The sequence below is a fragment of the Grus americana genome, chromosome 9 (genome assembly GCF_028858705.1).
Source record: "Grus americana isolate bGruAme1 chromosome 9, bGruAme1.mat, whole genome shotgun sequence".
Taxonomy (NCBI): domain Eukaryota; kingdom Metazoa; phylum Chordata; class Aves; order Gruiformes; family Gruidae; genus Grus; species Grus americana.
The window spans coordinates 4,779,681-5,197,005 of NC_072860.1; the positions used below are offsets into that span (position 1 = coordinate 4,779,681).

A 417,325-nucleotide genomic window follows, 5' to 3' on the forward strand; every position below is an offset into this window, starting at 1 on the left:
ATAGTCAACTGCCAGCAATATTTTAACAACAGCCCCTTCTTCCTCTTTCTATTAAGCAGGAAAAAGGAAGAAAATAAAACTGAACTACATTATATACGTACTTTTCCTGATGAGCATGACACAAATTCAAGTATACGAACAGTCTCAATCGATTTGCCATAGTTCACGTTTGTTGCTTGGTAAGACGTCAGAAAACTGTTGTAGCAGTGGTCCTGGAATCAGAAAAAAAAGAGGACTTTAAGGGCTAATCCTTGAACATTCAGTATACGCTTGCTAATCAGTGGCCTCAAATAATTTTGCAAATACACGTATGAGCAGGACATTAATTTATGCTGGTTAGCAGCTCACTGCACACACCCATGGGACTACCACAGACCAAAGCACTATTTGCCATTAGCCTCACCTGACAGAGGTATTACAGTCTGGCCAAAACTAAACTGAGGCATTAACTATGCTAATTTGGACAATTTTAGCTCCAATTTGAGAGCCTATGAAGTACAGTGAGTAGTAAGTATGGTATAAGATTTTTTTTAAGGCTATTTTTTGTGAGATCAGTGCAAGAACTCCCTTCGGTGGGCCTTGTGGGCACAACAGGTAAGGGCAGGCCGGGGCCGCCATCCCAGCCGTGAGGTGACACGGTGCATCTTGCATCTCGGTCAGCCCGTGCCTCATTTTCTTGGTTTGTTTAGTTTTTTGGGGTTTTTTTGCTAATCATCATCACTGAATATCTTCTGTATTAAAATGTCTTCCTCAAATTTTATTACTTCATAAAATAAGGTTGCTTCAGACAATAAATCAGAATTAGACCACTATGTCAATATACCTAAGCAGAGACATTACAGCGTCGCTAATCTCGGGGTTTTGTGGTGTTGAGGGCAAATCAGCGCCCACAAACCGTTCGTTACCGCGGGAGAGAGGCGCGGCCGGGTCTCCACAGCGGCAGCGGCCCCGGTTCGGCCGCCTTCCCCTGAGGGCCCTTCCCCGCTCCTTCCTCCGCTCGGGGCCCGGCGGGTGAGGGCCCGGCTTGCCCTCCGCCTCCCGCCGAGGCAGCACCTGCCCGCGGCAGCAGGTGCGGACCTCCCCCACCCCCCCCCCCCACCCCGGGGGGCGGTCGCCGGCGCCGTCCCACCCCTTCGCCGCTGTCCGCCTGCGCGGGCCCCGCCCCAGCCGCTGACGGGCATCCAGGCGCACGGCCCTGCGCTCATGGCGGCGGCGGCGCTGCTGGCGGCGGCGGCGGGACGGGGCGGCGGGGGCCGGCGCTGAGCGCCCCGGGGCGGCGGGCGGGGGCGGCCGGTGCAGGCGGCGGCGGGGCCAGGCGGCGCGCGGCAGAGCGCGGGTGAGCGGCGGGGCGGGCGGGGGAGGGGGAGGAGCGCGCGGCCGCGGCGGCGGCTTTGTGTGCGCGGGCGGGGGGAGGGGAGCGGCGCCGGCCGCGCACGTGGGCTCGGCCGCGCGGGCACTGCCCCGCCCCCGGCGGCCCCGGGGTGTCCCGGCACCGCCACTGCCCGGGCCCGGCCCGGCCCGGCCCTGCCGCCCCGCGGCTCCCCGGAGCGCTGCGCCTGGCGCGGCCTCGGCTTCACCTCACGCCTGCGGGTCCTGCTCCGCGGCGGCGGGAAGGCGGGGGGGGGGGGGAGCCGGGGCCGGGGCCGCCGTCCCTCCCGGGCGCGGACGGGCAATGCTGCGCCCGAGGCGCTGGGGACGCGCTGCCCCTTCCCGCGGGAAGGGTCCTGGCTCGGGTTAAGCAGCTTTCAGAGGCGGGGGGAGCCGCGCCTGGCGCGGTGTGTTACCCCGCTCGGGGAAGCCATGGCTCCAGCAGCCCAGCGAGGGCGTGGGTTAGCGCGGAGGCGCCTGTGCCCGGCCGCCGCTGCGGGCCAGGTCGCGGGGCCCTGGCGTCTCCCCGCGTATTTGGGGTGCGGATCGTTGGAGCTCCCGGCTGGGCCGCGCCGAGCGTTCCCCAGTCCGAGGTGGTGGTGCCTGTGCTGAGGGAACCTCGGCCCTCCGCGGGCACCACGGGGGCAGAGCTGGCCGGCCGTGGGGCGCGGGGGGCCGTGTCCTTTGCTCTTTCGGGAGGTCTCCCCCGTGACTCCCACGGCTGCAGGAGAAGGTCTGAAGCCTGCCCGGAAGGTCGCTGTGGGTGATGTTAATGCTCGTATTTTTCCTTTCGGTGGGGCAGTGGAGCAAACATGTCTGGGATCAAGAGAGTAATCGTGGAGAAGGACCCTGACTATGAGGAGATCACCGTCACGCTTCCCAACAAGCGTCACAAAGCAGCCGAACAGTCAGGTGGGAGCTGTCTGAAGTGAAGGGATCTTATCGCAAGTGGGATTAGAAATGCTATGGATGTGCATGCAAACAGATCAGAAAAGGACTGGAGTAGGAGCTAAGGGGTCAAAGGGCAGAAATAGAGCAAGGAGCTGATACCTCTGCGAAGGTGTAATTGTCCTACATGGAGCCATTTCCACCAGCTAGCTGAACTGAGCTTCAGTGAGGCAGGAGGATGCAGACTTTGGCGCGTGATAACAGCTAGGGCACAAGCTCTGCAAGGCCCCAGCCGTGCGCTTTGGTTCCTCTTGCTGAATTATTTGCCAGTGCATCTTCCCAGCAGTTACCCATACTGCGATGTGCTCCAACCTGCTGCGCATCTCTTTTGCAGTTGAAGTCTGCTTCCAGAAGGATTGGCAGTTTGTTTACATTTTGGGGGATACAGGTCCCAGTACTGCATGGGGGGCGGGGGGAGAAATCCATGACCCTGCAGTGGGAGTAAAAGAAATCTATGACCCTGAGGTAGGTAGACTGGCTCTTAGAAGATGACAGATGTTTGCAAGAGTAGGCAGATAAAGTGAAATGGAGCAGCATAGAAGGGGTAAGTCAGGGAGAAGGAGGGGGCTTTGAAAGATGCAAAGGTGGAGGAGGAGCAGCTTACCCAACTGAAGGAAAGGTGGATAAAGAAGTGTAGTGGAGAGGGTAGCTGGGTGAGTAGGTTTGCATTTGGCATGCTCAGATATGCTTGCTTTGGGAGCCAGCCTGTTGGCTGGATGCCTATGACAGGTTGCAGTCATCTCTGGGCAAATGAGAGTAGAGCTTCTTGCCCCTGGGACAGGGAGTAGGCTAGTGATTTTTGGCATCGTGCAGCTAGTGAGAGGATCGTGATGGGAGGAGCTGACAAACAGGGAGATGAGAAAACCAAAGCTGGCTGTGGGATCTGAAGAAGATCCAGGAGCAGAGCAGGATGCTGGAGCTGCCAGTTGGAGAGGGACAGATGATGGCTTCGTGGGTGATGTTTTGGAGGACAGCGTACAGCTGGACACGTCTGAGGAGGCTGAACTCTGGGCTCAGTGTGCTGCTGGGCAGGTCGTATCTGCCAGGTCCTTTCGGGGCCCTGACAGTGGAGCTGGCTGTGGCAGAAGAGCATCGCCACTCCCGGCTGCCTGCTCTGCTCTGCTCTGCTCTGCCCTGCCCTGCCCTGCCTGCCTGCCTGCCAGAAGTCACCACCCTCTGCGGTGGAGTGTCCTGGTGACTGCAGGCAGGTTTTTAATCCGCTTCTGAAACAACTTCTTAGAAGGTCTTAACAGTTAGCAGGCAAAGTCTCAGGGCCTTGGAACACTGTCCTTGCCAAAGTGAACTTTCTGTTCAGGTGACTCCTCCAAATTGGCTTCTTTCTTCTTCTCATGGAAGATCTCCAAGTTTTGATAAAAGAATTTCTTAAGTATACAAATTTCACTAACACGATCTTAATTAGGGACTGTGGTTGATGCTAAGCTGGGAAAAATATGAAAATAGAGTGTTCTTAAAAGCCTCTGTAATACAACCGCAAATCCTAAAGTGCTTTAATTGTCATAATGCTAGTGTTGCATGGCATCGGTCTTGGGAAGAAGCAGTTGTCCCTGTCTGAACTGTACATCTCATACCTTAATCTGTTTAGGTCTATTTTAAGTGTAGCCTTACATGTGAATTTCCTAGGCATGATGTTCATTGTTTGAGGAAAATCATATCCCTCTGTTTTTTAATTTTGCATTACTCGTACAGTTTCAACCATAATCCTGTTTTAATGTAGGCTTGAACTATTTCTGGTCCTAAAATATATATACACAGATATCTGGAAATAAGTAAAAATATTTAGGATACCCCTGTTGTAAATAGAGCATCAGTTGCTTTACTGCTGTTGTACCTAATCAGACAGTAAAATTATGTATGCTAGCTGGAACATCCCAGCAAAGTTTTGATTTGCTTTTGATTTCTTTATTCTTTCTATTGGGATATTAGAAACCTCTTCAAACAGATATGCACCCTTTAGTCAAACGAATGCTTCCTCTGAAGCTCAAAACAAAGTCTTGGTGCTGTGGTCTCCTATTCGATGTAGAAACAATGTGAGATTTTTTTCAGAGGAACCCAGGCTGTTTCTCTGATCTTCTTTGCAGTGAGGTCACTGTATTTCTGACACAGGCTGGAGGACCTTTTCCAGGCTTTCTTCTAGAAGTATAATTCCTGCTTTTCCAAGTTCTTGCTTAGAACTTACTAAAAACAGATGTTTGACCCTCCCCGATATAATGGAGGTGACTTAAGGGAAGGGCAGTATTAAAGTCTACGGTAGGTGTAAAACAAAAAGAATTAGTCTTCCTATGTTTATACATGTTCTAGGAAAACACAGTAAGATGCCAATTTAGTTCTAAGCCACTAATTTGCAGTAAGGTATTCACACAGTTTGAAATATTAAACTACATGCTTTCCACTAAGATTAATAAACTCCTGCTGAAAGGCTAAAATATTTTGACTGCCGTGCTGGAAGAGGATTTTGTAAGAGGTAGACCAGCTTTCAATAAGGTCGTTTCCTTTGTGGGTAATAAAAGGCTTGTAGGCACTCCAGAGCAGGCTGCACTTCATGCCAGTGCTGAACGTATAAAGTATTAGTTTGCCTTATTATTGCTGCATGATGTGGTGTAAATTTCCTGGATGTGAATTGGGCCAAAGAGAGCAGAAAAATGTACATAGTGTTCCAGCGTACTCCTGCGCAATCGCAGCGGTAACTGCACTTGGCCATAGCACATTTGAGTTTTCCTTTTTCTGTTTACAGCTTTGCTGAGACAGAAGTAAACAAACTGGTCCTGTTCTTCCCATCTTCTGTTATTTATCATCTCAGACCTAAAAAGGAGAAAATAGCCCTCCACGTGAACCAGCTTTTAAAGATACATGTGGTTTTTGTTAAGACAAATTGCTTTCTTTTGCAGAAAAATGATCCTTCCCTTTTTTTTGTGTGTGTGCTGAACGTATTATCCCTTTATTTCTCACTTCGTAATGATTTCTGATCTTTAATTTTTCAAACAGAGCCTCAGAAATAGAAATATAAATACTTCTTTTTTTTTCCATGTGTGGCCTTGTGCAGCTCGAGATGTTGCTGTTCAGAAGATTGAGACAATTATAAAAGAACAGTTTGCAGTCGAAATGAAGAGTAAAGAACATGAAATTGAAGTTATAGATCAGGTATAAAGGTTTTATTCTTAAAAATACGTAAGATCCTGGTGCATTGGGGTTCGGGGATATTGCTCCAGTGGTTATCCATTACTATATGTTACCTCTTCTTTCTGTAGCGCCTGATTGAAGCAAGAAGGATGATGGATAAGCTGCGTGCCTGTATTGTGGCTAACTATTACGCATCTGCTGGTCTCCTTAAAGCTGGAGAGGTAAAAATTACTTTGGAAATAATAAGACTTTAGGGAATATTTGCTAGGGAAGATGTGTAGTTCACTGACTATTCAACTGATGTTTGGTTTTGAGATGTGGTTTTCTGAAATGGTGGAATACGATCTGCAAATGGGATGGTAGTGGGAGAGGAGACCTGTGCATCACTCAGCAGCTGAGAAGTCATTCAGCAGCACTTAGTTCTGGTTTCTGAAATACTCTGCACTTTTTTCATCCGTTCTTGCATGAGAGCACCTTGCTTCTCACACGCTGCACAGTTTGTCCTTGCAGAGCCCTGGAAAGTGGGGAACATGTTTTCCCATTTCACAGGAGGAAAGTGAAAGCAGATGGATTTTGAAGCTTCTCAGGGGAAAAAAAAATTAAAAATCAAGATTTCTTGGGTCTCAGGCAGTGCCATGAAACCATCCTCCCTTTACCCTGACAGCCAGTCTGTTTATGGTTTGATGAACGTACTGATGGCAGCAGTAAAGCAGGAGATAAATTGAAGAGATATCACATAGAGGTTAAAAATTCACAAGGAGATTAAAAAACACCCAAACCCTACTAGTTAAACCCCAGTTCTGAGCACTCTGTAACAGACTGGTAATCACAGGTTGTTCATGACTCATGCAGTCTCCCAGCTGACATGCAGTTCACTACCAGTTTGGGTATTTTAGTTGCCATCAATTCAGGGAGTTGATCTGATTTCCAGTAGAGAGTTGATTTTTGAAAACTGTAGATGGATGCTGCAAACCTAGGCTTTGCTCTAGTACCAGGAGAATTTCTCTTTCAAGCAACGACTCTTCCTGCTACTGCTGTTTTCTTATGGTGATTTCCAGAAGACTTGGAGGGGAGTAAAAACAAAAAGGTCCAGCTTGTTTTTCCCTCACTGAACTTGAGTTGAGCAACCCGGAGTTGAGACAGATTATGGTAGTATTAGGAGGCTTGGAGATCCCTTCTCCCCTCTTGATTTTTATGTAGGCGGCTGAAGAATGTGAGCTGGGTTCTGGTCTTTGAAAATGTTTTTATCTGATGTCACCATGTGTCAGCAAGAGCTTGCACTGTCCCTTGTTCTTTACTTGGTCTGCCATGCAGGGTGTTTGCTTTTTCCTTGCTGATTTTCACACTTGCCAGAAATAATAACTTTTGTCATTGTTTCAAAGTGTTCACAAAACTTACTGGTGCATCCTTGCTTTGTTTAGTTTCCCTGTAGTTTTTATGAGTTTATGGCTAGTGTAGCTGCATCTTCGATTGCATTTTTAATTTTTTCTAAAAGTCGTGATTTGCATGCAGGCTAAATCAGTTGTCTTTTTATTTTAAAATTGTTACTGGTTTCAGTTTTCTTTGTTGTCAGTTTTTAATGTGCGGTTACTGTATGTTTGACTCAGTTGGCAGGGAATGATTGTCTTGTTTTTGCTTCTGGTAGAATGGGAGTCTTTGTAGTTTAATTCAGAACTTCTAGGAAGATGATTTGCAAATTCCTAACCTGTTCTCCTAAATATAAACAGTTCTTCAACCTACTGCTGCTGTGTTTTTGAGGCTTATAATTCTGTATGATTACAGTTTATTACATTTTCCCACAAATTAGTGGACAAGCTGTTGGTCAGTTTACTTGACTAGAGGTAGAAAAGAAAAAAAGGTTCTTGGTGCTGCTTTGTTTTCTTTTCTGGGTTTTTTGGTCATGATGTGTGTGTGTTCCCACTGTTGGATATGTGGTTATAACTCTTAAGTGTTGTCGAGCAGCTAATTGAGAATTGGTAATTGCTTTGCTCACGTACCTAATGGACATTGGAAAGAAAGTTCTCAAATGAACCTCCAAAGTCCAAGGTGGATCAGTGTTTAACTCTGCTCCTGCTACCACCTCTCGAGGGCAGTTCTGCTGCTCTGTAGTGGCGCTGGTATCTGTCCCTATGCCACCCCCTCCATCACACTGGCAGAATTTTGGATCAGGGAACTTAAAGTTGATTAAAAATAACCCTGCAAAGGAAAAGGAAGCTCCAACCACCCAAAGAAAAATCTCAAATCAGTCTCTTGATTTGTTTTTCTTTGTGACCTGCTCACTCCCCTTGAATAATTGTGCCAGCCTGGCTGATCCAGGTGCTTCAGGCAGAAAAGGAGAAAGCTTCTTTCAGCTGGTACTGCCTGCAAGAAAAGCTGTCAGTGCAACTCTAGTGTGAGTGTGTGGCTTCAGGAGCTGGAGTGAGCTTATCTGTTGGTGCTCTGCTGCTGGCATAAGGGTGTTTCTGTTGCCTTCAGTTGGTTCATCATCAAACCAAGGTGACAGGGAGGACTGATGGCTGGGAGAAGTGGCTGAGGGACACTTGCTTTGAGTGATGGGTGTTTTCCTTGCTATTTCTGAGGTTAAAAGCAAATGCAGGAAAAAAATACATTGGTCCTTTGTCACAGTAATGAAAAAAACCAAAAGAGATTTAAACACACACACACACACATGCCCCATCTTCCCCCTTGCAGGTTTAGGAGGACCTAAGATTAGTTCTAATATGTCCATTTTGAGGAAAGTTTGCAAGCATGCCTAAGCACATTATTCTTTATCCTCTGTTAAGCTTTGGGAGCAGACAGGGTGCTAATTATGTGTAGCTTGCCTCATGGGCATTGGCAGTACTGCCAGTCAGTATCAAAACTAAAGATCCTGATGCATTTACATACCCTGCTTGCCTGCAGAAATTGGGCAGCTGTGGTCTTTTGTACGGTATAAGACTGTAGGTGTCTGTGCAGGAAGGGAAACTGTTGTTTTCAAAGGGACAGCAGGCTGCAGTCCTCCTTTCCAAAACCAGGTGAGTTTCTGAGATCAGAAGGTCTAAAGGAACAGATTCAATTTGGGATCCTGTTTCTGTAGAACTGGGCATATGTTTTTCCTGCAAGGCAGCTGATTAAATATTTGCTCGCTCTTCATACATTGACTTTTTGCTCTGCTTCTGGCGCAGCTTTGTTTTTATCTGGGCCGCAGGGAAATAGTGACGGATCTGCCTGACCTCTTTGTTGCAGGGGACCAGGTCATGTGATGCGACAATTCTTAATCACCCTTCAATCAAGAAATTCTTGGAATCGCCCTCCAGATCGTCGTCTCCAGCTAACCAGGGCTCAGACACTCCATCTGCCAACCACTCCGAGAGTGACTCGCTCTCCCAGCACAATGACTTTCTCCTGGACAAGGACAATGGCAACTTGGATGCAGACGAGCGGCTGACAAACAGCCTGGACCAGAGACAGAGCAGAAATACTGGCCGGGTAAAGTAAAACTCAAGTGATGGTCAAGTTGTTGGAGGTGTGTGCTCTGTCTGGACTCAGTGCTGGCACCAGGAGCTCTTCATGTTTTCACCTACCTTGCTGAAGATCTGTTTCTTACCCTCTCCAACTGCTTGCTCCCACTCTCTCAGCCTGGCTTTGCTGTAAGGCTAACTGAAGTATATGTAACTTGGGTAACTCCTCTTAACTCAGTCTTGCCCAACAGAGAGGTCAGTCAGGCAGCAGTGATAGTGTTCGTGTTAGCCCAGTTATCTGCCACTGCCTTGGTTGATAGCCTCTGGGGAAGAAGGTGTTTCACAGCTTGAGCAAAGGCTTTTGCTCTGCAGATGGAAGTCAGGTCAGGAAGGGTAGAGCCTGGAGAGAAGAGCAAGATATGTCATTCCCAGCAGTGTTTATAAGAAGCAGTGCTGCTGCCTGGCCCTGGGTGCCCATGGGGACTGCATTGCTTAGAGTGGTTGAACCACTAGAGTTTGTGGTTTGGCCTCCTCAGCAGCCTGTGGAGAAAACGTGGTGACGTGGTGGATTGGCTGGTAGAGCCTGGGTGCGTAGTTTGAGTTGTTTTTGTCTTGGTTAACATCACTGTTTGCTTAAGTGAACCAGACTGACCCAGGTTAAAAATACCTTCTTTCATTGTTCCCCCATGCTTTTTTCTGGGTTATTTTTGACCTGAATCCATTCCCTTTATGGCTCGCTGTGCAGCTACAGAAATGCTTCACCTGTTGGCTGCAGTTAGTGCCACCAGGGAGGCTCTCTCACTGGCTGCAGGTGAAATGCAGCTTGCTAGGTGAGATGAAACTCTTTGGTTTCCTTTCAGTTCCTTTAAGCTGTTGGGCCTGCCAGAGGAGTACAGCCTCTAACCCAAACCAGAGATGGATATATCTCATCGCATGGTTGTTCTGCAGCTGAACAAGTTGCGATAATACGTGGCAGAAAGAGCAATGATTCTGCCTCCATTGAGCAGTGTGAGACCCTTGATAACAGGGCTGCAGTTTGCTGAAACTGTGTAGGATCCATAGCAGAAGGCAGGTAAACAATATATAATGTGGACTCACTTATATCGTAACCCACCAGACCGATATAACTTGTTTCTGCACTGGTGGCATTGATGGAGCAGTTGTATTGCTTGAGTGTAGCGTGTTGGTACGTCTTTGACCAACATGGCCCGTGGCCCAGAGGTGGCTGAGGGAGTGATGAGGAGCAGGAGCCATCCCAGCCTTCTGTGGCTCCTTGCTGCAGTTTGAGGCATCACTGACTTAACAGAGGAGGTGTAGCTGTTCCTAGTGAATCCACTGCTCCCCACGCTGGCCCTCGTCTGACGAATGCTCAGTGGAGCACCCTCCAGGGAGCTGTGGCACCAACACTGTTGTTCGTGAGAGGATGTCAGTCTCTTACTCTCTGAACAGCCTCCTTACCCAGCAGAGTCGTAGAAAAGCCTCTCAGTCCCATGCAAACGACAGCGCAGCCTAGGTTGGCACTGTGGGTCATCATGTCGTCGTAAGCCCAGCCTCAGCTCTTCACCATGAAGCAATGCAGGAGTCCCTCAAAGCAGCAAAAACTGGGAATGAGAAAGATTTAGATTTTCAGAAGCCACTCAGAGGAAATTTAGCTTTATTTGTGATTAGCAACCAGCATGATGCCACTCTAGCAGTGCTTGATGTTTTTTAGATAGTGCAGTGGCAGTGCTTTTGAAACCCAAGCTGAAGTCGTGGCTCAGATCCATGGTATGTTGCATAATGTACGCTCAGTGAAGCCATGCAGTGTACACTTGGCTAGGTAGTATATCATTGCTGCGTGCCCGAGTTGCTTAAACATGCCTAGATAGCAATTTGAGTATTTTTAGGGATGATTCATTGTTGGCGTCTCATTTAACTATGCAGGTTTACTTTTTTTAACAACAAAATGATGTTTAAGAGGAATGTTTGGTTTTTTCGTTTGCCTTTTTTTTTCTTCCCCTACCCTCAGGACAGTTCGGGTGTTTCAAACTCTCAAAAACCAGGACAACGAAATGCTGGACTGTCAAATGATGAAACTTCACGGCTTTATGTGAAGAAAACGATTGTGGTTGGCAACGTCTCCAAGTTAGTATCCACAGTCTGAGGGATGGGCCTTTTTTTCAGGATCAAATGGAATAGGAAGTTAAAAATAGGATGTTAAAATTAGGAGACAAATAAAATTGCTAGGCTGTCACAATGTGAGATGTTGCCCTTGAATAACCACTGTACCCAAGGCTGCCCTCCTCGAGTGTCTGCATGAGTTTTTCTGTGGGAGGAACAGGCATTTTAGTAGTTGGGGTTGTTTGGGGTTTTTTGTGTGTGTGTACATATATTTGGAGGTTTTAAGATCTATTTCTTTCAAGGGGAGTCTCAGCCTTTTCTGACCAATTAGAAATCCCAAGTTTTTCCATGAAAATTTGGAAAAGCCACTTGTCCTAATGGCTAATTCAGTGGGTTCACAGGGACGATGTGTTGGGTTTTTTTTAAAACAAAACAAAAAAAAACCCCAAAACCAAACAAAAAACCCCCCCACAAACCACCATAATGAGGAAAATTGTGAAAGTCCAGCATAGTCTGAAGAAAGTCATTTGTACAGTTTTTTAGTTTGTGGTTTTTTGTGGGGGTTTTTTTGGTTTTTTTGGTTTTTTTTTTTTTTTTTTTTCAAAAAAAAAAAATTAAGACAAGTAAATATACATAACTTTTGAACTTTGAGGAAATTAGTGAAGAAAGGCATTCATTTTATGGAGAAGCCCAGGTTTTAACTCTCTACCCTCACACTACTCAAGTTAGTCTTTTCCTCTGGCGCAGAAAGTAGCAAACATTTGCTGATGAGACTTACGGCGTTAGAAACACATCTTGAAAATCTACCTAAGCCTGGACCTGGAACCAAGTGTTGACTATGAAGCTTCTTAAAAATTTATAAGAATAGTTATTTTTTGTTGCTGATGATCTGGAGTGATTTGACTTCTTAATATCTCAGAAAAGAGGGGGAAGGGGATTTGACAACAGTAGAATGTTAAAATTAAGCCTAATTAAGAAGCAGATGTTTAAATGGACAGGTTTCATATAGCAGTTGTACACTAAAGTTGAGGAAATGTCTTAGGAGCATAGAGTAGATTACGGGACCTGTATCTGTTTCTGGAGTTCTTCTGAAGAGCTGGATGAACTGTCAGAGTAAGGAATAATGAGCAGAACCATACAGGGCACAAGATGACATGGGCATTTTACCATCTCTAATTTTTTTTACCTAATCTTTCCCGAGATACTTTTTGTGGTATTTATCTATTTGGGATTTTTATCTTGTGTTTGTTTTTTAATGTCTTTGCCAGATACATTCCCCCTGACAAGAGAGAAGAAAACGATCAGTCGACCCATAAATGGATGGTGTATGTCCGAGGCTCTCGGAGAGAACCCAGCATAAATCACTTTGTCAAGAAAGTTTGGTTCTTCCTCCATCCCAGTTACAAACCTAATGACCTGGTAGAAGTGAGGTAATAAGGAATTATTCCAGTCATTATTCCAGTCTTTATGTTTGCCAGGCTTACTATGCCAAGTTTCTTAGAAAGTTAACAACTTCTTTTCCTGGTTTTGTATTCCATGTCTGTCTGTAACCTCTGGCTTGGCCTGACTTACTCCAAAATAACAGTAAAAATAAATTAGTTCTTATGTGGCAAATGTGCCAAATGTTTTTGGTTTTTTTATTTTCCTACTGGAAAAAAGCATTTAATTTTTGCATTTCATGTTATTCATGTGAGTTTATACATCTCTTGTATGCCTTACGGTGTCTGCTGTGCAGGTTAGACTTCCATTGTTAAAAGAGGTGTTCTCCACCTCCCACCCTGTCCAGAGTGGAAAAGAAAGAGGAGTCTCAGAAAGCTTTTTTGCCCTTAGCTTTAGTGATACATGTGCATTTGGGCAAGAAGTTTTATCCCTTTCCCAAATACTGTAGTGAGATCAGTGGCATTGGCTGCATGCTTGAAGGAATTTCCCGTCAGTGTAATGGCGTTGGTGCTACAGAAGCAGGGCAGCTTCTCTGTCCTCTCCCAAACCTATGTTCAAAGCTGTGACTCTGAGATCAGCGGAGTCGGTTCTCTGTTGACTGCTGCAGGGAAATGCCCTGTCAATCTTCCATTCTTGCTCCTTTGGACGAGGCAGCGGGAGGATGCCTTCAAACTACTTTGCGTCTTCCCGAAGAAATTATTGTCCATGGGCCGTTCAGCTGCCTGCCTGGAGGAAGGTGGGGAGACGGCCTAGGTACAGAATGGCAACTTAATTCTCGCAAAGTTAAACTGAATGAAAGGCAACTCCAGAAAGGTATATTTGAGATAAAGGTGTTGGTAAGGCTCACTGATGTTTCTGAGAAGGCAACCCTGAGCAGGACGAAAGCAAACTCCTTTGTATTTCTTGTATAACATACTAAATTACAGTTGACTGCTCTATTTTTGTGCCTTTCTCAGTTTCTAGTATCTGATGTCAATGCTGTTTGTGTTCTGTTTTAATCCTGTCTAGTTAATTGATTTCTTCTTGTTGCACAGTCCTGGTCATTGTAGTGAACATTAATGTTCTGGACTGAAAATAGCCTTTAAGCCTCTTGTGTTTTGTTTCGTTGCAAAACTGCATTTGGGATTTACAATAACAACAAGCTGAGATACAAACAAAGTAATGGTAAATGTTACAGATAAATGTGGTGTTACATGAAGCGTGTGTGTTCTTGCTACTAGATAGGGAATAGCAGAAAGTGATTGCAAAATGCTGCATTGAAAACTCACCTTGCAGCTGTGTCCTAGGAGCTGACTTGGGGTTTTTTGAAACAAGTATTTTTCATTTGGCATTACACAGCCTTCCCCTGACCCCCAAAGATGCACATTTCCTGTGTTCTCTTATTCAGCAGTGTTTTACATTTTCTTCCCTGTCCCCTTGTGCAAAATAAAACTCTGGTTTCAGCTGTCCAAAGCCATAAAATTATCATTTCTGTGATTGCATTCTCTCTGTGGTGAAGAGGAGGCCTGAAGATAGCTTTAGTTGTCAGTTAGAAAAGCAGCCTTTGGCTTTCTGAAAAAGAGGTAGGTGAAAGCTATACCACTTCTGCATCCAAAATGTGAATCACTGTTTGTTTCCAGAGAACCTCCGTTTCACCTCACCAGGAGAGGCTGGGGAGAATTCCCTGTGAGAGTCCAGATACACTTCAAGGATAGCCAGAACAAGAGGATTGACATCATACACAATTTGAAGGTATTTGAACAAAATATTTGAGAGAAAGGCAATTAAATAAGCTCTCCTGCATAATCTAGAGAAGAGGGTCTGCTTGTGTATGCGCTTCTGTCCCTCTCTGTTGTGTGTATGTCCTGCTGGTTATTTGCACACGAATAGTTGAGCTGGAGAACCAGAACAGATCCAGGAACACCTCTTACCTTGGCTATATTGAAGGTGATGCTGTAGCCAAGGAACCCAGCCTTGCAGAAGCTGGAACTGATACTGCTCAGAGCAGCAAAGCATTTACCTGGTTTTTTTCCCCCGCAGTTTGAGATTTTTATCATGCTCTCACTGGCTTTAATTTGACAGGGTGCTGCAGGGCTATCTTTCTGTTGGTAAAGTCGTTGCTGTATCTGTTCTGTTCCTTCAGCACTTGCGCATATCAGCTAGGGATTATATCTGTTGGTAGAATGGACAGGGAGGAGCTGAGATTCCCCATTTGTTCCTTGTTCCTTTTGAAAAGAGCTTTCTTTTTCAACTCATCCACCTGTCCTGTCATGCTCAATAGGATTTATAGTATGCAGCAGTCCTGCAAAACTAGGCCATTGCTCTTGTTTTCCTTTTAATTAGTAGTCCCTAGTGTTAGTGGAATTAAGTCCTGAGCTGGTTTAGTTTCCTGTTTCTTTGAGCAACATGATTAGTTTTTATTTAAACCCTGCCTGCATTAATGAATTTCCTGCTAATGTAAATACCTCGTTGCAACCCCAAATACAGACAGTAGAGAAGGTTGGAAATGTTCCCCTGGAACTTAGGGACACTTAATGCAGGTGATGAGTAAAATATATTTGGAGAGATATAACTTGAGAAGAAATTGGTAACAGTTTGATGGATGTTGTGCAGAAAAGGAAGCCCAGCCTATAGAAGGAAACTGATCCAGTCTGTGGCACACAAGAACTCAAATCACCAAATCTTTGCTGTTTGTATAGTGAGCCTGTGGCAGCTGTGAGGTGATGTGAGTGAGCCGAGCTCTCATCCATGGCTGGCAGCCCATCTGCCACTGAGCTCCGGGGCACCAGGATCCTGTCAAACCCAGCTCTATATGTATGTTAATAGATGCCTCTGGGATTTTTTGCCTCTTCATCAGCTGATAATTCAGTGTAAACAGTTATTTAATCAAAAGTATAGTGCAAACATAGCCTTTGTGCTGGTTAGTTTAAATCTCTTTGATTCCCCCCCCCCCATTATTATTTCCTTATATTGACTTCAGGAACAAAAAAGAATGCTCCTCAAAAGCTCCTCTTAGGTTGAAATAATAATTGCCCCATCCCTGGAAACATTCAAGGTCAGGTTGCATGGGGCTTTGAGCGACCTGATGTAGTTGAAGATGTCCCTGCTCTAGGGACATGTATGTTGGCCTGATCTTTAAGGTCCCTTCCAACCCAAACCATTCTATGATTGTATCTCCCCAACAACCTCATTTCATTCAGCTTTTTTTCTCCTTTCTACTTTAGTGCAGGCTTTGGGTTGTGGTTGGCTTTTTTGCAGGTGAGAGGGTACTAAACAGAGCACATGGATTTCTGACCCTGTAGCCTCAAAATATTTGATATGCTGCTGCTCAACTTACATAACTTCAACCCCTTTCAAACAAATTGTTTTGTAAATTCTAGCTAATATATGGCTTTGCCCTGGTTAATACAAATGTATTGTTTTACCTAGTTGGACAGGACCTACACAGGCTTGCAGACGCTTGGCGCAGAAACGGTGAGTCAATGGGTCATGGGATGGATGTTGTACTTTGCTTCCATTGAGAATATTTAAAAACAAAAAGATACACGGGACTTGGTACAGACCCATTTGATTTCACAATTTCTGGAATGTAGATTTTGCTCTCTTGTTAAATGAAATGATTATGACACCTTGTCACTATTCATGACAAGAGTCATTTTTTCCGCTTTCCAGTTCAGGGGAGACTGTTTCCAGCTCTTCTTTCATAAAGAACTCAACTTGTGCTACAGTTTTAATTTTCATTTCTTTGTGGAGCTTCTGGTACCAATGTCTTGATTTGCATTCTGATGTGCTGGAGATCTCATTCATTAAGTTAAAGGGATCACCCAACTATCCTGCTGGAATTTTGCAGTATATTAAGTACTTCTAGGCTTCTGTGTCTGTCAAGATGCAGTATCTTCATGGAAGATGAACTCTTAAAACTTAAAATAAAATAAATGAATTAATAACTCATAATTTGCTCTATCCCTAAAGGGTTTTTTTGGTATTATTTTCCCCTTGCTGTACTGTAGTGAATGGAAATTTTTATGGTGAAATTGCATTACTTCAGCTTTTCAGTCTGTGGAGAAAACATTAGTGTGAGATGTCTACTACTGTGATTGAAGAACACTTTTGAAGAGCAGCTAATGTGTGTTTCTCAAGGCCTTATCAAAAAAGGCAAGCTGCAGTTTTTTGCCTGTCCCTAAGGGAGTATGCAGTCCTTTCCTTAGTGGGATGCTTGGAGCTGGGCTCTATATTCCATACAGTGTTCACTATTCGGACTTCCCCACGGACTGAGAGATGTGCTATTTTACCATGGTGGTTAAATGTTGCAAGATTTTTGTCTTAGCTCAGGTGCTGTTGGACCTGTGGGAAGTCTCCCCCGAAACAAACGGAAGTTTTTTGCAGAGGTGGGGGGAGGAGAGGGAGAGGTTTCTAGACATCAAAATAAAAAGAAAAGGCATAGTTGTTTTCACTTTTTATATCTTTACCTAGCTACCAAATACTAATGTCATCCTTTCTCCTATTTCTGGAAGGTAGTGGATGTGGAGCTACATAGGCATTCCCTTGGCGAGGAATATCTCTTCTCCCAGTCTTCGGAGTCTGACCTTTCTGACGTTCCTACATCTTTACCGCTGCCGTTGAGTATCCCAGCACCAGTCAAAGCTTCGTCGCCAATTAAACAGTTGCGGGACTCCAGCCCAGATGCTTCTGCGGACAAAGGTAAAGCGAATGGGTATCAGTGAAATTCAAGTTCTTGGAACTTCAGCTCTTCTGGACACCTCATCTTAATTGGTCTTTTGGCTTAAAGGTTGCCAGTGCTTCCTGTTCCTTCGTCACCCCAGATGATTATTTCCTCAATGTACTCTGAAATGCAATTCAGAAATTGTTTTGGTTTGCGGGGTTTTGTTGTTTGTTGGTTGGGATTTTTATTTTTTTTTTTTTTTTCAAATCTGGAGTTTGTGAGTGGGCTCTGTTTTGCTAAATGTAGTGAATATGGAGCTTTATTCAGCAGATGTAGTTGGAAAAGAGGTTGTTGAATAGCACTTGTAGTTTTGTTCCTGGCAGACAGTTTTCAGAGGGTTTTTTAGGTTTCTGAATGTTTTGGGAACTGTGTATAGATTTAAAGAATTGGTCTAGTGGTGTGTTCAGTTATAGACATGAGTTAGCTGTGGGAGAAAAAAAAAAAGACTACATAACTGTGGTGTTGAAAATAGAAAGTGACAAAGATGTAGTGCACGTTTGTCCAAGGGATGGCATCTGTGCATGTCGCGGTCTCGTTCTGACCTTCCCCTGCAAGATCAGGAAACACAGCAGCCATTGTAGTGGGCCAGCAGTTGATGCCTTAGGATCATTTGAGTTGCCTGAAGCAAGCTAGCACTGGCCAGTTGGGCACACTGTTCTGATTTTTAGTTTGTGTGAAGTAGGAAAAACGGTGCCTCTGTTAGCATTTAGCTTTATTTTCTGAAATACATGGTGTCAAGGCTTACATGATAGACCTTGGTTAACTGGGCTGAGAAACAAGGATGTCTTTTATGGTTTGCACATTTTAGCGTGAGAAACTTGCTGGAAACAGCAACTTTATATTTCAAAAGATGGTCACATGCAACATGGTCTGATGCCTTTCTTGATTTATCCTGACACTCCTGTGCTCAAGGAACGGCTTTAAGCTGGTGTCTTGCATGGTGTGCTTTCTGGTAGGTGCCGTAATGCCACTGGCGATGTTCTGGCTCAGCGAGAAGAATGTCCACTGTTTGTGCCATGTTTTCTTGTGGCCAAAAAAGGAGAAACACAACTGAATTTTAAATGCTTTTTGTTCAAACAGGAGGATATGCAGCACCTTTAGGTGAGCAGTGCTGCAGAAAACAGGGAGGGAGTAAATCTGCCTCTTTCTTACACAGTGGCTTCTCTCATCAGCTCCAGGTTAATTGATCTCCTTCTGCGTTAGGTAAGGTGAATTCCTTAGCCCAGGTCACAAGGCAGTAGGTGGTCTCCTTGTGCTCTTACTCCAAAAAATGCACTGCGAGATTCTCTGCAAAGGAGAGCCAGCCTTAGTCCTGTGGACCCCTAACTGAGGACACTTGAAACTACCAGCAGGTTTTGGTCAATAGAAGGGTTGTTCCAAGAAAATGTGTTAGGAGTGGCTGATCGCCTGCCACAGCTGAACAGGCTGTACACAGTAGCGTTTTATTCTTCTGTTCAGGGACAGATCCAACAGGCTTGCACAGGAGGAACCCCCTACCTCACTTTCTCCCCGTTCAGCGCTGCCCATCGCTTGCTTTTCCTTCCTTCCTTTGAGAGCGTGTTTGTCATACCTGAGTTTTGTTTGTGTAGAGAAGCACAGTAAGGAATTAGATGTCTCAGCCTAAGAACTATTTTTCTTCTTTTCCCTGTTTTAATCAGGATTCCCTGGGAATGCTGAAACCGAAAGACATGCCACGTTTTATTCCCTGCCATCTTCGATAGAACGGACTCCCACCAAGTTAGCCACACAGAAAGTTGCCTTTGGCTCTCATGGAAATTCAGCTTTTCAACCCATTGCAGCTAGCTGTAAAATAGTGCCTCAAGGTCAGAGTCCAAGCCCTGCAGAGTCGCCAGGAAAATCCTTCCAGCCTATCACCATGAGTTGCAAGATTGTATCAGGTGAATGTTAGTTTACCTATCCGAGTGCTTCACCCTGGAAAACAAGAGAGTGAACCAGTTGGACTTGTTTTGTGTCCTTCCCCTGATTTCCTACCAATGTTTGAACGGCAGTCAGTAGGAAGCTCTAGAATAAGGAGCTAAATGCACTTCTTAATGTTCAAGGGAAAAAAATACAAGTGTGAAATGCTTCACATGAGATCAAAAGCAGGATGAGAGCTGTTTTCTCCCTGTTCACCAGTGCTTTTAAGTATGAAAATGATAGTCTTTAACTGGACTGCTATCCCCAGAAAGGCCCAGGCAAGGACACATCTTCCATGTGGGATATTTGTATGTGGGAAGAAGCCATTCTTCTCCCTCCCACTTTCAGACAACTGGGATGGATTAAGAATAATTTTTTTTCCTGATTATTAGGCAAATAATTAGGTTCAACCCTGCAGACTCGAGTGATCCCTCTTGTACTTATGATATCTCCTCAAATGGAACAGCTTTGGTGGTCTTCTTCCACAAGTCCACCCTCTGTTGGATTTAAATTGTCAGCTGACTGCAGTGAGCAATGTGATACTCTTTTGATAGCTTCTGAACCAAACATGGTCACGGTGCTGTTTACTCATTTCACTTATAGTCCCTTCCCTGCCTGGGCATGATGCCATCCACTGGAAGATGTTTTACATCAGAAAGTTTTAATGTGCACCTCACCATGGCACATGTTGTGAAGCTGAAAGATGACCTGTTACATCCCTTCGTTTTCTGGTGTTCAGGGTAGACAGCATGAAGCACCAGCTATTTCTCTGTGATTTCTGATGATCTGCTCCCAAATAGTTTTACTCAAGTGTGTCTGGTTTGTTGTTGGGTTTTTTATGACATTTCGATATTTTTCCTTGACATCTTAAAACTGTACTCAGGCTGATTTACATTTGAACCTATGCCAAGTGCTTTCTTCTTTCTTAATAGGCTCTCCTCTTGATCTCCTTTTCCCAAGGCTTCCCAGAAAGCAAAAATTACAGGGGCCATCCTATCTTTCTTAAAATCCTTGGACTATTCTCTCTTGATCTTTGCTATTTAAGTGTTTCACTCTTAAATATTTTTCCAAGGCTCTGCTGTCTGCTGAGAAGTGTCACCCCTTTCAGATTTCAAAAGCAGTTTGTAAGACATGGGGATTTTTTCATCAGCATTTATGTTCCATTTTAATTATCCATCACTGCCAAGAAAGCAGATTAACAGGCAGTTGAAGCTTAGTGTGCTTGCTGCCATCTCTTTCTCTGATCGCTTCTTTGCCTGTCCTTTTCTCTGCATTTCTTGTTTACGCCCTCATGCAGCTTTTTTCTTCTCTAGTTTTTCTCTCCTGGTCTTCTTTCCCAGAAGTTGCGCATTTTAGAGTTTGCTTTCAAGGGCTTCTGCTGTAGCGAGAGCAGTGAAGAGACAAGAGCGTCCATGCCCGCCTGATATTTGCTGTATCACACAGCTTTTTTACAGGAACTGCTCGGTTCCTGGCTCTGGGTGCCTGTACTGTGGGCTCCACAAGGGAAAGAGAGCACCTGTCAAGGAGCTCGGCTCTCTTTCTTCATCTCCTTGGGTGGACTGGTCTTGGCAGTGAGAACGATTTAGGTAACGTCCCTCAGGATTCAGGGATGGACTAGATGGCTTCTCAAGGTCCGTTTGAACCCTGCTTGTCCTGATAGGCAGAGAATGCCCAGGGTAGGTATCAGCCATAGTACTTCACATGCCTTTTCCTTTCCTTCTGTCTCCTCTTTCCTTCTCCAAGTTCTGTGATGTCACTCAGGCTGGGAATTGCATCCGCAAAAAATGTTTCTTTGCTAAGCTATTTAAATAAGTACTGCTATTGCTGTATTTTATGTTCTCACAACACTTACAAGATAGAAGCATTGGACTTTTTTTCTTAAGGTTCTCCAATATCGACCCCTAGTCCATCTCCGCTACCTCGTACCCCAACCTCCACTCCGGTGCACATGAAGCAAGGCTCTGCTAGTTCAGTCATTAATAATCCGTATATTATTGTGGACAAGCCTGGACAGATGGTTGGAGCAGCAGCCACAAGCACAGGTGTGTAGTGTGATCACAGAAGGCAGTGGCTTAGTTTTACCCATTCAAGTTTTTTCTCCCTTTAAAATGATTAGTATAATAACAATATTTCAGCTTGCAAAGATGGAAAAGTACTCAGCAAAGAAAGAGGGAGGTATTTTTGGTTTGCACAACTGGCTGGTGTAACATGGTTAAGGGTATCTAAGACTTTAACGAAACCACCTTTAGAAAACAGCATGTAGCGTAAGGCCAAATTGAATTCACAGATACCTCTTCAAAGAGACCCTGTTCTTTGCAGGCAAAAAGGGAAGAGGAGAAAGCAATGTAGACTGTGGTGCACAGAGATTTAAACAGAAGCAGTGCACAGGTGGTCGGGTAAGGACTGTATTGCAGATAAAGGCAAAAGGCGTGGAGAGCTTGCAACGACTTGCAGATCAGTCTTTAGTTCCAGTGTATGGTGCTCTAGATGTGTTGAAGTGATTGAGTAGACCCGGGTTACCAGGATAACAGCCGTGTTAGGTCCTGTTATGGCTCTCAACTTCTAGCTGGTCTGATTTCAGCTGGTTTGGATTCTTCTAACTGGATTCCCTCCGTGGTTCAGTGGTGACAGAAGCCTAGGGTCAGGGGGAGGACTGAACTGCAGGAGGTGGGTGATGAGTACGGGAGTCAATTGGTAATCTTTGCGTCAGGGCTGGAGGGGAGGTCACTCAGAAGTAATTTATTTGTTGTGGTTTGTGGCCAGGAACTGCTGTCTATTTAAAAATACACTTGTTTGTGTATGTGTGTGTGCTTGCCAGCCTCTTAGAAGGATGCTTAGAGCCATGTGGTGAACTGCAGCATCCATGTAACACACAAACCATTCACTGGGCATGGTTGGAAAGTGCAATTTTATGTGATGGAACACAGCTGTCATGTTCATTTTAACTTCACCACAGAGGGAGTTGGTAGGGGGAGCATAGTCATAGCTGTGTGTTTTGGGGCTTTCTTGGTAACACTGAGGCTGTTTCACCAGTGCGGGGGGGTGTTTTTTGGTTGGGGGTTTTCTGCCTTTTTTCTCTTCTGTTTCTCCTTTACCTCCAGCCTGACTGTCTGCTCTGCATCTGTGGTTTGGTATGGTTTGGGTAACTTTTGTGTTCTCCTAGTAGAGATCTGTACATGGGAGGATAGGATCTGTAGATGCACCAGATGGTTTGGACATACAAGTCTTAATGCCACTAAAGGTGCAGTTTCCCACTACGTTAGTGGGATGTAAGTACAGAGTGGCCTGGAAGAAGCTGCCTTTCCCTCCCCTGCACTCCTGCTGCTTCCCCTGTGTCCTGCATGAGTCAGATCAGATCAGTGAGAGGGCAGAAGATTAATACCATCCCTTCCCCAAATTGAGTTTTGTCAGATAGCCTCATCACCAGACGCCCCCGTATGAGAGAGCAAGAGAGAACGTGGAACTGGCTTTTTGGCAACAGCAGCCTGGCTGGATTGAGCATAATGTGATATTACAGTCACAGATCATATTTGAAGAGGGGCGAGATCTGAAACTTTGTGCTCTGTGAAAACCAGCCTTCCCAAACCCCATTATTGTGAGAAATGGCTGCTCATTTACTTTTGTACTACAATCTGCACTTACATTTAACTGTATGAGAGACTATTACTGCGTTTTCATGTGTGTAATCCAGGGCTTTGGCATCTCTCAAACAGATGAAACTAACAAACCACACCAACAGCAGATACAAAACTGCTGCTGAGCAAGTGTGGTTTACGTGCTCTGATAGCGCAGGGTAAGTTTACCACTGAACCCCCATCCATCTCGGGGTCAGGAGAGTGCTGTGGCACGTGTGTGTACGATGATTTTGCAAGAGCAGACTTCCACAGACAGAGAAGCCTATGTCTTCATTCCCTATCTTTGTTTCTTCCTTTTCCCTACCTCACTGTGCCTTCCTCTTGTTACTCCTCACTTTTGCCTCCCTCCTTTTCCCTCCCACTCCAGGCTCCTCCAAGCCTTCCCCTGTGACAGTGTCCGAGGCTAGCGTAGGTTCAGAGGGTTTCTGGGCAGTGGAGAACGTTACATCTGCAGCAGCAAGTTCTGACTGGTGGCTCATTTACTGTCATAATTTCACATAGTCACATCTGTAGCTGATATCCTCAGTGTCCCAGGAAGGTGCCCGACCATTTGTTTGCAGCAAACAGAGCTCTGAGTGGAGAGTACCTTCTCTGTGGCGTGGATTCTGCAAGTGGAAGTTCACTAGTGGGTTTGTTTTGTGCTCACGCTTACTCCCACTGATGTACTCATGGAGAATATAGAGTTGAAATGAAATGCCGTGTTTCTTGTTAGAAGAGGTTTCATGCGTTCAGCAGCATTGCTCCCAGTCCCTCACTTGACATCTGCTTTATTTCCTGATACGCAGGGAGCCCAACCAGCAAACTGACCAGTGTTTGTCAGGCCTCTCACGGAACGGGATCTCCTGTATCAAAGACCCATGGGAGCAGTTTTGTCACCTCAGTTGTGAAGGTAATGTTCTCAGTAGATGTGTACTTTCCATTTAAAATTCAGCTTCCTATTAAATAGGGCTTTTTAGCATTACAAATTCTGCGTTTCAGGCAAGTTCTTTTGGTTGTCATTCATTTCATATGAAGGTTGACTGTGTCTAACAGATGGAGCCATATGAGAACACGGTGGTTATACAAGGTGATAGTGTCACTTTGTGCAGCTCTAATTAGACTTGCCTACGCCTCTGTTAAAGGCGCTGCTCTTTTGCTTTTCTACAAGGAAATACATGGAGGGCATAGCTCTTAAAGTGTCTTATCTTTCAGAAAAGCTCTTCTGTAGCTGACTTTGATCTTTCTCACTTTGTTAGTGACAGTATGTCATTGAACCAGAGGTGCCTACCTCAAAACCTTCACTCTGTTCATTATTTTTGTGCAGCAGCTGCTCCTAGCAGCCTGAAAATAGCTCATTTAGTGGTTTTACAACTGCCTGCACTTAGAAAAATATTTGTGTAAACAGTGGAGTAACCAAATGTGTAAACAAACAGTGATAAAAGAGGGTTCATGCTTCTGATCTGCAAAGCCCAAAAGGTACAGAGCTGAGCTGTCTCACATAAAATCTCTCCCACATCTTGTGCTAGGAAGGATATTTCTGGCAGGCAAGTGGTGTCAGTGAGGCTCTTGCTGAAAGCAGCTGGTGGGTGTGCTGCTGAAAACAGGAGTGTTTCCCTGTCTCCAAGTTACAAGAATATTAATTCTGGGTATGGTGCAGGGAGGAAATTTGCCAGTCAGCCTTCAGAAAGCAAATCACTTTACATTTGGAACTGAAATGCTTCCTATGTCTTTTAGGGAAAAAGTGTTGAAGATTGCTGTCTGAAGCAATTAGCGTGGAGCGGCATTTTAAGTGTCAGGTGTGCAGCTAGCTATTCAGCTTTTAAGAGCCTGTCTGCTCAGATGGATTTCGCTTAACTATGTTGAGAACCATTCATTACTCTTTATTTTTTACTGATTTGGGACAGTTCTTTCTGAAAGGTTTTCAGTGACTCAAAATAGGCACATGTCATTAGTAACAATTGAATTCTATATTTTCAGGGCAAAGTTAAAAACTGAAGTTTTTTTTAAAAAATATAAAAATCATAGCTCTGTAAACACAAATGTATTTTGGTTGGTGGGAAAGCTGTAATTTTATAGTTTCTTTAAAGATGAGGGAGTGTCTGGTGGTTCAGTATGATGTTACAGATTGTGTTTAACTCATCACTTTCCATCTCTTCACTATGTGCTAGTTTTCTCTGTATTTTTTTAATGACTTAAGGCTGTGTTTCCTCGGCCACTTTAAAATGACTGATATGCAGGCTGCTGTCGAGAGGACTGGTTATGCCTCTAGCCTTGTCTTCATACCTCCCGCTATTTGCTACCGGTCATACCGTGATGTGGTGAACCTGAGCAAACAAACAATCTGGTTGAAAACAAATCTATTTTCAGCCATACGCGTCAGTACAAGGAAGGCAGCAGGAGTATTAGGTTAGAGTCTGATGGCTTGTTTTCTGGTCACAATCTAACCCGAGGATGGGCCAAGTGATTGTGAAACCGTAGCTTTGGAGTTCACGTGGATTGTAAAAGAGTACAATTATTTTACTTAAACAAAACAGAACCATAGCAATCTTTTCAAATGTATTTGACTTCTCTACCAGCCTCAGATCCAGGAGTTCCAGGCACATGATTTTGCAGGTGTGGAAATGTTTTTTACTCCATTTAGTTAGGTTGCCTCGCTGTTTCTGCCAGATGGTGAGTTCTGCCTAGAAGGACTGCGTAATCAGGTCTTTCTAGTTACAAGAGAAAAAAAATTCATCTGAGAGAATTTTGCGTGCAGACTTGAATTGAACATTTTCTTTTTCCTTCCATAACTTGTTTCTTCTTAGGTTGTATTCTCTCTGAGATTGTGTATAGAGTCACAGAATGGTTGAGGTTGGCAGGGACCTCTGGAGATGGTCTAGTCTGACTCGCCTGCTTAAAGTAGGGTGAACTAGAGCAAGTTGCTCAGGACTGTGTCTGGTCGGATTTTGAAGGCCGGAGAGTCCACAGCCTCTCTGGGTAACCTGTTCCAGTGTTTGTTCACTATTAAGTTAAAAAAAATAAATCTTATAGTTAAACAGAATTTCATGTGTTTCAGTTTGTGCCCATTGACTCTTGTCCTTTCATTAGATACTATTGTGCATTGTCTGGCTCGATCTTCTTTAGACCTTCCCATCAGGTGTTTATACACAGATAAAATCCACCCTCAGGCTACTTGAATTTTATGGCTCTGAAATGCTTTGTGTAGAAAGCTGGGCGGGGGGGGAACATGAGTCGATTTCTTTCACCTGTGGTAAGAAAAGGTTCCTGTTGTAACTTTCCAAATAAAACTTGCTTTATAGGTTGTATTAAGTATGTTACACTCCTTTTACTCTGTGTTGACTGATTTTGGAAATGGCTTATTTGTACAGGTAATTCAGGACTGCCCAGATGGCCCACGCTACCCTTCATTAGCAGTCACTTGTTTTCTTTCTTGTATTGGACGTTTCACCAATTTTTTGCGCCATGTCTTTCTATTCGCAGCAGGAGGATGCTCTGTTTGCCACCATGCCACCCCTTTGTCCCATCGGGAGTCATTCCAAGGTGCAAAGCCCTAAATCAGTCACTGGAGGACTCGGAGCTTTTACAAAGGTATTCCTCTCGGCTTTTGTGCTGGGACAAGGAGCCCAGTAATGCCATTTCACGCTGTTGTATTGAGGCTGATCTTTTTAATGCTATTTTGTAGTGGAATACAGTAAAAGTAAACTGCAGTAGATGTATGAAGAGCTTCTTAAAAAATGCTGGTGATTTCTGAATGTCAGATGTTGCCACTTGTGAGTACATTTCCTTAAATGTTACCATATAGAATTTAAAGTTGTTTCTGGCAGTATTAGGCGATCCAAGTAAAACGTGGAAGAATGCTTCCTACCAGTTACAGTACGTACCTACAGCAATCTAATGCAAAAAAACCCCAGCCTTTCTTGAGTCACTGATCTTAGCGATTAGATTTAGGGCCTGTCACAGAGAAACATAAAACATACACGCAAGAGAATGATGTTAGCTATAATAATTTACAGTATCTATAGCTATAATATCAGATGTAATTTTGCAGGATAGAAAGAAACCCTGAGGTTTAGAATGTGTTCTGAGCAGGAAGATGCTTAGAAATTTGAAACCTTAAAGTGTTCTGGCTCCTTTCTGAGATGCAGGGCCTGAAGAAGTCAGGTCTGGCCAAGTCCATGTTAGTATGACGTGTAGTTGGATTATTACTAGTAATTTCTGAGCACCTCTCAAATCTGGAATACTTTGTAAATACCGACACCTCCCTCACATGCTTTGTGTTGGGAGTAGCCCTCGTCTTGGAGCCGAGTTAGAGAGCCCACCTGGTGCTGTGTAAGAACCACCTCTGAGTTTACTGACTGTTGCCTGACCTTTCTTGCAGACAGACTGTTCCAGAAATGATCCCCAGTGATTTAAGGTGTTTGCTGTTGTTATTTATTTTTTCTTCCTATTTAAAAGGTGATAATAAAGCAGGAGCCGGGAGAGCTGCCCCAGCAACCCCAGCTACCGGTGACAGGGACAGGCACGCAAACCTCTGTGCAGCAGTACGTCACTGTAAAAGGGAGCCACATGTTAGCCTTGTCACCACAGAAGCCGGTCGTGAGCACAGGCGAGGGGACGGTGCAGTCTAAGGTATGAGACACTTGGGCATCTTTGATGTGGTGTAAGGTGGCTTTCTTGTGGTTTCATTGCAACACCTCGTGCTTCTCTCAAGGGTGTAGGGTCGCTTCTGTCTCAGACACAGGCGGCAGCACCGTGGGTAGCTGGTTTCTCCATGTGCACAGAGAGGCTCATACCATGCGTACCCACAGTCCCTGAGAAGGGGACTACACGTTTGCATTTTGTTGTGTGCAGGGAACATCTCCCAGCTCTCTCTAAGCCATTGCAACAGTGGGGTGGGGGTGGTTTTGAACTGGAGCCTGCCAACCCAGAAGGTTGGCTGCCATCATCAGCTCTCGCTGAAACTTATCCAAGTCTTTCTGTAAGAGGAGGCATATTCTTTCTTTGGACTGCAGGCCTGCAATGGAAAAGAACAGGACAAATAGGAAGTGGGGTGGAGGCTGAGCCAGAACTAGCATGGAGTGGAAAGCAGTCCTACTTGAGTGGCAACTCAAGTGTTTTATTGTAGGAGTCTGTGCCAATGCAGTGCTGCTATGACAGGAGTGACGCAGCTTCTGAGGAGGCACGGTAACTGTGCAGTGACGAGATGACAGATGTGTCAGAAATAGTCTCCATTCTTGCCTGTTTCCATTGTGGGTAGAGTTAAATCGTGTGCCAAGCACAAGAGACTACATAGGGACCTTTCACTTTTGCATAAGTAAATATATATTTGCATTTGCAACAGTTCATTGTCCTTTTTACTGCCTTATTTGCCTGTTGGAGCAGGTATGCAAACTCCTGTTTGCCTGCAGTTATTGTCAACATGTAAAATTGAAGCACTTTGTGGATTCTGCTTTGAGGCCATAGTTTTCCCAGGGAGTCTGTTCCCACGAATGTGTTGAAACTAAATTTCTGGATCTCTGTGCTTTGCCAAGGCAAGCTTTATCTTCAGCTGTAATTAAGCCATTGCTTATATATCAGAAAAAAATGGAAGTGCCCTGTAATTTGAATGTACTTAATCTTTTGTGGGTGCTCTGAAATCCCGGTTGTGTTTACTAGTTTATCTTTTTCACTTGGGATTGGCCTCTTGCCAATTTAATTTTGTTTCCAAATGAATAGCTTTTATACGTGACTAGACATGTATAAAGTGTCCTGAAATGTCTAGAGGTGGAGGAAGTGTACCAGCTAGAATTCACACACTTGCTCTTGCCAGCAGCACATCATCCAATATTTATTTGTTGCAGGTTGTTGGCGTTCCAGTTGGTTCTGCTTTACAGTCGACAGTGAAACAAGCGGTGGCTATCAGTGGTGGCCAGATACTTGTGGCAAAATCTAGCTCTTCGGTAGCAAAGGCTGTTGGTCCGAAGCAGGTTGTGACTCAAGGTGTAGCCAAAGCCATCGTGAGTGGAGGTGGAGGGACAATTGTTGCTCAGCCTGTGCAGACTATAACAAAGGCGCAGGTCTCTTCCACAGGTGCTCAGAAAACTACATCTCAAGGCTCAGGTAGAGTCATTTTACACCTTGTTAACAGCTCATGATGGGTAGACTTTGGGACTCTCTAATGATTTCTTCAACTGCAAAATAACTATGTGTGATTGAAAAACTTCAAAATGAGCAGAGGGATCTGTAGGGAAATTCTGGCTGACTGAGATTAGTAATAAAGAAAATGTTAACTCGTTATCTGTAAGGGGGAAGAGGGAGCACAGGTACTTTAAAACATGCAGTCTTCTGTGAGCAGGTATCAGACAGGTAGGCTGGGCAGTGTGCTAGAGACCTGGTAGACTTTCATGGAGCCAGGCCTCACATTTTTGCCCAGCATTGTAGTTCTTAGATGCTCCAAGGGCTCCACATAAATCCAACCAACAGGAGCCAAACTGTCTTTATTGCATCTTCACATCTTCCCTCGTGCTTATGGTTATGGGAGTGTGGGCAGAAGCACCCTGCCTGCTTCTGCACACAGCTGGCTTAGCTGGGCACATTACCTCAGGCTCAGGGCTGTTTGAAAGGTGTTGCGTGGCCTCTGGGCTGGAGTAAGCCTGTAGACCCCATGGCTGTGCTGCTTTGGCCTGTAGCCATGAGTGGTGCTGCACGCAGAGAGATTTTTTTTTTTTTTCCCCCAGACCTATTCAAAAAAGTGTCTGTGCATCACTGGTAGAGTTAATCTGCGGTTAGGCCAGCTAAGCATGGATTGTCAAAGGCTAGCTGCATGTCACTCCTAGTACTTTCATCCTGTGCAGATTTCAATGCGTGCTACCTTATGCAAGCATTAGTTTTATTTCTTTATATTCTTTCTTTCTAGTGATGGCCACACTGCAGTTACCAGCCACCAACCTGGCAAACCTGGCAAACTTACCACCAGGCACCAAACTGTACCTCACCACCAACAGCAAGAATCCTTCTGGGAAAGGAAAACTGCTTCTGATACCCCAAGGAGCCATACTACGAGCAACAAATAATGCTAGTTAGTCTTGCAGGGAAATCTAATGAGTTAAATAATGTAATCACTGCATAATTAATACATTTAGCATTTTTGCTATAAAGCATCCTGGTACTGTGGAAGTCAGTAATGGGATGGGGTTTCTTTATTCACACCATCACAGTGTGTGGTGCTTTTTAAGACCGAGATCTCACGAGTGTCTTCTGATTTAGATGAAACTGCTTTTCATGCAGTGCTCTCTCCATCTGTCTTTGCAGAAAGCAGACAGTGTAATTTTCCTCAAAGATAGGTGAAGGGTTGTCTTTAACTTTTTGTTGTGATCTGTAGGAAGAGACAACTGCATTTTCGTGATGTAGAACTGAGATGGATTTCATTGCAGTTGTGAAAGCTATTAATAAGTAATGGAATGCTACTCTGGAGAAACTAGAAACATAAGAAACTAACTTTGAAAAGGACAAGATGCTCTATCTGGAATGAGAGACAAAAATAATTTTGAATTTTGACGCAAGGTTTGGCCCCAAGCTGTTGAGACCAGCAGAAACACTTTGTTGTTAATGAGCTTGTGAGTCAAACTTACTGTGAAATACCTGGAGAAAAACATTGCTAAAATAGTTCTGATGGGCACTACTGTGTTTATAGTGTGCTGTTGCTGTAGGGAAAGAATACTGCTGGTTTTGGACTGTGTAGATGAAGACTGTTGTCATGAGCCTTCTCCATAAAGTTCCTTTTGAGGCTGGGGGTTGGGATGGGAGATGGATTGGGTGTAAACCTTTTGCTCCCAGTTCTAATACTGGCAGTGTGGAAGAGGTATTATTCAGCTTACTATATAAGTCTGTAAATACCAGCAACATGGCAATAGAGTACGTGTCACTGAAAATGTAGATACTCTTGGTGAAGGCATTTTTGGGCTGGAGAACTTGTGATGGGAGCCCCATTGCTTGAGATTGAGAGGCAGCTGGGGCAGTCCATCCCTGACAAGGAAATAATCTCACAGGCTTTGAGGAAGAGCAAATAGTTGTGTTTTTTATGACAGAGCCATAAGTATTTTTACCCTTGTTTCTTAATGAAAGACTGCAAAAAAGTTGGTGTCCAGGCTGTTCTTTCTGGAGGCAGAGCAGTATCAAAGTGTCACTGCAAATTACCACTGCTTGGTATCCATGATCTAATACTCTGTTAACAAGGTTGCATTGGAACAGCCAACAAAAGTAAAATGAAGAAACCAGTGGGATTCAGAATGTTTCTAGGGCTTTTGCTGCAGATTTATAACCTGCAAGGGACTGATGAAAAGACTGTTCATCTGTGGGACAGCATCTTCTTTTGATAGAAAATTCAAAACAGCCTGAAATGAGCTTTGCTTGCCCACCAGCCCTCCTTATTTCCCCCATAGTCCGTTTCGTTCATGGCATTTGCTGAGCTATAAGAAAGCACAGCAGCACATCTGAACTGTGCTGTACTGGGTAATAATATTATTCAGCTGCAAAACATGTGGCAGCAAGCGTCTTGCAAAGTGTTTTCAATTATTTGTATATACAGGGATGCTTTTGCAGCTGACAGTGTCTGGTTTACCAAAGGGTCAAGCCTTTTCTTCTGGTTACAGGTCTCCAATCTGGTTCTTCTACGAATAGTGGAGGAGGAGGAGGAGGAGGAGGAACCCAAAGCACAAGCAGCAGTAACTTGTCACAGCACCTCACCTATACATCCTACATCCTGAAGCAGACACCCCAGGTTAGTGGTGTGAGCATCTTTAGTGCAGCAGATTGACATTTTGGGCAGCAGCGGCACAGTATGTGGATGTCCTGTGGTTCTGTAGTACATGGAACATTCTTGGACTGCGGGATCTAGAGCCTCTAACAATCCTTGCCTCTCTCCCCTCTGCCAGGCACCTGCTTTACCAGTTGCTTTACATCTCTGCCCCTCACCATCCCTTGCAGGGTGGTGCGTACCCTCATGGCTTCTTGTGGGCTGAGAAAGCAGCACTGAGTAAGACCAGGGCAAGCAGTGGGTGGAGAAGAGACAGAGTCTCCAAAGGGTCTCCAAAACAAGATAGGCGATATGACAGAGATGAAGAGTTATCTTAACACAATAGGATGTATAAGAGTTGGAGGAAGGCAGTAGAGATAGGAGAATAAAGGAAGACTGGGGTAGCAAGAACCTTATGATGTTCAACAAAGACAAATGTAAGGTCTTGCACCTGGGAAAACAATCCAGGAGTGCAGCACAGGCTGGGATCTACCCAGCTGGTGAGCAGCTCTGTGGAAAGGGGCCTGGGGGTCCTGGTGGACAAGCAGCTCAGTATGAGTAAACAGTGTGCTGCTGTGGCAAAACAAACCAATGGGATGCTGGGTATTCACCAGTATTGGACGTTTTTAAGATTCAACCGGACAGGGTGCTGGGCCATCTTGCCTAGATGATGCTTTCGCCAAGAAAGGTTGGACCAGATGATCCTTGAGGTAGCTTCCAACCTGGTATTCTATGATTATTGGAGAGAAACGGCAATGCTGAGTAAGGAAGAAAAATGAGAAAACAGAAGATTGTGTGAAGGGGTCCATGTGTGGTAGTGGGTGAGCGAAGCCTCTGAAGGGTAGCAGCTGAACACTGATGAGAAGCTGGAAGGGTGGCAAGGTCTGAGGTGGTAGGTTATTGGAGTGCACACCTCCAGTTGTTGCTTTGATTTCTGTATGCTGAGGTCTGAATATGTAGCCTTTGGGGGGGAGTACGTACATTTTGAAGTGAGAGGGTGACAGAATATCTTGATTTCTCTCTTTTTTTTTCTTTTTTTTTCCTTTTTTCCTTTTTTTCTTTTTTTTTTCCTGTAGCCCAGCAGTAGCCTCTCCAATCTTGCACGCTAAGCAGCATTTGTCACAAAGGATAAACTTAAAGAGCATAAAATGTGTTAAATTGTAGTGGATGCCTCTGACAAGGCAGGAAACCAGCTGTGGCTTTTTCACCCCTTCCCTTGCATCAGAAAGTGGTGTTCTGCACCAAGAAGAGAAGGCTGTGTCCAGCTCTTAGTGCAGAAGCACTGTAATTAGCAGTGCCATCTTTTAGAAGATGAAATGTTGTTCTTGCGTAACAGCTACAGCCTTATATCCTGTATCGACAATCCTAGATTTCTGATGACTTTGTGTTTCAAAGTGCTAACCTCCCTAACTTATTTCTGGAGCAGGGTACCTTTCTGGTTGGCCAGCCTTCTCCTCAGAGTTCTGGGAAGCAGCTGACTCCAACTTCAGTTGTTCAGGGCAATGTAGGAGTTGGAGCATCTTCCACACAAGGACAAGCACTAAAAGTGATAACTGGACAGAAAACAGCTCTATTTACACAGGTAATGTGCAAACAACGTGTTTCTCTCTTGCCGGTCAGCGTTTTGTCAGAGAAAGTATAGGAACCACAGTCACATATTATGAAAGCTTTTCCTTTTGGAGTTGTTTGGGGTTTTTTTTGTACAGTTATGATGCTGGCTGTACTATAAGGAAAGCACATGAAGGCTTACTTTCATATGCAGATACTGGACCATAGTTTTCCAGCTTTATTTCTGTTTTCGAAGTGTGTAAGCTTGGGTTGCTAGTTTGTAAATATGCTCTGGGATTTCTTAGTGAAATGGGATTAGAGAAGTGAATACAGTCAGGTGTGAAAACGTGCTTAAATATTTGAAACTTAGAAATGGGTTGCCTGCTAAAGGTCTTAAAAAAATTCCGATTTTGGTATTCCACAAAGGTCCTTCTTTTAAAAATGACCGGGTGGTCCCTATGGAATTCAAACTCCCCAAGAGTACTTGTAATTGATCATCAAAAATTCAAGATTGATAGGCATGTTTTTGCAAAGTCAACAGTTTGATAAAGTTAATTTCTGAGGTGATCATTTTGTTCTGGCTATTATTGCCACAATTTGCCTTTTTCAAAAGTTTTTCGAAAATATTTTTCAGTGGTATAAAAAGCATTTGTCTTGTTTGTTTTGTTGTTTTGGATTTTTTAAGCAATTTTTAAAAAAATCCAAACAAAAACACCTTCTTCCTTGTACTGAATTCTTTTGAAAGGCTGCACCCAGTGGACAGACATCGCTGATGAAAATATCAGATGGGTCTATAAAATCAGTGCCTGCCTCATCCCAGCTCTCCAAACCCGGCACCACTGTGCTGAGAGTATCAGGAGGCGTTATCACCACGGCTGCTGCTCCTGCCATGGCTCTTCCCGCAAACGGCGTGGCCCAGGTGAGAAACAACTTTGCCAATATTCTGTAATATAACTTTTGCACTCTAGTGGGTTTTTTTCCCCTATTGGTATTCTTCTTTTCAGTCAGCTTTGTTGGTGGGTCTGCTCTTATTTGTGTTCCAGTGCAGTGCATACTACTCTTTTTCTGTTGTCTTGTTTGCTGTTTGGCACAAAGCAATATCTGTGAAGAAACAAGGGGAGAGGAGAAACTAAAACTTGGATTTTCTTGCTTTGAATGTTGTTAAAATTCAGGTAGGCAGGAAAGGCTTTATCTGAAACAGTTTTCGCAGTCATACAGATCAGATTTTTGGGCTACACAGCCTTGAAGCACCAAGTCTGTCACTCCTCTCCACCCCAGGGAAGTCAGAACAGCGCAGCCGTGGAACGAGGTGCTTCGGCATAGAGTGAGGTTGGAAGTGAAACATTTGCGTTCCTAGAGTGAATACTCTTGTACATGGATGCAGCCATGTATGCAATTGATGTGGGTTTTGAACCTGGAGTGGACTTGGAGTTCACTGGGAGGGTTCCCCCAGCCTCGCTGCTTTTGCCTGTGGAGAGGTGAAGATTAAACAAGCGGAGAGTTGATGCCGCGCTGCCCTCAGAGGGCCGAACACTGGCATACGCAGCATATATAGGTGAAGATGCTAAAATTTGTGTTAAATGCTACTCACTGTTTTTATAGCTCTTGGTGAAACTGCAGAGATAGAAATTTTCAATCCAGCCTCTTTATCCCAAACTTTTTTCCCATTTCTCTGCCAATAACCTCTGGACTTCTGAGCAGCGGGGAAACATGAAACGTTCCTGGGTCAAATTTCTCATCTGGAGGCCTAGCTGCTTGCTGAAGTTAAGCGACTTGGCTCCAGATACTATCAAAGCAGTAGTGGTAGCAGTTCCTGTGTGCAGTTTCACTTTGCTTGAAACAGCCTCCATTCTATATGTACCATCGCTGTATATGGGTTTTTGGATATGTGCTTGAGAACCTCTTGTTTCTTAATGATGGTTAAATAGACATTTGGGTTTGCTACTTGTAGATGCTCCCTTGTGTTTATTATTGAATCATCTATGACGTGAAAAGGAGTTTGTTATCCCTTTCTGCCTCTTTTATGCAGCAAATAGATAACGCAGGTTCCAGCTCATCGTCTTCTGGAGCTCCTACAGCAAAGACATCTGGACAACAACACCAAATCTGTATAAGCCAGAGCCAGTCTACTTCATCAGTCGTGAATAAGACTGCTACTTCTACTGTTGTAAGTGTTGCTTCTCTGATGACTACACCAACGCCTGTGACTGGAAAAGCTGCAGTATCAGGTATTAAACTCCCTTTGTGCCTTTCCTATAGAAAGTTAGAATCCAGGTGTGCGTTCTTTGGATGACTTCACTGTAAATGGAAGAACGTAGTGTCACCTGTGTTTGTGAATGTGTAAAAGTAAAGTCATGCTTTCTAAAGCATACCTTATTAGCATAACTTTTGGCTTAGCCAAAGAGATGTGTAAATAATTTGGCATCCTATCATGAGTGCATTGACTGTATCTGTTACAAATAACAGTGTGCATTGCCCATTGGTGTTGGAGAGGGATTTTAGTTTTCATGCCAGGTTCTTATTAGAAGATGCATTCTGCCTTTTGAAGAGCACTGTGTGCCACTGAATGCTGAAACTATCAAGGTATCAGCGATACTACAGACTTCATTAGTTTGTGAAAGTGAAACTGCTGAAGTTGGAGAAGCTGCATGAGCAGAATTTGGCTTTGAGGCTTTGCATCTGCTCTGTTTGGCTTGGAAAGGAGAGAGATGTTGATTAGGGGGAACGGAAGGCTTTGAAGTCAAAATCCATTAAGTACAGTGAGGTAGGTTGGATCTGGAATGCTTGAAGTTAATGAAGAAATAAGAAAGATGGACTGCCCTTATGTAGAGGGGAGTTTTCCTAATTTAGTTTTATTGTCCTTCGGTATCTTTTGTATCACGGAGACCAAATATAGCAGGTTTAATTTGAATATTATGGGTTAAAATTAGAAATTTTCATTTTGACTCCTAATTTACCTGCTGTCATGTTCTGTTCATTTGAAGTGACTTCTTACTAAGTGGAAACAGAATGCAAATACAGAAAAGAGAAAGTAAGTGATACTAAGCCCATCTGACAGTGTCTTTTTAAAGCAGATCTTGTTTCCTACATACAGTCTTCCAAACTCCTTTTTTCATCACTTTGTGTCACAGAGCTTGAAAGTAAATAACAGAGTCTGTTAAGACTGCCACAATTCTGCAATAAGCACTTGACTATTTTCCTCTTTGCCTACAAAGCAGCAAGGTTTATTTGGTAGGAAATACAACATTGTAAATAATATTCAGATTAAGACTGCCATTTAGGTATGAGAATATATCTAGATTTTAATTTTTTTTTTTTAGCCTGATGCACTGACTTCATCATGAATCCCAAAAGAAGCAGTTACTTTGATGTTTAAAAACACCACAAAACAAACAAGCAAACCAAAACAGTTAAAATTCTGGAGATTCATACTTTTAAAGGCAACTTTTCAAAAAGAATCTCAAAATTTCCCATTGTTTTGCAATGAACAGTGTCTCTCCACCCATCAGGCTTAATAGGGTTAGTTGAAAATGTCCCTTTCTACTCTCCTTGTTGTTTGGGCTGTGCTCTACCTGACATGTCTGTGCATCACATACTTGGGGCACCCCCCAAGGCACACTTTTAAACGATGCAGTTTCTCAAAGCATGGTAAACTGTTCTGGGAAGAGACTTGCAAAGCCATGAGCATTGAGTTGCTTGCTGGAGCCTGGCTCTATGCCAAGAGAGACCTTTGGTTCACCATTTAACATCCCCAGAAGAAGTGCTGGGGGGGTCCGTGTGTCAAAGGGAGCCAGCCACCACCGCGGAAGTTGGCCATCCTGGGGCTGTGTGTTTGAGAAGGCTGGAGGTGGTAGAAAAGGTTTTGCCAAGGTGTTGTGCAGTCAGCTTTTTAATTCTAAAAAGATGGGCTTTTATTTAAATGAGTCTTAAACAGACTAAAGTGTTTAAAAAATGAATTGGTGATACTAGGTTAGCCTTCTTGCCTGGTGGTGAAAGCCTAACTGACCAGTGCTATGCATCTTCCAAACCAAAAGATATCTTCACCAGACCTTGCATGTCTAGTACTTGGGAAGGCAGTTAATGCTTTTCACGCAAGAATAATAGACCAAAATGGAAACTTTATCTTGATACAAATCGTGAGTATAAAATTACTGTCGTGAAACTAAGACGTGTACTGTTGGCAATGTTCTAAAATAGAAGCCTAACAGATTCCCACAATCTGAATAAAAGCTAGCTATAGATTGAAGACAATTATATTGGAAGTAGCCCGTTTAGCAGTAGAAAGGATGGACACAGGCCCAGCTCACAGTGTTAGAGTGCTGGCTGTGGTGGCTGGAGGTGTCATGGAGAGGTGATGAGTGCTCCTCACCCATGGCACTGTGGTGCAGCTTGTTTCCACCCAAGTCACTGGGTGCTGCCACGGATAGTGCTGTTAATACCTGAATGTCCTGCTTGTTCTCTTAGCCTTGACTAAAATCAGTGATTTCATTCAGTCCCCACTTTAATATGCTTCATAGCTTGATTAGCCATCCTTACGGCTATATCCAGTGCATATTACAGAAAGGCACAGGACACTCCGTTCAGGTTTGTCCTTCACCAGACTTGCTGCGCAGCCTTGGCCTTGTCAGGTAGTTAAAAGATGGTTGATTGCGCTCTGCCGACTGCAGCAGATGCTGCTAAGCTGAATTGCAGAGGTGTGTGCGGCACTTGGGTGCCTCAGTGAGAGTGGCTGTGTAAGTAGAACAGAGCTGTCGCTCGCTGGCTTACCAGACCCTTGAGCGCAAGGTCTTGTTCTGACCAGAGCGTTTTACTCTGTGCTGAGCCTGCTTCAGCTGAAAGGTTTGTGTTAGATCAACTTTTACTTAAGGTTACTTACATAATTAGGAAACCTGCCTCACAAATATCAGAGCGCTGCGCAGCATGTGATACTGCACACACTATGGTGCAGCGCCCCAATATTTTAGCAATCATTTGTGTCAGTAAAAACTTCTCTGACGGTTCACTGAACTGTGGCTTGTTAAGAGGGTGGCAGTGCTAGCTTACATGCCATCCCGGTTCAGGCAGAAAGGAAGAGAAGTAGCTGGAGATAAACAAAATGGTGTGTTTTATTTAACATTTTGTCTTCCGTTCTTCTTGCAGGGTTGCTAAAAATCCACTCAAATCAGTCTAGTCCACAGCAGGCTGTTCTGACAGTTCCCAGCCAGCTTAAACAGCTCGGTGTAAACACAGCTTCTGGAGGTGTTCAGACAATACTCATGCCTATGAACAAAGGTAAAGGGCAGAGGAGGATGACAGATGGTGTTTGAAATCCCCTTTGACACAGGGTCAAAGCTCTTGGTTGGCATACATGGTCCAAAGTTAGAGATAGAAGAAAATGTAGCAAGGAAATTCATCCCTAAACTTTGTGCTACAAACACTGTGTTGCTTCTGAACATGGTTATTTTTCAAAGTGTATGAAGTTTGATTATTTTTTCTTTTTCTTTTCTTTGTTGTTTTGTTTGTTTTGTTTTGTTTTTTGCTCTTCCTCTCCAGTGATACAGTCCCTTTCTACCAGCAAAGTTTCAGCTGTTACAGCTGTCACAGCAGCGAGTACGGTTGTCCCTAGTCCCTCTACAGCATCCATCACTAAAGGTAAGAAGGAATTTCTCAGTAAGATTATTAGTAGAAATAAGCTGGTGCTGCTTTGTGCAAGTGGCCAGACTATGACAGTAGAGCCTGTGACTATGGGTTCCTTTATTTCCATTGTTAGTAGGGTTTAAATCAAGTAAAAGTGGCATCTGGGGACTAGGAAATGAACAGTGACTTCCCTGTCAACAAATCCCAAAGCATAGGCAAGTACAGAGAGAAATGAGGATGTTCTAGAAAGCTACCCATGAGTACCCTAAATGTTTATTATTTCAATCCATCATTGCAGAAATGCATAGAGCAGCATGCATTTAATCACAGTAACTGCTGTACTCAAAAGAGTGACTATGGTGAAATGTACTGGAGAATGCTTTCCAGCAGCACTCGATGTAGACAGCACGTGTGTGTGTGTACACACACAGAGGGGAAAGATGTACGTACAGTACTTCCCAGAAGAATGCACAGGCCGGAGCTGAGATACTCAAGTCCAGCTCTTGCAGAACCGTCATACATCTCTCCCATCCCAGAGGAATGACCAGACTGCCTGGCTGTTCTGGGTTGGGAACGTCTCTCTCTCTCCCTGCTCCTGTCTCACCAGAGTTCTGACCTAGATGTGAGAAAGTTCACTGATGTCAAAATCAGTGTTGTCTTCAAAAAAAAGTTCTCACTTTGAAATGTCACTTCTTGCTAAAACTGTTAGTAGTTTTCTCTTTGTTTACAGAAAGGCCATTGTACATTTGCAGACAGGTCGATTTAGATCAGGCAGTAATATGCAAAACATCAGCAATTAATTATGCAAATTTTCTAAAAAGGATGAGATGCGAGCAGGTTGAGATTGAGGGACGGGGTGACATGTTCTGGTGGCTTGCTTTCAGCAGAATTGAAGGCCAGATTGGTTCATACTTAACAATCAGAATGCAGACAATAAATGCAGTGGTGTTATGTAAGACCCTTAGTCTTACTGGAGTCTCGCAAGACATTCTTTATCAAGCTGACTGGTACTTTTTGTCTCTTAAAATGTGTTCTGTTTCTTTGAAGTTAAGATGGAGCCTGATTCAACAGGACAAAACTGCAGTTCTGTGGGTACCCAAGAAGGCCAAGCAGCAGTAAAAACAGAAGAGAGCTCTGAACTTGGAAATTACGTTATCAAGTAATTGTTCATTTCTCTATAAGGATTTCTGATCTTTGGAATACCAGGGGAAAGGAGTTGATTCTAGGGAAGTGTGCAGTAGTGTTAAGTTTGACCTAGAAATACGTGATACAATCTTCTGTCCCATACGCTGCTGTATCAGTAGTAATCCTGTTGGCTGGCATTTGTTTCAGACAGTGTTGCAATATTTTCTTTGTAAATGGATTTATATGCAGGACTTATGAAAGGGGACAAAATTATTTGAAGATTTGCAGTTGTTTTGGGGTTTGCTGAAATCTCAAGCTGTTAAAACCTCCTTATCATCCATTGCTTGTATAATTCCCATTGCCATTGTCTGTCCTTACTAAGGTCAGACTGCCCAGTGAAATGCAGGCTAAAAAAGGGGCACCTGAAATAGGTAGAACTGTCTCTCTTCTTGCCTCTAGTCTTGTAAGGCTCATCTATTTCTGTTATTACTTAGTACGAGGGCTGTGTTGGTTCAGAATTGGAATTAAATAATAAAGATTCCTGGGCTATTTTTTCACTGGATGCTGTGAAACCCAATGCCTTGTTTGCGATGCTCTTGCAAGTACTTATTAGTGTTTTTTTCACCAGAACTCACTGTGCAGAATTTTCTCTGCATATTTCTTGTTATGTGTAGGATGTTTCTTCTGCTCTTGATTTCTCCAGTGGCTGACTTCCCTGTCTCCATGTTTTGAAAAGTTTTGTTATTCCGACATACTGCTGCAGACATTACCCTGATGGAGAGTATGTGTAGGAGACAGGAATAAGTCTTAAGTCACTGCACACTGGAAATTATCTTAGTTATAAAACAACTAATGGAAAATACAGTTCTTGCCAGTTAAATACAGTATGGGTGGTTAAGTAAAATTTACGTAAAGTCCTGTAAGTACAAATCTTCCCATGCAGTATCTCGTGTTCCTACTGGGACAGCCTGCACTAGTGGGTGCGTCTTATCCCTCAAAGTAGGGCTGCAGATTGTGAGATGATGCAGAGATTTCTTCCAAGCCCGCCCAAAAAAGCCTGTCTTCGGTTTCTTCATCATGACAAATGCAGCTTCAGATGTGGATGCTTCGGCAAGTGGAAGGGCTGTTTGAAATACCTTCTCCAGATCGGGGCATAAGAGATTATCCTCATACCAGTATTGCTATAATGCCTTGGGGCTAGGGACTTTAAACCATGCAGGGATTTTAAAACCTTTTACATCTGATTCATTGCTGCCAACAATATTCTTCATTGTGATTCTTTTTATCCCTTGCAGCATAGAATATTTGGAGAACATCCAGCAGCTTTTAACAGCAGTAGTGAAGAAGGTTCCATTAATTGCTGAAAAAAGTAAGCAGTAAATGAAAAGGCTTTGCTTTCTATTTTCAGTGTATCAACAGAATGCTTTGTATACTCTGTAGCCACAAAAATTATTAAAAGACAGAATGAAATGAAGCCATTCTCCTAGAGAGCTTACACCAGGGGTTATTCTAAAGATGCTTAGAATCAGGTTCTTCCAACAAAGCCAAATATGTTGTCAGCAGTTAGTAACTTTCACTTGTTTTGTTGGTTAGAAATAGATTGTATTTCCTCACATAATAGCTGCAAGTAGGTCTTCTTTTCCCTGGTTTGTCCTTCACAGGTGTGCTTTTTTGTTGGGTTTGTTGGGGGTTTTAATTTAATTCCAGGGTTTCAGAAGTGCTGGCAAATGTGCTAACATAGCTCAGCATGGGAATGTGTGTGTTGTTGGGGTTTTTGCATTTTTATTTAAACAAAAGGTGGTGGATTGCAGAGAAACGTTTTAATCTTTTGTGGTACTTTATAATTGCATACTTCTTAGTCACGTACATAGCTGAAAATGTATCAGCTTTGTCTGGTAACTAATGCACTTTGAACAAGTGGTCCTGGAGACTGGGTAGGGCAGACCCTCTCAAGATAAGCACAGTGAGCAAAGTAGGAGTGGGTGGCACGGCACAGTAAAGCTTTCATTGCATACAGCTCTCTGGCCTATGGTAGCATTCATGAATCCGTTGCTTAGGATTCATATCCCCTCCTCGTGGTTTTGCCAGGAAACCTTTACACTGCTTCATTTTTATATTGCAGTTTGTTGGCAAAAAAAAATGTCTTCCAAAGGAAGAGACTTTGACTAGTAAGACAGACTTACAGGTCTACATCATTACAGTTTTGGGGGGAAGCAGAGGTTTAAAACAGCCCCTAGCCACAGATGTCTGTATGTCCAGCCCAAGGGGGATGCTGATTTTGTGTTCAAAAACCAAAGTGTCTGCTGCACGTATCTGTACTGTGCTCTGAGAGAGCACAGCATTTGTAAGAGTTACGGTCCTTGATCCTGTGACCATGAAACACATTTCCCTCCTCTTCTCCACTAAATAATATCAAAACCAGAATTTATCTTGCTTCACTTATTAAAATTTAATACTGGTTTTGGCTTTGTGTTTTCTAGGTGAAGATGCAAGCCCGTTTTGTGCCAGTTCAGTGGAACAGTATTACAGCTGGAATATTGGGAAGAGGAGGGCAGCCGAGGTAATCCTCTCCTGTGTTTCGTAAGCAGTCATTAGGGACACAAGAAGGATTTCTGAATTATGGAACTTTCCTTGTTGTGGAGTGATTTGTTTTCTGAAGCAGTCTGTCGCATTTTTAAATGGAAGCATTCCTTACTGCAAGACGCACTGATTTGTGTCCAAGTAGTGATCCAGTTTATTGTTCAGAGACTTTCTCAAGCAGAAGGGACCCTGATGGTCATTTTTCAGTTGGTTCAAAGAAAGATGTTTTTGAAGCATTTTCAGAATCAGAATTTTTGCAAACTGTCCTGTTAGCACTTTATCCTCGTCACTCCTCTGCGGCATATTGCGGTCGTGGGAATTTTACCCAACATACTTTGTCCATTTTTTCATGGGATTGTGTCTGCTTTCTGTAGGATGAGAATTGAGGGCTCTGACACAAGCAATGCTAGTGCTGAAATAGATTGTCAGTTCACTAAAGATAAATATTCCAGTTAACAAGCACAATACAAAAAGGCCCAGATTATGTTTCCCCCTGTTTCTTTATAGTTCTGTCATCTTGCTATGGAGTTTTACCAATTAGACCCTCTGCTGTTCCCAAATTAAATGATTGAAGAGTTCAACCAAAATTTTGAGCAGCATATTTTGCTCAGTGGATTTCTTGTGTTATGCCGTCTTAGGTGTTACTCGGGAGATGAGACGGTTCAAGGCAAGCCAAATGTGTCTGGGCCCCTGCAAGTGTGTGTCCCTTTTTCTTGAGCTTTTGCCTGGATGAGAAAGCAGAGTTTAAATGACCTGCTTACAGCTGCCCGATACCAATATTATGACCATCTTCCACATTTGTTTTTCCTTGTCATTCTGACTTCTGAGAAAATTGCATTCCTTTTTGTTTTCCTTGCAACCTGGATTACCATCCTGGGCCATAGTCTAGCCTTAAACATTTTAGTCAGCGTGATGAGATGTCCCTTTGGTTTGTGACAGTGGCAACGAGCAATGACAGTGAGAAAGATCCTACAAGAAATCATAGAGAAGCACCCCAGGTTTCACAACATTACACCCCTGAAAACAAAGCACGTGGTGCACTGGTGTCGATGCCATGGCTACACTCCACCTGACCCAGAGACCTTGCGGAACGATGAGGACTCGATTGAAGACGTGCTGACACAGATAGACAGTGAGCCAGGTGAGTATGGAGGGACAGAAAGCTCCTTCTCACCAAAGACACTGTTTGTTAAATGGCTCGAGGCTCTGTGTGCACACACGTGTGCTGCTTCTTCACGAGAAGGGAATTCTTACGTTCTTTGTTTTTTAACTTGATTCACTCTGGAATAACAGAAGTTGGAGATCTTAAGGGCTAGCCTACAAGTGAGGCTGCCCCTTGTCCCTACCAATCCTGATGTTCTCTGGGACTTCTTTTGGGTTTTATTGTGCTTTGGGGCCTTTGGAAGCCCAGTGTAGATAAATCTTACGCGAGATGATTCTTGCCCCACAATCTAATGATTTATAAATGGGCACACAAACAAAGCATAGGGAGTAATGACAGTTCTGCCCTTGGGTAAGCTTAGCCTCTGCTAAAAGGCTTACCGTGCAAACAGTGCGAATGAGTTCAGGTACAAAAAAACCCCCCAAAACTGGCAGCGGCAGCATGGAGCTCAGTGGGGGTTAGTTTACCTCCAAAAGTGAAGTCAATTGGCCCGTGTGAAGCTTCACATTTTGTTATTACAGCTGCTACATTGTTGTACTAGGCATAGCTCTGGGATCTCCACAGTCCGGTTTAGTATGTATTAAACATACATCTTTCATTTCATCTGTTCTTCACAGTTAAGCTCCCTTGTTTCACCTTCAGAACCTTCAGATAATCCCTTTCCCAAAGCTGAATGTTTTTCTGTTCTGATCATACAGGGATTTAAGGTATTTCACGGAAGTGTATGGATTTGATTATTCTTTGCTAAGTCTGGCCATGCATTGCAGTTGTTGAAGGTGGAAAGGAAGCCTACATCCACCTATTCATATTTGTATCTAAATAACTAGATTTGTGTTTGTCTTTGAAGACAAGAATCTGTTTATTGCGTAGCTTTCCACTGAAGGTTTTACTGGCTCTGGTTGAGCATGCGGAGAAGAGGTTACTCTTTCATAATTCCACTGCGAATCTGTCTTCTGATTTTTCTTGAAAAGCTTGATAATACTTGTCACAGTTTAAAAGATGATTTAGTGGTACGTGGTGCCTACATGGTAGAAACTCCGTTTCTCCAAGCAAGTTGAAGAGCATCAGACTGCTTTGCCCTTTGTCAAAAAGAATGTTTAGGAGACTCACATTAGCCTGGTTTTGTTTGAAATGCAGCTTTCTTGATTGGTTTAGGGGCAGATGAGGGAGTGGACCACGAGTGTCATGAAGATTTAATTAGAAGACTCTCAATGACTGTTTGTGTTTCTGTTCATCCTTATGTTTGGTAGGAACTACAAAAATAACTTGCAATTACCTTAATTTCTTGCCATATTTTGAGTGTGCATCTGTTTATAAACAGCTTTCCATAATCTGTCATGTGTTTAATTGCTTCTTTTTCAGAATGCCCTTCATCTTACAGCAGCGGTGAGGAGCTGTGCCGAAAACTAGAGGAACTACAGCAATTTCTGAAACGAGAACCAGAACACGAAGAGGAAGTAGATATTCTCAACTTTAGCGAGCCATTAAAAATAAACATTAAGAAAGAACAGGAGGAGAAACAAGAGGAGATGAAGTTCTACTTGGCTTCCTTACCTGCATCAGAGTTTGTGAGGGACACTGCAGAGAAGGTAATAAGTGAATCATAAAGCTATTAAGAACTGTTGTTAAGCTAGTTGTGGTCTTACATTTATTTAGTTGCCTTTCATAAAGCATCCAGAGGTCCATGTAGATGAAAGAAATTTTTTATAAATGCCCTGGAAAAATTGGACCTTCTGAGTCCTCCTGACGCTCGGCTGGCCATGCTGGCAGGAGTAAGTGAAGCATGCCAGGTGGGAGGTCGTTTCAGAGTGGTTGTGTTGCAGGGCTTAGCACCAGAAAAATTATTCTGGAAGGCTAGAAGCAAGGGGAAATGAGGGAAGAGGAGCACTAGCACTGAATTCTTCCTGTCCCATCACGTGAAAGATTTGGGCTCGTTGCTTAGAGCAGTGCTGTTTAATAGCAGCTCCTGAAAAGGAGTTGTGGTAAAGCTAAGACCACAGCAAACTTCCCCCCCCTATTCAAATTAGGGTAAAAGAAAGGGAGAGGGGGATCTTCTCTCACAGTGGCAGGAAGGAAAGAGAGGACACTGACTCAGCTTGTAGGAAAGAGTGCTCGTCATTGCACCAGCCGAGACAGGAGCAGCAGAAGGGGTTTGCATGCAGCAGTTGTGGGAGAAGGAAAGGATCTCTGTCTCCACCTCAAATGCTGCCATCAGGGGACAAAACTTCGGTTCTGCAGTGTGTCTAGGCTCTTGCTACGTAGGTGGCAAGGGCACAGGCATGACGAGAGTGTGACTGGGGGATGAAACACTCTTTTGATGCGGAACCCTTGTGCCAGGAGTACTGTTTAAAGTGGTTTCCGTTGCCATAGTTAGGTGCAGGGAAGATTATAAATAGATGGATTGAATATATGTACAGTTTTAAAATGGAGCTTCCGTTCTCAATCCAAAGATATCCAATGCAGCCTGTTTTTTGTGTGGACTTTTTTACGGCTTACCAGTACCTGAAGGGGCCTACAGGAAAGCTGGTGAGGGACTGTTTATCAGGGAGTGTAGCGACAGGACAAGGGGTAATGGGTTTAAGCTGAAGGAGGGTCAATTTAGATTAGATGTTAGAAAGAAATTCTTCCCTGTTAGAGTGGTGAGGCACTGGAACAGGTTGCCCAGAGAGGTTGTGGATGCCCCATCCCTGGCAGTGTTTAAGACCAGGTTGGATGGGGCTTTGGGCAGCCTGGTCTAGTGGAGGGTGTCCCTGCCCGCAGCAGGGGGGTTGGAACTAGATGATCTTTGAGGTCCCTTCCAACCCTAACCATTCTATGATTCTATGATGATTCTATGACTTTCTGAAACAAAAATTAAAACCTGCTTTCATTTCTTCTGTGTTTTAGAGGCATTTCTGCAGGCTGTTCTAATGGTCAAGCTTCATTTGCTCCAGATTTTTTTTTTTTTTTTTAAATGAAGCCTGAGATTACGCTGCCTGAAAGTTCTGCTGTGTCTGCTTGCTTGTTTTTTGTTTTTTAACTACCCTTTGTAACAGCTTGTTTCTGTTATCTCATTCTCATATCACCTGTAGCAAAACCTACTTGGTGTTATTTGATGTATTAATCTTTTTTTCTCTTTCTTGTATTATATAGATAGGAATTTCTTTTCAGCCTGCTGAGGTACAAAAGAATGTTTATGCATCAGTAATAGAAGATATGATTTTAAAGGTAAGAAATTACTTCACATTAAGAACTTTTCTGTAACTGTATTAGGCCAGTAATGTAGGAAAAAAAGATTGAATATCCGTACTAGTATGCATTTATCAAATCAGGAGATGGAGAGTCTGATATCTATCTTTGTGCATGTAAAGAAAGATCGATAGCTGACCAAAGAGTGTCATATGCTTCTGTGTGTGTTTCCAGCTTTCTAACTGATTTGTTGGCTTGGACACAGAGTAGTGATTTGCAGATTCTCACCTCCAGCAAGATACTGACTCATTGTGTAACTTTGAAAGTACTCCTTGCTTTGTCCTGCCCTTCAGAACTGGAGGGGGAAATCTGCCAGAGTTCTCTAAGACTTGATTATTTTATGAGAGGTTAACTATTTTTTCCTAAATACTGTTCAGTTCCTTTTTGTCTGGGTTGTCTCTGCTGGGAGACTGCTGAGTTCCTGCAGACAGCAGCAATTCTGCCTTGTACAGGAAACCATTTATCTATCATACTCAATTTTGGAAAAACAGAGACCATTTCTTACCAAAGCTTTGAACAGCATGGAATTGAAGTTCTTGGGTTTGGACTGAAGGCTCACACAGATTATTTTTAGCAGTGCTGTGCTGTGTTTCAAGCCAAAGACAATTTTTGGGGTTGTTTATCCAGACTGCTACTTATCAGAAGATCAGTTTTACAAAAGCTAATTAATTCCATATGCACACGCATGCAGACTTCTGCTGTGCTCTCCGTTACTTATCATAGTTGAACTCAGATACAGATACATCCATTTGTAGACACAGATTGTAACTATCAGATTGCTCGTTATAATTGTAGACTTATGCCAGCTTTCCTGACTGAACATCCCAGAAACCTCTGCTCCAGTCTTGATACAGGCACAGAAAGCCAAGAGCCTTAATTAGCTTTTAATTAAACCTTGATTCAGCCAAGTGTGTAGGGCATACGGCTGCCCTCTGCTTGCTGTCCAGGCTGGGAGGTTTTTGTGAAAGTGTCCTGACGTAAGCCTGGTGACCGCAGGGAGCGGATAACAAGCATATACCAGCTCCCAGGAGAATATCTGGAATCTGCCGTGTGCAAAGCAAGCTCTGGGGTGTGAGGCAGGATGCTAAAATGCTCTTTGAAGCACAGGCTCTGGAACATCGGATCCACCCTGCTGTGCACATACAGCTCTGCAGGTCCAGAGGGAACCAGACCGGGCAGTTGCAGTGTGAGCTCTGTGCATCTGTAGGTCTCTTTCTTTCTGTTAAATATACTTGGTTCTTATTCCTGTGCCAGTAAAACTCACTTGGGCATCTTGAACTGTCCCCTGCTGATCAAACACTGGATTGAAGTGAGCCAGGCTTTCAGCTGCTCTTACACCCATACTTGAGCAAATAGCACGTTCCTCTCCTCTTTTCATAATGCCATCTCCTAATGTCTTTTGTCACAGGCCACTGAACAGCTTATGAGTGATATCCTACGGCAAGCGCTGGCTGTGGCATACCAGACAGCTCCTCACAACAGGTACAGCAGCTTGTTTCCTCTTAAACCACATATGCCAGCACTAAGGGCTGAACTGCTTGAGGAATTTAGTCGCATTAGCTCAGACCATGCGAGTGAGGGAATTTCTGAACTATATTCTGGGGAGATCCAAGCCTTAGGAGGGGGTTTGTCATCTCTTAGCTCCATCGTGGCAAAGGAGTGGTAACATAGACAACACTAAACACTGAGGAGGGGTTCTCTGGTGTTGCTACCCTCAAAGGCAGATGACCTGTTTCTACAGAGCCATGTTGGAAGAACCTTCTCACTCTTGTCCATCTCAGGTTACCATGTAGACAACTTACCCACGGCCAGACAGACCTTAAACAACCTAAATAATCTCTTCTTTAGTTTGCTCAGACATGGAGTGATTTTTATGGTAAAGATTAGGCCACATTTTGATTTCTGTTCAGCACCTTGATTTGGGATAGCTTGAAAAAAAAAAACCAAAAACCAAAACAAACCCACCACTACGAGAAAATGCTTAGTTTAAATATTTACTTGTATGCAATATATAAATATTTATATAATATATTAAACATATATACATATATATGTAAGTATATACGCATAGTCTGTGCTATAGAAATTCAGGAATTAATACTTCAGCACTTGATTTTCCTGTCCCAGTGCCCAAGATGTTTCTCCCAGCCATTTAAGAGTGGCTTTTTTATGGTGTGACATTTTAATGCTTTTCCTGTGTTGCTCTAACACCTGCTCTTTTATCCTTTTTTTTTTGATATTTTTTTTCTTTTCTTTTTTTCTTTTCCCTGTTAGTAAATTTATTGACTTGCTGCTTTATGGACACGTGTCTTTTTATGTATTATAATAGCATCTCTGATGCATTCCCTGCAGGACTCCAAGAGAGATCACAGTGATGAATATTCACAAAGCCATCTGTAATATTCCCTTTCTTGACTTCCTCACAAACAAACATATGAAGATACTAAACGAGGAACAATGAAATAGAGCAGAGAAGATGCTACAGGAAAGGTGGATTTATGACTGAAGTTGGGTTGACAAATCCAGTATTTCTGTAGGACACTATTATATACATTTATAACATTGGGCTACTAGATCGTTACCTCCGATTAAAGATGCACCTTAATGCAACAAAACGATGCTCTGTTCCAAATCAAGTTGTTAAATGTCAGTGTTTACTTGGTAAGTGTATGTTCAGTGGCTGGACAAACATTGTCAGTTTGCATCGAGTTGCTAGCTGTGAGAGACCCCACAGGCCTGGTCCCTCTGAGACAGCTGTATTGATGAGATTGAACATTTTTTTAAGAAAAGAAATTATGCTTTTTGATGCAGTCTACATACAAGTTGATTTCCCCATGCAGTGGGCAGAACAGTTGCTTTGGCACTCTGAATATGCGAAAAGTCAAAGGCAGCTTTTAAAGGTGGGTTGTTTGAGTAGATGGGTGGGTCGGTTGGTTAGCTTTGGGTGTGGGGGAGCAGAAGGCTGATGGCTGCAACAAATTCTGCCAGTCCTGATTGAGTATATGTGACTGAGAACACAGCTGGGTAGGCTTATCGTTAGCTTATTCAGCTAAGTGTCACCTAACCACATTCCTTGCCTCTCTAGGGGAGGTGTCCGATGTCACCTTTCTTAGTCACCTCAAAGGGTAGACTGGCACATGGTCAATCAAGATGAACAAACCATAGTCAGGCTTGGTGAGATTTGACTGACCACTTGTCCTGCATGGGAAAGGAGAGGAGCAAGGACAGTATTCGTGAGCGTGGGCTTGGACTGGCTGAAACCCTTTGCTTGCCCAGCGAGTGCCTCCCCAGGCTGCCAGAAGGTCTGGGGTGTGCTGGAGGGCAGGTGACCGGCTGTCTGGTACAAATCTTAATGCTTTGACAGCATTCGCTAATGATCATCAGCTTAGATTGTGAAGTGCTGTGGGAGCAGCACCATTGTGGCTTAAGCTCTGCTCAACACAGAGATCATAGGATCAAAAAATGAGAGATTTGCTGCTTTTGGGGAGCTCCTCTGATGTCTTGACTGCAGGAAGAAGTTTTGCTACTAACTCCAGCACTTACCTGTCTCAGGAACATCACTGGTGTAGGAGACAGGTCTGCAGCCTGGCTGTCAACACCTTGCTGAAGAAGGCTTCGCTGACAGCCTCTACCACCCCTTCGTCCTGCCCCATGGGTGCTTGCTAGTAGTGTGAATAAGCCATTGTAAAGTTGGTGGGACTCTTGTTGGACTGTCACGCTTTCAGGGTGCTTGTTTTGTGAGGCAGTGCTGTCCTGTGGGTGGTGCATGAGTCAAACAGCCAGAACCTCCAATGTGCTGATCTCTGCTGGGTCTCTGATCTGCTGCATGGCCTTTGATTTAATCACTCTGTGCCTCAGTTTCCCCATCTCTGAGCATGGGGAGCAGGATACCTACCTCACAGGGGTGTACTGAGGCCTTGCTCTTGTCGGTGCCGTGCTTTGACAATACAAAGCCTTTTATAAACATTACAACTACAATTATCTTTCCTGGCCTGGGGTAAGAACAGAAATCTTCAAAATGTTATCTTTTGGTGCTTTTTTTGGGCTAGAAGACAGGTGATGGTAACTCCAGTAGCGTGCAGGAACTGTGGAAGACGGTTCAGTTAGAGGGTGGTTTCAGGCTTGCAAGGAGGGTAGCCTGGGTTTGGTGCAGTTCTTAAACTGAAGAAGGTACTGTGTACCTCAGATGGGATGCTGCCTGTCTTCTCCACCTTCAAGAAAACTAGGCTCTGCAGATAAGCCCCCCCTCAGTTCATCAGAGCTAACAGGGAGTTACAGCTCGCTTGAATAGGAGTGGCAGAACCTGGCCCTTGAATCTAGGAAACGGGACCAATGGATGAAATCCAGACAGCGTTCAGAGGAGGACTTAAATGCCCCCGAGAAAGGGCGTTTCAGATGCTCTGGATTCAAAAGATAATCCTGGCTCGTTCGGGTGAGCTGAGCGCAGGATTGCCTGCACAAGTAAAGCGCGCAGCTTAGCTCTGACACCGGTCTTTCAGCCAAGGTCAGTGGTGATGACGTGTGAGCTCAGTGTTGAGAGCCGGGAGGAACCCAGGTCGCTGGGGAACGGCAGGCCCCACGCTTTGTCTGTAGGCTGTGGTGAGCTCAGAGTCCATCCTGCTTTCAGGCACGCCTGTACACTGCTTTTACGAAAGAGAAGGGCATTTTCGAGATACCCGTCGCTATCGCTGTGACAGCCTGCAGGTTGTGTGGGAACAGCCCTTTGGGGCAAACTCAGTCATGCCGTGATCTTCTGCAATGACACGTGCGTTTCCAGCCCCCGTCTCTTGTGGGCTTAGTTCCTGGGATTTTGGGACGCCCAGAGCAGCTCTTGAGGATGCAGGAGCTCGTCTTTTGGCATCTGTTTGCAAATTGTGGCTTCCTTGCCTGTGTCCTGCTTCTCTGTGAGGAATGGAGTTTGAGAACAAGTCCTGAACCTGGCCCTGAAGCAGGCAGGTAAACGCCCCTTCTTTGAAATGGGGTTCTTGCAGCAGAGATCTTATTGCTACATTTCTGAGCAACCACAGGTTATTCTCCTAGGAGAGGCTGTATTAATAATATATAAAGTTTGCTGAAGAAAAATAAAATCTGTTAAAAGCAGATAGAAAGTAACACATTTGTTTAGCCCTTCAGATATAGGAAACGTTCACAACGAGTTCTTTGAATTTTGAAAAGTGGTGGCAGAAAAATTTGTTGGTGAGAAATTCCTGTGGGAATTGCTTGGAGATGAGGGTAGAGGTTGTGGAATTTCACGCACCCGTTCAGGTGTGTGTGGAACGTACAGATGATACGGTGTGTTGAAATGTTACGGTATATTTCTCTGGCTTTCTAAAGAGTCTTGATGCAAGTTAAAGATCTCTTTACAAATATTGCCCCTCTTTGTAATGCTGAGTGTTTAAATCCTTCATGTTATCTGTATTATACTGTATAATTGTGTAAGATACGTATGTTTACAATAAATTCTTTTATTAGCTGTGATGGGATTGTCTTGACTGTCACCTGTCACTCAAAGTTTCTCCAAATCCACAGATTTTTGTGTGCTCCGTGTATGCGGAACATTTTAGTTAGTTCTGGATAAAAAATGGTTGTTCTTGAATTGATCTGAAGGAAAAGGGTTGGTGGGGTTTTTTCCCCCTTTTCTAGTTATTTAAAAAAAACCTCTTGGTTTTGGAGGTTGGGGAAAGGGAAGCCAGGAGCTCAGCACGCTTAGCTCCTCCAACTTTTCATCCTCCAGGGCAGCCTGTTTAAACAGCAAGTAGTCGGTTTGTGTGGAAGATTGAGAAGCACGGTGCGTTGACGTTGGCCAGCTGTCAGGCGCCCACCCAGCTGCTCTCTCACTCCCCTTGAATGGCACAGAGGGAGAAAATAAGATGAAAAAGCTTGTGGGTCAGGATAAAAACAGGGATGTCACGTAGCAATTGCTGTCATAGGCAAAACAGACTCAACTTGGGGAAAATTAGTTGAACTTATTGCCAATTAAAGTAGAGTTGGATAGTGAGAAACAAATCATAGAATCACAGAATGGTTTGGGTTGGAAGGGACCTTAAAGCCCATCTAGTTCCAACCCCCCTGGGCAGGGGGCGGGGACACCCTCCACTAGCCCAGGTTGCCCAAAGCCCCATCCAACCTGGCCTTGAACACTGCCAGGGACAAGACAAAAAAAATAAACCACCTTCCCCCCCCCGCCTTTTTTCCTGAGACTCTACTTCAGTCCTTCATTCCTGCCCCCACCTCCTCAGAGACCCTGCATTCCCACTTGCCACCCCCTGGGCACGGGCACCTGCTCCAAAAAGTAATGGAAACAAGGAAGAGAAGCAACTTCTCTGTTTTCCCCAGGCTGTGGGGAGGAATCGTAGGTGCCTGTGAGCAGACTTTAATGCTCAATTGTCTTTCAAAATACTGCAAAACTCGTTCTTGTTTGTACTAAATCCTGTAACAGTGCCTCCTAAATCAGCGCACGCTGCAACGGCTTTAGGCTGCCAGAGCCAGGTGACGACGACGCAGCCAAGGAAGGCTGACCGGGCCCATGACGCTAACCACGATGCCTCCCCTCCTGGCTGCCGCAGCCCTGCCCTCGTGTTCACCAACGCATCTCCGGGATGTGGAGGTCAGGTGCAGCGTGCCCAGAAGGTGCCGGTCCACCGGCTTTAGAAATGAGGCTGTTTGCACCCAGAGCTGGTGCAGGCGCAAGCGGTGTGTCTGGGTCACAGGGCGCAGTCTTGGTGACACCAAAGCCTGTGCCACCAGGACCAAGGGATTGTCCATCCCTTCTGCGCCGTCTCTGCCCTGAAAGCAGACGCAGCCTCTCTGGGCTACGTGGCACCAACATCCACGCGTGGTAAAACAGGTTGGTCCTCAGGATCGTACGTTACTGCGGTGGCCAAGATAGAGAAAACTGGTATGAATAAGGCAGAGGTGACGGGTTTGCGTCTGATTGTTCACCCTCCCAAGAAATTAGTGCAATGCAAAGAGAAATGTGCAGTTTTTGAAAGCAAGGCAAATCATTAATGTGCTGCTTGTGAAATTTTCAAGTTCAGGTAGTGGGAACTGCCCTGAGTAATGGAGTGTTTCCCATGCCAGAGCTTCACCTGAGCACGTGGAAGCGCAGGTGCTCACAGCTTCCCGGCGTAGTGGATGCAGCTGGCACAAAACACTCTCAGCATCCCAACGGGCCAGGTGTCAGCAAGATGGAATGAAACAAGCATTCAGTGCCACCCTACGGGTAATAAATTATAAAGCTTCAGGCGTAAAACCTTCCTTTTAAAGGACCTCTCTTTATGTGTCAAGTAACCCTTGTTTGCAGTGTGATTCACACTTGGAAAGCCTTCGTGGACTTGGACGTGAACCCAGAGCAACTGGGAAGACAAATACTAGTGTGAGAGCAGCGTTGGGAGCAGTCCTGGCATCGTGACTCCCTGGAGCCTGCCAAACCGGCGTAGATTTGCCCTCCTCAGAGGAACTTGGTGTGATACCTTTCAATTTGGCTGAGGCAGGCACTTTCCGTACAAAACCAGGTATGTTGCCGACAGCAGCAGCCGGTTGCATCGCCCTGGCCCTTGCGGTGGTAAGTACCTGCTTGGTTTTCCTTCCATTCATCCTCCCTGTAGCAGGAGCCAGGCAACAGCTCATGAGCCTTTGGCTTTCTCCTGGAAGTCTTCTGAGGCATAGCTAGAAGAGCTGGCGTTGCGCTGTCTGGGGAAGCTGGTTGTACCTCCGGCAGCTTTACTCGCTAAAACGTTCTTGGGAGCAACCGTAAAGCGACGGTCTCTTAAAATTCAAAGCTAGCGCCATTTTCCTGTGATGCGTGTGAGATGGCAGGGTGAAACTGCGGCGAAACGCAAGTTGTGCGTCCTGTTCTGTTACCAGGGCACGCTGGGCACCGCTGAGAGGGGGTGCTGAGAGCACGGCACCTGCGTCAGAGTAGAGGTAGCTTCTGCCTATCCGACAGTGAACGCAGCAAGCTGCTGTCGGTGGTTCATGCCCTTTTCCCCCTCTGGTTGATGGACTGCTGGCTGAATAGTTTGCTTGCCCTTTGAAAACGTCTGGGAAATAATCCCGTACGTGATGATGAATTGTGCAGAGCGGCAGCTTTCCTTCAGAAAGCAGGTGTGCTCTCAAACCAGGGGTTGGGCCACAGCTTGAAATGTGCCTTGGGGGGGAAGGGGGGGGCACATTCTTGCTGGGGGTCTGTGCCTGCAGATGAGCTTGAGGAGTGAGGAATTGGCTGCGTGTGCAGCTGTGCCGGAGAAATGCGGTGGCAAGTTGTCCCGTGAGGTTGAATACCCAAAGGTTATGCTTTACAACAGCAACAACAAAAATTGGGAAAGAACCAATAGCCAAAATACATTTTAATTTATTAAATTAAATCTAGTCCATTTGATAAAATACAAGCTTATTATATTACCAGTTTGTTTAGAACTGGGCTGATTTTTTTATTTTTTTTTAAGAAATACAGTGAATTAAGAAGAGAGACTGAATAGACAATTTATAATTTTTTTCTTTTCCCTTTTTTTTTTTCTCTTAATAAAGTCCAGGATTGAAATGAACTTAAATTGTTTGAACAAAACCGTTAAAAACATTACAAAGAGATTAAACAAGCAGATTGAACTCTTAAAAACATCTAACATGCAAAACCTTTAGTACAGTTTGAATGTTTCCAATGAATTTCCTGAAAAATGAATCTCCTGAAAAATTATTTTGGCAAGCACTGGTATTCCTGGACGTTCCTCCGGATGCGAGGATGAGTGTGGGACGTGCCGTCCCTTGTCCCAACCAGAGGCAGCTCACCGCAGATGTTACCTGTTCTCGTGGCTGTGTTCGGTCCCACTAGCGTAAGGAGCAGAGCTGGCGCCGTTCAATTCCCACGTGATGCAGCGGGGAGGTGCTGTCTGCACGTATTCCGAATACAATCCGCATGCCAACAGTTCAAAAATTGTTCTTACGGGAATTATCAGCAATGCATACGTGTTTGCGGAGTCCCCAAAGTTCACTAAATTTGCTTTTGACTTCAGCTAGTAGGAAGGTTAAGAAAGGAATCCTCCTGTGTTAAAGTCCATTTCATTACAGATGAACGACTGTGTCCCGTCGCTGTTCGAGTCCGAGGATAGTTCCCTTCCGTTCTAGCCAACGCATTTGTATGTTTCAAACACATAAAGTAAAAGTTTTTCAATTGTTTTTTTTCCCCAAAAGAAATAACTAGCAAAACCATGAAATAAGCAGTAGACTAATTATATTGCATAAGTCATTGAGATAGAAACTGTAAACCCACTACAGTCTCGATGGACAAAGGCTAAAAAAAGGGTTTCTTAAAACACGTGTACCTCAGCAAAAGTTAAATGCACAGCAATCTAAAAAAATCAGCTTTAGAATAATGACACTTAAAGTGGCCTATCTTAAAAATGAAGGATGTCTTACATTCTACGTTACGTTTTTCTTTAGGAAGAGTTTCTAAGTAACATTCGCTTCTGGTTGTTCCTAGCATTAGCGTTACTGATACCAATACACAGGCAATAATTTGGGAATTTCAAGGCAATATTTTCCACCTTGCATATGCAAAGAGTTAATATTTATTAAAAGTATAAGCATGTCCTTTTCATTAAAGGATCACAAATTGCTTTAGGTAAAATCAATATACAATATTTACACTCACCCTAACAGCTATACAAATTAGATAAATTTTTTTAGATCCTCTGGAGTCTGGTAGGTGCTTGCTGACTCCGTCCATGCAATCCTCTCCGAACCAGGCTGGGGTGTTGCTGTCAGGGCTGTCCCCCAAAGTTCAATCCCCTTGTGCCCCTGCTTCAGCCCACCGATTTTGGAAATACCCAGCTTTCCAGCCTTAAAGCCCCAAGGCACCGCGCGTGCCAGCTTTATTTTAGCATGCAGCGATTCTGCCCTCCTCCAGCTTCCAAAACAACCCTGGAAGTTCAGACCAGCCCCTTTGATGCCATGATTTCTGGTGATGACATTCGAGGTCCGATTTCCAAAACCCCCTCAAGCAGCTCAGAAGTCAGCCTTTCACTGGCCCATTTACAGCGTGCTGCTAAATCAAACTCTTTTGGGGTTTTGGGGGTTTTTTTTTTTCTTGGTTTTAATTATCCATCCCGCTTGTGGTTGTTTCCCCCCCCACCCACCCTGTGTAGTTCGGCGTAGGGATGTTGCCTGCAAACCCTGCCTTTGCTGCCCAAAGTCGATCTCCTAATGTGACGCCAGCTGGCGTAGCAACGAACCCGTGAAAAACTAGGTCAGTCCTCACAGCCCCGCGTTTTGCCAGCTCTGAACCGAGCGCTTTGCGGTTTGTTGTGTTACCAGAAAGTGTGTGTGCATATCATTAATCACTGGAGCCCCTTCTGATAATACCGGCTCTTTGATCTTAACGCTCCTCATGAAAGTTGCATAGTGATACATCTTAACAGAAACGCCGCGTTGAAGCTGCCTGGGTGCGAGGAGGGTCCGGGTTCACACGTTGAGGATCCGTGACGGCGCCTGGAAAACAGCAGAAGGGTTGGGGGAGAACCTGGTCTTCACCTCTGGGATCTGGCGGGGTGAGGGGGGAGAGAAACGTTAGTGCGACGCAGGGTGCGGCTGCCTGGAGAGTTTGAGGGGTCTGGGGCGTTGTGGCGACCACTCGGCTCTCCCCTGAAACGTGACGCTACCCGGCAAGCGTTAGCTCTTGGCCGGGCATGGATGAGACCGGCCTCGGCGTAACGGGATGCTTCGAGGGCAGCTGTGGTGCTGCAGCACCATGGGAGGCTTTGTCGTAACCCAGCCCTCAGACCCCGAGCGTGCGGTGGGATGGGGGATGACCGTGGCGGAGCAGGAGCCAGCCTCCGCGAGATAGAGCTGCCCTCTCCGCAAAGCCCTGCTGGCACGTCCTCTGCCAACTTCACAACTAGTTCACCGCTGGCCTGGCGCTGGATTTAAGTGAGAGGAATTACAGTGGGGCGTGTCTGGTCCTTAACCTTTTGGAGAATGCTCCGTCAAAACACTCCACTGGAATGCTTTATGGGGCCACAAGCTATGCGTGCTGCGAGCAGAGGCACGGACCCGGAGTGCCCAAAGCAGAAAAATTGGTTACTGGCCATGCCAGGCTGCGAAACTTCAAGGTCTTTGATATGGATGTAAACTCCTAAGGCCGGGAGGAAAGGTAGAGACCAGAGGTTGCTCCCTCTGATGGGGCTTTGGGCAACCTGGTCTAGTGGAGGGTGTCCCTGCCCACGGCAGGGGGTTGGAACTAGGTGGGCTTTGAGGTCCCTTCCAACCCAAACCATTCTGTGATTCTATGTCTGTGGAGTCAGAATTTCACCCAATACGTAGCTGTTGTGGTTGTACCGAAGCACGAAGGACACCTAGACGCTTGTGTTCTTCCCTAACGCTTAAAGCCCAAGGGATCTGAAACAGGGCTGGCCTTCCTTGTGCATCCAGCCCAGGACTCTGGGTGAATCTGGCCATAAAACGTGACAGGGTGGAAAGCTTTGCTGGGTGCTGAGTATTCTGATGGCACCATCCGAGCAGAGAAAGAAGAGCAAGACCACAGGCAAAGGGAGTACAGGGAAAGCTATCGATCTGTTTGTTGTTGTAGTGTTCTGATTTTTCCGTTCCTCTGGGGATGCATCTGACGCGCTAAGGAACCAGCGGAGCATCACAAACAGCCTGTGCTGACCCTCCAGGGTCAAAATACAGGGTTTAAGGGTTAAACACCCTCTCTCCTCATTGCTGCACCTCAGTAAGCAGCCCAGACTGTTCAGAGCAAGGAGGAAGTTTTGGTGAGGTTTGCAAATTCTGTTTTGCCTGAGGTCACCGTCCCACTTTCGGTGGAGCTGGATATACCCATCGCGTGCCTTGTCGCAGCAGCATGCCAGCAGCCCTCTGCAAAGGAGGCACTTGACTGTCTGCTGATTAAACACTTCTTCCTCATCTCCTCCAAGGCAAAGATTTACTTTTTACGTGTGGCCCCGGAGTAGCTGCCGTTACCTCTAATGGCACGGCACGCTGCGGCTGGGGAATTCAGCCCCGGCCCCGTCTCTCGGTGCAGCCTGTGAACGGCTTTAGCAGTTGGCTGTGAGGTGCCCTTCTCTGCGGTGGCCTCATGCGAAAAGCAGCTAAACCTCGTCAGCGTGCACTTCCCTTCCTCGTGGGGACGGGGAGCGTGAGGGGCTCTGCCAGGGAAAACGCTGACTACAGAGAGAGTCTTTCCTCGTGGGATTTTTGGTAACGTTTAGATGTATTTCACCAACACGAAAATCTTACGCTGGTATAGAGGGTTGTGGAAACTCGCAGGAAAATCCCAAGGCGGTCTCAGAGGCCCAAGAGCTGTGCGGCTGGGCTGCTCGCCACAGCTGTGTCCTCCTTGGTGTTGGTAGCCGGGGTGGCTGCTGCCCCTACCAGCCCGGGGGGGTCTGTCCTGTCTGGGTGGGTGCTGTTCCTCAGGCAGCGAGCTGCAGACGTTCCCGGGCAAACACCCATGTCCGTGGTTGGGGCTGGTGGTAGCACCAGAGGTTGAACCTCGTGCTACAGCCCTAACGCTGGTGCACGCTGACCGCTCTGAGCGTGTGCAGAGGGTGTTCAGCGCGTCTTTTGCAGAGACACACCCCCCCCCCTTGTGTGCGAGGTGTGCAACTGAGGGAATCGCGAATCTTGAACTTCCTGACTGTCACGCAGTCTAAAATCTTGGTCTCGGGTTGGATTAAGTTATGGTATGACATTCTCTGGCTGCCTCTCTGAAAGTGAGGGATGGCCACGTTACCTAACGGGCACTGACGAAAGAGTGGTCAATGAAGACATGGCTTCATTCTACATGCACCACACCGATAACGAATGAGGAGTTCCTGATGCATACTTTGGGCTTTACTCACATTGACTTTGGGATTTTAAAAAATGTTAATTACCTTAAAATCTGCCTTGTAGCTTGTTTCTTGAACAAAATGGTCTTCTGGGATAATGAAGCCTTGCTTTGTTTTTATAGGCTTGGATGGTTTTGCTCCAGTCCACGGGCGATACTCTTGCCTGAAATGAGATTGTCAAGACAGAACAGCCCATAAAACACAACATACAGGATACTTCTGCTCAGAGTGGTTGCAAAGCCAGAACGCAAGGCTGGTTACAGGCAGCTCATATTATTGAACTTGTCTAAGGCATACTGAGAAGAAAAGAACTGAGCCTAGAGGCCTGCCTCTCTCACAAAGCCCAGGCTGAAAGATGCAACAGGGCACAGACTGCGCTCCCTGGCAACTCACTCGGAAAGGCGTACGAAGGGAGACACCACCTCAGCTGGAAGATGCTTCCGCTGATGATTTTTCCCTCAGTTGGAGGCAAGCGCTTTGACTTTGCGTGATGATGTCTGAGAAGGCGGCGCTTGACTGACTTATTCTGGGAGCAGCGACATCTGAGCAAGGGGCGCCGAGACCGCACTGAGAAAGGGGCAGCACATGTTTCGAGAGCACTGAAGAGCAGCATGGCAGGGTCTGACTTGGCTGCTGGCCCCCTTCTGCAGCCTTCCCTCTGCTTCTCCTGGCACAAAGGGGCTGCAGCAATGCCCTCTCCCTTAGGACTTTCTGGACGCGGCAGTGGCAGCCAGCCGAGCTGGCGTGGTTGCTCTCACGGTAAGACAGAAGTCTGCTCTGTTTGTGTACGTATCTCTGGCAACCAATTCAAGCAGCTTCTATAGCAAAAGAAGATGTGACTAACCCAGCCGTGACAATTTTATGATCATGCTCTGGCATACTTAGATAATAACTGCCTTTTACTGGCTGCTTGTACACAGGATCAAGGGGTAAAACTGAGTCCTGAGCCACGTCCAGGCTAGGGAAATAGGCTGTGTTTTAATGTGCCAAGCTTAGCTTTGATCGCAGCCTTTCTGATTTTCATTCTTCCCAAGCATGCTATTTGCTACATTGATAGTAGCTACAAATTCCTCTTTTAAAAAATCTTATTTAAAGTAAGTGTGGAGTACTATTTTAGAATGTGTAGTTTGGTGTTGATCCTTTTAGTGTACTACCAAAATATCTGCTGCCTGGTTTATGCTTGATTTCTAAACATAGACTCAGCCTTAAAATGCTGCTGCTTTTCTCGGTTGATTTGCAGATCCAGGGTTGCGGCGGGTTGACCTTGGCTGGAGACCAGGTGTCCACCAAGCCGCTCTATCGTTTCCCTCCTCAGCAGGACAGGCGGCAGAAAATAAGATGGAAAAAACCACCTTGTGGGCCAAGATGAAGGCAGTTTAATCAAGCAAAAGTTGCATGTAGAAGCAAAGGAAAACGAAAAAGCTTATTTTCTACTTCCCATTAGCAGGCAATGTCCAGCCACTTCCCGGGAAGCAGGGCTGCAGTACCCATATGACAAATGTCATAAATAACAAATGTCCCCCCCTTCCTCCTCCTTTCTCTCAGCTTTTATTGCTGCGCAGACGTCATACGGTACGTAATATCCCTTTGGCCAGTTTGGGTCAGCTGTCCTGGCTCTGTCCCCTCCCAAGACCTTGCCCTCCCCCAGCCTACTGCTGAGGGGGGATGTTGGAGAGACAGCCCCGATGCTGTGCCAGCCCTGCTCAGCAGTAGCCACGACGCCGGGGTTACCAGCACCTTGCTGGCCACTGATACACAGCACAGCACGATGAGGCTGCTACGGGGAAATTAACTCCATCTCAGCCAGACCCTAAATACAAGGCTCCAACCCTGGACTGCATCTAAGCCAGCGAGAAACCAGCATGCTAACAAAATTAATTAAAAAAAAAAAAAAAAAGTAACTGTTTCTTGACCGAGTTAGCTGCCGGCACCGGCCGCCTGTCAGGACGGATGAGCGTGGTGCGGGCACAGGGAGCCGGGCAGGAGCCCGCAGCCCGGGGCTGACAGCAGTTTGTCAGCTTGAGGAGCGGTGGGGTGAGTTCATAGATCCACTCAGTAACAGATACTGCTCTACAGAAATGCTTCGGGCCCATCGGAAAGGAACACCAGGCCCCTGTCAGGACTGTCCACGTGCACTGCAAATCTTGTCTATAATCGGTTTGCTCTCCCTGTTCCGAGCCGCCACTTCTACCTTCCCCGCGTCTTGCTGCTCAGGCTTGCTCCGGCAGCGGGTAAGTGCCTGCGCGGCTCTCCCAGTGCTGGCTCCTGCTGCTTTGGCACCTCAGGGGAAGGAAGCACCTGCGCAGAAAGGTGATTTTGGCCAAGCAATGTCCCAGGTAGGCAACCTTTCAGCAGGGAATCCCAGACACGTGCGAACACTGAGTTAAATCTGAGCTCTGCTCTGCTGAGCAGCCAGAGGGAGGACACAGAGCTACTGGGTAAAACACCAGCAAAATGGTACAAAGCCATCAGTTACATCCCAGCAGTTTCCAGGAACTGAAACCTGCCGCCCCACGTAAAGCTGGATTGCCTCAAGGATGCTGGTGGCATTGATTCCTGACCACTCATCCTCGTGCTGGCTGCTCCCCCCGCTGCATTACGCTGCGATGGAGGGTGTCCCCAGCTTTCAACGCGTGGCTGCGCTGCCTGTCTCTGCAGCCAGCTCTGTCTCGCTGCTTTGTGCGGATCAGCTGCTGGTTTGGCGGGCCCCCAAACACAGCCCTTTTGGATCTCGGGACCCTCGCTCTGGCTGGAAGCCAAACCGTTCTCCTCTCAGCCTGGAGAGCCAAAACTATTTTCGATGCACCTCCATGCAATGAGGAAACGCTCTGCCTTCACCCACAGAAACAGAAATGTGACAGCAGATGCCGTCACGGCTCAGATCCACAGCAGCAGTTCTTATTTGGACCCAGCATTTCCGCCTGGAACCCAGGACTTTGGGCCACAGGGAAGGGCTGGGCAAAACAGAGATGACTTATCTCCTTTAGGAACTAGGACACTTGAAACAAAGCAATAAATGAAAATTATAACCTTTGGTCCAGCAAGGACAACTAACTAAAGTCACTCTTTCAGCTTGCAGGATGCACGCACCCATCTCCAGCCGTACAGCCAAGAGTCAGAAGGACCATGAGCCCAAGTATCAGTTTGCTGACTTGTCTAAAAATCAAGTCATGGAGTCATGAGTCCAGTCAAAACGCACGAGCTACTCGGAGCCTGGCGAAGAAGAACCACCTCTTTCTAATGGTACTCAGTTTAAGATTTCAAGTGTCGAGGCTTAGTGACTTTCTGCCCCCTCGTACTCCCTGGTGCAACTTTTGCTTCCTGTGCTGGAGGAAGCCAATGCATCAGGTCAAGCTCAGCCGGTGCATCGCTTCTCCCTCCCTTCCCCACATCCGACACCGCGGGTGGTGCCTGCCCGAGGTCCCACGAGTAGCAGTTACTAGTAAGAGAACAGCATGGTGGGAGAGGAATTTACAGAAATGGCATGGAGAAGGGGAGAGCCCAGCGTGGTGTGACGTCCAGCTGCTGCTGGAGACAGGACATCTTCGTCCTTCCTGCTGTTACCCCCCGCCTTGTCCCTAGACCGCAGCCGTTGTCAGGTTATTTGGGGCTGCAGGCACCTGAAGTGGAGGGGGAACAGCCTCCAGGCCCACAACTCAGTGTCCAGGCTCACAACTCGGTGTCCAGGCTCTCTCGAGGTTCTGTTTTGTTCTCCATTGTTACAACCTAGAGGTGAGATTTTTCATCTCCGTGAGTAGAAATGACCCAGTGGTACTAAGAAGTACTAAAGTGCTGGGACTGTGAAAGAAGTCGTCCTCCTGAGTTGTAGGCAGGCTTTAAAATATTAGAGATCAAAAGGGAAGGGCTGTTTTCTGTGTACCGCTGTTCCTTTACCTCCGACTCACTCTCGGAAGGAATAAGCAGCAGCTTTTTGCAGGTGGTTGCCCCGTTACTCTGTGGGACTGCTTTGATCACACAAATCACTGGTTCGTCCATCATTCCTTTGCTCTTTCTTGTAACTGGTTAATAGAGCCTGGGGAAAGGCGTTTCTTTTGTAATGTGTCAGGACGAGTTGTCTGGAGGGGAAGGTTTGGATCGATGCAGTGTGGGGAGCGGGAGGCTACGGCTGCCGGGACAGTTTAACCCCGCAGCAGCGACGGGCAAGGGAGCGAGTGGGAGTACAGCTAACGCCTATGCTGGAAACAGCAACAGCAAACGTGGGACTGCAATTACCAGAGGGTTACTGTGAAGGCCAGCTCTGAAGAGAGCTGTTTCCGTGAGCTGGTGGCTGTGTGCCATCTCCCTCCCCGCGTGAGCGGCACCAGGGCTTGGAATAGCCCAGGCAAGGGGTCAGGCGGCGGGAGGATGCTCCCACCAGCTCTCATCGCGCGGCTTCGCAGACTTCAGGGCATGATTCGGGAACGATGGATTCAGGACTGGTCCTTCTGTTCTCTCCGACCACAGCATGCCGCTGCTGCAGCTGAAGTTGCTGGGTGCTGCGAGCCGAACGGCTGCTGGCCCCTGTGCTGCTGCCAGCTCTTCCCCCGTTTCACGCTCTCCGCAAATGTTTTCTGGCTTTGCAGAGCAAGCTGCCTGCAAAATCTTTTTCATTTTACTGACCTAGTGAAAAATCTAAGCTAGAAAGCTTTTTGATTTCACTGAGATGGAGGGCATTTCTACCAGGGGTGGGGAGGCAGAGGGTGGAAATACCGACCGTGCTGTTTGCAACGCTGGGGCTGCCATTTCCAGCCAGATTTACTTTTGGTATTTACAGTATTCCTTTGCCCCGTAGCACCCCACCAGTGCCATCACAGTACCTCGTCTTTCTGTCATGGTTTGCTTCACATGATTAATTATCAGTGGCATTCTAAGCCACTGCATTATAATCCAATTTCTCATTTAAGGAAGAGAGGAGAAGGCTCATCCTGTCGAGCTGAAGGCAATGCTGAGCGACGCTGCGTGAGCTAGCCTGCGCTGGTTCTTCACTGCCCTTTGCTTTCTCTCTCCCAGCACGCCAGTGAGAATTAAGCAGCACAGCAAACATTGGCCACATTTCCCCTTCAGAGGGAAAGTTTCGTGTACGTTTTGGGGGTCTCTGTTATGAAGATTTTCTTTCCAAAGTACATACCACTCTAGACATCTGTTGGGGAAGCCCGGCTGGTGTGCATGGGGTTCGGGTGCAGAGGGTGGTGGGGTATGAAGCAGCGCCCCGCTTGCAATGCAGCCCCTCGCGGGCGCTCCGGTAGGTTCCTGGCACGGCCGCCCCTTCTGGTGGGACAGTTTTGGTTTGCCCAGGGCAGATCTGGGCAGCCAGGGGTGCTCTCCCAGAGGACAGGCTGTGTCTGCTTACGGCAAAGACCTGCACGGATCAGGGCGCTGTGACGTCTCCTGGTCAACAGAGGATTGCAAACATCACGAGTCACGGCTGCAGCAGTGAGAGCTCGGTGGGATGGACGAAGCCAGGAGCCCTCCTGGAGAGCGGGACCACTGAACTGCTTTTCCCTGAGCTATGTCAGACACCGGTGGGGTGCTGGACACCCTCCCAAGCCTTGCACACAGGAGCGGATTGTGCCCATTTTCCCATCCAGCCAAAGAGCGCACTGCAAGGACAGAAATGAGGGAAAGGAGAGGCTGAAGGAGCGAAAAAGGTAGAGAGGTAGAGGAAGGACACAGCAGAGGGGTAGAGAGACCAGCTCATGGGAATTAGGGAGGAGGAAAGCAGAAGACACCTGGCTGCTTCCTGTCTCAGCTCTCACCTGTAGCAATGGAGCTCCAGTACACGGAGCTGCTCGTAACTCACAGAAAAGAAGCAACAGCAAAAGACTGGACTGAAATGCCAGGAAAAAATCCTTAAGCCTAAACCTGTTGTCTTAGGGTGAGGTTTGGGGGCTTGCCCCGCTCACAGACAGATGCCCAGGGAAGGAGCACTTACAGTGGTGCGGTGGGACAGGCAGCGGCTTCCCTCTTGCCGGAGCTGCGTGAATGGGTGTCTGTGGGTAGGTCTTAGGGTCTCGTCTTCTGTCATTATCCCATTTCCCATTCTTTTCCCTTTTCCTCTAACGTAAGTTTGGGTGTACTTTGAGTGGAGGAAATTCCTCCTACCCTTATGCAACAGCTTTGAAGCTTCCTCATTTCAGTTCTGCAGCGTACTTCGCAGGACAGACGCTCTCTCCAGCCCCCCTTGCTCCCTCCTCCCACAGCTCTGTCCCCCCCCCGAGCCCTCCCTTCCCCCAGCCAGGCCATGCAGCACACAGCGAGTCTCTCTGGATCCATCCCAACGCCTGCACCAAGCAAGCTTACGTCTTCAATAGCGTAAAAATCAGAGGCTTCAGTATTAATTTCCCCAAGCAGCAAGATACTTAAGAATGTAAAGATAATTGTAAGCCTTGATTATAAAGGCTTTACTCCTATTATTAAGGATAAGTATGTTTAAATATCTCGCTGGATCAAGGATGGAGCTCCTCATACACAGTACTATTAACCCTGCCAGCTCAGGTATGTGCTGTGATCTCCCACTCTGCTGAACATGACTGTGGGTATTTGCTCTTCTTGGTCCCGCGCAGCCGAAATAAGATGCTTTTCGATGTGAAGCCGTCACTACGGCTCACCTTGCCCATCTGCACAGGTGCTATTTAAAGGTGGGTGGATAGTCCAGCCAGGTAATGTGCTCTGTGACTGCATCCAGATATACGGGGCAAAGCGTCATTCCCCTTCGTTCTGCGGCATCTCCCCTGGGGAGGACGGATGTCCCCGCTCCGTGGTCGCAGCGCAATGAACAGCACGTGCTGAATACTCGCACAAGAAGGTTGGGAGTGCAGTTTGCAGAGGGATCTTCAACCCTGCCATTCCCGAAATCAGTAGCAACGACACTTTACACGTCTTCTTTTCCTCCAAGCAACAAAACAAAATTGCTCGCTGGGGGTGAGCAGGAAACCCTGCTGATCTCCAGGCCCTCGGTTTGGTCTGCTCTACTGCTGTGCCTCCCACCCGCAAGCCAGTCGGGCGCTCTCGGCTCTCACGCCCACCCAAAATACCTATAGTGCAGAAACACCAGCTGCAGAGATCAGGCTGCGCTCGGGGCCGGCGTTGTGCGTGCACACATGCAGAAATTCAGAGCCATCTTCCCCCTTCCCCAAGTGCTAACACAAGCAAAGGCGATGGGTGGGGGAAGAAGACGTGAAACAATCACTCACAGCTCTGATGCAACGTTTCCACTTGCACGTTTCAAGTGCTTTCAGGAAACTGGCAGGTTACTGAAAGGGAAACCGAGGTCTGAAGTGACCTAAAGAAGTAAAGCTGAGCCTTGCGCAGGGCTCTCCTCCCAGCGATACTAGCCCTGGCAGAGAGGTTGTGCCCTCATCCCCCTTGCCTGTAAGAAGATGACATCCAGAGGCAGAGCCAGCTGGAGATACCTGCTGACAGCACCAGCTTCTCTGAAGGGAGCTAAGGAAAGCACTCTACTACTTCTAAAATGTCTGCTAAATGCAATCAAGACCTAGTCCTGCAATTAACTGTGTGCAAATCTCCGCTGTGTCAGAAGTACACGGCACCTGCAACTTTCTGCTGAAAGGGAGAAGCCACTTCCATGACCCACAGGACGAACCCTCAGGGAGGTGCGGAGAGGGCGGCTCAGCGCTTCCTTCCGCCTCCTCCAGCATCGGGAAGGTGTAATCTACCGCAACCCTCTGCGGCAGTCCCCGGGATCTTTTCACAGGTGGAGCACATCCCATTTCAGCCTTTTGAGTGCAGCTTGTATCGATCTGCCTCGACCCGTCTGCCTGAGCTCCCCCCACGTAGGAGTTGACTTCATTCAGGCCCTGCAGAACTCCAGCCGAAATCCAGGGACTGGAGACAGGAGCTGCCCAAAGATCCAGGAGCTGCCCAAAGATCCAGGGACATGGGGCAATAGTTTGGAGGGCAGGCAGCTGTGCTGTCCTTCCACCCTTTATACAGAATTATTCTTTCAAAATTAAAAATATCTTCGCTTCTGCACAGAAACAGGTATTCTTCCAGTACCCCCTCCACCTTGATCTTTCTTCTGGCCATAGAAAGGCTCCCTCAGAAGTCACTAGGGATGGGGCTGGTCTTGGTCACTGGTCCCAGGGGTTTATTTTGTTCTGGGAAATGCCAGGTCAGGCTGACTGGCTGCACCATGTACAGCCAGTTGTGTATGCAGCTGGGCTTCCATCTGAGCTTAAAACAGAGCGTAGAGAGAAAGACGTAGCAGGAACTTGCAGAACGAAGTCTCACGGGAGCAGCACACTGATGCACAACAGCATATCAAACGGTGCTGGACGTTGCGGGGGACTCACCGCTACACTGGGGTGGTCCACAGAAACAAACACGCAATAGGCTGTGGTAGAACCATGCACTCAAAAATCCCTGAATTAAAAAACAAACCACAAAACCTAAAAAACCCCCAGCGCCTTACAGAACTGAAGCCACTAGTTCTACAGAACTAGACAACCACTACTGCCATTAGAAGCTTGAAGCGCACCATGTATTGACCCCAACTTTTCTGCACCGCCCTGTTCAAGCCAGTCTTTCCCTCCCTTCGGGACATTTTCTCTTTAACGTGAAGCAAGCCCAGCCAGCTACTGAGACCTGACAAAGTCACAAAACGCAGCTGGGGGCTGCTGACTGGCAGCATCCGCACCGCGGGAGCTGGTCCTACCGGCAAGATGCTGGTGGTGCGTGCCCGAGCCAGCTGGGGCAGAGCCTGCTGAAGCGCCTGTAGCACGCAGGACTCAAAGGACCAGCTTCTTCTGAGAGTGGATGGAGCTCCCCACGCACACAGCCCGGTCCTCAGGGCCACCCTACCTGCTCGCAGGGCTGAGACACAGAGAAGGGATGATATTCGTGCAACAGCAGAAAAGGGGGAATCTCCCTAAGGTTCTCCTTAGAAAGGAAATGAGAGCGTCTAACCAAAAACATGTTCCACAACTTTGTTCCTCTAACCTTCTGCCTGCAGTGGTCCCTGCCTGCATGCCTCCCTGCAGGACACCCCCTCCCTTTCCTCAGACCCCTAAAGGCATTATGTAGGTCACACCCAACCTCCTCCTCAGGACCCAGCACCCTCCCGCTGCCCCGTAACAGAAATCTCTGCCTCTACCACAGCTGACCTGCTTTTCCTGCTTCCCCGGCGCTGCCTCCTCACCTGTGAGTGGGTGCAGCCTACAAGAAGCAGGGCAGATCCCTGCTGCCAGGGAGTGGTGGGGCTGTGTGTGGCCACCAACAGCTTAATGCCCAAGGAGGGTCCTTCTGGTCTTTGGTAGGAAGATGAAGAACACTAGCGCTTAATGGTGCTGTTTCTTGCTGCCTGAAGATGAGATATGTGTTTGCAGACTGCAGTCCTGCCTTTGGACAGTAATAAGGTAAGAGGAAAGGAGGACCTAACTGTGATGGCGTTAGTGGACATCTCCTTGTGGTTGTGGGTGTGCTGTGGATCGCCGTTCCCTGCCTCAGACCAGTGGAGTGCTCCTGGGCCTTTGGAGGGATTGATGCTGCTAAATACAAGCCTAGTGCCCCAAGCATAACTGAAAACGAGTGTGAGTAACTGCCGAGTACCAGCCACTCCACTCCTGCTTAACCTTTTTTTTTTAATGTTTTTATTTTTTTTTTAAAAAGGCAACAAATCCAACACAAAATAGACTCTGACAGCTTCCAAAGCTATTGTGGACGCTGCTGCTGCTGCCTGTTGCAACTCCTGTAACTTTTCCAGGGTGCGCTCAGTGGTATGGGGATTTCTTAAATTTGCAATGTTGTACTGGGTAATAATTCAAAGAACCTGTGGTAATTACTGGAATAAGACCAAGGTGGATCGACTTGTATAGCCCTGTCTGCATCAGTTGTACCGTATAGCCTTCAAACGGCTGAAAGGTGTTGTGTGAGAACTCTGTCCTGGTGTGGCTGCCCTGGCTTGTGCCTCTGTCCTCGGGCTGCGCCGCTCCTCCCATCAGCTGCGCGGAGCTCCCTGCCTACCTTTAAGTCTTCCTTTTCTGTAGAAATTGTTTTGATTTGCTTGTTGGTATCTCGTTTTGGTCAGTGTTTGTCCTGTGATCTGCACGTTTCTTGCCCTTTCCTGACAGTAGTTGAGAGCCCTGTGTAAGAGCAGACGTGTCAGAGTGGTGCGAGAAGCGACTCTTTGCTGGGCGTTAGAACAGCTGTAGGGATGCTGGGAGGCCAATGCGCCCTTCCTCTGGGGTCAGGCTGAAGCGGGGGTGGCTTCAACAACAACATGGAGATGGATGCGCTTGTGAAAGATGAACCTCGCTAGTCCCGTTCTAGGCAGGTTTCTCTGAAGTCATTCCTGTGCTGCTTGGAAACTTAGAAGTGCTTTTCTTCCAAAAATAATCATCGCTCTGTGATTATCCTGTGAGATGTGGCAAAGGATGAAATAGCGCATAAATTCAAAGACTGCAGTTATCCCTTCCAGACTCCGTATGTTAACTGCACTAGTACCAGGGCAGCTGCCTGTGCGGGGAGGAGCAGGATAAGCAATACGCTCTCCCGTGCAGGACTGGAATCCTTCCCAGGGCCCCCACCATGTTTGTCTTAAAAGCACTGCCATAAATAATCATCTAATGAACTGCAGCCATGAAGAGAAATGTCTCCTAGGTACATAACAGATAAGCATCTAAATACTTGGAATTCTATTGGAATAAAAATAATTACTCTAATATACCTATGAGGTATATTAAAATCTGCCAAACATCATCACTAGGGAGCGTGTGGAAACAACATGAAACTGGTACAATATTCAGCAGCAGGAGCTGAAATCCCCTCTCCTCCCATGGTGGATGTCAATGAGAACAGGGGCTGAATTTAGATGCATCCCTCCTGATTGCTTCTTCCAGAAAATAAGTGTCTGTGATCAGTATGACTGATCACAGAGAAAGGAAGGCATCAATAACAGAAAAGTCACTTAATCATTTCTAAAAGCGCTTTGGGAAGGGTGGTTTGTGACTTTTTTTTTCCTGTTACCTATTAGATAGCATTTTTTTTTTGGGGGGGGGGTGTATATCCCCTGCGTCTTTGCATCGGAGTGATCTTTGAGGCAGTAATTTGGCTCAGCTTGAACGTCGCATTCCAGGAGTTTTAAGATGAAGATGGCACTGACAGATTTGGGGAGCGCAGCTCAGTGTGACCGAGTGAGGACAGGTCCGGGGCAGCTCCAGCTGCCTCGCCCCCCAGCAGCGGGTGGGTGAAGCCCGGGGGTGGCATCCCGGGTCCCGCCCCGGCTCACTCCTTGCCTCTCTCTTAACCACGGCCGGAGCCCGCCAAGGCAGGGCGGCTGGGCTGGCGGCTTTGGCGGCCGCGGTGCGCACCCGAGGCGGGCTCCGGGGCACACGCAGCGCCCGCCGGGTCCGACCCCGCCAGCACCACCCGGGGAAAAAGCGACGGTTTTCGGGACCGCACTTCCAAAGGCAAACGCGGCTTAGGCGACAGGTTGAGCCCGCTGGCGAGGCGGCAGCCCCGGCTCCCCAGTCCTCCCCTTGGTTACAGCTTCCCCCCCTCCCCGCCGCGGTCGCTTGCCGGCATCCCCGCCCCGCGCTGCGGAGGAGCATCCCTCGCCGGCGGCAGGCAGCCCCCCCCCGGGGCGGGGAGCGGGGCGGTCACCCGGGCCTGGTTACCTGTAGGAGGTGGTGTGGCCGCTGTCCGCCTGCGAGCGCGGCCGGAGCTGCTCGGGGCCGCCGCAGCCGTCCGCCCCCGGCCTCCCGCCGCCACCGGGCAGGGCGCAGGCGGCGCGGCCCGGGGCGGGCTGGGGGGCGGCCCCGTCCCTCCCGCCGCCGCCGCCACTGCTGGCGCTGACCCAGGGGAAGGCGTCCCTCCTCGGGAGGGGCCACGCTCTGAAGTCCCGCCGGTACTGGGTCTCCGCCGCGAAGGGCTCCCCGGCGGCGACCGCCCGGCCCTTCCTGCGGCCGCCCGGCTTCCCTGCGGCGGGGTCCCGCGGGCGCGGAGCCGGGGCGGGCGGGCGGGCGCTGCCCCGCGGGGGATGCCCGCCGCGCTGGGGCGCCCCGTCCTCCTGCTCCTCGATGTCCGAGTAGTTGTGGATGGTGAGCGGCACGGACAGGTCGGACTTGTCCAGCTGGCTCCAGAAGCGGGCCAGGCAGCACACCCGGCTGATGCAGGGCCAGGCCATGGCCGCGGCCGCAGCCCCCGCCTCGCCCGCAGCGGCGCCCGCGGCTCCGCCGTCCGCAGCCGGCCGCGCACCCGGCTTCAGCCCTCATCGGCGGCAGCCCCTCCTCCCGCCGCCCCCTTCCCCCGGTAATGACACCCCCTCTCCGGGATTACGGCCCGCACACGTGACCCGGGCTGCCGGCAGGAGCTCCGTGCGGCTGCCGGTGCCGGCGGGGGCTGGCGGCCATGCGCGGGGGGGGGGGGCGGAAGCCGGCGAGACCGGACCCTGCGCCCGGGCCGCGCTTCCTCCGCCCCCCCGCCCCCGCCGGCGGGCTGCTCCCGGGGGATCCCTGCCTGCCGGCCCGGCTGTTGGCGGGGCTGGGGTGCCTGCTCGGGAGCACCGGCTCTCCCGTCTCCGTGCGCCTCCGGGTGTCCGTTTCGGTGCGTTGGGATCCTCTGCGTTCCCGGGAAGCTCCGCAGCATCTTCAGTCACCGGCATCGGCCGAGCGGGGAGCATTGCTCTGCTCTAGCTGGGTAGTACTGCTGGAATGGTCACGGCTAACTTGGAATTATGGTTAGAGGAGACGTTTGTATATGAAACCTGATATTTATAAAGTAAGTGGTCTTGATGAGAAATAGCAGCTTTGCAACGTTAGCCTCAGACAGCTGTGTACAAACACACCCCCCCCCATTTACATTAACAATTTAACCACTTCACTTTTAAAATACTGCCTACTGATGAAAATCCAAGCATCTATTTTATATTTAATGCACGATCCGCATCATATACTGCTTGCCAGAGACTGGAAATTACAGCTTTTCTTTTGTACATTCAGGTTCAAACCCCAATAGTCCTGGTGCGAACCACTGAGGTTGACAGAATTACATCGGGGATAAGTCTGGCTTTTGAAATTCGACATCTTATGTAATAAGTGGCTATGGGCCATAACGCTCCTCCACAATTCCCCATTCAGTGTGTTATTACAGAAGAAGCTGAATCTCCCAATGGGTCAGCAAGCTATGAAATAGAAGGCTGTAAAAGTAAAGAATGCGGATAAACTGAGACAGCACCTATTAGAAAAAAAAAATTGTCTATTTAAAGGCTAGCTGGACAGGTACCTCATTTTAGAATGTAATAATCTAGTTACAGGTGGCTATCTGATAAGGAATTAATTATGCAGTGGAACTTGAAAAGCTAAGATTTACTGCTTTAGTTCGGCTGAGCAGCCTGTATCTGTAGCGTACTAGCACCTCAGTCTGGACTTGTACCTGCTGTTGGTGGGGAGGAGAGCTGGAACTGTGGAGGCAGAACCTCTCCTTGGGTGTTTGGCCTTTCTTTGAAACACAGTTATCAAGAGATAAAAAGAAATTCCTTTGCAGCTGATCCCATTGTCCCAAATATCTGATTTGGCACTTGCTGGTGCTACTAGCAGTTTTTGTTTGACACTCCTCACATACACGTGTGTCAGTTAAGGCAAGGAGGCTCAGGATTTTCAGGTAACACCATTTTGGTCCCATACAGAAGTCCCGACACAATAACATATGGGATGTTGGATGCTGTGTTTCATTTGTTGCCTGAAAACCCCACAAACATAATTTTACTTTTAGGAATATGCAGGGAGACATTTCTTAATTTTCTGCTGCTCTCTCTTTCTAGAACTACTCTGCTTTATGTAGTAATTTTTAAATAAATCATATTTGGGTGAAACATACCTTGGTAAAGTGAAATGGATTTTGCATTCATGGGAGAAAGCAGAACACCCGCTCTATCATCTGTTATCGCTGGCACAGTACAAATGATGCTCTGATCCTTGTTCCTAGGCCTGACTTAGCAAAATACACTGGAGAATAAATTGGATGTCTCTGCTCTCCCTGTGCCTGCCACTTCCTAGTACTGAGTTCAGCTCTGGCACTGCGCGTCTCGGAGCCCACCTACGGCATCAGGGAGTGCTTTGAGCAGCTGCTCATCATAGCTTGTAGGATGAAATTGGCACAAAGGCTATCTCAGACAGGGAAACCAGAAGAAGCTGGATGAGATTAAAAAGTTGTCTGCATTTAGAAGAGATTTATCATGATTAAAGGGAGGGGGAGTACTGCAACAGTAAGACAAAGGCAAGCCATCAAATCGGAAAGCAAACCAGCTGTTGCTGCCAGGAATGGGGGCTGAAAGCTCGGTTTGTTCTAATACTAAAATGAAATTTCAATACAGCAGATCACTACACTGAAGTAAAATATTCCTTAAATGCAGCAAGGTCACAGCAGATGTTCTTAAAGCCATTGAAAAGGAATGAAGGATTTGGTCTCTACATGATTAACCATGACTTTATACTTATTGCTATTTTCCTACACAAACACTAGCTGCTGTCTCTGCCAAGCACCCGCATAATTACCACATTGTATTTTTATTCACAATAATAAGCTCTTTGAAAAGAGGAAAAAAAGTCTCTCCATGCGGTTAGTTTTGTTTTAGGTGTTTGGTTCTTTTTGTTGTTTTTTCTGGGTTTGGGTTTTCTGGTGTGTGTTTCATTTTTCTAATTTCTTTGCTGTTCAAAGGTGTGACTAAATACTGGTATGTACTGATGCCAGGTTTTGCAAGAAGGGCATTTGCTTGCCAGAAAGTTATCTTATTTATTCTAGTGAGTTGTTGTAACTCCAGGCCATTCCCTGTCTGAGTATTGACTTTCCTTTTGCAATCTGAATGTTGTTTTGGACCAGAGAAGACTGTCTGCCAAGTGTAAACTATGCTGCACGAAGGCTCAAGTGCAAAGTGACGTCAAACCCACTGCTTGGCCACATTAATGTTTTTTTTGATACAGCCTTACATATGTTAAATACCTCTATGGTCTCTACAAATGAGGAAGACTCAGGTATTGAACAGTTAAGTGATGCTTAGGTATGAAACCCTCAAACCACAGCCACTGACTGAAGAGATGGTGACTCCTGAACCTCTCTGGCAGTTCCAGGCTGGTTTTTAGGAGCTCTCAGCCCCTGCAACTCCAAAAATCCAGCAGAGGTGGAGTCATTGACCCTTCAGAGGCAGCCTGAAAACATTGTGGTGCTCATCAGCACCCTTCCTGCCAGCTGAAAGGGTGCAGCAATGCCACGCTGCCTTAGCAGGTTTAACAGACCATGGGAGCGGGACTCCAGTCTCTGCAAGCGATGCAGGGGTGTGACTTTTTGAAGTTTGAGGTAGGCACTGGCTATTATAGTGAAGAACTTAATTGTAACCTTGGCTTATTCTTCCAAACCTGTAAACTCTAATGTCATTCAGGGTTTATACAGTGTATGTCCTGCAATGTTACTCCCTGCTGCTTTCAGCCAGGATCTCTAAAAAACCCCTCAGCAAATACAGAAGTGTTGGAGAGACTAAATAAGCTCTTGAGTGGACAAGAGGTAATGCAAGGAAGAAGGGGGGGGGGAAAATGAAGTGGACAAAGACAACAGGTAAGTGTTAAACAGATGTAAAACCAACATGCAAAATATCGTGAGCTATGGCTTTTGAGCTGCTTTGGCATGAAATACTCCCTTCTGACAAGCCTGTTCAGTGGCCATCTTCCGATGCCTCCGTGGCAAGTGACTGCCGCTGGCAGCAGTGTGTCTGGCTGCTGGTACGGCTGCCTGCTGCTGCAGGCAGGGCTGCACGGGGGGCCGAAGTCCTAAAAACTGGCGTGCTTCTCCTGAGCATCAGAGAAGGAAGTAGGAAAGGAGAAGTGACAGATTAGAAACAGCCAGAAAGCTTCTGGAACAGAGCAAAGGAATATTAGATACTCCCAACTCTTTCATTTAAGTGTTTTAAGTTGACAGGCACTTAAAGGAACAAATCCTCAAGTGTCTTATTTTCCAAGGGAGAAAAAAAAAATTAGACTTGAGCACTGGCTTGTGGCAGTAAGGGAGCTTACAGCAATTTTGTACTCCATTTATTACAACTGGTGCCATTTAGCATTATGTACTGTTTATCCCTACAGGAAATGTATTTTCTGCAAGGCACTTTTGTAAAGTAAAAAGGCACCAGTTGCTGCTTACAGGTGCCACGTGCTCTTTGGGAAGTCAGTCCCTCTGGAATGACTAGTTCAGCCTACAGGGAAGAGTTAAGGGTTTGAACCCACCAGCTCGTATCTGGGCAGACTCATCGGCACTTTGCAGGAGTCTGGTAGTCATCCTTGCAAGATAGGCAGAGAGTAGCAACATACCCAAAATCCAACTTTTGTTTTTATTTGTAGCACAGGAATGTTGGTCATGGTACTACCCTCAGGTTTACTTTAGAAGTTACTTCCAGTTACAGTGTTGCTGGTCTCCAGCACCTCATATTTTTTTGCTGAAGCTGCTTATTTTTCTAGAACTGGCACATTTTGAACTAAATGTTATTGTTTTAAAATTCTTAGAAAAACCTTAAAGGAAACCAGCAATACAGCATGACTTAAAAAAACCTACCCCACAACCAAAAACCTAAAGCAGTATAATTCATGGTAAAACCACAGCTTAAGTCGCTCTTTCACTGCATGTAATTATGAAAAAGATATCATTGTAGTGAACTCTAACAAGATGTGACAATATCTTGGAAGCAGATAGAAATGAAAAACATGGGTTGAATAAGCCACAGCTGACAAAGCCAGACCATTAAACACTACATAAGCTTTGGTAAACAATCCAGTACTGCTTCAGGTATTTTGAGTTTAAGATCAAGAGAGACCATTGGCTTATCTCAACCAATCTTTTCAACAACCAAGACCACTGAATTTCACCACAGTAGCCTCAGGTTGTATAAAGCTGCCTTGAAGGAATGCACCTAGTGGTGTTTGGTGCACATTAGGGGGATGTGTGATCCATTACCTTTGTCAGTTTTAAAAAATGTTTATCTTCCTAAGTATTAACCACTTGTACCCTATTTTGAAGTTATTTGGACAGAGGTTTTGGTCACTTAAAAGCTTTTTTTATTCTTCCTTTTAAAAAATGTAATGCAGACTGTTACCTCAGAGAGCAATAGGATAAAAACCTTTATTGTTCCACCTTTGTCAGAGTTCATTTTCTATTGGTAGGCATTTTTGTAACTGTAGTTAACACTAGAAACTTCAGCTCCTTAGAGGCTTAATGTGGAGTAGCAAAAAAACCTTCAAAACTGATTCAATCCCATGTCTTCAAGTAATATACCACTTGGGCACAAGGAATCTCCAGGATTGGAATCAGTTAGATCTTCCACCTCCTCCCTTTCCTGTGTTCTTTGTCCTCATTTCATGCCAAGCTTTCACCAGCGGTTCTCTGTTCTTCCATATGAGCTCATGGCCGTAAGTCACGTACCACCTGAGAAAGAAAAGACTAGTTAAAACTAACTGCAACTTTTCTCTGTATCTGAGGAACAGACAGATGACTACAATCAAGTAACCGAAATCCTTTTTGAGACAAGATAAACTGAGGCAGAAAGAACAACATTCTTGGAAAGTGGCAGGTAAGCCACTTGTTCTCTTGACACCTAATAGTTAACTTCTTTGTGTTCTTGCTTGTCTCAGTCCTAAGAATGAATGTTTTTTGTGCCTTTAATTTCATGCTCTCATGATTTCGACTTAAAAGAAGATGCAAAAACCTATTTTCATTTAAGAGACTGTTACAATGGTACTGTTGCTTGTTCTAATCCTTACTGACAACACCAAGCAAAAGTATTTTTCTCACATGTAAATACAACTGCCTCATAATGAACAGTCACTCTCCCTTCAAAGTGAATTTTCTTCTATAAACATCTAAATGAAGATTTAATCTATTGAAGTGCTGTATGTATGTTGATATTCGCATAGCAGCATATAAGTAATTAAGCAAGGGAGGTTATGGTGGAGAGGTGGGAGGGGAAGCAACTGCGTGGAAGTAGGCTGAAGTTCTTGCACAAGCTTAACTTCACACCCGAGTCCTGAATAACAAAAACACTTTTATATGAGCCTTCAGCCAGTGCCAGGTAAACTGGCCATTATATTAAATCATACAGCTGCTCGCTGAAGCAGACAATTGTCTGAGGCAATATACAGAAAAATACTTTGTCCATTCAACATACGTCCCAAATAGAGGTCCTGTTTTAGGATGAAGTGGCCAAAATTGATCAGAGTAGAACATATGTAGGTGAGGAAGGAAAGATATTTGTCAACTCAAGACAATTTTTACTGCAACTATCCTATTTAATGATATGTGAACCTGTATTATAATGAACAAGCTGATATAGATGCGTTATGGCAGAAAGTAGTTAAGAATCAGCAAGACAACATCAACTGCATTTGTGATGCCAGAGGAAGGGAGAAAAGGAGACTGTGCAGCACAGAACTTACTGACACCAAAGCCAAGAAATAGCAAACGAAGCCAAACCAGTCTGTAGACCAAAGTAAAAGTATCCCCCACCTGCTCTTTGTCTGGCCTAGTTAAATGTCAGGTAGGCTTTTAAAACGCCTACATAAAAAGTTTAAAAATGCTCTTAGCAGTAAGTGTGCAAATTAAGAAAATACTGCAATCAGGTAGAAAGGGATAAACTCATTAGACAATGTAGTTAAAACACAGAACAATGCAGAACTGTTTCCTACAAACTGGTTTCTGGTAGTTCTTCCCAATTAAGAAGGCTCCACACAAAGACAATGCAGCCACACTGAGAAACAGCACTACAGGCTGCTCAAAGGAATCTGGCCTGAGCTTATACTAACTCTGTAGCTCTCTGAATCAGTAATTAGAGGAAAAACACTGAGACAAAGGATTTTTCTTAGCTGTTTAATTCTAAGGTTATTTTAATTTGTCCATGCTGTGGCTTGTGAGAATCTTTTCTGCCTTGTGACTCTTCAATGTGCTGGGGAGAGGAGGACAGAGACAGCCAGCCCAGGTTATGGTGACAGGACAATCTGACATCTAATCTATTGCTCTAAGGCAGTTCATCTCAATTTCTTTCAGTTCTAAGCATCTATTAACAGTATTTTCCACACAATTTTATAGCACTACGAGGATAACAGTGAGTTCTCTTTAATGCTACTTAAGACAACTTTCCACAAAAACCCCACACCTCAGAAATAAGAGGAAGCAAAGAGGGGAAAAAATGTAGGATGAATTTAAATACAAAACAAACAGAAGTTAGTAAATACAGACTTACATTCCAAAAAGAGCTCCCCCAAGATGTGCAGCATGGTCAAAAAGTCTCCAGCCTAGAGCAAGCCCTGCAGTGTCAAATGCAATTATGGCTTTTAAAGCCTGGAAAGGAACAGAACACAGAATGGACGGGATCAGTCACAGCATATAATGGCCACTGATCATAAAGGTTCATATTCTGGCACAGAGCAAATATTTGAGATCAAAAAACACCCCATAAATTTCAAATCAAAGCAATCACTGTAAAAAAAAAAGTTTTAAAACTACAGATTCAGTCCTTAGCTGTACCGTGCTGTAAAAATACAGACATGAGCAGCTACAGAATAACGCATGGTAAGAATGTGAACGTCTCAAATAGTCTTAATCTCTAAAGCTACACATACATTCTGAACTTGGGTCAGGAAAAAAAGTTAGTTACTTGAAAGAGTACATGCTACGAGAGACTACAAAATATGGAGCTGCAACATTCTCATTCACTAATTCTGACATAGCTTAGACTTATGTGCATCTGTTCTCCCCAACACAATTCTCTAGTGGATGGAACATGTGGGGCAGCATCCCTGTCATCGGATATAAATTGATCATCACACTCTCCCAAATGACACATCTGTTGGAAGGTAGAAAATTGAGATGATGAACAACTCCATGGCCAGAAACAGCATGAGCAATGGTGTACCATCCTCAGGAGATACAAACCACCATAACTGTAATTATGCAAAATTTTACTAAGTGCCTCATTCCAAAAAGATCAACAGATTTAATGTTAGGATGAAATGTTACTTTAAGTAGGATTTCTTTCCTTAACACACATGTGTTAGAATAGCAGCTATATTGCTACATTGGCTTTCTTATTTTAAAAGCAGATTACAGTATATGTAACGTAGGCCAAAGGAGTACATGCAGTTTAGAAATACAGTTACGTAGTAGAGGTTCTTACTTAGGGCTAAAATTATTCCAACATTTATACTGCAACAGCCAATGTTGCTCTTGTTTTCTGTTGCAATGAGTACTTCCTCATGGCAATGCTCTCTGTGGCTTCTACCTTGGCCATCCTTTTTAGGAAAGATGCAGTTAAAGGGTAGCGTACAAAAAGACAGGTCCACTCGAGCAGAAGTGCAAGAAAAATATGAAGGCTACATCTAAGAATGCTGGTTCAAAACTGTAAGCTTCACTTATAAAAAAACCAAAACTAAATCTCATGATCTTGAAATGACAAAGTTTAACTGCTTTAAGTAAAACAGTAAAATAACTTCAAGTAGTGGACCAAAGATGATTAACTTATTAAAGCAAGTCAAGATATACAAGAGAAGCTTTTCTTAAATGGGGTAGTGGATGTGCTTAAATGCACTTAATGAAACAAAAAAGGAGTCTTAGTGCTACACATGAAGAAGAGCCTCAGTAGTTTATTTCTAATCCCAACAGTGTTCTTAAAAGTATCAAGAGGTAGCAGCCAAATGAAGAGGCAGGTATTCCTCTAGGGTTGGAATGTTATTTCCCTTGAGAAGTGAAATCCTGTTTCTCCCATCTTGATGATATTTTTTTTTTTTCAAAAAAGCACATCTAATAGATTAGCCTGTAACAAGTGCTGCTATAAAATAATCATCCATCAGAAAGAACAGTATGTGTATGCACACTTCCTCCCGAGTCCCTCCCAACTTCTTTTGCCTTTTAGTATCAGATTTGAAACAGACCTGTGGAGGATGGAATTTAGAAAAATTCTAAATTCACTACACTTTTGTGCAATGACCGTGCTAGGCTGCAACAATTCACAATTGGTCTCCAGGACTTCCATGACCTGTATTCTCTCTCAAAATAAATTAAACAGCTTAGAAACACAAACAAAGAGGGGACATGCTCAGATACTGGAGACGTACAGGGAAAATATTTTAAGAGTAGGATTTATTTGAAGTTCAAAGGCACTTACATTTCCTGCTGTAAATGTGAACATTGGAAGAAATATGATGGCTAGTTTTGCTTCCGGCATCTTTGTACATACGGCTGCAAGGACAGTCATTATTGCTCCTGACTGCAAATACATTAAAACACATGAAAGTAAGCTGAGATGTTACATAAGGGAAAAATTATTTTTCTGCATGTGAACCTGTTTTCCTTTTGGCTTTCATTTTCAAATGTAGCCCTGTGGTAAACCTCAAAGCACCCCAGCAAAGTTCAGAATAAAAATAAAATGGGACACTTATTTAATTTCAGTATCCAAAATTATAAATACTGGGGTAAAAAAAAAATTACCCCTCTTAAGCTTTTTTTATATAATTAAGAACGTCCCTGATTTTTAAGATAATTTATGTTAATGTGCTTTTTTCCACCCAGTAAACCCTAGAAACTTAACATATCTGAGATGCCTGTGTTTGATTAATATGAAGGGAATCATTCTGAACCTTGTACCAAACCAGGGAAAATAACAGATGGACAGGGACAAGAAATCTTTTGTCAATGAAACAAGCAATTCCCTGGTCTATACTAAATTGACCATAGGCTTTTGTATCCATGAAATATCTCAACGGAAATGCTGTGAATATAGTAAACTAATGCAATGTGTGGCAACATCAGTAAGTTCAGAGCAATAATCTTAATGGAAAGTAACTTGCTCCAGATATAGTTTATTCACAAGATAAAGGGACAATACATAGACAGCACTACCAAGAATTCTAACTTTGGGACAGCTTGATATATTTTTTTTCATTCCAATTGAAAAATAAGACTGACTTTTGGCTTTTATCAAAAGTAAGTTAAGCCTTTAAAACTTGGCAAATGGCTAGGTTTACCTCAAACGTTTTAAAATGTTCTACTACTAAAAATACTTGTAAAGGACAGACAACTACAACACCTCCTCAGCCTGCCTCGTCTCTTTCATGCTGTGAGACTTTTGGCAGGAATGCTGCCCTTTCTGTACAACATTCCCTACAACTTCCACTAGTATCACGTGCTGACTTTGTCTGATTACATTATCTCTTTCTATTCTGTTTTCAATTAGAGAAGACCATGATACTTCATAAATGCTATTGCATAATTGTGTAAGTTACAGAACTGAACTATCTGCTCAGTGACACGAAGTCCTGCTATTAAGTACTCGCAAGCCATTAGCATTAAGTGGTATTATTACTGGGTTGCCGCTACAAGAGTTAACATATTGGAAGAATAGGCACACAAGAATCACTGCCTGGTTAATTTGGTAAACTTTTCTCATTTCCACTATCCCAAATACATTCTTGGCTTTTAAGCAGGTTAGAGAATACAGCAGGCTTTGAAAATGGCTTCAGAGATCATTATTAGGTGTCTCATATTCTGAGATACTTACAGCTCCAAGGGATGGTTCAAACCTTCCAGTGGCCATTTTAGCAACATAACTGACAAAAGTGGAGATAACCCCTAGAAAGGAAAAATGACTATTAGAAACAACGCCAGCAATACAGACAAGCATCAGAAAGTACAGTATTATCTGTACATGTTACTAAAAAAGCTAGTGTAGGTGGTGTGGTTTGTTGGATTTTTTTTGGGGGTGGTGGTGGTTGTTTTAACTTGAATTATCTGTTATCTTTTCCCATGAAACTCCCATGAGTCTGTATAAAGAGCTATTTTATTTTGGTAGCTAAGCATGACTTAAAACCAGATACTTGTATTGTCATGATAATTTGAAGCCAAATATCCTAAACCCATCAAAATTCTGTATGACAGCAAATAAGGACTGCAGTTAGTACAGAGCAACATGTGGGACTGAATGATGGCCATCTGTCGTCATAAAACTATTAACCATGCATGTGCTTTACTTGCATGAATATATATTTATATTTTTTAAATGTTGTAAATAAATATATTTAACATTACCAGCAGAAAGATAGACTGCAATGAACTGCTCACATCCCAGAAGAGAGACAATGCTACTGGAAAAACTCCATAAAACATACATATTTGCTGCCATGTGGAATAGAGAGAAGTGACTAAATGTAGACAGCAGCATGGGAGAACACAGGGCTTCTACAAAAGAGAAAAATAATAAAAAAAAAAAGTCAGTGTTTTAATTTGCTTGAACTTACAAACTAGAAAATTATCAAGACATACTATAGGCTAATTATGCTTAGAATTCTCAAATACAAGCTATGTAATAAACCCAGAAATGTAACAAATTTTAAATTCTATGCAATACCTTTTGAAAGGTAGAACACATACCCCAGAGACATGCAAGCTGCACAAACAGCTACTTTAGAAAGTCTTAATTGCCTACGGGGGAACATTTCATATAAGACATTTATCTTATGGCGCTTCTCCTATGCTTTGGAAAGGAAAAACGAGATTTTACTTATGTATGTGTATGGTGAAAGATTTTTAACATACTATATGAGCATCTATATAAAATTGTTTTGTTAAAGTCATAAAGAAAAACTAGGTTTTTCAAAAAGCTACTATCTTTCCTCACTGAAACAGCAGTCTTGAAAATGCAAAAAGCAGCCAATTAGCAGGTTTAAAGGTCAGCATTATTTCATTACTTAAAACAGGAGTGTTTGGGGTGACTGATGCTTAGATCTGGATAATAGCTATCTAATTGTTCTGCCATTAAATACCAGTAACTTGCTTTCCTAAGTTAACCTCTTTAAAACACTTCACACATGGTGAAAGCCAAGTGTTTTTTGTGTTTTGTTGGTTTTGATTTTTTTTTTTAATGTGACCCAAAGGACAGCTTTGAAACAAGGACTCCGTACAGAACATACGGACCAATGGTCATCTGTTGACGAAAGTGCACGTGCATGTGACTGATGACTGTTCTATCTGCATTCCACAGAACATTAAAGGAGGAATCATAGAATGGTTTGGGTTGGAAGGGACCTCAAAGATCATCTAGTTCCAACCCCCCTGCTGCGGGCAGGGACACCCTCCACTAGACCACATTGCCCAAAGCCTCAAGAAGAAAAAAAAAATCACATTTGAGACTAGTTTTTGAATGGCATTACATAGTAAGATTTACTGTCCTCCTTCCCAAGAACTGGCATGATTAACATTCTGCCCAGGAAAGCACAGATATCACTTAGAGAGAAGTGCCTCTTCACCTTTACAAAGGCAGGAGCTGCATCCCACTGAATGCAGTAAAAAGCCAGACAACAGGCAAGTTTTGACATCACAGTATTTAGAAAAGCACCAGTGAGGAGCTGCAAGCTATGCGCCATCCAAAGCTTTTGTGGTACAATCAGAGGTTCTATTACAACCCCATGTAGACAAGTTCCCCAAATTACTGCTCACTTACTGGAGGATGGATCTGAGGTGAAATATGTAAACATAACCCGTCGCATACCAGGCAGCCTCCATAAACAGAATACAAAGACATTTGCAGCTATAATACCTATTAAGAGGAAAAAAACAGTATAAAAGCAAGTTATAAATGTAACATGCCATAATACTTACTGTAAACAACATTCAAAAGTAAGCTTACAAGAATCATACTTTCTCTTTGCTACTTCTTTAAAAGCAGTATCCACTTATTTTATAAACAGTTTAGAAAAAGCAAAGAAAAATACTTGAAGCTGTATTTATATAGCGGAAGCCTTTCAGAAACATGACATTTAATTGCGACTGTTTTAATGCATGATGGAATGAATGAATGAATGCAACAACCCAGAAAATCTCTACTTAAGACATTCAAGTTACGGTTTCAAACTTCTGTTTCACTGTAGAACCAATGCAACAAGGGCCAACTTGAGAGGTCTCATTTCTTGCCTCTCTAGCTGCTTATTCCCAAGTGCCACCTAAATGCCGCACAGTTGCGTTTAACTGTGCACGCAGGCTGGAGGAAGTATACAGACATGCAGCACACATCCTTTCCATTTTCCGGGGAAGTTTGGTTTTGAGGTAATTGTAAAAATGCTGTTTAGAGGTTGAGTATAAACAGTTGAGTTGGCATTGCTAAGGCATAGTTACCTGTGGGATATCGCAAACACACAGCTTTTTTACTTCATAGCTGTTTACTGCAATCTTATTTCAGTTTAAATATGAAATAAACAGAAACATAATGATGTAAAGTTATCGTTTGTTTAAAGTGCCTTCTTTATTTCTATCCAAGCATTTAGGTATTGAAAATGTTTTTATAATAGCTAGAAACATTAAAGGGGAAAATAATTGTGCTTCATTTACAGAATGGTAAACGTCACATAATTATTCTCTATTTGAAGTTCACAACAAAATATAAGAACTGTGAAAAATGATGATACATAAATCCCAGAACCAAAATTTTAATGGATCTCTTCTTTTGGCACTCCATACTATTCCACCATACTGTTTTATCAGAGGAAATATTTTCCCTGCATGCTACACCAAGATGTTACAGAACTCTCAGCAATTTCAGTGCAGTAAGCCCGACCTTGTTACGCCAATCAGGGGTAAGCGTCCGAACAGCTCAGGGTCTCCAGTGAGAATTTATACTGCTTGTTAGATTAACTTGATGTTGAGGGATGCTCTAGGGACTACGGAATATGAATCTTCACATCCCTCTGCCCCAATACAATATTTGTATCTGTATCATGACTTGGTTTGCATGTTGAGGAGCAATTCAAAGCACTGTACAAAACTTGTTGACAGGACTTGTTAGCATGTAGAATATATAAGAGCAGATATGGCTTAGCTATTTTATTTGGATTTTAATCAAGTTCTCATCAATTTCTCTCCACACATTACATTTATCTTGGCGGTTTCAAGTGATGTTAGGCTAATTAATCAAAACTACAGCAGAACCAAAGGCAAGCAGGCAAAATAGTTGCTTCTTGTTTGCAACACAATGTATGTAAAATAGCAAAAAATTTATCATGGAGTTTTATTTCCATGTATCAGTAGAATATATACTCACATTCCTTCTAAAAGCATTTGCTGTTTTTCACAGTTCCTGAGTAAAAATCTTGCTGGGGGAAGATTCTAGCTAATCCTCCACACTCTCTCACGCAGATGCATCGGAATTTTTTTTTAACGCATACAAAAAAATAGTTTGTGAGAAGGAAGCATAGCAGAAATAGTGTATGTGCAGGTGTAAGTTTACACATGCTTTGTGCCTACCAACCTAAACGTGTACGAAAGCCATCTGTTTTAACATACTGTACCTGTTTGCCATATTTCGCTTCCTGTGAATGTCTAATACTTGTAAGCTAACACAAACCTGTCACAGTCCGCTGACCCTCAGTCAGGTTATTCCACCAGCTGTTAACCTGAAACGGAATTGTTGTACATCAGTGCCACTGTGGAGTATTTGCAATTTCAAAAACAGTCACGTGAGATTCTACCTTTTTCAGAACAGAAAGCATTTGTTTGAAATTTAAGTAAATCTGTTTCAAACTTTTATTTCTGAAAGGTTTAGCTTTTCGAGTTGGCATTTTCTTACTCAAGAGCAGTTATCTACCTTCCTTTCCGTAAAATATCCCAACATAGATGAAGAGTTTCTTCAAAAAGAATGGGGTCATAGCCTTTTACACAACTCCACGGCTTTACCTCTGCTTGTACTAAACAAGGATCTATCCCATAATGCTTACTTTAGCAGATTAGCCAAAGCTAGCATAAACCCTGCCTCGCCCTAACGCTGTCTAACATCACACCACCCACCTTTGAGAGATTCCACTTTTGTGCCAGGGTCACTTTTGCAGAGGTGGCTCACAAGATGTGGAATCCATTCCCCCTTGCGTCCAGCTCACCCAGCCCTCCTCCAAGCTTAAAACCCCTGAAAAAGTTTATTTTGAGCGCAGTCAGCCCACAGATAAATTCCACCCCCCCTTTCCCGTCCTCAGCTTTCAGAATCATTTTGGACAAATGTTTTCTTGATAGCTCAATGACCTTCCAACCATATTAATGGGGACAATGTCAAAAAAATTATCTGTAGGTTGGAGGCGGAGGGAAATAATGGTGTATGAAAGAAATCATTCACTAGTTGATATCAAAGTAACAACTTCACTGCATTTTTTTTTTTTCAGTTCTCTGGCATAGGATACAGATACTGTTCTTTCCTACAAAGTTCTCCAGTATAAGAACACTAAACAAACATGATTCTTCTAAAATACAAGTAGATGCCCTCAGAAGCTATTGGGGGATCCTGAACTTTTAAAAATAGAACTTACCAGTTGAAGATGGGGATTGGGAGCTTAAGCCTATTAACAACAGGGCAGTTTTCTTTTATATTTTGGATAGCCAATCACCAGATCTTCCCCTTCAGGTTTTGAAGGAAAACAACAGTATAAAACCAAAATTATTTAAAATATTAAGTGGCAATCATAATCTCACCTGCACTTCATACACACCGAGCAAGAAAGCATGCTGTGCTGGGCTTCGCTAAGATAGAGTTAATTTTCTTTATAGCAGCTCCTACATGCTGCTCTGTGTTAGATTTTTGACCAAAGCAGTACTGATAACACACTAACGTTCTGGCTTCTGCTGAACAGAGTTTGCACAGCATCAAGTGCTTTTCCATTTCTCACTCTGCCCCTGCAGTGAATAGATTGGGGGTGCGGAATAGGCTGGGAAGGGACACAATCAGGCAGATGACTCGAACTAACCAGAGAGACAGTCCCTACCATATAATGTCATGCTCAGCAAAAAAAGGGGAAAAGAGGGGATTTTAAGAGGTCTAACCATCTTGTGCTCATGAACTGGCTGAGCATTGGTCTACCCACAGGAGATACTGAGTGACTGCCTTTGCATCACTGGTTTTTTCTTCCCTCTTCTCCGACTTATCCATCGCTTTTTAAACAATTTTTGGTGGTTGTTTTATCTTTACCCCCAAGTTTTCTTGCTTTTATTCTTCCTTTTCTCTTCCCCCATCCCACTAGGGTTTGTGAGGGAAGTGAGTGAGCAGCTGTGTAGTGCTTAGCTGCTCACCAGGGTTAACCCACACCATGTGCCCATTTCCAAAGAATTACACAGTGCACACAATTCACGTTACAAAACCAGCTCCTCTGTCCTACCCAGGACCCTGTGATTTTCCAGCTCCACACTCAGCCCTACTTCCCTTGGGCAAGCAGACCCTAAAGAGTAATTAAGCCTGGTCTATCACAAGCCACAGCAGTAACCTTGAAACAAATGTAAAACATACATGCATGTTTAGTTTTAAATATACTTAGCCGAAAACTAAATGACTTACACTTTTGGGATGGCAGCTAAATTTATAATAAGTCTTGCCGTGCTTACATTGTTCTTACTGCCCAAACTCCAAAGTATTTGCACAGAAATGTCAGCTCTCAAAAGAAAAAAAACCAAACCTCTAAACCCTCATATTTGTCAAGTACAGGTTGAAACTAGAAATGCATTCCAGAAGCCAGAGCATTAAAAAAATGTTATACGTAAGGTTCAGCATTTAAACTAGCTCCGTCCTCTTTGGGAGTTCGTGTTCACTTTTGAGAACACAGAGACATAGCAACAATTGAATTTTTTATAGTAAAAAAGCAAAGGGTACCTAGTTTAGATCTACAAACTACTACCGACCTCCCTTCCCTGCATTTCAGGGTGAAGATGGTATTTTTCTCCAGTATAGCTTTTGCAGTGATATTGTAAGTTACAGTTTTACAGAACGAATTCTACCAGTTTTTCTGGTAAGGAAAGGTATCTACTGCAATTTGCTGAGGACCTATGATTTCTCCGAGTAAAAACTGAGGATAAACAGGACACATATCTGTTGTACGAACGGCGCACCAGATGAAAGATGCGGTCACGTTTTACGCTTCTGCAGTGACCCACCCGCCTGCGAACAGGCCGGGCCTGGCTCCGTGTACCTGCTTTCTGAAGTCCCCCCTCTTCTGCGGCCGTATTTTATCCAACCAGTCTGCTCGAGCTTCCTCAAAATAGGTCTGGACCCGCGACTTGAGCGACTCATACTGCCAGATGGCGGCGGATCCGAAAGCAGAGCCTGTGAACTGGGCGACATCGGGTAAAAACTCAGAACGAACGCACCGTCCTGAGGTCCGTCCCTGCGTGGCTTCGGCCGAGGGAGCCAGGCTCGCCCTGGGGTGACGCTACACGCCGTTCCCAGTCGCTCGGCCCTGAGCACTGCCAGCACGTTAATGGCGATTCAGGCACCGCTGACAGACGGGGGGTCCCGCCACGGAGCCGCCCGCCGGGGCTCCCTGCAGACAGCCCCCCCCCCCCGCCCGGACACGGGTAACCCCCGGCCCGCAGGAGCCGCTTACCCCCACCGCGAAGAGCAGCGGCTTGACCAGACGACGCGGCGAGGGGCGGCCGGCGCGGGTCGGCGGCGGCGCCGGGCAGAGGCTGCGGCGCGGGGGCGGCGGGCCGGGCCGCGCCTCGGCGGCGGTGGCGGCGGGGGGCTCCTCGGGCCGCGGCCTCGCCCGGCGGAAACCCTGTCGCTGCTCCAGCAGCACCGTCAGCCTGCGGGGGAGAGATGCGGACCGTCAGCACCGCCGCGCCCGCCCGCCCCCCCGACAGCCACCCCCGGCGCGGCCCGGCGGTACCTGTTCGGCCGCGGGCCCCAGGCGCGGGCCCACCACCCCCACGCCATGTTGGGCGCCTCCCGCGCGCCGAGCGCTTCCGGGGCAGCCGGCCGCCATCTTGCGGGCGCGGCGTTGGGCGCCCGGCGGTGTGGCCGGGGGAGCTGCTCGATACCCCCCAGGGCGCCGAGCGCGGGGGCGGCCCGGGGGCTCCCCAGCGCCGTCGGACCGCTCCGCACGGTGGGCACCCGCGGGGCTCCCGGCGGTCTGCCGAGGAGGGCATTTCCGACAGCGCCAGGACTGCTGCCGGCCGCCGGGTCGAATCCGTCCACGTCCCGCCCCGGCCGCCATGTTGAGAGGGCGTCCCAGTCTGCTCCGCCATAGGGGGAGTGGCGCTGCGGGGCACCCGTGGCCGCCATGATGAGTGTGGCAGCTCGTTTACCTCGCGGATCCCCTTGGCGGGTGGCGTTGGCGCCATGTAACGAAGGGTTTCTATGTTTTTAATGTTTTCTCTAGAAGCCTTCTGGAATAGATAGAGCCTGTCTCCCCCTAGGCTGGGGCTCAGCCTGCAGCAGCCAAGGAGGCAAGACTTGCCTTGCTCCGCTGTGTGGCTCCACCTCACCGCACCTCACCGCCTTTCCTCACCTCGCCTCAGCGTCAGGCTGCTGCAGCAAAGGGCTGCGCATGGCTGACCAGGCGCGAGGCAGCTGCTCCTGCCCCGCAGCCTCCTCTCAGGCCTCTTTGCCATGCTCTTCCTCACCCGGGTGGGTTGTCCCCAGGCACCGGACAATCCTTGCTGCTGTCCAGGGCTCCCGCTCTCTGGCACTGTGCTGCTCTTCCCGGCACGATCTTCCTGTCGGCAGTGCGGCCGGGCAGCTCTGGCAGGGCTGGTGAGGCGGCATGCTGGCAGGGAGCAGTCCTTGCCCAGGACTTGTTGTTGCTGCAAACACCGACCCCCTTCCTGAAATTAAATGGGAAAAGAACATAGGCGTGTTTGCTTTGAAAATAACTGGTTCATTGGGAAGGTTCAAGAAGTCACATGCACCTTTCTGGTTATCTTGCCATGGAGATACTAATGGGACAACCAAGCAACCTACGTGCCAGTCACGCCAGGGCCTCCTGAGGTCAGAGTGCAGAGCTGCCAAAATCAAGCCGCTCAATAAACTGGTTTATCTTGGAGGTGCACGGGAAGGACGAGAGGCAGCAGCCACACGTTGCAGCAGGAAAAGTTTGGCACGGGTGTGAGGAACACGCTTACGGGAGAGTGGTTGTGCCGTCTCCAGCCCTGGGGCTGCTCTGGCGTGACTGGAGGGGCCTGGGCGAGCTCACCGATGCTGAAGCTGTGCTTTAGAGGGAGGTTGGCAGCAGTGCGGTCCCTTCCAATCCAAATTACTGTGTAGCTCGTCATGTGAAGGGAAAGTTAATAGCAAGACGAGAATGATCTGTATATTATAATTGCAAGTGGCTATAAGCCTAATTAGACTATTCATAAGTTACACCAGCTTCAGGAGCACAGTTACAAAGTCAAATTGTTTGGAAGCAGAGAGGTATGAATTAACATTGTTCCTTTTTTTTAAACAAGTAGTGAAAGAGTTTGACTTCTCAACTCAAGGCCAGAGCCTGACCTGAAGAAACCTCTGTAGACTTGTGGTGGGAGACTGCTCTAAGTGGTTTAGTACTGTATTTAAATCTGCATTTTATCTCTTTCTGATTGCAGTAGTGGCCATGGGTCAGACTCAGAATTTGCTTGAACTAAGAAACGATTAGCAGGTTCAAAGCTATACATTGCTAGTGTTAAAATGTATATATATGTATATATGTAAATGAAACCAGTGTGGTAATCAATGCTCTGTCTCTGTTTTTCTATGTAACAAAATGAAAAAGAAGTAAAAGAGTTTTTTAACTTCCCAGTTTTGACACTTTTATCACCCGTTCTTGCTTCCAGAGACCTTATCAGGAGTGATTTGTTTGTTTAAGTGACTTAAATATTTTTCATTGTTAACCCTTCCTGTCCTGTGTTCAAACCAGACACATTTTGACTGTGCTCCCTTTAATGTTAAGGTGATCTTGTTGCTCCCTCAGGGCTTCTATTTATAACGTTACAGCTCTTAGTTGAATATAGCCTATGTGTGCAATTTGTGAGGGATGATGCTCTGGGTTTATGTATGTATTTGGTTTATGCTCATTCTCCTTTGGACGGTTGCAAAGCATATTTGCTATTAGTTGTGCTATCCTCTCAAATCTATAGACAGTGCCAGTGTATGGCAGCTAACACAATCAAGTCCTGAGGGGTAAGGTGTACATGGTACGGTTTGAAAGAAGAGGATGGATGTGGTGTCAGTTGAAGTAACAAGCTGATTGCTTTTGAAAGCTTCTCTTTTGCAGATGGTTTCTATTAGCGAACTCTTAACCCTGTTAAAGCAGTGCATTTCAATGGCATTACTTGTGTCATTAAAACTACAAGAGTGGTGAGAGATCAGCACCGCCATTGCATGGGGACTGCAGCCTTGTGCATGGCTGGTGGCCCAGAGGGAATAAGGTATCATCTGGTCTGTCCCATGGAGTTAGCAGGGTCAGGAAGGGATGAGTCAGAGTGGCTCCTTGGAGCAGAGGACAACAAAGATAGGAGGAACAGCAGCAGCAAAGTGGTTGTAGAGCCATCCATGTCCCCGGCTGCTGGACCTCCTTCAGCCAGGAGCCAGGGAGGTCTGTCCTGCCTCGGGGCATGTCAGAAGTCACAGTTTGTTAATGTGATCCACTGGATGGGTGTCTGTCTGCACTGATTACTGATTGCAGGGCCTAAATGCTGCCAGGGAAATATAAAGAATATAAAGAAAAGGGATTTTTTTTAAAAACAAGCAAACAGCCCCTCTGCCTTTGGTTTTCTTTTTTTCTTCTCTTTTTTTTCCCCCTTTTTTTCTTTTTTTCTTTTTTTCCCTATTGGCCCATGTTTTACCCACTGGAGGCATTGCATTTCAGGAGAGGCTCTAGGGCTCTGTTTCTGCCTTGTGTGGCCTATTGATATGTGACCCATCACGGGGCTCCCAGTCCTCACTGAGACACCAGCCCCACTCCCTGCCCCTAGGGATTCAAATACCAGCACTGCATGCTTTGCTTTCTAAGTAGTAAAGATTTTCTTTGCATGCTTGTCTTAAGAAGATCTGGAAAATAAAACACCTTTCAGTTGGTCCATTGTGCACCATGTTATCAAAGTTTAGTCTTCTTGCCACTTATTGTTAGGTTGTTATTCTGTATTTATCATTATTAGGTTGTTATTCTGTATTTGTGAAATCTAGTTTCCAAGCTTCCTCACTTTGAAACCTATGATATTTTAAATTATTGTATTTTAATGAGAAATTTGTGTTTACAACTTTGACATATGTCCTACCCGTAGTGATGGTGCAGAGCATGTCGTTTTATCTTCTTTTCCTTACTGCCAGGAATGAATTATGATTGCATGGGTCATACCTATATAATAGGCGGAAACATTCATTTGGATTATTGGCCTGCCCATGTGGTGTAAAGTCTGCTTGAATTTGTTGCTTAATTTAAATTTATCATCTATATCTGATATTCTCTGTTGACAGTTTTGTGTGTTTTGAAGAGGTTACACAATCACTTGAAAGACAAATACTCCCTTCTCATTAAACTTTTATAGTGGAATATACACATTTTTAAGAGTGGAATAAGTTTAATCCTTCTTTCCTTGTGCAAACAAATTCTGAGTGTTGGAGCCATTTAAAATGACTGATTATTGGAGGAGACTTGAATTCTTCTTTTCCTTTTTTTTCTTTTTTTTTTTTTTTAAATGCAGCAAATGTGCATATTCCCTCACAGTGTGGGCTGCATCCTAAAACAAATCCTATCTTCAATCGTTTGCTTGTCTTATATGGACACAGGCCTCCTTCCATGAAAGTAGTGTCCTGGTGACAAGTGCAACAACAGTTTCAAGTAAAATGATCATTGTGAAAATTGTGAAATGTAATCATATTTTTCTGTCTTGCTTTGGAGTCTGATGGTACATGGGCAGCTCAGTGGCACTGACAAAGCACATTATATGCCAATGGTTGCCAGCTTAATCTGAGCATCTTTGGTACTAACTTACATGATTTGGTTGTAATTTTCATATTTGAGTTGTTCATTTCACTGAAACTTCATTGTAGTGAAAAGCCATGCCTGAGCCTTTGTGCAACAGTCCTGCAGAGCTTTGGCCCTGGGTCCTTGATTTTTAGAATGGGGGGAAAGGTCCTACAGAGTACGAAACTTTCACTTGTTTGATCAAACTGGTCCTCGCAAAGTGCTGACACTAGTGTCCAGCAGGAAAGTAGATGAAACAGGTTACTAACATACCGTAAACGTGAGTATCAACATTTATTTTGGTTTAAATTTGTATCGATAGGCATTGTAATTGGGAGATGAATAATTTATTAAAGCATCGACAGTTTTAATTTTAAAATAATTTTGAGTTGACAAACAAGTAAGGAACCGATGAAACATTGCAAAGTCAAATTAGAGAAGCCCTCAATTGGGTCCTCTAGTTTTGCTCTGTAGGTATTTTTTGTAGTAAATAAGTACGCTAATAAAAGTGTTCCTAAGAAAATACTCAGATGTCATAGAATATTTAAGTATTCCAATTATTCACTGAGATTTAGATTCCAGTTCTACAATTCCCTTACTTGATAAATTATTTTGTTGGTAGGCATCTTTTTGATGTTTTCGTAAAGGTCAGGCTTCACTAAAGATAACTCCATATTCTGTATGTGTACAAACTGTTTCAACAGGTTTTTAATATCAGAAATTCTGGGAGGCTTCTCTGAAAACAACTTCTGTCTGAAGAATGGCGTCATCTTCTCTACAAATTTGTGCATTGCTACTGGCTTTAGCAGGATTCTCCATTTTACTTGTTACTACCATATCCAACAGATGGAAGATTTCAGACACCGCAACAGTGCTCGTTACTGCAGACTGGATTTCTGAAGGTCTTTGGATGGACTGTGCAGTGACTGCTTTAGGATCAATACAGTGCAAGAACTTTCTCTACATGTTGAGTTCCGACAGTAAGTGGCATATGTATATAGAATCCAGGGATGTTGTTTTATCCCTTCTTTCTGGACAGCGTGTTAGCACGGTTGGACCGCATATACTGCAGGTGTCACAGAGGGTCTGCTATGCACAGGATTTGTCCTGTAGTACTTGCAGACAGGTTAAAGGGCCCCGGTGAAACCCATGTGCTTCACCCCGCAATTCAGCTCACTGACTGGCTTTACTGACATCTCTGTTACATTGGCATAGGGGTGGTATACAATTAATCTAAGGGGTTTTTTTTATTGTTTTGGAAGAAGTAGTGTCCTTTTACTTGGTCTAATTCATAACTACAAGCAGATCATAGGTCAATGAGCGCTGTTGCTTTTTTGTGGCTTGGTGTGAGACAGGTCTTCGTAGATATTCCAGAACTTGTTTGATACTTTGTGCTAAATCTGTGTATTTGTTCTGGAATTTCTCAGAGGTGGCCAGATTACAATATGTCTGTGCCACTGATGCTTTTGTATTTTCTTGGTAGACTGTGCTAGCAGGGTAGTTTATCTGCAAATAGAAAGAGAAGGATTGTCTTTGTAGGGACTGAAAATTATTTGTTTGGATTATTCTGGATTTTTAAAATATCTTTCTGTAAACACCTTTTTTATGGTAAAGGACTGTGAAGGACCAACATTTTAAGTTCTTTCCTCAGAAAACTGAGTGTAGAAACAGTAACAGTGTAGTCTTTGAAAACTGATATTTTGTTAAGCTTTTTGTCATAAACAGAACTTTGCATTTATTCTTTTACAACTTTCAGTATTGTGCAGTCACTTTATGAGTTATATAATGGAATCATTTCTTCAAGCCTTCCCTGCTTTATAGATCCCTGATTACTGTCATTGCTGTTTGTCTGGACTCTTTCCAGCTGATTTATTCCTGATTCGCAGTGCTCAAAACTTACAAACACCACATCTCACAAACTACGAATGCTTGCTTTTTTTTGACACAGACCTGGACTCCACTGAAGTCAGAGCTGCCTAGCTGTAAGGCAGATCTCTAAAATGGGAGAGTTTAACTCTCAAGAGTTATCTCTTGAGAGTCAGCATATTTGTGGTTCTTCCTCAGGGCCCTGACTTCAGAGGCCTCATCTGCTTTCATAACGATGGTGCCAGTTTAGGAATAAGTATCGGCATCCTGTAATGAGGCCAGAATTTCTAGCCTCAAAAGGACGCTAATCATAGCCTTCCAAGGATTTTAAAAACTCTGCTCATTGTGTCAGAGACAATGTCAGCTTTTCATACCGTTCTGGTACCCAGTATCAGAATGCTCCTCTCTAAGACTTGCTCTGTGTAGATACCAGGGTGCCCAGGTTTCATCTAGAAACTTAGGTATGATTTCTGGAAATTAGAATGATGAGATGGGACCAACACTCCTTCAGTTCTTGTACGTGGTAGCAAGATGACACGGATGCTTGCGATCGTGTGGCAGCTCTGCCTTGCCTTGTGTAACAGGCAGAAACATGTTTCAGCCCTGTTATGGAGACAAGCAGAGTCAATGTGGGACAGCCTCCTTTTTCTAAACTGCAGTTTCATTACACCCAACATGGAAAGAAAATATTCCCCAGGAACAGAAGACTTCCTGGTGAACTGAAGCAGGGTTTCTCTTCCCTCCCTTCCCGTGACCCGCATAACTGGAAGAGAGGACCTCTGTTTGCCAGGGCTCAGTGGACCATCTTCAGCTGTTGAAAGAAGTGCGTGTACCCTAAAATCAGTGCGGGCTTCCTCGTGCCAAATGACGGGCATGTCATGTGGCTGCCTGGACAGTAATTGCTGTCTATCGCAGGGCTGTTTCTCTTCCTACAGTGCTCGGTCAGCATTCCTGGGTCTTGAAACAAATCTGCAGAAGTGATCAAGAAGGTACAGCTCATGTTGATCAAACATATAAGGTGTTAATGTTTTCAGTGTTTTTTCCCAACTGTATTGGCTGATCTGATTTTAAAAAATACTATCTCGGTCTGTAAACCCTCTCTCAACCATATTACATGCAAATATGCTCTGTTTTGAGAATATCAGGAATTAGGAGCAATTTCTTTCTATGGTCACATATGTTTACATCTTGGTGTATCAATGTTAGCATTTTACTACATCAGGAGTACACTTTTGTGGTGAATTTTCCAATTATTCCTGTTTATTGTACTTGGTTTGCATTGCAGAGTGGTCTTGGTGTGCACAAATTGTTTTCCTCATGGATGAAGCTAAGCAGGGAAATATGCTCCAGGAATACACCTCCTGACTTCCAACTGTTAACAGGTGTTCAGTTCGCCCCACTGGGTTACAGCAAGTCTGAAGGAAAACTCCCCAGTCGTGGATGGTGTTGATGTTAAGCTATCAACACCAACTCTTTTATGCTGCTGATGCAGAGCCTCCTGCAGAGCAGCATGTGCTGTTATGTCCATCAGTTACCAAGGTATAGTTTATGAAATTTAACAAAGAATAATCCTCTGTTCTTCAACACTGTTGAAGAGTGATTTCCTTATGAGAATGACTGAAATGTCTGGTGCCATATAGGAAAAACTCATGCATTTTAGATCTTCACTTTAATCTTTTCTGTTTATATGCGTGCCTTATGAGTGCCTATTGAAATAGCCACCTTAACTGCCATTAGGAAGAGATATTTTTTAAATGATTTTTTTTTTAAAATTCTTGGCAGCAGTATAAAATCTGGGGACACTTGATTCAAGTTTCCAACTAACCTCAACTTTGGAAGTGCTGTCAGCAGAAGTGGTTGCTGGGGTCACCAGAGTAATATCTGTGCATTCATAAATTAATTTGAAACTTTGAAGGGCTTTTAGTGGGATGCAGATATTCCAGTATACTGGTACAATGTGTTCATTTTACTGTGCCATCATTTTTCAAATTGCATTGACTTAGCAGAAGGAGGGAATTCTGTAAAAGTCAGCTGAGAAGATCAATTCTTGCCATGTGCCATCTAGTTTCTTTAAAAGACTGCAAGTACAGAGCTGCACAGGATCGCACTGGCTGTGCTGCCAAATCTGTTCTTATTTAAATCAATGGCAATGATCCTCTTGGCTGCCAAGGGAGCAAAAATGTCCTGGTGGCTCTGTAGTATCCTTTTACAGCTGAGCCTACCAACCTACAGCATCAGCTCAGAGTGACCAGTGAATTTTGAAAAAAAACCCCACAGATAGCTGTTATGGGCAAGTTGTGACTTTCTCAATGGCTAATCCTTCTGGTAGTCTTTTTGTATGGTAGTCTTTATGGTGTCTTGAATCTGTTACTGTGTTGCATCATAGCAGGATTATTTTATGAAGAAACTCTGACTCAATTTCCTGGAGATAAGAGCAGGTTATCACTGCAAGAGATGGTTAACCCCGCTTGGATATACAAGCAGTTTAAGGTATTAACATTAGTGTGTGATGTGAATTGAGTATATGATCTTGTTTTGTCAAGAGCAGGAGCAAATAAACCAAGTTTAACATACTTCTACTTTGCCTAGATTTAATACTAAGATATTCTGACAAACAGATGCAATCAGATGATATGTATTATTTTTCATATAGCTGTTTTCCTTCATAATTTTATTCCTTTTGAGATAGGTCTGCCACACTGGCTCATTCATTCCCTTATATTTAATTTCCGTGAAACATACATTATTACAATTGTATTCCAGTGTAAGTGAGACTATTATTAAGACTGAACGTGTTTAACTATAGATCAATAGACTTTAAAATATTAATGGAAACCACTCATCCACAGACTTAACCTTCCTGAAAGAAGCTGGCAGTACAGTTGCTATGGATTACTTATCACCATAACTCCAAAAAATGTGTTAAGTTCCTGTTCTCAAGCTTTTTTATGCTTGAGTCATCAGGAAAATAACACAGTAAAGCTTTTTGATTAGAGATCAATAATAAAATTACAAACAATTTTAATCTTATGTAAACTCTAGTTGACTTCAGAGGAGAGACAGAAATAAAATATTTGCCAAGATTATCACTCTTACAAGATATTTTGTAGAAATACTGACTGGACTTTCTAGGCTGAGACTAAAAATAGGCTCACTTTGTCACTTCTCATTAGAAAAAGAATCAATATTGTCTTTTTTTTTAAAAAAAATGTTAATATCTTTATCATGAACTGCTCCCACTTCTTATTGTCATGCACCGTAAGCCTTATCTCTGGGGTTGAGCAAAGAGCAAAGGTAGTCTCATTTTGGAGTGAAACCCAGAGATAAAACAGCAAGGAGGCTTCTGAAAGGCTTCAGTTGATTGTAATCTAATTATAGGGATATTTAACTGTTACTACTCACAAGCATGACTGCTGCATTGGAAATTGTTGGTTTTCTTTTGTGTTTGGGTGGGTTGGCAATTATTGGAGCTACTTTGCCACATAATTATTGGAAAGTCTCCAGTATACATGGTAGCGTGATCACAACGTCTACGTTGTTTGAAAACCTGTGGAAGAGCTGTGCAGAAGACAGCACTGGAGTATCCAACTGCAGAGAATTTGACTCTATGCTTGCACTGCCTGGTATGTGACTTTGCAGTCTTGTTTATAGTTCTTAAAAACTTGTTTGAAAAAAGTAGAAAGGCTTTTGTTTTGGTAATCTGGTAGTACTGGAAAATAACTGGCCAAGAAGGACTTTGTGGATTGAAGAATAAAAATCTCTTAAGCAGCAGAATTGTGTCAAGCACATTAGGAAAGGCTCTAAAATAAGGTAAATGAAGTCATTCGATCAAGCATTTATTTTAATAGGAATTTTAAATATGGTGTAATCTCTTTTCTAGCATCTTGTGGGAGGAATCAGTACGAGACTTTTTTTTAACACATCTTGTGACAGTTCCATGTTTATCTGGAATTATTGTATAGGCCTTCTGTTGCAATACTTGATAGCTAATGTACTGTACCTGGATTTTTTTTTCATATAATCGGTAAGAAATACTATTTATGGCTAAGAAGTGGTAGCGGTTTTTGTGTGCCGAGACTGAAAATCATAGATAATGCAAGAAATACAATGAGCGTATGTTAGACATGTTGTAAGTTATACAATGAGTATATGTTATAAATTAATATACTTGTCAGGACTTGTTAACTAATGTCTTGTTGGATGTGCTTCTAAATATCAGGAAATTTAGATCTGTTGGCTCCTGTACTTTATATCAGTCTTCAGCAGAATTGCAGATTGTGCTCAAATACTCAACCAAGGCAATATTCTGTGGCTAGTAAGCATGTTTATAGACAGTAAAGCTAGTTTTTATTAATCTTGAATAATTTGGTATGTAAATACTTATCCCAGAATAAAAATGCCTTCCTACTTAGTTGAATCTACACTGGGAGGTGGCTAAACTAAATAGGTAGGAAGATACTCCTAATCTGAAGAATGTGTAATATAGGATTAGTGGGAATGGGTATTACATTCACTTTCTCGCTGCCTGAAGTAAACCAACGTTGTTGACCAGCTCTGACGCTGGCATAGCAATTCTCTGAAACTGTCTGTCTGGTATTTAGGGAATAATCTGTTCTTTTCATCTTTTAGTGTTATCTAACAATTGGATTTTAAATGCACGTGTGTATTAAGAGGAACATAACCCTATTTAAGCTTCTTAGACTCAGCAATAGCAGGATCGTGTCCCTCAGGCATTAGTCTCTGCAGAGTGCTTATGTGAGTGTGCATTTGGTTCATGTATAAACCCCTTCTAGGGCTGGTTTGTAACTCACTGCCACCAACTCTAGGCAGCATCTTGTCACTGATGTATTTACATGGAGTGTTGCCTCTGAGAGTGTCATACAGCTCCCATGTGTGCAGATGTGGGCAACGGGGCCACATCAGGTCAGCATCTTGGAGCTGCTGAGAAAGAAAAAAAAGTGGGTTTTAAAGAAATTGGGGAGAAGGGGAAGGCAGAAAAGAGCATATGAGTAGATGTGCTAAAGCAAAAGAGAAAGGAAGGCAAGCAACAGCAAGGCTCCTGGAGTATTGCAGATAACAACATGGAGTCAGCAGGAAGGAAAAAAATGGGGCCAGACAGAAAGTAAATGAATAGACCAGGCTCTGAAAGTGAATTTGTGAAGATTGAATTTGATCTACTGAAGAGGACATCAGTTACACTGTTAGCAGTATATTTGGCAGTATATTTGAGGGATATAGGCGGGGGAAGGGGAAGAGAAAAGCAGCTTGCAGAATTTTAGAGAAAAAAGAGTTTTAGAAAGGAGACCTAAAAAAGACACCAGTTAGAAGACACTGAAGTGTAGAAAAAGTCAAGAGGACAGTTGGGCAAACCAGGAAAGAGGAAGAAAGTGGAGTTGGTAGCAACAAGGCCCGAGCAAACAGCAGACCTCCAAGAAATGTCTGCAGCCCTTGCAGATATGAGCCAAGGCAGACCAAAAATTAACATGGTCAGTTTAGGTGTGTTTCAAATTGCTGTGTCGAAACTTATCTGGAACTGCTACAGCAGAAGATGCCAGGGATTGGCAAGCGAGGGAAAAAACCAAAAAACCCAAACACAAAAGTGTATTTGTTACCTCTCATCAGAAGAACCATAAAGATTTTCCATGAAGGTTTCCTTATTGGCAACTGAGCTAGGTGGTATACTTCTGGTTTTTGTTTTGTGCATGGGAAATATCAGACTTGATTCTTCTAAACAGATTTAAAGCTTTTGAATTCAGCAAGCCATTAGCCCAAATCAGAAATGTTTGAAGTGAGGCCCTTTTTAAAAGCAATATTGCATAACGTTGAGACCATGACTGGCTACTATGTATAGCTAGCCCTGTCTACCAACTAGATCAAACATTTGATGTAAAGCAATTTGTTAGCTGCCAAATGCTTTTCAAACTCTTTTTTTTTTTTTTTTAATTCTTTTTAAGGTTCCATAGGTGTTTCCCAGGATTTTGGGATAATTTTTTACAATTAGTGTTAGTTGATAAAATGAACTGACTTTGTATCTTGTTCCATAGGCTCATTTTTAAAAATTGAGCATTCTGGACTGTGAAGTAAGCTCCTCAGTTAAGGCTGTTGAGGTTATCGTATTGTGGTACAAAAAGGATATGGTATGAAATCTCTTCTATTAAAATAGTACAGCCATTGGCTTGCAAGCAGTTAGCCTGAGGGTATGCTTCTGTGTCCTGGAAAGATACAGGGAGTCCCGTCTTACACTGCAGGAGGCCCAAGGACCTGAAATGTAAGTTGTTGGATCGCTGCTGTGGGTAATTCCTGCTGCCATGGGGTAAGATCCCAAACTAAAAAGCAGCATCAGAGTCGAGTGCTTGTCCTAACAGTATCTTCTGCAGGCAAAACCCTTGAACTGTTAATGGTGCTTTGAGGGGGTCTTTTCACTTTTATTGCTGTCTGTATTTTTTCCCCCAAAATTTTAAAATTAGTGCTTAACAAAACATTAATTCCTCGAACGATGTTATCCTTTAATTCTGTGTATTTATCTCATGACTGTTTACTACTGTCTTTGGTAACTCTCAAGCTTGCAGGACCAACACTCCTAAGCCACATAAAACTATACAGCCCACTGAGTCTGAGTGTGAATCTATCATTTTACCTCCTGTTTCTGTGCCTGATTTTTGTTGTCTGGAGAGTTACGAGCTCACTCTGCTATAAAGCTAGAGAGCAGGTTACTGTGGAGGACGTGGAGGTGATCAGGGAGCAAGAGCCTGAATGCTAGCATCAACAATGCGCCTGTCCAGATGCAGTCCCGTTCAGACCCTTTTAATGTGTGGTCATAGAATCATAGAATCATTTAGGTTGGAAAAGATCTTAAGATCGTCAAGGCCAACAAAGTTAGCAGCCAAGACCTGCCAGATTGGTGACACTTGGCATGTTTATCTCATAACAAAGGTGCCAAAGTGCCATTTGACCTGGAACCCGCCAAATCCAGGGAGCCATTTTAAAGGGGCGCAAAGTCCCTGTCTGACCTTACTTCTTAAGGGTGGTTAATAATCTGGTCCCAGTTTTCATGCAGTAGATACCTAAAGGTGAAGACTGGGAGCTTAAGCGATGCAGAATTGTCAGCATACCAAATTCCCTAATGTGCTCACACCAGCTGTAACCTCTCTTGGAGAGGAGTGCTGCAGCTCTCGGATCCACTCATCTCCCATTCCTTACCCCAACTCAGAGTTTAAAGTGCACTGCTAACTCGAGCATTTTCTTTCTCATCTCTTACTGGAAGTGGCACAGCCGGCACATTTTTTCAGTTCCTCTGTAGTGCCAGAGCCCCGCACACCTTGGTCAGGGCCTGGAGTTCAGAGGTGTGCTGTGCACTCAGCCGTGCAGGTGTAAGGAAGTCATCAGGACTTGTGAGTAGGAGACTTATTTCTGCTCCTGTAAATGACCATACATACTGCTATGTGTTTTCACAGGACTTAAAGATGTGAGCTATGAAGGGTTTCGTGTAATTTTTCGGGGTTTACTGACGCCCCAAGAGGATTTACTGAGCTTATAAAGTGTAAATGTAGTTCAACTTTGAAATCTGATTGACTTGAAGGCTAAACACTTGAGGGTGTTGGACAAGATTCATTTATTACTACTCCTGTTAATTTTGTCACTCCTTCTAATCAATTTTTTCAGCACAAGATTAATTTAATTTCTGTATAGAGCCTGATTTGTTTTCTCTTTTTCTGTCTTAGCTCATATTCAGGCATGCCGTGCCTTGATGATTTCTTCCATCCTTTTGGGATTCATAGCTGCAGTACTCTCGCTGCTTGGTTTGAAGTGCACAAACGTTGGGTTGAGCGATGAAGATGCAAAAATGAAGTTTGCTGTCACGGGAGGATTTCTCTTTATTTTAGGAGGTAATATGGAGGCTGAAATGAGAATGCTAGCAACACTTTGTATTGCTTTCACAGCTAGACTAAATGAAATGAACACTTGTTCTTGGTTTAAAGCTGTTACAGCTGTTAAAGGAATCATTTACCTGTGTGCTTTTTAAATTTTTTCTGGTAGGTCTCTGCTCCATGGTGGCTGTTTCTTGGTATGCTGCGATGGTTACTGCTCAGTTTTTTGACCCATTGTACGCTGGAACCAAGTAAGTTAATAGATCCATCAAACCAAACTCCATCATGTGTTACAGACAGCTGCACTAACCTCAGCTGCTCCAGAGTTTCAGATGGATCCCATTATCCAGTCATACAGACAGGAGGAAAAAAAAGCTGTCTTGAGGGAAACTTTTCACCTTGGAGATGTTTGCTGTTGGTGGGGAGGGAGGAGAGGTCTCTTCGGGAAGGTTTAGTGAATGTGTGCGCATATCAACCCCACACTGAGGGGGTTTCTGTACTGTGTTTACATTTTCTTGTGAGAATTAAGCGCACATCTCAGTGCTATGAAGAAGTGAAAGTCTTAATTTTGTCATTTAGCCCAAAAGAGGTACAAAATTCTAGCTATGGCTAGAATACAATGCCTCAGATGTACGAGCAAATGAAAAAATGTACAGAAACCAGCTTGAACTGCATACTAGTGACCTGCAGATAGCTGAGAAACATCACTGAAGTGTGCTGCTTGTCTTAAAGAAGTAAAAAAATATTTTTCACTATATATTAACAGCTCAACATTTATTTGCCTTATGAATGAAAATGAGGCAAAGCTTGTGGGACTATCAGCTCATACAGTTGTGCACAAACAAGTTTTGAGATATAAAAGCCCTCATTCTTGTCTGATATAAAAGCAACAGTCTTCAAAACCAAATGCCTGCTTATGGCACCTTATCTAGGTCATTAGAATTAGCAATGAGGAACAAGGGTGGAGGTGACTGAGCCTCTCCTTTAGAGAGGGGGAAAAAGGGAGAGTGAGACATAATGTATTGTCTGTGGAACATGAGAGCGCTGGTTTGGGGAAGAGGGGTACCTCTTATACACTTGGCAGCGGTACCTCTGCCAAGTATGTAATTTTTTAGATCTGTAAACTATAACCCTTTAGTTCCTAGGATCACATTTGAAGTATTTTATAAGTTTCCTCCTGAGGATCAGTTCAGGGAAATCAGAGGTGAAGTGCTTTGTTATGAATCAAAGTACTTCAAGCAATTGCTTTGGATGTTTGTCAGTTTTCCTTGTGTTTTCAAACAAGCTCTTACAAAGAAATTGCACTTGCAAATACTTTTTGTTGTTTTATATCCTCTGGAGAGAATTATATGAAGGGTAATAAATATGTTAGAGGACTGAAACAACTGTTGATAAGGAATTTCAGTTAGTGGGGTAGATAGCAAGTTTTATACTTATCTGGTATAACTTCGGGGCTTCAATATCAATGCACGTTAATCAGTTACCAGAGTGTTTGCATTCAGTAGCTAAAGAAATTTTTTTTTTTTAATATCTGAACTTCATGTTTAAGACTATCGATTCACTAAGCAGTTCTTAGTGACTTAGCTTTGATCATTGATAAAGGCAGACATGCTCTTGAGGAAGTTTGCGCTCCTTGGACTGTGAGACAGGTTTAAATTCAATTGCAGGCCGGTATTGATCTTCACTGTTAAGAAACTGGCAAATCTGGTTTTTCACATCGCATTTTTTTTGGCCTGACTTCAGCAAAATAGTGAAGTTAACCTCTATTAATTCTTAGAGGAATTTCTCATACAGCTGTGAAGGCAACCAAGTTCTCCCGCAGACTCCTCTTATATACTTTCCTTTGGTATGATGTCTACAGCATTCCTGTCTATAAGCAATTTGTGAGCAGAGATGACTGTGTGCACTGTGCAGCACCCTCTGATTGTTCCTTAGTATTCCTCCAGCAATTTCCACCCCGTTTTTTGTGAAAATGATCGTCTCTGTTCTGTGTTTGGAAAGCACCTAAAACAGTGGAGACCTTGCAGGGAACATGGGGAGCGGCGAACCTGTGTAAACCCCTGAAACCTTCCTGTTAACAATTAATTCTGGAATCAGAAACATTCACACTTTTAAATTATGATTTTTGTGTTTACAAATAGAAAGGAAACACACATATCTGGTTTCAGTATACCTTCTGCACAGTCCACAACACTTATGTTGCTCTTATATTAGGTACCTCATACCAGAGGTGCAGCCATATTGTGGATATAGTCTTTGTCCAAATATAAAAACTTGTTTTTCTCCTTTTGTGAAACTCCTGCCAGGCTTTACCAGGCTCGATCATGTCTAGTTGTTGGGTCAGATTCATTATCTGTGAATTTCTTGGACTGGACTAGGGGATTTCCTGAAGGGTGTAGTTTTGTACAGTAAAATGGAGAACTATTCTTTTTTAAACTGGGACTGTGCATAAATGTATTTCAGCTATATAACCACATAGAGTGCTGTATATTTTTAGGATGCTTAAGTTTGATAACTAGCCCTACACAAATGGTTACTTGTAGGCAATCTAGCATTGTGTCCATAGAAAAGTGATTCCTATGGTTTGCCACTTCTCGTGACACAGGCAGTAAGGTCTGAATCATTCAGTTTCAGAAAATTACTTCAGTGGCACAGCTAATATAAGGGTAAAATAAGTGCTGTGGACTGCACAGAAGGAATATTATTATCATTTATTATCAACATTTTATTAAATATATGCAAGTATTTATTGCTGCTTATCTTTATGTTGCTTAGTACTTGCTGCTCTGTCACTGATTTGCCAGAGTACTTAACCATGTAAGAATTTTACTGAACAGACGCAGACCCATGTCTGTTCTCCTCTGTTATCTGTTGAAGTACCTTTCAATTAGCTGATTTCTAAGCAGAATAGAATTTGTTTGTTTGCATGATTTGTGCATCTCATGGCTCAGTCTAAAATAATGGCTTTGTGATCCTCTTATATGCTGTTTCCATAAAATCTTTCGTGTTGCAGGTATGAACTAGGAGATGCTCTGTACTTAGGCTGGGCTGGATCTGTTCTTTATATGCTTGGTGGGATCTTACTGACCTGTTCATGCAAAGGGAAGAAAAGACAGGATTACAGGTAATCTTGGATTTGTCAGTTGAAATAGTAACTGTCAATTATATACCATTTTCTGTTGGTATACTATTCTCTCTCCCTCACCCCCTGGTATAAATCTGTAGCCATATAAAGTACAAACAGGAAATTGTACCTGTTAATTCAGTGCTATGGCATGGCACAGACTTGTGATGGTGGGGGGGGGGATGCTGTACCAAACACTTGTGCCTCTCAGATAGTGTACTTGTTAATACTTTGCCATCAGTGGTCACCTCTAATGAGTATTTAGTAATTCTGGGTACTGCTGATGGTACTAAGATTTACATGATGAAAATGTGCAATGAAAGAGCGAACTATCTGTTACAAAAAGAAAAGTATATCAAAGAATACAGTGTATTCTAATCAAGTTCTCCTGCAATACGCACTACTATTAAAATACTGAAACAGCATTTAATTTGCAGAAAGTGTAATGGCATTTTCCTCCCAAAACATATCCAGTCAATCAGTAGATGTATATGATTTTGTTGCGCATCAAATCAGAAAAGTTGAGATTTCTGGCCTAAATGTTTAACCTTGCCTGGATATTTTTTTTTTTTTAACTTAAATTATTCACACATACAGAAGGTCCCCTTCTGAAGGAGAGGGATGAAATTGTCAGAAATAGCAGAGGTCCATGTCTACTCAGGAGAGGCCAAATAGCTTGGAGGCTGTACTGGCTAAGCTTGAGGGGATGATAACATGGAAGGGAGAAGCATGCTCTCTGCTGCTGCTGTATTTCATCTTAGGAAAGTTTTTTCAAAATACATAACAAGTGAAAGTGTTCCGTTGATACTCCATTGTCTAATCTGCAGCCATTTAAGTTTTATAGTAATGTTTCATCAGCCACATTGGACTTTAGATCTTGCTCACCGTACTTTGATACAAAGTACAAAATATCCTGAAACATCTGAAAAAATTAGGTAAAACTGATGTATGAAATAAAAGAAGTTCAACATGACAAATGGCAGCTGAAGGGGTTGGCTGAAGATTTTGGCTGAGTTTTCCTTTCTTATCATCTTGATTCCTGTATTAAAAACTGCAGCTTGCACAAAGGCATTAAGATCTAGGTTCTCTTCTGCTTTTGGGACTTGACTAAAATGCCTCGAGGAAGAGCACACGTGAATTGGGAATCCAGAGTGTGTTTCTGGTTACAAGAGAGATGGCTGTGCTGCTTGCCAAGAGCCCATCTCTTCCCCCATAGCTACAAGACCGATGAGAACAGTAGGCCTCTCATTTCCACACCTTTGTGAAGTATGTGCTACTGGTGGGATGGATGCAGATCAAATGAGTAATGTCCTAAGTACCTGAAACTGTGGACGTGTGTAATACCTATTATTTCGTATCTTTTTTTTTTTTCTTAATTTTCAGTTGCAGCAAATACGCATATTCAGCAGGCCAGGCAGCTCATCAGCAGCGCATTTACACCAAAAACTCTGAGACAATCATAAGCAACAAGGAGTATGTCTAAACTTATCTTTTACATCGTTTGTAACGTTAGTAGGTTATGAACTCAAATAAAGAAGAGACTACTTCCAGGGTTCCGGTTCGAAGTTGCAATCTTTCGTCTTAGTTTGGAACAGTACAAAGAGGAGGTACCGTTTTCAATGTAAACAGGAATAGTTTTCCGGGAATGGTTTTCAAATGTAAATAGGTTTCTGCAGAAAATGCTGTGATGTGAAATCCTGCGGCTTGAAGGTTTTCTGCACACTGAGAAGGCGGGTAAAATTTAACCACAGAGTGCGGTGTATCTTGTGACAATCAAGAGCAACTGTTTCTATTTCAGCTGACTCAAAAATGCGGAACTGATATGCTGTAGCTGACTGCAAGTTATTACGCCTCACAGTTAGAAATGTGTTTTCATTAATGTTTAGCTTCCTGCTTTTATTTAGCAGCTTTAGCTTTTGACAGGAAATAAACTTTATTCCATAGACTGGCTGAAACAGATTTTTTTGATGAGTGGTATCCTGGCCATTAATAAGGATGTAGTCTACATACTGTGGGCTTGAAGTCTCATGTTATTCTGAAATTTATATTATGTATGATAGTCGAGATTTATAAAAGCTACCAAAAATTCCCTAACAACCACTCACCTCCAAATCTGCAGATGTACAACAAATTTCTTGTTGGTTGTAAAGCAGATACCAAAGATAAATGATACAGAATGAACCAAACACAGTTGGGAGTGGAGAAAGCATCTGGTGCGAAAATGCCTTGTGATAACTAAGAAGATGATAGACTTGTTTTTTTTTATTTTTATTGCTATGTTTTCAGCTTTTAAAATAATCCCATTTTAACTTTGAGCAATCTTTAACTTTTGGAACTTCTGCTGCATCTGAATTGTCTAATTCATGTATTTCCCCAGTAGCTTTATTCTCTGTCATTGTTCCATCATTACAATTTCTGCCTTAAACTACTCCACTGCTGGGAACATATGTTTGCCTTGTGTAAGCACTTAGATGACGATGAGCTAACTTTACTTTGTATTGATGCTTTGAGCAACGTGGAATGGAATTTCACACGGCAGGTTCACAGGTTTTATAACTCATCCCTTTTAAATTACAAATGTATTAATACAGTTTGACAAAATACCTTGGTGTTTCTCTCTGCTTTTAATGTCTAATGATAAACATAATTGTAGCCTGATTTAGATGGTTCCTGCAGCTTCCTTGATATCCCAATAGATAATTTCACAGGGCAAGCAGTCTTAGCAGAAATGATTTAGCCATGTTTCTTGCATGCAGATACAGCTGACTTGTAAACTGACACATCAAGGCATGAATTGGGCACTGATAGATCTTGTTAGGCTTAGTAAGTAAAGCTAAAAGGAGTTAGGATTACTTTTAGATTGCCAGTGTCATCTTCTTCCCTCCACTATCAACTATTGTTTTTAAAATCATTCCTTTGGTATTTTGGAGACTGATTTCAAAAGCTGAAAAGGCACTTAACTTGCATGGTGGAAGCTGAACTCCTTACCATCATCTGTATATTCTGTCCTCTGGATTTTTAGGTATTTTGTTATTGTTGAATGTAAGGAAAATGCAGAACTCAGGCAGAGACTAAGCAGTTCCAGAGTTAGTTTCCCACCAAAGGTTGTGTCAGCTCATGAACATGAATTATGACCCAGTAAGTGAGATAGACATTCAGAACTTCCTTGGTCTGGCATCAGGTCTTCTAGTGATGTCACTGGGAAGTTTAATTAAAAACCAAGAGTAAAATCCCTATGTAGTAACTTATTAATTCGTTCAATACGTTGTTATCATATTCAGGGCCATTCAGGGGAAAATAAATGCTGAAGATATCATGCCTTTGTTTGTTTACAGTCCTTCCAACCATTTTCTGTTTCTGCTGTTTCTCCCTGCTTATCTGCCCCTTTCCCATGCACCTTCAACGGTGACGCTCTGAATGGATTAGACGAACCATCAACTCAGCTTGGGGAGTAAGGCATTTTATGTATAGATGATATATGAAGTGATTATTTCATTTTTAAATCTGTAGCAAGCCACTTAAAAATAGCAATGCGTGAAGATGTTTTAAAGAGAGTTAAGTCCTTTGCTCAGCAGATCAGACTGCTTTGGTATCTGCAAATCTTCTTCATACTTCTGCAGCTGAGACCAAAATCCTGCATTGGGTTGTGCTACTGGTCTGGCAGTCCTCACAGTCTAGGAAAAAGGAGAGACATTGTAGAAGCAAGCGTGGCTATCATGCAAACGGATTTTTTTTTTTTTTTCTCTTAGACTTTTGAGATGATTTACTTTGGTTTTGATTTGGCTACAGAATAATAAACAGCTATTTGGTGAGCTGACCTTGCTCTGTGCTTGCTAAGACCTCTTAGCATGTGGTCCCTGTTACAAAATGGATTCATAGGCAAGAGATGAAAAGGAGCTCTTGAATTTGCTGGAAATGTGAATGTCTCTCACAAAGTGTGGTGACGCCGCTCCTGTTTGAGATAGCCTGGAACTGGCTCACGTGTCTGCACGCTTCTCTCTAGTACTGAGCAAAACTGTTACCTAGATTAGAGACTTTAGTGATATATACCTACCAAATGGGTGAAGACTAAAAGACTGGAGGGCATGAGTCGTGTATTGGATGGGCTTCCTAACAAAGCTGAGATGGTATTACTCGTAGCTAGCTAGTCCCTAGCTATTTAGCACACCTGGCAGATGCTGCTGCTTTGCTGCGTTGAGCTGTCAACATCGGTGATGAGAGCAAATCCTGCCAAATGACTTCTGCACACATGCGCATCCATTTCACTCGTTTGCTTCAATGCCTCTGTCTTTAACTTCACTTATCATGACTAAGCAAACAATAGGGAAAATGGTCACAAAACAACCAACTTTGCCTATTTGCTACCAGTGCTTAAATCCTATTTGCATTTGTAATTATATTTGTCCTAGAAACCTCATGCTGAAAGCTTATTTGTGAAAAAACTTACAGTGGCATTTTTTTTTTTTTATTCAAATGTTGACTATCTATGTAACTGCTAATAAACAGGTGAGAGCACCAAAATAGTTCTATGAGAAATCATCATTACTCATAACAAGCATTGCATTTCTTACCCAATCGATGTCTAAATATAAATCTGGGTGTACAATACCTCAAAGGCATCCTTGAGCGGGAGCTTTCTGTGTTTCATCAGATAAGCAGTGCAAATGGCAGCTGATCGGCTGCGGCCATTTTTACAGTAAACTAAGCACTTCCCACCGCTCTTCACAGCCTCTTCTATAGCATCACCGCACTGCTCAAAATACCGGTACAGGTCTTCAGCCGGATCATCGAACACAGGCACGCGTATGCCCCGCACCTGCTGGAGGCCAGGGAAGGGCTGCTGCCTGGTGACATTAACGCAGAAGGTGACTCCCTCTTGCGTGAGCAGGTCCTCGTTGCAGGCTGCCCTGGCGTTGCTGATGAGCAGCGAGGAGGTGACCTTGCAGAGCTGGAGCATCTGTGGCCAAGGCCACAGGGGCACCAGCACTGCCGCAGAGCTCCCTAATTGCCTCCTCCGTGCAGCATTTGAGCCACTGCACAGCCCCAGTGCAGCAGGACGCTGGGGAAGGGGTGGGGGGGTGTCAGGGTGCGGGTTGCTCCCCCCAGCAATGTGTACGGGCTGCGCTGGGCTGTGCTATATTTATCCCCTCTGTACATTCTTGGGTGTGAAGGCTTCAGGCGGGTCCTAGTGCCTGCTGGATCCTGAGAGCTGCATTTAAACAGCTAAAAGCCATTTCAGAGCTCACAGGACATTTGTAAAACAATCAGATTTGTATAGGCCCTGCTTCTATAGCTGCTTCTTACAAGAAGCTAAAACCTCTGTCTAACTTGCAGGAAGGCTGCTGCTGGGGTCACCACCGATGCAATATTGATCTGATCACCTCCAGCTCACTGCCAGATCATCTAGTTGCCCCCACCTACAGCAGCAGTGTCTTGTGCGTACCCAGAAAATGATTTACTAGGCTAATTAGATACGGTAGCGCTAATCTTTCTGGACTTCAGTAAAATTGCTGTGTGGTGTCAGGGCAGAGTATCTTGAGTGCAATTGTACAGACACGCGCTCCATCTGTGACGGGCGGGGATGGGGCCAAGGGCCTGACCAGAGGAACGTCACATCAGCCAGTGCCGGGCTGTGCTGCAGGGCTGGACGCGGGTACCAGCTGCTTCCTGGTGTTGAGCTCCTTCAACACTTTCCTTTCTGGCCATGAAGCAAACAGGAGCCTGTGACTGATACTGGCTGCTGGCACAAAGATGAACCTTGCCTATCACAGCAGGAGGGCATGGACTAACAGGACTGGTGGGAAACGCAATGCCAGCAGCATCCTCAGCCCCAGGGCATCCGAGAGGTTTCCAGCCACTGGGACACTCACCCCAGCACTGGTGCAGGAGGCCTCCATGTGCCACCAGCCCAGAGCAGTATTGCCATCATGTTAGCACCAGGAAATGTCACTGCTGCTGCACCGTGATGCTTCACCACCAGCCGCAGATGTTTACAAGCTACCTGCCTGCAGTTGACTTTTGAGGAAGTTCATGCTTGAAGTTGCCCCTTCCCACCAGCCTGCCCTGTCTCGTGTCCCTGTGCGGCGGAGGAAATAGGAACAGGGTAGTTATTGGTACAGAGCACATAAGCCAAATGCAAATGCCATCTCCTGGTGCTGAAGACTTTTGCTTCCTCTGCAAGAAGATGGATGAACTGCAGGGTAATAGTCTCATCCCCTGGCTAGAAAAGGTCTAATGCCTCAGTCCAGATTCTGCTGGGGTGGGGGTGGGTTCTAGTCTCGATGCCGTTGCCACTGGGGTATGGTGCAAACACCTTGTGCAAACAGCCCCAGTTGTGCTGGCTGTCTCTCATACTCTTGCTGTGCACTGCTGGAAAGAGCCTGGCCCCATCTTCTTGGTGACCTTTTTATAGGTAAAGGGCTGCTATTAGGGTCCCCAAAGCCCGCCCTTCTCCGGGAAGCAGGGCTGCGTGTGGCTACAAGGAAGCAGGAGCTGAGCTGAGCTTGTATCATGCCCACCCCTTCCACAATTTCTTAGCTGTGACTTTGCCAACGTGCAGCATTCAGTCGCTTTACAAACCAAAGCAAATGTTTGCAAACGGTTGCAATACACACGCAGTTGTAAGTGGCCATTATTTAAGATCATAATTAGACACAGAGGAAGCAAAGGAGGAGACTGATCTGCAAACAACTCTGCCTCGGAGAGGACCAATGTGTCTACACTTGTCTGTGTTTATATAAATTTGTGCGTGTGGTGCCTAAATAGCTGTAACTGCAGGACATGAAACTAAAGAAATACCTACTCACTCAAGGGTATCACTCAATTTATTAATTTAAGTGATATTTGCTTCCAAGCAGATAGATACACTTTTAGTAGTTTCCAGTTATCAAGTCTTAGACATTTCATGAGCGGCTTTCGACACATTACCTTGACTCCTGCATTCACCCCTTCTGGAACTGGACAGCGCAGAGACGAAGCACAAACCTTTCTGCTGCACCAGTTCGGTCTCAGGCATGTGCTCAAGATCCAACATCCACGGCACTGCGAGGGCCCTGCGGTCTGCTTCACCTGCTGCTAACCCTACCAACAGCTGCACTAGTACACAGCCATGGTAAATAATTAGCACAACACTCTGTAACAACAAATACCAAAGGTATTTCTGATTCCTTGCACTATTATGCCACGACTTTTTGTGCATCTATACGAGAATGTTTAGCATACTTGCTTCGATGACTGAAGTCAGGGTTGCCTTGTCTCCCCACACATCCCATCCATGCAGCCCTGGCAGTTGTTCTCCAGATTGCACAGGGGTGGCTGCAGGCAAACCCGCAGCGCACCATTGGCATCAGCCCGTTACAAACCTGGAGGCTGAAGCAAGCTTTCATTCTGACCTGGCCTTTATCTGGGCCTTGGCAAGGAAAAAGAAAGAAAACTGCAAACTCAGCTTAAATGGAGAAGAAATAAAACTGCCCTGTAAATACAGATTTAAGTCTCCAGCCTTTTTATTTATACAAGGATTCAAAGAACATATTTCAACTTTAGATAAACAGTGCAAGAGAGTTACAAGTACCTTGGTAACAGAAAGAAATAGATAACTGTCCAGCTATGCCAATAAGTGAAATAATTCTTATTCCTGCAGATAGAAATGCATCTGTTTAAAGCAAAGGTGGACTTTAGATATTTTTGCTATACCTTAGCCCCTACCAAGCCCACCAGAAAACAACAGGCAGTTTGTCATTTGTAAATGATAAGTAGCTGCGCTCTCAAAGCCTTTTGAGACCCTCGCCCTTAGTTAAAAGATACACGTTATGGCACGAAAGAGCAGGCTGAAAGACAGAGACACTTGGAAATCCACTATTTCTGGTTCTCCCCTTTCCAGGAACAGGGGTCCTTGTTAATTTTTTTTTCCTAGCACACTACACCCCGCTGCATTCCTGTGAAGTATGAGGCCTTGTCAAACCAAACCACCACAAATCCCCATCTCGGTAACATCGAAGCAAATGTTGCCCCCTGCCCCCCCCCCCTTCCCCCCCCGTTCCCCAGAGCCCCCCATTCATGTAACCACCCCACAGCCGCTGCTAGCCCCTGCTGTAGCCGCAGCCCTCAGCCTGTGCCCGCCACGGGGCTGGGGAGGTTTGTCACAATTTTTTGAGCAGGCAGTACCCCAGGAAATGTCATTTATGAGCAGTGAAAGGCCCCAGGCTCTGTGCCAGCCGGAGCGCGCGCTCAGGGCTTGTCAGGACCTGGGCTGACTTCAACTCGTTGGGCCATGCCAGCAATTGCCCAGCCGTCAGGTAACTATGGGTTGCTTTAGGTTGGCTTTAGTTTAGAGCGATACCAAGTCAATATCCTGGGGAGACTGGGCATTTCGGCTCTCCAGCAGAAGGTGGCATGGCCGAGCACAGCCCTCGGCCACGGAAATGCGGCAGGTCGGGGAAACCACTTCAGGGCAACAAAGAGAACAGAAAAAGTGAATAACCAGGAAGCGACAAAAAGCAGCAGCGTAGGCAGACCGTGTGGAAAGGTATACAAAATACAGCCAGCGGCCCCAGGGCCGAGGAGGGAGGGAGCGTCAACACCCACACCATGCGCCTCCCGGCAGCGGGGCGAAGCCCCCGGCACTGCCCTGGCCCCAGCTCGGCTCCAGGAGCGCCGCAGCCATCGCTTCGGGGCCTGGCAGGACACTGAAGTGGGGCTCAACCCCAGCCAAAGGGGAAAGCACCGGGAAGGGTTTCTGCTGCGTAACAGTTTTTACCGTATCCTTGAGGCTTTGCCTTATTAATTTGGACTATCAGGTTTTATTATTGTAACAGGACCAATAATTTGGGCTATTAAATTGTTAAAATATTAACTGGACAATCAGTAAATTCTTGGCGTCACATTTAAGGTGTGTTCCCTTTGGGGTCCGTAAGAGGCTTTTGAGGGAAACAGGCTGACGGCAAACACTAACTGCACAGAAATGGAAATGACAAGGACTTTCCTTTCAATCTCCCATTCTGCAAAGCAAAACATTGACCTCAGCATCCATGTGTTAAAACTCCAACCCAACCGTTTTTTTGAAGAGGGTACAATGTTTTAATGCCCCCTCCCCACCCTTTCTTTGCTTTGGATCTAAGGTTTCTGCAGGATCGGTTGTGAGGATTTCTGTAACGGAAGGCTAAATCTGTATTGGCAATTCTGGTTAAAAAAAAAAGACAAAAAAAAGACAAAAAAAAGACAGGAACTCTTTAGAGCAGTAAAAGTAATGTGGAACTTGCCAGGTTTCTATAAGTGAATAAATCTGTATAAATCCATGACTTGTATTTATCCACTCCTGGGTTCTGACAGGTCTAGTGGCGTTGGCTGTCCTTTAGCCAACATCCAGCATCCTGGCTTTCATTTCTGAAACCCTACCAGATCAGATCAGTTTCAACCTTACAAGAAGGCGAGTACAAGGCAGATAGGATACCACGTCAGTCACATCAGTCATGGTGACCTCGAGAAGCCAGTCAAAGCTGGCCTAAAATCTCTGCCTAGTTTGGGGCACCATCAGCATCGTTACCTGACCCCAGGTGGGACTCCTGCCCCGGGGAGGGCAGGCAACAAGCTCCCTCCGTGCCCGCCTGCACTGGCTTTTGGCTTTATCTTGCTCATGTTCTCATTTTCCCTTAAATTGCATATTCGAAAAACTGCTAATGTTAAAAATGTTTTTTTTTCCCCCCTTCTTAGAAACCAGCCAAACCCCAACCCCATAGCGTTTGCTCAGCCCAAAGACACGTCTCCTCTGGCAGGCCAGAGCAGAAATGCTCAAACACGTGCTGTGCAGAGCAGTGAAGCACGAGATCGATAAATCTCTGCCCTCCCTCTTGCCCACAGTACAAACACATCTGCAACTCAAACCCAGCCCTGTGGGAATGAAGCCCAGCCCCTGGGTGTGCTCTGGGCTCAGTCGGTGACAGCGACTGTGTGGTATCTATAACATCTGCTAAACCTACATCTCCAGCCGATGCTCGCTGTACCTGTCAGATACAGAAGCTTCTGGAAGCCCCGAAGCACGCAGCCCTCCAAGCACAGACACTCCTACAGCTACGTGAGGATATTTATATCTTCCACCGACCACCCCCAGTCTCAAAGCCCAGCACAGAGTTCACCCCACCAAGCATTCTGGGGTTTGGGCAACCGCCCCTGTGACCCAGAGGCTGGTGTGTGGTGGGACGGGGCGGCAGGGTGAGCCTGGCCCTTCCCTGAGCCAAAACGGAGCCGCCGGCAGGTGTCAGAGCCGCTGTCTCACCCCGTCCCTGCAGCAGTTAGGGACTGTGCATGGAAGGATGGCGAAGGGGCAGGGAAAACAGACATTCATGTAAAAACCTACAATGCAACAGGAAGAAATACCAGAAGAAAAAAAAAATCCCAAACAAAATGTGTCCCGTCCTCACCCCCCCCGCTCGGTGCTACCTTGAGTCAGTCTCCCAGGCAGGGGCTGATCGCTACCAGCCCCTCTCTGCCCTAAGGCAGCTGCCTGGGGGGGGGTCACTCCTGCACGTGCCCGTGTGAGCTCTCACAACCAGTCACAATGCTCCAGTTAGTAAAAAGTCCCTGGTCTGTCTTATTACCAAAAAAAAAAGGGATTCCCATCCACGGCTGGGGCCAGAGGAGGAGGCGGCAGCACAACTGTTTGTCAAGCGGAGAATCCCACTGCGCATATTTTCATCTCTCTGTTACCTACGACGGTACTGCACTGCAGGTAGAAATTGGACCATTATCACTTGGGTAAAAAATGGCTTTCCAACTAGCATGCAAAGAAAAAATACCCCAAACCCCAACCCCTAACACTCATTCCCGGTCGCTTAGATGTAGGAGACCTACATTTCAAATCGTCGTCAGCTACGAGCTCTAGTCAAGAAACCCACTTGTGACCTTTCCAAAGAAAAAGGGAGTTCTGCGTTTTTGGGTCCAACAGCCACTGCCAAACCGTTTCAGTTCAACCCGCCAAACCTGCTCACACTCCTACGTACGCCGCTGGAAGTGAAGGGCCATCTCTGCTTGCCTAGGAGGTACAGAGGAAAAACCCCAAAGAGCCCCTGAATGCAGCACTTGAGCAGCACCGACGAGCCCAGTCTCTCCGCGTTATGAAGTGGCGTTGCTGTGGGCACTGTCGTGCTTTCGGCAGCTGTACGGGAAGCGGCGCTCTGGCCAGCGGCTGGGGAACAGGATCAGGGCAATTGCATATTCCACTGGAGGCAGCAGAAGAGCTGCCCTCGGAGGGGCCGGCCGGGTCCCCCCCCGGAGGCCTCTCTGCAAAGGCTTGTTTCAGCCCCGAGAGCCAGTTTGTGGCAATAACAAAAGTAAAACAATGAGGTACGGAAAGAAGGGCCCAGCACTGGGGAAGAGACCAAGAAAGAAGAAAACAGCTCGAGCACTGCCAGAAATAGCAAACAACTGAAACCTTTTTCTCCTCCCCCCCCCCCCCTTTTTTTTTTTTTTGCCAAGGTGAATTAAATATGTCCTTTCGTTGGTTGGTTGGTTGGTTTTGGCAAAGTGAAGCCCTCGGCCGCAGTCTCTTTCCTGGCTGTGCTAATGAGTTACCGCCACAAGTGCTGTGCGGCAATGAAAGCCACCGAAAGGAAGAGGAGGAAGGTAGAAGGCAAAGATCTGCTGCTGGCCCCGTTGATGCCGTGTCCAGACTGCTTAGGAATAGCGTGCGTTTCTGGCTGCCTGGTGCTGGGGCTCTTAGAAAGTCTTTTGCCACAGACATCATCAGGACAGCTGTCACCACTCCCAGAGCCGCTCATGTCATCACCTGTGCAGAGACAAACACGGGGTGAGCCCCGACTGCCTTCCTTACAGCGGGCGATGTCCCTGCTGCAACCCCAGGAGCTCAGGGCACCAGCACTGCCCCGGCCACCTCCTGCTCTCTGCATCCCCCAGTACAGGATGCAAGCCCGTACCTGATCTCCAGCTGACTTTAACCACCAGCTGCAGCAGCTGGAAACCTCTGGAGCAGACGGACCAGTGGCCCCATCAGCAGGGCTGGGCTGGGACTGGAGAGAGCACCCGAGGTTTCAGTAAGGTGCTGGGAGCAGTGCAGCCCCCAGCCACCTCGCAGCAAGTCGGCTGCACTCGAACAGACCCTCTACAGCCCTGAGCCAAAGGCCAGGTGGCCACAACCCCCTCTGCCTTCAGGGCCCAGCTGCAGCGTCCGCACAGAGGCCCGTGCCGCCTGCCAGGACTGACTGCTCAGCCCCTCCCGCCTGCCGTAGACCTCTCCGGTTCTGCTAAACTCACTTGCGTCTTGGAAATCCACATCATTCCCGATGTTTGCGTTGCCCAGCCGGTTTGTCATGATCTTGAGCTGCATGATTTGCTGGCGAATGGTCATATCTGGCTTGGTGATGTCCACCTCCACCTCTGGGTTGTTAATCTGATTAGCTAAGCCGTCCCCCATCACTTCGGGCAGGTAACTGCGAAGGAAGGGGACAGGTTTAGAAGTCTCCCCCCAGCTAAGCTCACCTCTCCCCGTTACGGACACCAGTGATAATCCAGTCTCTGTGAACGCCAGAGAAGCTGCAGTCAGCGGCGTTGGCTCGTTGAACAGCCTCCGTACGCTGGTGTTTGCTGCGAGGCAGCCAGCTCTGCGGATGGCCGAGCCATGCTGCCATGGCCAGACCCCATCAGAGCCTGGGGCTTGCCCTGAGGCCACCTCAGCTGCAGGAGGTGGCTGCTGGCCTTGCAGCATCACTGTCCTGGCGTGGGGAGGGGTTTCCTGCAGGAAAGGCTGTGCACAGGGCTGAGGGGTTGCTCTCAGGCAACAGGTACCTGTGGAGCCACAGTGACACTCCCCTGTGGAAAACCTCTGTCCATATGGGAGGCTGAGGAGCACCTTCATCCCCGCCCCAGCTAATCCCTGTGGGGACTGACACCCTGGGACGACTCAATGCCCCCTGCCCCGGTACGACCAGACAGGCCCCCAGGGAAGCTTCAGTTAACGGGGAGCTGTCAACCAGCAAACAGAGCTGCGCTGCTGCTTCAGCAGTGCTCCTGCAGATCTGCGGCACTGCTGGCAACGACGAGAAATATGGAAACACTGAAGGCGCCGGCTCCGGGCTGGCAGAGACCAGCCCAGCAGGTCTGTGGAGAGGAGCGGAGAAAGGTGCATGTGCAGCAGCTGCCCATCTCCCCTCCCGGCCATCCTTTAACCACCAGCCATGGGTGGGAGGTGTTTCCGCAGCTGCTTGATGTCACCTGGGTGTCTCCTCTCATGAGGAAACAGCATTTCAGAGCAGGTATGGATAGAAAGATGTGCATGCAATTCTTGGCAATGGCTCTGGAGTTTGTGAGCCAAGTCCGGCCCTTCTGCCTTCTGAGTGGAAGTGGAATGCAAAACTGCTTCCTTACTACAAAACTACACAGTTATCTCATGGCAAATGCATTTCAATGCTTAACCCTCCAACACCCAGCAAAATGGCAACAGGCTTGACGTTCCCAGGTAGCAGTTTTTCAGGAAACGCAGCACTTCTGTGGACAGGGACAGACCTTTCGGCTCAGTCTGAACAAGTGGGCCTGGCTGAGATGATGTTTAAGTGCCTTTTATCAAACCCTCCCTCTCTCACCCCAGGATGGTGCTATCCTAGCACCTTGACCCTCTCCATACCTGGCCTTGGTCATCCCGTTCCAACACTTGTCGTCTGCCACTGAGCTGGTCATTACTTTTTTGCTGCACAGGCTGCCAGGCAGGGTGATCCAGTAAGTCTTGAGAGCTGTCAGATTCCCTTTGGCGTCTAAAACCTGTAACCAAAGAGGGTGCTCAGGGCCAGGAGAGCTCTGGGGCGCCCCAGGGCTGCGTCAGCTGGGCTTCCAGGGCTCCAGGAGGGAGCTTCAGACCTGGAGGGAGCGTCAGAGGCAAACTCACCAGCATCTCCAGGGCTTGTGCAGAGGATTTTGCTTCCAACGCCACCTTCCCCCGCCTCTTCTTGTCCTCGCTGCTGGAGCCTTTTGTGCTGATTTTAGGATTTCCACAGCCTTGGAAAACCTGAAAAGCAAACCAAACTCTCAATCTCATGTTTTGATACTATTTCTTTAATTAATTAGTACTTCACAGTTATGGTTTTTATTTTCTTCTCAAGTATTTTTATCTTTCCTACTTGCAAGATCTCTGAGATTCTGGCTCAGTTTCTGGCCAGGTTACTCATTTGCAGGATGTGTTTTCAGCACACTGTAATTGGTTTTGGTTACTACTATCAAGCAAACCGTTCAGCACTAACACAAAATTAGTAGGTTTTTGGATGAGTCACCAATGTGGATATTAAATTATTTCTAGCAATTTTATCTGTTACTATTATGATTGAAAAATAAAATTCTGGGAAGAACAAGATGGGAGTTGCTCACACTCACTACAGCAGTGGTGTGGGCTTCAAGACTGCAGAGCATGTGAGCTTCACTGATTTGGACGACAGACCGAGGCGGGACTACCCCAATGGCTCTTGCAGCTGGCACCCACACTTCAGCAAATGAACGTCCCCTCGGGCCCGGGGAGTGCTAAGATAGTAGATGTGTCACAGTCTGGCAGGTTGGATGTTTCAGGGGAAAATGAGGAAGTCGAACTGATTTACCCCCTAACTTTGGGCACCTCCCATCATCCTAACTACTGGCCCAGGTGTGCTTGTAGCCAAAGGAGAGCAGAAGCGCTTTGAAGGTACAAATCCTCAGACTTTGCCTCTAGGAGGAGATGAAGAGTGCCCTGGAAGTGCCAGTTTCTCCCAGTCTCTGCATTACCAGTCCAGGCAATGATACCTCCGCTGCAGATAGCCAATGCTCAGGCAACTGAGCCTCGCCGCAGCTCGTGGAAGGAGTGCTCGGACAGCCGGATTTAATGAAGCGCCAAAGGTCAGGAGGGCCTTTGCACTGTTGGTTTGATTCAGGAAACACCAGCCTTTACAAAGCAAGCCATCTGATTTGAAAAGATGGCTCCAAGCTTGTTGTGGTTACCAGGGAGCTGTCAGAAGCTATCGATAAATCCAACTTTGCACGGTGTCCCCTTAAAGCAGAGCACTCAAGACCTCAGACAGGAGCGCTGTTAACGCAGCTCGTGCCAGCTGCTGAACGCTTTTGCTAGTGGATTCTGACAGCCATCAGCAAAGTCCTAATCTAGACAAGAGTCCCTTTGGTGACAGTGGGTCTCATCGGTGCATCTGAGGGACATTCAGAAAGCCCTCTCCTGGAGTGCACTGTGCTGCTGACCAGATGGATCCAACGACAGTTCAGCACCAAGCCAAGTTGTTGATCTGGCTGCTTTGCTCTGTGCAAAAAGCCCCACCCTGAAAACTGCACGTAGAGCATTTTCAACTTGGTTCTACCAAAATAAAACCAATTTGGTTTCTCTGCTGTATCTTTCTTATTGGCCTATTACTGTTAGCAGGAGACAACTCTTTCAGGAGGTAAAACCCCTGGGAGATCTCCAGGACAGCGGCTCTTCTAGCAGCTCCAGCACAGCACGCAATCAAGGCAATCCCCTTGCCAGCCCAGGGGCTTTAGGTGAGCAACACGCGTTACCGATGGAGAGAACACAAGTCCTGCAGACTGAGGTGATCAATAGTCTCCTGCATAATGACAGCAAATAGGTGTTTGCAGCCTTCGACAGCTCCTGCTGCCGGAAATCCACCAGAGCGCCACGGGGAGCGAGGGGGGAGTGTGAGGAAGCAGGGAGAGTGCTGCGCGGTGCAGCGAACACAGGGCTCTGTACCAAAAGTGTTTCTTTCCAGTTTTTCCCCAGATCCCAGGAGAACCTGTGACTGAGGGTGTCACTGAGTCCAAGGGCCGCTTCTGGCTCTTCTTACAAATGGCAGACAGTGCCCTGGCTCCAGCCTGGTAACGGCTGAAGCCCTCAGCTGCAGCCTGAGCCCGCTGCCCTCGGCCCTGACAGACAAAGACTCCTAGGACTGGCCTGGGCCAGTCCCGAGCTCATCTGACAGTGATTCCACTTTGCCATGCTCAGAACCAGAGCTTAGAGCTGCAGCCCTCTGCAAGCTCTCGACCTCTGTTACCAGTGCCACCAGCAGACTGCCACATTCATCTGGCCACCAGATCACACTGAGCAGCTTATCGCACGTTTGGTTGCTCCAATCAAACACCAATTAGACTACTTACTCCCTTTTGTTTTACCAGATTTACTATATGCCCCTCAGAAACACCTTTCTTTGCAGACGATGCCACGTTTTCCCACATCATGGGCTTGCTTTTATGTGGACAACCTCAGTCTCACCTAACAAGGGAAAAAAGAATACAGCCTTTCATGTCGGAAAAGAAACCTAAACGAGCTCTTGGATGCATGCTGCTGTTAGTGCTTTGACGTGTGCCAGTGAATTCCTGCTTGGCTAAGCAATACTTCTGGCCCTTCCCTTCTCCAAGACCCAGTTAGGACCTGCCCCGCTCCTTTCATCTGCACCTCTGCGCTAACAGCGGGATAGCTGCAGGACTTGGGGAATGTCTGGGCAAAAAGCAGGAGCCCTGGAGGGCTGGTTTGGTTCCCAAAGCTTCTCTTACCTGCAGCTACAGAGGTGATTGTGGTTAAGTGGATAAAGATACTAAAAATAGAAGACCAATAGAAGAGAGCCTCATGATATACTTCTTGGAAGAAAGGTGAGCATCAGGAGAGCCTGTTTCATACTCTCCAGATGGACTGCCAGATTGCAACTCTGTCCCACAGACACATACCAATAGCCCAGTGTTTCCACTGCAGAACGTCACCCCACGGCGGGTTAAAGCAGCTGCCTTCTGTCACTAGGGACTGTGCACTTTCTGCACATGCCTCAGCTCAGCCAAAATACTTCAGGGCTCTTCAGACCCAGTGGCACCTGACAGCAAATGGCACCATGCCTCCCACAGTCACCACACATGCAGTCCACCTTGTGTGTCTGTACCTAAAGGAGGCTGGCTGGTTGGGTCAGGGAGGAATACTTGGAAACACTTGAGAAGGTTTTTGCCCATGTAAGATGGGTGGTGTTCTATCGTTAAAAGAGTGGGTGTTTGATCTCTTTCATCCTTCATCTCCTTTAGGTCAGCTGAATAGTGAGCACAAAACCCATTTGGTCCTGGCAATTACCCCTGGTGTGTGCTCAGCCAGGCCCAGGCACATGCTCTTACCTTGGCTGTGATCGAATCTTTGTTTTCTTGCAAGTTAGAAATAGCTTCAGCGATCCTCATGTGAATGGTCCCTATTACAGTGTCTACGTTGTACGGTCCATCGATCCGATCAGCCACTACTACCAGGGAGTCTAGTAAAACAAGACAGAGACAACTCTCATCAGAGTCTGTACAAACCAGGCTAGAGACCACGCTCATGCCGGGTGGGATTAGCTGTTGGCCCCTCAGCAGGCTTCTTGGGAGACGTCTCTCCGTTTTCACTGCTGCCCAAGTGCACGCTCATTTTCCTCTGGCATGGGACAGCTGTCCCTTCCCAGCCACCCTCAGTGGCAGAGGAACAGAGGTCACCTCCTGCAAATGGTAGATGGAACCTGTATTCACACAAAGTGAGCAACATTTCCTGGGGTGCTACAGAAAGGAAAAACAGAAAATTGGTGCAGAAATACTAAGTAATGCATAGCAAAACTTGGACCTAACCCTCTTCACTCACTGTGTACCTTCAGCAAAGCACTGCAGCCAGCAGACAGTGGGAGGACTGGGGTCAGCCAAGTGCCAAAGGTACTGGACGCGGGCAATAGCTTCTGTGGCAGTGAAGGTGTGAGAAAGGGAGTAATTCTTCTCACCCTCACCTCTGGAAAGACAACATGTGGCTAGCCAGGGAAATATCAGGTTCTAAAGGCAGAGGAGCAGACCACAATGCCCACAACTGAACTAGTGAACAGGACAGGGAGTCACTGAGGGGTGTCTCTTGCTCTCAACTCCTCTTGTCCTGGAAAGCTCTGCTATGCAAGCGCTCCTGCGTGGCCTGGAAGCTCCTGCCTGGATGGTTGCTTGGGGACCGTGCTTGGCTTACAAAAAAATTACCAACCTCTGCCTACCTCCGAAGATGCTTCTCACCACTCCAGCTGGGTCTGAAGCAAGGACAGCCTATATGCTCGCAGGGCTTGGGTCACTGGGGAACGCCACTGCAGAGGGAGGCTGACATCCTTGGTGTCCAGTGAAAATTAAATAGGATCCCACGGCAGGGCCAAGACTGGGTTTGGACGTCTAAAATGTGATCTTAACCAGGTCTGACTTTGCCAGTCAAAAATTGTAATTCTGAAAGTCACTGCTACACTGTTGCTGCCCTAGTTTCCTACCACTTGTGCTTTAGTGGGCCGGAGGCCAGGCCATGCATAGGCTTCATCAGCATTTAGGGACTTGTCACTCAGTTACGTGTGACCTCAGATGGCTGCAGTGCGGTCTGTGTTCCCCAGGGCACACCAAAAACCTTCTGGCAGGACAAGGGATCTGTAGGATCGATGTGGTGGCCTGCACCCATCTGGAACAGAAGGTGCTTCACGTTCCTGTGGGCTCGCCACATGGAAGAAAACAAGCGCGATGGCTTCATGTTGGTTCTTCTTCTCTAAACAATGAGGGTCAAACCCCAGGGTCTAGGTTGGAGATGTGTACCATTCATAAATGGAGTTATTCATTAGGAGTGATTAATTCTTCTGTCCTAAATCCTGATACCTCACCCATCAGCCTGGCAGGAGACTGTCACAGCAGATGGTGTGATGTTGCAGAAAAGCTTATTCAGCATGAGTTTGTACTCCCGACATTATTCAGGAGCAATGAAACCACCAGGTGAATGATACTCGGCAGTTCAACAGAACAAAATATGTCCTTCAACCTTCACCATACCACAGTGTGTATGTATCACCCATGATACCGCTTTAAAGGACTGACGCTTGTCTTTGAGCCGCACTGCAAATTTCTTTCAAGCAGGAGTCCAGCCAGCTGGAGCATAACCAGGGACCACCACCATTTCAAACCTGCTAGGGAAGTAAAGCGTTCAGTCCTGTGCCTGGGCAAGCCAGCAGGACTTGACAGAAAGACCCCAAATGACTTCCACGAGGTCTAGGCGAGGTTTGTGCAGAAACACTAGGTCCACAGAGGAGGTATTATGTTAATAAGGAAGGCCTGATCCTGAGCCCACTGTTGTCTATTTAGCAGCACGCTCAACCCTCACAAGTATGTTCTCTCTGCTGTTACATGACTGATGTTCAGACCCTGACAGCTCTCAGAGAATGACCAAGCTGGGCAAGGACTAGAATAGGGACAGCAGAAACCCACAGAAGATACCAGATCATGCCCACAGGGCTCACAGTCCAAAGGCAGGTCCAGCTGGTGGGGAGCAAGGGCACAAGTCAATTAGAAAAATAACTAGGAGGGCTCAAACCTCAGCCAGTCCGGAGCGTGGATTACAAAATACTCTTTGCTCAGGTCTATAATATTGGATTTAACAACATGTAAAGTCACAGCTTGGAAACATTAGGTATTTATTTTCAGCACTGGAAAAAAAAAAAAAAGAAAGAAAAAAGGTTTTACGGGTTAGCTGGAGCAAGAATGGAAACAAGGGCCACAGTTTCCAAGTTAATGTGCTCTCTTTTCCTGCAACACAGTCCTATGGCAGTGCAGATTTCTAAAGCTAAACATGCCATACAAGGGTGTAATTTTTTTTTGTATTCTGGGAAATAACATCTCCCACAATATTAAAGAGCTTGCAGTTTAACTTTGCTGCCACTTGGGGGTTGCAGAGTCATCTTTGAGACTATTTTCCAGACAATTTTAGCTTGCAGAGGCACTAATGTTGAGATACAGACATTTAAATCAAAGGCTGCACCCCCAAATTAGTGATAAATTATGTTTGAACCACTTACTATAAAAATCTCCCTTAATTTGACCTGCCCTAATTTGTCAAATTGAAAGAGTAAGTTTGTGTTTAGTGTAACAAAATGCTCTCCAGCTACACAGAAGGGCCTGGAGAAGGGTGAAGAATGGACAATGCCAGTGATCTGCTATCTTTGACTCTAGGTCTTGCTCCAGTCCTTGATCAAATTGTGACCTCTGACACTAAAATGTCCAACTGCAGTTTGAAAGAAGCTCCTAGCCATCACCTCTTGACAACAACAGTGTCTCTTGGGGAAGAGGAAGCCAGAATAAGTGCAAAATGCACTCAGAATTGCCTCCCTGTCAATCAAGGAGAGCTGCACGATGACCTTTCAGGTGATGGGCAGTCATCCTGCCAGGAGAGCAGTGACAGGTAACACTTGGCTTGCTCTGGTCAGAAAGGCCAAAGCGCCATCAAAATCCTGGTGTAAACCCTTGGGGAAGGCAATATTCCTCCCCCTCTTTAACAGCAGCCTCCCAAGTCACTCTCACGGGGAGCGCTTCCAATTAGCCGCAGTAAGTTGCCGCTTGGTTCATTAGCCCCCAGCGCGAGGCGGGCAGCTGGCCAACGCACCTCACCGAGCAAGCGCACCGGCCTCTGTGTGCAGCGGTTCGATATTTATTTTGCAGTGTCCCTTGAGAGGCAGATGACACTCCTTGAGCTTCAGTGGGATTTTTATTGTTAACACCACCACACGTCAACCCTGAGCCAGCCTGTCAGACTGCAGCTGGCCAGTGAGCTGGCAGTCTTGCTGGCCAGGCAGCGGGAGCCAAGACAAGGCAAAAGGCCAAGCCCGAAGCTCATCTCCCCTAGTGTCTGCCTTCCATGAGCCCAGACAAACACCAAGGCTCCCTCAGGTCTCAGATCCCTCCTGGTCTCAATGTACGACTCAGGAGAGAAAGAAGAGCTTGCTGGGTGATGGTCTGTGGGCATGAGGAAGAGTGAGAGCCTTACCTTTGCAAACAACCTCCCCTGATGGACTGCGGATGGGGAGAGGATGTGTGCTGTAACACACACCATTTTCTAAACACGGACCCTCACCGGTCTTGAACCATGGTCATCAGCTCCACAAGCCACTCTGAGCAGTAGTTCACATTTAAAATAGGAGCCACAGGCTCTGGAAAAACAGCTAAGAGAAACATGAGGTCTTCTTAAAAGACATCAGGCAAGGTAGAATTTCCTGCAGAAATGCCTGGTTGAAGTTCTCCAGCTTGTGTTGCACAGGAGATCAGACCACACCATCACAGTGATATTTCTGGCTTTAGTCTCAATGAAACGGACATCTCTATACACATGCAACCCACTTTAAGAGACCCATCATCTCAGCCGAGTGACAAAACAAAACCAAAACGAGCTCTTTTCTTATTTAAAAGACAATTTTCCCATTCCTGGTGATGCCTGTGACTTCTCTCTCCCCATGTATTTGTTTAAGATACCTCTTCCCATATGGAAGTGAGCAATTCTGATCCCTTTGCCCTCTACCCATGGAAACAGTTTATGGCTAGTTTCTAGACTGCTTCCCAAGGAGGGCTGCAAGTGCTGCTCCTGTGCTCTCACAAGTGCTCTGGTACAGATGAGGTGGCAGCTCTGACAGCATACAGGTGGCGGGAGCTGTCCCTAAGCTTCAGCACTTGAGAGGGAAGAACAAATTACTTGAGTGCAACATGTGAGCAATCCCAAATGAGCACAGGCAAGATGAAAACGCTTTAAGCCCTTGTTAGCCAGCCCAGCGGCGTCCTTTCTAATGGTACTAAAGCCCACCAAAATGTCCTGCAATAGCTTCTAGGCATCAGATCACAGACAGAGAAATCGTGGTGTAAAAGAGCCTCCAACAGTCCTTTCTTTACTCGCCAAACACTACCTCAGAGAGTTCAAAATGTGCCGTGAGAGGCAGCTGTGTTGCGGCAAAGGCCACCTTACCCATCAGGTACTTCCACTCGGTGTTCAGGTCCGCTTGGTTGGCCAGGCAGCCCTTCACGACGTTCAGGCAGTAGTTGTTGCACGGCTTCACGCTGGACATGCCCCGGCAGTGCGGGCAGTACATCAGCTTCATGATGGCACGAGTGCACTCGTGGCTGAGAGATACCTGGGGGAGACAGAGCAGTCAGACACACGGGCAGGCGAGGGGGCCCTGGCCCCGGGGGCAAACTTGCCCCATTCCCTGGGGTGAAGGAGCTTGGCGTGACCTGAAAGGCAGCACGGCTCCCTGGGTGCATGGCCCTGGGAAAGTCACTTCCCCTCTCACTGCCTCTCCTTCCCCCCACCCTCCCTTGGGTGCCACCCCTGCTGTGGGGATGGGACCTCCAAGGCAGCTGCTATTTCCTTGGGCTGTGTTTGAACCGAGGGGACTGGGAAAAACCCGCACGTGAGCACCATCCCCCTTCCAGCCAGGTCTGCCTGGGCAGGATCTACGGGGGGGTGGCCACAAGGACGGCTGGGGCAGTCCACAGGCTGTATCTGTGCAACCCTGACACATGCCATGTGTGGGCCCCTGGAGCCGCTGCCATCTGTGCCACCGCCGTGCCCTTTCTGCAGGAAGGGTTTGTTGTCACCGCCTGGCAGAGGCAGGTGTCCCACCACAAAATGCATCTCCAGCTTTCTGGGGGGATGCGCAGCGGGGGCCTGGACATGGACAGTTCTCAGCTGGCATCTTTGGAAAGGAGGACGGTGTTGGGGGAAGATTTGAACAATTTCAAAAATACAGGCAATTGAGAGCTCTCGACACAGGGAAGTGATTGCTCTCTGAAAGCACTTCAGGAGCCACAGGCAACCGGTGAAGTGGGCCAACACGCACCGTGCCAGCGGCTCGCAGGCACTACATGTGCAGCCGATGCTTTGCAGAGGTGACTCTGGAGGTGGCTTTGCCACCTTTAATTAAACCACCCTGCTCCCATAAGCAGAGAGCCAGCGCAGGCGCAGATCCCAGAGAGCACGGTGGCAGCCTACGCAGCACGTCAAAGTCCCCTCAGACCGTCAGCCATGGGACAATTTTGTCACTCTCCAACTGCCAGGGCCAAGGGGCTGTCAGTGTAAGCTGAGGGATGCAAAACAACCTGGCAGACCCTGCTGAGATGCTGGCAGAGCTCAGCGCTCCCCTGTCTTATTGCTAAAGTGTTTTCTCCTTTGTGGTCTTTTTCTATCTTTGCTCAGATCCATTTGCAATCCCCTTGTTGTTCTTTTAAAAACATTTACAAAAATAAACATAAGTGTCTACGTGCAAGTCTCCCTTGGTACCAGGTAGTCGGCACTCACAAGAAGCTCAAAGGGGGAAAAGTGATGGAAGGGGCAAATCTCGACATGGAAAAATCCCTGAGCCTCGAGCCGCAGCTGCAATGCTGAGAACTGCCCCTCACCTCTTTATTACTTATGAAAAATAGTTTGAACGTGGTCTTTTAAGTTTCTTCTGGGGGACTCCAGAAAGACTCAGTTCTGAGGTACCCTTAGGAGAGTGTGAACATGCTGAGCCCACTCTCAGAAGCTGAGAGAGAATATCCCTAAGCTTGACCCCTCCTTAAACTGCCTGCAGGGTAGCATCTCACTTCCAGTCGCCCCTGGAAAAGAGATGTTGCATGGTGCTGGGGCTTCATTGCAGAAATGCATTAAAATAACCTCATGAGAACCTTTTTCATGACCAGTACAAAAATTTCTAGGTCTCAGAGACAGAACTCAGAGACCCTTCCCTGCCTCGGCCACCAGAACAAGCCCTGAGATGCCTGTGGATAAATGCCACACTCCACCGCGGCCGGAGGGGTCGAGCCTTGTAGGGAACACCATGCACGCCAAGGCTTTGCTCCGCTTCCTCGGCGAGCTTTCTGCCTCCTTTCTGGAACAACTCCTGCAGACAGAACCCGGCGCCTGGCTGCTGTGCGGCTCTGCCACCAGGAGATGGAGGCTTTGTCCCACCGCATCGCACGGGTGCCACACGCTTCATCCCTGGGAGAAGCCAGCGAAGGCACTGCTGTCTCCTGCCTCACTGATCTGAGAGGGGATGCCACAAAGCAGAGGAACAGGCAAACAAAATAATAGTTTATTTTTCATTTTGAGGTTTAAATAACCATGACTGAATAGTAACTGAAAAGACAACGGGTAAGAGCATGTTGAACACTAACACAGGGTGTAGCTGAAGACTTTCCGAAACCAGAGCATTTACACAGAAACGAGGAGATGCAGCTAGGAAAGGAGGTGTGACCTCTCCTTCCCCAAACAGAGCATTTGCAAACATGAATTATATGGTGAAGCTCCAACCAGAGCATGTAACTTGTGCAGGCAATCAGGTCCTGAACACAGCTTTGTCTCCGTGTTTTACCAGCACGCCCCGTCACCGCTCGTCATGGCTTATCCAGCTGTGGCCGTGGAGCACCGTAACCTCGCAGAGCACAAACCAGCTGCACCAGCCCAGGAGCTGTGGCACAAATGAGTCCCATAGCTGGGCCCTGAAATGAGGGACTTCCCACAGCACTGATGGGAACCAGGGAGCAGCCGGATGGTTTGCCTGCACCCACATACATGTGTGGCTGTACCCCGCAGCCTTTCGGAGTGGAGGGAGCTGAAGTGCTTTGGCTGGAAAGCGGAGTGCAGCATCACCTGCGCAGGGAACACCCCTGGGGCGGTGTGGGCCAGCCATCCAGCCGCAGGGAGGACAGCCACCAGCAGCTAGAAAACAAAGCTATTTGGTACCCTGCCAGAGCCCGTGGGGGACACGGAGAGAGGCAAGTGACAGATCTTGGCTCAGAAAAGCATCTCCAACACACTTAGCTTTAAAGTACGGTGTAAACCCAGCAACTGTACTGGAGCTACCCAGGTGACCACAGCGAGCCTGTATTTAAAGGACGCTTGTGCCAGCCGCAGTGGAGATTTCACAAGTATTTCTGTTTGCAGAATTTATCCTGGTCTCTGCGTTTATTTTTGTGCATGTCTTTTTCCAACAAAACAGAGAGGACACCCTGAGCACAGCACTCCATTGCCCACCAGAGAGTAATCACGCAGGGCCGCCCGTGCCCTGCCACCGCGCAGAGCTGCAGAAAGGGAGCAGCAGCGGGAGCCGGCTCCTCGGTGCCCAGCTACTCCATCTGGCCTCTGGCAGGACCGGTGAGCGCGGGCAGCTGCCAAGACTCCTCGTGGTGCAGGCAGCTGCCTGCCGTCCTGCAACCCACCTCCCTCTGACCTCTCCACGGCTGTCAGCCAGCCAGAACCGCCCGTCCCCAGCTACACCGCCTGCGTCCGTGCCGGTGCTCACAGAGCGGTCACCTCCTGCCCATGCAGCTCTTGCAGGCTGTTGTCACCTGCCTTGGGGCAGCGGGCGTAGGCAGAGCACTGGGTGACAATGGCGCCCGAGGCTCAGGGTCAGCTCCTGAGGGTCTGGGGGGAAAACCAGCTGCTTTTGCACCTCAGCAAGGATCATTTCTGGGTGTCAGAGAGAAGCTGTGTGTGTACCGCTAGCCCGTCACTCTCGCAGGGTGGCTTTGTCTCCCAGAGGACAGTGGAGTGCCACACTGCCCCAGGAGCGGGGAGTCTGCAGCATCCAGGTGAGGTGGCACCCCTCACCCCTGCTCCTCTGCCCCAAAGCCTCTCCTCTGAAGACGAGCAGGTGACACATCCACCACCAGCTATTGCTTCACTGAATCTGGCAGGTGCCAAGTGTTCAACTTAGTCTCTTGGCAGAAAGGGTAGGTATTAATTTTTGCAGGTGGAAGAGGCTCCACTCCCTTTCCTCAAAGAATGACTCAAACCTCTCCTGTTGGCAGCAGCGCTCCTTTTTCACAGGCAGGCTGCAGAGGTGAACTGAGAACAGAGGGATGAGAGAATAGGAAGAGGAATTTCAGAGTTATTTTCTGCATGTTTTCCTTGGCCAGAGCTCAGTTCCTCATTGTTCCACCCAGCCTGCGGACTTCTGCTCCATACAGGGCAAAGGAGAGTGAGGGCTTGGGGCTCCCAGAGCCCCTCCCAGCCCTGATCCTGCACCATCCCTTTGGGGGACTTGCAGCACGTTAGGGAATGGAACCCTTTGAACGTCTCTCAGTCCTTGAGGATTACTTTGCTGAAGTAAACTTCCAGAGTTTTCTCAGGCATGCTGTATCCACACAGGGGAATCCCAGCCCCAGTTAGGAGGGGCTGAGATTCCCACCCCGTACGGATACAGCAACACAATCAGGAGAGCACTGCAGCTCTCCTGCCTGCTCACCTCCGGGGCACAGCCAGCTCCAGCAGCGGCACTGGGGAGAAGAGCTCCTCAGGCTGGAGCCGTGGGACCACGCACCCTCCGTGGCACCTCGTTCCAGATAAACACCCCCACAGTGAGAGTGAAGCAGCTTCTCCAGGCTGGCAAAGTCAAGACTGACCTCCACCTGCACACTGAGACATCTTCACTTCCCTGTGCTTCTGCTTTCACATTCAGCCTTTTTAAGAACCTGAAGCATTATGACCTACCCCCCTGCCAAACGCCTCATGGATGCCAGCTAAGACCTGATGGAGAGTCCCTCTGGCTGCCCAGCGCAGATTTGCAATAACTGATAGATCAATAAGCAACGTCCTCTATTCATCACAGGTGGCCTGAAAGCAGAAGCATGCAAACTCCTGCCGACGGAGTGAAAGCTAACATAATTCCTTCATCTTGAAGTGATCTGGCACAGCATGAAGACAGTACATGACAATAATTGATTTCTCTAAGTACCATCAACCTGGCCCAGCCTGTGGCTGATTCTCCTTTAAGGAGACATGGTTCTCCTTTAACTTTAGTGGCACCTATAGTCTTTTCTTAGCTCAGTGACCTAGAAACTGCATTAAGATGTCAAGAGAACAGGCACAATACATTGGAGAAGCCATTTCTCAAGGATCTGAAAAAAAATTATTACTCAGAGGCATGGCTTGAAGCCAGGGCACTCCTCATTCAGTTGTCAGAGGTATAAATAAATATACAGAACAAAGCTAAGCCCAGCTTAAAAATACATTGTTCCTATGTCATTGCTCAGTCAAAATCCACATGCTCTATTCTGATCCCAGTGACATCAGTGGGTACAGTCCCTTAAAGTGTAAGCCCAGTGATCGAGTGATAAAGTATTATCTTCTAAGATACACCCAAAATAGGGGACAAATCAGTATTGAACAATAAATCATTTTAATTAAAACTACTTTACAGCTGGGGATACAGTAGTTGATTCGAGTAGCAATGAGGTAATGCAACGGGAACAGGTGGCTGACTCATAAAAAGCACCGTTCCACCATAAGCGCTGACATTTCAAGGAGGTTGTCATCAGGTATTATCCCGCGACTGCGGCTGGTAGCAAAAGCCGAGCTCCGTACTTTTCCATGGCTACTTTCCAAAGCCTGATGTGTCCATGCTTTGTTGATGGAGCCACCTGACCAGATGTGAATTGCTGGAGGCAAGCGCTTTGCCAGAGCAAAAGATCTTTGCAGACACTCTTGTATCATGTGTCGGATGGAGCTGGAGCTTGCTCTCAGGTTTGCACAGCTCATGGCACAGCCGCCCAGCGCGACTGCCGAGCTGGGGCTCACCGTGTGACTATTCGGCACCAGCTTTTTGCACAGCAGTCAGCACAGAACAGGCACGCGTGGAGATAATATGACAGAAAACTGAGAACACACAATTCTCAGCATTCCGAGTTGCATTTGTTTCCCTGGTTTTTCCTCCACCTGAGCAATGTTTAAATCAATTACAGTAAAATTAATGACTTTCGCAAGCAGTTTGCTGAGAGGATGGGCTGGGGGATTAGTTGCTAGCTGGGTTCCTTGCCACCCCCAGCCAATTTAGAAAACATTCAGTATGAATGGCTTCTAACAAAAAAAAAGGGCTCCTGCCATGTATTTGATTAATATGCTTTCCAAGCAGAGAATCACAGAAGCACAGGAGGCTCAGGGATAACAAGCAGTCACCTACCCTGTCTCCCTGCACTGAGACACATTTGAGGAGAGCTGTTATCCTTCATATTGCCTAAAACATAACTTCAGAACTGGTACAAACTTTCTGAAGTGAAGACATACGGAGGCAAAACTATTTGTAGAAGGGGAAAGCACTCAGCTCCAACAGGCGAGACGAGACACCCCTGCACAGACGCTCGAGGGACTACAGACACCTGAGTGCAGACAGCTCTTGGGATGGCCAGGGCTTTAGTCTCTTCTCAGCGTAAGGTTTGGTGCAAGTCCCAAGGGGTGACTTTGCAAAAGAGGGGTGCAATTCCTTCTGGCCTGACCCTGGACCTCTCTGAATCTACAGCAGTGGGAGGTTTTTTACCCTTCTGAACTGAGACCTCATTTGGCAGGTCACACAGAAGAACAGAGAGGTGCAAAGAAGAGAGGTGTTTTCTGCCATGACTCTAATGCCTACTGCTTGGAAAATATTCAAGAGCCTCCGAAACACCCTGAATAATATCAGAGCACAGAAAGGACCACGGAAGTGATGATGAGTCTCATGTTACTGAGTTTTCACAAGCTCTTAGATAAAAGCTGCTACACCCTTCTCACTCCAAATAACATTTCTTTATCCAAGCCAATTATTTCCTGAAAAGGTGGCTGGAAAGACCAAAGAATGAAGCGTGGGATGCGGAGAGGAAGGCCCTGGGGAGCAGTGACCACAGAGGCACCAGTGCTGGGACAAGCTCCGTACGTCATGTACTGGAGTTAAAGGATCTGTTTGATGGAGCAACGATCCTCCCTCTCCCTCCCAGCTTCCTGAGCATTGTAGAAAGGTTGAGCTTTAGGAAGCCACAGGCATCTGGAAAATACTTTTAACAGTGGCAGTATCAAGCTGCTATCGCAGCAGCATGGCGTGCGGTCGGGCTGTGCCGCTGGCTCTCAGGCACGGCACGCCTGGCTCCGGCCAAGCGCGAGGGGTGAGCCCAGCTCTGCTCCTCCTGCAGCCGGTGGCAGGGCCCCTCCTGTGCCCATCGGGAGGTGGCCAGCTCCTTTGGCACCCAGAACCTGCAGTCAAGCTGCAGATGCTGCTTTTGAAGTGCTGGCTTCAAACAAGGAAAAGAAAAAAAAAAAAAAGAAAAAAAACCCCCAACCCTAAATCCTTTCTCCTTTTGAAGCCCGGCTTAAAAGCAAATGAGAACCTGCAGCCTAGCTGCAATATGATGGGACTCCTTGGCCTTCAGGGGCCTTTAAGTACATCTGAAAGGCATTTAACACCAATAAAATAAGCTGAGCTCTTACTGGTATTTTTCCTACCCCCCCCCTTCCCCTTGCACGTTCACCCCCAGGCTGCTGTGAGCCATCTGTGCCTTACTTCCCAGGGGAACCAGGCTTAGGTAGAGGGGAGAGATCTGGGGATGGAGAAAGAGGCCTGGGTGAAAAATACAGGCTGCTGGAAGTGCTGGCAGCCCCCCTGGCTTGTCACGGGGATGCAGGCAGGTGGGCTCATGGAGGGAGGGGACTGAGCTAGTCCCTAACACTACTGGTGGAGGTGTCATTCTGTGGGCTCTGTCCCCTCAAAAACTGTTGCCCAGGGGAGTACAAGTTTGTCCCGCAGGGAGCTCTCTGCGGTGTGGTGTTGGCGTTCACCGAGCTGGACCACGTCCCTGCAGCGCGGCTGCTCTCCTGGTCCCTTCCTGGCTCTGGCCTCCAAGGAGCAGTGCAGACCCAAGGTGGGCACGGGGACCTGTAGCACCTGGCTGTGGTTTTGGTGTGATGCGGGGATAGTTGGGGCGAACACAAAATACCCCCAGACACGTGCGATATATGTCAAAATGTGCCTGCGCTAATTCTCAGGTATATTTTGCCAGGTAGAAGGACTTACTGCCTGAATGCTCCAGAAGCACCAGTTAAACCCAATGACGTCAGGCAGGTGTTCAGAGCCACTCCAGTCACCCCAAATCCCTCAGCTGGAATTGTACAGTTGGGATAAAGTTGTCAGTACGAAGAACAGCGGCTACAAAAAAAGGCCGAGCAGAGAGCGGGTGCTGCCAGGCCAGGGTGAGGAGCGCTGCCGAGCTGCCCGTGGGACGAACGGCAGCCCAGGAACAGGCTCAGAAAGCCAACCTTGCCCTCTCTTTTATAACAAGATCAGCACTGGGAGGACAGGTTTGTGTCGCACTGGGGAGCTGGCCGGCTCCGTGATCGGGGCTATCTGCAACATGGCAATTTCACGTTGGGAAACATTTCATTTTTACAGTCTCCCCACGGAAAGGCCCTCAAATACTACAACCAAAAAAAGCGAGGCTATGCTGTTCTTTCCACCTCCACGTGCGCAAGCTGGAAATCACGGCCACGGCTGCTCTGTGCACTGGGCCACAAGCGCCCAACTTCCCCGGTGAAAGGAGTGTGAGCTGCAGGTGCTCCCAGCTCTCTGCCGGCACGGGGGAGTGGGTGCGGGGAGCAGACCTCGCTCTCTCCGCCACATGGTCAGCAGCTGCCTTGTGCATGTTTATGCCAGCCCTGATGTAATTAGCACCTTGACGTGTGTTAAATGAACCAAGCTTTCCAATCTTTCAGAATAAAACTCTAAAAGAAACAGCTGCAGGGCTGACAGAAATATGATTCTTTCAAAGTCTAATGAATTGTATAATCACTTCAGTCATTATTTTGCATCTTCCTTCCACAAATGCAGAGCCACAAGTCCTTGGAGCACAGTGAGTTTTAAGCCTCACCAAGCCCATCATTCAAGATACGTGAAGCATGTTTCCAAACCCTCCGTCAGGGATCAGAAGGCAGGCGGGGCGCAGGCACAGCGTGCTGGGGGCCGGTGGCAGGGGTAGAGGACAGACAACCCTGCAGTTTGGTGACCCTCCTGCTTTCACCTCTCTGCATTCCGCTCGGCACAGGGCAAGGGACACAGAGGATGGAGGCTGATGCCAAATCCATGCCCTTCGTGCTCCAGCAAACCAGAGCTGGTGGCAAGCCCGCGGCCAGACAGACTGCCCGGGTCCGTCCCCACCAGCCCAGCAGCCAAACGGCCATTTTGCACACTCAGAAAAAGAAATGTAAAAAAAAAAAAAAAGGCTAGGGTAATCCAACCAAACTGAGGCAGCGAAATATAGAGCGGAGTCGGTCGCGGCTCCCTCTGCAGCCAGCAATGACCATGACTCCAAAAGGCAGCACAGCCTGCAAGGGACACCAGACCCGAGGGCAGGACCCACAGCTAACCTGTAGGAGCTGCGCCTTCGGATTCTTGTCTAGTGCCTAACTGCCTTCAGATATTAAAATGAGAAAGATTCATGTGGATAGAGACTGCTGTCATACTCCTCTCCCTCTGGAGGAAAATACGGCAAGCCACCACCTGCCTATTCAACGCACTCCCTGCTCTGTTCATCTGATGCAGTTATTTCCAGCTGGTACACTTTTGAATCCTTTGAAAACTAGATTCAATTGACTTTTAACCACCAGGTAAATATGGGAGACATATATCTGCTTGACTGCATTATTTCTATTATATTCAGAACACCTATGGGTTTTTATCCCTGAAAGGTTGTGATTTAAACATAATACTGGATAGAAATACTGGAAAGTAATATCTGAAATACATAAGGATGTGTTCAACACTGCATACTCCCCATCCAGCTCAATTTGAATCTGTCCAAACAAATTTCAACTTTATTGCAAAACTCCCTCACTAGCTTTACACGCAGCGGTGCTGGAAACCCTCTGAACCTGCAGGCCCCATGGTGGGGCTGGTCTTGGCAGCTGTGCCAGAGGCTGTGCACAAGCAGGAGGGAGCAAGTGCAGGAGCTGCTGCAGAAACTAGTCCCTGACAGTGCCAGAGCTTATTTCAGCCTGTAGTTTAGGGTGGTGTTCACAGGCAGAGGTGTACGAAGTGCCACAGGCTTCTCAGCCCCTGGGACTTCAGACCTCCACCTCCCGAACACAGCCAGCCCTGCAAGGGGTGACTGTGGCATTTTCCACCCTGTGAATTGCTGCTGGGTCTGGAGCAGCTGGAACTTTGAGCACAGGCACTGACCAGCTCATCTTCAGAAAGGTCTATCAATGATTTGCAATGACAGAAGGGAAAAAAAAGAAAACCATTGAGCTCCTGCAGTTGTTTTTGTACCCGGCTGTGGTGAGCTGCATTCCACTCCCATCCCTGTGGTGACACCAGCACCCGTGGGACCTGCTGCTCCTCACTGCCTGCATCCCATCCTGCAGGGCTCTGTCTCGCACTACCTACCTTCATTTTTTTAAAGGAGAGGCCAGACCTGAGGCTGAACTCCTGGATGTCTTACACCAAGGACTGCAGAGCTGTCTATAGGTACAGACTGCAGTCTGAACACGGGAGGCTTATTAAATCCCACGTGAGCAAAGAGATGATCTCCCTGATGGAAAATGCTACCTCCCTTGGTGGGAGCAGGTCCCAGATGAGAGCTTCTCCCAGATGGAGGGAGAATTTACTGTGGCACCTTATGGCTCCTTGGGGCGAAGCTAGTCTCTGCACAATGGCATCCTGCTGTCGAGTCATTGTCATAACACAAGAACACACATCTCTGGTGCAAAAAACCTGAACAGCTCCAAAGCGAGAGGTGGGATAACAGCCAGTGATAAGGAAATAAATGTGGTGATGTGAGGATATTGCCGCTCGCCAATGCCATGGAATAACATTCTTATAACATCTATTTACAAATGCTAATATTGTCTTTTCACGATCATTTACATAAATATTTAATTTTATTACAAAAGTGAAATCTTTAAATGAAATAAAATGTTGTTTACGGTTGTATGTACTTGCTGATGCTTTGAATAAAGATAAGCCACTGAAAGGATGGAGATGTGTCACCGAGCACATGGGACAGGAATTCATTGCACTCGAGCTGTTTTAGCATAGTGGTTTCATAAGTGTGTGAAAAGAGATTATATTCTTCACTTCACTTTATTCAGTCAGATCAATTTTATGCCTAGTTCACCCAGAAAACAACTGAAAGCTGAAAGACAGGAGTCAACTACGTCCTTCCAAGCTATGGAAAACAGTGGGGTATGAGACATGGCTACTGTCTTAAAGGACATGTGGACCAGGAATGACCATACTGTCTTTTCTTCTCTATGAGGGTGGTGAGGCACTGGCACAGGTTGCCCAGAGAAGCTGTGGATGCCCCATCCCTGGCAGTGTTCAAGGCCAGGTTGGATGGGGCTTTGGGCAACCTGGGCTAGTGGAGGGTGTCCCTGCCCATGGCAGGGGGTTGGAAGTCTGGAACTTGGTTAGATGGTCTTTGAGGTCCCTTCCAACCCAAAGCATTCTGTGATTCTATGACTTTGTTATATTATTGACTTGTTTGAAATGTAAAGCATGTTTAGATAAACATTATTTTCCATATGTATCCAGCACATTCATTTAACTGTTAAAAAAACTTATAAAAATTCTATTTTTGGGCCTTTTTAATTGGAATTCGGTTACCATCCAAATGCAGCTTGACCCACCATATGTTTAAAAATTACTTATATGGTAAATAGGAAAACTGCCATTAACCTTATACTAACATAAAAGTTTAAAAAATAAGGCTGAAATGTATTGTGAGACACAGTATTGCTTAAATAAAAATGTACTTACATACAGACGAACTTCATTGGTAAAATGAAATACAGCATTTAGTGAAAAAGCTCATAATTAGTAAAGAAAATCATTGTATTTTGTTTCAAACTCAAGTGAGAATCAGCCTTAAGAACACCTACTGAGAAGAGGAAATGCAAACAACTATTAAAATTGATTAAGTAAGTGTTTCTTGCTTACGTAGCTGGTGTTGCTTCACATCAATCCCCATTACTATGGGGAAACTTAAAATTCAGGAGCAAGCAGCAACAAAGATCCAGCAAAGGGAAGATCATCCTAATAACTCACTTTCTGACCGATGAGCGAAATTCATTTTGAAACACCTCCTCTTCCCGCCTTTGGAAACGGAACATTATTTCTTTACTTCTTCTGTGCTCTCGCAGATTGTCCAGGTCTCCAAGGGGAATTTGAGGACTCTGGACATCTTTGGATGCGTGTGGGGCAGGTCTCCTCCCTGTCCATCAGTGCAGCACAGACACGGCACTGAGATGCAGGAGGCCAGCAAGGACCCGCGTGCAGCCTCACTGCCCTTTTTGGGTGCCTTGGTGCAGCAGGATCACCTCTGCTACCTGTCCCCACAGCACCCTCTGCAATAGTCCTAACTAAGGCTTAGATGCCTGAGCAGTACCGTAACGTGAGTAATAAAGAACAAAACCAGCCAGGATATTCCTGTTTATCGTGTTGTACCTCTCTGAGGATTTTTGCTTTTGTTTTATAAGGGGTTATCTCTCAGCCCTTGCCATTTTTACCTTCTCAGTTTTGCTTCCTCCACCCGAGTATTTCAATTCACCTATACCACGTATTTCACAAGAGCGTGTTCTCGCTCTCGTTGCTGAACATGGCAGTCCCTCAGACTAAGTGTGGAGCCCCTGAGCAGCAGCTGGCAGGCAGCAAGTGTCCCAGCACAAGACCTTCACCTGGTCACACGAAGCCTGGAGTTGGAGCAAATGCTATTTTTGGGCAGCTGTCCAATCTCACAACCAAAGAAAAGGACCCTAAACAAAACCGGGATATTTCTTCTCTCTTGCCCTGGCACAGAGCAGGAGGTGTGCATCACTGGGGGAGCCCCTTCTCCGTGTGCCTTTCACTAGGGATTTTGTGGCTGCTGCTGTTTCCTAGCCACTACTTCACATGGATGATGAAAAATGCATTTGGCATTGTGCAACTTAAGGGAAAACCTGCAATTTGTGCTGAAAGAATAGCTACAGAAACACCCAACCTGACTGTGAACACAGAGATGCTGCCCCAACACCTCCACCCACACGTGGGACATCAATAACCCCTAACCCTGTACCAGGGCAGGGAGCCAACCTGCACATCCATCCCTGGCTGTGAAGAGCCACAGCAGCCACACACGTGCCCCAGGCCCCCCCCCGGCCCCCTCCCACAGCCGCTGTGCAGATGGCAGCGCTTCCGCCGCTGTCAGCATGGGGCCAGGTTGATGGCAGGAACTGTGGCATTAAAAGCTTTAGATCTTGGTGTCAGAGCCTGCAGTCTGTCAGGGTGACTTTGCCTTAAAAGCTGGGACGGCAGTAAAGATGAAAAATGGTTTTGCCATTTTCTCCCCGGCTGCCTTCAAACTATTTATCCCCAGCAGGATGCAGAGCTGCTCCCAGGACACTGCTCCCATTCCTATCCCTGCGTACCCACCAGCCAAGGGCTGCCCAAAGAGGAGCCGGAGGCTGGGGAAGAAGTGTCCGTTGGGCACAGTGGAGAGGCAGCAGGGATTAAAGAAATCTCATGAAATCCCCACCTGTAGCTAGCTCAGTCAGAACAGGCTCTTCCCCATTTTAAGCAAGCCAGAAAATTTGGCAAACAGCACCAGCCTTTCTCTAGGATGCCCAGCAACGCAGACGCTGCACAAGGACCTGAAACAGCGATAGACTACAGGTGACAAACACTGAACTGGAAGTGTGCAAGCAGATGAAACCGGGAGGGTTGTGATAGAAATCAGTAGCTTTTTTTGGGATTTGCAAACAAACAAACTCAAAGTAATCTAGTATTTCAGAACGGCAAAGCTAAGTAATTTATTTCTATGTGTCCATTTCCATGGGCTTTCCCCAGACTTCCTGACCAAAACGCTCACTGCTGCTCCCCAAGAAATTTCAGCTCAGAGAGTTATTTTTAAAGACTGCTGCTACCAGCTGACAGGAAAGTCAAATCCCAGTCTCTGATCTTAAAAAAAGTCTTATATCCTTTCTCCTAACGTCGCAAGTATAAAGCAACATGAAAAACGACTAAAACCAAAGCGCCAGTTCTGGATCGCATTCAGCACTTCACATCCATTTGGCACTTGTGTAAACTCACGTCTGGTAAAGGAAAGTGGGTAAACCAGGCCATTTATTTTAGACCCAGCTGAGGACTACCAGGGCATCCATAAAATGGATTTCCCATCTCAGTGTTCTCTTGCCTAAAGTACTAAACCCATTCCTGAAGACAGGGAAAATGGGTCAGTTTTGGCCTTCGTTATAAAATCAGCTCTCAGGGAGGCTTTGCTGAGGTTTCCTGACTCAGTTCGTGCAGATTGTGCTCCAACAGCAAGATGCTGGGTTAACCGCAAACCCAGGCAGGGCTCTTGTGAGAGAGAGGAACGGTTGGGACCCTCCTGGAAGAACCTCCATCCTGGAGGAATGGGTTGTGGGGAGGAAGAGGAGGATCTGTGACTAGCTGCATACCCCACGCCCTGTTTGATAAGCGATGCCAAGAAAAGGAGGAGAATTCCGAAAGGGGGGACCAGAATCAAAATCCAATGGGTCAGAAGCCTACAGGAAGGTGGGGGAAAAATACGCTGCATGTTGGTATCTCAGGTCCTTTCCTTCTGCTGATACCACGACTGCAGTTGCTCTGCCAGCCTCCTTTACTCACCAAACCCACCCACCGGCAGAATCACACACATTGAGTTAGAAATCTCTGCCATTCGGAGGATTTATGAAAAATATTTTACTTTGGTCCCCCTGAAATTACACCATTCTCCTCTTACCTGTTAAGTGTCAGGACAGTGTGATGTTAATGAGATGTACAAAGGCTTTTGGGTAGCTGAACAGTTTTATAGTCCCACACTGATAAATTAAAGCATTTGTCACTGTTACCACATTAATGTTTCTTCCTGAGATCAAAATCTGGATTTGCTGCATCAAATAGTACTGCCCTCTGCTACGCATTACCATGCATTACCTTCCAAGGAAATGAATTGTGATTCCGTATTTTTACGCTCACAGTTTAATCATGCCCTGATTCTCATACCTGCTGATTGCCATCTCCACATGCAGTATGCAAGTCATTTTTTTTAGTACGAATTTTCTCCTCGCTACCTGTGTGAACAGCCTGAATATCTTGTTTCAGGACCATCACCTTCTTCTGGCTCTGAAAGGTTGCTTCTGCAGTAAAGAATACAGACAATTTCCTTCCTCCTGAAACCCTGGATTCAGTCATGTTAATTTACATTTATATAGCACCTTTCATCCCTGAAGATCCCAATGCACTTTACAAACTCTCCCTCTCTGCACGCAGACACTGTACAAATATACACGGCTACATAAACAGACATAGCAATCCCATCACCGACCGCTGAAATGCATCTCTCCGCGCGTTTTCCCAGCACACTCGTGGCAAGTCAGCTCTGCACACCCTACATCATATCGCCATCAAGGAGGAAAAATAGGCAGCATGATTTAGAGGCATGCCATTTCCCTGCCAGGGAAGCGCAAGGAATCTAGGCAGCAACAGAACAGCTTTACAGTCTGGGCGACTGACATCTCCTTGGCATTCTGCTGCATAGGTTAAGATGAGGTAAAGACTGATTTGTGGTGAGTTATACCTTGCTTCTGCGCTATCAGTGCCTGTAGAAGTCCAGGCTTGCTGCTCCCTTCCGCTGATGGGTGACCCTCAAGCAGTTTGTTTTATAAAACTGAAAAATACCTGCTTGCTTTGTAATGAAAACATCAGGGGAAATAACCCCCCCCCTCCCCAACAGCAGTAGTTGCCCAGCTCCTGTCAGTCTGAGGACAGAGAAGAAAGAACCCCAACATACCTGAGACACTTTTTTGACCACGTCGCTGCCCACAAGAAAGCCCTGCGCGTAGGAGCGTGCCGCAATGAAGGCTCGGGTTGCCTTCACCTTCAGGTCCCTGGGAACTTCCCCGAAGGGTTTGTGCTGCTCTGCGTGTTTCACCATGCAGTCCAGGTACTCATCTGTGATATGGTACTGGGGATTCATCAGCTTGAAGAGCCGCTCCAGCAAGCGTGTCCAGAACTCATTGAGGGCCTCTTCCAAGTTGATGTTGGAGCCCCGGTAATAGCGGCGTAGCTCGCTGTACAAGTCCTTGAAGACCTTCATGTTTTGAGTGTACAATTCTCCGTACATACTTGGAAAAGCATCATAAAGGGCCTTTTCTGACTTGTTCAATAAATCCTGGAAATAACCTGAAAAAGAAGAAAAAGAAGATGGTGATGCATCAGTCGGACAAGCAGGAATCCAACGGGCTGTGCTGTTTGGTAGCGTAACCAAATGTCCTGAGAAAAGAGAATGGCCCTAACAGAGCTTATCCTCCACCCAACCTTACCCACACTTTCAGTCTTGAGCCTTAGCTGAGAAGATCGAAGGAGGAACCCCCCAGTGCCAGTGCACCATGGTCTGGGCCTCTCCGTCTCTTCTGGCAGCCTCACCTGGAACGGAAATTGAGGCTCTTCTCTGAGTGTGTAAGGTGGCATAGTGCTACTCACAGGTTTTCTTTACAGAACACATCAACTGGCGTCGCTCACGCACAGCATAACTTGCCAAAATCGTCATCCAACAACTGATGAGACACTTAACCCCAAATCAAGAACCAGCCTCTTCTGGCACAGAAGTTGACACTTGTTAAACATCACTAGAAAATGCTGTAAACATACAAGGATGCCCAGATGCTGCTCAGGCCATGGAGGTCTATCCTGTAATGACTGCTGTTAGAGTCAGACTAGTCTATCAATATTAGCATCCACACCGGAATGAACTAAGATAAAGATTTCATCTAAAAGGTAACGTGAAGTCTTCCATTTCATCCTGTCAAATGCTGGAATTCCTCCAGCATCACCTGCTCTTACCATCACACAAAAGCGAGGGATCTTCTGAAGACGACTGCAACTTCTTCAATTTTAAAGCAGAACTTGTCCCCCCATTTCCTTTTTCCTCAGAAGGTTGCCATTCTTGGCTGAGGCACTGATAATTTGGGGAAGTCAGCAGGACTCCAGTACAATATACATGTCTGAAGCACAAAGCACAGCTGTCAAAGACAAAGTCCGTGCAGGCACGAGCCTTTCTTTGGGGCAGCACGTTTACTTGAAGAGAACGTGGCCCTACCCTGCCTAGCTGCCATCCCCACCAACCCAAAACCACCACAATCCACTGCACAACTTGAAGTTCCCTTCGAAGAAATCAGTGCAACTTGTTTGAGCCACCTTTCTTTCCTGCCTCAATGCTTACTTTCTCATGCATTATTTCCAAAGCCCTGGTGAGATCCACCTCAGGCAGGTGGCCACCAGCCACGGCGCCAACCCTTCGCAGAGATGCCCACATCAGCCCTAGTCATCGCAGCCACCCTGGCTCTGAGGCACAACCTCTCGACGTGTGCCAGAGTCCCAGGTGCTACGACAGGAACAGGCACGTCTTAGTATGTATTTAAAGACAGGGTTGTGCTCAAGTGTTTTTGAACTGAGGCCGAGATTATCGTGTTTGAGGTTCTCATCCCATTTGCTCAGTTGGATTTGCACCCTGCTTTTGTTTAGGTATAAACAGCTAAATGGTTTTACAGCCTAGGTTCAGTGGCTGTAGAAGTGACAGAAATGTGACTCTCTTGCCACATACGGCAGGGTAAAGATGCCAGATTCAACTCCTCCCTTACCAACATCCTCTCGGCTGCCAGCTACCTGCAGGCTCTCCGAGACTGCACAGTGGGGAACTCATAGCAGGACCAGCCTGATTCAATTTATTGATTTACATGAGCAACTTTAATCATCGTTTAAGTCAGTGAGAGGAAAAATGATTTAAATAATCATTTTCATTTCAATTACATTTGTACTTTTTAGGGACTTTTTGAAGCAAACCTGATTATACTATTCTTTAAATCTAAATTACTATTATTTTTTGGTGATGTACGATAAGCTCTAGTTGGAGGGAAACTGTTATTCAATTAAAATCAAACAGCATGTTTTTAGGTATATAAATTGACATCACTGCGCTAGGTATATAACAAAAGAAAGAAACGCTTCTGAAAAATGCATATTGCCTGTACAAAGCTTTATTAAACAAAGTATTTTTTGAGGAAACGGCACTGACTACAATTAAACTTCTCTAAAATTTTAGAACTAGTAAAGCTCATTTCTATGGGTCTTGTTTATATTCACAGAGTGGAAGGGCCATACAAGCTTTCCTACATTAATAATCTCTCATTGGCTTCTCAGATTTGAATGAAATTAAAACTTAACAAGTGGATTGAGCAAGTGGAAACACGCTCTGCATCTGCACCACAGGCTGCTAATACTGAAACTCCTTGTAGTATTTTAACAAACCGATACCGAGCATTAATAGCCTGGCCTCCTCCAGCCACAATCATGTACTGCTTAGTTTAAAATTTGATTTGAGTGCTTTTAAAAGGTTGTGAGCAAACTAGGTCTTAGCAGAAGTTTGGCTTAATCACTTATGCAGAGAATAAAAATGTGTTATCTAAAATGTTGAATGAAACCTGTGGTTTTCAAGCGTACCTTTGGAAGAGATTTATTCTTATTCAACCTGACCTGGTTGGCAGTTTGTATCCCCAAACGTTTGTACTGGGATTCCTCCATCTCTCAAATGACTGATCCGCATGTGCTTGTCCATCTTCCCTACTAAAAGCTGACTTCTTCCTGCAGACACCAGCATAAGTGTGTTGCCAGCGGGCTGTTAGAGGCACCTAAGCCACCTATAAAATTACCTTCTAATGGCAGGTTCCTAATATGAAAAAAAAAAAAAAAACCCAAACCAAAAGCTGATCCCATTAAAAAGCGCTTTGCTAAAGGGCTGCGGTTTAGTAAGAAGAAACACATGCAGTACATGCTAACAGAGCTTGTCAAAGCCTCTCCTCCTGAATCTCAAGACAAAGGGTGATTCGACCCCTGCTCTCTCCCCGTGGCCCCACCACCCACATCCCAACTCCCGTTCCCTGCCCAGCTTCCAGAGGGGAGCTCTCTGCCAGGGCAGGACAAGCTTTCTGCAAAGCCTGGGGCCTCTCATCCCTGCCCATGGGGCTCACCTGAGTCTGAATCTTCCCCCCACTCAAACAGATCAGCCATCACGAGTCCCAAAGGCAGCGGGCAGCACATGGACATTTTTTCTTGTGACAAAATTATCCCCATGTGCGCTAACACAGGTGAGAGCTTTCCTTTTGCCAGAAGGCCTCATCTACACTGAATAATCCTACAATATGTAATTAAAACTTGGCAAGTGTTACTGGCACATACATAGCACCCATCCTGGTAACCATGATTCCCAGCCCGCCCGGTCGGGCGCTGCAGTGAGCTGACTTGGGGCTGATCCTGCTGCAACGTCACCACTTCCTGTTGCGCAGTCACCTTCCCCTGCAGCATCTCCTGAAGGGGCTCACTCCTGGGCTCCCAAGCCAAGCAGACAACTGCCAGGCAGACAATTTGTCCTGGCAGGACCCTTTTTCGGGTCTGACTAATCTGAGGCGGCTTCACGTTTTCTGTTGCCACAGCCTTCCTACCTGTACAAGGAACAGAAATGGCATTCACCTACAACAGACACAAAATACGAATTTTCTCTGATGCTGATATCGAAAATCTGCTCCGTATCTTAATGCATCACTCCAAGCGCTGCTGGTTACCCATTCACAATTTAATTAAACTGAGCTCAAACTCTCTGTCTTGTATAATCAGTGCTCTTTTCTCTGTGACAAGAGATACTAACTGAATAAATTGCTCAGCAATCCAGGTACAACATGCAGCTTGACGCTCACCATCAGGAGGAAGAAAACACCAACAAACTCAGCCCGATTTGTCAATTCAAGGTAAAATGACTTTCTTTGTATCGCTACAGGAGAAACAAGATGTATATCTTTCTGTCAAAAAATTGGAAACTGCTCTCGAAAAAGTCCAAGCTAATTAAGAGTTGATGAACTGTTACGTCTCACCTAAGTGAGAGAACACCAATTACAGTCAACTCGTTTGTGGCTGGTTCTCAGAAAGTTCTTTTAGATTTCACACACTGAAAAAAAAAAAAACATCTACATTATCTAGGGAAAATTAATTAGCAATTAAGCTTCAATGTGTTTGTGATGAATAGCCGACCTGGCAGAGAATTTAAATGCCCATTTTGCAGCATTAGAAGGAACTAAGAAGTGGGGTTTGTCAAGAGGGATGCACAGAAGCTTGTGCTAACTGCCCTGGTCCTCGTGATCTCAGCCTGCACCGCTTGTACACTTAGCACGGGTATCTCCAGCTAAGACAGCAACTTCTCCTCAACACTCCCTGCCTCCTAATATCCAACCTTTTAATGTTTTTAGACCTGTCATAGATTAAAGGTGTGCAGGGCCTCGGGATAAAACAACTTGCTGAACCATAGTTCAGACATCTGTCCTTCTTGATTTTGGGGAGAAGCAATTATTTATTCCAGGGGAAGCACCCTGTTATTGGTAGCCACGGTGGGCGAGGGGCCCTTAGGTAACCCAGGTGGTTAGAAAGAAGCTTCTAATACACCTGTCGCACTATTTCTATAAGAAGTTAAAAATAAACCGCCAGTGGGTCCATTTTGGATTTATTAACTCTCACTTGGTCCACCACTGCAGGGTCTGCCCAGGCTCCCAAAGGACAATTAGGGTGATTAGCTCAGGCAGGGCTTGAGCAAATGGAGGCAGCTCCATCCAGGTCACATCCTGGACACTTTCCCAAGGTCCCTGAGCTCTGCTAACACCATGTTCTCCAGGATGGCAGCAGCAGGCTCAACCTACGTCTGCACGCATGCACCACAGCATGGGGCTTCGTTAGTCTTGGGAACACCAGGGATTGAGGGAAAAGGCTCATGAGGAAACACTGCTGGAGCTCTAAAGACCTCACTTGCTCCAGGAGTCACTGCAGCACTCCCATCCCCAGGAGCATGCAGACCAACACCTGAGGTGGCTCTGCACAGGGCCAGCTTCCCTTGGAAATGATGCTTTTGTTTCCACTCTGAGTCACAAGAAAGCAGTTATGTATTTTCTGGACCCATGCTGGAAAATCATGCATGTTCTCAGCTTCTGCCAGCCTCAGAAATTTCACAATGGAGGTGTACTAGCCAGAGTCACCTGCTAAATCCATGACTGGGCTTCCCCTCTTTCCCAAACTTTTCTCAAAGAGCCACTGAACAGGCGAGTCCTTGCTCGCTGCTGCAGGCTCCCTGCTGCAGGTGAATTTCTAACACCAGAAATTCAGTCAAATCAAACTCAATTTTCCCTGGGCCAATGAAAGGCACAGCTCCTCAGTCAAGGCTGCTCCTACATGACGTATCACCTTTCACAGCGGTGCTGCAACAGTACTCAAAAGAAAAAAAATAAAATGAGAGTCTGGGTTTTTTATTACTGCCTCTCACTTCCAGGCTCAGAAACAAGAGAACCGGATTTGCTCGAATGAAATTTGCCTTTTGACAGAGGCCAGGTCTGAAAAACTTCTGCCTCAAATACAAAAAAATTCCAGAAAGTTATGAGCAATAAAATGAAAGTTTTTTACAACTGAGACAATTCTACAACCTTGGCCGCTGTTTCTCTTGCTGTTGTAGTGACAAAAAGTTACTTATCAGAGAATTAAGTTTTCAACCAGAATCCATAACCTCTGCTTTCACGAGAGATTGTAAATCCCCACCCATTCCCCTGCTTCACAGCTTCCCAGTGTTCGCAGCTCATATTTTCACAGTTTCCACATTTTCACAACTCTGGATTCAAATTGGGAAGCTGTGAACAGCAAGGCAGGGACCAGCAGTTTCTCTCTGAAGATGGAAAGTTTTGAGTTTCCCTTTCCTCACCTCCCCTCCCCCCCCCCCCCCCAAACCAAGTACTTTATCCAAGCTCTTTGATACCATTTGATCACTCAACATCTGGAACACACTGAGGTTTCTTCAACTAATATAATGATGGAGTGGGAGTGGATGCAGGGGGGAATGAAGAGGTCACTGAAGGAAGAGCATCCAAACGCTCTTTGGGCGGGCATGTAGCAGATCTCTTTCTTCAAAAGCCATCAAATTTTAGAGGCATACTAGAAGAAATATGAGAATTGGAGAAAGGGGAGTGAATTACTTTCGATCTGAATATTATTAAAGCCTTAAGCAGAAAACTGCTGTATAAAAAGTCTTAAGCACAACTGGAAAAAAAGCAGTACCAGATCAGAGGACATGAGGGAGGAAAAGACACTGCTGAGATGATGCCATTAATTCCAAAATCAGATTTTAATAAGAAATCTGTTCCTAAAGGCAGGTTTAGCATTGGATGATTTGATTTGGTGAAGACTCTGGGCAATCACCTCTACCTGCATCTAGAAGTCAGACATAAGAGGAGGGGAAAGGCATCAGGGTACCGGGCTCCAGGAAGAAGGAAGCCCATGGTAGGTGATACCTCCAGCCCTTTGCTTTTCCCTTGGAGCAGCAGAAGCAGCACCCAGGGCTCTGCCGTGCCTCCATGTTCCAGCTCCAACCTCTCCCCTACCTCTTGTGTTCTTAATACATGAGCAAACTGCTCCACCCTGGGACAGCAAAATTCAGTTTTGCTTATGCTTCCAAAGAGCCTTGAGTAGTCCCAGCAGGAACTCCTAATGACTTATACTGCAACCGTGTAGTGCAGCAGTGCTCTACACCTACAGAAGTGTTCTTGTACAAATGCTACAAAAGTTTTTCAGCACTGGGGTGAGATGAAAACTCTCCTGCAGGCTGGACAGCTTTGCATGGCAAGCCAGGCTTGTGGTCCAAGAGCCTTGCTGAGCAGGCCATAAACTGCCAGGACAGCCAGAGATGCGGGCAAACATGCAAGGAGGAAGAAGTATCAAATACCATATCATAATTTGTCAAGTTTGAGCAAGCACATGAGCCTGTGGTGGAATTCACGCAGAGCCATGGAGCATCTCTGTGGCTCTGAAGGGAGGCCAAGTGAAACATGCTCACCAATAGCACTGCGATTGTGTTTCGACAAGACTGGACTAAGAACAGGAGAGAAAAATACGCTAACTCTGTGGTGTCCTGCACAGCAGTAAAAGCAGGGAAAGAAACAGCATGGGGACATCTACTAGAGCAGAGCTCCCTCTCGGGGCCAGCCCCGTCAGTCTGAGGCACAGCGTTTTCTTAGGCTGAGTTCCCATTTAATACGCTGCTGCACATCCCAATACCAATTTGCTTCTCCAGTTGGTTTTAATGCTGTCCTTGCAGTCAAACCACTAGAAGACAATAATTCTGCAACAGATTTAATCCATTAAAATCCAAATCTAATGCATTCACGTCTATTTTATTAACTTCAGCAAGTACAGTGATATTTTATTTATAAAATTGTTATGACTTATTATTAATTTAAGTACTACCCATGCCTGTGCTGAAGAGCCGATACCAATACACCAGCGGTGATATGCTCTGATTTGTACCTTAGCTGGGTGCTGCCAAAGGAAACGACCATGGTGAGACCAAGTGGCTTAGGCTCCACATGCAAATAGCCCTGCACGTAGCAATCCTGATGGCATTTTCCTTGGGAGATACCTCTCACCTCACAGTTTCACCCTCGTGTGAAACAGCTGCTCTTGTGTGGAGATGTCTGTCCCACGTTACACGTCGCCCCTGTTTGGTGGCTGCAACCTGAGAGGCATCATGAGAAACCAAGTCTCAGATTGCAAAAACCCCCAAACAAATAAGAGATAAAATTAGCTTCTACCTAGAAACCAAAGGATGAACTAACAGTGTGAACAGATGTGCCAGGATGCAAGAATTATGATGCTTTTAGGTAGTATGACTCCCAAACTTTTAGGATTCTTTCCAAAGAGCCACTTTGCATTTAATGGGGAGTCAAATACCTTTATCTGATTTCTCCTCTGCACACCGTGTCCTGGAGGGGGGCTGAGAACAGTGTAGGAGCACAGGACTGAAGAGATGCTGTGGGTCAAGGAGACAAGTGCCAGCCCTGCCACGTAATCATCCGATTTAGTACTCTCTTAAACCCACTCAGTGCCCAGCATGAGAGCAGTTACAAGTTTTCCCCTCCCTGCTCCCACTGGAAGGCTGGTCCAGAACATCTCCTCAGATGGGTGGGCTCCTTTTCTTAATTCTGGTCTAAGTTCATTCTTTATCCACTAGGTCTTTGCCAATATGATCCCCTAGTTTCAATAATTTTTTGTTTCCTGGTGTTCACTCTCTGAGACATTTATACGCAAAGTCCCATATTTTCTCAGCATCCACGCTGCCTTGCTACACAGCGAAGGTACTTCCCCCTCTTCACACCTGACAGATTCTCCAGTCCCCTGATCATTCCACTGACTCTTCTGTTCAGCTCCTCTGGTTGGCATTAACTTTTATTAACTGTGGGTGGTCAGAAAGACCTCAAGGAACATTTCATTTTCTTCACTGGAAATAACACTGTGAATACTGCAATGGCTGCACTAACCTTTTTTAGGAATGCATCACATTAGCATTCCACAGACTTTCTGCCACCAACCGGTATGTCCCAACTCTCCCCTTCGCTATTTCCAGCCAATTAGTCCCCAGCTGTATGCCTCACTCTGGAATACTAATGTCACCCTATTTCTATTATTTTGGTTGTCATGGTTATCCACTATCCTCTTCAACAGCGACAACTTTTCCCAGCACTGTGTCATCGATAATCTCATGAACACATTTCTTATCATTTGTGCTGGTCTTTAATGGGGCTGTTACCCAGGCTGGGCTCTAGGCATGTCTTTGAGAACCACAACCAGGACCTCCCTCCAGCCCAGGAGCTCTTCTTTCAACACAATGTATTGCTGCCTCCCCTTTAGCAAGTTCTTCACCTGATAATTCCTTTACTAATTTCTATCTTCTTCAGCTTAATTAACTACTCAAGGCACAGATGCAAATGCCTTTGAAGTCTCCTGAGATGAGATTAGTTGATAGAACAGACACACCACGAACAACAGTGAAAGCAGGTAGCTATATAGGATTTGACCTAACCTCTACCTTAGCTGGCTTTGGGTAAGAGCAAAAGGTGGCCTACCTTAAACTGGGTTTAGACTGGGATATACAGCAGACAGCTCGTTCCTTTTGTTAGGGGGAAAAAAAAGGACAACTTTTTGACAAAACACAAATTTTTTCCTGTAAAAGAAAGTTGCTGTTGTGTGAAAAACTGTTTTGGAATATGGCTCTGCTAGTGAGAGGCCCAGGGAGGAAGCACTTCCAGTCACTCCTAAGAAATAAAGCATGCTTTTTCTGCCAGGTCTTGGATAACACTTTCATACTTTAGAATACATGCTTTGTGCCCATTTGACAGTGTTTTGAATGGCAGTCAGAGACACGAAATTATTTGCACCTATTTTTTTATTCTGCGTATTCCCCTCCCCTGTTTCTATGATTTGCCCAGATAGTTTGCTTTTCTCTAAGGCAAGCAGGACTGGATCCAGCTATTGAAATAAGGGAGTGGAGAACATTCCCTGGCCAGAAAGTTCCCCAGAGGGAAAAGATGACCCTCACTCAAGGAGCAGCGAGAAGATGGATACTCTGCTTTGTCCTCCTTGTGAGCACCATACAACTACTGGGCACACAATGAAAGCCACCCAAGGTGACAGCAACACGCCTGTGTCACAAGGACAGCCACCGGGACCCTCCCCAGCCCCAGCAACAGCTCTCTCCAAAACATGGCTAGTGAAGAAACCACTTTAGACTTTGATGATCCTGATGAGCTCAGCATTACCTTCCTGCTGTCCCTCGGCAGCAGATCTGTGCAAACCTTAGGACATCCCTGAATTCACATTCATATAACTTTGCCAATACAAGAGTCACTTGGGGATGGGGGATAAAGGCAACTAAATTGTATGACTGGCAGGGCGTATAAACAAAGCCTGTGCATCTGCTGCAGCGTTAACTGGAGCCAGCATCCGCACGCTGGAGCACCCGAGCCTGCTGCGCTATTCCGTTCTGCCTGGTGGAAAAATAGCAAGGAGGGAGCAGGAGCAAGTGGCACGCACCTGCTCGGAAAGTGATTCCAGGCACCACACAACACCCTCGCAGACCCCGGGATATTAAATGCCACGAAATGTAATGCAGCTGACATCCAAGCCATTTGCCTGGGTAGCTCCTCTATTGTTTCGGCTTGAAATTTCCATGTTAGGAAGCTTGCTGCAGTGCAACACGTGGGGCAGGAGGAGGGGTGCTCCGGGCAAGGGCGGCCCGGCGGCTGCTCTGGGCTGCACATGTGGAAGTGCATGTGTGCTGCGCGTGCGGCTGTGCTCCAAAGGTTGAAATGATTGCGCAGAAGTCAGCTATTAAGGTGTGCCAAGGTTTGTGTGCACAACTACAAGGTCAAAGAGCCTCCAGTGGTGCATGCAGGCAAACGGCCCCTTGCACACGCATGGCTGGAAATATTCAAAAGTTGTATGTGACTGTGGCTCTGTGTATGAGACTGAAAGACGAGCTGCACGTACGCTAGATTTTTCACATCATTTCCTCAAACTTGGGCCTCCATCAAATTTCAACCCTGCTCCCTGTACATCTCTCAAAACCTTATTTTGATTGATGCCTATAATCCAATACGGTGTAACAAGCCAGAGAAACGTGTCTCTTCTGGATACTCTGAATACTTACATAGGAAGCTGTACTGGGTCACACCAAAGCTACACAGTCTGGAGTTAGAGGCACGCGTGCAGCCCCTGAGACGAGGCGATGCTGCGTACTTAGGAAAGGCACGAACAGCAGGACGAGGAGTGGTCTTACCCCTCAAAATCCACCCACTATAAGGTTTCCTGGCCAAGCCCTATGTTTAAGAGCCACTGCTGGGCACCAGCTTCCATGGACTGGTCAGACCCTTTTTGAGCTGAGCTACACTGCTGGGCTCTTGCCATGAGCCCCACATTTAGTTACATTTTCTAGGGAAAAGTATTTCCCTCCGCTGGTTTTAAATCTCTTCAGTACAACAGCCAAACCATGAGCCTTCTAGTGTAAGAAATACAGTGTATTCACTCCTTATTTGCCATCTCTAAGTGTTTCACAGACCTCTATCATGCCTCTATGTCTTCACTAAGCTGAAGAGTCTTATCTATAAAAAGTAACCGAATTCTTCCGTTTTCTCTGCCATCACCCTTTTCCTCCTCAGCACAGGCTCCTTTTGCCAGTGTATCAAGCTCAGAAAACTCTCGTGGTCCGAGGTCCTATGCTCCATGCCGAGAAGCCTTGTGCTCCAGCCTGCCTGATGGAGAGCAAAGCACCGTGCTGCGAGGAAACCTGCTGTAGGCTGAAAGCCCCTGCAGAAGGGATTTGGTCTGTTTGCAGCCAGGGTGGAATAAGCAAATACAAGAGATGTGAATCTTAAGATTATTTTCCCCACGTGTGTTCCTCGGATTGGAGCTGGCAAGAGATTTTAATCATGGCTCCTTCTAAATATATCTGTGCTACAACTACAGACTTGTAGCAAATGATGAACTGCAAGTATTGCCCCAGTAGGCTCTTATCAAACAGATTTCACAGCAACCTCTCTGTGAGATAAGAACTGGGAAGGCACGTGGGTGGGATTCATCAAACAGGAGTCAAGTCTGATCTGGCGGCTTAGTCCCCACTTAAGGAAGAAGCGGCACCTCCTGCTTACTGAGACGCTCACTTTAGCATGAGTCTTCAGAGCCACTCATCTGTCTCTCTGGACTGTAGTAGGAGCTGGGATAATTAAGCTAGAGTAGGCTGAACTTCTGGATAAATTAAATTTTGCAAGATGAATTCCACTCTTAATTTTTTCCTCTAAGAAAGCCTGCATTTAAAGGCAAACCAACAAGCGTCATAGCTATCACTGACAGGAACATGAAAGATGGTAAAAGTAATTGCTAATACTGCCTGTTCCTTTCCAGGTTTATTTAGTAAGACCCAAAGGGTTCTATTTCTTTAACGGTAAAATAAACTCAGAAGTATTTTACAATATTGAGGGTTGCTGGCAGTTTTAAAAGGTGTGGTATACACCCTGGATAAATGCACAGTACATACGTGCACAGCAGAGGTATTTTTTCACTCCAGAAAGAAAACTATTCCTTTCCTCCTGCTGAAATGAACAACTGGCTACGCAGAAACATGGTCTCCCAGCTGCAGATAAAAGGGCTGCCGCCAAGGTAACCTCCTGACGCCCCGGCTGCACGACCGTGTACCGGGCTGGTGACAAACCGCAGAGACACGGCACGAATGAGAGAAGCAACGGATCCGTTCAGGAGACACCAGTGCAGGTTGTCACGTTTCCATCAACACCTTCCCGATCAGCCTCACTGAGCTCAGGTTTGCCCCTTTCAGTGAGTGTCAGACAGCTGCCACTTCACACGTCAACCTCCCAGAGCACATCTCAGCCTCCTTCTATCACCTCCAATACACACTCCTGAAGGCTGAAAATAATTAAGCCTTTATAGCTTTCAACACACATCATCTAACTTCTTCCTTACTTATAAAATATACCATTATCATGAACCAATTAGTCACTAAGTCAGGCTCTTTGCAGTAATATTTTAATTGAGAAAAACATCAGTGATTGATTATCTCTTTAAAATTAAATGCATTTCATTGTCTCTGCAAAAAAGCAGAGAAAACCCCCATGGTTTGTGCCTATCTTTGACACTTCCCATGTTCAAAGAGTGACTTATGCACTCAAGCGTCCTCACTGCGTATTTTTCAAGATCAAAACTCCTTGTCCAAGTTTTCAAAAGCTGTAGGCTTCATACTGTGGCAGTGGGACAGAACTGACTGGGTTGTTATCTTTTTCATTAGTGTTGCCCTCTGCTCAAAACGGCCTCTAGACAAACTATTTATTGTCGGGTTAATTAGATCATTTGAATCCATGCTTGCCACTGCATTTCTGCAGTATAGAGTATCTAAGACACACGGTCCCTGGATATCCAAGTATCTTGGGTAACTGACACGTGTTCCCAAAGGAACAAGGAGAACAGAAATTACCAGCTGTGGGGATAATATTCTAGACAGGTGAAGTTCCCATGTTATCACTGCAGGAGTTTATCTAAGTCTGTGTAAAGCTCTTAATCTCTAGTTTTCTCTCTTTCAACGCCTTGTGTTCAAGACGTGCCATCAGAAAAGAACTTGTCTCTTGTAAATATAATTTGCTTATGACATTCCCACCCATGGAACCAGGAGAAAAGGAAAAAGGAGAAATAGGCAAAGATGAGAGAAGACAGCTATTGTTAGCAGGCAACCCAAAGCATGCAATATGTACGCGTATCTGACAGCTGGAAGTGGAAAGAACGTATACATACGATAATATGCATGTCTGTTATTTGACTAATAGGCAAATTAATATAAATTGCTATTTTAATACAGCTGAAATACAGATATATTATATACAGCTACCCTAAAATGATATTGGGACATTACAATACACTTTCAGAAACTGGGAAAAGCCAGAAGGCTGGTGGGTAACACAGCACTCCTTCGGCCCTTCAGCGCTTGGGGATTATACTAGGTATAACTACATGGTACTTCTTTCCCCAGAGGGCAGAGAAGTGTGCCCTCTTCCCAAATTTTAGGTGCCTGCTTCAAAAGAAGAAAATTTTAACAATTGTTAAGGAAAAAGAATTTATGTTCCCTGGCAGATATCACAATAATAAAACCAGTAGCAAATTTTAGTTCCCCTCCCATCTGATGTCACCCGTTTTGTTAAACACTAACTTTTCACCTTGTCCAATGATAAAAACTTAGATATAGCTTGATTTTCAAAAATCCTGAGCATCATTCAATTACTTCTATTTTAAAAACACAAAGACACTTATAAAGGAGTCCTGAAGAGAGATTTAAGCATAGCTTACCTACTACTTTTAAAAAAAAAAAATTAAAAAAAAATTTTTTTAAAGGTTGCTAAGCATATACTGGCCTATAGCCATGCTGTGATAAACCCACTGGATTCTCTGTCTGAGCTCAGGAGCCTTGCTTGGCCTGAGCCCACCTGCAACCCCCAGGTAGCGCTGGCTCTACCCAAGGAGATGTGGTGGATCACTCGGTGAATGTTAGATCGCAGAAAACCAAACAAGTAGAAAGACTTCGTTCAGCCCTGTCATCTCTTCTGAACGGATAGATGACAACGTGGTACCAGACCCGGAGGAGCAATAACTCAAGTGTCCAAAGCCTTGACTTGGTGTTGAAAGTCTTATTAAGAGGATCAGTTCGAATCTAGAATGACTCAAAATACTGAGACACCACAAGCTATGGACATCTAAGTCATAGGTGTACTACTACTGAATGACTTCTGGCTGATTTCACTGCATTTCATTGAGATTCACAAAAGTAGAAGACCTTGTCCAGTATTTAGACCTTCTTCAATTATGTCTGAATATATTTTCTAACAGGCATAAACATTTTTGTTTGTTTGTGGACCATACAAGTAACTTATTACTGGTTTGATTTACTACTTGTGTATAAGTCTTTAAAGTAAAATTACATCATGACTGTGACCAGTATGGAAAAATCTGCCACAAAATCTATTTGCTTTGGAAAATTGCACGATGGAGGAAGCTGCTGTTCAATCCTAACTATGGCTTGAAACTCCCTGGTCCCTCAGCTGTTCACCAACACTGTTTTCAGATGAGACACAGTAACCAAGGGAATGTTCCCAGTCCAACAATTCAGCTAAATCCTTCAGGCTACACCTGACAGCGGTGCATAATGTAGCAGCAACCTATAAATACATGGCTAGTGGTCACTTCTGCACCCTCTGCCTTCATCCTATATGAACAGGGCAGACAGAGGACATTAGTATTTTCACTTACCCATGTGGCATCTTCACTTTGTGCAAGCACCGCAAACCTGAACTACCACAAACACAATATAATCCTTATTTAGGGGCCAAAGTTAAGCAAAGCAGAAAGTAATTTCTGCTTGGGATCACAGAATGGTTTGGGTTGGAAGGCACCTTAAATCCCATCTAGTTCCAACCCCCCTGCCATGGGCAGGGCCACCCTCCACTAGCCCAGGTTGCCCAAAGCCCCATCCAACCTGGCCTTGAACACTTCCAGGGATGGGGCATCCACAGCTTCTCTGGGCAACCTGGTCCAGTGAGGGGATGTCCCACCCCTCCCAATCAAGTGTGCTTCCCTCAGCCAGGGCTGACTTACAGTCCACCAGTCACCTCCACAGTATTTGTAGACACTTAAACCTCATCAGAGCCTCATCTGGAGGAAATACAATTTTGAAGGCTTGGGGAAGAGTCTGCAAGAAGTTGAGAAATGTCTCTTGCCTCCCATGTTCACTAATTCCATTTTAAGACATACATATAATACATGTATTTATAATTTATATGAATCGAACATAAATCACCTTAGAATTTGCAAGCATTACAAAACCTTGGAAGAAAACCTGCTTGGGCGCCTTGTATCTGCTGGATACATCAATGACTGAAAACATCTGTATCTGCCATGGGCTGTCATCATGTTTATAGAATGCAGATCAAAAATGTGTGTTAAAGAAAATAGGAGCTGAGACCCAGAATACTAACCACGCTCTGACTGCTATGCTTAGAAAAAAAAAGAGAGGAAACTACACATGCTCCTACTTTTTAAAAAAAATCATTGAAAAAACTAAAAAAAGGTTTTGGTTACCCTGAGATGCTGGCACTCTCCTGCCTGAGTTGGGGTTTCTGCTGCTTTTGAAGCAGCTCTGGCTCAGTCCCAAGTTTGAAGGATGGGAGAAATGGATACTTCTTAAAAGCATGTGCTGGTTCCACTTTACCCAACTTAAAAATGTCCTTTTTTTCCCTGTCAGATTTTATCCCAAGAACTTTGCACCAGTGAACTGGACATAAGTAATAAATTCTGACCTCTTTTAAATGTCCTCCCATGAATTTAGATTGAGATCCTCATTAAATAGCTAGATAAATTAATGCATTTAGTATGGATTTATGAGGATGCACAGACATGTTGACAAGCAGCTGTCATTCATCTTTTATCACAAATGCTTGGGGACAATCAGAGAAATTTCAGATCTGGCAGGAGATTTAGAACAGACAGAGGGAAATACTATTTCAAACAGACAAGTTATGGAAACCCCCACCCCTGTTACAAAACGTCCTGGATGCTGAAGACTAAAATAGAATCAAAAGATGATCAAATCAGAAAAAGTAAAGTCCATTTGGTGAACATGAAACATAATGAACAAGACATCCAGGGTAGCAGAGGAACCGCAGAAGATTCATGGGGCAGAAAACATACAAGATAACTTTTGTGCTTCCTCCGTAAGCAAGGGTGCACCTTACTAATTGCCATTACCTTAATTACCTTGGGACCTTGTCAACATTGAGGTAAGAATCAAAATGGATTTTATTCTCTGGAAAAAGAAAGTTAAGAAACCAGATGCTAGACACAGAACACAGACCTACCGAACCGCAGGAAACCCGCACCTCCCTAGCCATGGACCGCTCCCCAGAGCCACCTCGGGGTCCTGCTCAGCTTGCCAGGATTGAGGCACACCACAGTCTGCTACAGCCGGGAGCTGGGGCTTGGACAGGCTCTTCTTTCTGGCACTGTCACCCTAAACCAGAACCGTCTTCCTGACACAAATCCCCTTCTGTGACCTTGTTGTGCCTAAATGTATTCCTAGGGATCTTCCATAATCTAGAAGTTCAGTGACTGACTTAATTAGGATAGCAATTTATGTATCTCCTGTTAACAAAAAGCCATTGTGATACACCAGTAGATGATGACGTGCAGACGTGCTTTCTGAACCCAGCTCCGGCTGGGTGAAGCAGACCATGCTATCACCTAACTCATTAAGGGACAGCTCATCCAAGTGACACAGACGCAGCCTTTTCTTTACAAACACGCTGGTGAGTGAGACCTGAAAAATCTCTGCATGTACATGAATCCAAGTAAACCTACAAAGACATCTTATGCTACCCCTGCAATGATAATAATAAATGCAGCTTACTGTCAGCACTGGGCAGAGGCAATAGAGACAACCTGAGCAGTACCCTCATTAGGGCTCTCTGGTACGGAGAGCCTATCCTACATATCGACTTTTCCACGCCTGTTGTGGTGGGGGGCAATTCAACAATTCGCCTTTGATTCCCTCAGGATGCTCCATCTGGGTTCAGATCGATGGCCCACCCAGCTGTTTCAGTTGAAGTCTGCTTTTAACTCACCAGCTATAAAACAATCATATACATTTCTGGTGCACTCAGGAGGAAATACTACTGGCCAAGTGATGTACATTCCCCAGAGAAGTTCATCCGAGTAAACCAATTTGTGCCTGGAGGAACCAATTTTAGGTTTTCAAAAGGACATTAAGTACTTTTCCATACAGTGTAGACAGAACAAAGCAAACCCAAAGACCTTTCCCAATGTTTGAGGGAGCTGAAGAGCCGCTCCTAGCCCTAAAACACCGTGGATGCAGAAGGTACCAGCCAGAGGGCCCTGGAAGGAAGACTGACCCCCCCGATGGGGCACGCTCTCACAGTACCTTTTCTGAAATCCCCAGTTACGCCGTTTAACTGCTGCACATAACCAACAACTTACATAACTGGTTTCCTACACTTTTAATTCCCATTTCACTACATGCTTCATTTTTGCTTCTCCACTCTCTTTAAAGAGGGGAACAGCAGCTCAACTCCTTGTTAAGGAGCTAAAGGGCAATCTGACTTCATTTAGAGCTCCCTGTGTCCCTCTGGTATGCTGTAGGGATCGCAGCACTGGATTCTTCATACAGAAGAGAAAAAGAACTATGAGGGGTAGCACGTACATACCAGTATCAGTAAGTCAAAGACAAGAGACACCCCCCACCCCCCCATTTCACACAATGGATAACCAAACCTTCAGCCTTCAAAGCATTTGACATTGCTGGCTTCATCTTTTGCTGTTACTGCTCTCTCACATAACAAATGGAAGAATTGCTCTGCATAATCGCTATCTACCCAAGTCCTCCTCCAGCACCTAATGGTAGTTCCACCAGTAATGCAAAGACATCTCTTTTCACTGACTCAGGCAATTGCTTAGATCAGACACCTGGAGACCTCAGCTGAGGTGAGATGATACTCACCCCCAGTCTTCAGTCTCCCATTCAATTAATTAAACCAACATGCTATGCTCCTGGGACCACCTCCCTGTCCTTCACTATAAATGCTTGGGAAAGAAAACCACTGGTATTTGCCCGCTTGCTCCTGCTTCAGTTCCTTTAATCTGTCCTACAGCAACACAAACCACTGCTGCTTTGTGGTGCTGACAACAGGGAAGAAGTCATTTAAAGTCCTTCCAGCTATTCGGTTTGTGACATAGGCTTTGGTGCTCCTTGGTAAGGTTTCTTGTGTGCAGTCTCAGATAGCTGACAGTGTGCAGTGTGTCTGCAGCATCTCTCAAATGAGATGAAGTGTCACAGACACCTGTATGTGCACATGGAAATCTGTGCGAGTGGATTGAACAAGTAAAGAAGAAGATGAAATAAAAAAAAAAAAGGCAGGGTTACCCATCTATGCTGGTCCATCCTCTAGGATGGAGCTGGAACGTGCTGGCTGATTCACACCACCACTAACAGAGAGAGGGAATGAGATGGGTAGTAACGCAGCTCCCACCAGTCTCATGAAATGAGGGAGAGCAGGCCAGGAAAAGCAGAGGGACCCTCCGCACGCTGTCTGCGCGGGAAAGGCTTAGTGAGCCTTCGGCTTACTGCGTCCTAGAGAACACATGCAGGAGACAGCCAAGATAAACGTACTGAGTTCAGGAAAAGCTTCAGTGGGATCCTACACCTTCTTTGACATGAAAGTCAATTGTGCATGAAATACAAAGCCCTAGAAAAACAGACTTCATTAGTTCTAGTGCTTGCAGAACCACTTGCACAATACGTTAAAAAATAATAATAGAAAACCCGGTCATAAAATATTGGCAGAATGGAGCTGCATGTCCAGAAGCTAAAATGAGTCAGAAGAAAGAGAAGCCAAATAGCTGCAACTTATTTATTAGAGATCTATTGAATAAATGGCCCTGGGAACTACTGTACCGATTCATCCTCAACAAATGAGGAAGCAAAAGCTGTTTCTTTAAAGAACTGCCTTAGAATGAAATAATCTGTAGCAATATTAAGCAGACCATATTTGTGATTATAAGTAGTTTTTTCAAAACTATGCAGTACTACTTTTTCCAGTCTAACAGCTAACCTTGGAGGCTGGGCAGGACCTGTTACATCCTGACATATCTCTAATTCAGCAAATTGCATGGGAAAACACCCTGAATGCAAGTGGCTGGGAACAAAAGTCACCTGCGTTGGCCTGTAAATACAACAGCAGAGGTGTGGAGTGAAGTTGCTCTGCACCTGAGTATGGAGCCATTGGTCTCTGACGGGTCCATGACCACTGACACCACCACCACCACAAATCCTGGTGATCAGGTGTGAACATCTCTCTGCTAGAGCAGCCGGAGCCCAGTACAAGCCTAAGAAGCGTTAGACTTCCCTGCTGACCGTGGAAGGGGAAGGAATATCTGCTGGATTTTCAACTTTGTTCAGCCACAGCAACAGTTTGTGCTTCAGCGTGGGGGTGGGAGAGAGAAACGTGGGTTCAGTTTTAACCAGAGAAAGCCATGCCCTTCCTCCGGGCTCCTCTGCCTCCAGACGTGAGGGCTGTACAGCAGACATCGAGATGAGAACCCATGCACTATCAAAAGCAGAGCGTGTGCTTTGCAACTAACTTTAGCTGCGTTACTGAAAGCTTTAACTAAGTCTAATTAATGTTTTTAGCCCATGGCATTTCTATCACTTGGTTTGATCTAATAGCACTCCTTTTTCTAATCCTCTTAAAATAGGCTGTTTTAAAGGTTTACTCAAGCTGACACTTAGAGTGTGATGCTAAAGTATTGTTATTATGAGCAAAGCTATTTGGCGTTCATTAGCAGGATGACAATTAGCTGAAAAACAAGTGTAGCTTGAATCACAGGACTCATGCCTCCATACTAATTTTATCTCAAGCTCCTACGGACACAGAGTGCTCATGGAGGAGGGAGAGCGGCTCCTTGGGCTCCCTGTGGCAGCCAGGCAGGGAGAATCCTGCACAGATCCCCGGGACCAGGCAAGCGCCCTGCCCACCCGGGAGTTTCACTTCCACAACCACAGCCATTCGCATTATTAGCTTTTGTGGAACTTTCTCCCTCCAAACGCTTCCCTTTCTTTTCTCCTCACCTTTTTGCTTTTCCTACTGTGGCTCTGAATGGATCTGAAGGGTTTCTGCTCTCTGGTATTAAACAGATACCACAGAACAGGACTACCAGATTTATTTTTGTCTGTCTGTGCCACAGGAGGTTTGAATGGTTTTCTGAAACATCACTGTGGCAGACTTTGGGGATAACAATACTGATTTTGGTCTTCAACCAGCTGTCTTCTCAAATATAATCAAGCTACTGTATTCTTTTCTCTCCCCACAGCAAGCATGGTTATTTTATATTTGAACTTTTCCGTCTTTGAGAACATGTTTAGCACTGCCTCCTTGAAGGACATTGGATCTCATTTACTTGGGTTTCCTCTGTTCTGCTCTCGCTGTGAAGAAAAGCCCTTTATGTTGACGTGACACTATAAAAAACCATAATCATAAGTTAAAAATAAAACCCCTGCTAGAATAAGATCAGCTGAATATACTGAATTGCTTTCTAAAGTAGTATTTGGTTCTGCCCTGTATTTTCATGTTTGACTTCAATTTTCTTCAGCAATTCAGAGGCCTTTAAGTAACCGTATGTCACTGAATATAAAAATCACGGTGTATTTATCACATAAATAAAAGTGCACACCATTACAGGTTGTCTCACTTCAAAGGCCTTATTCCAACACAAACCTGGTTTTTACCACTCAGAAATTGCCCCCAAAGACGCAATAAACCCCCGAGCCTGCCGCTCCTGCCTGCAAGAGCTCTCCGGGCGCGGGAGGGAGCACTAGGAAACCCGGTGGGCTCTCCAGCTTGCAGGGTTTTACGGGACGTGCTGTGCTAGCGAGGGCTGCGGTTGAGCGCAGCACTGCACTGTCTCACAGCCTCTTAGCTGCAACACCAGAAACGATTTTCCTGCTGAGACAGTGCTTTGGGCCAGGCTGACTTCTGAGTCCTCTTCACCTGGCACAATCCCCCAACCGACATCCGATACTTGCCGCCACGACAAAGAGCAGCCAGTGCCACCTGGCCATGTTAAGACCTGACCTTTACAACCAGAACGACAGCAAACCAAACCCTTCGACACCGGCAGAAGTGCAAGCCATTTGGCGTGACGTTTAGCCCTAACCATGACAATACGCACCATTACCAGTAGGGTTCATCAGTTCCAGCAACATCAACCAGCACCATCTTAATGTCCTCTGTTGCAGCAGTCACTGCAGGGTTGAGGCATCATTGCTGTCTGCACCGTTTTCTGCCTTTTTTTCTACTATACCCACTGATCCTAAGGAAGCGTTTGGCAGATAAGAGGAAGGGATGAAGAACACGTAGTGGAATTCTCTGTCCAGAGTATTTATTGCAATCTTGAGTCATCCTCTGCAGTGGAGGGTTTGATTCTCCAATAATTTCACACTACATAAAAATCGAATCTGTGATAATTTAGGTAGGCTATCAAGTACTGCTGATCTTGACCATAAACAAAGCAAAACCAGTAATTGCTTTTACTGAAAAATTATGTGTGTTTTAGGGTTTTAACACTGGACTATCCCAGGGGAAGGAGAAGAAGATTGGAAAGCATTGGTTTCAGAAAGCATGAAATTGCACAAAAAGTAGCAAAAATTAGATGACACTGAATTTCCACACATAAAAGCAAACAAAAATTCTGTAATATTGGCTTCTTCAATTTAATCCAATCAGCCTTTGAGATTTCCATTTGTTTTGATATAAAAAATATCAATTCATCACAATACTGATGTTTACAATTACTTCATTTTCCTTCTGTTAAAAAGAAAAAGCTATTGATTTAAACAGTGCATACACAACCATCACTTTTCAAACCAGAACTCATATTTTTCTTAAAGGTTTTTCTTTTGGAAAGCTATTAATTATTAGAATTCAAGAGCACAATAGTAAAAAAACATATGCAAAGGGTTAAATCTCACAGCCCTTGCTCTGTCCCAAGAGCCACAGAGGGCATTTGCAGCATCTGGCGGATAAGGATCACAACCTACCAAGCGAAGTGAACGCTTAAGTACTGCCCCTGACAAACACCACATTTATGGCCGAATTTTCTGTGAGGGAGGAAAAAAATAAAGATTTATGGCTACGACAAAAGCTTTCCAGTCCTGTGGTTCACAAGCTGCACAGCAGCTCCTGGCAGCCTGCAGTCAGAAGTGTTGCAAAATTTAATATTAAGGCTCATGGACCTCTGCAGCTTCAGGAGTCAACACAATCCCCAGCTGAGGTTCGGAAAGCATGCAGAGGGCTCTACTAAAACAATTGGATTCAAAGACCTTAAATCTTTTTAGAATTTAAAATATGAAACTTCTCTTCCTATACTGCCAGAGTTTTACTCCTTCCTCTTTGCTGTTCCATAGTCTTACAAGGCTAAATTGGGTGCCATTAATACCTAAAAGAATTTCAGGGTTATCACATAGGATTTCTACATTTTACATTTAAAATAGTCCTGTAAACTGCAAAGGGCAAGCCTGGGGCTTGGTGATGCAAAAAATCCTCCCACTAAAATTACAAGTGTGATAGACTTGACAAGAGATTGACAGGCCGAGCATCCTCAAAGTAAGAAGTAGGAAGGCCATAACTCATCCGTGCCTCTCCGGAGCCACCGCTCCACACACGAGGAGCTCACCTTGAATCCCACTCCAGCTTAGACTATAAAGTACCCATTATCCTCGCTTGGTGCATATATAGCTTTTCTTAAATTAACACAGATGCCATTTCCTATTATAAATAATTTGTTCCACAAATAGACATTTTCAGGAACAACATCTGTGCCTGTGCTTAATTTGCAGCATGCTGGTTGTCTTACAGGAGTCAATGGGAGAGGTCACACCAGTTAAACTAGTTGTGAGAACTGAACTTTGTGGGATCGGGGCCTTCATTTTCATTTTACTTTTGTTTTGTCTTTGCCTGCCATGGTTTTTGCCGTATTTCCAGCGGCACGGCTCTCGTGGGGTGTGGGGGATTTATTTGTGGGGAATATTGGAAACGCCAGCCTTTGTCTTTCAGCTATTGGTTTTAACATGAGCGGCAGTTGTAAATATTTTCTAAATCATTTCAGAAAGCCTCAGAGGCAGGTTTTTAAAAGATAATTTTTAGTAGCATTGACTTTAACTGTTCCATACTGCTGATGGGGCCCTTGCACGCGCAGCTCCAAGCTGCTGTAATAAGAAGTGGAAAAACAGGGGCCACGCCATGCCCTGCCACGTCCCCTAACCCAGGCAGGCGGCGAGCTCTGCAGTCACAGGCACTGCTGCGCTTGAGGGCTTTGCAGTTCTGCTCGCGCCTGCAACACAACTTACAGCTACCGCGGGCCAAACAAGCCCCGAGACGCAAAGGGCCCGTGTTGTGGCTGTATCCTTGCGTTAGCTGAGAGCACGCCAAGCTGCTGGCTGGGGACTGTGCCCAGGGAAGAAGGGCACGTCCATCGGGGATGCTCTCGAGTAGCAGTGTTGCTGGCAGATAGCACCAGCAGCCCCCAGGCTGCAGGGTACAAGCAGGGATTCCCTGGGATCCCCGCACTCCCCCCTCATATGCTGCCCCTCATCTTCTACTGCCCCAGACCAGTCTCCAAACCCTGGCACCAAACTCATCTCTGACCCAGCAGTTACCTGGCAGGGTGGAACTCCCCTGGGGTTGGGAACTCCCTGCCAACCAGGACACCTGGCATCGCCCCAGCTACGTTCATCAGGGTTCATCCCGCAGAGCCCCACGGCAGCGCTGCACCTCCGTGTGCCTCCGCCCAGAGGCAAACATCAACTAACCTGCTGTTCAGAGCGGTTTTGTGTGGTGTGGCTTTGTATGTCAAACCTGAGCAACACGGGGAAAAGCTCTTCAGTGGCAAGCATGAAAGATAAGAGGTCCCCAGTGGCTCAAAAGGTATACTGCTGCTTTCGTACAGCAAATAACAGATACCAAACTGCCCCCAAGAAAATTTGTTATAAGCGTAAGATCAGGAGATTTTACAAATCATTCCTTCCTCCTTTTCCAATTTTCTCCACACCCATAATCTATAATTTCACGTCTGGTACAGACCTGATGGATTGCAGCACTGTTGATATACTGCAATAACAAATAAACAGTTGTTATTATTAATGGGTCTATAAATCACATGATCAACCCCTGTGCCAGCTAATTGTAGTCATTTACATTCTACCTGCAACACTGCCGCTGCCATTGCAGCTGAACGTGGCATTCCCTGTTGTACCCAGCCATAAAACCATGGGTGCGTGGCATCCCATGGCTGCTCCGTCCACCCCAGCGGCAGCCGCCCCTCCAAGCAGGAACGAAATGAAACTTCCTGCAGCATGACGGCTGTGTGAGAGAGGATCCTGATATAAAAATGAACGTATTCAGGTTTTTATCTCTGGTTAATTTACTGCTATGAATATATGGAAAACTGAATGCTAATTGAGCTGGTATGTCTGGGCATTCATTTTTCCCATCGCCGCAAAGGAACGGGCAGTAGGTTTTCACACCACACCAAGGGATGACACTGCAGCACAGCTCCATCATTCAGCCAATACACAATTTGCAGCTCCTCAGATATAAAACTCAGCAGCTCAGCATGTAGCCGCAGGCTCCTGGATTCCAGTGATGATCGGCCGCGGTGGTTAATCATTTTGTCTCCATGTTGTGAAACCCTTCCATGCATTCCTTCAGCGTTATCTACTGTTGTGTTGGGTTTTAGCTCAGGCAGCTCCCTCGGGATCTCAAAAACCAGCAGGGTTGTCATTTTAATGTATGTTTGCAGAATGGGTGAGACAGACTCTAAAGGCCTGTGAACTACCTGTTTGGGTTTTTTTTAATAAAAAAAGCCAGAATCCCCTGCTGCCAACTCTGGTGACGTGGTTAAATAAAGTCCTTGTGCCACCCTGCTCGCAGGGATGGTGGGCAAATTGCATGGCTGGTACGAACCGAGGCTCCAGCTCGGGACGGTGCTCAGTTACACACTTCAGTGATGCGAGGGCAGCGGTGCTGTCCTGAGCAAGCGCTTTGTTTCAGGTCTGTCCTGTTCCCGCTAAGAGGAAAGCAGACCACATTTCCCCAGTGATATCTCCCCGGTTCTCCTGCCCTGTGTTAATCATAAGACTGGTAAAAGGAGCAGATGAAGGAGGCCAGGTAATCCCTGCTGATGCATTTGCTGGCAGGAATGCTTTATTCCTTTGAAACACACCGCTTGCCTTGGGTTTATGGCACGAGGCTGCATGATAGGCCCTATCCCTGGTTAAAATAATGCTGCGCAAAGGTCGGTGTCCTTTGCAACACGGCAGGGTGCAATAATTCCCTTTTTCTTTCTGAGCTGGTGCGAAAAGTCAGTGTGCTGGTGCCTAGCCTTCTGCAAGGCCACAGCTGCGTGGTGAGACACGTCACCACCTTACGGCAGCTTTTGCATGGGATGAAAATACCAAGTGGATTAATTGGTAGGAGGGTCTGGATGGTATACAGTTGGGAAAAGGCCTGCACTGATAATGAGAAACAAAAATGCTCACTTTCAAACTTTCTCTCACCAAAAATCAGGCCATAATAAGCACTTGTCAGCAGAAGAGGAAAAAGTGTTTCAACACCAGCTTTCAGGGGAGTGGGCAGGGAGCAGAGCAGCAGCAGGAGATGTGTCATCTCATTGTTTCTCCCAGGCTCTCTGCCCCAAGGTTAGAAATTCTTCCAAGTCTCCCTTCCAGGATAAAATCTCCCCCCCTATGCCACCCCCAAGGCAATTCCTCCTGATCTTTAATGTGTTTTCATTGCTGAAAGAAAAGAATGTATCTACCACCAAATTTGCTGTTGACTTCTGGTGGGGCTCAGCTACCCTCTCTTAGCTTAAAAACACGCTGAATTAATTTGGACATAGACAATAAAACAGACTTATAACATGAGACCTTATTCTGCATTATTTTATAGAAAAGAACACTCTCTGCCACTTGCAGACGCCTCCCTTCCCCAGGGGAGGTTTTTCAAACAGCCCAAAGCATGGGAAGCGTCCAGGTCAAACACCAGCTCTTTAATCCCCTCAGAAATACACACACAGACTTGCCCATCATCACGTAATCCAGCCTCCTCCACCCAGAGGCATAAGGTGAACAGCTTTTATCAGTGCCAGATTCATTATCTTTTCTCCAGTGGATACTGGAGAGGCACCAGTTCACCCACTGCCTCCCGCCGTGCTGAGCGGAGATGGCTACTGAAACTCCAGGTGACTCCTGCAGCTCTGCTCACCCCTCACAGCCCTTCTCCCCAAGGTTGCGGTGATCCCACCGACCGACCCGCCCGGCTTCTCTTCCACCTTCCCCCGCCTCCGGCACAGACACGAATCTTGCTCGTTCTTCTCGAGCAGGAGAATATGGGGCAGTGGATACAGATTTTCTCAGAGGTGGAAAAAGGAGGAGCAGGGGGTTGGCGTGAGACTGGACAGGCAGAAAGGAGAATGAGGAGAGGCACTGAAGGCAACAGAGATAGGCTGAAATGAAAAGACTGTGAAAATGCAGGATGTACCCACTTGGGCTGAGAGCGGCAGTAAGAGCAGAAAAATATGAGACAGAAAAATATAAACCAAAGGAAGAAGTTGCCAAAACCAGCATGGGTCATTTCTACTGCACCAGGCAGCTCCCATGTGTTCACCTATCTGGAACAACTGCACTGAGCACATGGTTATATGATCATATAGCAAAGTGCAATTAAAAATATTTAAAGAAAGGGTTAACCAGCATCACTCTGCCTGAGCGGCACATTCCTCCAGCAGTAATCTCTTCTATTTTTAAGAGATTAAAAACTAAGAAAGTACAGCAGCGTCTGGCCCCTAATTTGCAGAAATAACAAATCAAATGCCTTAAAATTGGTAATTTGGTAGATTAAATTATCAAAGCCTAGTCTGTTGGTGTCCACATCTGATAGTGCTTTGATCTTGTTTATATCTTAGAAATTGTTTCATGGACTAACTTTGTTGATTATCTTCAAACTGTGACAGGTTTTATTCCATCAGCAACTCAGCCGCCTTCCAAGCAACAGCCTGCTCTTTAAAGTGCAAATTAAGAACCAGGGAAGAGAGGAAAGGATGGAGTTGTTTGAAGGAGCTGCTGGATGTCAACAGAAGTCAGCGCTTTGTTTTTTATTTCTTAACTACATATGTACAAATGACCTAAAGCAATCCAAAATTAAAAGCTATGACCAAGAGAGGAGGAACAGCCAACTACAGTGTTTCAGCATCCTGAGCATCCATCGAGATGATGGATCTGGTCACACCAGCCCCAACCACTGGGACAGTTTTGTGGAAGAGCTGATAGAGACCACAGCAGATTCCCTCCTGGAAAGCCTACCCCAGCGGAATCTCCCAGTGAGCAGGAGGAGAGGCCAGCTTATTCTTTTGCTAAAATACATCATAGCGCGTGCAACTGGGGAAACACTAAGCTGCATGGAGCTTTTAAAAGTGGCAGTGCATTGCCCATTCAGCTATCAAATGAGCTGGCCATAACCCAGGAAACACAGGGAAGTGCAGTTTATTCCACTTCCAGTTCTTCTGGGAGTAGAAGATGTTAGGAGAGGCGGGTATCAGCTGGCGACTGCTGCGCCTGGCTCTATTTCCTCGGAGCCGCCACCGCACCAACTACCCTGCTAGTCCTGCAGGAGAGATGCTGACCGAGGGCTCTCTTCGAGGCTCTCTCCATCTGCTCGTGGCACCGCCAGCAAGGCTGGCACACCGGCCACGGCTGCCCGGTGCAGCTGGCCCGCCCAGCCTCCGCTGTCCCAAAGCAACTGTCGGGGCTGCCTTGGGCAGCTGCGTGCCGCAGGCTCTGCGCGGCAGCGCTGTGGGCTGCTGGCCCTCGCCCGCTCCCCGGAAAGCGAGCCTGTCTACATTAATGTGCTCTAACTGTGATGAGCAGCCAGTATTAGCCTGGCTTTTTGAACTAGTCCCAACACCTCAGAAAGATTAAATCTTCATTTTAACGAGATTATTATGGTTTCCTAGGCAATCCAATGCATACAAACAATGGAACTAACAAAACATTGGATAAAGACATATCACTTCAATTCCCACAGACTGCAAAGCATTACTTGCCCTGGGGGAACTCTGTGGGGAAGACGAGAACATTTCAAGAAACTTAACCCTGAAGAAATGAGCTGAAAACTTCAAGTCTGACCAGTGTGAACATGTTAGAAACTGTGCAGCTGCCATACAATCTCCAGCCTTACTAAGATACTTTATCTCTGAGCCAAGGTTTTGCCCAAACCACGCGAAAACTTGCTTAGAGACATAAAGAGAGACCATTTACATACGTACACCTCTATCTTAAGAAACGTGATTCTGCACCTAAGGGCCTGCTATATGATTTTTAAACAGTCTTGACATTAACTTTATTGTTGTTACTATTTGTGTTACTGTGTTCCAACTCAGCAATAGCTAAAGTCAACTTCAAATTATTAATCAAATAAACATAAGTAGAGGTCCCGAGGGCACGATGCCAAAAGCCAGCGGGCAGTTCAGGAAAGGAGCACGAATTTGTCTAGAGCTGAAATTCAAATGAGGTTTACTCTTTCGCAAAACCCAAACAGTTCCTCCATCCTAGACTTTGCACGAACTGATTGAGTTAAAAATATCTGACTTTTACGCCAAAACTGACAAGTGTCCTCTGTGCTTGACACTCCTTGTCCTCTACTCAATCTGCAGCCTGTGTTCCTGGCGGGGGGGAACGCACAAACCAGCGTCACAGTCCGATAAAGCAACCCTTTTGCTGCTCAGAGGGGTTTCCTCCTCTGCAACGCAACCAGCAAAGCATGGTTTGCAGCATTCAACAAGCTGCTTCTATACAAATACTGAAGAAAATTTCAGCGCAGTCCACTAAGACAGAAACCTGTCAGTTGTATGATTAACCACCCACCACCTATTGGGAACTTTGGTCCCACCTAACATTCAAGAAGCACAAAGAGATTCAGCTGTGTCACACCCTGAGACTCTCTCTCCCACCTGATAGAAATGGCAAAAACACACACTTGGAAGCAAACCCAGGGAGCTCCTTCTCCATGGACGTGGAATCTGCCACCCCCATAGAGAAAATGGTCTGACTCAGCCTGACTCGTGGGATTCGGCTCTGCTTTACCAGCTCCTTCCTGTGCAGCTTCCCGCTCCTCCTAAAAACCAGTGACACCCAGAGCGCAGTATCTGCTAACGCATGCTGCACACCGACGCTTCACGTTGCGGTACAACATATCTGGTTGCTAAGGCAGGAAAATGAGAATTGCCTTCTTGGGGTTTTGAAGGGGTCCACTCCACACACTCATTCTACTTAGCGCTGCCGTCCTGTACAGGAGCTAACCACAAGCTGCGGATAAAGAATTTACATAGCTTCGGCAGAGTAGATTGCTCATCACTTTAATAGCTCCACTCAATTTTCTTCATAAACCTCAGGAGACATCTTCTGCATTCCCTAACTGACCTAATCTATGGGGCCCCATAGAGAAATTTTTTTTTTTCCTTCGAAAGCTGATGGCAGTACTAAATTGCATTTCCACAGATGAAATCAATGCATCACAGAAACATTGCAATGCTGCTCAGAGAAGAAAAGCTTCAAAGAACGCCAGCTCGTATAAACCAAACCCCACAGGGCTCAGTAGCTGTTGGGAAGGAGAAGCACCTATTTCCCTGCTAAACAGGTTTGCCTCCATGTATCTCCTTCATGTAGAAGCTGACATGATAGAAGTTGGAGATCCTGTGGCATATCTCATAAAGAGCAAGGATCCCTTGGATCAGGCTTGCAACCAGTACTCCTCGCTGTATTGATAACACGGGTTTGAATGCTCACGGCTGTGCAGGAACTGAAACCATTGGAGCTGCCACACTCGCCTCCAAAGCCGTAATAGCAAGATCTTTCAGAGCATTACATTACCCTCATCCTGTGACACAAGCCCCTCAGATCCAGTCTCATGACTAAGCTGGATTCTAGAAAGTAAGGCATCTCTGAGAAGAAGCTATTAACAACAAAATACGTGTCCCCACTTGCATGATGCTTCCACAGCTGGAGAGACCCTAAGTCCAGAAGTGCCTGTGGGTCATCAAGGCTGACCAAGATTTTGTCATGTCAGAGACAGCTAAATTTCATCAGCTGCAGCACTAGAGGTGCCACAACTTGCATTTTGGTAATGCATATCTTCCAGAAGGGTATATAAAAAATAGACTCCATTGCTCCTCTCAGAAACATGTTCCAACAGCTAATCTTCCCGGGTGCTAGAATAGGCACCTTAGTTTACACTGAACTGATTTTAGCACTCAGCTTTGCCTGCTCACAAACTGCAAGTGTGACACAAGTAGCAGCCTTAGAGAGTCGAATCTCTCAACCAAGGTCATTAAAACAAATTGGGTGGGAGCAGCTCTAGTGGAGAAACGTTTGTCCAGGAGTTTAGTGGAAAGCACAGAGTTTTTCTCTCTTTAGAGTACAGTGGAGTATTTCAGATACCAGTGGCAAAGGTGAGGGTCACGACTGTACTCTGAAGCAATCCTATCTGAAGCACTTGGGCATCCAGGATGAACTGATGGAAGGCTTGTTTTGCACAGGCACCCATGTAATTCCTCTCGTGCATGGAATGAGCTCTTTGTAAATCATACAAATCCTACAAAAATATCAGTGATGCTGTGATTGCTCCCTGTCTTTCAGATGAGCATTTGCCACTGGGGCCTTTAGGGCTGAGGACTGTCTCTTTGTCCCATATTTATACAGCACCAACTAACTTTGAATTGAAGCTTCGACAGGTGCTCTATCTGTATCCCTCTACATAGGCACTTCTTCAGTCCTGTTGTTACAGAGTCTCTCAGCAACAGAATGAATGTTTTCTCAATTATATTTATATTCTCTGGAAGGATATTTCTTTTTCTTTTTTTTTTTTTAAACCATGTGCTTGTAGTTTCTTGGCAAATGGTGCCAAGGAATGGGAAAAAACCAAACAAACCGTCAGCAAATGGTGCCAAGGAATGGCAGAAATGCATTTCTTCACCCTACACCTCTTCAACAGTTCTTTGCTGTCCCAAACAAGCCCCCTTTCTCTCTAAGACCCGAGAGCACTGGTGCCCGTGGTCATTACAGAAATATTCACAGTCCCACAGCTTGCCACAGCTGATGACAGCTCTATAATCTAGGTGCAATCGGATATGTTGCCATGCTTATGTCAGCTGGTTTGTGTTGGAGGTTTCAGCGTGGCATGCCTTTGAACTGATGTAATCCTCCATGTTTTGTCTGGAAAGTGTGGCTTTTTGTCAAGTTCCTCTGGAGCCCAATGAAAGAAACCTGTATTTTTCAGGCCCTCCTTGGCCACAGTGATAGTCGGTGGGAGGCTGCCATAAGTAATTCAGAAAGTCGGGCTCATCCCCAGGCAGCATGCAGAGTGCTTGCCCACACAAAGCCAACTTTCGGCTCAAACCATCCAAAACTACTGCCTGACTTTTTTTTAAAAAAAAAAGAAAAAAATATTCAGCCATTCAGAAACAATAGAGATTTGCCAACCCGAACTAAGTCCTCCCAACAAATTAACTCCCATTTGTTTATTACCAAGTATGTACCATCTTGCAGTCTGGTGCAAAGCTGAAACATATTCCACCTGGGGAAACTGCCAGGGGCTGAGAAAGGCCGACACGCATATTCCAGTCTCGCAGATGCCACGGGGGCCACTCCTTCCAATCTGTGCCCTTTTCTATAAAACCAAAACCCTCAAACGCCATCAGTCTTTTCTATTTGCAGCCGCTGACTGCACGCTGTCCTCGCCCTGCCAGCCTTTGTGGTTCCCTCTGACATTACTGGATTTTCAATGCCATTTTGCCAGCAGGCATAGAGAGAAGCTAACGCTCTACGCCTTCTCCCCAGTGACCACGGAGGGTGTCAGAGCAGTACGTGACTACCAGGATATGGCAAACCGCTGATTTTTCAGTTTCTGTTTAGGTGGAAAATAGGCTTCTATGTAACATTTACACTCCAGGATTGGTGGCTTGGGGACCAGCCCATGGCTACCCTGAATAGAAAATGGAAAAAGAAGGGCCATTCGCTTTTATAAATGACAGCAAAGCAAAATAAGAACATCCTTGTCTCCTCTCGCTACAGGCAGGTCTGAACAAAATCGTAGGACTCTCTGTAATTAATTACTACTGTATCCAAAACAGCAAATCAACCATTTTCATCTGTTACCTATGCATGTTTCTGTCAAGGAAAAAGCAAATTTAGAGCTGGATGAGAATCACTTCCAAGGACTGGGCAACAGCACTGGAAATTATTTATTCCTTTACCCAACTTTTTAAAGGTACCTTTATTAAATTTTATTACTTTGCTACAATTTTTCCAAATAACATTGGATAAGTCCTGCAAATTACCCCCTTACTGATATGGCATCACTAGCAATCAGCTCATAAATCACAAAGGCTTGGCTTTTTCTTACCAGGTCACTACTACTACAGAATGGCTGTTTCAGAAGGAAAGTAGTGGACTAACCTGTACAAAAAGCTTTTTTTTGAGCTGACTTTAAGAACCAGCAAACAAAAGCAGAGATGTCAGTAGCTAAAGGCAGACAGCAAACTTCCCGAATATCTTTTTCGCTTCAGGCAGATTATTGAATATACAACGCATAATACCACCCTATAATGCAGCCACTCTTGGCTACTACTACTACAAATGCTTCCCGAGCGCTGCCCTTTCATACCTACTCACACTGCATCTCACATTCTAACATGGTATGCAAAGTTAAAAAAAAAGAGCAACTGAAAGTGACCTTTGAAAAATAGCAAAATGCTAATTTCAGCTATTGTTTTATGTATCCGCAGTAATTTATCCATGACCTGACATAGCTTCCTTGAGATCTTCAGCCTACCTGTTTGTGCCCATGAATGCGTAATGCGTGCTGGGCTACAGCGGTGCCCGCAGCACGTACTGCTGTCACCAGTGCTCCTCCTTGACCTGTTTCCCTACAACATAGCTTGATGCCTTTGACAGGTCTACCTTAACTATCTATGCAAAGCAAAAAGTGGCGAGCCAGGAATAAAAGCTGCTTGGTGAAGGGGAAAAAAGAGGATGCCTGAGAACCTACCCAGACATCCCCTACATATAAACCTGCGAGTGTAGGTTGGCCAAGGTGAGTCTTACGGCACAGGGACAGAGGTGAAATTACAGCCCGGGTGCTGCTGGCCTTGCTGGTAATGCTCAATGAGTTTTGTGCAAATATAGAAAAATTTGGCCTCATCAATATTTAATTTTGAGTCATAGTTTGCAATACGGAATATGCTTTTGGTGTTGTTTCCTCTCTTTTAAACTTTATATACATCATGCTGTTTGGTTTACTTGCCTATATACATGCACATAGATACAAAGAGATAAGTCATCAAAGTATTCGGGCTTTAAGAGCCAGGATTTGGGGCTGCTTACATACATAATGTATATGTTACACACAAAGCCATGACTAAAGCATTGTGGTAACCTTCAGAAGAGCCTCCAGGTGACGATGCATAATTAAGGGGCTTGCTAAGCCTAAAGCTACTGAGCAAAGCAAATTAGAGTAAAAGCAAAACAAAAACAACCCCCTGTTATACTTGGATCTAGTATTAGACACCTGTTGTGGGGGATTTATAAAATGCCCTTGAAGCAAGTGATTCATAAGCTATAGGCAAGTGACAGACAGATGAGAAATAGAACCAAATAAGCTGATGTGAAGCTTGGCGGTGTGCTGGTGAGCCTCGCACAAAGTACCAGTCCTGCTACCCTGACACACCCTCCATGTTCCTTAAAAATGGCATGACTCAAAAATCAAACCACAAAAACATGTTTCATAAGAAATAATGGGTGATGGCAAGTTGCCTACAGCAACATTTAGTATTTTTCCTTCTGTCAGCAGGAAATCTGGAATTTGCTCCCTAGCCAGATGAACACTGTCCACACTGAAAGCCAAGGGCACGCAGGGCTGCGTAGTAGGGAATAACGCTTCTTGGTTGCTTTCATTAAAATTACTTACTTTTCACAGTATCTAATATAATTCAGCCTATGCATCAGACTTCTCTTCAGAACTCATTCTCTCTACCCAGCTGAGAAAACCAATTATATCTAAACATTAAAAAAAATCTTCCTGGGAGTGTAACAGATGATCAGTGAGGTCTAAACCTCAGGAACACTTCTGTGCATGCGAGTCTTCCCATGTCAACTCAGATATTTTAATTTTTCAGAGATGTTCTGGGATTTGAGCCTTTACTTAAGCCAACATTTTCCATTCTCAACCGTTCAAAACAGTTTTTTATAATTAAACCCAAGTGATGCCACAGTGGGAACCACTTGGATGACGAGCTGCTATACAAGTCAGTCTGTCAAGACAAATCAGTTTGTTATATATCAACTTAGAAAAATAAACTCTGTATTCACGGCAGAACCCATTTAAGTTAACACACGATTACGGATACTTCCCTCAGCATGATGCACACCCTCAAGATAAAGTGTTGTTTTTTTTTTCTTTTTTAGCAAAATCTGATTTGTAATTGCTGCACAGAAAAAAAAAAAGCCAAAGAAAAATGTTCAACTCGCCCTTAGAAATGAACAAAACCCATATGTAAAGCCAAACGCTGCTGCGCACGTGTACCCTACTGAATATGCTCTAATTGTATTTGCACTGCACACACTGTCTTACATAAAGGCAGCAGAAGGAAATACTGACCAAATCACAATGAAGGTCCTCTATGCATGTCAAGAAAGCAAAGAAATGCAACAGATAGAGAAGAAAGTATAATACGGTGAATGCAACAAGCCACAGTTAGCTACTCGGCATTTTTTTGTGAAAAGGCAGACCATAGGGGTTTAATTGAAAGCCCCCTATAAGAAGTGTTCCTACTGACTTCAGCGGGATTTTGGATCACATCCAGCAGATCCTGAGTGCTGTCCATTATCATACGGTGCATGTGAATGTAGACAATCATTAACGCTCAAAATGACACCTTTTAAAACTTTATAAACAGATAAACATAGGAGGGAGAGTAAAAAAGGAGATATGCATGAAGCACTGCTAAAGGAAAAATTAAGGTTTACAAAAAGCAAACAAACAAATCATTAATGCTGTTAAGACTGATTATGTGATTTGGTGACAGGGAACACATCTCAGAGGCCGATGGAAGCCAGAGCTGTGGCTTCAGGTTCCCACACCCCCAGACACTAGAATTCAACCACTGGCTTCCTGCTTTGCACAGAAACCTATTCAAAAGTTTGGGTTCAGAGAAACAGTTAGAAAAATCGCGGCTTGTTGCCCATCTATCCAAACACATCCACATTGCTTTCCTTATGTTGTTTGCATTTGTTCTTCCTACTTGCTCCTTTGAGATCTCTGTGTTCCTGTGTCCAGACGAAGTGGGGTGAGGCAAGCTGACACTACAGCCATCCGAGCGTTATCCCATTTCTAACTCTCAAAACTTGCTTGTGTTTAGTTCGATTAGGAACTGGGGATGGCTTCTTATTTTGTTTAAATTGTTTTTCCTCCTCCTTACTTGAAGTTTTCTCTTGACGTTGTAAACAGTGTTTTAGGCAGGTAATTAAATGCTCATTAAAATAACTAATTAGCGCAGCACCAAAAATATGAGATTTTTATCCAGTGCCTTAAGGGCTAGGGTCTTCAGAGGGAAAAAAGTTGATTTGAACCAGAGAACTGACAGAAAACCAGGGCCTCTAATAGAGTCTCAAATGAAGTCGAAGCTGCAATTGATGTACCAGAATTATAACATCTTCTGTGGTCACCAGCAGATGTTATTGCACAACTTCAAAGCTAAACACGAAGTACAGAAGAAAATAAATATTCTTCTGTACTAAGAAAGGGATTAGCACATCACAGCAAAGTCCTTCTAATTGTAGCTCTCAGCATTCTAATTACTTATTTGCCCACCACATACACACTCCCCCCTTTGCCGAAAACTGCAGGATGGGTCCGCGCTCGCTGACTTGTTGCACATTAAGTCGTACAATCTTATTACATGTGCACTGATTACAGCTCCCAGCAAGGGAACCGTGCTGCGGAGATGGTGTTTACAGAGCCAGTTCGCTTCTCATCACAGGCAGGCAGAAAGGGCAGACTCACAAGCTTGTGTTACTTAAAAATTTTACAAGAATGCAGAGCTTTGCCCTTCATGTATAAGATGAGACTTATTCTGTCAGACAGTTTTCAACATCATTTGTGAATAAATGCTTTTATAAAACTGCAGAGACTGCATTTATGATCTGATATAAAAAATCAACAGATGACTGTTAAGTTACTATAATGAAGAACTTGTTGGACGGGATTACATTCATTACTGTAAATTATTTACATCCTATAAATCACTTCTTTGGGGATTTACTTTAATTTTCCTTTGGCTGGCAGTGCTACTCATTCTGTTCCTGCTATTTTGGAGATGAAAGTTTGGAACATCTCACATATGTAGAATGCATAAATACTATGAGACAGGCTGAGAAAAGCTGTCCTGTTTGTCGAGTGCCTTTGGCTAAAGGAAATCTTGAGCTTCTTGTACCAGCTGTGTCTGTATCCACATACACTCACTGCAGTCAACCTTGTTCATGCAGTTCCAGCCTCAGAGCCAGGTCCCCCAGCTGGGTGCAGCTCAGCAGATCTCAGTGGATCTTGGCTGATTCCTGTCAGGTGAGAATCTTGTGTCTTACCCCAGGAATGATTTCTGTAACTTTATTCAGATGGTGCGATGCTGGAAGAAGAATCACTACCGCATCAACGGAGGAGAAGAAACACACTAAAAATGTGACAGCCTGGGACAGAGCAAGGACAGGTTTCACGTGTCCTGAACCTCCTGCCTGCAGTGCCAGAGAGGGGAAATCCAGGCTAGGCTGGGCCTAAAGTCATAGGAAAGCATTACAAGCAGAAACCACGGTCTTGTTTGACTTGCAATCAAGCTAAATCAAAGCGGAAAGGTACCTGTAAAGTCTGGATAAGCAAAATTTGATGTGGTGCTGAACACGGAATCTAAACCAAAGGGAAAATAATGCCAGGGAAAGAGACCTGGAAATGGAGAGTAAGTCCATCACAGTCCTAAAGGCTTCAGGTACCTCTCTGTAATTAAAGCTTGTCTCCAGCTGAAGTCATCTTCAGTCTACAGAATGTAATGAGGAGATAGATACCAACGAATAAAAACTAATTAATGTGTGAAAGGCTGCAAGACTGAGCTCTTCCCCCAGTAACTCCCAGATAACCCTGCTGCTCTGCAGCTCCATGTGCTCCAGCCTCCTTATCAGGAATGCAAAAGGAAAGCCGGTTGACTTTGAAGTTTGGATGATCACTGCAAGCTTTGTCTTGCCCTCGTCCCTTTCACTGTCTCTTGGATTTCAGTACAAACTTCATGTACCCAGATGCAAAGGCAGAATTTTGAGTGGTATCTCTTCTGCCTCTGAAAGCCTCTCAGGGATGGAGGTCTTGTTCCCAGAAGGTGCAGAGAATGATACGAAACACAGAGTGTTAGCCAGCTTGGATACATAAAGTGTGATATAACCGTGTATCAATGTTATATGGTAGAAAGGACATTATCATACTTTGAAATGAAAGCCTTTAAAAGTGAAGACTGGAGGGGTAAAAACTGATGTCAAACTCTGAGGAAGTTTCACCTTGAAATTAGCCCTTTGGGAACCATAAGGATGAAACAGGATCAAGTTGAAGGGGAACTACACTATCTCGGCAAACCGACCATGACCAAATCGCTTTGGATGAGCAAGGGAGGCTTGCAAATGTCTGCTGGATCCCGCCTACCATGCTGGGTCTCTGATCGGAAGTTAAAACAACCGAAAATGTTCTAGATAAAATCCCTACCTACTCCTCAGAAAGGCTGAATCCTACTGACTTCTCCACACCAGAAATCATATTATGGAAAAGATGAGCAGCATCTACGAAAGTTCTCTAGAACTTCATAGTTTCCTTATTTGTTTTCTTTTTTTCCCTAAAAGCAGCCGGAATACAGAATAACCCAGGAGAGCCAGCAAAAATACTGTGCCTCCAAAAATACCCTCCATGCTGAGGCTGGGCAGACATGCATGCTTTCCGAGGGGCCACAAGCCGTGTGTCCAGCTGTTGAGAAACCAGCCTTAACATCCAGTGAGGCCTCTAAGCTTTCGGTGACAACGGTGGGAGCCGCAGCAGCTCCGGGAAGCCCAAGCATCTCACGTGTCTGCAGCTGAACAGCTGCGCTATGGCCGCTCCTGGGTAATCATTCCCATCTCTCTCCCAGTCCCAGAGGGGGTTGGCGACTGCTCCTCGCCTCCATCTGGAGGAGCAGCTGGATGTGACATGCCAAAGGAAAAATTCCAGCAGGGCAAAAATAAAAATCTCTCAACAAGACAATTTTTATACTAGGAAATGTTACCAACCCAAATCCCATAGGGTCTCACTAACTAGTAATTTAATTATTCAAATCCCTTTCCACAGGCGCAGTTTTTCCCCCTGAAGAACGGGCTGGTGACCGGCAGCCCTGTAGGGAAAGGAATGTCTGTGTGGTTTTTTACATTCCTCTCCCTTCCCTTCCCCTCCCAATTAAAACAACTTTCCTTCACTCCATGAGCACTTATTTTGCCCCTCAGACCTCCTTTCGTACAAGCTGTTCTCTCTATTTTAACCACAGGCACCCCGTGTGTGGCAGGGGGACCCGCAGGGCTGCGCCAGGCCCCTGGCATGGCTTTGCTCCTGCCACCCATTTGCTCCCCAACCTGCTTTTCCTGAGCTAGAGGGAAGGCCTGACCCATCCACGCCGTGTCACCTATGGCAGACTGCAGCAATTTGTCCTGTGCAGTAATATCCAAAAACACCCTCCACGATAGAAAGGAACGGTCAGTCACCAAAAATAATCAGGTCTTTAGCCAGAAGGCTGACAAACCTCATTCTTGTTTCAGGAGGCTGCACTGGCCTCTTCTCACCTGGAGTCAACTCACTGCAGCCGAGGCTCATTTTGGGGAGGTTAACAGGCTTTTAAATACACAGCTTACACTCTAAGAAAATGAACAAACACATTAGCCCTACATCTCTCCTGGAAATGTGCATTGTTATCTTTAGCGAAAAGATACTGTTTTTATTTTCAGGAAAAAGCTCCAGGGAGCAGTGCTTATAACCAAAAACTATGCTATTTCTCAAACAGCCAAGAATAGCTGCCTTCATCAGGGCTGGTCTTGAAACTAGGATTTTCCCCAAAGTGACCCAGTATCTTCACAGAGCAATGGGTAGAAGTGCCACAAAAAGCCCTCTAAGGAATGAAAGTGGAAAAGGAACACTTGGCTGAATTACACAGACCCCAGCAAGCGTGCAGCTTCTCCCAGGCAGTCCCACGGGTGCTGCCCCGAGCCCTGCGCCCTGCCGCTGGGTACCACACGGTGAGCCAGCTGCCCCTGCCAACAGCCCTGCCCTGGGGAGCCGCACGAGACCCCTGCAAAGACCCCCGTATTACTGAGGTAGCTCAGCGGTACATCTGGTTCCCAGTGCAGCATGGGCTTTCATCACTGCAGAAATCAGAAAGCGTGTTGCCAGGTCAAACCAACAAGACATACTGTGTGAGAAACAGCTTTCCTCTCCTTCTCTCTCTGACTTCACAGGATACTCGAGCTAGAAAACTGGTTTTAAGTTGGAAGTTACTGTAGAAACGTGATGTTTAAAAATATCTAACAATTTAAAAATACAGCTTTAAGCAGAGGCTTAACATGTTGAACCATTGTACCCCTCTGCACAGGGAGAACAGCAAAGTAAAATCTCTTGGCTGCTCTTCCATGATGGACTGGTCCTTCCAGATGCGGGCTGCATGGTGGGCAAGCATTTCCCTGGTGTCTCTAACACATCTATCCCCACAGAACCAGCTTTCAGTGAAAACAAGGTTAGCAAAGCACTCTGACTCTCTCAGAGTGTCAAAACTCTCTCAATATTTTACCTACGTAGATGCTACCCAATGAATAGATTCAATGCTATCTGTACTCAGCATTTGGGACTACACTTTTCATTTCTGATGCTCAACCTTCTGTCTTTATACACTGTACCTGTTTTTAGACAGACCTTTCTCTTCTGCAAGTCTAACACTTCCTGCCCCAACAATCAAGCACAGAGGAATCACATACAGTCATCTGGTGATGTCACCTCAACCATGCAAGCTCCAGCCAGGAGCACTGTGAATGGGGAACCCACCTGGTGACCATGCTTAGGCTACTGTAGGAATCCCCTTCTCCTTTCCAATGGAAAAGTTGCCTCTGCAGTATAACTCTCCTTCCGTCAAAATGAGACTCACCAGAACACAGTGCAAGCTCTTGCAAATTGTTGTTTTTTGGACATGTTGGTTTTATTTGTGCAAACATGCCTGCTCCATCTGCTCAGCTTCAGGCACATTATTAACGCAGTTGCAACCTGAAAAGCTTCCACTCCCTGCACAAAGAGCAATGTGACTTCAATGATGAGGTTTCTGAAAGGAACTGGTGCCAGTAGGAGAAATGAGGAGATCACCATTGCCTACAGTGTGAGCTAAAGAATAGCCTTGGTGATGAGAAGATGCCAAGGACTCACCAAAGAGTGAGTGGAAATGGAGGCTTCCCAGAGCATATGAGGCTTGGCAGAAACAGTTGTTAATACTGGTGGTGGTTTGCAAACTTAAGTCCTGAAAGTGTAACTGAAAGTAGGGCTACGAATACAAAAGGTTACAGGGACACATGCCTTGATAAACTTGGGATCCTGGAACTATAGTTACAGGTAGAGTATGTTTGCCAAAACAATTGTTCATAACACGCCCATAAAAATTTAGGCACAGAGAGAGAGCGCAAGCGCGCGAGGACCTACATGCTAGTGTACATAAGCACGCACAAGCCCATTTTGGGCTCGTCAAACTGCCTGGCAGCTACCGTGGTTGGCAAGGACTAGCTTGCTAAGACCGTGCCAACACCAGTGGCCACAATGGGAACAGTCCCAATTTGCCGCTGATCCTCTGAGAGGCCAGCCACTGAGGATGAGCCCATGGGAGTGCACACAGAGAGACACTGACCCTCTCTCCTTTCTGAGAAAATGGTATCTCTGTGAAAGGAGACCTCAGAGGACTTCTTCCATGGCAGCTTCCCACCCCTCTGTGCTTTCCCAGTGGCATGAGTAACGTTGCTGCCTGCTTTGAGCAGCATGACAAAGGCAGAAGGCACATGCACAGCTTTTTCGCCAAGGGCAGCACAGGTTAATTCCCCTCTCTGAACATCCATGCGACAGCAAAGGCTCTTCAGAGACTATGGGGGGGACAACACAGAGAATATGCCTGAGGTACTTCTGGCTGACCAAGCCTTTCTGCCTTGCTTTATTTTTGCTTCATCATTCAACCTTCTCTGTTTTTGGAAAGTTGGAGCAAAATCAATGCAGCTGGTATTCAGCTGGACAAGCCTAAAAATATGCCTTCTCCTCATATGCGTGGAGCAGAAATTTTTGCGGCTGTATGAAACTGCTTAGATCAGAGGGCCAAATCTTCAGCTTAGCTTTGCTGATGTCCAGTACCTTTGCCAACCTACGCCAGCTACAGAGTTGGTAGAAAACATGTCAGACCATTGAAACACATGGCGCAAATTACATCCTATGAAATCAAAAGCAAATACACCAAAACAAATAAACAAATGTAATAAAAATATTATATCTTGGTTCTTTTTTCCTTCCATGTGTATTAAAAGTAAACCAATAATTCCTCTAGATGACTCTTGCAGTGCATTTTTAAAGAGGTTGCAATCAAGGACAATTGATTAAAAACCCTGAATGCTGAATGTGCCCTAACACTTCCACTATCTGGCAAGACGTGGTTTGGAAGGAGAACTAATCTCCTTTATTACACCAGCATCATGATAAGATCACAACCTTCCTTTTTGTCGAAGTTCGTGCCTATACAGGGTCATGCTATTAAAAACCCAATCAAATTCCAGTATCAAAACAGGCACATCTGAAACAAATTGCAGCCTCTTATGACTGAAATAGATAAGCACAAAAATAAAGCATTTAGAAAACAGACTATATTAAAGTTTTATGTATTTTTTCCTACTCTCACATTTATTGTTATATATTCACATTTGATTTTCATTTATTTATCATTTTTTCTCCTGGATTCCAGATAGTGACACAGCAAGTAAGCCCATAATAACGGGAATATGCATTTTCAGAAGCAGTAGATAAGAAAAGAGCTCAAAGTCCAAGTGACTGGCCAAAATATAAGATTAGAAATACAAAACTTAAGCCTGGTTGTTGTATCCAACAGTTTGAACACTGCGATGGAAGTGGATTATTGACAACTGCCTCAGCCAGACATCACTAAAGAGAAATCACATAAAGCAGAATTATATCATGTTCCTGGGTTGAAAGGAGGGGGGGCGGAGGGAGGGAAAGAGTGACAAGCACTTAGAACGCTTAGGAGATGAGAAGAGATAAAGAAGACTAGGCCAGAAAGAAAACAAACCGGAGGGTAAGGAAAGCAGAAGTGCTGACAGCACCAATATAGAAGCAGATGACAGGGAAGACAAGGAAGCCAGTTCGTGGTGAAAGGTAGGGTTTACGTATCACATCTCTGGCACCATTCCCGAACATTTCTGAGGGCACAACCTTCCAAAAGAACTAAATTTAATGAAGAGTGTATTTAAAAATATTTGTGTGCCCATCTAGCTGCCCCAGCTGCTGACCTGAAGGCTTCCACTTCCTCACCTCAGCTCTCCCGTTTATCTGTTTGACCCTAGCTGGGCTTTCACCACAAATTAACAGGCTTGCTAATTACAGCACAAGATGATGAACAGGCTGAATGCCTGCAACCAGTGCAGAAGCTCTCATCTACTTGGAGAAACTGGTCCATTTCTTATGGGAGTCACTTAGCTCTAAATGCCAACCTTTCTGTTCCCACAGCTCCTCTGACACTGAAATGCATGGCAAATCTCTTCATGGTTTTCAGAATGGTTTGTGCAATAAATCTTAACAGCCTGCTAAAACATGACCAGTTGCTGAGGTCCCAGTGGATTCACGGGAAATTTGGTCCTCCCTTTCTGACTCCCACAAAAAAAACCCCCCAAAAACCACCCCAGACATGAAGACTACACAGAGAGAAGCCCCTTACAACAGGGGCCTCCAACATCAGAGAAGCATTATTATGGTCTTCTGGGCTATTACGACAGAACAGCGCTTCTTTGTTAAGGCAAATGTCAGAGGCAGGCACTGAACGCTTCCCTCAGACCTGAGCTATTCAACACACAGCAGTCCCCAGTGAACAGCCTTGCCCACTTCGTGTCACTGAACGTGAGCTCCAGGGCGCTTCAAATGCTGGAAGCAGCTGCCAGCCAAGCTTTAAGCACTAAACAAATGTTAGTTTAAAAAAAGAAATAAATAATCATTTTGTTATCTACAGATACCATTAAATCATCACTTCTGAATACCTTCCCAGAAGCTCTGAGGATGTAATGTGCACAACAGCCCACAGGGAAGGGAAGAGCTTTGCGAGCTGGAGCTGGGGCACTCTCAGTCATTCAGCAGCTTTGGCTTCCACCGTCCTGACTATTTTTCTGTAAATATTGAATCAGTTGCTAAGGGATTTCACTGGACAACATGATATCACTCTGTTATTGCACCAGTGACTATATATCATCCCTTGAAAACAGAGCAGCGTTGTTTAAACCCGAACTTAATTTCTTGTCAATACAGCTGTGGTGGGAAAGTCTCAAGAATCCACTTGGTGAGCCAGCTCCCCTCAGCTGCCGAGCCTGCCGATGGCACTTTCTCCAACATGAAATGCAATACCTCCCCATTATGATGGGAAATCCTGCAACAGTTAGGACAGAGCTTAGGATAAAGCATGTCTTCAACAGCAAATACAATCTCTCCACTCTAAGCAAATATACAAAAGTTGATAGCAAAAGGCGTGTTGTAATAATACATCACCTCCCAAGAACGGAAGTGTATTCATGAGAAAAGCTAAACAATGGATTTTATTCCCTTACAAAGCCTGGTTTAAGTTAATAATTTTTGATATGGGACAGATATGCATGTTACAGTCAAGAAAACACTAGAAAATTATTTAATTAATGATCCTTCTTAAGTGCTGTTCTTTTATTTGAAGGCACCTAATGATTTTCACAGGCTATTTTCATTTTATGAGCTTTATCACAAACTGTTTGCAAAGAATAACTGTTGCTTTATATTATAAGCTCCAAAACATGCCAGCCTCTCCAGCCCCAGGAGGGAGTTTCGGTTCCCCAGCTGGATGAGAGGGTCTGAGAAAGTTTTGGAGCTTTTCAACAGCTCGGCAAAAGGTGGCAGAACTCTCCTTCCCGGGCCCACCTACCTTGGCACAGGCACCTTTCTCCAAGGGAAAGGGGATGAGAGGTAAGAGCTAGCACCTGGATTTAGAGTCTGTATTTCAGGCTTCTGCACAATACCCACAGCCTGAGCTGCCAGAGGTTGGGGACCACAGGTCTCCTGTTGCTGGCAAGCAGCGTCTGGTCCCATGCAAACGTGCCACCGCTGCCCTGTTTCCTTCTTGTCACATCTGCCTGCGCACGGTCTTCTCTCACCCATTTAACTGCCTCATGCTGGGACTTCTCCACAGGTTTTATCAAGCAGGATAAAGAAATGTTAATGTCAATACAAATGCTCAAGTGGGCACATTTAAAATTCTTTTCCATATCGCCCTGTTGCAGATAAACCCCTCTTTCTCAGCTGTGCCAAGGACTCACAGAGAGAAAATGGCTGAAGTATAACGATTTCAAAACACAGCCACTCTGGGGTATCGCTTAGTGATGTTCACGGTGGGCTGAGGCACATCTGTGCACATTTCTCAGGGCTTTTACAGGGCCAAATTATGTGAAAGTTTGCAAAAGGGCTTCTTGTTAGAACTGGAGCTTCCCCCAGCTCTCCCAGCGGAGCCGGATTCCTCTGGCAAATGCTCCCACTCCCACCCAGGGGCTGGGCTGCCCCAGCCACAGCCGCTGTCCCCTTCCTCCTCCTCCTCCTCCTCGGCAGGGCCTGGCAGCCTTGCAGGAAAGGCAGCCCACGCACCGACAGGTAGGACTGGCTTGTTTAGAGGGTCAGCTTGGACGACAGTATATAGGGCAAGTTGCAGATGAAGGGTACATAATTAGTGATAAATAACTTCCTAACACGACCAGCACATTTGTTCTTAATTAGCCTCTATTCACATTAAGTGAATTTATGTTACTGCTGTTATTAAAAATCTTTGCAGAGGACAATCAATATAAAGTTACGACATCAGAATGCTAACAGGCGATGTGTTATACATGAATGCATTTTGAAAATCTCCATGCACTGTGAAAATGACCTTCAACTTGTAGGAAAACAATATCTGCATTTCCAATAGTCGTTCTTCCTAGCCAAATGGATTTTACTGTACTTTTGGGCAGATCTCTTCCCAGTGCCCCTCCCTCTAAATCATTTAATGTGATGGAGATGATTAGGATCACTAACCTGCTCAAGTAACTATGCATTTTTCTGACATCATCCTCCAGGGGGAAAAAAACAAACCATCACCACCAACAGAAAACCCAACCCAAAAGAAAAGCAGACCCAATGGTCAACAGGGCTGGACTCCCACCTTGTGAGACATGCAGCTAAGGGAGATGTGCAGCTGTTTTATTTTTGCAAAATGCAAGGTGTGACCCTATTATGATTAAAGCCTTTTCGTTTGTCTCTCTGCTGAAGCGAAGGAGGGAGTTTTGCTGGGTGGGGATGAAAAAAAGCAATCAGAAAATTCTTGCTACTGAGTTGTGACCTAATGGAAAAAAATAATTTAGCTATTTCACATGCTTGGGAAGAAAATAATTTCAGCCAGTGGAGACAAACAGGGATTATCTAAATCAAACACAGAGAAACATCTGACTCCTTCTGGTATTTCTTGTGTTTAAGTATGCAGTACTGTGATGGGTCACTCCTGCAAAATGTTCTACACTCAATCCAGCTTCCGTGGGTCTGGATTTCAGCACCTTGGCCACAAGGTATGTTTATAACAGTAACGGTTATTATTCCCCCTCCAGAACGCCTGACCAGCCCTTACTTTAATCATTATCTACCAAAACGGTAATTCACACATACCGAGAGCCACCCACAATCACACAGATGGCCCCATCTCCCCCCACAGTGTAGCACCACCACAGAGGCGTACGAACAAAAGCAGCACCTACTCTGTTCCGCTTTAGAAAGGGGACAGGGAAAGAACGGGCTACAATGTCTGTCTGCTGCAGATTAGTAGCGTTAGGTGATTCCTGCTGCATAAAACACCAACTATTTTAGATCCCAAATTAGCGTACCTTCAAGAGTATTAAACAAAGATTAATAACTTCTTGAGAGACCAAGTAAATTAAATACATATCATCCTTTTCGACACGTCAAGGGCAGTACAGGAGAATATAGGTGGGCAATGAGGAGTAACATACATAAACTGACTTTTTAAAAAAAATAAAAAAAAAATCAATAAAAACGTAATCATGGAAGAATAAAACCAACATATATCTAATCCACTGAGACGTTCACAGAGGAATTTCAGTTTCAGCAATAAACCAAATTCATTTCAAGTTAAACTAATATGGACATCTTGAATTTATTAGTGAAAATGAAAGCAATGTGAACTTTAAGTTTTTAAAAGCAAAAAGACATTTAATAAAATTCCTCTCTTTTTGCCATGGGACTAAGGGAAAAATCCAATAATGTATTATCCGTGCAAGTCTGATAAGTTACGGATTCTTATTTACAACATGTTTTAGCTTGATTTTATCTTAATATTCTGTAATGATTTGCTGTCATAATTGAAATTTGTCCTATTGTTAATCATTATCATAATGAAGAAAAATTGTTTACTTTATAACTAAGAAAACACAACTAACTATTGCTATAAGACAGTCTGCGGGTATGCTGCCTGGGGCTCATGCGACCATTACCCTCTATTAAATAACAAGTATGGATTATTTTACTTGGCAAATTGTTTTGAAATAAGAAAGGATGGTAAACATTTTCTACAGAAACTTTTATTGCTGGAAAAATGCTTTTGAGAAAAGCATTTTGCCCAAAGTATCATTTTCCAAGGAAGGACCCAAACCTGAGATAATTCAGTTTGGACAGCCTGTGAGAGGGAACCATAGTTCAATTCCCTCCTGTCCACCATCCTGCCCGTGGGTTTTTGGTCAAAGCATGTCCCTGGGGATGTTCCTTGCTCCCGCGGCGGAGCCTCGCAGCCCCAGCAGGCAGCCCAGCCAGCGAGAATGGAAACAACCCACAGCTCCTGGCACCTCTTCAACAACATTCTGGGTTTTGGCCCAAATGTTTAATTTGCAAGTAAATTTGTAATGTTCAATTTGCAGCTGAAAAGACAAATATGTTTACAGAAAACTCTGATGCAGTTTTTTCCCCTGTGTTCACTGAAATATTCCATAAATTCATGCCCGTCGTCAAATGACCACCAAAAAGCATTGCTTAATAGGCTTCAACCTCCTTACTTTCCAAGTGGGCAGCTCCTTCCTCGGCACACACTTCTGACAACCAAACCCTGTGCTGTATCTGCCAGGTGCCTGCTGAATGCCGAGGGGCTGCAGGCTGCTCGGACCAGGCCTGGCCCATCCAGCCCCGTGCCAGGAAAGGTTCCTCAGTTGTCTGATGTCTCACAGGAGGACTAGAAACTGAAATCGGCATCTCATTTCCAGCTATTAATTTTTCTCAACTCTGAGAATACGTGTAATATTGGGATTTCTTCAAAAGACAACGTGATGAATGGCATGAACAGGTAACATGACCAGAACAGCAAATAAAGACTAAAAATCCATCTGACAATGAAAGGCTGCTATGAAACACTAACACATAGTGACAGCAAACACTCCCCAGCCCATGGAGTGCAGTTCTGAAGCAAAGCTGACCCAGCCTAAGTGAGCACTGCCTACATTTAAACTTTTTCTCAATTCTTTTTGATAACTAGCTCTAAATTGTAGAGTCTATTTATAGCACACACCTCCAGGAGAAGTCCTACCCACTGACAGAGCACTCACATGGGACACCTGAGAAAATACAGGCTACGTGCCTGCCACGCAGCGAGCTTTTGCAAACACACTGTGATACGGGGATCAAGTCCATGCTTTGAAATACTGCAGTAAGAAATTATTTGGACTTCTAAACCCTACCAGCTGGATTGTAACACCACGCTTGTTTGCTTTAAGACACAGCACATCCCCAGGATGGGGCCAGGATGGTGAACACCGGCATTTAGCGATCCTGGAAACGTATCACTGCAGAGCCCAGTGCTGCACCCAGCACAGCGTCCCTGTGATGCCCCCATGATGGCTCACTGCACGGGCAGGGTGCTGCGCCCCGCTGTCCCGGACTCTCCACGTGGGCACAGGGCTGCCTGCAGCACCCACAGTGCCTGCCTGGTTCAGGGCTGGTCTGCATTTGTCTCAGGAGCCCCGTGGTGCCCTAAGAGACATCCGCCATGCCCGAGACCCTGCCTTCCCAGAGACCCTGCGTTTCCAGGCCCACGCTCCCAAGTTATTTGCTCAGCCCTACTTAGATTGCACACTTTCTGTGAAAACAGGAAGAAATCTTAAAAAGAAACCATGAAAAAAGCCTTTTCCTCAGCTGCAAGAAGAGCCCCGTGTGAATAGATCCACCAGACGTGTAAACAGCAGGTTGCACACCCAATGTTTGTTTTTCATCTCAAACAAGGAGAGCGTGCTTAATGATAAAGGAGGCTGAGCACAGACTTTTATCCAGCCACTTCTGATCTCCAGATTTCTCTTGCACATCCCAAACTGCCTGAAGGCAACTTAGAAACCCCCGCAAAAGGCACAAGGCACATCATCCTCAAAGCGACGTTTGTTCCTCTTGCAGTTGTCTCGCGCTTTCTTCCCCCACTGTTCCCTTCTTCCGCCCTCTTCTCCTCCCTCTCCCATTGCTCTGCAATTTATTTTGTTTCTTCAAAAACATACTCCCTACTGTGTACACGTCTACACAGAGCTCTAGCGAGCTACCAGGTTATCTGACACATACTCTCATTACATGTCTTGCATCTACCCTGTCTTCCCATAGTGTGACGGCACGTCCTTCCAGGGGAGGCAGTACGGCATTACCTCCGTGTTGTGAAATGCCTGGCACACACAGAACGTAAGAAATAAGGATTTTTAAACACTACATAGCCGCAGGACTAGCTGACACTCCACATCTTTTCAGACACAGTTACAAACACTTCTCATACTCTCAGTCAAAAGATCCCAGTGCTTCAAGATACACACTTGTGAGGGGGCCACAGGGCTACCTGCGCTCACCACCCAACTTCTCACATTAAGCAGGGCTGAGCTTCACCGCAGAATTTGCACTTATAGCCATACCTCTCTCCAGTTCTGTGGTCATTCAGCCCTGGAGGCTCCGGTCAAGGCTCGTCTTTACATCTGACTCAATGAGAACAGTAAAATCTTGTCTAATGTTTAATGCATGCCTTAAGAGCAAACGGGCACCTCCCTTCTTCCTGCTCAAGCACCGGGGGCTTTCCATGGGGTGCAGGCGGCCTTTCCCTCCCGTCACGCGTGAGGGCTGGCTTGGGGACTTTGCCTTTGGAGGAGCTTTCAAGGAGCATCATGCAGAGAGAGCAATGCAGTCTGTCAGCATCACATTTCTGCGCTCCGGAATTGAAAAGCTCTGACAGAACAGACTTCAAAGTTAGTGTTAAAATGCAACACTACCTCAGGGTAGGAGAGACCTTAGAAAGCCATCTTCTCCAGTCCTCCTCGACGTTGGTAGTGAGAGATTTCCTTACTTGTGTCTTCTGTGTGGCTGCTTATTAAAAATAATAATTACCATGGACTTCCTCTAGAAGGAGAGCATGACCTGAATAAAACAGGTGTCCCACAGTGGTCTTTCTACAGACCCTCTGAAGAACACTTTTTGGGCTCTTCATAGCCTAGAGAGGCCCACGTGCCAGCACAGAGGAAAGTGAGGAGAAGAATCTATAGCCAGAAGGAAAAAAGGACAAGGAGAAGGATTTTAAGAAAAAACTTAAGGATCCTGAAAATAACCTTCACAATTACATGGAGTTATTTCTATGCAGAATTAGCAGAATTGCCAAGGATAACGCAAAGGAGAGAGCAATTATATTTGCTCACTATTTAGAAAAAATTCAGATGAATGCAGTGCTATCACAGGATGATGACCAAATATTTCTCATTCCAGCAGTAACGGTAAAACAGTAACAGCTGAAATAGCACATTAAAAAAACCCAAACCTTCAGCTACACAGTATCTGTGAGTGCTAAAACTGCTGTAGCTTTTATAGTTACTTTTAGTAGCCTGTAAAACACTGGACAAATTTCAGAAGAAGAAAACGGTGAATGCTGTACAAATTCTTAAGAATGTAAACGAGCAGACACAGCTCTGCCAGCCGGATGCCAGTGCCCTGGCTGACAGGGGCTTTGACTTGCAAGGAATTAAAGAAAGATGCTAACTTCTGTGGAGCCTGTTAAACCAACTTAATACAGGGAATTGTCCACAAACACCTCTTCTGCCAGGAAATAAGGCATGACAATAGCCAATGACTAGAAGGTAAAGAGGACTAGCCCATACTTATTAATTGTGAGAGTAAAAACCACCTGAGTCCCTCTAAGAGCTACAACTGAAATCCCATCACAGGAAGGGTGAGCCCAGCCTGGACATGCCAGAGGGAGCAGGATTTTGCAGGTTCAAGCACAAAAAAACCCAGCTCTTCCTTGCCTCTTAGTCTGGTCATGGGTAATGCCTAAGTGATGGGGTCTGGACCACATCTTAAAAAACCCACATGCCCTGCTGCAGAAAAGAGCTAAGAACACAGAAACATTTGCGGGCTGGGAGGATGCTGGAGGGAAGATTCTTTGGCCTCTTTATACCTTCTTTAGTTTCCCAAGCTGCTTCTGAAATGCCATTTCTTTGTTGTGATAATCTTATCCAATTGCATTCTCATCCTTATTCTTCTAAGTTTAAATTTTCCTCCCTCTTTTGTTTTTCACGTGGATCTATTTAGAAATTGGTTGTGACATTCCCACTTACAATATTCCGTACTGGTGAGCTAAATCCCACGCTATACTCTGTATCCCTTCCTGCACCTAGATTTCATCCTACAAAATCACTTCTATCCTTCTGCAGACCACAGTCAGCCTGGTTCTCGCTATTCCCAGAGGTGGATGACATTGCTAATGCGTATGTATTACACACGAGCAGAAATCAATGCTGTCTGCTGTACATCTGGATCAATATCATGGAAATAAAAATGGGTTCTGGACATACGAATAAAAAAATATATATATGACAAAAAAGAAACCAGAAAATCTTTAAGGAAAGCCATAAAATGAAAGGCAGAAAAAAGCAGCAATTCCACCACATAAATACCTAAACTTATTTGCAGTGCAGTTATTTTTAGATACCCCATTTTAGTCACTAACCTGCATTTATTCTAACGTGGGTTTTGGTGGTTTTTCTTCTAACTGTCTGTGGAAGCTTTTTAGTCAGATATAGTAACAAGCACTCACCACAGTAATTTTAATTAACAAGCTCTAATAAATTTGCACATGTTGCAATATACAGCTCTAAAAATACATGCGCGTATCCCCGAAACTGCGGCCAGATTGCTCCGCAGCGAGGCTCCCCAGGACCTGCAGGCTGCCCTTTGAACATCAAATCCATCCCACCCAAAAGCTGCCCCTGGCTGCTGCCTGGCCCCAGCACTCACCCACCACATCCAGAGGCTCCCGCAGGCCCGATGCTGTACCCAGCTTTGCACAGATGACACAAATCGCTGCCTTTTTTGGGTTAATCTCAGTCATTTTGGCTGGAGCCGAGCTGCCAGTCAGAGGCCAGACTCGGCACTTGGCAGAACCACAGTTAGGCAGAAGTGCCAAAGAGGGGGAAAAATAAATCTTACTTTTGTCAAAACCTCCCAATTCCCCCTGAAATCGTTCAGTGCATTGATGTTTGTCTCCATTTCTTTTAACCTGTAAAAGGCTGCTCGCTCTCACTGTGGGACACTGAGCAAGAACATTACTTCCAAAGAGGAATACCTACATTTTTCCCAACTTTGATAGTCCTCTGCCACAGACTTGACTCCCTTTCCTATAAGAACATCGCACACATCAGTCAAGGGCATCAAAATCAATGCAGACGCAAACCCCACCCGCTCCTCCCATCCCATGCCCCATTCCCAGATCTGGTCCCGACCTCCTGGGGCTGAAGTGGTCCCACTGACATCACAGAGACCAGTGCCAGGAACAGGAGTTTAATAGGACTAGTTTTGTATTTTCAAGCAAACCACGGCACAAAGACGCGAAGCTACGTGGAGAGCAGCTTTCCTGGGGACAGTCTTTCCAGACCAGGTGTTTTGTGGTTGCCCGGTGGGTACCCCACCACACAGCTGCTTCGCTGCCCACTCCCGAATCTGCACAGCTAGTGCAGGCATCCGAACCATCCGTGCAGAGCTGCTGTGGATCAGGCAGCGCCCCAGAGAAATGCAGTGGTGGGGATGGGAGAGGGGAGGAAATCCCACAGCGGGGCAGCAGCCGACAGCCGGGTGTGCAGCCGCCCGCAGTGGCAGCGCGTGTGCAGCCTGGGGAACAGATGTCACTGAGATACAAGAAAATTCCTTAATAGCACCTATGCAAAATAAAATTGCCTGTGATATGCAGATGGTCAGATGAAACTGGATAATAATGTGGACAATCTCTGCTGCATGTGGTGTGCACACAGCTGGTCAGTGCGATACCCACTGGGACTTCTTTTTTCAAATGGATGTTATTTCTTATACATACATCTTTCCACCACAGGTATTTTAGAAGTGATATTCATCAATTTTCTTTTCTCCCACAGTAAATTGTTCCTCATTTCAAGGGAAACAAGCATAAAAGAGTATAATATGTTTATCACGTATCAGAAATATGCAGCCATATTATCACGTTTAAGTATTTAGATGAACTAAACTATAAATGAGAGAGCATCAACATGTGCTGAATAGGAACAGAATAGCTGCTGCTAGGTTTTGTGAACCTTTCCATCGTTCGGAGAACTTCAGAGAATTATAGCCCACAAAGACAGCAACAGGTTCGCAAAGGCTTTTTCTGTGCCATACGTCGTGCCGGCACATGGGAATGTTATACTGATGCTATTAGCCAAGTCTCTTTTGACATGATGTAAAGCATCTAATAATTATACAGCAAATATGACGAGATGGAATTGAACCTGATCTCAATTAGCAACCAGAAGTATCCTTCCAACTGAGATTAATATTGATTAAACCATAACAAGACTAGTACTTGCCAATAAGAGCTCTATAAAATCAAGGAAAGGTGAGGCCAACCTCTAAGTTGGGAGCACTTTGTCATGAGCTGTAACGACAAGTGATTCTCCTATGGCCTAATTTGTCCTTTTCAAAAATGGAAGTTTGGCTCTGTATAATTCAGGAAATTACAGTCATTTCAGCGGACAGTTAGACTGGCCAGGAGCCCAGAGCAGAGATCAACAGCCTTCGGGAGACAGCTCTGTTTTCCTTTTAACTTTCCCCGTCCCTGGTACGGTATTAATCACACCAAATCCCACTTCTCTCTGCCTTCCCCCTTCTCAGGGGTACAAGCTAAGATGTTTCCCACTATTGGTGTACTATACTTCAAAATATAGACTTGTGCTTTTTAATTTCCCCCTTTGCACCAAATTAAGGTGGATATTTTGGAGTTGAACAAATATATTGAATTTATTGGCTCTTCCCCTGAGTCAGGTATAATAGTTCCACCAGCCCAATCCTACATTTCCTTTACATGGAAATGATTGGATTTATTACTAGCCATTTTTAGATCATATTAAGTCAAACCATAACAACTAAGCACCCTTCAGGGCTTACTGCAGATTATAAAATGCTCCTTGAAAAACAGACATGCAAGGGTATGAGAGGCAACAATACAAAGCTTACAACAAATCTTATTTTCAAAATTCTTGATCCTATTTAAGTAATGTTTTAAAATGTTCAGGCCAACTTCAGAGAGCTCCTATACAGCTCATGAAACACTGAGTGCTAATATTCTTCAAAAAGTAAAAATACATATACACAGAATATTAATTGGCAAGTACCTGTTAAAGCAAACTTCTTTGAGTAAGTTTTTGTTAGTATTTTTTTCGATAAAGAGCTACTTGCAAAGAACAAAGACCAAATGTAACAATTATTAATTACCGTAAAACGAGGGTAGGGGGTAAACGAAGCCTGGGAACCTCTACACACTAACAAATCTTGGCTTGGGCAACAATTTATGCCTATGTTCTTAGGCTGCCCCAAACAGAAAGGCTTTCCTAAAAAGGAGCTCCTGTGCTCTCTGACGCAGTAGCCGCATGGCCCTGGCCAGGGAGCGCAGCACTTCATTAACAGGAGCTGCTCCGAGAGCTGCTCCATAGTATGCTCTGAAAGACAGACCGTGCCTCTCCTGGTGAGGGAACGTCTATAGTTCATTAGTTCAGTAGAAAAAGGCACTGAGAGTCCAGGACACAGAGGCAACAACTTTTCCAAGCTACTACTGGAGAGATTAACTCCAAACGCAAAGTAATAAATATTAATGCAAAGATATAGCAGGCCAGTGAGCTACAGGCACAGCCAATGAGTATTATCTTGTCAAGGAAATTTTCTAGCCATTTCACCTGTGCACAAAATTGCAATCCTTCACATTCAACAGCAGGCAGAAATCAGCCTAACACGGTGAGGATAATAAAATGTAATACAGAAGCTTATTAGGAAATAAACAAGTCAGTCTCCAGCAGGCTGTGATGGGAGAGCATCAGGAAGCCAGGAACCACCAAGATGCTTTTTCTTTGGGTGCAGCCACTGGGACTTCTGCAGGTTACTTGGGACAATGGCATAATACCAGCGCAGCGACACCCAAGTGCTATGGAGTTGTAAGAGAGCAGTAGCTGCCCAAGAACACACTCATGATTGCTAAGCCTCTAATCCTAGCTTTGCTTTCTTTTCCCCTCCATAATCAGTTCAAACGCAGCTAGAATTAATCGCTGTCTGCAAAATTAAGGGTTGCTTTTCTTCTCTCTGCTTAGGATCTGCCTTAGGTCATACGTAGCGCTAGCACAGGTGAAGACATGGGCCAGACCCACTTCAGGGTCTGGCATTCCCCTAACACACAGTCACGCCCACAGCAATAATAATAATAATACAACAACAACACGGCGATAAAACCTGCAGCACCTACTTACGCAGCGGTCGCTCTGACTCAGGGGCCTCTCTTGCCCATTTCCTGGACCCATCTCTGAACAGGCCCTTACACCCCCATCTACAACATCTCTGCCCATCCTGGCTCTGGTCTAGCCCAGCTCCGTTGTCTGTTCTCGCTCACCTCCTCCCTCTTCTGGTACACTGTTCCCCCAGCCACTCTATTCCACCTTCAACCTGAGATGCATTGGGAAGCCCTGGTCAGCCAGCCACGCACTGGACACGACAGTACCGTCTCTTGAATGCTGGCCAAGCTGATACTCATTCATATTAAGATTTTTGTACCTTGCTCTGGAGTTCAAATGGGCATTTTGGCCAGCACAACTGCAACTGATTTCCAATTCAGGTCACCTTCACATCACAACGACAATCAGGCTTCAGTCATTAAGTCCACTGGCATTAATGATCCCTTTGTAACTCTTCTAGATGGCATTACATTGCACATTCTGTTGTTTGGATTATCTCAAAGCATCCCATTTCTTGTTATTATAGAAAGTCAAGAAACATAACATGAGCAGGGCTCCTAAAAATGAGATTTATGCACAGCTGCACTGTGCAAGCAGAGTTACGGTGCAGAGAAAATTACAGGCAATAAATAAATGTGTATACAGATAGAGGATGTCTTTTAATACGTATCTGCAAAACATTCTTTGGAATGCTTAATGAGAAACCTATTTCTGGTCCTCTAAAACCATTTGCTTAAGACTTAGTGTGCTCTGTACTTAACTAGGGTTAGTGGGCCAGTAAATGCAGTATTTTTCATTTCCATTTCAAAGGATTCCAGCAGAGACAGATATTTTCAAACATTGCATCTGCAAAATACTGCTGCAATTAAACCTGTAAGACAAACTAATTGCATCACCCACCATAGAAAATCTCAGTGTCATTTGGTATGCCACTGGAAGTGCAGAGGGATGGAGGGCATCCCTCCAAAGTACGGTTACACCCTTAAATCCCCTTTCACTCACCCCATGAGCTTCTTTATCTGATTCTCTGGGATCACGTAACACTTCTGGAGCTCACTTTCAAAACATGGACATAGCCAGGAACCTACAGTAAAGTTTTTTCATTCTTGCCTTCCAAGGTCTTACAAAGCAGGGTCATGTGGATAGATCGGGCTAATTTGATACAACTGCCTACTAAAAAAAAGGCTGATACTCCAAGATGATCTGAAAAATATCATCCAGCAAGGTTCATTCCCCACTGCTGTCCCCTCTTGCCCAGAAACTGCCCAGGATTAAAGAGCATGTCTTCCTTTCACCGCTGTCTGCCCAGGCACATCCCCAGCTCTACTCGCACACCTCCTGGATCCAGAACAGGTTGCTATTACTTTGGCGGGACACCCTTGCACCCAAGATGGACAAAGATCGGAATAAATCATGTGCCTTCATTGTTTATGCACCTGCAAAGAGCAAGAAAAGCACTGCTACCTCTCTGTTGGTGTATCTGTCGCACAAGAACGTCACAGCATGTTTCATGGTTAGCAAAAGTCTGAATGTACTCACTTAAGTCAATAAACCGGTTGGAAGTAGACGCTGCAGTCAATAAAGAAGGTGAAGATGTGGAGAAAGCCCATAGATGACAGACAATAAGCATAAGAAAGAGTAAAGGGTGAGGCTGCAACATTACACTAATTTCACAACAAAGAAGAGGTGAGTTTTGCGAGCTAAAACAAGGCAACTAATAAAACCTGACATATTTAAGTTGAAGATATTATCATGAGAATCTTAAAGACTCCCCATGCATCAAGAAAATGAGCTTGAAAAAGCAATGACTGGTTGCGGCAGTAATTTATAATCTCTCAGCTGCTGAGATTGTGAACAGTGGCACTTTGTAATCTTATAGGGAAAGCAGCTCTAATGCCATCTGGTCATATATTTCCGGCCAAGATCATTTAGTGGAGCCTGTAATGAAAAAAAGTTGTGCATCCTCCTAAAAATCCGAATTATGCCAGCTGTGCCACAGTGTCACTTGTGTTTTCAAGGAGAAGGACAGCTGTCATTCCCTTTCTCTGAAGATAGGAAGCAGACCGCCTTGCTTAAGAGACCTAATTTTTCTTGGATCACCCTAAATTATCTTACCTGTCGCTAGGAAAAGTGAGGCTGAAGTCCTTGTTAATAGTTTTTGCTTGATTTTTGTTGACATATATACAGCACTCAGTTTCTATACCCACTTTGCTGAGCTACTGTGAAGAAGGTGATATTTGGACCTTGACTCTAATCTGAACTGAAGCTAGTACAAAGAGAATATGGGTTCTACAAAAATCAGCAGACCTGCCTTGGCATAAAAGCAGTTTGAGAGAGGGTGCAGCTAAGCTCGTCATCTTCACCTCTCCTAATGAATGAGACATTTCACATTTTAGATATTACCTCAGCAACTTACTGCCAGTTTTAAATTGCTCTGTCGTCTCAGATTAGCACTCACCATTCATGCTAATGTAAACTAAATGGTACCTCTCCTGAAATATGTGAAAAAATAAATGGCGTTACAATGAGGGATGCAGGGCATGATGCTTCTAATCCGTGAGCAGCTAATTGTTGTAGGTACTTCTTAGTACTTCTGTCCACTGAGCCATCAGTTTGAATCCGTATATTTGCTATTATGTTATTTTAAGGTCAGATCTTGTTTGCCTTAAGCACACAACTACTCCCACTGTCTCCAAGGGGCTATTTGCAAAAGCAAAGATATACAGAACCTCAAATGAGCAGCAAAAGAGATACCACCACCAAAATGTCTACAGCAAACCTATACGCTTCCAGAACACAAGAGCTAAGAGCGCACCTCCAAAACCATGGCCCGTCTAGACTCCCTCGCTCGCTCACAAAGAAAAGCAGCAGTGGGGAGAATTATAGCCCAATACTCAGTGTGACAGGAAGGAAATAGCATTGGGAAATGCTTATTTTAATGACAGAAAAATATTTGCTAGGCTTGGGCTTAGCAGCAGTAGAAATGTTATTACTTTCCAAGCTGGAAGAGGAAATATTTCAAGGGCTATTTTTTGACACGTTCACTGTGGCTTGATTTCTGCATCTATTAAAAACCAGTCTATATAGCCTGTGCTGTGGATGCTTTGCAAAGCTTTGCATATAACGCCATTTTATAAGGCTATAGTGTGATAGCATTGTATGTAATTTACAGCAGGCTGAACAGCTACTCAAAGTGAATGTAAATGAAAATATTAAAATCCCCTTGGTTTTGTTTCCAGAATTAATGCTAAATTCCTTGTTTTCTTTATTTTATTATTTCTCAGGGTACATGGAAGTGAGACAGCAAAGTGCCCCATGAAGCACTGCTGCGTAAAGAGGCCTGACTGTATACGGTTTCCTTCCTAAAGCGTAAGTTTGTCAGCCTTTTAACCAAAAATATCCTTAAAATATTAAGAATATAGAAAGCTTTATTTCCTAGTGATTTGGAGTTTCATCTTCCCAGCATGCTTTTGTTGAGTGAAATCCATTTACAAATACCATCATTGTAAGCACTTCAAAGCCTACAAAATGTCTTTTAATTGTTATTACTGTGCCTGTCTTGGGCCATCCTGAGCCTTCCTTCAAACACCCTTTGATTTTGGTGGGACTGCAGAGAACCGAGCAATGACACCGCCAAGTATGTTAGCTCTGTTATGCTGCTCTGAAATTAGTCAGAGAAGCACCAATATTTCTGTGCTGTAAAGTTCCAGTAACCCAGACAATCATGGCAAGCGCAGTAAGTGAACGGCTTTGAAGGATGAACATTTACAAACGCGGGATCATCTAGCTCTGGAAATTACCTCTCGGAGTTATGATGATGTACTTTAGCTTCTCCCTCATTATGTGCAGGCAAGTTTTTAGTCTAATTTCTGGGTTCAGGGCTTTCTGAAAAGAAATAGTCATTCATTTTCATTTTGGAATAAAGAGAAATGAGAAGAGAAAAATGAGGCAAAGCCATGTCTAGAAAAAAGCTTCTTAACATGGCTTTTTCCTGGCTATTGCTTATTTCTCAAGTGCTCCTCTTTAACAGAGCTAAACTCTGTTTTTAACACATAATGTTATTCTTCCTCTATCCTACTCCTTCCGTGCATAATAAAGTGCATTTAAGGTACTTACATGGCTGTTGTTACTAAAGGATGTGTGCGTCTTTTTAGTCTATGTATCTTCATAATACCTGTGGGAGCTGGGAAAGTCCTATTACAGTCTGAGGCTCAGAACATCAGAGATATTTAGGGGCCTGCCACCGAGATAAATGGGATTAGCTGCCCCATGGCTTTTCTGGCTCAGAGCCTTCACTATGTCCCTAAAATCACAAAGGACATCTTAAATGAAGCAGGGAACCACTCTTAAGAGTCTCACTTCCTAGTCCGGGGCGGGGGGGCTCATTTCTGGATCAGATTTTCCTTTTTGATTTAGTCTTATGTTGCTAAAGGATGAAAATATTAGATATGGTAAAAATCATGTCCTTATTCTCTTCTGTCTACCCATATCTTTGTTAAAAACTTTCAACTGTTGGCATACCCTGGCTGCAACCACTTTGGTATACTCTGCTTTCCTGCTGCTCTGTTTTCTCTCAAATTGCTTTGCATGAAAATCTGCAAATAACTACCAAATCTCTTATTTAGCTCAAGACTCCTGACTTCTTTCTCTACAGAGTAGCAAACAGACTTTTATTGCCCTTTGCACCTGGCTTTATTCTGCAGAAGCGCTGGCGAGCATTGCTTCTGCAAAGCAGAGCATGCTCAGGTGAGGGCTGGGTGGCTGTGCAGTGTCTGTACACATGCCCCTTGCCAGCATGGCCACCTTATAAAGGAAATTTCCATCTTTCTTGGGGCTCTCCACCAGCTCCCTGCCCAATTCCGAGCAGGAGACGTACAAAACACACAAGCCACCTACCCACACGGCACAACAGGAGCAGCGTAGCTCCTGTCCTGCACCCTCGAGAATTTGTCTAAACATACTCTGCTTACGAACACGGATACCTATTTTGGATGTCAAACTTCCCAAAAGCAAACAGCAAACCGGTCTGACACAAGGTAACAGTACACAATTTTCATAAAGAAACAAAACCTCACTGTCTCACGCCTGGCCTTCAATACAGGCACCTTCGGGTGGTCAAAACAAGCAGCTACGCTGAACCTCTTGCTTTGGGTGGGTTACCACAAGCACCCCGGCCTCCTGACACAACAGCACTATGATCTACAGTGGCCAAATATTCATTGGGACAGCACGGGCGGAATGTTTTTTTCTCACTGCAACCACAGGAAGACGTGATTTTTTCCTCCACGGTCACTAAGGAGCCCAGAGTAACCCCAAAATACTGTTCCATCCTAATTGTCATAGGCACATGTCTTTGAAAAAAGACGAGACGGTATTTTCCAATTCCTCAAAGCAATTACTTCTTAAGATATGCGTTAGTTCAGTCTTTCCAGGATTTAAATTAAGCCAAGTATTAAATCATCCAAAGCTAACTACCTGAACATTTTCAACATCTTTCAACATCTTAAAAACAGACAGTCTTTGAAGCTTGTTACTTTAAAGCCACAGAATTTTGTCTGGAAATTGACCACTTAAATTCCCTAAAGTGGAAGCTGAGAAAAAAAAAAATCTATTTCCAGACTCAAATTAATATTTTATTATTTAGCCCATATGTGAAAAGTGTCTTGAGCCTGTTAGGTGGATTTTTATATTAACTTGAGATACTCTAGGTTGTTAAAAACAGAGCATTTGTATTAGCCTTACAAATACAACCACCATGTTAGCACATGTATTGGGGGTAGGAGGGATGAAGATGAGAACTCCTTGAGGGATGAAGACGAGAACTCCCTCTATAAAGGATTATATCAGGTTTTTGGACTTGCAACTGTTCACTTTGCCTAAGACATTAATGTGCCAGCATGGTCACAATGGTAGTCCCTCAGAGCGTGAACACAGGTCTCATTCATCAGATCAGCAATTCTTGTAAATAGGAAATTACAAATTGTTCCTTGGGTATTAGCTTTGCTAATTTGACAGCATTGAAAAATAATTTTATTCCTAATAGGAGTTCAAAGTATGACTGCTTCCTTGCCCAAATTGCCTGTTTGCTGCAATCTGAAATGGAAGTATTTTATCAGCTTAGCTTGACAGAGTGAATTTCTATTATCGGAAGAAAAAGAACTTCCAGTATCCGATTTCAGGTTCCAAATTCTTTCAGTTCATTGTGAATCTCTGGAAGCATGGAGAAAATGTACTCCATTTCCAGTTTAACACTGCTACAAAATACCCTAAATCTGCAACTCTACAGATAAATGTCTGGGTTTATGTACAAAGAGGACAAAACTCTAGTGAAATAATTAGCAAGATTTACTGTAACGCTATGACTGCAGGAGAGCCCTGAGAAGATTTAAACGTGCCATTGGTGGCTGCTGGCTTCCTGGGTTGCTTGGGAAGCTTCTGGCGCAGAACACAACAAATATCAAACAGTCCAATTACCGTGATGAAAGTGCTCAGTCAACACGCTGTGACCCATCACTTGGGTCTGGCAGGGAAGCATTTTATCCATATTGTGGTTTGTGGTTTGCACAGATATCGCCCGCTATCTCAAATGCCTGTCCTTTTAAAATATATTGCACAATAGAGACCTGCAAGTTCTATGACAGCACAGATTCCAATCTTTTCAGTCCTTTTAATGAAAATTAATCATCATACTTTTTTTTTTTTTAATGGAAGAAGACCAAACCTAAACTGTGCCTGCTGATAGACTTCTGCATATCACTCCTAATCCCTTTAACTGTGCTTTTTATGTTTACAAGAAATATCCCTTTTCTCTCTTTGCTGATATACCCCAAACTATCCCCTAGATGTTCAAACATGAGTGCTGCTGATCCGGCTATTTCCTCCTGACAGCTGTCTGCCAGCATCTCCCTTCTGTGCGCTCAGGAACACGCCTCTGAAGAGCCTGAATGGAGGGTGTGCAAGTGTTACTGGTTACAGGTTATTTATATATTCTCCTGGTGTTAAGCTACCCCCATCTTCAAAGCAGAGTCACCTTCCACAGAGAATCCTTCTGATCTGCAAATGTGGAACGTGCAAAGCAGCAAAATTCTCATCCCTGATGCCCAGGAGGGACAGCCTGTTAAAATTCAGCCTCTCCAGCTTCTTCACACCTAAGTCTCGAGGTGGTTTTTCACCTCATCCACACAATGTCCACTTCAGTGGCCATAGAAGCTCCCCTCTAGCTATTTCAACAGCCTCTGTATAAGATCCTTGCCATGTATCATGTATATTTAAATGGAAGGGAGGCTTTACACTCCATAAGAAGGGTCACGGGACTAGGAGTGTGTCTACTTGTTTAGGAATGAAGAGCAGAGATCCTGGGGAAAGAGTTGCTGTGAGGACAGGTCAGTTTGTTTCAATAGCCTTTTTTTGGTGGTGCTAATTTCTGCCTGTTGCAGGGAGAAGTCAAAGATCCCCCAAGAGGGATGCCTGGCTGCACCACTCAGTGCAGGATGAGGCATGCGCTTCCTCCCCATCCCTGCACCCCACCAGCTCCCACGCTGACACAAGAGCAGTGGCTACCAGGATCTGGCACTGCAGACACTTCACAGACTCACATGTATCCCTTCTTTAGTAAGCCTTGCCACAATGCTTACCCCTGGTCTCATGGAGACATTTATTCCTACAGCTGTATTTCTGCTATTACTGTTCACTCAGCAGTTGGGTTTGAGAAGATGATTTCTTGAGGTGATTCACATTCCACCCTCAGTTCACCCAGGCACACCCCTGCGGCAGCTGTTTGCCAGGCAAAGGAAGTATTTCACATTTCATGCTGGCTACCTCCTCCCTTCCCTTTGGGGATGCACGAGGCAGGTGCCTATCGACCCTCTGCCTTGAACATCTCCAGCAAAAGTGTCCCAAACTGCCGCCACGGACGCTTGCAGCTCCTCCAGGAGCATTACTGATCTCGGCATCGCTGGCAAAGAGCTCCCAGCTCCGAGGCAGCCCTGCTAGCTCTCGGAACAAGCCAAGAGAACGGCCCCAAAGAGCTTAGAGAAAACTAAGTGTGCAGCTATGGTAAGGAGAGGGCTGTAAGCCCTATGGGCTCGCTCTCTGAGCTCAGTAACCACAGATTTAAATAACAGATAATTGGATCTTGTAAACTCATTTCCGTTAGCTTTGCTGACTGATGGTTTCTTTCCTTGTTTTACACAGAGAAGACAAGGGCTTGTTCTATTTGCTTTGGCCCCAAGAGATAAAATTTGTATTTGTTACTGTGTATTTAATTTTCTGGGTTTCTTTCAGAATGATATAGTCTGTCACAGCTTTATTCCCCAGTGCAAACCTGAAAATCACTGGGCCATGTCCTAACCCAGTTACATCAACTTATTTAGTGTCAAAACTTGGCTCAGTTTTACAGAAAAGGTTCTTCAGTGAGTCAGCTTCCCAGTAAATCTTCAGGGATGTTAATCTGCAGGCGGATCCTACTCCGGTACGATACATGCACGGTGTTTTCCTTGGCTAGGAATAAAATAGAACTGCTTCAGACACACAGTACTTCAGCTGTATAAAATGTCTCGATTAGCATTTCTTGTTTTGTTTTCAGAAATAAGAGGAAATAACAATAGACTCCAACTCTTTCTTGTTCATAGCCGAAGCTGGCCTGCGTAATTAAAGGTAATTGTTAGTTTCTTAATAGCTTAGCGTTTTCCACTGCACCTTCTAGAGAAGAGAAAAATCCAGACCGAATGAATTGTGAATGTTCATTCAGCATTCTCAGTAGGCATTTTCCTCTTGTATTTAAGCCAAAACAGTAAGTAATCTAGGCAGGAAGCATAGAGAGCAATTGCTTACTGGTGACCAAAGGTAAGAAAGGTCAAACGTTTATTTCCTATGTTGCTCCTATACGTGCAGTGCCCAGAATCTTTTAATTATATTTCATGGTACTCTGAACTTGTACAAGGACATAAAATATATTTATAGCTCACTTAAACTCTTGGTAATGAAACAGCCATCCTACGCAGGACCTCTGCTAATCAACCGAAGACTTTCTGTGCATTAACTTTAAACATGCAAAAAAGCACTTGTTCGTTCTCCAACAGAAACACTTATCACAGTTTAAAGGCAACAACAAAGAAAAGCTGGGGTTTTTTTTCCTTAGGTAACAGTTTGAGTCTGTATCAGTTCACCTGTGATGTCTGAAGTACAAAAATACAATTTCACTGGCAATGCATATTTATTATACCTGTTATTATAGCGCTGGAAGCTCTCAACCACACTGTGCCAACCACTGAAGAAACATATAATAAAAAGATCACCCCTCTCCAAAGCTTTTTCCCGTCTAAATATGTCATTTTCTCTCTTTTAGACAACAACAAAAAAGGGATAATCAAATAAAGAGGCCTTTAAAGATTTCACTTAACTAATCACACTTGATGTAAATTTCTGATGAACAGACTGAAAAGCTCCTGGACCGCTCTGCTCCTGTAATTATACACCTGACAGCAAACTTACCTTACACATCTTACACAAATCTTCCCTGCTGGGGACCTGCTGCAGATGAATTTTGGGGAAGACAATCAGCCAAGCATGTTAACTGCTTCTAAGGCTGAGATTAAGCAAAGCAGTCAGTACTTTACAATGGTACCAGGTTGCTGCCTTTGCTTTTCTTTTTCTTTTTGTAAAGACTACAGTGAAGTCTGTCTTGTAATTGCAAAGCCAAACATCCCCAGACTTAGGGAAAGAAAAAAATTCAAGTTGCTGGTGAAACCTTAATTCAGCTCCCTGATGCGTGTGCATTATGATACAATCTTTAATTAGCCTATGAGGAAATTAATAATTATGTACTCAGTGCAGGATTTGGCTGCTGCACAGTAAATAATGCACCACGCTACACAACAAATGACGATGATTCAGCAGACATCATCTATCATATGCCCTGCAAGACGCAAGGGGCCTGTGGAAAAAAAAAAAAGTCTTGGATCACATCATTAGAGAGCGAGTATGAATAGTATATTTGTGCCAGAGAGGGAGGCACAAATTAAGGCTGCACAAGGAATCTCACTTCTAGCCTTTTGCCTTCTTGCTATTTCGTTAATGGACAATGCAAACATGAAAATATTTAGTGTTTCTTATCTGTTTCATACAGCAGATATGGTCAAACAGAAGCTGAACTGTGTACTAGGTCAGGGACCTGATGGTGACAGGTCGGGCACTACCAGGAAGGCAAACACGGTACTGGGCTGGGGTTTGCCATGACCTCCTGGGAACCCCACACGGTGGGGGACGAGAGGGAAGCTCACCCGGCTCTGCTCAACCATGTTCTCTCCAACCCGACTAAAAACTGCTGCGGCAGACACAAAAAGCAGAGGATGCCAAACAAGAAACAAGAACAATTATATTCCTTTCAAAGAGCTCCTCAAGCTGGACAAAATTCAAGTTTGAAATAGCAGTGATTTTTCTGAGCTGCAGCAAATGCACGCCCGACATTTAAAACACTGGCAGTTTTTGTGATGGGTATAGCCAGCTGTGTAGTGCCTTCTCATTCACTTAGAAGTGTGAGGGAGGATGATCGCTTGGTGCACCCAGGCTCTTCACGCCAGCCAAAGCGGTGAGCATTGGAGGAGGAGGAGGAGGAACGCTACCTCTGTACCATTATTAATTGGGAGCCAAATTTGGAGAGCAAAGATACAAAAAAGTCCTTGATTTACAGTGAACCAAGACAAACAGGATGCTCTACTTCTGCCCTCAGATGTCACAAATAAAGCACAAACCAAAAAAATTATGGCTATATATTATTCTTGGATATTTCTGTCTAAGCCCTTGCTTTCCTATGACAGAAGAGCAGGAGCAGAGCTGTGGGCACAGATGGGTGCACCAGAAGAGAGCTGAAATCCTGCTCTCAGGAAAGTAAATTCCAGCCATTTCCCCCACGACAAGTTTACTACATGCTGCCACGCAATACTTTTATTGGCATTCATTAGTCCTTGAGGACCAATTTATTCATTTTTAGCAGCATTAAAACAGAGGTTGCATTTTACAAGTGAATCGCTGTACTGCTGGGGCTGTAGGGAGCCGCTCAATTATCTCCAGTGTGTTAAAAGCTGAATCCAAGCTCGATGCTAATCTTAAATTGTAAGAAACATTATTTCCCCAAGCCTTGATTAACCGACAGTCTGACTCCCAGCTTGCAGCTGTCTCGGGCTTTTGGGGAGGGAGGTTGGAGGTGTTGGATTTGTTTATTTATTTTTACCATTGCCATGCCGCTTGGGAAACTGTGGAGCAGAGACAGTTGCCGCTGGGGTGCTAAGCAGTGCATCACTTGCAAAACACTACTGGAAATGAAAACCAAAAGATCGAAGCCCTCGGTATTCAGAGTGAAGCTGTTCCTCTTTTTGTATCTGATTTCTCCTTCATTTGGAGCTTCATTTGTTTAAGAACAGCTGGAGACCACAATTTAGCATTCACATTTAACTAGATATTTGTGGCATTCCCAAATCAAACTAACATACTTGCTACCTCTTGACATGTAAATATACTATAATATTCATCCCTAGTGACACCTATAAATACAGCAATTCCTGAAACTGAGGCTTGCCGCATTTCACCTGAAATACACACACCTGTCTGCATACGTACATACACACATATCATTTTCTATGTATTTGACCCCCTCCCTTAATCAACACCTCCAAGCCACTGAGTTTCAATGAATTCATGCTCTTGACTATACTGCTTTAAAAAAAATAAATAAATCACAGCCCTCATTCTTTTTATAAGAATGAAAATCAAAGCCATTTTCATGGCTCTCTCTATGATAATTTTTCTTATTTTGTTTAATTTTGTTTCAGACTCTCATTTGGCAGCTCTCGCAGGTTGAGCCAGCGAAAGAGATTATGGCTGTTGTTTAAAGCAGCAGGTGTAGCGATCAATGTGGAAATGTATGTATTCCTCTTGGAGATGTAGCTACGACAAATGGAGACAACAGTTCCAGCATTACATGCAAAAATAAAACTAGGCAATTGATAAAAAGGTGCTGCAGAGGGAAAAACTGAATCCTTATTTCTTTTCTCTACGAATGAATGCACTCTCATTGTTTTCCTGTCTGGGCTCTTACATGGGCTGCTTTCACGGTGGCCTTCGGGTGAGCACGTGCTGATGGTGCCCCTTGGTCAGCAGGAACCACCGCTGAGCAATGTGGAGTGACTTTCTGCAAAGGACTGACCCTGCTGGGATAGCAGAGGATTAGGAGGACTATTACTAAAGAGAAATCTTTATAGGCCCTTGACAAAACTACCATTTTTAGATGTCATCTAAAGAAGGCTTTCTAGCTGAAGCAAAATGCGTAGTGTATCCTATCCCTGGCTCCACCAACTCAAAACACCTGATGCTGGACTCACATTTTGCAGAATCAGGTCCTGTGAAAGCTGAGTTTTCTAATTTCTATTTCTCTTCACAGTGAAACAAACCCAGCTCATTGGTGTCTTGGCCAAATCTGCAGGTTTAACAAGAATGACTTAATACTACCCAGTTTCTTCAGAAGTAGCTATGAACTGGTGGGTAAAATGAGGGTTTTCTTTCCGTCTAACCTGGCTAATTTCAGAAAATACTAGATATAGAATCAAACTACCCTGACACAGCCTGGAAGGGAAGTGAGGTACTGGAAAAAGCTCTGCACATATTACACCATGTTAACCGTATTTTTAAATTCAAGAAGCTGTGTTGGTCTGAAAGGAGGAAATAAATGAGAATGGGAAAGGGAGGGGGAGAAGTGAAGTGTCCTTAAGCAGCCATGGCAAATGTAAAGGTGAAATGCTTATCAGTAAAGGCATTCAGCCTCTTTCTACCCCCAAAATAGATTATCTTTCACTCTCCCTGTAGATAGATTAATTCTCAGCCTCATTTTTATAGACACACAGCACCTTCAAGCTTCCATTGGTACCTCTGGTACTCATGCTACACTCTAAAAATTGGCCCAACTCCCCTAATCACACGGGTTACCACATACCAAAAAACTCTGTTACATCCTTGCCCTCATATATGTAAGTTGTTTGCAGACTTCCTTCAGGGTTTTGATGATGGCTTCCACTTTGGAAGGGTCATTACACAAAAACCCACTTGTACCAAGACCCGAGGAGTGTTTAGAGCCAGTGCCTGTTCCCAATTAGGTGGGGGACACTGAGAATGAATGCATCAAAAGGTCTTGGTTGATACATGTCTGTAAGACGTGGGATGACATGATGTATTTTGTTCTCTTACCAGAAGATGATCATGGCATTTTGTGGGCTAGAGGGACTTCTGGTACTTCTGCATCTTACCCAAAGCCAAGGGACTTGAGCTCTGTTCCCACTTCTAGCACAAACCTGTCGTTTTATCTTCCACTCATCTCCTCCCTCCATAGTCCACTCACTCAAACCTGTTTTTTGTTTGGTTTTTTTTTGTTTTTAAACAACATCCTTAGACCACAGGTTGAGCCTAAAGACAGGCAGGATGCCCTGCAGTGTCTTACAGTAACAAGATGCTTCTTGGCTCTACGGATGTGCTACTTCAATGCCAATAACAATAAAGCAGAATCAACAGTTTGCTGCGAGCATTTCTGGTGAGAGAGAACAAAGTACTTCTATCATCTCAAATGGGAACAGATATCTTGAAGTAGTCAAAATAACACAATCTCCTATGCCAGGACATGCCGCATATTTCAGTATCGTATTTTCAAGCTTTTGTATATGCCGATCTGTAAGCAGGGACAGCACCTTGCCTCTGGAGCCCTTGATGCTACCAAACTACGGGATTCTTGGCAAATGTTGAACTGGGGAGGAATTAGCAACTCAAGAGCTGATTCAGAGCACTCACATTTCTTTGCAACAAGAGTAGCCCAGGAAATCCTAGTTTTTTCCTCTTATGAGAAACACTGAGCATCGGAGAGCTGAAGGGTGAAAACTGCTTCATGTGGAAACCAGTAAACCAGCTGGAAGATGGCTGACCGTAAACTGGTTCAAGACACGGGCTCTTCTGCAGAGCCATGCAGAAAAACCTCAGCTGTTCGTCTCCTGTTTCACTGCTCTGACATCCATCCGGCCATCTGAGTGCAACGCTGCCTCAGTCACTGAAGGCCACATCCAGCACTTGTAATAAAAGCTTGGCTGCTTACTCTGTGAAATCAGAGGTTTTCAAGAGATTTGTGCACTGATTCCTGAACATTAAAATAAACTCTGCCGACACTTTCTTCTGAAATTACTATCTGGACACCACTAATTTCTTGCAAAATGTGCCTGTGTCATCCACTATCTCAGAAGAGCAGGTGCTTTCTTTTATGTCCCCAAGCAGATGCACATTTCACTGTTCCCTGAGCACTCAGAGGCAGCTTTTTTTGAGTGCAAGACAAAACATGGTGACAGCTACTGAAACCAAGATGCCTGATCTACCTTTTCTACCTAATCTGACTTCTGCAGGGGTGAAGCAGCTCATCTCTTTGGGGTGTGCAAGCCCTTGCAGGAGGCACCCCAGTGTAGTGCTCTCATCCCAGCCACTGCCTTGTTTTGTTCTCTTTTCTTTCTATAAAAGAGAATATTGTGCCTATACCATCTGTTAAGCAAAGTGCAGCACGTACATTGCAATATACCCTGCAGCACACAACAGAGCCTCGCAGATTAAATGTGAAGAGAAGTGGCTGTAAGGGGAGAGAAAACTCCAGGTGCTGGAGCTGTTACAGGTGAGCCTAAGCATTTGCTTCCCCGAGGCAGCTACCTGTCAGGATTAATCTTGCTGAGCCCAGGAATGCGCCTCAGTAGACACCGCACCCCATTCCAGGAAACCATAAATACCAAACAAGATGCTCAGCACCACACATGAAAGTATCTTCTTTCTGCAGAGCGTGATTGCGGAGGAGTGACGGTCGGACTTGCATCAATCCTGCCTTGTGCTGTGGTTTTCTTAAGGTGGCTCCTTGGGGGAAACAAGGAAGGAGGCAAGTTGCTGCCTTCCTCCTAAGAAGGCCTCCAAGGGAACCCCCTTATTTGTTTCCCCATCCTGGATCTGCCTGAGGACCCTGTTTTTTTTATTTCCAGGTTAAAGGATGTTCTCTCTCTTTCTATCTCCTCCCAAAACCAACCCTAAGGGAAGGAAGTCCAGGGGAGCCAAAGGAACAATCTTTGATAGCCCCTCTTATAAGTACTTTTGCTAACAACTCCCAGAGGCAAAGCTGGGGGAGAACTGGGCTGCTTCTGAGCGATGCTGCCCAAGCCTCATGCAGGAGGGGGCACAAAACAATTAATGGTGCTTTGCCAAACAGGGTACCCTTGGCCTGTCAGAGAAATGCAGTGCAGGTGACGAACACTTATTTAGCAAAAGCGACTGACTCCCAGGTTTCTTGTCCTTCTGTTTCTGTGTCATCTCACTAGGAAAAAAAGACCGTTAAGCTTCCTGCTTATGTCAAACACCTTCCTCCCCTTAATTCCCTCCTCTTCCTCAGTTTCCCTGACTCTACTAGCTTTCTGTTTGGGGGCTCAAGTGTTTTAGGCCCATTTATACTTTCCAATTTGGAAAAGATGCCTGTGCACAGGCACTGCTTGATATTAGATGTTCAGTTATGAGACCAACAGAAGCCAATGCAAGAGGTCAGCACTCTCCCACAGAGCTGAGTCCATGGCCAAGGCCACCAACTGAAGCCACACACCACAATTTGAGGGGCAGAGCACCAGCGTGGGGAGTTACCACAAAAAAGAGCATCCCCGGCTAATTAGGGGCTTCTGGATGAAAAGTAATATATTTAAAGTCCAGACCCAAATGCTTGGCTCCTAGGAGCAGCCAGTGCCAATGCCAAGGGCAGCGGGAGGCAGCCAGCTCACCGAGCGTAGGCTGGGACTGCCAGAGGGACACTGCCGGCTCCGGAAGTGCTCCTTTCCACAACCTTTGAAATAAAGGAAGCTATTTCAAAACACAGCAGCATTTCCATATTTTAAGGCATAACCAGCCCCTGGAAAACTTCTTTCCTGTTCCTACATAAACACAGTATCTTTCAGACAGCGCCTCACCAAACCCACGGAACACTCGTAGCCCAGAGCAGAGGTGGCAGGATGCTGGAAGTGTGGAGCAGTTGTGTTGGATCAATGCATTTGGGGACAGAGTCCCCGTAGCCCAGATCATCATTGCTTCAGTCTTCTGTCAATCATTTTCTGCACAGAGTAGTCCTACATCACTCAGAACACATCCTTTGGTGTGTGGGCCACCAAATTCAGATACCTTAAAATTTCAGGCTGGCAGGGCTTGGTTCATGTTATCAGCAACTGAGAAAATCCCTGCAAAATTCAGATTCAGGTCTGGATTTTGTAGTCCATGTTTAAAGTCAGCAGGTAGGACAGAGCTCTGCCTGCTGGGCTTATTCCACAGCCTCCTGATCAGCTTCCTTAAGCATCCACAGTATACGTAAATAAATATATCTATATATGCCTCTCTCCCCAAACAGTCCTTCTAGGGGCTGAAACTCTAGGTACTGTGGGTTAAATAAGTCAGTTCCTCTGATGAAGGTACGTTTGGTTGAATTTTAAACAAGGGGCCTTTAGAAATCTCCAAAATTTTAACCATCAGTGTGTAACAGCTTCTAGGACGTTCCCCACCTTGTAACATTTAAAACAATGATTCATCTTCATACGAAATATGTAACGGTCTAAAACTAACTCTCGAATAACGTTAATTATCTGCATGGTCTGTGTTTCAGCATATGCAATTTCCAGCTACCAACACTGGACATTATGAAAGCTTTTACATGACATCAACTTTCCAATGAGCAGCCACCTATAAAATACATAATTTTTAACCTGCATTTGATTGTCACAGCTTAAAAATCCCAGAATTTATGAGAGCTATGAATCGTTTTCAGACTATACAGTATGGAATAAAAGCCAAGATTTTTGGTTCGGCTTGTTGATATTTCCTGAAAACATGAAACAATTCTGAAAGGACAGATTTCCTGGCTCACAGCTAAAGGTCAGCAGTCACATAGGGAGCGCTTGCTAAGTGTACCAAAATGATTGGGAAGGAAAGATTGGCACAACACTGCAGTATTATTAAAAAGTGATTTAAGTGGAGAAGAAGGGAGAAAAGAGAGAGACAGACAAGGATTAGGCTCTCAACAAGTGAGCTTTCATCAAGACTAGAAAAACAGCCTTGTTCCTTGCTGCTTGCAGCCCCTCGCTGTCACTCCAAGCACTGCTTGCTCTCACTCCCTCCTTCCGCCCCTCTACCAGCCATGCAGCCCCAGCCCATGTTGTCTTCTCGGGCTGCGCCGGCTCCTATCGTGACTGCTCTGACTAAGCATCACAAATCACTCGTTTGGCCTTTCCTGCATGGTCCAGAAGTTTTTCCAGGCTCAGCTCTGTGTTCTGTAACAGATTATGCAGGCACAAGTTTCATTGGGAAGGACTGGAGTTCAGAAGTCCCATAACTTTGTGCAACAGTGACTTAGAGTCGTGTCATATGCAAAAAAACCCCCTCATTTTCCCAAGGAATCTCCCCCAAACCTGCCCAATGTTTGTAACTTGCTCGCAGCACAAATCAAGAACCAAAGCACTTTACTGGCTAACTCCTATTCTGCAGCCAGCAGAGGGGGCAACAGGCAGCTCTCAGCAGTTTCTTGAAACCATCTGCTTGAGGAAAGTTCTTTCTCAAAGTATTTTATTTTATAATAACAGACCAAAAATTTCCCATCCACTGAGATGATACCAAAACAAGCACATTCTGCAATTAAAATCTCTGAGGCATGTATAATGTTGGTAGCATCTTTAAAACAGTATTTAGTACCAGTCTCAACAGAGACTGTCCCAGCTTCCTCCAAGCCTCCTAATCTTGTTTTCACTTTTATTATTCAAGTTTTACTTTCAAAGTATGGGTTATGTACAATTTTCCAGGCAAATAAACTCTGACCAAAGCCAGCCTGGCAGCCTCCAGCAGGTCCCTGCCACAGGCTGTGCACCCAGGTAACTACATCTCCCTCCCTGCCTGACCAAGAGCCCTGGGACATCAGAATGAACAAAGAATTTGTGCGTATAATCCTGCTAATGAAATACCACTACTCTGACCTCAACGTCCTCCATATCGCTGACTTATCAAAAGCATATGCTCCTATCACTCATAGTCTGTGCTTTTTTTTTTTCCTTTTCTTTTTTAAATTAAAACCAATTGGTTGTAGAGCAAAATCCTACCTTTTCAGCTAAAAGGTTAACAGCAAGCCAATGACACGTGTAGCTCGAACCCAATACCCCCAAATCCTGCTAACTACAGTAAACTAAAGGAAAACAATAAATGCACTAGTAAGCAGCTAAGCAATACTGTAGGCTGTTAAACTTTAAATTTAGCCCTGGCAGATCCTGGGGGAAGGGCATCCCAGCAGGCATGTGTCCTCTGCTATGCAGAGAGAGTGCTCAAACCATAGGATCCTATTCCACATATATCACTTCTGACTGTCTGGCTATACTTATTGTATGTCATCTGTGTTTTGTATGTATATTTTCTCTAAAAATATTTTGTATGAGATAAAGGACATTCTGCCCTTGGCCACCAAGTGTTTGCCCCAAAAGCAGCCAGTGAGACTGAAACAACAGATTGTATTTTTTTTTATATATATATATATATATATATATATATATAAAGATTATTATTCCTTGCAACAGGACAAAGCTGTAGCTCAGAATAGAGGTGCTCTGACAATTTAGGGCTTTACAGACAACAACCTGCAAGGATTAATTATTCTCCAAAGCAAAATGTTGACCGCTAGCATGGAGAATATTACTTCAGAGGCAGATTGGTGTAGCCTTGTTATTTTCTAGCTGGAGCTTCAGGGCAACGTACAAGTAGAGACTGTTGCCATGATCAGTGGTGAGATTACAAAAGCAAGATTTGCTGTGAAGAATCTAAAAAAGACAGCTCCAGGCTTAAAGTTCAATGTGCCACACCTGCTAGCAGAGAATATATGAATAATCTGATCTCCAGGCTGCAAATACTACAAGAAAGGGTTGGACATCCCCATCCAGTGGAGCCTCCCCCACTATATCCTCCTAAGGCCAAACAAAATCACTGATATGAAGACAAGCAGTGCATTGGTACCTCTGCAACCCCCAAACCTGCACTCCGAGCTGCTGCTAAGGAAATCCAGCAAAACCAGGCATTCGGTGCCAGACAGACTAGAACTCATCAATCTGACATTAAAAAACCCTTTTATTGAACAATTCTAAATAGCACTACCTACAAAAAGTCTTGTTAACTGTGAGATTAATAACATTAACTGGAAAATTATGTGGTTTCTATGGCATTGTTTCAGCAGCTGAAGTAATTCCATTACCCCATCACCGAACACTCTCAATTTTAAACCATCTATGCAGTAGCTAAAGAAAAAATACTAATACTGCTTATAGGTAAAGTCATGCTGGAAACTCAGACACAATATGATGAATTTTTCTTTTTTAAAATCATGTCTTGCATAAATTATAAACTCTATATTGATTGCAAGGGCAGTTAAGCAAACTAAAAAGGTATAATGGGAGCAGGAGACATCTTCTTGGCCTTGCGGGCTCAAGTGAGGTTATTCCCACTGCAAAACAGCAATGGTCTGTGCATTATGGTCGGCTAAAGTAGTACTTTGCTTATTGAACACTTACTTTGTTTGATGCTTAAAAGAAACTCGGGTATGCACCACAGAAAAAAAGTTCTATTTTTGTAAAATGCTGGGGAGCAAAAAAAAGAAAAAAAAGAGAGGAGAAGAGGAGAAAAGAGAAAAGAAAAAAGAGAAAAGAAAAAAGAGAAAAGAAAAAAGAGAAAAGAAAAAAGAGAAAAGAAAAAAGAGAAAAGAAAAAAGAGAAAAGAAAAAAGAGAAAAGAAAAAAGAGAGAAGAAAAAAGAGAGAAGAAAAAAGAAGAAAAAAGAGAGAAGAAAAAAGAAAAAAGAGAAAAGAAAAAAGAGAAAAGAAAAAAAGAGAAAAGAAAAAAAAGAGAAAAGAAAAAAAAGAGAAAAGAAAAAAGAAAAAAGAAAAAAAGAAAAAAAAAGCCCTTATAGCCCTAATGCCATCTCAGTACAAGCATCCTCCTTTCATATGCTTGGCTTTGTTTACTATTATTCTTGTTGCTGTTATTATTATTATTGATCCACCAAAACATCACACTCATACTAAAACAGTTCTTCACGAGGCAATTTCTGCTCATCAATATAATCCTCAAAGCTTCCATCAAATTTTGCACTCTCTTACATGACAGACGTAGAACTATGTTCTTTTGAGCGTCTGTGGCAAAAATAAAGAGCAGCTTTTATTCGATACCAGCCAATGCTGCAATAGTCAGTGGAGGGAGAGGGTGCCAAGGCTGGTGAGTGTTTGGTGTTCACCCCTGTGAAGGGCTGGATTTCAGAGGTCAGCGAGCGCGCTCAGCGGCAGCAATATCAGGTCCCATTCAGACATCAGTCTGAGCAACCAGCATTCTAAGGCTCTTTTGAAAGTCTTGGTTATCACTTTTTAAGGCAGTTGAAAAATCAATTAATTTTGAGCTTTTAAAGGAATGCCTTCTCTGTGGTCACCCCTGGCCACACAGTTACAATGCATTTTGCAGAGATGCACTGCCTTTTCTTTCTATTCAGTGCAAAAGCACTTAATCTCAGTTATCAGCTCCCTGAAGGTCAGGCTTATTTCTTTAGATCTATTATTTACTGCTTGAAATTTCCAGTTCCACCTTTCTGGCTATTATAGCTTCTTTCCCCAACTCCTATTCTTTTCACGATAACTCCATATGATGACTGTTGATAAAGTTAGGAGGACCGTGATTCTAAATGTCTGACCTTCTTCAAAATCTGATAATGGATACAGTTTCTGAATCATAGGTCATCTCAATTTTGCCAATAAACCACTTATTTCCAGTGGCCTTCAGACCTTGAGCCTTACTGTGCACTGCAAAATGGATTCTTCAGGGAACAATAAGAGAGCCATCCTTAGCCTTTGCTTAGTACGTTAGGAGGGATACTGTACTTTGGAGAGCATGTTTGTCCACATCTTATGTGCCAGAGTCTCTAAAACCTTCACTGCTGTACAACACTTTCTGATGTTTGTACAAAGCCAAAACTTGCAAGTGTCTAATATGAACTAACTTCCTTTTCATTTGCAATCTATATGGAAAGGACAAGAAAAATTCATGCCTCCTTAAACCCTCCCCATCTACTCAGGGCTATCCAGTCACCTTTACCACATTCTTCAACTTACAGATCAAGGCACAGTGCCAAGTTTTTCATCGCTACCTCAAATGTTATGCTGCTGTGGTAGACCTGATTACGCCATGCTTGTAAAAGCTGTGTCGATGCCAAGGTACACAATTTGTTGGTACGAGTGCCTGCCAGCCTCCTGCAATGGCTTCACTGAAACGGAGCTCTCAAAATTACTTGATCTTGCAAAAACACTGCCAAAGGTACAATTCCTATTGAAGGTCAACATTTCACACAAACTATCGAGCGAGATGCAGAGGAAGGCATGTCAAACACAAATCCCTGGCTCAAACACTGCTTAGAAAGTTAAGCAGTGACTGGATCCTGAGCAGGGGGGAACTGAGCAGGTTTTACTTACTGTCAAAGCTTCTGTGCTGCGCTGTTAGGGTTGTCTGCACGGAGCGACCGGCCTCTTTCAGCATGGCTTCAAATTCACTTCGGCTTTTGTTTGCAAAGTTCTCCTCCATCTCGCTGGTGCAGCAGGTATAACCTTGTGGGCAGATTCGCAGGTGCTCCCCTAAAATGAGAGAAAACAGAGTTGAATGGCCAGGTCTGCAAAAGGGAGGATTTCAACCCAGAGAACCTCAGCATAAAAATATTCCAGCTCCCTAGTAACCTGGGATTGCATCAAGCTTTACATGTTTACCCCCTAATTTGAGTTATCCTGCGTTAGTTCAGCCGTTGGTGTGAATGCAGGTACAAATTTTCTTGCTGCTGACTGCGAGGGAAAGAAAAGTGAAGGAGATAAAATTCAGATGTGGGGCAAGGAGAAGGGAAATACAAGTGTCTCCCATTCAAAGTCTGCCCTAGAATCCCTCTAGGAATTGGGACATGGAAGTCTGATTAAATGACACAGTAACTGTCCTCATTAGATTTAACACGTATATTAGAACAACTGTTTGAAACTACTTTGTCAAGAAAAAAACCCAACTCCACCACGCACCCCCGGCTCCCAAGCCAACCCCCCAAAACACGTCTCCTGAGAAGGCATTTCCATAACCAGAGAGGTGAGACTAGGGAGAAGTTTTCAAAAGACAGAGACGTGCTGAACGCCAGTGGAATTTGGGTGACACATTCCCCTCCATAAATTTTGAAATCTGCCCATTTACTGTTTTTTCAATGAAAAATTTATCTCCCAGAAAGAGACACCACCACCCAAAAAAGGGTTGCTATGACAATCGCTGATGGAATATGCCCTTTGCTATAAGGAAGGACAGGAAGGTAAGAGGACACAGCAGTTAAATTGAAAAATTCTTCAGTATGGGATCTCCTCCTGCCCTCTGCAATCTCTTTATTGTGGAGAAGCAAGCGTTTGCATAGGCAGAGTCAGCAACATTTTAAAAATAATTGCTTAAATTCTTATGAGTCCTTACAAAGACACATCCACCTGCAAACACACCCTACGTGTCTCCTTACCCAGCAATAAGAATTCATTTGAATGAAATCAAATATCAGGGTTGGGGTTTTTTTTTAAATAATAACACCCCCCCTTGTTCCAAGCATGCATGAGATAAACCAATTACAAAGAAGTTACCGCACTTAACATAATTTGATTGGGATTGCCAATGATTTTGCTGGCAGTTTTACAGGACTGCTATCTTAACGTCATAGCTGAGCTGAACCATATATTCAAAATCATGTTTTATCTTGTGTGTCTTGACAGCTTCAAATCCTGAACCTGCAGAGTCCTCCAGAGTTTCCCATTAAAGTTCTTCGCTATTTCCAGCGCAGAGCCCTTAGCAAGTGGGCGCCTTTGGGTAAAAGGGTCTTTGAAACTGGGCATGCGTCCTACCCCTGTGAATGCCATGTCATTAGTAACCTAAGAGCAATTTTAACAGGAGTGCTCTGTGGTTGATGTATTTTAAGCAGAAGCCATTCATGATGAGTTCGCATTTTGCTGGCCCTCACGTCCCTGCTCTGGAGCAACCTCTGCAGGGCGCTGGGGTGAGCCTGCCCTTTGGGGAACAGGGTATCACGTGCATCTGCACCCCCAGAGCAGCCTGCCTGCCTGCGCGACGGGAATTGCTGCTCACCAGCTTTCGTAGGAGAGTAACTCCCATCATCAGGCTTGTGTCTTACTCTTGGCTGACAGGAGTGTCAGGGAAGGCAGCATGTCCCATGGGCTCCCATCTCCCCCAGGACTCCCTCCCAGTCCCCACGAGAACCCAGGCACCAGAGTGTCACACCATCAAAGCTACGGGAAAAGCAGCAACTTGCTTCAATATAAAAACTAAGAGTCAAATATAAACATCATGTGGCTCAACGCTTGCCGTACCAAATGCAATTTAAGTTACGGTGCTTGCCTTTCCTTCCTTCATAAACTTGATTCTTGCAATTCATTCCCTGAGCTCATTTCTGTAAAGCTGCCTTTGTACGAGAAAGTCATCATGAGGCTTGCTGACATGCGAGAGACAGGCAGAAAAAGGGAGCTATAATTTTTTGACAAGACACAGCTTTGTTTCCTGTCACGGCAAATTAAAAACTTTCTTCCTGTCCAGCCTCTTCCACCCAATTTCTGCTGCCACGGGATTTCTGATGGGGATCGAAGTTTTGGTGACAGCTGTTTTGCTGCGGCATGCATCCTTCCGGGCCGCCCTTGGTGCCCTCAGGACAAAGTGAGGCCTTTGCAGTGCCCAGCCTCTCTGAAAGGCCTGTAAACAAGGAAACAGCTCCCAAAGGATCACAATGGTTCCCAAAGACTGCCTTTACCACCACTGGCTCAGTCGCTGAAAAATTTTGCAGATGAGACCCTGGTCCTGTGAGACTTTGTGCTCGATAGCACCCAAAAGCACGAGCACTCCCGCCACTTCTCCATGCACCGTTACCCACCAGGGCTTACAGGATCTGCCTAAGCCACAAACAACCCTTTATAAATCCCCTGTTTTGGTAAACCAAGATAAAGCAGTAGGAACCGACCGCCTGGGGAACCTCCATCTCCTGGCCTGCTGCCAGCAAGCAGGGCCTGGCTGTGCCATGGTCTCCGGCGCCTCAGGCAGGATTCAGGCAGGAGACCTGCCTGAAACTAGGGAGGGCAAACATGGCCGCCTCAGCAAGGAGACACCTACATGTTCATCAAAGCTGCCGGTCAAGTGGGTTGCCCCCACACAAGCCTTAGGAACTAAAGGGGGAAAGCGTGGGGATTGCCTCTGGGGAAGAGCAGGGCCTGTCCTCAGGAGGAAGATGGACGGGGAGGAAGAGCCCCGCGTTGCGCCCGAGCTGCCTGACGAACAATGAGGAGCAGCAGCAGTGCGAGGCACGCTAATTAAAACGTGACATGACCAGACAAAAACCTCCACGCTCCCACCCCAGGCAAAGCGGAGCGTGTTTCAGCACAATGGCATCAGTCCAACCCCTTGCTGCGCTAGCTGAGCTTCAAATAACCTCCCGCCGGCCGGCACCAGGAACAGAGCGGGAAAGAGAGACGGGAAAAATTAAAAAGACAGAAAGGAAGGGAAAAGTCACACCTGTAGCTAAAATTGCTTAATTTTACACAACTTTGTGAATTCAAGATAGATTTTTTTTTAAATGCTCAAACTCAGAGCAGTCTCAATCCCTTTTGAAGAAATGTTTATCTTAGCTTTCTGCTTTTCTGAGCACCACAGCACTTTATCTCAGTGGGAAGTGAAGTTTTTATCATTTGTCTTTGTAATTCAAACTCAGTGCACACAAAACAGTCTTACAGCACTACGAAAATGCTTTGCTTTCTTTGCTTTTTAACCTGACCCACCCTGGAAACATTCACTATTATTATTTAACCTTTTTTTATTGACTCCCAAATAAACATACTCTAGACTGTATTTTTGCTCTCCTTGTACTTCAAAGTTCATTTGTTTGCTAACTTGCTGTTATGTCATTGCTGAAGCTGCACTATAAATATCTCTGGGTTCACTTGGCAGGAGATTATCTGCAGATATCTGGAGAGCTAGAGGTGTTTTACGAGGAGTAAATCTGCAAGATAGAGCGTGCGTTCTCCTCTCCGCTGCTGCGTCAGAGAAATTTCCCCTTGTATAGAGCTGACGTGTTGCTAACCGCTTGCTGCGGAGCACATGCTCCTGGCCCCTGGAAGAGCTTTGCAGAAAGCCAGCAAGCACGGCAGAAGCCAAACCGGCAGCAAGCAGAGGGCTGCTCCAAATCTCCTTGAAGGTAACGGATACGCTCCCAGGGACTCAGACCAACCCTGGGTCAGGCCCAGAGAGAATTACGCTATCGCATGCGAGCCTGTAACTGAAACCCAGCCATCTCTCGCCAGCCCTTGACTCGCAGGCCTGACAGCGGGGCACGGAGCAGAGCACGGAGCAGCGCAGGGTGCGTTGGATGGCTCAGCTGATACCAGCCCCGCGCTGCCCCGAGCGCTCCGGATTTAAGACACATTTGTAAGATAAGATGCACTTTGGGATGCTCGGCTTTCCTTCAGAAAGCTATTGGCTTGCCAAAGAAACGGCAGTTCAATCTGGGTCTCCCTGGCAGAGTCGGCTCTCCTGCAAAGGCTGCCGAAGTCGGGGTGGGATGTAACCCACCGACTTCGTGGTCTCTTGGAAACGGAAACAGAGCAGAGTGTGCATGAAAACAGCACCAAACAAACATCTCATTTATGATTAACTGCCCTGGAGTGGAAAGGAATAGGCAGGAGGCTGATGACAAGAAAATATCACACTGCCTGGCTACAGGCTTGGATCGTCCTTCAAATACCCTCTCAGCTGGCTGGGTTAGCAGATCATTTTGGCTATCAAATTCATTACTGTGTTTGAGAGTGCTGAATATTAAATCACTTGACCACTTTCCCCTTGGGGACGGAGCCGGGCTGCTTTGTGGCAGGGCCCCTCGCAGGGGGAACAGCCCTGCCCGCAGCCACCACCGACACGAGCTGAGACGGGGCTCAGCTCCATGCTTCTTGCCCCAGGTGCTCCCAGCCTCGCCGCCCTGGCCCATGTGGGCTCGGCTGTGGGTCTGCCTGCCACAGGCTGTGCCGGGAGCTGCTGTGGCCCATGGCATGTGGTGAAACGCACCAGGGTGGCAGGATCTCAGCTAACTGAGCTCAGAAAAGCGCTCTGCTATTCACTGCTGCTGTGTTTCACCCCACCGCAAGACTCCGCAGCCATGAATACCAGAGAAGGGCAGTCCCAGGGGTTTAAAATGCAATACTGAGAGAAGAGTCCTTGGCTCCTTTAACCATGTAAATAGCACTATTTCTATCCCTCTCACAGGATGCTGGAGATTGAATTCATTACAATGTTTGCAGAAGGTTTGGGGTTATTTGGATGCGTCAGAGTATCGAAATGCAAATTATTACAAAATCATTCCTCCCAGAGGTTAATTTATTTCAGGCTGTGATAAATCCATCATGATTCTTCCCTCATATTTGTAATCCTCCTCCCACTCGCTCTCCAAACTGCTCCAAAACCTCATCTCATGCTCCTAGACCAGAACTGACCCCCAGCTGCCTCAGTCTAGCCTCCCCACCAGGACACCTACTGCCCAAACCCCCTGCTCGGGGGTTTCTGGGTGGACACGTCTCAGGCAGTCAGGCTTGCTGAAGCCCCACGCTGCTGAGACACCCCTGCCAGGCACGGGAGGGACGCTGGGACGCAGCCCCCAGCTGGGTACAGCCAGTGAGCATTGGAGACCTGGCAGCTCCAGTCCTCTCCTACTGTCCCTGGCAGGCACGGCAGTCTGTTGTCCTCTCCCTCTTCACACCTAAATCCCATCCAGGCGAATGAGCATCACAGGCAGGAACTGAGGACAAAACAGTGTAATTCAGACCATGGCTTCCCCTCCACCCTTTTTTAAAGATGTCAGAGTGTCTGCAGCTGATGAAAACGAGCCTGGAGGTGGTAGATGTTAAAAATACCTTGCAAAGAGGTAGTGCAATGCAAGTAAATCCCCTTCCTTATGCCTCCCGGCTTTTCCTGCTTCAGGTGTTCCTGTCCCCATCTCTCTTGAACTACATATCTTTAAAGAGAACATGATTTAGTGCATGCTGATATATAACTGACAGTACAGCCTCCAGCACTAGTACCACGGTGCTACCTTGAAACCCAGTCTTGTCACAGGTAACTCCTAGAGGAAACGGAGGTACCCAAAAAACATTTGGACTAGGAGATGGTCCTGGCTGAGCACCCTGGGAAGAACTCTCCATGCCCTTTTCATTTGAGATGCACTGAGAAACATCAGCTGGCAAGCCACCTCCAAACACCTACACCCTATAATATTTGTGTAAGGTGTTTGGGCTTACAGCTGGTCTTTCATAGTAGCTGCTAACATCAAACTGAACCGGCTACCAGACCACTCTATTAAGGAGAGTGCAAATCAGGAATTTTCCCATATTGCAAAGGCAGGTGTTAGCTAAGAGCCGTGCACAGCCTGTTTCTTTGATTTGCAGTCAGCTGTTGGCAAAATATGATATCTTCTATTTTCTGATTATGTATGAAGAGTATTGTCTTGTTTGGCTTCAGTTTGCCCGTAACGTCAGGGGAGTCATAGCAGGCCTGAACATTAAGCATTGCACGGCAAACCTTCACACTTGGATCAAAATGCACTGAGCCATATCTTCCTGGTCTTAGCGATACCATGGGTTAAGGACATGCATGGTGGGGCCGGGGTATGGGCTGGCCAAGAAATCAAGGGCAGAACATGGACCTCAGCGCGTGCTACATAGCAAGACCCAGGTTAACCTCAGCCATCCCAAGGCCAGCACAGAGCCGTGTCACAGCTCACACTGAGGACGGCGGGGAAGAGGCAAGTGCCATCTCGCCTGCTTCATCCACGCTGGCCTCCTCACACCCATCGCTGCTGCCTCCCGGCCTCAGAAAGGCAAGAGGGATTTGGCCGTAGCACAACCAACTCCTATTTCTCTTTGCCGCTGCTGAGGGAGTAGCTGGGTGTCTCGAGGGACTGATAACAAGGGCATGAAGTCTTTTCAAGCTGCACACCACAGGTCTGAATTTGTCCCGTGTCAGCAGCTTTTATAATGCCTTACCATCTGATGGCTGATCAAATAGCTTGTGCTATCTGAGATGAACTAATGTTTTCGTTCCAGATAAAGAAAACAACCACTACGTTCCACATCAGTGATAAAAACAGCAAACTGGAAAAAATAGCTAGAGAATATGCTCATTTTGTTAAAGCAATGCACGCGTTTAAGACGAGACAATAGCAAAACATTCAATGCTTGTTCCCACAGCTCATGATTCAGACTGGGAGTATACCAACAGAAGCGAAAAACTAAGAACAGATAATCTATGAGATTTGTTCTTTCCATTCCTTACCTTTTTACTCCTACTAGGATTTAATAAACTATCAAAACACTGTTAATCATATAAAACAACTTAATCTGGCTACTGCGTGGAGTTGGCTCCCTCCCAGGTTAGCACTGTTCTGTAATTGCGTTATGGTGAAACCCCGACGCAGCAAAGAGATACATGTATTTCTGAGAAATATCACAACTGGCATCCTCAGGGCAGAAAACTATTGATGGGGGTGACGGCTTTGGGACTCCCCTGTTTCCTACCAACAGGCTGTTCGAGGCAGGAGCCTGGCTCCCAGGGAGCCGGGCAGGAGGGCACGGGGAGCCTGAACGGGAATTTTGTCTGTATTTGCTCTATTCGTGTGTCAAAATACTTCAGGCTCCAAGGCTGTCAGCTCGGTGTCATGCTCACGCGCTGGAAGTGTGGTATCAATTTGTTTAATCCTAGACCCTGATGTCAGAGGAATTTATAAAGGCAGGCAAACATGGGCAAAAAAAGTTAATTAACAGAGGAGAAAGAGACATCTCCCTGTCCTGGAAAAAATATTAAGTACTGAGTAGATAAGAATGCCTTCAGAAATGACGGTTTGAAAATCCTAATGTCATCTGTGTGTGCTACAGTGGCAAGCTGCCCAAAGGAAGGGAACAGAGAAGATGTCACAAATGCTGACAACAGACTTGATTCTTACTGAAAAGATCTGCACGAAAGCACTTCACCCACGCGTTGCTCCTTTGGGTTTTGGGAGTGTCCTTCTGAACAAAAGAGATCATCCCTTCCCATCACTCTGCTCCCCCAGATCCTCCCTCAGGACCGGGATTGGGCCTTAGCTACACGGGCACGACTCTGCCTCCAACTCCAAGCTGCACGCACACAGCAGGATTCAGCATAGGGTGCAACAATCCAAGCCTGTGTTTAAGGACAAAGTAGGAAACGCTTTCTAATTTGCAGTACAAAATATCTTTTTGAGCGGTTTGAGAGAGGAATGAAAGAATGAGGGCCAAATCCACACGTACCACAAGAAACGAAGGACTTCTACCTAGCAGAACTGACTGAACACACCAAAAACCAATGCTCCCCAGATCCTTTTCCGGGTGCTGGACCCACCGCTGGGGAGCTCCTGAGCAGGTCTCTGCTCCAGTAGAGGAGATGATCCATTATGAAAGGCTTCAAAGGGGAGCCAGGACATGGTCTACAATTAGCACTTTCCAAATAAATCAATCTTGAAAGAAGCCTTTAGTTCAGAGTAGACCAGTTGCAAGGATCATGGAGAAATGCACAGGGAGTTCACTGTTACACTCTTTCCTCTCCCTTTCTCTGAAAAACAGAAAATCTTAAAAAGATTCTTAGACAAGGGAAGAATTATCTTGTCTCTTCACATAACACTTGTGGGGATGGATTGAAGTTGTGTGTTGTAATCCATCACTATCAACCTCTTTTGGAGTTGTCCTGAGCACATCAGCTTCTCACCAGATGTTTTGCTACTTTTTTTTTTTCTTCTTCTTCTTGGAAGAAAAGAGTCTTTTTATCCTCAGTTTGCTGCAATCTAAAAAAAGATCAAGCTGGAAACCTATCACTCATCAGATGCAACTTCATTACAACACAAATATGTTATTACATAAGAGGCAAAGCGATTCATTAAGCAGGAATCTTTTTCAGTTTCTTCTCAGAAAAATATCTACCAGAGAAACTGTCAGCCCTTCCCCATGTCCTGGCAGCTTGCTGCCAGAAGGATCAGACTGGAAAAGGAATCTCGGTAGTAAACTGAAGATTAAAGATGCAGTTCCCACTAAGAGGTTTAAGAGGTGACGGCTTTTGGTTTATTCTCCATTTAAAAAAAAAGAAAAAAGTTTGGGGGCAATAATTCATACAATCCATGACAGGACTGTGAGGAAGGGTTTGGTCAAAATCAAAAGGCTACTCCCTTCCCCCTGGTGAAGCCCTGCAAAGAAAGTGGTGATCCTGCACTTTGGGTTATTTTGGGATAAAGAGACCAAGTTTCAGCAAGGCTGTAAGATCGTTGCTCAAGAATGGGTAGTGCTCGTGGCCAGTCCCAATCATTTCATTGCAAAGAACAGACCTGGATGCACCTCTCATGGAGAAGGTAGCATTTAGAGAACATTTCCTTCTAACCCCAGCAAAGCTGCTCAAGCAGTAGATGCTGGCGTGAAGACGATGAAAATCATCTTCCTGGGTTTCAGACACACACTCAACACCAGGCTCCTGCAAGGCACCCCTGATTTCTTATCCCTCTGCCACCCTTGCAGGATGCTGTGATGAGCAGGACGTACCACACCAGAGGAGGAGGACGGGGATGATGCACAACAGCGGGCTGCCACAGCTGCCCACCCTGATGAGCCACACTCCTGGTTGCTAGCTCGCCCAAGCAAGGACCGCACGTTGCCTCCTCCTGCTCATCACAACCACAGACACTCCTGGTAGCGCCGGGGACTGCGGCACGGCTCATTCCCTTCCTGCGGGAGGATGTGTGTGTCCGAGAAGGGATCTTGCCTTCTAGCAACAAAAATCTCCCAAGGGAAAATAAACAAACTAAAAAACCCCAACCACTCTGTCTGCTGGTAAGAATAAAAATAATTCCTGAGTTTGCAAAAAAAATCTTGTCTTTAAATAGTTATTAAATAAACTAAGTTCTTGGATCTGAATCTGATTCTGAGAGTTCGCAAAATGAAAACGCCTGTGCCTAAAAATTTAAGAAACTAGGTTTAATGACACTCATTAATCTTAAATTCCATAAATGTACATACACTTTTCAAAATTAAAAATAAAAAGATGCATGTAATGAATTGTCTGAACCCCACAAATTCAAGATCATCCTTTTTTAGATCTTTGTAAAAATTTAAGAGACTTTACTTATGCAGAGTTGGCTTGTGCCATAAATCAGGAGTGCTTATACCTCCTCTAAAACTCTTTGCTGTACGTGTTGGCAGGGATGTGGGAAGGTGCAGGATTGGAGGGGCAAGTCCTGATTGCTGTGGGCTTTTTCAGTTTGCAACTTGAAGCTTTTGTCAGCCCCAGAAATGCTTGGTTCTTCTTCAGCTATTGCTTTGCTTTATTTGTCTCATGAATGTTTTGGCCGGCAGCAAAAGTGATGAACTGTGGGGCCCTTTCCTACAACTTGACCCACCATGAAAGGAGATGAAAAGTATGGGGGTCATCTTGTGGGAACATGAAATTGCAGACTTCCGTTCAACAAATCTGACACAGCTGATGCAGAACTTGGATGGATGAGTACCAGCATCAAGGCCGGAGTCTGCAGAAGCCTCTGGCCACGGCGTGAGAGAGATCGGCAGCAGCAGGAATTCAACGTGCTGCCTTTCACTTCTGCTTGCAGCAGCATGTAGGTGAAACCTGTGCCATCGCTCTTCTTTTTATGCCTCCATCTGATCTTCCAAAAGTAAATTACAGAAAGCTGCCTGTAAACCCAAAGATGCAATGGATATCCATAAGGAGCTCCTCTTCTACCCTTAAAATTAGTCCAGGGGTATGAGGAGATGAGGGCACCAGTTTGGTCCCGCCACAACCGTTTCGTGAACAGATTTCTGTTTCCACAAGAGTCAAACCATCACCTTTCCCCCCCGCACAGAGGGGTGACCCAGAGGACCAGCTTTAAACTGGGATGAACAGTTAAAACTCCAACGCCCTGCTAGATGTCAGCGTGGCTCATAGTGCGTATGCCCAAAATTTTACCACAGAAATTTATTTTGGGCAACTTCTGTTTGAAAACTTAATGGAAGTGTAGCTGTTCTCCCCTGAGCGTCAGGAACAGATGACTAAGAAATGTTGCCAGTATCTGTCTTTCAGCGAGATTAGTGTTGGGTTTGTGTGGTATCCTATTTATAACTTTGACAAACAGCTCACCCAATCATTTCATACTTAATCATAGCTGTCTGCCCAGCTCCCTTCAGAGGAAAGCTTTTCAAAAAGTATGTGCCAACATAATGCGAACAAAAGGAAGCAAACCACAGTCAAGAAAAAAAACAAACCCTTGCTCCCAAAACCAGCAAAAGCTCACGAGCTATACAGAAACCAGGTCTTGGTAAATCAGAAGGCATAATTAAAGCATCATTATTCATGGATCTGCATAGCTGTAGTTAGTCAGTGTTTCCACTGTAAACCCCTATTTTCATAGAGGTTTGCAGCTCAGCTGCAAGGAATTATTCTGTGATGAAATTTGGCATAAAATTTTAGAGCAAGGATTATTTTTTTAAACCATTTAAAGTTGCCCCCCTCCCTTCCAATTCCTCTCTTACTTCTGAGGCTGTAGCAGTACTCGTAAAAGAAACAAAACACACTTCTGCGTGCTCTTTGATGTTTGGTTTCTGTGCATGTCTCTGTGTGGTTAATGGGACCAAAAATACCAATTCAGCAGGGATTTTCAAATGTAGAAGTCTTAAGGATTTGAAGTTGTGATTCCCACAACAATTACAACACAACTTTTCCTTGGATGTATTCATAAGCATTACTATCTATAGTGTTAATTGCTATGCATTAAGGAGCCTTTACATTCAGAGTAAACCCTATATATTCATCTACTGCCAAAGACGGGTTTACATTTCAAGGGATAGAGCTGTTAGATTTCTTTACATTTCTTTACATCTTCTTTGAAATAACATTTTCCAGGGATTGTAAGAGATTACTTTCTGCTGGACTCACCCCCAAGCCCTGTGTTCGCCCTGCTGCCTCCTCCCCACCTACCCGACTCTTTGGCTAGGGCTCACATTTCAGCAGGTACACGGGCATGGCTGCGACCACTGAAGAGGAAGCGACAGGAGAAACACCTCAAAAGGACATTTTATTGCAGACAGTATTAAATCGAGCCTTTCACAACATTTTCAACTATTCAAGAGAAACAGACTGCTGTTTGCGTTCGTAAGAACATCAGAAGAATGCATTTGCTCTTTTCCAACTAGCTCTGGCTGAAGCATCCTAGAGATTCAGCATCCCTGGATGCACAGACGGACCACACGCTAGCAAGGTACAGCAGTCTCTGGGCACCACACCTGGTTGTCACTGCATGCCACAAGCAGCGCACATCAGAAGACAATTGCTTCAAGGGCAGTCCCAGCCCAGAGTGGCGGAACAGTTACCTAGCTTGAAAAAACCCCTAGTATAAGACTGTGAGCTTGAAGGCTTACAAGCCTCAGTCTGGAACTGGATCGCTGGGAATGGTCTGCGTGTTCACAGAAAGACCTTTGGTGCACAGGTTCTTAAAGAACAGACTAGTTTATCCAGGCAATATGATTTTCCAGTGAAACAGATGCCACCATGTAACGCCACCATGCTTCAAACGCGGCATTCCTGGACCTTGATGTTGGCGTATGGGAAATTGGGCCACCTCTAAGCTTCTAACACCTCGCAATGTTCATGCCTGCCTTGGAGCTCCCCAGTCCAACATTAATGAGCTTCCCCTCGGATAGCTTGGCAGAGGTGACAAAGAGGAGAGTGCTTGCAAGGTACCACGCAGCATTCCCGAGGGCAGCTGCCACCAAGCTCCCTGCAATCCCAATGCATTCTTCAGAGAAGTAGCAACACCATCTCCCCTGATTGGAAGGAAAGCAGATACACCACCACCTTGATCACTACGATTTGTGAAAACCATATAAGAAAAATTCTCCTTTTATAGTGAAAGCATTTACCTCTACTACAAATTGTAGTAACCACAGTATTTACGTTGCAGTGAGGATCTGAACTCCTGCCACGTCTTAAAAACGGTACAAAGCAGAATTCCTCGATACACTACTTGAATCTGCTTTTCAAGGTGATAGTTAGAAATTAAGAGGCAAATGAACTCAGTGAGATTACTCATGTACCTTCAATCATTTACAGGAATGTTAGCAAGATCTTGGCTTCAGAGGGCTGGATCACGCTTTCCCACTGCAACCATTATTAACCTGGCATAACATGTTCATAGAGTAAGAGATGATAACGATGCTGTAACTGGTCTCCATAGAGTATGGTTATGATTAGGGAATATCTTAGAGAAACTGTCATTCATTAAGCACTCGGCTAAATGCATAAAGATGGGTGAAGGAAAAGCTCTACAATTTCAGGAATTTATAACTTGAAAAAGGTCCGTTCTTGACATTTTGGTTATTGGGTCTTTTTTATTTGAGTGTTGCTTAGAAGTGGCAGATTCAGTTTAAATGCAAGCTGCAGAAGTTTTTTTCCTTCACCTCTTTTCCCCTGAATGTAAGCGTTCAGTCTTCTGCAGCCACCTTAAAAGATACCCTGGGCCAGTCAGTAAAAGATGCAACTTTTAAAACCTGAATTTTGTTCTGATACTGTGTATCTGAGTAGGTATGTTATTCCCACCTTGGAAAATCTGTAGTGCTTCAAAGTGCATCTCATACACCAGGTGCCAGGTACTGTACTAGATCTAAACCCAGGATCCCAGTCAAAGCGGCAAGCTCTCCTTCTGATCCCTCTGTTCTCTGAGCTCACAGAGATGCTTTTGCTCTTGAATAATCACATTCTTTGTGCATCGTGGCACAATAATACTGTCACCAAATTTTTTCTTTCTTAACAAGAAAGAAGGAACCATCCCCAGGATTCAGAAAGCAGTTTTATCAAGTCTGCAAGTCAACTCCACTTCCAGATTCAGGTAAGCCAGCGGGAAATGTTCTTGGCACTCTTAAAGATGCGATGTACTACCTCCATGCATTCACCAGTCCAGCTGCTACTACCGTAACTCATGAACATAATTCAAAAGCACCTTCTCTTTTTGCAAGATCTTAGGAAAAAATTAATACCAGTCTGACCAGTAATTAAATTACACTATGACTACCACAAGATCAATATGTTTTTCAGCAATGCCTTGCAGCAATCTTTCCCCTGGCCCTGCCCACCTCTTGGCTTATTTCTGAGCTACTGATATAAAACCAAGTACCCACAGAGAAGCAAAGGCTCCCAGAGCAGAAGATCGTGTCCTGCTGAGCAATCATACCTGCGTGCAGGTTGTTTGCCTCCCACCACTTAACTATGTACCTTCAATCAGCCTTTACTTTGGATAGGAAACTGGAGAGGATTTGCTCCTCTGAGCACCCATCGAAGTAAACACTGTGCAATTCTCTCGGTCTAGGTGTTTATAAGCAAGTCTTGTTCCAGCCTCCAGGCTTCCCCAGGGTACTGCTGAGGGACTGCTCCTCTCCTACCATATGTGCTCACACAGCTTGAATGCCAGTCACGGTGAGCCTCGGTGAACCTGCGCTGGAGAAACTCCAAGTAGAAATCTCAGGGGAACAGGTGGTGTCACTGGGGATGCACAGAAACAGGCTGGGCAAACAGCTCCAAGGAGACTCTACTGAGCAACTCTTATGTGCTGTATCCGCTGAGACCACATGGTCTCAGAGGACTTTTTCATCCTCCATTTCCCAAGATGTTATAACCTGTCCGTCTCCCTGGCTGGGGTGTCAGGCAATGGTAGAGATTGTAGGTGAGGTTCTCGCACCTCATCTGGGAATCAGGACAACACATTCATCAGGATGCGAGGCTGACAGTGAAGCATACTTATCCAGCATTAGAAATAAGAGGATGCAACAAGATCTGCACCTTTAATTGCATCCTCATTCCTTCTGACAGCTGAAAACCCCTTAATTAATACACTTCACACAGTCTATTTTTCATCCAGTTCAAATTCCAACCTTCAGCAGAGTATGTTCATTCCATTCCTGCTGAGAGCCCCTCTGGGATTTGCGATGTCCATCACTTGGCCTCACTCAAGCAGGAAGACAGCGGCGGATACCTCTCCCCCGCTATGGAATACCCCCCTTCCCTCCTTTCTGAGTATGACTTGCTTCCTCAGCACTCCAGATTGCCCTCCCTCCCTCGGCACTTAACCCTTTAATAAGCCCTGTCTTCCACCTGCCCTTCAGTCCCTGTCTCTGAAATTCGACCCTGAGACTTCTCTGCTACATTTTAAAAAATGTATGTCGCTGGTCTCCTATAACCAACAGTTCCGCACGTCCTCGCACACATACAGCTCATCAGCTGTGGACCATACCGTATTACTGCAGGAAGAAGACTGCATGGCTGACCAGCAGCTCGACTGCCATCTCTTCCTGTTCCTTCCCAGGCTCTTCTCACTGACGCAGATTGTCCAGTCACTCCATCTCCTGCTTGCTCTTCTTCGAACCCTTTCCCCCCACTCCGATCCCGTCCTTCCCCGCATTAGTGCTGGGTAAGCAAGCAATACTGGACTGGCAGCCCAGCAGCTACGCTCCGAACTCCACAGCTCCTGCCAGCCAAAACCTTTGATTTCCTCAAAGTTCCCACCTCCCTCGCAGCACGTGGCAATCACCTGGCTTGCCAGGGACATGGAGGAAATATCTCTGCTTCTGTCCCAGCACGACCTTCCACCGACAACCAGCTCCTCCCTCCACTTACGGAGTTCTGCATCTGCCTTTATAAGATATTTATTAGGGTGCACAAATAACAAAACCTGCACTTTGATCAGCGGTTGCCTTAAGCCAACAGAGACACCGAGCTACTGACTTCCGAGCAACATCTGACAAGGGGAACAAATGGGAATGGATCAGATCTCCTTGCAGAGGAACTGCTGTTAGAAATCCGGCTCCTTTTCAACGTGATGCAAAGCACTTGCTGTAACTTCAGGTTGTTGCCCACCTGAGGCCTAAAGCTGCTCCCGCTGAAGTCGATGGCAAAACTCCCACTGACTTCAAAGGCAGAGGGACTGGACCCCTAGTGCTTTCAGGTCTTGTAACCCACCCGTGTATTTAGCAGCAGGTTAGCCAAATCGGGAAGAGCTTTCATATCCATCAACCCTTTTCTGAACAGCAGAGAGAGATTTGCCCAAACATAGGCAAAGCCTTTTGCTCAATGACTTTAATCACAACCACTACACAGCAATTTGTCCTGATGTCAGGAGCTTGAACAAAGTGCTGCTTTTCACAAGTGAAGCATGTTGCAAGTATGATGCTTTATAGACACTACGGGCCTGAACCAACAGCCCCTCCAAGGTGGACTTCGTATACTCTGTGCCAAATGGTTAACTAGTTCCTAGCTACGATGCTTTGGACTCTGTAATTAAAGATACTGGCAAAGATGAGCTTCCTTCACACGTCCTGAAAGTATTCTGATTTGATGCTTTTGCCTGCCGAAAGACGTGGACTCCTAAATAGATTTTAGGGTTTGGTTTTTTCCCCAGCCTGAAATATGATAGTTCAATAAAGGGATCCAAGGATCACAAGAACAAGTTAGCGTATACCTCCTGAGGCAGTTCAAAGCTACCAAGGTTTTGCGTGAAAATAAAAATAGTAAAACAGTTTCAGGACAGGAAAATGATCTCAAAGCCTTATCAGTCTCTAACATGGGCAATTTTCAACATGTCCCTTATTCATATTATCTCCTTCAATTTGCAGCAAATTCCCCTTTCCTTACTGATTTGTATTCAGAGAAGCCACACGGAGCAGCCCGCAATGCAGCAGCAGTACTGTACTTTTCAGGACTGCTGTCATTTTGGAATATCCTACTCCTTCCCTCTTCTGCAGATGCTTCACCCCCTGCAAAAGCCCCCTACACCACTATTCCAATTCTGATGGATATCTGTTGTCTCTGGAAAACTCTCTACTATGCTCAGATATTCATCCGACCAAATGGAGAGCTGGAAAGAAATTCTGATACATTTTTTTCTAAACTCCAATGTTCCAGGCCAGGATGCTCAGTTGAGTAGAAAGACCAAGTCCAAAGACCACTTGCCTATTCGACCTGTGTGACGCCGCACCGAACCCAACCTTGGCTCCCCTTTCCACGCGCTTTCTTGGCTCCCTCTAAGCAGCCCCCCCAGTCTGCTCATGGCAGTGGGTCGTGGCTCCCTTCCCAGCAGGAATCCTCTCCGTGCTCAGCCACATGGGGCTGAGATCCAATGTCAGAGGGGAGGCTTTGCCTTAAGAAGGAATTAATGCATAGTGATCCTGCAGTATGGGTTACGGAGGAGAGCACTCCAGAAGATCACAGTCCCTTGCAGCTTCACCACCAACCAGTTACATGCCCGAGACCTGCCCCTAGTCAGCTGCTGGGAAACTTCTGCATTGCAGCAATCTGCACCATTCAGCCAGCGTCTCCCCAGCAGTCTGTCCCTCCTTCCTATCTCTTCCTCTGACTTCATCAATTCAAACTTCTTTGCCATCATCTCTCCTCTTTCCTTGTCTCATAGATAAGGAGCTTGACAAGGGCGCACTAGCAACTTCAACTACCTGAATGCAACTCTGAGGTTGCTTGCTTAGTAGGAAGAAATAAATTCCATCAGCTACACTGTTATGAATTTGTTGTCTCTGCAAGGCAGAACGGGCATCCCCGTGGTGTTTCTTTTAAACAGAAAATAAACTTCTCGTAAGAAAGCTTCACTATCTCAGAAAAACAAACATTTAACAGAGTGGCCTTACTGAAAGGGTGTGTTGCACTGAGGCTTACAATCAAGTGGTTTATAAACATAAATTGTGCTTATCTTCACAAAATCACCAACGCAAAGGCACTGTTTATCTTGCTTTGAGCTGGAGACCTAAGGCTCAGCCCTGCTATGTACCCTCAGCCCCAGGCAGGCTCAGGGAAGCCCCCAAAGCATACTGCTGCCCACTGGCACCCGAACCGCAGACCACCATCTTCTCAGGCGAGACGAATTATGCCAGTAAAGGACTTTGGCACCTTGTCCATCTTGGACATGCACAGCAAAATGGCTGGAAAAGATGGTTAAGGACCAGGATCAGAAAACCCCCCACCATGTCCCCTGAAACAGCTCATTCACAGCAATCTACCACTGCGCTGGGCTGGGTGTCAGCGTGCCCACCCCTCCACGCACAACACACTTCTGCACAAACATACACACATCGCCATAGCCTCGTGCAGTAACTCCCCTTCCACCAGAGAAGCGGCTGGAGAACCCAGTAGAAACAAGTCCAGCAATTCACATGCAAACATCAAATCTGCCTCTGCGGGGGGGACGTGGGGAATGTGGGGCAGGCGCAATCCACGGCACTCCTGCCATAACAAGCGACAAGTCTTTCCATAAGTGGTGTGAAAATATCACTTTCCCAAGGAATGGGTTATTAATTATAAGCCTACACAGTTTTAGCAATGCCTGCTATGTTTATTTTGATCCTCACTACCACACACGGAAGAGCCGCAATACCATCTTTCCCTGGAAGTATTAGACATTACAAACCTCGTTTAAGAAAACAGATTTTGCCAGCAGGCCATCAGAAAGATAAGAAATAACCTGACTACACTCCAGGCCATAATTGTTTCACAATTTAGCCATCGAAAAATACACCTTTTCTAGCCTGCTAGGGTTGGGAGATAGCATCTTTTTAATCATCTTTGCTCAAGCCCTTCAAATGCTGCTTAACAGCTCTATTCAGACCTGGAAAGCACAATTCTGGGCTGTCTGTCATTCCTGCTTGCAATCACTATTTGTTTCCAGCGCCGTAAAGGGTTGCTGTCAGCTAGGCTGTATTTTTGCTTTATCCTAACTGATGAAAGCAAGATTGTAGGAGGCCCTTACAAGAGCTTATAACCCTTGTCTTTCCCAGCAGCGCAGCCACTGTTTTGCTTTCGGTTCGGCTCCCAGACCATGAACCTCTGTGCCAGTAAATTAAGCAGTATCTGGTGTTTACATCTCCCACCGGTCACTGATTTTTTTTCCCTTAAGGCCTGACTAACACCAAATGCAAGCCAAGCTCCAGAGCTCAGCCTTTTGAGCTCATGCACTTATCCCTCCTGTTTTCCAGTCGCTGCAAATTTGGTTTCAGTGTCTGCTAAAGCAGGATCAACAGCTGAGAGCTGGACCCAGACAGACCTTTGCTCGCATTCACACGCCGGGGCCAGACCACCACAGAGCCCCAGGCTGGGAACACACCACAGGGAGACCCACCTTGTCCCCTCTCCGCTTCGCCCAAAGTTTCTTGTATCTCCTGTGGGAAGGATGTGACCCACTGCGAAGCAGCGGCTGCTGCCCCCTCGTTCCCAGAGCACGCTCAAGACTTTGAAGCTGGGTCTGTGAAAACTTGCGTTGTTCAGATTCCAGACACCACGCAGTTACAAACCAGCAGCTGAACGGCCCTGAAATGTGGCAGTCCTCAAACATAGGTCTCTTGAGGTCTGGGTAGGTGACTCACAAGGGAAGCCCTTAGTCTGGATATCTTCCTGTCCACTCTGGCCATTGGTGTGGAGTTACTAAGACAATCTGATTAATAATGTTCAAGATTTTTTTGTTATTTTGAGTGACTAACTCCAGGCATCTTAAAGAGGCCCAGTTTTCAAAAAGTGCTGAAATTCGCCTTCCAAAATTCACAGCCTCTCTTACTGCAGCAAACTAAACAAGTTAAGGCAATGGAAGTGACTATAAAAATCTGGTAGTAAATGATGAAAATAGAGAGCATGTGCTAGTCAGGAGCAGCCATCTTTCTGCACCCTTTTTCCCATGCTTCCAACATTACAAATCCAGCTGGATTTCTTTTAAAATTCTCTTTCTGTTGAGAATAATGAGGTACCCAGGGGGGAAAAAAATGCTGAATATCTATCTAAGTCGCTCTTCATGCCAGCTGTATGCCCTGCAGCAGGACGAGACTCAGGTGCCCATCCTGTCGCCTCTCAAGTTCATGACGCGATGCACGGGCAGGCGAAGCACCTCTGCCCCGTGGGGAGCCCCCGCCTGAGTGGTCACCTCCTCCCTTTGCAGCGGGGCGAAGGTGCTTGCTCAGGGCTGCGGGCAGGAGGCCCAGAGGCCGCACATGGGGTCAAAACAAAGGGAGGTGATCCCCGGGGAGGCAGGCCATCACGGAGCCTCTGACAGGTCTGCTTCAAACACGCTGGCCGGGCGACAGGAACCCATGACACCCAGAGCTGTGCGCAGCAGAACAGAGCACGGCAGCTGCGGCTTACCTGGGGCTCCAGCTCCCAGCCCTCCCCAGCAAGCGCCTCTGCTTTGCCTCTTCAAAATCCCTGCAGATGCGAGTCTGTGACCCAGAGAGGGGTGTGCGTGGAGGGGACAGAGCTGGTGCTGGGAGCTGCACACCTCTGCCTTGCAGGGGTGCCACAGCTCCCAGGGTGAGCCAGGGCTTTGGTTTTGTACTGATTCAGAATGGCAGATGTTGCTCTGAGAAGGGAACAATATCATCACGCAAAGCCTTATTGAAAACACCAGGGAGCTAAGTGGAGTCTTTAAGGACAGCAGCAGGTTTATAAGGATGCTGCTGTGCCCAAATCACATGGCGATGAGCCGAGCAGCCACAGTTGCTCAGGAGGAGAGAATGCCGAGCTGCAGGATCAAAGGAAGCCATCACCTACCACGCAGAGCCAAATCCAGCCAGCCAAAAGCGTGCTTCCCTCCCGCTCCCCGTTCCACCCTGGGTGGATGCTGCAAAGCCCCAGTGGCTTTTCTGCGTCATTTGGACAAACTTGAAACTTTCCTTAAACAACTGCCAGGTCTCTGCAGTGCATCTCCCTGTCCTCTTATCTGCACGGCTGCTGACAGCGTGTGGAAGACGAGCAAGCAACCGGCGCTCTGCGAGTTGCGGCACGCCACCTCCCAATAACAAGGCTGTGTTTGATCTCCCCCTGACAAGGAGCGGCTGACACTCTCCTCTTTGTCTGCCATGCTATCCCTTGCGCATGAGGGAGAAAAGAGGAAGAGATGGGGGTGGAGAGCCGCCTTGTCCAGTGGAGCCAGCAGGCAGTGTTTGGAGAGCCATGGCAGCAACACTAGCCTGGGCAGGGAGAGCCCAGCCATGGAAGGAACAGCGCTGCTGGCTCCCCAAGCACCCGGCGCTGAGCCTGCTGCCCTCCTCGGCCCCAGAGCCAGCCCTGCAGCGAAGCCAGAGAACCACCTGCAAGTGTCCTCTGCTGCAAACCCGGCTGCTACTCCCCCGGCAGAGAGAGTGCTGCTCCTCAACGCTTTCAGTTTTATACACTGACTCACCTCCAGATGAGGATCTCCCTATTCCTTGGGGTATTAAAAAACCCTCAGCACTTTGGGCCTCTATTGTCCGGGCCAAAATCCACCAGTGCATTTTGGTACCTAACTGCTCACAGGTACTAGCTGCGTGCAGAGCTGAGGAGCATCTGTGGACTTGGCCTCAGCAACCCGAGTGCTGCTCTCATGGCAGAGCAAGTGCACTAAGTGAGCCCGCAGAGTCGTAACCAGAGACGATCGGGGGCAACACTCTTCCCGTGAACCATCCCTGACTTTGGCATTTTCTACTTGACCCCTTAATTCAGCTGAAATGGGTTTTCTGCTTTAAGGAGCATTTCTCATACATACTGCTCTGGGATTTTTCATTAGGGCTTAACTGAATGTGAATGGCATGGGAGGGAAAGATGTGAAGTCCAGATATGTTGATTTTATGCTATTGTTTAGTATTTTAATATACAACAGACAATCACAAGCTACAGTAGGTATTACAACATGTTGCAAAGATAGCGCATGCGCAGTACAACAACTCCCAGCTAGAACAGGCTTGGTTTAAGCAGTCATAAAACCAGTATTCTTGACATTACAGTAGCAGGCTGTTTCCTGAGCCCAGGATATCTTTAAGATATCACCTACCATTAGCAGTAAAAGGTATTCAAGGTTCCTTCTAAATCACCTTTTGAGAAAATGTGCAATAGGATGCAGAAGGGATAGTTTGCTATTTGCTGTTTAGGTTTATCTTGAGAGTATATATCCACTGGACAAGGGTTCTTGTGTGTGACGCTGCACTGCATATCTAAATGCTTTTATCAGTTCTTTGCTTTGGCTGTATATAAAGCAAGGAATTTACTTTACATGTAGAGAGAGCATTTAAGTCAATAAGTAGACTTTTAATATACTTGCAGCTTCCACAACCCAAGAGCAAGAGCAAAGAAGTGTCTGAAAAGCCCTGTTTAAACCACCTAAGGCACTTCAGACTACAGCATGTGCTTCCTTTCCTACCACCCCTCTGCAGAAGCCACAGCACCCAAAATGCAATCTCTTTACTCACTTCATTTCTGTGGTCTACTTCTCCCCCCAGGACTCCTTGGCGTGCACCAACAATACCTGGAATTTATTTTCCATCTCCCATCCAAGGTCTGGACAGAGCTAGAACTGCTTTGTTTGCAAGATTAGACACAGCCCTGTGCATTCAGCCCAGAACAGATGCTGCAGATCAAGCACGCCACTGATTTCCAAAGACATCGCCTCCCCCATCATCTTTTTCCCAGTGCTGCTTTTCACCAGGTTAGCGACGAGATCACTGGGCAATCACCAACTGCGTGAGGTTTAACAAGGGCAAGTGCCAGATTCTGCACCTGGGAAGGGGCAGCCCTGGCTATACACACAGACTGGGTGATGAGATGCTGGAGACCAGCCATGCTGAAAGGGACTTGGCGGTCTTGGTCAACAGCAAGTTGAACATGAGTCAGCAGTGTGCCCAGGCTGCCAGGAAGGCCAACCGTACCCTGGGGTGCATCAAGCACGGCATTGCTAGCCGGTCTAGGGAAATGATTGTCCCACTCTACACTGCGCTGGTGCGGCCTCACCTTGAGTACTGCATGCAGTTTTGGGCGCCACAGTACAAAAAGGACATAAAACTATTGGAGAGTGTCCAAAGGAGGGCAACAAAGATGGGGAAGGGTCTAGAGGGGAAGACGTATGAGGAGAGGCTGAAGTCCCTTGGTTTGTTCAGCCTAGAGAAGAGGAGACTGAGGGGAGACCTCATCGTGGCCTACAGCTTCCTCACGAGGGGGAGCGAAGGGGCAGGCGCTGATCTCCTCCCTCTGGTGACCAGTGATAGAACCCGACGGAACGGCATGAAGCTGCAATGGGGGAGGTTTAGGTTGGATATCGGGAAAAGGTTCCTCACTGAGAGGGTGGTCGGGCACTGGAACAGGCTCCCCAGGGAAGTGGTCACAGCACCGAGCTTGACTGAGTTCAAGAAGCGTCTGGATAAGGCTCTCAGTCATATGCTCTGATTCGGCTGGTCCTGTGTGGAGCCAGGAGTGGGACTCGATGACCCTTATGGGTCCCTTCCAACTCAGGACGTTCTATGAAATTAAATTCTGCTCAGACCATCAGCCTGGCAGTTCTGTTCCAGCAGCACATGCAGCCGTGCCTGAGAGTACCCACCAGGAACCTTTTCACACTGCCTTTTTCCATTCACTGCAATGGCAACTAAAGAAGTTCAAGAACCAACACTTCATCCTCCTCCCCTGCTGCTGTCAGCCTCTCCTCATCTCCCCTGCTGACCACAGCGAGAGCAATCTCGCGGCCCCTATTCAGCTGAAAAGGCACGCCGTGGACTTAGGTCTGTGTGTCTTCATGCTTCATCCAAACCACTCAAGCGGCAAGGAGGGAGACAGCCTGCCTGCTCAATTCCCAGTCCCCAAACGCTCCCCCAGCACTGTGACAGCTGCCATTTGCATTCTCCAATTTCCAAGCGTTGAACAGAGTTTATCTGTGCTGAATACATCTCTACCTTTGCCTTCCTGACCAACTGTTTTACCTGTAACGCGCTGCCGTTTGCAGCCTTATTGTGTTTCAGTGATTTCTGCTTCACGTGTGCAGCAGCTAAAAGCAACGAGGGGCCAAACCTCCTTCCCACCGAGTCCCCTTGCTGTAGCCGTATTACTGCAGTGGACTCAGGGGAGGAGATGGGTATATATATGTATGCATGTATGTATGTATGCATGCAGCTGACGGTTACATTCTTTCCCTAACAGGTCACCTTGCAAATTCAGCCTGGATCTGGAGAATCCAAGGAGCCAGTTTAGGGCGCTGCTCCTCCCCAGTACCTCCAGTATATACTAATTATCAAACAAAAGATTCAGCAGACATAGTGCAGTTACACCATTTCCTGACTGGAACCGAGTAAATCTTCTGCTGAAGATGCAAGAAAAAGCAACAAAAGCAGCTCAACTCTCACAGCTGCAGCGGGCTCAACACATGCCGTGCGTTAATGGCAACATTTGCTTGTTTTGGCCATAACTTCAGCAAGCCAGGCTCTTAATCCAGCCTACCTGCACATATTGTGCACAGGCAATTCTCAGAGCAGAATTCTTCAGGATCGACTGTCTCAACGCACCGCAACTTACAAATTGTTTTTGTTTAAAATAAATCACAGAAGAGTTCCCTGCAAAACAGCAATGCATCTAGGCAGTTACTTAAGGGCTGTTACTCATATGCTGTTTCAACTCCACCAGGGTCCCAGTACTGGTGTCACTAAATGATCTCCATGCATCTGCAAGAAAGCCTAGTTCTTCCAAGTTTTCCAGAGGGAAAAATCCTTGTCAAACACCATTACAACCCAACGACAGAGAAGACGCAGCAGGCAGTCTGGTAGCAGAGGCTTGGACATAGAAGGCTGAATGCTTCCAACTGAATTCAGCTGTATGAGCACCACATCCTGTCGCTTTTTGCAACCAGCAATCCTGACAGCCCAGCTTGACATTGGTGACTATCCCATAGTCCACAAACACTGATGGCAAAGCTGAATCTTTGTTACACTGCTTTTCCTTGTGAATTTATCATTCCTCTTCCAATGCAGCCAATGCCATTCTGAGGGACTACAAACTACCAACATCTCAGTATCTCATCTCAGTTCGGACAGGACACGTGTCCCTGCTAAACTGCGGGTCTTGTGTTCTGTGTTTACCCCTGCGAAAGAGGACAACAGCTGATAGATAATTGTGATTACTCCTGACCATTAAATACTTCACCAAAACCACTGCGTGCTTCACCATTTGGAAAACAATGTCTGAGAAGTGGATTTTTACTTTTCAAAACTATTGGTTAACATAAATCGAAATGTAACATACTGTGTTGGGAAATGCCAAGATTTGCGGTCTAAAGGAAAGATTACGGTGTTTTCCTGCCTTTGGCAAATCCTGTACCCTCCTTCTCCGGCACAAAGCACACAAAGTTCTTCAAACAAGACTTGACTCCCTGTCAAGTACTCTTTCCTTTGCACCTTCTACGTGCCTGTTCTCAAGAATAAGCAGGCTGACCTAGCGGGCACCATGCATGTGTCTCGGCTGAGAGAGAAAGTCAGCAGAGAGTCATTGAGTACGGGAGGTCTGGCCCCATCAGCAGCATGTATTTGCTGCTGTTTTAAAAATTCATTCCTGTATTTGCTTCAAGGAACACCTGGATTGATAAGATTTATTATTATTTTTTAATGACAGTGATAGTCAAGGATAGTCAGGTGAGTTGGGTTGGATGCGAGGCCCCAATCCAACCTTCAATTACAGTAACAAAAGCAACAGGCTATTATTAATGGATGTAGTTCTGATAGGGTGAATTGGCTGGTGTAAGCCAGAGCAGTTCAGCTGGCCCTCATTTGCTAATAGCTAGCATCCATTAATTATCCTTATTGCAGGGGAGTATGTGTAGAGGCTGCTCAAACGCAAAGAGACTGACTGCATCATTTTCTGCTGTCACAGACTTCCACACAAGGGCTAACCCTGAGCAAGGCTCCTCCATGCTACTGCTGAGGAAGAGCTTACGATGTCCTTGCACCTGGGCATGTATTGGAGAGACAAGGGAAAGATGAGAGACGGTTTGGAAGGAGCTGGGCTACTGCCTGGCCCTCACAAGACTTGCTCTGAGGATGTCTACGGGCAGATCCTGGGAGGGAAGGCAGATGGGGAAGTGCTGACTCCTCATTAGCAATTATTTCACAACTGCCAGCAGCCATCAACCTAATAAGGGTTCTGGCTGCATGCTTGTATGGATGTACAGCGGGGCTTGCTTAGCTCTGGAAAAGATCTTTCCACATACCAAAGAATTTACAGCCTAACTGGACATTACAGGAAAAGGGCAGGTGAAGGAGGCCCTGTGCAGAAGGGGGACTTGCCTTGCGCTCAAGTTTACGCAGCAAGTCTGCAACAGAGCCAGAAACTGCATTTCCAACTCCTGCATCTCATATTTGCCCTTTCACCACCAGGCTGTTCTTCATGAGTCCTTGTGCTGTGACTGACAGGCGTGCAGAAAGAAGGGCCATCTGCATAGGCCAGGAAAATGCAGTATATTCAGCTCCAGAATCTCAAAACTCCATCTTTATACAGAAGTTTTGTGATAGAAAAAGGTTCTGTGAATGTCAGCATTTCCATATTATCACTGTCTGTACACAGATTGCCATGGCAGTGAGAATTTAAAAGATAAAAAAAAATGCAATTTAAAGATTAAAAAAACCCACAAACCAGTTTAAAGTTGACGGTCTTGAGCAGTTTCAGTCCCTTGCACCTCTCATCAGTTTTCATTCATCTCATGTTTTCTTTTAAACACACTCAACAAACTCAGACGCTTGGAAGGGACGTGCCGTACCAAAGAACGCACTTCTGCGTGTCCCCCAGAGCATCAGAGCCCAGGAGAAGATGGCGCTAACAGCCCAGGGGAGGGCTGTCTCCTGCATCCAGCCTTTGCTGCACTGTATTACAAACCATAATCTGTGTTTAACCCCTCGTGTCCATCCCACCCACGGCAGCTTTAATGGATGCAAAGCCTGCAATGCCACAGTGGCAGAGTGTGTTCATCCTGGAGGAGTACGACACCCAGGGCAAGCACAGGGGTATTCTCAAGCGTAGGGTATTCTGGCTTCAGTGAAGACGAGAGAAATGTGGTATCATGAAAAATGAGTCGGTGCCTCAGAACCCTGCCTGTGTCACCACCTTATTGCCATTTTGTGAATTCAACCACAAACAGCTTTTTTACTGTTTCACTAGCCAGCTACCAAAAGACAAAAGGCCAGCAATACAGCCAAGCCAGTAAAATGATCATAGTAGTTATGGCAATAGCCACCTTCATAAAACCATCTTACACTACTTCATGATAAGATAAAGAGCCAGAAATTTGAAAGCAGTGACTGACTGATACTGTCCTTTGTCCAAGGAAAACACTGACTCCTTCTATTTGGAAACACGAGACGAGCAGACTCGCTGGAAATCCAGCTCTTGAGACAGAAACCATCCTGTAAATTCAACATGGCTCTCCCAGCACGAGCCAAGCTGTTTCTTTGTTTCACTTCCACAGCTAAACACTTAATTAAAGAGCAAACGAGATGTAAGCAAAGGGCAGCCAGCACCAAAGTGCCCACTGAAATGGTCTTTGCTGTTGCAAAACACACTGCTGGGCCAAACATGGGGCTGGGAACGGGAGATGAAGTCTCTCACTCTCAGGCCATTAATCTGAGCCTGGGCAGGACAGTAGCTGTCACCACTTCAAGCCGTTCTAGGCCCTGTGCGGACTTCACTGGTGATTTTAGTCCAGCTGAGGCCAAACGAGCATCTTTGCTCACCCACGCAATGCTGCCAGCAGATATGGCACCTAACGACTCTTTGGGGAAGCTTTGTGTGCTCAAGAACCGCAGGATCGGAAGAAAACAAAACAAAAAACCCCTTGCCGGTAGGCTCAGTCTCACAGCTCAGGACTATCTCCTGTTCCCAGGGTTGCTTCTAGAGACCGGAGAACAGGACGACTGTGCTGTACTTTGAGCTGGAAGAGCGATGCTCTCCTGCTTTACAAGAGGCCTCACGTTTGCCAGCAGCACTGTCAGGTTTTGTTCTAAGATATTTTGGGGCTTGTTCATACCTGAGACGAACTTGTTCCTTTATGTTTTAGGTGACCTAGAACATTTGGGAAGTGTTTAATTTGAGAAAATACCTGGCTATATTTTGAGATTTTGTCTTTGCCTCTGACAGCATCCACTTCTTGAATTCCCCCCTTCATTTTACGGAATAAAATTAATACCTCCTTGCCATCCTGCTGTGCACCTTTGGCCTTTTGATGAGAAGCCAAGAGACAAACGGCTCCATTTCCCAGCCAGCACAAGAGAAGCGATGAGGAAAATTTGTCGTCTCTGCTGCAGCATCTACAGAGGTGATACGCAAACCCAGGCTTGTGCCAATCAAACACACACATGCCTAGCAGGCTCTGAAGTCCCGGGGTAGGAAAAGGAAGGATTTTTCATGGCTCATTGCAGCACTGAGGCTTCAGAGAAAGAGTCATCTCTCGGTACCACCACCTCTTACACTGGGGGAAACTTCAGGTGGTGCAATGAGATGGGGAATCCACTGCGTGGGTCTTGACCTAATTCTGTTCGCGCTGTTCAGTTTTGGGAGGGAGAGCTTAGGTTACATTCATGTTGAACATATTTCAGAACAAGAGAGCACAGATATTGTATAAGGCTGCTCTCTTTATTAAGCGGCAGACCATATTTCTAAGCATACACCATGCCTTAGCGAGAGACGGTGGAAAGCTCACGGTCCCCAGTATAAAGGGTGCCACGAGCCAGCCTGGTGTGTTGGAAATGAGCACAGAGACCCACTGCTCTGCCAATTTAAACTCTCCAAAGAGCCTGTGTTCCTGACTCAAAGCGGTAGAACGAACAGCAAGTACCATATCCATATTCCTAATGATCAGAAATGAAACGGTACAGGTAAGGAGATATTGTAAAACAACAACGTTAAGTAGTGGGATAAAAAAGGGAAAAATTGCTCAGCATTTGCACCCCATCTGCCTTGAAAGGCAACGGTGTTTTATTTCCTTTGGTACAGCAGGGTTTGCATAAAACATAAGCAAGCTCGTACAAACCCTTGGGGTTTAATATGAATCTAGTTTATCTTTTGATCAGCACATCAAACAATTGTGCGGCATTTTCTCCTCCCATCTCCCCTCCCAATTTCTAAAAGCTGCCTGAAATATCTGTGTGCTGTCTCTCATCAGGGCAGTGCAGAGCCTTCAAGGTGATGCCATTAAATTTAAAGGGAGTTCTCTGCCAAAACACCCCAACACAGGGACAGACCTAATGCCTGCAAAGGGTTTTAAACAGTAGATTAAACATGCCTTTCAGTTCTTTGAGCATCTCTTGAGTGGAGAGGTTATTACTGGATGGAGAAGGGGGAGGAGAAGGCAAAGTTGTTATCCATCACAGCAATTGCAAGAGGCCAACCTTCTGCCATCTACACCACCAGGGACCCGTCACAGCTAGACAGCAATCCAGCTGTAAACATCTGTGACCTGTCCCCACTGTCCGCAGACCAAATCACTGCTGGAGTCTCATTCTGCTCATACCCTGGATAGCAGTCAACATTATTTTAGTGGCTACTTTAAAGTAGCAAAGTCTTTGACCTCTCAGTACAAGCAGCAATACCAGCCATACCACAAATGATAGGAGGCAAGTCCAGAAGGAAACCCTCCTGGGCCACCACAGACTGAAGGCTCCTGGGGTAAGTGGCCGACCTGATGGTGCCATCACAATTCATGTAAAATAGTTTACCGGGCTCATTATATACATGTCTGGACATACCTTCTAGCTTGCAAGAAAATAATGATGTAATAAGAAAAGAGGATTACATTTTCTTACCCAGCCTATAAGCTGCACAGATCAAAAGCCAAGCTTTTCAAAGGACTCATGGGGGAAAAGAACCCCGGGAAATCTGAGTGACTGGAGACAGTGCTGGCTCCGTTCAGGGTGGTGGGAGATACAGCTGGTCAGTCCCTACGATAACCGGGAGCTAACAACAATCTGGTGCATGCAGTTTCAGATCTTTCCGTTGTTGCTGTTGCTAAATCATATTTGGTTTAAATTACCCCGGTGATTTCTCCTTCTGTCACTTATGTTCGCCATTCAGCCTCACAGAGCCACAGCCTCCACACACACCCTATTACAAATACACTTCATCTTTACCAAATAGTTCCTCAAAAATGTAATTAATCTTTAAACCTAACGCGACTCTATGCCCCTTAAAAGGCACTATGTTGCCAGCCCCATAAACCAAAGCCCTCCACTACTTAAGGAGTGTAGGTGGACCCAACGAGTAGGATGCGCCATACGACTCCTAACCTCAATGTGTGGCAGCAGCCCCAACCCTTGGGTGACTCCCACTGCCTCTAAGCAGCCCTGCACTCACTGTATCTAGTAAGAGCTAATGGGAGTCCTCCTGCTCGAAGTGCTTCTGATAAAGTCCTCAATCCTCTGAGCACTTCGCTGCAGGCCCCACCAGAACACGCTCATGATGGCAGTTTCTAGGATGGGGTGCCTGTGGCTCGCTGGCGCATGGACCCCTGGGCACCGTTGCAAGCCCTGTGAACTGCAGGGCAAGTCCCGCTCTCCTGGGCACGTAATGCACTGCTGCACGGAGAGCGTTTTGCTGGTGACACCATGCAGGAGTCGCACAACTGAGGTAACGAGCTATCCCAGCAGTGGAGGAGGTTTCCTGATCTCTCATGGCACCTGATACAGACCTACTTGTGGGTGTCACGCAGAACGTCAGGGCAATACGGCAAGCAGAAGGCCCTGCAACGCGTAAAAAAGTTGGCTATGCTTTGTATTATATTCAGGCCTGACAATATATTAAACTGATTTAGCTCCCCCAAGCTGGACGCTGGCTTATTTTAGACATGCTTTGTTTCCTGTTTTCATTCTCTTCATACTCCTCATAATCTGGTATAAAACTCTGGGTTTGCTTTCAGCACCTTCTGTAGCTTGATTTAAAGGCTAACAAAGAGCTCAGTGCATATTTTACATCTGAGGATAATGGGAAAAAAATCCTACATTTTTATGACCAGAAGGGGGCCACTGGATCATTTAATGTGACCACCTGTAAAGTACTATTTCCCTCTGCTGAGCCCAGTAATGGCCTTCGACTTAATTAGAGCTTGAAGCATTGACAGTTCTGGTGTTCCATATAAAGACCAAGCACAATATAAAACAACTTTAGAATAATAAAAAAAGTTCTGAGAGCCTCCTGGGTGTTCCTCACATATCATAAGGAACTTAAAAATCCCTTAACAGTCCTTGCAATGTTTTTTTTATGCCCCAGTCATGGTTTCTCTGAATAAAAGCAGACATTCTTCATTGACCCAAATAAGCCGCAGTAATCATAAAAAACTGATCATCCTTGTGGGGTTTGCTGCGCCTCATATTTAAGGGATTTTCTCTGTGCAAGTCATTTTTTAAACCTCTCTATGCTTGGCTACATAAACATTCACATCCTCCTGAGTTCTTAAACAAAAGCTCAGAGAAACCACAAGGATGGCAAATTAAACTGAAGAATTATGAAGGCAGAAGCAGGACTCTTATTGCTGCACTTAAGTTCTGATGATAAACCCTCTGCAGAGGCCACCTCTAGCTCCTTGTATCAATTTCCTTGTCCCCGGTCAGGAGAAAAAAAAAAAAAAAAAAAAACAAACCACAAATCAGCTCAACAAAATAAACATGTTGGCACATGCACCAAGCTGCGTTACATTGCCTTCCTCGTTTATGGCATTTAAGCCAGCTCTACTGCCTCACAGCTTGGCGCAGGCCCCGGATGGCACCGCTTTGGGGAACCTGCAGGCACTGCCCTGAGCCCCCTCCTCAGCCCTTCGCTCTCGGCCCTAGTGAGGCACCCGCTCCCTGTGCACCCAGGCACACACGCGTGCCCCGGGGCCCTGGGACCTGCCACCGGGGCGACTGCAGCCACTTTTCCAGCCAGTGAAACATTCGCCTTTCACAAACACTGCAAGTAAGGTAAGACACAAAAGCAAAATTTGTTCTGCAAAGCTCTTGCCAGTACCGCTCTGTTCTGGAAAAAGCCATCGTAACGTCTTTTCGGGTAAGTTATCACCAAGAGTTTCTTTTTACTTAGGAACATAAGGCATGCACTGTCCCACTGTTATTTCAGCATCAAAAAGCTGATTGAGATGCCTCAGTCCTCCTCCCAGCAACAAGTGGGCACTACGGTCCTGAAAGCTCCCTTTGAACGCTCCTGCTCTGGGGTTCCCATCAGAGGCGTGGTTTGAAGCCCGTCATCAGGACAAGAATTGTTCCAATTCCTCCAGCTTTAGAGGGTCACAAACAAAACTGAATAAACCCGCAGGTAAGTAAGAGCAGATGAGGAACGAGAGCAGAAGGAGATGACAGAGGAACAAGGAAGTCAAAGGAAAGGGAAAGGTGGCCATGGCAGAAGGATGGGACTGAAATATGCCCCAAAATATTTAGCTGTTAATGTACTGCATGGAGATTATTGCTTGGCCTTTCAGTGGCACTGAAAGGAGTCAGCTGTCCGGCTAACCAGCACCGCGAGGCACGTAACTCACGCCTTTGCTGTGGAAATCCCAACTCAGAATGGCACAAAGACTCTGCATTCATTACCTTCGCAGTAGCAGGATTTTTCCAGTATGTATTGGAGTAAATTCACTCCCTGTCCCCTCATTCTGGCAAGGATCTCCTGCTACGTCAAGAAACCTTTTTGGAGGCTCCCTACCTAAAGAACTGCATGCGAGTTAACAAAGAGCAATTACACGTGTGCAAGTTAGAAAGTGCAAATGTTTTCTTTGCATGTGACTGTGACACAAGTTGGCTTCAGAAGCGCAACAAAGATCTCCCTCCCCCGCTTTACAACAGAAAACAGAAAAGTTGAAGAAGAAGAAGAAAAAAACGTACTCGCTCTCCTGGCTTGCATGAAGATGTCAGGAGACATAAGGATCCCATAATGTGAGACCTACCTGTAATGCCTTGTCCCATGCACTTTAGACCTGCAGAAATAACCTATTTTTTTCTGCTTTAGAAGCAGTCCAGTGCAGGGAGCCCCTCTCTCAGGAGCTCCTGGATCTGCGCACCAGAAGGGTGAGACTGAGCTATACTCCATCTATTTATGCAGGCTTTATGCCTGGAATAATATCGGGCTACCTTGATGAATAAAGAAGAAAAAGCTTATTCTTCACCTTATTGCAGTTCCCATTGCTAGAATTGCTTCAGTGCCTCTGAACAGCAAATGAACTGGCCACCCTGCATGGACAATGTTCTCCATAGCACACACACATCATCATCATCACTGTGACCAGCCTCCCCCCGCCCCCAAATGTCACCTATTTTCAAGGCTTCACTGGGGTAGCAAAGATTTAAGCCAGCCATGTACATACTGCTCAGCAAAGCCCTTTTTCTTGTTTAGAGCCGCCAGGATGCACAGAATTATTTTCCTCCTAAAACCTGTGTTACCACAGGAAGCTCATATCATAAACTCTCCTACCAAGACAAAAACATCACAACATTTTGTGCTTGAGACCATACCATAAAGCAGTAGTCACCTCTGACCCCACAATCATTTGGAAGAGTTAAACTCTGTTATAAATCCTAATTTATATGCCAAGCAAGTACAGCCATGGAGCAAGGGATCAGATCTAATGCTCACAAGTAAAAGCCCATAAAAGAGGGGGAAATGTGTCATTAACATTTACTCCACAAACAGGCAGACTGGAAAAAAAAAAAAGCATTTCTCATTTCTACAACACGGCTTGTGAAATTGGAGAATGATATCAAGGCTCACATGTCGTTCTGGAAATCAAAATCTCTGTTTAGATGCATGATGCTAATGCAGCTCTGCCTTGCTGAGGTAAATTAAAGGTCAGATATAGATTTGAAATCTTGTTTAAGCTTCTTACTGCCTTAATAACAAGCTCTGAATTACTTGAGGGTTTTTTAACAGTGAACCTGTTTTGAACGTATTTCAGCCAAAGATATTATTTCCACTATCTTGTTACACGAGTTCCTAACCAAGAGGTAAATTTGCCTGTTGTGACCGTGAGCGCAAAACTAAAACCTGTTCCACAGAAAAGGGATCACAGTGCCCCCTTGGCAGCCAGTCAGAGCTAATGCAGTGAAGGAAATTAATTTATTGGGAAAAACTTTTCAGACCATAATCAACCACACTTTTTATTTGCCTACCATTACAGGAAAAGCAACTGCGTATTGTTCCCCCAACCAGCAGGAATGACGCCCCTTGCCAATGCATATAAACAGTGAGAAGTATTTTAATTGATACCCTAATTAAATGGTTTAATTAAGCAATAAGAACAATAAGCGCACATCACTCCGACATTCCCCCACCCACAGGCGCAGTGTTTGGCATGAGGGCAAGCATTTCCCCAGTCTAGGGAAGGAGAGATTCACACGAAACCTGAAAACCAGTAGCCGGGGACTGGGACAAAGCGCAGCACATGATGGCGGCTGCGCTGCACCAGGCTCGCCCAGAGCTCGGTCTCACCGCCCGGGACCTGACCACCGTCCGCAAACCCAAGGGAAGGGGAAGCTCAGTACTCACAGCACAGCCCACGCTCTGGTCAGCAAACAGAAATGCAGCTCTGAATATCCCCGAGGTCTAATATCTGCCATCTGGGGAAACGTAAGCAGCTTCTCCCCATCTGCTGTCCCACGCCAAGTTCTCCACAAAGCGAGCAAGAACCGCCAGCAGCGCCCGGGCTCGGCACACCCCGGCCACCAACCTCACTCGGCGTGGGCAGGGAGGCAGAGCCGCCAGGGATCCGTTGTGGAGTCCGATGACGGGAACAGCGGGCCAGGCTCGCAGATAAAGGTGGTTACAACAAATTGTTCTGCTCGTTGCTGGCAAAGTAGATTATGACTCGTGTGCAAGCGCACACGTGACAAGGTCAACTTCTACCCAACCGCAAAAAACTGTTTTGGGCACAGTCAGATATCGATCTGATCAGCTATTCAAGATACCAGGTATTGTCCAAGGGCACCTGGGGATGTCTGCATGATCCACCAGGTAACAGCAACATCGCATGCTGACTGCTTTCCAAAGACGGTTCAAAAAGCAAGGGAGAGCGTTTGAAGAGCTAGATTTATTTTCCTCTAGACGAGTCTCCCTGCCATAGAGAAGGTGCTTTGAGAGTCAAGTGGTGATCAAACTGGATGGGACATTGACATGGTTGTACTACAGCCTAGGAGGAGATCCCGCAGCATACGAACAATTGGGTGTAAAAAAACAATTCCAGAAAGTTATGAATGATATAAATGCTTATGGAGATAAGCACTGGACAGGAAGACAGATCCAATACTGTTTGGGAAGCAACAGCTCCTCTACGCAGCCAAACCCACAGCCGTTGAGGAGCAGGAGCCCCTCTTGGTGCAGTAACAACAACCGAAGTGCCAGCTCTAGGAGGGCTGCAGTGGATTCACGAGCCCGCACACGTTGCCCAGCACCTGAGCAAAGCAAGAGCCGGCGCCGGGGTCGCTGGCACCGCTCCTTCCCACCACACACAGGCTGCTTTGGAAGTACCCAATCTATCCCTTCTGTCGAAATACGTGGGGCATGACTTGACACCTACCAAAGAGCTCTAAGAAGATATGAATGCGTGTTTGTTTGTTTTTCTAATGTGATTTGGTCAGTCAGCTCCACCTTGTAATTACGTCTGTCCTTTATTATACTGACAAATGGCTGGGTGCTCAGCCGTATTTATTGTTCCATAATAAAATAAACCCTGCTTGATACCAACAAAACATAAACACGGAGTTTATTAGAGTCAGGAGGAATTGTCCATTGTATTAATTGGTTTCATTTCTCATTTAAAGCTGTGTTTTAATGGTGGATAAAATTAAGTAAATTTTCTCAATTATATAAAGCGCATATGGTAAGCTGAATTGTGCATCGTACAATTACACGTAGCTTTGGGATTCAGAGAATAGCTCTGTACCACAAAACTCTCAGCAGTGAGAGGCCTGGGGCTAATATTAGTGAAATTACTTATATAACTTGCTCTTTTATTAATGTGAAAACAGACTATGATTAAAAGCTGGAAGCTGGAGAAAGGAACTATCTGGACCAGTTTACTAGACTAATCTTGTTTATTAAATTCAAAAAACACTCTAGGACATAGGGGTTAAAAAAGGAGAGAAAATTTAGATGCACCATTTCTCTACAGCAGTTGGCTAGGTTGCACCACCCGACCTGCACTCAGTATGCACTGTACATACTGCACGTCCATTCGAGTTCAAATAATAGTTGGTTTTACTGCTATGTTCTCAGAAAATTAAGGAATGACAGAACAAGTACACCCATTAAAAGGCTGAACGAGGACCGGTGGTTCAGGCGTGCAGCTGCACAGAAAGCAGAGGGCACGTGCCGACACAAACCAGAGGGATGGGTGGGACCGAGCCCCGGCGTCAGCTTCCCAAACAGCTTTTCGGAGCCTCTCCACCAGTATCCGCGTGCACGCACAACTGGGCACCTTGGCTTCACTTGGAGCATGTGTGAGGGCTGGTGGCTGTCTTAATAAATACGACATTCCCGATCTACATACAGGTTAACTAAATTATTTTCTTCTGGAAGATGCATGTGCTTAATAGAGTAGTTTCCTGTCCATTTATATCTGTGGCAGCTGGAATTTTCCAGCTAACAGCTCACCACAGCAAAAATGAGAGGACGCGTTCCTGGGAACCTCAACTCCCTTCCTCCTCAGTCTGCAATTCATTTCCTTTAGCTTATACTGAAAGGTCTGCTTGTTTTTTTCTCTCAAGCTTTCCCCGTGGAATGGAAAGAGAATTTAACAGGGTTTTTGGAACAGATGTTTGGGGAATCTGGTATTTAGTCTACGACAACTGCTTTGTAAAATTGCTCCTTACTTTTGCATAAGCCACTTTATAAACCCAAATAAATAAAACTCTGTTCCAAAGTTGCCCTTGTTGACTCTATTAGCACTACCGCTGCTGCTCTAAGCGCTGCAACTTGAGTTCGCATTAAAGCAACAACTGAGCTTTCCACAACATTACAAAGTAGCACCATATAATTGGATCAAAATTATATCCACTGTGATATTTGTGATCTTACTAGAAGGAAACTGAACATCGACTGTTGACGGAGAAAGGTGGTACCAGATCAACATCCATTCCTTTTGCAAAAAAGGAAAATCTCACACTGGAAGCGAGCTACTAACAACCACGCGTACGTTTGCTCGCTCTGTATCTCACCAAGCACCTGATCTGCAAAACTACACAGAACTTAGACGAGCAGCTTTCTCCCTGAGGAAGCACTCAGGTTCCTTCAAAACTGGTTCGAGCACTGTTCATCCAAACGAGGAGATTTATTTCAACAACAGGAATTCAACATTAACGCCATTCATATTTCTGAACATGTTTCGGGGGACTCTACCCAAGGGCCACACAAAGGCTCATTCCCACGGCAGCTTTGCCACGATGGAAAGCCCTCTGTATCTCAGGAGACTGTGGAAATCCAGGCACTGTAACGGGGCTCCAGCATCAGTACCCATTATTGTGCACACAGAAAGGCCAAACAAAAGATTTCCAGTGGTTAACACAAAGTTAATTCCCCAAATACAGCCCTCTTCAGGGTCCTTGGAGCTGCAGAAACAAATGACGAATATTTTTGAGTGCAAAAGACTAAAATCAGAGTCACACCAAGGGGTTTAGGGTCTTCTGTTTGAAGATCTCTACAGACACATTCCTTATGTCAAGACTACTGGAAGCTGTTCCAGTGCAGTGCTAGGAAGGATACAAGTCACACAAGAACAGGATTTTCAGCATCTGACTTTGCTCGGCTCCCACACAAACACTGGCCTCACTCTGCTCATGCCAGAAGCAATGGTGACGCTCAATCACCCCTCTGGGAAAACAATACTGAAGATAACTGAAACCAGCTCTTCAAAAAAAAATCAAGGTCTTCAAAACTTCATATAAGTCTGAAATCTGCTTTAACTATTTTCCGACAGTATCAGTACTATGGGAAGGGAATTCTGATAGGCCATTTTGAACAACAAAAATATCCATCAGTCCTTTTGGAGAGCATTCATCAGGCTCAGCACTACATCAGCCGCAGTCTGCGTCACTCCCGTCCTCTCACAACCCATTACACCTCCAGCCTGGAAGATGGTCTGACAAACCCAGGTAACAATGCTGTGGCTGTGCCTGTGGTGGAGTTACCTGGCAGGAAGAAGTGGAAAATATTGCTCACTACAGGTTCCAAGTCCACCTCTGGACTTTCAGAAACTTCACTGAAATGGGAATGATTTAACCAGCCCTAAAAATGAGCAGTACTTCAGGCATGAACTTAATTTATCTCATGGACAAATAGGCAGCTCCCCATCCACCTGATTTCTCCCACCTCCTATTTTTCCCCCCTTATGAAGGGACATGTTACCCACCCAGAATAACTCCCCAGCACGCAGGCAACCATAGCCTGTGGTGAATCACAGCTTTACCTTCTAGGTACTGCCAGGAGGGAAATCAGAGCAGCCAGAGAGGCATTCGGGAGTGGAGATCCAAGCCTGCATGTGTGCAGTGCTCTGTGCCCAGCAGCTCCCAGTAGCCAGAAAAGGTGGAGGGCTTTATTTTCTTATCTTCTGTTGTGCTTTTCAGTTAACACCTCTAAATGCAATGGCTCTTTTTACCTTCTACAGAGACAAGCTCAGACTGCAACATCACAACCTACGACCAGTCACTGAGACCATACTCTTCCTCTCTTCAACAAGAACATTGTGATATTTGTGATTTTTTTTTCCCCCAGCATGGCAGATGTATTTATTTTCCACTTAAAAGTAACTTCAATCACACCTGGGAGAACAAGGAAATTCATTAAAACATATTCTGATCTTGCTTAATGTTTTAACCAAGTGCCCTATCACCGACTCTGCCTTTTAATATCGTGGAGGCAGGTTTAACAAATTGCTAGGAATCACTGATGAGCATCCTGTAGAAAAGAAAGCGATTAAAAGGAAACTTAACATGTTCTAGGGAACAAGGACACCTCCCTGAAGTCCTAGGGTCATGGCATAAGGCAGAGGTGATGGTTTTCTAACCACTTACAAGCCCTGTCCAAACCTGACAGCTATTCCCAAACCGACAGCCGCTTCACGTGATGTATCTTGCAGCAGGAAAGCATAGCGCATCTCCACAAAAACAGAGATAAAGGCAGTAACACAAACAGTGGCTGATTGTGTTTTCACTGCTGGAAAAAAAAAAAAAGAACAAATAGTTCACTTAGTCTCACACTACTGTCAAAGACGGAAGGACCTCTAATCTTCTGGGGAACAGAGCCAGAGGCGTGCTGGGGCAGTCCGAATGCTACAGAAGCAAGGCTTTGTGGAAAACTCTGCAAATGCTGTTTTCATATGAAACCCAGTGATGAAAACACGCAGAGCTAAGGAGAAGCCTGCCCCTTTCTCCCAACGCCAGCCCAACCCTTCAGCTGTGTCTGCTGCTCTTCAGCGTCCGAGCTGCTGATGTGGAACCGACACGAGCCTGTCCCTTGTATGTCTGCCAGCACATCCCCGCCTCTTAAAAACACTTTTATCCCTAGCAAAAAGACCCTTATGGCCTATCTGTAAGAAAACTGGAAACCTAGCCACCTGGGGAACAGGGAGGGACAGCACATCTGGCAGCACATCTGGCAGTCCCGTGGGGTGGCAGTCAGGCAGGAAAGGGGCCAGGCTGACCCAATGTTTCCAGCCACCCTCAAAAAGCTGCGACAAGTCCACATACACCCTCCTGCAGACAGGCTGCGGGCAGGACACACAGGCCTGCCCATGCTGCCAGCAAGACCCACGGACGCAGACCTTCCCCTCCGGCACCAAGGGTCTCATCTCTCGCCCCCCATGGCGGCACCCTCCTCCTGCAAAGGGGCCAAAGGGCAGGGCAGGACCTTGGCATCCCCTGGTTTCTCACCTAAGCAAAAAGCCTCCTGGCGACACCGTGATTTGCTCACCGCAGCAGGGCGCACACGGATCTGCTCCCTGTGCCCGCGTTTCTGCCAGCCCTGTGCTCCCCACCTTGCTTGGCCCTGCACTCCTTGACTCATTCACTCCCTGAGGAATTTGTGGTGTATTAGCCCAAGACTTCTTACGGCCCATCTCCACCCACACCACTGCTCCCCTCCACATCACAATAACGAGCACGCAAGGCATCTTTTCTTTGGCCCTTAAACCATTACAGCAAAACCTTCAGCAAACCTGTGGCCGGCGCACAGTAAGGGCAACAAAGGATCATGTACACCATGTCTCCTGCCCACCAGATAAAAGCCTGTTTTGCCTTGGAAATAAGATACACCGCAAAGGTGTGCTGGGTACAAATAAGGCACAGAGGAGTAATGGGTTTCTCCTGACCACTCGCAGCCGAGCGCCCCGCGTGCTCCTGCAGGAGAGGGCATCCCTCGTTACTCGAGCGAGAGCCCCACCAGCATCACGCCGCAGACGTCGGTCACATCCAGCTCACATCTCTGCAGGCTGGGGTACGGTGGCTGCAGGTCGTTGTTACAAGCATGGGCAGACACGACCCAAAGAAGTAGAGAGGTTCCTCAGAGCTTGGCAAGCAGCTCGCCGCTTTCTCCAGAAGAGCACCAAGAGCCTTCCAACTGGGTTTGTTTCACAGCGAAGGGCTCTGGTGCAAAGCTGTGTGGGAGAACGAAGGAATAAATGCCCCTGAGGCTGTTGTGAAGAGCACACTTCAGAGCAGCTGCTCTCTCTGTTATCTAATCTTAATTTTAATTGAGGTTTTTTTCTTGTTTTGCCCGGGGTACCCAGATCCCTCCGCACGTGCTCCTTGCAGGGCAGCCAGGCACAACCTGCCCGCACACGCCGGCATCTGCTGCGGCCAGCGCTGGCCCCGGCGCTCCTGAGGCAGGACCGAGACTAGGCTTTACACACACTTAGTGTGAGTTCCCCTCTGAGACGTTCCTTTTAATGCCATCTCTCCATCTGTTAAATGTCTCCAAATTGCCAAATCCCTCGGGGATTCTAAATATTAAACGAAAAGCATTATTACAATATACCCGGCAATAGAAATCGGGGTGAGGCTGACGGTCACGGATAGCCTGAACCAGAGTTAATTAATACATGCTCACTCAGATTATTTTTTTCCTGTTTTGATAAAGGGCAATTTATAGTTGGCATGACTGTCACAACACCCCATGACCCTCAGTCTAATTATAAAATATAATGTGGAACTGCAAATGCAAGATCCTAGGGAAGAAAAACCCTGGCTTCTGCGGCTTTTACTTTTTCCCATTCCAGCTTTTTCTTCCCAGGGTGTAACTGCAGCTGTGAGTGCACGGCAAGCTCTGAACATTAATGTGTGTTTATTTAGAGAGACTTCTAATGTGTTTGCGTTGTGTGTTTCTAGAGCTACAGCCCAAAACAGGCAAGGTAACAGCTAACCAACTGCAGAGCAAGTTCCCAGAGGGGAAGACAAGAAGGGTTAGTTGCTGAATGCATCTTAGTCAGGAGAGAAGCTGGAGCTGTTTTAATTGTTCATCAATCAATTAACGGCGCTCTCAAATGTCTAATTAAGCAGACAACTGGAATTAAGCAAAGGGCATCTCTGAAATGCCAGCTCTCTTAGCGAAGGCACTTCTTACATTCAAGTGAGTCCTTGATTAAGGTGTGCTTGTGTGGAGAGATGTGCAGAAAAATCCTCACCAAATGATCAGTCTGTCTCCTCAGGAAGCCTAAGAAAAAAATTAATCCTTTGGTAATGCAACTTAACCTTCACATCCAAGCGAGCATTTGCCCTAGGCGGCAAAGTGCAAAACAAATTAGCCTCATTTAGCGTGCAGGACCGCGGCACAAATGCTGAGATGCCCTCCGTGGGCACGCTGGGCTCAATCCGGAAAAAGGTAACGGGGACGAGGTTCATGCCCACAGCGATGGAGACCTTGAGGACGCCAATGACAGCCCAGAGGTTTGAGGCAAGCACTCCTGCAGAAGGCTCAGACAGCAGCAGTGAGCTCCTCAGGGTTTGCTCTCCTTCCACCGACAAAGCCAAGGCAGGCAGCGACCTCTGCGAACAGGGCAGTGACTTCAGAGCCGGCCATCAGTTGTCAGGACGCATCAGCCCAGCACAAGCTTGGGGGAGGACCTACGTCCCTCGGCGGCTGAAATGCCGCTGCGGGCACATCAGCAAAGAATCGTCCCGGGGGGAATGAGACCGTTATCTTGATGGAAGGAGAAGGATCACACTGAAATGCTTGTGATCACTGGAAACGGATGGCCGCTCAGCTCCTCCAGATTCATTGCAAAGAGAAGAGAGGAATACAAAGATGCTGCCACCGTCAACTACCTATTCATCAGGGACACCACAGACCTTGAGCGAAACCATGCAGTAAGAGCAGAGCAGCAGCAGGAGATTTAGCATCTATCAGACAGACTCAAAAGTGATCCTGTTTTTCTTTAGTGCTCACAAGGATCGGGAAGTTTCCCCAAAACCTTCACAACTGGTTGCACACACTGCATCACACAGCAGATGCCATGGGTCTGTTCCACAGCTGTTTCCAAATACTTTAAAAAAAAAAAAATCACAGAGAGAAGAATAAAAAAAAAAATCCAGGATTTCCCTGGACATCATCTGTGAAGGAGTGAGGCTGTTCCTGTTCACTACAGTTCCCACAAAGCAGCCCGACCAAGAAAAAAAACCCAAAGTCAAACTAAAACGAGGACAAAAAGTGACATACCGTCTTTGGCCTCATCTGGCACATCTACCTGCACAATGAACTCCTGAGCCTCTCTGTGTCGAGGTTAGAAGGACCCTAAAAATAACTCAGTGAAAACTGATAGAGCTATCCTAAAAATCTCTCTTGTGGGCTCAGTCCTGAAGTGCGATACTTTGATACTGACTTTGGCCTTCAGCCGAGCTTACTAGTACATACCAGCCTAGGGAGATCGGTTTTCTTTCGTCTTATCAGCTTTTTTCCGCCCTGGCAGATGATGTGTCTCCTTGTCTGCTCCTCCAATTGCTCCAACATCACAAATTACCATCAAAACTTTGTGTCCTCTCTTTCCAAACATGTAAGCTGATAAAATAACAACTGCTAGGTTGGCTTTACTTTGCAGCAAGGGAGCTGCGACATTAGGATTTATATTTCTAAACAGATTCTGTCTCTTAAAACACAATAAAAAAAAACAACCACAAGAAAAAAACAATGCCAGAAACCACCTCCTTTGCCACCAGGTGCTCTTGCAATGGACATCTAAGGGCAGAACAAATGCTGCAAGCTTACAGCAGTAGAAACTATTTTAATACAATGGTTTTCTCACATAATCAAGGTAGAAAGGCCTAAAGAGTGACACATTTCTTGTTTTCCTTAAATATTTTCTGAAAATCCCAGTAATTATTTACGCTGTTGCTTAAAATAAATAAATATTCTTGCAACTAAAAAAAAACAAACAGAAAAAAACCAGACGTGGCAGCAGCCCCGGCACTTCCTTGGAGCTCAGCTTCAGCAAACTAATACTGGCATGTTGCAATACTGGTAAGTTGGGTTTTTTTTTTAATATATTTTTTAAAAATTCTACATTTCAAACTCTTTTATATAAAAGGAGCCTAGATGACACAAAATTATACCTGAATAAGAAGAAATCAAGCAAGCTCTTCCACAAAGGAAATTACTATCAAAATGGATGCTTCCTGCCATGTTAAAATTCCAATAAGCATTTATCTCAGCAAATCCTCGACAGCCTCTGACATTTCTATTATTGGGGCCGACTGGGTTCATCCTGCCCTTATGAGGATAAATAGAGGAACGTAACAGGAGAAGGGAGCCGCTGCAATAACACGCACATCAGTCATCAATTTAAAGCCTCTCTTTGGCAAGTGAGAAATTTGGCTTTTCCCAGATGCGAAGCCGAAGGGAACAGGGAGGAGCTCTCCTCCCGGTGATCCAGCAAGCCACGAGCCCTGCTGGCATAAACTTGGTAGCCAGGAACGGCCCCAAAGACCAAACCTGGGATGGATCCTACCCACACCAAACACGCTCCGGAGCTCACCTCTGCCTGGTGTTGCTCAGGATTGCTTCAGGTTACAGGGGAGGCTGGGTGAAAGCAGACAGGAACGCAAAAGTGTAAAACAAAGCAAGCCAGCACGGGTGTCCTGAGAGAAAGAATGCCCCTAAGTGAACACGGTAGGAAAACTGCTCTAGAAGAGCAATTCAGGGATATGCACTTATCTAGTGGCTGTCCTCGTCATTACAAGGAGACAAATTACTGCCACACTGAGCCTGGTGCCACCACGAAGGCTAATTCCCCTCGGCTGAACTAGCCACCCACCGGGAAGGGTGCGAGGGAGCCCTGCGGCTCTGCCTTCCGTCACGCAGCTCCAGCTCGCACGAGTTAGCTTCCTGCCGCTGTTAACAGCCGCGGTACAATATGCCGCCTGTCACTGCGAAATGAGAAGCACCAGTGCCAAAACCTGAGTGCCTTTCCCTGGCTGAGAACCAAATTCTTTATTTAAATGTTATTTCTATGAGTCTTTCCTTGCAGATCTACAGCCAATCTTAATTCTTTGGGGAAACCGAGAGAAACTGTCTTGCAGCCTTTCGCCGTACATTCGCTCTTTCAGAAACAGATATCCTTATTCTTTCAACCTTCCGTTTGTTTGTTGTTGGTTTTTTTGTGGGTTTTGGGTTTTTGGTTTTTTTTAAATTGAAACTCTTTCAGTTCCTAAAATTAGTGGCCAGTTTGTCCTTAGAGCTCACAGCAGCACTGCCAGTCAATTCAGAGGAAGAAAGCTTGCGGCTTGCACATGTATTTGGACTTAGCCCAGAGAAAAAAAAAAAACCCCAAGCAGTATTGTAACTTCTTAGCTAGTTAGAAATAATTTTCTAAAGTAAGTTCAAACGCAGAAACTCTCCAAGTAAGTGTCTCTGCATTACTGCAATGCTGCAGTAACACATACCCTCACAGCTCACCCCCAGACTTTTACCCGCTCTCACCCTCTTAACCACAGGCAGTCCCAGAACCCCCTCGTGTGAGAGCACACCGGAGCGTGCAGAGATCAGTCTCTCTACCATATATAATCCATACAGCAAGACTAATAACGAAACACCTCTCTTCTGCTTATGCCCAGCTGGGTAACAAAACATCTTTCTCAAAGACACCTTCAGGGCCGGGGAACAGGACGGCTTTGCTTTGCCGGCAGAGTAGCTGGGATGAAACCCTTGCTTCTGATCGACGACGTTCATGCTGCAATGCCCAACATGGCCGGCTCGTTCCCCTTTGTACGCCTAACAGCCTGACAGCACTTCAGAGCTGCAGAGAAACAGGATCCCATTAAGATAACGCACACGCGATACGCGTGTCGTGAGATAAAATGCCAGGGGCTGCGATAAGCCGGGGTGTGGAGGGTCAGCGTGTACCTTGTTGGTGCCTGCTCACGCACGCACACGTGCACGTGTCAGGCACGCTTCCACATTAATCGCGGGCCCAGGCTGCCACTGAGCAGACAGGCAGGTGTTGCAAGGAGGGCAAGTGGCTCAGCAGAAAAGGGCTTCTGCAAACCTAAACACATCTTAGTTAAAAGAAAGAGCTCAAACCCAGAGCCCTTCAGCTGGCTGCAAGGGTGGCAGAAGCCTCTGGCGTAGCATCGCCGTACTCAAGGCTCCTCTCACACCTTTCAGCCCCAGGCTTCCTTGACCAGACCTGAATCCATCCTAAAAGCAAAGAAGGACTTTTTCTTCCCTTTCTTCCGGCCCTTTTCCTCCCTTTTTTCTGGCCCTTTTCCAACACAACAGAATTAAGCATCATGTTAGGTTTTGGTCCAGTTCATCGAGATACTAGTAAGAAGATCAAGCACATTCAAGTCCATTCCCATGCCAGGAAGGAGGATGCAGTCAGCCTCATGGCAATCGCTGCTGGAGGACAGAAGGCTTGGGGGGGGTGGGGGTTGGGGGGTGTCTCATCAACATGTACAAATACCTGAGGGGAGGGTGCAAAGAAGATGGAGCCAGGCTCTTTTCAGCAGCACCCAGGGACAGGACAAGGCAATGGGCACAAACCAAAACGCAGGAGGTGCTGTCTGAACATCAGGAAACACTTTTTTTACTGTGAAGGTGACCAACCACTGGCATAGGTTGCCCAGAGACGGTGTGAGGTCTCCATCCTTGGAGATACTCAAAAGTCATCTGTATGTGGTCCTGGGCAGCCTGCTCTCAGAGATCCTGCTTCAGCAGGGGGGTTGGACAAGATGACCTCAGAGATTCCTTCCAACCCTGACAATTCTGTGATATTATTGATATAGATAAAGGAAATCCAGCTCTCAAGGCAGAGCTACAAATGGAAAAGCCCGGAAACAGCTCTGCAGACCAAAGTTAGCTTTGGTCACAGGAAAGTCTACAACTACTTCATTCTTTCTGAAATGTAAAGCCAAGCATGTTTTTCCACTATTCTGAGTAATATGAAGGGAGAAAAGTTAAAGGAGTTACTTCGAAGATATTTGTACACTTTATAAACGAAGGGTATAGTTAGGAAAGAGCTCTGGTAAGCTCGGAGAGCTGCTCGCTCTGGAAAGGCAGGCTCAGTGGCAGAACACAGCTGTACCGGCAGCCAGGCAAGTGTCCAGAGCGGGGATCAGCAGCCAGGAGTGATGAGCAGAGCTGTCACCAGGAAGAGCACCTTAATCCGCTGTCTCTCCACTTTCCCTCATTGCTTCCAGTTTTGTAAGCCAGGTACAAACCTTTCACTCTGCTGGAGTGCTCTTTGACAAGGTTTATTTTTAACAACTTCTGGCAGTAGGAGTAAACTTGGGATAATCTGGCAGGCACTGCACTCTGTTCCTCAAAAAGCAGCAGGTCTGCCTGTGGTAGGATGTGGGTATCTGCTCTTGCTAGCCCTGCTTTGGGAGTAGGGATGGTTCATTTTTCCCACCAAGCTGCAGCAGTAAGGAATTTCTCTCTGAAAACTTACTTAGTACACCTTTAACCTTCAGCGTTGAGGACACATGTTCAGACATCTGCTCTGTAACATTTTATCCCAAATTGGTATTTTTCTCCTATCACAAAGTCTTAGCAAAAGTGAAAAAACATGTTCTTATAACACTCTGGCTTTACTTCCGCATATCCCCTAAGATCCAAAACCTCCAGGCTTCCCGTATCTGTTTGAAGATGGTTGCAGAACTCAACAAGTCTGTACCCTTCTATTTTCACATTTATTTTTCTTCCCCACTGATACCACAAAGCAATCTCTAATTCATAATCACATCCGTGTCAGGTTCCCAATCTTAAGAGAAGCACTTGGCACTTTAATCTTCAAGCAGATTACACATTTCCTGTTAGGACTTGAAATCTAACTCTGTGCATGTGTGTGGGTGCCTGCACGTTTCTTAAGATTTCCTTAAAAAAAAAAAATATAATAAAAGACAAGGACGAACAAAGGGTTGAGACTTCTCTAGCAGGGGTCTGGAATTAGTTTCGCTGACAATGAAAAAATGAAATGGAAGTGGCTGCTTTCCCTCCACTCTGCCTGTGTGGCATCATGGATATTTTCTGTACTAAGTCCCACTGCACTAAAAGATTGTCCCTGTGCCCCCAACTCCTTACCGCACGGAGTGCTAGAAGCACCAAGCCCCAACTCCTCCGGAGACACTGCAACACTGTAATTACACACAGCACGGCCATTTGTGATACGCTTGCTTGGAAAATAAAGCTGGCTACACAACATGGAAAAGCATGGAGGAATTTACAGCAGGAGAGAAAGTCAAAACAACGCATTTTTGCCTACGAAATACTCCACCACTAAGAGACCAGCCAAAGGGGGAACGTAAACCAGGATCTCCCCTAACCGGGGCTGGGGCGTAGGAAGGACCTCGAGATGAGAATGGGACTCAGGTTACCGAAGGCTGGCACGAACTCTGCTAGAGAAAAGCACAGGAGAGATGAATGATATTAGAAATACAAGGAAGGTTTTTGAGTAGTGAAATTTGACACGTTAGTCACTGCTTTTAAAAATATCTTCCCTTTCAATCTGTACTGGCAGCACATTAACTGCAAAGTTACCAATACTGGGGACACATACGTGATAGGCAGCGTCAAATCAAAACTCTCCACATGCTGCTCTGCTTTAACCTTGATCCAAAGGGACTGCTTCTGACAGCAGGAAGCCTCCAAGTCTCCAGGTTCCTCCATTCCCTGGCTTCCCATGTGAGGCTACCAGTGACGGTACTGCTGTGATGTGGAAGGCTGTCCACTAGAAACTGGAGCGGGGTCGATAATTCAGAGCACATATTGGATGCAGACGAGCAGCCGCTAGACTGCAAAACTTTTGTCACCAGCAGTCTGGTTCTGATTCAAACCAGAGACTGTAGTTCCTGAACACAAGCAGAACTTTTATATTCAAGCGATGGAATGAACTACTTTTATGTCAGACCAGAACGGGGCAGCTTTTAGCTGGGGAAGAGAGTACCTTACATTGGTATTTTGAGCATATATAATTTATACATCCATAGAAAAGAGCAGGATAAACATCTCCCTCCCTTTTGATGCCTTTTGCCAGGAGCTAAGTTCAGTTCCTAGAGTTTTGGCTGTGCTGTGGGCTTGCTGCTCCTCAGCATGACAGCGGGATTGTGTTGACGGCCGAAGAATATTCCCTCTCTCAGGGATAGAGCAGAGAGCTGTCAAGGCAGGAAAGCTTTCACTAAAGCTGTGCCTGCCAGTGAGTCTGATGAGAAAAACATGGTGGTACCTAAATGCTAGCAGTTAGGGGATGTAGCACTCCCTCACACACTCATTTTCAAAACTATTATAATCAAAGAGTGCTCTTAGCAGTTTGCTTTGCTCTGTATAAATTGAGGACAGAGGCCAGCAGAGTGTTTTGCAGTTAATCATACAACACAATACAAAATAGCTGTCAGTGAACTGCCCCCTATACTATTTATTAAAGGAGGAAACGCAGCAAGAGCGGTACCACTTATCTCCACTAGCTCATCCCTGCTCCGTGTGGCATCTTGTGCCTGTAATGCCACCTAATCAGAGCAGCCTCTTGTTAGGTTTCCAGCCCCAATGTCACAACCCACCAAACCGGTGCTGCAGTAGCGATCGATAAAATGCAGGCGACAGCCTGGCGTGAGACCCCACGAGCTGCTTTCCTACTGCACGTCCCGGATGGAAACTGGGCTGGCTCACAGGAGAGGCAAGAACAGCTCAGAAGGAATAGCAGGTCTTATAAGGAAGTAAAATATGATGAAAACAATCAGCAGAAATAAATTTAGACTGAGTATCAGGGCAATGTAGTGCTGAGATGTGTTTTCTAACACAATCATGTCCCCTAAGTACTACTAATAGACATCTAGTTAGAACTGGGCTGGAGAGAGCTAAAAAGATTGTGCAGTCATGCTCCAAATCAATATGGCCTGCAGGTCTTACGATGTCTTTCCTGTCTCTGAAGCCTACGAAATATGTAATCACCTTGCCCGTTTGTTCCCTGACCCCTCCATAAAGTCAGTCACTGTGAAGGCCAATTAGCGCAAGGTGAGGTGGGTTTTCCACTGCTTTACATCCCCTCGCTTGGAGATGACCCCGGTTCTCCATGCCATTCCACAAATGCAGGAGAGCATTTGCAAGAGAAGAGTGGGGCTTGCAGAAATGCAAATCCATAGTTTGGAGGTGCTTTTCCTACACACACACCCCACCCCTCCCACGCTCTGTACTTGGCATAAACAGCCCAATCTGACCCAAAGCACTGGATGAGCAAACACCTCACACCCAGTGAATGGGCTCGAGAGAAGGGCACTTTGGGAGGAAACGGGACATGAAGCTCGAGAGGGCAGTTTTAAATGCTGGCTCCTACCATCAGCACACTGGGAACCCAGGAAGCAAATATCCAGTACTCACTGGAGATCTGCTGTCCCGCATGATTGCGGGGCTTGTCAGGCAGAGGTGATAAGTGAGCTGGGTGCAGTCATTATACCTCCGTCTGCGAGAGATTTATTCAGGCCCATCAGAAAGAAGTGAGAAAGGACTGTGTGACCTCACTTGCAATAAGCTTCAAAAAAAAAAAAAAAAAAAAAAAAAAAAAAAAAGTCATGACCAGGACAGGAAATGAATTTGGCAGAGTCCAGGACAAACCCAACACACAATTTTGGCCCTTAGCTTCTTATGCAAAAAAACCATGTAAAAATAATAGCAGTGAGCTTTAAGGATTAGAAACCAAGTTGAACTGGGGCAATTCTCAAAGAATCTTAAATAACAGGGAATATTATTGTCTCTGATCCCTGGCTCCACACCCACAGAAACAAAAACAAACCTTCCTTCCAGAGAATTTTTACACAATAGTGTTATTTGTTGGTTTGTTTTCAAACAGTTATTTCCTAAGATAAACTTATGTCAAATTGAAGAGCAGGGGAGTGGGCAATGAGCCTGGAGATGTTTGAGGGTAGCTGTACACAAATCCATTCCCAAACAATTTGTCCAGGAGCTCTAGAATTACGATCTAGAATCCAACACCCTTCACTTGGGGGGGGGGGGGGGGGGAATTAAAAATCTTATGAGGCATATGTGGCTGGGACCTTTATATGCTGCCACATTACAAATATTAAGTAATTTTCCAAAGACCTAGATACCACTTTTAGGCCAAGTTCCCTCATCTGACTAAGCTAGTATTAGTCAAATTCTTTCTTTACTTTTGGTTTTGACTGACCTTTGGAGAGAAACAAGCTCACGCAACGTGCAATAGCGCATGCACGTACGCCACTGCTAAATGTCCACCAGCTTAGAGAGAGCTAGCTTTTGGTCTTGATATTTCGGATCTAATGCAAGAGGTTCTAATCCACACTTGAACCTTCCAAGCCTCTATCTGCATGCTAAATCACGGGGCTGTGGGCAAGTGCAGAGACCAGTGACACTACACATTACTGGGTCGTATCTGGTGCTCAGCGCTGACCCTAAACTTACCTCTTCCTTGATCCTGCAATGCAGAAACCCCACCTATCCTGCATTATTGCAGTGGTTTAAGTACCAAACTGTACGGCAACTCGGCACACTTGGGGTCCTAAAGTCTCTCTCCCACATTGACTGAGGTATGTAAATGAAAAGAAATCCAATACCTGCAGGCTCAATTCTAGTTGCTTAGTCCAACTGAGCTAAGGAAGTTGGCAGCTCTCTAATGGGTATTTCAGCATGTGTCTACACCAAAACTGCAGTTTGTAGGCAAGCGTGCCTCAGAGACCATCTCCCCATCATCCCCACCCACTACGCCTCGGCTCACAAGGTTACGGCACTCACACAGCACAAGAAGGGGATTCCTTTCAGCTGGAACGAAACTGAGCGCCGTGCGCAGGAGCACACCAGAAACGCGTCTGTTGCTGGCAGGCATTCTGTCCGCAGGTCAGAAACAGGCTGTGGTAAAAGCCCTCCGAATGCGTACGGCGTGGACATTTGGTTTGCGTGCTGTTCTGCTCCGACACACCATGTTATCTGCTGGGGCAGCCTCACGGGTCTCGCCCGCGGGCACCACGGTCACCCAGGGCACTCCAGCAGGAAACCACGATTTGCTCGGCCGCAGGACCTCAATGTATACGTTATTTGTACAGCACCACGCAGAGGGCACACAGCACACGTGCAAGTAAGGTTTCTGCCCATCTCTCTGCTTTTCTATTAGTTTTACTCTTACACTTTCCTGCTCAGTTTTTTTTCTTCTTTCCTACATCTGCCTTTTACCCTTCTCTTTATTCCTTTTAATTCCGCTCTCATTTTCTCTTCTTCATCTCATTTCTTTTCCCGTTCTCCCCTGCACTCCCCTAGTGCACAGAGCCCCTTTCACTTCTTGGTCTTTGCCTTTTTTCCCCCCATTGACTTTTATTCCTTTCTTTTTTCATGAAGTCTCCTGCACTATTTCCTTTCTTTAAGACAAAGTCTCTGAAGTGACTAATTGTTGTTAGGAAGCCCCATGGGTCAGGTCCCACCATGTGAGGTGGTGTACTAAGATGGAGCATTCAGCTCATTCCTCTACAAGGACTTTACAACTTGAGCTTAGCGCTTCTCCGCCTCTGTGCCAATTACTCCCGTTTGCAGTGTGCTCTCAAAAGAAGCCACACAATGACGCTCGTGTTTAAGCAGGGGACTGAGATTTCCTACCACAGCTGGGTGGGGAATGGGGTGTCTTTAAGTGAAGCAGATTTCGTGGCTGAAGGCAAACCAGAAACCTATGGCTATTGAGGTGAGCCATCTCTATCAACCTTTAATGCTAAGCATGTTAAATCGGCATAATAGTCCAGTATTTCCACAGGCACCCAAAGGCACTGGACTTATGGGAAGGAGCAGCATATTACTACTGCCTCCTGAGAAAACAGGTGTCTGCTCTCCACATTTATTTTAATTCCTTCAACTTTGCTGCAGTTCATAAGAGACTAAAAATTTATTGCCAGAGTCGTATGAGAGTTTTGCTGTTTCTGCTTTACCACAGAGAGGAGGGACAGTGCAAATACGATGGAAAAACCAAAAATAAAAAAAATAAATCAAGCAAACCCTAAAAACTAACATTGTGGGAAAGCTTAGCAAGCATAGTGACTAGAAGATTTATAAAGGTAAGAGCATACTGACCAATACTATTGCAGTAGGCTCACCAAAGGCATTCTGAGAACAATTGATGCCTCCTTGAAGGAAACCAGGTATTAAAAAGAACCTTATTGCCCTGTATTTGTTATTATTTTCCAATAACCATATAACACTCCTGTGGTAAAGCTGTAATGTGAACTTATGCTGACCTTTGATATTTGAACTCGGACTGAAAGAGAATAGGAAATGCCGTGTCCATGAGAGGCCAGAAGTGAATGGGGCTATTCATACCTGCCTCGCTAGCGGCGCAGCCCCCCAAGCCAAGCGCTCACACTGCATTCGGTACCCCGCTCCTCCTCGGACGACAGGAGTGGCCAGCGCTTACTGGGCTACAAAACACACCAGCATTGTCGCCTTCTTCAGTACAGACATCGACAATGACTACAGATTCTGTTATTCTCTTTTCCCCCCCCCCCCAAAAGGCCAGGTTGCACGTTTGTGTTAGGGAGCCATAGGTCACGTAATGCAGGTTGCCCAGACCTCAGTTTCACCACAGTGCTAGTGCTGCCTTTGGTTGGGTAGCACCTGGGTGCCAATATCCCCACTGGTTAGTTCATTAAAAGGTCACTTGTGATGGCAGCCAAAAAAAAGAAAAAGAAAAGCATTAACTTCAAAGGCAAAGCACATGAGGTAATTTTGATCCTGCATTCTACCCTCATTTAAAGAAAAAAAAAAAAAATCAGTGACATATGATATGTCTGCTAACCTTGGGCTTCCAACCACCAAACTCATTCTTCCTCCTGCAGGTACCTCATCTGAACATGCAAGAGAAACTCTTCAAAGGATTTTTTGGAGAACAACTTGTCTCGTTTAAACTGAAGGTAAGTGGATCTCAAGAGGAGAAGTCAGTCAAACTCTGTTTCACATCTGATCACACTCATATGTCCCAAGAAGAGCCTTTGCTACAAACGCATTTGAAGTTTCAAGGATGCTGCCAACTTCCTAGAGGCTTAACACAAAAAAGGTAGCCAGGGGAGATGCCCCAAGAGAAAGTTAACTGTAGAGGGAAATTAAAAAAGATCTTCTGAATACAGGCCACAGAATGTGAACTGTGCCAAAACACGCTCAGAAGTTTCCTTCGTAACCTTGTAAAACACTGGAGAAAGTCAGAAGTGAGACAATTTCTCCTTTAAGAGGGAAATTTATTCCATTGTAATTCAAAATGCAAACCCCCTTAAATTTACAGACTTCACGTTTTATTCAGTTGTAAAATTCCTGCCCTTATTTGCCAGATCTTGTCCAAGACCTTACCCCATGTCTGCAGTGGCACTGGCACTACACCGCGCTGCTGGCAGGGAGCTGCGGACAGACGGACACTGCAGAAGATCAGCACCGGGACTCGCCTCCAGCTTACCCCACCACACAGGAAAACAATGGATTAAACCTATTTTCCAGCTTCCCTTTGACAACTTACCCCACAAAACCCCCGAGGTTTTTCAGTCAATCCATTCTCACGCGTTCCTGACGGTTGTGGTGCTGGCAGAGGGGAGAGGGAACGCGCAGTGTGGGCTTAAAAGGTTGGTGATCCCTCTCCTGTTTGCTGTCGGAGAAAAGCCAGGGTAGACTACGGCTCTGTAGCCAACTCAAGCTCATTTCAAACAAAAATTGGATTACTTGTAGGCAAAGCTTCCCTAGGGAGCATGGTTTTGGAGCATGGTTTTGCAAGATGGACTGCTCTGGACATTTAGTTCAGTTACCTCAAACTCAATTTCTATCCCCGGAGCCCGCAGGAGTTCAGCACCACGGTACGGCGTCTAGAGGCATCTGCAAAGTTTCCAGAGCACTCGCATTACAGGTCAATCTTCCTGAGCTGCTGAGCAACATCAGATGCCTTTAACGACAGCACCAGAGACAGTGATGCTCAGACCCTACACATTCATCTAACAGCATTATCACACACTTTACTAAAACTATGAAAGCATTACATCAAATACAAAGGCAAGATGAAAAAAAATACATGTGTTAAAAAGAAACCGAGATGATCATCAAAACTGCTGTTCTTACAAGCCTAGAAATTGGGTTTTCTGTTGCTTAATTAAGTTCAAAGAACAAAGAACAACGTTCGATGAAATCTATTCATCCCAATAGCGAGTGCTGCAACTTCAGGTAGGTAAACACTATTCTTTGAATCATGCTGCCAGTCAAAAACGCTTATCAAAGTCGTTCATTTAAGTCTGTCATGCTGAAGAAGCCGCGACACTCCGTTTTTTTCTAGACTAATACTGCTGTGTCTTTATATCCAACTTCCTAAGACACATCTTTCTTTTATTTGATTAAATGCTGGAAGTATTTTGCTGCTTGTCGAAGGTGACACACGCTTAGGGTGGACAAATAAAGCCCATGCACCTCATTCGTGATTTGAGTAGTTCTTTGCAGATAATTCAGTTTTCCAGTCAATCTAATTATAGTCTAAAGTTATTGCAGCAAAGACTTTCAAGTACAAAGCAAAGAAAATCGAGTAGGAGCGAAAGCCGTTCATTAATCCCGGCTGGCATTGGTAGGAGTGGCTTGTGCCCTCAGGCTATTCTCCCCACCTTAGCATTCTATCTTTATCTTACCTATTATGTGAATCAGATGGTAAATATTTTACTTTCTCTAAGCTACAGTAACCCTTATGGTGATCGGAGAGACAGCTTGTTTTGTTATATGAATTTCTTTCTTCCAATCTAAAACATTCCTGAGCAAGATCCCCAAACAGTATTAACTGACACCGTGGCGATGATTTATTGAGAGGATGGGAATAAGACAAGAAAGCCCGTTCATGAGAAGAATTTCTTCCTCCATAATACCTTTAATAAAAACAATAATCTATTCATCCTTTTTTACTTTTCATCATCTCTCCCTTATTTGAAGAAACTACATCTGCCACATCAATTGCTGCTGGAATTTAATTTTTAGAACTTCAAGTCATTAAGATCACAAGGTAATTTTAGGCCGGCAGACGCAGAACCTCGCCACTTCGGGGCATGATTTGTTACGAGGCGGGGGGGAAGCTAACCTGACACCCAAACCCTGCAGGTACGAATTCTGCCTTTTCCTTTTGATTTTGCAGGGCAGACAGTTTGTCTTCTAAGATGCAGCCTGCCCCTTGGGAAGAAAGGCGCAAGCCTGGCTGGGGCCAGCAAGGTCCCTGCGCGAGAAGCCCGCTCGGGAAGGATGCCCGTCTGCCACACGCTTAACCGTGTCTCTGGACAAACCCACAGCGCTTTGAGGGTTTCCCATCCAATCCTGCAGCCAAAGGCTATTCCAGAAAATGCTTCACTGTCTCTGGTGCAGTTATAATACGCAGCCATCTGCAATTTTGCGCCCATAAAACGGGTTATAAATCATAGCAGAGCTGGTGGAGCGTTAATAGGTCTCCCAAAGCGCTGGTACGCCAGGGTTTGTCCAAGGGCATGCACAGAAGGCTTGCAAGCCCTGGCACCCCGTGCTGGGCAGCGCTCCTGGAGCCTGACTGCGGGCAGCGGGGACGTGGCTCCTTTCATCAGGCTGCATTAGTCCACCCAACAAAGGAGCACAAAACCCCTTTTCTGCCTCTCCCCTCCCCCACAGGAGGGGACATTTTCCCGACAAACCCGGACAATGACGGCACAATGACGGCTGGCTTTGGGGGGAAGCACAAGGGAGGGCAGATCAAACCTGGCGCTCAATATGTGAGGCACAACCAGGCAGCGCCTCAGCGCAGCTCCGCTCCGTGCATCTCACCAGTGCCAAAGCTGCGCCACGAACAGGGCCACAAGGACCCCAGCTCTCTGGTGGGGCTGTGGCAGAGCCAGCGAGGAGACCCTAGTCCCCCTGCCCCCCACAACCACAACAGCAGTGATCGTGAGCGTGCTGTATTCCAGATACAGGCCGTAGCAACCCCTTTATGAACGGTCAAAACCAAAATTAAGCTTGTGGGCTTGTAGCATGATGTTCTGAGCAAAGCCATGACAGCAACGCCTTAAGTCACAAGTTACTGGTCTCTTGCAATGTTGGAGGTTAGCACGGTTAGCACCCGTTATGAGCACGCTGCTCTGCTGCAAGCTCTGAGCTGCACGTGCCAGTGGAGCCATCACTACTCTCATTGCCAAAGACAGCAGTCTTTGGGGGACAGCTGAGATTATCAAACAAGCCAGTGGCTCCCAGTTTGTCAATCAGAAGCAAAGCACTTGGAAGAAGCCACCATTGCATCTCTGTTCAGCACTGATAATCCGTGCTCCCCCTATCCCAATTTCCAGGTTCTTACACAGCCCCCAGCACTACACTACCAACCCCCCAAAGTTTTTTCCCCCTCCTTAGCTTTCCCACCAGCAATGACAGTGGCCTCAGCCATCCGTGTGCTGCACACACTGCCAAATCCTGCTCAGAGCCGGAGAACACTCCGGCTGAAGACAGAAGTGTCTGCTGCTCTTGACCAAGGCGCTTATTTCAAAGGTGTTGTAATTGAACGTAAAACATGAGAGGAGACAGAGAAACCTGATACAGCATTTGTTACCCGGTGAGCAGAGGTCTGCGCTAACATTGCTCAAGGTAGTTTGTTTAAGGTCTGTACGTTTATTTATCATCCTGTGCTTGCAGGGAGAACCTTTCCTTCGCATTGTACTCCAGCACGAGCCAGGCAGAGTTCACTTCTGGGAGCTGCAGGAGAGTAGGAGACTGACATCTGCTATCCAAAAGGGAAGGGATTCCCCCACCCCCCAAACAAATTCAGATATAAGAGCGGATGGATGCTGATACTGCCTTCGCCACTGAAGCTGCAATATGCTTTGTGTGGGCAGATCCCCCTTCAGCAGTGTTCGCAGTAAGATCATACAGTAATAAAAGGAAGTCTGAATGAAGGGAGAATGCCACGTCTAGGCACATAACCTCAAAGTCCAACTCAATTTCTGTAGGGGCTTTTATATGAAATTCTTGCTTACTTCATATGCCGCATGAAGATTTTTTTTTAAAGCTGTGTCAGAGAGTTCTGAAAAATAGCATTTGTTAAATTTACTTAGTACCTGAATCCAAGATTTTTCCAAAAATCTTTCTCTCCTACCACCCATTATTCCCATCTAGCAGTCTCTCACTATTTGTTCAGCAGTGCTTAACACTACTCTTTCTTTTTAGAATTATCCTCACTTGATTGCAGTGATCAAAACCCAAGGAATATAATGACAATTTCTCTATTCAATAAACATGGACAATCAGCAAGGTACACCATAGGGGACTGTTTTCAGCTGACTCTTCAAAAGGACACAAAACCGCCCTGTTTCAGAGTACAACTTGCAGAGGAATCAAGCAGGACTCCTGGAGATGAGCACAAACAGCACGGAGCATCCGCCTGCCACACCACCGGATGGGTTTCTGCTAAGGCAGGATGATGGCCGCGTGTCTGCGTAGCTCAATGGCTGCGGTGACATGTCACTGCTCAGAAGGACAGCGCACCCGTCATGCTGCCTGTCACCTCTCGGGTGCTACAGCATCACCAACTGACATGCTGCGCTTCATAACCACCTCTGGTACGGGAGGGAGGCCAAGGGCACCTAACCCATCAGCTTGCACCCTGGCCTCGCTCCGTTCATTCCTCAGTTGTTTTTCTGGATGGAGAATGAGTCCAGTGGAGACTACCAAGATGTGTCTTTACATAGATGGCTATTTCAGAAAGGCTGATCCCAAGAAATTAAAAAAAAAAAAAACCTCTCGGAAAACACCCCCCCCCTTTGAGACCCTGAAAACAACTAGAACACCCCAACCACAATGTTTAAAGAAATTACTAAGAAAAAAAAAAAGGGCATTGTATGCTTTATACATTCCTTTTGTACGTGCCTTCCAGAGTTTAATGCTTTGTGTTGTATCTTTTATCTCTTTATCATGAAGAGGTTATGTTTTCTATTGTGTGAGGATATTTTTCTTTTAATTGGAGTCAACCTTCTCACAAAGCCCCATTCTTGGCAGCCAAATGTTCCCCATCATCAGGCTTGTGATGAAACCTTATGAGTTACCAGCACTAGGATCTATGTACAGCAGCAGTGCACAAAAATTTCCCATTCCGATCCCAGCCCCAGCACGGTTATGACAAGGCTATCAGTCGCATAGTTAGGCACACGTATAAATCTGGACTGCTCTACCAGCCTCCAGGCACACGGATATTGCCACTTTATGTAAACCCCAACAACTGTTCATGACTGCTCTTTTCATCGACAAGGAGGGCCTCCTTAACAAGGCACCTGCAACATGAGTTTTGCCTAATAAGAGTATTGCCACGTTAGGAAATAGCACTTTATGACCTCTTTGAAATAAAACATATTGCAATTAAATCTGAGCTGATATCTTTTGATATCACCTAGATCAAAAATGTGAACCAAAAGGGAGGCAAAAAAAAAAAAAAAAAAAACCATTGAACTACTTAAAGTACGTGCTCTTGATCACAACTTTGGAAAAAATAAAAAAGACAACCTCTTTCATAGACGACATTGCTAAACTGAACTGATTTCCAGCTCACACATTGCAAAGCAAAGTATATCTCAAATAGAAGATGTCGGGTTTTGAGCCATTAAAACACATTGATCAGAAAGAAAGCAATCCCGGATATACTGCCTGAGTGATGCGATGTGACATGCACAGCTGCTGGAGCGCCAGCATGTGCCCCTTCGCACAGCTAACAGCACTGAGGGGACCATGGGAAGCTGGGACCAGGAGTCCCCGAGGAGATGCTTGGGCTCCTCCCGAGTCTGCGACGGTTTTATGTCAGTGCTGGTCTCCCAGGAACGCAGGCTATTAATCAGCTGCTCTCAGGCCAAGCGTTTCTGAATGCATTTCTAGGCTGTGCAGAGGGGAACTTTTGTTTTAAACGTGAAGCCACTACGGTGCCTACACCGCGGAAGGCTCCCAGACCCCGGGAGAGACCAAAAGGCTGAGCTCCCTGTGGCTGCACAGCTCCGCAGGTAGCGTCTGTTTAGCCAATGTATCGATGCATTTAAGGAGACAGAAAGATACAAGTCACAGCTGCAGGGAGGGGATTTCCACCTAATAGCAGCAAGTCATTTGAGATTTTCAAAACATAACTTAATCCGTGTAAAGACAGTAGGAGCGAAGTCCTATTTAATTATAAAACTTCTGTAAAGCAAGTGAAGAGCATTTCTCGACCCCACAGCTCAGTTTCCAGCTAAATTCTGTGTCAGTAAGCGATGGGCTCAGAGAAGTACTCCAGCAGGTATCTATCTAGTGGCCATCCACAAAGAGATGCTGCAAATCCAGACCCCTCTATGTGACTAAGCCTCAGCTGTCATCTTCAGGGCCTTTACATCATGACCCTGACATAGTTCACAAACAAGAAGGAAAGTCACTGGCTGATTGAAATTCAGTATCTTCCTGATGCTGCTCCTGGAGCTCTGTGAGTAAGCACCACATACACACTGGAGCTTAGCTGCCTCTAGAGAAACCTTGCAGACTGTTTACATAGCTACACAGTCTGGAGAAAACATTTACAGCTTTGCATCATAACCAAGGCACAAATTGGCTCCCCATCACTGCATTGCATGTGGCCATCATCGTTAGTGTCATCCTTCCCTGCTCGTACACGCCAGTTTCTCATCAAATCCCCTTCTCCTTCCTTCAGTGACACTGAGCAAATCCTTGAGTGAGAGCCTTGCCTAAAGGCCTCCAAGCCTTCCTCCCCAGCACCCCGCACACTCGTGCTGCACCTCTCCATCCCCACAGCCCCCTCAAGGCTGTGTGTCCTGCGGGCAGCTGGCAGGAACCAGCCGATTCACGGGCACTGACCCAAGGGCAAGTTGGGGAAACCGCTGCGTATTTCCTCACTGAGTAATAGATGCACAAATGTCTCCAGGGGTACTTTGAGAGAAGAAGTGGCAGTGACTTGACTCTGTATAAAGGGTTACACCCAAGTGCTGCAAGAACAACCACAGAGCACCAACAGCCCAGCGATCTTCTTCAACAAGTTGCGAAGTACCATAAAGCAATAGCAAACGAGAGGTAGAGTGACCTACACCCACTCAAGATCTCTCCCTCACCACAGACATCTGATTAAGAGCGTGTTTAACACAAAGTCAAGACCTGCACAGAGCCCTGTAATCTTCTATTTCAAGTTGAGTATCAATGAGGCAGCAACTTTTATCGGGATGAGATTATTTTCTCCTGATATCATCTATCCCAATACTATAATGTAAGCCGTTAAAACATAACTTCAAAGTGCAATCTCTACTACGAAAGGTTGAGGGAAAACATTGTTCACTGGGCAGGGCAGAGCATATACCTACTTCTGTTTGTAAAAGCTCTAACAACTGAACTTTCAAAGCTGTTGGGCTGTTTTAAATAAGACAACGTAAGCGTACAGCTGAACTGCCAGACATGCACAGGACCACAACATAGCTTCTCTTCCCAAGTATTTTCAAGCAGTCAGTTGCAGTCCGTGTTACAGCACCATGTACAAAACGAGGAAAGTACAATTCTACTAAATTTGGTGAACTGGATACGCAGCCTCACAAGTCCTTCAAAGATAAAAATTCATAGCTGGTTTCATCTCAATGTACTGTAAAAAGCCCTCAGATTAATGCACAGTTTTACATATCATGAATGCTGCATAATGAAAGCATCTCAGTAAATTGGCTGTCGGGTGGTATAAAGTTTGGGAGCTGAATTTGAGTGATGTCAAGCACCCACTACCTGTTCTTGAAGGTAAGAGGAGTTGTGGGCATTCAGCAAGCCTTGGGATCAACCCTTAGGAACAGCAACTCTCCAAACGCACAGCAAAGACTGACATTGTTGAGGCAACTGGTCAAATTTTACTGGCTCAAATGGCCACATCTGTAGCTCATTAAAAATGAGAAATTAAAAAAAAAAAGCTTAACTAGCAAAATATATCCAAACCAGTTTCATCCCCAAGGACTGGAGAAGAAATTAAATGAGACATATGCTAGTCATATTGCTTAACACGTGGTTGGAAGGTACTCAGGAACCACAGCGACAGCAATATCAAAACCTGAACAGAACAAGAGAGACAGATGAAAGTCTCCAGGGAGCATTACGGCGTAGCCTATGCCCCATGTCAAAATAAATAAATAAAATCTCAACTGACTACATGTATCAAAAATCAGACAAAAGATCAATTCTGCTTTCAAACAATAAAACTAGGAAATCCCTTAATTCTGCACCCCATGCCTTAGGTATCGACATATTTATACAATATACTGATTTACTCGCACACGTTGCTCTCATAAATGCCAGGGTTTGACCTCTTGATCACTTGAGCTGCTTCAGGATTTCCGAAAGCTCTAACCAATGGTTATAGTCAGGGTAGTGGCTGTCACTTGGGATCTCCGCTCTAACGTCAGCTCCCAGTGTTTCACTATATGAATTTGCCATTCTCAGAAAGCGTGAGTTGTATTGACAGCTACTGCTTTAGCACCTACGGGCACCGGCAAGAAGCACAGAAGCCGCTGGGTCAAAAGGAGACAGGCAAACAGCAGTCGCTGTTCCGTTTAGATGTTGGAGAAGACTCCTGATACAATTTGCAAAGGAAAAACACAACTGGACTTGCCAATTTGGCTTTATGGGAACCTTGAACCAAACCTCACTCCCTGGGACCTCACTTGCTGGGACTTGCAACTCTTTGATGTTCACAAAGACAAAAGGTGGAAGGTAATGACTGTGTTCTCACTGCGATGAAATCTTCACAAGGTGCGACGTCAACCCAGTTTGGCTACCAGAGTCCAACAGGAGGAACTTCAGAGGCAGGGAGATGGAGGGATGACATTACTGACAAGGGACATTGATTGCTGGTCTACAAAAAGAAATCTAAAATACTTCAACAAACACATCACAGAAGCCTGTATGAAAGCCAAGGAGAAATACATAAAGAAAAGCCATTGCGTTGCTCATAGGGGTTTAATTACTAAATGACTGATTAGATATCCATGCAAAACAACATAAAAGGCCATCGTTTTTAAAGCATCTCAGTCCACATCACTCTGTGGAAAACACAGTCAAATGCATAGGCCAGATGGTAGATCAAAGTCCTAGGCTGATGAACAGCAATGAGGTCAAGCAATGTCCAACAGAACTGAGGTTCTTATAACGGGAACAGGACAGGGGAGGAAAAAAAAACCAAAGAGAACAAAAAACCCAAGAACACCAATCATCTGTTTCCAAAAGATGGCTTGGAAAACACTTTTAAAGAATTCTGACTGCTTAAAAGGGAAAAAATACAGCATATAAATATCATAACATTGGCACTAAGTGAAATATAACTAAATGGAAGAATACACTGTAGGGAGACGTATCATTATCAGACTGATGGAAAATTATTAACTTCATGGTCACAGGTCTTCCTTAAAGTCTAAAACTGAAGCTGTAAGTTAAGCTAAGTACAGATTAAGAACACTACTTATTCTGATCTAGTTAGGAGAAAAGTGCTTGTGGAACAGGCAGAGGAGGAGGGAGACCCACAATCACTATCCATGTATCTGGGATGAACTAGGAAACTGGGGAACATGGGCAGAAAATCCTACTGGGACAGAAAGTCCATCATCTTTACTGCAACTAAAAATCAGAGATTCAGTGGAGTTACACATTTTCATTTTAAAAATTGTTTCATTGCTCTCCCTTGAGGTTTATTACTAAGAGGAATAATTTGGTGTAGATGCTTGGTGAAAAATGTTCTCCCATTAGTAAATGGGTATTTCCATCCCCTACAAGTGACTTCAGAGTTCTTCAGTAGTTTGCTTACATCCACACCAGTCTCACAAAAGCGCCTGGTATAACAAATAAAATATACTGCAGTACAGGACATGTCTGAATTCAGTGACTTTGATGGTTCTACTGAAATCAGGAGGTTTTGGTAGTGATTGCCATACATTTTGCAAATTTTGAATTTGCTGATTTGGTATGGTCTGCTAACACTCAAGCCTCTGTTGGTCTGCAGAAAAAATGCTTATGGTAGTAACTGTAGTAACACTGAGTGTGTTAATTAAAGTGTAGGAGGAGCTCCCACTTTATATCCAAGGAAAAAGTTAGGAGCTATATTGTCTTATTAGCTGGTTTTAAGAGGAGGTATTACCTTCCCTGCCAACCTAGCCCTGCTTATGGTCATTGGCTGGCACACTCAGAAAAAGCACATAAGATTGCAAAGATCAGTAAAGCTGGGAGAAAAGATACCATAAAAAGTCCAAAAAACATAAAAGTCCAAGACAGAGCCTGTCCCCACTGGCAAGAGCCAGACCTAGAGGCTGCTGCTTCCATAGAGTCATTTCCCTGCCTTCTGGAGGCATTAATGTAGACCCTTAAGGTCATTTGTAGAGGACACACAAATCTGTCTTCCAGAGGGAGTGAACGGGAATAGCAGACTGGAGGCAGAGGTTAAAGAAAGCATTTGTTAACAGTGCTTTTTACAAATGGGAATTTTGCTTGTCTCGACACGTCGCACGTGAGCTGAAACACGGCACGCTAGGTGGGAGCTGCCGGGGGCCGCAGGAACTCCTTCAGCGGGCTCCTGAGGAAGCGTCACGAGCCCCACGAAAACGAATCCAAACGTCAGCGCAGGCGACCGCAGGGCTCTGTCCTCTGCGGTGTATCCTGGCCCCCGCGGCCCTGTGCGTCAGCCAAGATGTCCACGACCGTGCTGTGGGGAAAGAGCGAGGCAGCAGCTATTCTTCTTTGAGAAGAAAACACCTAACACATGCCAAACTCTTCCATGGAAAACAGTGGACTACTCTACAGCAGTGACTGACCGCAGACTGGCTCTTATACGTTATATGGGGAAAAAGGTTGTTCCACTCTCCAGTATCAGATTCTTATTATTAATTTGTACTATAGAAAAGCACAGAAACCCTGAACAATCTGCACGAGGGCTTTGCTGTACTGGGCATTTTACACCTACATCAGAAGAGTCAATCTTTGAAGGCAGAAGCTGGTTTTAGGGCGCTCCCCAAGAAGAGGTAGGTAAATCGAGCAATCACTGTGCCTGTTTTGCAGTTGGAGGCACAGGCGTTCCCCTGCCAGCTCTCCAACAAGCAGCCGTTTTGTCGCAGCATTGCTACAGGCAAGGCCACGCAGCCCCTGATGGCAGGGCACCAGCACAGCTACAGAGCCTCTGGCATCCAGGGAGCATCTCCGCACGGCTCTGAGCAGGGACAGGAGCAAATGCCATGTCTCCGGGCGCCAGCTACGCAACCTGTAGCACAGCGCTGCGCTGAGCGGCAGCTATGTGGCCCAGAGGACACGTTCAAGGTCACCAAAAGCCGCCCTCAAATTTTCAAAACCCTACCTCTGTAAATGTTAAATATCCTACAAGGGAGGAAAAAGAATACGGGGAGGGGATGTGGAGAGAGGCAGGACCGTCCCTCGCAGCAGCTTCCTGCAGCTAAATTAGGTTAAGCAGAACGTGAGACTGCACCGCCAGCCACCCTTGAGGAATCCTGTGGCTGTGTGAAGCACACGCTGTCAAGTAAAGGAGAACAGGAACGACAGCTAGCAAGAAAAATGGAGAGTGATAAGAGAAGCTAACAGCAGCTCTAGCAACTGCCTGAGGACACACTGGGAAATTTAATGTATTAAAATAACGCTTTTAAATAATGGTCTAGTTAATTGATGCTAAATTACAGCTGAATGCCTGTAGAAGTACTTATGACATCTGCACTAATACCATTTCAGATTAATATTATTCTAATACATGCCAAAGGAATTAATAAGTACTGGTACTTTAAAGCCTTTAAAGTGATGTTTTGAAATAGTTCAGCTTTCTTATCCCCCTTCTCCTTCCTCTCAGCCCTCAAAGGCTCGTTTGCAAAACTTATCAAAAACAGAGGTGTTTTCACAAATCTCATCCACTTGAACGATGACATCGTTATTATGCTACTTTCTACACCTGAAGACTGGAGGAATGCTTCAGTTATCGCAACCACCAGAAAAAGAACTGCAAAACTAGTATCCTGCTCAGAAAACACGCCCAAAAAGGAAAAGAAGGTATGATCGCACCTCTCCACCTCCCATAAACAAGAGCAAAACCTGAAATATTACCTATTGGCCAAGCTATGATTACAGGAGTTAAAAAAAAACCCTCAAAGCTTCGCTCTTCCATTCACATACAACTAGTGTTCAACGCCTCCTTCCCACTCTGCTACAGGGCGCCTGGGAAGAAGAGGGCTAGAAGAGAGGGGCGGCTGGGGAAGGACAGCGACTCTACCAGTCCTCCCCTTCTCCTGGTCATAGGTCCCACGTGCCACGTAAGCTCACAGAGCTCGGAGGCAGCAAATGCAACCACGCGGCGGTTTTGATGGCTTGGCCGAAGGAATTGCTTCCCACCACTCCCAACCAAAGCGCCTTCCAGAGCGGCCAATATTTCAGCCTCGACAGCCACACGCTGGGTTGCAGGTGTTAACTCACCGGCTCTCTGCTGTTATCGGTCTCAAGTGTTGTTTTTCAAGCAGTGACACACAAGGAGTTGTAGCTAAAATCTCATTAAAATTTAACAGGATTTGGCACCCTTAGCTTTCTGCTTCAGAAGCGAATTCTCCAGCTCAGATAGTCAATGTTTTTATTTTCATATATCACATTGCTTCTCTCCCAGTACCACATGCTAGCAGAGTTAATTTAGTAGCTGCAAATCAGCCTTTTATACCTTCCACCATTCGTCACCTTTCACATTCTTTTGTTAATTGCTAAAGATGGTTTCTTTTTCCATTTTGTGTGTTTATTTTTATGTCAGGGATATCCTGCCCTCAAAGCCCACCCTCTCCTCCAGTGAGCTTTCCAATATCAGAGCAATACTGGAGGCAGCTCAGGAAGAGGAGGACAAACCATATGGAAAGCCTTGACAGACAAGGGAATATTTAAGGTCAATTTGGCATTTCTTAAAATCGCGCTGTTTAGGAGAGCTGTGCAGGCAGGAACATTCAGGATTAGACACTATCAAACTCATTACAGCCAAGACCAAGACTCCTCTTGACCTTGACTGGCTTGGGGTTAGATATTGAAAGAATCACCTTCTCAGGGGTTCAGGGTTTGAGTAAGCAACAGCTAAAGGGAGCATCAGTATGTAAAAAGTATTTGCTGGATATAAAAAAACCAACAAAACAGGAAAAAAATAATCCTGTGCCAACCACAGAACAAGTTCCCCATGCCCAAACTCACTCCCCAACTTGGATGTACTGTTTTGGAGTCCACCTGTTTAGGTGTCCCTTCTGCCAGCCACTGTGATATGGCAAGTACAGACACAATTCCCAGGAAAGTAGAAAACAAGTAAATGCTAGGACGTGTTCAGTGATGTCAAGACTGACATTTAAAGTCTATTCCATAGTCTGATACAAGGCAGAGATTATAATCATCTTTAAAAATAAGCCAGAAAAGGTGCAAACCAACAGTAATATTGCAGTCCCAACAAGACATTTGATTCTTAGGGAACAAGGTCCATCAGCTTTATAACTGAGGGACAGCAATCCAAATTTCACCTGTGCCACCAGCCAAGTAAGTGCTCTGGGCAAGCCCCCCCCCATCTATAACTCTCCTTCCACTGACACACTCCAGTATAATTTTAATAGAAACACTAATATTTGCCCAGTAAATAACACACCTGCTACTGCAGTGTAGGAGACTAGAGGAAGATATTAAAAGCAGGTGACAAATTATGTCAGCAAATAGATGTGGCATGAGGCACCGTAAGGTTTGGGAAGTTTTACTACAATGGGGCAACTCTACCTCAGCAGCAGCTGTCCCGCTTGTAAGGAATGTGCTATCATCAAAGCCATGGCAATAACCCCCCCTTCTTAGTCATTGCATTCCCCTTCTCCCCTGCCTTCTTCTGCATACAGGCAGACATATTTTACCATCACAGAACAGAGTGGTTAAAAACAGTTCTTGAGAAACTAATAAATAAAAGCGGGCCTGGAAGATGCTTCAAATGAGACGGTATAATGAATCACACAAAGCATTTGTTCTACAGAGCGATGAAAGGTAGGCAGACACCCAAGTGTTGAGTTAAGGTTTAAGGCCCAAAAGCAGCACGGTGACCTCCAGTGCGCAGAACCACCCGCACGTGCTGAGGGCTGGCATGGCCCTCCAAGCAGGGCAGGACACCCTCCCTTCCACGGCAGCGGGCAGATGCCAGGGAAGGTGATGTGGCCACCGGTCCCACTGAGCAACTCCAAGAGTTCAAGAGAAAAATGTAGCTATGTTAAATAATAAAAAAAAAAAAATCCAGTTCAGGAGCCTTGAGCTTCAGTTCTTTCTCTGTATAATGCTGTTCGAGTCAGATTTATACCCCTAATTACTATGACAAAATATGTTTAGGAACAGTGCACCACAGCCTTCAAAATTTTTCTCTCTCAGATCAGTTTTCCTCTTCCTGTGGAGATTGTCATTTAGTCATTATAACACACTTCTGTGACATATATGCATGACAATTGAGTCCCTTCCATTTTAATGGGTAATGAACATTAGCTAAGCAATGCATTGGAAGCTGGATCCTAAAAGCCAGCTATGGGCAGCATTGCACCCCAAAGAACTGCGGCTGCTCTGCTGGCAGGTGTGTAACCAGCAGGACACGCACACGGGTACCCAGGCTCGTGCTCCGCAGGCTCAGTGACACCACTGCCACAGAAATCGCAATGGATGCATCGCAACGCCAGGAAACGCCGGGGCAGCATTAAACGTGGGAACACAGCGGTACGCCATGTTCATTAGCACGTATTCATGATATTTTCCAGTCCTGTTGTTTCTCAGCAGGCCCAAAAGCTGAGCTTTGGGACTAAATGCAAGAAGTTAATACAGAAGATTGACTGTTACGCGGGCAGGAGCATAACCCATGTCAGCCTATCTAGTCTGTGAGCTAAATGCAGATCAAAGGAAAGAAAAACAAATACTCTTTCTAGCAAAATCCCAAGTTGATTAAGGACTTTAAGGAGAAAATGTTAGAAAGTACTCCTTCCTTCCAAGATGAAGACACAAACATAGCAAGCCCTGATAGATGTGCTTGCCCCAAATATTTTTTTGCTGGTTGCACCAGTGTCAGGGTATTGGTGGGCTGCAGCTCCCCAAAGCCCTGCACAGGGTACACTGTTGTCCTGAAGCATACGGATGAAAAGTTTAAAAATCTCAAACGCACAGTGGAATTGATTTGTGATTAAAGGAAGGATTAAATGCTGAATCTGGGGCAATCAATAGGCCTCTTGGTGCTTAGTGCAAGATTTCCTGCTCCAGCCAAGCCCCCTTTTCTTTGCTTTGAGACCATTGTCCTTATCAGTGGAAAGATGATGCTTTGAAGATAACGTCTGTCTTTGTTTGCCCACATACACCATTTCTGGGGACTGCTGCACTACCGCACAGTGCCTGCAACACCACCGCCAGCCAGGATGCTCCTTTCCTACTGATGCCCCGGTACCTTATCACTCAAAATGCCCCAAAACAACAACAAAACCCCCCCCAAAACCAACCACCCCACATCCTCCCAAATGCCACCCCCCAAACCCCCCCCCCCACCTCCTTAAAAGCCCTGAAGGCATAAAGTCACTCCTAGAAACAGGGGTCCCTGCTGGCCTGGGTTCAGCTTTGTTCTCCCCCAGACTGGGCTGAATCTATGCAGCATGTTTACAGACAGTGACTTGGGTGTGGCTAGCCCCACAATTATTTTTAACTTACAGAATCCATAACAACAGCGATTAGACCCCATTAAGCAAAAGGTCTGCATGCTTACACTTCACAGCAACAGATTTTATTTCTTCTCTTGCAATGAAGTATTTTTATTAGCCAGATGGATCGTGAAATTATTACAAAACCTGGGATGTAAACTCTCCAAAAGCACCTAAAGTAATTAATACTGATTTATAAACATTCAGGACTAGAGAACAAATACTTAATTCTCCCCTAATCCCTCAGCCAGCACTGCTTTGTGTTCAACATACAGGAATATAGATTAACCGGGCTGAAGTTAATAGCATTTGAAGGACAGAGCTGATCAGTCATGCATGGCACCATGATATGCAATGTGCTTTCATCACCGATTTACTGTAACCTGTGGGATCAGGACAAATTCAAGAGACTGCCACTTTCCTGTTCCATTTCCAGCTTTCCCCATAAACTCACAGATACTGAGATTAAAGATACCGAACCTTTAAAGAGGATCAAACCGGACACCTTCTAAACCTATAAACCAGTGTACTACACCGGGATGAAGTGCCAAAACTGCTATCACCCACATATTATTTCTGCTGGGTTTCATGAGAACTGATTTTTATTCGCAGCCCTGCCAGTAACTGGTGTTGTGGCTTGGGGCAGGTCGCATCTTGGCGTTCCCGTGTCCCCTGCCATCCCTCGCCCACCAGGAAAGGCCTGGATCACGTTTTGCTCCGGCAGAACCGCACACACCAACGCTCGCTTTGAACAAGGCCACCAAGTGCTGCTGTAACACAAACAATACGAGCCAACATCGGGTACTATTAACCTCTGTTTCAAGCTATGTGTCAGCATGAAGTACGCTGCTTTGGGTGTTAGAAGGAAATTAGTGCCGTTTTCTGAAAAGCTCCTAGGTACAACTCACTGAGCCAAGAAATCTGTATCTTCTCTCCTAGCCACTGGTGCCCTTCTGTTCCTGCCCGTGATGTGACAGCTTTCAAAACAAAACCTCTTCTGCGTAAAGGAAAGCTCTATTTGCTTCAGTGCTGGGTTTCTTTGGATTAAAGATGCCATTGAGAAGAAGAAGAGTCTAAAACCTGATTTCAGGCAAAGCAGAGAAGAACTGCCACCCTGCTGCATTAACACACAAGCACAGAGTGACTACCACAAGCCCAAATACAGCTAGCCAGCTAGGCAAACCCGGCAGAAGGCAGGCTGATCAAGTCTACTAAGGCAGGAGTTCACCAACATGCTACATCCAGCTGCAAAGGACCAGAAAGGGAGGAAAGGAAAAGTTATGCAAGGACAACAAATGCACCGCGCTCTTACCTGTCAGTCACCCCAGCTCATCTAAGCAATGGATGGAGCGGAGAGGCTCAGAAGGGAAAGAACCTAAATCAAATCCTGGTGTCTTCTGCAGAGAGCAGCTGTGCACCAGCATCAACAAGAGTTAGCACTTCATTTAGCACAATCATCAGTTCATGGGTTTCAGGTGGCTTACAGCAGGACCTTTGCCCACAGTGCTAAGGTCAAGGTCTCCTGCTCATACTCCTTTCCCTTGAGAAGTCCACTTTGCCCTCAGGTGAGCTAATATCCCTCAGGACCACTTTTCACAGCATCTTTCCCAAAATAATCAGATCTTGCACTTATGTAGCACTTCAACTCTCAAAAAACATCTCGGTGTTTTATTAATTTAACAAGATAAAATACACATTCACTTTCTGAATTACTTCATCCAACACTGAGGTGCAGGCAGCTCAGGGATGAAATGCTGCTGTAGTTCAGTAGTTCACTGTAAGTTTTATAGCAGCAAGAAAATACCATCCCATGCACCAGAAACTGCATTTTGATACTTGAAACTGGGGGTTAGCCACATGTAACGGAAAGAAAAGGGGGAAAAAAAAAAACCCAAAACAACCAACCCACAGCTCGCTTGTTTTGTGCCTGACACCTAGGTTTTTTCATTCATTGCTGCCCAACTCCTGCATTGGAAGAGAAAGAACAGTTGTTTGCTTTATTGTCCCTGCCAGACTTTGAACTTGATCTTTAATATTATTTTGTATTTGTTACCATCACAGCTGTGTACTGTCAAGTAATTACCAGCAGTGAAACTACCCTTAAACTGAGCTGATCACTAGAGGCACCCTTTGAAAGGCCACCAACTCTCCTCCATCCGCACCAAGCGGTTTCAGCAATGCAGAAACACGTTGTAAGTATCAGAGCAGAATTACGTGTTTTGCAGAGCGTTTTCTCATCCACTGATCTGCCATCAGTGGTAGCTGACAAATCAGCTTCTGGATGTATGCTCAGTGGAAGCTGGGTCATTGTTTTCAATGCAAAACATGTTTCTCATTCTCCCAGCTCACCTCTCACTACTCTCTATGCTGTCCCTTCAGACTATTTAAACATTATTCATAAAAAAGCATCCCCCATTGCCTACCTCTGTTGCCCGGAAAAGCCCTCTGATCTGTCAGCCGCATCAATCCTCCAACCATCTTCAAAAACCTCTCTCGTCTCCTCTTAGCTCTCTTGGTTTCTTTTCTGTGATTTTGACATAGTTATTCAACTTAATGGAAACTTCCCCCAGAAAACTGAGTATGTGCCACCAGTTACTTTTTTCACATGTATTTTTAGACATCTGATCCAATGAATAGAGATGCATATAAAATAAAGCTATTTTATTTATGAGCTGCAAGCACTAATTCCCAACATTTGTTCCAAGAATTCAAAGTAAAACCCCTCTCTGCTGCTTTGTGTAGTTGCCATTAATGCTAGTGGATGTAACATACAACCAGTGAGGAGAGATTGCTCTTGGTTGTAAAGAAATTTATTTGGGCAGATGTTTTAGAGCAAGACAGTCAGTCTATATAACTCCAAGTCTGTTTAGTGGCTCAAGGCACTACAGAGCACTCGGCAAAAGGAGTCCCCCCGTGCAGTTTCGGGCAATTTGGGACTGGATGCCGAAGCTGTACTTTACCACAGTGAATAAGTTTCTTTGTGGGAGATGGAATAGGGTCTTTAGTGGTCAGACTGGAGGTAAATAACAACAACCTTTTTATATGCTGCTACATGGAGCCTCTGGATAAATACTTCAAGGAACCTTCTCGAAACCAAGGGGGTTAGCTTGCTCTATGTGGGTAGAGATGCAGCAATTTCAGGACTTCAAAAGCCAATATGCCTGCGAGACCGAATGTATACTTGCATTTAAATTACTGGGCAAGCCACATTACACACAACATATGCGAGAACCTAATGAAAAGAGATTTCCATGTTACTCCTCATTCTCACGGGTAAGAAAGTATGTCAAAGTGAAAGCATTACAGAACAAGTACAGGATGAAGATACAGTACCATCACTTGCATAAATGTTTACCCTCACAAATTTTAAGGCTCTTTTAGAAGGTTAATCTCCTTAAATAAGTGATGGAGACAGAGCAGAACCTGGAGAACAAGAACATCCAAACAGAGGTTGTCTTGTGTAAAATACCTGCAGTTGGCCTCAGGAATACCTCTGTGTATTGTATGACATTTTGCAGGAACTGCATTAAGTCCCATGAGCTCCAGATCAGCTTTCCAAAGTCCCACTCCGACTGCCAGGACCGTCCTGCAGTTTCACCTTCTCCGATAAGACAGAAATTCCCCATGCAGAAGCATATTTTGACCACCCACCTCCAGCATTATTGCAAAAGGAAATGAGCTAATACTTGCTCAGGATTTCAAGTATTCCCCATACAGGGTGTATCGTCATTTGGTTAAACACTAAAAATTTCCAAAGCTCAACTTGTGTAGGCGGAAAGGGCAGAGGTATCACTTACTAGTCCTCTTCAATTCCCAAGCCCTCTGGAGAAGCCTGGAAATGCAAACTCATCAGTCAGCCATTTGCTCTCAGATTCAGCCTGGATATTTGACATGAAGGCCTTATAGATTTGGTATTTACCATACAAGCAATAGCCCATAAAGCTTACTGAATGGCGGGGGAAATTGCTGTGCAAATTCAGGGCCTCCCATCTTCAGGTGAGTGACTTCATTCTAGTTGGTAATGAAGATGATGATAACAACTCCTGAAAGTCCTGAAGAAACACAACTCCTGAAAGTTTAAGGAACATGAACTTGCGGACTCTCCCTTACCAGCAAGGCAATTTACTGTATTGGTCTACAGCACACTGGGCAACAGAAACTGGAGCCCAGGCGTGGCAGGCGTAGATCCCTGCATACCAGTAATTCACTGTCACTGACCATGGCTAGCTCTAAGTAAAAATGAGATGGGATGAGGGAGAAGGTAGCAATGAATGGTGACATGCTCTGAGGGCTCACAACCATCAGTACTAGTTCCCTACAAGTAAAGCAGACAGCAACCGAAGTCGGGTATTTGCTGCGTACTTTTGTACTGGTCATGAACTCGATGGGGGATATTTGCTGCAAAGAACCTTGTTACGTTCTAATGAAGGATGCCAGGAAAAATAAATGATAGAGAAGTAACAGTGCCTCCTAAAATGAAAATCTGGAAAGTGGCCAGAGAGATCTATGCAAATTGTATATTTTAACCACAGGATTTCTGCAATAGTTTTCTATTAACCATCAATCATTAGTTTTAAATCTAGTCTGCCTTCATTATAAACCAGAGACAGAAATGACTGCAGTGGTCTTCCACACTAAATATATTAAACCCTTATGCTGCAATTTACCTTGCTCTGAATAATACTATTTCTCCCTATGCTTAGTATAAAGAATATTGCAAAGACAGCAATACCATTATTTATTTGCAAGGGGAATGGAAAGGTTAAAGGCAAACACTATCTAAACAGTTATTATTTATAGACCACAATAGTGCGCTTTCTACAGTGGAAATGCAGAAGATGATACTGGCTATTCCCTAGAGAGATTTCATTTTAACTGAAGCAGAAACAATACCGAACAGTCATAAACAGTACGTACAGTGGAGGAACACATTTTGAGCTGCCCTTATTTCTCCACGGTTATGTACAGTGATTATGTCTAGACTTATAACCTCTCATATTTTGTATCTATGTCTGTGTACAGTGCTTTAAAGTTCAGTGCCTCGTGGAAGAAGTGCATTTTAAAAGGAGGGCTTTATGCAACTTGGTATTGCCAACCTGAATTTAATTAGGTGGTGTTTTTCAGGTGAAAGAGACACTAGCAAAGTCTAACACCATTTTAAGAACTCTTTCAAATTCCCTACTTATAAAAAAAGGGAAGGTGTGCAAAAAGGTCCAAAAGCGTCAGGAGGCTGCAGGACTTAATACCTTAAATCTGTAAATTCAGGCCAGATTCTAACAGCCACATACCAACCAGGGCCAGGAGCATCCGTGCAGGAAAACATGGGCACTTCACCTTCTTCAGTCCTGAAGGCACACATACAGAATAAAATTGCTACTTCAATCACTAATGATCTAAGACCAGGCTTTTCTTAAGTCTCTTTGGAAGTTAGGTGCCCAAATCCCACTCCGAGCTACATGGTTGCAACTAGGGGGACGCAACGTGGAACCGCTTGCATTTGTGGAGCTATTCCTCTGAGTTTTACAGATAGGCCTTCAATGCAACAGTTAACAGCTGTACCAAATAGGTGCAGCAGAAGTATTTTTGCAGCACAAACATCTCTTCTGGTTTTGTCTTCCAGTCACAGCAACTTCAGATGCTTTCTTGCATTATAAAAATGCAAAATAAGCAGTCTCACACAGTTTTGTTGGGTCGTCCTGTTGAGATATAGGGGTTTTACCAAGTTTTTTCTTGGTATCTTTCTGTGATTTAGGATGTGTTCACGCCTAAGATAAAAACCACTGTAGTTTGTGCTAATGCAGTTCCATTAGCAATGAAAGGCACTAAAAGAAACAAACCTCATGAGCGATAACCCAAAAATTGCCCAAAGACAGCACACGGCACAGTTACAAGAAGTACGGTCTCGATCTGAGCTCCTTGCTTACAATGACTTAGCTACCTCCTCCAAAAAGCAAGGCAATTCTGCAAATGCAGAAAGGTAAAAATAACGTCCTCCTCTGAGTACATTGCTGAGGCACTGGACTGTTGCCACTTGTTTCAGTAGCTGAAACAGAAATGCAGGTTCACTGACCTTTTCTCTTTTGTTGGTACAGAATGTTCACATCCAAAATTACAAGAACACCTCTGGAAAATCTCCAAACCTGAGCAGCTTAAAGAAAAAAAAATAATAGGCAAATCTCGTGCAACGTTTCTGAATGCAGGGATTCTAAAGGTGGCATTGGATTGCCAGGCTCTGCTGTCCAAAAGATAAATGGGATTAGCACAAGGAACAGAAAAGCATCAGCCTGGTGGAGCTCCATATGCATTGCTGTATAGGCTACGTTTGGAAGATGATCCAACGCTCACCCACTGCCACCTTCTAGGCAGGCATTGAAATATCACAAGAAATCCTGCAGCTTTTCCAAGCCCCAGCACCAGCCACCCGGTACTTGGTGGCCTGGGGGGAAATCCTCTTTCTTCCTCCCAGCCACCCCAGCTTGCTCTGTCTGCACAGCACTCAGCTATTCGTCCAGTATGCAACCCCCCTCCTATAGGGCTGGGAGCATATGGAATACTACCAAGAAGAATTTCGTTGTTTATTATTATTATTATTATTATTATTATTAGCCTAAGATCTAGGAGCTCCAGTATAAACACGAATGGCACTGCACATATGCCAGAGGCACCCAGGACAGACGTGGCTCCCTGCCCCAAGGACGTTGCTCGTGAGCCGCAGCGGTTCCTGTTACAGCCAAGCTCGGCTGGGTTATGCGATTCGGAGACCTGGGCATAGCTTCAAAAGCTCCAGCAGTAATGAATCATGACACCAGTTACTCATATCTTGCTGCAATGTTTAGGAAAGCGATCAGGAGTATTTACACGTCCAATATACAGAAATTGCCGCCTCCTCCACGCTGGGCTAAAGCCACAGCTGTTATTTGCCTCAAGTAGACAAAGTATAAAAAGACTGGAAGGCCGAACAGAAGCGGAGGAAGCGACCAAAGAACATGACCCGGCTCCTGTGCGTGCCAGGACCATCCTCGGGTACAGTGAAGGTGGAGGGATTTCAAACAGCAAGAGAAAGAAAATCCCATACTGCAATTCTCTACTCAGATCTTCAACTCTGGGCTGACTTCTGCAGTCAGAAGACTTCCATAAGAATTATGAGGAATCAGTTTGTACTTTGCCAAATACATCTGTTTTTAAAGACACTGAAAAAAACCATACAGTGGGCTTCATGACCTCCCTATGCGCTACTGAATTTGGGATGAGGGCAACCCCATGGAAGCAAACGGGATTTCCAAGGGAAGAGAGCATTAGCTCATGATGGCGTGAGACAGTGTGCAGAGTAACAAGGGCAAGCAAGTCTCCCAAGGCCTGACCACACAATTCATCTAACAAGTACTTTTTGTTTCTGTACTCAATACCTCTATCATGCCATTGACTCGCCTCTGTTTAACTGAACGTGTTTGAAGTCCGATTCTTCCCAGCTATCACATGTTCATCTTTCCCCAAGCATAATGATATAAATAAGCACCAAACGAAACCAAGCAAAAACCCAAACAGAAAAAAATTGCTTTGCAAATTGAAACAAGCACTGAGTTGATGGCTGTGCAGAACCAGCCCTTTATTCTCCTTCTCCTTCCTGTAATTCATGGTCACAACTATTAGTTAAATCCCACGTGTGCCTCCCTTCCAAACCATGCGATTTCCTCGTGTGTGTGTATTTTAGTCAGAAAGCAGACAGATAAAAATTCCACACCAAACAAATTCACCGGCAGCAGCGATGTTCTGGTGCTGCCTCTTGCAGAGAGCTTTCAGCTATCCAAAGTTTAAATTAACTTTCTGAGAGGGCACAAAAGCCAGACCTCAGGTAATTACATACTCATCTCTCCCTTGGGCTCAATATTTATTTATTTTAGGACGTCTAACAGCTCTCTTGGGCTTGCTCTACAACTCAGGAAAAATGATTACTTAGTCTCTGAACCTACAAACTCTATTCTGTGTAAATTTTACACCCAGAGCTATGCAGAGTGATTAAAAAAGGCAGAGTTTATCAAACTTTCTGAAAGCTTGATTTGCTTCATGGCTCATCTGTCTTCATAAAACCCGCTGAAGGCTGAAACAATGGGTATAATTTCATGATCAGCACTCAAGTAAGAAAGAGAATGTGTGTGCAACCACTTAGCTTTATTGATTTTGATTTTTATCTTGTTTTCTTTTCATAATATTTGGTAAGGGCTATTTTGTTTTGTTTTGCTTTTTTAAACAAACCACCTTATGAGGCTATTAATAATCATTCACAGCCCTCTATACTTTGCATCTTTTTGCAACTCTCAAAGGGACACAATCCACAGTTGGAAACGGGGACAATCTTCCTGGCCTTAAAATCTATGAGCTCTTATACCGATGCTTTGATTTACACACACATATGAGTCATTCCCCTGAAACACCCAGCAGCTTGTCTCTGCTGGGCTTTAGAGCTTCCCTCATTACCAGAAGGACCTTCTACCCCCCTCCCCCATATGTTATGTGGCTATCACCATGAGAGGGGTCCATGTGCAGAAGCAGATGTTTTCCCACCAAGCTGCTGCCCTGGAGGTCCATTTAAAAAACATTATAGTGGATATATGAATGTATGGAAACATGCAGTTTGTTTTTTGGTTTGGGGTTTTTTTTAAAAGGGTATTTCATGAAGTGCTGGTTCAGCAGCTGGAACCAGCTCAGTGACTAGGCTACACAGAAGGGGATATCCCACTAAGATACATGACAAATTGAGCATTTATGTTGATGTATGCTTTTCTCATGCTCTAGGAAAATGTGGTATATTACCTCTTTGTCTGTAATTTGAGGGTAACTGAAATGAGGATTACATGAGGCTGACAAGGACCTTTGTCCCCCTCCTTTCTCTACAGGCTGCACGTGTAGTTTCTACCCAACGCTTGTTCCCAATGCTTCTCTCCACTGCAGATGGAGAGCAGCAAGCCTTGTACAGAGCCACCTTTCCAGCAGGAGTGAGAGACATAATTCGCCTTTAGTTCGGGCAGTAGGTCACCAGCAGGCTGGCAGCCAAGCTCCAGACTGCAGCTTTAACATGTGCTACGCGCAATGCAGCGTGGATAGGAAATACAAGCCTTGACCTGCAGCCTTCCCTGAGGACCCACCGGCCTGATGCCTCTCCTGCCCTCACACCCAGAGACACCGTAGCTACACGGCACGTTCAGGAGGAACTTGCCTACTCGCTTATGTTGGGCACACGGCAACCGCTCCACCGCTTTGCTACGCCAGAGACTTGTTAAAGGCCACCCGCACAACGTAGCTCTGGAAGGTGTTGCACCTGAGCAGCAGATGCCCCAGCACAGTTTGAGGTGCGCTTGCTGTTCAGCCAAGCCACAGCTAGGAGAGGCATCGGGCGCACGAAACCAGTACAGCCACCTGCCCCAGAGAGCTGGGGAAGCCCAGGCTGAAGAGCCGTGTGTGGCCCAGGCTTTCACGCCATCTTCGCTGCTTCCACCCTGGAAAGGGCTTTACTGACAAATTGCTCAGGCTCTGCCAGTGTCCTAACCCTGGCCAGCAACACAACTTAGATTCTGGTGGTATTGCCAGCAAAAAAAATCATTGTATCTATTCATGCTCTGCGCTAAGGACTAAAAAAATTAAATTTCATGCTAAAGTATAGATCATGTAAGAGCTGGTTCTCACTTAACATTCATCAGCACCACTGCAACTGCACAACGTCTGTTATTCAACATTCTGCATGTTAGTTTGTAGCGCAGGTTTTACCTGTCCAGACTTGATAGAGCCGCCCTGAACCCTGTGGGCTGGCCGGCCTGTCAGCCACTGCTGGGTCTCCAGCTGGGGAACAGCTGGGTCCGGTCAGCAAACCCATCCTCCCTGGCGCAGGGTGACACGGCCTGCTGGAACCGTGCTGCTGGCCCGAGACAAAGCAAGATTAAAAACAAGCCTAAAGCTGCACTGGTGCAAGAGGAAGGAAATCACGTTTTTGTGATGTCTATTTAACAGATAGAGTCTCATTTTATTCTTAGCCCAGTTGAATCAATGACTTGTCTCTGACCACCCTGTGTCACTTGTTTTTATCTGTAGAAACTCATGAAGCTCAAGAATACAGTAAAGAATGAAACTGTATTAATGAAAATCAAGGAAATTAGGAAACATAATTCTGAATACAGGGCTCTCAGAGCAACCTTGAGCAAATCATTCTGCTTCATAGCAACTTGATTTCCCCAACCACAAAACAGGATAGCAAATGCTTTGCTGTTACTTTATTTGAGCGGCCATTCTGAAGTCTCTTAGGATATGCTTCGCAGATGGAAAAGTTGATGAGGAGATATATATGCATACATAAAACATTCATATGCCCCAACGTGCTGAGCTCCCAACACAGCAAAGAAGCAATGGCAGAGTGAAAAATATTGTTTAACTCATGATGGTAGTTTTGCAAATATAACAGCATGAGTTCCTTCCTTCCACAGGTGCAATTACATCCCATAGCATGCCTGGGTAAGTGAGGCAGGATCTCATTTTACCAGCTATGACCTGTTCATCCTTATTGCTGGCCACTAGCAACACTCCTTTCTCTGGTTTAGGACCTGGAGGAATAGGAGGAAATAAATACCTTATCAGGGCAAAAGACAGCAGATATTTTTATGACCTGTGGGAACAGAGGTCCTCCTAAGTCTGCAAAACATAAATGTCTCCAGATAAAATTGTTAGCTCTGGATGGTGCACATTTCCTAAATGCTTAATTTCGAAATTACCTCCCAGAAGAGTTTCTCTGTGTTTTGCTAAACTATTAGAGACAGGCAGCCCAGATTCACGCAAGAACCTCCGACAAGGAAATATTTAGTCAATTCAACTGCATAATGATGACAAACTTTGACAGTTACGTGTGTGGTGACTGCTGAGGGCCAGAACGTGAAAATAGTATCAGCGAGAGGCAAGGTGAGTGTGGTCCCGTGAGCAGCTCACACCATGCAGAGCACAACTAACTCTGCTCTCGGAGCCCGGTACGTTCCTAACAGGAATGTTTTAGGCAGGCCAGAAAACTGCAACTGCTAATAGAAATCAACAAGTTTCGACTTAAAAATAAAAAAATAATAAAAAAATAAAAAAGGACAATACTTCAGGATTGCTTTATAATGCAGACATAAACCAGATGATAACTATTTAAAATACTTCGTAAAAGTACTGAAACTAAGCATCTCCTAGAGGCAGAGCCCTGACAAATCGCCCAGCCACCTACATGCATTTATAGTTGTGGCTGTCCAGGGATCACTTAGAACTAAATTAGCAATGGAAGTCATTAGACAAGGAATAATTCCAAGAAACTGGAGTCTCAATAGCCGAAAGTGAATAAAGAAATCATAATTGCAGGCAATGGGGCAAAATGACAGCGTACCAGACAGGCTATTTCCTCAATGAAAGAAATGTGATTTTAGTAATAAAGTCACACAGTCAGCATGTGGCACAGGTGCCCTGAAGAGACTATCGTTATTTCCCCTGTAGGCTACAGAAGACCATTTAATGCTTTCCATTTAAGCAGGAAGGCACATGATGAGGTCCCATAAAAGCCATGAACACAGTGTCTCCTGAGCCTGAGGATCACTTCTACCAGGTGTAATCGCGCCACCAGCACCCACCCCCCAGCACTCGCCATGCAGAAACAGCCAAGCTTTTCTGCAACAAATTTATCTCTTGGAAGGAATGAAATTCAAGGAGTCTTGAAATTGAAGAAGAGTACGCGAACGACACTGCTATTTCCTGTGCCCTGTTTGACAAAATGGGATCTGATATTTTAGATGGGCAGAGCTCTTCATCCACTTACTGTGTCACAGGATGAAAGAATTTGTGCAGGAAATCATGTGCTATGTTTCTCCATCCTGATGTAGTATAGAAAAGGTGCTTGAAACTCCCTTAACACACTATGTGCTATTCATTTCACAGTCCTAAAGAGAAAATCCAAAAAGGTTGTTAAACCCTTAGGTACTTGAAGCCACAGATCTCTCAAGTCTGGGACAGCATTCTGGGGCAAACAATCACAATATTCTCATCCTCTTGCTTCACCCTTCCTCAAGCACCTGCATTTGGTGTCCGTCAGAGACAGGGACTGCCAAGCCACGCAGACATTTGTTCCAATGGGTTATCCCTTCTCTTCAGCTCTCCTCCCCCCACGGCTGATGTCTGGCTCCGTATGTGCACCACAAAGGTGGCACCAAGCCCAACTTCAGCCCAGTTTTCAGCCTGCTGTCCCTATGGCAGGGCAGGTGTGTCCCACAGAGGCAAGCAGCGCAAGAAGGAAATGCCCAGCAGCCTTAGTGTGGCTCTCCCAAGCACAAGAGAAATTCCTGGTGATGGCTCCATCCCACCCAGGAGAGGAGCAGCTGCGCAGCTGCCAAGTGCTGCAAACCACCAAGGCTTGATCAAATGGAGGCCCTTACTGGCAGACACGTGTACCGAACTGGAACAGCTTTTTTTTTCTTCTTTCCCCTCTGTCACTGATGAACAGGGCAGAGGAAATGCACTCCAGATACACACACGTACCCAAACCACAGACAGTTTGCTCTGGGAAGAGCTCAGTCCTAATAACAACCAGGTCTCTGTTGCCGGAAGCCTCCGCGTTTCTCAGCCCTGTGATAGCGACAAACTTCCATCGCACGACACAGCCCAAATCCCGCCAGGCGCTGCTGCCGGAGCAGGTGTGGGAGCAGCCCTGCCTGCACGCACTTGGATTCGAACCTACTCCCCTCTCCCAAGGCACAGACCCACTTTCCACTGCACGTCTTCAGAGGCAGAAGTCCTGGTGTGGGCACACCTGATCCCTCCCGGGAGCACAAACGCTAAGCCAAGTCACTGCACCAAACCCCGTGAAGCTGGGCTGGGCCGCTGGTGAGACACACTTGGGCAGCCCATGCGGAATCCATATAGAAAACTTGGGCTTAAAAGTTTTAGCTTGTGTGAAGCAGTGTATGTATTTGTTAATAGCATCTGGTGGTTCCTCCATATTGCTGACAAGATGCTTCACTAGCAGAGTCAGACACACGTGATCCTTGCTCATCTGTAGGTTCCTATACGTGCACTGTGTCTCTCTGGCGGCAGGCGCAGGGCTGGGACTGCAGAGCACGGCTCTGGATTTGCTACAGATGGGTCACACAAGAGACTTACCCGTATTTAACTGACACACACAGTCCCAGCCTTGGTTTTAAGGAACAGGCAGCGTTATCAAAGGATAGAATGAGTCAAGATCAGTCAATGGGCTGCAAGTTAGGTCCAAGCGAATGGACACGGGTATCTGTTGGACTGGGATTGCAAAAGCACCCAGCCCCATGGTTTCCAGTGAAGTCCAGGGGAGCCTCAATGGAAACAGTTCAGTCACACAGGTGGTTGTGAGAAGTCCTACTCTTAAAATCCTCTGTGTGCTGGCAGCTGCAGCTTGGCCAGCTGAGAAGCCCCGAGGCTCCAGCCCAGTTGCTTTTCCCCATTTGTTCAGAGTACTGAAGCTCCCGCCTGGCCTGAGCTTTGATCGCTGACAGAGGTGTGCACGTAAGAGGATGCAACAGAAACACGAAGGCTGAGGTTGTGCTCTGCTCAGAGTTTCCGCGGAAGTTGTAAATCCCTGGCTTCACTCCTCTGCTGCAGAGAGATTTCTGGCTCCAGAACCACTACTGCATATCCTTTCCTCATGACTAAATTCAGTAAAACTCAGAACCTTGACCTCCGCGCGTGACAAGTCAGATTCTCCCTTGTCAGTCCTGACGACAGGTCTTTATACACCGTCCTTGTGCAGCCCCTCGTGGGGCTGTATCGAATGCTGCAGAACTACTGCTGAAAGGAGGGGAACCCAGGCAGATGGCTGGTTTGGGAAACCTTTTAAGCTGTGACCTGGACATGCTAGAAGCAGCACCAATTTGCCTAGACTTCTGGTTTCCTTGCAAGAGGCTCGTGTTTACATAAACAAAGTGAAAGCAGAGGCTTCAGTGGTGACAGACAGCCTTGGGAGCTTCAAAAGAGGTTAGGACCTAGGATCAGATTGCATCTCAGAAGCACTTTTTAAAAGGTACTGTTAACTCCCAGATTGGACAAGGTAGAGAGCTTTCCTTTATGAATTATAGATAAGCCCTCTGATGTAGCAAGTGCCAGATACCCTGACGCTCAGCTAAATGCAAGGGAGGAGGGAGAAAAACCATGCAGAGACACCTCATTCTCCAATCTGGTGTGAGTTTATAATCAAAGATTTTTAGAGGCTAAGGGCCAGACTTTCAAAAGTACTCCCATAAGGATCTAAACAAGTGGCTAGATCTTCAAAGAGCTCAGCTCTAATTCAGGCACATAAATGAAGTGGACAGATTATAACAAAACAAAGCAAAACCCATGCTGAGACAATAGCAGCTGTCTGTATCCACAAGCAGCTGAGAACGACAGCTGAGAGAGAAACACGGGCCACTGGGGAAAGCTTCGGCAACGGCACTGCGGTCGGAGTCGCCCCATTGCTCCCGTTTCTGTAGCCTCATCCAGCGATGCTGCTGGGAGAGTCTCGTTCCTCCTGCGAGGCACTGGGTGCCGAGTGCTTTGCAAAATCTGGCCATGGGAACCAAGCTGGAAGAAGGCAGCATGGGCAAACCATCAAAAATGTTATACGCCATCAGGGGATGATACAGACTCCGAGATGGAGAAGCGGCGATACAAAGTATCCCCTCTTTCAGTAGAAAGGATAAAGGGTCCCACGGGATTTGGTAACTCAAACATTTACGTTACCGCAAACAAACACTCCAGCTTTTGCAGATGTCTGTGAAGGACTGTCAGGCAGCTGTGGAAAAGCAATATGAGGAAATTGCCCATAAGAACATGGTTAATTCAGACCAAAAAGGCAGGGGCGAAAGAGCTTGGCAGATCTTCTGAGGGTAAAGCTACAAACCCCACTTATTGAAAGTGTGGATACTGGGAAACTCAATCTGATAGAGTTAAAAGACACTATTTTGGCCTGCCAGAGCCCTGAACCAGCCAAGTTCAGCCCAGCTGCTGCTGTTCACAGCTACAGCAGCACCTCTGAGCAGCTAACGCCCAGAGAAACACGGCTTTTCCAGCACACCAGGGACCATTAAGCAATGCCAGATAATTGTACACCACCAGTTAAAAGGAAAAAAAAAAATCATATCTACTAAAAAATAATTACATATTGGGAAAAAATCCTCTTTCTTAATTTAAATTATGACAGTGTTGAAAAAGGTGAAGGTAAGGCATTTTTAAATTATTTCATCTAGTTAGCAGAAGGTGGTGGTGGGTTCCTTTGGGTTTTTGTCTCCCACCAGCCCCTTGCACTACCATGTCAGAGTTGGCTGCAGAAGTGGGAAAAATTATTCTTAAGCAGACATCCAAGTTTTCTACTAGCAGTTTTAATAGCTGGTTTCCTTTTGCCAGTGCTATGCTTGGCCCTCTTGTCCTCCACTCCAAGATATTTCTACCAGTTCTTATTACTAGTTAGACAGCTTCAGGACCTGGCAGACGCGGCTACTTCTGATGGACAAAAACCTGGAAACAGCTGACTATTTTCCAGAGGTTCACAGGCACCAAAAATCCTTTAATTCTCCTACTCTTACCTGACTCCCACAGCACCAAGGATCCACTGCAGCTGGTCTGTCCTGACCTGAATAGGGTAACTTGTGCCCACAAGTCTCCTGGGTGGATTGCAATGAGAAGCCAAGGTCAGAGTGGAAGCAGGTGGCTGCACCGGGACAGCCCTGGGCACTCGAGGATGCCGTCTGGTGTGCGTGATGGGGGGTTGTCCTCCAGGATGGCAGGTATTTGCAAAAAACAGTAGCAGCACCATTACTGCATAAGACAAGTGATAAAACGTCACTTAGTTCATACCAACATACACTTCTGCCCCATGGAGTGGCAGAGATGGGTCATTAGGAGAATTCTAAAAGTTGTGCCTCATGAAGGAAGAGAAGCAGCTTGGGGAGCTCTTTAGTTTCTTTTCTAGCATGCACTGGGACGCCACTGATGCTGTTGATCTCACCTGGCATCTCCTCGTTATTGGCCTTCACAGCGTTTCACGGCTAGTGGTGTCTGGGGACACATGGAGGTAGTTCAGCAGACCTTCGGTTATTAGGCTCCATGAGATATCAGAGGACCGGTTTCCATGACCCAGCTGTCCTTTCCAACTCCATATCCCCACGAGCTAACCTGCCAGACTGCTGTTCCTTCTTGCTGAAGGAGGAATGAATTCAGGTAACTCAGTCATCAACAAAGCATCAACTGCATTAGCGTAGAAAACAGAAATTCAGGACAGGCATGACTGCATGGATAGTTAAGTTTCTTGGTATATTAAACTCGCCGGGACATCCCACTGCTCCGCCTTTTTCCAGATGAATTTTACAAAACAGTTATTTGAGCTGCTGCAATCACATTTCTTTACCAAGCAGCATCCTTTCTTGTTTCCTCAAAACTAAAGTCTGCTTTATACAGAGTCCTGAAAATAAGAGATAGGCCCTGAATATCTGTCACTTGAGAGGTTAGCTTAGATTGTTTTTAATGGTTTGCGGTACACATAACTGGTTTTAAACTGACAGGGGAAAGTGATAAAAAGAATAAGATCTGTGTTTCTGAGCCCACATCAAAGAAGAGACTTAAAGAACGCGTAAAAAGGCTGACAAAAATGGAAAGCTTTACTATGCAGCCTAACAAAACAAGCTTCAAAAAAACAAGAAATAGTGTCCCAAAACAAATTAACCAGATAGGGAAACTGTTAGTTGAAAAGTATGTATTTTACAGGGCCTGTATCTGCTAAAAGACAGACAAAAAAGCCTGTAAAAAAACGATCACGAAAGAGATGGTTTTGCTGTAGAAAGAAAGGATGGCCATAGAATTTAGAAGTACTTACAGTTCTTTTCTGCACTACTGACTACGTTAAAGTCATTAGCCCGAGATCGGCTCTCCATTACACTGCACAGAGTCTTCAGATTATTCACTACCTGACATGAATTTCTCTTACAAGGCTTCTTTAAACTTCCCTTTGTACCCCCAGCTTTTTAACTGCCATCATGAACCTTCAAGATTTAACCTTAGGAGACAAAGCAGCAGTCTCCTGATGCAAAGATTAATGCCACTCCACAAAGAAGTGCAGACACATGAATTATCCACAGGTCTTTCATTCTGACAGAGACTTTTGCCCAAAGAAGTTTGCAAGGCAGGTACCTGCACACACCCCAGGGCTGGAGCGGAGCCGCCTCTACTGTGAAGGGCAGCAGCCGGCAGTTCTCCCTTCTTGTTTGCTTCCTGCTGGATCTGCAATGCACAGAGCAACAGCAGTTTCCAGAGCTTTTCCTCCTCCGTGCTGAGCTATCCCAGAGCAGATGGTGTTCGGTGCTTATACCTGGAGCAGTGCTTAGCAATCCCCGAAATGCTTTCTGACGCATACTTCCCCTAAATTGTCTTTGCCATTTCCTAAACTAGAACTCAGCCTCATGGATAAGTAGCTCCTCAGTCACTGGGCTTGGAGGGAGCCCATCATCCTATTCAGGCAAGTGCTATTCAGTGTGGAAGCAAAGAAGGGTTTTGGCAGCACCCGCTCCTGTTGCCAACCAGGATCTTCCAGGTCCTCAAGTCACTCCAAGCAGCTCAATTTCCTTTCTAAAGCTGCACCTCTACAACTATCTGATATTGTCTCCTTCCCCGGGCATCCCCTGGGGAAGAAAAGGTGTCACCACTTCCCCACACATTGAATTATCTTTTGAATACAACTCCTCCTTAGCATTTCGGCTTATTAATAAAAGCCCTTTTATGGATTAATCTGGCCAGAGCAGCCATACAAGCTCAAGCACTTTGCCAGTTTAAAACAGACAAAGGAAAATGCTTCTTTACATAGTGGGGGGTGAACTTATGGAGCTTGCTGCCATGGGAGTTTGGGGAGGCAGACAATATCCAGCAGGTTTGAAAAGAGATGAGACAGATTGATGGACAAAAGGTCTGTGAAGGACTGGGCAGGGATGTACCCTCGATATCCCTCCTTCAGAGACCATGGGTGCTTGGGAGTACAAAGTGAGAGACTTCAGAAAGGTGCCAGAGCCACACTCCGCTCCTAAACGTCATCTTCTGCTAGAACCATCAGACACAGCTTCCAGGGCTAGCCAGACCATGGGGTGACCTAGTCAGATGTTTCTTACATTCCTACAAGGCAACTGCAGGGCACCAAAGCCCCTGACACACCGCTCCTAGAGCTGGCTGTGAGAACAAGAACCAGCTGCCCTGTGAAGGCCAACCAGACACCACACACAGGTATACGGAACCCTCAGAAGCCCTAGAGCTCTGCTTCTGCACCATCATCAGGCAAAAGATGTAGTCCAAAGCACTGGGTGTAGGACACTGCAGAGAAAACCTAAGTTAGAGTCATCTTCACCTTGCTTGAGTTTCTCTGTGCACACGTTAAAATCCAAAACCTTGTCTACAGCCCAGCAGTGAGTCCAAGGAATCCGGGTGTACAGAGGATGGTCACGAGAGCACATTCATACACAACGAGGGGAGGAAAACAAATCACCCAATACATGTCAGATTTTGTGCCAACTTGATGTGTTGCATGTGTGATTACTGCAGAAATCAACATGGGTAATTATGGCCATCTGCACCCTTTACTACCATTTGAATGCGTATTCATAGTAACTGCACATTAGTTAGGCCTGCCGCTGCACAAACATATTAAACAGCTAATTAATTAAAAGAACAGACTTTCTCTGCTTAGGAGGAGCCCATCACCCACTAATCACAAGAATACATTTTCTCCATCTGCTAAGATTATTTGCCCCCTCCCCAAGGTCACCAGGGAAGATGCAACTGCCTGCGGTCTCAAGAAGGCTCTGCCGGGGTGGTGAGCGTTCTGTTTAGTGACTCCCTTTGTGTAGCAAGGCTTCAGACCACGGCTGCTTCTGAAAACATGACCGCGGCACTTCCACGGAACAGCACGGTGCTTTTGGACTACCTCAGGTGACCTCCGGATTAGAGGTCAACCATCCTCCCCCCACTCCCAGCGCTCGCTCACCAAGCAGAGAGGCAGCTAATGGCATGCCCCTTAGCAGGGCAGTGTATGGGCAGCCCAAGCGCGCATCCCGCATGACGCCTCTTGCCAAGCTGGTTCCTCTTCCGGCTCCTGTTTCTACAGCAAACTCCTAATGCAACAGTAGATTATAAATACACAGAGGACGGCTGTGCCCCAGTGCTTCACTGACATATGGTTCTGTCTTCAGTCAGAAGCTATGGGTTTAAATTTAGGGATGGAGCAGGAGGTTAGGTTTCAAAATTCCAAGATAAATCCTCCCGGAGGAGGCAATGAGACCAGAATTTCCTCCCTCTGGTACAGCCTTAAAGCAGATGGGAGCGTGGGGTCAGCGCTGTTGAGCAAACCGCGCTGCCTGCGCGGCCCTGGAACGCCATGCCCAGCTTTTCAGCTGTCTGAACGCTGCTGTAGCTACGGCCCTTTGCGCCAGCCGCTGCTCCACCAGCGCCAACAGAGCTGTCAGGACTCTCGCCGGACATCCAAACTGGCGGTAGAAAAAATTGCTCCAGCTATTGGCTTATAATAATTCCTTATGTTACAGCAAAGGCTAGCGATACTCTGCCTCGGGTTGAATCAGCACTTTCATTAGCTTCCCATCCCTTTCAAACAAGCGTTAGTGTGAAGAGGTAATAAGCCACAGGCCTAGCAGCTTTCGCCATTTTTCATTTGTGATGAAAAAAGGAACAAATACATTTCAAACCATTGTGAAATATTTGTGAAACAAACCAAACCCCTCCTTCCTGCACACATGAAATGCAGTGCTGAAGAAGCCACTACAATCCAATAAAGTGCAAAATGCTTTCACCATTTGGCACTGTAAATGCTTGCCCTACTTATGGAGTAGCTCAAGACAACTCTACAGTAGATTTTACTTTGGTTCTCCTAAAGTTAGAGACAATTCACCATCTTTATGTGCCTATTTTTAAATAAGAAACAAAATATGAAATGATTTCTATTGCTCCAGATGCTGGCAGACAGGCTGCAGCTGATGGTGCTTTGTCAAATGGGACCTGTGAAAATACTGTACTTGGATCACCGCAGTTGTTGACCAGGCAGTCTGATTGCTTTATACTTGCTAAGAAGTCTTCTGGCATCTCCTGCCCAACCCCAGATTTCTACAGCTCCACAGATGTCCTGAGCTCTGCACAGCAGAAAAAGGCAGAATACCATGGTGTAGCTCCTGCCTGCAGCGCCTCTGAACTGCTGCAAAGGATTCAGGGCAGGACCGAGGGCTGAAGCAAGCAACCACGACATGTGGGCACTTTGATAATTTCTAGATTATTCTGCTGCAGGACCACATCAGCATCGCTGTATGCGTGCCTGTTTTACACACAGACACGCTTTCCTTACGCTCTTCGTCAAGCACAGACTATTTACCGTTGTGCAAAGCACAAAATTATGCTGACTGGATCCATGATTTGGTCCAGTACCTCCTGAACTAAGGAAAAATGCCTTCACAGAAACTGCATTCAAATGCGGTCAGTCTTCCTCCAGTCCTCTGTCTCCTTCCTCCGTGCCCACGGGAGGCACAGACCCAAGGCAAGCCTTTCAGGAGAGCCTACAGCCTCTGGTGCTCCCCTCCTGCCCGTCCCAGCCAGAAGGAATTGCTCCACAGGCAGAGTCCTCCCCTGGGCATCATCCCCTCCTTCTGCCGCTTGACCACCTTGGCCTTGCTGAGTCCAAAAGAGTCATCTAAACAAAGTCTGCCATCCTCGGTCCCTCAATCACATGAGAAGCAGCAAACATGCTGAGTTAAGTGCAAGGTAAGCAGTTATTTTTATTTGGTTAATTAGAATTGCTCATCAAATGAAAACAAAGAAGTGATTTACTGCAGAACTGGTACAGGTAGTTGTTGCATAAGTACATTCCTGCATATTTGGCTACTTTAGGAATATTTTTTAATTAACAGTTTCTCCTCGGTTAAAGCAAACCATAGAAAATAAGGAAAGAGAAGTTTCACACAAGGACACTGCTGAATCCCTCAACTGCCAGCTATTTTTTTTTTCTTCAGGGAGGATTTTAAATTAAAAGCAGATTGCCTTCATTAGCGTTACCAGAAGCCATGTAACTGCCAAAGCTGACAGAAACACAACTGTGATTTGCAAATTTGGCAAGTGTCATTTTCTCTTTCCACAAATGTGGGTAATGTCATTCATATTAAGAGGGCTTTTGTGGGGGACACCATGCAAAGAACAACTCCTTCCCTAGGAGTGGAAAAGTATCTCCAGAGCAGCAGCTTAGTATGTTAGGGCACCCAGGATCTCTCTCCTTGTTTATTTTGCAAGAAAGTGCATTGCATTAAATTTGTGCTGAGAATAGTCTGACAATGAGTGTGCTATGAACCATCTTCTCCTGATGACTGAGCGGAATGCAGTAGCAAGCCCATAATAAACACTTCAATGCTCATCTTTGACATACAGCCATATCCAACCTTTCTGTGACACGTTGCCAAACCCTCAGAAGCCATTCAGCATGGCTTCTCACCGAAATCTCTTTTCTCTTTACTTCATTCCAGCTTAAAAAGCTGATAATATCCTGATAGGAAAATTCCATTTCTAACAGGGACAACTGTGTTTGCAGGCTTCACGGTCTGCTCCAGAGCCTCAGCCTTGGTGATAAGAGGAAAGCCGCAGTAGTTTTTTTATTGTCTTTCAAATTAGCTGCAGAACTGAGGGAGGCACGCACGAAGCCAGCCTGCCAGGGTGCAAGAGCAGGCAGCAACGGATGAACAACGTGCTGTTCGTTTTTAGAGTGACTCCACGTGTCCTGCTCCCCTCCCTGGTACATTAGTCTCCTCTAACTTCTGGTGTCTAGGTTTCCTTACTCTTACGAAGAAAGCTTAATATACATAGCCAAGGTGTTTAAAAATGTACCGGTGTATTTTAGTTTGTGTTATACGACACACAGTGGATATTGGATTTGGGGGCCGAACGGTGAAAGCGAAGCGATGGGGTTGCCCCTGACTCATGCATGCTCTGCGGGGTCAGCAACAGCCTCCTCAGCACCACCGCTGACCCAGGAGCTGTCACGGGACAGCCAACGCCTGCTGTGTAAGGCTCCCTGAGTCTTCTACGATGAAAAGACGACAAAAATTACAAGATGAAGAAACGGTAATCTCCACGCACAGCCCACATGCTCAGCAGCACAGCGCTAGAGACCACAGCACCCCTGAGTGAATGAAGTATTTATTCCCCGGCTGCAGCTGAAATGGCAAGGTCTGACCACGCTATTAAACTTCGCAGGAAGTAGTTTAACACAGTAAGTATTACCACAGTCACAAATGTAAAGTCTGCCTGTAATAATTAGGATTGTAATACATACGATTTTATTAGACACTGTCTTATAATCAAGACAAAAATAGCTCTCTACATAGTAGTCACCAGTTTCTTAACTGTCTAAAAATAAAGAACAAATGTAATGCAATGCCAGGCGTGGAACCAACCGAAATAATGTTAACCTATTTTCAAGCCTGCAAAGGTAATAGCGGTACGCCTACTGGTAACCTTCAATCTAACCTGGAGTTAAATGTTCAGTGACTCTGCAATTTTGGTTTGTATCTTCAAAAGAACCGGAGAATCCAGTTCTCTCTCTGTAGTCCAACTCTTTTCCACCACACAGTGAAGAGAGTTCATTATCCACTGAACTAAAGACTAAATAATGAGTTAACAATAATTAAACTGAAAGAGATACAGATTAAAGGAATTTATTATTCCCTGATCTGCCAAGCAAATTGTTTAGATACCTGCAATCAATGAGTAATGATGAAACAAAGTAAAAAACCAACAAACCAAAAAAGTCAACAACAGGCTCATAAAAATCTGTTCAGTAAGGCCCATGTATCTTCGTTAGGTTGAACGACACAGCATTTTAATCAACAAAACTCCCCTGTCTTTATACATCATGAGAACAGAGGCAGAATGTGGCCCTAAATTATGTTGTTACTGTTTATTATTCATGTATCATGGGACTGATGAAGATTTATAGTCCCATAGTGCTAAGTACTATATAGTGAAATATAGAGAAATAGTGAGACTTAGTACTTCAAGACTTTATAACTTAAAGACAAATTACAAAAACAAGACATTATAATTTAAAGACAGTAATGCACAGATGGGGCCTGGAGATACAGACAGATTAAGCAACTTGCCCAAGGTCATGCCAGACACATGGGCCAGAGCAGAAAATTGAACTCGCATCTCTGGAGTACCAGCACAGGTTTTTACTCATGCAGGAGAATATTGCTTCTCCTCTTTAATTTCACTAGATGTTATATTTCACAAACTAATAAGTAAGCTCAAAAAAATATAAAGGATTTCCTTTCACCTCTGTCTGTTGTGTTGCTCTGAAGACCTTCATTAATGAAAGAGCTTTACCTACACGTACACCCGATTTGTCTGTGTAGGGCACAATGGCGGCATTTATACAGAATCATGGAATAATTTAAGCTGAAACATCTTCTGGAGCCATCCAGTCCAGCCCCTCACGCAAAGCAAGGCCAACTAGAGCAGATGTCCCAGGGCCTTCTCCCCTCAAACTTCAGATATCTTCAAGGATGGAGATGGAAATCCCACCACCTCTCTGGGCCCCTGTTCCAGTGTTCAATCACTCATGTTGAAAAAGTCTTTCCATGTATGAAGTGAGAACTTCCCCGGTCCCAACTTGTGTCCACCACCTCCCATCCTGCCCTGTGCACCCAAGTCTACCTCCATTTTCTCTATTCCCACCCATTAAGTAGTTGCAGACAGCAATGGGATCTCCCCTAGCCTTCTTTCTGCTAGACTTTACTTCTCAAGGCTGAGCAAGCCCAGATCTCACAGCTTCCTCTTGCACATCCCATACTCTAGCACCCTAACCACCCTGGTGGCCTGTGCCAGGCAATATAGCCATAGCTTTCCTTTACAGGGTGGTCCGAAATTGGACATCATGCTCCAGATGCAGCTTCACAAGCACTGAACAGAAGGAATAAGGCACTCCACACTTTTTTTTTCCTTTCCATAAATCATGCAAATAGTTAATTTTCTTTAATCAATTATTGTATTTTTATGCATTTTGATTACACAAACCCCACATCCCTCAGTTTACAAAACAACACAGAAACGGTGTTTCCCACCACTTCTGGAAGTTTGCTGTTGCAAGGGTCTCAGCACACGCAGACACGCCAGGCTCTGAGAGCAACTGCCGCTCCCGTAAAGAATACTGGAAAGGGGCATTTCAGCTGTCTTTCTCTGGCTGACAAAAAGGATAGCCAGATCAGCCTGAGTGATGTAATATGCTCAAAATATATCAGTGATAGCAGGATAACACAAGACACCATGTTGCTGGATACACATACATCAGCAGATATATTTAGGACTTTAAGTCCCAAACCCTGTCACAGAGTATATTGGTAACAATAAAAAATATTTAATTTATGACTGTGACAAGAGTGAAACACAAACAGTAACAGCAGTGTTACTTATTAAGACAAAACTCAAGCCCCCAGACAGCTGATCCAGGGTAGTGGGAGAAACGATACTGCATTTAAACACAGTGGCTTTGCTTCCTGGTGTACAATTGAAATGTGCCCTGTGTCAGAAGGTATTTGCTGTTTATTTTAACAAGAGCAAAGTCACAGTTTAAGCTTTGCTTATTTATATTTGCTGGCACCTGTGAAGATTTACCAACGCAAATTTCATTTTAATTAGTTCTGCAAAAGCGCTATCAACGTTTGTTTTAGATTTCCCCTGAATCTAGCGTCCTACAGAACAGCAAAATCAGTCCAGCCATCCTGATAGGAAAGGCATCTGCATGGCATGGGGACCTTTGGGGCTTTAAGCGATCCCACAGCTGAACAGCACAGTACAGGTGGATGTGTGTCCTGGTTTTGGCTGGGAAAGAGTTAATTTTCTTCCTAGTAGCTGGTATAGTGCTGTGTTTTGATTTAGGATGAGAATAATGTTGATGACACTAAGACAATGACTCCTCTGGTTCTCATGCCCAGCTAGCGAGTAGGCTGGGGGTGCACAAGAAGCTGGGAGGGGACAGAGCCAGGACAGCTGACCCCAACTGGCCAAAGGGATATTCCATACCATATGACATCATGCTTAGCATATAAACTGGGGACAGTTGGCCAGGGGGTGATTGCTGCTCGAGGACTGGCTGGGCATCAGTCAACAGGTGGTGAGCAATTGTTTTTCATTTGCATCACTTGTTTTTCTTGGGTTTTATTTCTACCTCTTTTTGTTATTTTCCTTCTCGTTACAATTTTATTATTATTATTATTATTAAATTCAATTGTTAAACTGTTTTTATCTCAACCCACAAGTTTTCTCACTTTTACCCTTCCAATTCTCTCCCCCATCCCACTGGGGGGCGGGGGGATGAGCAAGCAACTGTGTGGTGCTTAGTTGCTGGCTGGGGCTAAACCATGACAATCAGGCAAAACAAACTGTCCTCCGTACTGATGTCCAGGATGGGACAAGGCAGTTATGTGTCAGAAACAAGTATGGTTCTGCATGTAACTCCTCATCTTCGTCTTGGGAGGCTGTTGCACATCTGAGCTCAAGGAGTGAAATCCCATCCCACAGAGACAGCAGCACAAGCAAGCTGTTGTGGGAACTTTGCCTCCGTGGCTGGGACCGAACCAGCAGCACCAGGAAGAAACAAGCCCAAACCAGGCCATGTCCCCCCCTCCAGCCAAAGCCGAGAATGGTCCAGTCTACATCTCCCAGAGCACGGGCTCAAGAGCTGCTTGTCAAAATTCCCTTTCCAGAGCTACCACCCCACGTACAGGCACACCCCCACACATGTATATAAAACCTCTGAGTTGCTCCTAGTTTCTTGGCAATAAACCATAACCTCTCTTACGATGTCATTCCATACCACAGAAGCAGTCAGCTTTTCAAAGAGACATAGCTGTATGCTCCATCCTTTTCAAACACAAACCTGTTCTGGATGCCAATGGCACCTTTATATCAACGCTGAAAGCAAAGCAATAGAGCCCTGACTTTGGACTGGGATGAGTCATTGCTCCATTTATGATACACTTACAGCCATACCAATGACTCCCTTATGCACTGCGAAAGCAAAGGTGCATGTTACATCGAAATATAGACATTGCATCATATCCAATAGATGATTTACCCAGTTGCATGACAAGTGCGTGTATTTGTGAACACAGGGCACGTGGCCAGACAGTGCTCTCATCCATCACAAGCCCAGCATATACCCACCACGTGCCTGTGAAAGTTTGTATTTTGGGTGCAAAACAGACCTGCCACAAGTCATGGAATCATAGAACCATTTAGGTTGGAAAAGACCTTAAGATAATCAAGTCCAACCATTAACCTAACACTGCCAAGTCCACCACTAAGCCATGTCCCTAAGCGCCACGTCTACACGTCTTTTAAATACCTCCAGGGACGGTGACTCCACCACTTCCCTGGGCAGCCTGTTCCAGCGCTTGACAACCCTTTTGGTGAAGACATTTTTCCTAATATCCAATCTAAACCTCCCCTGGCACAACTTGAGGCTCATTACCTCGGAAAAGAGACTGACACCCACCTCACTACAACCTCCTTTCAGAGTCAACACGGCAAGGAGTGGCTGTGAAACTTCATGGAGAGAGAAGCAAAGAGTAGGCCACCAGCACACAACATGCCTCAGGCTGGACATCAGTTACCTGAACAAGTCTTTTCCTAGCATGAGTTGGCTCACTTCTCATACTCTACAACTAGTCAAGTGAAACACTTGCCAGTAAACCTGATTTAAAGAGCATTTTACAGCACTCTGCTTTGCTCTCCCACACCTACTTCCAACCCTCCACATCTAACAACATGTTGACCACCTTGCATTAACGTGTCTAGTAAGTGGTATCACGTATTATTACCCCATATAAAGTCCAGCACACAGAAAAATTTAAGCCACACTTTCCACACTCAAACTTTTTCTGCCTCTAACATCAATGTGTAGCAGAAATAATTAAATTATTGTTTACTATTAAGTGATCAAATACAGCTTCCTGAGACACAGTGAGAATCAACTTAATGCAAAGCCTAGAAAGAGGACAAATGCACCTGAAGACACAACGTAGTACCTGCTCACTGACCCAAGGACAGCACTGAGGAATGAGGGAGTTTCCCTACTCTCACACTCCGTGCAAGGACTCCACTGCCTGATGTGCTAGAGATCCATGTGTATATTTATATAACATCATATCACTTTTTGCTTATCGGGGCTTAAACTCATTTAGGGAACATGCAAGTGGCAGATGAAAGGCAAAAGGCAAACTGGAACACTTCTGTGACCTCCCCAGGCACTTCCCAATCTCTCCGCCGTACCAACCCCCGCCAAAGCACAAGCAGTCAGGACGTTGCTACATCCTACCACCATCAGACAGGATGGGGCACAGGCCCTGGGGAGCCTGCGGATGAGTCAACGGGACTTCTACCCACGGGTTCCCACTATTGTGCAGCCCTTCCTCAAATTCACAGCAGATGAGTCTCTAGCTATGGCTTGGCCTTAGAGAGCCTCTCTAATAAAAATACCAGCCTCCTTCTCCCTCAACATTGGAGCCTCTAAGAGACCTCCCACAAATGAAAGGGGAGTGAGAGAGGTTGGATTTTTTTTCTTTTTTTAGGGCTTGTTTGGTATTCTGTCACAAAGCCAAACAGATGTTTGTAAAATCTAAACTGGTTATACAACTGTTTTAAACTCATGCAGCTGTGCACAGCGAGCAACTGCATCGGGGAGAAGACCACTGCTCTCTTAAGGCATCTAGGGACTAGAGTTTAATAAACCAAACTTCCCATGAGTTATTCAAGCGCTCTCATTCCAATTTAGTGTTTACGGTAGAGGAAACTGCTGAAAAGAGCAGAGTGAAGTGGCTTTTCCAGCTTCATGGTGAAAATCTGCATCCAGATGGGGACTAGGACCCAGACCTCCCTCCTGCCAGACCCATGCGGTAATTACAGCACCCTATTTCCACCACTCAGCTGATCTGGGGAGAGGCAGGAATAGGCAAGAGATGCTAATACAGCAGCCCTGCTTTGCCACTTGTACAAGATTCACTTTACGCTATGCTTGGCCCTCATGTCGGCATCAATTATACAATCAAATCACTGCAAACTTTACTGCGACAACACAGACTGACAGCAGAAGAGACTGAAGTAGCCTCTTTTTATCTGTATTTTAAAAAATGTAAAATTAATCTTAATTTCTGACAGTGCTCATTATATTTTTATTTATGAACAAAATTTACAACTAAAAGAATTTCTAAAATATTTGTATTTTGGAAATATGCCTGTCTGCTCCAGCTAAAAGGCAAGAGATTTGGGTAAAACTAGTGGAAACACTCCAACTAAATTATACCGTATAGTTTTACAATCCTGTAAAATACCAATTTTTTTGCAAGCCAAAAATGTTTGTCATAGAGCATTCGCATTTTAGTCATATAAAAGATTGACTGTCTGCATAATTACTATCATGTTGCTCTCTGAAACCACAGTAAAACTTTGTTGTTGTTTTCTTTTTTCAATACTTCAGAAGAATGCATGGCAATTTGAAAAAAAATGGTTTACTCATGTTGCTAGCACAGGAGTTTTATAAGAGCTGGGTAACTGTACTTTTGATTCATGCTGCACTGTATATGAAGAGGGATGAGAAATTGAATGAGTTTTATAATCTCTGTACAGTCAACACAATTGTGATTAATGTATTTTCTAAGACTCGGAGCAAGAGCGTTGTGAAAAACTGTCACAGCACAGTTTGCTTATTCAAATCGTAAGAAAGAAAAAAAAAAAGGTTTTCAATATCTGAAGAATTCCAAGTAAAACGGGAACACACAACTGGGCAGAAGTGACTGACCCAGCTCACAGCTCTGTCACGTATAGACAAGTGTTTAAGTGTCTACAGTCTAAAGCGTCATTATTTTCTGCAGAACGATCTGGCAACGGAGGTAACCTGATTCCCTGGGAATCAAATGTTACTTAAAGACAGGTTTCACCTGTCACGGATATAACATTCTGAGCAACAAAACGTCAGGGTATATACACATCACAGGAGAGGAAAGTCTGTCCTTCATGGCTAAGATGGGGAAAAAAAGGGAATTTTCTGCCTTCACAGAGTTTTGAATTTTATTTATTTTTGATAACTTTGAGGGGAAGTGTCCTAATGCAATGGCAGCTACAGCAACTCTGTGCAAACAAACTACAAAACACGATGGAATAATCTTCAAGTGACTGCTACAAGGGTTCCTGCAAGCCTTAGGGTCTCCCCTCCCTAGGTCTCTTCCCATCATGATGGGGTAGTTATCCTCACGCCCATTGGGAAGACACTGTCAATCCTCATTCCACAGACAGAAAAGCAAGAATGTGACTTTTTCCAGGGAGATTTAAAGACAGACTCTGTATGGACTTGCTCCAGGCCACCACCCAAGCAGGTGGCATGTCCACCCCACCAAGCTGCCTGCTGAACCCCTCCTTCCTTCTCACAGCTGTGCCTCGTAGTATTTGGAGAAGCAGCATTGAAAAAGATGTCCCAACTCTGACCTAACTTGTAGAGGAAGGACTTGCTTCGGATTTTCAGAAAGACTCAACCTACGCAGAAAGTTCAGAAGAGGTGGACAAAAGTCAGCATCATGCGCCCTCCCCAGCTTTACTGTCATGCAATCAGAAGTAGCATGTCCAACTCCTCCTGAATTAACACTCCGCTAAGGAGACAATCGTCCACTTCTTGAGAAAAGCCAAAGAGGTGACTACACCTTTGCTTCGTGCCTGGTGCAGCGCAGCACATTTGAGGGGGCATGAGAGGACCTTTGCACATATCGAAGGCGGTTGTTAGAGCCCAGCCCTGCCGTTACAGGCAGCAGCTGCATAGCACGCCAAGCGCGGTGGGGCTGGCTGCGTTTCCGGCAGGAGACACCCTGCCACTGCAGGACAGGATGCCTCATTGAAGACAACGCTCTGCGGGGGCTTTTGTTACTGCTTCTCTGAGCGGGAGCAACACGTGCACATACCATCTTGGAAGCTGCTTGCTGATTTCCTGCTTGCAGGAGAGCAAGCCACCACATTTGGAAGTAACATATGCCCCATTACAGAAGTTCGGCAGAGCTGGCAGGGCCAACGGTACACCAGAGCAGCGTGCTGCCTTGACACAATCCCCTCCGTAAGGCTACCTGCCTGCTAGATGTACACAAAAGCGCCTCACGGGACAAAGAAAGAAACCCAATATATAGAAGTATGTTGCGTTCAGGCGGGGCCAGGGCAGCAAACAAATTAAAGCTGTTTTCCCCAAGGAAGCCTGCAGATTTCCACAGAACTGGCACGTCTATTTCCCTGGTTTTCCCCTGAAAGTCCCGGCCAGTATTTCCAGCTGAATGCTGCAAGCAGATGCAGAAGTTCTCCCTGCGCCAGCGACACCTGCCAGTTGCCCTCCCTCCCACCCACCCTGCTCCTCACTTCCACAGACCCACAAAACAAGCCAGAGGAACACCCCAGCTGCCGCCAGGAGACCAAAACTGCAGCGCTGGCCCCGGCCACACAGTGCCGAGACTACTGCAGACAGCAGAGTTGGGATTACTGCTCAGACCAACAGCTCTCTGAGGCCCGGGCCATCCTTTTATCCTGCCTTCACTTTCCATACTGTGCTCATGCAATTTGATGCTGCAGTAAAAATAGATGCTACTTAACGCCCCTTCCTAGCCCGATGGACAGTGGTGGGTAGGGCGCAGAGCCTGCGCTCCGCTGCCGTTGCTGGGCAGGTGCTCCATACCCTCTGTTTTCACTTCTTATTGCTGTGACCTGCGAGGAAAATAAAACCTCTGGCTCTAAATACACATTTTTGGTAATCAAGTTAGCAGCTCCCTTCCCCGCCTTTGGTTAAGTCAAAGCACACTTAATTATTGAAACTACCCAGAGGAATACACCTATCCGGTCCCCTCGACGCGAGACAATTGTACTGAAAGCAGCAGAACACGAACCCAACTGTTTCACAGTCCCTGCCAAAAGCCGCACATCTCCTATCAAACGCACCCAGCGCATCCAGAGATTGACTGACACGCGTTCTTAAACAAAGCAGGGCACTTACAGGGCAAGAGCGGGAAAAGGAGACATGAGGCGAGCTCTGCAGTTTCACACAGCGCTTGGTGGTGGGTGTCTCCAGCTATACGTGCGCAATTTATTTTTTTTTTTAAAGAAAATATCAGGCTTTTGCTTCGCCAACAAAAGAAGCTGTTGAAACAGTTTTGTCAGACACGGCTGATAAGGATAATTGCGCGGTGAGAGCTTGGTCACCCACATAACTGTGACGGAAAGGCAGATTCCCTCAGACACCACGCGAAGGCCCCAAGCCCCGAGGAGCACCCAAGCGCCGGCTTGGCGCGCGCCGCACGCAGCGCCGCGAGGGGCCGCGCCCGGAGAGGGCCGCTAGAGGGCGCCCGCTTTTCTCCCGCAGCGGGTCACTCCGCGGGCACGCGCACACGCTCCCGCGTGCGTTTTCAGTTGAACGGGAAGGGAGACCCGCTGCGCGCGCACGGCCGCCTCTGACGCTCGCGCCGATGTAGTGGCCAGACGGAGGAAAAGGCACGATTCGCCGTGCTTTGCCTCAGCAGCAGCGCTCTAACCCAAGCAGGCTACAAAGGCCCTTCCGATTTGCCCGTAAATTCATGGGCGCAGAGGGGTTGGCGCTGGACTGGGAAGTTCATCGCGTAGCTGCTAACCTTGAGAAATCCCGCCTGCCCCGAGTAACTACAAACCAAATACAACAGCCACCTCAAAGAGTGCTGGAGCAACAGAGCAGCCTCTTTCCACTACGTGGTAAAGATCTTTCCTTGGGAGCGCAGGAGCCCCAGATTTTATTTTTCATACCACAGATGCAGGTTTGCCCATCTTCGCATTTACGTCTTTTGTAGTGATGCTGCCGGAAGTTAAAATGCCTCCAATCTTGGGTTTCATTACCCTCTTCATACTCCAAGAGCCTCGCCAAGTCCCATCCTGTAGCCAGACCTGTTCTCTACTGAGCTAACGCTCCCCCAAATGGCTCCAACACATGCATGTGACAGTGTTTTCATCACAAAACCAAATTAAACAGCCTAGAAGACCAAAAGATTAAAAAAAAAAAAGTCCTGACTCCTTTCAGCTAAGGAACCAGGGACGCATACTCATGAGCTATGTGACTGGATGAGCAGCAATACAGCCTGGCAAAGCCCAGCTGGCTTTTTTCTGTGCCCTCCTCTCGCTGCATTACACCCATCGCCCATGTCAACAAGCTCAACCTAGCAGCGAGCCAAGTCCAGGAAGGATTAATCTAGGGAGTGCACAAGCCAAAGCCTAGCCCAAACAGCAGGCAAGAGCCAAGCACATCCACGTCAAAGCACAACTCTCAAGTCTCCTCCAGCACATGAGAGAACCATGTCTGCTCGAGACGCTGGGGAGCAGTCACCCATCTGACATCAGTAATCCTAAACCACTCCATCAAGTCAGCAGCAAAAGCTGGAGATCCTCCCCAAAGTGCAGGATTTTCTGCCGTAGACTCGCTCTCTTTCGTCACAAACCATGCTGTGAGCCCAAGAGGACCGGCCCTTAGCAGTACACCTAGAGCAGGGCACCTCTCCCCCTCCGTCACCCCATGGGGTGATGGGGTGTACGTAGCAAGAATGTGGGAAAGTAGGGACTGAGGCTTGCTACCTCCAGAAGACTTGAGGGGAAACAAAAGAACTAGAAGCTCTCAAACAGTTTTCCCATATTTTGTAGGAATCACAGAAAGGGGGTGTGGGTCACCCAGCCAGCGAGTGGGAATGCTCTCCAACACACAGGAAACCTTTGCTCAAGTTAGTACATCTTATGGAAGTACAAGTGTCAGAACTTTCCCAGACCCGAGGGGTAGGGAGCATTTGCTCCAGCATTAGAAACTTTCTCCTAGGCAGATCTTCACCGGAGACTCTGGGTGCACATCGTCTGTCAGGATTACTAATATGAGCGGACACTTCTTTCATGTTTGGGAGTTTTGCCATTGACTTCAAAGTAGTGAGATATAACACCTTGTGTATTCCCTAAACACACTTAATAACAGCACCTGACACATCTAAAATGCTTAGACATGTTAAAGGCGTTGTACAACATTAGCAAAAAAACCAGGAACCCCTGTTTAGGTGGTTCATGAGAAATCCGGTAAGCCAAGAGCCTATCCCCGAATCTGATGCTTATCTATTAGCCAGCTAATAACGCTGCGACTGCTTCTTTAACTGATCTGTACAGTCATAAGCAGGGACTACCTTCTGCTGAGCTGTGGAGACTTTATATTACTCATAATCCTCTTAAATCATAACAAAGAACACAGATTAGAAGGTGTGAAGCATGCAATAAGTGTTCTAAAACCAACACAAACACAGCCATCTCAGCCTGAGTCAGAGTCTGCATCATGGGAGCTTACTAAACTCCTTCTAAGTCAGGTTCTGGGGGTGCAAACAGCGTGTGGTTTGGCTCCTGGTGCTGGGCTGGTGTGACAGCAACACGCACCAAGCAGCGCCTAGAGCCAGTTCAAAGCAGACAGGAGCAAGGTCAGCCTAGCATGGCAGCACCGCTTCAGGGACAAGGCCGTAGGGCCAGGGAATGAGTTCTCCCCTCTGCTTCAGGGCAAGCAATGGAAAGAGAAGGAACAGCAAGATCCCCTTGGAGAGAGAGAAAGCGAAGAGCTTTTGCCTCCGAAGGGCTCAGAAATAAGACAAAAACGTGGTTCTTGGGGTAGTTCTTGAATATCTCTGACAACACGGAAAAGGCCACCATCAGGAAACCTCAGCATGGGTCCAACTGGAGCCACCACTGAACCGCCTTCATCAGCATTTCTTAACTCAGCCAAAAGTTGTCGTATGCTGATGTGTATGCCTTTACAGGTGTCAGTCAGGTGTAACCTTACAAGGCTCCGTACAGATTACAACCCCCGTGGCCAGCAAGCTGGACTAATGTTGCCGAAGCAAGCCTTAAGCGATGATTGAGTATTTCAACAAAGGCTGGAACTATAAACTGCACGATCCTGTACTTCCTACGTGTGGGGATACTGCAGGAGGGTCGCAAGACTTTTCTTTCTGGAGACAACAAAACCGGTGTCAACTTCCACGCTAACCTGCACAACTGCTAAAAAGCATACACAACACTCCTAGTAAAGTACAGTGTTGTGTATTTCTGAGGTTAGTATTAATGTACATCAATGTTTTAACTGTACTGAGTAAGTACTAGAGCAATAGAGAAGGGCATTCCTGAATATGTATCAGTCAGAAGGTACGCATGATAATTACCAATGAAAATCATTAAGTCCGTTAGCTGTTTTAAATACCAGGCTAATAATAGCAGCAGCAGGTTTATGTGTGGAACCTTCTTCCCCCAAGCACTTCTTCATATTACTTTCCATGTGGTATTCCTCAAATTTTTATAGCATTTATCTATAGAGTTTCTCTGTTTACAGTAACAGCCAGAGATACCCAGTTTGATACTACAATTTTAACTACCGTTGCTTAAGACTGCCAGCGTACACGCTCGTAGTGACAAACAGTAGGAAACAAAGCTCCTGGTTCCTAGAAATCTGTGTGTCCTCCGTCACTTTTTGAGCCTCAACAATGTGTAGGCACAAGATGTTTTATCGCTGCTAACCTGCGATACGTGATACTTGTAAGAGCGGTTCATGCGATCCTGAATGACTGGTCCTATAGTACTCCCTGTGTACAGCACTGTAGCCATCTCCACAAGTATTGTAAACATTTGGTCTTCCAAGAACTTTCTACTTGAAACATGACTGCTAATGTCTTCACATTTGTAATAATTAGATGCAAATTTATAAAAAGCCACTTTCTTGCTCAGCTGAATTACTATTCTATTAATAGTGATGTTCAAATGATTTTGAAATTCCCCACTGTATAACTTCAAGGACTGCTCATTTTATTTTGGAAATTTGGTTGCAACTTAACAAAGAAAGTATTAATTTGTTCACATTTATGAGACCTGTATATGGTTCAGCCTTTTCCGTTCATGGGTCAGATAATGAACGGGTTTCCCTGGAAAACTGCACAATGAAATATTCAACATAAGGCATTCTGTAGCTTAGATGTGAACTACAAACTGCAATTTTACTAGGATGTCCCTGTAGGTTGGCTTTGGCACGTACGCCTGCATGTTTTATGCTTTGTCTGAAGGAGGAAGCTCCCACAAGTGAGGAGAAAGCTCGTGGATATGGGTCGCAAGTTGGTGTATCAAAACTTAGATGAGAATTAAAAAAAAATATAATACCTCAGCATACTTTCCCCAAGCTTTCAGGAAAAAAAGAAAAAAGGAAAAAAATCCTCAACAACCCAACATAAACCAGACCTTGAATATTCTTTGGTATTTCAGTGGTTTTCTGCAAAGAGGAGGAAATCAACCAAGATTTGTCCAAAACCAGAATGAAGACAAGAGGACACGCGCTGATGTAGGTTGCTCAGGTTTCCTCTGTGCTTTACGAGCTTGACACTGGGTCATTTTACTCCTGCTTCATTTTTAACAACTGACAAACGCTATTTACAGGTTTGTTTCCCATACAAAAAAAAAAACCAAACCCAAAAAAACCCCAAGAGAAAACAATTCTTCTCTCTCATAACCTTGTGGCATTTTCCAGCTCCAACACCAAAACCCGTCACAGTTTGATTATCCCGATTTCTGAACCAAAACCCTGAAACCCCTTCAATTGTACTCAAAACAGAAGAAACGAGACAATGAAAAGAAAAAAAAAAGAAAACCAGCACTGCACACTCGGTGCGACCACCCCCTCTCTCACAGCTTCGTTCGCATCGCGACCGCCGGAGACAGACCCTTTCCAGCCCGGGCAGCGGCTCCGAGGGGTGCTGCGAGGGGAAAGGGGGTGCCCGGCCCTGGGGGAAACCTCTCCGGTCCGACTTCTCGCCGCCCACGACCCGAGACAAACTCCAGCGGCGGCTCCCGGGCGCGCCCCCCCTTCCCGCCCCGCCGCACCCCCGAGCCGTGCCCGGGGAACCCCCAGACCGCAGCGGCCCCGCGGGGTGCTCCGGCCCGGGGGCACCGCACTTTCGGCCGCCTCCCCATCGCGGGACTCACCGGAGATCTCAGCCTGGGGCACGCCGCTGAGGCTGAAGCCCTTGGCCCCATACAGCTGCCGGACCTCGGCGCAGCTCCTCGCCTTGCTGCCGCTGTCACCGCGAGCCGGGGCGGAGGCGACACACAGCAGCCAAAATCCCCACGGGAAGAAACGCATCCTTCTCCGCTGGCCCCGCCACCTGCCGTGCGAAGGGCAAAGCCAAGGTCCCGCGGCGGGGAGGCGGCCGGGGTCCCCGGGGGCGGCGCGGTGCCGGGCGGCGTGGGGTCCGGGGCGCGGCCCCCCCCACCTCCTCCTCGGGCAGCCCCGGCGGGACGGCGCGCAGCGGGCGAGGGCAGCGGGCGGGGGAACCCCGGGTCTCAGGCGCTGCCGCTGCCCGCGGCGTGCGGGGAAGGCGCCGGGGAGTTCAATCCGGACGCCGCCGCGGCTAGGCGGAGAGGGCAGAGATCCAAGTTTGGCCGGGCCGGGCCGCTTTAAAGCCCCGGAGCGTGACCGCGCAGAGGGCTTTTGTTCTTAGCGCGGCTGCATCCCCGGGCAGTCCCGCCGCGATGCTGCCGGCTGCGCCGCCGCCGGGCCGGGCGGGGCGCGGAGCGTGGCGGGCTGCGGGGCTGCTCCCGCGGCGCGGCTCGACTGGGCTCGGCGGGTCGGTCCGTGCGCGCGCCGGCACCGCTCCACCTGCGCGCCGAGCCGGGCGGCGGGGGAGGCTCCCGAGCGAGGCAGGGCTTCCCCCGCCGGACGTGGCATCACGCCGCCCGGCGCCAATCCCGCGCAGGGCGCAGCCCCCCGCCCCGGGGCCCGGCTCCGCCCTCCCCCCCCCCCCGCCGCCACCGCCCCGCGCGCTGCGCAGCGCCGAGCGCCGCCGCCCGCCGGCCCGGCCCGGCCCGGGGCTGCAGGGAGCGCGGCACAGCACCGCCGGGCAGAGCCGGTCTCGCCGCGGGAGCGGCTCGGGAGGAGAGCAACGGCCCGGCCCCGAGAGCCGCCGGAGCGCCGGGAGCATCGCTACCCCGCCTCTGTCCACGGGAGGTCCCGGCTGCGGCGGCAGCGCCGGCAGCCCCTTCCCGGGCAGGTTTCAAAGCTGGAGCGCGGGCAGCTCCGGGGATCGCACGCCGTCCTTCGGGAAGGAGGTGGTGAAACGGGCTTTAAACCCATCTTTGCGTCCCGGGCCAGGTGCTGAACCCGAAGAGCTTCCCCGAGTTTTGTGAGAACACAGCCACGAGGAAGACAGCTTGCAACAGACGCTCAGTAGAAAGCACCTGAACCGAGAGCCTGGGAATCCCAGCGAGGTCCTGGGGAGGCTGAAAGTGCCCCTCCAAGAGCAGATGTGGGAAGAGAGGTGATTTTCAACTGCAGATTCTCTGCCTTGGAGTTTAGTTCCTAGAGCAGCCTGGCAGTTCCTGCAGCTGGTGCTCTGTGGCTCAGCCAGCTGGGCTTCGGGCTGCTTCCCCCAGAGCCGAGGCATGTGCGATCACCTCTGCGCCAACGTAATGCCCGTGCGTTTCCCCCAGACAAGCTCGCCGGCTTTTGGCCGCTAACAAACACGTTTCACAACGGATAAAGTACCCACAGATCGCTCCTCTGAGTCTTCCAAGAGCAGTTGTTTTCTAGGGGAAAAAGGAGAGGGAATCTCCCCGTGCCTCAGCTGAAGCACTTGCATGAGTTTACACCTTCCTGGCCATCCAAAACCCCACCCCACGGTCCCCTCCAAAATGCAGCAAAATTTATCAGAGGTTGTACCTTTCGGACTAGTCCGACGCTCAGCCACGCAAAAGTACATGGGAAAGTTGGGTCATTCATCTTGCTGCTTCAGAACTGCTGGTTCTCCTGAGGAATGAGTAAGGGAGGAGTAAGTGACAGCACAGCAATAGCTCCAGGGAGGGGAAGGATGGCAGTGGGGGAGAGAAAAGTTGTTGCTTTCCTATGAAATCACCTAATGATTTCCTATGAAATCTTCCCAATTAAATTCATCTATGAGATATGACAGAGCAGATTAAGAGGATCTAACTGCAAAGACACGGAGAATTTTGTAATGAAGATCATGACCAAGATGACACATCATTTCCACCAGAAGTTAAAAACTATGAGTCAGATACACCCCAAATCTTAATTCTTTACACATGACATTGTGCTGCATCTCAGTGACGCACAGTTTAGAAACCCAGGGCTTGCAGATTCCCCAAAACTTGGTACACCTCACCTTGGAGCTTGCTTTGTGGGCTTTCTGGAGCATGGAAGTGGGTCTTGTTCTGGAAATACATGGAAAAAAAATCTGCCATGGATGATTTAAAGTCTGACCCACCCTGTTTTTTAAAAGGATCTCTTCTGTAAATGCCAGAGCATTGCACACAAAACAGGTTACCAAGCACGTTATGTGGCACAAGGTTATTTCAGCCCTTACTCCTGGGTATTTATTCCAATTCTATAGCCATAACTCCCCACCCCAAGCTTTGAACACATCACTTGGAGACCTATGTCAGAGATCGCATCTAGTTAATCCAACTACAGTAAGAGCAGAAAACAAGCACCAGAGGAATCCATACAAGTATTGCCAGGACAACAAGAACACCGGGATCTTGGTTCCTCCTCCTGGAAAATCAAATACTTACAGACACACAGTTAACAACACTCTCAGTTGGGTCTGTTGAGGAATGAACTCCAGGAATGCAAACTCCAAAGAGACAAAGTACTTGATAGAGAAGAAAGGCAGAGTGTTAAACCTCTTGTCTGGCTGCTACAGAATGACTGAGGATGACATGGGGGACCAAAGCAGTACCTAATTTTCACTTGTCCTTCTCAAAGCCTGGGGTTGGATACTTGCGGCTTTTGTATATTGAGGGCTTGCTTCCAGCTCTGCCTAAAGCGACCTTGGGGAAGCACTCTGTGAGCTACGGCTGCACCCCAGGGTTGCAGCATGAAGTCCTCCGCAATCACACAGCTGCTGAAGCGCACTGAAATATTAACTGCTGACAGGGAAAGAACTGGGACTGAAACCCTTGGGTTTTGGCCTTGTGAACCATCCCCTGAGCTACAGACCGTTTCACAGACGGAAGTCTTTCCCTTCCTCATACACTTCTCACTTCCCCAAGCTGGGTGACAACAGTGCCTGTGGCGGGGACTAAAGTCATGTCATTCCCGATAAAATCGTGAGAGACCGCAGCACACGCTCTGCTTATTCACGTGCTCTCTGCTATTCCCATGGTGAAACACTAGGCTACCAACTGCCAGCACAGATCACGCTGCTAGCTCCCAAGCCCCTTTTCAGGAGCTACAACTGGAAGTACGAGCTCTGCCACAAACCTCTGTGATTAAGTGACCATCATCAGGTCACTTATCTCCTAAACAGGGAAAAGAGCACTTCTTATCTGACCACTTGCCTGTGAGATCCTCACATACTATCATAATGAGAAGCTTATAGGTAGACAAATTAAAAATAAACCCAAGCTAATAGAAGCTCTTCAACAGAGAAGCTATCTGCAAGTCTAGACAGGATCCAATCCTGAGCAAACACATATTAAATCATAAGGCACGTTTATTCGCTTTGCTGATAAAGTTGGTATGCACACGCAGGATTTGGGCTAGGTGCATTTTAAGCAAATTGAAATAAAGATCTTCAAAATGCATGATGAAAATGTATTTTTGGCATGCGTTATAAATTTGATGTCTTCTGTGTGTATTTGAGGACCAGATCCACTTTCTGAACGTTCTCAGTTAAAAGAATGGAGCTTGGCAAAAAGTGAACAAAAGATTGTCCAATGACGGGCAAAATGAGCTAGAACTGGGGAAGGTAAGAAAAAGCACAGTAAAACACAAAGATGAGTAGACAAAATGCAGAGGAGGAGAAAAGCACACAGCCAGCCAGCAAGACAGTCAGAGGAAGACAGAAAATCCATCCTGCTGTGGAGATCACCTCTTGACAGTCCCGACAAAAAGTGCTGCCCACTGAAAAGCTGATCCAAGCATTATGAAGAAGCAAGAATGATGAAGAAGAGCCAAATCATCTGGCACAAGTGGGGAAAGCTACCCTTTAAAAAAGAAGCGAACAGAGGCTGTGTTCCCCTTTCACAGGGATGTCTTCTGTTTCTCTAGCACTTTCCCAAAGTTTCGCAATGCAGTGGACATGCCTCTCTTTTTTGATATTGATGCAAATCAAGAATTGTACAGGCAGCAATGCAATTACACCCACCAGACCTCCAGCTGGTTCCAAAATGGACCTATCCTGTGTTACGGCAACCTGGAGTCTGCCAGCAAAACGAGAGCAGCAAAAACCTCAGATAACCTTATCAAATTGCATTGTATGCCACATAAAAAAAATAGAGCATTCCTACTTGAATTCAGTGGTGTTTCTACCTTTTTCACTCTGCATCAAGTACAGAGCTAGCACAGAATGGGAGCTGGGGAGGGAAAGGAGATGGGCAAACCCTAAGCGGGCTACAACTTCTTCCCTCTCATCCATGTCATGTAACAAAACCCTCGGCACCTTTCCCTTAGCCAGCTTTATGCTACTTCTGATTCTTTGGAAATATCAGAAAATCTGGCACCTTTAGATGAAAAATCTTCATCAAAGTAGGAGTATCTCAGTACCTTTTCGGCCCGTTTCTTTTAATCTCTGCTATATGTGTCTCCTACAGGATTCATGAAAGCTCTCCCCCTGCTCCCTGCCCCCCAACACTGGCTGGTGTTCAGCAGAAGCTGGACGTGTTTTGCTGAATCAAATCTAATTAAGCTATTCAGAGGATTTACTAGATTATACCTTGCTATCTACAGCTGCTTACTTCTTCACTGGATCTTCCTTCATTAGAAATCAGGCAGCTCCTCCTCCCCTCTGCGCATGTTCCCCCGTAAAGCTTTTCTGACATGCGCAGGAAGCGCGTGTCTGGCTGTTTTGGTCACCAAAAATATCAGATCAGTACCTTTGAATTGCTGGGACATCTATGGACAACTGACAAATCCAGCTTGATCTCAGTTGACTTCATAAGAAGCCATTTGCCTTACAGAAAGGCTAAGACTTGTTCGCATTTATGTGTCCAGATTAATTAATCAAAAATATTGCTCAATAGATGTACAGAGTTGGGGATCCTTCCCAGGTCTTGAGGGAGCCAGATTCATCCCAGAGCAAGGATGATCACAATTCTGGCTGCTGAGGAAAAGAGGAAGGGGGCTGCACGAGGACAAGCGCAGCAGCGTACACCAAGGCTCAGCCAACCTGCTGCCCAACCCTTTGGTGGAACAGACCAGTTCCCTTTAAACGCAATGCTTAATTCCCCCGTGTGTGGCTAGTACTCTGCAGAGGGAGATTACGAACAACTAAATAATTTCAGACAGAGAATCTGGCTAACGCAGGTAATTGCCACTCTGTGCTCTATTTTGAATTGAACAACCCAATTTGACAGCAGCGACTTAAAGGAATGTATTGCTTTAATGACCTCTTACAAATGACTCCACCCTGCAGGACTGTACTTGTATTACATGAGTCAGAGATTTCCCAGTAGAAAGAAGTCTTAAAGGCCAAAAAAATAAATAAATGCCATCAACTCATTAGAGAAACTGCTGCTAATTGGGTCTGCCCCAGGAAGTACATTTCATCCTTTCTGGACACAACTTTCCATAAAGCTTTTCCCACTCCCAGCTCCCCAAAACATATGCGACAGTAAACAAAGAATATGGACACGGCACTGAATCTGTTTTATGTTTGATAAGCAGAGCTTAGCTCAATAGTATGAAATGGCTCAAAACTGGCCCCACAATTACTAGGTTAGACATGTGTCATTCCAGCATGCCACTACAGTGATACGTAGAAGATTTCTCCCACTTCCTGCAAAAGTTGCAACTGGACAACTTCCTCTTATCATTCAAGAGATTATATCTGGAAGTGACTGGTTTTGAAAAGGATTTTTCAAGTATAAATCTCCCCTCATTCTCACTGTCATCAGTCTCTGGGCATTAGGTTAAGAAAAATGCTGGTAGGAACATGGTGTCTTCCTATGAACGCTAGCTCAGCAGCGCGTTTCTGAGCATTGGTCCGAGGCACGTAGAAGTAGGACAGGCATCCCAGAGACTTTGGCGAGAAAAAAAAAATTACAGACATGTAGAAAGAAATGTGTGGAGTCACAATACAGGCATCTGGCAATGCTAATGGAACTTCTCAGCTGACACTTTATCTTCAGCTGTTGCTACATTAAACACTACAGACTAAAGCACTTAGATGAATTAATACAATTACCTTGCATTCTGCTCAAGTGTTTATTTTTTCCCCTCGCATCCAGTTAGGTACAACATAACCTGTTTTTCAAGAGAAACCGACTATGAGGAAACACTGACAGCATCATCCTGAAAAGCCCTGAACGCCTTCAGTTGCGAGCAGAGGCTCTCATACCCCAGGCTTTGTCTGCGCTAGAGGAAATGCCCCGTGCTGAGCAGGCGGCAGCCAGAGGTGCAGGTAAACTAGGCTTAAGCGTGAGCTAGCTGGCAGGCCGGCTTACAGCAAACGTTCAGCAGCCTGCCACACACAGAAGAGAAAACCTGACTTTGAGTTTGGAAATGCATCCTTCCTCTGCCTTTTCTCTCCATGTTGTTAGTAAGATAATTAGTAGGTGACACACATTTTTTGATGTGTGCCAGCTTCACTTCTGATGTAACCATACACACGAGTAGAGTTACGGCTGCAATGGATTTGGGCCAGCGTGTTTTTCATTTTAAGATCTATGCATTTTGCACCACGAAGACAGTGTATGAATCCGCTATGGCTACATAACCTTAAAGGTGCTCAAAGACCAAGCCCTCACAAGATAGCATGGTGCCAGTAAAGGTAGACCAGTTTATCCTGGCTGAGCATTCAGCACCCTTATAATCCAACATCCCCGTGTAATGTTAGTCTCTCTGGGTATTCTTGCTTTGGTCAGGACCACATAAACATCCAGTGCTGGATTTTTCAAGATGCCACACAACGCAAACCCATCTTCTTAAGATTAAAAATAGAGCTCTCTTAATCTGATTTCATCTCCTCAACCTGCTAGAAACCAGAAAGCATGAATACAAGGAGATGCAGAGACACTGGGTGTTAGAAATGATAGAACTCACCAGGACACACACTTACCTAAAGGGTTTTCTGTTTGTGGGTTGGTTTGTTTTTACAGTGCTACTTTTGAGCATAGCCTTGAAAATAAATTGTTTGTAATAGCTATGTATTTTTACATCACAGATATAGTTCTGCCTTAGGCAGGACTTTCCTTCTGAGGCTAAAGGAGCACAGCTTAGTTCCTTCGCCTCTATTGTAGCAGATACCAGGGACGTTGCTTTTTAAAGCATTTTAAATAGAAGTTGCTGGACTGGGGGACCCTGGATCACACTTTCAAATCTTCCTTGCTGTCTTACAAAAGCTAAGCAGTTAGGTGCAATGACTCACTCACACTGACATTTTTGGGAGAGAATGATGCCTTTTATAATAACATTGATATTCCCCCATTGATGTCTCAACACTGGCTAATTTAGAAAAGAAACATGTAGTGCAAGGTTGAAAGGTCACAGGCCAGCCAAAGAACTCATGAGATCATGGGACCATGAAAGAGGCTCCGGCTTTAAAATAAAATAGCCTTTTTTCTTTTTGTTTCTTTTTTTAAGGAACAGACAAACTTTTCTGAAAGGCCAGGAATTTAATCTGAACTCTTCTTTCACATACTGTACAAATAAAAACTACGCTGCAGAACTACTTGGGGGGGTTCAGTAGAGTTTATCTCCAGAGGTCACTTTAATCTATATTGAGTTGAGAAAGAGAGGGAGAAGGAAGGACACACATTTACTTTTAGAAAGCTGCCAGCCCTCTTTAAGCTCTGATGTTACCATTGTCAAGCCAACACCCTTCTTAGATTATTCTCCCCGCAGTTTGCAATGCCTTTGCAGTCTGGTGAGTGTGAAATTAAATTATGAAGTATTGGATTATTTGTGGCTGTTGTGTTCTGCTCTATCCACACTGTTTGCCTTTTCCCAGTCCCCCAGTTTTTCCCTGTCAGAGCTAAAGAAAAAAAAAAAAACCAACTTGTGGAGCTAAACCACAACAGCTTACAATATAATAAATTTACTTCCACGGTGTTCTGTAGGCTGATGTTTGCACCCTCAAGAGATTTTAACACAGATTCGGGTTTGAGACTAAAATCAGGGCCAGATTTTCTGGGTTTGAGTCCTTTCAGTGACTGCTAGCCCACAAAGTATTCCTTTTTTCCCCAAAAGAGGACTCCACTAGTTTCTTCCCAATGTCAGGTGCGTATAAAAATAATTATGGTCTGATGGAGACTATGTTTCAGATTCCAAATCAAACAGAACATCCTCTCCTTTATAAAGGAACCTGAAAATGTTCACGTTGGGTTTAGAAATGGATTTGCAAAAACACAAGAAGCCTAATGTGCTGTGCTCGCTCTTCCCTCCAGTGCAGCAGCAGCTAACAAATATTATTTGTTGATGCAATATATACAAACCATATATCTTTAGTATGAAAGTTTGTTATTAAACCAAAGCAATTAGGTACCGAGTGCCTTCATAACTATAGCTGCCCAAACTGAAAAAGACAAAGTGGTTTCCTAATGGAACATGCAATTGATAAGCGAAGAAATTATTCTTTCATAGCTCATGTCTTCGGAATTTAAGAAAATAAAGACTAGCTCCTACTATGAAGCACTGTACTTTAGCCTTGCTGTCCTCCCAGATTTTCATAGTAAAATGCTTCATTGCTGTGCTTTCTTGGCTCTCATTTTTGTCACGTTAACAAGGTTTATAAACCTGAAGGTAACCAAGTATAAGGCACCTGCAAAGATTACTGACCATTGAGAAGAATTTACTTTTGGGGCATATTCAAAACCACTGTCAGAAACTGCGTGCATTTGTCTAACCAAGTGAGGACCCGTACTGGATCCCAGTGGATCCAGAGAGTTCTCTGCTTAGAAAGAGACTGATCCAGTGTCAGAGGAGAGCGCTCTTTGCAATCTCTGCCTGCCTGTCCTTCCTACGTCCAGCCTAATGGAAACAGGAGACTCTCCTCACTCTTCTGACATACAAACACACATTCACCTCAATTAAAAGCTCATAAAGTACTTGCCTGTAAAAAATCGTAACCTGCCTTCCAGTGTGATGTCCTGTTGCAGGTTAACCCTGGTAGGCAGCTGAGCACCACAGTGCTACAAAACCAGATCACAACCATAAGTACTCACTCATTTTCCAGGGAGAATGCTGTAATCCATCTCTTTGAAAGTCAGAAAAGAGTTCAGGGCTCTTTTAGCGTGTCCTTCTCACTGTGGCCCCCCATATTTCGGGGTTATTTCAGTTAGTTACCTGCATGAAGAGTTTTGCAAAAAAATTAACCAGAAACCATTACAGTCCATACAGCATCCATTATGAAAATAATTCTAAAAGATCTCCGTTTTCACTCCTGTGGCCCTCCACTATGCGGATGAGTGTGCTGATGACCCTGCATTGAGGTCCTCATGCATGCTATGGGCTCTTTGAGGGAGCCTGTGTCACTAACATCTACGTTACTAGCATCAGCCTGATAGCTCAAGGTCAATTACAAAAGCTAGTATCAGAATTTAGAGTTGTTCACTTAACAGCTGCTGTTGCTCCCATGTCCTCGAGGTAGACAAAAGTTGACCCATCTATGGCTGCCATTGGCTTGATGGGTCACAAGATGAAAATACCATGCAGTGTGTCCGCAATAGCCTTCTTGGGTATCAAAGCACAGCAGCATCTGTAAGTCCTTATAAATTATACCAGTATACTATCTAACCTTCGTGTGTAGGCTTAGACAATTTCCTTCCTCCTCCCATTGCTCATTTTCCACAACTCACAAATGTCTGTTTCACACAAACAAGAAAAATGAGCTGGCAAACACCCTGCCCATAACTCAATTTTAAGGCAGAAAAATACAATTTTCCCCAAATCTTTCCTTCCTAATGTTTTGTGAAATGAACTGTTCAAAACTGTCTGTTGAGAAGGAGCTGAAAATCCTTCCCTCCCAAAAGTGGCATAATAAATGTAAACTTCACTCTTCAAGAGATGCAGCGTAGCCCACCAGAGAAAGTTCTCTTTTTCTCCATTTATGGGTTTTGATTAAGCGTTCTGTTCATATGGATTTGGAAGTTTTGATGTCATCCTTTTAACTGTTGCTTTTATATATGAAAAGCAAAATTGGAGATAGCCAAATACAGAGAAAAACTGCAAAATTATTTTTGTTAGCTCAGTAGGGATGGCTGGAATCTCTTTTCTCAGACAATCTCTCCTTAACATCAATGGGAATTTTACACAGCTATTAAGCACAGATATCACTCGAGGCTGGAGAGATCCTGAGGCACAGACTGCTGGAAGCTCAGAGCGTGTCAGTGCAGAAGCACCGCTATATGCTCTTCCCTATAAACCCACTAGCGGCCACTGTCAGAGACAGCCTTTGGCCTGACCCATTCTCGTGCAGGCTTTACAGAGTCTCAATTTACTAATCTGGTTACCTGAAAGCCGTTAAAGTTACAGTTGTGTACACAACAGCATTAGAACTCGGGTGACTCCCAGCGAGGCTCCTTGTGCACTTAGGTCCCTCAGCAGCAGCACATCGGTTTCCCAGGAGCAAGCAGCCCCAGGGAGCCCGCACGCGTGGGGCGCTGTGCTGAGGACAGACTCCTACCTCTTTGTCCTGTCCTGCGGTGTGCGAGGAGCATGTCTGTGCAAACCCTTCAATAACACTATATATTATCTTTGTCTTCTCCCATACTCCATGAATCTTCCTTCTTTCCCTGCCTGCTGCTTTGGTTCTTTACTCAGCTAGAGGGGCTGCTGTTAGGATGCTCTTTCTCCCGTTTAGGCAGATTGCTTTACCTTTCTAATGCTCCTCCTGATCCTGCCAGTCCAGGGAGCGTGAGGCTCAGAAGAGGAACTGAACTCACGTTTTCCTAAGAGCAATCACAAAAACTGAGGTGGATGAGCTTTCACTTGCCTTATTTTGCATTCACTCAGCAGTGACCCACAGCCACAAAGAGGTTTTGTTTGTGTGCAATAATCAAGCAAGTCAGGAACTCACCTCGGAACCTGCTATGCAGGACTGCTTGTGGCCATAGCTCTGGCTCAATGAGTCATCAATTCATTTGATTGATAGGGTTGATAGAAGGTCTTAAGGGCCCTCCTGATAATCAAAATCAAAAGAAAATAAATCCAGATATGACAGTGTCCTGTATCTTTCTAAAGCTTCTCTTAGTTGGGAACTAAGCTCATCTACTTCTAATTTCATATAATGAGAAAGTACGGACTTACCTTAGTAAGAACATGGCAAATATTAATTAAGTACTAGAAAGTAAAAAGAATTACAATAGCTACCAGGAAGGATAAGTCTGAGAGTTTGGGGTTTAGACTGTATGAGGCTGAAAAAATGATAATAACCAGAAAGCAAGGAAATTAAAAGCAGTACTTGTTAATTAGAGAGCATTGAAAGCAGCAGGATAATGAGAAATGTCCACTTTTCACACGTGGCAACGGAGACAACTCCTTCCTAGAATTAAATCTCTGGTCTTTCTGTGCATGGTCCTGTTAGAGTGGGATGCTAACAACATCATTATGTTAGACCACTTAGTTTATCATATGCAAGCATAGGATTGTGCCTTAATGTACTGTGGGTTCTCCCCTAAATCATGTGACATTTGCAAACCGGTGGTTTTAAGCTGACCTCACGGGGCTGGAATACCCATTTGTAAGAAACTCTCAGGGAAAAAGTTACAATTCTATCATTATTGTTCCTCCATCGGCAGAATTTCAGTGGGGACACCTGACTGCCTGTATCTGTGGCTTCCTTTCCAGCTGGGCTAAAGCAGTTAACAGCAACTGAGGATCTGCATCACGCTTCTGGTTTCAGGCAGAAACCTATTTTATTAGGGGGACAGAGACAAACAAACTATAAATAAAACCGCATAAGGGCTTTACAAATCAGTGTTTTAAAAACTTAACTTTTCATCAATCTATCTGCTGCTCTGCTCTCTGCGATGCCACTTTATCTCAGCAGAGACACAGGCTGCCTGTGTTCTTTTAACCTCAGCAGGCTGTCACTGGTCTTTGATATAGCAGCTGTCTCATAGCTACCACTAGATTTCAATTAAACTAGGCTATATTTAGGGTGAAAATAGGGCTATTTTAAACTGCCATACCTGCCAACTTTTATTCACTCTCAGCAGCAGTTATTTTATTTGATGTTCCTGTTTTTAAGCTATGCCATCCATAAAATTAAAAAGATACCAGAAACTGTGATGTATTTTACATTCCCATCACCAAAAATCTATCATTAAAAGTAGCACTTCTCCAGAGAAGAACATGCTTAAAGATGATAAATAATAAAATGCTCTCTACTCAGCCAGAGTGGCTAGCACAGACTTGCCACGGTGGGGCAATACAAATGATTCTCCGGTGCCAAGGAGAATTAAACTCAATACATTTTTCACTGATTGCAGGGGTCTATTGCTAACGATGTTAGTGCTTCCACGGAAAGAAATGGCACGTGGGATGTCAATGTAACGCTTCGGTGTTGTCCAACACAATGCGCTGGTCTCAGAGACAGATTATGTGATCTGGGGTAAAATAGTTACTTCTCTTTGTGTTTTCACAAGTTATCCTCTCCTCCTTCTCTATCCATATTGCATTGTTTGCATTTGACCAGCAGATCATGCATGAAAGTCTCATTAACAGACGGACTGCAACCCCCATTCCCCATCGTTATGGTGGGGCGCACCCTCCAAAATACTGTAACGCTCAATCTGCGGTCAGCATGGTTCGCTAGCTGTCACAAAGTTCTGTTATATGCACACACACACTGTGATGCTAACATTGCATTAAGCGTGCATCTCTCTTCTAAAACGTGAGAACCACCCATATTTTTAGATAATGCAGTTACCTGCATGAAACTGATGGTGCACATTTTTACATGAACAAGAAAGAAAATCTTGAGTCATCTAAAATTTAATAGGCTACGAACATAGCTAAAGCCAAAGATAACTGTCTCATGCAAAAAGCCTGCTCGTAAACAGTCTATAATTACACTTGCTGCCTTTTGGTTGAAGACATGGACTTTATTAAGTGCAAGAGCTGTTTTTCTGTGAGAAAGCCTATTGGAGAGTGAATTAAAACAAGCATGATCACATCCTGACATGCATAAAATGCTGATTGTCTCACTTGCCTTATGTGCCAAGTGCTTGCTCTTGCAAGGTATTTGGAGCTGTCAACGCCAGCTGAACTCAGCGAGACAGAGAAGTGCTCAGCACATCTTAAAAACCCCTTGGCATTGGGAGCAGGCCTCAAATACACTCTGTGTTTGCCAATAAAATGTACCACGGGAACGATGGCAATTACAGAGCAACTATTCGTGCAAGCATTACTGGAACTCCATACCATCCTTCAGAGAAAGGACGCTGGCAGGACGGAGGGGAGTTGCAAGAGAGCTACAGCTGTGGCTCAGAGACTGCAAACCTACCTGACGCTGAGACAGTAAATGTAGTGTACAGGTTTGGCTCATTACGTGCAAAATACAACATGAAAATGACACCATTGAAAGCGTCAAATGGAAACACTCAAAAATAAGAATGCCAGAATGGTTACACCTATAACCTCTGCAATAGGTTCTGCCATAGCCTTTAGCTCTGTATGTTAGGGTGTATCCATCACCTGCTTCAGCTGGGGCATGAAATGGACAATGCACATACATCGGGGAGTTATTAAACATTTTGGTTTAACCTTGCTCTTCTCAGCAAGGCCCCAAACACTGCCTTGTTTGTTGTCCTTTATCCAAGCCCAGCTTTGAAGGCGGAACAATTAATTTTTTTTAATTTTTTTTTTTTATAAATGGCAAGATGGTATCAGAGCACTTCAGAACATCACAAATTTATTTCCACACCAATGATACACATTCCCAAATGCTTGTCAAGGTTGCTTTTCTTTTCTTAGCCATTAAAAAAAACAAACAAACAACCCAAAAGATGTGCTTCCCTCTGCTTATTCTTATATATGACTGCCCTGGTTTTCAGCTGGGATAGAGTTCATTTTCACAAGAAATGGGGACACAGCCAGGACAGCTGACCCAAACTAGCCCAAGGGACATTCCATACCATATGATGTCATGGTCAGTATATAAGGTGAGGAGTTGGCCGGGGAACAAGGATCGCTGCTCGGGGATGGGCTGGGCATCGGGTTCTGGGCAGTGAGCACATTGCATTGTGTATCACCCGCTTTGTATATTCTCTTATTAATATTGTTGTTGTTATTTTCCTCTTCCTTTGCTGTCCCAGTAAACTGACCTTATCCCAAACCATGAGTTTTACCTTTTTCTTCCAATGCTCCTCCCCATCCCACCTCAGGGGGGGAGGAGTGCGTGAGTGGCCGCGTGGTGCTCAGCTGCCAGCTGGGGCTAAACGACAGCAATGACGGAATCATTTTGGCTGAAAGTTTAAAAAAAAAAAAAAGCCATAAAGCCATAAGCAGTCATTTAGCTTGGAGAATAACTCTGGGAAAATCAACTTAACTGGTTCCAGTTTGGCGAAATGATAAGGAACTGGGAAGAAAAGAATCCTACAGTGAGAGGCATCAGGCAACCATTATATATCCCCAAGGCTGTTAAAGAGTGGGTGTTGTGCTAAGTGTGTACATGGGGAGGGAATTTCTCAAAGCAGAGATCTTCCTTACCTGGGAGAGAAAGGCACAACAAAAACCTTTGAATGGGAGCAATTCAGATGAGGCAAGATATTTCTTTTTTTAACCACCAGGGAAGCAGATATGAAAGCAGCCCATTCAGGGATGTGTTACAATTTCCATTTCTTAAAGTCTTAAAATCCCTAGCAGCCATACATCTAAAAATACACTGGTTCTAACAGATGCTGGGAGATCAATGCCAGAATCTTCCAGCGCAGTGGCCGGAGCCGTGTAGGATGGTGGGCTACAGAATCCCTTCTGCCCCCAGGTGCTACTCTTTCCACAGAGAACACACTCAATAACCACCATGGTCTTGTCAAGTAGGCACTGGATGACATTTTTTTTCTGAAACAGATGGCTACTGCTTTCTGAGTAGTCAGAGGGCTTCTAACTTCCCCCCCTCCCTTTTAATATATACACCAAACCTCTCCTTTTAGTAGGAGCGATGCCGTAACGGCAACTGATGCACACAAGAACTGGGTGCAGCAGCAGATTGCCTACCAAGGTTTCAGAACAGTTGTAGTGAGTATGAGGTTAGTCTGTGCTTAAATAACGTACTCAATACTCACTCCCTGTTCCCCAAAATTTTGTCCATGTCTCTAGAATCAGACAGACACACAGCAGTTATTATGCAAAACCTCACAGCTTCCCACAGCTCCTGCTCTAGTATTAACCAGCACAGCTGACTGAAAATTTGTAATCTGTTTCTCAGTTCTGTTACCATCATTTCTGCCTCTTCCTGCTTCCTTCTGCTGCAGTTTGAGATCATCTTGATCTTTCAGCCTCTTCAAATCTTCACTTATTTGTGAATACCCAAATATTCACAGATTCTTCACCTTCTTCTATAATTTAAAACCATTCCTGATGTCTCAGAGCTTGTGCAGTTTGTAACTGCATGCCTAATACACCTTTAATTCTTTGTTGGTTGCTCAGTGCTCTGGAGCTCCAAGGCCTTTGTGTTTTTTCTGCCACTCCTTCTCAATTTATTCCACCTCTGATCCCTGTGTGCTGGTTGCCAATTTTCCCTTTGCTCCTTATTGTGAAGCTGACAAGGAGCACAGCAAAACTGACACAGCGAGGCACAGAGATCCTGCGGGAACAACTGAAAATTGACAAGTGATGGCGGAACAAGTGGCAGTGGCCAGGTTTTGACCCTGAGATCTGATTTCACATTTAATGTTCCTTGAGATGACGGAGGAATAAACAGGTATTTTGGTTTTACGCCTTTTTGTGATCTCTGTTATAGATATATGACTAGTTTAGTCCCGTTGCTTGGAGGAATCTCAGTTTTGCTGGGATTATTTGATAGATCCTAGGCTCGCTCCTATTTCCTGGCCAGAGTAACAGATATCTGAGGGGTGGGACTTTGAGGAAGGCTGGTGGGCCTGAGAGAATCCGACTTGATGTGATGGTAATGAGGGACCAGGCAGAGACAGCCGCAGATCAATTTTGTTGGCCCGTTGGAGGCTCATGAGTGTGCTGGGAACAGTTTGAGTCTCTGGCTCCGAGCCCCCACACCTGCCCGATTGGCACGCTGGGCTGTCAGAGGGACCGGGCTGGGGTCTCGTTGGGGCAGCTCCCTCAGCGCAGAGGAATCCGACTCTAGAGACAGCTCAGGGTCCAGGCTCCTGGTGCTCTACCTGCCTGGGACGCCTGGACAAATGCAGAGAAGACCTATATTTGTCACTGTGTATAAATAGCAGCCACCCACTGTAAGCACTGTCTTTGTTCTTCCCTACCCCAGCCCAACACACAACACTTCCACAGCAGTCTGACCTTAAATCTCAATTCACTCCCAAATCCCAAGGGAGAGGAAACTCTGTGAGGACTCGAAGAGGTGGGTCATGAAATTAGCATTTTTGTCTCATTAGCTTTTGAAATCAGCAGTTACAGCACAAGGGACTTGGCCCGGTGATGTACCTACATACGCACAGCATGCTTCTACTAAACCCATTAGAGCACTGGCCAGAACCCATAATATTAATCTCTGCTGTGTCCTAAATCCAAAAATCTGATTTTACACCTACTGTTCTAGGAGATGCTGCACGCATAAAGGGATATGTCATTCTCGCTCCTTTTGCAGACGGAGCCCCTCCGGGTTCCACTCCAGTGCTGCAGGACCCACAGGCAAGTTTGGAGATGACGTGAGGACCGAGGGGACAGCAGAAGCCCAAGAGCACTGGTGGGGGTAAGGATGGATAAGCAGCAAGACAAAATGAACACAGAAGGCAACAGCAGTAGTTTTGGGGTGTGGAAGGTGAATGGGGGTGCTACCTAGAAGGCTACAGTAATGAAGATCAGCTATGAGAAGTCTGACTGTTACCACACCGAGTTGCACACATACATATATAGGTGTGGTTCAGCAGCCTTTTCTTAGCCATGTCTGCACTCGCTTTCATAAAGGGCATACACGGACGTGGAGACCGAAGCAAAGCGATAATACTGCAAGCTGTGCTTGCATTAGGGCTAAAAGTTTAAGCACAAGCCCCACAAATTAATGTCCAGTTTATAAAACTCTTTCATCTGGATGTTAATTTGGCAATAACCACTACAGAGAAAAGAGATTTTGTGTCAGCTTGTAAAGCTATCAGCGCCTCTGCTAGCTGATATGAATGGCAGCATGCTGCAATTGGACTCACCAAGCACACGTAAATATTGTGGATGCATTCGCTGCTGTTGTCACGGCATACTGAACTTGCTTAACTGTGCAGTTCACCCTTATTTTACGTGGAGATCGCTCCCTCCAGATTCTCCGTGCGTACCTGCAACGTCAGCAGAAAAGCTGATAGCCGATGTCCCTAACGTAGGCCCTGCTTTCCACAGAAGGCTGGAGCAGCTGAAGTCCCGTCCGACTTAGTCTTTTCTGTGATTGTGTAAGAAAGAGAAGGATCAGGATTTTAAGATTTCTAGGAAACTGTGTAGAAAAAAATGTGCAGAATACAGAGTTCTGGATAAATCTGGTGGGGGAAAAAAAGACCAAACTACCTTGTTCTGCTAATGTTGAAATTTCTAAACAGTTACAAAATTTAACACATCTAATAGGACTGACAGTACCTAACAGCTGTCAGTAATTATTTAGCCTCTGGCTGGCTTGCTTATCCTGAAAAGATTAAAGAAGCTGCAAATGTACTTCACAGTGGAGACAAGGAACTAAATAAGATTATTAGCTTTTATGAGAATGAACACTTCACCAATAAAAATGACATGGGAGAGCTCAACTCTATTTCTTGAATAAAAAGAAGTTGCTGTTCTTTATAAACTTAATATTTCACAAATGCCAAGATTATGTATCTTGGGAAGAACCGTGGGATCTAGTTAGCATCACGGAAACTGTATTCCCCAGTCATAGTCATAGATACTGTCTGTAATGCAACATATATATGGATGAAGCAGATTTTAATGTTGTTTACTTTTTTAAATACTTTGTTGATTTACAAGGTAATTATATATGTATAATTAAAATTTCATTTGTTTGATTTGAGATTTGTTTCAAGCACTATTATACCAAATATTTCACATTTCACATTTTATGTGAAATATGTGATGAGGCTTTGGGCAACATGGTCTAGTGGAGGGTGTCCCTGCCCGCAGCAGGGGGGTTGGAACTAGATGGTCTTTAAGGTCCCTTCCAACCAAACCCATTCTAGGATTTTATGATTCTGTATGAGAACTGGGCATGAATGGGCATGTTTTGCCAGGAGATGGAGAAACACCATTCACAGGAGCTGTCTATGCTCAACAGTTTCTTAAATTATGGTACAGAGAACAGAAGTTATTCTCAGGAACCAATTTGCATTGTTTTGCATAGTGGATATCTGTCATTAATCTCATGGCAACATTTGGGGCTGTCTATTTTACTACTGGTCTGATTGTTAGGAGTAAGATTGCTATTAGCACAAGTTTACTTCTAAAGGTTGGTATATGCTGAATCCCATACAGTTATGCCAAGATTTTGGGCCAAACAGTGAGAAATACTGTATTCCCCCTGCAGCCAGAAGAAGCTAGAGCAGAGAGATGGAAATGGATGGAAAACAGCAGAAAAACATCTAAATGATTAACAGATAGATGGCTCTGCAGGCAGTACCATTCTAAAGGTTAAGCCTGGTTTTACATAAGAGACTACACATTTAAAGCACCTCCCTCTGCTTAAAGCTTATTAGGGAGATCTATGAAGTCAGGGGATTGCCTTTTGATTACATCTAGGAGACCGCAAACATCCCAGAGATGGGGTCTTTCCTCTTCTAAGTATTTCCCCAGCATGCAGGACCAGAAGAACTATCTTTGTTGGGAACTGAGGACTGTAATGATATACAGTTACCAGGTGGTAGCCGCTCAGTGCCACTGTTACCTCAGGCAAGCATAATGTTTTGTATTAACTGAAAAGTGACACTGAAAACAGCTGAATTAACCCACCATTGGAGGTGTGTGTTCCACACCGCACTGGGCTTCACGGAATTTGTGAGCTAAACACGTTTCTTGGTTACCTACTTACGAAATTTTGACGTTGGAGTACAACAGCATTAAATATTAACTGATTCCCCAGAGGGGTTGAGATTCTTTCTAAAGAGGCTAAAAAACCTACAGTTAAAAATTATAGCTGAAATATTAAAATTCAGCAATTAACTTCAAGTTACAGTGAATAACTGGAAGACCAGAGCTGAAGGGAAATCGTCTTTCCTGGCTTCTTGTCATCCTTTCTTTCATTGTTTCCCTCTTACTAATCCCATGAATGGTGGGTGACTGTTGGTATTCAGGTGGGTATAATACATAGAACCTTAGGAACTGTAATTTAGCATTAATTAGCATTCACTTTATCTAAAGTTAATGGCCAAGATAGTTGGCCATTAAACAAATGAAACTCGAAATTAGAGTCTAATTGTCAGAGTCAAGAGCATCTGACAGTTTTTACGGTTTTTCCCCCTTAATTCAGATTAAAACTTAAGTCAACAACCAGATATAGCACAAGTTTCGTGTTTTGGTTTTTGGCTTTTTTTATCTTTTACATAGAGCAAAGTTAAATGCACTGATTTTCTTTTAAGTTTAAATCTCACAAGGAAATAAGTGCTAGCTGGGCTTAGCAAAACGATGTCGTATTTGTGGAATACTAATTAAGAAACCCCAACCCAAAACAATTCTCTCCCCTCTGTTTAAATAGAAGGTTGGTGCATATCGAACTCTGTCATCAGCTATTATTCAAACTGAAATAGGTCAGGTCCCCAAACACCTGTAAATTAGCCTGGAAATTCCCTCAATTAATGAAACCTTGTCTGCCTGAATTTATCCTGCCTTCCCCATAACACTTGGACAATCATAGCTGTAGCATGTAAAATTAATCTCATTCTCTTACTTTCTGTGGAAGGGCATTTTGATTGCGCTCTGACCCCTGAGAAAAAGGTTAATACTTGTTCATTCTCCTCCACATTTTGCTCAGCAGACGTCCAACTCCTGCAGTCCAAAGCAACAGGCTCACTTGGGCTGACAGTCACAGGGCCTGAAGAACTGGACTGCACGGCTAAGACCTGAATTTGCAGTTCCCCACAATGCATGTCCTTAAAGCAAGATGCTTACGCTGCTTTAAAGAGAAACCACTGTAAGCCAGTATCTTATTTTCTTACTGCCTCTATATCGACACAGCAAGTTGCACATTGAATTCACTTTCAAAAATTATTTTTCAAAAAGTCCTTCAATTACTTAAAACTATCGGTTGTTCTGTCCCCTTCTGCCCTTTCTCACATCTCGTGCACAAGGGTTATTCTGGAGCACTGCACTGTGCTGTCGCCCCTGGGATTCACAGGCAATTCCAACCAAGCAGACACCTTTCCTGGAAATTACTCCAGGTTTTTCACAAGGTGTGACTTTGCTGCTCTGGGTACGAGGAGTTGGGCCACTCACTGTCAATGATGCTATTTGTAACTTGCTCTCAGACTGTCAGATATGCACTGTAGACACTGAATTAAGTCAGTGTTCTCGATTAAATAAAATGCTGTCGCCTTCAAATAATAACACAAGTGACACAGTGATTAAAAACAAACAAGGTGCAACACAAGGAGCTGAAGTTTAGTGGTGGATTAAGTTAAGCATGTACATAACACCAGCTGCTCTGGTACTGGTTTTGATTGGGTGGTCTTCAACTGCACAGAAGAAAATGCTCATTTGCGCTTACTGCCAATATTCAAATCCCATAGCAAGGATAAAATAAAGTCCTATTTAAAAAAATGTACAGAGACAGGAAAGGACTTTTTTGAAATACTGGGCTAGGATCAGAAAAATCCATCTTACCCTCAGCCTGTACAGAGTGCGCTTTCCCACCAGGCGAGATAAGAGCATCAGTGCCCGCAGGCTCCCTCATCTCCACTGAGGCTGCGCTGGCCCCAGGCTCTGCCGCAGACTTCACAGGGGGCTTTGGCCAAAGCTTTCTGTTCGCTGCTCCCTCTCCGGTCATCAACACCACGATGTCCCCTTCTCCCGACCTTACCCCTTCTGTTCCCACGTTTTTACGCTGCAGGTACTGTCTCTGTCTCTGTCCTGGCAGACTCCTCCTTCCAACACACTCCTGAAATGGAATTTGTACCCTCAGGCCCTAATTCAATCATGTTCTGCCAAAATCTGGTCTTGAAGATAACTGCTGCAGAAAATTATCAAAGTGCTCGGTCTTCAAGGAGGACTTGGTTCTCCTCACAAGAAAAAAAACTCATCCTTTCCCTTCTCTTCTAAATATTTGAAATGTTTTATTTTATCTATGTGAACCTAGATTAAAAATGAGTTTATATATAGATATGGATAAGGATATATACATATATATAAATATAATGGCCCTAAGGGAGCCATCAGACATGAGCTGAGAACAAACCTGGAATGGTTTAAGATGTTTCCGTTGGTCGGGACCCAGCTGAAACAGACAAAGTGTACTCACATGGTGTGAAACAAGTCGGTTTTAAGTCACCTTCACTGACCAGAGGTGCCCCTAAATCTCTTTAATGGGGTAGTCAGGCGATGAAGTTAAAAGAGCATATCTAATTTACATGCATAATTATTTCAACCATATATGCAAATTAAGCCCTGAGGGCCAGCCCTTAAAGAGGCAGAAGCAAGAAGAAGCTGATGTAGGACTTGAGAGTAACAGGCAGTTTCAAACTCAGGCAAGCACAGAGCTCAGCCTGTGGCCAAGCAGAGCCCCTTATTTTGAAAACAAAGCTCGGCGATGGCACATTTCAACTTGGGCTCTGATCTTGCAGGTTACAGGGACGCCCTGGGCTCACACACATCATCACAGAACTCGACCACAGCAAACAGCTGGTTACGGGAAAAGCCACAGGCGACCGGGCTGCACTCCACCGTGCAGAGTGCTCACGCCGACCTTTACTGCAAAAGTGCTCCTTCTCTGCAACATAAGCAACTGCCACAAGGAGAGCTTATCCCAGGCAGTGTTATTTCTAGACAGGCTGTGCCAAAATAGCAAAAATCCAAGCGTTTAAGAAATTTAGAGCATTTTGCTTAGGAACTGTCACTTACTTGAGGTTCACCCTGCCCCCTTCAGCTGCTGTTCCCATCTGTACCCTCTGTTTGGTTTTCTGTTCATGTTCTGAAACTGAATTGGTAAGCGGAAAATTTTAGTTACTGAATAAACTACTGCCAAAAAATCTCTAAAGGATACACTGGAGAGCAATGAGTTTGCTGTGTGATGGGCAAAGAGCAACTTCAGTCCAGGGTAACTCCGCACAGTTTCCCACTGGTGTGGTTAGAAGAAAAGTCCGTCACGGCTCCTCGGGGAAGCTGTAACCCATGGCTCATGGGGTCACACACCCTTAGCGATGTTTCCCAGTGGTGAACTGCTCCCACTTGCTAAAAATGCATGCTAAATTTCTAATTTAAATTTGTCTACAGTTGGCTTCCAGCAATAGGTTTTCATTATGTCTTTATGTGCTGGTTTAAAGAAATCTTTGCTAGATGTCCTCCCCCTTCCATGAAGACACTATCCATTAAACAACTCTCCCCTCTTCTCTTTTTGATAAGCTAAATACACTGAATTCTCATCTACACACACTTATCTTTAATGGCTGTCTTCACTGCAGAACCAAGAAAACCTTGAATCTAAAATTGTAATCTTCCTTCCCTGTAGCTTTCTAAAAGGCTCTTCTTACACAACTTCCAGGTTCTGTTTAGTGGCGTTTTTTTTCCCATTTGAGCGCTGTCCTCTTATTTTTTTTTTTTTTTTTGGAAGGGAGCTAGTTCTTCTGACCATTTCTGGTTGAGATTGCCATGTATTTGCTCATGAGCTCTTGCATCTACATATTAGCTTCAATTTTAGGGTTCAAGTAATGGTTTTCTTTCATAGCAAGGTCCAGACAGGACTATCCTGTGTGATCCTTCTTGTATTGGAAAAACAGTCGACTGTAATTGTCGTATGGCGTAAGCTACAATGTCTCTTCAGTGTATGTCACTGCAGGAGGCTTACACTCCCAAATACCAAAATTTTTGTTGTGTTTCCTATAGCCACCTTTCCATAAACAGCTTGTACCAAGTTTTGCTCATATCCTCCAAGTCTCATGAGCTCACGCGTTTAATGGCCATTTTGACGAACAATCCCCCAGCGACCGATGGGATCTGCTGCCCAGGAGTCTCTGCTACACAGCTCCTACTCGTACAGTACCTGGCACCGAGAGACAGGCAGCAAGTGCCAACTGTGGGCACCCAAAGGGCTGACACTATCAATATTAAATGAGCTCTAAAAAACGCACTTTGTGTAGAAACTGTTCCTGAAAGGGCAGGATTTCTTATGGCTGAGACTCTTGCTTCAGACTGTGTTTTCACTTATTTCACTGTGATACCTGAAATTCAGTTATTAGGAGCATTCAGCTTATCAGTTAAATGGATTTTTGAGTAGCTCTTCATCATTTCCCTTCAATATTGTCAGGTTTTGAGGGAAGATGTTTATAAGCCATTATATAGAGATATCTTTTATGTGTGTTAAAGAGCTCTTTCGCCAAGATCTTTACTCTCACACTCCAACGTATTATCAGCTTTTACAGCTATATTCAAGTCTTCAGAATAGGTGGTTGGTTTTTACAGTGGAGATCCCTGGTATATCCTTAACTACACCATCGCTCAATACAAGAGGATAGGAATACATTTAATATAATACATACAACATTTTATCATGAAAACTGCAATCACTTTCAACAGAACAACAGTTTCCAACCAGAAAAGCTGACCTGACTGTTCTCTTGGCAAATGCTGAAACCAGCACTTACACACTGAAAATACAAGAGAATCTCTCCTCTGACAGGACAAATTATAAAAACTAATGCTTATACTGTAAATAGTTTTAAATGCCATATAGCATGGGTGTAAATTAGGGTACCATTAGAGCTATACTCATTTACACCAGGCCTCTAACTAGCCTATAACAACCTTGTGTAACTCTAGCATTAATTACTGGTGCTTGTTTAGTGAATGCTGTATTGTTAGTTCTCCCAGCAGGCGTCCTGCGTTACTGGGTGGACTGCCTCACGTTCACCTGATACACCGAGCGTTACGGCATATCCCGTAACTTCCCAGCAAAGCAAAGCAGAAGTGTTAAGTGTTGTTTCTTATTATATCTCAAAATAGATTTCCTTCACGTTTGTGGAAAAAGAAGGAAGAATGACAGCAGTTTAATAATACAGAGCATTTTACTAATCTTTGCAATCAGATCGCTGGGACTTTTGCTGCCATCGCACAGTGCAATCACTTCGTACAAGTGAGAAACCAGCACGGGGTAACCTGATAAAGTTCAGCTAAGCCTGGGCATGCTACATCAGTCTTTCTGGTTGGTACTTTATTTCGGTAACTACTGTATTTGTGTCCTTTCAGATAATATTTGTCTAACACTAACATAATCAAATTTGAGAGTCAAATCTAACCCGTTTAAATCTATACCTAAACTCCGTATGTTGCGTGCATTCTGCCAGGATTAACACAGCTGAATGCTGTGAGACATATTAACGAATGTCATCTGCAATTTGCTACTTGTTTTAAAAGAACTTTGCTGTAGAAGTTCTGCAGCCAATTCACTACCCGCGTGAAGTCAGCAGAACAACTCATTTCCTACTATAATAAGACTCAAGTCTCCGGTTGGGATGGTTGGTTGCCAGAAGAAATGGCTTTCTTAAGAATGGAAGCACACAATTGCCTTTCTTAGCTGGTCTATTATTCATTGTCAAGCCAATGACCTTGCCATTTGTTTTTTCAGAGTTGATTTGGAGTTTTCTTTCTCATTGAAAAGGACACATTGCCTTCTCTTTTCCCTCCCCTCAGATAATTGTTTCTTTAAATTATGCAACTACCGATTTTCACAACGGCTTCTTAACTCACGCTTGCACCTTTCCCTTATTTCTCGCCTGTATTTGCGTGTTGGTCAGCTCTGCAACCAGCACGCACTGACCTAATTCCATCAACTCTAACAAACCCACTCCAAGTTGTCTCAACCAAAGGTTAGCATATGTTCCCCAAAATTATCAGGTACCCACCTTCTGAAAGTCAGGTCTATTCAAGGCCCTGTATCTTAGAACATGAAAAAATAAATCATCCAAAGCTGCTGTGCATACATTAATAGTAATTAGGAAGGTTCGCATGGTAACCAACATGGTCTTGTCAGGAAGACATGCATCTTCCAACAGTCCAAAACATGTATTTTTAATGAACTTGCAGAAGGTCTTATTTACTCCAGATCTTTTCCTTTTCCCCACAGCTACATTACTTGGTCTAATAAAAAGATTTCAGGTCTCCCTGCCAAGCTTTCTCATAATTAGTAATTGTGAGTGAGCTAGCTGATGTTATCCTTGGACATTCTGGTGAGACTTGGGACATAAAGCCATAAATTAGGTCACCTGTCCTCAGCAGACTCTCCATTTCCTTTCTGTATTTTTACTGCACTTCTACAAATACCCTCAGTACAGAGAAAGAAGAAAAATAATCTTATATGGAGAAATTTTTAAATTCAGGTTAAAAAAAGAGGGAGGGGGTAAAGGAATATTTGAGCATTTTATGCATCTACGCTTTCTGGGGCACCCATGAGTGAGAGGATTCCCTGATCTGTGTTTATTTTCCAGGACATCAATTTAATTTCTCTGTTTGAGTCCACTGTATTTTCACCAATGGTTCTTCTTCTTCTTTTGGAGTTAACTGAAGTGGTGTTTTTCTACAGCTTAGGAATATATAACAATTTTCAAATATCTATCACTTGATGAAAGTAGAAATTAGAGCAGTCTTTTTGCCAGAGTAGACATTTGTTTTCTTTTATGGCTTTCCTGGCTGCTCCAGGGTAATGCAATCAGAACCGGAGAAGTTTTGTAGCCTTGATATTCACTGATAATTTTACTGTAAATTTTCTGACAGTCTTCTGTTATTGCATTTATCTGCACATCTGAGCAATGGAAAAAAAGCCCATTCAATTCAGTCCTCGCAGAAACAGCACAATTCCCTTGGACACTAATGCATATTGCACCTAGTGATATCATGATATGACCCAAGACTACATTTTCTTCTTCAACACCCTTGAACAGCTCTAAGAATATGGCAAGGTGCTAGATCTTGTTATAAACTCATTCATACTGAGCCGTCATTTCTTTCATTCTTCACCCTCATTGGGACAATAAAGGATTGTTTCTCCCGCCATACTCAAGGTTTCAGCTCCATTTATAGTTTTTAATTTTAATTTAAGGAGGATGCCTCTCACTAAATACATCTTGCTTTGACTTGCCGTCCGTGTGGAGCCAAGTTTGTTGAAATGAATCAACTAAATCTCATGCATACGCACTCACCTCTACCCCCTCACAGGCGCAGAACAGGCATCAGCACTAGCTGCCGAGACACATCATGGAAAATGGTATTTCACAAATACTGTTTTTCCTGACCCACGTGAACTTGTGATGCCCGCCCTAAGTGTACTGTACTTGCTCAGTGGTGTCTCTAAAGCCAAGCCAGCGTGGCTGTACACAGTTTGAGAGAGAACAAAGGGAGAAGCGACAACAAACTCTGCTTACAAATATGCATTACAAAAGCAAGCATTTCTCTAACTTTGCTAAACAACATCTCTGAGATAACTCTAACAGAATCACAAATAGCCATCTCAGAAATACACAGATTTGCCTCAGTAAAAGGGACAGTAACCTTTATTTAGCCCTTACCTAAACAGACTGAAGGAATATCCCTGAGACCACGAAATTATTCATAGACAGACAGGGTCAAAGTCCTTTAATAGAACGTAGGTTGTGGAACTTTATTTTATTTTTACTGACACGTTCTATTCTGAAACCAATCTTGTTCCTAATACTCAGAGCATACCACTGCAAAAATCATCCGTAAGCATTAAAAAAAAAGAAAAAGAAAAAATTCCCTCTCCGTAAGAAGTTTCACTCCAGTGCTTCAGCGTAACTCACAAGTACCAACACAAGAGACTCTGGCTTACTATCGTTAAGAATGAATTAGAATAAACTGTGACTCCCAAAGCTCCAGTTAATAGAAGCATAAAGAGAAAATTGGCAGGTAGCAGTTAGACAGTGGGCTGAACAGCTGCCATTGACAATGCCTATAAATAGATTTTTTCAAAGACAAACACATTTTATTGCATACAAACATTATGATTTTTTCCACTTTGGGCTAGTAAGAGATTCTCATTTTTTAAGAAACGTGGAGAACGACGACTTTACAAGCTTGTCACAAGAGCAGTTTCAGTCACTGCATTTTTATTCAACTTCCCATATGCTTCTCGTGCCTGTTTGTCTTTGATGCAGAACAACATGCTACTGATGTGCGGTTCTAACTCCGCCTTAGACATGCATACCACAAAGTTACATTTATAAGCACTTTTAAAAGTAAATCTTAAATGTCTCGTGTTAAGTAGAATCTGAGCGTGAACAGGGGTAGGTCATTTAGTGCAACTCCTGTATAATACTCACTCTCCAACTTGGCTTTGGCAAAAGCAGCAGCCATCACTGCAGGAGGTGCCTGAAAACGGCTGTTAAGTAGTGCTCGTAACATCCTTATTTATTAAAGCTCCAGAAGAGCACCAGAACTGTAGAACACTTAAGTGGCATTTTCAAAACCTCTTGGCATTTGTCAAACTTCTTTCCAGTGAGGTCAACAGCAGTTTTATCACTGCCCCTAGTAAAAACATAATTAGACCAGTGCTAAAGTGCTTTCAAATGCCTAATAATGTCCACACACAACCATTAATACAGACTGCAAAATGAAGACTGCCTATCCAGACACCAACAACTGCCAGCTGCAGATTACATTTAACTCAGATTTGGGCACCTCGCCTCATCGAAGCATCACGGAGATGGACACAAAAGGATGTCATGCTCTCTCTGTGAAAGTCAAAAACAACCAACTTGTTGGAGTGGATTTACAGTATTTCCCTCACTAAACCAGCCGGAGATCCGACTACACTTCATGCCTTACACTTGAATTATTCCTGCCAGCTTAAGCGGGTTAATACAAAAGCAAAATGCTAGCTGAAAAAGAATACAGCTTCTGGTAAATCCTGCTCACAGCGTAGGATGTCCGATTTCCACCATTATGGGACATAGAAGAACCTGGTCTGCTGATATTTTACTGGAGATGTTCTCTGAAAAAATACGATCTTCAGGATGGAAGGTGCCTTGGAAGAGAAACTTGACAGAGGTATAGGAGACTTAGGCAAAGACAGAAGGCAGATGAAAAGTTCAATAGCAGGTGGAAAAGAAGAAACAAAGATGTACTGTTAAGAAAGAAATTAAAAGGGGGGAAAGCAGGACTGGCACACAGCACAAAGCAAGGATATGAAGCAGAAAGAAGCAGGTCTCTTCGGCAACCTTTTTGTTGGTGCTGGTTTGCAAACAAATATGTTGATTTAGTGAACTTCAGAGAAGTTTCTGTTTGTTCATTTTTACCTTTCAGAAATCAACAGCTTTCAGCCTTAAAGTCTGAGCTAAATTCAAAGGCTTCAGAACACAAGCAATAAAAAATGACAGAGAGCACAGAAAGGAATATTGTGTTGTACGGCTAAATACACCATGAAGACAGATATAATTACTCAAGTTTCAATATATGACCAATCTCAAAACAGCAATATTAAGAGACATAAAATGAGTGAATGTCACTGAAAAATCCCTGTAGTTACACTTCTGTGCCAAACAAAGCTGGAAACCAAAGGCTCGGATGCTTTTGTTCAGAAGTGACGGCGTAAGCAGAGAGCTGAAGGCCAGTCACACCTGCCTTCTCCTTTGCTGTACTGAGGCAAAGGATTGTAAGAAATCTACACCATACATCAAGCTCGCAGCAAACCCACAATTCAGGCAATAATCCTGTAGATTTCCATTACAAAATGGACTGCCGGGATTAATGTTTTTGGAGGTCACTTTGTTTAAATGCTATTTTCCTTCAATGTGAGCTCGTGTTATTCCAGTGGTGGGAATGACTAATCTGAACGCTTTTAGATGAAAGCCGCGATGAAGTACTAAAACCCACCTGTAGTAAGATGTGGCCAGCCATCTGAGCTTGGGATAGAGGCGAGAAAGGCTAGCTACTAACTTTTCATCTGAACAGCCGACTTGACAGTCCAGTTATCTTTATTTGACTCAGTGAAATTGCCGTCCTGAAGCCCATTGGAATCACATCTCTACTCAGGTTTGGATCGTGGGGTATTTTTTTTTTCTTCTTAGCAAGCCACAGAAAGGCTGGATAGAAAGACTTCACTCGATCCAGCTGCTTATTAGAGAATCTACATTCAGGTACACAAAAAAGCTATGAGGAGCTCTACCCTTGTCTCCAGGGAAATCACTTTTCATTTTAGGTATGTTGATGGATCATAGGGCAACAGCTGTGGCACACAGGATGAGCTATTAGTGAGTTTGTCCCATAAGTTATCTGCACTTGAGATAGAGAGAAAAAAGTTTCATTTGCCTTAAAGGCAGAAATGTTCCACCAGAGTGGGATGATTGACTGACCTCGGAGCACTAAGGCTGATCATTTGGCACTAGTGCAAATGAAAAATTCATCATTACCGATGATTTTTGACTGCCCTGGAAAAACCAAGTATTAATATGGTTTAATACAGCACAATTGAAAATCCAGAATGCAATAAAACTTTCATATCATGCAAGCACAGGGATTTCTTTGTGTTATTCATTCAAAGAGTAGGATATTCTCCCTCTCTATTTCAAGTCATTCTTTCCGGAGCTGAAACAATATGGTATTTCATTTGAGTTCCTTTCAGCACACTTTCTATATATGGCCTCATAGGTATTCTCAGTCTTTCATAAATGATAAAACTTTTGTCTGCATCTTACCACAAATTTTGAACACAGAGTTCTTGGATTATTTCCCCAAGAAATACTTGGATATGTGCTGTGTAAGTACAACGGCCTGTGAGGTACCTTGGCACTAGGAAATTTCACTCCAGAGTAAAAGCTGAGATAGAAAAAGGGATTCTATACTGAGACATGTGATGGTGACCTTTAGAGGCTTAGAGCTGATAAACAGCCCAAGTCTATGACGTCCTATCTCTGTATATGAGACCCTCAAAGGTCACGAGTCAAAGACAAGATTTCATATTTTTCCTAACCTGAATTGGGATGCCACTTGTAGGAAAGAGGTAATAGTCTACCTTGGAATAGTGCAAAATATGAATTAGCCACAGGGGATTCACATTTTCTAATTAAATGCCAATTAAAATCAATTAGGAAGCTATAGCAGTCCTGCACTAATGAGGGAAGTCGTATTATTACCTCTGCATTAAGTACTGTATCAGCCACTAATTCCATTTAATCACAGTGAATTTTTTTGGTTAATACAAGGACCTAGACTAATATTGTAGTAGATTTGAACAATGAATTATACAGGTTCAGTGTCTCCTAGCCAAAGTAACACATTTTCCCATATACTACACGCAATGGTGACTCTAATGTGATCTTGCGAAAATTATAAGAGGTGTCACCTCCATTTTTTAATTCCTTCATGTTTCAGTGGTGTTTTTGAACTCTATGGATAGCGAGTAGTAAATTTCACTTGTCCTGTTAAAATGCAGGTAGAATTATAAACTGTTGTGATACAAGATTTATAAAATCTTGCTACTATGTCTTAAGGCTCCAGTAACGAACAAGAAAAAGCACAAAGATGAAGCCAGTATGTAATCTAATAACAGACTAGAAATAGCTATATTAATCAAAATGTTAGGAGAGGAGACAAAAGGACCCAAACATCTTCATGGCCGTATGATGTCCTAACTTTCCAAACACAAGAATAGTGAATGGGCAAGAAAACAAAGCTGGATCTTTCCATTTGGGTTCTGGAAAAGAGCAAATCATCCGGTGGTCTGGGTAGCACAGACCCAACTTCAAACAAGAGCAAGAAAGCTGTTCCTTCAAGAATTCTCCAGGACACGTTACCCCTGGACTAGGTTCAAATAGCTAATTAGCCTCCTCATAAGCAACTGAAAGGCTGCAGAAGTTAAAGAGGATCTTTCTTATTCAGTATTAACTTTGATAACATGCTTTGTCGGTTTTTTGCTTTGGAACTTGGCGCCATCATTGCAAATCTATGTTCCCTTAGCAAGCGATAAAGCTGATTCTCTAGTAACCTATAGATAGCATAGCATCGCTCTGCTCCTTCAGGCAAAGGCCAATTCGTTACTCAAGGGGGCACTGGCAAATTCCTGGAGTGCGTCATCCCACTGGATATGGGGCCAAGAGGTTTCTGAACGTCTGGAGGAGCCCATCCCAGAGCTGCACAGGTTTGTTTGTAGGACTTCAACACACCTGGCCCATTTGTGGAGAAGAGGGGCTTGAGTCTCTTCAGTAATGGGAAGAGTAAGGTGAGGACCTGAAACTCAAGAGCTCAGCTTCGTGTTTCCCTTGTTGGTTTGTTTCTGGTATCTGATTTGTAACTGTTTCTTGTTGGATTCACTTGTACAAAACCTGACTGGCTTGTTGAGGCAGCTATACACCCTGCATGTTAGTGCTTTCTTAGGCAACAGAGTCTGCAAATAATGCAGAGCCCTGCGTAGCCAGGGCACTTATTAAAGCAGCATTTATTAGTGCATCTATCAGAGCTAAATTATAAGCTTCTCACTCTTACCAGCCACTAAACATAAATGTGTCTTAAAATGTTTTATAGTGATTATAGTGCTAGGCTGAATGGTGCTGACAATTTATTCATGGCTACTGATATGATCGTTTTTAATGTGATTTCCATACTTCACCAAGTCTCCCCCCGAAATGCAGTCTCTCTGTAAGACATGCTTCTTTGCTCTGTAATTACACAGAAAGCTGGAACAGAAGAATATCTACGACTATGTTTAGAAACCTTCTTGAAACTAGAGTGGGAAAGGGAACAAATAATGTCTTCCAGACTCGCACTGCTCACCACGCTAATACTTGACAGAGAACAGGTACGATTGCTGCAAAGCATTCGAGAACTTGGGACCTGCCATACTGGATCCAACCCAGGTGGTCTCACAGCCCATCTCTCAAGGGTGCCCAGCACCAGCCATTCGTCCAGAGACACCAGGAACTGCACAGGAAGGTGGGAGAAACAAAGTGCTTATATTGATCGCTATTTTAGAACATAAAGCCATCAGCGCAAAGCCAGTGTTTCTGGCAGGTGAAGAAATACTACACTTTATCCCCAATTTAAATGGAGCATGGTGACACAGAGAGGATAAGCAATTCATCCAGTGATCTGTGGTGACTCGGGGAGCTGAACATGGGATAAATCTGGTAAAATGACTCTCACCACTGTACTGGAAATGAGTATTGTATGACTCTGGATATGCTATTTTTACAACATTCTGTCCCTCCTGAATATTGCCGAAGTCTTTACTGGAAGGACAGGCCCTGCTGTGGACCCCGAGCAGAACTCCACCAGCCCATAAGGGCTGCAATCCCACACACCCTGGAAACAGAGGCATGGACGCTGTAGTGATCCATGGGGTTTAGGGAATGAGGAAAATCAGAGAATGAAAGAGAGGACCATTAATGAACAAAGTAATGATCTGTAAAACATCTTTTAAAAGAAACCTGCAGTGTTTATCTATATCTCATCCTTGGGAAAGTTACAGCATGTCAAAAAGCCTCAACTAGAATCACCAAGCTCACAGCCTGGGCAATTCAAATACTTTCTGTTCAATGAGAGGAAACTAATCCACCTGAGTTCTCCTCATTTTGGGATAAGCCTTTATGCCTGGATGAAGATGAAAATCTGAAGAGGGATTGGTAATACAACATGCCACTGACAGAAACAACACTTTGAGCGGTGTACGTTGTCAAAAAAATTTCCATGTTGGGTTTTTATTAAAAAGCTTGCTAGCCCTTGCTAGGACTGACAGAGAGAAGGAAATGTCTTGCAGCAGTCAAAGCTCATAGGGCAATTGTTGCAGTTTAGAGCTCATATTTTTCCTTCCTTTCATTATTCTTCAGCCTGCTGTGGCTGACACTATGCATAACCAGCTCACAATCACTGCCTTATCACATTTGATTTCCCATGTTTCACCCTGCAGATTTTATCTTGCTAATGAAACCTAGGCTATTTGTCCTCAGGTATTCACATGGTCCCCAGTGCTAGAGAGCCTGAAGACCTGAACATCTTAATGGAGCCTTACAAATTCCACTGGCTGCTTCTGAACCACCCGAGATGAAAATAAAGACTTTAAGTCATTCAGGCTGGGTCACTGGTGTTGTGTATCAATTATGCAGATTCCCTCAAATGGATTCTGAAAGCATCTGTCACACATGAAAGAAAAGCTCTGTGAGCCTTTGCTAACAAAAATGTCTTTTGTTCCCTGACAACTTTGTACATAAAGGTGTGAAACAAGACGGTTTGAACAGGCTTTCCTCCTACATCAAGCAAGCAAAGCCTATTGCAGGGATGGGGGGAAGATAGCTTTTCATACATTCTGAACGCCGGATGGGTGAGGTGGGGGCTGGCTACCCCCAGCCCGGGACGCGCCCTGGGGCAGTTCTCACTGGGGGAACAGCATAAAGGGAATTCTGTTCCCTCCCTGTGCACACAGGAACTCACCGAGAGGAAATGTGCACAAGCACAAGGCTATGAAAGTTTCAAAGACTGTATAACGAGAGTGATATGCTGATAATCAGCTTAATTCCCATTTCAAACACCTAAGTCCCTTTGTGAATCCGGCCCTATAGACTTAATCCTGCATATAGCTTAATTAGCTTAATTGTTGACCAGTCTGGTAAAGGGAGGGTGGGCAGGACAGTGTGCTCTGGGGAAACTGTCCACACCCAGCAGGTCAAAGAAAAGCATATGGTGGATGAGGCTTGGAGGGCTCTAAATGGAAATGCCTTTGTTTCAGAAACAAGAAGCCTGGGAAGAGGCTGCAGAAGTTTGTGTTCAGATAGGCAGAAGTAACTGGGACTGAATGAAGAGGAACCTTTTAAAGCTTTTCAGGACCAGAATGATCCCATGCCCAGGGCACTGAGGATCGCTTTTACATTCTTGTCTCCAGACAAATGTCTAATTTCGCTATTTATGACTAGGGCAGTGACTGTGCAAGGATCTTGTGACTTACTTCTGTTCGCTCTGAAAGATCGTAGCTCAGGCTTGGCTGTATCTCCTCCACACGCCGCTTTTCTTCGTACTTTCACTGGGGGAGGGCCCATGTGCTTGTTCTTCTCTTGTAGCTTTGGATCTTGCAGGATCAAGGTCATACTGCTTAGCAAACTGCTTCCTGACAAGCAAGAAGACTTTGAGGCCGTGACTGAGGTCCTCATGTGGAGGAGACTCTCAGAGCCATGATAAGGGCTCTGGGACCAGACCCACTGCTGATGCCTTTGCAGGGACAAAGGCTGCCACGTGCCCCTCTGGCACCCAGGGCTGACCTTGAATCACTCTACAGTTCAGGTGCCTGAAGTCACATTTTCTACTATAAATCACTAATAACCTGGCATCTTCCTCTCTGTAAGAACAGTAAGATGGAAGTCGGGGAACTTCTGGGAAAGTATTTTATGTTGCATACAGGAAGCATGCAGTTTTACTTTATGCAGCAAAAGTCAGGTGTGTAATTAACTGAATATCTACCTAAGACTAAGTATCCATATAAACCTTCAATTAGGTGACTGAGAATGCCAGAACTGAAGTTGATTTTGGATATTTTGTTTACCCTGGTACACATGGTTAAATGAGGTTAAAGTTGGGTCTACCAAGCTATCTCAGTTTGTGGAAGGCTCATTAAAAATAAAATAAGCTATCCTTCTACAGTGAATAAACCATTGAATATAACTTCTCTAAATATTTACTCGTGTGAAAAAATTCTTAATCCAAAGAGTTTGAGAAACGTAGTCTTGTTTTACTTGTCCTGCTATAAAAAGAATCCAAGCCTGCCCAACCTGATCAAGCTGCCTTTCTAATATTGCAAACATGTGTATGGAGCTGGTTTTTACATTTTCCCACGTTGTCCCAGAGGACAGCATCATATTACGTTATACACCAAAGCCACAAGCATTTAAACAGACATAAAGTTCATCCTGGCTATTAGCTGTTCACTCATTCAGGCAAGAGTAAAGAGCGCGTACCAGGAATTTCAATGAAAATAACCTTTCAAGAGCTAGCAGTCATCTGCAATCCAAGATCTTCATAGTACAATCAAACTTACCAGACTCAGCAATACGCGTAGAAGATCAGAAAAGGAGAAGAAATATCCCTAAAATCCTCTCCCTGGCTGTCAGTGTGGTTTGTGTAGCAGATGATGGGTGCTTCCCTGGCAGTGGAGACCCAGCTGGAGCTTGCGCTTCCTCCTGCCTAGCACAGCTCACGCTGGAGGTAGGTCTCCACACGAGCTCAGGAAGGCCGCTCAGATACCAGCCAGGTACTCTTTACTTCTCAGCACATGGACTAACAGGTAAATCTCCTGCTTTGGGGCTGTACTGCTGAATGTTTCATGAGTACAGACCAGCTTGAGATAGTCACTGCACCCATCGAGAGAGGTCAGGGCCTTCCAAACACCTAGAGCCACCTGCTTTAATGGTTTGAACCAAGGCCTGAAGACAGAGGTCCCAAAATCCAATATTTTGTAAGATGTGGATTTCACGGCAGGACCACCGTCCTTGAGCGATCACACTGACACAGTTGCTGATCTGCCTTCGCAGGATGGGCAGCTGCTGACCTGCGACGCAGCCCCCTGAGCGCGGGGGCACTCTCCACGTAAAGCTCTGCTTTCACCATCTGTCTCTTAAATACTCCACCTTCTCTCCCCCGGTTACTTCACTTCCCTGTTACTATGGCTCCTTACCCCACACTCTTTGTTTAAAGTAATAAGTATTAGCATGTCTTTTTTTTGCCAGCGCTTTACAATCTGTTCTGCCACTTCAGACAGGTGGTCTTTTTTGGTAGACCATGCATCTCATCATCTTCTCTGTCCTGACAGTCTTTGACCCTCTGTACGTGCTTTTCACGCTTCTAGTTAAATGGGCATCTGTTTTCTCCTCCTTCCTCCTTATGGGAAGGTTTCAGCTAAAAGTGCTTATCAGACTCTGCTCTCTAACAGTCATTCAGTAACCCAACAAATAAGAATTTTTTAGAGGAATTTTGTTTGACAGTTCATACAAAAGCTTCCTTTCCTCTTGAACACACTCGTTCAAGCTTATTTTGCACTTTGTTATTCCTGTAAAAGTAAACATATGCAAATATGTTTTTTCATTTAAGGCGTAACTATATTATTCTATTAATTAAAAACATCCCCATGTACTTTTCCATGACAAGACTGTGGTCCTGATTTGCAGTAAACACTCGTTACAGCAAGCTTAATTGATGCTTTAACACTAGAGCCTATTATCATTCAGTGTTTGCTAATATAGTCAGCGGCTAGAGTTTATATTTCTCGCAGAAGTAGTGTTTAATTTTCTCCCAGTGTTACCTACCATTAGTGGATTTAGCTTATCTGAAAATGCAGCAAAAAACATACACAGCTCCCAGCCTCTGAACTGGACCAAGTCAACATTTTCCAGTTGGAATAAAAAGGAGAAGTGAAGGCAGCTTTTTGAAAGGCCCAAAATCCTACTATTTTCTGGATTTTTTTTAATAATAAAAATTAATGAAAATATAATATTTGGCACAAATAATTTCTAGGACCTGGGAGCAGAAACATGACTGAATCTAGCTCCTCTCACTCACAGAAAGCCACCTGCTATGCCCTCAGGTTGCAGTTGCTTTTTTGCTGCACTTTTCTGTGGCTGGTTGTGTGAAAGATTAACAGGGGTAGGGGTTACTAGGCTTGAGAGGTTTCATGGGATTGTATGGCAGGTGGGGTTATTCCACATGAAAATGATGCAAACGCTGTTTGCCCTTTTGCGCTATCCCTCATACAAGAAGGGATACCAGTTTGTTGTTTAAAGCCATCTAGGGCCTGAGGAAAAATATTATTTATTCCAATTAATGTAGACAAATAGTCATTTAGACCCTTTCAGCCTTCAGGAGAAACCTAAAACTGAAGATGGAGAAGCTTCATGCCGCCATGGCTAGGTTTTCAGAATGAAGTTTAGATGAGCGCATGCACATGTGTGCATGAAAAGCATGGGTGACTGTACCCGTATTAACTGAAAGCATGTGGAGATTATACCTTATATTTCATGCTTTCTGGATCACTGGTGTTGGTGAGAGGTCACCACTTCATTTAGCTTTTCTGCAAATATAGCGGAACATTTAAGACATCTAGGAAAGATGGTCTTTTAAGCATCTTGCAAGATAATTTTGGCAGTGTGTATCCTTCTTAGAACCTGCCAGTAATACAGAATAAATATACAGAGAAATATATTCTAATTTATTATAAAAATATTTTATACAGGCAAACACATTGCACAGTGTGGTTATCTCCACATACTCTCCATACAAGACGCATGTATGATTCTATGTACACATGCCTATATGTAAACTATGCAAAACACGTATTTGGGGTTAAGTTAGAATATAGACACCTACAAATAGGACCTTACGTATAAGTATGCAGATATATTAAATAGGACTGTAGTCTATTTATTAGTTTTATTTTATAAAAATTCTATAGGATTAAGTTTGAGTACTCAAGAAAGACATACCATAGAGTCTACTGCATTTCAAGCTATAAGGCACCAATCCAGCCAAGAGGAGGACACGGGTATTCAGAAGGCTGTAAAAACCTGTCTGCGTTAAAGCGGAATGAGAGATATTGAGAGTGCTGTTTCCCAGGGGGCTGATCTACAGGGTTTCTGCAGCGGGGACTGAGAGAATGATTCTGTGACACAGGATCCCAAGGCTGTGATTAATCCCACGTGCAAACCCCATGCTGATAAGGGCCGGGAGGACGAGGATGTCTTAGTGCTGCAGACTGCAGTATCCTATAAATATACCCGAGCCATTTTAAATAACCTAAGTGGGAACCAGGAGCAGCCTTGATGCAGCAGCAGAAAGCACAGCGTCAGCTCAGATGCAGCACAGGCCCCCACGCACTAAGGGCGCTGCTGTCACTAGTCTGCGTCTAGTATCTCTAGACTGTACAGCAGCCCCCTCTGAAGACATATCTTAAGTCAGAGCACACAGTTCAGCACCAAAGCACAAAAGAGAAAGGATGGTGTTTACTGTTGGGCTCCTCAAACAGAAACCCAACACTCCTGGCTTCTCCTTCTTGTGGGGAAGCCAGGACAGCGGTCCGCCCCACGTGCTGCATGTTACAGCAAGTTACTGCCGATACCTGATTTCACACTTGTGTTCAGTTCCTGAATAGCATATTTTAACTGACTTATCTTGACTTCAGTTACTTTATTTTGCTGCAGAGAAACACAGAAGCAGCATGAAACTCACTCTGAGGCTCTGTGTGGGGAATCCAGAGAGAGTCCCAGTCCTTTTTGATGAGGATTATCCATGTTCCTCATTCCCCTCTGCAGAGACAACAACAGAAGCTACTGCCATCAGGCCATCTCCATTGCTCCGTCAAATCCAACAGGCAAGTTCCTGGCTGACACAACTCCATTAAAACCAATGGACTTTCATCACTGGAGATTACAGCCCTAAAACTGTTTGCAAGGATCTTCCCAGAGAAAGAGCACACATTGACCTTGAAAAGAAATTAAAGGCTCAGTCATCGATTGCCAATATTTGAAATTCAACAACTGTAAGCTCAGGGAGGACCAACACCTGGGAAGAATACCATGTACCCTATGGATAAAATCATGCCTAACCATAACAAGCACATGTGTTTTTATGCTTATGTCCCCAGAGACAGTACTGTCATGTATAATGCTTATGTATACATGAACCTGTAAGGTCTTACACTAACTTGAGAGCCCATTGTAGACAATATGGGTGCTCAGTTGATCAGTTAAACTACATTAAGCACGCTACCTAAACACTTTAAAAAAGTGTCACAACATTAATTTTTGGTAACTTCACTTGCAAAGTTTAGGTTCCTGCATTTGAAGTAATTCACATTAGAAATTAATGTGGATTAACTTTCACTAGTATCTCTGGATACCCATGCCCTAAGCATACGGCAAGAGGAATGCAAAACTAGACCTTCTTTTTCCTTCACAGCTTCCCCCTCCCACTGTAGTTTCCAGTGAAGTCACCACCCTCTGTAGCTCAGCGCAGTTGTCACCAAGTTCAGTGAAGCTGTCACAGTTGCATCAGGGATTTATTTGGAACCTTGCGCTGACTTTAACATGAGAACATGTGGAACCAGGCACGTATAAGAGAAAAAGGCTACTCAAAATAAACATCTGGGGAAAAATGAAGGAGACAGGAGAGCTCGGTGCTTTGCACACATCTCGAGCTGCTAACAGCTACACTTGCAGTTATGGTGGGTAGGCTGCACCAGGGTTAGCTGGAATCCATGCCTGGGAATTTTTCTGAGCGCTGTCAACAGCATGCCTGGGCTGGATCTTATTTTAGCCATCCAGCTTAACCATCGTCTGTCTAAAGCCCGAAATGATGCATTCTCCTCTCCTTCCATCGCGGTTCCCTCCTGAGATCAAGGGACAGAAAACCACCCCCGCGTCTGTCACTGATTACGAGACAATCCCATCCATGGGCGAGGGGGAAGGAGAAACAACGTGTGGGGAGCTATGCGCTGCGACCAGGAAATTCCCTGCACTGAGGAGGAAGCAGAAGCTCACGTGCTCAGGTTACCTGAGCACGTTGTCTTCATACTGTACCAACTAACAGCCTAGCCAGCTGGTATTTTGGATTTCCAAGTGCTTGCTGAGTTGAGTCTATTTGTTTTAAATACTGTTAACAATGCAAGACATTGAAGATTTGGCATAATTTACCAAATGGATGCACTTCCCTTGCAAGACAAGGAACGGGAATACTTCCCTCCAAGGAAAACTATGTTTCTGAGACAGAGCAGACCATGCCGAATCCTCCCAGTCCTGTCCCGGTCACTGCTTCCCTGTCCACACGTGAAGATGAGGAGCAGAGACCTTCATGCTGGGTGACAAGCGTGTAACTCCAGTGAGCTTGTTCACATGAATAGACAAGACTTTGCTGAGAGACAAGGTAAAGAGATTTGGTATTCTGAGGGGTTTTCTGGTTGATTATTTGAAGCCTCAGCAGACTGGGTGGTTTCCAGTTAAATATAAACAAAACTTAAATTAGTTAAAAAAAATAAGAAGCTTTGGTTAAGAACTAATATTTTTTGTGTTATCTTGGTCCATCAATGATGTGTATTTCACAGTTAAAAAAAGCGAGATAGAACAACCACATTTTTAGCAAAAATGTGAAATATTCTTTGTGATTACTTCTTCTAAAAGTAAATTTGACCAAAAAATTAAAAAAAGAGAAAATAAAAATCTTTGCTTTCAGAATGTTCCCTTCCTTTTCAGTAGCACAGAGAAAGGAAAAGAGAGGGAATGGGAAGAAAAAAAAAATCAATTCCATCCCATTTTTTCCAAGACTTTGGATCACTTGGAATACAGTGTAATAGTAATATTGTGCAGTTCCCTTTCAGGAAGGATGGATGAGTGCCTGCAACAGCCCGTGACAGCAGGAGCCACTGCGTGCAGTGGGTCTGAAACACGCAGTACTGCGGCAGGAGACTCACGTCAGCAGCAGTCATCTGGCCTGCATCTCTGCCCACAGCAAGGACGTTTAGAGAAGTCATTTACAGCAGAAACTATGCCCGAACCGTGCTCCTCAGCACTGTCATCTGCCTTTTATGCTTTTCATTACCTATTTAGGCACTGGCTGGGATGAGAACCTAAGCCTGTGTCTAGGTTCTTGGGTGGTATTTTCAGTCCGAGCTGGAAACGCATTTTCTGCAAGCTAGCTCAGACATGTTTAAAAAAATTGCATTCACTCAGCAAGGGTGTATTTTTTAACACCTTTAGAAAAGGCCTTCAAATGGCTTTCTGGTTCTCTCTGGCTTTTACAGAATTATGTGTCTCATCCGATTTGGTTCTTCCGTAGATCCCAGCGGCCACCCATGATAACCCTGTCCACATGAAACTGCCTCAGTTTCACCTTTGTAAATTTGGAAGAAAATTCCTTAGTATTTCTCCACTGAAAGAAACCCTGCAACCACAACTGTTCTTGCTCGAATACTTGACTGTCACGGAACAGAGCCTTAATCAATAATCAAGACAACAGCTTTGAACGCATACAAATCACACAGGTCCACCTCACTACAACTATAAGCTGTAGTTTATTTTTGAGCCGATAAACATTTTCCAACAGATTGTACATTAATGACACTGCTGCTGGCAAAACAAACTACCTTCGCCCTGAGCTCCTTCCATATGCTGCACAAAGCCTATACACCCAGACTATCCTTAAAGGTAACTACCTCTACACCTGTACGGATGATTTAACATACAGTGCTGCACATTCAGCATCACTGGTATATATGATATTACCTCTGAATATGCAATGAAAGTTTTTGATCAAAGCATAAACAGAATGAGAGATTAACAGCTTCCATGAGCTTCTGCAGCTAGGTTTATTCAGCAGTTGCAGCGACTGTTCAGGAGTTTTCACTTTTTCCAAGATAACCATTCCAGGATGTATTCTCTCTCTATGTGGAAGATTTCATCCAGATTATTGATTTGGTTCACACCTATGCACCTACCACAATGTATAGAATCAAAATAAATTCTGGGAAAGTCTTGCTGTTGGAAGAATACGGTAATCTCAAAAGAGTGATGTCTAGTCCTTGTAATTTCATCATATAAATATTGTAGCCATAATTTATTTGATGAAGCCAGAGAAAGATGCCAAATGAGATTACACTTTTGCAGATTTCTTCATTTGTAAATAAACAAATAAATAAAAAGCCACTAAAACAAGTTCTCTTCCAAAGACAGACATACGTATTGGTAGAAATAAAGCAAAGAAACAGGCACAATCCTGGTTAATTCACCATCAAATGTGAAGGAGCTGGGATCTGGAAAGATGTTAATAACTCAGGACTCTATTACTGGAATGATTCTGTAATTTTAAAATAGTAAAATGAAAACAAAAGGCATTCAGGGAAGCACAGAAAAGCATTGCTACAACAGCAAAACAAATCAAACACTGATCAATATCACTGTGGTCACACGGTAACAAAAACTCGTGATGCGTTTTGAATGCACTTTGTATCGAAGCCATATTTTCCCGTTTCCCTGATGCCATATGGTAATGAAACACATATGAAATCATTTCTGGAAGAAGGATAGTCCTCCCTCCTCCTCTTTGCCTTTCATACATCCTTTGTGGTGGTGCCTAAATTGCAGATGAGGGTTGGAAACTCGCGCTTACAGCTAGATCTGACTGAAGATGATAGAAAGCCACACCAATGATAGATCTGAAGGACTTCAAAACGGGATTCAAGCAGAGTCGGTTCAATCACATTTTGGAGCCATTAGTGTCTTTGGTTCAAGCAGCTTCTGTCCTTCCCTCTCCATTCATATGGAGCCTAGAAGGCAGAGAGCAGGGGGGGAGATGATTTTGACTTTCTTGACTGTGGAAGAATATAATGAAATAATTTTCTTTTAAATATAAGGACATGAATTTTAAGATCTCAGCTAGGCTCCTTCATTTACAAGAACTACTAACAACCTAGTAAACCCTGTGTTTGCTCATCCCATTGCCAGATGCATGCAGTTTCTCAGGGCAGCAAATTTACTAAGCACTGTTAAGATGCTGATACGGCTGCCTAATTACTCTCCTTTAAGAGGCAACCGCTATACGCTAGCATAGCTTTCGGGAATTGGCACCACCACACACAGGGCGCTGCTCCCACACAACTCGGCAGCAGCACAGCGATGGCCACGCAGCACCTGGAGGTACACGGACCGGCTGGCCCAAGCGCTGGACTCTGCTGAGATGACGACTCTGCTTTCAGGAGCTGACACCTCCAACATGACACCACCCTGCACAGCGAGAGATATCCCTGTGCAGCACAGTTCTCTGTGCTACTCTGGCACCTACAAGCACCAGCAAAGCAGAAGGTCCCATTTTGCTTGATTCTGCACCTACCAAAAAACCCCAGAACTGCTTCTGATGTATCTCAGGAAGAGGTGACGGCAGGCTGGGTTACAACAGGAATCAAGCAGATGATGAAAAAGAGAAAAAAACCAGAAAAACACAAACCCCCCACGGAAACACATTTAGTCCCTCTGATTTCCCATTGTAAGAGGAGTGAAAGGCACTATTGAGCAGTCCCACAGCATGACTAACAACAGATTTAATTGCAGGTTGAGCCTCTGCTCTGTTAGTTCAGGCAAAGATCTAGAACAGCGCATTTTGGCTAGCCTATACTTCAGGACGCTAACTGAAAGCATCTCTCTTTCAGATAAATATAGCTGCATGTCTTGAAGACCCTTCAAGACATCTCTACACAGAGCAGCAAGATCTTTGCTCAAGTATGAATACAAGACATGCCATTTTCTGTGGCATAGGGTAATGAATAAAAATTTAATGGTAATCAAAATCAGACTCAAGCGTTTTAAAGAAAACCAATTTTTTTTTAATCTTTGAAGCCTTTGAGCAGCAGCAGTCTCTCTCTCCTTTAGTGGAGGACTCAGCAGCAGAAGCAACCCCCACATGCTGGGCTGGGTTCCATCCCTTGACCGCTTGACAAGGGTGGGTACATGTTTTTGTCCACTTGTCTTCCTGGGCCAGATAAATACTTGGAAAAGCAAAGGGAACTTTGTACTGTCACCACACCCCATTTCCACGGAAAGCTAAGCTGCCAAGCAAAGTTCTCTTAGAAGATTTGCACAGTGAATACAAAAGGGAAAAAAATCAGTATGTTCTCCTGATTGCAATGACTTACTACAAATATACTACATTATATAGGGTACTACTTAGTTCAATGTCTTATCTTTAAAAAAATAAAACATAATCTATGGCTTCTTTCAGAAACCATATTTTCTTCAGATGTGGCTCACAGTCTGGGGTTTCCAATTGGAAATATTCTGACAAGGATCTGATTTTCAGGATAGGCTTTCGTTCCTTTCAGAGAGTCTTTATAAGGTGTTTCAGACAGGAATTTTAGGGATGCCCATGGAGCGGAGAGTTGTTGCTAGTGAAGGTTTGAACTATAAGGGAAAGAAGATTATAATCCATACCCGTGTAATAACGACTGTGCCGGCAACATACAGAGAGAACAGAGTGGAGAAGAGCCCCATGCCCTATGCTACCTCACCTGTGACTATTCTCCTGCTCAAGAATCCCTCATGAAGTCCTGTCTCCACATAATTTTCCTATGCTTTACTTGAAGTATTTAATTTTCTAACTTGAGGAGGCAATTTCTAGTTTTGTCCATGGTTAGTCCACATGTTAGAACAGTGGCGGAGAGGAAAGTCCGCATGAGCGTACTGCCTCTGTTGGAGACAGCTAAAGACAACCCTGCCACCCACCAAGCTTTCATGTTAAAACCCAAACACAAAAAAAATCCACGTTTTTCTAGCAACATCACCCTCTTCTGATTCAACAGAAAATTCACAGGAGCCCCTCCACCATCTAACACAACTGGTGCCTGTCCAACTCCTGTGGTGCCAGCCGCCACGCTCACAGATCAAGGTGATGAACTTCCACCTTCTGCAGAGAAGCGTATTTTGGGATGGCATTGCAAAGACAGGAGATGCAGGGACAACCTAGGGCATCATTTAACAACAAGCTAATGCTGGCTTTGGCTCACTCACAGCATGAAATAACTGTGTTTACAGCCATTTTCTTAAGTTTAGAGAGGATCTTAATGAAGTCAAGTTTGTGGAAAAAGGTAGTATCAGAAAAATTAAAACAAGCCTTCAGGCACATAAAGCTTTCTTTGTGTCTGAACTAGATAAAGAACATAGGTAAGTTTAGGATAAGCCTGAGCCCAGGTTAGCCATGGAAGGAAGGGATGTGCATACATGACCATTCAGGGTGTTTTCTTTCTGAGCTCACATAAAAACTGACCTCAGTGCAAAGTTTTCATAGGGACAAGTGGAAATCATACTATGCTCTCTGGAAGCAAAACTCCACAAACTCCAGGGTTATTGCAACTCCCCCCTGCTTTTTTTTTGTGACTAGAGCACATGATATCACCTGCCAAACTTTCTGTTGTTCACAGTAGAAGGTCAAAGTGCTTAATAAGAAAAGATGTAGCAGATGTGTTTCGGATAAAACTGCATTTTTGATCTGGCCACTGGCTTTACAAATGCTATTCTAATTACTTCATAAAATTTCACTAAGTTTTAATCCTAACTGTACTTCTAGTAAATTACTTTCAGCCATGTTTTAATTAGAGATGTAAAAAACACTCTCTTCACACAACAAAACACCCTCAGAACACAGTGCATACTTTGCCACAAAAATCTCCATGACACTTGCTCCTATAAACCATGGCTCTTTGAGGTAGATTACAAAAAAAAAAAAAAAAAAAGCCTCACCCTGAATTCCTGGGACCCTGGAACCACAGCAACACCTCGTCTTTGTCTGCTATATAGATAGCACGGCCATTCTAGCTACAAATTGAAGCCAGAGCTTTCAGGTGTGACCCATTCTCCTCGTTGCCAGACCAAACCCTTTCCTGCTCCAGGTGCGCTCCATCATGCAGCAAGAAAAACAAACCCTCAGAAAGCAAATCTCCTTGCCAATCCTACCCAGCTGTATTCAGTTCCATTAGCAAGCCCAACCAAGTCTTCCCCCCCGCCCTTTTTGAGGCGCTCTCAGCTCAATTCTTGATTTCCAGTGAGTCACCACACCCATGTTCTGGTTCACGTTGTTTCAGGGACTCATTTACCTATCGGGTACCACTTCCGATTTATCACCCTGCAATGTCTGAAATTCTTTTCCATTAATGCAAGCAGCAGTCACCTGGACTCTCCAGAGCTTTGACACATAGCAAATTAAAACCGTGAGGTAATGGCTGTTTCTTCTGACCCCAACAACGTTACCTAGAAAAGAGCCTACTATGCTTATGCCTAGAGGAGGATTCAAATATTCACCTTCCTACAGATTCATGTTTATAGGCAGGGATTTTCAGAAAGAGTACAGAAACTCCATTGGCAAAAGATTATTTTTAACTGTAGAGATGTAGCTGCCAGCTCGCAGAGGTACCGTTTTAACAAGCAACAAGGAGAGGAAGGTTTTCTCAGTGCCCTGGATCTATCTGATGGGGGACATGGGCATTGGTAAACCATTCCCAAGGTAAATGAGCGGAACAGTCAGGCCCAGAAATTTTGAAAAGTTCGTATCACGGAAACCTGCCTGGATATGACATACTAGTTGAAATCTGCTCTCTCAAATTATCCTTTCATTTTCAGCAAGTCCCAATATGAAGTGGTGCAAATTAGAGAGAGCACCAGTAAATAGCAGAATATGAGATGCTGAATAAAGAAGGGGTATGGGTTTGGAAGGGATTGTATTTTTTTTATCATAGAATCACAGAATCATAGAATGGCTTGGGCTGGAAGGGACCTCAAAGATCATCTAGTTCCACCCTCCCTGCCATGGGCAGCAACACCCTCCACTAGACCAGGTTGCCCTGGTTTTCTAGCAGTATACTCAAGCTCTGATCTATAGCACGTTGGTGGCCTCAGTCGACACCTTTTCCCATGTCTACCATCCAAGTCCTGCTCTTCCACTTGTGCCAGGCCACTGAACATCACATGTATGTCTGGTGTGTCAGGACAGCGCTGCTAAAAGCCCTGGTCCTTTTCTTTACTATACAGTGCAGCATAGAGGGAAGAGCATATGTTCCTTGGATTGCAGCAGAGAAGCTCCTTTCGCTTTCGAGATGCCTGTCTGGCAGCTAGGCTCTCTTTTCAGATGCAGTTTTTCTGGAGGTGATAATCTCTGATTACCCCAGAAGTACCTGATGGCGTAGTTTAGTAATGAATGTTCAGTTTATTCTCTGAATAGGCTATGACTCTCCTTAGCTTAAGTGGATGGGATTTCATTATATTCTGCATTCTTTTCTTCCAAATCCTTGCCTTGCATAAGGAATGTTGGTTTGCTTGCTGCCATCACTAAATAAACAGTAAACAGAGAGAGCTCTGAAGTTAGTCATCCTGGAGAGTTCAGAAGCTTCTCAAAATCTGCAGGGTAAATGTTGTATGAATATATCCATAGCATGTCAACTAATAGTCTATGGGTCTTGGATGCTTTTTCAAAAGCAGCCTGGAGTCAGTAAGTCATACTGACACATTACTGATTTTGGCCCTAATTGATGATCTGTCTGGAAAGAACAAAGCTGCTACTTTGGTTTTGGTTTTGAGAGTGACCACAAATGCTCATGTCCCAAGCCTGCTGCATTTTATTTGACTGCTCTTAGTAACAGAAATACTTTTATTACAGCAGTGCCAAGAAGCCAGACTGAAACCATACTGTGTTCAAGACACTGCACAGAGACAAGGGTACAAATAGCCAGAAAAAGGGGGAGAGATGAAGAGAATTAGCAATAGGTAAAGCAGCTAGTAAAAGAGCTCATGTCTGGTCAGCAGAGGCACTTAAAGCACTGACAGCTTTTCCCTAATGGGCTTGCTCTCCGCCAGAGCCATTTGCGGAGTGACTTTTCTCCGAGTCTTACCTAGTTTAACAAGCTGCCTTCCTTATTCTCCTGTCTCCTTGGGAGGAATGGACAATCAAGATTTCTATAGGACACAGGAAGCTAAAGAAAGGTTTTCGCTAGGAGTGAGGAGAAGAGAAAGGGACAAAGTCCACTTACCTAGGAGGGGTGAAGACAGAAAGTGATTGGAAAGCCCCATATGCTCTCCCCTCTCCTCTCCTGTGGCTCCATCTGTCCTACATCCTCCCTTTTGCAGAGAAGACGCCATTCCAGTGTCATTCTTGGAGCAGGACAGATCCTTGGAGTTGCACAAGAGCAGGGAGACACTAAAAGATGCTATGGAGAATGTGAGCAGGGATATATAATGCAGGTATTCTGGATGTGGGGAAATGGAAAAAGATCCACACCACCAGGCAGCTTTTTAGACAAATCTGTGTAAGATGACCTTCTCTGAATTCACTTGGGGAAATTCTGGCAGCATAGCCCAAATCAATTTAAGCTTTACATTTCAGAGAGCTGGCAACAGGAAAGGCCTTGTGGCGTGTGTGTGTGGCAACTTCAAAAGTCAAGCAGCCAGCTGAAACCCAAGCTCACGGCTTTTGGGACCATCATCATCTCAGCGTGGGAGGTCTGATAGCGGACTCTGCAGTGCTGGGTGTGGTACCAGCTCGCCTTTCGGAGCACCCAATTGTATGGTCAGTCTCTGAGCCCATACGCTACACCCAGATTGCACATAAAGAGCCAGATTTGTTTGGGTACTGGGAGCAGCACAGCTGCATGGGCAGAGCTTCCTGCCCAAGCACAGCACTGTTCCAGGGAGGTCGCTTGGGTATCTCTACTTGGCATAATACTGGATACAAGCAGGTCTGTAATTGCAGAGTTAGAGCACTAGAAAAGACACAATATGCTCTTATTCTTTATGTAAGACTTAAAAAAAAAAAAAAACCAAACAATTTAAGCAACAAGGCAAATTTGATGAAAGTTTGATGCAAGTGTTTTTCCCAGGCCTGTACAGCCCTCCACAACAGTTGGTATGGGGTGCTCCTGCGCATACTTGCTGCTTCAGACAATGTTTGGACAACGCTGGGTAGGCAGGCTTTCCAGCAGTTTCCCGCACAGCACACTCGCATCCAGAGGGGACAAGCATCAGTGGCAGCCAACAAACCAGGGAGAAGATCTGAAGGAAATCAGCAGGACGCTGCAGAATTATATTATTATGCCAGCCCAGTCATTCAGCCGAATACATGTTAAATTCAGCAGCTGGCTTGTGGCCAACCTTCTATTTCTCCTCAAGCCTGAATAGCCACCAGCGGGTTTGCAAACAATTGCCCCTGCACCAGACAGGCTGGCTGGTGCCGTCTTTGCAGGCTACTGGGGTTTTCCCCACATGGCACGCAGCCTTTGCCTGAATTATGGCATCTGTTAAAGAGCAGCCATAGAAGTTCCTGAGGAGCCTGCTCCTGCTCTCCCCCACACGAAAACCAGAGACTGGCCTCCAACCCTACTGGAGGGAGGATCGGGCTCCCTTGCAGAACAAGCGCCTACCAATTAGTGACACTTACTGATTCTATCTGTAGAGAATCATTATGAAAAATGCAAAGCATTATGCAGCCACTATTAATCTTCTGCTTTTGTTGCATTTACTCATGGTTTATGGCCCTCCGAGGAGGATAAATGATCAAGGCATGTACTCACATTGTTATTTGTCTATTTGTCTGTGCAACAATACACGTGCTCAGCACTAAGTAGAAGTTATTTTTCATGAGGAATGCAGCTTTAAGGCTTTTCAAGGTCAGAAGGCTTTGTGAGAAAAAAACCCTGCAAGTGACTCCGGCTCATTTGCTGCCAGCTCTTCCTTTTAAAGTTACAACCCACACAAGACCATAAGCAGGCTAAGACTCTGGGACGAATGGCCACAGAAATGCTCTTGTATTTTTGTCTTTTGCTAGGGCACAGTATGGCACACAGGTGTGTAAGTGTGACAGATAAGGTCATCATTGTCAAAAGACAGTTCCTGTTCCAGAGTATTTAACATTTGTGGAACAAGCGGTTCCACTCTGCACTTGTGATATTGAAATCTCTCCTCTCTTCCCTGCTCTCCTCACCAGCTTACAGTTCATATTTTGGTCCAGTTTTGTTTATGGTAGCAGGGATGTATTTCTGGAGTTTAAGTTCTAGCAAATTCAGGCTATCGTACATCTGCAGTGGTGCTTAACTAGCCAGCAGACACTTAATAGCACTAAGAAACGTTCTTTGGCACTGCATCGCTCTTTGCAAGAGTGACCATCTCTGCTATGAACACAGAGTACGTAAAACAGTATTAGTCCAAAAGTGGGAATGCAAAAGCAATACAAATATTTTAGTAGCTGGTACAGAAACTACATTCTAGTTAAAATGATCAGGTTTCCATATTTGCTTTGAAAACATACCGATGTAAGTACAAACTCTTTGTAAGTTTTTAGTCTTAATATAGAAATGTGATATTATGGTACGGATGGCAGTCTGCTATTTGAAAGATGATAAAGATAAGCAGCAGTATTTTTCACCAAATAGTCGCATGACAAAGCACAGCATTTGTCCCTTCCTTACTCAGAGAAACAGCGAGACTGAACCTGGTCTAAAGCCAACTGTGTCAATGCAAGTCTTCCCGTCACTTCTGCAGCTTCTGGATCTCACCTGGTATCCCCAAAAGACTATAAAACAAAACACGGCTTCAGCACCATGTCACACAAAACAGGGAAGTAAAATGTGCTGCCAAAGTAGATATCAGGTAAAGCCAAACATCTGCCGCCTGATTCCCCCAAACAAAGCTCCATTCAGGCAGAGGGCAGTATCAAATATTTATAAAACATAGTCACAGAGGAACTCGGTTTCACACCTCCCCATTATCTTTTGTTCTTGTATTTCTTCCTCTCTGTTTCAAGTCAACCAAAAATAGCAAGAGAAATCTGAGAAGACGACTTTTCCCAAGACACTTGTAAATATATTCTTTAAAATAGTTTTTGTTTCCAGAAAACTGTTCAGAGTGTTCACATTTGCATGTATCAGATCCCCTCAGTCATTTCCATTGGTGGGTCTAGCAGTCATTAACGCAATCTAATTTCAGTAACTCAAGACGTGCAAAGAGCACAGCTGGTGAAATATTTGACAATAAATATTCAGACATCTTGGAGGACACTGAACAATATTTTCAAACTATTTGATTAGATATGATTCAGTGCATCTTGCCAGGTGATAAATGGCCACTGTTTGAATAGCAGGTAGTTTGCAGGACATTATCAATACTATGCCAGGAATATTGTATTACTAACAATAAATGTTTTGACACATAACAATACATTTATATACAAATTAATCAGACACTACACTCTCAATCATCCATACTGTTAATTGTTCAATCTTTTTAATTGTTGTGAATGGTACCTTCACCAAGGGTTTTGTCTGTCATAAATCAGAATGGTTCATTTAATACTTCCTTGGGCAAATTCATTTACCTTAGTGGAAGTGCAGAGATGTGAAGAGAGTAAAATTTGGCCTATAATCTTCAGAAACAAAGGATTTGTTTTAACCTAAAATGCTGTCTCCTCCAGCTTTATTTACAGCAGGTGCTGGCACTGATACCATGTCTTTTTTAGAGACTCTATGGATATGTACAAGGCTCCAAACTTTATCCTGTTTTCACATGCCACCAAGTGCTCTTTCAGATTTGTAGAAAACATGTTAGGCAAGAACAGATCTATTGTTAGTGTGGTAATTTCCACTAGACATCATCTTCATCAGCCCCCTGCTTTTATTTCTAATTGTTTCTTTCCCTTCTGCCAGTTAGCAGCCAAAGACGCTTATAAATTCCAAAACATTTCAAAATTAAATTTTATGAGTAAGACTTCACCAGAAACCACATTAATATCAAGCCAAGTCTTCTTCATTCACAAAAATCCAGTTTTCAAGCCAGGTTTCATTCTTATAGCCTAATAAAAAAGCACGTGTTTATAATTCTGCAGTGGGTGATGTACTTCAGGATGCCTGCACAGTCTCACATGGAAACCTCTGCTATTTGAAAAGGAGAGGTCACCATCCCTTTTCCAACAGGGGCCTGCGACAGAGAGCAAGCATATAACAGAGAAGGAGAAGCAGTTGTCACTGCGTGTAGGGACACTTCAGTAGATTCTGCCTCAGCACTGGCTATTTGTTTGAGGTTTCCAGGCATGGCTGGAGCAGGAGCAGCAGTTCGATCAGAGCTATAGCTCCAGCTGGCGGGATTGCACAAACAGCTGCCACACAAGAGCCGTGTGCCCTTGCATATATGCACAGTCCTCTCCTGGGACTCACTGGAACTGCCACGAATGTGCTGAACATGTACCCAGATTATGGTAGAGTAAATCCTACACAGTAACCTTTCAAAAAGTGTCAGACCTACTACACATCTGCAGGACACCTTGCAGTGGGTCTGCACATGCTTTTGTTTTCATTTGGGAAATAAGTACATCAGCCCTCCCTGTACAAGAACTTCTCTGAACAGAACTTCATACCGACCCATCTCTGCCCTGAAGTTTCTGTAGCAGAGCATGTGGTTGTCCCTGTTATTGCAGAAAGGACTGGGTGCCTATGTTGGTAGCAGACCAAAGGAAAATACAAAAGGGAAGAGGATGCTGCTGGGTCTCAGACCTCCACCTGGTTTTGGTGTAATTGTCAGCTGTGGCTGACCTTTCTGGTCATCTCTGCACTGATGCTTCACTTTAAAAAAAAAAAACTAAATTAAAAAAAATCAGCCTGCTCCTAGTGCTGCCTTCTGGGCTGATCTGCAGTGTCTTTCCATGGTCTCACTAGAGTTTGAAATTAGATCTACCAGACAGGAACTGCCAGGCTTTCTGAATTCTAGTATATCTAAGACATTCACAAATGTATTCACCCACCTTACACATCCTAGAGGTTAGAAGGAAACCTCAGAAAAGCATAACAATTCAGAATCCAGGTACAGAAGCTGTCAGAAAGTGGAATTTTATTACTGTAATGAAAATTGTCTGACAATAATAAATGAACCCCTAACAGCATTCTCCTGTACACACACACACACACTTTGAAACATAACCAGCAGAGGGAAAAGAGAGCAACAAAAATCCTTTCTCAAAGGCTCCTGTTATATCTTAACTTTTATAACTAAAAAGCCATATTAGAGAGCAAGGCAGTCGGTGGTCCTGCACGGCAGCCAGCAGGGCTGCCAGCTCGACCTTGGTTCCTGGTCCTTCTTACCTTGCAGTACACAAGCAGTCTGGTGCCTCAGAGAGGACCAAAGCCATCCGTTTCTGCATCCTGCAGAGTCCCTCACATAGGAGGCTTCTGGTGACAGCAAGTGGCAATTGGAGATGTGGCCAGTGATGCAGAAGAGAGCTCCTTCCTAAGGCTTTCCTTCCAACCAAACTCTTGCTCACTCTGCCACTGAGGGGATGGTAAAGATCCTGTTACTGCAAGGTTCAGGTCCCCCTTCTGCTTCAGCATATCACGGAAACATGCAGCGAGCCTTTATCCACCCTGTCCCAAACACCTCTCTCTGTACAGGCTGCGCCTCCCTGAGCTTTCCTTTACATTGCATTCACCTGAAAGCACTGGCACTGGCTTTGAAATGAAAAGACTGCTCCTCTGACAGGAGTTTTGTGCTCATGGCTCTCTGTAGAGCAGGTTTCAGCACGTTATACATACAATGCAATGCATTGCCAAGTTACAATTAGCAATGCCTGCCATATGGATCCTAAATTCTGCACGTCATGCACTCAGTTCCAACCCCAAAAGTTAGAGGTCCAGATGGTTATTCTCATCTGGAATCACATAAATGAAGGACCAGGTAGATATGGTAGGGTGTTACTTGTCAGGTCCAGTCTTATTTCATACCCACTGCCCTGCCTCTGTGTCCCTCTGCTTGGTCCTACATGTGGAATCAGCATGTTTCCTGCCTGGACTCCTTCTCTCATCTGTATCTAAATAAGGGCTTGGATCCATGGACTTCATTACTCAGGTCTGCTTTTCTCTGCACCATCGTTACTGGCATCACCTGCAGAAACTAAAAGCTGATGTATATTCTTTCTCTTGAGGATAAAACCTGTAAGTCTCTCCATGTGCTAAACCATCTCATTTAGTTTGCCTCTAACTGTTCAGCATTATATTTCACACAGCAATTAATTCATCCTCTATTTCTCACTACACTGAAGGCTGTTCCATATTGAAGTCTGTATCTGAGCTGAGCTAGTAATTCATCAGCACTCCAATATCTCTATGTACAATGTGCTCGTTTTGCTATAATGGGCTTTTTTAATCTGGCTGACAACTGAACTGTTGATATTGTTAAGGTTAATGACCCACTGATAAATACCAGAAAACACTTTTATCCTCAAATAGTTTTTAATCATGACTCTTGCAAAGTGTGACAAGAATGCTTTGTGCCTAGATAGGAGCAGTACTTTCTAAATATCTGAAGCCCCCTTTTACTACCAAAGTGGTTTCTCTGACAGGTGCTGGGTTTGCTTTTGTGCCAGGTTCTTAGGCTGATTATTGTGAGTTTGGATATGAACTGGCTGGCTTTTCTTTCACACTTCTTAATGGTCAGCTTGTGTGTTATATGTGCTGAGATGCCTTCGATCTGTACCTTACAAATGATGAAATAAATTCAATCATTAAACAAGGTAACGGGAAGAACCAAAAGCCTGTGAGAGTTTTATAGGGGTACAGTCACCTAAAAGGTACTCTCTCTGATAAAGTACATTCAGCTGTAGTGACAGGGTCAGAAGAAGGCAAGATTAACACTGATTTTTCACATTTTAACTGTGCATGTTTTAACACCAAGTTGCTTGTGAGGAGATGTTTGCATTGTACTAAGAAGAAGGCATGCCTGGTTAATTCATGCAATCACTAAGCCAGCATGCAGAGAGGGCTGGAGAAGTAGTTTCCATTTTTAATTCACATTGTTTTTTGCTGGATTTCTTCCAAGCACTGAACCAGCAAAAGAAATATGAAGCACTTTACATTGTGTTCTCAGAGATACTGCCCCAGCTCTCTTTAGCCAAAGAATGTCAATATAGCTTCACTGGAGCCAGAGCAGCACGTGTCTGTCAGCTGATGATCTGACCCCAAACAGAGATTTCTGACTGCATAAGCTCTCTCAAAAAGACAGCAGAGATGTATATCACAGTATGCAGCGATGGGAATGCAAAAAGAAAATTCCCATTCAAAGCAAGCAGTATTCTGCAGTATTGAAGAGATTCATCGAGTGAGGAAATAAAATCCAAGATGTGCAGATCTCATAAATTACACGTGTATTGTATCTACATGAGAGGGGAAAAAGCCTATTGCTTTGGCATTTACTGTCCTTCATTTGTCCTGTTAATTCCAGAAAAGGTGGCTATAGAAACAGCTAGTACTTGCAAACACTTTCAGATGAACCAAGTGTTTCAAAGCACGTTAGCCAAACGCCACTCAGATCCTTGCTCACCTCCCACTGAAGCCAAGCAAATGAGCCAAAGGACAGTGCTGGAGAAGGACAATGGACTAATGGAAATGGCTAGAGATATATTACCTCTGAAAGTAAGAGGCACGGTGAGAAATGATTCTTGCAATTTGCATTATGAAGTATAGCTCCTTTGGAAAAGTCAAGGTAACCATTTTCCCTACAGAGACTAGCCAATATGTCTTAGCTCTGTTCTGAAATAGCCTGTCCTACTTGTGCTAGCAAGAGGGCTCCAGAAAGAGTCCACTTCTGATTGCAGATTTGACAAGGACTGCACCTCTAGAGCTGAAGATGAACCTGACAGCCTGCGCTGCTCAAGTGCAAGTTATACAAACAGCACGGGGATGCCTCCTGGGTCAGACCAATGGTTCATCCAGACCAGGATCCTGACTCAGATAGTGGCAACAGGATAAACTATTTAGAGAGTGTGTGTAAGCCTAGTCACTCTCTGCTCTCCACTTACTTTTTACTACCCCAGAGCTGTTGTATGAATGATGTTACAGGGTATGTTGCTCAGTCCCCTTAGTATCCATTTATACTCTCGATCCATGAATGTCTAATCTCTTTTTGAACCTGCTCGTACTGTCTGACTCTACAAACTCCTAAGGCAGCAAGTTCCAGAAGTTCACCACCCACTGCATACAGAAGCACTTTCTTTTCTCTATTTTAAACTTTTCCAACCAGCTTCACTGAGGTTTGTGAACACTTGAAGTGATTCAAACAGTAACCCTGCTGCATCACAAGATAACAGTAAAAATACATATGTGGTCCCTACTCCAGACATGAGAGTTCCGCAGTCCCACAGAATAGCTTTTAAATCTCCAGGAACAAAGAAATGATTGCACTTTTGCACTGGTTGAGTTCTAAAGTATACCAGTAACATTATGTTGGTTTAGCCCACGTGGAAGCGCCCAATGCAAAGTAAAAATTAAAAAAGCTGGTTTTATATATACATACACACACACCAGATGTTCTATATTTTTAGCTTGTCTGCAGGTGTGTGTAAAAGCAGTTTTGGACTCATTGATTGTGGAGTTCTGCTAACTGTCTTAAGCTTGTACCATTCCAAAAGAGATATAGTCCTAAGAGCCTTACTGCTAACAAGCTAAGCACATTGCAGGAGCTGGCTTTTGGTTTGGCTACATTTATTTCAAACTGTTATTCTCTGCTAATTAAACTTTTCAAAAGGAACATAGCTGACAAGAAGTTCTGAGTAATTTGCTCAGTCCTTGACATTAGTCAGGAAGTCTCAAAGCAGAGGCCACAGAACTACAAGAATACTAACCTCCAAGAGAAGAAACAACAGTCCTTAATTAGAGTCTTACCTCAGATGTTGTTGTGAGGGATGAACCGAAGATATCAAAGATATCCAAAACACAGATGATTCTGGTCGTAAATGATCAGTTCAGACACACTGTGGCTGGTGGATCCCTAGAGGCAAAAAAGAAATGGAAGAAAGTCTGAATGTAGCTTGGAGACACAGATGCAGAGACTTGGCATTTGCCCTGTGGAATTCTTGGATGCGCTTGAAAGGTTCCTGTCAAGGATGAAAGTGCAGTCTCTGTTTTGTGCCTGGAATGAACGGACACCATCATATTATCTCAGACTCATTGGCAAGTGGTCTCTTCCAATAGCTGCAACTGTTATTAGATTACAAAATATGCAAACCGACAGATGGCTGCTAAATTAATTGCCAAATGATTAACTGCATGTTAACGATGCAAGAGTTTAAGATCAAAATTTAAGGGAAGAGTCAGGTATGACAGAAACCTGAAAACTGCTCCCATTTTCATGCCAACAGTGGCTAGGCTCTATCTTATTAGAGTTCACCGTTAGCCAAGGAGGCACTTTTTTTTTTAAGTTGTGAGCAGCACATAAATTTTCCCTACTCAGAGCAGTAATTAATAATTCAGGGACACTTTACCCTGTCCCCAAACTTCAGTGGAAGTCTTTGAACTCATTCTTTAAGCAACAAGACTTACTCCCCTCTCTGGCTCCAACTTAAATTGCCCTCCAGTAGAAATTGTCTAATGCAGTGTTTGTGGAAACAGCTGTAGCTTTTTTATCAAATGTTATGTATACAGATTAGTGCTGTTGATGTCTACAGCAGCTCTGGACTGTAGAGGAAAATGACAGTAAATCCACTAAAAGACATACTTAAACACCTCCCCCTCAATATGAGCCATAGATTTAGGCACACCCTAGTAGTAAGATGGGAAGTATGGGACACAGACTTACAGAAAAATGGAAGGTCAGTAGCACTGTCATATCAGTAGTATGAAAAAAGGCTTAATTTAACATCTTAGAAGCAACAATCACAGCCAAAAAGCCCATTACACGAGTCAGACTCAAACTACTGCCCAGCGTTGTAGCTCCTTGGCACCCAAGCTAAGGGAGTCCGCAGGACCAGCACCCATGGCCCCTCAACCCCCCTCCACTCTTGGCCAAAGACCCCACCACATCCCTGCCGCCCCGTTGCAGTGGGGAGCTGCAGGGCTGCTCCCATGCTACAGCGGCCAGAAGCACTCTCCTGGCCACCACTGGAAATGAAAGGCTCTGGTAAACAAACCTGGCCTGTGAAGAAAACACCACCAAGACTTCATTGCCTCCCATTGCCCACAGGTAGGTGATGGATAAAGCCAAAGACATCTGAAGGAGGAAAGGCAAAGCACTGCCTGTAATGGCAATCTCCATTTTTCTTTTCCCTTGATATACTACTATACACAGCTACACATCTTCAGCTTCCAGGCTCGGGTCAGCGCTGTCGGCAGCTCTCTGCTCACCACCAGCGCTCTAGACATAGATGCAAGGACGCCCCGGGAGCGCACTCAGAGTCAGCTCGGTCTGTCTCTGCTTCAGGCCTGAACGTAGTTAGGCTTCAGCTAGAGACACCGAATGCGTCCCAGCTACAGCAGGTTCCCCGGCACCCCCAGCTAGGACCCGCACGCTGGCTCTCCCTGCAGAGACACGAGAGCCAGGCAGCTGGGCCTCCCCGGGCTCCCGCAGGTCGGTTGTCCCGACCAAAAGGAGCTATATTGCTTCAAAAACCAGCCAGGCCCTGACAACAGGGATCACACTCCTTTCTTCCACGTACAGTTAATTTATATAAAACCAGCATTGGCATTTATTTAGCTCTGCGTAACGCTTTCTGGGAGGTTCTGGAAAAGCAGAGCTTTGCCTGTGATTCTGCGCTGTGTCAGGCCTAGGCAGAGGGGCAGGATGGAGGCATACACAGCAGTGGCCAGCGTCTCCAGCCCCGTTCCACAAACTTTAAAGGTAGGGATTACTTTCGACTTTCTCCATATGATTCCTTAAACATTATTGTTCTGGCCTAGGTCATCATGTACCAGCACTTGTATGACTAACAGTAACTGCGTGAAAACATCACAGATTGAGAACTACCAGAGAACCACGTATATTCAGTCAGTCAGTCAGACCCAGCATGGCAATTTGCTTATTCCTATTCATTTTGCAAACACGTGCTGACAATTTTAACTTTCATAGATGTAAACTTACGTATAACAGTTTTGGAGGGATACAGCAACAGAACTGTAAGACTCTCTTACGTCTCACAGTTAGCACGTACCACTGAGTATTCCTCTTCCAAGCTGTCTGGCTGTTAGCACTTAGAAAAGTATCAGTCTCCAAAACCCTGTTAAGACTTCCTTATTAGCCCCACTGACCCACCTCAAATCCAAAACTTTGTACAACAATCTCAAACCACCAAAAAAAATACACTTAATTCTTCTGCTCTCTTGCGTTTCTGCCAAGCCACCCAACCGCTTAGCCTTCCTGTATGCGATGGGGAGTCTTGTACTAGCTATTGGCTTGAAATCTACAGAAGAAAAACCCAATTTGAATCCTGCTCTCGCTTGGCTTTAGAGAAATTGGTTAAGTTTGTTTTGGGACATATCACTATGGTCTTTTTCCTTTTAGTTACCATGGCTGCCCGAGAGAGACATGACGTGACAGAACATCTGCAGTGCATGCAGTTCTCCTCCCCAAGTACCAGACCAAGAAAAACAGCCTGGCAATGAAGTCAGCTAACTACAGAGTAGCGTATGACAATGTGCTGCTGTTCAAGTAAAACAGTTCAGACTCCTGTGGATATTTATACTTTTTTTGTGTGCGCGTGTCCTACGTGTTTCTAGAAGTGGTCCACAAGATGGCCTCTACCTCTGCATGCAAAGCTGTATCATCTCTCTTCTGCTGTGTTTCCACTGCTGCTTTTTGGACAACCCATCTGTCTGCAGTTATAAGATAGAAAGAAAACATGTAAGGGACGCACAGAAGGAAGATGGATAGTCAAATTTCTGGCTGGGAAGGAGTGCGAATGACCCCCCCCCCAGCAAACATTAGCTACTGCCTTATTTTTCAAGAGCTTGAAAAACAGAGGAAAGAAAAAAAATTACAGAGGAAAAAGTCTGCACATCCAACCTTAATTATGGTAATGGATCACAGGTGGCTTCTGGCACTCAGTTGAAACATGTCACCCTGTCAAAGACTGGTGAGATGAAGCACCAACTTCCAGCCATAAGCCAGACTAAGACAGGCTAGTGGTTGTGAAGCAGAGAGCCTCAGGAAATCCAAAGTAGGAGTGTCCAACAACTTCACAACTCCAAGCACAAGCAGGCTGGATACCCTGTTCAAAAGTCATCATACATGGTGGGTTCATCGCATTGCTCTTTAAATGCATCTTTCTGCATCAAATGGCACTTGTAGTTAGGCTGTGTCATTTCACATTGTGTTAGCTTATATCATATCATTACATTTGGCAGTACAATGATATGCCATGACATATACGTACTCTGGGGCATGTCACACACTGTATTTACAGTATTTAGTATATTTGTTTCAAATATATGACCGTTTTGTCCCTCTTTTTCACACCTTCCTGTTACTGAAGCTGATGGGAGAAGCATATGAACAAGTGACAGGATAATCAGGACCTGGAAGCAGGAGAGGATGAGTGACAGTCTAGTTCCAGTGGCTTATTACTAGCAGCATTGTTTCAGTTAACCTTGCACACTTCTAATTCCCCTTTCTGTCTGTGGAGCGTCCCTTCTTGTCATAATGTCAGTGAATGCCATTAAGCCTGGATAGTCATTTGCAAAGTCTTGAATAAACCAAAGGAATAATATTGAATTTTATTAACGCTGTTCAGCTTCTTCATTTGGTTTCTTGCTTTCACAAGGATATCCTGAGGAAGTTGATTGTTTTCTTCTTACCAGATGAAGTCTTTTCTTTCCTGGCCTAGATTAAAGTCCATATGGTGGCTTTTCTTGATTAGCCACAACCAATTATGACAACATAATAGATATTATATCATCTATATCTATAAATACAATGACATGATGTCTACTTCAGTGAAATCTTCCTCATCTAAGACAGGACAAAAGATTTCAAAACAGCCAGTCACTACATATTGTAATAGCACTTTGAAATCTCTTCTCAGCATTTACCAGATCAATATCAGTAACTGGAAAGAAACTGGTCTGGAGCAAGAGATGAGGATACATATTTGTTATGATGGTGACGAGCCTTCAAGCAGAAGCATGCTGCCAAGGTGGAGATGAGAAGAGACACGGAAGAGCTCAGACAATAAAACACCATTTCCCAATCTCCTAAAATTCAAGTGCTTCACTTCCAGCACACCTGTTCTTCAAAACTAATCTGCTCTTGGATGAAGACTTGCACAGAATTAAAATAAAAAAAATATCTACTTCACTCCGAGTCACAGTCACAATCAATCACAACGGACAACCAATAAATGCAAGATACAGTAGAAGACAGAGTAAAATTAATGAAGATCCCCAGACCTGGCACCCATATACGATCATAAAAATGTAGACAATCTCTCTTGTTAAAAAACAAACTCTGTATAGAATTGTATATTGCTGTGCACAGGCAGTTTCTGTGCTACAGTACAGCAAATAATTTAACTGCAGACAGAAGCTCTGCCTGACAGTTTATGGAGAATCTATACGGGAGCACAATATCCAAATAACTTGTTGGGAGGATTTGGACGGGCACAGTGCAGTAACTGGAATTGGATTTGGGACGCTCTCACAGCCTCGCTCACCATCAATTAGAAGGCCCTTTGGAACTACACGTGATCAAAATCTTCATTCCCACCTCCCCGACAGCCTGCTCTCAGGCACACACCTCAGGAGTGGCTGGGGATGACCTACTGCCGCGTTCCCCCCTCTCATTTTACCTGCTCAGAGCACCCCCAGGGATCCGCGGCTGGAGCCCACGATGGAGTGGGAAGCACCAGGCGTGTGCTGGGGGGTTGTGTCAGTGGCCACAGCTCAGTGCCACGTTTCTCCCAGGGGATCTGTGCAGGTAAGGTGACCGCCTGGGTTCTCAAGCTCAGGTAACTGGGATGCCCATTTATGCTCTCTGAGAACTCAGAACAATTCTTAACTTCAGATAATGCCTTTGACTCTCTATGTCTCTAAGTGACCTTTTCATGTGCAGATGAACACTGTTTATGTTATCCTTCCTTCTGTCCCCAATCTAACAGGCAATGCTCGGAGGCTGAAATGACCTCCATAAGATCTTTTGCTATTTAAGAATTAGAATACAGGAAATGACTCCGATTAGAGCGCATGAAGTGTATCTGTATGTCAAACATGCCATTCATTTATGTTAAAGATGAACACATATGATACCTGATGTCTTCAGCCCATTTCTCAAATTAATTTCAAAGAGTGTATCAGCAAATAGCTAAATAGGCACGGGAAGAAACAAAACACAAACAGTGCAGCTGAAAAATGTGCTGAAGGAGCTCACATAGCCAAAAGAGTTGAGTGACCCTGTTTTTTTTCTGGGCCCATAAAATGTGCTAACTCACTTTTCTCATGTCTGGCAGAGTTCTCACACCAATACGCTTTAAAAAAACCTTAAATCTCTATTTTGGGACAGGTAGCCCACTTCTAGTTTTCTCTGCAGCTGGGTCTATTTCTGAACATTCCCAACTGCTTTCTGGGACAGCTTTGTCTCTGGGGTGTGGGGCCCCCAAACAAACAACACTCCTTCCCCAAGCATGGTGAACGCGGGAGGGTGGGATGGGAAGTGCTGACAGAGTCAGCTCCAGGTTACCTAAGCGTTAGGCAGAGGGCAGTTCCCCGGCGTGGTCAGCAGCCGTAGGCAGTGGTGGAGGGAAGGGGAAGAGAGGGGCGATTCCCAGCACTGAAGGAGGACCCAGCCTCAGCTGTGGCCCCAAGCATTCACCGGCACGGTCGCGGTGGATTCCTCGGGGAAAGTGTCTCAGCCAGAGACGTACCACTCAGCCACCGAACGGAAAACATTTGCTAACTCGGCTTTGCGTTTCGTATTATGTACTTCAAGTCACTCATTTCTTGGGGATTTTTTTCCAGTGAATATTTTATTCATTATCATTTATTGCTTGATGCTCACAGGAGTTTCTCGCTGAAGGCTCACTAGATTAAAAGCTGGAACATTTTCTGACCCAAGTGGAGCTTACCAGGTTAATTTTCATCCACATCAAGATGTTACAGCATCTTGAATCAACAGAACAGTTCTGTGCCTACTGCTTAGTTCAGAGTTAAAAAGAAACCTGCGAGGTTAATGAGTAACAGGAAGCAATTCATTAAAGTTTTGATAATGTAATGTTTCACAGCGATTTCACTTCATAATAAATTCTAAATCCCAAAGGAAGAATGAAACCTTGGAAAAATGTGCGCCTAATGTAAGAGACTGGCAAGCAGGGAGGATTTCTCAGCACCGGCCAAGAATTTTGGCAGCTTTAACACTGTTCATGGAGTTCAGGTCTTTATTCAGAAGTGCTTATTCATTGAATTGCTTTCTTAAACGGGGCTTTTTCTGATAAAACATTTCATAAAAATCTTGATGTCTTCCCTTTAAAAATTCAGTTCTGTATGATAACATCCTCAGACCATCTGCAGATAAGTTTCATGTAACTTACTCTGTACCTTGAGAATTAAATCTTTTTAACAACAGTATAGCACATGTATCTTCTGACAGTGTTAGCCCCTCTCAGAGACAAGACACCAGACTGGACAGACAAGACATCTGGTCTACAAAGGTGGTTTCTACAGTACCAACAAACACAAAGGAATTCCTGCAAAGCCTGCAATGGGCTCCACAATGAGTTCAAATGGGTTTGCTTTCCTTTTAAAATCAAACCTCTAGAGTCTAACTTCCCAAACTGAAAAATCCAGAGATTTGTCTTTTTAGCCTAACAAGGATTATCAGCTAGAACATTAGAATTTTGGCTTCTACTTTCTCCATCTCCCTACTTCCCAGAATTGCTCAAAAAAAAAAAAAAAAAAAAAAAAAAAAAGCCCCTCCTCCTTAACCAATGAACAATAGCAAAAATATGAACATGACAAGAAAATGTGATGGATGACAGCTCTTGCAATAGCAATTGAAAGCTAGGGCCCCCAGCACAATTCTACTGAATGCGCAGCATTACTATAGTTACAGTTTAGAACAACGAATCTATCTATTTATGCAGTGATTATTGTGCATTTTAACACATTGGTAACTAGCATTTAACTTCTGGAATAACAGCTTAAATCCAGCCATTAAATTTATTTTAATTAAATGCTTGTGAATGCTTTTTGCTATTATATACTACACAGCTACCACTAACGACCTGCTCCATCTAGTCTCCGCATAGCATTATTCCCTGTAGGAAGCCCCTTGCATGTTTTGCCTGCCCTGTTTTGGGGAGGGTGTCAGTGTTAGTCTTTATGCACAGGGCCTGAATTTTCTGCTGCCGTGGGAAGACATCTCAGTCCTCAGACTGTCACTGTTCATCACTCAACACCGCAGAGGATGGGGATCACGTACTCCAGGGAGACGATGCATGGGAGGATGGAGCACAGTTTGCTGCGCTCGCTGCTGTAGTCCTCAGTGTTTCTCTTCTCCTGCAACTCTTTCCCCTAAGGATATTTCTTGCTTTCTGATAGGTTTGAACAGAGCTCCTGGGTGTTTACATAAACTTAAAGGATAGAACTGATTTCCAGAGGGTTTGGATTTTGCTTTCAAAAAAGCTACTGGCACACTTAATGTTAGAGGCATACCTGTCATCTTCCCAGACAAGCCTGAATGCACGCACAAGGATCCACAGTAGTAACCGTAATCACAGTCACCTTTTCTCCTCACCGCCTTCCCCATAAATCTTCCTGGGCGTTAAGCACACAAGCCAGTTAAGCAATATGGTTTTTAGAGGCTGTTGTCATAGTACCTCTCCATCGACAGAGACTTCGCAGAACAGAACTGCCGTTATCACCGAGCATCACCATGTCTAGCCCACTTTTGCAGACAACCATGTCATATAATATTGTTCATGAAGTGATCTCCTTCCACCTGATTCCTCGTTAATCCTAGTGGGAGCTGCCCCAAAACTCACTATATGGTGAAAACTTCCTTCTGTTCTCCCTAATTTATATTTGGTTAATGCCCATTTGTTTCTGTCCCTTAGGCATTAAAAGTTGAGGTTTAAATGGTTAAGAAGGAGAACTTCCTAACATTTCCTTGCCTAAGTCACCTCTGGTACTATATAACTGTGCTGCGGGTCAGATATCCACTAGCTGTTAATCTATTTTCTACTAGAATAAGATAACTGTGTCACAGAAAAAAGAGATTAAAAAAATATTTTTATCTAGAGTGTGCTTGGTGTCAGGAAGGTGGAAGGGTAAAATACCAGTAAGGATGCTTGGGGAGAAAGAACGCTATAGGTGATGAGCAAATCCTAGCTTCTTCACTGAACCAGTTAAAGAAGATTTTGGGAGGAGTGTCACAGCGTCTGACTTGGTTAAGCTTTCCATAAACTTGACAAATAAAAGTCCATCAAAATAAATTGAGAAATATTGTTTTCACATTCTTAAAGCACTAATCTCTGGAACAGAGGGACTATTAGTGGGACAGTCATTTGCCTGCAGCTGCCAGAAAAGCCAGGAAGTGGGAGAAGTGGTATTCTCTGCTGCCAGTGGATGGGAGAGAATTTTCTTGGTTAATGGGAGAATATAAGGAAGATCAACTCTGCCTGCAGAAACCAGCAATTACAGCAACAGCAATCATAACTTGCTGGAGAAAGCACGAGAAACATGACTACAGCTCACAGGAACTAGGAACTCCCACTGCATTAAAACACACACACAGACACAACGTCATTAGAAAAAAGTTAATTCTCCTATTTAAATAATCCTTAAGTTTTACCACAGGAAGAGATTTGAATTGATGAAAACTCCAAACATATCATTGACTACCACACTGAGGACGTTTTTCCAAAGTCATGCCTTGGCAACGGTTTTCAAGATCCCAGCCTTGCAGCCACGAGCGGGGAAACCCTGGGAACACCAGCCAGACCCACCGAGGCCTGTGGGCACCGCTCGCTCTAAGTGCTGCTGTCTGCTTTGAGATGTTCTCCGACAGGCTGCCAACCCAGCAGCAGCCTGCTTAGAAGGCAAATGAATTGACAAGAAACTGTTCCCATTGGAGAATTGTGAATAAAACCCCCCCAATGCATTCCCATAAACTACCTTTATTTCAGTGCATACCATTACTTTCTGACTGAGGAGCAGTCCACTGGAAGATTTACACGGTGCTCTGAGTAGGATGTACGCTGATCAACTGAATCAGAGGTTCCTGAATCGATGAGCACTTCAGACACATTCAAGGAGAAAGAAAAGGATTTCAGATGAGCATTTCAAAACTAGCTCCTGAGATGCTATTTCAAGTAGAGAGACGTATCACTTGATTTTCCAGACCACTTATCCCACAGCTCCCATCGCAATGAGTAAAAATTTCTGGATGCTCAGCAATTCTGAAGAGCAGGATGCCCGATTTGGGAACAAATGAATGGTGCCAGCATGAATGTGGTGGCTCGGCAGGAGGCATGCAATACTGGCGAGGTGGCAAAATGCTCACCGGCTTCCATTCAGGAGGCTGCCTCTGTTCAGCAGATGCTCCAGGATTTGGCATTTCCTATGGCTACATTCATAGCAGCCGCCTTTGAATCCAGTAGTGATATCCTGCAGAAGAGGTTGCATGACTCACCCACTGGCCAACTCCATCAATTTATTTGGTACAAGTTAGTCCCTTGCCTATAAACCCGGCTGCCCAGCATCTCTCCACACACTGCCCAAGGAGCACAGGCACATGGCTTGCATGCGCTGCACACAGACTTAGGGGGTTTAAGTCCCATGCGTGGATTCAGCCCTAAGCATCACAGAATCACAGAATGGTTTGGGTTGGAAGGGACCTTAAAGCCCATCTAGCTCCAAACCCCTGCCGCGGGCAGGGACACCCTCCACTAGACCAGGTTGCCCAAAGCCCCATCCAGCCTGGCCTTAAACACTTCCAGGGATGGGGCATCCACAGCTTCTCTGGGCAACCTGGTCCAGTGCCTCACCACCCTCACAGGGAAGAATTTCTTCCTAATATCTCATCTAAATCTACCCTCCTTCAGCTTAAAGCCATTACCCCTTGTCCTGTCACTACATGCCCTTATAACCAGTCCCTCTCCAGCTTTCTTTTTTTCCAACTATATTTTTTTATAGTATTGAGGTACTGAGTTGTAAAAACATTGGCCTTGACCTTCCACTTTAAAGAATATTTCACATGAGCCAATGGAAAAGAACAGTTTCAGCCACTGTGGATTCGGGACATTATTTCTTTCCAAAACATGCTGACACAGAAGTTACATGCTGGGAACAGGGGGGAGAAGACAGGGATTTTAGCTGATTCAGTTCCATATCTGATGTGATGAACAATCTGAGGTTCATCTTCTGGAAATCCAGAAATTAATTCTTGGAAAGCTGAAAGGACCTAAAAATGATGAGAGATGGACTGACACTTTTTCCACTCTTAAAAGCACCTGTGACTTGTGAAAGAGAAATTTTTTGTTTCAAACTTTTCAGAGTAGGAAGCCTGAAGGGCTAATTAATTTGCAATTTCTTGTAATAATCTAATTTAGATGTCAGACAAAGTTCTGGGTCATTACTTTTCAGAGAAATTACAATGTAACTGTTACTGTTTTCTTCTATAATTATTCTGATGGAGTTAACAAAGGATATTTTTAATAAGCTTTGCTTATCTGAGAGATAACACTTGAACTAACATAACAAACAGAACTTATCCTTCCTTCAATGCTGTAATATTTTCTGTGGACATATTCACAATAACATTAGAATTTTGCTCAAGAGAAACCTGCTCCTGGGTTGATTTTGCACTTGCCTATATTCACTTATCAGCAGCATGAGCTGGACAACAAAACTGTTGTACCAATAACAAGTTTGATATACTTTTATTTAGAAGCTCATATCTTAGGCAAAACACTATCATTCTTTTTTGGAATATGTCAACATACTCCCATGTACTTCAGTGAAGATTACAAGATACATCTGCACAGATATTGCTGCCTGTCAGGGAATTTATTTAATGATTTCACTGGCTTTAAAGAGATTGTGCTAGCCACTGTTTTCACATTGAACATCAAATTTGACAAATATACTTTGTAGACATGACTGCACCCGGAAGCATGGGCTAAAACATTAAAGTGTGCATTTTGTGGGAAAATCACAATACTTTAGCAGAAATAGAAGTTTCCAGTCTTGTTTTCATACCTCTAAGCTTGGAAAGCAATTAGGCATCATAAAGTTTAATTTTAAGGTCTCAATTTAAAATTTCAGATTTCAGCATTGCACTCTGCTTTGCTTTTTTTTTTTTTTTCAGCAGCAGCCAGCATTCTGATGACCAGATTTATGAAGAAGTCAATGGCTGAGCATGCATGCTATCATCCATACATCCATAGTAGCTGCAAACCATGCAGTGAGCTTTCTTGTGGGGTTTCAAAACTGTCTTCCACCATTTGGATGCAATTGTACGGCTAATCTTGCTCTGTAAGCTTTTCACCTCTGTGGATGGGGACGGTCCTCTGGAAAAAGTCCTAGTAAGGGCTATGTCAGATCTACAATATACAGCGGTATTTTCACAGACTTAAATCATGGGAGTTCCCACGAGGTAGTGACCTATGTTTATAGAGCTGAAGATTATAAGCTATATATTTTATTATATGACTGTCTGAAAACCATATTGTAGTAAGTACTCTGCATTGTCATGAATCACTGTGAGACCTGCTGAGAAAATGTATAGGCTTCTCTCCTTCAGGGGTCAAGAGTACATTTCTCTGTGACCCTTCATTTTAACATGAGGCAAGGATGTAAAATACCAGAGGCTCTTTTTCCACTGACTTGAGTGGAAGTGGTCCAGAGTTTATTAAACAGCAAATAATTCCACTATCAATCCAGCATCTTTAAACTGGAAACCACCTACAGAGAACAGACAAGTATGAGCCAACATTAAAATGCAGATACGTAGACACACACAGTCTGCTATTCAGAGAGGGGCTTTAATAAAGCTCTTTTTCTAGAGCACATTCTTTCTGTTGCTCGAATGACTGCGGTCTTTTTTACCTTAACTATCCCGCCCAGTGAATTAAGGTGATGTAAATTATTCAGGTATGTCTTGGTGTTAATCTTTAATGAAGAACCTCTGTAGCAAAAGACAAAAAAAAACCCTGGACATGTAATTTTGTCCATCTGCAAAGGCCTTCCCTAATTCTATTAAAATACAGTACATTTTATTAATGAAGAAATCATAAAATTAACATCTTATTTGATTCTGGTCTGTACATTTCTCAAATACTAAGTATAACTTGGACTAAGCATTATTTTTACTGTCAGATTTTTATAATGAGAAATCTAAAATGCACAATACAATCACAGAATGCTTGAAAAAGCCTAGAAATTCTGTTAAACCAGTTAATTTTTGAGAGTAAAGAACAAGATCCTCTCCTTTTCAAGGACTGCAGTTTTTCAATTTTAAAAGACTGGCAGACATTGTAGCATCTAATTTCACAAACAAAAATATTATCTACTGTCATCTACTGTAAGCATCTTAGGATAACTAGAGGACTTATGTTTTTATATATTTCATTTGAGTTAAAAGTATTTTTTAGTGAAGAGATAATTGATATTGTGCTTTTAGCACAAACCAGTGAATATAAATGCTTTGGAGATAAAAGATATTGAAAGTTAAAAAAATTAATGTTTAATAACTACATTTTATGAAATGTTTAAAATCATTTATTATTCAACATTGCTGCCTCAATTATTTAAACTATGAAAAAAGCCCCCGTTGGCTGGTCAGTCCCACAGCAGGGTGTTTGGGAGCTCCGTACAGGGCCAGCATCTCTCTCACACCCTGAATTCAAATTACATGGCACGTGCCCAGAGCACCCATCCCGCTATGACAGCAGAGGTCCCTACATGTGAGGCCGTCCCTCTCCCACTGCCTGCTCTCCAGCTGCACCAGGCCAGTCACCTCCTAATGCCTTCACGCTCCTTGGGTCACTAAAAGAAGCAATGGTGTCATCTTGTCCGATACGACATTGAAATAGCAGGGGTACGAAGTAGTGCAGGAGTGCTCCCTGTGTCTGCCTGTGGGACCTGGCCTCCGCAAAGCTAAAGCTCGTGTTTGCAACTTGCAAGGAATCAAAACTATGTACTCAACAGGCATGTGGTTTAACCGCGATAAACCTGAACATTGCAACTACCTGTGCCGGCTGACGCTGCTTCATCACGCACGCAGGAGACAAGACAGAAGGCATTCACATGCAATACAAACTCCTCCCAAACACAACTCCAGAGACGCCTGCGATGTCACACCAGGACAAGGGGTTTCTGTGTGTTACGCGGCTTGTGGGTTAAGCTCCACCAACGCCTGGCACAAGCATACACCTTGGAAAGTCTACCTTAATCCATCAGATGGTTACTTATACTAGCAGGAAATGTAGGCTTGAGTCTTATAAGAAACTATAGGGGGTTTTATTTGTTGAAGTTTATGAAAGAAAAGGTTTGTCTGGAAATGTAAGTGCTCCCAACAAGGCTGCCAGAAATAGCAGCCCTCTTGTTTCAAACTGGGTAACTAAGGCAGTGATTTATAGCAACTCACTGTATTTTCTTGAAAAAGCTCCAAAGTGAATCATCTCCTGCAGCATCAGACCGAGCTGAACTTTATTCTCAGATTCTTCAAAGTCAGCTGAAATGTGTTGGGTGGTTGTGTGTTGGGTTTTTTTTTAAATGGGACTGTAACCTTCAATGCATATGTCCTTACATTAGACATCCAAATAAGGTGGACTGGTCCTCAAAAGGGCTTAGCATAGTGAAGTTTAAAAAGAAAACATCTAATTTTTTTTTTTTAAATATAACAAACATTCACGTGCTTAAATATAGCTTTATGCTTCTAGTTGTAAAATATGATTGCTAGGACTTGAGATTTTCTTCTCCTGGGTGAGTGGCCTAGTTGCCAGGCTAAAAAAAGTCATTTACTCTCTCAGTCTGGCCCAATTAATATTTAATTATGTCAGGCAAAGTGGAACAGCTTGAGTGGAAGGACTTGAGGGTCCTCACACAGCCCAGGGTAGCCCAAACTTATGAATTCATGTGGCACAACAAAAGCAATAACGGAATCCAAATCTTCTGCATCTCAAGCAAATGCTCTGACTCCTACATTGCTGGATAGCCTGGAACAAACAGCGTTCCCTCTTTTGTCAGCTGTATTTGGTGCTGAGACCAAACCACCAGATTTGCTCTGAGGCTTGAGATCCTCTGAGAAAAGACAGGCTCTCAGTCTGTGAAGCCTGGCGAGGATGAGAGAAGCCCCTACCTACCCCCAAAACTGCCAAAACAACGCACATCTGCAAGTGTCGAGAGAGAGCTTCAGCACTCAGGGTACTCTTCATTTTGGATCTCAGCACTCAGTGGCGGTCAGGCACCCAAGTCCCTCTCTGATGTAGCATCTGATCTGGGGCTGGATTTTGACTCAGTCTAAAGTGACAGGAAGGGGAAGAGAAAATGAATTCATTTTTCTGCATGCTTTGTCTTCTAGCTGCCATTCAATGTTTCATGTCAGGTGTTTTATACACAGGATGTTACAAAGAATTGCTTTATGTTTTCTTTATGTCTAAAAAAGATTTTCTTTAACATTTGCTTTTGTCTCCCTCAATTCAAAATACATGCTTCCTGGACTGAAAAAAAACCGTTTTCCCACTGATATAAGAGAAAGCTTTGCAGTTCTCATCACTATTTTGTAAATCCAGCTTGCAATTCCTAATAAAAGTTAAGCTCTATTTATGCTGTTATTTTATACTGTACCTGAAAGGTATAGGCAGCCGAGGGCTAAGGTGAATTAACTCAGTCTTCTCTGTAGTTCAGAGAAAATGAAATGTGGCTGTAAAGGACTACATATTAATCTGACAGGCCTATGTATAAGAATAGCCCCTAAAGTCAAACAAAAGCCTGAATGTTGAAACAGCACAATTCTAACCTAAGAGCAGACTCTGGGGCTTGAGTTCACACGCTCTGACCACGCGTCAGGCAGGGAAGGCAGCCAGAGGAACGGGTGGAAGGGAGAACTGTGCCTGCTCCCAAGCCAGCATCCCTGTTAAAGATGTCCAGACGGAGCGAGTTTGTGATACCTACAACGTTCATGTCCCACAGCGCTGCACAACTCGCAGTGCCCAGAGCTCTCACACTGGGAGCTCATCTCCCAAGCCCTGCAGCTGCTCCACTCTCCCAGTGCAGAAGTCCTCTTCCCTGAGCTCTTGTCCCAAATCTACTCCAGTCCTCATCCACCTCCATCCTATTTGTCAATATTTCTGAAGACTTTCAGTTGTCTACCACAAAGCATCCCATGTTCCACAGACCTGAGCCCCTCTTTGCTTCTGTCCCACATCTCCGGCTCCCTTCTCTTCCAAACACCTTCCTGTCTGGCTTTGCACCCCCCACGATGCCCCTTCACTTTCATTTCCTCACTCTGTACCCAGATTCCCCCCTCCCTACCTCAGGGCCACAAGCCCTGCTGGGGTCCCAGCTGTGCTACTTATGCTGACATGACTATTAATTTTGTGGTCCTTCATTCGAGCTTCAACTTCAATTCACTGCCATGTTCTAACTTCTCACCTTGGCCAACCAAACTCACGTCTTCCCAGGACTGTGCATGGTTGTTCTGTCTTCTGCTTTTGGCAAAAGTTTTCAAAACCTGAACACAGGCTGCAATTGCCCAAAATCTGCCTGGCTCGGCTCTGAAGAAATTAAAAATAAGCCACATCCAAGAATAATAGGATATATGACAGCTATAAAGATCTGCTAGTGTGAATTGGCTGTTAGGCCCCCAAAATAGGCAACTACAAGTCTAATTTCCCTGCACGCATATGTGAAACCAGGTTTTGTTTCCACAGTGCATCCAGTTATATCTGAAAGCGATCGGGTTCAGCTGTAGCAGTACATATATTGTAAATAATGTGAAGAACTTCAATGCTTTAAAATGCGATATAAATATCAATAAGCCATCATTACAGTGTGAAGCTGTAAGCAATGCACATGGGCTTATAGCTGTCACGGCTTAGTTCCTGGGAATGATTGCTTAATATATATTAAAGAACTCCCTTTTGCCTTAGAAGTAGCAGATTACAGAGTATTTTTTAACTTCTTTTATCATATGTTGCACATTTCTCAGAGCTCAGACCTGAAAATGAATTATCTGTAGCAGCAGGATGTTCAACCAGCCCTGGCATCCAAGTGTGATACGATTTGTGGACATCATTACTGAGCACGCTGACCACCCTCAGATCTCACCCGCTGATGAATCCTGAGATTCAGGAGTACAAATTACAGAATACATTTTGCAAGTGCAAGAAAGTGGTGTCCAATGCTCACAATGTCAGTTGTCAATCTGATGGCACAGACCCTAGACAGCTTAAAAGATTGTCTTGTAAGGATAATATTATTGCACTAAGTGTTGTCCGTATCAGTACTCAGCAGTTAAGGAAGTCTCACATCCTGCTGATGTTCTCCAGTTTGGGTTTTTTCCCCGCATTTGGCAAACCATGAAAATATCTCAAGAATTTAGTGATGTAACTATTGCCTTTGGGGCTTTTTAAAATATTGTTAGTACCTGTGGGAGAATATTATGTCTTGATTTCAATGGATCTCATCTCCAGTCCTACTTTCCAGTAATTTTATTAATGATAAGAATTTTTATCATTATTTCCCCCTTTTTTCCTAGCATTTATAATTTCTATTAAGATGATGAAATAAATATTTAGTGATCTATTTAATTTAGACAGGCATGTGCTCAGATTGGTATTACTATTCTCTATTCAGTTAGCTTAACCTGTTACTCAATACTTATGGTAGACAGTAGATCAGATTTATTACTTTTCCAGTATGAAGAACACAGACATCCCAGCATTAAAAAAGAAAGAAAAAAGGGTAGCATGTACTGCATCATTACGGAGACTGCAAGGCATCTAAAAGTTTTTAACGTGCTTACCCATTTTCTGAGAAAAGGGACACTTCAAATGTCTGCATATTTGGAAACTTGCTACTGACCAGAGCCATTAGATACATTCATACAAGTTTTGTGACTTCTAAGAATACTGTCCTTACAAAATATGAATATCACCCAGTAACTTTGAAACTGTTCTATGAACTATCTGTGGATGTAAAGTGAAATTTTCAAATATTCAGTCCACAAAGTTGGACAGGCATTTTAAACAGGCTTGATGCTCACGCAAGTACCTACTTGAAATGGTTGGAGTTTTAGAAGAGCGCATCGCCCAGCAGATGCTACAACCTTCAGCAGCTCACTCTTCGTGTCCAGACCTTGTGCAGTATCTACCATAGTTTTGCTTGAGAAAAAAAAAATAAAAAAAAATAGGGGCCTAAGCTGTAACTGAAGGCAATTGTAATACACCGTCTACCTCGGGACACGTCTGGGAAATGCACAACTCTGCATAACAAAGCACCTATGCAGTTTCCAGTGGCTATATTCAAAAAGCTATAAAAGGCAGGCACAGACTTATACAAGCTTCCCTGTAATTAGAAACATTATGGATCTTTACAGCAGTTTTATATAATAGTTTACTAAAGAACTGAATCAATGCAGAACTTTTATGAGACTCCTAAGGCCTGCATGTATTAAAGCAGTAAATATTTCATTTTCTTTATAAATGGTAACGGAAATAAAACGCAGCAAGATGCAATAAGACTCAAATATACAGTACTTGGTTGGAGACACACACTGTTCTGTCATGTTTGCGGCGGTCAGGGCAGCCGGTGGAGCAGCAGAGTCAGAAACGAAGCTGAGCTTCTGCTCCGGCTTCAAACGTGACTCTCGCAACAGAAATCCTCATCACACTCTGTCCCACTGCATCCTCTGACCTCCTCCCACTGCCACTGTTGCATCACCACCCACTTTTCCCTCGCCTGAGCCAGCTCCTTCTGCTCCCGCTTTCTTCTCTGCCGAGAGGGAGTTGTGGGAAGGCTGGTTGGAAGAAGGGAGGCCAGCTGCGGCAGGGACTGCTTCCCTGGCCGGTCAACTGCAAAGGCAACTGCAGCCCAGGAATTAGTGCGAGTAGGAACGAGAGCCTGGCAACGCCTTAGAAATAATTTTCCCTGCATCTATCGCATAGCAGGAACATTTTCTCCATCTTTTCTGTAAGTGCTCAGAGAAGGAACTTATGCTGGCGCTAGCATCATGTCACTCAAGAATAATTCTATCAGATTTATTACATCTAAGCACTTCAGTAAATATTTAAAGAATCTGATTGCAGTATATAGGGTTCTAAGAGATTAAAAAGAAATAAATTACCTTACATTAGCATATAATATTATTTACCCAAGATAATTAAATCAACTCAGTTAATCACTAAATCAACTAAATTTTCATTACCATAACATGCTTAAGGAGTACAGGTGACATTTGGTTAGAAATGTTAAAGTAATAATAATAATAATAGTTGGTTGAGCTAAAATGAAGTAGTATTAAAATACACAAAGTATGCTTGCTGTTAATCTTGGGCAAAAGTCAAGTTTGCGCTATCAGAGGAGAAAGTACTCATTCAGTTGTGAAGAGAAAAGTATAATTTAAAAATATTTACCACTTTACCCTCTACAAATACTAAGTAAATATCACAGTGCCCTTAACCACTTCACAGGTGGGAAATCAATGCACTACAGCACGCACCTTCCAAAGCAACTAAAGACTTTCACGAGACCAAATCTTTTGACGTTTTATTTGATACTTCACAGGGATCCCTTCATTTGAGCGCTTACGGCTATTTAATTGCTCCCTATCCGGGTGTTCAGGATACTCAAAGGTGACTATTATATAAAAAGGTGGCTGGGCAGAATCATTTTACTGCCAAAAAATGGGAAGGCAGACTGACAGCTAGGAAAGAATGATCGGAGGAATCAAGTCTGAGAAAAGATGGACCATCATCATTAGCAGTAGAAAAAAAAAAAAAAAAAAGATTTTTTTTTCACATGAAACAGTGCCACTGTATGACCCTGCTACATATTTTGCTTGCTCTCTGCACCTCTGTGTATCTGATAACATCTGGATGCTGCTCTACTTGCACAGACACTCCTTCCTTGGGAGAAGAATCTGGCAATCCCTGTATCTGCACACAACAGCAATACACCCGAGGAGTCAGAGCTTCCCGTCACCGCTCCAGGCAGCTGAGACAGAGCTTTTCCCAGGGAAAAGCTGAACTTCTGCAATTTTACTGTTCCTTTCAAGATGCAACTTCTGATTAAAACTTCCTTCAATCAGAGGCATTCACTGGCAATACTAAAACTGTTGCTCCTCAGCAACATCTCTGTAGCAACTGATTACAATGAAGGGAGCTTGTTCTCAGTAGATGTAATATAACAAACTGTAGCGTCCCAATCTCACTTCTTGCAAATGGAAAGTTATCCAATTTTTATTGCTGACTACAAAAAAAGCATTAAAATTAAACATTTAGAATATTTTATTTTATGGTTACTAATAAAATGAATTAATAGCTTTTTTTCAATGTTTGAGTACTTGCTGCACTTTTTTCCCCCACTTACAATATCAGCATCCCTTTTTTCTGTTAAAATCTCTATAATACAAATATAATATTTGGCTGCATTCTTCCAGTTATAGTCCTAGGAAACAGAAAGAAGGTCATTCCATCAAAGGCAATGGTAAAAGTGGTACAGAGGGAAGTAGGAGAACACATTTACTTAAAATCATGATTAATTTATGTAATCTACTGGTCACTGCCTGTTAGGAACCTTCCTTCCTCTGTGCTGATCCAGTGGGACTGTTAATGTCTTGCAGTTGTCAGCTTGAGAACCATCCTCTCTCACGCATATGCGAAAGCCTTGTATTTTTAGCCTAGATGTGTTGATCCAGGTGGCATCCCTTAAATTTCCATTTACTGGGAGTCCATCCAAGAGGAGATGGAAACCTTCTTGGCCAACTGCATTGCAGGAAATGGGCTACGAATGAAAAACCATGGCTGAGCATCAGTGAACAGCAGCTAGAGGAGCTCCTGTGAGACCGTAATGCAAAAGGTAGGTGGGAGGGAGGAGCTGTGAGAGCTGGAGACTCGTCAGGACAGCAAAGGGCTCTACACCACACATGGAAAGCAAAACTTCATGGTTACTCTGCTCTTATTTGTGGTCAATGTTCTCAGTTATACTGCAAAGGCTCACCCCAGTTATTTTGAAAACAGTGGATTGTCTGATCAGATTAACTGGGGGATAGGTACATTCCAAATACTTAACACTTGCAGTTTAGGTTCACCTTTCATGGCTCAGCCTTGTCAGCACTTTCTGTTCTAATATATAATGTAAGTTTCTATTCCTTTATTCTTAATCACCTTTACTGTGTAATTTTCTTAGGTACTTATCTACCTTTTCATCTCCCTGCTTTGCCTAATTACCTGTCCCTTTCCTTCAGATGGTTCTTTTATTCTCTTCTTGCTTTTCAGAATCATTAGCATCGCATTATTATTCTTAACAGCAGTAAATTTATGTTTATTATGCAGTGTTTGCAAATAAACAGTGAACTGAACTTCTGGCTGTATTTACCTAAAGCTAAAAGGAAAAAAACCACAATGCAGGTTGAATTCTCATTTCATTTACTTGCTTATTTTCAGAAGGAAGAATTTTTAATGACTTTAAAGACCTCTGCTTTGCATTCAGTACTTTTTCTAGCTTTGGCTTTTCAAGGAATATTGGAAATATTTATCAAATCATATTGTTTGAGTACCAAAAAAAGTACTAATATTGAATCCACTTTTCATCTTTTAAAAGGATAAACCTACCCGCCTGGTGTTTTACTGCTGTAGCCAGTTGGGTTGTCCATTTGGGTTTTTCTTGTTTCTCCTGGCTGTGTGGCCACACTGACATCGGGTAAGACGACTAAAGCAATGCCCGGCCCTTCTCCATTCAGGTGAAGGGCAAACACCCCTACAGATTACAGTGAAAGCAAAGCTAAAGTCACCCAGCTAAGCAAGCGCGTAGTTGTGCAGTAGTCACATTTAAGTCAAAAGGCCTATTGATTGCATAAAGTTCAGCACAGACATCCCTACCTGATCAAGGCCCAGTATGCCTGCTGATCATACATCTACAGTTTCATCTGGTTTTTCTTTTGTAGAAGCAGCAGGAAGGTGGAAGCTGTTGGAGCATACTGTTGCTTTGTTCGAGCTCATTTTAGTTAAAACTAGCTCATGCCATTGTGGTTTTGTATAAGCTAGTCTTGCTTCCTGACAGCCTAAGCACTGACTGCCATAGCCACCACAGGCTCTCGGCCAGACTCTATTCAAAAAATTGACACAGAGAAACTTGGCCTTTGAAGAAAGAGAGAGACATTCTCTCTTCCTCCGGGTTAGGCAGCAGCACTTTTAATTAGTCCAGGGAAACAGGGAAGTTCTTCCACTAGGGAAGGTCCCAGTTGCCCAGGTCTTTGTGAACCACTCCATGACTCCATTTCTTTCTCCCCCGGTCTCTATATTTAAAGCCATCAGCTGTGACTTGCACCCCTTGGCTGCTCTCACCCCCTTAACCTGCCATACATCATCAAATGTGGGGTCTGCTGATAGCCTGAATCTTTAGGTCCCTTCTATTGCTTATGTTCATTTAAAAAAACCCCACTTGTCAAACACTAAATACCAGGCATGAAGTGACTCCAACACCTCAGTATTAATCCAAAGGTAATTTGATTTGTTACATGCATTCTTCTCCCTTTACCAGCAGCACATAACTACTTGAATTCGAACAGGAGTTCTGGACCTTGCCCATTAAATGGTGTCTGTGACTTCCAGGACCAGGCTGTACTATGAAATACATGGTTTTATGAATACAGGATGCTGCCTGGTGGCTGCTGCACAACCGCTCGCACAAGAGCCCAAGCCCAGACTGCAGCTGGGTTCACGGACCCCGTACGTATCCACCTGCCAAAGTAGCAGGCACTATTATCTCATGGGATCGCATCTCACAAGGCATAGGCTGAAATACCAGAGTAGCAATTATTGCTTGTTCTTCTCTTAAGAGGCATCACTGAGCTCAAAGCTGCTGCTTCTATCATTTCTTATTTTTTCCTTGTTTTATTCTTTGCAGAGACATTACCAGTCAGTGAATGCATTAAATCATACAGGAAGCAAAGCACTTACACATCAATCTTTCCCTGAGAAGCTACAGTTGTGTTTTATTAACAGAAACATTTCTGTTTCATAAATACTTAACGAAGTGACCACCTATAGCAGAAAGTCACTTCAGAGCTAATTGTTGCTGTGGTCAAACCACCACGCTGCTTAGTATTTGCTTGCGGTGTCACATTGCAATTAATGCAGCTGACAAACTGGTTATTAAATATTGGAATAAGTATATCTCCTCAAAACCAGCGATTGTTTAGATAGCACAAGCGAGTTGCATTACCTCTGGAATGATGTATTCTATTGAAATACTGCATGAAAGAAAAGTCAAGGTAACAAATACATCCTATACAGTAAAACTAGAGACTACAGGCAAAATGTCAGTGACAATTAATTTGTATCCTTTATTTCCATGAGAGTAGCACAAACCTAAAGTTATCCTGCTGGCTCATACTGGTAGAGCAGTGAGCTACAAACCAGAAGGTGCAAGAAACAAACACAGAAGTCCACTGCTGATCACAGGAGAGGTCTGAGCTGTATCCAAGGACATGCCGTGAAACCCTGAGCCAATGCCAACAGGAGCGGTACAGAGTGGCCGTGCATCCAAAAAGTCAGGGCAGCGGTGACTGCTCAACTCTTCAGAAATTAGGTAATGCCAAAAGATTACTGCAAGATTAAAGTAGATAAAGAGTTTGCACAACTAAGATATCAAAGGAGGAAAATAGTAAAGCGGCATCCAGAAGAGACAAAAGCATCAGGATATGAAGCCTTACAGTCAGAAACTGATTTGGACAGCCAGTGAGGGATTTCTCTCACTGAAGAAAAATAAATTTATTGTATGTGTTATCTTTGTAGGATGCTGAGACACGCTGACACAGTGAATTGTACATAATTTTCTCCAAGATAATACTTGCCATGTATATATTCCCATACCCCACAGAAGGGCACTAACACGGAAACTGGAGGTAGTTTATTTTCTTCCTTCTTTTATCCTCTATTTTTATTATTAGTGAACTGGGTTGCACTGTTCATTTTGGTTTGCCCAAGCAAAGCCCAACTGATGGCCTGAGGGGACAAAGGCAGAAGCTAAAGGAGAGCCTTGTGCTTCAGCCATCCAGGGTTCTACACAGTCCCAAAACGACCTCCCCGCCTGCTATAGCAGGCACCCCCACCTCCACTCATCACAGAAGATGTCTTGACCACCCTCAGGTTCAGGGCCATTCCCTACCCACAAGAGCTGGGGAGAAAATAAAAGCAGACAGTGACCTACTGGAGCCTAGGGCTTCCAAAAATAATCATCTGTTGGTCTCGCTGTGGGAGGGGTGAGCTCCAGATGCCATGAATCACCATACAGGGCCTTAGGTATGGCTGCTAGAGATTTTTGCTCTTTCTGTCATTACTTTTCCCTGCTATGCTACACAGCGAGTCAGAATTAATGGTTAAAACAAACAGCAAGTCATACCAAGAATCACTCTCCCAAACCTATAAAAGTGTATTTATTTATTTTCCTCTTCAGAGACTCTGCTGACCATCCACTGCTGTTACAAGGTACGTAAGTCAGCAGTCTGACAGGGTTGTTTCAAATATTGATCAAAAAAAACCCCCATATGCTGAATCAAACAATGGAAAAACAGAGCAGGCATACAGAGACCTCAGCACCAGAATGTGATTTAGAAAGAAGCAGAAGTTGCAGAGGGAAAAAAAGCCATGTCAGGTCTAGCAGCCTTGCAGCTCACCATTCTCAAAGGGTTGCCTACAACCGGCAGCCTTTAAGAGTACTGGATTTAATCTCCAGATATAACAGAGATTAAACCAATGAAAGATAGTAGAAAATATAGAGTGCCATTGAAAGGCTCTCCTGAAGGAAAAACACACATGGTTGAGTGAAAGAAAGTTTAGTTGGTGATTATGGCGGACAGCATGTTGACTATATATAGATATTTAAAATGATAAAAAGACCATGTGAGAAAATAATCCATTTAGTGTTTTGCTTTCATGTTGCTCCATTCCCCTTATCACATTTATCTCAACTGTTAAATTCCCTTTAAATTTTTCAAGCATAGCTAATGGCTTGCTGTGGAGTTATCCATGGAAGAACACTGTTGAATGTACAGGCCCTCGGAAACATATGATTCTTGTTTGTATTGGGAAATTTCCTTGCGCAAGAGCGCTATGGCTTCCTGCCTACTGCTGTGTAACACACACCAACAAGCATTCAGTACAGTTATGGAGACAGACCGCTGTGAGGTCAACGTGCTGCAAGGACAACAGCTTGCTTGATGCTTTATTTCTTTACTGGTGAAATGGAGAATTATGCTTGGTAGTGGGGAAGCTGGCTAGGAAATATTTAAACAAACAGGACATACACAAGTCCACGGGACCTGATGGAATGCACTCTCAAGCACTGAGGGAGCTTGCCAACATCATTGCGAGGCCACCTCAAGTATCTTTGAAAGGTCATAGTGATCAGGGGAATTTTCTGAGGACTGGAAAAAAGCAAATCTTCCTCTCATCTTCAAGAAGACTAAGAAGATCCAGGAATCTACAGGCCAGTCAGCCTCATCTTGATCCCTGGGGAGGAGCAAGTCCAGGGAAGGGCCACAAAAATGATTAAGCGACTAGAGCACATCTCATGTGAGAAGAGGCTGAGAGCACTGGGTTTGTTCATCCTGGAGAAGGCTCGGGGGCATTTTATCTGTGTGTATAAATACCTGATGGAAGAGTATAAAAAAGATGAGCCCAGTGGTGCCCAGTGAAAGGGTAAGAAAAAAAGAGATACAAACTAAATACATGAAACTCCATTAAACATGAGAATAAAACCCAAGCGCTTCTTTTACTGTGAGAATGGTCAAATCCTGGAACAAGTTGCTCAGATGTTAGGGAGTCTCCATTCTCTAAAATATTGAAGACCCAACCAGACATTGTTCTGAACAACCTACTCTGTAGAGGTCCTTTCCAACTTCCATGATTCTGTGAGTTTGTGCAGTTCTGGTTTTGTGTTAAACCTGTACGCTTTAGTTCAGACTAGAGTCTCCTGGGTTTATTTTTCTAAAAGACTTTCTGAAGATTTGAAAGTTCAAATCTATGATGATCTTCAGATCTGAAGACCTTAGATTGGAAAGGTCTGCATTACGGACTATCATACTAAAGATTACTTTTTTCCAAAACATTTTTTCATGAACACAGGGTACACATAATTGTAAGTAAGAAGTTAAATGTGATCTATGTGGTCTGTCCTTCCCCACCTTGTTTACTGCTTTCTTTTCTAGACTTTTGTGATGCTGTGATTCTTGCCAACAGTCTCCTGGAACAAGTAAGACAACTTAAAAGCACAGACTTGTAAAGGTTTTCAAGTGGTCTCTATAAATCATAAAGTTCTATAATGACAGGTTGATAGGTACTTTTTTTAATTTGTACTCTTTACTATAATCCTCCAGATAGCACAGAGAACCCCAGTTATATTCTTTTCTTTAAAGTAATGGGAATTAATGAATTTTATATTAAGTTAAACTACTGGGCTATTGGAAATCAACATAACTCCACTGAAATCAGAGGAATTATACCAACTGACTTTAGAAGATGATCTGACTATTAATCCCAGTGCAATAGAATTTTAGATTAAGATCTGAGCATGCAAGTCTTTGGTGACAGCCAAAAGCAATCTGATTAAAAGCAATTCCAACCTCATTCCAAAGCACAGTACTGTATTTCAAAGACTTCCCATGAACCTAAGGGCTTACAGGACTACTTAACAACTCAGTAGTTTCAAATCATTTAAAAATAAATCCCATGAGCATCCCTTGGCCTTTAATAATATCAAGATTGGAAGTATGGGCTACAGTATCTGACCCCATTACAAAAATCTTCTCACAAACTGTTCCGGCTTTCTCTCATTTACAGTTTTTGTTATTGCTATGCCTATACTATTACTTCCAGGTTTTTCTTGTAAGTTCTAAAAAATCAGCCATCAGATCCTGCTTATTTGTTTTTTATGGAACTGGTTCTGCACCCAGCCTCTGATGTTACCCTACAGCATATAGTTAGAAAACAATTATTTTGCCAAAGTAAACTAGCTAAGTCTGCTTAGCCTCCACTTATAAGGCAGGTTTTCCACTCCCCTGGTGTCCTAGAAGCCTTTTTCTGTACCTTTTCCAGCGTGAGTTAATCCTGTCTGAACACAAATTACTAGAATTATTCACACTGTTTAAGATGAAGTTAACTCAGGAGCTTCTGCATAGCCTTATCTCCAGTGGAAAAATATTGCCTGACATTTTAGGTTCACATTCATCTCACTTACAGAGACAGTCATCTTCTGATCAGTGAATATATTTATACCTTGCTTCTCCTTTTTCCTTTTCAAATGTAGAGCTCCAATAGTACATAGAAACTCTTATTATTCATCCATAACAGCACAGACTTGCCCTGTGTGCTGTGGAATTTCTGCTCACTTTGTTAGTTCAGTCCTTAGAGTTCTTTTGGTTTTCCTGTATATTTTGATCTTCTAAATTTTGGATCAATTTTATGTGTGTACTCCCACCTACCCATTCCATTAATAAATATTTTAAACAAGATCAGTCCATCTGTAAATCTCCTCCAACCTTTGCTCCCCCCTGCTTCAGCATAGCCTACTGCTGTCTCACATTCACCCCACGTAACAATTCTTGCCCTTGTCCATATCTTCATCATCCTGACTAAGTTCCCATCTGGCAAGGCCACACGGGTCGCACACTTGCTGAGGCACAAAATACATGCCTGCAACCAAGGAATGAAAAATGACTGCCAAAGACAACAGAATGAAGGAAAGGCTCCTTTTATGTGTCTTATCAGTCATTATTACTTTTGGGGTGCTTTAAGGATGAATATCTGAAGATGCAAATACCAGACCAAATCACCTGGCTGGACATTCAAGACCTCGAGCCATTTAGTGCTGCAGCTGAAAGGCTCACGAGGATGGGTCCCTGGTGCGGCGGTAAACCAGCCGAGCCGAGCAGCAAGGAGGGCAGCTTGTTCTCCACACCACTGCCAAGCGCAGAAGAGGGGCACCAGCCGCACAGACAGTGCCTAGGAAATACAGCCCTCTGCCATGCTGAATCCTGAGATGCTAATAAAGGGCACGGCGTTAGGAAATGTCACCCTCTCACACACAGTGCTGAATCATTTGTTAAGCCCCCACAACAAACACAAAAGACAAAGGGAAATAACCACAGGGCAAACACCCACCTGCTGGTTTTGAGATGGAAAAAAATTAAGTACCATGTATATTAAGAGCTTTTGTCCCATGAAATAATACACTTGTTCTAGTTAAACAATCCACACCTGGCAAGAGCTCATTCCCATTGTTCCCAATGCTTCAGAGGGTTCGCACAGTGGAGAAAACCTGCACCACTTATGTTCCATTTCATCCCTCTCCAATGCATGTTGTGAATGACTAAAAGTCACACACCCCCCTACTGGGTTTAAAAATGATAAATTATTATAATCCTCCTACTGGTGGGCAGAATGGTTAGTAAGAGTATAAATGAAAGGCTGGTACTTTAGCACAGCAAGTAATTGTGAACAGAAGAGGGATGGAGGGTTGTGGACACACAGTTACATAGGAAAACGTGCCATGATTGATAGTCATGCTGTGAAGAAAGTAGTAAAAAGCCACATGCCACCTGGAAGAAATGTTTGTGTTTTTAAGGACTTGAAGAGAGCAATGCATGTTTCTCTTTATCAGCAAAATTTGCAAACAGGTGTCATCATGTGATCACAGAAATTTTTAACAATTGCAGTATTTTTTCTTATTTTACTTCTTTTCTGCACCTGACACACGATAGACAGGTTTTGTCTACATATGACATTTCACTAATGCCAGAGTATTCTCTCAGCTCCATGTGCTCAATGAATCATTAACATTTGGAGCAGAGATTTATTCACAGTAATTAGAAATGATTCCCCAGTTTTCTCTGGAGAGGTAGGGGTCACTCCTCCACCCTTGCACAGCCTCTAACCATTCCGGATCTGAAGAGCACGCCTGCTGTCAGAGAGCGCTGTGCTCCCAAAATTGTCAGTTTTTCCAAATCTGTTCTGGAGCCTGCACTCAATAAGCAGACACTCCACACTTCTTAAGCCTGCTTACTTAGCAGAGCAAACCCACAGGGTCATTTGGCCTCTTCCCAGAGAGTTTCTTCCCTCTCGAGTCCAGAGGAAAAGCCTGGAAAGGGACTGGGCTAGCAACACCAAGCCTTCTAAGTCCAGCTGCTGCTAGGGGTGCAGTATAAACCCCATGCCTGTTTCCGAGGAAAAAAGAACTTGGATAGCCCATGCTATGGTGGCCTCTGTAGACTGCTTCTTCAAAATAAACCTGCACAAGCAGCTACTGAAACCTTTCTACTCATTTTGCTGCTGAACTGAGGCAGATCTAGAAACCTGTTTGTATGCTGTTGAGCAGTTGCCAAAATTCATGCTCAGAAGGGTTTCTTTGCATGGGCTGAAGAGTTAGGTGTTCCATTTAGATGAAAGTTTAGCCTCTGGAGAAGCGGAGGGCAGCAACAGAAGTCTCCCAGGAAACTACTGTGCTGGCAGCCTTCTCTTTTTTTCAGGGCAGAAGGATTTTTGCAAGCCTGTCAAAAATGACCTGTGCTTACTACCTGACTTCCAGGGGGGTCGTATCTTGAAGCCTGTTACACTCAGCTGAGTGTGCCTGACACTGATGCTTTAGAGCTATTAGTAGAGCTTATCAGCATCCATTTTAGTGTTTTTCCCTTTGCTGAGCACAAATCCTACACTAGTATTCATGTGCATGTCTGCTCCAAACCCACTGGAAGGTTAATAAACACGTTAGCTGGTTCTGATGTGCTAGATGGCTTATTTGAAAGCTGACATTCCTCAGTGCCATCTCCTCCTGCCTCGGGTAATAGATCAAACCAACCAAACCAATTTCTTGTTATGCTGTTCACTGTACCCAGCAGGAATCAGGGTACTTGTTTGCTATTGCTCATGTCAAGAATTTGTCCACCAGAAACTCCCCCCCAACACTTCCCTATGACAGCCAGCACTGCTGATGAGATGCCACACTAGGACTGTCCCTGTACAAACCCACATTTTGCTGTGGTCCCTTAATAGGGGCAGGAGTCCAATGGGTTTGACTGAACGGTTTCATTCATTTTTGCAGCGGTCAATCAGAAAGATGCTTCCAGTCTTCAAGTCAAAAACTTTACCTAAGGAGGAGCTTATTTTTCAGTTCTATGAACTAGAGGCTAAATGAATGTTTGATGAAAAAATTTTGGTTCTGTGGCTCTGTCTCTTTTTTCTGGATTACATGGATTAGCAGCCTTTGAAACACAGTTTATCAGATAAGACTTCAAAGTGGATGAATTGTAATTATTAGTAATTTCAGACAACTCATACACAGTATCATCAATTGCCATAAACAGTTCTCCTCAGTGAATACAACTTATGTTTTATCTGTTTACCTCTTAAGGTTACCGGCCAAGTAAAAGCAGGGCAGTAATATTTCAAAACATTATCTTACTATGTTGCACAAAGTATATGTAGTTTGGAAGAATGATATTGTTGGTCTTGATAATAAGCGTTGAGAAACATGTTTGGTTTTCAAATTTTAAGATTTAGTAGACTGGCCAGTTTCTTCTTTGCTCCTCCTTCCAAATGTCAGCTCTGTTTAGCAGCCATTCCTGTGACAAAGAACACTGTGAATCCAGCACAAATAACGCAGTCCAGATCTGTGCAGACCAGCAAAACAGAGAGCAAATATCTTGCAGAGACAGAGGAGACAAGACAACTACTCAGTTTTATTGTAGAAGAGATACTACTCAGTGTCTTACATGTAATAGCCTTAGCTAAAGGTTTGCTGTCAGCTCAGCCCAGAATAATATTTAAAAATCATTAAGTACTAGACCTGGCAGGCAATGGGAAATCAGCTAGACAGGGTCTAATGCGATGAAAGGATTTAGTGTGTGTTCTGTGTTTTAATTTTTTTTCTGTATGAACTCTAATTCTAGAAATAGTTTAATAAAAAACCCAAGATAAATGAGACACCTCTATGATGGAATAATGAAGTCAAATGAGGCTAGCACATGCATCAAGAAATACATATGAAACGCTAACAGGATGCAGTTTATTATAACCACTTCAGCATGCCCTGTGAGAGAGTTATGTAAAAGCAGGGACACTGATGTTTCTAATTCATCTCACCAGTGGATCCACAAACAGTTCTTAAAAAGCAAAGGCCCAGCCAGTGGCCTGCTGGAGCCACTTTGCAAGCACCATCCCCGTAGGGACCAAACCCAAAGACATTGTACGTAGACTGGAAAACCTCAGGCTTTCCTTCCTATGGGGAATTCTGACATTTTGTGAAAGGCTTTGTTGTGAATTAGAACAACAAGAAGAAATTTAGAAATATCCAGAACTAAGGACATTGTGGAAGAAGAAAAAAATAAAATAAGAGAGTACAGAAACCAAAACAATTTTTTTTTCTGAATGAAACAGTTGATTGCTCCCAGCTCTGGAGGATTATCTGCACGTTTTCTTACTCTGAGGGACTTCACAAGAAGTCCTTGAAAGTCATCAGTGGAACCCTACACAGAGAAGGACAAAGCCTTGAACAAGGGTCTTTGAGGCTCTCTGCCAAGGAGACTAGAGCAAGCCATCTCACACTGAAGCTGAGGGGCCCAGACCCTCCCATTTCCAGGCCCCATATCAGAGAGCCCAGGAGGCCTGAGCTCCCAAACCTCTCGGCAGCCCACATGCACAGCCTGCGCTTCAACTGCGAGTCCTTCAGCTTCCCAGCATCAATACAGCAGCAAGAAACCAGATAGTTCTCTATTAGAAACTCACAAATGTGTCAGCAATAGGTTGCCAAATAGCCAGGTTTCCTCAAACATTTTGGTTTTGACACAACTGACATTTTCCAACAAACTCCCTCTCCTGGTGGGGGGAAGTGTTATTGGAAAGTTCCCATCCAACTGTACTTGTGATATACACCTACGGCAGTAGATCTGCATTTGAAGCCCTTTCAAGCTCGGTTTATATGAACCCTACCAAAAAAAGGAGTACAATCACATGTAATGAGTGCCTAATACTATGCAATATCCTCCTGTGAGAAAGCATCTCAGAGCACAGTGCATCTACGTAACATTCATGTATCACAATCTGTACACGTCTGGCTCTTAGTCACTGAAATAACACCTTGGTATTTCATTTTTGTGACTGCTAATTAGAGCGTACTACCTTCCTTTGTGGCAACATATTCTCATGCACAGCTTGACATTACAGTGCACACAGATTGCCCACAGAAATGCAAGCTTTTTCTTTTTTTGGTGTGATAATTGATCTGAACTTGCTTGCATTCATTTCCCTCAAGATGCTTCACATAAATGAACGAATCTCGCAGCTGCAGAAGAGCTGAGTATTAAAAGCATTACGCTCACCGCAAGAGACCCAGTACCCCTACATCCACAGTCACTTTTACACACTTCCTACCTGCTCTTCAAAGTATGTCGTCTCCTCACTAAATGTCAGCAAGTTGTGGAGTTCTGCTGAGTTTAGAGGTAGAGATGCACTGCCATATTTTGCTCAGGCAGACTACATACTGTTAAGGTTAACGACCTAATGATTAACAGCAGAAGACACCTTTGCAGGCAGATGAAGTTCACTAACAGAATTACTAAAGTGACGATGAACTTTGCTCTCTTCCAGTTTTACACATCACTGCATCCTGGGAAGGTGCAGTCTCCTCCCAGAATCATGACCGGTCATTTAGCAGTGGTGTTTTTAAACGTGATGATGGCTAGACAACGCTTCATCATTTTTAAGAGGTGGAATCACTGTCTTAGTAACACTAAAATGACTTCTAAAAACGTAGGATGGAACTAGCAATTATATCCACTGGAAAAAAAGTCACAAAACAGCAATTGCTACAGGTCAGCAGTATAGTAGATTCTGCCAGCATTTCAGCGGAGGAGATGGTGGCAATGGATTAAAGTGAAGTCACCAGCAGCAGGTACAACATCCTTAGCTCTCATCATAGGAGTTGCAGAGTCAGAATTACGCTCTTTGCAATGAATGTCCCTCCCTGCTTGACTGGACCCTTGGGGAGGAGACCAGTTTTGTAAACCCCCCTATCTAATGGCCTCTGCTCATTAATCCCCTGTCTGCCAGGACCCGATTCAGGCACAACTTCCCTCATATCTCACAGGGTAGTTTAGGAGGTCATCTTCTCCAGCTCCCTGATTAAAACACTTGGTTGCTCCAGGCCTTCTCCAGTTAAGGACCGAATGTCCCAAACTTCTCAACAGCCCACACACAGCACGTGAACTTGAACTGAGTCCTTGAGTCCCCCAGCATCAACAACGCAGCAAGAAACCAGGTGTTCGCTTTCCATTAGGATACAAGCAATCTCCTTTAGTTCAGAGAGGCATCTTCCAGAATGTGAACTTTAAGTTTTACATATTTTGTATTCATATCCGAAGTACTTCCTATTAACTGGGATGCAACACTGTGGAGGGACAAGGTCCCAAAGTCCCTTGCCAGAAGCTGGGCACAGAAACAAATAAAATAAAGTCAAGATAAAGATTTTACCACACTCTTTACTGCTTAAACTACCTATGAACCTTGCAGTTTGTGTTGGGCTACACCAGAGACAGAAAGCTAGACCAGTAAATTGATGGGGCACATCAAATCAGAGACTGCAGAGAACTACCTAGTCACTGCTTTAAATATGTACATTAGATAGTATTTTATAGAGCAGGGAAGTGTTTCCTCACTAGACATAAAGAAGCAATCAAATCAGATAGCAGGAATTACAGGCACCCAGGCATTCCTATACTGACTTTCCCTGTTTGTATGCCAGAAGTAAGAGGAAAAAAAATAATGTAAAATTTTCACATATGTTGCTTCCCTGCCTACATCTCCAACCAAATGAAAAGTCATCCTGTAGCCACATTTTCCGAGGAGTGATGACTTAGATATGTCATCCCATTCTTCCTACACACACACACAAAAATCAAAGCTCCCCACTTGTGGCCACTGAATTATTCCATCTTTGTGCCTCCATCCTCCAATTCACCACAGGACCACTCAGACCTGATGGTGCAGCCCTCTTTCCACAGGGGAGCCACCAACTCCACAAGCCACTGAAACGCAGCTATCTCACGCAGGAAGACAGCGCCTTTTGCAAGTCTGCACAACACATAGGGCTGGAAAGAGACCACCACCAGATCCCACCGAAACTGCAGGGGCACCACTCGCACCAACAAGCACAGCAAAGATATGACCAGCGCATGGAGCCAACATATACGCTTTCACTAAGGGCACCGTCAGATCAGTACTTGCCTCTAGCACTTGGCGCTTAGAAACCCAGCGTCACACCTTGCCCCCAAAATACTGTGACACAAAGTTTGCTCTAAGCAGGATAAACAAAATGAGCACATGTGAGATTATGAGAAGAGGGTATTGACAAAGGCTAGGTACTATCCCACAGAACTTTAAAATGTATTGCCTGTGTTTCAACTGTATCACTAAATAACCCTTTCTAAAGGGGAATCACTACAGCCACAAAAGTCAGCACCTGTGTGTGGGTTGGGGGAAGTTTAAGCAAGAGAAACAGATTGCTCTTTAAAGCTCTTTTACATAACATGGCCACAGAATCCCTCAACAGGTCTTAAAAAGAATTCAACCAGAAAAACATACTGGATGACTGAACAGGGGGAACAAAGCGCAGCTCTATTCCCAGCCTGACGTCTGTGAAACTTTTAGGATAGGAGCAGTATGGGAATCTCTCTCACTTGTGCTGTGCATCAAATATATCATCACGCTCCATTAGTATCCAACACCTAGCTGTCCTCCAGCAAGCGTGGGCCAGGACTGACAGGCAACTTCGGTATGCAGAAGATCTGAGAGTGGGCACATGTGAAATTTTTTTTTTTGTGTGTGTGTGAGGTTAACACAAGACATGACATTTAGGTCATACTGGCATTAAAAAAAAAAAAAAAAAACATTGACCATGTTGACATAACAAGGTAATGTTGACCTATTTTTAATAGAAAGATGGGATGTCAGTTTCATCAGTTTTTTCCAGAAAGCCATTTAAGTAGCTCTTGAGTAAATACCCTCTGCTTATAACGGAACTCTCCCCAGTGGTTCCATGCCCACCAGTCCCAGAACTAAACAAATTCACCTGTAGGTCACCTCTTGCAAGGATGCAATTCTCTACTGTCTTAAAACCTGATAGATCCGTTCATTTCTCAGTGAAGTACTGATTTGCTGCTCTCTTCTGTTCTTTCAGGACAGGCTCCCTACTAGTGCTAAGTTCAAACTGTTGGCTAAGCAGAGAGAAGGATTGAAAAAACAAAGACCAGGGCTGGAAAAACCCATTTCAAGGAATGGAAAACAGACCATTTTATCAAATCAGAACAAGATTAAAATTGCTCCATTTGAAGTCCTGGAAAATATAATTTAGCTCTAGGGGTACCCATGCGAGTGTCAATAAAGCACTCCAATATGATTTCACACTTCATGTCAATGCATGGACTTGCTGCAGGTAAGCCAAAAAGGAAAACTTACCACCATGACACACTGACAAACATGTAACTTGGGTGAGTTGAGAGAGCGCATTAGCCTTGGAAAAATACAGCATCTAGAACCTGGAAACCAACATGTTCCCCCAAAAAACAACCACCCCAGGTCCGTTTGCTATCCAAGCGAGTGAAAAGGCCTGTTTTACGCAGTTAGAGCTGCACACTACCAGAGATCTTTGTTTGGTAGAAGCACGGGCTCTGTTTATGCAGGTGGGACGGGTGTTCTTGCACCATTTCAGGAAGGAACTGGCAGGTTCATTAGTTGCTCTTTTGGGAGCTGCAAATGGCATCTCTCCAGCATAACATGGTTTTCAAGTACTGACATGAAAACCCTTGAGACAAAACATACATACAGCATAAACCTAATATCAATAGCTCAGCTTGGGCTGGTTGCAGTGTACCTCCTTCCAGGAACAGACATCAATTCCCACAGGGCACCACATCAGGCACAAAACTAGGTCACTATACCTTTGCAAAGAAAGTAAAGGCATAGATATAGACAGACAGAAAAAAAAAATCCCACCATGACAAAACAAGTCATTATTTTTCATTTAGTAACAAAATACTTTGCAGATGGTGCCGTCGTCACCTGTGGATAAATGAAGCAAACTGTTCTTCTCACTGTGGATAGCATGAACACATCACCACTGCATGGTTAGGAACTTTGCTTTATCAAAACACACCACCTGCTCTGGCCCCATCTCTAACACCATTTAAATTATGTGTCTATGCTGCAGGGTCATCAATAGAGCTAATGCACTAGGGAGGAGATGAGAGATTTCTGGGGTAGCATGGTTCTCATTTAAACACCAGACACCTTGCTCACTACCAATAGAAAAGCTGGGTCAGTTAGCTGGGTCATTTAGCTGTTGTTT

At 44.9% G+C, this 417,325-nt stretch overlaps 6 protein-coding genes across 23 annotated transcripts; 2 read left to right on the forward strand and 4 right to left on the reverse strand.

The window, feature by feature from the left end:
* The first annotated feature begins 1,195 nt into the window (after positions 1 to 1,195).
* YEATS2 (YEATS domain containing 2) lies at positions 1,196 to 52,177 on the forward strand. Of its 12 annotated transcripts, none has more exons than XM_054836017.1 (31): positions 1,196 to 1,334; positions 2,164 to 2,280; positions 5,378 to 5,475; positions 5,583 to 5,675; positions 8,680 to 8,922; positions 10,903 to 11,018; positions 12,263 to 12,424; positions 14,054 to 14,165; positions 15,843 to 15,887; positions 16,928 to 17,114; positions 18,795 to 19,034; positions 20,937 to 21,095; positions 23,474 to 23,577; positions 26,148 to 26,255; positions 27,123 to 27,296; positions 28,508 to 28,766; positions 29,563 to 29,724; positions 31,298 to 31,425; positions 32,867 to 33,022; positions 33,734 to 33,907; positions 35,018 to 35,216; positions 38,128 to 38,259; positions 38,521 to 38,619; positions 39,652 to 39,763; positions 41,025 to 41,098; positions 42,210 to 42,289; positions 43,249 to 43,450; positions 44,834 to 45,060; positions 46,604 to 46,678; positions 48,108 to 48,181; positions 49,052 to 52,177. In XM_054836017.1, the coding sequence occupies exons 2-31, from the start codon at positions 2,181 to 2,183 to the stop codon at positions 49,158 to 49,160; spliced, it is 4,203 nt and encodes a 1,400-aa protein (XP_054691992.1). In that variant the 5' UTR covers positions 1,196 to 1,334; positions 2,164 to 2,180; the 3' UTR covers positions 49,161 to 52,177. The 12 variants fall into 12 exon arrangements, 9 of the variants coding, with proteins under 9 accessions (XP_054691992.1, XP_054691993.1, XP_054691994.1 ...); XM_054836018.1 differs by lacking the exon at positions 1,196 to 1,334 and adding an exon at positions 1,454 to 1,590 and having other exon boundaries at positions 2,171 to 2,280; XM_054836019.1 differs by lacking the exon at positions 1,196 to 1,334 and having other exon boundaries at positions 1,623 to 2,280; positions 26,151 to 26,255.
* A 2,935-nt stretch (positions 52,178 to 55,112) lies between these two features.
* On the reverse strand, positions 55,113 to 71,786 carry MAP6D1 (MAP6 domain containing 1). Of its 2 annotated transcripts, none has more exons than XM_054836054.1 (3): positions 71,175 to 71,786; positions 59,587 to 59,704; positions 55,113 to 57,184 (listed from the first exon to the last, which is right to left on the reverse strand). In XM_054836054.1, exons 1-3 carry the CDS (start codon positions 71,681 to 71,683, stop codon positions 57,158 to 57,160), a joined length of 654 nt encoding a protein of 217 aa, XP_054692029.1. In that variant the 5' UTR covers positions 71,684 to 71,786; the 3' UTR covers positions 55,113 to 57,157. The 2 variants fall into 2 exon arrangements, with proteins under 2 accessions (XP_054692029.1, XP_054692028.1); XM_054836053.1 differs by having other exon boundaries at positions 55,113 to 57,235.
* A 4,845-nt stretch (positions 71,787 to 76,631) lies between these two features.
* PARL (presenilin associated rhomboid like) lies at positions 76,632 to 89,617 on the reverse strand. The gene is made up of 10 exons (XM_054836050.1): positions 89,208 to 89,617; positions 88,926 to 89,124; positions 88,512 to 88,652; positions 85,916 to 85,964; positions 84,020 to 84,115; positions 82,609 to 82,758; positions 82,082 to 82,152; positions 80,690 to 80,791; positions 78,770 to 78,867; positions 76,632 to 76,959 (listed from the first exon to the last, which is right to left on the reverse strand). Exons 1-10 carry the CDS (start codon positions 89,600 to 89,602, stop codon positions 76,842 to 76,844), a joined length of 1,419 nt encoding a protein of 472 aa, XP_054692025.1. The 5' UTR covers positions 89,603 to 89,617; the 3' UTR covers positions 76,632 to 76,841.
* A 3,843-nt stretch (positions 89,618 to 93,460) lies between these two features.
* LOC129210269 (claudin-15-like) lies at positions 93,461 to 110,547 on the forward strand. 2 transcript variants are annotated; one of them, XM_054836055.1, is made up of 6 exons: positions 93,461 to 93,540; positions 93,965 to 94,240; positions 102,848 to 103,012; positions 103,164 to 103,245; positions 106,008 to 106,118; positions 107,502 to 110,547. In XM_054836055.1, the coding sequence occupies exons 2-6, from the start codon at positions 94,021 to 94,023 to the stop codon at positions 107,599 to 107,601; spliced, it is 678 nt and encodes a 225-aa protein (XP_054692030.1). In that variant the 5' UTR covers positions 93,461 to 93,540; positions 93,965 to 94,020; the 3' UTR covers positions 107,602 to 110,547. The 2 variants fall into 2 exon arrangements, with proteins under 2 accessions (XP_054692030.1, XP_054692031.1); XM_054836056.1 differs by having other exon boundaries at positions 93,481 to 93,540; positions 94,107 to 94,240.
* On the reverse strand, positions 108,366 to 111,197 carry DUSP28 (dual specificity phosphatase 28). The gene is made up of 2 exons (XM_054836057.1): positions 110,728 to 111,197; positions 108,366 to 109,792 (listed from the first exon to the last, which is right to left on the reverse strand). The coding sequence occupies exons 1-2, from the start codon at positions 111,073 to 111,075 to the stop codon at positions 109,664 to 109,666; spliced, it is 477 nt and encodes a 158-aa protein (XP_054692032.1). The 5' UTR covers positions 111,076 to 111,197; the 3' UTR covers positions 108,366 to 109,663.
* A 1,727-nt stretch (positions 111,198 to 112,924) lies between these two features.
* GPC1 (glypican 1) lies at positions 112,925 to 413,462 on the reverse strand. Of its 5 annotated transcripts, XM_054836046.1 has the most exons (15): positions 342,510 to 342,678; positions 341,898 to 342,049; positions 339,504 to 339,620; positions 336,230 to 336,331; positions 334,377 to 334,497; positions 327,377 to 327,425; positions 326,917 to 327,003; positions 220,491 to 220,649; positions 143,466 to 143,857; positions 127,870 to 128,035; positions 123,237 to 123,367; positions 120,007 to 120,126; positions 119,749 to 119,882; positions 118,383 to 118,558; positions 112,925 to 117,897 (listed from the first exon to the last, which is right to left on the reverse strand). In XM_054836046.1, exons 7-15 carry the CDS (start codon positions 326,954 to 326,956, stop codon positions 117,680 to 117,682), a joined length of 1,536 nt encoding a protein of 511 aa, XP_054692021.1. In that variant the 5' UTR covers positions 326,957 to 327,003; positions 327,377 to 327,425; positions 334,377 to 334,497; positions 336,230 to 336,331; positions 339,504 to 339,620; positions 341,898 to 342,049; positions 342,510 to 342,678; the 3' UTR covers positions 112,925 to 117,679. The 5 variants fall into 5 exon arrangements, with proteins under 5 accessions (XP_054692021.1, XP_054692023.1, XP_054692024.1 ...); XM_054836048.1 differs by lacking the exons at positions 339,504 to 339,620; positions 341,898 to 342,049; positions 342,510 to 342,678 and adding exons at positions 381,671 to 381,776; positions 413,356 to 413,462; XM_054836049.1 differs by lacking the exon at positions 327,377 to 327,425.
* Positions 413,463 to 417,325: the final 3,863 nt, after the last annotated feature.

Bases quoted from the DNA above. Each gene is read 5' to 3' on its own strand.
- PARL (XM_054836050.1), bottom strand. From the start codon at position 89,602: ATGGCGGCCACGGGTGCCCCGCAGCGCCACTCCCCCTATGGCGGAGCA. The intron at 88,653-88,925 runs GTAAGCGGCTCC...GATGTCGCCCAG, and splicing joins CGCTGCTCTTCGCGGTGGGG to TTCACAGGCTCTGCTTTCGG. The intron at 84,116-85,915 runs GTTTGTGTTAGC...TCCTCTTAATAG, and splicing joins GGGTCAGCGGACTGTGACAG to GTATTATAGCTGCAAATGTC.
- MAP6D1 (XM_054836053.1), bottom strand. From the start codon at position 71,683: ATGGCCTGGCCCTGCATCAGCCGGGTGTGCTGCCTGGCCCGCTTCTGG. The intron at 59,705-71,174 runs GTAACCAGGCCC...ATCTCATTTCAG, and splicing joins GGCCACACCACCTCCTACAG to GCAAGAGTATCGCCCGTGGA. The intron at 57,236-59,586 runs GTAATTAACATT...TCACCCCGCCAG, and splicing joins GCTACAAGGCAGATTTTAAG to ATCCCAGAGGTGAAGACCAG.
- YEATS2 (XM_054836017.1), top strand. From the start codon at position 2,181: ATGTCTGGGATCAAGAGAGTAATCGTGGAGAAGGACCCTGACTATGAG. The intron at 14,166-15,842 runs GTATTTGAACAA...TGTTTTACCTAG, and splicing joins ACATCATACACAATTTGAAG to TTGGACAGGACCTACACAGG. The intron at 17,115-18,794 runs GTAAAGCGAATG...TGTTTTAATCAG, and splicing joins AGATGCTTCTGCGGACAAAG to GATTCCCTGGGAATGCTGAA.
- GPC1 (XM_054836045.1), bottom strand. From the start codon at position 325,341: ATGCGTTTCTTCCCGTGGGGATTTTGGCTGCTGTGTGTCGCCTCCGCC. The intron at 220,650-325,184 runs GTGAGTCCCGCG...CTCTCATTTTAG, and splicing joins GCCCCAGGCTGAGATCTCCG to GGGAGCACCTGCGAATCTGC. The intron at 119,883-120,006 runs GTGAGTTTGCCT...CTTTGGTTACAG, and splicing joins CACAAGCCCTGGAGATGCTG to GTTTTAGACGCCAAAGGGAA.
- DUSP28 (XM_054836057.1), bottom strand. From the start codon at position 111,075: ATGCTCCAGCTCTGCAAGGTCACCTCCTCGCTGCTCATCAGCAACGCC. The intron at 109,793-110,727 runs GTATTGTACACC...CCTTTTTCCTAG, and splicing joins CGCTCAAGGATGCCTTTGAG to ACTGTGAGGACTGCCAGACC.
- LOC129210269 (XM_054836055.1), top strand. From the start codon at position 94,021: ATGGCGTCATCTTCTCTACAAATTTGTGCATTGCTACTGGCTTTAGCA. The intron at 103,246-106,007 runs GTAAGTTAATAG...TTCGTGTTGCAG, and splicing joins CCATTGTACGCTGGAACCAA to GTATGAACTAGGAGATGCTC. The intron at 106,119-107,501 runs GTAATCTTGGAT...CTTAATTTTCAG, and splicing joins AAGAAAAGACAGGATTACAG to TTGCAGCAAATACGCATATT.